This window comes from Atractosteus spatula, chromosome 4 (genome assembly GCF_055471065.1).
Source record: "Atractosteus spatula isolate fAtrSpa1 chromosome 4, fAtrSpa1.hap1, whole genome shotgun sequence".
Taxonomy (NCBI): domain Eukaryota; kingdom Metazoa; phylum Chordata; class Actinopteri; order Semionotiformes; family Lepisosteidae; genus Atractosteus; species Atractosteus spatula.
Window position 1 is genome coordinate 71,917,708 of NC_142709.1, and position 541,313 is coordinate 72,459,020.

At 48.0% G+C, this 541,313-nt stretch overlaps 12 protein-coding genes, 1 long non-coding RNA gene and 1 pseudogene across 36 annotated transcripts; 7 read left to right on the forward strand and 7 right to left on the reverse strand.

Annotated features, from left to right (window-relative positions):
- The first annotated feature begins 9,165 nt into the window (after positions 1 to 9,165).
- anos1b (anosmin 1b) lies at positions 9,166 to 53,508 on the forward strand. Its single transcript, XM_088913675.1, has 14 exons — positions 9,166 to 9,437; positions 19,694 to 19,741; positions 35,412 to 35,474; positions 36,479 to 36,686; positions 37,452 to 37,636; positions 38,679 to 38,808; positions 43,502 to 43,707; positions 45,296 to 45,431; positions 48,574 to 48,738; positions 49,654 to 49,748; positions 50,452 to 50,620; positions 51,051 to 51,292; positions 51,663 to 51,801; positions 52,342 to 53,508. The coding sequence occupies exons 1-13, from the start codon at positions 9,258 to 9,260 to the stop codon at positions 51,798 to 51,800; spliced, it is 1,965 nt and encodes a 654-aa protein (XP_088769801.1). The 5' UTR covers positions 9,166 to 9,257; the 3' UTR covers position 51,801; positions 52,342 to 53,508.
- A 2,576-nt stretch (positions 53,509 to 56,084) lies between these two features.
- senp5 (SUMO specific peptidase 5) lies at positions 56,085 to 65,502 on the forward strand. 2 transcript variants are annotated; one of them, XM_088914499.1, is made up of 10 exons: positions 56,085 to 56,205; positions 57,657 to 59,103; positions 59,205 to 59,314; positions 59,827 to 59,970; positions 60,427 to 60,474; positions 60,764 to 60,841; positions 61,053 to 61,190; positions 61,619 to 61,702; positions 62,106 to 62,156; positions 62,246 to 65,502. In XM_088914499.1, exons 2-10 carry the CDS (start codon positions 57,675 to 57,677, stop codon positions 62,354 to 62,356), a joined length of 2,193 nt encoding a protein of 730 aa, XP_088770625.1. In that variant the 5' UTR covers positions 56,085 to 56,205; positions 57,657 to 57,674; the 3' UTR covers positions 62,357 to 65,502. The 2 variants fall into 2 exon arrangements, 1 of the variants encoding a protein (XP_088770625.1); XR_016090990.1 differs by lacking the exons at positions 62,106 to 62,156; positions 62,246 to 65,502 and having other exon boundaries at positions 60,764 to 60,852.
- A 1,273-nt stretch (positions 65,503 to 66,775) lies between these two features.
- On the reverse strand, positions 66,776 to 68,872 carry ncbp2 (nuclear cap binding protein subunit 2). Its single transcript, XM_088915095.1, has 4 exons — positions 68,729 to 68,872; positions 68,233 to 68,414; positions 67,531 to 67,669; positions 66,776 to 67,186 (listed from the first exon to the last, which is right to left on the reverse strand). Exons 1-4 carry the CDS (start codon positions 68,801 to 68,803, stop codon positions 67,088 to 67,090), a joined length of 495 nt encoding a protein of 164 aa, XP_088771221.1. The 5' UTR covers positions 68,804 to 68,872; the 3' UTR covers positions 66,776 to 67,087.
- A 398-nt stretch (positions 68,873 to 69,270) lies between these two features.
- On the forward strand, positions 69,271 to 70,307 carry ncbp2as2 (NCBP2 antisense 2 (head to head)). Of its 2 annotated transcripts, none has more exons than XM_088914923.1 (2): positions 69,271 to 69,382; positions 69,488 to 70,307. In XM_088914923.1, exon 2 carries the CDS (start codon positions 69,511 to 69,513, stop codon positions 69,832 to 69,834), a length of 324 nt encoding a protein of 107 aa, XP_088771049.1. In that variant the 5' UTR covers positions 69,271 to 69,382; positions 69,488 to 69,510; the 3' UTR covers positions 69,835 to 70,307. The 2 variants fall into 2 exon arrangements, with proteins under 2 accessions (XP_088771049.1, XP_088771051.1); XM_088914925.1 differs by having other exon boundaries at positions 69,378 to 69,400.
- A 935-nt stretch (positions 70,308 to 71,242) lies between these two features.
- On the reverse strand, positions 71,243 to 83,147 carry meltf (melanotransferrin). The gene is made up of 16 exons (XM_088915120.1): positions 82,873 to 83,147; positions 82,171 to 82,325; positions 81,314 to 81,413; positions 80,916 to 81,101; positions 79,666 to 79,822; positions 79,370 to 79,437; positions 79,093 to 79,280; positions 78,447 to 78,606; positions 77,886 to 78,037; positions 77,557 to 77,653; positions 75,859 to 76,053; positions 75,407 to 75,563; positions 74,420 to 74,487; positions 73,863 to 74,050; positions 73,426 to 73,615; positions 71,243 to 73,059 (listed from the first exon to the last, which is right to left on the reverse strand). The coding sequence occupies exons 1-16, from the start codon at positions 82,919 to 82,921 to the stop codon at positions 72,989 to 72,991; spliced, it is 2,181 nt and encodes a 726-aa protein (XP_088771246.1). The 5' UTR covers positions 82,922 to 83,147; the 3' UTR covers positions 71,243 to 72,988.
- Positions 83,148 to 88,098: 4,951 nt separating this feature from the next.
- LOC148837180 (disks large homolog 1) lies at positions 88,099 to 262,699 on the reverse strand. 22 transcript variants are annotated; one of them, XM_088915115.1, is made up of 29 exons: positions 261,808 to 262,652; positions 261,297 to 261,428; positions 245,550 to 245,716; positions 185,773 to 185,937; positions 177,904 to 177,963; positions 163,167 to 163,181; positions 160,593 to 160,596; positions 158,867 to 158,897; positions 147,541 to 147,646; positions 146,980 to 147,033; positions 139,074 to 139,124; positions 137,629 to 137,753; positions 137,091 to 137,260; positions 136,254 to 136,390; positions 134,745 to 134,889; positions 130,710 to 130,836; positions 125,831 to 125,987; positions 124,542 to 124,644; positions 114,019 to 114,133; positions 109,046 to 109,222; positions 102,547 to 102,613; positions 97,975 to 98,071; positions 95,970 to 96,011; positions 94,708 to 94,758; positions 93,671 to 93,772; positions 92,260 to 92,432; positions 91,511 to 91,620; positions 90,901 to 90,992; positions 88,105 to 89,877 (listed from the first exon to the last, which is right to left on the reverse strand). In XM_088915115.1, exons 1-29 carry the CDS (start codon positions 261,824 to 261,826, stop codon positions 89,771 to 89,773), a joined length of 2,901 nt encoding a protein of 966 aa, XP_088771241.1. In that variant the 5' UTR covers positions 261,827 to 262,652; the 3' UTR covers positions 88,105 to 89,770. The 22 variants fall into 22 exon arrangements, with proteins under 22 accessions (XP_088771229.1, XP_088771224.1, XP_088771223.1 ...); XM_088915114.1 differs by lacking the exons at positions 158,867 to 158,897; positions 160,593 to 160,596; positions 163,167 to 163,181 and having other exon boundaries at positions 97,975 to 98,074; positions 147,541 to 147,639; positions 177,856 to 177,963; XM_088915103.1 differs by lacking the exons at positions 97,975 to 98,071; positions 158,867 to 158,897; positions 160,593 to 160,596; positions 163,167 to 163,181; positions 177,904 to 177,963 and adding an exon at positions 97,510 to 97,543 and having other exon boundaries at positions 88,099 to 89,877; positions 147,541 to 147,639; positions 261,808 to 262,699.
- A 37,393-nt stretch (positions 262,700 to 300,092) lies between these two features.
- LOC148837181 (uncharacterized) lies at positions 300,093 to 304,269 on the forward strand. Its single transcript, XR_016090950.1, has 2 exons — positions 300,093 to 300,317; positions 300,529 to 304,269. It is a non-coding gene; the product is annotated as an uncharacterized LOC148837181 (long non-coding RNA).
- A 7,607-nt stretch (positions 304,270 to 311,876) lies between these two features.
- ptmaa (prothymosin alpha a) lies at positions 311,877 to 316,314 on the reverse strand. Its single transcript, XM_088914471.1, has 5 exons — positions 316,135 to 316,314; positions 313,119 to 313,190; positions 312,855 to 312,954; positions 312,636 to 312,706; positions 311,877 to 312,510 (listed from the first exon to the last, which is right to left on the reverse strand). Exons 1-5 carry the CDS (start codon positions 316,177 to 316,179, stop codon positions 312,466 to 312,468), a joined length of 333 nt encoding a protein of 110 aa, XP_088770597.1. The 5' UTR covers positions 316,180 to 316,314; the 3' UTR covers positions 311,877 to 312,465.
- Positions 316,315 to 327,918: 11,604 nt separating this feature from the next.
- On the forward strand, positions 327,919 to 330,974 carry LOC148837183 (uncharacterized). The gene is made up of 3 exons (XM_088914284.1): positions 327,919 to 328,147; positions 329,098 to 329,354; positions 330,854 to 330,974. Exons 1-3 carry the CDS (start codon positions 328,043 to 328,045, stop codon positions 330,972 to 330,974), a joined length of 483 nt encoding a protein of 160 aa, XP_088770410.1. The 5' UTR covers positions 327,919 to 328,042.
- Positions 330,975 to 335,602: 4,628 nt separating this feature from the next.
- LOC148837184 (5S ribosomal RNA) lies at positions 335,603 to 335,722 on the reverse strand (annotated as a pseudogene).
- A 48,723-nt stretch (positions 335,723 to 384,445) lies between these two features.
- On the reverse strand, positions 384,446 to 397,828 carry phb2b (prohibitin 2b). Its single transcript, XM_088912628.1, has 10 exons — positions 397,738 to 397,828; positions 394,822 to 394,951; positions 394,161 to 394,242; positions 393,289 to 393,368; positions 391,670 to 391,854; positions 390,225 to 390,354; positions 389,131 to 389,234; positions 388,004 to 388,081; positions 386,195 to 386,271; positions 384,446 to 385,501 (listed from the first exon to the last, which is right to left on the reverse strand). Exons 1-10 carry the CDS (start codon positions 397,756 to 397,758, stop codon positions 385,474 to 385,476), a joined length of 915 nt encoding a protein of 304 aa, XP_088768754.1. The 5' UTR covers positions 397,759 to 397,828; the 3' UTR covers positions 384,446 to 385,473.
- A 1,782-nt stretch (positions 397,829 to 399,610) lies between these two features.
- LOC148837186 (uncharacterized) lies at positions 399,611 to 400,872 on the forward strand. Its single transcript, XM_088912858.1, has 4 exons — positions 399,611 to 399,893; positions 400,024 to 400,217; positions 400,311 to 400,466; positions 400,585 to 400,872. The coding sequence occupies exons 1-4, from the start codon at positions 399,611 to 399,613 to the stop codon at positions 400,870 to 400,872; spliced, it is 921 nt and encodes a 306-aa protein (XP_088768984.1).
- A 1,112-nt stretch (positions 400,873 to 401,984) lies between these two features.
- Positions 401,985 to 415,061, reverse strand: pde6d (phosphodiesterase 6D, cGMP-specific, rod, delta). Its single transcript, XM_088914023.1, has 5 exons — positions 414,801 to 415,061; positions 405,490 to 405,578; positions 404,857 to 404,982; positions 403,439 to 403,544; positions 401,985 to 402,893 (listed from the first exon to the last, which is right to left on the reverse strand). Exons 1-5 carry the CDS (start codon positions 414,848 to 414,850, stop codon positions 402,812 to 402,814), a joined length of 453 nt encoding a protein of 150 aa, XP_088770149.1. The 5' UTR covers positions 414,851 to 415,061; the 3' UTR covers positions 401,985 to 402,811.
- Positions 415,062 to 503,856: 88,795 nt separating this feature from the next.
- Positions 503,857 to 536,145, forward strand: LOC148837188 (PEX5-related protein-like). The gene is made up of 16 exons (XM_088914285.1): positions 503,857 to 503,912; positions 504,446 to 504,455; positions 506,203 to 506,307; positions 507,559 to 507,573; positions 516,034 to 516,145; positions 517,993 to 518,187; positions 519,776 to 519,899; positions 520,848 to 520,941; positions 524,157 to 524,252; positions 529,377 to 529,493; positions 530,080 to 530,223; positions 530,751 to 530,821; positions 532,597 to 532,806; positions 533,469 to 533,634; positions 535,100 to 535,257; positions 535,883 to 536,145. The coding sequence occupies exons 1-16, from the start codon at positions 503,857 to 503,859 to the stop codon at positions 536,082 to 536,084; spliced, it is 1,875 nt and encodes a 624-aa protein (XP_088770411.1). The 3' UTR covers positions 536,085 to 536,145.
- The last annotated feature ends 5,168 nt before the right edge of the window (positions 536,146 to 541,313 follow it).

Here is a 541,313-nt window from a genome sequence, read left to right on the forward strand (position 1 = left end):
GAGCCACCTATACTTTGGGCCGACCTGATGCGGCAAGGGCGCCCGCCTGAGCCCCCGTTGCGTTCCATTGGTGTCAGAAGCGGGGTGGGATAGCCCTTCGCCGGGGACGGCGATTTAAGCGGGGGAGAGTGTAACGCTTACGGCCGTCAGGTACTGTGTAAGAGCCGGCGTACCAGAGCAGGTGACGTCACCGCCCTTCCCTATGATAGCAGGACTACAGCTACTGGGCTGGGAAGAGATCTCTCTTTAGCTCACGGTGCTGGGTCGCTGCAGAGAGACGCGGAAGTCCCGGGTTCGAGCCTCAGTCGGGATGGGGCCGACCAGATGCGGCAAGGGCGCCCGCCTGAGCCCCCGTTGCGTTACATTGGTGTCAGAAGTGGGATGGGATAGCCCTTCGCCGGGGACGGCGATTTAAGCGGGGGAGAGTGTAACGCTTACGGCCGTCAGGTACTGTGTAAGAGCCGGCGTACCAGAGCAGGTGACGTCACCGCCCTTCCCTATGATAGCAGGACTACAGCTACTGGGCTGTGGAGAGATCTCTCTTTAGCTCACGGTGCTGGGTCGCTGCAGAGAGACGCGGAAGTCCCGGGTTCGAGCCTCAGTCGGGATGGGGCCGACCAGATGCGGCAAGGGCGCCCGCCTGAGCCCCCGTTGCGTTACATTGGTGTCAGAAGTGGGATGGGATAGCCCTTCGCCGGGGACGGCGATTTAAGCGGGGGAGAGTGTAACGCTTACGGCCGTCAGGTACTGTGTAAGAGCCGGCGTACCAGAGCAGGTGACGTCACCGCCCTTCCCTATGATAGCAGGACTACAGCTACTGGGCTGGGAAGAGATCTCTCTTTAGCTCACGGTGCTGGGTCGCTGCAGAGAGACGCGGAAGTCCCGGGTTCGAGCCTCAGTCGGGATGGGGCCGACCTGATGCGGCAAGGGCGCCCGCCTGAGCCCCCGTTGCGTTCCATTGGTGTCAGAAGCGGGGTGGGATAGCCCTTCGCCGGGGACGGCGATTTAAGCGGGGGAGAGTGTAACGCTTACGGCCGTCAGGTACTGTGTAAGAGCCGGCGTACCAGAGCAGGTGACGTCACCGCCCTTCCCTATGATAGCAGGACTACAGCTACTGGGCTGGGAAGAGATCTCTCTTTAGCTCACGGTGCTGGGTCGCTGCAGAGAGACGCGGAAGTCCCGGGTTCGAGCCACCTATACTTTGGGCCGACCTGATGCGGCAAGGGCGCCCGCCTGAGCCCCCGTTGCGTTCCATTGGTGTCAGAAGCGGGGTGGGATAGCCCTTCGCCGGGGACGGCGATTTAAGCGGGGGAGAGTGTAACGCTTACGGCCGTCAGGTACTGTGTAAGAGCCGGCGTACCAGAGCAGGTGACGTCACCGCCCTTCCCTATGATAGCAGGACTACAGCTACTGGGCTGGAGAGAGATCTCTCTTTAGCTCACGGTGCTGGGTCGCTGCAGAGAGACGCGGAAGTCCCGGGTTCGAGCCTCCTATACTTTGGGCCGACCTGATGCGGCAAGGGCGCCCGCCTGAGCCCCCGTTGCGTTCCATTGGTGTCAGAAGCGGGGTGGGATAGCCCTTCGCCGGGGACGGCGATTTAAGCGGGGGAGAGTGTAACGCTTACGGCCGACAGGTACTGTGTAAGAGCCGGCGTACCAGAGCAGGTGACGTCACCGCCCTTCCCTGTGATAGCAGGACTACAGCTACTGGGCTGGGAAGAGATCTCTCTTTAGCTCACGGGGCTGGGTCGCTGCAGAGAGACGCGGAAGTCCCGGGTTCGAGCCTCCAGTCGGGATGGGGCCGACCTGATGCGGCAAGGGCGCCCGCCTGAGCCCCCGTTGCGTTACATTGGTGTCAGAAGTGGGATGGGATAGCCCTTCGCCGGGGACGGCGATTTAAGCGGGGGAGAGTGTAACGCTTACGGCCGTCAGGTACTGTGTAAGAGCCGGCGTACCAGAGCAGGTGACGTCACCGCCCTTCCCTATGATAGCAGGACTACAGCTACTGGGCTGGGAAGAGATCTCTCTTTAGCTCACGGGGCTGGGTCGCTGCAGAGAGACGCGGAAGTCCCGGGTTCGAGCCTCAGTCGGGATGGGGCCGACCAGATGCGGCAAGGGCGCCCGCCTGAGCCCCCGTTGCGTTACATTGGTGTCAGAAGTGGGATGGGATAGCCCTTCGCCGGGGACGGCGATTTAAGCGGGGGAGAGTGTAACGCTTACGGCCGTCAGGTACTGTGTAAGAGCCGGCGTACCAGAGCAGGTGACGTCACCGCCCTTCCCTATGATAGCAGGACTACAGCTACTGGGCTGGGAAGAGATCTCTCTTTAGCTCACGGGGCTGGGTCGCTGCAGAGAGACGCGGAAGTCCCGGGTTCGAGCCTCAGTCGGGATGGGGCCGACCTGATGCGGCAAGGGCGCCCGCCTGAGCCCCCGTTGCGTTACATTGGTGTCAGAAGTGGGATGGGATAGCCCTTCGCCGGGGACGGCGATTTAAGCGGGGGAGAGTGTAACGCTTACGGCCGTCAGGTACTGTGTAAGAGCCGGCGTACCAGAGCAGGTGACGTCACCGCCCTTCCCTATGATAGCAGGACTACAGCTACTGGGCTGGAGAGAGATCTCTCTTTAGCTCACGGTGCTGGGTCGCTGCAGAGAGACGCGGAAGTCCCGGGTTCGAGCCTCCAGTCGGGATGGGGCCGACCTGATGCGGCAAGGGCGCCCGCCTGAGCCCCCGTTGCGTTACATTGGTGTCAGAAGTGGGATGGGATAGCCCTTCGCCGGGGACGGCGATTTAAGCGGGGGAGAGTGTAACGCTTACGGCCGTCAGGTACTGTGTAAGAGCCGGCGTACCAGAGCAGGTGACGTCACCGCCTTTCCCAGTGATAGCAGGACTACAGCTACTGGGCTGGGAAGAGATCTCTCTTTAGCTCACGGTGCTGGGTCGCTGCAGAGAGACGCGGAAGTCCCGGGTTCGAGCCACCTATACTTTGGGCCGACCTGATGCGGCAAGGGCGCCCGCCTGAGCCCCCGTTGCGTTCCATTGGTGTCAGAAGTGGGATGGGATAGCCCTTCGCCGGGGACGGCGATTTAAGCGGGGGAGAGTGTAACGCTTACGGCCGTCAGGTACTGTGTAAGAGCCGGCGTACCAGAGCAGGTGACGTCACCGCCCTTCCCTATGATAGCAGGACTACAGCTACTGGGCTGGGAAGAGATCTCTCTTTAGCTCACGGTGCTGGGTCGCTGCAGAGAGACGCGGAAGTCCCGGGTTCGAGCCACCTATACTTTGGGCCGACCTGATGCGGCAAGGGCGCCCGCCTGAGCCCCCGTTGCGTTCCATTGGTGTCAGAAGCGGGGTGGGATAGCCCTTCGCCGGGGACGGCGATTTAAGCGGGGGAGAGTGTAACGCTTACGGCCGTCAGGTACTGTGTAAGAGCCGGCGTACCAGAGCAGGTGACGTCACCGCCCTTCCCTATGATAGCAGGACTACAGCTACTGGGCTGGGAAGAGATCTCTCTTTAGCTCACGGTGCTGGGTCGCTGCAGAGAGACGCGGAAGTCCCGGGTTCGAGCCTCAGTCGGGATGGGGCCGACCAGATGCGGCAAGGGCGCCCGCCTGAGCCCCCGTTGCGTTACATTGGTGTCAGAAGTGGGATGGGATAGCCCTTCGCCGGGGACGGCGATTTAAGCGGGGGAGAGTGTAACGCTTACGGCCGTCAGGTACTGTGTAAGAGCCGGCGTACCAGAGCAGGTGACGTCACCGCCCTTCCCTATGATAGCAGGACTACAGCTACTGGGCTGGGAAGAGATCTCTCTTTAGCTCACGGTGCTGGGTCGCTGCAGAGAGACGCGGAAGTCCCGGGTTCGAGCCTCAGTCGGGATGGGGCCGACCAGATGCGGCAAGGGCGCCCGCCTGAGCCCCCGTTGCGTTACATTGGTGTCAGAAGTGGGATGGGATAGCCCTTCGCCGGGGACGGCGATTTAAGCGGGGGAGAGTGTAACGCTTACGGCCGTCAGGTACTGTGTAAGAGCCGGCGTACCAGAGCAGGTGACGTCACCGCCCTTCCCTATGATAGCAGGACTACAGCTACTGGGCTGGAGAGAGATCTCTCTTTAGCTCACGGTGCTGGGTCGCTGCAGAGAGACGCGGAAGTCCCGGGTTCGAGCCACCTATACTTTGGGCCGACCTGATGCGGCAAGGGCGCCCGCCAGGAGCCCCCGTTGCGTTACATTGGTGTCAGAAGCGGGGTGGGATAGCCCTTCGCCGGGGACGGCGATTTAAGCGGGGGAGAGTGTAACGCTTACGGCCGTCAGGTACTGTGTAAGAGCCGGCGTACCAGAGCAGGTGACGTCACCGCCCTTCCCTATGATAGCAGGACTACAGCTACTGGGCTGGAGAGAGATCTCTCTTTAGCTCACGGGGCTGGGTCGCTGCAGAGAGACGCGGAAGTCCCGGGTTCGAGCCTCAGTCGGGATGGGGCCGACCTGATGCGGCAAGGGCGCCCGCCTGAGCCCCCGTTGCGTTACATTGGTGTCAGAAGCGGGGTGGGATAGCCCTTCGCCGGGGACGGCGATTTAAGCGGGGGAGAGTGTAACGCTTACGGCCATCAGGTACTGTGTAAGAGCCGGCGTACCAGAGCAGGTGACGTCACCGCCCTTCCCTATGATAGCAGGACTACAGCTACTGGGCTGGAGAGAGATCTCTCTTTAGCTCACGGGGCTGGGTCGCTGCAGAGAGACGCGGAAGTCCCGGGTTCGAGCCTCAGTCGGGATGGGGCCGACCTGATGCGGCAAGGGCGCCCGCCTGAGCCCCCGTTGCGTTACATTGGTGTCAGAAGCGGGGTGGGATAGCCCTTCGCCGGGGACGGCGATTTAAGCGGGGGAGAGTGTAACGCTTACGGCCATCAGGTACTGTGTAAGAGCCGGCGTACCAGAGCAGGTGACGTCACCGCCCTTCCCTATGATAGCAGGACTACAGCTACTGGGCTGGGAAGAGATCTCTCTTTAGCTCACGGGGCTGGGTCGCTGCAGAGAGACGCGGAAGTCCCGGGTTCGAGCCTCCAGTCGGGATGGGGCCGACCTGATGCGGCAAGGGCGCCCGCCAGGAGCCCCCGTTGCGTTACAGTATTGATTCTTTAAGGGACACTGTGTCTCGATGTTAAGACCGAATCGTTGAGTTTTTTTTCCTGATTAAGGTCCTCCAAAGACATTAAAAGTGGTTCAAAGCCTCCGCTCCCCCCCCCTTATCCCCGTCTCCCAGAAAACAACAACTTAGAATCTTCAAAACTGCCAGATCAACAGATTTTTAATCCTGAATAAGCGAGACAGAAAAAAAAAAAAAACCAAGCCCATAAAGACAAATAAGATCAAAGTCCTCCCAAGTGACTTATGAAAGAGCACACTTTCAAAAAGACTGGTTCACGGACGGATTTCGAGGTTAGATCTAACTGTGCACTAGGTGACAAACATGAGGCAGGTTAGGCTTTAACTTCACCTCAGGCACCTGTCAGACGTGTCAGGGGTGATCACGCGGGGGTCGCGATGAGACCGGACACAGCCTGTACCGGACGGACTGGACCGGCCTGTACGGGACACCCGGCCGCCGCGGGGCCTCCTGCTCACGCCTGCGCTACAGACTGTGGGGTTTCAGTTCTGGGTTATTTGTGAAGGTGATATTTACAGTCAGAGGTTTTTCCCCACTCAAAACGGATCCCGTTTGCAAAGCCCCTCATTTCTGTATGCGATGAGCATGATCATTTCTAAGCAGGGGGGCTGCGTCGGCGTGGGTAGGCTGCGAAGACACATTAAGGTTTATTCCCTGCTAAAAAAAAAAAAAGAGAAGTAAAGAAACACGACGTTTCGGCTGTGGAGCCTTCTTCAGTTGCGGAGAAGAAGGCTTCGCACCTGAAGAACGCTCCACGGCCGAAACGTCGTGTTTCATTTCTTCTCTTTTCACTTTGATCGTTTCTAGCGCGTTTCTCGCATCTGTTTTTCTTCCCTGCGCTGACTGGCATCGCTACACGGGTTTGTGCGGCGGATTAAATGAAAAATTATGAAGAAAAAAAGGTTTGAAGATACCAATTATTCTACAGAGAGAGATGGTATTATGGAAGATCATTTTTTCTTTTCCCTTTTAGCACAGAACCCGGTACGGAAACGTCTGTAATGCTGTAGTAAGTCATATTGTCCGAGAGAGGGAGTCCTCGGACAATATGACTTGCTCAATATGTTTACAGTACATGTAAATATTTTATGATATGTCTTTGTTGTAAATGTCTGTAATATGTCTGTAGATTTTTTTCTCTTTTCTTTACTTTTATTTTTTGTTTTGTTTCATGTGAATTTCATTATTTTTATTTGCTTTGGCAACGCTGATTGTACCCATCGGTCATGCTAATAAAGCACCTTGAATTGAAGTGAATTGAGTCCTACAGTAGGTCTTTTTACTGTTCAAATAAGCTGCTTGTCTGTTTGTTCGGGGTTAAAACAAAATATGCGACGGCTGAGGCGAGTTTTCCAATAGCAAAGCTATATATAATGTATATAAATATATATGATATATAATCATTCCTGCAAAACTGAGATTCGCACCGGAAGAGCCGTGTCGATACCAGAGTCCGACTCGTCTTCTCTCTGTCTGCTTTGAACGTTTGTTTGCTGTGATTTTGTACCACTGCTGGTCATCTTCCTGGAGCAGGCACGGCTCTGCAGGAGTGCCAACCTGCTGTCTGGCACTGTTGGTGAGAGCAGTGTCTCCTTTGTAAAACCCACCCGGCGCTTGCACAGTCGGATCTCCATTCCACTGGTCAAGCCACGTCGCCTGACCTGCTGTACTGTGTGGGGGGGGGGCTGCTCTTCAGCGGCTGATGAAGGGTCCCCCCCACCCCACCGTATGTAAAGCGCTTTGAGATCTTTTGGGGGTGAAAATGGCGCTATGGAAATGTGATTCAATTTTCAATTTGTTATTACGTGTTCAGCGTTGGAGTAAAGCGAGCAGAGAAGGTCCTATTACAATATGTTCTTGAAGGGGCGATTTTTGCTCAATAACAATTTTTTTTTCCTTGTCGCATTCCTGCGAAGGTAATCTTAACTCTCGCGGAACAGCTGCCCGGTCGCCCTGTCAAAGCGCTGCGTGTCCGGTACTAGACGCAGGTTTCAGTTACACGATTTGTGGTTACAGTTGGTGAAACATTTGGAAACATATTTATGAAGAATCTGCGTTCCATGACACAAGATACAGTAACAAAGCAGAACAGCCTCTTGTCTCTCGCAGTCAGAGCCGAGCCCCCCGTCGGTCTGGAGAGCGCTGCGAGAATCTCCAGTTCCCAAGTCCCTCTGAAATACCATCGGTTCTGCCTTCTTTTGTCAATAAAACTGCGGAAAACACGCCCAGAAGATTTTGGGAACTCAGAGGAGGCCGATGCCATAAAGAATTTTGTGATCAGACGTCCTATTAGCTCTCTGTTCGCAATGATTGTCATGAAGAAAAAAGGGCAGTATTTCTGAAACTTTCCCCGACTACTACTACTACTACTACTACTAATAATAATAATAGTGTACAATACTTTAATTGTACATTACTCTCTTATTTTGCCCTCGAATGTTCTCCTTCGTATTTCAATTTAATAGACGTGTGAATCGGGAAAAGTACAAATCTCGAAACAATAAGGATGGTTTTACCTGAAGCAAAAAAACAAACAAACAAAAACAAAACGGATAGGCCATCAACTCGAATTATTTTAGGCCTGGAACACCCCTATTAAATCCAAAAGGTTTTGTTTTGTTGTTTTGTTTTGAATATGGGAGAGGTATTCACATTCGGGTTTAATAAAAGCCCGGGGCTGACGGTTCGGAGGCTCCAGCGGTTCTACCAGCAGGTATTGTGTGTGCAAACCAGCGCGGACTGCGAACAGCTCGGGACTCCGCCGGAGGTCTCCGACAATGCAAAGCACATTTTTTCTTTGCCCGAAAGGGGCGGACAGGGAGGTGGTGGGGGGGGGGGGGGACTGCGATCGCGGCGCTGGAACCCCTTGTAAAGCAAACGTTCCTTATTCAATTAGGGTCTTGATCGGCTGCACCGGGTTGTGTTTCCAGCTTCCCTGCTCTCGCCCCGGGCGCTGCCGCTCTGACTCGCCGTGTGAGCCAGGGGTTTAGCGATCAGCGCCGAGACCGCAAGGCGTCCTTTGAAACTGGGCGTGTGAACCGCGGCATCACCAGGGTGTGCAGGGGGAGAGGGAGAGGGAGAGGGGGCGGTCTCTCCGCCTGGAGAATCATCTGAAGGCCCAAGACAGCTATCTGAACCTGTATATGGGTGCTGTTAGACTTCCCAGTTCCTCTCAAGTCATTTCTGTCTGACCCAGGTGTTTCTTATATGAGACCCCCAGAGCTCTGTAACCCTTAACCAAGGACGGGCCAGAAAACGCGTCTTGTCTCAGCCACATCCTCCTAAAGTTGCTAGAAGCTAAAGGAACAGCAGCAATAAGACAAATAATGTTTGTTTTTTCTCGACCCACTTAGTTTTTTTTATGTTTGAAAGTCGACAGCTGTCTTCTATGTGGTATACATGTACCCCTTTCTAAACTCAAAACCTTTGGTTTCGCTCTGTACTGTACATCGGTGGCTTGAACGGCGATGCTTTCCAAGTGTTCATATTTTCTGTGGGGCGGAGTGAAAATACAGTGACAAGGATTCTGACCCCTTTATCCGTCTTTGCTAATACCTTAGCGATAAACGTGCTAACAAACGTCAATTTCCTTAAAAAAAAAACGCGTGTCGGTTAAAGAAATCCGTGAAACGGCGGTGCGTATTAATCCTGGTGAAGTTCTCTCGCTTAAAGAAATAGTTATTTCCCATCTAATACCGGCGTTTCTGAAAACAAGCCTTCATCACGTTTGGAGTGGCAGAAATGCAGGGTGTGCTGCCAATTTCTAATTCCTAATTCTTTTGTGGGGGGGGGGGGGTTGCGGATTGTGAGAAGTGTCACAATTGTCATCGATTTGTCTAACGGTGTCCTTTGCGTGTGTTATTTTACGACTGGGGGGGGGTCAACCGTACTTGACCTGTAAAGAGAGGCTCTTTATTCACGCGTGCTGACAAGGGGGAGTGTCCGCCGGGGAGCCCCGCCGTGGAACAGCGCTTCCCAGCCTCGCCGCGCTAACCTGAGCCCCGCAGCCAAATCCGGGGGCGGACTCGCAAGACGCAGCAGCGGGACGCGCAGACAGGACGAGAGCGAAGCAGCCAGCCCCGACCCCATCTGCAGTCCAGGATGCTGATGTGCCGGGTGACCCTGTTTTTCTTCGGGGGCTGCGTGCTGGGGGGCTGCCTGGCCCGCAGGGCGGGTGCTGAGGACGGCGAGGCGCCGGACGGGGTCCACAGCGCCCGCTGCACCTCGCGCTGCCTGACCCTTCACATCACGCAGCTCGCCGCGTCCTTCAGGAACCTGCAGGTAAGCTCGGGGGGAGACCCACCGGGATGCGAAGGAAGTGCTGGTTAACCGAGATCGCGAAATGCGCGTAACCGACTCCCCGGGAAGCTGCAGGCATTCATCTAGCACACCGTGCTAGAACCAGACGCGAAAACTGCGATACCCGGCGCGCGGAGTTAATACTGTGTCTCACATCTTCCTTGAGCAGCACCCGGAGCGATCGGGTAATATCTCAGGCTTCCAGATTTTCAGCTTTCACTGACCTGTCCCTGTCCGTATTGACCTTCCCCCAGGTGTTCAGGTAATTGGTCTGCCGCTCTCTTATATCGGTAAGAAGTGGACTGTTGTAAAGATGACGAAAAGGCTACTGTGCGCGGTCTGTGAAAGATCTTTTTCTGATCTGTTTTGTGAGAGACTTGCTGGAGCTCTACAGAGGGGTAGCTGTTCTTGACCCGCTCTCCCTGAAACAGACTCCCTCAAGACCATTCTCAAAGTGATCTCATTCCTGTCCATCGACAGACTTTTACAACGGGCTTTCCCTGGCGCCAGTGTTTGAATATTTGAACACAGATACAGATATAGACCCACAAAGTCGGGATGTTTTGCAACGGCGAACTCGCCGGCGTGGGAGAGCCCACACCTGAGGCTTGACCTTGAAACGCGTGTTTTACGGGGCGCGCGCGCGCTCTCGGGGCATCCTTCGGAGTGTTTTGGTTCTGAGGTCCACGGCGTGCGTGTCCAGTATTGCGGGTGGGACAGTCATTAAACTAATCGCGGGACTGGAGGAGTCGGAGGTTGACTGCGGCGGTTTTTCGTCTGTTCTCATGGCTCTGCTCCACTGACCGGCCTCTCCGCATCCCACCTGGGCAGCGGACCTTTAATGAGGGTCTTTAATGAGGGTGGGCTCCCACGGATTGGAAATGGAGCTCAGACCCACTGATGTGTGAGGTAGTCAGATGGTTACAGGTCGCCCAGCGGTAGAAAGCGTCTGGTCTCTGTCAACAGATGTGCTAAAAGCGTATTAATGGTATAAAGGCACAGACTGAAGCAGGTCATTCGCAGAGCGACACGTGTTACTGGCGGTGTCACAGATGAGGTCCCGGAGTCCGGGTTCTCAAGATTAACCTACATTGATTTTTTTTTTCTTATATTCCGAAAGAGAGGTCTGCCACAATCTCCTTGTAGTCTATGGCTCCTTTGAAGCGCCTTTTTAAAAATTATTCCGCCAGCACGATTCCTCACTTTCCTTGACGAATTAAGCTTCGAGGAGCCCCGCGCCGGAGGGGCGGGTCGCTGTAATTCGGTTTCCGCCGGTGTTTCAGGAGCGAAACCGCTTGTGGGAAGTCTGTGTCTGCGGTCCAAGTCCACGGGCCTCCAGCCTCTGGTTTGCTGCGGCGCCGCGGTTTAGCTCCGTGCCGTCCGGTGGTCCTTCCGCCGCCCGGGACCTCCGTGTCCTCCTGCGCTGAGGCAGGCGGCTGTCAGGCCGTTCTCCCGAAGATCAGCTCAGAGGTCGAGGCCACGGGGAGTCAGAGCTCTGAGAGCTGAAGACAATAAATTTTCCCTGATCTAATTTTCTCCTCGGTTTCCAACGTGTCTGCGGGGGCACTGATTTAAGCTCTTGATGGAAATTGCTGACCCCATGCCGATAAGAGGACAGGGGCCTCGCAGGTTGCAGTGATAAATCCTCGTACAGCTCCAAACAGGTGTTAAATGATGTATACAGGTCAAAGAAACACAATACAAATGGTCACATTCTGTGCAGCGATAAACGCCTTGTGTGTCGAAAAGTCTAGCTCTTGCATTACCCCGACTGTGAATACAAGAGATGAAGGTAAATGTAAATGATATTTTCACATTTTCACAGCAACGAACCATTATTTGTAGTCTTTTTAAAGACATACGAGTTTTGTTTCTGGTTTTCTGAATCTGCTCAACGCAGCTCACAGAGGAACGCAGCTCCCTTTTTAGGCTAGCATGGATGAAAACACACTTCACCTTGATTTAACGACCCCCCCGGGTGTTTAAAAGAGATTGCAGCTTGATTACGAAGTTATTGTTTTCACTCCTTGGGTAGCCCACGCAGCTGGTTTCGGGTTTCGCTCATCGAAAGACGTGTGTGCAGTGCTGTTTTAGGAGAACCTACAGGGGAGCAAAGAAAAAAAAACCGAACTCGGCTCATAGCCGTCAAGAGAGCTTGATTTATCTGCCGCTGTGTAAACAGAGACTTTCCTAACCAGCCATAATGTAATCAAGGGATCCAGGTTTACTAATATAAGCAACGCAGTGTTGTGCTCATCTTCCGTCATTCGTCATCATGCCTGAATAAGCACAACTGTTGCAGACACCTGGTCTGGTTACAGATGTACAGCAACATCCCGACAGTGGCTGTGTGTGATCTGAGCCAGCCTAGCCAGGCTGTGAGGCACGGGGCACAGGAGACTGCTTTCGCTCGCCCTGAAGAAAGGCAAAGCCAATAATCCCAGGGACTAGGGCTGGAAGCAGAGAACAGAAAGAGAACACGCTGAAGTGGCTTAGCTGTTTGAAATTAATGAAAAGACAGAATTAAAAAAATCCCACCCCTAACCTCCTCTGCAGTGACTTTCCACCCACCTAGGTTTGAAGGAAAAAGAAAAGGCCCTGTCCGTGCTGGTGTGTCAGTCTCGCTAAGCAGAATGAAGTCATTGTTCCTCCCCTCATAAGACACATCATAAGCTTTTGGAGTGTTCTTCAAAGATATAGCAGGCTCCAAGGATAGGCTGTAACAATGCCAAAGCTGCCCCTTCTTCCCGAGCTCACTGAGATTCGATATGTCATAAAAGTGGAGGCTGTGGTGCTTTGAGGTGCCAGCAAGGTCAGGCGAGCGCCGGAGCTGAAAGAGTGGGGCTCTCGGAGTCGCCAGGGAGGTCCGCCTTCCTCATCTCTCCGCGTGTCCAGAGAGAGAACTCCCTGCTCTCTCGCCCTGGGAAAAGAGGAGATGGCAAGAGCACCACGTCTGGCCCGGCCGCCAGTCCGGTTCCACGAGGACGGGGCTCTGTCAGGCCGCAGTTCCTCTCACCCGGGACCGGGCAAGAGCACACGAAGCACTCTGAGGAGAGCGTGCTCCCCAGAAGAGACTTCACCCTGCCTTCCCTGATAACATGATACACTGAGGAAGTGCGCAGAGAACCATTAGCCAGCCAGTTCCACAGCGGTGACTTCATATATTAACAAAGGGCCCATTAAGAACCTGTCAGCTCCAGTCCTCCCACACCTGCAGACCGGCAGGTTGTGTCAGAGAGTGAGGAATTGGGGTCGCACTGGGAAAGCGCTTTCATCTAATAAAAGATTTTACTTACAGACAGATGGAAGAGCTTAACTTTGAGCCACTGTGTGTCAGGGAATGTGATGAATCTGATATTGCAAAAAAAGACTCGCTCCTTCCCCGGTACTGAAGGACACTGCTCAACTCCCTGCATTTTTGCGTTTGGCTGTTGTTCTGGACTCATCCCTGTAAAAGTCATTTTCTCTTTTTAAAACAAAAACATATACTAACCCATGCCCCATTTATTGATAGAAACTCAGTCTGTTCGAACGTATTGCAGTTTGTTCCAGTTACTGTACACCAGAACAAAGGGTGTGAGTCATATTGCAAAAATGTATAGTTTTGTCTGCTTTTTCTGTAACATTTTCCAAATGATCAAAAGGACAAAGTGACGTTTTAAGACATGAAACATTTTCATCTGCCATTGTTCAGATACCACACAGTAGAATTAAATAAAAATGTGACTGTACTAGAGCGTGGAACAATACCATCCCTGGAGCAATTAAAATCGCACTAATTGTGTGTTGTCTGAATGCATAACCATTAAAAATTTCATCTGTAAGAGCTTCAACAGGAGAAAAATCATTTAAGTCAAAATACAGAGAAAATCTAATGAGGGTGACTGACATTAGGCTGCAGTCACACAGTGCTGTGCATTAAACAGCCCAGGGTACTAATCCCGCAAGGGAACACATTAAGAGCTAAAAACTAATTAGCTCTTAATAAGCACAAGCGGTTGCACAGTCAGAACCCTGGAGAACTTTAAAGGCTTTTTTTCCTGTCCCAATAAATGTTTTAGTTGCTGACACAGACAGAAGTCATAAAAATCCGCAAGAGACTATTATGTAGCAATGAATGTTTACTGGAAGAGAAAGGCCACAAACAATGTGGAGCTGTTATTTCTGTGTTTTGTAGCACTGTAAATGAACAAGCATAGGCCAGAGTTTACACAGGAAAATTCAAACAGGAATTAGCCGCAGCTTGGCCCGGAGCTTTTATGGTGGTGATAGAGCTCTGTCTCACAGAAACAGGCAGAAAGGGGCTAGAGAAACAGTCTGACACCTCGGGCTGCAGAGACCGGCTCCTGAATACTGTAGATTCCCTTCAGAGGTGAAGGAGATGAAGAAAGTTTTTAAGTACAGGAACACGTTTCCGGTGACAAATGACCTTTTCATATATAAAAATATATTTAAATAATCTTGCCATTCCATAAGATTGCTATGGTGACTTTATCACCTTCTCCTTACTTTTGCTATGGTTTCCTATGAGTTCTAATGAGCCTTTCCAGGCTTTACTGACCTGCAGCACAGCTACACCATGGTGCAGGAGATTCAGCATCTCTCAGGAGGTGTTCCCTGATTGATCTCCCCTGTGCTGCCTGTGAGTGTGTGAGTCCTACAGAAAGAGTTCCCCCGTCATTTAAGTGCACACAGAAAGCAAACGTTTCCTCCTCCTCCTCCTCCTCCGAGGGGTTTAGGGAAGACTGGAAGGCTGTGTCCCGGGTCGCCCTGAAGACACCTGAAGGAGTAGGTATATGAAACCTGCTTCCCCTGCTGACGGGCGGTCACTGTGTGCAGGAGCTACAGGTGTTCATTCATGCGGGTCTGTTCCTGCAGGCTCTGTCTTGCTGCCCCTGAAGAACGGCTCTCCGGTGTCTTTGCAAGCAGAGCTTCTCGGCAAAACGGAAGTCTCTCTTACTCTTCTTGCCCTCTGATTCTGTGGAAAACCAAGCCCTGGAAATCGCTATCCCTTAATATAACCCTGCCTGGAGTCAGGAACGAGTAAGCTGCTAGCCACGTCTCGTCTGTTTTCTCATCCCTGTCCGAATGTATACATGAATATTGTAGTAGATGGAATAGGAACTTGTGTTCTATACAGCATTTTCATCCGGAAGGATTCCCATTCATTTATTTTGCTTTTTGGAGGGGATCGTATCTCGGACTCCCCTGGGTGACGTGGGACAGGAGAACAGCCTGGTTTCCCCACCAGTGGAACGGAGGTGCGAGCAGCGAGGCTAGTCTGCACAAGTCTGGGGTGCAGCTGAGGCAGGACACCAGGGTGAACACCCTCACTGTCACGACCAGCGACTGGGTCCTTCGGTGGTCACGTATTCAGGACGAGTTTAACATCGGCTCAACAGAACGGCCCCTCCCACAGCTCAGCGTCCCAGGCCGCCACGCTGGAGGACAGAGGGTCCCCGTTATACATCACCTGTGGCAAACAGCGTACGTCGTCAATTAATTAAGGAAACAGAATTCATTAGAAGTCACAGAGGTCCACTTTTCCAACACAAGCCAGCAACGCAGACCGGGTGCCGTGACGTCATACCACAATCCTTTGCGGGCTCTTCCTTACAGTCGGTTTTGAAACGAATGCATCGCGGCCGCACCTACTTTAATTTAACATATAGCTGTATACTCCTGTCGCCACAACTGGGAAATCAACTGCTGGGGCAACGTGCTGTTCGCAAGAGGCGGTGTTAATGGGTCCCGCTGCGAGAAAGACGTGATAAACGCATCAGAAGTGGTGAACGGAACGGGCTGCCGTCAAGCAGATGGTACTGCCGTCAGGGAATTCTTGTCTTACTGATTTATATTTATTGGTTTGAATGGGATGTTCTGTGGGTACATTATAAGTATATACTTGTGTCTGAACCGTTTGAGTCAGAAACGTATTTCGAGCTCATTACAATATTCCTTAAGCAATTCAATTCCCCGTTATAAGCCGTTTCGCTACAGGGTGCATTAAGAACGTCACCTGGACTAAAAACGGGACGGTCAACATACTGGGGCATTAGTTTGGAAATCTGGTCAAGAGGAAAAAGCGCCCCCTGATGGCCCACCAACACCATGTGCAGCAGCAACCTGCATAAAGAATCCCATTTGAAAAGCATCACCTCCAAAACACAGTGTCCGCAGTCGACTTTATAATCACATACTGGGTGACATCCCTGTACTGACGAGGCCCAACCTCGCTGGCCTTCTGGGATCTGACAAGATCCGCTCTTAGTATCACGAATTCGAGCAGGGAGCTGCGTCAGCAGGCGTAGGCTGCAGAGGAACAAGTAAAGGTGTATTCCCTGCTGAAAAGAGAAGAAAACAAACACGACGTTTCGGCCGTGCAGCCTTCTTTAGGTGTGTCTGAAGGTGTGTCAGGTGTCACACACCTGAAGGAGGCTCCACAGCCGAAACGTCGTGTTTCTTCTCTTCTCTTTTCACCGGGGAATACACCTTGATTCACGAATTCGCCATGTGCGATCTTTGCAAATGAAGTAGGACTGTACCTCTGTTTTGGAGGGGAAGCCTCATCATAATTTAGCAGATCTTTGTGCACTTTACGCAGCTCAGAGCCGCTACTGTAGCTATTTAGCAGCCGGGAGTCATTCGGAATTGTAGAAATGGGTGGTACTCGACCCTTCGCTTACTTCCCTTCCTAATTAATCCAGTTGGTTTCTGCTATCACTTCACGCCTCGCTTTGTTTTTTTTTTAGTCGTTAAACTCGCCTATATAGGCGGCGCTGGGAAACTAGGAGAAAGCAGGCGACAGTCCAGATTGACACAACTAAATCCGACAGCGGGACCCACAGAGAGGGCTCCTCTCTGTGAAAAGCAAATACTGTCCAGCGGTCACGACGAATACTTGCATAAGAACAAAGAATTGAGCGTGTTAACGCGATAAAATCCTGTGTCTATATCGTTACTTTTTAGAAGTAAATACGAGCCCCGAGTACAGAAGATCTTATAAAATATTATTGCCGTATTGCAGCCGTATTTCTGTTTAGTGGGCATTTTGAATATTTTTCCTCATGATTTTTTTTTTTATTTTAACCCTGAACCTCGGGAATTATAAAGTATGGGGTTTGTTGCCGTGTATTAATGTTACACTATTTGCTTGTTCAGAATTTGCGCTGGGACAGGATTCTCAGTTCCCGTATCCGCACGTGAAAAGTAAACCGCACAGCGCAGTCTAGTGATGCACAGGAATCATTACTTCAGACACGCCACCATAGGGATAAACGTTTATTCAGAAGAATCAGCTGCCGCTGTTATTCCCGAAGAGAAAGGGTTGAATATCGTTTTAATGAAAAACGATGTCTCTATTACGGGTATCTATCTTAATTTTTTTTGGCGCTTTAAAATGATAGGCTCGGGTTATCTCTCTCTGTAGATCGCGTGTATGGGCCGGTGGGGAGCCCGTTTCCAGAATTTCATGCCTTCACATCTGACATGTAATTGGGCAATTAAACCTGGTATGCATGCAGAGCACACTCGCTCGCCCTTGATCTGTATTGGCGCTCGCTGCACACACACCCACTGAGAACGCAAACAGCAATAAATTTGCGCGCCCATCAGCGAGGCAGATCAGATGGGACGATTTGTAGCGGGAAGATTGATGTCCGCCTGGAAGTTTGAAAATGCCACCCGCCGGCGCTTCAGAGACCCAGGCAAAAACCATTACAATCAACTTATCCCATTTACTGATCAAGATAATGGTGGGATTAGAAAAATACAGACTGTTGAGTCCGCTCCCTGGAGACCAGTCTTCTGTATCTCCCAGCGCTGATACCGCCCTCACATCTCCGGGGGGGAGAGGGAGACCGTACTATTTAATGCGACATTTTTGCTGTCAAGTGCCATAAAGCGTGTTTAGATACATGGGAATTTAATTTGCCGGCGAAAACAAGTTTTCTTTGTATGAAACATTTTTGCCTAAGTGTCTGCACATGTTAGCGAGCCGGAACAAAGCGGCCGCGGTGCGCAGACCGTCTGACTGACAGGAGCAGTTTTCAGCCTCCGCCTGAGACATAAACACCACCTTGTGATTGCTGATGCAGTTTAGCAGAGAAGACCCGGTCCCCTCTCCCCAGCGTCTCTTCAGCTGTTCTGCTCCCCCAGATACTATCTCTTTGATGAAAACTGTCAGGATTTCCTGTGTATATGGTTCACATAGTAGAGGAGAAATTCCCATGAATTATATTCGGAGTGTGTGTGTGTTAACAGAACGGAACGCACACGCTCGCACGCAGCAACGAAAGCAGTTTGACATTTTGTCGTGAAACAGATTGCTTTTATTCATGATTGTTTTTCTGCCTTGCTTTGTCTACCGCGCTTTTTAATACAATTCAGATCCAGATAACCAACAAACCGTTACAAAGGAGAGCAAGTCACCCGCTCGTTTGATTGCTAGTAGCTGATCAGACCCAGAAAATCGCATCGTGTCGGTTCCCGGGGGCCCCTGGTATAAGAACGCCCGTGTGGACTGTTCGCTTTTTTCTGTATTCTGTCACTGAGTTTGGAGCACTTTCTTGGAAATGTCGAAACTCTGTGCGGTCACTCTTTAAATGAGCAACCTGGAAGACGTGCGTGACACTTTACAACTATGTGTGGCTGATCAGTGTCTTCTAAATACGGCCCATGTCAGTCCAGCACCGCACTTCAAGCGTGAGGAATCCCCGCAAAAGCTGTAGTGTTCGGGCACGGAGCGTCACAGCTCAGCTCAGCGGAAGCTGCCACCCTGCCTGTAATCATTCTGTAACTGTTTATCGGAAGACAACAAGGAGAAAGAAAATTTCCAGGTTTTATTAGCTCCGCCTGTCACTGAGAAGGCGAGAGGGATTTCGTTGACGTGGGCGACCCTGTCACTCAAAATCCTAACCTGCAGGAGGACGACGAGAAAGAGCCCTTAAGCTTTGACACAATGCGTCTCTTCATCAAAGTTAAGTCAGTAACAATACACTTCAGTTAATGCCTCTCGCTCAAAGGCCGTACACAGACCCGGACTATTCAATCTGCCTTTTAAAAGTCGAAAAAGTATTTCCCCCCTGGCTGTGGATTTAGGATAGCTTTTGTCAAGCACGGCTTTTCTCTAATTACACCAAAACCCCAGCGAGCAGGGCTGGATTGAGTGGTGCGCTGTGCATCCCGAGCTGTCTCGACTCTCTTTCTCCCGGCAGCAGAGTGACAAAGATTCCCGCAAAGCTGATGTAATCTGCTGGCGTGGTGTTACCCTCCTCATTCCACTGAAGATCAGGCCCGACACCAGGAGACAAGCGCAATCCCCTCTTCCCGCTACTGCACTGTAATTAACTCCTCGAAAAAAGCGATAAACCTTTAAGACGCTGGGAGATCCGACCAATTTGCTTTGGCGAAACGTTGCTGGTTTAAAAGAAGGGTGTGTCTGTGGAATGTTACTGCGGCTTAAGGTAAAAAAAAACCCACCCAGGCACCATTATTCTTGAAATGATTTCCTTCAGCGTTGGAATTATACTGTAGGTGGAGGCAGTCCTGAAAAGGCCCGTGATGTTGCCGAGAGAGGAATGCTCTTTGACTAGCAGTGGTTGGGATTTGTGTTTCTTTACAGGCACATGGGACGGTGCTCAGATTTGATCTGGCCCTACGTTTGAATGCATGTATAATGAAGAGAAGAGAGAAAACACTCGCTTGTGGAGCCTTCTTTAGGTGTGGACACGGGTTAAGCTGGAGGACAGCCAGACTGTGCAGGAACAGGCTTGACTGTAGCCAGAGCAGTGGCTTTGCTACTTTTGTGTTGAATTTTTTTTGAATACCACCTCCAATACCAATACGTCCTCCAGCAGCTCCTACCGTAAAGTGTCCCCCGTCGCTATACTGAGGCACGGGGTTGGAAATTCTGGTCCAGAAGGAACAGCGCCTCCTGCAGGTCTACCAGCACAACTTACAGCAGCAGCCTGGTTTGTCTTAGAGGCCTCCCACCCCAGTCCACTTAAGCATCTCACTCGAAAAACATCACTCCCGACACGTAGTGTCCACATAGTGATTAACTTTATAATCCCTTATTGAGTGTCTGTTTTTTACAGGGAGTTTACTCTTGATAAAAGGGCTTCAGAATTCGATCCTCCAAAATGTGGAATGGAATACATGTTTAAAGAAATAACGGCCAAAAGGTTTGCTGAATGCTCATAACTGACTACTTTTTTTTCTCTTCTGGTTCCTTTCAGAACAATGAAATTTTGGGCTGGTGTGAAAGCCACAGAAGGTGTGCACAGGTGAGTAAGATCTCCTCTGGGTCTGCAGCTTCGATGTAGTGAAGGTTTCGTGCTGGTCTGAAAGGGCACACGTCAGCTCGTCTGACATTACATCATACCCTGTTGGCTGGCAAGATGAGTTTCTGGTGCTAGGAGAAGCCTGTGGTGGCGTGTTTTGTAAACGCAGTCTGAGTGCTGAGCTGTAGCTATGGGTGTATTGGGCAGAATCCTGAAGACAGGCGGGTCACCTCTCGGTCCAAGACAGACGACGTCTCTGAGACTCCAGGGCTTGAATTAGAGAGGGAGGGGCAATGCGGAATGTCATTCATTTAACCCCCCCCCTAAGCTAGGTTATAACTGGTAGCAAAATTTCAGGTGCAGTTTTGCTGTTGGCAGTACTGTATTTCCACTAAACAAAACTCCTAAATTTAGCATTTCTGATTTTATCTGACACTTCGTGTACTATATCTTCAATAGGGGGTGTACTGTGGTCACTCGTTTACATAACATGACTTAGGATGAAGAAAGGTCAGACCTTTTTTATTCCAATAAATTGTGTTCCAGATTCTTTAAAACGAGTCTTAGAAATCAAGACTTCCTAAGAATTTGCTCCAGTGTGACGGTGGTGTCTTTGCAGAGTTTAGGAGAATGCAGCTGTGTGTGTCTTGGCACGCTGAAGCTGTTTTGAAACGGTGTTGTTATTTAAGACACCTGTGTTGCAGTGTTGTCTGCTTGTTAGTTCCTTGTCTGCTCCTATCAAAATAAAGCAATGCATGATAATCTGTGCTCCCCACCTCACTAGCAAGGAGACCCCCACATGGAAAGACAAAATAATTCATCCCAACTCTTCCCCCTATCGTATCTATTTGACAGCCCACGTCCTGATGACTGATGAAATTGCTCCTACAGGTAGTTCTGCGCTTTTTATTGCAGTTCAGGAAGGAAACTGTTATTGTTTCCCTTAATAAACACGGACGTTTGGTCATTTAGATTTCTTCCAGCAGTTACTGGCCAGAAGACAATCTCCTACTCAGAAATGCTTACAGTTTGGTGTCATGGAAAAGATATCAACAACAATCACGATACAGTGTGTGTCCATGAGGTCTGTTATATAAATTGAGCGCATTCCCTTTCAGACTTCAGTTCCACTGGTGGTGGACAGCTCAGGGCCAATATATCGTACCTTATGACATTTTTATGTGGTATGTGAAAATAAGCAGGTTGCCTTTTCATAATTGGTAGTCTTAGACGGTAATAAAGGGAGGAGGTCACCCATCGAGCAGTCTAGAAAATAGCGAAAACACAACAGCTCTCTGTCCCACTGGCCGTTAGATGCTGAGGAAAAAATAATTCTGACGCTTTCCACTTCAGTGAGATGGAAGCTGAGTGTGTGATCCGCCAGCGGGTTCAGGACGATTGGGCTTTGTGCTTCCACCCTCAGTGCTTTCCATTTCTGCAAACTGGAGACATTCCTCGCCCCTCCGTGTGAAACCAGCAGTCTGCGGCTGGAGATGGGAAACCCTGACCAGGACAGGGACCTGCCTGGTGCCAGCTAGGCCCTGCAGTCTCCCCAGGAGATGTTATATAAGAACAAAAGGCTTGGCAGTGCTATTTGCTCTTTTGGTGGCACTAATGAGCTGATAAAAATTATTAGCCCATTTAAAGTAATTGCTGAAACCAGACTTTTCGCCCCCCCCGCCCCCCACCCCGTGCCTGCAGGGGCTGAGGTTAAAAGTGTCAAGCCGAAGAAGGTGGAGTCTTCCCTGTGTGCAGGCCATAACTCTCACACCCAGCCCCGAGCTGCTCTGATTGCTTTCAGATGGGGGTGAGCCTCCCACACTCCCTGGAAGAGTGGGGAAAGTAAATGTTGTGTTTCTAGTAAAAATAACAACAGGCATTTTACATCCTTTTGCGTCTGACTTTTTTCTTTTTTGTGTGAAAAAAAAACCCCGAGCTGCTGTTCAGGAGCCCGCCGTGGTCCAGAGGCAGACGTCTGCTTTGCTGTTTTAGACGACAGAAACCCCACGCGTTTTCCCCCCCTCCTTTAGATTAGTTCAGGCGGTCTTTCAGACTGCGCTTTGAAGGGGGGCAGGCCGCCACTTTCTCCCTCCTCCTCGCGCCCGCGCGGGGAGCTGTCCTCGCGGGCGGCTCAGCAGGAGGTGTCGGGGCCGAGCCCCAGCCATCGCCCGCGGCGACGGCAGGTAGTAACAGGACCCGCGTGAGTCGCGCCAGTGACCTCGGGAGCGCTCGGGAGCAGGGAGGCTGAAAGTCGATGTCCGATGTTCTTTTTAGCTGTAGATCAGTGCCAGCCACCTGCGGTGAAGGATCAAGGTCAACACCCTTTCTCCTCTCTGCGGCCCGTGGCCTGGCCAGGCACCCCCACTCCGTTAGTGGCTGGGCAGCCGGAGCCCTGGCTGGCGCTGTCCACACTCTGTCTGTGCCCTCACCTCCCTCCCCCTCTTGCCAGAAGCCCCTCCGCTCCCGGACAGGGGGCAAGCTGTGCCCCCTGGCCGCAGTGCTGTGGCACCAGAGCGCCAGACTCCTTGTGCGGTCACTTCGCCTGACCTCCCGGGTCGGGGGGACGCCGAGCCCCTCTGCTGGGCGCTCTGGTCTTGGTGAAGGGTCAGGCTCATGGCGCGCTTGTGAGAAGTTCATTGCTGCTCTGAAAAAAACTCACGTTTTTTACTGCTTGTGTCTTTAATGAGATCATTTACGGCCAGAGCTGCACTGGCATGAACTCTAAATTAGTGCTGCAAATTAGAATATCAATCATTTACACACAGTTCACTGGCAGCCGAATTGCTATTTACAAGCTGGAACAATAACACTGAAACACACTGAAAATATAAAGTAAACCACGCAAGCTAGCTGTATTTCTACCCTTTAAAGTATGCCAGAAATACAGCTCTCTCTGGAACATGATTGTCATTTCTTTATGTGCGCACATTTCCATCGTTGTGGAAAGAGAATGCAAGTCATGACTTTGGCCATTCTGTAGAAAAAATGTCCTGCCTCTGTGTCAAAGTCAAACTGTCTTAGACACTCTGCAAAGACTAGTTTTGAATACAAATATTTCTATCCCAGACAGATTTCTTGTTATTTATGGCATCACTGTTGAGGTTATTCAGACCACTACTAAAAGTGAGAACAGTTTAGTTAAAACACATCAGCTGTTTAGTTAAAACACACATTAACCGTATGTCTAAAATCGGGATACATTTTTTCAGCTCTGTTTCTTTTCGTAAGATTCACGTATGGTCTTAAAGTACACATTGTAGTCCCCCTGAAATAAATCATGGTTGGTTACCTTTTACATATTTAAAACATGGCCAGTTACCTTTTACAGCTTGTAAAATTGTTTATGGTGATGGATTCATTCAAACCATATGAAACAGTACAAGCTCTGAGAACCGTGCAGTAATATAATCTCCCTGGAGCGAGTTCTAAGTTATTTCTTTCTTTGTTCTGTACAATGGATTAATATTTATTGCAGTTCTGAAAGACTCTGTCTGTTTTATCTCTGTGCTAAGATCCTTTGCAGCCATTGTTCCCTGCTTTGTGGTTTCTGCTCAGGCTGAGGCTCTGAATGGAATACTAGCCCCTGAGGAAGCCCTGCAATAGAATAGTCATGAATTTCACGTCAGAGTTTGTAAAGACGGAGATAAGTGCCAGCAGTTTGAGAGTCACTGACCAACTGAATCAAGCCCAGCTTTCCACTTGCTAACTCATATCTACAATACGCTTGTAGTTTGAATGTAAGCAGTACTGCAACATTCTCTTAGACAATCTCATTATTCTTCTGAAATGCAAGCAGTACTTTCATCAAAGAAAGCAAGAGGCCCTTCTGTTACAGAACACAAGATTTTACAGAAGCCGGCAAAACAAATCCACTTGCTGTTGCACAGCAGTTGGATCCCTTCCTGGTGTTACAAAATACAGGCTGGTGAAACACATTTGTGTTTTCTTTGGTGGTTTAGGAAGTCTTTTCCATGCAGTTTGCACAAAATGGAGAAGCTTGAAGCATTCAGCACCAAAATGCTGTTTAAGTTAAGAGCACCTCGACTTAAACCCCGAAACGGATCAGACCGCTGTGCAATGAGAGCCTTGTTTAGTTCGTCTTGTGCTCGGCTGCAGTTGGGAGTGAAGTATATTGCCTGTATGACTCCAGACAAGTAGAATCCATTCATCTGAGCTGCAGCGCAGGGATGTGCAGTAGATTGAAATGACCCTCTTCTGTGTGCGGAGTATGGGAGCCGTGGAGCTGCAGGAATGTGTGACCCTTAAATTCACTCGATACTAATGGGATTTCACAATGCTGTTCTCGAATGAAGGCTGTGGCCTCGCATATGGTTTCTTTCAGGGGGCAAAGTTTCAGCCCATGAAAATTTGCATGACAGTGCACTAAATCAGCAGGCTGGACCTTTGCTTTGATTCGTCCACTCCGCCTGAAATAAAAACGTTTCAAGCGCTAGACCCCCTGCGCACGTACCTCGACTCTGTTAGTCCCTTTAATCAGCTCCCCCCCCGATAATTTATGTGTTTCGAAAACAATTTTATGGACATGAGTTAACTTCCAACATATTGAAAAGCCCAAGTGTGGTACTGATTAAAGCAAAATAAACTTCCTTACACTTCCCAACTGAAGTAGAAACAATTTTGCTTCTGTTGCGCTAATGCGCTGCAGGTGTGTGTAGCTGGCCTGGTACGAGCTGATTTGCTGGCTCTGAAGCAGAGGGAAGAGAGTTGCTTTGCATCCCTCCCGGGCCTCAAAGTGAAGGTCTCTCTCTTTCTCTCTCTCTCTCCTTTTTTCCTGTTTTGTTAGCAGCCAACCTGACACCCCTTTCATGAGTATACTAGATCTTGTCCGGGTTTTCAAAGCCATTACAAATTTGCTCTGACATGTTTCACCAAACCTTTGAAATTCTCCCTTTTACAACCCCAGTCATGGCTGCTTCTTCTTTCCCAGGTTAAGCTACGCGAGTGAAGCTTATTAGTGAAACAGTGGCTGACAATGCTTCCTCCTGTCAAATAAAACTTTGAAGAGACTTCAAAGTGTGCCAAGCATGTTGCAGCTGGTGCTAAACAAAATGGAGCAAAAGGGATGATGAAAGAGACAACTGCAGAAAATCTTTAGACTTTGCACTTCAAGGGCTCGGCGAAGGTTGCTGATATCTAAGCATTGGCTTGTTTTACTTCTGAAGCTTTCGGCTCCCATGTATGTTAGGAAACGTTACAAACGAGAGGAGGCCAGACGAACCATCTAGCCTACTTGGCAGTGAGTAGCTAAATAATCCAAAGATCTCATCCAGCCATTTCCTGTAAGAATCCAGGGTAATCGGCTTCAACAACATGACTGGGCAACTTGTTCCACACTCCCACCCGCCTTTGTGTAAAGAAGTGCCTCTTTAGAAATGCCTCTTGGTTTAAAATGCCCTTTCTCATGGTTTCCACCTGTGGCCTCTGATTCATGCTTCAGCCTTCACTCTGAAGAGCAGTGGTTGGCTGATGTATGTCCTTCCTGGCCTGTTCGCCTGTCCACTCAGCTAACGTCTGCACAGCGGGGCTGGAGCTGCAGGAAGAGAATCTTGCTTTGAGAGAGAAAGGGCTGACAACAATCCAGTCCTGGTAGATCCCAAAGCCTGGATTTTCTTGCATCGCCCCGTGGGCCAGCTCAAAACTATGTGAAGGCTTTCAAATCGATGAGGCCAATTTGCTTCTCTGAAGAGGCCCCTCCAGGATAATTACAGCCTTGCCCAGCAGCGAGAGGGGATACCTGACACCCATCCCTGATCCCTGCCCCAGCTCCAGGCCAGTGACAGCGTGAGTCCTTCACAGCAGCTGAATCAAACAGCTTTGTGTACAGATCAGGCGCCGCTTGAGGAGGCTGAATCCTGGGAGTCTTTGGGACAGGTTGTCAGGTGGGTCTGTTTGCACAAGGTCCCGGGTTTTAGTGGTTGGCAGGACCTGCTGTTGTCAACTTGTGTGTTTTCCACTGCAACAGAGATCTGTTTAAAAAAGAAAAGCAGATGTTTCTTCTTTCCTGAATAAACAAGCCCGCGGTGGACGCGTAACGTCTTCAACACCAGCTGTTCGTTTGCTAAGACGTCCAGGTCTGGCTCTACTGTTAAAAAGGAACAGGAAGCCTCTGAAATTTTCGGTTGGATTTGATGGCTCCATTCAGAACCGGGGAGAGAGACTGTGGCAGTCAAGCTCTGTCTGCAGGCAGAGAATAGTCTGTTCGCCAAAAAAATAACCAAGCGGAATCACACGTAACTCAGGAAGAAGAGCAGATACTGAAATAAAATAAATGAAGGTCACTTGCTTTAATTAGAGGGCTGCTAATTTTATAAGCCTGTTGCACTTCACTTAAACAAAGAGTTTACCCAATCCTTTCCCACTGGAATGTCGAGGTTTTCTAGCTTTCGTTACCAAGCGAACTCTCGATGAACCCCGATTTGAACTAAGTGAATTGAATTGGCGCAGGCAGGCCTGTTAGTATCTGCCGCTCAGCTCTTGAGTTGGAAGTGCCAGTCTTAACCCAGAGAGTTGTGGGGGTCTTGGAACAACTTCCCCATCCATGCTTCTGAAGATGACAACCTGGCTTTTCTCAGGACGAGGCCACCTGGATGAGATCCTTAGATCACTTCGACAGCCTGCCTCTTGTTTGGGAACTTAGAACTTCTTAACCTGTTTTTTTTATATTCTTCTTTAACAAATTGAGATCTGCTGCATTTTGGCAGCTAAAAAGCAAGACACTCTTTTTCTGCAATTTTTAGTCCACTTAAGTTTTCAGTGTGGTCTGAATTAATCCTTTTCAGAACTCAGGAGACCCCAGGCTGCCGAGGATCAGATCTGGCAGTCTTTGTTTTAGATGAAGGATTAGACACAGCTAAATAAGATGAAAATAATACACAGGTGTATCTGTACCATTGAGTTAACGAGTGAAGCCTGCAGATCACAGTATCAGCTGTGTAAAAAAATTCCAAGCAGTTGTACATAGAGGCACAGTTTTAGTAAATAATACCAAATTTGTTCAGGTGTTTGTTTGTTATGTGAAAGACTGTTATCATAACAGTGGCAAAAGTGCAATGAAGTGGATACACTTGCTGACAGACGTTCTGAGTAATATTATTTGTTTGATTAAAAAAGATGGGGACAGAATCCGTATTTTCACACGACTTGTGGGCTCAAGTTTTCATCACCCTGAAAAAGGACAAGGCATGACCTACATCTGAGCAGAGAAGCCTGTGTGCTCTCTGCTGTTTTTCTCTTGGTAAACGCTGATTCCCTTTTTCAGCTTTCCAGATCACTGAGGGATTAATTTCAGAGGCCAAGAGAGCCAAGCACACTGAGGCATTCTTTCCAAAGCGGATAGTTAATTCTTCTTGGAAGAATTCTCATTATCTTCTTGGAATGTGCATCCTGAATCTGGTCAATTACTGATGAGAATCCTCTCTTCTGTCTTATAGCAAAGCCACAGAAACAAGGGGAAGACTGCCCAGTCTCCTCTATGACTAGGCCCACACAATTACTACCTAAACATGAAAGTAGCGCATTGTTAAAGAAAAAGACAGCTTTGAAAATGTAGGTTCACTTAAACTGAGACACAGCTGCTCCGACTTGGGAAGCCCTAACCTTCTCGGATGAGAACTCCTGCTCATTTCTCTCTCAGCCTTGGGAGTGGCGCAGTATTATTCAGAAAGGTGTTTCACAACCCAGCAAAGAAATCCAGCATGAGTATTTGCTTTTGTACCAAATGTGCACATAATCAAAGCTTTTGTTTCAAGGCAATGCATACATTTATTTTCCTGTGAATGCTGTTAGGCATGACCCCGCATTTATAAAAAAAAATCTAAAATTAGGAACAATTGAACTGATCCTTATAGAGAAAGAAAAAGGAGAGAGAGATGTGAAACCCACTAAAGCATGATCAGAGGAACCCTACCGAGAAATGGCATTTACTGTGACGAAGTAATAATTTACTGCCTGCAAAGCAAAGGTATAGTTGTACTCCTTGTAAAAAAGTTCTGCTCTGTACGCACTGAGATCAGTGCACATGTACAACATCTGAATGAAATTACCACCAAAGAATCCGTCCATTTATAAGGCATGATTAATGTGCCTTCCTCACCCCAGGTACAGGCCTGACAAAGAGAAGAGAGACCTGAGCACTCTGTCTAGGATGTCAGCGTTACAGTCTGCAGAAGAGCTAACTTATCATAAACTGGGCTCAGCCAGCACATTGGAATCAGGCACGCAGGAGACAGATGTATTACACGGTTAGAATGGAACTGCCCTGCTCCTTCGGCTCAGTCTGTCTGCACTTGGTTTTTATATCACAGAAAGAAGCTTTTATCTTTTTGAAGTGTGCTCCCCGTTTCCCCCTCTCCCTGCCCTTTTATTTTCACTGAGCCAGGTGGTGACACCCCTTCGTTCCAGTATAACCTGTGAACCAGCAGGGGTGTTGAAAAGGATGGTCTTTCTGCCTGCCAATTGATAAATATCTAAATCCTGGACGGCAGCTTCTTAAATGATCATTTATCATCTGTGTGCTGCTCTGTCTCAGGGCTCTTTAATGGAGACAGAATTCCCGTCATGATCTAAAACACAACCGCACAGAAATGTCCGTATCCCAGAATTCTTGAGCCTGCCCAGACTCTACAGTGTAGTCTAAACCTCATGCAGTTTGTTAATAAGGAATTTAAAAAAAAATCAACATCAAGTGAGATCAAGTTTACAATTCCCCATCTGTGATGTTCTTTGGTAGAAATATATATATATATTTTTTTTGCAGATATCAAACTGCAATACATTTATAGAGAACGCAGCAAAGCCATGCACCAGTGAAGTTTAAATTACACAACTGAGAATCAGATTTATTATTTCTCTAGAGAATGACATTCGCTGGCCTTGTGTCGGGCCGGGGTCCCATTCAGGGTGCGGTGCTGCCTTGTGCCCTGCGTCTCCGGGACGGCACCTGGATTCACACCAGGCTCGTGGAGCAAGCTGCTCACTGAGGAGGGATGGATGTCACGCGTCTTTTCCTTCGAATCCCATAAATCCGTATCTGCGACCTCATCGCAGGCGGCGTCTTCGTTAAAAAAACAAACACATCGAGCTTGTCACTATGTTCAGGTGCTGTTGCTGTGCGTTCATCTTCAGTCTCTACCTGAGTTGTTATAAAAATAACACTTCAACTGGTTCATTTCAGACCGCTGAAAGGAATGTTTTTCACTGGATTCTTCGGCCTGATTTATAGGGCACGGAGTGGCAGGAATTCCAGCTCCGAGGAAGATTTTGTGCTGCGGGCAGCAACCGCAGCAGATCAAAGTTTAGCCGAGCATTTCCTCTGGGTCCTATTGGTCAAACGCCTGCGCAGACTGGGAAGGAGGAGAGGCCCCTGGGATTCTCCCTGCGCTGTCGTCCATCTTTCCACCCATCTGTCATATGGAGAGAGATTTGGGTTTCGTCAAGACGAATATGATATCGCCGACTGAAACACGGCCTGGCTGGCTGGTAACACGTCCTCCAAAACCCGTCACAGTGTTCCGCCCAGCGAACAGGGCCAGACGGATGATGATACATGAAGGGAAGCAAATTAAGACTTTTTTTTCTGGAATTCTCACCAAGCAGCTTCCTCTTACAATATTCTCATTGTGACGAATTCGAGTCCTTGGCAAGAGGTTGAATGGCCTTCAGTGTTTATAACATGACGGTCTCCAGAGAATTAGTATTTAAGGGGGAAGTTTGAGAGACACAAGGATTTTGTAGCCCAGATTTTGCTCGGTTTTGACTCTTGATGATGAATTAGGTACACCGGCACTGCGCTGTCTCTCCAGTGCAGAGTTTGGTCAGGAATACTTCCCGTAATGATCACTTTAGGAAATAACCCTCAGTCACATCATAAGATCTCACTTTATTAAAAATCTAAAATAGGGCTCCAGGAGTGTTGAAGACCGAAGTGGTCCTATTCAGTTTGTTTAGGTCCTGAATGAAGTGATTGAATTTCCCCACGATAATGTGGTTTATGTAGCCTCCTGTTAAGACAAGGGTCATGAACTCCGTGCTCCACAGCAACACCAAAAACATTTTAATCTGAAAATCCTTTTTATTAGGAAAGCATTTTAAGGGATTAATTTAGCTAGCCCCATAAAGTGTCTAGACGGGTCAAATTAAATTACGAAATATTTTGATCAGTAGATGGGCCGTGTGGAGGGATGGACAGGAAGAGAAGCTGTCGAAAGCAGCCAGCTTTGGAACTTTGGAACTTTGGCTGGACCGCATCTTTATGGGTCTGGCTGTGTCTGTGGAGCTGTTTGTCTGACTCGCTGTGGAGTTCATGCAGCACGCTGGCTCTGAGCAGAGCTTCTGGGCTCCGGGAGTCTTGAACAGCTCATCTAACGCTAAAGCTGACCAAAAGAATGTGGTAGCTTGGGAGATGTGGTTCGGAAACCGGTGGCGAGGTTTACACTCACTTTACAAGGCCTCTAAAAATAAAGCCTGCTTTCTCAGCTGTGGCATACAAGCTGATACAGGAGTGTGAAAATACATGCTGCTTTTACAGTAAAGAATGACGCTTTTAACAACAAGCTGCATTTAAATAGTTAGTTTTCAGCATCCTAGGTAAAGGAGGAGTTTTCAAAAAGGAGTTTCCAGAAATACGGAAGGTTAAGAATATAACAAAAGGTATCTCATTCAGCCTCTTCTTGAAACCAGTCTGCTTCAATCATTGAGCTGTGCAGCTTGTTCCATCCTCCCACAACCCTTTGTGTAAAAAACTGCCTGCTGCTTTCACAGTTTTAAATGTGCTTCCACGTAGTTCCCACTCTCCACTGTCCCCTGGATTGCGTCTCACTTTTGATTCTGAACATGTCCGCAGGGCCGATCCGAATACTTGGACCCTCGTAGTCTTCTCTGCTTTAGACTGAAGAGGTTCATTTCCTCAGCCAAAGCCTTTCCCTACACATTTTTAAAGCCTGCAAGTTGGAAGTTAAACTATTTAGCTTTTTCAAGGTTCAGCTGATTTTCTTCAGGAGTCAATGTGTTCGTTCCCCTTTTCCTTTTCCGGCCCCTCTGGTGAATGTTGTGGCACTAGATGGGCTGGGCCAGTGTGCAGAACGGTGTAAAGTGGTACTTGCTAGACTGGAGCGGGCCGAGCCCTCTGCTGTGTGAAACGTGCTCAAGAGGATCTCGATAAAGCCAGGCTGCTGACCTTATAACCTTACAGTGACCCCGCTGTGACCTCCAGGACCACTGGCACTGTTAGTTCCTTGTTGTGACATAACATCATGAGAAATACAAAAACAGTGATGCTTATAAAAAATATATCAAATATTTCTGCAAAAAAGTTAGGGGTCTGAGGAATTTCCAATACGACAGGCATCTTCAAAGGTGCTAGTTCCAGTTATTAGTTTCAATCCCGATTTGAAGCAGGGACTGTGTGTTGTTTACAAAGCCTTCATGATATTTGTTCACAGACAATATGGTGGTCTGGCGCTTTACCTTCTCTTGCCTTATCTGGAGTGTGTGTGTCAGCTGTCAGTTACAATAAAACAGATCCTACCCATTGCACGTTATCACACATCAGGCCTGCATATCTAGAAATTAGTCACGGATAACCCTTGTCAAAGGAACGAAGAGGAATATTCCTATCACCTCATTCCGAAGATATGGCTAGTTTTGTTGTACACTTGGGTATGGTGATAGGTGCTCTGGTCAGGCCTGGAGAGGAAGAGATATAGATTTATGTCAGCAGTCTTATTTCTCTCTGTCTGCAGATCCCCTGAGCTTGTGCAAGAATGTGTTGTCACATTGATGGCTCCCAGACATGTAGTAGCCTTTTTTGCACTTTTGGAAGTGGGGTTGTAAAGGTGGCTTAAGAAATCTGTCAGCGCTGATGAGAGAGAAGCTGTGTGCACTGAGCTGGGCTGGGTCTGATTCCATCACAGACGCCAGCGCAGGGGGACACTGCGCCCATGTGGCCCGTCAGTGGGCTGATGTCACATGACATCATTCTTTCCCAGGAAGGCTGGTTCTGACAACTTGCACGAAACCTTTATACGTTGGTTCAGCTGATGTTTTGGTCTGGGTGTTCCAGTTTCCTCCCACAGTCCCAAAGCGCGCTGGTGGGTTAATTGGCTTCTGGGAAAGTTAGCCCTGGTGTGAGTGTGTGTGTCTGAGTCTGCCCTGTGATGGACTGGCATGCCATCCAGGCTGTATCCCGCCTTGCCCCTGTTGCTTGCTGGATTAGGCTCTGGCTCAGCCCTGTATTGGAAGAAGCAGTTAAAAAATGCATGGATATAAGAAAGCAAATATTTTCTATGGCACCGTTTCTCAAGGCCTGCATATTCAGTAACATTAATTCATTATCTGTTAATTTTGTGGGATTTACAACCTAATGATAGGTTTTGCACAGGCAGCTTGTTTGGAATTGATACTCAAAGTGGTTAATTGAAAATTCTTTATCTTCAAATCATCCACTGAAAGCTACTTTACATTACAAAAACTCACTTGCACACTGTTACTTAAATTACATATCAAATGTGATTTTTTCCATGTTTTTTTCCAAAACTTTATAGATGAAAAACTTTACTGGTAACTGAGTGAGTGACAGTGTTCTAATTTCAGTAGAATAACAGATATTTCATTTTATATTAAAAGGTTTTATGAAGTCACCAACTCTGGAGTTCTGTTATTACTGTTAACGTACTCTTGACTTGTAGACGTAACACCCGTGCATACGTTTTTTTTTTAAATCAATATTGTGGTTTTAAATCCTTAATTATCAAGGTATGCCACGTTTCCTGATTAATATAGTGGCTGGCAAAAGCATTGCAATTCAATTCTGAAACATCAATTTTAGTTTTATAAGATTATTAAAATGTACACATTCACCATTGATTTATTTTCCAAGTTTAAGGCCACACTTCATCCAGCAGTGAGGCCCAGCACCACCAGGGTGCCACACGACAATCGTCTGCCCCAGCAGCCTCACTGCACAGCAGGTCAGGGGAGCAGTGAGAAACTGCTTCAGCAGCTGAATTAAGGGGGAGCTTTAGGGAGGTGAGATCATACAGGGTCAGAGTGGAATTTAGCCAGGACACTGGGATTACTATCCTTACCCCTACCCACAGTGCCAACAGGGGCCTTTAATGACCAAGTAGTCAGGACACTACTTTAGCATCAGATCCAAAGGGCAGCACCTTCTACATCACAGTGTTCCTGGATATTGTTTCGGCTTTTCGATTTTGGAAATTCGGGTCGAGGGGGAAAAGCAATACTTACTGGTCCACCAGTGAGCAGAAACCTGGTTTAGCTTGGAGGTCTCCCATCCCAGAACTGACAGGCCTGCAAGGCGGTGGTACTGTTGTATCGACTCCGTCTCTCTAGCAGTTGTAAAAGCAGGATTAGGATGAATTAGATACTTACATTATGTCCGAGCATGATCGGTACCTTGGTCAGTGACTGGATCTGTATGTGCACTCATGAGCTGTCAAATGCATCCCAGGATAAAAGGGAATGTTTCGTTTCACTTATTGATTTTAAAATCGCGCACAAGCTGCTCCCTGTCTGGCTTGTCAAAGTTATTTTTAGAAGGGAGAGCCCGGCCTTAAAGAGTGCAGCACCGGTCTTCATGCGGTGGAAAACAGGCAGTGGCAGATGTCTGCATGATCATTTCGGTAACACACAACAGATGTCTTCATATTCTCAGACGCATTTAAAAGAAATGTACAAATGTTCGTGCGCTGATGGGGGTACAAAGCCACGCTGTGAGGAGACACATTTGATGAATTAGCCTGAAGTCAAGTGGGAGAGGAGAATGACACCTAGAGAGGAGAAGCAGGAGTACAGTCTGATCGCAGGCACAGAGGGAGCAGGAGGGATCGGGGATGATTATTCATGTCCTGCACTCTTTCTTAAGTGAAACTAAATCATGATTCACTACTTCCTCTTCACCCACTTTAATCTCCTTGTCACATTTCTTTAATAAGAAATTACCACAGTGTTTGTCTGTATCAGCGTGAGGCACTTCTGTTGAGCAGCTACGAGATGTGACAACCTGGCAAGGCAGTTTTCCAAGGATCGCCTGCATCGGGGGGGGAGGGAACCACCCAAAAAAGTAATCCTGCTGAATGAATAGAACTACAGTACAGTAAAACACAAAAACAGCTTTTCAGGGTTCGGTTGTGCAGAGTCCTGAGATGTTAAGCAGAGATCGGCATGAGAACGTGACGGAAAGCGATGTATCACCACCATCATCATCACTGTCCTGCAGATAAGATGTTAAACCCGACTACTTGGTTTTTAAGGAGCCAGTGGCACTGTTGGTGGGAGTAGTGGTGCTATCCTGTGTGTTTTGCTCACCAGAGTCTTTCAAGGTCAGTTACTGATGGTAGGTTCGAGAAGTTTATTGGACAACCAAAAATGTAGTTCTTTTGAAGATGTTATGACCAGTCTAAGCCCTAAACTGTTGTGAATATGTATTTCCCCTCTTTCTCTTCCACGCTGGTCTGGCACAACCTGGCCTCCCTAAAGCTCTCCTTTAATTCAGCGGCTGCAGTACTTTCTCACTCCTGCCCTGATCTGGGGCTGCTGTGTGTCGACCAGGTGGGGCTGCAGTTCTGCTGGGGGTGAAATGGGTCCCTCCTATATGTAAAGCACTTTGGTATCATCATATGAAAACCACAATACAACTGCAAGGAATTTGCATTGATCATCTTGTTGTTATTGGTGTTGAATTTATTATTATTCTTCCTGTTTACTTGCTAGCTGTTGATCATTAATTTATGGTGTTGTTCTGTACTGTGTCCACCTCTGTGTAAATTAAGTTTTCTCTTACAGAACAAAGTGTGGCAACATTGGTTGTTAGAATGAATGTGATGGCCTGTTCCATCTGACAGGTGGGACAGGGGTAGCCAGTAAGGGTATTAAAGTGTCTCCCCCTCCCATGTTGCCACTGTGGTTCCAGCCATGTTCCACCTCCACTTGCCAGTGACTGGGGCCGCAGCCTCTGTGCAGGGGCTGGGTGACCAAGCCTTAATGCAGACGCCGGTGAAATCTGATCCGTCCCAGCCTGACACTTTCACAAGCTGGGCCTCAACAAACTCGGAAATGACCTGTCCGTCTCCTGGCGGGATGTCTCTGTGGAGAGAGGTCAGGGCACAGCAACAGGGAGAAGGAGCCGCATCCCCATGGAATAAAAAACACTCCCACCAAGCTACCCTTACTGCCTTCAGCCCTTTCACTGTCACAACAATACCCAAATATGCCCTCTTCCTATGTTGTTAAAGAAGACAGACAAAGCCGCCAGGTAGGACAGAACACATCCCCTGAGCAGCTGGTTTAGCGTAAGCTGATACATCCTGGGAGTGCGCAGCAGGGCGCAGGTCTCCTGAGAGAGCCTGACGGCCCCAGCGCACTGTTCGACCTGCCTGTACTGTTCGCAAACTGCGCTCAACAGAACCCTTCCGAAAGGCGTCACAGCGAAAGACGAGGACTCCTGTTACTGCTACTACGGAACGTTTTTCCCGGTTCTGTTGACAGAGAGCCGTGAAGGGTTCTGGCCCTGTGTTGAGCTCCGCACACTGGTCTCCACATGCTTACCTGCTTCAGAGCCCGGTCTCTAGTTTTCTCTCTGATTCCGTTTCTTCTCCGAAGTCCTAGTTTACATGCCTGTCCTCTGTGTCTACAGTGCTTACAGCCATGCAAGGAACTGTGGGAGTCCCGAAGAGATCTGTCCCACAAGCCCTGTGAGGTGAGTCCTGCAAGCCTCTCCGTCCGAGCGGGAGGCAGTGTCTTCTGCAGTTGAGAAATGTAATAATTGTGCTACACGTCTGCCAGCCATTAAAATCCCCCTGGTAGAGAGGAAAACATGTCTACGAGAATAGATGCATTAAAGAAAGGTTTTTTTTGTGGTTGCCCGTTAAAAGTCCTAAAAAGAAAGAGAAAAAAGAGCTCATATCCAAACCCTTCGATTCCTTGACTCAGAGTTAGTGAGGTTCTAAATTATTGTACTCAAATTAGAGCTAAAGACAAACCATTAGTGAGGTCCTGAATTATTATACTTAAATAAAAGATCATGGCATTTCAGGAGTAATAATTCGACTCTTTTATCTTCTTGTTTGCAATATGTTTTTGTGTAAGTAGAAGAAAAAACCTCCTTCAGCTCCCTGATTGAAACCATTCCCCTGGTGCAGAGAATCCATTACCCTGACAAAACCGCTCAGGAACAGCGAGGATTTAATCCTTCTCGATTTACGCACAGTTTCCACTTTGCGACTGCAGCTTAACACAAGCAGAAACCGTAAGGAGCCTAGTTCAGCGATGACAAGAAAACGTTATCCTTCCCTTTAAAAATGCCAGTGTACATTTAGACAGATCAAGCTCACCGTCTTTAATGAAACGAGGTATTTTCTTATCATTATGGTCTCGGCGGGGTTGTACCTCCCTGACTGGAGGGAACAGACGTATCGTTTCCTTGTTTTGCAGCAGTTAAGTTGTTGTCCTGATGCCTGTGAAATTATTGGCACTCATATCAATCACGAGACAGGCGATGATTTGTGCAGATTTTGCTCCTGAGGCACAGGAGCACTGCTGGGAGGCCTGGGAATAAATGTTGTATTGACAGGCCCCTCGTGAACGCTCACCACCCCTTCTTTAGAAGCGAGATGAAACCGATGGGAAGGGATGGGGGGGGGGAGGGGTGGGTTCGGGCAGAGCAGAGCCCTGACGCTGTCCGCGCTGCGCTCTCCCCCGCAGAAGCACCACGAGTGTGTGACCAGCTCCGAGTTCCTCAGGTCCATCCGGGTGCAGAAGCAGGGGGACTGCCCCCCTCCCCAGAAGGCCTCGGGCTTCGCGGCGGCCTGCGTGGAGAGCTGCGCCGCAGACCGGGACTGCGCTGGGACCAGGAAGTGCTGTCCCAACGGCTGCGGACACACCTGCCAGACTCCGGCCAACCTCTTTAAAGGCGAGGGGCATGTCCTCTGTCTACCCTGGGTGGGAAGCCAACAGCCTTGGCTTGGGATTTCCAGCTCCAGTGCTGGATCCTTTTATCACCCTAAGAATGTAGTGTTGCATTTGCTTGGTTTTTTTTAACTTCCAGTTAGCGGCCTTTTTAATCACAGCAGTTATAGATCTGCTTAGTGTGTCTGTTGTTTCAGGGTCCCTTCTTAGAAGGTCCTGGCAGGTTCGGTTTTTTCCAAGTGGAGCTTCTTTTCTCCTGAAACTCCACGCAATGGAGGAGCTTCCAGAGGAAGGAAAGGTGCACTCGCCCTCCCAGGTGTCTTGGAATTTCCCCATTCAGAAATAACAGCATGTCTTTGCTGTTTGGCCAAACCCCTGTCCCACGCCGTCTTCCCTGGACCCTCCCGGCAGACCCCACTGCTGAGAGCGACCCAAAGACAAGCCCCCACACCCCCCGAAAACCGCAGTCTCATCACTAGAACCCTGGTCCCCAGTCTGGGGTGTCCTTGTCTCCTCTGGTTCCCTGTCTCCGTATCCCATGACTCTTGGATACTTTCTTTCTTTTTTTTTTTTAAAGCTCAGTTTGAATCCTTTGGCCATAACATGTACAGATGCCTCCCTTGACGTGTCCTGGCCCATTCTGTGACGCAGACAGACCTGGGGTTCATGTTGCTGTTCTTTATACGCATGAACCTATCGGGAGTGTGTTTTGTTTGGGTTTTTTTTGGTAAATTTGTGGGGGTTTTTTTTGTTGTTTTGTTTTGTGAAGGTGTCCCTTTGAAACCCAGGAAAGACATGTCGTTCTCGGAGGATGGAGCCGGGCTTGTGGAGGTCTCCTGGAAATCCCGATTCAATGTTTCTGTGGAGCCCGTGCTGCACATCCTGCAGAGACGGTGGAATTATGGGATACACCCCAGCGAAGACGAAGCCACGCCGTGGCAGACAGTCTGTATGGTAAGATCAAACAATAGTAGTTATGACTGGTGGTGGGTGGATAAAACCCGGCTATATTATTTGTAGAGGCCAATTTGGCCTGCAAGGTTCTCTGGTTTAATTACAAACCTAATATGCAATTACTTAATTGAGTCAATTACAATTACAAGTAAGTTACAGTACAAATTAGGCCAGAGTGGACGTTTAGCCAGTGACTGAAGAAGACACACAGAAGCAATAAAAATCGGAGTCTTTGCAGGACCAGGTCTGGAGAGCCAGGTTCTGAATTAAGTGAGCGGAAATGTACTGTACATTGCTAATAGAGTAAGAGGGGTGCTTAGGCTTGGTAAAGAAGCTGTATGTAAAAAAACGCAATATAAACGGACCAGTTTTCTCAAAAATGACATCGCAGGCCTGGGCTGACCTCGCAGGTTTCCGATCTCCGTAAGGCACCGATTTGCTCTTTACAGACAAAGCAAGCTGGACCCCTGCCTGGGCTCTGGAAACAGTCACAGACAGGCCTGTGTAATTGGAGCCGTTTGAGGCTTCACAATCAATTACTTCTGCAACACAAGCACAGTAACCTGGCGTCCTGTCAGTGCATCCAGGAAGGAGGACATCCCCCCCCCCTTTTCAGAACCCAGGATTTGAGAATCTTTTTACCAGTTCTGTTTCCAAATTCTAGTTAGGACTAAAGCTGCTGTCAGAAACGATAAAGGTGCTCAAAACCTGACCCCGTACGGATCGGAGCACTCAGGACCATTAAGGTGCATGAAAATGGGCATTCCTCCCTGCCTGCTGTCACCCCCAGCGGAATTATTCCATCCGTCTACCGGGATGCAATCACCCCGGATTTCATTGACCTGAAAGACGGGCTCTTCGCATGCTCCGCACATCACGGACTGGGAGAGGTGTTCCTGGAGTTTCCGCAGTGGGCTCTGCTCTTGCTCGGCAGCAGCGCCTCATCAGCCGGGGGAGAGGGCGTTTGCAGGCTGCGGGAGGTAACGGGCGATCGCTCTCTAACGTGCCTCCTCCTCTCCTTACCTCCCCCCCCCGACACCAGACCGTGGAGGATCGTGCGCTGCTCAGGGACCTGAGGCCGCACCGGTGGTACCAGTTCAGGGTGAGCGCGGTCAACGCTCACGGGACCCGCGGCTTCACCACGCCCAGCAAGCACTTCCTCTCCTCCCGAGGTGAGAGGGCGGGGCGGGGCGCTCGCTTTGTCTCACTGCGCATGGGGTTTCCCGGCTGACCCGGTGGTGAGCCTGCTGAGCGTCTGTTCCCGGACGCGGCCGTGCGGTGGTCATGTCGGTTAGATCTGATGGCGTTTTCTGGAATTAAATTATTTTGGAGAGCAGCGCTGGGGGATGCAGGCTTCCTCTGTGCGAGATCAGAATTCGATTTCCAACCTAAACCATAAACTCGGAGGTTTGCAACCTTTCTGTCTGCAAACACCTTAACGCTGGTCCTTTATTGAATTTTGCGCAAAATGATTAATTTATACAGAGATCACGTATTCTCTTTTGCAGATTAATTTTACTTGAAACTAACTGAAAACTAAAAGCATGAATGAGCAGTGTTTTTTTTTGGGGGGGTAGTGTTTGTACAGTATTTTCCAATAGAACCTTATGCCCGATCAGCAGATTTTAATTGTAATGGACTAAAATACTGTTGATACTCACCCTAATCTGTAATTCCAATCTTTGTGTGATAACAAAAAATTAAAATATCCACATATTTTGCAATGTATGTTGCTTTTCTCACACTGTTTTAACAAGAACGGACAGTTTAGCACATGACAGTCATCAATAAGAGTACAGAATTAGTAAATGACCTGTTGAGACAATTGTTCAGTACGTACAGTCAGCTAGAGTGGCTTAATATCACATGCTCACACAAAAATGAAAGCAGCAAAGCAAGAGGGAGGTGGAATAAATGTAATGAATACATTTAATTTAATTTAAATGTAGTACTCTAATGAAGGTCATTAATACTAAAACACACTTATGACAAGCTTTCATTCTAAAGACAAGATGTCTGCCAAATCATTTCTGAAGAATTACCCACAACAACATTGCGAGACAAACTAAATCTCTATAAAAGTCTGCAGCAGAACCCAGAGAATTCTAGCGTTTCATCAAACTGCTGTGTTTAAGCTCTGCTGGCAACAGTAATCGCCACATCTGCACAACCTCTGGAGCTTGAAGAGAAATTGTCCTTAACCTTTAATCAGATGTTAAACATATTTTGAGTGCCATGGAAGATTACAAACAAATACTTTCCATGTCTGTCCTCCATCTTCAGTAAAATAAAAATATTTGATTCTTGTTCTCTAGGCAGCTTTCTGTATTTTTGAAATGTGCTCATTTTTCTCATTACTGTAATAGTGCTGGGGGTTTTCTGTTGTACAGTGCAAACTAAATTGCCAAACTTTGCACAAGTATTCATCCCCTTCCAGCTATGTCCCATTTGTGATGCACCGGTTTGAATTAAATCTCGAATGCTCAAACTGAACACTTTCAGGGGTGAAAGGCATTAGATGTTGGTGAAAACTATAGATAAAAAATAAAAACTAAAATATGCCGAATGCATAAATGTTCCTCCCCTTTTGCTATGACAAACCTGGTGATTCTATAATATTTCAGATTTGGATGTCATATACTGTAGGCGCCACAACGCAATGCTATCCAACTCAAACAGATCTCTCACAGGACTAACAAAGCTTTTTGCCGCCGAACTTTTCCCCCAATTTGCTACTGTAGAGTCAAAAACACTCACATCGATACCAATTAGACTCAAGACCAAGCAATGTCCAAGTGCAGTGCAGCACAGGAAGTGAGGACAGCCCAGATTGTGCTCCACCAGCCAGTGATCTTGGAGAAAAACCCTGGCCCAGGCCAAATACAAACTATAGAAAAATCACCCAGCACTTCATTTTCTTTACTGCTCTGCATGCTGTTTAATGTGTTGCATTACAGAAAATCTGCTTTCAAAAACTCAAGCAGCATGCCGGGCTTGTCTGCTGTTGACTCCGTGTGTAGTGTAGCTACAGAAATACCCGCAACACACAGCAGGCCCAGTGTCCTGTCTGGATGAAGTACGCCGATTTTCTGTTTCAGTTGTGAGAAAGAAACATCACTTTCGTGTGCGTCTGAAATTTCCTGATTTTTGAGAGCATCTTTTCTAGAAAAGCAAAGAAGTAGCAGCTTTGTCAGGGAGATAGGCGTACGTGTCAGCAGGTCCACAGACAGGGAGTGAGATTGTCTTAGGCAGGAAGAAGAAGGCAGAGATTAACTGCTTTTGTGATACGGCTCATATTTCTTTTCTACCAATCTGCTTCATCGACTCCAGGTTCAGAGTCGCATTCTCTTCAGCCTTTTCCCTCGCGTTACCCAGCCTTAGCGTCACGCTTGTCCGAGCGGCAGTGCCGTCGTACGTGCTGGCTCGCTTCTCTGACGCCGCAGGTGCAGGGCTTACTGCACGCGGCACGCGGTGTCTGGAGGCAGGAGGGGGAGGACAGGAGTGATGGCGATGGGCATTAAAGCCCGGGTGAAAGAATTTTTCTCCATTAGTTTTGTGTGTCACTGAAACATCTTCGAATAATTAGATGTATTTATCAAACGGCGAAGTATTTTGGTGGATGAGGAATGCCGGGGTCAAGGGTTCGCTTGGGGAAAGCCGCAGATGAAAGCGAACGGTGTGCTGATAAGGCAGGGAAGGAAAATCTAAGTGACAGCTGTCCCCCCCCCCCCCGTAACCGAAAGAAGCAAAGCTCGATTTTTATTAAGCTCCCCTTGGATGAAACAGAAGCTTTGTTTTGGGGCTCTCCCATCTTGCGGTGGTGCTGTCTCTGTCGCGCTGTCGGTCATAAGAGAGCTGGGAGGCCGAAACACAACTCCTGTGGAAACAGCCTAGAGGCAAACTCCTGTTTCAGTTTCTGAATGGCTGCAAGCCTGTCTCTTCTAGCTGCAGTGTGCGGTGTGGGCAGCACTTCAGGAAAGCAATCTTCTCTTTCCTCTGATTGACGTGCTCTGGAGAGGGTGAATTTACTAGTCTCCTATCACCTAAGGCTATTTTCACCCCTCTCTCACCTAACTTCATAAGCTAGTGAAAAGCCTGTGCTGTTCAATATCAGTGAAGACCAGATGCTGAGTTGATAACTCATTATGAGGCTTTTGTGGGCTGGAGACCTGACAGTTTTGTAGTCTCAGTGTCTTGGCCAGTCTTTATAGACGTTTATTTTTATTACACATATTAAACACAAGGCTCCTGCTCAATTTCAGTTTAAACCCCTGGGGGATTTTGTGTCACATTTATAAGCCACTCTAAAGCTCTTAAATGAACTTTCTTCTGTGCAATGACTCCGATAAGTTTTTTTTTGCCTTTTTGTCACCATGAAATGTCACTTTTCCCTCTCTGGATCCTCACTCCCACAAGCACTGGCGATCAATTAGTGACTGAAAAGGGCTTCGAGCCCCCCAGGGTCACAGGGGTCTCCTGGTTTTCTTTTTACCTGACCTCTTAATTATTTAATTGACCTAATAATGTTCTTAATTGGGGCAATTCATCACATTTCTCAGGTCTGAAGGAGGTCATTATTCAGGGAGACCTGGCAAAAAATGCCAGAATGTGGCTCTTGGAGTCCTGGAGTGGAGCATCAGCGGTCTAAACAGCGGAGTGTGTCTGAGCCACGGAGGCCAGCCAAAGCTGACCCTTCACTGGACACTCAGTGTCAGCCGCTGCTGTGTGCCTTATGCATTCACAGATTTCACCGTGAGAGTCCAGTTGCAGGGAGAGGAGAGCTGATCAGAGATGCAGGAACTGTGTGCTGGCCCTACTCCATGGTCATCTGGACTCTAACCTTTAATGAGCAACAAGTCAGACAAATAGGAGCCACACTCTTACGCCCTGCCAATGCCTAACCGGACTATGATGGATGACAGAAACATCCATCCTATTGCAGTGGAAGATCTCAGGCAGCATTGCTCACATCACGGATCTGTCATTGCCCGTAGGAGTACCAGAGGCAGCTTAGCCTTAATGCCTTTCGCATGCTGGCTGTTCCAAATAAATCCTTCTTTCTACAGCAGGTTGGGTAGAAAGTTGAAAGCTGTGAAGTTTAAATCAAGGATCTGAAGAGCAGACGTGCAGCTGAGAAATGAAGTGGAGCAGGGGGGCTGCTAGAAACAGTTTTTTTTACTCTGCCCCCCTCTCTTATGCCCAAGGGCAATTTAAAATCAGCCCTTCTGAACCTCCACTCCTGTTCCTTCTTCACTGCAGCCTGTTCCCACTCACATTCCTGCTCTCCTTCGATGCTTTTCCGTGGGTTATGGTCTCCGGAATTCTCAAGTACTGGTAATGGTTTCCGCTGTACAAAACCGGAATAATCAGATAAAACTGAGATAATAAGGAACAAGTAACAGGTTTATTCCATGCTGAAAAGAGAAGAAAAAAAACACAGCGTTTCGGCCGTGGAGCCTTTAGGTGTGAGCTCCAAAGAAGGGACGAAACGTTGTGTTTTCTTTCTTCTCTTTTCAGCTGGAATAAACCTTTACTTGTTCCTTTTCGGGCTACGCATGCTGACACAGCTCCCCACCTAAAGTGAGATAATGTGTACTATAGTCTGCTATACTATAACACCTAAAGTGCTTGTCAGAAAAATAAAAATCTCTCCTGCTTAGTTCTTCTGTCTGTCCGTGAATCCGTCTCTCTTTCTGCGTCTCTGAAATTGACTAAGACTAAGTTCATCAGCTGGATCTTCAGGCTGGACTGGACTGAGCTCGTGATTGGTTGGAATTTGAACACGCTCCGCAGGCCCACTGATGTGCAGCTGCCGTAGAGGTCGCCCCACGCCCGCGGTTAACCGTCTGACACGGTGCCTTGCAGATCCGATCCCCCCCGAGCCTCCGAGGAGTATCAGGAGCGGGAATGTCACGGCGGGAGCCGACGGGCGGGTGAATGTGGTTCTGCGCTGGGACCCCCCGAGAGAGGAGGACCTGGCCATCCGTCACTACAGGGTTTCTTGGGGCCCCCAGGAGCCCAGCACGGCGGGGCAGGAAGACAAGATGGAGAACTCGAGAGTCACCGAAGGGGTAGGCTCCCCCTGCCCCCACTCGATAGCTCACCTTACGTAGCAGGCACCGGCCTTGTGTTCTGCAAGCACTTGGAAAGTGAAGAGACAGCACCCTTGTGTGGTCCTACCATAAGTGTCATGCTGGGGTCCACTTTTCCAATGCCCAGCCCCTGAAAATGCTTTAAAAATAATCCAGTTCTGGACGCAAAATAAACTCCTGTGTCCAGAGACCGCTGGGGGCTGGCCTTTGTGAGGCGAGTGTCAGCCGAGCGGCTTTTGCTGTCAGGGGAGAAACCGACTCAAGCCTGTCACACGGTAATGAAACTGCTGGCCAGACAGCCACCGCCCTGCTAGGTGCTCTCTGGCCTGTATCGTACCTATGGAAGATGCTTCTCTATGAGATACATCTTAATCTGATCCGCTGGATAATACACGCTGGGCGAGAGCGCAGGAGGCAGCGAGATTAGGACACCGTCAGGAGTCTGCAGTGCATCATGGTAGCTAAGAACAGACAGTCTGTCACTTGTTTAAAGTCCCATCAACAGAGCTGTAGTGCGAGGTCAGGGTCTCAGGTGTTATTAATGGAGAAGCGGGCAGTGGCTGTACCTTGTTATCATCTCTTAACCTTTCTTCCCTTTGACTGAGGTGGCAGTCGAGTCTTCCGCTGTAGCGCGGGGAAGAATTTTTACGAGAGTTCCCACCCCGCTCCGCACATGTGGCCCACGGGCAGCTGCGGAGCTCGTTGAGCTCAGCGTGGGCCCGTGTCAGCGCGAATAAAACACACCGTCACAGATGAAACAACGCTGCCTTGACATCTAAATCCCGGTCAGGGCTCACATTGACATTGCGCTGTTTTGTCTACGCTGTATCGGCGTGCTTTTCAAAGCATGGCGAGATGAGAAAGGGAAAACGCGCGGCACGTTGATGCAGAAGGGCAGGAGCCGGCAAAGGGACTGTGATCCGTTTGTACACGCGTGTACTCGGGAATGAAGTATTTTGGCTAGCTGTGCTTTGAGGGTAATGCTGTTTTAAAATAACCAGAAATGATAGCTGACATCCCTTCTTCTAACAGATGAAATGCAAGTAGACAGGAAGGTTACATGCCTTTATTTAAAGAGCATACCAGACGTATGGTCTGAAACCTTCGTGAACTGAACGCCTGATGTAGACTGCGTTCTGAAAAACAGAGGAAAATGCAGATTGTTCCTGCACATTATTTTGTTAACCCTCTCCTCCTGTAATAACATATTTCATCACGATTTCTCAAAAGTTAAAAACAATGGATTCGCTTAAACAGAATCAGATGATACATTTCACATTACTGTCCATTTATGAAATGGCAGCTAAATTGTTTTATTTTTCCTTTAAAGAGGACCTACTCGTTTAAAATCCGAATAAGGTCCATTATTCTCTGTGTTACAGGACTGAGATGAATATGTTGATCACATTTGGTCGTTTACATTTGGTTTCAATAAAAGAACTTCGTGCAGTCCATGTGAGCACTCTTTTTATGGCTCGGCACCTGGCTATAAATCCTCTTCGGTGTCTTATGTGTGTGTTTAACAGCTGAGATTACTGATGTGTTTGTCTCATGGGTTTCACTGCAGGTCACTCCAGAAATTGAACTTGAAGGGCTACAGCCAAGCACTTCATACCTGGTGCAGGTGCAAGCCATAGCCTACTGGGTACAGAAGCGCCTGAAGAGTGTCAGGTCCCAGTTTGTCTTCACCACACCTGCTGCAGGTACAGTACCCCTCTCTCTGAGACACAGCCTGAGGGTCTCCCCACACCTGCTGCAGGTACAGTACCCCTCTCTCTGAGACACAGCCTGAGGGTCTCCCCACACCTGCTGCAGGTACAGTACCCCTCTCTCTGAGATGCAGTCTGAGGGTCTCCCCTCACCTGCTACAGGTACAGCAGTTTGGCAACCCTGATCTGCCTTTGTCATTTACTACATGGGTGACAGATAATCCAGGCAAGACTCAGAAAGTAAATTTCATTCAACTTCCCTCAAGTGTGCAGACTCAGCAGCTGTGATTGGTTGTCAATTCTTGAATGATGGTAGCATTTTAATGTGCTTAGACACGCTTGCACTGCCTTCCTTGGGTTTCTTCCAGGCGAGGGGTTTTCATCTTCTCTGTCTGCATCAGAGAGCCGTGAACATAATTCTGTTGCAGATTCCACAGAATCTGCTATTACACTCCCATGGTGTGTCTGGGAGAGACTGGCACATCTGTCTAAGTGGTACGTGATACAAATGTTCATGCAGGAAGGTGATGGTCATGCAACACAGCCATGGCAGTACAATAAGAAAGCCAGGATGTCAGAGGGAGGTACCGTATACAGCCCGTCCTGCTCTTTTGTTGTATTGATCATCAGAGCATCAGCTTTGACAGTATGACTGGGCTGTTTGTTCCATATGCTCACAACCCTCTGTGTAAAGAAGTTCCTTCCACTTTTAAGTCCTCCGTGCACACACCCTTAGTTTGTGAAAATCTCCAGCATATATACGTGTCTCAAAACTTATGAGAAGTTTTTATAAGCAATCTTTTCTTCGAAGAGCTCTGTATATTGCTAGATTTTGCCCCACCTCAGGACTGGACACCTCCAGAGCCAGGGCATTTCCATCGTACTGTACATCTGCAATGACTCAGCCTATTTTTGGGAGCAAGTGCCTGTGTTGTATCTGCGCCTTGGATCAGTCTGATCTCCATGAGGTTTAAACGCAGGTCGTGGAGGGGGACCTCAGGGGACGTCCCATTACTTTCTTCTCAGCGTTTGTAGTTAACCTTTCGTCCATAATTTGCCCTGAGCCGAGCCTGGAATATCGTTCATGGGGCTAAAGAGAGAAGTGGTTTCTTTCTTTTTTTGTTGTTGTTGTTGTTTTGGTTTCTGGTTTTAATTAGAGTGCAAATCCCCAGCTAATTTCGCCAAAACCGATTCCAGACACACAGCCCTGCACGATGGGGGCCGTTAACTTGCTGCTGCACAGCTAGTCTCACTCACTTGAGTAATGATCAACGCGACAAACTTTTCCCCTTTCTCTATTTCTAATGAACACGTTCTTTTTTAAAATAAAATTGCAAGCCAGCAGATTTTATATCTGATTTTTTTAATCTATGTTTTCCTCTTTATTAGTACTTTTTTTTTCTAAAGACCATTTCCAAACATTGTAAGCCCTGGCAGTATTGGTACTGTTCGTAAACGTGTTGTTTTGTAAAGTGTTATCTGAAAAAAATAATTCCACTGCTAAAATATAGGACCCAAGAGGCACAGCCTCAGGTAAAGGATTGTGAAATTGCTTAATTGTATTATGGGGAAAACTTAGTGAGGGAGAACTGTGCAGCCCAAAGTGGAATTTAGCCAAGACGTTAGCACCCCTGCTCGTATAAACAGCCTTGGGATCTTTAATGACCCAGTAGTCAGAACCTCTGTTCACTGCCTCACCTGAAGGACAGCTCTCCCATTGCACAGTGGTCCTAGGCATTGCACTGTAGCACTGGTTTGGAAATTCTGACCCAGAGGAAAGAGCACCACCTGCTGGTCTACCAACACCACCTACGGTAGCGAGCTGCTTGGTGGTTCCCAGCCCTGGGTCTATGGGAACACTGCCTCTTGTGGTTATTCGAATTGGTCAAGCTCAGTTTTCCATTTGCTGCTTATTTTTAAATCTGCTTTCAATGCCTAAAACGTTGAATGGGATTTGTAATGGGCATCGACCTGGTACCAACTGGCAAGATCCAGAGCTCTGATAGGCAGCGATTTTCAGCCCAGCCAGCTTGAAAAACCAGCAGACACAGTGGTTCCCCAGGAGGGGGTTTTGGACTCACTGCCCTAGAGGTCTGCCATCCCAGTACTTGTCCAGCACAGCCCTGCTTAGCTTCCAGCTACAACAGGGGTCTCAAACACCAGTCCTGCGAGGACAGGTGTCTCCTGGAGGCTGTTCTCAGTTCATCGTCTAATCACCTAATTTTCTGCGTAATTTGAAATACTTCTAATCAGAATCAGGGGTGATTTATAAGTAACTGTATCTTTAATGAAGTGACCGTCTTGTGTAATCAACTGTAGGCCTTGGAAAAATCCTATACATGTCTAACTTAGAAAATAATTGGAATAATTAGGCCCCTTGTTTAATTGACTATGCAGGTTAAACCAAAAGCTGCAGGGCCCACCAGGTGAGGAGCTTGAGATGTCTGGATGAAAAAGTGGCAGGATTTCTGCTGAAACACAAAAACACACTTATTCCTGCGATTCTGAGTGACAGTTTACAGCACAGGGTTTTTTTTTTGTTGCAAGTATCTTTAAAAAAAACATTTCATTCATAAGGCACTCCTTTCTTTTTTAGGAAATGGAAAAAAAGGTACTGTAGCTACAGCATTAGTGTTGCCAATTTAAAAATAACCTCAGCTTTAGCCTGCTGAGCTCCTGAGTGGAACGCAAATATCAGGACCTCTGCCACCGGCGCGTATTTTAAGCTTCAGTAAAAACTAGACGGAAGAATGTCAAAACCACGATTCCATTCTGTGTCTAATATTTGAAAAATATATTAACAGCTGTGCTAAATTTAAAACATGAGCACTATAGGTGAGCTTTCCTTGTTTTGTTTTTTTTAATCGTGAATGAAAGGCATTATTAAATGCTTCTGCTCCACAGAAGAAGAAATAGGATTTTAGGAAATACAGCAGGGTTGGTGTTCTCTGGAATCCTGTGCTGGGTCTCGGTGCACACTGCCCTATGTGGTCAATAAGTAACTGTGGTAACAATGATCTCGGTTTCCTCTCTGTGTCAGCCATTGAATTATTCCAGTTACTCTAACTTTCCAGAAGTCAGCACACTATTAATTGTTGCCTATAAAACAGCTCTTTTCTCTGGTTTTGTCCAGCAGCAGACCCCACTGGCAGTCCAGCCCAGGGTGGGCCAGCAGTGGAAGTCTCCAACGAGCTGCCCAGCTCTCACACCGTGCCAGGCGTCCTGAGGCTGGAGACGGCCGCCCCACACTACCACAACAACCAGCTGCAGGTCAAGGTCTTCTGGAAGACGTCCCACGAAGGCAAGAGACGTCCCTCGCTCAGCCAACATGTTCAGTGACACAACACTCCAAGAAGATGGCACTTTGTTCAAAATGTGCATAATTATCGGGATGCATGCTAACTCACTTTCTGAAAGCAGAATTCTTTCAAACATACTTTTGCCGTGTTGCACAAAGGCTTTGCACATTGCCTTGACCATTTGCCTGTTCAAAACAGAGGCTTTAATTACTGGCACAAGAGCAGTGCTGAACCAGACATTTTTAGATAATTTAGCACGTGTTTGTAAAATAAAAAAGCCAGATTTGCAATTAAAAAAAAAACTGCTTTGGAGACACCATGGCAGCAGAGAAAAAGTGTATTCCAGAAACCACAGAACACCATAAATAAAGAGCGCTGATTTACTGTTATCTCTCTCAGAAAAAAAACTAGGAGGACAGATTTAATAATATCAGCATGGCCCATAAATTAAAAGCAGATGTTTCTGAAAAGGATCTGTATAGCTTAGACAACCTGGAACTCAGTAGGAGATGTATTTTGTGAAAGATGTAATGTTAGTTGGATACAGAATAAGGGAGGGAAAAGCACTCCAGCCTTTTTTACAACTGTGTTTTGGTGCCGACAATACTGGGAAGCTGCTTTAGGGAAAGTTTCCCTGTTAAATATGTCAACAAAATAAACAGAGGTGTGAACATGACAGCCCTGCGCCTGCAGCCCCCCCCCGGAGGTGCTGTCCAGGCTGCGGTGAGAAAAGGCAGATGATTGTGTCATGTTTCTCAGACCACTAACTTTGATTCTGCTTGATTTTCCAGACGTGGGGGGGGAAGCGTGTGACAAATGCATTGCTCAGTCCCAGGCCTGTGGTATTTTCTTCACCAGCCTTCTGTGCCCACCGCTGTAGTAACCGTAAGATTTTTTTTTCCCTTCCCTTTATGAAGAGAGTCTGAAAGATTCCGGTACGTATCTCCTGACGTGGTACCCGGAGCTGTGTGCTAAAAACATGACGAAGACCGCGAAGAGGGCGACCGTGCAGGTTGGTGGCCGTCTGTGCTGGACTCTTCGTATTTGAGTCTCTGCAGTGCAGCTCGCTGTTGCAGCTTTTAAACGGGCCCTCCTTCACGAAAGCCTTCCAGCAGTGGGCCCTTCAGGTTTTCATCAGGTCCAGACAGGGCACAGCCACAGAAGCACAGCGCTCATTTCTTATGTTTACCAGACAGTGCAGTTTTACATACCAAACTCGGGTAATAAGAATGCAACATGAAATATGTCCCTTGCTCCCTTTGATCTTAAGTAAAAAGACTTTAATATCACTGTTCTGTAATATCTAAGGAAAGAGTTTTCCTGCACTGGGTAAGCCAGGGAGTTTGATTTAAAAGAGCCTAGTGGTGTAATGGTTACTTGTAACACTTTTTGAAAACCTATCAGGGGAAAAAAAAGCTCTGAACTAAGTTAAATTTCTGATTAATAATCTGCTGCATGCTGACTTGATCTAAAAGGAGATCATTGCAATTGAAATTGTCTGAAGACTCCTGGATTTTTTTAAATAGATTTAAAACGTCACTTATTAGTTGCAAAAGGGCACTTTTTGGAGCAAATCTGGTCTGGAGATTCATTTGATTAACACAGAACTGTAAACGAGCTAATGAAGACGTGAGGGAGAACGTACCGACTGTCAGACTGAGTGAAGGTGTTTCACATGACGACAAGTTCAAGCTCTTTCTCTGCCCGTACTGCAGGGAACACACTTCGTTATCACCGGCCTGATGTTTGCCTGCAAGTACAGGGTGGCTGTGAAGTCCGTGTCCGCAGCAGGCCAGGGGTCAGAGGTCACGACCTCTGTCGCTACCCCGCAGTGCTCTCCGGTGAGAGGGAAGGGGGCGAAAGCTCTGCCCTGTGCGAGGGGAGGTAAGTAAACTTAGACTGGAAAAACAGCGGAGTGTGAAGAGTGTTCCCTTCCAGCTGCGCCGCAATTCTCGCCTTTCAATGTTTTGCCTTTTTGAAATGTGTCGGTTTTTGTAGCTCTGCTTTAGCTCGCATTAAGCGGATAGGTGATGATTTAGCAAAGGTGAAAGTTCCCGGGACAACTCCTTTAAATAAACCAGATCTCCCCAGATTGTAGTGCGACAGCGCTGTTGACAACATCCTTTCTGTCAGAACAATTTCATCACAGCCAGGGAATTCATTTTTTTGAAAGCAGACGTGTGTGTGTTTGTTTTTGTTCCTGCTCTCACATGTCGTTGAAAGCTGCCCGGCGAGCAGGAGTTGTAATAACTTCACGCGGAGAAGTCCTTGCCAGCGCTCAAGAAGGCGTCTCTTCGTATCCCCGTCTTTCTAGCGAGGCCGGAGCGCCCCCAGCTGGCCAGGAAAGTCGCGGTGAGGCCGGAGAAGCTGACGGCCGCCTTCCGCTCGGTGAACGGGTCGGTGCTGGCCGAGTTTCGCTGGCGGGTCTCCCCTGCTGCTCCAGCGCCGGGCTCGCTGGCTGGGTTTCAGCTGTCCTGGGTGCAGCTCTCCAGCAACAGCAGCAGCAGCAGCGTGAGCGCTGACACAGCCGTCTACCAGAGCCAGCTCCTTTCCCCGGTAAGTCCCACCAACCTCTGCGTTTTTTTTTAATTTATTTATTTATGCATAACAGAATAACAGAAATTACAGTACAAACAAGAGTACACGTAACAGTTCAAAACAAAAACGATCGTCAGGGGTACATATTACTACAAAAATTCAAGTTATGAAAAAAGATTAAACAAATTAAATAAAAATAACGTCCGCACCGCTTTCATGTTTTTGCACTTCGAAATAGTCTGCAAATACCCCCTTACATCCGTTTTAAAAAGCTCAAACAACCCACCAAACTCTGGTGGCTGCGGGCGCGGTTGTGCCAGCAGGCGGCGTGATTCCCCCTGTGCTGGACGATGCCGACAGCTGTCTGTTCCCGTTGTGCCCCCTGCAGGACCAGCCCTTCCTGACCGTGGGCGATCTCCAGCCGGGCAGCCTGTACGAGGTGCGGGTCCGTGCTTTGAGCCCCGCGGGCAGGGGCCCGGCCACAGTGAAGTCTTTCCACACTCCGCCGGCCAGCGGGGCGCTATGAGGTGAGTCGGTCTCTCTCTTCAAGTTTGCTTTTTTTTTTATTTCACCGACAGCTGCTTGATTTTAATGAACAACAATAATCATCCTTACACTTAACAGAGAGCTTTTCTGGACACTCCTCTCCAAGCGCTTAACCGGCAGTGGTGACTCAGATGTTGCTTTACAGTTAACGCCTGCTTAACTGGATTGGTTGACCTATTTTCAAAGTGGTGGGGGGGGGGGGGGGGGGAAAGACTAGGTCCACGACCCTTCAACTGAATAACTGATAATATGAGAGCTGTCCTACAGTCCAGGGATTGTGTTCAAGCCATCTGTGATAATTACATACCACTCCGCCAGGAGGGGGCAGTATCGGCTCTGCACGACGGAGTGTACGGCTGCAATGTACGGCAATGTACGGCTACATTGTGACTCTGGCCTTGCCCGGAGAAAACTGAAGACGGGACGGTCCCACAGTGACCCCTAGGGGCCTCGCCGTGGAAGTGTTCAGCACTGCAGACCTAAAACGAACTTAACATTTCATTTTGTTTTCTAAACTTTAGGCACAATTTACAAGCATCTCCGTCTTTGGCCTGCTTTTCAACCACTGTGTGTCGAAGTGCTGCCTACAACTTCCAAGAAGACAGACGAACAAAATATTAAACTTCTATTTCAGTCTGGACAGTAACCTGCTATCGATTTTATAAGCGTCAACAGAGCATTTTGTTGTTATATAAATTATAACGGTACTTGGAATCTTTGTTGTTTTTTTGGAATGTGCTTATAGAAATTTTAGTTTTTAATAAAGCATTGAATAAAAAGTCTTTACAATTTATAAAACCATGTATATGTACAGTATATAATTTGTATTAGCACTGATTTTGATAATGATCTTAAATATTGTTACATTGTATTTTACTTTTGCTTGTATTTCAATACTTTGTCTCTTTCAAATGTTCAGATATGTGTTTGTGAGATTCTGAAGAACAAGAAATGTTTCTATACAGATACAACTGTTTCTTTTTGAATATAGTCCTCTATATATATGTTAGCAGATGAAGAAGCTGTTTTTGCCATAACTTATTTTAAACTTCCAAACAGTATTGTGAACTTTTATATTTAACATCTGAAATACAGAATATATAAAATTACTTTTGAAGAAAAGTCTTTCCAAGTTTATTTATTCATTTATTTTTTTAGAAAATTCATAGGGTACATTTGTCTCAGAGCACGAAAGTAATACAGAAATTGCTGTTATTCTGTATGAGTGAATTTCTAGTCATGCTAGCCTTGTGTTATCACACAGTTGAAAAACTCACCAGAGAAAATAATTGAACAGGAGTGACTGCAATGTGCTGCTGGCTGCCTTCAGACTGCTTATGTCCTTCCTCACTGACATACAAGAATTATACGACATTCCAGCAGGCAGACCTTTGTGAAGAGCCAGCATTTATTTCACTGTAGAAACCTTCCTAACTACAAACATGGACCCACTTTACTGGAGCAGAAAAGCAGATTTGTTTTATCTTTTTTTTCAAAGAGAGTTATTTGTTTGATCGTCTCTTGTTATTCTACCGAGTCAGCAAAAGTGTTGTCTCTTTTTATTTGCGGTGCTCCTGGGTTAGTGTGTTTGTATTCTGACATATTTGCCTTTTGTAAATATTGTTCCTGTTGTCATGTATAAAACTGTACATCAATACCGGAAATACAAAATAAAATAAACAAATCTATGCATTGTGTCCTCAAGCACCTGAGCTGGTTACAACGGAAGACATAAACTCTTATATTGTGATAAGAGTTGTGAACAGAAGACATAAACAAGAAGGTTGATTTGCTGTGATTTAATTTCTTTTTCTCTTGCTTAGTGTAAAATCTTGCACCTTTGTTGATCTTTGTGAAGCCACACAAGCATAAAATAATCTACACCCAGGGGCTGAGCAGACCTTTCCAGGAACCCCTAAATGTTTAATATGTTTAAATTGTTTAATTAAACAATTACGCAAGCAATATCCTGTGCATTCTCACACACTCTGTACAATGGATGAAGATAACACAATTGGAAAAAGAAATTATTTTTGGGATAGGTAATGTTAAAGTACGTTTATGAGCTACTGTTCCTTTAATTATCATTTATTGTTATTTATCATTATTTGCAGTAAATGTTTTTAACATTGGCTCCTTAAAAGTATGTTAGCATATGAAGTATATAAAGTGTGAAAAGGACAGCCTCCACTGAAGGGAGCCTACAGGAGGGAGTGTGGACCTGGAGGAGCTCAGAGATGTACGATTGAGCCAGGTTACTAATTATGCAGGAAGAATCCTTATTTTTTACTTTCAAGCCTTCTCTCACTCCCCAGGTTTTAAAGTCATGTCATGTACTTGTTGTTTTCCACACAGCTGAAAAAAGAAGGGCTCCCTGCCGTGCCGTTTGAAACAAAGTCCTTCACAAAGGCGAGGTGAACAAGACAAGACGAGTGACCAGACCGCAGCAGCATCACCTCGCGAGGCTGGGTTTGGGCACTACTGAGACGGGAGACTTGGAAATAAGCCTGGCTGCTGCTGGGGGTGGTGGACACGTATGTGGCATTCAAGGGAACAAGTAAAGGTTTATTCCACGCAGAAAAGGAGAAAGATAACATTTCGGCTGTGGAGCCTCCTTCGGGTGTGGTCACCTGAAGACGTCTCCACAGCCGAAATGTTGTGTTTCTCTTCTTTTCTTTTCTTTCCAGCAGGGAATAAACCGAAAAGGTTTTATTCCTTTGCAGCCTATGCACACTGACGCAGCTACCTGCTTGAAATATGTGGCAGAATTCTTCCCTGCACCAGAACGTGCAGACCCCGGTCTGGTGACCAGGACACTGTGGTGTAGGATGTGCTGCCTTTCAGCTGAGATGTTACGCAGTGGTCTTGAGCCGTAGCCAGACCTTAGCAGCACATCGCTCCTTCACTTAAATCTCTGCATTGGTTGCATTTAAAGTCACTTATTCAATATAAACTCTTGTTGATTTTGAAGGCTTTAAGTAATCTGGCTCCGTTATAAATCTCCGATCCCCTCCATGTCCACACTCCCTCCTGTGGAGGCTGCTCCTTCACTCACTGTTTCGGACTTGTGCTGACCGTGTCTTTTCTGTCGCTGCCCCGGTGTTATGGAATGTCCTTCCCCTGACTCTTCCAGAGACTAATTCTCTGATTGGCTTCCAGTCTAAACTCAAAGCTCGCTTTTTTACTGGGGCCTGTGTCTGACTGCACTTCATTCTATCTGTATGTTCTTTTTCCTTTTATCTTTTATTTGGATTTTTTCTTGTGTACAGTGCCCTTGGGCTTGCGAAGGCACTTTATAGATGGATGTTATGATGATGATGATGATACCTGGTCAGTTTCTGTAAGAGTAGGGTTTTGGCTCAAATCCATTCTGGGCTCACACAATGGTGCCTCAAAACTTCTCAGTTCATTTAACTGGAGCCATTTCTCACGTCAGGTAGCTACATCTAGATACCAGATACATGTGACCAAACTGTCCTATTCTCCTCCCCACACGTCCGGATGGCACCCGGGCTGGGCACCATCTGGGTTGGATGCTGCATCACTGCCATGGATCCAAGAGGGACATCGTGGACATAGCTATTGTTCAGGAGGCTTTTGTTGGTTTACAGAGATCTGCATGGAGTACTGACATACAGAAGACGTGATGGATGGATTAATACTCTTATTCATTTATTCCTTTTTAAAATTGTATAATGTTGGCATGCCCAGAGGGGTTGGGCAGCCTGTTGGACCCCTAGAGGTTTTTTTTTCGCCTAAGGAGTTTTTGGTTCCTCTCCTCCGTTGTCTTCTGGTCTTTTCTGTTCTGTATGTCACAACATGTAGGGTCACCTGCTTTGTTAAGCGCCTTGGGGCGACCTTGTTGTGAAAGGCGCTTCATAAAAATACATTGAATTGAACTGAATCAATTGTGTAGCCGCCGCCGTGTCCATATTCGTCTACTCTAGTCAAGCACGATGTTAGCGATCATGAAGAATAGGTAACTGCGTCAGCAGCTGACTACCGTGGAGCCGAAACTTTGTGTCTCTTTTCTTTTCCTTTCAGACCGGAAACCTTTACCTGTTATTAATAATAACTGTATTCCCATAATTGATTTTGCATCTCAATCCATATGTAAAAGAAGGTGGGAGTCTCCCCTCTGCAGAGCTCACTCCCGTTCAGTGAACTTACGCCTCCCGGACAGTAGAGGGCGATAGTCTGTTTTAATATTGCGTGGTGTCTAGCGAGCTCCAGGCGCTTGTCGCTTAATGACGTGATAGAGGAGCGACGGGCCGCGGTGCAGGAGGAGGGGGAGTGCATTGACTTTGCGCAGTCGGTTTGTTTGGATAGATCATTGTTCCACATTGTGTTGCAGCACTCTACTACTGAATAATGGCAGGATTTGGGTAAAGTAGACATTTTTATTATTCTGTATGCGAAATTACTTTATCGGCACGCTGTAAACGGCTCCCGGGAGAAACAGCTGGAAACTGGGACGTTAGTGCGTTGTTTTCTGTCGGAGCAGACCTGCACACTCCGCTAAGTTTTTTTATTTTTTAACAGCGGGGGATTCGTCGCTTACATCGTCATTGCGAGTTTCTTGTTCCGAAAAAGCTTGCCCCTTCCCCCCCTTAAAAAAGAGAGAAGCCCTTCACTGTTTCGCCAAGAAAAAGACGAAAGGTTGGCAGTTTGAAGGGTTTTTGCAAAATCAGGCACAAACTGCGCGTGAAGCGGTTGGAGTTAACCGTCTTCAGTTTCACCTGATTTTGTAAAAGAAAAAAACAGTGTTTTTATTTTTTCAGGGTAGTGTGCATTCTTGTTTTATGTTTGTGGGATGTCAAGGAAAGAAGTGAACACCTTAATTATTTATTGGGGAATAAACTAAAATTCTTTGAGTTAAAAGTAAGTTTTACTCTTTCCCGTATATCACTACTGGGAAAATAAAAAAACATAAATGTATTTGGGCGTTTGATTTAAATTCTTCCCCTTAAAGCGTACGTGCAGTTTCCGCAGCTGAAGTTACGAGCTCAAAAGCCCCGCCTGACACCAGATAAAGACGTGGTTTCAGTCCGGCACTGTTGCTAATTAGGAGTAAAACTTACTCTTAACTGCTTGAAACTATCCCTAGCAATTACTATTAATAGGTCTTAATTAATATCAAGAGGTTAAAATTACGTGTGTAATTTTGAATTTATTCAGCAATGAAGAGAATAGAGTTAAAACCATCAGATGCATAAGGGAGGTGGCAGGTACTGGTCTCGTTTCGTTTTCGTATGAGATGCTCTTTTCACATTTGTATAAAAATGTTTGTTTTTTTCTGAAGCGTACCTTCGCGGTTTACAGCCGTGGCTGATGAACTTCCAAGCTAGTAAAAGTCACTCTAGCTCTAGGCTGCTGTGTGTGTTCACTGTCTCCTTCCAGCTCTCAACTCGTTTCCTCATCAGACCTTTCATTCCAGTGGCTCTTCTTAGTCAACTGACGTCACCACGAGTGTGTCGTTTTAGACCGAATTGTGCACAGTTCATGAGCACTAAGTCTTTCTGATAAGTTTAAAAAAAATGTAAATGACGATCACATCATCATTGATGCTAAGTGACGATTTGATGCCTGGATATGAATTTGCCAGGCAGTAATTTACTCTTTGTTTTCAAAGAGCGAAACTGAAGTTGTGTTGTAAGAGTTTTAATGCGGTACTGAATGTGCATGCACAAGCCAGACCTTAAATAAAATGTCACAACCAGGCAGGCTGGATGGTTTGTAACCTTTTTTTTCTTCTGCTCTGAGGGAAATGCCTTTCCACGCTCAAATTGAAAATGGTGATCGTTATTGGGTTTTTTTCTCTTGCTGTCTTGAGCAGTTTCCTCTCTGGGTCATAATGCAGCGTCGGAATGTGACCAGACGTCAGAGACCAGCAGATGTGAAGACGAGAAGAGCTGCGTACCTCAGCAGGACCCGGCTGACGTCAGACCCTCTGTGGGGCATCCGAGAATCCAGCCCCTTCCGCCGCCTCCTCTTCTGCAGCATCGAGAGACGCAGAGAGAAGCCCTTCCTGTACAGAAAGCAATGGCACGGAGCTGTGTACCAGCCGCTGGAGGACAAACCCACGAGCAGAGTCAGAAAGCCAAGAAGTAGAGCGGTCCAAAAGGAGCTCGAGGAACGCTCTCCAGCAAATTCGGTAACGCGCCACGCCAGGTCCTCGAGGGACGCGTCTTCGCTCGGGCCTCTGGGAAGGCCAGGCACGGGAGGGGAGAGGCGCTCTCAGCGTCCGAGATCACCCGGCGAGCTTTCTTGTGCGAGAGGGCGTTCCCAAAAGGAAGCAGCTGTTCCTGTAGAGGACACATCGGCGGAATCGGCCGACGGAGACGCCGCGCCAAACCGCGGTACCTCCCTGCACAGAAGGAAGCGGCGTTCCGGCAGAAGGCGGGTGAATCGGAGCAGCGCAGGGAAGCTGAAGGGGCCGGCAGGGTGGGGCAGCACACTGGTCAGGTCCAAGTCAGGTGTCGGACATAAAAGGAGAACTGCTGTGCTGTTGATGCGGTATAAGAGGCCGTCTCTTTTCGACATCCATTTTCTTTGCAGAGTCAAGAGGTCTCGACATGGCAGTCGCAGAAAGGGCAGGAAGGTGAAGCACTTCTCGAGGATTTCCACCCTGAGAGTGAAGAGATTGAGGGCGGTGGTGCTCAGCCATTTGTCCAGCTTGAAAGCAGGCTCCAAAGACTTGATCACGGCAGTAAATGACACCGTCTGGCCCAGGCTGAGAAAGAAACTGTGGAATCCGGCGAGGGCAGATGGGGCAGGGCTCTCGGGAGAGGTGATGGCGGAAGAATCCCTCGTCTCCGAGGAGGCAGAGCCCCGAGACATGACTGAAAATGGGCCCAGCGGCGGCCCGAAGTCTACGTGCAAGGCGTGCGACTCCGGAAGAACGAAGCGCAAAAGCAAACCTCCGTCGGACGGGGGCGCCGCGGAGAAGCTCGGCGCGCGCAGCCCGCCCTCGGGGAAAAAAACGAAAAAGCACCCGAGGAAATCCAGAGGCGGGGGAGGCGCCGACTCCGCCCCCCCGCTGGTCAACGGTACGGCCGGGCAGGACACCGGCAAGCCTGAGGACATGGAGGTGGAGGCGCCCCACCTGTGCGCCGACCCCTTCAACAGGCAGCTGCGGGATCACCGCTACTGCAAGAGCCTCCGCGGCCCGGCCGGAGACGGCCGGGAGGGACACGGCTCTCCCAAGGGAGAGGAGGGCTCGAGCGACAAGCCGCTCAGGAGCACGGCAGTGAGTGACGAGGAGCTCCGAGAGCTCGTCCACGGTACAGCCTTCAGTAGAACTCAACTTCATGCCTCCCCCCCCCGTTGCTGTTCGGCAGTTTCCTAACGTGCTTTCTCCCCACCCCCTCGTCTCTCTTCACAGATTTCCTGGAGGAGTTCTTTGGAAAATATGGAAGCTTTATTCCTCTGAGCAAAAGTGATGTGCTGGAGCACCTGTCTAAAGTGGTAAATAAGGACCTCACAGAAAGGCAAGTCACCGTAACACGAGTGAGCCCTGCCCTGTTCCCCCACATAGAATTGCTGCCTTACAGCAGTTCCTTATCAGTGCATTAGCATCTGAACAAGGCTGGCTTCATTAATGATCGTGTTTTTTCTCCATTCATAGAAAGTAAGACCTGTTGGAACTGGAACAAGGAACATGCATTTTGTTCTAGAAAATACCATTTTATTTTCCCTGACTTTCCAGTTTCCATTGGGGGTAAATGTGTTTTCCCGGACCTTCGGCAGATTGATGCCATTGTTCTTGTGTTTTCATTGCTCCCTCCCTGATGGCGTGATTTCGGAGAGGAGTTCAGGATTGTCCTGGTAACCAGGGGCAGTGCAGAGCCCAGACGTCCCCGGTTTCCCAAAGAGGGTCCAGAGCACCGTCCCAGCCTGAGAAGGGGGGGAACTGAGGGATCGCGTATCTTGGATGGACTACAAAAGATTAAAACTCACGTGAAACAAATGCGATTCTTTTCTTTGTTGACGTCCTTTTCAGGAAGGCTTTCGTATACTCAGAAGTAAGAAAGTATCAGGCTGGCCTCGCCAGTGCTCCTATGCACTTCTTCAAAGTGACCTACAACAAGCACACCTTAACCCTGGAGGATCTCTCTACACTGGAAGGCCATAACTGGCTGAACGATCAGGTGGAGTTTATATTGTTTTGCTTTCGAGCGGTAGTAGCAATGTGATGGTACGTAAGTTAAGTAATGAATAAGTGTCCTTCTGCTGTTTTGATATGTTTAATATGACAGGTGCCAAAAAGTAGCTTTGATGGAACCATAGCTGGTGATATTTACCTGTTCATTTCACAGACGAGTATAAAATCAGAATATTTGCAAAAAAATGTATTTGCCAGAATGGAAAATGGAAGTTGAGAATGAATGGTGAAAGAGACGGTTTTGAATGGTCAGGACTTGTATGCAGAATGCATTTCTGTTGCATGTATCTCCGTAAAACGTCAACGTTGCATTAACACATTAAGACTGAAATAATTGTAAGAGCACAGCAGTACCGTTTGAGAACATATTTTTGAGATACTGCCTCGTATCTCATTTTGTGTTTGTTTGAAACACGATTTCTTTCTTGCTCAATTCCTCCAGGTCATTAACATGTATGGAGAACTGATCATGGATGCTGTAAACCATAAGGTGAGTGCACTAGAGTGAAGTGCACACTTCATAAAGGACTGTACCTTCATTAAAATCTCTCATTGACTCATTGGCAGAATATTTGTTTCCCTTTCTGTTGTTTATGTTTTTGTATTTACGTCCAAGGAGTCATTAACTAGGACAGTTGTGTCCTATCTTAATGGCGTATTTGTTCATTACATTTAAGTTGTTTTAGCTCACTAAAAATATAAAAGAATTTTATCCTGCCAAGGCCTGAAGCTATGATGCGAGTTTTGTCTTGAACACTTGTGGTTTTGTGTTTTTGCAGGTCCACTTCTTCAACAGCTTCTTTCACAGACAGCTCTCAACCAAAGGATATGAAGGAGTAAAGAGGTGGACCAAAAAGGTAAGGTCATGGTAGGTAATTTTTCACCCTGCTCACTTTGGATTTAAAGACTGAACCAGGCAGGGAGCCGCACCATCAAAGCCCTGCCGTGAGAATATCAGCGGAAAAAAGACGAGCACGGAGAATATTGACGACGAGCCCCCATGGTGCAGATTTTCGGACTCGGTGAGGTCGTTGCCGTTGTAACTTGTGTGTTGATTTGTTTTTCCAGGTGGATCTGTTCTCCAAATCCCTCCTCTTAATCCCCATACACTTGGAGATCCACTGGTCTTTGATCACCGTCGACATAGCAAACCAAAACATACAGTTTTATGATTCCCAAGGCATTCATTTCAAGTACCCTGTGGAGGTAATTCTCACCATCCAGCTGGCGCGTCGCATAAATGAAGGGTGGAACATGAGCTAGAGGAAAAAACCATGTGGGTGTGAATTTGAAACGAGAACAGGGGGCACTTCCTAACCTTTGTGGAAGGGTAGAACAGGCTTCTCAGCCATGTTGTAGGAGCTGATATCCTTATTCCTTTCAGGAAAAGTCTTGATGGGATCCATGGATCACTTATCTAGTAACTCCTGAATGAGCAGGCGGTTGAAAGGCCTCCTTTCGTCTGTAACACTTCTCATGCACAGATGTGCAGAGAGGGGGCAGTGTTAGTTTTTGTACAGCCTTGCTTGTGCTGCCAAGTAATCAGGTGTCGACAGGATGAGCGTCGGAAGTGTGGGATTCCTGGGATGCGTTCGGTTCATTGATATGAGCAATTCTGTTCTGTCTCTTGCTAGAACGTCTTGAAATACATCTTAACGGAAGCAAGAGAAAAGAAGAAGGCAATCTTTCAGAAAGGCTGGAAAATGATTGTCAACAAGGTAAAGTAAATTGAATGCTATCCCCCCTGTTTTCCTTAAAACATGTAGGAAACGCCTGTAGTTCAGCTTGAAATTAAGCCCTAAACTAGGCCTAGACTGTCTGTGCTTTCTGAGATGTTAGAGAATGTTTGAGGGGACACCACACCAAGCAGAAATTGACTCTGCACGTCTGTGGTACTAGAGAGTTAAAATTGGCCTAATGAAAAACATTTCATGTGCATTTAGATCATTGAGTGTAGACCTTTACCAATTTAAGAGTGTTTTTTATTGGAATGGCATTTTTCCTAGAAATCTGTTTGCAGATACACCTGACAGGTGCCTTAGAATTGACAGTGACAACTAACACAACTGTGATGTGGTTATAGAGTGTTGGGCACTGATGTCTTCCTGGCTTTGTTCACAGTGCATCCCGCAGCAGAAGAATGACAATGACTGTGGCGTCTTCGTTCTACAGGTAAAATAAAAGCTGCGGTTTGTGTTTTTTTCACTTTTTGAAGTCTGCTGCTAGATCTGAGTTGCGTTCTCTTTCTTTCTTTTCATTAGTATTGCAAGTGCCTGGCGTTAGGAAAACCTTTCCACTTTTCCCAAGAGGACATGCCCAAAGTACGCAAAAGGATTTACAAGGAGCTTTGTGAATGCAGGCTAATAGACTGATTTGGAATTGTGGAGGGCAGAGCCCCAAACCTTTCTTTTCACTGTTCCTGCTCTTTTGAAAAGGACCACCTGAACGTGACCGTTTTTTTCGGCGGGCGATTCGTGACATGGGGAGATCAAGCTGCGTGTTGTGCAGACTGCTTTGTTAAACGTGAAGTCATTTAATAACAGTTCTGTGGCGCTCATGTTCAAAGATGCGCTGAACTGATGCAGAAGTGGCTTCATTCTACTGAACACTGGCAATGATGTGCTTGCTGTGTCAACACTGCAGAAAACACAGGTTGCACACTGAAGGGCTTAAATGGGACTCCTGTGACTTGGACTTGCTTCCGGCGTGGGAATAACTGTTAGGAACCAAGTGCAGTTTGTGTATCTCCAGTTAAACAGCACAGCATTGTGATCTGGAACTCTCTGGTACAGTGAAATTTTATGTTACCTCGCATTAAATTGCTGAAAGTTTGTTTACAGTCTTTTACAAGCATTTTCCTGTGTCAGCTGTGGGCCCCTTTCGTGTGCTGATGCCATGTGAACATTTGGAATTTTGTGCACTTTTAAACCAACGGCTGAAACTGTTCTCAAGGCTCTGCTGCTTTGGTCATTTTAAGAACTATAACCAAATTTCTGTTATTTTATCAGTTCTTTACTCCTTTAGAGTACGTAAGCTATATCAAGTCCTAAAAAACTTGAAAGTTTTTTTTATAGGTATTATGCAAGTTTAACAGGTAGTGTAGTTTCCTTGCAGAAGAATTAACAGCGATTAACGTTCAGGTCTTGCAAACTCGATGAGGTAAATTATTGATACTGCATGTACATTGTCTGACTCTGAGAGACCACAAAACTACTCTGTGTGGACCACATTGCTTGATTGTTGGGGAAGAATGTTTCATTGTTGGCTGTTAGCTAAAACACATGCCAAACGATGTTCTCTCTGGGCAGTGTTTTCCTTTAAATAAAACCTGAGAGTGGATCAGTGAAGATTTTTCTGTGCAGTGACTTCTGTATAATGAGTAAGTGCATGGCTTTTACTGTCTCCCAGCCCAGCTTTTTTTTTTTACACCTTTCGCATGTGGTCATTTAAAAGTAGAAATGGGAACACTGAAATCTCAGTTTTAGGTTGGTTATTCTCACCTCAGTTTTTTTAACCCAGTTAAACATATTCAGAAATGATCAAATGTGTTGTTTGTATGAAAACAGTAAAATAGCTTTATCTTTCTACATATATAGAAAGAGAACATATTCATGTTAAAACGATATATGACTAAACATCTTATAGAATGTAATTCATTAGGAAAATGTGGATTGTTTTTAACTAGAATCTATTTATTTTTGCATTTGAACCAAGAAAAAAATACTGATTGATATACTGAGTGAGAATCTTAGTCTTGTCTGACCATATAACAGTGGATAAAGAAAACAAGATTGACCTGGATTCAAAAACATAGAATACTATTTAATGGTTTTACTTGTCAGACTGAAGAAGAGCTCAGTATTGCAGTCGAATTACTTCTTTAAATACTTCTTTAAAGCAGTACTCCTTGCAACGTGATAATTCTACTGAACCTTAAAGGAGTACCTAGGTTTATGTTACTACTGCCTTATGATTAGTTCTGAACAAAACTATTCAGTACAGGAGTGTTTTGCAACAAATACAGGAGACGTTTCAGTCGTAGCTCTGGTGCGTTTTTAACCAGGTGTTCTGTGTGCGAGTTAGATTCCGAAGCACTGTTTACAGTTTTCATTGTGCGATTTGTACAGCTTGTAAGAAAGAAAATTATAACTTGTTGTAAAGAGTACTTGAGGTGTCACAATAAAAATGACTTTTTTAGGTCTGATTGCAGTTGCTTCTTATAGATTAACTTAGTAGTGATGTCCAGTTTACACAGTGTTCCTTGCATCCTTCACATTTCTGCTTGAAATATTTTTTGTAGCCTAGCAGAGTATTAACTTCTTTTAAATGTAAACATCTGTTCAGTGTTTAGCAACAGTTTAATTGTGGGTCTGGCACAGTTTTTGTGTATAACTCATGGGATGAAATGTATGTTTATAGTTCCAGAGCAGCAGTGACAAAATAGTGATACACAATAAAAGTGCAGCAGTGTACATTGTTCGTCAAATTCTTATTGAGCCCAAACATTTACACTTTAAATAGTGAGCAGATCCGTTAAGTGATTGATTGGCATTGTTGCTTGGGGCTAACACAAATGCTCAACTGAAATCATTGTTGTTCATGAAAAACAAAAAGGCCAAAATTAATAAGAATCTATTAAACCAATTGAAATCACTCCTTTATCATGGGCACGGTAAATTAGATGACCATGTCAACTTGAGCAGCTTGGAAATGATTGCTTGGTTCCTATTATCATGATTGAAGGCAGACTTTCTGCAAAATGTCATGTGGAGAATGAGGTTCTGCTTCAACAATCAGATGAAAATGGGAGACCATCTCTGTGAGGACTAGGTGAGATCCTGGCCCAACATCTGGCATGTTGCATCTGTCTGGTCAAGGGAACCATTATTTTACTGTGGCAGCAAAAGGCTTTCCATAGGCATCCCTAGAATTTGGCGGCGATCACACGTTCATTGTTGCCGCGTCTGTGGTCTCCAGCAGGGGGCCCTGCAAGTGTGATGAGGTGGGATTAACACAAGTGTACCTCTTGTGCAGACTGATGACCTCATGGCTCAGCCATCCGCTGACGGTTTTTTTTCAGCCCTCAGTTTTTCTTTACCAGGGAAGCCAGTCTGAAAGTGTTGGTCTTCCAGCATGACAATGCAAGCCCACACAGTGCAAGGACTACACTGGCAGGACTCCAAGGAAACTGTCTTGCCGAGGCCAGATTTATATACCGATTTCAGGCTCTCGTCAGTGTCCCTGTGGGAGCGGTTTGCCAGTGCTGTGACAAGGAGCCAGCTGGCTACAGCTGCAGAGGACAATGTGCAACATCCCACAGCAGTCTGGTGGGAGGCTGGAGAGGTCCATACGACAGTGCTGCTGCTCAGGAAGGTCATACCAGCTTTATAATGCTTTCGTTTAGAACTGTCATGTTTCATATTGAAAACTACCACTTTGTATTTCTGTTCACATTTTCTGTGATTTTTTTTTGTTTGGCATTTGTTTTAAATAGTCAATTAAATCCAGTTTTAGACCTGAGTTTTTGTGTGTTCTTTTTTGCACCAGTACATTGTATTCAAACCGAAAGACCTTTCAAAAACGTGTTGAGTCAAACCTGTTCAATGACCACTTCGTAAGCTGCTGCCAGCCCTGGAAGGACATGATGTACAGTATGAAGAAACATTAGCAACTCAGGTTATTAGTATAAGAGGATACTTTTGTATTGCACTCACTAAAGAATGCTAAAAACAAACTGGATTAGACATAGGAGGCACTGTAGATGAACTTGGTATCAAGGCATAACTTTCCACCCATCCACCTAGAAACTGTCCCTGGTGCAAAAGGGTCAAGGTGGGACTACATCCTGGACAGGACAATGTCATAAATGTATATCGGGCCTTTAAAAGTAGCTCCTCAAAGTGCCTTATACAAAAAGGGAAAAATAAACTAAAGATGTAAGAAGAAAAATATTAATGAATATCAATATTAATATCATTAATAATATCTGCACAATTGGAAATATTTAAACGCTGAATAGCTGGGGGGGGCAGTATCAAGCTGGAGGAACACCGGACTTGAAGACCAAACTACAGGACTGAAACCCCCAAGAGAGACAAAGTGTCCATCACTGAGCCCACCGGTCTCTTCCAGATCTGGCACACAAGACAATCCAGAAATCTGCAATTCAACTAGTCAGCATGTCGTTGGAGGGTGGAGGAAACCTCAGAGAACATTCAGAGACGTGGAGAAAAAATGGAAAAAAAATGCAGAAAAACAAATGACAATCAAAAGCAAAACCACAAGCAAAATAATGGTCTTCAGGTCCTTAAATTTCAGGGTATAATGACATGTTAATGTTCTGAAATTAATATCAGGTTTTACTTGGAAGACCATGACATACATGAGCAGCACTTTTAATACTTTTGCAAAAGCACTTAAGCTGAGGGAAAAAACTACAGCAATTTTAAAAATGAGAAAGTACATCCAGGACTTTTAACTTACATTTATCAGATTCTTGATTGTTTAGCGCTCAAGAAATGTGTGTAGGGTAAAATTAGAATCTGAATGAACTAATATCATAAATTCCAAAGTTTTCCATTAAAAAAGTTTTCATTTTCCAAGAAATGTGTGATGCCTTTCTTACACCAACGGAAAGCAAGTATTTTTTACATAAACCATCTGCTTCAAGAGAAAAATATAAAATACTTCTAAACATGCTACTTTCATCTAATTTTTGCATTTCAAACAGCAGAGAAAATGGTGCACACATTGTTACTGAATACCAATGCTAAAAATAAGATTTTAAACACAAAATTGAAAATATTTAATGTTTCCATAAATGTTATACATAGTATACAGATCCAACAGAAACGCTCATAGTTACAAATGAAACTGGATTGGAAAACTAAGCCTTAAGGCAAAACTGGCCAAAATGGCAGATGCCTTTACCAGCTTCTCCTGCTTATTTGTGATTTTCAAAATGTACGAAAAGCATGATGTACTTCAGTCAAGTTATCTTAATTTGGTAAAACATTTAATAAAAAGGTGATAAAAGATCAACTTTATCTTTCATTACCTAAATGTACTCAGATACCACCCAATTGTAAATTCTCTACAGAAAACTAGAATTTGTGCGGGGCGTCTGGTGTTCTTTGGAGCTGAGCCAATTTTCCATATCCACCTCGAGCAGGGTCATAATCTTGCCTGTATTCATCTCTGACCTGAAAGAAAAAGAAAAAAATTACCTTATTAGAATTTTTGAACTGCTTTCCCATAGCCCACCACCCACCCCCCCCGGCTGGATCATGACAATCCTGTCTGTATTTATCTGTCGGAGAAAAGAAATGTGCTTCTTCACGGAGATCCAGCAGTTTCAACGCACTGAACAGACTTGAAGCCAAACAGCTCGAACACACATTAACATAAAAAAAAAACATTGTAAAAACTTTAAGAAACACAGAATAACAGATTTGCTAATTTCTAACTTTTCTAATTGTTTTTTTTTTGTTGTTCTTGTTGTTTCTAATGACAAATATGACAATGTTGGGCGAGCGAGCAAGCGCACCTGGCCACCTGACTTCCCACGGCCGTACTGCCTGCCCTCTTTGAAGCCCGCGTCCCAGTCCGTTCTGATGATGCGGTCGTCCAGCCTCGTGCCGTTGATGTACCGCATGGCGTTCTCCGCGTCCCCACGGGTGTAGTACCTGGCATTGGGGGGTCAAGGCGTTGCAGCGAACGAAAACGTACAAAATGTGACAAATTGCCGATCTCGGGAAGAGGGAGGGAGACAGGCCTCGGATTTCATTACTATGGCAGCCCAGGCACAGCAAGGTGGACCTACTGCCCCCCCTCTCGATCCTCCCTTCTCTGTGACACTGAAAACATTACATTTCTTCGCCTGGCAGACGCCTTTATCCACAGTGAATTACAACGGCATGCTGTGAAGCCGCAAAGGGTGCAGATAACAGTAACACTACAGAAAACTCCACCGTGCCATTTAACTCCTAGGATATTAAGTAAGAAGTCTCTGTGCTGTACGTCAGATTTTATAAAACATTAAAAATGTAAAAAGTTTAAGACGCGTCAATACTCTGTAAATATACAATCACAACATTTAAATAAATATTCCACCTAGTATATCAATTCTGTACAATAAATATATATGCACTGGATAGCTGCATTGAAAGGAGTTACAACTCCAGAATTACCCATATCCATAAAGCCGAAAGATAGGGAAGCAATCGCTACTTTTCTGTGCAAAGGATACTCCACGAAGCAGAAGCCACAAGCGGTCTTCTTCACTTTGTCCAGACCCATGATGATTCTCTTCACGTCGCCGCTCTTCGAGAACAGCTCGTACACCTGCTCCTCCGTCGTGTAAAAGGACAGGTTTCCCACGTAGAGGGTGTTGCTCGCCCGCAGGAGCCGCTCCTGTTCGTGGCGATTACCCTGGAGACAAAGTTCCACTTCACGCCGTTTGTCGTTCCCTCCATCTCGCTACTCCAACCGTTCTTAAATGTACCTCCCCGTGACCTAACGAACGGTACTTTCATCTCTGCTCGATACCACGGCCGCGTAGCGTCCGAAACACAACTCTGAACACGACTGAGGTGCAAATAAAACTAACTTTTAATACACCTAATTACCAGAATCTGTTTACTTCTTGCACCGTGTATCTGCGTTCCTGCTTCGGCGTGTTAAATCCTGTTTTCCTAACAAGAACACACAACGTTAAGAGTAATACTAAGGTTTTTTCACCTTACCTTGAAATGTTGGTCTCTGTACTGGCTTATATCGACGTAAGAGTCGCTGAGGAGTGCGTTTAATTGAATAGACATCGTAAAATAACTGTAACAAAATCCACACAGAAGCAAACCAACAGGGCACCCACACAAACAGCAAGCAAGACTCTCAGAACGCCGCCTTCCGGTGCGGGAGAGCCAATCAAATAAAGCTTCCGGTCCGTACAGTAAGAGCGACCGTGCGGAAACAAGGGCGGCCCGTATCGGTGACCACACAGCTCTCAATTTTCTTATATTGTTTTACTGTTTATTAATTTTTAAATTAATAAACAGTAAATTTTAGTTTATTAATTTTTAAATTAATATAACAACAATAAGAGAAAAGAAAAATGTAAGATTGTGAGAGCACTGAGTTACTGTAGGCTTTCACGAGGGTTACCAGCAGCTCTTTAAATGCTGCTTTTAAGTGTTTAGATTTCGATCGCACTAATAAATGCAATCATTGAATAATAAAAAAGGACGTCCCTTCTTCAAGTTTATTTTATTTTCAGTTGTTTTGGTTAATCACATAAAGCGTTACTCAGTAGAATCCGATGCCTTATTAGAAGCTTCAACAGCGGAACGGTTGCGGTGCAAGACCGGAAATCAGAGCGGGTCAGCCGGCAGAGCTTTCTGGTAGGAGCGTTGAAACAAGTTAAGCGCTTTTCAATTTATTTGGGAGTATAACGCCGAGCAACAAATTTATTAACCGTCTTTTTCGTTGGCTCTCGTCCTCTGCAGGTCCCCGGATCCCTGGCTTGAAGATGGTCTTGAGGCGCCTGCTGTTCACCCTCTTGAACAACGCGCAAGTGATCGAGAAGCTCTCCGAGTCTCGCCCTATCCGCCGGGCGGCGCAGATCACGGCCTACGCCATCACCAAGGCGCAGATCAGCGGCAGGGACGCGGCGTCCAGGCTGCTCAAGTCGGACACTGTCCGCCAGGTTCGAGAGGAGACGGCCGGGAGGATGCCGAGGGACGTGGGCGATCTGGGAAGGAGAGTCGGGAGACTGGGGCAGGTGTTCGTCAGAGAGGTCAAGGAAGGCGTGAGGGACGCTTCCCGACAGCTCAAAAACAAGGACAAACACTGACGGCTTGCGGAACCGTGGACTTCTGAATTGACCTGTAATTATCTCAGTAGCTGCTGCAATCCGTGTCGTTTTACTACCGGGAGATGTGTAGTTTTCCCACACTGGTTTTATGTAATTAAGAGGTTTCGAATTATGGAGGCGACACTGCGGGGAAAGTAATGAAGACGACGACTTTCTGTTCAGCTCACGGGTCCAAACTCCCATTTTGATGGCTCGGATGAAAAATATCCGAGACGTTGTTGCGAGTCGGCAAACACTGTGAACGTTAAAAATCAACGCCAAGATTAAAAAAATAAATAACTCGCGCCTTGTCATAAACTGTAAACACAATGCCACAGAACGTAAAAAGAAGCAATCACGTTATGTAAGATATGAATATTATTCATTTTAACTTTAATTGATAAACACTGTATCGTGTTTCGGTGTGTAATGTAGATTAATGAAGATTAAATTGAAAAGAATGTTTTCATGAAGTATTTGCCTTGTTTTCATGGACTGCAGCTCTGTCAGTCAACTGTGTACGACTTTCATAGACTGGTCGCTACTGTCAGCAGAGGATAGTGTACAAGTTTTTTTTTGGGGGGTTGGTTATTTGTCGAGTCAAAGTACATAAACCACCTTCAGTTTTTTTAAATTAAAAATATACCCACAGAGCCCACCAAACTCAGTGTCTGGGACTTGAAAAGAGGAATAAATAACGCGGTGTTCCTAAATTTTCTTGCTCCGTTTTATCCAAACCCATTGTAGTCCTCCTACTTCGCCACAAGATGGCCGGGAGTCTGGAAAAAACTACCCGAGTCCTGTTTTCGGACCCCGACATCGTAGTGTTTGCTGGAAGACTGCCACTTCTCCCTAGACAGACAGGCAATACCGAGGCCGAAACAGTACCGAAGTTCTGTAAAGCGCTTTGAGAAGCCACCTTTGAAGGTGCTATATAAAATAAAGTTTATTACTATTACTTTCGGTAGATTAGTTGCTTCAGTCCTAACCAAAACTTTTACTATTGTAAATGCATGTATACTCTTCTCTCTTCTTTATAAAATGTTGGCTTTATTCATGTGTAGAACCTCTGTGCTAAATCTCTGTTGGCTTCGTCACTTATTATATTTTTCTGGTGCAGCTTCTATTTGTTTTTGCCATCACAACCCTTGAGAACACGAGGGAAAAGCGCTGTCAGCTCCTGTACACTCGTGACTGCAGTATGTTGTTAAATTTCACCTAATCATCATTTAGTGATCTTCAGGCTTCCAGGGCTACAGTGGCTCACATTATTATTGTCTAGGAAGTGCAAACACCTTTGTATCCTGTTTTATCTTATCTGTTCTGTTTTATCTGAGGTAAGCTTTCACGTTATTGGGTTCAAAGTAACATCCGCCTGGAAAAGATTTCACGACTGCACTCGGGTGAATGATGTCTCAGTTTATTTATGAATCATAGTGTGGTTTTTAATCAAAGCTTTATGTACCCATACTTATGCAGACGCACTGGCCTGGCAACTAAATATTAGTTACAATACAATATTTCATTGAAGAAATCAATATGACCTTTGAAGCAAGCAATAATATTCAAAGAACAGGGAGTCAGTACATATACACTGATATGGTATCTGAACACCTTATAAAAATAAATCTTTGTTCAATAATACACACAGAAACTCAGTAGAAAACATTTTGGAAAGAAATGCCATACTGTAAGGACAAGAATGCAGCCTAGAGGGAATACTACACCTGATTATAGTACAGACTTGGTCAGTAAAAGCCCAGAATAAATATGAAGGCATTGTGCAGCAGACAGAGGCAAATGAGAACTCGGACTTTCAATGTCCTTGATCTTTTCAGAAATTAAAACACATGGGTTTTTAAGGTGATGCCAGCTGAAATGATTTCCTGACAGAGAAACATGCAAAGTACTACTTTTTAAACTGGCGTATTCTTCCCAAAGTTACCAGCGGTCTCAATCAAGCAGTAGGTATGGAGTAATGGATGCTGTGTCATGCTACACAGGTCAGGTCACAGCTGATATGTTCTCTCATAGCTGTGAAGGTAGAGATACAGAATTCCTATCAATCTGACCTTCAGGTATTAGTTCACAGGGCAGCTGTGATTCTGCTTTGTAGAAATAGGCAACTAAGTAAATCACATTTGATATATTTTTCCATTAACCTTAGATTCAGCTAAGAGAGACATTTTCCGCCTCACGTCTGTGATCTCCCAAAACAATAAGCAAAGTCTTCCTCAGCTGCTCTGCTCATAGGAATGTACACTCCACATTCCAGCCACCCAGGTCTAAATTAGTTTAATCTTAGTTCTGCACTGTGCAAATCACTGTTGCCATTAAGCGTGTGTTTAACAGCATTCTTTCTGAGGTTTGAGGGGAACACACTGACACGGCAGGTGAATGCAGAAAACAGCGCAGGCTGTCGCCCTACTGCCTGTGTCTGCAGAAAGAAACGAGTGTGAATTTAAGCAGCATGGCCCTGTTGCTTTGTTGCTGGCTTGGCGTTAGCTTATCAAGCCGAGACAGAAAAGTGCAGGTCCCAGCACATTCCAAGACACAGAGAGCACCCCAAGAAGATAAGGTTATGTAACAGGCAATGCATATGCACTGATATGGCAACTGCCTTTAGACAACAAAGGACAAAGTTTTTAAATATGACTCCACATCTGTAAGATATGATATAAGTCTGCAGGAGCTTGACAAAGAGGCTCCAGATGTAACAGGCAAAGCATATGCACTGATATGGCAACTGCCTTCAGATACTAAGGAACACAGCCAGGTAACATGCACCAGCATGGGACCTGCCTGCCTGGAGCTTCCTGTGGCACTGTGGAAGGACTGGAGAGGTAGGAGGGGGATTAATGATTGTGGACAGACCCTCTTTCCCAATACCTGCCACCTCCTTCCCTCAGGGTGATCAACACACCTGAGGCATGAGAACCCCTGGATTTAAACGTTCAAGAGACGATTCAGACTGGGGGTGGAGTGTCCAGCCGAGCTACAAATTGAGAGAAAAAAAACATTTGGCACATAGTAAATTTGCAGGGATTTTAGGGTTCTATTTTTCAATCTGAATCACTGAATACCGATTCTAAAAAAATGTCCAAGAATCAGTGAGACGTTGTTTCTTTGTCGCTGTCTTCCCAGGAAAGTAGGTTTATATGTTGAAGATGATCAAGAGGAAGCCGAGTCCCACTACAAGCACCATGGACACTGAGGAGAGCGCTCCTGGCAAACAAACAGAGAGGGGTTAGAGCCCACGAACAGCTCCATGTTCCAACCTGGTCATTTGCCGGGCTTCGGCCAGAGAAAAGCCTCAATTTACTACCCTTCCAGTAAAGCTTCTCTCATCGACTGCAGAGCTTTGAACATGGTTGTAAAAATGATTCTAATTCCATGCATTAAAAAAAGGAAATTATATTCCAGGCTGAGACATAAAAATTACAGGGCGACTGGAAACCACGCAACTCATCTTCCTCTCCTGTTCTTGCTCAATCAATCGAGCACATGAAAGAACTTCGGCCTTCGTACAGATGCAGGCCAAGGCAAGCACTGGCAGCACAGCAACACAATACCGCATCGGATCGTTCATACCTGCAGAGCTGCACTCCATCACATTCATGGCATCCATGTAGCTCTGGCCCAGCCAGTCCGTATAGGTCCTTTTCTCTCCGACTCCTATCAGACGGACTGTGGAATCCTTGAAAATCAGATCCGTACCTCCAAAGGCAGAGGAATCGAACATCTTGAATCCGTTCGGATTGTTGTCATCCCCAAAGATGACCTGCAGGTGAAAGGCTGATCGTTAACGGAACACGATCTGCACAGAACCTTGCCGGTCAGTCCCGTCAGCAGGAGGCGGATTCACTCCAGACAGACTCAGACGTGCAGAACTGGAGACGTGGCCCTTCCTGCACGATGACTAAAACCACGGCTCGCCCAGCCCTGGGCGCGACGAAGCTCAGCTGGTTCACAGGGCCGGGAGCTCGGGATCGGCGGAGGGAGGGGGGCTCCGGGCAGCAGCGTCTCACCTGGGCTCTGTCGAGGAGTCCGTACACCGCGTTGGCGTCCGTGTCGGGGCGCACCATGACGGCGTGGGCAGGCACGCGAGCCAGGTTACAGCGCGCGTACTGCGAGACCTCCGCGCGAGCCCCGTTGGGACACAGCAGCTGGAAGTCCCTCGACTGCAGGTTGACGGCCCAGAGATCGGTGTTATGACCTGCCGGACAGGAGGGGCACAAGAGGCTCGTTTGGCCGACTTGATGGAGACCAGGGACTCTGGTGGACGGCTCTCGATCTGGAAAGCCTGTGTTTCATTTACTGCACTAGTTGTCCTACTTTCACAGAGCTGCACTGCCTGGACCGCTGTGCACTGTGGTACCAATGTGCAGCAGTGTTGCACGCAGGTGTCTTTCTAGAGGCGTTCGCAGCAGCTGCGAACCGCGGGCACATGTGTCAGCGCTCATGGTTTGGGCTGGGACACGCGGGACCCCACGGGAATGCTGGGAAAGGATTATTTAGTCATTCCTAATGACTGATGGCGTTGTTTGAGACACATCCATGCGTGGTCTGATTCGCTGGGACATACCGTCAGTGTTGTCGAAGACCGTGGTGTGCTTCACGAAGGCCACCTCTCCAGCGTTTTCTGATAAACACCTGCAACAGAACCAAGGAGGCACTTTGGGACGTCTATAACGGCGGCGGCATGACTGCAGGGGCCCTGGTGGGGGCAAAGCATTCATGAAACCTGTCTGCTGAGAATGAACTCTCACACTCGCTGGCACGAAGACAGCATCGGCAGCAGCAAAGCACACCACCGATCTCACACGCTTGTCCCAGAACAATCCCACGCTCGGGTTCAGCACAGACACTTCCACACCCTCCTGACCCATTTTAGGTTTCCTGTGACGTGTTTCTAAAGCTCATCCTTCCTTGCAAGACAGGATGAGACCTTGCACCACGGCAGTTCATTCCTCAAATGACAAATACAGAGGCTGAATCAGAAGTCTCAATCCAGAGGACCTAGCCCCACTGAACATCTCCCTGTGAGACACCTGAGATGAGTGGTCAACAGCCCAAAATCAAACAGCACTGCAGCAGAGAAAGAGATCATTGGGAAAGAGTTTCCATCTTAACAAAAGTTCAAGAAAAACATTTGTACAGGAATTAATATGTATGTTTTAACAGCAATCAATTATACAATAAATGAATGAAGAGTACATTAATTTTCCCCATGGGTCCAGATTTCTGGTACGTGCTGAGTAATAATTGTCAATTATTGGCACTGGTGTTTCCAGTGGTGATCAAAAGGTGTTGATCTTATTTAATTCATGAAAATGAACACAAAGTACACATGAAGTACAGCTGTGTGAATCAGAGTGTTCATCCCAGGACTGTGCTGGCTCTTCTTTCTTGCTGAGTGTTTTATTGTACTATGGTGTTTCATTGTTGGTTATACTGTATTATTGTCATGTATGTTATATGCTTATGAGCTCTTGATGGGAAAGACAAATTCCCCTAGGGACAATAAAGGTGAATTCATTCACTCAATTCAGCTGATGCATTCGGTGCCTACCTGAAGGCCCCGCTGTATCCATAGTAACGCTCCAGGTCGCTGCGATCACATTTATTTTGCCCGGAGACGTCCCCGACGCACAGCTGGCACAGGCTGGGAGGGTAGCCGGGCTGATTGGCTCCGGGAACACAGCTGGAACGGAAGAACTCGCCCGCAGCTGAGAGGGAGAGGGCACACGCGTGGATTACTGTCTGTGCTGGGGGGGGGTCAGGCAGCAAATCCCAGAGGAGTTCGTGGGTTTCCAAAAGAGACTCAAAGACGCCCAGGGGTGCCTGCTGTGTTCATGCTCTACAGCCAGGGGGTTTACTGCCTCAGGCTTCCCATCGGTCAGCTCCCTGCCCCGTCCCTGCCCTCGCGTGACGTGACTCTTTTAAGCACAGAGCTTGTTTTCTTTTTTTTCGTTCAGAGGAACCCCAGGTTCTTCCGTGTGCGGGCGCAGACAGGCCTGTTACCTTGGGCGAACTGGCAGCCCTGCGGCCGGATCATCCCTTTCTCCATGAGGACTCCGACTGGGACGTTCCAGCCTGCGGTCCTCCCGTATCCCGTGTGGCAGCTCCTCCTGCCCTTCAGCTCGTTGAAGTTAAAGGCGTCCAGGCTGGACCTCTTGACCACTGCCACTGCGTAGTAGGAGCTGCCCTGGGTATCGTCTGCAACCACACGGCGGAGAGAGAGAGAGAGAGGAGTGTACCGGCCATACGTGCGATTTCACTGGGATACTTACTCGCGCTGTTCTCTCGGGATGTGCACAGCACTGTGCAACAGACAACACCACACAACGTGCGCAGTACTTTACAAAACAGCCAATAGTAAATAATGACAGTCACAGCCGACGTCATGCAAGGGGCAGCACAAAACAAGGGCCCAACCAACCCCTGCAGAGCCCAGAGCTGTGGTGAGTCTGAGGCATCGTGCACTTAAATGGTAATGATGTACTCTGTCCGAGGGCAGAAGGTGTTCTTAAGTCTAGTGGTCTGTGCTTTACCAGCTCTGTGCTTCACTCCTGCCTGTGCACTGGGACCTGCAGGCAGCTCGACTGCTCTTCGTCTGGGGGAAAGAGCGAAGTGGACAGACCATGCAGCACAGACTTGATGCAGAATTCAGTTCACACTGACAGGCTAAAAGAGCTGACTCTTCTCAGCCTCGAGCAGGGAAAACTGCGTTATCCCGGCCTGACAGGCCTATAGGCTTGAACCCGGGACCTGAAGTGAAAAAGCAATTACAGAATAATAGGACTTTCTGGCTCTTGTCTTGGAGTGGTGTTTCTGAAAAAGTTTCCCACTTTTCCCAAATAAAGGAATACTTAATTCCAGTTTCCTTTCTTTCTGTTGAAATAATTGTTCCATTTAATTTTGACTCGTCTTAGTGTTTCTTCATTCATGTGGTATAACAGGTACAAGGGAAATAAAACTTTAAAGACACAAACGCAGTGGCTGTGTGATTAGCAGAAGAGGCATTTTGAAGCAGAAAAAAAGATGACTCAAAAGCATTTCTGCTGCTCCAGGATCATTGTAATCTGGATGAGCCACAGATTATTTTTCCATGACATGGTTTCCACAATATTCATAAACATTACAAAAACAAACTAAAAAGAGGTACTGATGCGGATAATTATTTCTTTTTTGATCAACCAAAACAAATGATCTCAGGAGCAAAGGGCTGGTAGACTGTACAGTTAATGGCGGCCGTGGGCGACCTGTTGAAGTGAACTTGAATGGAGAACCACGAATTTCCGTCCCCATAACAACTTTTATTTTTGAAACCAAATTAACCCGACCTGAGGGCATGTGGCCAGCGTGAGTCAGGATCTAACTTTACCTTGTTTGGATCTTCACTCGTACTGTAATACTGGAAAATTCCTGTACACTCAGGAGAAGAGGGAGGGACGGGGGTCTGCAGCCATGAACAAGCATGATCAAATTAGAAATCTGAAGTTCAACAGACAGCCTGCCCATCCTACCCTACGCCTCCATGACAAAGTGCATCCCCAAAATATTTTTTTTTTACCGAAAATATGGAATAAAAAATCAGTTTAACTTAAGCAGGGCTTTTCAATCAGAACTGCAAGGGCCTGTTCAGCCACTGGGAGACAGAAGCCTAGTGCTGCAGTGAAAAGGGCTCTGAGGACAGCGGGGTTTCCACACAGATCTCACCGGTGTAGCTCTCTCCCACAGCCGGCACCAGCCCATGGTCTTTGCCGGCCTTGTAAATAAAGCCGCCGTCCAGGGTGATTGCGTCAGCATCATTGTTCTGAAAGAGAAGATTAGCGTGTCAGCATGCAAGACTCCCAGGTTCCAGCACTGAGGGGGTCAGCACCTGACGTGGAAAACGGTACCATTCTTCTCTCCACTACCAAACAACAACCAGCACGCTTTCATCTCGCAGACCGCCAAACCAAGCCATACCAGCCACCCAGCAGAAGGCTCTGGGGCGTCTGTATGTACGAAGCTGTGTGAGTGAACTATGCAGCGCCTGTCCTTACTTTAATCTTCACAATGCAGTCTTCATAAGAGTCCCCAGAGACGCACTGTATCGTAGGTGTCAGGCCTCTTTTCTGAAAGCTGACAGCCATTTGTGCACATTTAGTCATCTCTGGATGAGACAGGACACACCAGCGCAGGTTCTTGGGGACACCTGAGGACAAAACAGGCATAGAATCATGACACCTGTGGCGCTGTGTCTCAGTCTGACCCTTCACCAAAGACCTGGACCATGCATTTCACGTGCTGCTCACTCTGGCACTGAGGCACAGGTAGATATGGATTTCAAGAAGATTGCAGTGCACCTGCAGATCCTCCTAATGATCATTCAAGGCTGGCAGGAGTAATATTGTCTCTCTGTTACAATCTGTTTGTAACTTGAATTCTACCCTTTTATTTAGCTCAAAGTGTTCTACGCTCAAGAAGAGAAGATGCTCCTCAAACCATTTTCACTATCTGCACACGATTGTGCACAAACAGCTTAACTCTGCCCAGTTTCTATAATTAGTTTAACAGGATGGAATTTATAATAAATGGCTGCAGTGTATGCAGTAGTTCCTTACTGTCCTTTGTGCAGTCCATCCCCTTCAGAGCATTAATGTACCCCTGTCCCAGCCAGTCTTGGTAGTTTTCATTCTCCGCCAGTAGGAACTGCTTCGTGGCATCACTAAACATTAGATTTGTGCCTCCATAGGAGCTTGACTGAAACATCTGGAATTTGTTCTGTGGAAACAAGAGGAGAGTCAGTTTCATTCATTTCATTTTCTATTGAGTGGAATGCTTTCATGAAACCTGGAAATGTTCATTCAGAAACAGCCAGCTTTTTCTCGCCTCCAAAGGTCACATGAGAATTGTTATCCTCTCCTCACAAAACTCACGTTTGCATAAGCTCTGCACTCTGATCTGGATTTACACACAAGCGTGAATATAACATCTATTTCATTTTTTAAGTCCCATCGTTCTTTTGTCTTGTTTTTAAACCACCTAGGAAATTCCGTCTTCCTTGTCAGCGCTTCTGCAAGAAATAAGTTTCATCAATCACTTCTGCAAAACATCGGCAGCAGGTACCTCAAAAACATGGAGCATGTGCACCTGTGCCAGCGATGTACCTCGCCTTTTCCTCCCTGTCCGCCACAGCTGACCACTGACCAATGACCACTGAACAAGACACTGCTCTCGTCTCTCGTGAGCTAGCCAGCCCTGACTCACCCGCCCCTCCTCCAGCATGCGGTGCAGCTCGGCGCTGCTCGTGTCTGCTCGGGTGATGACGGCCTTGGCCGGGACTCTGACCAGGTGGCACCGCCGGTAGTCCCTGACCTCTGCCAGCGACCCGTCACGGCACAGAAGCTGGAAGCTGGCTGACTTCAGGGCCTGAGCCCAGGGATCAGGATTCCTGCCTGGAACAGAGCCGGTGAGAGACGCCGCTCGTCAGCCCCTGGCTGGGGAGGTGAGGACAGACTGAAGCAGGGAGCTGCAGCAGGCTTACCGTCTGTGTTCTCCTGGACCGTGCTGTGCTTCACAAAGGCAACCTCCCCAGTACCCTCTGCCAGACACCTGCGCTCACAGAGGAGGACAGACCCGGGTGAGAGAGCACGAGACAGACCGAGGAGCAAGCTCGCTCTGCTTCCGATTACTGCGGGACACTCCCGGGAAGAGTCAAGGTTTCGGTTTTCAGGAGTCTCAGCGCATACCGTCGTGGGCTTAACAGGCACTGCAGGTCACTTTCAATCGCAAAGCAAAAATAACTTTCAAAGAGAGAGAAGCACATCTGGGTCTCCTCACCTGAATGCGCCAGCGTAACTGTAGTATCTCTCTTTTTCATTACTCTCACATTTGAAATTGCCAGAGATGTCTCCAACGCACAGCTGGCACAGTCTTGGAGGGTCTCCATAGCCGTTGGCACCAGGGACGCAGCTAGCTGAGAAGAACTCGCTGACTCCTGAAGAGGGTCACAGAAGGAATGAGTACAAGTGATACAGCAGACAAACCTCTGCTTCTTCTTTCCCCTTCAAACTGACATTTCTGCCACAATGTGGTTTGGGGGCTAAGTATAAAGTGAGAATCATGAGAAGGGTAAGACAGCTCTATGATCAGAGGCGGTGGTTTGCTGACATGCTGCACAACGAACAGACCTCCAGTACTGCCGACCCGCTCCTGCACTGAGCCAGGCAGCGTAGTGTACTGCTGGGCAGAACAAAGACCTTGTGCACTGGCACGTACTGAAACCCCTTTCTGTTAATGCTCAATTGCAATAATAACATTCTGCAGAGTTTGCCTGAAGCTAGTTATACCCCAGACCCCAGATCAGCGCTCATGGGCTCGCTATCACACACGCAGGGGGACCGAAGGCAGGTGGGGCTCCCCTGAGGAACAGGGGGTCTGCAGTAGCTCGGAGGCGCCTGCTGTCACGATCGTAATCCCTCCTCTTAAGGGCGCTCCGGCTCTTTCTTATTTTGCTAACTACGTGCACCTGCCCCCAGTCCTGCCCCTCCTGGCTCTCGCTACTCCTGGCTCTGCAGTGGAAGACAGACGCCCGGAGGCCCGCCTACCACCAAGTTGCCCTACGCCCGCGGCTTGAGGGCACAGGCCTCCTATCAGTGTCCTGACAAGCTGAGTCCTGGGCTCGGAGCGCCTGGCCTTGTCATCCCGGTTTTATTTCCCTGTCCCTGTACCGGGTCCCATTCCAGTTTTCAACTCTGTTTTGTCCCATCTCGGTTGGACACCCGGTTTTGGACTTTTGGACTTCACCCCGGATTTCCCCCCTGGCCTCCTTGGACTTGTTCGCCCTGGCCACGCCCCCCGAGCACCAGCTCACCGTCGTCACGCCCCCCTGTCTGTCACCCCCTCCTGACCCTCGTCGTCTCCTCCCCGTCGTCCTTCTCCACTCACTTCCGGATCATACCGTCTGTACAGGGTCCTGAACTACGCTTCACGGGAGCCTGGACCGGCTCTCGTTACACCCGTCCGCTGACAGAGGAGGACCGGGCCTGGTGCACAGGGTCCAGAACTAGGCAACGTAACACCCGCTCTACCTCTCTTGATGTCGCAGCCCATGACGGACATGCGGCCGCTGTGGATCAGCAGGCCCAGGGGCATGTTCCAGCCCGCCGTGCGGCCCAGGCCCGTGTGGCAGGACCTCCTCCCCGCCAGGCTGTCGATGTTGATGCCGGTGCTGTTTCGCCACACCACTGCCACGGCGTAGTAGGTGGTCCCCTCCTCTGCAGGAGAGCACAGGTCGTTACTCAGCCTCTGGCCGCACGGCAGCCCCTCCAGGCCCCCGCCCCGCGCCCCGCTGGGACAGAACCGGGGGACCAGGCGCCGCGGTCGCCAGGGCAACAGGTTCCTGCCTTGCATCCACGCGCGTGCAGTTTGGCGGGGGAGGCGGCGAACGGGGCGAGCCGACGCCACGTCGGAGGGCTTCACAAGTTACCTTCTCCGTATGTCTCTGCCACGGCGGTTTTGAACTTGTACTGCTTCCCGGCTTCATAGACATCTTTGCCACTCAGGGTCACGGCATCTGCTTGATTGCCCTGAGGAAAGGAAGGCCACAGTGTAAAGTACTACCCACTAACAACAACAACAACAACAATAATATTAATAATAATCCTCCTCCTCCTCATCTATATTTTCGTCCATGTAGCATTTTTTATCCTAAAGGATCCTGAAACACATCACGTGCTGTTCAGGACTGGACCCACTTCACCCGCCCAGCAGAGAGGCACAGGGCTGCCCAGCTGGCAGGAGGAGGAGATGAGAAAACTCACTGCGCCGCACAGACAGGGGTGAACCATATGGAGGCCAGACTGTATTTGGACACATGGGATAACACCACCCCTACTCTCATTGAAGACACCCTTCATCATGTCCGATTTCGGAAAACTCTTAATAAAAGAACAGGTTTTATTGGGTGTTTTTAATATCTTGAGATGCATGAGGCCACACATACAGCACACATAGTACATCCAGGAACTATGCATATCTATATATCTATGTTAATCGTCACTTATTTAAACTGCTATGGAGGAAAGACAGTAGTTAATAGAAAGTTAAATATAAACAGTCTGAATCAGAACCTTCTGACAGAAGGCAAAGACATAATCGTACTGGTCTTTGCACACAGTTCTGTGCAAATTCCCGGGTTCGGTAGCTTCTCAAAGTACCTTTAAACTGATTATTTCATCTAAAAAACAAAAAACAAAAGAGCGAATCCGGATTCAGGATACCAGGTGTTTCGGGACGCGTGCGATGGAAGCAGTAAACTCAAACGGGGGGTCTGGCTCCACGTACCGACACTTTGGCGGCGCAGTCCAGGGCCGAGGCGCCGGGAACGCATCGCACCTCCGGCCGGACCCCGCCTTCCCTGAAGGCCTTGGACAGGTCCTCGCACTTCCTGCGCTCCGGGTCCGACACTGTGCACCACCGCACGGTACTCAGGCCTACAACTGAGCACGGGGGGGGGGGGGGACACAACAACAACATTCTTTGCACTTTTATATTCACATCAGAAATGATTCCATAGAAAAGGGTTTTCATTCTGAACAGCAGATGTGTTTTTACACCGCCCAGCTGTGTAAATACCAATGGAACAAGGTCAACAGACAAAAAAGATTTTTCAAACCTTGCCTAAAAACAAGAATTGGTGTTTGTTTTGTGTAAATTATGTTATTTTACTTTGAAATCAGCCGTTGGGCGCTGACAACAAACAACGACACATCTCTCCAATGTGCGCCAGTACCCGCCGTGAGACACCGACTTTCAGATCCCCCAGAAATAAAGCACTTATCATCACAGACCACGGCAGTCTAATGCGACGAATTTACATCCAGCGTTTATTTAACAACTGTGTTTAAACAAACACCACTACACCCCCCGATCCCCGCCCACAGGATATTCTAAAACTCCCTAAAAGACTCATTTTGCAATTTATCCTCCTGAACGCCTGGGTTCTTGTCTGTTGCTCGGCCACAGAGAACTGCTGCGAAATCTCACCGGCCTGGAGGGTGAAGAGACCCCAGCAAATCGTCGTCCAAGCGTTCATGGCGATGGATGAGCGCAGAGCTGGCAGCGGCTTTTATCCTCTCGAGTTACACCGCCTTACTGCGCCCAGAGGCTCCCGGGTTCAAAAGTGCGAACTCCACTAGTCCGCAAAGAGCGATTCCGCATTTTCAGCACAATATTCATAAAGTTTTATGATGGTCCTGCCACGGTTTTCCTCCTGCGCAACTGCCTGTTCCTGCTGAATTCTGCACGGAGGCAGTAAGTCCGGACACACCCCCACCGTAAAACCGCAAGTCGGAGGAGCTGGAGTCTGTCCAGAAACCCCAACACAGACGGCTTTATGCGGCCTTCGGCCCAACGAGACATCCAGGTGTGCCGGCTGCACAGTGGAACAGGGCAGCCAAACAGAAGGACCAAAAGGGAAGATTAAAATAATTGCCGAGGCATGAAGGACACGGCAACAGTCAAGCAACAGAAAGTACTTTGCAGTATTTGCAGTCATAGCCCCACATCCTCGGTGTGTTTCCACCCACGCATTCTGAGGTAGTTCGCTAGGTTTTTCTTCCTCCGTGACACTTTGAATTTTCACTCGGTTAATGCCGTAAAATACCTACAGATCTTCAGTTCATGGAGACTCTGAAAATGAAAAACCCCAGAGTGTTTACGATCTCTGCTCTGTGCTTTATGATGGAGATCGACTCTTCCAGAGGCGGACACTTAGAGAACCATGTTCTTCGGGAAAAATACATGATATGGTCTTCATGACCAGGAGAAAGCAGGGCTTGTATTTGTGTGTCTGGTTTTTAATTTACAACACACTCAAATTATTTCATGTAACATATTTAATCACCTGCTTAACAGAAGACAGCAATGCAACAATTACCAACTGTAGTAGCTATTTCTACCAATCTCTCATCTCCCTCTGTGTCTGTGCTGTAACCTACAATATACACCAACCTGTCAGCCTATAACTACTTCTGAAATAAGACTAATAACGATTGCAGTTCAAAATCAGCTTATGGTACCATCTTTTGAAAATCTAATAATTCTCTGCAAACATTCCTGTTATTTCACGAAATCTAACCTTTCAGTACAATTTTGCTGCATGTATCACATACGACATTCCTCTATTGAACGATGTAAAATACTGTTTTTAGAAACTGCCACGCATAAGACGACGTGAAAACAATTACTTAATAAGGCCCTGTGTATCTCGTCTGTTTTAGCGATTATAATTATAAGTTCAAGCTCACAATAAACGCGTATAGTGCTGCCAAATGTCTCATCAAAATCCCCCCCAGTCTGTCTCTGTTGGGTTGGCTCTATCCGTCTCTGATCCCGGTAAACCCACACAGTACCCAGGGCAGCTGGTGAAAGCTCGGCTAGAAAGTTAAAGTGCGTGACCCGCTCAAACCTGTTTACTCTATATTTCTGTCCCGTCTTTCCTACTCACAAGAAAGTGTGCTGGTCTATGGGGAGCGGATAAGGAACCCGATCAGAAATGCCCCCGCTACAAGCTGAATAGTCTCGCAAATGGTAAATGACGACGCCATCCTCACATTAAAACGAACGGCGCTTTCAATCGTGATTTTCCCTTTTTGACTCCGCGTTTCACTTATTTTTGCTATTCATTACACGTTTCCGTTTGATTGGTACAAGTCGTGATACCGTTTGAGACCTTTTGACTTAACTAGCTCAGAATCACAGTGAAACGCGCCTGTCCAGAACCACGTTGTTTTAGAAGTGATCGAGATGGCCACGTCTATCCCCAGAGGCGACAATACAAGTTTAGATATATCTTTACATGTTTCAATGTATTAAGTACACATTTTAATTAGTATCGAGACGAAGTTCTCGGTCTTCACTGGACAAAATGTTTTCTGATGAGTGTTAACCGTGATCTTGGAGACTGGACGTTAATCAGTAGTGGGGTTCTGTGTTGGGGGTTCGGGAAGCTTAATTTGATGGTCGATCCTCTGTTCAAACTTTCCTGCCCTAACTAATCCTAGACAGGGCACGTTTGGATAACTGGTGAGCAAGTGTCGAAATAGTTAAGTGGCCGGTTTGGTTGCTGTGTATCAAACTGGCGCTGAAAGGCTGGGATCTCTTGCCGACAGTCTTTTGCATCGCATTAGTGAAATTCTAGGGTTTTATTGGTCATATAATTACAAGAGAACTCAGCATTCATTAAAGCTTCGTTTTCTTCAGAGGATCAACCTCCTGGTTAGATCATACCCTAATTTCTGGTGAGCCGTCACTGCTCTTTGTGTAGGTTAGGGTTGGCCTGAGTTTTCACTGATGGTAGTTCATCTTTCTTCCGTCGTCGTACGGGAAGATGAGCAGACTCGCAAACGGGGAATCGTGACGCTGTCCTCAGATTAGAAGGAACAGTGCTTTCAATGCGATGCGTTTGATGTACCGTAGAAGATACAGCAGCGTTGCATGAGATACAACTCTGCAATTCTCGAAGTGACCCCTTGCATAGATGGTCTGTATCTATATATATAGTTACTCCTTGCATATATTTGCCATCATTTTAAGAGTCGACAAACTTGCAAAGCACACAGACTTCATGTGTAGCTCTGCACGTATTTTCAATAACTCCGTGTCATTGAAATTTTCAGCAACGATGGAGACGAATTAAGAGCGCAGAGGCTAAAAGGCCGTGCTGTTAAAAATGGCATCTTTTTTTCTGTACTGGATGGGAATTTGATGTCTTTTTACAAGACACGAACAGAGCACGTTAATATGTTACCGTATTCGCTTCACACCCTGTCCAGTAAAATTAGGTTTTGGAAACTGCTCGGTGTTGAGCTAGAGGGAGCTCATATTTTACAGGGGCACCGGGACATAAAACAAGTAGATACAGAAACACAGTTGATATGACTGTAGTGTGGTTTAAGGCAACGCGCGTCATCTGAGCAGGTGAGCTGTTCTGAAACGGGATCAGCTCGATCCCGCCGCGCAGGAACACGACCAGTGCATCCTTGTCACTCCGGTTTCTAAATGCTTTCAGCTGCAAAGCAGCAGCACGTTAAAGAATTGTCGTCTCGTCGGAAAACTCCGAAGGGGCCGCATCAAAGTGACCAAATAAATAAAAACAAACAACAAACAAACAAAACAAGTTTTGATGTACACAGACCATAATCTGAAACAGTAGTAGCACTCATGGGCTTGCGCTGCGCCAGGCCACTTAACCGAACTGGAGTGTTCGAGGTCATCACAGTGCCCCAAGGCGCGCTTTCTGCTCGCTGATCTATCGGACCTCTGGTATCGATTGGTCCCCCTGTGACACTGTAACACCTGCGCAGGTGCTTGTTCTGTTTATTCTCCAGTCGGGGGGGGGGTTCGGTTGGTAGCTTTCCTGAATCCCGGGGCTCTTGGGTAGTCAGGATCAATGAGACGTACGACAGGAGGGCTGAGGAGTGAAATTTGGTCACCTTGTGATGGTTTTCTCAAGACCATTTGACACCTGGGATGGAACAAAAAAAAAAAACCACTCAGAACCACACACTGATGAACTTCAAACCGCGTCTGACCGCAGCGGTATAACATGTACGGCTCGGCAATGCCCCCTAGCGCTCACTCAGTGTTGTGTAAGGAAAAGCACGGAGGACAGCCCTTGTCGGGCAAAGCATTTCACATTTTTTAACAGGCAGAGGACGAGCCTGTCAGCTGAGCAGGCGAGAGCCCCTCAGACGGCTCTGTGGCCCGTGTTGCGATGCGCCATCCAGTGGATTAATTACTTGCCCCTGCTGTAAAATTCCCCCGGGAGAGTTCCTCGGAATGTCCGCGCTCACCTGGAAACCGCCTGCCTGCCTCTCAAAGCGCTGAAATCATTCGATTAGCTGCTGTGCTGGGTTTGTATCGGAGGAGGTGGCCCTGTTAGAAGGGGAAACGGCTCTCCAGGGAGAATGAATTGGATACACCAGTAGCTCATGCTACAATTTTAAACATTAAACTTGTTAGGACTTTCGCTCTTGGACCGACGGTGCGTTTGGCTGGTTTAATAACAGAAAATCCTGGACTTGGCCTAAACCAGAAATAATAACCGAAATCTTCATAACCGAAAACAAAATCTCTCCCTTGTCGAAAACCGAGTCGTTTAAAGCATTGGCGTTTAGAAAGAGAAACACAAGGAAACGAGGCGACTTGCTCCCAGAGAGTGAGCGCGTTCGTGCCGCGTCGAGGCCGTTACTCCCGGCACAGTGTGCAGCTTAACTGCCTGAACCCAAGTGGTTTTAAGACTGTAGGGAAAAAAGGGAAAACTTTGACACAGCATTCAAGGCGAAACTGTGAACTTGCCGAGATGGAGTACAGGGTATCGCCGACAGCGTGCCGCGCTGTACTGTACGAGCAGGAGGACGTCGGGAAGGTCATCAGGGAGCGAAGCAGCGAGCTTCTCTAGGGCTTTGAGAAACCGCTACATTATACAGTATTTGCTTACACTTCTACAGCTCTCATCTGGACACTCAAAGTACTTCACAGTTAATTCGTACTCCCCCCCTTCACCACCAATGCGTACCTGGATGACGCGACGGCAGCTAGTCCACCCCCCCACACACCAGCTCTCAGTGGGGAGGAGAGCAGAGTGATGAAGCCAGTTCAGAGATGGGGATCATTAGGAGGCCATGATTGGTAAAGGCCAGGGGGAAATTTGGCCAGGACACCAGGGGTAACACCCCTACTCTTTTCAAGAAACGCCCCGGGATTTTTAATGACCATAGAGAGTCAGGACCTCACCTTTATGTCTCATCAGAAGGACGGCACCTTTTTTTACAGTAGTCACTACACTGGGGCATGAGGACCCACAGACCGCAGGGTGAGCACCCCCTATCGGTCCCACTAACATCTCTTCTAGCAGCAGCCTCAGCTTTCCCAGGAAGTCTCTCATCCAGGTACTGCCCAGGCTCACACTGCTGAGCTGCAGTGAGCTGCCAGCTGTGAGCCGCAGGGTGATAGAGCTGCTGGCTACACAAGCAATGACAGCGCTTGGATCCTTCTCTAGGAGCATGAAATTCAGAATGTTTCTTGATTTTCCAGCAGGCCTGAGGTCCAGTAAAAAAAAAACGTCATCAGACTTTGAATCAAACAGTTGTCAGCACCAGACCACTTAACCAAACTGGAGAATTGAATCCCCCCCCCACCACCCACTCCTGTCCACCCCTCCACCAGACAATTCAGTCCAAATTCCCTGAAGGAAGATTCACACTGGAGTAAGTTGTATGACAGAGTTTATTAGCCGATCTCCTCTTTTTGACAAATGGAATGAATAAGGTTGGCAGTTATTTACATATTCCAGTCCCAGAATGACTTAGAAAGCTGTAATGAAAGTTGTCAATAAGCCGTCTTATATAAAACAATCGTCTCCGTAGAACGTGAAAATGAGCAAAAGGTTAATCAGGCAATGCTCCTATGGTGTTAGGATTAAAGGCTTTTTATATTAAAGAACAACATATTCTGACTTGTTAAAATATAATTATATAATCTTTCCACACAAGAAGCCTGTACATCCCGATGCGGAGCTACATTAGAAGATATGACATTTGCAATCCCAGGTGAAAACATACAGAAATAAGTTGGATATTTTTTTTCTCATTTTTCTTCATTTTTTTAAATAAAGACTATTGCTTAAAAACCATGCACATCACATGAAAAACCTCACACAGAAGTCACATGGAGGGGAGAGAGAGGAGACCGAGCTGCTGTGGTTTCCTTTAATCCGCGATTGCGTTGCACCAAACAGTTCTGCCCCACCACCACACCCCTGCAGCAGATTTCTCAGAATGGTTTTTCCTCGACATTTAGGCATAAAAAGGAAATGAAACGACAAAGGAGTTGGTGGTAAAAGTAAAGGAAAATATATATTTATATATGTTTAACAATGTAAAGAAAATAATTCCCATAGTTATAGTGTTTAAGTAAAGTTCAATATAAGTCTTTTATTATAACAAAATAGGCAGTTTACCGAGGGTTAAACATCTGTTAAAATCTCAGTGTACAATAAATTCTTTTTGCATCGGCATTTAGCCTCTTCTATTTTATGGACACCGTGCCTTCCTTTAAAAAAAGTGACCAATTACAATCAGCTGTTCCTTGTTCTGTTAGAACTCTCTCTCGAGCACCTATACATGATTTAAACTACCATCAGAGATCAGCGAGACAAAAGCAGAGTTTGTAAATGATCAGACACCCGTAAGTGTAAGCAGAACCCACTCAGACATCCTCACACAGAGCCAACACGCAGCTTCTCTTCTTTGTGCAGTTGTACCGACAAAAACCGAAGGGCCCCCCTAGAGCATGGCCTATCGAAGAGGTTATGAATTTAAATACAATAAGGTCAGATGGAAAAAAAAATAAAAGCTTTGATTAATGATGATCCTGCAGAAATTAGATCACAGGAACTAAGATCTACTATGAACAACAAAAAAACAAACAGAAGCATGCTGTTAAAGCTATACCGTGCAAAGTGATTGCTTGCTTTTTCTTTATGACCCAATAAATGAGACTGCATTTCCTTCCTTTTATTAATGGGAAAAAAAAACAAAGAAAATAATTATATATATAATGCATCTCTAAACATTTTGCAGACTGTCACCTCCCTTAAACATTAAGGAACTGTACCATGAGATCCCCTTGTTTTGTAGCTGGTGGGGGCTTGTCCGCCCCAAGCTGCTGACCCATCCCAGAAGCTCTCCACAGTCCTGATGGGAGAACGGGGCTCCGAGGGGAAACCAGGAGGCAACGGGGGTCATGACCCCAATGACACACGCGGGTGGGGGGGGAGGCTTCCGAAGAACAAGGAGAAAAGCCGTCAAGCGCAGCAGGCCAGGTTGGTTAACAAAAAAAAAAACGAAAGGAAAAAACTGGAGATAAAATTTCAGCTTCTTCATAATTTTTCCTTGGCTGGTACCCAGATGAAGGACCCCGACTGTTCCTCGATGATTTGTTTAACCTGGTTGTAGATCTCCTCCAGAGTGTCCCCTTGCACGATAGCTGAAAAACAAGAGACCTCGATCACACGGAGGGAAACGCACGCCAGCACTTCGGCTTCTCACAGATTCAGCACTTCTAGGGCACGCACACTCCAGCGCCGTGCTTCCTACTGCAGAGCGCCCCCTACTGCCCGATGAACCCGCGCCTTGCTGACACCTGGCTGACTACAGCAGTGATCACGCTTCATGCGCTCAAGCTCTGAAACCACTGGTGGACCTTCCAGACCCCCAGCACAGCTGTATGCCCTGCAGACCCCGAGGAAGGCCTGAGCCTTCTCTGAAGACCCCTCTCATATCCTTCATCAGGCTCTTGACCTGTTGCCTTTAGGGAGTCATTTTCGCCGTCCACAAACAGCCAAATATTCAGCTTTGTTCCAGAGGCCATCAGGCTCATCCGCAATGAATGTAGAGAACGTTTTATCACTATGATCTCTATAGGATAGAGCCCCTGTGCAAGTGTGCTTGTACTTTAATACCTAATGAACTGATTATTTTATTTTGCAGCATTGCACAGAGTCCTTATAACGCACATGTACTCTGTTCCTTTCATAATCATTTAGGGACCCTTTGCTGGTTTGTGTTTCTTAGAAACGTTGCAACACCATGTTTTTTGTACCAGTTTTATTTGGATTGTGTTGTTTATTGCTCCGCTTGCTGCTGAAACTGCCCCCCATCTGGGGGATGAATACAGTATTCTGAATTGATTTAAAACACTAACACTGGTTAGAGAGGAGCAACTGCAGAATGACAAGACCAAAGCAAGGAGACCCGGTATTCGCAGAGCTCGGGGGAACACTGACTGTTCAAACGATTACTGTGCTATTAACAGTTCTGCTGACGCACAGTGCATCAGGGAGGTCCCTTCAATGCCACTAGCAAAAGAACACCTGAAGCTCAAACTCCCCTTCGTCTGAGTTTAGGGAGCTGGACGTGTCCAAGCCAGTGCCCCAGTGAGGGGGCAGGTCTCCTGGGTTTCACAGGCAGGGTACACTGCAGGCGGCGCGGCGCGGCGCGGCGCACACACCCGTGAAGTGCTCGGTGAACTCCTGCTCCAGCTTGGTGGCTCTGTCGAAGGTCTTGCGGCCCTGCTCCTCCGTCAGCCTCTTGTTCATCTCCCTGGGGGCGGGGACACAGAGGCGGAGTCAAACACGGCCCCCCCCTCCCCGCAAGGGCCAATCAGATGCAGACAGCACCCCCACCCCCAACACCTCGGGTCTAATCTCGCCAGTCCTCAACCAACAGGCTTGGCTGGGCTTACTACAAAACAGTAAAAATAACTGCCCAATCGCCGAAGGACACTTGCAGCCTCACATCTGGGCAGCAAGCAGACATGAGTTTAATGAGCTCATGAATATGCACTAAATTGCAAACCTTAGACACGCAAGGTAACGCATGTGTGGATTTAGTGAAGTACCACTGGGATGTGTATTAGGCCTTCTGCTGTTTTGTTTATGTTTTATACCAGTGACCTAGATTATGCAACAATTAATTGCTAGTAATAATTACAATAATTAATATACTAGTAAAGTTCGCAGATACCAAAATATTAGGGATTAGCACACGATCTAGAAGCAGCAAACTCAAAACTCTGCAAAGAAAAGCGTGAAAAACCCACGTTGTTCATCTTTACTCACATTATATTTTCCACCGATTTTGGTTTAATGAAAACAGCAATTGGATACAACTGTGCAATCTGCAGCCTCTTGATGGCATTGCCAGACACATCCAGGATGCAGTGCTTGCCCTGCGGAAGGGGGGAGGAGAGACAGTCATCAGCTCAACACAGCTCAGTGGTGTCATAACGCTGCACTGGCTACAGAACTCCTGCCTCATTGTAACTCTTAACTGGAAGCTGAAAGGAACACTTCAGATTATTTGCTTTCAAACATCAGTCAGGTCCACCCATACTGCCAGCCTCTGCACTTTGCTACACGTGCATCAAGACATAAAACAGATTAAAAAAAGAAAACGACACCTCATTCACTCCCTATTGCTTATTTTTTCCTCTACTTGCCTTTATTCGAGGGCGAGCAGCAGGTAAACTGATTTGTCTGCAGAACCCAGTTTCACACGAGTTTATGACTCATAAACAGCACTCGCATCATCGGGGAAAAATGTACAATTATCCAGCCTGGCCTGTGAAGAACCTGGCGGAGAAGCATTACTAAGGAGGGAGATAACGAGAGGCAAGTCTTTCTGAGAGGACCAGAGCTGCGTGAGCACCCCGGGCTGCTTTATGATGCTGATGACAGTGCAGTTTCAGTCACCATGGTTTCAGCCACACCTGCTGAACAGGCCCCAGCGACAGCAGGAGTCACAAGGACCAAACTGAGGCCAGACGTCTGTCGCCTCTGTAAACAGGCTGCCAGGGTGCCGCCCCCACCTTTTCTGCCACCTCCCGCACCGACTGCACGCTGGTGCCGTACAGGTGGTTGTTGTACTGGCCAGCTTCGATGAACTTGTGATCCTGGATGTCCTTCTCCATCTGCTCTCGCGACGTCACGAAGTGGTAGTCCCTCCCGTCGACCTCGTAGTCGCGCTTTGGTCTGGTTGTGTCTGGGAAAGGTACAGGCGCAAGTTAAAGGCGGCGGCAGGAGACTGGGGCAAGGCTGGGCCCGGCAGGGACCGGGGCGAGAGATCTCTCAAGAGAACCGGGCTGCCGCTGTTACAGGCGGCGTTGGTGGATCAGTAGGGGGTGCTCCCCCCCACCCCCGGACTAGAATTTCCCCATCAATGACCCTGTATGACCAGCAACACTCTGCTGTATCAGGTGCCACCTTCAGATGAGATGTGGAACTGAGGTCCTGATTACATGGTCATGACAGATGTCAAGAGACTGTTCAAAATAGGGCTGTTAACCCCTATTAACCTCCTGGCTGAAGACCACTCTGGGGTTGTACAGTCCGGCCTCCCTAAACGTCCTGGTTAATTCAGCTGCTGGTCATTTGACCTCTCCACCTGATCCACGGCAGGCAGGTGGGTGAAGCGCTTCCCAACCTGCATGTAAATATCTCCATCCTCGTTGGGATGGAAAGCTCTAAACCGGACGCCAGGAACGATTAAAAACCAGACAGATCAACCCCATCCCTCGAGAGCTGAATGGTCTTGTACTGCCTCCTCGACAGCAGGGCCTGGACTGCCTATGGATGAATCAGCTGTAAGCATTACACCCGGAATCAGATTGAAGCGAGTCTGCGGCACGGAGCACAGGGGAGGAATGGGTCAGCGGTGTTAATTTGCACCAGAATGGCATTTAAAGAGCCAAGCTGCTAAACTACAGAAGGCTCTGCAGCCGATGGATGCGAGAGGGGAACTGGAAGGTAAAGAGAATCCCGCTGGAAGTGCCGCCTGGAGCCAAGTGTGAGGTTACCGATGAGCTGAGTAACAATCCGTTCTTAACTCTTTCTCCAGGAGTCATGGCCGAGGCTGCCTCAAGACCTACGCATCATTGTTTAAGTTTACAGTGCCTCACGTTTTTAAAGATAGAATTCTTTTAATTTTAACCCCAGGTCTACACCCGGTGAAAGATTTTTAAATCCTACTTGGGCAGCAATAAAACATTCAGCTTTCTCCACGAGTTCAGTACGGGCTGTGTCCCCCATTATGATAAGGTCAAATTTAGTTTATCAAAGACAGAGTAAACAGCACGGACTCCTACGACAAAGCTCTTTCCTTTTATCATCAACAACTGACTACCTGGGACCTCAATAACGTCCTCCCTGCTTCTCCTTGATGCTATGAGAGGAGATAAGACTGTCCCCTCAGTACTTACTGCTGGGATATTTAATACTCACGTGGGACGCAGGATCCAAATTTATCAGGGAACTCAGAGATAAGGTCGTCATTTATTCTGTCTTTCATGGGACCCAGCACAATCACTGGACGGGTGTAGTTCACTGAGAAGAAACACCAGAAACTATTCTACAACCTTTCCACCATTTGTCCAGACCAAACCACACAGTTTATTTTGTAATAAGGACATAAGATTTGATGAACAGATTAGAAATAAAAGACAAAATAAGAAAAAGCAAAGAAAACAACCTGGATGATTGCAGGAGGGTTAAACACACTGCCCTACCATGAAAGTGACCAATTTCTTATAATAAAGTATATATGACGAGGTGAGAAAACCTGTTGACGCAGGAGGCTGAGTCTTGAAAAAGCCACACTGCTGAGTAGAAACGCAGAGTACACATCTATCGTTAACTGAGCCCCAGACCCATAATTGCTAGACATGCCTGGAGGAATTCATACACACTCCTTACAACAGACTGAACTGTCAGAGGTCAGTAAAACTAGGAGTTGGTTCAGTTTGGATTTTACCTGTATTTGAAAATTCTCAGCACATAGATGAAAGCATAGATGAAAGATGAAATTGTACAATTTAATATGTACAATATTTACATCTGAGAACATTACAGTTGAGTTTGTGTTGTGGAAGCTCTGTGCTGAACTGCAGATGAGCACAAGGTTGCATTTAACAGGGCTCACTGCAGCAGTTCCAGCCTTTGGAAATGCAGACCATTATCAAATCAAAAGCCCTGCATTTTTAAAACCAATCACACAAAACCCTGAGTATAGCAGAACAGTCATACGACACCCACGCCTGTGGCGCAAGTTTCAGCTCCCTGCATCAGTTCCTTCATCATGTCCAGCTTGCTAAATGACCCAACACTGTTGTGTTTGTGCTCACTCAGTGTTGGGCATGGTGTTGCTCCCCACCAAATAGGAATTATCTCAATGCCTAAGCTCACTAATAAGTGAGGGAATCTGTATGTGAGAGGGAATCTCAACATCCACAATTGCAAACACACACACACACACACCTCACCTTCCTGCTGGACGACGGATTCATACGACAGCACGTATTCCTCCTGTCCACCTGTCCGAAATGAACGCACAGAAGCAAAAATTGAGGAAAAAAAGAATCATAAAAAACAGAATATCAGCAGATGTTGATCGGTTTGATACGGGCTAGTCTGTGTTTATAGACATATGTACCGTGTCTCCTTGCTGGTGAGGCCCTCTCCTAACTCTCATTAACAACCACTGCCTTAGAAAAATCTCTTCTGGAAATCTGTCTGAAGAAAATAAAAGCCAGCCGCCAGGCTGTGAGCACGCACAGCAGATGCCACTGTCAACACTCCAATCTGCTCTGTCTAGAGAGCTCTGGGCAGGGATAACTTTGTTTAACAAGCACAGCCTTTTAACCTGAAATACATACTGCTACGTCCGATGAGATTTCTAGTAGCAATACCTTCCATTTCACACGGCGTTCTTTAGGCTGCACAGTACTGGGAGCTGGCTACACTCAACAGAGTAACAGATCGCCTTTATAATGTGTGCTTTTATATTAGAATGCAAAAATTAAAAAAAAAGCAAATTTTACTAGAAAGATTGCCAAGATAAATCACATCAAATTTAACATGAAGACACCTTTTTACGGACATCTAGAATGCTACAAAATCTGTAAGACTTATTTCTTGGTTTGTTGTAAACTATATACTGCCAGTTTAAAATGTCAACCCTGCAAACGCTTGATGAAACAAATCTTACGGGATACAACCTCAATAGGAAAAGAATGATGCATCTTAGTTTTCACTGGAATTAAAGACAAAACAATGAAATAATATATTACTTGCTGGACAAGCAGGCTTCTAGTTTAGTTGGGTCAGATAAATGAAAATCGACAAATTATTTCATAATGTGGTCAATAGAAATATGACAAATTGTCAATTTTGTTTTATTCTCTATAAATCAATGAGAGGGACATCACAATGACAGAGGCGAGCAGATTCTTGGTGAAACAGTGTAAATTATTTTTCATCGCACTTGATTGCTAACATTTATCATTGCTATCATTGCTGCGCTGGCGGGGGACCCCAGATTTCAGGGGGGGGAATGCTGACTGTGCCTGAAACATCTGAGAGAGATACAGGTGCTTTTGGAGACACATGAGTTAGTTATGGTACGACACTCTAGCGACTAGGAAAGCAACAGTAGAAAATGATTTTTTCCCTTTGCAAAAAATCTAGAAACAAATGAAAACCAAAACAAAATGCAAGGTATAAAATAAAGGGAACACAGACTTACGGTAACTACTTTCACTATCGCTGGCATTAGAGGTTACATGCTCTGAAATCACAACAAAGGGAGGGTAAGCACCAGCACAAAGACAGTCACACACTGCTGCCACAGGGGCTATCTACAGAAGAAGAAACTGTGCCCACTATGAAGGAATACAAACAGAAAAACACAATGGATCAAAAAGCGGACTGCAAAGATGCTTGAAGAGGCTGTGTTTCAGAGAGCTGCCTACAGGCCAAGAAGTTTGTCTGTGTGAGGGGTTCGAGACTGTTCTGAAAAGAGACCGTAGTCTGGAGGTGATGATCTCTCTTGCACCCTACGCTACCACAACAAATCTGTAACCTGTATTGCTTTTAGTGATATTAAAATGGTGTTCCATGAATACTAAAGAGATCCCTGTATAATCATAGAATAATAGATACTATTTTTTCGGAAATTACCCATATAAAAAGTGAAAACCTCAGCCTAAACCCACACATTTGGCTCGTGGTTAATGATCCTGCAGCAAACCCCAATGCCTCCTCAAGGATCTTCCACAGTCACGGCGCATTAAACATTTAAGAACTACAAAGCCCTGGTTAGACGCTGAGAAAGTTTAATAGGGACACAGCTGAGAATGACTGCTGTTTCAGCAGGTCGGCACTGAGAAAATCAGCTACTGAACCGCAGAAGGCACACCACTGGGATACCACCAATACTGGGATTTTGAACCGGTTTTACAGCACAAAGGTCCTGTAGTGATAAGATTTGCAATGCATATTTCAAAGAGGGAATTAAAGAGCCAAGAGGTTTTTATAAAGGATCCAGTTTCAAAATGTACTGTTTTTATAGAGCAGATATCAAACAAACGTAGTATATGCAGTATCTGTCTTTATCCCCTACTGATCACCATTTCGGGGACAGAACATTAGAACATGATGCTTGGGCTGCATATAAAAATAGAATATTTTAAACTGATGCAGTGCAGGTATGAAATACAAATTGCATCTATTCTGCTGACAGAAACAGCAGTTGCAATAAAAGCAGCTGAACAACAGCCATCAATTTTCTTGACTAATTTAGCACTATAATACGTCCTTGGCTGTTCTGAAACAATAGGGATTCTGTAGCCATGGAATAATGTTGTGCAGCTACCGGTTCACAATTAAGCTTGTTATTCTGTCTCTGAATCAGCCGTTTATCTCAAACCCAGTTGCAGTGCCATAAAAAGGCTGTTGTACACATCGTCTTCAGAATGAACTGGGCTTTTCAGGCACGTCCTGCGCTGTGTTGAGAGTAAGCCCCAGCTGCTCACCAGATTGATGCAATGGTATTGAAAGCGAATGTGGGACCTACTGTATGTCCAGGGCTCTAAGGAAAAACACCGTTCAAATAAGGTGATGAAGAATTAAGGATGAAGGTCTAGAGGAAACTTCTCCCTCCCAAAAAAAACAGGTGGAAAAATGATGGAAAATGACATGTAGTCCAAAAATTCCTCCAAAACCAACAAAAAAAATGGGAAGATTTGGTGCGAAGGAGCAGCCTAGGATTAAACAGGAGAACTTACTCAGGCCCTTTGATCCCATGTCGTCTGGGATCTCCTGGGAAGTAGCCGGCAGAGAGCAAGCAAACAGGGAAAACAATCACAAAGAAGATTTGTTACTGGAACATAATGAGGGTCTCTACCTCCGGAGACGGGCACGGACAGGCTCTCGCAAAAGGGCGGAAGGACAGGGACACTGGAAACGCCAGTCAGGGATAACACGAGGAGGAAATGGGGAAAAACAGGGAGGAATTGGAATTGCAGCCCAATTCCGAATCCAATCAGGGTTTTACCTCTGATGGAAAGAGGTTCTGCTCTTGTTGAGCAAAACCGCAGTGGTGGGGGGCGGGGGGGTGATGCTTCCACCTGTTGCGGCTGCCCGGCCGTCTCCGTGGTAACAAGCTGTTCCCGTGCGCTGGCCCTGACCTGCAACGCGCACGCACATACGCGCGAGTCCCCCTTCTTTTTTTTTTAAAACTGGTTACTTACGGTCGAGATCACTCGTTTCCTGCTCGCTCTGGTCCTTGTTCTTGTAGAAAGGGAATTTTCGGGAAAAGAGGTTCTTTTTACGCTTGTCATTGAATGACTGCTGAGGAAGAGAAGGAAGGGGGGCAAAACAAGAAGGTGTGTCTAATGTCCGTGTGAACCACAGCCCAGCCCAGCCCTGCCGCTCTCCGGGCGCTGACTCTGGTGCCATTCCTGCAGGGTGGCAGTGCCACGCAGAAGGGCAGGAGAGGAGCCATCCTGACCGGATACCACCCCCGTGCCAGTATCCACCCCCGCTGTGCTCCGTGGGCCACTTCCCAGTCTCCCTGCTCCAGCTGTGGGAGGACGTGGGGACGGCCTGGGCCTCAAGCTGAACTGGAACCCAGGAGGGTTTAAGATCTACGGTTACCACTGGGAAACACGCTGGGGGCAGGAGGGCAGGAGGAGTAACGTTCCCTCTAATTTTTAACGGCCCGTGTGCGCCAAAATTTCGAGTGGTGCAAATTTTTTCCCCAGTGACAAAAACTTGTGCACACTAAATTGAGTCTATGTAAAATTGTATATAGATATCGATTATCGAGTAGCAATAATGATGCACACAGCCGAGCTGGGCCTCTCACAGCCAGTCTCGTGGCCAATTTAGCATTTTTCAATTGACGACCGTGTTTGTTTTATCATCATTATTTTTTTGGAATTTAATTTTTTTGAGCGCAGTTCAATTCCCTATGTGCTCCGATTTCATAACCTGTGTGCGCGCACAGCTGAGAGGGAACATTGACTGGCACTCTATTCCCGACTGTCAAACAGCTCCTTGGTCAACAATGCCTCTAAGCTCAGACGCTCTAATTAATTTATTATGTGCCACCACAATTTGGAGTTGCCAATGGCGTCTTCATGTCTTGGCTCATGGGAATGACCTCTGTACCCGCACAGGGAGCATGACAAAGGGTGGGTGGGCAGCCCGTCGTCTTGTGATGGGCAGCGATGCGCAGGAGGCTCAGCACCGATCAGGCGAGAGGTGTGTGGCTCGTGGAGGTGAACACGAGCCTGCAGGGGGTGCCATTTTACCGGGAGCCAACTGTACACTCCCAGCTGGGGTATTCTGGTCACACTGGGCTACTGACGTGATCCAGACTGGAACTCATGACGGCTGTAGCAAGTGCCTTAGCTTGCAGAGCCACTCTGGAGCCCTTTGCTTGTTACTTTCATCACGTGACATGAAGGAAAAAACACCTCAGAATGCAGAGGGGCCTGTCTGGACTGCAGCTTGAGGATCGGCTGGAGCAGGCAGGGGGAGAATACAAGCACAGAGACCTTTCCGTTCTCACAATTATTTGCGTGTTGTTTAAAATTATTTCAAAGCTTTTTTTTTTGCCGTTTAAGCTCGAGCTAAAATCGATATACGCACGCCAATCAGGAAGACTGCTGCACTTCCGACTTTTTCCAGTCGGAGATGCAATTTCTTTTTCAAAAATGGCAGCAAAGTCAGCTCCGTAGGTGAAATGGATCTAGGTTTTCTACACACAAGGAAGCACGTTGGTCAGGTGAAATAAAAAAAAGACGGGACATACGGAAACGCCAGACGCAGAGGGTGCAAAGCAGGCTGTGAAGGTCTGAGAGGGTGAGGAGGGGCACGAGCTCAGGCCGCCCCTGGGGCTCCGTTAGTGGTTTAGTATGAAGCCCAGGGCAACAGTGCTTTCGCACACCCGGCTAGAAGTCAACAGCGTGCAAAGTAGAGTATAAAGAGATGTTAGTGTCAGTTTGGACGAAGACGGATTCCAACCAAAGATTTTTTTTTTAAATGCAAACAAAACTGTTCGATTTAAAAAAAGCTCAACTGGTCAAGCCCCCCCATCAACACAATAAGTAACTGAAACCCTGACAATGGCCATGCTTATTTCGAAACCTACACCTGTACTTCACAAAGGTACAGGATAATGCCTGGTTGAATGGCCAAGGGCACTGATAAAAGCCAGTGATATAGGCCAAGCAACAGGAGGGCCGCTCATTCAAATGTGTTCGGCTGCGCATTCTGCTTACTAAACCAGCAGAAGAATATACAACCCAAGTGATTTAAGATGCAACGGATTTTATTTAATGTTACTCCAATGAAAACCAGTGTCCTTCACAATCTTCTCAGTCTCCCAGATCTGGAAGGTTTGATTATCATCACAACCACAGTACATTTCAGGCTAAGAAATACGAACAGGTGCTTTAAACTTCGGTGGAAAGTCAAAGCACTGCTGAGAAGCTACAATCACTGGGCCATTAATCATTTTAAAGCACCAAATTTTCCTTTTAAAAGGCCAGACACACAAGCTTAAGCTTTATGTCATATCTTTTTAGGTGAGCTAGCAATGACAGCAGGCTTTCTTTTACTGCCAGGCTCTATAACTGCTCTGCAGAGGTTTTTAAAACACACACTGGCCTCAGATCCTGGAGCAGAGGGGCTCCAGTCCAGCAGTTTCCACAGGTCATTAAGCAGCTAATGAAAGAGTGGACAAACACGTTCGACTTGCTTTCTGGGACCAGAGCTGCCCACTAGTGCTATCTGATGATCCCAGTACAAACCACAGTAAAATGCTGGGAGGGTTCGAGCTCTTCTACTGTCTATATGTGTGTTTATACTGTATGTATATGTGTATACACGAGTATTTCTATAATTTGAGAAGAAAAAGAAGCTGCTGAAAATGAAGGACAGGAGAAAGACAACCTTGCATGCACTGTTTTGCTGAAACAAGAACAGCGGGATGCAGGTGTTATAATCAGTTCTACATCAATGGCAAGCGTATTTTTTTTCCCCACTCAATGTTTCATGCAGTTTCATGTCGTGTCAGGACACGCAATGGGAGAACAGTACTAAGAGTTCAGATTTTAGAGTTAATTTTGAGAACAGGAACACGGGCCACAGGAACCGTGGAAAAGTCATCAAAACATGCTGTTAACCGGCTCAAGGCACATCGAGCAGCTTTCACTAGGGTCACATATTAGTATTTTTAATACAGTCGGAGGAATAAGACATTCGCAGAATGATGACGTTTAGTGCTGCTTGACAATATCGGAGTTTCACACTGAGAAAAACCATCACATTTCAGAATACAGCTTTTTAACAATTTCTGAAGGATGCCTTGGACACATTCCAGCGCATTCACATGTAATTCTTAGGTTCCAATGCGATTTTAGGAAAATAATTTTCTTGTGTTTTCATAAAGCAGCCCACAACTAAATAAAAACATATACTGATGGGGAAAAAAGAAACACAACATTTTCTGGAATGAGAATACTATAGTCAGCTTATGCACTTGCACAAAAAGTTGTCAATTTGTTTTAAGCCCTCTTGTGCAGTGAGGCAATGCAACTTGCCAATCACATGAAAGCTCGTTAAGTGCACTTTTACCCAACAAGATCCAGGTGGAACAATGCCTGATCAGGTCACTTTTAAAAAGGTCTTAATTCAAAGCTTAGGTCATTGCAAGAAAAAGGCCAGACTTAGTCAGTTTTCTGTGCATTCCATAATGCCTTGAATGTCACCAGAAGCAAGGGAGAGGGCCATTGGCATGCTGCAAGCAGGCATGTCATGTGCCAGCGTTGCCAGACACTATGGAGTAATCCGCTCCACTGTGTCCCAACTGCAGAGAAGGTTTCAGCAGACTGGCAGGACAAATGACCGTTCAAGATCCAGTTGCCCTTGAGTGACCACACCAGAGCAGGACCGACACATCAGACTGGTCCATCTGAGAGATCGTTTCAGATCTGCCACCCGTACTGCTGCTGGAACTGCTGGCAGACAACGCCCACATCAGTGACAGGACAGTGAGGCTCATGACTGCTGGCCTGAGAGCAAGGCGAGCTGTCAGAGGCCCTCTGCTCACACCTCCTATACGTCACACCCGCCTGGCTTAGGCCAGACAGAGGCTGCGATGGACTCGTCAGCAGTGGCATCAGGTCCTCTTCACGGATGAGTCACTCTTCAGCCTGTTCCACGCAGACGGGAGGGCCAGAGTGTGGAGGAGCAGGTGTTGCGTTTCTTTTTTCCATCAGTATATAAAAACAATCTAGTAACAAAATGAACCTCCTAATGTTACACAAATATTAATTTAATTGAAAATGTATTTTCCAAGTTAATGCTTTTCATATAAAACAGGACAAATGTAAATTCCTAGGTGACTATCTCATCCAATAACTGGAAACGACACTCACTAACCAACAGCAAAGACAAAAGAAGTAAACTCAATGGTCTTAAAACATTTCTAAAAACTTAAAATAGCTTTTACCTGGCAAAAAACTGTTGTATTTTCTGAATGTTTTGCAGCTAATTTTCCCACTCTTTTCCTTTGGCAAATGTTAATGTGAGCTTCAATCATGTGAACATGAAGGTTCTGTCAGTACTTTAAATTAAACCAGCTGGAAACAAGCTGGTTGGCCAACATCCCGACACATTAAAAAAACAAACCTGTGAAATCTCACTGCTCACACAATTACACTTCAGACAGCTACATTAAGTGTCAAATCGCAGACTACACATCCACGAGGTCTCCTGCACAAGGCGAATCGTGATGAAGGTGCTGCACTTACCCCCTTGTCTCTGGACTTGGAATTGAATTTCACTGTCTTCAGCCTCGCTCTTTCCTTCTTCTCCACCCTGTCGGGAGAAATCAGGGAAAGCCTTACAGGCTGCTGCTCTTCTGGGTCAGACCACGCCATCTCGGCAGACTATTTAATGAAATATTGTTTATTGCTTTGAGCCCGGGTAGTCTGAATAAGCATGCACACTTTATTAAAAATGCACCATCCCTACTTTGTCGAACTAATAAATGCAGGAAATCTATTGCTTCAACCCCTATTTTAGCAGAGCCATAAGGTAGCATGTGAAAGCCTTAAAGAAACAGCATTCCAGCAAAGTGCTCAGTTCGGCCCCTTCCCGTTATCAATGAACATCATTTCAAATCCTCAAAGAAGAGAAAAGCAATGCAAAATAAAGAGACTGCTTCTGTATTTTTGCATGGGTTCCAAAAATATCTACACGGCAATCGCACGCTGTGAAAAGCAATTTTCATTCGAGACATCTCAAGTTTTTATTCAGACTGCTGCACCTTCCCCCAATGCCTGCACTCATGAAAAACCACCATAAATCATCGTGCAAAGATCTATATTTGCGAGCATGGATATGCTGTTGATTGAGTGCTACAATCTCATCAGTTTTCTGTGCCGAACAGAATTAAAAATAGCACCCCTTTGCTGTACAACATCATCACGTTCCTGTAATTGGAAGATAAAGGTTGACATTAGTGCTTCTGCAGCTTTTTGATTACTGAAGAGCCAGACCAAAGCGGTGAAAATAGCACTCACATTAAAACCAGGAGGTCAATCGTCTCTTCCTTTCAGAACCATTTCTCTCTAACCTTTTCCTGTTGGTGCCAGATCAAAGTGGTTGTTACGCGAGCTGATGGGCTGGGTAGCAAGGGGTGACCTTTGATGAGGCCGAGGACAGCAGAGCTGTGTGTGCGGAGGCCCTGTGGCTTCGAGGCCCAGAGCCCCTCAGTGCCTTCTACAGCCGTGCGGAGAAAAAGCACAGCAACAACATCGTCTCCCAGCGGGCCTCTGCGCTCCTGGTGTCTACTAGACCACGACTGTCCGTCTCGGAGTCTACCGCACTCCGACCCGAATCTTAACCGGGCCAAGAAACTTTTAGCAGATTCAAGGTCCTCACAAGCTGGGCTGTCTTGTCACTTAACTGTATAAACCTTGAAATTGCCCAAGGTTTTTTTATTTAAAAAAATGAAAAGCAAATCGTTAGTTCAATGAAGGGCCAAAATAATAAATAACCTGAGAATGAAATTCAGCAGTCTGAATTACTCCGGGAACAGAGGAGATATCTGAAACAATCTGTCTATGTACAGTAGCAACCGTATGAGAATCCCTTAGATCTATCACTACCCAGCCCTGACTCCAAGAGAAACCTTACTCCCAGAAGACCTGGAATAAGACATCAGAGACCAGGTCACTTGGAATTATTTGTAAAAAGGACATGAGGATAGCAGTTTATAATGTAGATTGGCTTTTTTTTTAACAGGATTTTTCCTGAAGTGTGGCAGTTCACTTTCAATTGTATTTTGCTGACTGTAATCACCATACAGAACAACTTTAAGCCTAATGTAACAAATACTGGAGGACAAGAACATAGGAAGGAGCAGTAGGTACCTTAATCAGAAATTAGAAAAATAAACTTTAAATTCCTGCACAACTAGATGCAAAAGTAACAGTTGGAAACAAATTTACAAATGTAAATTTTAAAATTAAACGATGTCGAGATATTTTAATATGTAACAGATTACAGGATATAATTTAATATATACATTCACATTTCCTAGTGAGATGAAAAAACTGAACAGGCACAGGGATACATCTTCCAGGAGAAAAATCTGACTGACAAACAGAACTCCAGGGCAACAGACACAGCATGCAGGTCTCCATTCTGGACAGTAATTCTCTTTGAAAATTAAAAATTTCCTTCAGAGCCTGTAACTACTAATCAAAATAAAAAAAACTTACATGCTGTATGCTATTAAAAACCCATTAAGGATCGTCCCAAAATGTTCTATGACAGCCTTCTAGAAAGCATACAGAACTTCAGCTCACAAAAAAATGTTCTGGAGCAGAGGGCGTGCTCTGTATATTTTGGACGCCGTTTCTGAACGACCATCACGATTCATCTGAAAACTGACCAAGTGGCACCTGGACAAGCCCCATCTGCTCTGCTCCAAAGACTTCAGCACCAAAGATAACCAAATTTGCGTATTACAGCACAAATCTGCCCCTCCAAAAGGGGTTTAGGACAGCACAGATTTCTCACAACACAGCAGAAACTAAGGACCTGAACGTGGCAATGTGCTCGACAGGTCTGGGGAGCTCACAGAGCAGTGAACCCTTGCTCAAGCGCGGCGCCAGGGAGACGGCCAGCCAGCACAGTGCTAAGGGCCTCTGGAACACAAATATGGGGAACCTGAGGAGCAGCGTTAAATATTTAGCAGCCACTTAGAAAGTGGAAACCTACTCTCCAAGGCACATGGAGAGAGGGAGAGAAGCAGAGAGAAACTGTGTGGACTGCTTCCCCTCTCGCGGTTTTCTTTAACAAGGTGTTCCGTTTCCACCCGATCTCCCAGTGATGAAAAGACAATCCCGGTGCCCACACACCGGGTCTCTGCTCCAGCTCGGTGATGTCACACTGGGGGGGGGGACAGCTCCTGGAACAGCCCTTCCTTTCTGCAGCTGCCCCTCAAGCCTGCAACCTGGCATCCGCAGAAGAGCCGGCGGATAAGAGGCTACATGGCCGACGGTCCTTCTCGTGCGATTACACACCGAGCAAACGGCAGCGTCTCCTGAGCACAAACGTCTATGCTCTGAGAAACCTCCGAGGGTACAAAAGCTGTTAAACCTGAGCCTACCCAAAAAGTATGTAACAGCATGGCAGGAAACTCTGATCCTTTTGTATTCCCACTTTTATTTCTTTTGGAATGACATGAAAATATTCTTCCACACTGCATAATGCTGCCAGAAACTGCTCTAGCTTTTTAAATTCAACGAATGCAGTAATGTTTGCTTTAAAGCTGCATTTATCTTGTATTGGACTTGAATTAGAACATATCACTTTACATTTCCTATAATAACCTATAGTAGGTTTACAGTAAATTACAATACCATATTCACAGAAATAGATACTGAAACAAGGCTTAACCATTTACGAAACTGTGGAAAATGGACAGGCTTGATGGTCATCCTTCTTCCACATGGAAGATGGCATTTGAGAAACAAGAACCAGATTCTTCAACTAATTAGCAATCCCACCCAGAGTTAAGGTTTAGCCCAATTTCTGTCCAGCGATCTCCCCTTTTGAAGAACTTGGCTGATTTCAAAACCAGTGACTTCTCAATCCAGAGATTTTTTTCAACCACTTGAGACAGCTTACGTGCTGAATATGCTAAGCGAGTTTATTAAAATCCTCCGCTGACATACAAATCGCACCTTCTGGAGCCTCTCCGCTCCCCAGATCATGCCGCTTGCCTGTATTTAAATATCACAAATTAGCTTAATCTTAACTCACTTTCTTCTGCGGTTATTTATTAAGACGTGGGACAAAAATAGCAGGGAGATGCGTCGGGCCGGGGATGATGATTTTTTTTTCCGGCAGAATGTCACTTTGGCACTTTTACAAAATAAAACGCTTAAAAAAAAAACCTGACATCTACGGCAAAATGGCTGTGAAATGAGGCGCAACGAGATAATAGAAATTGGGAAGGAGCTCCTCAGATTTTATTAACGGAAAACCCTGCTCTTTTAAATATTCCACAGACGGCTCCTGGGGGCGGGCAGAGAGGAACTGTGTCCTAGAGACCCCGGTCTCGAACCCGGGTAACGGAGCAGCACCCTTCCCAGGATGGCGGCCGCTCGGTGTGCATCCGGTTCCAGCAGGAGGAGCTGGCGAATGTGAAGGGGGGGGGCGGGGGTCCCCAGAGGCAGGAGCACACGGACTCACTCAGCAGCTTCACGTTCACAGAGACGCAGCCAGCCAGCCACAGGAGCGGGCCGAGCAGCACGTCAACGAGCCCCACCAATGGTTAAAAGTGAACAGCAGCAACTGAGAACAGGAGGCGCTTCTATACCCCCAGTGTTGTGGGACCTATGCAGGCATGTACGCAGCCGATACCCTGGTTTCTTTCTAGAAAAGTGTCTCAGTAACCCAACAACTACCGAACAAATGAGAAGAGCCGTCCTGCTCATCCATCACGTAACTTCTTTTTGTGTTCTTAAAAAAAAAAGGATTTAGAGAAGCACTATCTGCTATCTGCTAATTCTTCAAATGAGAGAAAGTCCTCTCACTCTTTGTGAGCATCCCACCTTATTTTTATTCTTAACCCGGGCAACACTGCAGCTGATGAAAGGATATTGCCTCCATCGCTGGACCACTCGTTCAGCTCTCCCTGGAGGGATTAATGTGAAATTACCTGCAGGGAGTTTATGAATCAGGACATTCTTCAGGGACTGAACCGACGTGGTCATCAGTGGGACTCCTTGCATTGCTCGTGATGTGTGAAGGCACAAGACGGTAACAGATTGGTTTTTCTTCAGGGATCACGTTCGAGACAGGCTGGCTGGCTGGGAGTGAGCCCTAGCTTCTCTGAAACTTCACATGGCAATGATCCAGTGCTGTTCTAGCTTGTCTTGGACTCTAGGAGACTAAGTCCAGTGGAAAATCGACAGAGCAGAGAAAAATGAGAGGTCCTCCAGACTCACCAATGCCCTTCTGTTCATATTTAACCCAACTGACTTCTCCCTTCAGGGATTAGTCAAAACTCCAAATTTTCTACTGACAGGAGGGCATTTTCCTCTGTTCTAAGTTCTCAGGAGCAAGGCCCTGAGGGGCGTCACAGTGAGCTCTGTCACTGCCCCCTTCGTGTCCTGAGGTCCAGGCGCCACCGTGCACAGCACTGACTCACCGAGCACATTGAGATACTGCGCCAGCAGCTTTGAAACGCGTGATGCAGAGGACACGGATTTGCTCTTAAAACATTTCCCAAAACTCCCAAGGTCAGGTTAGCCCCCCACTGCCTGGCTGCCATTCGACTATATCTCTTACAATTCTTCTTAGAAGAAAACACAGTGCCCGGCTTTCAGACGCATCATAGCGCACGTCACAGCAGAGTCCGATACAAGAGCTCTTATGGCGAGCGCAGGCTCGAGATCTCGGTTTCAGCTCTTAAAGATGCCTTCCGTTTAGTCTTTCCTTCCCACTCGTGCCTCACCTTCCTCTTGAAGAAGGCAGGTAGCAGTGAGCGAAGCAGGCAGGGCTGTGCTGCATGTGACCTACCCCAGCCGAGGCAGCAGAGACACCCCCCCCCCCCCCCCGTGATGATCTCTGGGTAACGGCGAAGTGTCAGGAGTGTTAATGAGATCACAGAATAAGCTGCGCTGGTGCAGAAGAAAGTGCTTTAAACCGAAATGTCAAGAGACATTGTCTTGAGCAAATGCATAATGGAGCAGAGGGCTATAAAATGCTTAAGAACCAAAGGCAAGTAAAGGCCGCTTCAGAATCATTACACACATTCTGCGGGATGCCTCAGAGCTTTGCACAATGCGGAAAGTTAATGTTTAATATAAAATGCCACATTTCTTCACAAGCACATTTTACAGTTTACTGTTCTAAAACCTTTAAGATTATTTTTTTTACAAATCCTTGTATGCAGTGATCCTTTATGTTAGGCAAGGAATACAAGCCCCGTTAATGACATTACAGACTCTTCTTTCCTTTAGGAACGGCAAGCTCTCCGAATCTCTGAGCGTCTTGGACGTGAAACACCTCCTTCAGAAGACAGAGATTGACTTAGCATTGTGTGGTCTGTTTCCATGTGGGAAACTGTTTTCACTGCACAAAAACTGCCACAACCAAATCATGTTTTAATGTTCAACTGCACGTCCAAAAAAGGGAGAACATTAATTCTACTTTTATTTTCTTGTAAGCAGGAGTTCCAAGTTGTTGAAAAGGACCAGGGTTTGGAGAGTCTGAAGTTAGCTACTGGGTGTAGATTAACTGTACACTGGGAAAAGCGAATGTCAGAAAAGACCAGGTGTTGCAGGAGCAGGCTTTTCAGCCGTGCAGCTCCTTTGCATACCTAAGGGTTTAACAACACGAGCTACAGTCCTCTCAAGTGTGTCTCCTGATTCAACTTTAAATTGGGCTGATGTCGGTGGGGAGAAGCAGCCACAGCTCTGCATCTCTGCTGTTCAACACCCCAGCAGTTAGAAATTCACTAACCCCTTAATATGTTTTTGTGTGAAAATGTATTTATCTACCAAGTCTTCTAAAGCCACACAGTGTCTTGGGGGTAGTGCTTGCTTAACGAATATCTATTGTGCCGCTTTACGCCAAAAATAAAACAAAATAAAAAAAACTGCTAAACACAGAACAATGCCCAAGCTTGTCCAGTTTTTCTGCACATCCTGTCCAACGCCACACAGCACGAGAAAGGAAATATTACGGTGAGGAAAAAACAAAATCTAATTAAAAGTCCTGGCTCACCTGCGCTTGCTCGGGATGACGCCAACCTCCTCGATCTCGCCATCTGGCGTCACCTGCCTGGCCTGCCACCACTCGTCGTCCGAGGCGTTGATGACATGCAGAATGTCCCCGAACTTGAAGTTCAGGCCCTGGCTGGGGAGCCCGCTGTCCTTAGTCTTGTCGTAGTCGAAGAGGGCCCTGAAACACAGCACAGAACCACAGTCAGAGCACCAGGCTTTCACTGCTACAGCTCGGGCCGCTGCGCCACGCCCGCAAACCAGCCTGGACCAAGAGAGAGGCAAGTTCGAGGGCACAAGCAGAAGGAATCAAACCACTGACTGAACATTAATTACAGATATGTGGTCCACAGCTCACAAAAACACACACCCGGCTAGAAAAACACTCATACAGACAGCTGGAATTCATATCACCACTGTGGGAGAAACACTGTTTTTGGACTAACTGCGTATTAATAAATCTTTTTTTTTTGGACCAACTACTGAACAGAGAAATCTACGCAACCAAACTATTGCTTGGAGACACCACCCCACTCCACGGTCAGCTAAGTAGGGCATTCAAGCCTGTTTTACTGGAAGAACTGGAGCTGAAATAAATGGAACATCCCCTAAAGTATTAATCTGCCCAGAACAATTCCTTCAACAGTAATACACTAAGAAAATTATTCTCTCAAACTTTAGGGGATTAAACAACAAGAGCTGGAACTGTACAGCAAGTTGGTTTGTTGGTACTTCCCCAGCTTCCTTCAAGAAGCCGCTGGGTGAGAGCTTCAGATCCATCGCCCACAGCATTAGCAACCAAATGAGGAAGATGGGGGTGAAGGGCTTCCTCTCGTTTGCAGACTTTCCCTTTTAGAGGTTGTAGGGTTTGCCTACTGGGAGGGGCATGTGTGCAGCAACTCATACCACAGGAAGAGTGTGGCGCTTAAAATTAAGCACCCAAGCACAGCCACGTGTTCCCAACGGCAGGCCCGGAGAGATCCTGAGACAAAAGGATGAAGACTCCACAAGCCACTCGCAGAGGAGAGCTGTAGACCTGTCCCTCTGTCTGCTCCACCCAAGCTATCCAGCCACGCTGCTGAAGCCGATATCCCGTACAAGAAACGTTTCTTTCAAGAAACCTCTGGACGAGTTCCTGGGATCCATAAGCTACTATCACATGGGCTTGAATTGCCTGCTGACATGCAGATCTTTCTTATGTTCTAAAGCAGTGGTGTTCCTGCCTCTAGGGAACACAGGCAGACACAGGTGGTTCAGAGGGAAAAGCACTAGGTCACACATGTCCTGTAACTTAATTCTGTTTTGAACGCACATTGAAGTCATGAATTAAGTCAAGTACCTATGCATTTATTTGCTCTAGACAGAACTTGAATTGCCACAAGGCATTTTCCAAGACAGAACAGAAACTCAAAAGCTACAGTTCTTTTTCTCTGCTTTGTGTTTCCACAGAAGTAAACAAGAACCTTTACAAATACAGCAAAAATCAATACTTACATTTTTACTTAGTTTTTTTCCCCTGCCGAAGAATACATTCACCCAGCATAAACGATACTTAGATCACATACAGAAATGGTCAGTCATGTCTGACTATAGCAAAACGGACCACTAAAGTGGACATTGAAATACATAGTAATTTAAATTAACAGCATTAAGTCCTTTAATCATTGGCTTTTTAAGGGTACATAGGCTCTGCTGGCTCCAACAGCAATTAGTCCAGTTCATGGATTAAACAGCACAGCTGTTTCAGAATATTCTTACTCTATGGAGAAAGGAAGACAGAAAATGCCTTCTTTCACTTCCAGCTAGGACCCAACCTGCTGTATAGGTACCAAGCTGGACTGTGAAATTCATTTGAGACTGAAATTTTAAATGAAAATTTAATGGAACCCGCTTATAGAAAAAAACAAACAAAGCATTCGTCATTGCCAGAAGCACCAGCCCCCTCAGGTTAAAAGCATTTAATTAAGATTCTTATTTTAGTCTTTTAAAAAAATAGGCATGTTTTCCAAATGAAATGCTACAAGTGCGGGACAGGAAGGCTGACTAAAGGGGATGAAGACGCTGTTAAGAAAGTAGTTAACAGGTAACAGCCCCCAGACACTCACCTGAATGGATGGGGAGCCACCTTTTCTCATAAATGAGCTTCAGATACACACGTTAAGCTAAAGCAAAGCTGCCCTTTCCGCAACTGTCATGTTAATAATTGTAGAATGAGTTGTGCATGTGAACAAATGATTTAATTCTCCTTATCCTGCTACTCTAGTGCTCCAACCTACAGTACACGTGCCCATTATTGACAAGGAGAAATTCCTAGAGAGAAAATCCCAGCTTGGAAAACTGATCCCAGGCTTCTAGGGAGGAGGTGCTGACTGCTGTGATTCTGAACACTGGCGTGGTCCTGCCATCAGCTGCCAGCTGTTAGCAGAATCAGAGATAAGCACTTATCATTGGAAACACTCTTTTCTCTTTGTGGATCCTGGATATTTTATTACTAGGAGGAGAGAGGGAAAAAACTCCCTTTTTTTGCTTTCTAATCTCCTGCTAGAGCGCAGCTTGACTATCCGATATAAAAAGCACAAATCATTTTTGCCTTCCGTTCCACATTTTAAAAATGTCACCCTGAGAACTGTTTTCATTTAATTCTGCTACTATAATTTCTCAAGTATGCAACGCCTGCAAAGCCCAGCTTCAATAACTCTTTTTAATCTCTTTAGAAAAAAAAACAATCCAGTAGCTCTCAGGCTAATCCTATTTGCCGAGGGCGACGAACACTATTCCTTCCATGCTTGTAGGTTCCAGTTCCTGAATGGAATTACATAAAAGTGCAAGTTGAAACCCAAACGTTGACCTTATGTAGGTAAAATGCTTACCAGGTCTTTAATGTGAATCCTATTGAGCCTATTTTGATGGGATCTCAACCCAAATGTGGTGCAGTCTTACAAAAGGTAATGGGTATTGATCCTGCACGTGAACAGATGGCTTTTTAATCCAACACTAACAGGAACAAAATTCTTCCTTTTTGCTGACACAGTGACACATGGTGACTCAGTGGCAGAGAAGGGCTTTGACGGAGAGCGCTGTTCCTGCAAATCCTACATCCCGGGCTCTGGACCTCACGGGCAGGGCTGCAGGGTTGTAGCTTTCGTTAGAGAAGAAGTACATTTGCAAATGCAGCAGTATAGAGAAAGACAGAAGAAAGGTCTCAAACGTGTTCGACTGATGGAGGTAGTGAACGAGCCACTGAAACACCCCAGCAAGGTAACAGCCCACAGCCACAGGCTAGATCACAGCAAGATTCTGCTGCTTAATGAAGCACTAAGCACTCTAATGAGCTTGGTTCACAACAGAAATTTAAGAGCCCTATCAGAAATAAAAAACGCCATCAAAGCTCGATATTTTAATTTAGATGTTTTGTAGAGGAGAGGTTGGTTAAGGTAGAGCGCGCTGTTCCTTGGGCTGTCCCCTGCTCGCTGTGAGGCAGGGAGTGGAGCTATGACACCAGCTGCAGCTTGCCTATTCCTCCAGCCCTCTTCAAAAACGCCGCTTCCTTTCAATTCTCCCTCCCTCCCTCAGAAAATAACACCTCACTGACGAACACTCTCATGCCTCCAGTGAAGCAGCCCGGATAATGAACCTGGCACTGTCACTTCAAATGTCTTCTCCCATCAAGCTGCAAACCCATTTCGTTCATTAACCAGTAACGAGAGACAAAGCGTGTAACTCTGAAGGCCAACAGACCTGTCTCTCCTGCCAGGCCTCTGCTTCTCCTGACCCCTCATTGCCTCCTCCTCCGCCACAATCCTGTCACCTCTCAATGCCACCACTACCTCCCCGGCTTCAGAAGGGGATGACCGAGACCGCGCCAAAGAGGCGCTGAAGCGAGGCCAGCATGACTGAGGGGTCTGCACCTCCAGCCATGGATACCGAGAGCTGTGGGCAGCACAGCGCTTCATTTCCAGGTTTATCAAGCCTATTCTGCAGGTAACACACACTACTTAGGACATTAACGATTTACTTGCTCAAGCAACTCTGCGACACCGCTGGAGGAGCCCCGGTCACAGTCGGCCAGCGACACGGCCCAGACTCGAACCCACATCACCTGGGTCTCAGAGCTCAGGTCTGGGCCATTGAGCCACTGACTGACTGAGCCATTCAGGAGCCCCTCAGTGACCAGAATCTTGGAAAAATCTGGAAACACCAGCTTCTGCCAAGGCGAGATATTCCAGCAGCAAAGCAATTTCACTTCATGCACTGTGAATCTAATCGACTCCTTGTCAGGTGTGCCTCATCATTATCATTTTCTCCTCTGTCTACCTACATGGAAATCTCAAAGAACTGCTCCATGTCCTACAATATCTATTAGCTTAAAAAATGATCAAAATTTCACCACAGAATTTCTCCTGCACAAAGAATGAACAGGACTGACTGAAGAGACCAGACTCTTGCACCGGCTGAGACACGGTGTCGTGCGCACGAGGTTGGAAGGAATGAGCTGCGTCGGCGCGAGCAGCGGGGGGACCAGTAGAGGTTAACTCCACACCGCGGAGCGCGGCGCATGCTCCGTGAAATAAAATGCACACGCCAAACATACTTATGAGCATGTAAAAATCCAGAAGCTGCGAGACAAGAAGCCGGCGCCTTTATGCCTGTCGGGGAAGAGGGATTTAAGGTCTTTCTGCCCACTGCAGGGGTCAGAGGTCCACAATGCACAGCCCAGCGCAGGCTGGATAGAGGGCAGAGCTGCGACACTTTCAGGGGGTGGGGAAACTAAACTCCACCCATGGGAAAGGACCACCTGCTATTTGCACTGATTTTCCCCCCATCCCCATCTTCCACCACGACTTTATTAAAAAGTCAGAAAGGGGACGGTGCTCATGCTTCACCCCCTAAGCCTTGCATTCATTCCTCCCCTTGTCTGTCGCAGTGCTGCGGGGCTCGGCTCTCGGGACACGCCCTCCCCCTGCCCGTCTGTCTCACCTGACGTAGAGGGATCGCTTTTGGCTGGTCCGCAGGGAACCGGACCCTGAGCTGAGGCTGCTGTTCATCATCTGCTCTCGAAGATCATGGATTTTGGCTTCAAATCGACTGTATTCTGGGGAAAAAAAAATTGAAGTCAGAGAGACAAATGGCTTAAGATCTTGCCTTGACTGGTGGGCACGATTCCTAAGATAAACACAGCGTGTTAACCGCAGCCTTGGTCTTCCACTTTAACGCTCCACCTTCTCCATCTCCAAGTAAAACCCAGCAAAAACTCACAAGTTAATTTTGACTGTGATCAGCTTTGGGGGAAAAACACCAGGAGGAGAAGCAGAAAGGGGCTTTGTTCCAGCAGAAGGAAAAATGTATCATGGAGCTATCTTTGTAAACTGAAGCATATTTTAATGAGATACCTATCTGAAACCATGATTCAGGAAAACAAGAAAGGGAAGGAACCCTTTTATTTTGTTAAAATAGCACACTGTGGACACACTGAAAATAGACATAATGAAAAGGCATTACTTCTGTTTTTTGTCCGGAGATGCACAAAGTGTTTGAATCTTTTAGATACCTGTTCCCTCCTGTAGCTAGAAACCCACAGAGACGGGTGGAGGCTGAGCTCGTGAAAGGTGATAATGAGAAAACACTATGAATTATGGCCTGCTTTGTGCCAAAGATGCTTCTCTTTCACCTTGATCTTCCAAACCCAACACTTCTGCCTCACATTGTGAAGAAGCTGCAAGGGTCCAGAACCCCCCCCCCCCAATCACTACAAAAAGCACGAGATAAAAGAACCCTTCTTTCACAGCTTTTGTTTCAGCATAAAATCAGCCGCTTCTTTCCGGACAAATTTGAAACGGATAAGATAAACCTCACAGCTCTGGGCTCGAGAGGCAGCAGTCCATCTGGCACATGCATTCAGAAGGATGCCGCTGCTTCATAAAACACCCCTCTAACTTATCGAAGAGGTGACGCAATCATCAAGAAATACTGCAGGGTCCGTAAAGAGAAGGTCGACCCCCCTCGAACATGAACTCTTCAAACTTCTGTTTGGGAGTGCTCACACGAAGGCAATGAAGAGCCACAGTGTTTTAAAAAGGTTGAGCTATAAGCGGTCGTATTTCGATCACAGGAGAAAGATTAACTTGTAAGATCTTTTGGGCTTTTCGTCTCACTTCTTCGTCTATAATCGTCTGTAATCGAGTCATCAACTTTGATCACCTTGAACCTGAGAAAACAGTCCTTAAAACAGTCCTTAAAAGGCAGAATGTAATACTTGCTAAAATTTTTGTTGTTCTCCAGAAATCTTCTGGCCATGTCACATCACGCCCCTTTTTACGTGGCAGTGAAAACGAGCACTGTTTGTAGTGAACATTCACAGAGGCACTCATCATGCAACACTCGGAGCAGCACACTAACCACACAGCAGCCAGAAAACAAGAGCTTCAAACAGCTCAAGAAAAAGAAAAAAGGGTGAAAAAAACACACTAGAACACACCCCGATAAAATTCAACATAATTCGACTTTTTCCCATATAGATAAAGTCGCCACCTTCACAAACCTTCCCCCTTCTAATGAGTTTAAACTGCACACCAGCCAGTCCCTTCTCTCCATCACAAAGCCTTTCAGAGAACCTGCCCCTGCAGCTTTTCAGTACTTACTCCAATCTTAAGACAGACAACTCTTCCCCCAGAAGGATTTTGGCAGCAGAAACCTTCCCCTTTCTCTTGTGCTCGTGACCTAATTCATTTCCAACATCTGCAAGGCGAGGTGAAATTTCCTAACTGGTCTGCCGGAGAGAGCGAGCGAGCGAGCGAGCGGGCGAGAGAGTGAGTGAGTGAGTGCGAGAGAAGAGAGAGAGAGAGAGAGAGAGAGAGCTCTACATCACACTTCTCCACCTTGTCCGACCCTCCATGTGACCGAACAGTGTGACGCGCGGAGCTCCAGCCTTCAGAGGGACCACAGACCCAGAGCAGCAGCGGCCGGCGGCACGGCCACCCGGCTCGCCAGCGATTACCCCCCGCCCGCCGGTGCACTGTGGCTCCAGCCTCACCCGCGCAGCATCACAGCAGATGCTAATGGACCGGAGTGCGGAGCTCTCCCACTCTCCCCCTCCTCCTCCTCCAGTCACTGCTAGAGGGCTCACAGCCGCTGACAGCCACACTGCGCAGTCCCCCTTTCAGTGAGGGCTTTGTGTGCAGTTATGTATAAAACACCAAGACCACAGTTTTATTCTTTCCTGTTGCACAACGCATACGAGAACGGGATTAGTTAAAAAGCCACACAATGGGCACTTTTAAATTAAATTATAACAGCCACAGACTAACCCATTTCACAGCATTCTGTAGGATAGCCTAATTAAACATGACAGCATCCGAGTCCTGAAAGATATTTAAGCTCGAGTTTGTGCAGCACCAGTATGAAGGCTTTTCAATCAAGTGTGTGGCTCAGGTGCTGGCGGCACAGAGCTGAAAGTACTGCGCTGTCAGTACAGTAAAGCATGTGAGAGAGCAGCACAAGCCCGGAGACAGGACAGACAGAGGCAGCAGCAGTGTTACCTTTGACAACAGTGTTGCCCTCATGTCTAGGCTGCATACAGGACATTTCCCCTGCAGCTGAGATCTGCGAGACTGCAGGCATTGGGTGAACAAGGAAGAAGGATTGAATTACTACTCGGATCACTGAAACCGATGCCCATGTGATCACTGCTGTTCAGAGTTCAGAGGTGGAAAGTGGAGCCGGTGTAAGTCAAAGACATGGTAAATCTTAAAGAACAGCACCACTGTGAAAAACATTCTTCTCGCCGGCATGCATAGCTGCACTTTCTCAAATCCAAAAATCCTCTTTTTTTCTGCGAGCTCCCTGTCATGCTGCTGCAGTGTTCCTGCATTTCCCGGCTAACACTCAGGTGTCTGAGTGGGCTCCCTCGTGGTCACCAGGCCGAGCAGCTCGCCCTCCAGAGCGTTAACTGCTCAGTCCTGTGCGACGAGGCAGCCATGGTGCCCTCTGGCTCGGCCTTGTCCGGCACATGAAGCAGGCTGTCCGCAGCTCCGGCTGTCTGTCCTAATGCCAGCTGGGAGGCACCACCAGGTATCCAGGACATAACCATGCATGCTTTCTGCCAAAGGCTGGCACAGCCCCCTGCTATTTATGCCAGCCCAAGAGACGCATCTTACTGTATCTCTCTCCTTGCTTACAGGAAGCATGCTGTGTGAGAAATCAGAGACCTGGCGTTTTTACTTAAGTTACAAATCTCCATGCAAATGGATACCAGCACTGGGAAGTCAAGACCCTGCTATCAGCTTAACATTACAGAAACTGGGATAGAGCTCTGGCCTCCTGGCTTGAAAATGTGATCTTCTTCAGCGTATTTTTACACCAAGTACACTTTTACATTCACTGCAGTTTTGGTTACATACAAAGCATTAAGGGGTTTAAGTATTGATCTGAAGCATTGATCCAAGCATTCAAAATCCTCAAAGACACTGACAAAGTCAGCCCAGCAGACGTCTGCAGAATCAACAGGGCACAAGTGGAAACTCCAAGGGTGTGCATTTATTTTTCCTAACCCCTTTAGGGTTGTGGGAGTGTGGAACAAGCTGCCCAGCCATTTAGTTGATGATTTCTTTCAAGAAACCACTGGATGAGACCTTAATACTGTTAGCTCACTGTGCTACCAATAATATACTGTCGGCTGTGGCGACATCTTTGCAGCACAGTGCACCTTTGACAGATATTAAAATCCTGCACCACTCCTCTGGGCGCAGCCCATCTCTGAGGATTATAGATGAAACGCATCTTGTAGCCATCGGTGATTAATAACGCTGCACCATAAAAAAACACAATAAAAAACGATTTCCCTTGGAAAATACATTAAGGTACAACCATGACATACACAGAGTTGTTAATAAAGAAAATTGTTTCTGCACAATCCAATGGTTCCTGTTCAGCACTCCCTTTATGAGCTCAGTGTTGACTGTGCCGAAAACAGCACAAATGGATCATTCCTGGAGTACATTTCAACATCCACTGGTCCTGCTGGATGATTTAGCATTTCCTAATGAGGAATAAGAAATGAAGTGACATTTTATTCAGTCTGTGAAAACGACCTTTTAAACCCAGAAAGAGGAATTCCTGCTGTGCCCATTAGTGCACTCTCAGAGGCAGAATATGATTTTTTCCTCTCGCTTGGCTTTTTTCAGTAAGACTATGCTTCCCCTGTCCTGTAGGAAGTCACATGCCATAAGCTCAGCACCCAATGCACGTTCTCACACTGCCATTCGCACTGTTCAAACCTGTGCTGCACTGTCCTCCAGTGTAAGGCCCAGAACGAGCACCGCCGCTGAACGGCTGCCTTGGGCGCGATGATCTTGTGTGCTTTCCGGCGTGTGAAATTCATTTGGTTTTACGGGCCACTGCCGTGCACTTGGGATAACTGTGCAGGGTCTTTTCAAGCTTCTGAATAGCAAACGCGGAAATACTGAAATCAGAGAGCACAGGAGGACTCCTGCTGGCTGTGCCCATCATCAGGCACTTGGAAACTGGTCTTTCATTAGCTGTGTAAAACTAAAGCATACAATAACAAAATACTACTTACACTGTGAGATAACTATGAAATAACAACATATTTTCTACAATTTCTGATAATGATTGAAACTTAAAATACACCGATCAGTTAATAATTCATCCTTTTTATTAATTTTGCAGAATATTCATTGGATTTTGTATTTGATCATTCTATTGTACACTTAGAATAGCCAACAAACAGTGCTGAGATGATACTATAAAAACAAATTCTACATAACACAGAATACACTAAAACAGCAAAATCCTAATTCTGAAAAGCTACGCATATGCAATACTGGTTGCATGTACCAGAAGTCAAGTCTCTGGTTGCCCAAAAGCTGCATAAAGCATCATATTTCTGATAACACTGAAGGTCACCTATGTCACAAAAGACATGGCTGATCGATAGAGTTCCAGACAGAGCTTTCAGAGAAGCTGGCTGAAATACAGCAGGCATCTGTAGACAGCAGACAACAGATCAAGAGGCAAGCGACCGGCTTTTTTCCCCCCCTTGAAATCAGTTTCAATATGCGATTGCCATGAAAGACCTGGTCTTCTCCAAATCACAGTCAGGCACGTTTTCGCTTGTAAACAGAAGAGCAAAAGGGTTTGGCGTTTCAGCATCAGTCTAGAGCAGCCAGGAGGAAGCACAAGAGCTCGAGAGGTACGGACGGGGAGAGTCAATCAGGTCTTTATCCTGCCAGGAGCGCAGCCGGATCTGCTTAATTTTTCCAGTGCAAGCCTGGAAAAGAAAGAGGTCTACACAAATCTACTGCTGTATCTACCATGACCACTACCCGTCTCCCCCACTGGCATTTCCGGGGCACACCTCTCACCTGGGCAGCAGTGCCCGGCCGCACGACAACATGCCACACACCTGAGCTTCACGACACGAGCACCGCGAGGAGTTCAGCAGGTGTATGTCAAAACGGTAAGCGCCGATGATCAAAGCGGGTTTCTCCCCCCCCCATTAGATGTTAAATTTAAACCGCTCACGCGGATGAGTCAGCGCGATCATTTCAGCCGCACAGCTGGGCGAAGCCTTGTCGTCTTTCAGGATTTTGTGAATCCTGGCGCCTTTCACACTTTCCGACTTAATCACTTCCTTTCCTCGGTACAGGTCTTCACCGCGTTTCCTGAGCTTCCTTCCTTTATTCTCACCAGCTCCTAAAGACTTTAAGCCACAGGAAAAAAAAAAAGACGCGTGCATAATTTTGCCGAAGCGAGCCAAGCTGCACCATTACTTTCAATACGAGAGAGTGACACACATCTGCGGTTTCTGTTCTGCCTTTGAAACAAATTACTGAGAATAAATCAAACAGCCAAGTGCATTAAGTTGATTTACTCTTAACACCCCCAAAGCACACTTAACATCCTCCTCACACCTGATCCTTCTCGCGTGCGCCGCACTGCTCTCAGCCCTGGCCATCTGCAGGCTTCATGTGCGTCGGGGGTGGAAATTACCCTGCAGGAATTAAATTCCGATTCCCAAACTACACCACAGGGAAAAAACAAACAAACAGACTGGGGTGAGAAACACCTGCACAATCCCAATTGTCTTTTTTACCATTTTCATACAGAAGGGAGTTTTATTTTTAAATCAATATAAAGTCAGGGAAGAACAATCTGGCAGCACACCAATGCATCTGGTGGGAGTTTGCAGAGATGAGCACTGTCTGTCTCCACTCCTGCATCTCGGCACTGGTGGTACACTCTGGGTGGGGGGGGGGGGGGGGGGGGGGGGGGGTGCGTGTCCCAGGTCAGGCCCAGGCTGCAGCTCGCAGGAGTCTTGAGACACACAGGTGAGCAAGTGGCTGTGCGCGGCCCTGACCGGACTCCACAGCAAACACACGCGGCACACCACGCACATTGGCTCAGCGTCTGTGCAACCACGCATGCAAAGATTATAGGAGAATGGCTGCCTGTTTCCAAAAATAAATTCGACAACAAGAAGGAGTACTTAATATTCATTCCTAAAAGGGAGACCGGTGAAATTGAAGATGACTCTGTTAAGGAATGCATGGTTACACATCCAGGAGTGCTGAAGTTCTGCCCTTTACAGCATTTATTCCAAGTATTTAACTGTGCACATAGCCGAGCAGCACATCCGCTTGCAATAGCGTTGGACTCTGAATAATATTGATTCAAGACGGCACCGTGCTGTACGGTTTTAAGTCATGACACCTCATTCAACCAGAAGGACTGATTGCAAAGAACCGAGAGAGGTGTGCTATTTTATCATTTGCAAGTGCAAAGGCACCACGTCAGTGGCCAAAGGACAGATTTGAACGAGTGTGAACATTATATTTAATAGACTCTAAAAAAAGCTGGTCTCCAAAGAAGATACAATGACGCAAAGCAAATGTCAGAATATCAGACTCCTGAAACCCTTTAGTGCAGACGTTCTGCCTAACACGTGCCGTTCTGCGAGCATGAAGCGTTGACAACCGCTGTGCATTGTAAGCAAGAATAAACTGCTACATTCTAATTTGAAACCGTTCTTGTCGTTAATCTCAGCTGAGGATCCCATGGTGTGAAGATGCCATCTGTGAGATTTTGAATGAACGCCTCTAAGGCAGAATCCCCCCCCAGTTAGATGGGATTGGTACTTCTGTCCCGATCCTCCATTCTGGCCAAGCACGGTTCGTCACAGGACCAAGGACCGCGCGCCGCAGTTAACAGATGGCCGTGTGGCACTCATGGCACAGGCTGGCTGCGCGTCTCCGCTCGGGTCCGACATCACCGCAGGACAGCTCCGTCGTCGCGGATCCACTCACCAGGCCACTCCCAGTGTCGCCACTGACATTTTAAAAAGCAGGAGCTCCTGCTGATCCGCGCAAGCATGATTAACGAGGCTTGAGATCAGCCGCGCAGACTCCCCAGTAAGAGCGGGCCTTCATTCGCCTATCACTCCAACAGAATCCAGGAGGAACCCGTGCAGCCCTGGTTATTTACAGTTTCTACATGACAAGTGCTTTTATACCTTTACTATTTAGGTTTAATAAGATTCCCTAGAAAATGGTTAATTCAGATCCTCTCCCACATTCACCACACACTTGCCCCGGTCACCAAACCCAGCACATCTCCACTCATTTGTTTAACGAAAGCTGCTCGCTCCCGATGCGTCTCCCCCGTTAAGATGCACTCGATCGTGCCAAGCCCACTGACACATGACTAGCAGCTTTGCAGCCGCAGCTCAGACAGACGGGACAAAAGACAGAGGCATGAAAAATAAAATGACTAGTCACCAAAGTCATGCAATAGGGGACGTTTTCAATTCTACTGCAACACATAAAAGCCACACACAGAGCTCGCTATCCGAAAGTAAGCTATGGAAAGTAAGGAAAGAGGAAAGTAAACCATGAAGAAAAAAGGTGAAGAGAATAAAACTGTTTGAAGAGCTGCAGTACACACTAACCTAAAGTAATTCAGGCGGGTAGCTGTGTCAGCATGCGTAGGCTGCAAAGGAACAATAGGTTTATACCATGCTGAAATAAGAAGAGAGAAAACAACTTTTCGGTTGTGGAGCCTTCTTCGGGTGTGTCAACCCATAAAAGCCACATAGTTTGGATTGGCAAACCCAAAGAAGGCTCCACAGGCGAAACGTTGCGTTTCCTTTCTTCTCTTTTCAGCATGGAATAAGTCTTTAACTTGTTCCTTTGCAGACTAACCTAAGCCTCTTTTTTTTACAAGTTAATCTCTTACTGGTACCAGCAAGATAATGTAGATTAAATCCATGCAGGAGAAGCTCCATGTCCAAGAGCTGCTTCCTTCCTTCCTCAGCAGCGCTGGACAGAGTCCAGCTCATTCGCAGGAAGCCCCATGCCAGTCCAAGCCCGGCCTGACCGCACCGATGCCAGGGACAGCACCTCCCCCCAGCTCGTGTGTTGGAAGGCGGCGCAGATGCCCTCTCCCTGCCACGCAGCTCGCTAATCCTGATCGCCTGCCTCATGGCCGGAAGAAAGAGGCTGAAGCCAGTGCCGGTGCCCGCTGTTTACTCCACAGCTCTGCCCGGCGTGCCAGGTGTAGGACAAGGTGCCGAGACGCCTGCTAAGGCAACAGCTTGGACACAAACGCTGCTCGTCCAACAGCCTGACCCAGCACACGAGGAAAAGGTCTGTAAAGGGCCTGCCTACGAAGCTTGAATCAGATTCTGCACCTGACACTGGTTCTAGTGGCTCAGCACGGCAGCCACACAGCACAGCCAGGCTGCCATCCTCCTGCAGCAGCAACACCTTGTGGGAAAAGTAATGACATTTCTGAGACGGAGAGAGCTTTGTAGCAGCAGCCAGTGCTCACAGCACCAAACTCACCCTTTGAGAAAGGGAGGAGAAAAACGGCTTGACGAATATTTTATTATTTTATTTTCAATCATCTGGCACGTCAGGCACAGATACAAAAGCTTGCTGAAAACCTGATGACTCTGACCTCGTCAAACCTCACTGGACGCGAACAGCACAAGATCCAGAGCTCGGTCTGGTCAATGAGGGAAGGAAGTGATGGAGGCTGGAAGCCTTAAAGACACCGACCGGCCAGGCCAAACTGACCGTGCCACTATTACGGTACCTCAGAAAAGGAATACGCTTAAGAACAGAGACTAGAAAACACAGCCTTTGGAGATACCCAAGACCAGCAAGTGCTCCAGAACCAAGCAGGCTCCTAAACATTCAGTTGTCTTCTCCAATATTCTTATTCCAAGTCTAAAGACAGAAGGCTGACAAAGCTAAGTACTTAAAACCTTCACCACAATAAGAAGAAACTGAAACACTGTGCAAGTTTTTTTCTTATCAGCCTGCCTTATGTGAAGCTGCAATCAAGTACGTACCTAGTTCAGGGACTGTCTTGTATCAGAATATAACAGTTGTCAAAACTTGACATTCAGGTGGAATATGACTGATTTCTACAGCATATCTAGCAGAGGCAGACCTTGAGGAAAGCAATATTCTCAGCATCCAAGAGTAATGACTTACAGCTTAGACCTCAGGAGTAGGCAGATTCTGTTCTGCTATTAATGCCAGAAGAGGTTCTGTCTTCCTGATAAGTGCTGTAAAGTCAATCTCATGCCTACTTAGTGCAGCATGGGGACAGAGCTGACATATGTAACACAGATCCTGCTTAATAAACACTTAGAAGGGAACAGCAGCACCAGCGAGTCAGAAAAACACAGTAGGTTTTTCTGTAGGCGGGACAGAACAGAAATAAGATATGCAGAAGATCCTTGGAGAACAAACTGTCCGATGTCTTCACATAAGACAGGCTTCAGCAAACCTGGCACCTTTCGGTTTTCAACTGCACAACTGGGGCTTCACTGTCAATGAAGGCCAGCACTGCCACTTGAACAGGTAGCCAATAAAAACAGCATGATAGGAAACAATTGTGCGGGCAGCAGAAATGCCATCAGAGGAGAACATCGCTCACCCCTTTGTTTCTGTACAGTGGATGTGCTGTGTGTATGAGGTCAAACCCCTGGAAATGAAAATCCTGGGAAATTCTGAAAGCAAAAATGCAGGCTAACAGAACGCCTATGACCAGAAGCAAACCAACAACAAACCCATTTGCAAGAGAGGCTCCACCAGCGAAGCTGCTGAGCTAGAGATGGATGGGGAGGTTTCCCTTCAAAAACCTTGCCCTGTTGATCAATGAACAAACTACTCCTTTGAGCCTTGCATTTGGAGAACCGCGCATACAGATCAAAAAAGAAAAACACGCCACCTCTCCAACTGCGAAGCACCTCGTTAAGCGCTCTCACAGTACTCAGTACCCCAGCTCTCGGAGAGAAGAAGACTCTTACCGCTGTGGGAGAGGAATTCTCAGGACTGAGCTCTGCATCCGATCCCTCTTCACAGCTACGGCGATAATAAGACACCCTACCCGACGCATGCCGCACAGGCCCCTTTCATCCGTGCGCACTAGTGTCCACCTAAGCACTCCCTCCTGCATCGCCCTCGGCCACTCACCCTCCGGCCTGTACTGCGCCACGATGGTGACGGTCTGTCCCGCGTTCTTCAGCGCCGCGGCCGCCTGCTCGTGCGTCGCGCTGCGCAGGTCCACCCCGTTCACCTGCGGGAGAGGACAGGGTCAGGGAGCCGAGCGCAGGCACGGCTCCTGTGCAGCCGGACCGGGTCCCGGCCCCGCACTGCCAGGGAGGCCACGAGGGCACACCACCAACACCACCTCCTGTTTTGGTCAGTATTAGCAGTGTGAGGGCAGCAAATCTGAGGTGCTTCCTATGGCTGGCATACAGTCACCTCCCACACACACACACACCCGCCTCGGGAGCCTACTTCCCCCATCCAATCCCCCCCGGCAGCCAGGAGCTTTAGATGTCTGGATGGGAAGAGGAACACTCCCCAGACCACCCAGCGACGAGGCTGCAACGGCAGCCCTCAGTGAACAGGCCTGCCCTCGAACGAGTTAAAGGGCTCAGTGAACCCCCCCCCCCGAGGAATCTCACACGCCACGCTAAATGAACTATTGATTTCAGCCTCTATATACAGTGTGTAACCGGTAGAAGGATCTACAGGCTCCTGGCAAAATCAATGAGAGTTTCATGTGCTGTCAAGAGACGCTGCTCAAGGCTCTCGGATGTCTTATGACTAGAGCTGAACCTTCTGGTTCAGGCTCTGCTGTGCATTCATACATAAATAATTGAAGAATACAAAGGTATTTCAGTGTATAGACCAGGATTCTTCCTTGTGTTCTTATGCATTTAGCCTTCTCTTAACCAGATTTTGCAGCGCGCTGGCACACTGAGGCGGCGTTTGTGAAATCTGGACAGCATGGGGCACTCAGGACGAGGTCTGGGCAGCAACCCTGGCTGGAAAGATCATGTCTCTGAAGAATGAATCAACAGATTTTAAATCTTCAGGAATAGCCAGCAGAGCTCCTGGAGGAGAGTGTTCATCTAAAATAACATAACATTAAGGGTACGCGTGCATCTGAAATCAGGCCACCAAGTAATGTTTTCTGCAGAATAATGTGGCAGGCCTTCCCGTTGGTGTTGAATTAACGATGGGGGACAGAGGTGCTGTTCTTCACCTGTGGGGCATGGGCTTACACCGATGTGCCGTCAGGCTGCCTCTATTCAAGGCCATCGAATTCTGAAATTTGATCAAAGGGCAAATTCTGAAAGATTACATGAGGAAATATGTTAGACTCTTAAATGCTTATCGACGGAGGACAAGACACAGGGCCTTATCGGCGGCGAATGCCCTGCCATTCCGACAGCAGCGCACGGCGCCCTTACCGACACGATGCGGTCTCCCTTCCGCAGCTCCCCGCACAGGTCGGCCGGCCCGCCCGCCAGGATGAAGGAGATGAAGATGCCCTCGCCATCCTCGCCCCCCACGATGTTGAAGCCCAGGCCTGTGGACCCTCGGTGCAGGACCACCTTTCTCGGCTCCCTGGAAGGCACACGGGGGACAGGCGCGGCCTGTGAGAAAGCCAGCGGGCGAGAGAAGAGCCTCGACCCGGGACTTCCCCCGCAGCCTCGCCCCACCCCAGCCAGCGCCCTGCGCTGTCAAGAGCTGCAGACAGAGACTGCTGTGGCTAGAAGCACCAGCCAAACGAACCGATAGCAGACGTCTCCACCGTGCAGCTCGAAGCCACGCCAATGTCCTGCTTTCTGTCTTTTCCAGCCGTCTTGTGCAGAACAAAGTAAGTTTTCGCCAGAACTCAAGGTGTAAATCTAACTTCAGCGACTTCCAAAACAACGCACGGGCTTACCAGTCACATGCCCTTGTCTCTGTGCGTTTTGATTTCGGGTGGACAAAAAGAATGAGTTAAAATTGGGTAGCTGCAAGCCAACATGTCAGACGCAGGGACAGGTGCCCGAGAGGGCAGAGGTGACATCTTCAGTTCACAAGCTCATCTGGCAGAAGAGGAAGCCCTGTGCATGAGGACACAGTGCACTGGCACAGCCTGCAAGGCCCTCCTGTCTTCTGGGCGCTTGTGTGGCTTATTGTGGATCAGAGTGCAACACGTTCGCCAGTGTTGAACACGTCTGCTAGCCAAATCAGGAGATATTCTAGGGACAGGCCAGCTGCCCACTGGCCTGAGGAAAGCAGCCCGTGCCCGATTTTAATCCCCAGTTGAAAACTAGGATTAAAACAGGACAAAGGTAGACCGATACGACAAACCCGAGCTCTAGTCTTATTGCATTTGCACTTCTTTCTTCTTATCATTACTTGACAGAACACTCCCTCTGCTGGACTACTGGGAGAACGGCAGTCTCATACCTTCATAGTAATAATAATAACAACAACAACACTTTATTAACCCTTTACAATTTCTTGCATCAGGAATGATCTTTTCGCATACCCCAGCTTGCTCTCCATGAGACACACAGACAGGGAGAGAGCCTGGGGTCAGAGCGCACTGCACCGCACTCCACACTGCTAGGCTTCTGTGGACAGAAGCAACAGTGCCTGTACTGCAAGATGCAAAGCAAAAGCAAAATGCAGGACTCGTATGGGTAGTAAATTAGAACTTACGTTTTCTTTCTTCTCAGCGAATAACGGCTCAAGAAAAAAAACTGTTTTGGCAAATGTGACGCCCTTGATAAAATGTTTAGCTGCCATTCAAATTTATGCCCCTAGAGGGCAGTGAAGTACTGCTTTTGGCAGGAGCTCCTCACAGGATCCTCAGGGCTCCTAGCGTCTTCGCAAACCATATTGCTGTTGTAAAAACTGGATACATGAAACTAAGCAAAAAAAATGAAAAAGCACCTTCAGTAAAATGTGCTATAAACTAGTGAAACGTCCACCCCCTGGCACCCTGCTACACCAGACGCGAGGCTGAGACAGACTACAGCCACGCCCGTCAGAGCAGGTTAGTCTGCACCGAACACACTCAGTTTCACCCAGATACAGTAACAGGTCACGCAAACACTGGGGGCAAAACTGCTTCAATCATACTCAAGTGGGCACAGCCAACCTGAAATCACACATTTTACCAATGTGGCTCATCATGGGTGGAGCGGTAGCTCTGTGGCTAAGGATCTGCGCCTGTGCCTGGAAGGTTGCCGGTTCAAATCCCGCAGCCGGTAGAGGAATCCTACTCCGTTGGGCCCCTGAGCAAGGCCCTTAACCCCAACTGCTCCAGGGGCGCTGTACAATGGCTGACCCCGCGCTCTGACCCCAAGCTTCTCTCCTTGTCTGTGTGTCTGTGTCTCATGGAGAAAAGCTGGGGTATGCGAAAAGACGAATTCCTAATGCAAGAAATTGTATAGGGCTAATAAAGAAACATTATCATTATTATTATCAAATCCAAGGATCTAAAAATTGGTATTTAAATGGGATTTCATTTGCACGGTAGGACGTTGGCTAAATCTATGCCAGAAGAAGCCGAAAGATCAACCTAACACTCATCCAATGAAAAAATGGATGTTCACAGATGCTGCCAGCCATTTCCTCCGATATTTAGCTCTCTGTTCTTCGTACTTACATTAATACAGCCAGCGTCACAAAATCTGCCCTCTGAAGTGCGACATCTCTGGTGACACTGCTGTCTCTGATGCCACGCAAATCCCTCCATTAGACTGGATTGAACATCGTAAAGCACTTAATGACACGCATGTTGAACTGGAGCCTGCTCGCTTCCCCCCCAAGACAGCATCTTGCTGGACAATCACCATCTGCTCCTCTGTTTATCAGTCCTAAAGTCGCACATGACAGAGCATTTGACTGACTGGCCTTAAAAACATTAAAAATAAATCCATTCCTATGCCACTGGACTCGGTGTTCCCATCATCCCCTTGGACAGCCAGATCAAGAGAATCCGTCTCTGACGTGAGCTGGCGAGGGACAGAGAGAGAGCGAGATCAAACCTGGCTCGCTCATTTTCAATCACCTCTCGCATTACATAGCGCCTCACTCCTGACCAGGTGCAATGCCATTTTCACCAAAGAGCTTTTTTCCCCTCTCTTTGTCCCCAGGGTGAAACCAACAACTTTCACCACGCCTGGACACAAGCCCCTGGCAGCGCAATCACACTGGATGGCGAGCAGAGACACATGATTTCCAGACAGGGGTCAGGGTGCTGGGAGCTCCCAGAAGCTTCTGAGAAACAGTGAATCACACCACTTCCAAGGACAAGAAGGGCTTCAGTTCTCCTGAGTCCTTACCCAGGTTAAAAGCTCAATGATCAGGCAGCAGCTCCTTCGCCGTCTCACACACCCCATTAGCCTCACTACTGCTGACACAGACCTTCCCAGCCGCGGAACCGATGACACACCCAGGCTTCTGCTTTAGTTCCCCCCTTCTGCCTCCGGGGGGCAGCACAGCGCAGTGGACAAGCGCCTGGACCCATGGGTGGTGGGTTGGTCCTGGTACAGCAAGTCCCTGCCCCTGTGCTTTGAGGAAGGCACCTCGTTTCCACTCCCCGGATGGGAACCAGCATCGCTGGAGTCTGCTCCGCACTGGCCTGACATGGAAACCAGGACGAGCCCTGCACCGAGCCACCTACTTCCTGCTACCGGCCTTCTGCTTTCACTGCTGTGGGAATTCACTTGAGCAAGCGCATCAGAAATCACCTTTCAGCTGCCCTGGTCTACGAGGCCTTTATTTGTCTCTTAAAGTTTTATCTACCTCTTGCAATGAACCAGCATGGCAGGAACATCAAACACAGCCTGAACGCAGACCTGCTGGCTTTCCCCACTGTCATCCATTTTTAAATCTCCGGATGTCATGGAAACATGCGTAAAATATCCCTTTCCCATAAACACAGCTAATTTAACAAATACATTTTATAGCTTAAAACACTGCTGTAAGACAAGAAACAGCTGAATATTATTACTATTGATATGCTACTACCATTAATTACCAATAATGGTAACTAGGTGGCAATAACGGCAACTGTTTTTCCAAAGGCTTTGCCTTTTCCGATCACAATCGCCACAGCAGAGAGATTCATTTTTATTCTTAATTGATCAATAATTGGGCACCTGTACCTGTTCCTGTACAGAGATTCTGCAAGTCAGAGCTGTGTGGAGGTACATGACTGAAACAAGTATAGTCCACGGTGTGCTTTGATTTTCAAGTTTTTCTATAACTTTACTGCCGGGCAAATCAGTTCTAACAAACTTGCTGAGGCCTCATTTGAGCTACTCAGTAAAACCACATCTGATCTCATGGTTTTACAGGTCAGGCATCTCACAACAAACACACCAGCTACCCATCTGAACCTTCAGCTCACTGATCGCCGTTAAAAGCCACTTCAAAGAATCCATTAGCCCTGTAAGGCGAATGTCTTTGCCATGGGAATTCAACTCCGGTTGAAAAGGGGGAACTCTGGTGCTGCAGAAGATTTCTGCTCCTCTGACAACCCAATACCACAGGCGCCACTGTGATGTAACCTCGTTTCTCTCTGGCCCGCGGGCTCTGGAGTGAGGAACGAGGTCAGGGACAGCGGCTCTCGGATTCAGGTCAGCAGGTCTGCCCCCTGGTGCTGGCCTTCATACACCACAGCACGGAGAAAGAAAGCCGCATCGACCATTAAGATGAATAACAGAGATTAATAACTTTCAGGAACCAGCAAGACACCTATTCAAGCCTGCAAGGCTGAAAGGTTCCAATCTGAATTTTCCGACTAAAAAGGACAGAACAATTTATTTTTGAATTTTTGTTCAATGACCTAAAACTAGTGTGTAAAAAAAAAAAAAAAAAATCACTTCAGCAGGGACGATGATGAGTCCTCGGCCCACCGGTCCCTGAAAGACAGCGATGTCTTTCACAGACGTCTGGCGCAGAAGCTAATCACAGGGTCAGCATCGAGGAAGGTTAAGCGCAATAAACCGCTAAGAACGGTATCTGTCGGTCTCAGCGCCGCGGAGGGGCCCCCCGAGGACGGAGGGGTGATGGCAGTGGGGGCTTGCGAGGAGACCACGTGCCGAGCGGGGCTCGCATGGCTGAGCCTTGGCCCCTCTCCCCGACGGGTCGCTCACCCCTCTGCCTCCGCCTCGCAACAGGTCACACACAGGGAGGGAGGATATTACAGATCAGAAAATCAGCTAGGCACTGTAAATTAGTAAGAAAAACCATCGAAACATCCGCCGTCTGACAGCTGTGCATTACTGCAACAGTATCCCTCAGTGCCCGAGAAAGACCCGAGTGCCTCGTGCGGGTTACCTTGTCATCTCTTCATCTCCCAGCATTCCTTTGGAGATGGGGGAGTACCTCCCAGGGGTTGTTGGCGGCAGCACGTGTCCCAGGTAATTGGGGGTGCTGATGTGGTTCTCCATGTGCTGCGAATAGGCTGAAAGGAAAGTCAGGCAGGTTAATGCCAACGCCCTGAGATCATCCTCAGATCCACATGGCAATAAGAACACAACTATCTACGCCATCTAAGTGTTCAATTGCGTGCGTTTCCGTTTTGTTGCGGACACTCGGCACAAGGCTGCAGTAATGACTGCGACACAGCCCTGGTTAGGACTGGTTGTTAGGACTGGTTTTAACATTTCCCCTTAAACCAACATGAATGAATACATACAGCAAGTCTTAAACCTCTGCTACTGTAAATCAACGTAACTACTTTGTCCACACGTACTCAGTATTACAATGGAATAACGTCTAGTCATATATCAGAAAACGAAGGAAAAAAATGTTCCCCTTGACTTTTTAAAAATGATCACATTTTATTTGCATTAAATGCATCATTTTAGCTTGTAACCTATTTTCAAATTGCTTTTGAGGCTCTGCTAACAAACACAGGGCCCCAAATCTACACAGACCACCCAGACACATCTTCAGAAAGAATCCCAGGAGCTGAGTCCGACCAAGAGACAAGTGCTGCGCACACTTGTTAACAACGCTGGCCTGGAGTGTAAAAATCCCTCCACACAGCTAGTTATCAAACGCTCTGTGGTTAAAGGACAGATTTTCAGCTCTGAACAGTCTCCAAGAGCCGTGGGACGGAGGAGCCAGGTGGTAGCTCCAGCCTCAGGCTATGCGTCATGTTACTACCTGGCTGTGGAAGAGCGATCTCACAAACAGAACAATAATAAACAACGGATGATTAGAAGAGGCAAGGTAAGATCTATTTTAAAGCACGGCAGACAGCTTACTTAAGGAGGAGGAATGGAATGATGATGAAGGAACTTATTAAGCATGCAGAACCTTGCGAGAGATTTAAATTTTTATTTGCTTTCGAAAGGTTCAGTATTGCACTTACTGAGAGACGAGGAGGGCTAGACAGAGGACTAAAGCATTCTATAAATATTTCAAAACAATTTTACTGTTCAAAAACTGCACCCAAGCAAGATCAAACAAATTACAGACAGAAGATTCAGAAGTTTGTCAGACTGTAAATGTAGGGCACAAGTTCAGACAAAGCCTTCATAAGCAAATGTTTCAGATTTACAAAGCGGCAAAATGCAATTCCGATGTCCCATGAAGATAAAAAGTATTCAAGAACACAGAAAAGATTGTATTTTCTGGTAAATCCACCCTTAGTCTGAATTTTTTCTATGCAAGAGATCTTGTTCAAATGAAAAAAATCTTCAATTTCAACAGCCTAAAATAAACTCAAGCTTAATTTACTGAATAATGATTTCATAATTTTTTTTAAATAGCAAAAAACTACATGTAAGACCTTCAAAGGCTGATTTTTTCCTTCTGGTTTAGCAGATGTTTAAACTACTTGGAATAGCCTATTTTAGATTTTTCAAAAGGGACTCCAGGTTTTCTGAAAATTATGTTTTCTAGATTGCATCTTGACAAAAGGGCAGATACAGAATATTATTTCATCCGATCATCAGATCTGCAATTAGAAAGATTATTTCTATTCTTAAACTCAGTGGCAAGTGATTTTAAACACTTAATAAAATTACTTTTCATTCCTTATGTTCCATCAGATCACATCCAAGCAAATGCGAATCCATCATCACACATAACGCTGCCTCAACTTCAGCACTTTGGTATATTGCAACATGGATTAGCAAATTGGAGCTCCATGTGATCTGGCTCCTGACTGAATATGCTTTTGTCCTTCATGCATTTTACGCACAGAATCCTTGTCCAGGACCTACAATAATACCGAGGCAAGTCATCAAACTTTGGAAATTACACAGAAGTGCTAAATTATTCATATAATTCATTTTGGATTTCTGGGATGGAAAAAAAATAATTTTGCTGCACTCCCGGGACGTTATTCCTTAGTTACAGCAGCGCCACAGCTGTGCACTGCTCTGTTCATTACAGCAAGCTGCCAGCAGGCCAGCAGACACAAAGCCTTTTCAGTTCCACGGATTCAAACTGTCAGGAATCAGAGCGCGACTTGCTTTAAACAGCCCTTTCATCACGAAACATTTATTACTATTCTTAAAAGGCGAAGCTGTTTTATTTTAGCAAAGAAATCTGACCAGTGCAATTCAACAATCTTTTCTTGGTATAAAATTCTGGTGTATTTATAGACCCTTCTTTTACAGTTATTGAATAAAAACACAATTTTAAGTCCCAAACACAGACAGGCAGCATCCTATTCAGCTGTGGTTTCATAAACCACTGAACAGTTTAAAATGGCTTGAATTAAGGGGCTGATGTGACCGATTTTAAACACTTTAAAAACAAAAATTAAGTACAATTTGTTTTTGAATGGGTAGCACATTTTTGTTCTCCAATTTCCCCCTGGCAAAGAAGAGCTTGGCCACTGTTTCTTTACTCCATGTACAGAAAAAAGCATTACTCTAGTTTCCCCTGTTCATTTAAAATGCTTTCGGCACACAATCACGTTGTGAAACTTCTCCTGCGATTTCCCGTCACGAACAGAACCACTAATGGGGGAAGAACCGACACTGCAACAGCAGAGCTCAGAAATACGTCTCGAGAACAATGTGATTTACTTTATTGACTAATTCCTGCAAAAGCTTTGGGCTTTTAAGGTCTTAAACACCAGTCCTTGGGTCCCAGCTTCCTCTGAGCAAAACGCGCACACACAGCTCGTATGTTCTTGGGGAAAACAGGAGGAAGGAGGATGATGGCCATTTTGCGGCGTGACGTGTGAAGAACTCCAGCTCTGTGGAAAGGTTTTTTTTGGACAGCTAATGGTATCTGTTAATCACCTCTTGCCTGGAGTGGAGTAACATATGGGCATCAGATGCACTCTCAGCTGAAAGCATTTGTCGCTCCCTTAAGAGAATACCGCAACTTGTATGTTGGCAGCCAGTGCACTTACAAACATTCAGGAGACCCACCTCTCACCCGCTGCTCCCCTCTGAAATGATAATGCATGAAAATTCCTCTTCACCACTTAACCTCTTTACCACGATTACCACTCTCCCACCTGTATGATCTTCCAGCTCAAGGGTTACTGAATCTCTTAGGATCTTTCGTAACGTAAACGCATGGCCTGCACTCCTCTCCCAGGCCCTCCGGGCTGCCTCTTGAACCGGGCCGCTCGAGGGTGTGCGCTGGCTGCAGCAGGGCAGGACAGCAGCTCCGGAGATTCTCTTGCTTCTGGGGCTTCAGAGCTCCCGCTGTGTGCATCTCGCAGCAACAGCCGATCAGTATGGCAATATGGCACGTCACGAGGGGGATCAGTCCACACGTGCTTTAAGATAGCCGCAGCTGACAAACCTTCGCTGCTCTTCATCCCCGGCAGAAAGCATAAATCTCTCTGCAGGGACGTCCCAAAAGCCTCTGACTCCAGCAACCGAGAAGCTCTTTGGAGGACCTTCCTGAAGTATGGATGTTCCCTGCAATCTGTCACCCACATCCCCCATGGCCATATGTGAGCAGCGATCGCCAGCAAAGGCTCACACTTCCCCTCTGAAGCCGAGACAGGATCTGAGCAGGGTCGTGTCATAGCCCCAGGACTAATGTTCCATCTGACTGCCAATAAGCTCCCAATTCGAGGGGAGCTAAATGACCAAGTCTGGTGTCTCACTGGTACCAGAACCATGTAATTTGTAACAGAATGTAATATTGACACCTTTAAGCTTTTGAAACTTGCTCTCATCAGTTTTGGTTTCAGCTTGCCTTCTTTTATGAGAGATTTAAGTATGAGGGACATATTATTGGGGGGGGGGGCAGTTGTTCTAATAACTGTACAAATCCTGGCTACTTCCGATCAGCTGCAAAGTTACGTGCACCAAAACATTTAGCGACAGGGTCTAAGCACCCAGCGTAACAACACTGCAACAGAGCTGGCAGTGGGAGAACACTCACAGTTGGTGATGTCAGGGGGAGCGAAGCTGTCGTTCATGAAGACACTGGTTGGCTTTGCAACTTTCAAATAAACAACATCCGGGGTGTTTTTCAAGGCTGTCACGGCGTCTTCGTGACTCACCTCCTCGAGGCAAGCGCTGTTCACCTGCGAATATACACACCTGCGTTATCCCACAAGCCCAGCTGCACGGTGCTCGTGCGGACTTGGAGGGAAGGCTTGGGCTTTCCTCTGGTCTATCCTGACTGTTCTGCAACTGTACTTGAGATAAAGGAATTACTTCAAAAGGAACAAATAACTTTTTAAAGGGGAAGAGAAAAGCGTGGCTCGTGATGGTTATAAAAATCACACAGAAGACGCCTCTGGTTTTGAGGCAATTTCACAGCAGTAATCTTATTCGTCTCACATACTGTTTGCACAGGGAGAGAAATGAAAACGCCTAGAATCCAACATGGAACTCTTAGTTTTAAACAGAAAAGGAATGAAGGTGTTTCTGGAAAACTGCAGAACTGTACTCAAAATATATCATTTGCAAGTTATACAATATTAGTGGGGGCCTCTCTCACTACAGATAAAGATCACATTCACAATCCACTCTTCTCCAATTTACTATATGCTGTAACACCTCAGTCATCTTTAAAACATGGCTCTGTTTTAAAGGGGGATGGAAATTAAAAACTGCACAAGAAATACTTTGTCTCAATAGATAATGAATTCTATTGCATCTGCGTGCAACAGGCAGAGTTTTAATAATTCAGTGTTGTACAACGCTGGTCTAAAACTACAAGTGATCTGTTACTATTCTTCAGTAAAAGCTTTTTCAAGCATGAAATGCACTCAACCACTCATCAACAACTTTGTTCCATAGCGCATTGCGGTGAACTGGTGCTGATCCCAGCATGCAAAGGGCACAACACCTGACATCATCTCAGGGCGCACTCACATCTATCACGCCCGCACTCGGGGCGACGATTCAGAAATACCCCATTAATTCCACAGCAGCACCATCTCCAGACGGTGGCGGAAAACAGGAGCACAGGCATGAAAAAATCCCTCAGACGCAGGGAGAATATGCAAAGTCCACAATGGCGGGACCGAATCTGAACCCTGAAGCTGTGAAGCAGCAGCACCAGCCACTGCACCCTCCCTAATCAGACACCAGCAATTAAAAATGGGAAACATAAAGCATACATAAAATAAATAATAAAATATGTAAAAAAGTAAATACACCAACAAAAGCAATGACACCAGAACTGTGGATACAGAAACGCTTCCCACTGCTGCTTATTTACTAGACACTAGCAAGCCAGTGCCAAGCTGGGGCATAATGGCCAGTGCCGGTGAGCTGCAGCACCTGAGGCTCTAGAACGACAATTGCAGAAGGATGCAGGGCAGTTATCATACTGCTGACACCTGCTAGGGGTCCTGTGAACACGGTGATATTTGCAAGGGAGATTCAGGTGCTTTCAGGAGAGATGACAAAGCGGGACTGAAAAAACACGTTTTCTTACAGCCAGAAGTTTGTCTCCTATCTGTAGCTTCCCATCTTTATGAGCTGTGCCGCCTTCGATGATTTTGGTGACGTAGATGCTGTTGTCCCCTGGAATGTGCTGGTTCCCAACACCTCCAGCTATGCTGAAGCCCAGACCTGGAAGGAGATAAAACAGCTTTTCAGCCTCCTCGCCTCCTTGTTCTGCAGGTTAAACTCAAATACAAAATGAGTCCTGTAAGGACAAATCAATCTGTAGAGTGATGAAGATTCACTGCTTAATTATGATTCTCGCAGTCTTTTTCCATAATTAGAGAAGACCCAGTTAAGAGCAGAGCATTTAACACTGCTCCAATTACACTAATAGCGAGAAAGGCCAACTCGCAGCAAGCTGGGAATTGCGGCCGTCATCAAGAGACCCCCCCATAACAGGCTGAGAAACCGCACGGTGTCAGAGCAGCAAAAAAATAAAGAAATTACAGATGACAAATGTGCTCCCTGACGTGTGCCTCCTGCCACACAACCACCACCAGGCACCAGCATCTATTCCGGGCCTTAGTTTCCAAATAAAAAAGCCCCCGGTGCGCTAGAACAAAAAAACTGCCTCATTCGCGACCTCTTCTGGGTTTCCGGCACGCGGCCGACCCTCCACTTTACTGGGGCGCTTAACGATGGAAAATACGAGTTGTCCTGGACAGAAGAAGATGTGGGCCACCACTCTTCGCTGAGAAATGTGCTTATGCACGTGTGTGGCCTGCAGAAAAGTCTGAAGTGTTAGGAGATGCGCACAGGATTTCCCACAGGAGGGGAAGAGAAAGCACAGGTTGAGCCTGAACAGCTTGTTCTCTTACTCCCTTACCTTTAGGCCCTTTAACAAGCTTGATTTCCACGATTTTTTCCGTGACAGGTTTTCGCCGGCGGACGTACAGCCGGACGATCGACCCGGCTTCTTTCAGGGCTTCCACTGCTTTGCTGTGGGTGACATCTCGGACGTCGACGTCATTGACTCTCAAGATGCAGTCGTTGACCCTGTGGGGGAAGAGGCGGCACCGGTCACCCGCGGCAGGACACTGCCCCAGGACCGAAGGGCCAGAAGCAGGCGCTTCTCTGCTCCTGTCAGGAGGTGCAACTCCCAGAACGATATAGGCATGAGGTGGGACACTGCTAGTCCCACAAACGTGAGGGTCAGGTGGAGGGAAAGTTTAAAATTGCTTAGTACTTTTAAAAAGCAAACCCCGGCTCAGCCTCTGGCGCTGAGCTTCTTCCTCTCCGGAGTTCTACAGGTCGGCATGGCATGCCCGCCGCCCATCTCGCCCTCCGACCCCCCCTTCCTTCTCGCCCCCCACCCCCTCCAGCCAGACAGCGGCCCCGCACAGAGGGCAAGGACGGACACTCACCGCAACCTGCCGTCCTGAGCAGCTGCGCCTCCTGCGATGATTTTTGTGATGAAGATACTGGGATCGTCTCCAATGTGGGGATTATCTGTACCACCTGCGATACTGAAACCAAGGCCTGAATTCCCCTTTAAACAAACACAAGAAGACAGGCAGGACCTCAGGGGGCACATATGCTGAAGGGGGCCTTTGTCATTCCATGCACACAAAACAAACAGGAATAAGTGATCAATACGAGGCCTGAAAAGCATGTGTTCAGATAATACACTGCGTGGAGGACAGCTGGGTAGAAGTTGTAAGGAGGCGGACAGATGGATGGAGACAGAGAGAGGGGCAGGCTGGCAGAACCTGCAGCTGGAACACTGTAAGCAAACTCAATTTAATTACAGGACCAGTGGCGCACATGCCTACTACACTTTGGGAATAAAGTTAATTAACTCTGATGAGGATCCACAAAATGTCTAGGTTATTCCAGCATGTCGTCACCAAATTGACTCTGTTGTTTTATGTGTTGTCATGGCAATATGTACACTACCTGCTGACAGCATTGCACGATCAAAATGAAAACAAATGACTATTTACAGAAATGAAACATGATGCTGCACGTCTAGGATGTGCTGGGATGTCTTCAGATTAAGAAGGAAACTGATCACAGAGGCAATAGCTTACTGCTACAGGGATACAACACAGGTACGTCCTTAGTCCCACATAAAATGTGTCAGTTATATATGTAAAAGATTTTTTTGGGTGGGGTGTAATAAATGTGGGAGATTATTTAAAATAGTTTAGGATGGCTTGCTGCTACCCCTCCTCTCTGTTCCGTACATTACAACATTTATCAAAGGCTTTAATATTCCTCCTAACGCTAGTCAGCAAGTATTCAGCTAGAGGTGAAGAGCTGTTTTGGGCACAAATTCAAGGACTTTGTCAATTTTTAAAGAAAGGCCTTTCTGTGGAATTGAACTGTACACAGTGAGAGGTTGACCACATGTCACTTGAAATCCTTTGCAGCTATAGTCTTAGACACAGGATAACGCCCTGCAGTTGCATGATCCTACATAAGGCCTCTGCAAAGACGAGGCTTACATTGGCACGGATGTTACAAATGAAAAAGAACAGACAATGGAATAAAGGAGACCTGCTAATAGATTAGAAAATTCTTTGATCATGTTTCCATATGCAGGTTCTTAATTCTAGATGAAGGAAGCTGGGAGCTGAGCAGCAGAAAGAAGAAATGGCTTTCCATTACTGTGCACCGGTCAGACAATCTGTTGACTAACAGAGACAGGACACATGTGTGGCACAGCCAGAAGGGACACTGGATAGAAATTTCATCAACAGATGGGTACTGTGATACCCAGGTGTAGACCACCCAATGTACTGTTGTAGGAAAAAAACGCTATCCTACAGCTAGCATCTGCATTCATAGGGAAGACCAAAACACTTACCCGTTCAAGCGTGATTTCCTCATATTCATAGTCCGCCTCTGTTCCATTCACCTGGTCAATAAGAAGGAAAATAATAATAAATAACAGCTTAATTAACTGAACTGTTAATGCAATTTTCCCACCTGCCCAGGGTGTCCAGCTTTGCGGACTGCTGCGCTAACACAGACAGCGCTCTGAAGGGCAGAAGGAAAGGTGCTGCATTAACGCCCTCACACCAGGATCTTGGCCAGAGGTGTGGTGTCAGACTGACAACACGGTGTCAGCAGTGTAACACAACCGCGGGCTTGAGAGCCGCAGGACAGCCACACCACAAGAGCCTATTAACAACACTCAGAAGAAGCCGTGTGCCGTTTCTGTGGACCTTTCTAAGCCATCAATCAGTTCGCTATTCTTCCCTTAGAAAATGGAATTAAAGATCAAATGGAAACAATTTCTGATGTTTTAATTAACACTGTTCACAGTAACATTACCAAAGAAAAAAAGAGTGAGGCATTTGAGCACTGCACTCTGTCCCAGCAGACTAACAGGACCAGAGCCCATCTCAGGCAGGTCTCTCCCACTCTCTCCCAACAGGACCAGAGCCCATCTCAGACAGGTCTCTCCCACTCTCTCCCAACAGGACCAGAGCCCATCTCAGACAGGTCTCTCCCACTCTCTCCCAACAGGACCAGAGCCCATCTCAGACAGGTCTCTCCCACTCTCTCCCAACAGGACCAGAGCCCATCTCAGACAGGTCTCTCCCACTCTCTCCCAACAGGACCAGAGCCCATCTCAGACAGGTCTCTCCCACTCTCTCCCAACAGGACCAGAGCCCATCTCAGACAGGTCTCTCCCACTCTCTCCCAACAGGACCAGAGCCCATCTCAGACAGGTCTCTCCCACTCTCTCCCAACAGGACCAGAGCCCAAATCATGGAGGTTCATTCCATTCTCACCCAGTATGAAGGTCTGATGCTGACTAGAGCAAGATGCTGCCGAGTTCAGCATAGTAGCCTGCCAGCCTCAGTACCTTCCTCAGTCATATAAAAACAGGAAGAAAAGAGAAACTGATTGGCTAATGGCAGACAACAACAAATGCTGTTGAGTCCCCGATAAAAAAAAACAACAATCAGATCCTCTGTCCTCTGCATCTGGTCTGGTTTTGATTGCTTCTGTCCACCAGCCACAGATCAACAAGATTCATAACCAAAACCACAGGGAACTGTAATGTCACCCGAGGTAACAGTAATATGATCAGCAAACTGCCTTTGTGTTTCTAAACCACAAACCTTAATTGAAAGGCAATGCACTTGCATCGTGCCAAACTATAGCTCTCTCTAATCAAGCAACTTCGTCACATCGCTTGTTCAACCACAACGAGGGGCACAGGATCATCACCCTAAACAGGGATAGAAGACTCAGTTGGAGGCAGAGGCTGATACAAGCAGCAAAAATTCATCTGCCATTCAGTTTAAAAAATGGTGCCAAAACGACAGAGAAAATAGATTTAAATGCCAAATTACTGATTTTGAACTGCATTCCTGGGTGATGTGCCCTGTTACTGATGGCGCAGTTCACCTTGTCCACAGAGTCCGGGGCGGCAGTCGCCCCCTCTCTTCGGAACGAGCAGCAGGATCACAGGGAGAAAAAAGGCTGCCACTGAAGCTGTAATCAATTCAACAGCCCAAAGGAAGGACTAGCGGAAGCGCACAGCTTGAGCAGCAAAGCGCACGTCCCGCACAACACTACAAAAGCAGAAGCGTCGCGTTGAACCGCGGGGCGAAGACGAGGGGCCCGTAGGCGTCAGCTGCACACACTTCCCCGGGAAGTGAAGGCCGACGGTCGCTGGCACCCAGCCGTGTCACAAGCCCAACACGGGCACTGCCACGGGCCAGTCAGCGTTACTCCGATAACGAGAGGCGCACACAGCATCACTGAAAACGGATACACACGCCAGAACGGGAGGAGAGAAACTGTAATGTGTTGCCAATAATGGCTGAAGGCAAGACAAGTTGGGGCTTCTGCTGTAGCAGATGAAGCACAGAGGAAGACTAGGTTCCGAACAAACGGAGGGCTAATACTGGGGGAGCAGTATTAGCCGGCTCTCAGGAGCTAAGCAGGGCTGGGACTGCGCAGCACTGGGATCGGAGTCCTCCGAGGCAAACTGGGTTACTGCAAGTGGTGTTGCTGGAACAGTAGGTGGTTCTTCCCCTGTTCCTGAATTCCCAGTCCAATGACCCAGTTTAGGGACCACTGAGACTCTACTGCAGGAGGTACTGTACTTCAGATGAGAGTTCAAACCAAGGTCATGGCTGCCTGGTCACTAAGATCCCAGGGTACTGTGCACAAGAGTAGGGGAGCTACCCTGGTCTCCTGACAGAAGCAGACTTTGGATGTGCACAATCTGATAAAACCAAATTTAATTTTCTCACTTTTCCACCTGATCTAGGATGGCTGCTGGTGCAGAATTGCTGCCTTGTATAAAAATTAACTTCCACAAGGTATGCATGCATCTACAACATTTTTTTAATGACTTGTGGTGGCACTATCTGTAAGATCTCATAGGAAAATACTGCACACTGGACTATAGTCACATGAGACAAAAGGGTCTGGGTTGTTATTGTTCGCAAAAAACTATTAAGTTTATGTTTTTATATAATGATTGGTCATTCCTTCCATAAATACATTGACAGCAATTTATTACATGTGTGCTTTTTTTAATTGCAGAAAGTAAAAAGGAAAAATGTTGACAATCATTTACGTGACGATTAATATCGAGACATTGGAGAACACCTCAGACCTCTGTCACTGAATTAAGGCTGGATGGATGGGGAGTAGGGGGGGATATGATCTGTTTTTTGCTTGGTTTCAACCTAATGCTGAACCTTAGCTAGAGGCCCCTTAATAATTTATAACATTATGGAGGAACTGGTTTATATTACCATGCTTATGAGATCTTTTTTACAAAATTGGATTAAAAAAATTCAATTAAGCCAATTAATCCCTTAAGAAAACCTTTAGCATCATATCGCCACTTTGCTAATTAGGAGGTTTCCAGAGGACATCAGTGGGAAAGGAGAACAGTGCAGCTCTGATACCCGCGGCTGTGGAGGGTTCTGAAGCACAGACCCCTCTTCCTCCCTACACAGCTGCCCAGGAAAGACATAGTGCCTAATGACAGTGTAATTGATAATTAGGCGTTCTTTCTGAGGCTTGGAGACCAAACGCGGAGTGCACTGGGAAGGAGTCAGCTGGGGTTTGATGCATAAAAGTAAAAGAAAAGCTGTTTTTTTTTAATTTTGTTCCAGTATAGGCCTCCCCGATAGCTGAAACAGGCTTAGCCAGTTTTGAACACCTGTACTAAATGTCCCTTCATAAAATGAAAGCTGGCCTAACACGATGCGATGTAAAACAAACATCTACATGGAAAAGAGAACTGCTCACATTAATACAAGGAATCTTAAAATATTTTTCAATTTAGAGATATAACAGCTTCTGTTATGTCTGTAGATTAAAATACTCCTCCTAAAGTACATGACCTTTTCCAAATATAAGCTGATCCTTATATTTTAATGAGAGAGATGAACTGAGGCACACAAAGGTGGTGATCTACCAATTCTATCACACGATTACCGCCGCTTCCCTGTCACAGTGAGAGTCATTCACAAACAGCAGCACAGAGGGATTCTGCTGCAGAGCTGTAATAATATGATAGCAGGTCAGCATGACTAATACGGACCCCGTCTCAAAGCCATGAGAAAACGACACCAAGGACACCACACCTGTACAAACGGGAACGGAATATATGCGTCATAAAACACAAGATCAATTGAGGTCATCCGGAAAAGCATGTGAAAAAATATTTCGGGAAAGCTACAAAAAAAATGGAGGTGGGAATAAAATGTAAAAAAAAGGCACACTCCTCTCCTGAGCTCTGCCTGTGATGCTGAGCGCTGGTCTCTGGGCTCTGCAGAGCAAGCAGCTCGTCTACCAGCTACTGTATGTGCAGCAGCAGATGTCCAGTGGCATTTCCAGCTCTGCCATAAGCTTCAGCCTCCCTCTGCACAAGGACTTGCTAAATTAGTGGCACTTTAAGAGAGATTTGGCCTCCGGAATCAAACACAGCACGTGCTTTTTGAAATGACACTTTCGCCTGTATTGTGATCCACTATTATTATTCACAGGTAGTTGGGGGTTAGGGTGACACTCCCAAGGGGCTGGAGCTCACTCGCCAGCTCTTCACTGTGCGAACCCTACAGAGCTGAACACCCCAAGACATCTCCTGCCTGCATTCTTCTCCAGCTGTGATACCCCGACGTCTTTCAACACACGGCTGGAGGAGAACTCAGGCAGGGAAGGTTTTGGGGTGTTCCATCCCTACAGAGCTGAACAGGCAAGAACAGCCCCCTCCTGCCTGTAACCTCGAACTGGCAGCAGACTGGGGCACCCCTGCCGGTCCTCTCACCAATAGCTCACAAAGGGTGAACACCGAGCCATTTGCAGGACTGGGACGAGAAGGGCAGGGTCGTCCCAGTCCTGTGAGCCGTCAGGGTCGTCAGTGTGAGCCGTGCGCCCCCATAACCCACCAGTCAAGCTCGCAATGCTCTGTGAGCAAAACGCCGCCTCAGTGTCGCATCACCAAGCATGCTGGGAAGGAAGGGTGCAGAACGAGGAGGTGGCAAGGGGGAAGATTGTCTGACAAACTGGAGGCAGTGGGGGTAACTGCCCAGGATCCTCAAAACACAGCATCCAAACCCAGGGGGAGGAGTGTAATTTTTATATATTATGCCAGGAAGTAACAATGAGCACAAGAAGATAAAAGGGAGCCTTGAAAAATGGGGTGACTAGTCCCGGCACAAGAGCCTGGAACCCCGAGATAGATACAAAGTCAGCTTCGTCCCTGAGCCTGCAGGCCTGAGCCGTCCAGCAGAGAAACTTAACAGCGGCCTTATCCAGGCTTGAGGTCTGGGCAAACATCTCCTCACAGGAGGACCAGGAAGGTTCACAAAGACTCAAGACCAAGATCAATCCATGCAAGAACCACATTCTTTGAAGAGCCCAAAGTTAGTGTCAATCCCTTAGGAAAATTCCCGATGAAAAACCACAATTCCCAGGAAGGTGCAGTCTGCCCCTTGGCTTGGCAATACGAGCGCCAAACTTGAAACCAGCTTAGAAAACCTGCCAGCTGGTAAACATGAACATCTCAGAACTCTCGCAGCCTGGCCAGTTTTCTTTGTCCTACAGTTCCTATTTAATTCCTATGTGTGTACACAAACAGTACACACCAGTCTATACAGAGGACAGATTCAATTTCAGAGGCCCCACTAAACAGCCACTGGTATGACAGCACGTAATCATCGCCCTTTTCAAAAGAACAGGTCAATGCCAGGAAGAAGGATGCTACACACCGGAAAGCTTGACAGCTATCACATTCCTCAGGGGATTCATGCATTCTTCGCATATAATGATAATGAAAGCGTTGCATTACAAGATTGGTTTAGGAAATTATAAGTTTGCTCAGGATTTGTAAGCAGTACCAGAGTCTACATATTCCTTACATATTACATCATGATAGGGAGCAAACGTCACAGATAACTTCTGATAAATTTAGAGGCAGCAACAGTTATATTTTTTCCCCGTGCCACAATTAATGTAAAATGTTTTGATGCAGCAATTTTGAATGGAGGATTAGATTTTCTTTTGAATTCTGCCAAAAGATCATAGGTACGGCCTCTCCCTCAGGATTTCAGTGTCAACCAGTGCGACCACAAGTGCAAGAATACCACCCAGTTAAGCAGAGTGAAAAAAGGAAACTCCAGCTAAACAGAACAACCAAGGACATCATTCTGCTTTGGTGGCTGCTCCTCTTGTTTTCCTTGCATTTTAGATCAGCAGATTAATCCCCCAGACAAAGACAAATCAAGCTGACAGCAGTTAATGTCTTCCATGTTATAGTTTCAATCCAGATTGGGCAGCTGTTCCAACTGCTTTCTAAATTAAATTAAGGCCTATAAATGGCTTTCAATTTCGTATCAAAAACAACAACAAAAACCCCTCAGAGCTAGCACAATGAGGTATATTGGAAGAATGTGATTACTAAACGGTGGTAAGCAGGTGTCAATATGCTCTGCACAGAGGAAACAGAAAGGATTAACCTGTTGTTTCCTTCTGAAGTGCCACAGGCTGTGAGCTCAAGCTTTGAAACCCAGAGTGATCTGTGGCAGGTACAGATATTTATGTTACTGTCTACGAGGTAGTGGTTCCACAGCAGAAACCTGACTGTCTCTTGACAGTGCATGTTCTTCTGACATTGAACGGCAGAAGTGGGCTCCATGGGGAATCTGGCTTAAAAAGGGATATGAAGGATTATGAAGACGCTGCTGAGCCATTAAAAAAAATACGGAAATCCTTAAAGAAAAATGTCCTGCAAAACAAACGGATAATCGGTTGTGTACTGTTGACCCTGCCTGAACATGTAAAAACCATGAAGAACAATTTAACAACCTCACAGCTGAGACAAAGGGGACTGGAGGAGCAGGAATATGTAAGGAGCATCCTAAGGCCAAACCCTCAGGCAGGACAGAAAACAGCGGGGAGTACACAGGCCACCTGTACCAGCAGTACAGCCCTCTCAGAAATCTTTCAGTGGAGCACACCTGTGTGTGTCAGAGACCCTTTAGGCTTTTTCCTTACTTGATTTTTTATTTTTGCAACACATCTGAAGGAATTCCTTCACAGAGACATTGATGCTGTACCCACAAACGTAACAAAACGTTTAGACATACCTTTCCATACTACAAAAGAGTTACTTGTACTAACCTAGGTCAAACAATTCGGGCCCTCAAAATTATCAAGCCTTCGCATCAGTGTGGACGCTAATTAAACTGGAATTTGTAACCGCAGCAACAATTCTACAATTTGTCCTGATGGCTTTCAGGCGTAAACCAGCAGAACAACCAGACTGTCATTGTGTACTAATGACCCAAACAACCCTAATATTTCAGATGACTCAAAGCTTGACAAAAGCCCAGGAGTACATTAGCAAACATGGACGCTGAAAGATGTTATCTGACGTGCAGCCACTGCCATCTGCATCTGTTCCCCACTCCTGCAGCACGTCCATCACACATCAGCAATCAATGGCTCTAAGTAATTACAGCAGAGAACTTAAGTCATGCTAACTTCTTATTACAATGCTTGTTTTTTTAAGGATCACTGGACATTGGCAAATTACACACTCAAGTAAATAAGCACTTCATAAAGAGTGGAGGGAACAGCTCTGTGCTCTCAACTGAGGCTGTGCTGCGCTCTGAAGAGGGAGACCAGGTGGCCTCTCTGAACGTCCTCCAGCACCAAGGACAGCTCACACAGCCTCCTCAGGACCCTGCAGTCTTGGATACCCCTGGGCAAAGCTCACTGCTTCGCAAGGCTGTTTAAAAAGTGCGTTTGCAAAAGAGCAAGCCATGTTCTGGCCACAAGAATGTTCCACTTTATTCTTATTATTGCGATACGCATGCTGACGCAGCTACCCACCTGAACTACAGTTAATCGTTTCTTCTCCTTTTAATGTCATGATTCACGCAAAACACACAAGCAGAGTGGTCTAGAAAAACAAACCCACCCACTCTTTCTAAACAGGGGCACTCGTCTCCATGACATGAGATAGCTCTTGGAGCACAGGGAGCACATAGCGCACAGGGGGTCTGTCGGGTATTTAACACCACAACTTAAACAAAGGCTAGCAGGGTTACAGCTCCAAATCCCAACGACAGGCCTATGACCGTTGGGATTTTAAAAATCCAAATGTATCCCCCTTCAAAGAAGCCAATTGCAACGAATTACAGGGGTATTCTGAAATGCGAGATAAAACAAAATGCGAGTTAAGAAAATGTTTACCAAATAAAAGACAAGTGAAAAAGTAAACTTACGTATGGAGGAGTGTCCAGACTGTCTGTATTCACCACTACAGGTGGAGGATTTGCCTTGAAGAAAAGGAGAAAGAGTCCCAGTTATTCTCTAAATAAGTGCATTCATAGCACACAACATGAAAGCGCAACACGAATGCAAGATGTATCAAAATGTTCCTGCATACAGAAACATTTCTAATCTGCAAAAACAAAAATAAATCCATTAAAATATAATACTGCACTTTGGTGAGAATAACTGTTAACAATACGAAAGAAAACCACATTAAGAACAACTGAAATTTTGTACATACATGGCGTACCATACTGCAAAAAATGCAATGCTGAAGCATGAATGCGTTTAATTCTCCAAGCAAATAATATCTAGTTTCTCCTGGGCTGTTTTGCCTCTTCCGTTTGTATTAATCTCCTAGTTCCTCAGTGCGTGTCGATTTCATTCAACAGAGGCTCGAGCACAAAAACAGGGATTTTTCAGGAACCTCTGTATCCGAGTAACAGCTCCACACAAGCGCCCAGTGAAATGGAAAATAAACCAGCAAAAAAAGACAACAACAAAAAAAAAACCTGTGACGCGGGTGGAGAGATGACAGTGGTCTCGGCAGGGACTGGAGAGAGAGGGATCACCGGGATTACCGGAGCGCAGGGAGGGACAGCATCTGTCTGCTGAACAATGGCACGGGGGTCAGAGGTCAAGACGCACAGACGCAGAAAATCAAGAACACATCAACAGGCACAGCACAAAAAAAACACAACACAAAAAACAGGGACTGCAAATGGTGGTGGTTCTGCTGCACTGTAGTGTGTAGCCAAACACACAATTCTGAAAGCACACAACTGCAATGGAGCGGGCTGCCAGACAGCAGCCTGTGCACATCTTGATTTACACGATTCATCTGTCTGAGCATCAGCGAGAGCGCCGAGGCAAACCTGTCCTGAAGTGCAAAGCACAACTCAGGACTGGGACTGTCTTGCATCGGGAATTCATGTGGTTCTGTCTGAGTCATGCAGATGAGACGCCTTTTCACATTAACAGGATGCAGAAAAAAAACAAACATTTAAATCTTTGTATCCCCATCTAAAAGTCCAAGTCCACAAGCTGCTTTCCTGCTGTGATCTTCTAATTAAATTCAACTGAATTGCCACCCAGTGAATTAGTTTACTAATGTTTCCTTACAGAGAAGGTCTGTCTTTTTTAACTGCCCCAAATTCTTCACTGTTCTACAGACTTGAAGCAAATTTGAAAGTCCAACAGATTTTTCTAACAGCTTTATTATAGAGTCACTGTTCTCAGCAGACAGGTAATACGTGTCTAAAAAAATAATAAATAAAAAAAATACCTTTTTCCTGCGACTGCCATGCAGTTCTCTCCCAGAATGAGCTAATGGTAAGTTGCCCAGTACTTGGGACAATTAATTAATTAATTTCTTATGAATGTTAGGTGTCTGATGTTGTTGCCTGTTGCAAGTTAACAGGTTCCAAAGATCACAATTTTAGGATACTTTACTAGAAATTCTTTGCAAAAATAGCTGGACTTTTACATCAGCCTTTATTTTCCATTTCATACCCATTACAAACACCCTCCCTTTTTTGTCATAATGGCCCAGCCTTCCCAAAACTAGGGTTTCTGCACACTGTCAACATACTGTATCTTGTAAGACTTTGAACTACAGGCAGTTGTGCCCTTCTGAACAGTCTTCACAATGTAGGCAATGAGGTTGAGACATGTGGAAAGGACTTCATTGACAATTAGTTGTCCTGATGAAAAACACTGAGAAGAAAATAAATCCGTTATTGGCAATAATAAATGCTTAACTGCTCCCAATTAAGTACAGATCTTGGGCAGGAACCTGGGGAAGAAATGACAGAGGAAAAAGAAAATAAAAGGTTTAGGTTACATAACAGATAGCAAAGAGCACCACACCACTATATGTAAGTTTAACTGCATCACGAGAGGCACAAGGCGATAAGCTCTGTATATTTTGCCAGTGGCACTGCCCCGAGGTAGAGGTTTGGTGCTCAAGAGGTCTGAAGTGTGTGGAACTTCTCAGTCAGTGACCAGGAGTTCTCCCGCAGTGCAGTGTGTGAAGTGCTACACTTCAGATGGAACCTTGAAGATTATAACCACTATGCACCTCTTCAGTGGAGAGGAGAAAAATGACACCTGTTACGAAAAAAAAGTGGAAGCATGAAAAACACCGCAGGAGCTCTCATCCCTAGTAAACCGAGGAAGAAGCAGATGGCTCGGGTCTTCAGGGCACGCAAGTCTGCACGACACTAAAGGCACAGCAGCAAAGGTTTAAAATGGTTCAAAAACAAGGGAAAAGGCAGCCTTGATTTTAAAATACTTTTGATTCGTTGAGAAGGCACCATGTGTGCCCATTCTAAAGAGGCACAGCAAATAACCTGATTTTTCAGTTTACTCCGAGTTCAAAAATATTGACTAGACAAGAGCTGCCGCATTGATTTTCCTGTTATTAGTCTGTCAAGTAATTCTCATTCCCCTCCCAAGTGTAAAGAAATTCTGCTTTCTCCAGTACAAAAACAGCTCTGCATTTCACAGGGACCAACAAGTATACAGTACCCTGAATTCATGGCATCTGTGCCAAGGTGAGACAGTTTCACTTATTCTTTGCATAAAACGTTGATCAATCAGCACTCAAGCACCTGCACCCTTCAGTCTCTCAGCTCCAGGACATAAAACCGCCTCCATCACCGTTACCCTGATTCCTTCTCATGGGAATACCGAGTTTCCCGGCGTATCCAGTCCCCCCACACGCCTCCTCATGCTCTCTGTTCTGGTGGAGGTTCTCTCCACTGTCTGTTTCTCGGAGCCTGAAAGCAGGTCTGCCCTCTTTGTTCTGCTGGGGAAAAAAAGCTCTTGGAGAGATGAGGCTGGGCAAAAGAGATCTTGTAAATACTGAAGACCACTCATTAGAATTCAGGTTTGAGCTGTTGCACGTGAGAACCATTTCTTCTTCAGAGGATGTAGCGGGAGAGGTTAACCAGAAATCCAAACTGAACATTTGACAATGGTTACAAATAAGGAGCAGGGAATGCGAGCCATCTCGACCTTATGACTCCGTATCAGGGATGCTTTCCTCATATTTGTACATACTACACAACTCTGGAAGCTTCCCAGCTCAAATGTGGAGCTCCTCTTCTGCTGCGTAACTTTAAGGTATCCTAGTGTAGTTTCGTACAGTACATACATAATGGGCCATGAGAATACATCCGCCACTTTTCAAAGTCCACAAAATTCCTAGTCACAGACACTTGGGGATTGAAACCACCTGTACCACAGGCTAGTTTACTGGGCAACATGCATCCCACTGCACGCTGTAATAATCTCTCGAAGAGCAGGTGCCAGTGTCCCTCTTCAAGACCTTCCAAAATCCCAGAGCTGGGGCACTTCTATGAAGACACTATAATCCAGAAACGCGCTGCCTAGCCATCACAAAGAAACTTTTTACCTCAACTTCCAATGCTTACACTGTTGTAGTAAATGCACAAACTGCCAGCATGATCGTCTGTGTGAAGTGCTGCTCATCATTCAAAGGCAGGTCTGCAGACACGGGTGGGCGTTTGTGTGCTCCATTCCCTGCTTGACGTTTCATTGACTTGTCAGCATTGTGTAAATTATGATCATGTGCTCCAGGGCTAAATGCACACGAGGTATTTTGAGGAGCTAGTCGGAGGTTGACCTGGGAGTGGATGCGTTTCCTGAAATGTGTAAGTGTCCTCTCATCTCATCAATGAGTCTGCTCATGTTTCCAAGCACATTTTTAGCCTTATGCAACGTGTTACAGCCCCCAATTCAAGGCAGGAATGTTACAGCTAACATCAGACAAATCTGTTAATGTTTCGATCTCTTTCCGCTCGGCAATCGCCCTGTGGTTTCACGGCTCCTTCAGCCGACAGAGAGCACGGAGCTGCGCCTGCTCTTCCCCTGCCGCGCTGGGAAACAGCTCCATGCCAGAGAGCCACAAAACCAACCATAAACCCCAGTAAAGCTCAGCATAGCTCCTGCTGCAAAACAACAACAACAACAACAACAACACGCGTTTATTCTTCTATTCCAGCTTTGAAAGAAGCTCCAAAACAATGACCAGTTACTGAGACCAAGAACTCGGGACAATCGGTGCTCACGATCATGGTATCACATCCTTTCCTACATACTTCCCACCAGCAGCTGCACAGCAAATCAGGCTTTTAATTTCTCATCTTCTCCAGAAAAGATGGAACGGACCAGTTGCTGAGACTCAAGCACACTGCGTGTGCAGACGGAGTGCAGTTCGCATGCAGCTCAGGTGCCGGCCCGCACACGCGGGGCTCTGCTCTGTATTTCACACACATTGATCAGGTCCCATTACGCAGCCATGCTGCACTTGGGCACCGTCAACCTGTCTGCCTGCACAGTGCTGCCTTGCAGAAAGGCAGAGAGAAGAGTTTTTAGTTAAGTGCTCAAACAAAAAAGGCAAGAGGCAAGATCAAAGAAATTAAGTCGAGCTGCTGCACTTAAACCCCACGAGATATTTTTGTAGAATCAAAGAATTCCCAGCCTCATGCCTCCACTTTAAAAAGCCTTTTAAAAAACCAAAGCCTGCGAAGGCATGGAGGGGACCACAGAGTGGGGACACTAAAATTAGCACTAATCAATACAAATGACTACAGGCCTTCTCACGCATTCAGTTTACACTTTCAACTATTACTGAAGTAGAAAGAACAGAAATAAAAGGCAAAACAACCGCAGCACAGATACCTGAGGATTTTTACCTTAGAATCAATACTATAACAAAAAAGACTGCTTTCCCGTCTGACACTGATTTTATGATTTGCATCCCTCCATACTCGCAGGAAAATGGCAAGTATGTTGAACACCTTAATAAAATATTAACTTCACACAGAAGACTATTTATTTGCAGGAACAGACAGGTGCTTTATCTGCAGAATTAACATAGAAGGAAATGCTCAGAGTTTCTGCACAGACACTTCTGAGCTCCAGAACAGCCATTCAGACATGCCGTATCCTAAAACGGCCAATCAGCACTGATTTGTTCATTCCCATCCTAATCAGCAAGCTCTTAAATTTAAGCTAATCAAAACAACACATCTTGTCTCCCACGTCTCCAAAACCAGAGCCACCTCTTCCTTTTTGTCTGTTCAGAGGTTAACGATGGCACTTCAAATTCTTCTTTAAGTTTCTATCACGGAGGTACAGTTACAAAATTCACTGCCCAGTTCTAGGATTCTCCCTTTCAAAAACCCTGCATTGATTTAAAATTCCTTCTTAACCCAACATTCTTTCTTTCGCTTAAAAAAAAAACAAAACAGCAAAACGAAACACAACCACAACATCCCCACTGACTAAACTCGGCATGCAGACTGCTTCTACAGAACGGCGCAGGAGGTCTGTCGTTGTCTCAGTGCCAGGTTGCCACACACGTTGGGAGGGTTCCTGCAGCCAACACCACATACCTTCTCAAAAGACAGAGCGCTCCAGGAGCCGTCTGACCACCAGCTGCTAGTTGCTTTAACTTTGGCTGTGCTTTTGGTGGGGCTCTTTTTGACACTGTCGCGCAGGTTAGTGAACTTCCCGCGGGATTTGGAGGAGGCCGGCAGGGTGCAGGAGCTGTAGTGCCTGAGCGCGCTCAGGGAGGGATGGTGGCTCTGCTGCTGCTTCTGCAGAGCGTGCGTCTGAGGATACGGCAGCCGGGGAGGCAGCCCGGGGTGCCCACACAGCTGAGCCGTGCCCCCCACGCCTTCGCAGCCCTCTGGAGCCCCACAGCAGTCACGGCTGTGGTAGTAAGTGGTCATTTCACAGGCGCTGGGGGGGGAGGGGAAAAAAGCCGGAGGCGTCTGAAATTCCCAGGCAGGAGCCGACAGCAGGAGGAAAACCCACAAATTTGATTTCTGTGCTGTTATACCTCTGGAATTGAGCTGCTCTGCTTTTGTAGCGTGCCGGTAAGCAAAAGAACAGAGAGGAACTAAATCCGCTACAGCCCTCTCTCTCTCTCTCTGCTGTTTGCACGCGCTCTCTCTCTCTCTCAACCCCCCCAGCTCTCTTGCCAATTAATGAGCTCCAATGGGCACTGCACATGACAGCACACAGTCTCTTTCAGGCATGAATAATCAATGCACTGAGCTGATTCCAATATGGGCTGCCAACATTATCATTGGGATTCGCACATTAGGATTGTTTGTGCGTTTGGAAGGAGGGGGAGGGCAACGTATCTATATTCCTGGACTTGCAGAGAAATTTTTACCACAAATTGAGATCTTCTGCAAGTTTAAACGGGAAGGAGACTGAACCTCCACCAGCTGTCTACAGTGTGGTCCGCCATCAGGAATCCTTCCCCCAGCCTGGGGTCTCACGCCTGTCAGTCGCATTGCTACAATGTACGTGGGAGGGCGCTCATTTGCACCGTGTGCTCCTCAAGTCAATACTGTTTCATTTGCAGCAGTCTGGCATCTACAAAGGTGGACAGCAGCACATTGATTTTGCTGAGTGCTGAAGCCCTCTGGCCCAGTGTCACAGCAACAAGGCAAGTCTTAGCTCAACGCTGCCTTGTTCAAGTGTTAAGATGCTGAGCGTTCATGATAATAGCCTTAACACATTCATTTTTGTATTGTGCATAGTGTGCATTTTTTAATGAGAAAGGGTAAATGCAAGAGGTAAGTACTTTTGTTGCTCAAAAATCAGTGCATCAAAGAAGCCAAAATTGGGGAGTGCAATGTCCAGCATCAGCTGCCAAACATTCAACTCCATAGCACCGCAGGACATTGAAAGGTTACTCAGAAACACAGTAAAACAGAAATCCTTTTAGTTATACCAATAAAATAATCTTCTTTCAAAGGGTAAATATTATCATGCAGGCACGAGGGAGAACCGACTTAATACTTTTATGATGGGGATTTAATTAGCCTGCTGGGATCTGGCCCCATTAAAAATGCATGGGCAGAGATTTGTGTGTTTTTGTATTTGAACTAAACTGAGATGATCCTCTTGATGCGGGACTCACGCCTCTTGGATGCAATTAAAAATATTTTAAGATCGATGTTCAGAACAGCTCTCTCTCCTTCCTGCTGGGCTCCCGGGCTTCTCTTTCGCATGTTTCGATTTCAGGTTGGAGACCTGACAGCTTTTCTGCGTTCTGAAACACGGGGCGCGGAGCTCAGCGTTCTGGAAGGGCGAGTTGCTCAAGCACGTGTCCGGAGCTCCAGGGTTGGTACATTTCAGCCACCTGCATCATACGAACTGCGCCTGGAGCTGCATCACAGCTGCACCGTCTCTACTTCAAGCCTAGACTTCCAGGAGAAAACCCAGGACAAATTCCAGGACAAACCCGTCAGCAGTACTTGAGTAAACAGTAACTAAGTGTAATTATAATAACAAATATAATAGTTTAATATGCATATTGGTCCAATCCAATGTAATTTGTCCTGTCTCTTCTATTCTGGACCTTTCTGGGCCTATGGGATCTCCTTGTAGTCAAGCAGCAAAATCAGATTATTGACTTACACGGACATCGGCCAACCAGCGTTCTCGGTTTTAACCCGTCTGCTCACCGACATACTTCCCATCTCACGCCATGTCACTGAATGACCAGGGGATATAGAAAATGTCTTTTTTTAAAAAAAAAATGACTCTTAACACTTTAAAATTGAAGATTTTGTATTGTACTACATAAGCAGTAGTCCTACTTTCAGCCGGTCCTGTGCCTTTTGTGTCCAGAAATCAAATAACGCCGCACACCTCAGCACTACCGTCATGTTTACACGAAGCCAGACGCCATGGAGAATAAGCTTGTACACATTTTAGTCTCAAACCATTGAATGGAAAAGGCGGAGCAGAACAACAGCATTTAAAAACACATTTTCTAGATGGCTGAGTGAAGCTCCAAGGAATCTGCTCCGGAATTCTCTTCGGTAGAACAGTATTTCAGAAATGGTCTAAGGAAAGCACAGAAAAAAAATACTACACAGATAGTGCTGCCAAGTTCTTGGAATCTCAACCAAAGCCAAGGCCACAATGCTACAACCCGCACATAATGCACCTCAATCCAAACTCATTTCAAAGTAAGGAGGGTCCACAGGGAAACACGCTTCCATTCCTTTACCTAAGAACCAGAACGAACTGTCAGCAACTTAATACATATTAAATATGCATCGCTAACAAGAAAAGCTATAAAATATTTATCTGACCCTTTATATTTCTGTACAAAATGCTGCATTCCTTTGACAAAGAAGGACATATACTGCCTTTATTAAAGGAATCCTTCTTAATATCATTAGTAATGCCATCTCTGGCACAACACCAGTGTACACAAATATTTGCAAAAGATGATCACAGCAAAAAAACATAATACGCTGCAAATGTGTGCAAGTAATTAAGCTTTCTTGGCTAAGCTGCAACAAGGGAAAACAAAGCCTTTTGCCAATAGTGCAGAAATAAAATCAATTAACATTCTGTGGTAATGCTGCACATCTTTGAAATGCAAAGAAATGAAGCATAACCAACCATCCAAGATGATCCTGCAGTACGTACTCTCCGACACGAATAAACGTACGAACGGCGCTCTCGGCACTTTCCCTAGAAAACGCAAACCTTTGAAATACAATCGCAAGGCTTTCACAATTAATTAACATCAAATCATTCCGTAACACCCCACTGTGGAGCTCCGGCACCGAGTGTGTTAAGGGGGGGGACGCCTAAGGCGTGTGCGGTGAGAGTGACCCCCCCCCCCCCCCCCCGGCTGCCCAGCACGTATGTGACACGCGGTCGCAAGCAACGCGGGCCGTCCCGTTTCTCCATGGGTCCGCAATCCTGTGAAATTAATTTACGAGTCCGTAACCTGATTAGATGTATTATTGTAAGGTATTAAAAGGCTATGGGAGGTTCCAGGCTTGCTTACATGATGGGAGCTACAGTCTGAGTCTACTGGGTTCCACCACAATCAGAACAAACTGCCTGTTTTGGAGTGATCAAAAAGAGAAATCCCCTGCCGAAGAAAGTGTGTTTTTTGCGTGTGAATATAACGTGTAGAAATGGGTACCGTGTACTGGAGTGCACTAATTATTGGCTATTTTGGAGATAAATCATCAGGTGTAATTGCCGTCTTGTGGAAGCAGGTCAGCTGTTTGAGAAAGGGTCTACGTGTTCAGAATGCGATTTTCTGTTAGGCCCTTTTTGCCTGCTTATTCTTATTTGTGAAGGACATACATCTTGTGGCTTCTGCACCTCTGAAGAAAAATAAATCCTATGAACCTTTCTGCTGCCCTGCTGGATATGGCTCCCACTGGCTTAATGGTTCTACACAGGACCCTGTGTGGAGGGTTCAGGACCACAGGATCACAGCACAACAATGCTGTGCTGGAGAAGTCAGTCACTTCACATTCAAGAACATAAGAATGGTTCCCTACAGGAGGAGACCTCTCAGCTCTTGCAGCCTGTTCCCTAGGAAGATTCAGGCTTGGAACTGGTGTACCAAGTTCATGCACCACAACGACGGCCACCGAAATAGGTTGAGTGAACAAGGAGGGTGACTCGAGACTATTTCCGGCAGATTTTACACTCTACTAAGACTGAATCTCGGTTGTTAATTAACATACTGTGTAAAATCTCCAGTCATCAATCCTACCACCACAGCTGTTTCTAAATGCCTACAAACCCCGCCACGCTGCTTATACAGCACTGCCACCGTGCCAGCACAACTCCCCTTGTACTGCACAGAGCAATCAATCTAATTACTCAGCCCCTTCAGAGGAATTTCTCAAAGGAAACGAGCAACAACAGCACCAGTCTGCCCCCTGGTTGCTCTGCCCAGTCTGGCTTGCAGAAACATGTGTGGTGGAGTAAGCAAAGCAAGGTAATGGGAAAGTACAAACGCGCAGAGCTGGGAGAGCACCTAGTGCAGCAGGCTTTCTGGGTCACCCTTAGACCTCCTGTTTTGACGGTGTCCACCACTGCAGAACCAGCTCACCTAAGAAATCTCTTTTGGAGACCAGTCGGAACGGAAATACCGGCATTAGCTGCTAACACAATAAAAAACTACGGTGAGCAGTAACAGAAAACGCTTCCACCTAGTGCAGCTGCCAGGGCAACTCCAGCTGCCGCCCCCTGCGCTGCGCGAACTGCTCGTGATCTCAGTCTCTCGGATGGAAACTAAAGCCGTCACTGCCATCTACAGGCTGTCAATGGGCTGCGCCTCCTCCTGTCCACATCGCACAGACAAGCTGGTTTAGAGGATGCCTTCTGATTCTATTAAAAGCTGTCAGTGTCTCCTGTGCTTTCACTGTCACAGGAACCTGCCCCACACCAGTAATCTCACCTCAAAACAGTATAATGAAAATTGTATTTTGAGTTCATTGTCTTCTTCTGTGAATCAAGAGCTTTCAGTTATTACGCAAAATAAACTCCTCAAAACCTGGGCCCTGGGTAGTGGGGAAGAAACCTAACAGTTACTCACTATTTTTATCAAAACTAGCAGGCACCAACGCAAGTTTCTTTTTTTTAAATGCATGTTTGTGTACGTATAGTATTTTAATTTAGGACTTTCCCAATCTTGCAAGAGCTCCTGTAGCATGCCAGGACCCTGCAGTACTGAGACCCGAGAGACCTCCTTAGACGGCATCTGTGCAGACGTACGGGTGACATTTGGTTTGCCTATAGTACAGCCCAGGGGAGGAAACCACACGAGGGAGAGAGTCTTTCAGGCGTTCTTAGCAGAAGACTATCTTCATGGCTGCAGACATCCCCCAAGGACTGTGTAACAGGTCACAGTACAGCGATTAATTTTCCACTTCTGGGTCAATTTCCTGCTTTGGTTTTGCGTTTCACTACTCTTCACACTGAAGCAAGCGCTGTGTTGGTAAATGGCTCTGGATGGTTTTCAGACTCGGGAGAAAAGGACAGTTTGCAGATTTGCGCCGTCACTGCGTCAGCTGGCAAAAGACGGAGCAAAACTGAACACTTAAAATTCTCAGCAAAAAGACATCCCTATTACTGTAGCTGTTTTTTTTTTAATGTCTGTCCAGGTTTTGGAAAAGCCGACCACTTGACAGTCTAGAATCTTAAATATCCACAAACTTTTCAATGTGGTGAAAAGGGACTGTACCTGCAGTGAACACACTCTGGGTGCAGCTTCTTGCAGACTGAGGTGCTCCACACTCTGAAGGGGCATTCTGGGAGCAGCAGACCTGAAGAAGACTCTACAGCCAAAACACCGCAACTTTTCAGCACGGAATTAACCTTTACTTGTAACTTTGCAGCCGACACACGCTGACGCAGCTCCCCAACAGAACATAAGTGCAATTAGTATGAAGCGTTTGCTTATGTATATGTGCTTGTACATCAGCCCCCAAGGACAGAGCCGAGTGCAGCGATGTGTACTTAAGAAAGCCCCTGAAACAGAGGAGTGCCTCACGTGCTCCGCTCAGCCATTACCAACATGCATTAATTTGGCTTTTTTCAGCAGAGGCTGACGTCCAGAGAAACAGTAAATCCCACAGATAGGAAAAAAAGGCTACAGCATCACGTGACCAAATTATCTCAGTTGACTATCTCCACGGCAATGCTATGGCAACCACTGAAGCAGCATTAGGAGATTCTTCTCCATGACAACCCAGGGCCGTGGTACAGGAGCCGACGGTCTCAAGGCAACGAGACAGTGTAAAACATTAAAAGCTTCAGCTGGCAGAACAAGGCATCAGACAGCTCTAAAATCCAAGAGCTCCTATTTCTTGTGCTAAAGAAATGATAAACTGTTAGTATCAGCTATGAAGCCATTCAACAGTATTTTTATTTTAAATATTTATGACATGGTAATTCACTTTCAGAAAAGGTTCTGGGGGCCTCCCGAGTCCCGGACTGGTGAGGCCGCTCTCCCACGCGCAGGCTGAGCTCTGTGGCCATGGATTCGAGCCTGGGCAAACAAGCAGGAGGAGGAGTCTGCTTATACAGTCTGCGGTCAGGGGATCAGTGCTGTGAGTCCAGACGTGACAAATGGGACCCAGGGAAGCTGCTGGTCAGGTGCTCCTTCGCTCACAGGCCAGAAGCTGGTGACTGGATCAGACTGCTCCACACCTCTCGAAGGGCTGTGCGGCAGCTGTAGCCTCATCTTCACTGCGCGAGCTCGGCTCCAGGAGGGACAAGCACTCAACACACCCCTTCCTCCCCTTGCTGTGCTGATGGCCCCTGACAGCTTAATCAAGACAAGTTAACCCCGCTTCAAAATGCCCACCAAATGAAATGGCTTTGTCTCAGGTCTCGGGGAGTGAGACACACAGTGCATCTAGCAAAGAGAGACAGGAAGTTACACCAATCAGTCAGCAGGCAGAAACGACCTGTAGAGTCACCGTTTCAGCTCCACACTCAATCGGCCGTTTGAACACTGTAGCTGGGGAACATGTTCAACAGCAAAACATCACCCCGCCAGAGATCAAGAACAGCGCTAGTGCACAACGACTTATAGGGGGCTTGCCACACAAAGACAATGAAGAAAGCAAGGTCAATTGAAGAAGACAAAACCTTGACAGGCTGCGTCTCTGGACTGTCATTCACATAAAAGAGCCAGTAAAATGAGCACACCACATTAAGTCAATCACCCGGCTTGTCACTCCCTTGTCAGGGCGCCTGTCGAATCCAGTTAACAGGCCACTGACATCCGATCGTCTCAGCTGACTGCTACTACTGGAAGAAGAGATCTTAACACAGAGGTGGTTAACTTTCCTCTCTCTTACTTTCCTCGGGTTGCTAAGAGGACAACTGGAGCCAGGTATCTTTCAACAGATCCGCAGTACAGGGGGATCTGAGGAGCTCCACCTGCAGGCATCTGACCACTCACAGGGAAACTTCAGACTGTGCCACTGCCTCGTCTCCCAGTGAAGAAGAAATAATACAAGGAAGCCTCTTCTATAGCTACAGGGCAGCGGAGCAACGACGGGCACTTAGTTGCATGGAGGACAGACTCGAGGCTCTGGAGCTGAACCCGGGTTCGGCCTGCGCTGGAATCTGCATCACGTACAAAACCTGCTAAGGAAACTGAAGGGACACCTCCTCAGTCTCTGTCGGGGCTCATTTTGCCAGCTCCTAAATTGTGACGCAGATCTTGGGTACATAGCCGCAGAGCCGAGCGAGTGTGCAGTGCTTCCACTCAGCTTGCCTGCATCCAGTGTGTTCCACTTCCCAGAGCCCAGAGAACCTGCTCGTGTGAGCACAGCTCCCGAGACACAGCTCAGTCCTTCGGGTAAATGCCACAAAGCAACACCTGGACAGTGTGACCCGTCTCTGTTCTCAGGGCCAAGCGGCAGACTCCTAACCAACGTGTGGACCAAGACAGCTGTCACGCGTGTCCCATACATTATTAAAAGGTGTAATAGAAGGGAGATTGTGCTCAGGCTGCCCCCAATTTCGTATGCACAGCTTTGCATTTTGCATACTGTAGCTGGTTACTGGCACACAATTCAATAGTCGCCATGGTGAAGCTATTCAGCCAGAACAAATACTGTCAGACCGTTAGCCCCAATATCAGCTGCTCAATGCGATTAAGGATCTTCTTTATTGTCTTAATTTGATTGTATAACTTATTTTATTCAGGGCACTGACAAAGTCAATCCACTGGGCTTCTTGAGCAGCTGGATGCATTAGAACTACACAACCCATTGGTAAAACCTCACTGGTGTACTGCATACAATTCTGCTCACCAAGATTAAAAAAAAAAGAGTGCCTTAAAGTCAGGTCACCTTGATTAATAAACAGTGAAAATGAAGGGCCTTGAGATTAATACTGTGGAACTCAGAACCTAAGAGAGAAAACTGCCATACATTTCAAACCCAGTTCAATGTCCTCTTTATGAAAGGATTCAACCTAACTAATGTTAGAATCAATGCATCCCAATTCGTTCTTTTCGAACAAATTCATATTTTGTCCCCCACCTTCTTCAAATCACTTCCATATGAGCCTGAAGCCTTAAGACGAGTGCTATCCCAGGAGCCCCCAGGCTGATGAATTATTCGGTACTCAAGCTACAAAGTAAAGAAGCACACTCTGCTTAGCGTCACTTCCAATTACATTATTCGCCGCAGCAAACCCCAACACCACTGCCATCACAGAGGAAGTAAAGCACCTAAACGAAAAACATCACTGGAAAAAAACAGAGCCAGGCAACGTCCCTCATTCTTTCACACTGCCAAAAGCAGGTAGCAACTGGAGGGGTGCAGGAGTCAAATTTCCCCCTGGCCTTTACCAGTCATGGCCTCCTAATAACCCCCATCTCTGAACTGGCTTCATCACTCTGCTCTCCTCCCCACTGAGAGCTGGTGTGTGGGGAGCGGACTGGCGCATCATCCAGGTGGGGCTGCACACTGGTGGTGGTGGAGGGGATCCCCATTACCTCTGCAAAGCACTCTGAGTGGAGTGTCCAGTAACGAGTTACATATGCGTGCTTATCATCACTATTAAATAATAATAATAGGTGTGCATTCTGTCAGCACCAGGCTAATGCTCTTCAAGCTCTCATACTTCACAAACATGTCTCAATATTCCTTCCAGGATAGGATTTCACCATTAGGCTCAACCAGAGAAAAGGCATTAGCAGCTTTTACCATCATAAACAAGACGGGTTTCTATTCTTCCTCTCCAGTACAAAGGAGGAAACGCAGCAACGGTCGAATAACTGTATTCTTTCTGTGGTGCAGCAGGAGTTTTCAGACATATCTTGTTAAGCAATTACTCAAAGAAAAAAACAAGCAGCCGGCACCCAAACAAGAAGAAAGGACAGTGCTGTGAGGCAGGGATCCATTAAGGCCCTGACTGACTAAAGTGGACTTAAAGACATCGGAAGTTCTTATACAGAACAAACAAGAATGGATCTACATTAGTAAAATGCCTCTTAAAAAATTCCTTGGATGCTTTAATTTCTTCCCCGAGAGCTCGGTATGGGTTCATGGGTAATCACTGCGGCATTTAGTAGTACTGCCTCTCAGCTCCAGGGTCCTGGGTTCAACTCCAGCCTGGGATGCACTAGCTATGGGACTACAGAAAAATGAAACCAAGTCAGAGAAGTGGGCCCAGTGCCTTCCTCCCCTCATCTGCCCTTACTGGTGCTTTGGGATTTCATAATTGTTTCTAAATGCCATTTTTCCCCCCCAATAAGAAATGTGAAAATTGCACAGGTGTCATTCAGCGCATCAGTACTGTAAGGCTTGGGGAAAGAAAGAATAAAAGAATCCTATACTGTAACCAGTGTCAGAGTCCTGGCTGTGTGAAGGAGGGATTATGTTAAAACCTTTTGTTGAAGCATCAGCCCTGTCTCCATTTTCAGGACATGACCCTTTCACTGGTGTGCTGATACCGTACACAGTTATTGACCTCAGTGCTGAAGGTCAGGCCCTTTCATGCCAAACAAAGCAGTATTTTGCTGTTCTGTTCAGGCAGTGGGTTTCCAGAACTCTGCACCACACGCTGCTCTTGTGAGTATGTTCACAGGCATTCCCACACGCTCCAAACTGCTGTAATTCACCGACACCGGAACCAAACCACCTGTGCATCTCGTCAGCCTGAAAAAGGCAAAAACTCTTCAAATCAGCAAAGTAACGTGGGAACCAAATAATTCACCGTTATCCTGCTGGAACCACACAGCTGCTAACGTCTGGATTCTCAGTGGACTCTGCCGCTGGTCGCTTTCGATCTGCGATAGCATACCGTACCATTTCACGCAGGAACAAGACCCCAGAGTTAATGATCATTTCTTCTGTTTCTCAGACAAAAGCACATATAAATTCAATAAACCGAATCACAAAATTGTTAATCGTTAGGCTAGCAGCATTGAAAAGCATTATTTGCTGACTCGTGAACTGAAGAACTACCTCACTTTGGAACTTCTGTCCTCTCGTCTTCCATCAATATGTAATGAAATAAAATTGGCACCCGTGAAACTTAATCCTCCACTACAGCAGCACCTATTTAGGCTAAGCACATGTGGAGAAGGCAATTAAAAGCTAACAATGGGCGGTGTACTCTTACACACCTGGGGGCTCACTGGCCAGAATGTGCTCAGTGCTCTGTGGAGGATCTGAACAAAGCTGAGAACTTTCTGATCGATTAGACTGTTCTGGGAAAAGCAAGAGAAAAAAGAGGTCTCCCAAGGGATCAGGTCACATCTCCTGGCTTGCGAAGAGTGCAGGTTGGGAACTGTAGATGGATGGGGCTACTACAGGCCTTGAAAATCACACTCATCAGAAACCCGACAAGAGTGCAGCAGGAGGCTGCTTCCCCACTGCATCTCTGCTGCAGCTTTCCTAGAAAGATGCTTGTTTTAGAATGCATGCCATTAAACTAGAAGATTATAAAAATGTATCATCATTTCCCAGGGCTGACTTAACTAAGCAATAGCAAGGCAAACAGCAGGTGGTACTGTCTGCAGCTGTGCAAAATAAGAAAATCTGCACCCAAGGAAGAACAAACACTTCCACATTTCACTGGATATCAGAAACAGTGCGCAGCAGTTTTAATAAAAAATGAGTCACAGATGTTAATATACACTCAATACGAGCGTAAATTAATCTGGACATCTTTTTTTTAACTGAATTCCAATCAAGATCCCTGCGACAGTGCCTGAATAAAACTGAAATTCTTGCTACAAACTCAATCTAAACTTGTGCAAACAGGAATATTTTGCAAAACTTTTTATATGATCTATTTTACTGTGTTGCTAACATATTACTTTACTACTTCAGTAAGTAAAATATTACTTTTGCCTAAATCACATTTATTATTAAAAGTCCAAATCCAAGATTCTCCCCCCATGCAACACTAAAAGCAAGAACACCTCTTAAACAGAGAAACAGCAGGTTCCCAAAACCCAGATGTACCTTTACAACCTGTTGGCAACCTTTCCAAATGACTGAAAGCACAAACACCAGAGAGGATTATTTTCCCCCATTTTTGCAGCCACCACAAAAAACTATTAACAGGCAAAAAGGCTGTCAAAAAGAGACAGGGAAGGACAAGTCCACATAGTTGCAGACAGGCAAACTAGACTGCGAGAGAAAGGGCTGTCCTTCGGTCCACTAGCAGGGCTGCTGACCGCCAGGCAGGGGAAGGAGCACAACACGCAGAAGCAGGTGTGGCGCGTTACCTGGGCAGAGGCGGCCCCTGCAGTGATGCAGTCCATGAGCCCGTGGCGCCGGGTGAAGAACGCCACAATCTGCTGCCAGCGCGAGGGCTGGGCCCGGAGCTCCTCCGCGGAGCCGCGCTTGGCCCACTGCTTCTGCTTGTGCCCCGCAGAGGCGTGGCCCGAGCCGGCGTTGCCCCTGCCGCCCCGCGGGTACAGGACGGTGTTGTTGCCGAAGATGTAATTCATCTCTGCGGCGGGCGGCGGCGCGAGCGTGTGCCAGCTGCCGGGCGGGTCGCCGGCCGACGAGGAGCTCCAGCTTAGGTTACAGCAGCCCCTCCGGAGTTGCCACGGCGCGGGAAGGCAGGAGCTCGCTAGCTGCAGCAGCGGCGGCGGCGGCCATGCCCCCTCACGCGCGCCGAGAAGCGGGCTCGGGCTGCTCCCTCACTGTCCACATGCCCTGCGCCTGACACAGACAGCGGTCCCAGCAACCTCCCGCTCCCTCCCCGGCCCCAGCCTTGTGCCGCTGCTCTATTGTTCGCAGAAAACTAAATAGCCGGAAAGCCAGGAAGTGAGGTCAATTAGCAGGTGGGATGCTGCAGACATTGGACTAGCAAGATCTCTGGGGTTTCTTAATCTAATGTGCTCGGGTAAGGGAAAACCAGCAGGCGAATTACCAGGTCTCAATCACTGCTCTTCTTAAAAGCGGAAGAAAGATCCCCACAACGCATTAAATATAAATGCAGAATCCAAGAGGGGCAGCACTCTGACGACGTGTTGGTGCTCTCTCTTTCGTGTTCTGAGAAGCGCTTAATTGTATTTGAAGTCATTAGTCCAACACGGGCATTTTGAAATGCAGGCTTTTTCACAGTGCTACTGATTTCTACGCATTACAAAGATCTAATTCTGCTCGGTTTTTTTTTAACCTTCGCACACACACACCCCCCCCCAAAATCCCCGGTTCCCACCTCCCTGGAAGAGCCAACAAGCAGCGAGACCTAACGGCTGCTCAGGCAGGCACCGATTATTCCTGAGAGCTGGTGAAGAAGAAAGACACAACAGAAGCGGCCACAGACCGGGAAGTGCCAAACGCAGCGCGAGCACCTCGCTCTGAATTATCAGGTAACGTGTAGAGGTCTATATCCCCCCAGGTGCGGAGCTGTCCTTGGGGGCCACTATCACCACTTCCTCCTCGGCGTCGCGGGCGGGTTTCTCAAGAGGAGACGTGGCCGTCTCTGCTCAGGAAGGGAGAAGACGCACGAATCAGAGAGGAACTACGAAAGATGCTGCACCCCCGCCACCCCCGTCCTCCTCTCCTACCCAGCTTCGCACACAGCCTGAAATATTCAGGGAGGTTCTTCATCTAAGGTAAAAAAAAAAAGATCAGCTTGTACTTGTTCTCGAATGATGCAATATTTGCATGACTCCCCTGACAGCAGGGATCCGAGACGTCAATCAGCAAGAAAGCTGAAATGCTACTGCCGTTTCAGTGCCTCTTTCAGGAAGAAAAAAGCAAAGCGTACCTCAGTCTTACGGAAGAGCAGTGCTCCTGATGATTAGAGTTACCATAGGTGTGCCACAGGTGTCAGATGAGTTTGCAGATATTGTCACAGGCTGTTCTGCCTCCATTCCCCAGGGACAGTATCCATGGCAACCGCTTCCACATCAAAAAAAACAGGAAAGAATCCCCACCATGCCTCTCCATTCCCTCAGCCATTCTCCACACTTTCTAAATATACTCAGAAGGCTCCAGTAAAAATAGGACAGCCTCTGCATCAGCACATGGCTGCATTGATTTAATTTTTTTTTTTTAACGGGGTGGGAAAGGTTCACCTCGAAATAGCTAAACGAGGGGGGAACTCTTCAGGACCGATACGCCAATAAAATCCCACAAGATCAGAAAAGGTGCCAGTGTTCACTTTAAGAAAAATTTCAAGCCCACAATGGCTCCATTAATGCATGTCACTTCGTGCCATGGTATTCTCTTGATTCCAACACGCAAGGAGCAGGTGAAATATTGTGCCAGAAGAGGGAAAATAAAGGGTAAATTGTTTTTTGCTCTTCCTTGCTCAGTTTTGGGGAAAAAAGATAAAAGTTACATTTTGCTTTCCAATTCTTCAAAACTGTTATTGGATTTTTCTCTTCCTTTGCCCAAAAATTCAGTAAAAAAGGTTCACTCATAGTGATAAATCAGCACTTTTAAACACACGGTCGCTAGTCTCAGTTCAAAACAGACCTTATAAATATTTAAAGGAATCAATAATGCATTCCCAATTAAATAAAAACCGAGATGTACATATGTATATTTAATAGCTCGGCTCCCGTAGTCTTGCCTACAAGAGCATACAGATTTAAACTGTTGCACAGGCTGCAGGCTGATTCGTAGTGTGTTCATTAACAAAACACCCAGCTTGGATAAGGATGAAAACCCCACTTAAACAAGCCTTGCTAAAAGAGTACTTTAACAAGATGAAACGATGAACGCAGTGGCGCAACTTGAAACCCACCATGTAATCTCAGGTTCTGCCGTTTTAACCCCCCCCCGGCCTTCCCGAAGAAGTAAAACCCTTCTCGCCGTTCGCTGCACGCCTACTGTCCGCTGCCGAAGTGCCGCGGCCGGCAGAGGAATCCTCCTCCGTCGGGCCCCTGAGCAAGGTTCCAGGGGTGCCGTATAAATGGCTGACCCTGCGCTCTGACCCCCAGCTTCTCTCCCTGTCTGTGTGTCTCATGGAGAGCAAGCTGGGGTCTGCGAAAAGGCAAATTCCTAATGCAAGAAATTGTATAGGGCTGATACAGTGATCTTATCTTACACTGCTGCCCTGCTGGACTCCGCGTCTCGCGGGCTGGGAGACGAGAAAGCACAGGCCCCGCGTGTCTGCTCAAGCATCAGGGCCGAGGAGTACCGCCGTGTCCTGCGGCACACCCTCCCACACCGTGACAGAACGGGACACCTGTGTTTTTAAGCTCATGCTTTACATGCCATTAAAATAAGAATGCTCCTATTGGAACATTCAGTTCACAGTAAAACGTCCTCCAATTCAGGTCATGCCTCGGGAGCTCTGTGAAACGCGAGATGATGATACACAAATGTGTATCACAACCGGTATGCGTCCCTTCATCAAGTTAACCAATTAAAGGACAAATTAAAGTAATCCTTGTTTAACAAAGTTAAAATACACCGGCACTCTCCTGCCAAGACATCAGAAAAGCCCCAAAATGTTAAAACACATCAGAGCGTCACTCATGCTAAGCCTCACTCACACCGTTTTGAAAGCTAAGCTCCCAACCAGAATGGTAAACGAACGTCAGATCTGTGCTAGCCCTTAATTAGCTGCCTTTCAAGAGAACATCTGTGCTCACGAGAACAGAAAACAAATAAAAGCACAGCTCAGCAGGGCATTAACACTGAACATCTCCAACTCGGAAATCCTCAGAGTGAAAATACAGCAAATCAATTCAGAAACAGCAAAGAATTCACACTGAATTGAATTACTTCTGGGGTTCCAACACAACAAATGTGTCCTGATGTCTGCAGGAAGTTCCCCGAATGGCTTGGGCCTTATCTGCTCAACCAGGGGCTTACTCAGCCTCTGCTCGTAATCCTACTGCCCATCCAAAACCTGCACTGTGGAAGAAACTCTGGCAGCAACAGAGGATTAGCTCCTAGGGATTAATGCATTCTTAAAATACACCAATACATTACAGCATCTATTACAAACTGTTTCACTCTCCAAAAGTGTGCTCAGTTTACCCCAGGTGCAATTATTACAGTACAAAACACTGCTGGGCGAAGCAAGGAGCCTCCGAGTCTGCAACACTGGTTAGCAAAGATACTGAAGTGGCGTATTGAACCACAAAACACCTACAGCTGACTCAATAAAAAAACCTTTTAAGGTTGAAAGGTTAAAGGTCGCCGTTAAAAGCCTGTTTAAGTTATGAGAAAGTGCGGCGGGATCTGGGCAAGGAAAGGTGGAGGAAAAAACACGCTGAAGACTCACTGTCCACAGGGCACATCAGTCTGTTGGTTTCATGACAATTATAACGGGGTCACAGTGCAACAAGGCACATGACACGGCAGTTTAACTGCTCTTCATCACACAGTATCACAGAATTGTGAGTCACCAACTGCAACAGTAAAGATGGTGACTTTAGGATGCACAAAAAACAAGCACTAAAACATGGAAGGTGTTTTTGGGAATTTCCAAGCTCATAATGGAGAAGAAGAATGCCATGCAGGTGATCATAAAGATCAAAGCATTGTAATTCCAAATGTCCTCAAAAGACTCTTTTGAGGACCAAATTCAGTTCTAAATAATCCTTATGCAGCTAAATTTGAAGCCAGACACCCAATGAAAATGTATATAGCAAACAACAGTGGTTTGTCACAGTTGTTGAGCGGTTTTATTTTTCCTTTATAGCTTCAGTGAAAACTGAATCATAAGGCAATCTCTCTGCAGCAGGCTTCTGCTATCAACTGCGATTCTAGACATGCAGTTGAGAAATGAATGTGGTCTCTTGAAGCTAACTTCAGACTCAGGATTTTAATGAATTCTACTGTTGTGTTCGTGTGATTGTTTAATCATGCAGAACATTAATTAACTAGAGGGTATTTTAATATTGCAGGATAAAGAGACTGGAATGAGCCAGTTTGGGGACTTATAAAGATTGCATGCACCCTTTCATCTCCCTGCCTGGTTAAGAAGCACCTCCTCTATACCGCCCTGGCTGGGTTCTTTGTTCAGCCATCAAGACTCCTTCATCACAACCAATAACATCTTCTCTCCCACACTTTCTAATTGTGACCTCCAGACGAGAGGAGGCACAAGCATCGTGAAGACTTCGCAACACCAAAAAACACGGTGAATAATTTAGACTTCAAAAAAAGTAAACCAAAAGGACCGACTGCGATATGGGATTAAACCATGAAGAATTCAAACCGGGACAAATCAGTCGTCTTGCAGTCGCCAGGACTTATCAGCACTGGGAGAGCCTGAATGGGGATTCCAATGCGCTTTGGTGACCAGGTCTTCACCCCGCCAGCGACCACCTGATTCCTCATCATCTTCACACTAAGGGCAAACGGAAACCTACAAGTCCGCAGGTAAAGCGTGCGAGAGTCTGCAGTGGGAAGACGCTCCTCTATCTCGATAGCTTCTCCTCCTCTCCCACGTCTCTGACCGGCCGTTCAGGCCCCCAGCGCTAAACGCAGGGCCGCACAGCCCAGCCTGTGTGACCATGCCGAGAACAGGCAGCCGGGGGTCAGGGGGCACCCCGAAAAAAAAAAAGAGTCTGACTTGTGGTTCCAGCCGAGGGGGAAGCCGTTCCGAGCGGCCCAGATGGAACGCAGTTAGGACTCAGCCAACTGGAGGCTAAATGATTCTGGTAGCCCATTACAGGATTCGGCCAACATAAAAAACAGGACAGATCAGGACACTTGATTTGCAATAGTTCAAGAGCAAATATACGCCGGCAGCCATATCACTCTGCAACTCGCAGCTGGCAGCCCACTGGAGCCCAGCAGGAGTGAGCCTGGTCAGTATCTGGATGGGACCATCCAGGTTGCTGCTGGAAGAGGTGCCAGTGGGACCAGCAGGGGGCACTTACCCCGCAGCCTGTGTAGGTCCTAATACCCCAGTATAGTGACAGGGACACCATACTAGAAAAAGGCGTTGTCCTTCAGATGAGATATAAAACCAAAATCCTGACTCTCTGTAGTCATTTAAAACCCCAGCGTGTTTCCCAAATAGAGCAGGGGTGCTACCCTGACGTCCTGGCCAAACTTCCCATGAGCCTTTACCCATCATGGGCTCCTAATAACCCCCATCTCTGAACTGGCTCCATCACTCTGCTCTCCTCCCCACTGAGAGCTGATGTGTGGGGAGCGGACTGGCGCATCATCCAGGTGGGGCTGCACACTGGTGGTGGTGGAGGGGAGTGTCCAGAAAAGTGCGATAAGTGTAAGAAATTATTAATTAAATAACTATAAAGACAAAAAGGATAGCTACATACGCAGTCTGCTCCCCACAGTGTTCAGTGTGCTGTGGTGTTCAGTTAAGCTGCACAACTACATACCCACTCTGCTTCCCACAGTGTTCAGTATGCTTTGGTGTTCAGTTAAGCTGCAGAACTACATATGCACTCTGCTCACCACAGTGTTCGGTGTGCTGTGGTGTTCAGTTAAGCTGCACAGCTACATACGCAATCTGCTCACCATAGTGTTCAGTGTGCTGTGGTGTTCAGTTAAGCTGCACAACTACATACCCACTCTGCTCCCCACAGTGTTTAGTGTGCTATGGTGTTCAGTTAAGCTGCACAACTACATACGCACTCTGCTCCCCAGTGTTCAGTGTGCTGTGGTGTTCAGTTAAGCTGCACAGCTACATACGCAGTCTGCTCCCCACAGTGTTCAGTGTGCTGTGGTGCTTCAAAGTGAGAATCAACAGTCCTTTGCGTGTCGAAGAGCTTCAGTCCCACATCGCTCTCACCTCCCCTTTAGGCAGCTAACAAGTGATCACTCATGTCGAAGCAGGACTGATGAGCCTTCGGCCCGTAACATCTACGAGGTAACCATCCTCTTATTAAAACATCCCGCCCTCCGAGGAAAGCCGCAATTTTAACAAACACACTTGCGAGACCATCTATGAGGCAGGAGGCCGCGCTCGGGAGCCCACAGAGCAGCTTTTCATTCCATACGCCTGTATGCTAAAACGGTGGAGACAGCTGCAGTGCACGTAGCACTGCACCACTCATCCTTCCCCCAGCCTCCTGCCGACACCGTCAGGGCTCCGCGCTGCGTGGGGCTCAGGAGCTAGCGGCGCTGTCGCAGCCCTGACAAGACAGCAGGGAGGGGAGAGCCCCCTTCTACAGGAGCCTCTCGTCTGCATTCCAGCATCCCCCTTGGAAGGAAGCCTACATGTGTACATCTGGGAGCTGCACAGGACAGAGCGGCTCTGCCCACAGCGGAGGCCATGCTAGCGCGGCCGTTCAGACACCCCTCCATCACTGCCGCCGGCGCCGGGGCGGTGTTGTCATGGTGATGACTGGGCGGAATAATGCACAAGCACCTCAACGCATGTTTTTAATTTGTTGCGTTAAAGAAATATCAACTCCTCAAGCTATTTAGGATCTATTAGGTGTTCTGATGATTATTCAATACGTGCATTAGTGGCACAAAAGATCCTGACTTTGCAATGGCAGATGTGAGACACCACTCCCAACAGAGAAAACAACCGCACATCCACGTCTCCATTCTTTGGGAAAATAAATGCTTTTTGGGGAAAAAAATTCTATGCCACAACTTTGTGCTATTAAGCCGGGCACTTAATTTGATAAAAGCATACACTTTAAATTTCATTTTTATAGCTTGCAGAAACTTAAATGTAACTATAAATTTGTGTTCCAGGGTTTTTATTTCAACTGCCTCTCAGGCTGAATTCGCAATGGGTCGCTTTACATAACCACCCCTAAAATAAAAAGGTTGCTAAGTTAGACAGGTGAGCTTATAATCACTGATAAGTCGCTGAAACATTTGAGCTAGAAAACAAAAGCATAAATCAGTAAAAACATTTGATTAAGCACATCAGAGCTGGGAGAATTGATGTTAACCACAGCCTTCAATCTTTATTCAATAACTAGAGCACCTGCAGCTCTTCTCAGTAAGCTGCAACCCTGTGCTGTCCCTCTAACGGGCTGTGTATCACTCTGCCTGCTCTCTCGGCACCGAGACGCGGATTACAAGACAGAGAGAAGGCAGAATGAAACCTCACAGTTCCTCCAGTGAAAACATGAGATGCAACACGGAAGAATACCCTAAGCAGCGCTGGTCTGGAGCTTGAACCGAGACTGCCGCCGTGCACTGAAAATAAAGAGTTAATCAGCAGTCCATTATGGAGATGCTTTTCTCATTACATTCCAGAGCCCAGAAGGCACAGCCACCTTGCGCATCGATTTTTCTAAATGTCACTTCATTGCGTTCTGATCCCCAGAACATTACGGCGCCTTTCTCCGAGGCGTTTGCTGGATCCGAATGAACTTGTGGGGTTAAAAGAAAAAAGCTCTCCCGCCGTTCTCTTAAAAGGTTACGGCCATTTCCAGAACACCGGTCATCGGGCAAAAGACAACAATCAGGAGCTTCGGATGCAGAAATAAAATCATCTTTTGCCCAGGACTTCTCTGCTACTCTCTGCGCTACAGCTCACTCAGTTTAAAAAGACAATTGGAACCGAGCAGCGAATGTTAGCAATTTCACCAGTGCAATGCTTTTCTTTTTTTAAAAGATAAAAGACTGGGTGAGTGAGCATGCAATGATCTGAGCTATTCCCACCGGTACAGAACAACTGCATACATTCCCATTACTCCCGTCTCTCAGCCTGCCAGTGGCCGCCGTGACAGATAACCTACCAATAAGTGCAGATGCAGCCGTCTGGTTCTCCTAATGGTCCTGATTAAGCGTCTCCCCATCTTTCTAGCATACCACACTGACGCTAACATCGCGCGCTGCTTATCAGAGTTCCTCCAAGTTTCCTCAGCACAGCGACGGCGGCAGGTCTCTGTGACTGATCGCCCCCCGACGCCGCAGGGCCCATAGAGGAATGATGGCTGGGTGTCACTCTGTGCCACAGTGCTGCAGATCTTTCAGCAAGGCAAGACAATGACAGCAGGATCCCAACTCGCAAATCTTATTTGCGCCCTTCCTCTTTCCTGTGCAGTCTGCTGTGATCATAGCAGCCTCGTCTGAAACCAGCCTCGCTGTTCTTTTTGGAAACTTTAAATAAATCAGCAGGCAGCAAATGAGATGTTTCAGCACCGAGACAGGACTGACATCAGCACCCCCCTGTACACTTTCAGGATCTGGAGCTCGGGAAACAGTTTTGAAAATGTTACTGTCTGAATTCCTGAGCGGGGCCCTCCCCTCCTCTCACACGATGCCTTCAGTGTGGTTTCCACCAAACAAGCCCTACAACGCAGATGTGATGCATTTAGTGCTCCGCTGGATCTAATCTCCAGGAGAGGCAGGTAAAACAGCATAAGGGTCTAAAGCTTGGCACCGTCTAGAAAGGTGCCAGTGCCCAGCTCCTGCGTTCATTAATGAGTCAGCAGATGACGCTCCCAGAATGCTGACTAAATGATGCTGCACTTGCTCTGTAATGTTTGCAGCCCAGAGGAGAGCGAAGGCAGCCTTGAGCAAGGACGGACTGCTGTTAGAAGAGGAATAAAGGGCTGGAGTAGGAAGCAAGCAAGCACATACTTTTTTCTATTTTTTTACCTTCACTCTGCGTTAACCTCCTGCTATTCTCCTGTTAGTTCAGAAACCTTTTCACTGTAGCAAAATTCGTCTCCACTGACGCTGGACGTACTGTAGCTACAAGTGAAAAACTGCACTGCCATGACTGTGCTCCTGCCCTTGGGGTTTGTTTTCGGTTTATGCCGTGTTCAGAGTCTTCCAGGAAGATTAAACCCTACCAGTAAGTGCAGATGCAGTTTAAATGGCTTCTTCCCGTAAACACATAGCCCCCCTGCCGAGAACTATTTCCAGCTTTGGTTTAAGGTACCTACTATGTAATCATAATGGAGGCTTAATGCTGATCTTTAGACTGTCAGGCAACTCAGGCTGTTTTTTTCTAGGCTGTCAGAGACCTCGGTGAGCTTGATCTTAATGCTGACATTTGAACTTTCACTCCGAGTCCTAGAGAGGCTATGTTGATTTACAATAAATGTATTTGCTGCATCATTAAGATTCTGAAAGGATAAACCTACAGATCTTACACTGTCACGTGGCGGAGTAGAAACTGCAGTCCCTAATGTCTGCACTTGACATGCATCGCCAATAGCAGCACTAAATATTCTCCTTGTCAATTCCAACTATGTACCATGCTGTTCATGAATAAAAATACTCCTAACTGGAGTCAGGATGCCTGAAAACTTGGGAGCTGTCCAGAGTGCTGAATACGCATTTTAAGAAATAATGTAGCTCACCAGTACATATTGGGGGTAAAGCTACGTGCCCCATTAAAGGCGCATGACTCAGTGGGGTTTTTAACAGAAACATGACTCTGGAACATGCAGGAAAAGACCCGAGTCACTGGTTTATGCCTGGAACAGCACCTTTCAAAGCTGAGTTTTCAATGGAAAATGGAGTTACTCATTCCATACGACAGCAGAAACAGGCACCAGGGTGTGAGCTAACAGGAAACTGGTTAAGATCATAGTTCACACAAGAAGTGGTCATTTGTTTTCCCCAATGGCCCATTCTGTACAATTAAAGCACAGTATCAAACAGATTCTGTGACAATAATCCATCTCCACATCTAATTCCAACACATTTTGTAAAGATATCGGCCAGAAAGCCCATAGTGCTGCATGCTTTAAATGTCTTTTTTTTACGATAAACACTGCACATCTACTGCCATTATCCATAAGCATCTCTGCCAATCATGCCCTAATGGAGCAATGCATTAATTCAATAATAGCAAGTAATGGGATGCTTAAGTGCTTCACATGTTTCACCTTGGGATGCTCAGTTCATTTGTTACCTTACAGTACTGCGTGCTGCTTCTCTTACTGGGGGGCTTCATTATGGAAACCAGGAGACAGAACAGCAACCTTACCCCAGCTGTCCTCACCAGGAATCAACACACTGAGCGAACTCAGCGAATACAAGGGTGCACAGTATGAAAAGAGGATGTATTTCTTGTATGGCAGGGCAACTAAGGAAACTCTCGTTCCAGGACTGTTTGACCCATTCTGGTCTTCACATTGAGCAGGCTCTAAGATAAGTCCATAGAGGGGGGCCAATATTATTTCACACCTATCTGAAGTACATGTGCCTAGGAGAAAAGACTGCTCGGTCTGTTCATGTCCCTGCGCAGTTTAACACAACAACGTGAAAAACAATTAAAACTTTTATTATATCTGTTGAATAATATGATGGAGTGAATCAGAGCCTGAACTGCAGGTGAACACCTAGAGACTAAAACTTTTTTGGTGTGTGAAGAGACACCAAAAAAAAGACTCCACAGCCAGAAACGGCATTTTCGTTTTTACTTTTCAGTGTGAACTTAACCTCAAATTACCAATAATTTGCGGTTTCTTTGGCAAGCTAGAATGAAGGAGTATTTTTTCCCATTATTCCTGTCCACTTTAAGAAAATACAAAGTAACAGTTTGTAGAAACAATCCATTTCCCAGCTGCGCTCCGTGTTCATTCGGAAGAGCTTGTGTGGTAGACTGTCAGCTGTTTTGTCTTAATGCAGCAGGGCTTGTTTGCTGGGCATCACACCTGCACAGAAACTTCCCCGAGACATGCAGCACTGACATTGAATCCCACAAATCTAAAGACCTCCTGGAGTTCAATCGACAGAGCAACCCAGTACAAAATTAAATGCAAGTTTAAAATCACTGTTACAGTTAGACAAATCACTGTACTTATGGGCCTGATGAGTGAGTCATAACGCAGGTGGGAAAAACTTTTTTTTAAAAAACAAGGCAGAAACACTTATAACAGCATCACTACCTTTCGAACAACCTCTACCAAGCACTTTGATCCCCTTCCTACCATCTGTTGTATTTCAGCTGCAGCCACAACGATGTCCATTTCACTGGCGTGCAGGCTGAGAACCCAGCTCTCTCTCTCTCTTCCTCTCATCCCGGACATGGCTTTCTGCACTGGCTGTCGGAAGCTCGGGAGTCGTCTCGGCTCTCGTTAAAAGACCTGCTCCGTCGCTGAGCCCGATTCGGAGCTGGGGGGTGAAGGGGGCCTCAGCTGAAGAGGACGTAGACCCGGCAGGGCCTCTACATCAAACAGGCAGCCCCTCATCAGCCCACACCAGCCAGAGGAGCCACAGCCTGCCTCGTCAGCTGCTTGATCTGGACTATATTTTACTTTCACTTTACGCTCAAGGGGGGGGTGTCTGTTGCCTGATAGACCAGCTTAGGGAGCTTGCAAGTTAGGTCTGTGAGTAAATCACCTGTCTCTTCCGACTTCCGAGTACAAGAGTAGTGCTGGATTATCACCTAATTATAGCCTTACCGCACTAGGCTCTAGGGTGTGGGCCCACAGCTCGCACAAGCAGTCATCACTTTTCCTAACAGCCCAGCCTGGACTGCTCCTGTACTACTGGAGCACAAGCTGAACAGATCTCTGAAGCTAGTGTTTGGCGTGTCAATAAGCAGCACCTGCCCCAGACTTTCCAAACCAGTGCTGTGATGGGGGACACTGTGCTGTAAGGACATGCCGTCCTCCAGATGACACATTAATGGCCAGGTAGTCAGGGCTTAAGTTTAAAGAGTCCATGGCTCTTTGTTAGAGTAGGGGTGCTAACCCCAGTGTCCAGGCTACATTCAACACCAGGTTTACACGATCTGGCCTCTGTGCCGTCACCCAGTTATTCAAGTAATGAAGCAGTTTCTCTCTTCTCCACCTTGTCTGCTGTGTAGTGGGGCTGCTGTTTGTTGCCCAGGAGGGGACTATACTGGAGGATGCTGGTCATCTTCTATAGTAAAGTGTTTTGGGATCCTTCAGGATGAAAAATGCTATATCAAGGCAAGGAAGTATTACTACTATGCATAACAAAATGTATATATTCCCCCTCAGTCTTAAGACATAGAAATGCCTTTGTGTTTCTTGAAGGTGCTTAACAGCGCAAATAAATAGTACCTTAGATGCTGAATAAGCTCTGATGCACCTGTCAGGTGCAGTAAAGGCAATGTGCCTAGCTCTCTGGGTTACTGTGTCAACCCAGCACTGTCTGGCCCCACACAGTACAGGAGCAGAGGCCTTCAGTCTTTTTACTTAATGACTGTAATTACATAATTTTCATTAGCACAGTGGGTCTGGAAACTGGAAAAATGCTTGCAACATGTCAGTGCAAGAGCTGCAACCATAAAAATGCCTCTGACATCATCTTGGAATTCTTGTACTGTGTGCATGCATGTATGGCTTTATTCCAGTAACATTTGTAAACTGAAAGAATTCAGGACCACTTCACTATTATGTATCCATCACCTCTATATGAATATTTCAGACTGGAAGCAAGAAGGAAACAGACATGCTTCAGCATTTGTACCTCAATACTTACAACAGTCCCCTTTCTAAAGGTTGTGCCTAAAAGCCCTGTACAAAGAGCCCAGCGTTCAACCTTTTACCTTTCTTCAGTGCAGTTAGTTACTATCTGTGGGGTAACTGTCCAAACAGTATCGCAAATTCTGCTTTGGGACACGTCCACAGAATATATACTAGATGTGCTTGACTGTGTAGATAAAAAGGGGAACAACCACAAAAGCATGAACTGGCCCACACACAGACCATTCAACACATCAAGAAAAAGCAGGACAGGCGACTTCAACTACATGAACTCCACACTCGTTAAGAAGCTCAGCCCACATGGCACATAACAGACAGAACTCAGGAATGACCAAACATAGTAAACACAAGAGATCACAGTTCAAAAACATCTCTGCACAAAAAGGACACAGAGCAACCTGCAAGCTCTCTCATGCACTGCGACACCTCTGCCACCTAGTGCTTGCAAAGCATACTGCAGGACAATTTTAAGCAATGCTTCCACCACTACAGTAAAAGCAGTTTCCTCCCCAAAAGATAACAGCAAACACTGCTTCTGGACCAACAAGCAAACAATGGTTTCTGAAACTGACAAAAAGGTAAGCCACACCTGGCACAGACTCAACAGATACACGGTTTAGCGCAGAAAGGCTAAATAAGGCAAGGACAAATGCCAAAGATGCCACAATCCACAATCAGGCAGCGTTACCTGGGAGAGCGAACCGTTTTGTATGTACAAGGCGGGCAGCGCAGAAGCAGGTATCTCGTCATTTCCTAAAGCTGATGGGCCATCGAAGATGCACTCCAGCGATTCTACCTACAAAGGGGCATGTTACTGTACCTGATCGGAAACAACCCACAGCAGCAGCAGAGCACAGGAGTGGGTGTGAACAGAGGAGAGAGACACTCCACAGTCATTTACACAGCAGCAGCAGAGCACAGAAGTGGGTGTGAACAGAGGAGAGAGACACTCCACAGTCAGGGACACAGCAGCAGCAGCAGAGCACAGAAGCGGGTGTGAACAGAGGAGAGAGACACTCCCACAGTCAGGGACTCAGCAGCAGCAGAGCACAGGAGTGGGTGTGAACAGGGGAGAGAGACACTCCACAGTCAGGGACACAGCAGCAGCAGCAGAGCACAGGAGTGGGTGTGAACAGAGGAGAGAGACACAGGGACACAGCAGCAGCAGAGCACAGGAGTGGGTGTGAACAGAGGAGAGAGACACTCCACAGTCAGGGGACACAGGAGTGGGTGTGAACAGAGGAGAGAGACATTCCAGTCAGTCACAGAGTAGCAGCTGATCAGATCCTTTTGGTTATGAGACAGATATTACTTGACTTACAGAAAAAAATGGAAGTGTTTCAATGAACTGCCAACATACCATTCATATGGTAGCAAACAGTTAAAAATGAGTTAGGCAGACAAGAAGGATCTTGTAGGTATGACTCTGAAATTCAGGAAAAAATAACATTTGATAAAAAACAAAATAGAAGAGAGTCAGAAATGTTATGTGTTACAGGCTTTAACAATTTCATAATTAAAAAAACTGCATGGTACCCCAAAGATGAAAGAACAACAACCAGACAACATGACTAGACATGAAATCTTTATAGCTCTACACGATGACCATGAACTGTGGAAAATGCAATCTACAGTATTTTAATGAACACAGAGCATGAGTCTCACAAATAGATCACTGCTTTAGGTATTAGAATGATATCTGAAGTTCTCTATCACTGTTACAAAACTGAGTCAATGCACACAAATGCAACAGAACATCACAACATTCACATGATCACGTGTATCCAGATTGACAACTGGGAATTCTAACTGTTTATTGCTGTTCTTCTGTGCTGTATTCCAGCTCTTTGGAAGGTCTCCTTGCTCTTTGAAATTGTAAACAGCGTTTATTGAACACAGCCACACAGTCTGAGCCACAATGCTCTATTTTAGATCAATTCTACAGGATCGCTGATACGCGTTTGTAACATCCATGTGCGTCGGTGGATGGTTTACATCCTCTCCCAGACTGCCTCCCTTAGGTGTCCCTCTGGGGTCTGGACCAGGGCCCCTTTGTTGTTTAGATTTAACACCTACACTGTGTGAAGAGCAACAACCCCCATAATTAACAAGAAGCTTCACATTGGGGGGGTGGGAAAAAAAGCGATTTAGTCAAATTATTGAATTGATTTCACAATATTCTAGTCACGGGGTGTTCGGGGAAACCTCTCTGAGATGAGGAAGAAAGGGAATTGTATCAGCAGGAGTCCCCTTGGGAAAGATCTTCCTCTCCCTCAGTAAAGGGATGTGTCCCATTACTGCTCCAAACACTGTAGTCTGAGCAGAGCACTGCTATCGCCAGCATTCAGCGCGACGCTGGTGGCACTAACACGGCCGCTATATTGACTGTTTCTGTACTTGCACAGCGTCTTAAATCAAATCATGGAACCAGTCAAACCATTTGGAAATGAACAGTTTAGGGTACAAGGCCTTAGTGTGACATCTACTGCAGAAAACTTACAGCATCAGCATAGTGAGAGGTGGGTGAGAAGAGAGTTTCCTCTCTAATGTCTGAAATGTTTTTTGTTAGGATTATTCTGCTTCTACACTGAAGCACTATGCAGCAAAGAGAAACCGCTGAGTAACCGCCACACAGTAAGCACTGGCTATTTGTTTTATTTGGTACAACTACAGAAACTTTAATGCTCACTAATCTTCTCGCTATGCTCTCAGTCTCGTTAAGCATCACGGGAAGCGATAGGTTTTTATACCGAGTCTATTGCACGGCACCTTGGTAACGACAGCATCGTCACCGAGAGTTCACAGGTACCACACACCTGGGGAGGTTCAAGATGTTAACTCCATCTGCTCTGGCAACGCTATAGGAAGACTGGCTGTGCTGCTTGCATATCCTCTATATAAATAGCTCCATAAGCAACCTGCAGGAAGCATAATATCAAATCCCAAGCAAGAAACGGGGGCAAATGTAATTTTAAAATATGGAGTACACAAAAAGGATAGCAAAGAATAATCCTGAGTATAGGCTAAAATTAAAAAAATCAACAAGCACATGCCAAATGGCACAGCACAATTGGACAGGAAGTGGTCAACAGAAGGCAATAAAAAGGCTCTCGGATGTGCTGGCTGAAAGACTAAAATGAGGATGTCCAGCAGTACAGTCTGGACCAGTGAGCCAGTCTGTCCAGAGGAAGGATTACTGCCCCTGGAAGCCGAACATCGGGAATGCTCAGGACCTGGAGGGCAGTGTGGCCCTTGCACCCGCACCTCCAGCCGTGAGGCGCAAGTTCCTCTGCTTCACAGGCCCAGATATGCATGGCAGGCATTCCCTTCGGCAGCCCGGACACCAACAGACACGTGTCCAGCAAGGGCAGCAGCTCTGCTGTTCGTGCCGATCCTGGGCTGCCAGTGTCTGCCGAGTGGCTGGAAGGACCCTGCGCCACTCGTCTGTTGGAGCAGCTCGGCCACGGACGACCTTTCACTCCTCCAAAACCCGCGCTTGCCTGCTGGCGCCAGATCTGTGCATGTGGCCACTGGCCTGCCTCCATTACAACGAACGTGGCTCCACTTCACAGACATCTCACTGAGCACTGCTTTCACATGGACATGTGTTAAATAAGGCTTCCCATCTTCCTCAGAGTGACACTATCACATCTAACAGTCTTTCAAGCACATTAGGCCCTGAACAAAGCCCTCACCTGGCCCAGGTGCACAGAAGGATTCACCTTCCATGCCAACACCGTCATCATGCTTTCCCCAAGGTACCCTTACAACATGCTCAGTCAAAACACAGAACTCAGAAGACTAGGAATCCATTAAAAAATGTTGGGAGTCCATGTGAAAGTTCCAAAGCTTATTTTCAAAAGCTTCTGGCAGCATCCTTCGCATTTTGACCAACTCCAGTCATCTTTAAACACATGAAAGTAAACATCAGTAAGCAGAAATCTTGGCGCATCCCTATTGTGAAATTGTACTCTATTTTGGCATGGGGTTCACTAATTAGGACAAATTAAATTGCCTGCAAAACACACCTCCATAAAAACCTATATCTTCCTGTACTGGATTTGGACATTTCTCTAGATACCTATAGCTCATCTATAGTTTTTAAAAAGGGTAATTTCAAAGGATCCTAAGTGTTTTTCAGAGGAGCAGAGGAACCAGGATCCACCTGCAGCCCCACTGTACTGACAATAAGGGGGAGGAGTGAGAAACTGCTTCACCAGCCAAATTAAGAGGTGATCTTGAGGGAGGCCAGATTGTCCAGGGCCAGAATGGAATTTAACCAGGAAAGCAGGGTTAACACTCCTATTCTTCTGAAAAGCCATGGGATCCCGAAAGTAGTTGGGACCTCAGTTTATTTTCTCATGTTAAGCATGGCATCTCCTATAGCGATGGGTCCCCTGCCACCATGCTGGTCTTCCATACTGTGGTTCAAGGGGGAAAAGCACCACCTACTGGTCTATGAGCCCAACATTTAAGAGAAAAGGAAAAAATAATAAAAATCAAAGTTCAACAAATTATCTCTATAATTCCAGGCAGAATCCAGAAAGACAAATCTGCTTCATTTGGGTAATTCCTATGAAGGGTTTAACTGTTTTAAAGCAATGACATGACTTATCCACTAGGTGGGACCAGAGATCTATATCCTGACTACGATTCACACACGGCACCCAAGAGCATTCGACTTAATTCAGTTAGATGAATGCACATACAGTATGAAACTTAGCACGTGTATGCAAGTTCTACACTGGCAATCTATACCCAACAATGGACAAAAAAATAAACTGCTCATTAAAAACATGCACAAGTGTAATCCCACACACCCACTCTGCTACTCCTGTGTTCTCTCCCCTCATTCATTCTCCAACCTCACCTCCCTCTGGTGCAATGAACTGCCCCCAGAAATCAGGACTGCTCAGACCCTGATCGCCTTTCCCAGCTTCTTCAAGACTCCTCTGCTTAGAGAGCCTCACAGCTCTCGGCTGCATCCTTCAGAAACTCCTACCCGGTACTTAATTCCCCATTTGAGGATGTTCACTCACCTGCTGGGTGCCCACATCCTTTCTGCACTGCCTCCACATGTTTATAGCCTGAACACTGAAACACAAACCTTGGGGCAGTGAGGAAACTACGTGGAAGTGCATTTAAAAGTGAGAACAGGAGGCACTTCTTGGATTAATGAGCTGGTCACTGCCAAACAGGCTAGATGAGTGACTCACAAGGAGGTGCGATTTGGCCTCTTTGACTTCCGTAAACGCTGCCCTGGACGTGGGTGTCTTCCTACTTAAATCATAGAGAAACTTTTAATCCCATGCACTGTGTATAATTTTAATGCTCACTGGGTTATAAGCATTCAAAGGGAGTCTTTAAGGAGGCATGCACTGCAGTAGTGAAATGACCAAATGCCATTGCTTTTGTTTTGTTGACAGGGTTGAACCGATCGCTGGCTGTAAGACCAGTGAACAGTTCGAGCCCTCGAGCGTCAGAATCCAGACAACATCGTAGTTCTCTTTAAATCATCAAAAACTGCAGAGCTTGAAGAAGCGTGTCTGGGCCGGTTCAGCACCGAGGAGGGAGGATTCTCCGGTCCCCATTTTGTGGGTCACCGTTTCCCCCAAGGGGTACAAGGCACCCCCCCAGCCGCTGGGCAGGGAGCCCCAGGTGCCAGGAGGCGACGGGCTGGGTCCCTCCCGAACATGCTGATTGGCTCCTCAGCCGCCCCTTTCGCAGACGGGGTAGAAGGGATCCTGACTAGGGAGGGCTGTCAGCGGTTCTCGGGCACTGAAGATTCATCTTCCCGCCATTGTTACATCTATAAATACTCCGGCTGGTCTCGGCTAAGCTCCTCCCGTCGTCAGGCTGAAACGGGGACGCCTGGTGATTAATCGCCACGACCTGCTCCTCTCAGAATTCTGACGGAGCGTTATTCTCTCCTCATTAAGAAAACTCCTTCCTCTGCTGGCCACGAGGTCACTGTCCATCCTCCCACGTCAGCCCCTGGTTCTCCCTTGACCCCCAGGCAGCCTGGTCAGCTCGTACAGAAGGGAACCAGCTCCTACAGTGGTGTGGTCTCCCGGCATGCCAACTGCCACCAGCGTTTCAGCAAAGACAAAGCTGAACAGACACTTCCCAAGCAAAACCATTTTCTAACCTCTTCACCCAGTTCAGGGCTGCAGGGGAGCCAGAGCCTGTCCCAGCAAGCAAGGGGCACGAGGCAGGGTCCACCCTGGATCCAGCCCATTCCAGGACACACACACACTCACACCAGGGCCAGTTCTCCACCAGCATGTCTTTGGACTGGGGGAGGAAACCAGAGCACCCGATCGACAATCTGTAAACTCTAATTGTGTAATTTATTGTATCCTAATCTTAACCTAATCCCTATAATAATAATAATAATAATAATTAATAATTGCTTGCACTTATATAGTGCTTTTCTGGACACTCCACTCAAAGCACTTTACAGGTAATGGGGACTCCCCTCCACCACCACCAATGTGCAGCCCCACCTGGATGATGCATCGGCAGCCATAGTGCGCCAGAACGCTCCCCACATACCAGCTTTCAGTGGGGAGGAGAGCAGAGTAATGAAGCCAATTCATAGATGGGGATTATTAAGAGACCATGACTGGTAAGGGCCAATGGGAAATTTGGCCAGGACGCCGGGGTTACACCCCTACTCTTTTAACGACCACAGAGAGTCAGGATCTCGGTTTTACGTCTCATCCGAAGGACGGCGCCTGTTACAGTATAGTGTCCCCGTCACTATACTGGAGCATTAGGACTCACACAGACCGCAGAGTGAGCGCCCCCTGCTGGCCCCACTAACACCTCTTCCAGCAGCAACCTTAGTTTTTCCCAGGAGGTCTCCCATCCAGGTACTGACCAGGCTCACACCTGCTGAGCTTCAGGGTGTTGCCAGTTGTGAGTTGCAGGGTGAGATGGCTGCTGGCACTTCTACTCTTCTATCCCTCTTAACCAGCTCAAAGATAAAGCACTTCAGTGCCGACAACACCGCTGTGTGGGGTACTGCTCATGCATTGATGAATAAACCTTGATTGATTGAAACCCCCGCGAACATGGGGAGAACACACAAACTCCACACAGACGGCACTCCCAAGTGATCCATCTTAGAAAAGAGTGATCTGGGAACGGTCACAAAAACCGAACCCCTGAGGTTCATGCACACAGTATCAGCTCTAATGGAAAGAATATACGCATTTCTACGTGCTAAACAGCAACTAAACAGCAATATAGATAGATTGCTTTTAAAAGTACTATCGGCATCTGTAGTAGTAACAGCCTGTAAGTAGTTGTCCACACAACACATAGTGAATTCTTCAACTTCACAACATCAGCAGATTAAGAGCATTAAAGAAAATGGTGTGAAGCTTTTTAGGGAACCTAAAATCAATGAGATTGTGCAGACAACATCAGCATAAGCTGCCACAAATTTCCAGAAAAGGGCACAGGAAAGTCCCTTTGAACACGAGCCTATTAATTTCAAGATGGGAGGATAGTCAAACAGGATCTGAAACCAAGACACTCATCATGCAACTAAACCTGAAACCCTGCAGACTGGGCATGCAGCTCGAGGCCAAGCCTTGACAAAGCAGGGCTGAGATCAGCTCTCATCAACCTGGGGAGTTTGTCACTAATGTAGCTCACTACACAGGCTGTGAAGACTGGCTAGACAACCAGATGAGAAAACACATTAACCAGCCTGGATTTCTCCAGGATTGACAACACTGAACAGACACTCCTAACTAGGGAAAGAAAGCATGCAACAGCGTACAAGATAAACGGTAAGCAGCCCCTTGCTATTGATTTAAGGAGGACAAGGCGAGATGAGACAGGCCAGGATTACAGCCAGTCTATAAACCTTGTATTTCAGTTCCTGGGTTTCCACTGAGAGTTAGTGAAGCAAGCAAAGCTGAAACCACCACAAGAAATGGATTTGCAAGGACAAGGTAAACACAAGTGTCAGGTATCATGTTGAAACATGGAACTTTAAAAAGCACACAACATCTGAAGGACGTCCTCAAATAATCAAGACATCTCTTCTGCATTAAAGACTTTTGCTCAAACTGGAATATAATATATATATAACGGCTAATGAAAATCTGCTGGTTTAGAGCTTTGTAAAAGAACCTTAAAGGAAGAACTAAACTGGTGCATGTTCTGTCCTTCTAGAGCAGCGGGTGCTCTGTCCTTTACGAGGCAGCAAGGCCAGCCCTCCCTCTTATTAACCAGCAGGTAGTGGACATGCTACCGAACACCTCTTGCTGCTGAAACACGTACATCACCGGACCCAACACTAACTCCTCGGAGAGGGATCCCCGACACCAACAACAGGACCCGCGGAAACAAGCGGCTTCTGTCTGAACTTCCACCTGCTGCACTGCGGGGAACTCCTTCGGCGAAGACCTGCGTGTGTGCGCTTGTGAGCCTGGGTGTGAGGGTGCGAGGCAAGTGCAAGAGACAAAACCCCCCACCCCTTTTTTTTTTGCTTCGGCCTTACGTGACGAAAGGGAACAGGGAAACACAGAAAGTAACGAGAATGGAATGCAGACAGAGGATGGGAATCCGCGCCGCTCCGGCCCCTTACCTTCATGGGCGAGATGTGGGAGTGCGAGACGTATCCGTGCACGTTCTCGATCTGCGAGAGGTTCTTCTCCGAGACGTGCACCAGCTCCGGCCCCTTCGCCTCGCTGGCCAGGTGCGGCGAGCCGTGCTCCTGCGGAGGCGTGTCCTCATCTTGGTACCGGTACTTCTGCCGACACAAGAGGAGCAGGAAGAGGCCATGAATGAAGTGGGCGGGTGGGGGAGTGTGTGTGAGAGATCGGCTCGGACACAGCTGAGGAACTCGCCCGCCGCCTGTCCCTCTCCACAGCCTTCCTTCTGCACACAGAGCGCTGTGCTGCAGCTCGACCGCGCAGAGGCCGATAACCCAAAGGCACCACAGTGCCGCCCAGCGCCGGACACAAGCCCTTACAGCACAGACGGGTTCACTACGCCTTCTACAGCTTGCTCTAGAACCTGTTAAAGGGTGAACACATTGCAACGTCTTCCCCCGCGCTAGACCGGCCTCAGCAGACACCACAACAGTCTCTTCATCATTTCAAGACATAACAGGACCTGCTATTTTTGAGTGGTTTGTCACGTGTTATCTGTTTTTTTGCTCGGGTGTCCGGACCACACTACCGGTTTCGCAGAGACACTCAAGGAGTGAGGCAGTACAAACAGCCCCCCCACTCCGGGAGCTCCGGCTCGCTGCGCCCACCCCTCACTCGTCCGCCTCCACAGGCTCTGCTGGTCTGTTTGCCAGCCTCATTCAAGACTCATCCTGCTTCCAGCCGGCTTCATTAACGCAGGGAACATGGCCCTGTTAACAGCCACAGGACAGGGCAGGGGGTGCTGAGGAGCAGGGTGGACCAGCAGGCGAGAAGACAGGGCGCTGACTGGGGTCACCTGTGCTCAGGGTCAGAGAGAGCCCCAGTTGCTGTTCACCCTGCTTTGTTCGACAGCAGCAGTTTCCACACTCCTGCCTGGTTGGGAACTGCCTGAGGGGCGTCTCCTGCTCGTCTCCTCGGGTCTCCTGCTGCACCATGCACCCCCTTTTCAACAGCAAACACTTTCAGCATCGGAAAGACATCCCACCCCAACCCCACTCCTCCCACCACCTGCCCTGGCGATAGTGCAGTAATTTTCCCACGCAGCGAAGGAACACTGAACTTTAATAGCCTTGCGCAGAGGAGAACACGAGGGGACCTGACAAGTATTCACAATCCTCAAAGGCCCCGACAAGGACAGCCCAGCAGAATGAACACAAACCCAAAGACACCAGTGGAAACCTTGTAAAATTGCACTTAAAGCTGTTGTTGAAGCGAATATCCTGGCTTAGTCCTGGCAGGATTAAATCCCAGGATTAATTAAGCAGCTACTACCAAACAAAAAGCCATGGGAACAAGCTGGATGGGCTACAAGGTCTCCTGTCTTCTGTTACCTTTAAGTATTGTAAAACAGGACAGACCCGGTGAGGAACTTTGTAACTTTCAGAAAGAGAACAGGGGGCTGTAACAGCCCTCCGCACACTTTTACAAACCCAGAACCTGAAATTCCTCAATATGCTTTTGAGGAAACTCAGAAGCAGCACTGTGAACCGCACCTCCAGACGCGTGCTTCTTCAGCACACAACCAACTTCCAACCAACGCCTCCGCGCAACACATTCACACCCCCTGTTCACCTCTCGGACCTGGGAGACTGCTCACAGAGACGCAGCAGCACACCAGACCTCACCCTCCACCACTCACCGCCCACACCTAGCGTCACACAACCAAACAGACTTCTTTCAACCACCTGGAACAGACATGAAACATGTACCCTAGTAAGCTCTGAATGACAGTTCAGGACATCTTCATTGTGTCCTCTCTTTAGGAATAAGCAGGTGTAGCACAGCAAGAGGCTTTCCGACTGCAGAGCCACGGAGAAATTGGACAAATACAGCTATTCTGATAAACAAGCAGGGAACAAGGAAAAGCAAAAACACACCCTGCTGCTACTTTCAGTCCACATAGCCCCTGAAAACTCAGAAGTGTCTTGTAATTTTAAAGCTCGTACATGAAAAGTACTTCAAGAAATAAGCGTTTTTGTACAGTACTGGCTGTCAATGGCAGTTTGCATTTAGCACTGCAGGCTCAATGAATTCTGATGTCGGGGAAAGGAGACCGGTTGTAGTGGCTCATTGCCTGACCTCTCACAGAGAGCACTGTGGATTCCCAAAGGGACGCAATACTGTTTTGGTAACACTTTAGTAGCATACTGCCCAACACTGGAAGCTGACTAACTGCATTTGCCATTTAAAAACCCAGAACTGCATGTGTACTTCATTCTCTTGGTTTGAATAAAGAAGTAACTGAGGAAGGTCATGTCAGGCCACAACTCAGACTCCCTGTCACCGAGTGATGACAATGAACGTGGTTCTGAAAGTGCCGACGGGAGGGGAAAAAAAATCATGCTGCCGTGTTTTTGCATTTTGTGAGGAGCTGCCCTTTCTATTCCCCACTCCTGAAACTCTGTTGGGAATTCTTCCCTGGCTCCCTAGTGCGATCAATGCTTGAATCTGATCTTGGCGACATTAACTTACCTCGAACTGGTGTGAAATACGAGGGAGAAGAAATGTAGTTACTACCCAAGATGCCTGCAAATGCAGCTGCCTTTTCAATGGGTTATGATGTTCCTTAGATAATTCTCCTGTAGCAGTGTGAAACCGCAGGACAAGTCGCACTTTCACAGCAAAACGTCAACTGTCAAAACTAGGGATCTGAGGGCTGTGAGAGGCTACAAAAAACTTGCTGTTGGAGTCCAGGCCTGAAAAAAATGGAGGTATTACCTAAATAAATGAATCTGTAGAGTATGGTAATGAAGTAGCAGCAAGGGCAGATACCAGCACTTTCAGCATCAGATGCATGTAACTGTATGAACAAGTCACTGTACTCCACAAACTGCATGCTTGAAAGAATTCTTTAACAGGTTATCCACACTGCTCTAGTCCAAAAAACATACAAAAATAAAAAAAACTCATTCCATTAGCATGCTGCAAGTGCCGATGGGTCTTCAGAAGCTTGTCCAGCTATGCAACATTTAAGAGCCTGCAATGTACTTTTGCATTTCCAAGGTGCTAACTAAAGAGGGTCTGCCATAGGGGGAAGGCTCCCCCGTGTTAAATTATAGCGCCAGGATGAAGATTGCTCCAGTACACTGACCGATCTGATACGCCAACGTGGGGCTTGACTGACAAGACCTATTCAGCGCTTAGAGGATTTGCAGGATTTAGCTATGCTGAAGCTCACCAGAAACCACATTCTTGGATTCCCAGTTGCTGCTGTAAGTTAGACAGCTCTCTGTTCCATGGGTTTTAAAAACTAATCTCGCTGGGTTGTGTTGCAGATTGACAGAGCTTCGCGAGTGACATCTAAAATAATTAAAAGTCACGACTGCTTTGGCCCTCCTTAAGCAACCAGGGTGAAATAAAGATGACTACCCAATAAGAGAAAAAAAAACCATTGGTAACAGTGCAGATTAACTTAGGACTCATTTAGATCAGCTCTAATGTTATTTGGCCGCTCATGTTAAATTTCATGGCACCAGAATCTTGCACGTAATGCATGGAGATGAAGAAGCAAGCAGTCCGCTAGCTCGGACAACTAGCATAGATTCTCAACCTCCTCAAACCCCCGACACTTCACCACACAAAACCCGCACAGGGCAGTGGGGAAGCAGGTAACGAAGTCCATTTTGGACAAAAAGGATCATGTTTTGAGCTGTCAGTATCGTGCTCCGTGGCAGACGAGTGTGTTCAGGTACAGAAAGGACAACACTGGAAGAGGAGTGCACAATAACCAAAGCAATTACACACAGGGGGGTTTGGAATAAAAGTTACTAAAAATTGAAAGCCTGCTCTCTTCATCATCTCCCCCCCCCTCCGATTCTGATTTACAAGATGAGGTGGATAGTCCTTTTCGGTCCTGTCTGCAGTTTTCCGTGTAGCGTTGAGCACTCAAAGGTGCCCTGCAAAATATGAGCGAGTGAAAGCGATCGTGCAGGGGGGAGGGTATCACTCTGACGAGCAGAGGAAAAGTGGTCACCATGGAAATTCAGGAGCGAGATGCATCCCCCCGTAAGGCCAGACTGGGACCTGAAGAATTTGGAGGTGCTATAACATTGCTCAGAGATCTGCTTCTGCAGCCTGTGTGCAACAGCCAGCTCCTCTCCTTTACTCTGCTGCAGGGGTCATCATTCACAGCCCTGGGCGAGTTCCTTCACCTCACAGGACAGAGGCCTAAGCTTGAAACTCATGCACGTGACAGCAGATATGGGCTGCAATATGTTTTTTTTCAAGCTTGTCACACATATAGCCTTGACAAATAAAAATAAAAAAACAGTGTATTGTACACGTTCCTTTAATCAATTAAGGAACACATGAATGCTTACCACCGAGAGAAGGCAGTTTGGCTCATCCATCTCATTAGGTTGCTAGCAGCTAACTGATCCAGAATGGTCATCCAGCCTTTCCTTAATCAACTTCTCCAGCATAGCTTTGTAGCTTGTTCCAGTCTCCCATCTTAAACACGGCTTATAACAAAAATCAGGGATGCAACTTTGACTGCATGAGCAGTACCGGAAAACTAAGCAAACAAGTCAATTCCGTGCATCTAAAATTCCCATGTCTGGTATTTGGAGGGTTTACACATATCTAATGTATAATTTGCAAACCTCAAACATTCATTAATAAGGCATTTATGGATGGTTTGACCCTTGTTAATGAATTAAATCATTTAATATATTAGACTTGGTAGCAACTAACCTCCTCTGCTTATTTTTTCAAGTCCTGAATTGAAACTTGCTGCCCCCGATGTGGACACTTCCCCCTTTTTAGATTCAATACTTCCCACTTCGATCAGTTTTGCCTCGCTCCCTGCATTAGTATGACCTCTCGAGTTGCAAGTGGCCGGACTGCAGTAGAATCACCCAATTTCACTCCAGTAAGTGCGAGAGAGCGAGAGCAGAAAGATTTTTTTTTAGCCTGAACAATTCAGAACAGGGCTTCCCCTGACAGAAAACACCCTCCGCCTGCAGCAGTGTGCACCACCCACTCCCTTCACTGGGAGTAGAAAGCACAGCAGGTACCGCTGCCACAGCAACGGGCACCATCTTTGCTTGACTGCACTTCCTGCTGCAGGTGATGCTCAAGTTAAAGAGGAAAAGGTACGTTTCCCTGTTTGAAGGAAACTGCTCCTGTTCATGTCCACCATTAACGCACAGTATCACGAGCGCATCCCTAAAATACACAGCAGTGGCACGACCACATGCTGTACAACAAGACCAAAAAATGTACTCCACTGATAACAAAAGCCCTGTTTTGTGGGAATTTAAGTACTCGTGATAAGTTTTTCTAGTTATTTTAAGAGATACTGATATGATTAACAGAATGCTGTACTACAGTAAATAAACTTTCACAAAACCCCCATGCCCTTTTCCTGACAAGGCCGCACCCCTCCTTCACAGACAGGATGTGGTGCGCATGTCATGTACTAGACTTTCTCCTGCTTTGCGATGCCAGAAACATTCATACTTGCAGCAGATCTTCAGAGAGCAAAGCAAATCTGTTCTTTTCTGCTCTCAAAACACCGTCCAGTGCGGCACCCGCCACCTCCATCACCAGAAGGCCGAGCTCCTTTCTCCAGCTCTGAACAGGTACCACCAGGCCTCTTCTCCTCATTTGAGACCTAAACCAACAGGACTTGGGGAAAAGGGCGCTATAGCTCTTTCCTTCATGTCATACCCCCACACACCCTTACACAGAGGAAAAGATGGGGGATGAAATGGATTCTGCTTTACTTCAGTAGCCCGATGTTCACTCAAAGTGCTGCCACCATGTGGTGAGGACAAGTCCACACTAAGAGTCACGTGGGAAGGCCCTCTCTTAAAAAAAAAAGGGCAGAGCGGTGGCTCTGTGGCTCAGGATCTGCACCTGTGGCTGGAAGGTTGCTGGTTCAAATCCTACTCTGTTGGGCCCCTGAGCAAGGCCCTTAACCCCAGCTGCTCCTGGGGCGCTGTATAAATGGCTGACCCTGCGCTCTGACCCCAAGCATCACTCCAGGTCTGTGTGTCTGTCTCATGAAGAGCAAGCTGGGGTATGCGAGAAACTGTATATGGCTAATAAAGTGATCCTATCCTATCTCTTCCCCTCCCATCTGCCTTTCCACTACACTGCCAAGCAGGGAATCAGAAAGCTGTGACCTGGAAAACACTAACATACACCCAGTATTCAAATCACTTGTCCAATTAAAGTATCAGAAGCAGAGCTGACAATTACTGAACGAGTATAGTCTGACTCTTGAATCTGAGATCTGCTGATTCAGGTCTTATCCAGATGAAGCCTCCACACTGGAGGCAATACTGCATTCTCCTGTCTAGCACCAGCTTTGTGGAGCTCACTGCCAAAATCAATGTTAAACCTCCTGTACAACAGTGAGATTGTAGACTTTTATTACATAGTTATAACAAGAATCAGAAAAGGCTTCCAGTTCTCCAAGAGGTGATGCATGGATCTCCAGTCTAAGGGAGTGACAGGCAGCATGATAATACAACTGGCACCTAAGAAACGTTCGAGCAGCATCAAATATAACCTCAATGTTATAAAGAGAAAATAAGCAGATACCTGACCGACAGGATCATGCATATGGATAAAAAACGAAAGAAAAAAAATATTAACCTCCGTATCATAGTTTCATCACCTTCATCAAATAACTTGGTAAAACTCCCCTCTAAGCTGTCAGTATTCATTATCTAGGATTCCAGCCCAAACCTCACAGAATCTCAAAGCTGTTTAAGCTTCAGGTGCTGCAGGAAACCTCAGATTACGGACCAGGTGCTGCAGAAACACTCCATGCCACCTGAGCCAGGTGCTGCAGCTGATCTGCAAAGGATTCTCAGTCATGAAAATGAGAATCTAAAACAAAATGTACAGGTGACTATAGGGGCTGATAAAATCCTTGGCAAACAGTGTTTGATTCTTGTGTCAAATCTTGTGGTCTTAAAGGTCACCTTTGATCACGGATCAGACTGTTTTAAAGAAAAACCTTCACCTTAAGATCACAGGCAACAGCGTGGTATATGTCAGCCCATTGGCCTTCCTTTTAAACCACTCAGGCAAAGACACATAGGAGGGTGAGGCTTCCGATCGGCTCAACTGGCGCAGGTGCGGGTTGTGCTCCGTGGTCACAGGTTCGAGCCCGGCTCACGACAGAGACCGGGATTCCGCAAGAGGCAGGGCACTGCCGAGAAGGCGGTGGGTTTTAACACTCAGCCACAGCGCCCCCGGTGGCCGGACATGCGGTGGAGTGTCTGAGGGACACGCCTCTCCTCCAGCTAGCAAGGCCCTGCAGGGGAGGGCTGCACTGCCCGTGACCTGTTCAGAAACATCCTATATTTTTGAAGCATAAAGAGATTAGATTTAGATGTGCAACAATCCAATACAACCTGAAAATTAAGATAAAAGAGGTCAACATTAGGACAACAAAGGCAAAACAGCTGTTCATCCGCAGTTTATAGCAGACAAGACAAGTCAGAAGGGTATAGGGTAAAGAGGAACTCTTCAGCATTGCAGTTTTTGTTTATTATTCTACCAACTGAAAAAGGAGTGAGGATTAGTCTAGTCATACTCATTCGGTACAAGCTCAGGGCACATGTGCAGTGCAGCTGTTCGGTCCCCGGCCTGTCACTGCGCACAGACCCCTCTCTCTGCTGTCCAGAGGCAGCCTCAGCTCACTAAGATTCACCCTCACCCCACCTGCACTCCTCAACCTTTACTTCCCACGAGACAACTGCAAGGCCAGGCAATGCACAATGCAGTACAAGAGACAGGAAACCTCCCCCCTGTGCTAGTAAGAGGACTTTTCCTTGGAGGTAACCGCTGTGAATAAATTTGCCGTCTAATCTGAGGTTAAATCTGAGATTTGAGATCTCTACAGCTGTAACGATGCATTTCTAAGTACAGAACACTTGCATACACCCCTGAGAATGACTCAAGAATTTTCAGCCTTAAGAAGTTTAGCTTACTTGTGTTATTCAGTGAATACATTGGTGACACTTCCCAGAGATTCCAATCCAGACAAGCAAGCATTTTCAGAAACTGGTTTGCACGCACAACAATGCTCAGAGGCTAGCTTCAAAGAAATTAATTCCTCTTAAAAAAAGATCTGAACAGCAGAAATCAGCCTCTCTGTCCCCAGCCTCCACGAACATAGATGCTGTTGTAGAGGTGAGAGCAGCATCTCTTAGCAACCAGTAACATGAACTTGCTCTACCTACCCAATCTTGGGATTTCACACGTGCATTTCTAGAAAGACACTAGCACAGCCGGGTGCCTTCAGACATCACGAGGAGAAGACAACCCTGCTCCAGGACTCCTTTTCCAATTTATTCACACAACCTCTGGCTGATATCCAATTTCCAGTTGTGCTTCACCTATAGAGGCCCAGATGGCATACTTAGGAATACTGGAGAAAAAGCATTGCTCAAGAGTTTCCTTTCCCAATTTCCTTTCATTAGGATAAGAAGGAATGCAAGAATAAAGATGCAAAACTCTGTTCACTAACTGTGAAATAACCCTATATTTATGTTTTGTTTTCTTCATATAGGACACAAATCCAGAGGCAGTCAAATATTACTGCTCTTAATGAAGAGTGAAAGGAATGTTCCAGCCCGGCAGGTCAGGGGGCGGTCAGGAGCTGAAGCAAAACACTTTGCTGAATCTCGTTTAATAACCGAAAGTTCCTGAAGTTCAGCAAGACTATCTTGGAATAATCAAAGGTTACAGGTGTTGTCTCTGGAGAAATAATTGGTAAAATCAACGATTTAAGGTGCTACATTACTTCCAATACCACTTAATCCATCATCTTAAATTAAATACAAGGGCTTATTTCTGAGTTTCTTTTTACAATTTCTGACCGGCTAAATGACTTGTTTTTCCAAAAGGAGCTTAGAACTATGGGACGCATTTCAAAATAATGCACTCCGCTGCTGAGCTGAATTGCGCTACTGGGCTCTTTTGCTTCATCTGAATTGAGGAGGTTTCAACCTTGGCTTGTTGCCACAAATAAGAAATCAGGCTTTCAACATGTACAAAAAAACAACAACAAAATAAGCAGATCCTGAGCAGCGCAAAGCTGGTCACAAGTTCCTCAGCTCTCCCCACACTACTGCCACGAGCTAGTAAGTGGCAATACAAAATTCTACACCTACACATTTCAGTTCAAATGGACATTGACCAGATCAATGCTGAAATGAACGTTCAAATACAAGCGCAGGATTCGAGCAGGGAGCTGCACCAGCGTGCGCTGGCTGCAGAGGAACAAGCAAAGATGGACTGCGTGTCTGAAGAGTGTCTGAAGAACCTGAAGAAGGGTGAACAGCTGAAATGTTTTCTTTCTGCTTTTCAACTTTGGAATTGGCCTTCCCTTGCTCCCTTTTCCCCGTCCTTCCTTACACATTCAGAGGAGCAGAATACTGCTCAGTTCTACAGACCGTACACTTGCCCGTGCAGGAAAGAGGAAGAGGGCAGTGCCAGGTTAGTGGCGCCTTGTCAGTCTCGGCAGACAACCCGAAAGAGCATGCCGGAGCCGCTGTCAGCCAGGCTCAGCCCAGCCCAACAGGGGGTGTACAGTACCATATGGAGCACAGCGGAAGGGCCCGTGCAAGCAGAGCCCACACTGTCCTGAAAAGACGCGCTGTCGCAAGCTGCCATCTCCTCGCCTTCCACAGGAAGCGCATCACAGGGACGACATAGCGAGGGCACAACTGAGCGAGAGGCAAAGCAGGAACCGGGCCTCCGACACTCTCCGAAAACATGAGGAAGCAAACTGAAACCGAGAACCGGAGGCGCTGCTTTACACTAAGGGCTGCGGGAGAAGGGAACAAGATGCTCTGCCGTGCCACCGAAACAAATACGAAGCGTACGGTCATGAAATGGCCGGATGGCCAATCGATGAACAGCAACCAAACGAGCTGGAGGGGCTGAACTTATTCAGCAACAGGCACAACAGCAAGAAGTGCAACTTGTCTTGATCTAAAGAGTAGTCCTGCTTCAAGACCAAGGTGCAGCTGAAATGCTCAGCACTGGTTCTGCCAGTTGCTGCTGTTAATTCTTTAAGACCATCACACAAGCTGCTTCAAAGACCACAATACACTGGTACAGCAGATTTTAGTGGTTGGGTGGGATGAACTATAGAGGTTTTTACTAATATCACAGTGTCTCCCAACAACATAAAGCAATCATGTGCTCTTTCCTTGGAACTAATTAAAAAGGTTTTAAAAATGTGTTACCGACAGGTACAACTTTTTTTAGAAAGAAAACTATGGAGCTGACAGCTGCTGGCATCAGGTGTCTACTTGGTAGCGCCTAAGCACATGTTTAACGACTATTCCGAACTTGCAGAATTTGCTTTAAAAATAATTCTTCATATCCTATTTAAAAATCGGAGCATTCATTAAGAAACATTGCCAAAGGGAAAAAAAGTCCCCCCGCATCCTGAAGAATCCCACAGCTGAAGCTGAAAGAGAGCCACGCTCTCTCGTGAGCAACAAGCACCCCTGAACACCGATGTATCGGACACGCGCTCTGCTGGCGTGCAGTGGGAACACGGGCACGATGTATCGGACACGTGCTCTGCTGGCGTGCAGTGGGAACACAGGCCTGAGGGATGCAGGGCCTGAGAAAGAAAGGAACGACACCTGGAAGAGAAGAAGGTTACGCTCTTCAGGAACTTGCAATCTGGCACCTTGCAGCTGTTCAGTGAGCCTTGTCTGTGGCGCGGCAGCTGGAGAGTGCACTGGTGCACCCCGCGTGTGTTAAGGAGCAGAAGTCTTCCCGTGACACTCAGAACTCAGCTGGTCACAGTAGAAATGTGGCTGAAACGCAGTCTTCTCACTTTCACTTCAGGGGGCAGTTGAACACATCAAAAGGGGGGGGCGGGAAATGAAGCCGAGAAAGCCTTCTACTCACAGTGAGATAAACTGAACTGCACTGAATAATTCGGTCTTTATCTTCAAAGATGATAAAGTTACATTATAGTTTAGAAAATTGAATTTGATGTCAGTTCCTTCAATTGATGAGAGCTACATTAACAGCCACATTAGTGCAGGATGCATAGCGAGCTGGGGATTTAGCACAGAGTCAGCTCCACTCAATAAGATCGTGTTTTGACGTGCTTAGATGCTCTTTGGTAGTGGACACTGGATAAATGTGAACAAATTGGATACATGATGAAAAATGCCATGTTTGTTTGATGGGCAAAAGGGATTATTAAAAACAATTTACTGCCTCCCCCACAGTGAAATCAAGATTAAGTCATAGAAGTGTGTGCAATACTACAGTACATCACTGGGAACTATGAGACACGACTGAGGTGAACATTGTAGATCTCAGCATGCTGAGTAACTTTTCAGAGCTCGGAAAGCAGAAAAAAGGCTAGTAAGATCTCTAAAAATTCTCATAAAAATATTCTTGTAATACAAGAATAAGAGAAGGAGCAGAGGCACGAGGAATGACATTTTCTTTCAGTTCCTGAATAAAGCTTCTAATGCAGGGAGACTGTGCTGACTGCTCTGCTGCTCAACCTCAGCCCACAATGGAAAACTAATAAATTGTCCGATTTCCGATGTCTTAGAAACGACTTCTAAAGTCTAGCTTTGAATCGTTTCGCATCATTCTGAACTTAAATGCGTGCCATGCTTCTGATGTTTTGTGCAAACACATTAGAATGCCATGTCCTAGTAACCCAGCAGAGCCGCTGCCCCAGCGCAGTGAGCTGGCTCTGCAATGGCTATGCTGCTTCGCTCTGTGAAAGCATTCCCCAGAGTTGCAAAGGGCCACGGTCGCAGCACCTGCCAGGCACAAATCCAACACTTGTTTTCAACTTCTCACCGCAATTTCAGCACTTTTGTTCCACAGCTACTTGCACACAGCTTTCACGTTAAGGAGAATTATGAACAGGCGTGAGCGAGTGTTTGGCATTTTAACTTAACAATATGAAGTCTAGGATAAGCACTTCATATCGCTACTGCCCAGAACAGGGATCTTCACTCCCGTCTCGGAGGGCTGCAGTCCACCAGGTTTTGCAGCAGACTTACCGTATAATCTCCAGTGAGGAGAGACACGGAAACTGAAAAATTAGACACTGTAAGTGAACAGTTAATTCAAATAAAGTCATTAACAGTCTAGGGGGCATGAAAAGCAGAGGACACTGCATCCCTGCAGGACCAGGAATCAATATCAGTGCTCTAGAGCTCCATAATGCACCCAAGCAATCTCGGCTAATAACTTCAGGCAATAATGTTAACACTTCAGTTTGCAACACCTGTCTTCAATCACTTTGGAAAAGCATCTTAACTCTAGCATCCTAGGATGAGCACGAGTTCAATAACTTTACAAGAGGTATCACTGAAGGAGGTACAGAATAAAAATACCTAACATGCTCAGTGAATGAGTGAATAACTGTAAAGGGGGGAGCCAACATCTGTGGCTGCAGCTGTAAAACACACTACGCAATATTTCAGTATTGGGGCTTTAACGATGAAAGCTCCTGCATCACTCCCTGAGCTCAAGTGCCCAGTGCAGCATGTGGCAAAGGGAGAATTCTCCTGGCACCGAGCACATCCCTCTTGAATTTAACCTGGAGGAGCCACTTCCTGGTGTGCTCTGTCCAGGAGGCAGCCGCGTGGGCGTAGTCGCACATCTCGGGAGTGAGCAGAGGCTAAATTCCAGAAACGGGTCTCCAGTGGAGATCCCCCCACCACGCCAGTCCCACAGGCGTCACGCTGGAGCAGGAGTGGTCCTGGTTCTGGTGGGCAGGTCCAGTCTCAGGTGAAAGGGTGCTGTTGGCACCTGTGTTGTGAGCCTCTGTGTTCCTCCTCCCAGCTTCACTGGGTCCTGGTCCGTTCTGGTACTGGTACTAACCCGGAGCTCTGGACTGCTGGGGCTCACGGCGTCAGTGGGGAGACAGCGGAGACTTGGGGTGTTGCTGCTGACGCACGAGGGCTTCAATGCAACTGTTTGACCAGATTTTAGGGGTCCCTAGATAAAAACCTGGTAAGGAGTACAAGTGAAGGCAGACGACTAATACCTGTGTGGTATTTTACTGCTTAAAATGGATCAACAGTGTATTTCTTTGCTGGACTTACTAAAACTAATTTAGCATGAAGTTTCGCCCTACAAAGTATATAGTGGAAATTTAAACCAGGAAAGCATCCAGCAGTCATTAGTAAAAGCAGTATTGGAAACAAAACCAATGCAGTCGCTCTTAAGAGCAAATTTTCCACATTTGATCAGAGTTGGGGGAGGGGCTGCCAAACTGTTTCCATAGGCAGGATTTCATTCCCCGTTTATAAGCATCTGCGAGATGAAAAACTACACAAATCCTCACTATGTTACATCTTTATGCCAACACCACCCAATACTGCTGGGTGGTGAACAAATACAGTACCATGCAACAGTTAAGGACATATTGAAGTGCCCCGTGCCTTATTCCACAGTGAAGAGGCAATACAACAGATTGCACTTCTTTTCAACACAGATGGACATTCAGGCCAATGCGCAGCTGGAGTTCGGTTCAGTAGATAAAGAGGGAAACATGGTTTGGGAAAAGCCCCTGGATGAATATACTGCAGAGGACAGGTCTGACAGACTCCCCCCCTCCGGATAATGTTATCCTTTTGGTCTTTGCAGACCAACTGCTTTCTAGAAGAAGAACCTAGAAAAATCTCTTCTTCCACTGGGTCTGTGGGATTTTAATACACTGCAGTAGGCCAACCTTTTAAACCACAAGCAAACAAGGCACTCCATTCATCGGTTCATCCACCAGACAACTCATTACTTCTAATGCTCATGCACCTTAGATTACTGCTTAGCACTCTGTGGTATTCAGGAAACCCAGTTTTAACTTGCGAATGTTAAGTATGGCTATTTATTTAAATTATTCTGAAATCTGTACTTTTTTGCATTAAGGCTGGTCTGGTGGGAAAGGAAACAAGTCTGCGCACCTCCAATTGATACAGCACACGTTGACAGCAGGAGCTGGGTGTTTCAAAGATTTTTATCCCCATCTTTTCCTGTGTAACCCCACCTCGGCGATCAGTCTCAATTCTGATTAAAACACCCCCATCGCTGCACGGAGACAGCATGAGTAGAATGGCAACCAGAAGGAATCCGATACGAAGACTGTGCTTCACCCAGCCAGGAAGAATTCATCATCTCATTAGCCTGAAATTAAGTCATTAGTCTTCCGCAGAGACTGACAGTTTTTCAAAATTCGACAACAAGGGGAGCGTCAATGAAAACTGCGTAAAGTTAAGTGCGAAGGGACAACAGAAGGCACTTTTTTTTTTTTACACAAAGTAGCGTGGGTGTGTAGAACATCAAACTGCCAAGTCATGTTGTGGGTACTGAGTCACTGGTGGTCTTATCATGCCAGCTTTGATGCAGCTACTGATCAGCAAGATGACCCAAACACACCTCCTTCCGCCTTCTAGCCTTTCTTCTCCTCCAGCACATTTCTGGATGAAGCACCAAATGTGTGATTTGCAGAGCTATGCGACCCCCCCACCTCTCTACAAAAAACGGCACTGCAGGTTCTTAAGAACACATCTGCCAGCTGCATTCAAACTAGAGCTGAGAGCTGCAGCTGAGAGACAATGCACTTGCTAAATAATAGTGTGGTCCCTGCAGCACAAATTTAGCTGGATCAGTTTTTCTCCCTCCCACTGTACTTAGTCTGAAATCTACTGGGCTTCTTTTCTTCATTGAAGCTTGCTTAACATCCAGTGAATAGACTGCATGTTTATGAGTGGGTCTGGACAGCTTTGATTGCGAAATTGATGAGATTAAAAAAATAAAGGCTGTGTTACTACTTTGTGTACACAACACTGGATCTCATGGACCAGTACAAATTTGCTGCAGTCCCCACTGCAAACCTTATTATAGGATCCTTTTAATGAAGGGCTGCACAAAGAACTACAGTTATGCAAGCACTCTTGGTCATCTTCAAAACTGTTGCCATTCCTTAAGATTTATAAACTAGCAGGCTCTCCGAAGTGACATTTAACCGTGATGACTTCAGCAGACCACTTTCTCTACATATAGGATCCAACTCTCATCCACAAAACTGATTCCATGCACACAACTCATTCAACACAAGCTGCAAAAGAAATAAGTCAACATACGATCAAGAATGTCATACAATAATAATGAGCACTGCTGACCAGGGCCAGGTCAGAGCCAACACAGTAGTTGATCTGACGATGTTAAAACACTTAATTTTATAGAATATAGATGTACTGGTAACAATGAGTAACAAGTATTGCTTGGCTACTTTAATACTACAGTACTGCTGTGTTCACCCATGAGCATCAAATATCAGTCATCAAAAAGCCACCCATTGAAGAAGTGAAGAAGGGTGGTGGGTGGAAGACCACACACTCCGTATTCCCACTCTGTAAACTCTCCACGTGCTACCTCTGATCGGGAGCCCCAACCCCCGATTCGCAGCCTGCCCCCCCAACACCATCAAGAGGGACAGACGCCCCGAGGAACCCAGTCTTAATGACTCCCCTTTCGGCTACCGGGATCGGCTTCAGTCCCGATCCCGCACATTTCCGCCAGACTGGGAAATGACGAGGAATACAAACACTGACAAGAAGAATCTGGGTTTATGGGTTACAGAACCGAACGGACAGTACCCAAGGAGCTCAAGCCTTTCTGTAGTTTGTTTTACTTTCCCTTACTTGGTCTTCGGTCTTTCCGATTTGTCTCTCAAGTATTAATTGCTAAATTTAGCAGCGAAACAAAACCAACACAGCAACTAAACAGCTGTTCCGCGCTCTGAACTCTGCCCTGTCCTTAAATACTGTTCTAGTTTTTAAAATCTAAAAACCTACAGTATGTAAAAATAGAGATACAAAGCAAGGAGAGGAAACCCGGCCCTTAATGCTACAGTAACACTCGTCTGCCCGGAACAAGATGCCTCTCAACAGAAGCTCAACATGAGAACAAGCCCCAGGTACCCTGGCAGGAACACGATGGCACAACCGCGGCCTCTGTGAGCCAGCTCGTTCCACACGTGCGCCTTTCCTGTGGGAATGTCACATGGACTCTTCCCGCACTTCTCTGAGGTATCGGTGGGGGGGGGAGTAATTGATAGCGCACATCTGAATTAAATCTGTAAAACAGCACTTCAGCAGCTCACACAGATTAACGCACAATTGCCCAGGAAGATTAATTGCTGCATTGAGTCTAGTAGCAGCTGCTCTCGTTCTTGAGCGTGCAGAAATCCCTTCATGCCCTACGGAGTGCTGCGCGTCGCCGTACAGGAACGTTTACAGACAAGGAAAAGGACGTGTGGGAATATACGCAAGAACAAAGATACGGATCTGGACCGGAGGCTGTTCGGTTGAAAAAAGTAACAATACTGTTGAACTCTCTGAATAGAAATAGAAAAAAAAATAGTCCCTCCCTTTCATCAATGCTATAACATTAAAATTTTTTAATGAACTTCTGGATCACTCAGATCTGGTAAATAGCTGTGGGCACAATGAAATTTGCAAGAGAGAAATCGCCCACCTTGAAACTGCTACCTCATCAAAACACCCACCCCTGCACAGATCTGAACTGGAATTCGCTCAAAAAAGTTTTTGCACATGCAACAGTCCTCAACTTCAACACTCGCCCTCGTTTCCCAGCGGTCGAGGAAAGACCACAGCCAGCAGGTACAGCACTGCTGCAGCACCAGCCTGAACCCCTGAGCTCATGTTTACTTGTCTAAGAAACAGCTCATGGAGAAGTGAGGCTCAAATAATTGTTAATGCAAGATTTATTTTTTAAAAAGAACAAGCCATAAAATGCTAACTGTTATTTTTCAGGGTTAGAATAGTGATTTAGCCAGAGTACTGCCTAAACAGGATACCTTCTCGATTTGGCCTTGATGAGCTCAATTTCTTAAATTCCAAGAAACCCTTTTTCTAAATGCAACTGCACGCTGTCCTGTCAGGACACAGACCAGCTGACACTCCGGAACCAACTGGACCCGTGTCTGAATGCTGGCCCAAACAGAAATCCCCCAATGGGCTGCCACAGAATAATAATTTCAGAAATCCCTAGAATTTTTCTCATTACGACTCTGAATCCACGAGATGTCAGAAAAGACTGTTAAAGTAAGGCAAGAATGGTGGATTGTGCCCTTCCAGCTGATCTTAAGTTAACAGAATGCTTCCAGCGTGACAATATTCAGAAAAAAGGTGGTTACATAATTAAAACAGCTGAAAGACTTGGGAAAGGGCATCTTGCCAAACTCTTCAAATCACTCGGTTAAAATGTATGCCTTACTTTACAATTACAGCATCACTTACTTTTGATAACTTAAAAGAAAAAAAAGGTTGCTGCAGACTAGTGTGATTTTATGGGTCGTGTAGGAGTTTACAGTGTCTATCACATACCAGGCTCATTAGACACGTCTCTCAGTAAAACAGTTCAAAAGCAATACTTCTGAAAGAATTATATTTAACATTCTGCAAAAACGAGATTTCAAGGGCTTGACGGAAGCAAAACAAGGTGCAAGAAACAGGCATATGAATGCAAGGTTTATATATAGAAGAACTGCCTGGGGCATAGCTGCTATTCACCAAATCACTTCTGCCAATACATGTCAGGAACCATTCCCAGGCTTGTATTTCTACAGACAGGTCTCCGGTGGCATTAGTCCTTTAAAGACATCTGTACCGCTGCCCACAGAAAAATTACCAACGCTCATAAATTAATGATTTACATACAGCACACAGCAAAATAAGCTTTTACATAAGAGTTTAGCAGTGCACATACGTGCTGATTAGTCACTGCCACAGAAAGGTCCACTGCAAACAGACACTGTCGCTCGCCTGCTTCCTAGGCTGACGACAATTAGTGACATTCATCAAGGCTAGAGTTTGGAGACGGCACTCAGCAGAGCCAGACCTCTCAAATCCCTTCAGATAAACAAATCCCTGCATCTGTGTATTCCCCTCAGCAGACTGCTAGGGTACCAGAAAGAAAAGAAAAAAAAAACAGGGATGTATTCACTCACCTTGCATCCAAACATCAAAGAGATGGTGCTGTTGGTGCATGCTACCTTACAGTGGCACAGCATCGGGGAAAAGCAGTCCAAGTTTTTGATGCTGGGAGACATTTTTTCAGTGCCCGGGCACTTCAATCGATCAGAGATCGAGAGCCCGGAAAAATGCTTGTGCAAGCGCTGCCTGCTGCTTGACTTCAACATCTACCCTCATTCCACAGCTCCAACACTCGGAGAGAAAGAGGAAAGAATCAGAAAATGTGGCTCCTTCTTCCAACATCCCCTTACTGTTGGGTCCTTCAGCTACGGTTCCTCCAAGAGCTATTTTTATTCTGGTTTCGTCAGCCCTTGTTTTGATGTTTTGTTGGGTTTTTTTTTTTTTGCTTTTCTCCTGTGCTTCTTCTTGACACAGAAATCAGTACAATCCGATACAGAGGTATTTACAGGGAAGCCATAAAAAAGCCATCCTGTTTGCCGGCGTGTCTGTGCCCACACAGTCTGGGGGCGGGGGGGGGGGGGGGGGGACCCCACACGGGTCTCCTGGGGTTTTTAAGTGTCTCTGGGGTAGGAGGGGGTAGGTGGGGGGAGGGAAGAGGGGGGCAGAGTCTCTCCCGAAACTCAGAGCTGAATCTCCCACAGCCGCTCCACCTGCTGCAGTGGAACTACAGCCGTAGCGTCCATGAAGAGGGATACTCCAGCAGAGCCGCTGTTCTCACACACACACTCCTAGCCACACGACGCCGGGAGTGGGAGGGGGGAAGGGGGAGGGGGCCGGGCTGAGCCGAGCTGTTGCAGCATGGGGCTCATTACATGGCCTGCTAGAGACGCACTGAGCGCTTTCCCTGCAAGGTAGCGTTTGCGCTGCATCACTGGAGATAAAAAGAGCTCCGGTCTGACTGAAGGACTCGGGGAATATTAAGACGGCACACGGGGATGGCCAGCCTTGGACGGATGACGAAGAAGCACGGGTCCTTTTCTTTTTTTTCTCCCCTCCCGTGCGCTAACGTCCGAGCACGTCTGCCAGGGAGTGAAAGAGATGGGAGAACAGGGGGGAGGGAGGGAGGGAGGGAGGGGTCGGGGCCAGAACCTCAGCAGCTGATTCGACAGGACCGACGATGACCTTTGGCATCTCGTTCGCACTGAAGAAACGGACAGCGCAGAAATCGGTGACCGGTACGGACGGACAGGATTAGATGCCGCTGGCCCTCTTCAGCGTAGCCGTGCTGGTGGCGTTCGGGAGGTAATGGGTACAAATATAAAATTCCTTCTGTACAAAGAACCGGCACGGGTTAAACAGCAGAATACGCAGATGATTCTTAGCAAAGCGCCGCCGCTCACTAATGCCTAGAAGCACAGCCCTCGTGTCCAGAATTCAAGCTGTCAGCTTCTGGCCCAGTGAGCGGGCCGTGCTGAGCAGGCAGCCCCAGGACAGTGGTTATTTAAACGGGTTTGAAAACTGCTGCAGACACGCCAAGCGCACAGTGGGGGGAGGGGTGTTCCCTGTGACTTTGCTTCTTCTGCTCTGCTCAGCCGGAACATATTTTAACAGCAAACGGCTGAGCTCTTGGTCACTCCTGGTATCGGAAACACTAATAACGAACAATTAAGGCCAATGCATTTCCTTCCTCTCAACCATTAAGACATGAAGAAATTTTCTTCTTTTACAACAGGTGCCTACAGAAGAAAGATCTTCCTAAAATTAAGCCCTCACAAACAGGAACACAGTTGCCACAGTCAATGTAAAAACTTCAACGTAGTTTCTAAAACGTGCTTAACTGTTGCGAAACACTCAATACAGACACACAGATATGTCAGATGACAGAGGGTTCCCAGGAATCCTGTGGGGAGATTGGAACTTTTCCCCTGGTCTTTCGGGAACGTGTTCCTCGCGCCACTGAGGAAGAAAGTTCGGCAGTGATTCCGCGGACTGCCTGCCTCAGCTGGCAAGCAGGACAGCCCCTGGAGGACACGCTGCTGGTCTCCCACTGGCCACCCGCGCCGAGGGCGGGCAGATCACAGCGCGCAAGAGCAGCCAATTCATCTTTGGCGCAAGAGAGTGAGAGGAGCACTCGGTTCTCTTTCAGGCACGAGGAGAAATCAAAACGGCACGACAAACGACTTCAGCTCACCTTGCAATTGCATTTCCAGTTTTTATTCTAGCAAAACAGTCTCTTCCTGTCACCTTCATTCTGATCTACAGCCCACTCTCCAATGTTGGGCTTGATGGCTATAATTCCATCGCAGCCAAGAAACCACCAGGCACTGTGTGATCTAATCGTTGGTCTAAACTGGCCCAGGTCAGTCAATGCAATCCATCTTTATGCACTGGGGGAGCATTCTCCTTTCCCAAATAAACAGGATGTAAACCACAACTACATGTCTACCAGAGCAGCTCCAAAATGCAGTACCTGCTTAATTTAAACTGCCTGTAGATCCTAAATCCCGTATTGGTTACTATATGTCTAACAGGAAATGTGATCATTTCCGTCCTGATTTGTCTTACCTCAACTGCAGCAGCAACAGAAATGGACTCAACTGCTGCTGGGCATCCCCGAGACCTAGCTGAATCCAAGTACCATTACAGAGACGGTGATGAATAAAGATGCACTGAGGAGAGGTAACTAAACAAGCATGTCAGCTTCACTTCTGGAAAACTCTAAGGAGGCCTGTTTTCCCCCATAACTAAGGTATAATTTCAATTCAGAACCACTAGAAGGATCTCGCATCGGAAACACAGAAATACAGACCTCTGGAATTCTAAACTAGATTTTGGCTGAGTAACATGCGCGATGCAAAGGGACTCTAAGCTGATTAATAACTTAACAGTTGTGTAAAAAATGTATTAAAGTTCAGTACTTTTGGATTTAAGTTCCATATTTTTTCCTGTGATCATGCATGCCATCTCAAATTCCTCTCATTTCTTCCACAAGAATCCCACTCCAAATCTTAGCACTCCAGAAACACTGTACTGTTACATAAAAAACGTAGGTTTTCAACCTTCTCTCGCAGCACAGAGTGCATCTTCATTCCTGCAGTTTCACAGGTCCTTTCCATGCCTGTGATGATGACATGTTACTAACAGCACTAATTCCTGGTAATGGGGGTTATTTCAGTCATGTAGATGCAGACTGTCAACTTGTTGGAGCTGTGGGCTGCGTTAACCTCAGGCACATCCCAGACTCTTCTGAGGAACGCCATCCTACAATGAGCTAAACCTGCGTCTACCTAGATCTGTGGTCCTGGGTAACCCCTCCTCCGTGTTTAGCTAGAGCTCAATAGCCAAGCATCACTTTTCTATGGATGCTGCACATTGGTGGTGGAGGGGAGTCCCCATTACCTGTAAAGCGCCTCGAGTGGAGCGTCCAGAAAAGCGCTATATAAGCGTAAGCAATAATTATTTGAGGATTTTTTTTAAATCTTGAATGGCTGAAAGATTTAGAACTGGTATGAACCCTGTGCTAACTAGTGAATTTTTACGACTGCCCTCATTCAGCTGTGCTGGCTGAAACATAACCAACTGGACTCCACAGTGTGGAGTGCAAGATACAGTGGCGTTTATGCATCTGCTCACCATCAGTTGATCTCCTATTAAGAGCCGTTTAGTTACAAAATAAGGGAGCAGCTTAGTTATTGGCATCAATAAGCACCAGTGACAAAGGGTCCAACTGGAGCCTAAACCAGGAGAGATGGGTGCCCCCAGGACCAAGGCTGAGAGCCACTGCACTAACCTTTGCCGTCACGTTTCTATTTAAGCCCTTGCGTTAACCTCGGCATCCCTGGAAGACTTCAAAAGCAAATTCATTCATACTTTTTTCCCCCCACAGAAGAGCATTCGCTAAAATCTGGTGCTGGTATAAGGATAAAATATAGTGTACAATACATCAGCAAAAGGAAATGCAAAGAACATGCGAATCACAGGGACTTTTCCCATCTTTTCCCAGAAGGGAAGAACTCCTTACGCAATATAAAAACAACTCCATCTGTCGAGATTATCAAAAGAAAAACACCACACTAGTCCCAGTGACAGTAACTTGATCGCATTGGGGCGTTGGGAATAAATGCATAAGCAGCCAGCAAGGCAGGAGCAGGGGGTCAGGACTGCAGCTTCACGCACAAGGTCACACGCACGGCCGCCGGCACCCCCGCCAGACGCCCACCCCACTCTGGACCTCCTCTTGCTCCGCCTGAAGGAGCGGATGCCCCTCCCCGCCCCCAGATCGCAGATCAGCAGAGCCCGGGGACAGGAGAGGGCAGCCCAGCCCCACAGACACAAACCCTTGGGCTCATTATCACAGCCGGCCTCGTCCCACTCCCTCCCGGCGCCGGGCCGGCCGATCCCCCGCCCTCTATCCCCGCGATCCCGCTGCACTCGCGGGGACACGTGCCCCCGCCATCTTCCCGCTGCCGAGCGCACGGGGCTTCCGGCAGAACACGCGCGGCTGGCAGGCGTTCTAAAGGAAAAAAACAAATCAAAGAAACCTCAAATCTGGTTCACTGAGGAGATGAAACGCCGAAGCACACCACACAGCACGACAAAGCAGAGGCTGGGGCGCACAGGAGGAAAGACACTCTCCGGGTTTATGGGAGACTGCTTTAATCAGCACAAGCACAGCGAGCTCCAGCCTGAGCAGAGTGTCCCTGGGAACGCAGTCTCCCCCCAGCAGGGCACTGGTGTGCGTCCCGCCCGCGAGCGGATTCATGCTTCCTGCTGGAACTAAGAAGGGCGCGGGGGGCCTGGAACTAATTACACGCATGCCTGAGCCCGTGTGAGAACCGCCCCCGAAAACGAAAGCCCCGAACGGCTTAAGATAACTCCCTCTCGGGATGCACTTCAGCTATCGGCACAGTGCGGCAAGCCATTTCAGCACCTGTACAAGCACTGCAGACCTTTCTGCGCTCCCCGCTTTCACAAGTACAGCCAAGCCCCCAAAGTGATGCAGTGACATTTGGTGAAAAAGGAATAAACAAGGGCACGAGCCCGGCAGAGGACTCCTCTTCCATCCCGACGCACAGCAGATGGGGAACGGGGGGGGGGCTCCCCCCCACACCTTTGTGGGCCTGTTTGTTCAGCAGCTTTCCTCTTCAGGAGACTCAAAGGTCGGGTCCAGAATTGCCGGCATGCCGGGAGACATTAGGCAACGTTAAAAAGGAATACTAGAACAGCAGTGAACATTTCTCAGCTGTTCATCAGATTGTCAAACGAGCGACACCAGATAAACTGATGGCAAGTGCATTGTCGTTTTAAAAGGAAGCCCGATTTATTTAATGTGGCAAATCTCATTCAGAATAATTTCACATTTTCCCTCTTTTAAGCTAAAGACCTTATCTGCTGATCAGTCTGCCCAGCTTCAGTGCAGTGTGCGAGAACGAGGCCTGTGAAGACTACAGACTGCTGAGCTCCTCCCGATACCTGCCGAGATTAGTGCAGAGGGAGATGAATAACATCTTCCGTCCAACATGTAAAATAACTCAGTCTTCACGGAAGTTATAATATCTATTGTGTGCGTTTGTAATAACGGATAATTCAAATGTACAGTACTTAAGTGTTGAGATATTCTTTTAAGATGCCAAAAGATAAAAAATTAAGCTATTCTCAAGATACTGCTTCCAAGCAACAGTCTTGGCCTGCCAGATGCTGGACCCATCTAACATCTTTACTGTTCAGCTGCCTAAATATATTCTTTTTTAGAACAAACCTGAAAACCTGGGAATCTGCAACAGTGAAGGCACAAGGTTTCTCAGGGTCTCTCCTGTTTTGTTCAATTGGCCTGCATTCAGGGGCCACAAGTCGAAAAATAAAGACAAGGGCCAGTCACTCCACCCAGGGGGGGCCGCAGGGTGTCTGACCTCATGAACAGACCCTTCTTCGTACTTTTAGAGGTCTTGTCCTCGTGGCAAGATCTCGTTCACGATATTTTGGTCACCAAACCACAATTAAAAAAAAGGTATCATAGCCCTAGAAAGAGTTTGGAGAAGAACGATTCCTGGGATAGTCCTATACAGCCAAGTTAAGGGAGATAAACCTCTTTAGTTTGGAACGTGGGAGACTGAGGAGTGATACGATACTAGTAGAGAAAATGCTCAGGACCACAGACAGAGTCGACTCAGGGGACCACTTCCTACTCTGGGACAACAAAAAATAAAAGCAGACTCATCTAGGAAGGAGAACACGAAGGGCTTCTGTGGGCAGAGCATGAAAGTGGTGTCTGGAACCAGGAGGCCGAGGTCCAAACTCTGGGCTCCTACAGGAAAGCTCAGGAGCCCTCCTCCCCCCCCCCCCCACACCACCACCACCCCCCCTTCTTTCATCACATCTGCCTGACGGTGCCCACAACATGGAGGACTGGCGCCAGGAGCCTTCGGGACACACGCGGACACAGAACTTCAGTCTAAGCCCCACCATAGGATCAGCCGGGCCTGGAGTCCTCAGCTGTCCCCCAGTTTCAGAGAAGACCCCCCCCCCCACCCCACCCCAAGACAATCACCTATTCGTCGGTCTTTGAAAAGACCCACTGCACTGCAACGACCTCCAGTCGGCAGCGGTAACTTGTCAATAACATCTGATGGGTCACGCTTTACAAACGGGATTAAGCCAATTATGAAAAGCAAGAGTCATTAGCGGTACATTAGTAAAGCTTTACCACCCACAAACAGCTTATTAAAACTAATCGTGTGTACTAAAAAACTCAACACTCTGAGGCGCCTTGAGGCCTGGTTTTTCCGCCTGTAATTAAAACGGGGAAAGTGGCTCCCGACAGCCCAACTTCCTCCTTAATCTAACAAATACAGTAAATACCTTTTACTGCTGTCAAACTATTAAGTTTAACTCGCACACAACTCCCGCTATACAAAGCTGAGTTCCTTAACTCCAAATCCCCTCCTTTAGCTTCCCCCTCCTCCCACATTCTCTTCTTCAGCAATACTTGCGATGTGCTGGGGCTTCCTGCACCATCCTTGTCAGAGCTGTTATTTCATTTTAAGTGGGCAGATAAGCTGGATCACAATTGCGTGGTTGGGAACTGACTTTCGAGGAACTAAGCTGGAATTACATTGCGTAACAAGCAATTGGGCAGAAAGGCTCATCTATGTCCTTCCCTTCCCCCGAGCTGAGACATACAAGGAACAGAGCCCAGCAAAAAAAAAACCACGCAGCACTTTTTCCTGCAGTGGGATGACAGCCCAGTCCAGAGGGACGCACCCCAGCCTGCCCTGCGCTCGGATGCGCCGCACGGGCGAGCATGAATCACGTCTCCAAACAAGGCAACCCCCTTTCCGAGCAGCTCCCCAGGGGAGGGCTCCGCGCCCCAGGAAGCGATCGCTCCCGTCTTCACCTGCGGCTCCAGCAGTGCTGCCCTTCGTCCGGGGGGGGGCTGTGCACCCGCCGTATTTACATCGATTAGAGCCGGAAGGCCTGGCGCTCCTGACGAGCCCGGGCACGACCCTGGCTCTCGGTCCCCAGGCTTCCTGCGCACAAGCCCCGGGCTGCCACGCAAGCAGCACGGCACACGGAACTGAGCAGCTCTTAGGGTAACACTGAAGGCAGAAATAACAGCAGTAGCCCATGTCGAAGATATCGCTCTCCGGCTGGTTAGGAATCAGCTCTGCCAAACCCGGAGCACCTGTTCTCAGAGCGCACAAGGACCCGCAGAAGTGAGGAGCAGTCACTTCAGACATGCTTTGACCTTTAACATCACAAAAACAGGCTCTAAAGTGACACAGAAGGAACAGGAACACCACCGAGGTTCAGTCTAATTTCATTCTCTCCAGGAGGAGACGAAATGCTACTGAAAGGTAGGTGGCAAGTCTGCAGTGTTTTTGCCGTGAATGTTGTTTAGGCGGGAAGAAGCGGGAAAGAAATGCCGAGTTGTAAGAAGAATTCAGAAGAGGGAACGGGAGCTCGACAGAAAACCAGCGGCTAGCACACTGATCGACCCAAACGGGAACATTGGCAAAAATCTGCACTAACCAACAGCAGGAAAAAAAGGCCCAAAAGACTCATTTGTACAGATGAGACCACAAGAAAGGTATGTCTTTGAAACCACTGTTTTCATTTCCGAGAACGGCCTTTAATCCGGTATTAATAAAGGAGGAGAGCTTCCCTGACAGACGTGAGCAGGGCTAGCCAGGTACAAGACCTCTCAATTCAAGGCCTGTGCCTCTATCCACAAACAGTCTTCAAGTAAACCAGGTATGTCGTCAGCAAAAAGGATCAAATGGCTGCTTCTCTGACAATTTCAACAGCTGCCTCTCAAAGAAAAAATAGATTTGATGGGAACTCAACAGCTCCAGGTCCCAATTTTTGGAGTAGGCCATCTGCTTGCCAACAAAAGACTGCTCTCCATATCCCTACACGTGGCCCATCAGCAGAGCACGCCCACAGACACGGAGCCAGTTTCCTAATGATGACAGGCCACCAGGGAGTAGGATTTCCAACAAGCCCAGCTGTTCCACTCGAAATGAAAGGCTGAGCAGTTCCTCCACATAGCTGGAGAGCACAGAAACTCTATGGTGCTGAGACTTCTGCAGGGAAAAAAGCTTCCAAGTTCTATTGTGTAGCAGAGATCATTTAATTTTCACATGTGCAGCTGCCACCTTTACAGGATTAGAGGAGGTACAGAGCACATACCAAAAGCACATCCCCTCACTGACTGATAGAGCAGAAATCAGACACAAATTCCCGGTCTGCTGCAAGCAGCTACGGAGGCAGTTCAATAATTACACCAAGGGCGCAGACCTACACTGAAATAATTGTCCAAGCACTATTTTGGGGAGGTGCTTATTCAAACATCTTTGGAACACCATGAAAAACTTATTTTTTATCTTTGTACTGGCCCAATTAGCAAGCTGGTAATGATTTAATTTATCTGCATATCGCAGTTCTAATTCAGGACTCTACACTGACGAGCAGCGATAAACGTGTGAAGTCAGACAAAAACCCTCTGAGCACAACCCTGAAAAGGGCAGGAAAAGGCAGGATTCAGCGTGTGGAACGCATGCCTCAGCAGCAAACATTCCCTTTACCTCTTCCCTTTTCTGCCTTTCATCAGGAAGGTCAACGACCTCATCAAGAAGAAAATGCAATTGGAACCCAGTTCTCTGGAAATGTCACGACCGCATGATCATCGCATGAGTGACATCAGGAAAGTGGCGCTGCACTTTACAGCTGACCGCATCGGGGGAGAGGGGACCCCTAGACACGGGCGAAACGGACCATCCAAACACACCTTCCTGGTGCCGCCCATCCCTCAATTCCAGCTGCTATGGGGGATGCTCAGGTTCTGATCCAGCCCGGTACAGGGGGTGGGAGCTCACCTGTCTGCAGCTCCGACACTGCAGTGTGAAGCAAGACACCTGCAGTAAAAAATAAGAGCAGGCACGAAGAGACTCCTCACAGCCAGAACGCTTATGGGCATACAAGACGAACAAACTCGTGACTTGCACAACACAGCCTACCTCCTCAACCAGAACACACCCCTCAGAAGTGGCCGTATACTACTGTATTAGCAGAGCGATTTTGTGGGGGTCTTATAAATTCGGGACAGACACTTTTCTCTTGATCTTACTGGTCTCCAGAAAGACTAGAATCAAACATATACATGTATAAAACACGCATTAAAAGTGAGACCTATGGTGCATCTATTTGGCTATCAGTGCAGGGCAAGAGACAAGCCACTCCACAGCGCTCAAGGTCACGCACTGCATCAGCAGCCAGTAGGAGTGTTTGTGCAGGCAGGGCATCCATGACTAACCTCAGTCAAAGAGCTGCACTGCACCGGCCTGCATGCGCCCAGCTAGCTGAGTCTGCGGATTGCGACGACAATCACTGCAAACTGGAGAGATCCTGTAAGGTCCCCTCCCGGCACAAGAAACCCTGCTCTCATCCAGCAGTGACTGCAGAGGCCAGGGGGGCCCCCTTCGGGCACAGTCCCCAAAATCCAAGGGCAGCACGCCACTGACTGTGAATACAACTGACACTGAAACAACACACCCACAACAGATTCATCTACAAGGCAAGAGCAACGACTGAGGACCCCATGCAGCAGAGAGGTGGTAAAATAAGGTTTAAAAACCCAGACATGATGAAGATGAAACCGATGATCCCAATATAACATAGTAGTGAACAGAAACACATCATAGAAATCCGACAGAAATGAGTTCTTCGTGAAACACAGCGGTGGTTTTCCTATGGGAAACGATGCTCAGAAACAACTATTTAAATTCGTCAACAGCACCATTTGGAGAAACAGTAAAGGGGTCTTTGCTCCTCTTCTTACGTTGTAGAAAAACACATGGTCTTGGGGGACAGCGTGCGATGATCAAACCACTGCTGGTTAGAATGAAGGGGGTGTTCAGTTAACCCAGCATGCTGGTTAACCACATTACAATTCCTCTTGTGTTTTTTTCCCCCACATCTCAGTGGAAAGGACAGAAATCTGTGTCCCAGAAGTCCTGTCAGCAGCATCGCCTGGCCTCCCTGGAGACGGAGAGCAGTGCAAGCTCTCCAGCGCGCATTTCCATCACCCACCAAATCCTTCTGCGAACCAGAGGGAAACCAAGAAGAAAAAAAACGGCTTTAAAACACCCGCCCCAGCCAGAGGCGTCGGTGAATAAGGAAACGTCGCGGCATTGCGTTCTGCGCGGGAACGAGAGCACAGAGCTCGCAACAACAAAACAAAAGGAGAGCAACATGTAAAAAAAAAAAAACAGAACTTCGTCCAAAAGCCTTCGACAAACCTTATAAAAAAAGGACTACTGGAAACTAGAAACTAGAAAAAGGACTGATAAGGACGTTTCCTTGTGTCGTTCACTAGTGCGCAGTAATGACCTGTGCTTGCGGAAATGACACAAAAAACACTGGCAAACACACTGGCTGCTGGGGTGTCCCATTACCCCACAGACAGGACCTGGAACCCACAACCAGCACGCTAGCAAGGGGAGGCAAGTGAATGCCATGCTTATGCTCTGTTGGCAAGAACAAGGAACAGTTATTTTCCTGTGGGAAGCAGTACTGCGGGCTGCCATGTGTTGCTGTTGATCGCCACCTTGTGGACGACTCGGGGCCTGCAGAGCCAGGCTCTCTGGGAGAGGGACCGACCGAGTCGGCCGTTGCCACATCCTGACACACACACGCGAGGAGCCAGCGTCACCTCGGGTTCAGCAGGAATACAGCGCAACGGGAACGCAATGGTGTCTGCGCGAGAACGGGAGCTTCTTCCTGACCGCCAGAAGCAGATGCCAGCAACCTCAGATGCCCCCCCCCGAAATACACTCTCCTCAGGCTCGCAGTTTCATTCTGTCCTGCTGGCACAGGCGTGGAATAGCAAAGGCGAACCAGAGGAAAAAAGAGCTTCTCTTCCTTCGAGATCAGCCCGCACGGGAGGATGGGATCTGGGCATTTTTGCAAATGAGCCAGCACGGCGTTTCCTACCAAGTCACCACTTTCTTTCCGTCGAGCAGCGGTTTGAGAAGCTGAGAGCCGAACGGGACAGCAGAGCCTGTAAAAGGGTGCGAGAGACCTGCAGGGAAGAGAGACGGGCCCTCTCAAGGCACACAGTGCTTTCACGTGCTCAGACATCCACTGCGCCACTGCTACAGCAGAGGGCAGCATCCAACGGCTGAACACAATGATGCAAACTAAACCACCGCATAAAGTTAGAAAACCTTTCACAAAGCCTGCAAGCTGCCCACTAATCCACAGAAAATATGAAAAAATACATTAGCCTATTCCTGGAATCTCATATGATATTTAAAAAAACACCTGTACTTGATTCAAAAGATATTAGTACTGGAATAATAACCAAGGCCCAGAAATGGGATGTGCTGTGTGAGACAAAGAATGTTCTCCTGAGAAACAAAAATGACTGGTTGCTGTTTAATTATATAGATTTTTAATTTTTATAGATTAATAAACGGTAACTTAAAGTGGAAAAATACTAAACCAAATATAGTACATCACCCTGGGCTTCTTCGGACAAAACTCATCTTGATTCTGCAGTACTAAGACTACCTTAATAGTGATATAATTCACTTTTAGATGGATCTTTAAATTAGCCCACAAAGCCCAAGACCTAAATTGCAAAATAACCACGTTTTAAAGACAACGCTATTCATTCATTCATTTCAGAAACAAATTGAACAGAACTGGAAGGACCGCCCAGAAGCCTTGTTTGAACTAATAAATTTGCTTGGCTGGAGCTTTTGGGAATTTTCACGCTGCCTCTGAAAGGTAACAGTCACGAGGCTCCGCGAGAACGGCGAGCACGCTCCAGTGACCCTCGTTATCGCCGAGTCCGTAACGGTGCTGGGCTGGAGGAGAAACCAGGGGGCGTGCGCGCGGGTCTGCGGGACCAGGGCTGGGAGCCCCTGCTGTAGAGCGGCGCGGCCAGAGGAGGCGCTCAGCAGCGCCAGGGGGTTCATTCCGCCAGGCTGTGACCAGCGAGGGGACCCCCGCGGGCTGGCTGCTCTGAACACCACCAGGTGGCGACTGGTGACACAGCCCCACGACTCAGTGCCACAGTCACACTCAGACTGAGCCGCCCCCTGGAGAGAGAAGGAGCCGCCGCCCCCAAAGCCGGCCGGGTTCATTCTGCCCTTCGGCACGCTGCAATACCACAACGAGGAGCCGTGACGAGTCTGCCGCTCGCCAGACAGCTCCACGCCAAGCACACGGACACGCGGATCTGGGACAGCTGGTCTCCTGCATCGATACCCGCTTTCCCCCAGCACTTCCCTGCCCAGCGGGTATGGATGCAGGAGACCAGCTGTCCTAGATCCGCGTGTCCGTGTCCCTGCATCTGAGAAGGGGCCAGGGCACTCCTGATAGCAGGGAGGGCTCTGTAAACACTGGGCTTATGTCCCTGAACCTAGAAAGAGAACGAGTGCAGGAAAAACAGCTTAAAGGGGATCTGCAGTCCCAAGTTTCCAGACCAGTTATCAAATCGCAAAATGAACCCACTGACGTTATAGACAAGGGTAAAAACAATTTCGGATTAAGCACAAAATTGTGAAAGCACTGTAAGTCTGCATGTTCCTGCGAACTGCGATGTGAAGTGGCCCTTCCTGCGCACCAGCCTCCATAATGAATAATGCAACTGGATGTACAAGAAAATAAATACAGGTTGTACAGCAGACATTCCACCGCAGAAATGTTGCGGCGTGACCTGCAGGCAGAATTAACAAGTAAGAAGCATTTGTCAGCAAAACCAACTCGAAATCAAGACCAGTATTTCTATTGATTCAAAGAGATGTATTCACATGCCTGTTTACAATGTCTTGTTGCTTCGTTCCAAATAGCAAAATATGGAGTTTTGTCTATTCCGAGATGTAAGTTGGAAGTTTTACAAGTTACTGTGTACGTTTTACTTTTTTTACGGTCTGAAATGCACTCGTGCACGAAAAACTGGTCCTTGAGATCCAGAGAAGTCTAGTCTGGAAGGAGGAATCTCTGGATTATCACACTGCTCTGTTGAACATCTCTTGATCTAAATACAGTGAAGCAGCTATCATCACATTACGGTGGCAAGGACTAACTGCATCATAGGATGACATACTGCACATACATTTTGGTAATGATATTTATGGACAAATGTCTAATGTGCCAAAAAGTCACAAATATAACTTTGGTTAAAGCACCACAGCATTTAGTACAGCGGTCAGATAATGATAGCTTCCAAATCCAGCAAAGGAAATCCGGAATTCTTTAAATAGATCATGTAGCCATTTAATTGGATCCACAGTACACTTCCACTGCAGGTCTTCGATCTTTGCTAAATTATTCTCTACGTGGCTGAATCTTTATACTCCATAGAGTTTTCCAGAGATTATACATTATATAATGCACATTCTCCAGCACTGCCTTAAAGCTGATGGTGTCTGATTTCTCAGCATTCAGATCTGCCTCTGTTCTTACGGGACCAAGCACATGAACAATTTCCTTTCCCTGACAATATCATGCATTCTCATTTACACTCAGATGCACTCACTTCTGTCTCGTGACCCCCCCGCCTGCACTTCTCCAGACATTCAGGTCAATAGCTCTTTGACAAAACACTTCTCCAAAAACACACAAACGCAAAAAGACGAGCAGCGCAGCTTTATTTAAACATACATCACATAGGCGCAGGTCTAAAAACGCTAATCATTTCCATCCGGCATCTACTTAATGATGAACTCAATCTACTAGATCTTTCACTTAATATGTCTAAACGAATTGTATTTAAAAGCCCTGACAGTTTTTTAGGCTACTCATTTCCAGATCTTAAGCCAATGCAAACTCTCAAAAGACCATGCATCATGTATTAGTAACCAGCACCAGTGGACAGTATACAGTGCAAGAAAGTTAATGATCCATCTGCATTACCCAATATTTTTCCAAAACCTGCTCCCTTGGCCTACTTTAAATCAAACAGAATGGGAGGAACGTTGCTTACTGAATCTCTCTAGAAGTACTGCAAAACCCTCGAATCACTGGAAACACTTAAAAACAAACTGCAGGACTGTACAGAATTCAGAACGGAAAATACAATCCAATTACCCCAAACACACGATTAGTTTGTCACAAACTACTTGCAGGTATTTGTATTTCTTGCATGGAAATGAGGGTACCACTTGAACTACCGCAGCTCTGGAGAAGCAGCAGAACAGCCACGCTGCCTGTGCTGTGTGACACAAGGACAGAAAGGATGACGATGAAGGTGATAAATCCTTACACTTATGTAGCTCTTTCCTGGATACTCCATTCAAAGCTCTTTACAGGTAATGGGACTCCCCTCCACCACCACCAGTGTGCAGCCAGAGTGACCCAGTCCGCTCCCCACACACCAGCTCTCAGTGGGGAGGAGAGCAGAGTGATGAAGCCAGTTCAGAGACAGGGATTATGAGGAGGCCACGATTGGTAAAGGACAGGGGGAAAATGGCTAGGACACCAGGGTAACACCTGAATGGCCATAACCCACTCAAAAAGCTGTACTTCAGAACAGAAAACATTCGAGATATGGCTCTTAAATAATGGCTTGAAAAGCTAAAAAAAAACAAAGTTTATTGAAAGAGGCCTGTACTAGAGAACCAAGAACCATGTTAATGAAATAAAACACATCCATCTTGCTGTCGTCTAGAGGGGTTTGCCTCTCTCTCCTGCCGGAGCTGTGCCCTCTCCTTGAAAGCCTGCCAACTGGTTTACACGAAACCAGAGCATCTGGGTTTTCATGCAGCAGATATGGGCTCTGGCTGCTTTTAGCCTGACCTGGTTCAGCACAACGCGCTCTCAATCTGACGGCTACACTGCTACCTCTGTTCAACAGCCAGCTCTGCAGGGCCGCCGAATGTTTAATTAATGAGACAAGAGTTCTTTAAGGCTGGGGACTTTTAAAGAAAGCATCCCCTCCTCAGGGCTTTCGAGCTGTCAGGTTAAAGAAGGATTTTACAGGAAAACTGTTTACTTCTCCTCTAAAACGAGAGGAGAAACAATTTGGTGACGTTCATGTTTCGCATTTCAGGGCCAAGCCTCTCCACAGACATTATCCAAGAAACAATCAACAACAGTGGAGCCCTTTCATTTCCAGCAAAATATCTCATATCCCTTAAACTAAAAGAAAGAATAATTGATTCTTTCAGGTTCAACAAAAGTGAGCAGTTTCGGTTTCTAATTTCAGATCTCACATTACCCACACCACGGAGCAGAACATTTTAATTTGCAGGTTGTGGAGCCTACAGCCTGCTCATCACACAAGCTGGTCTCATCCGTTAGTCTCATACTTAAAAGCCTACAACAGAACATGCTTAGCCAGTCATAGGTCACCCAGAGGTCACAAAGCACATGCAGATACAATCCTCACGATATCCCTGTGAATTTAGGGTTTAATTCAGAGCTCGCACCATATCTGCCGTAGACTGGCGTCCCAACCACAGTGGATCCTGCTTTGCACCCACTGCTTGTTGGGACAGGCGCTGGCTCCCCCGCGACTATGTACTGGATAAACTGGTAAGGACGTGGATGGATGGGTTTGTGCCGTATGGAAACAAACACCACTGATTTGGACGGTGCCTCTGTGGCTCAGGATCTGCGCCTGTGGCTGGAAGGTTGACGGTTCAAATCCCGCAGCCGGCACAGGAATCCTACTCCATTGGGCCCCTGAGCAAGGTCCTTAACCCCAACTGCTCCAGGGGCGCCGTATAAACGGCTGACCCTGTGCTCTGACCCCCAAGCTTCTCTCTTCCCCGTTTGTGTTGCTGTGTGTCTCATGGAGAGCAAGCTGGGGCATGCGAAAGGGAATTCCTAATGCAAGAAACTGTACATGGCCAATAAAGTGATCTTATCTTATAAACAAGAGAAGGCCGTTCAGTCCGCCCAGCTTACTGATCCTAAGCTCTCACCTAGCCACCTCTGCAAGGAAGCCACCTTCAACAACAGGGCTGGGTAACTTAGTTCTATACACCCACGACACTTTGTGTAAAGAAGTGCCTCCTGCTTCTCCCTGGGGGAGAGGGAGAAAAGAGAAAGCGCAACGCGAGCTAAAATACTTCTTGCTGCCTTCTGAGAGTGCTGCTGTTCTAGCGGCTCTGCATCCGCGCCGTGATGACAGGAAATTCGATCCGCGCGGCGCGATTCCCAGCTGTGCCAAAGGTGAGAGAGGGCTCGGCCAGCTGTCACCGTTCATCTGCATCTCCCATCCACACTTCTGTCAGGTCTCATAGACGTCTCCGTGACCCCCTGAAAGCAGGCTCCCTGCCGGCTTCACGCATGTACAAAAGCAGAAGGCACCTGTACCTCTACAACTTTGAAAAGCCTTTTCTTTTATGCATTATGCAGAGATAATGCAGTATTGTAGAACGACACCAAGAATGAGCAGCTTAAATTGTGCTGTGTGGGCAGTTCCCGTCGGAGAAGACACCCCATGCTGGACTGGTCCACTGATCTCCAGCTCTTCAGTATCAGTCGGGAGGAACCAATTTGCATTGTCCACCTTTGCAGAACAACCACAGAAACTAACTCAGCAGAATCAATTCAGCATGCAGCTGAAACAGATGTTACCCAGCTGTTCCAAATGATTAAAACATCTGTGGATCTGAAGATTCCTGTAATTAAGTGGCACTTAGTTGATGCTTCTTGGGCATCGTCCTTGTGTAATCACTCTGATACAGCGTTCAGTTCAGTAATCGACTGGGAGGAAGAAAGTAAGCGGCTCATTTTAAGTGCAGAATCCCACTAGTGTCTCAAGAAAGACTGTGCACTTAAAAGTCAGTAGAAAATGTTTCCCCTGCTGTTCAAGCACACAACTGATCAGAACAGAACACACGAGAAAGGTAACGCCAGAAGTATCGTCTATTGTACTACGATAAAATGCAATATTAGAGGAATATCCAAAAATATCACAACTTGGCAACAGCAGCTGTCAATCTGGACTGCACTCCACAGTGTCAAGGCCTGCAACGGTTAAAGGTATTCTGCACCAACTTCAAAACTGTTGCTACGCCCACCTTCCTACTGTCCTCCTGAAAGCCAAGCGCCCAAGAGCCATCTTCCAGCCAATTACAGCGCAGGCCTGCACCTCCAACTCCAGCAGGAGGCACACACGCAGGACTTTGCCAAAAGCAGGAAAGACTTTCTACCTGCCTGCTACCAGCCCCTCAGTCTCAGAGCAGCCAGACACATCCCTTCCTTGCGGCGTAAGAGCAACTTGCTCAGAAAAAGAGGCAGCAGTGTTAAGACAGAGCCCACAGCACACGGCACAGCCAGACATTTAAAACAAAGTAAGATTTGTCAGGCTTCACCAAACTGCAGGCCTTCCAACTACTTTTGGTACTTTGGAAATGGACCAATAATACAACACTCCCAGCCGCCTAAAACTTCAAACAGCAATAAAACAATTTCCTACTGACTCTGTCATTTTACTGCAGGTTTTGTAAAGAAAGAAAATCGATGCAAAACAAACAAAAACAGTCTGAAAGGTTAAAAAATAAAATCATGTCCATTCTTCTGTCCACCGCGGGGTGGAGGGGGCGGGGGGGTGCTCTCTGTGAAGGCCTTTGTTCACTCCACAGCAGGTCTGACGTGGTGGCTCTGGCTGAGGGTTGGGCAGAAAGAGAACACACAGATTCAAGAGAGATCGCACCGTCAAGAGCCGCACATCAAAATTACCTTGACCTTCTCACTCATTTAACTTCTCCGACATGAAGACCCATTAATTACAACAGCATTATAATTAGAGAACTAATGCCATCAACTCCCCAGACCTTAACAGTCTATCTAAATGTTATCCATTAAAAAAATACAAAACGTTTTACACAAAAATATATTAAAAATGCCAGATATCGAATTATGATCCTTTTGATATCAATGTGTATTAGTCACCACCAGTAGTTATGTTTTTTACCTGTATGAAATTAACCCTCATTAAATAAATTCAAATTGGATTAATTTAAAATTTAATTTTGTCCAGGTGAAGATCTTTTATGGGTCAAATCATTGAGCGGTCATGTGTTCGATGTGATATTAAAGCGTCATTTTTCAGCAAATAAATATTTTTACACTTTATATATACTTTTTGTAACGGTTATCACCCATTTGTCCTGCAGGGCTTTCACCTCAGCACAGTGTGCAACACTGACCTCTTCCATCTTTCAAGTTTTTACCCTCTGAGGAAACATCCGTGTGTGTGTCCCCAGAAATGAAAGAACTGCAAATCTAAACTCACTACCAGCCATGCAATGCCATGCCTTGTTTTTGCTTTTGTTCTCAGTCCAAAAGGCAGAAGGACAAACCTCTCTGGTTCTGGAGAAGATAGCCTACACAGTTTTCATTACCCAGGACAACAAATACATTATTTGGCTCTGGCCTAGAAAGCACTTATGGAGTGAAATGAGTAATATCACTTATGAGCCTGTTCTCCACCAAATAAGGGTTCAATCATGTGGGAAACCGGTGACTCACACAAAGTGCACTGGTGCTTCATGTTGCTGTGCACTCAGACAACTTAACTCTCCTGAGCTGTCATCATTTACCATGGTGCTTTTAATTACTTGCAGAGCATATTCTAGCCAGCTCAGATCACAGTACCCACAATATTGATGCTGTTCACTGTGGCAAGCTAAAACCAGGAAAAGCCTAACTGCACTTTCAAAAAACTGGCACGATGTGAAATATTCTTGGTTTTGATAGTGGTTTTTTTTGTAATTCCCAAGATTTTGCTCCCAGCAAACAGACAGCCTGAAAGAGACCAGTAATATAAATTAAATTAATGCTTACACTTATATAGTGCTCTTCTGGACACTCCACTCAAAGCACTTTACAGGTAATGGGGATCCCCTCCACCACCACCAGTGTGCTGCCCCACCTGGATGATACAACAGCTGCCATAGTGCGCCAGTCCGCTCCCCACACACCAGCTCTCAGTGGGGAGGAGAACAGAGTGATGGAGCCAGTTCAGAGACGGGGATCATTAGGAGGCCATGATTGGTAAAGGCCAGGGAGAAATCTGGCAGGGACACTGGGGTAACACCCCTACTCTTTTCGAGAAATGCCCTGGGATTTTTAATGACCACAGAGAGTCAGGACCTCGGTTTTACATCTCATCTGAAGGACGGCACCTTTGTACAGTATAGTGTCCCCGTCACTATACTGGGGCATTAGGACTCACACAGACCGCAGGGTGAGCGCCCTCTGCTGGCCCCACTAACACCTCTTCCAGCAGCTGCCTTAGTTTTTCCCAGGTCTCCCACCCAGGTACTGACCAGGCTCACACCTGCTGAGCTTCAGTGGGCTGCCAGCTGAGATCTGCAGGGCGATACGGCTGCTGGAATACCAAGTGCTCGGAGCAGAGAAGAGAAATAATCCTACGTGGAAGCAAACCCCTGGCCAAAAATAAAGAAAAAAACTATGAAGACTTTACAGTTTACATTCACCACCCTGACAACTTCCTCCCTCCTTCCAAACAGCTGGTGCTGTCCACATGCTGCCTGAAGATTACCCTCTGCCATTTGAGCAGATGCTTAATACCTCCAATCAATAAAGCATGCCCCGGTTACGGCCTGCATGCTTGCATGTGATGAAATCTTCAACCAGGGGAGTCCTCTAACTTCCTGACCGAAATACTACAGGCCCTTCCAAAGACAATTAAAGGATCAATAATAAGCTTCTTAAGATTACGGCGTAAGGTCACGATGAAAACCCATATTCCCTCTTGCTGGCATTAAGCACATTTCAGCAAGAAACCAATGTTAGAGGAAAAAAAAGGTCAAACAAACACGCCTTTACGGTATTGTAACTGGAAAGAGCACAGGAATTTCTAAACATTTGTGTTTTTAAAACGCATTCCTTCCAGGAATCCCTTAACTACTTTCCGGGACACAAGCCCTTATATCAGTCGGTTTACTGCAAAGCCCTGATACGATACTGTGGTCACTGCATTTGTCTGGAGCTTGCCTCTGCTTCGGTCCAAAACACACATTAGGCTGCTGTGCACCACCGTGATCACAGACACCTGAAGCCAGATCACTGGCACAACCTTCTGATCACCAAAAGAAACATGGGCTCCTTTCTCGTGCACACGGGCCTGGCGCCCCATAAAATTGTAAGGGCACAGCATGGCAGTTTAGGATTACAGTTCACAAATGCCTTTACTCTTTGAGGCTCGTCACTAATTTCTTCCAGGTCTGCACTCCATCTGTGTAGAGAAAGCACCTTCAGAAGTCTCAAAGCTTAAAACACATTCTTCAGAACAGGTGCTTTATAGGCTATGCTCCTATAGTATTTAAGCAATATGCGAAAAGGTTGCAGAACTCTCACATGCAGATAAAGAGCCACGATCGTTAGATTCTGAATCACTGGCATAAATGTCAGAAATAAGCGGCTGTGAGGGGTAGGAGGCTGGCATGGTGTCAGACAAAGCTGCAGAGGGACCGTGGGAGGAGAACGCCGGGTCTCCTCCTGTGCGTCGTAACACACACTGGAGGTCAGGAGGAGGCCGGGCTGTGCCGCCGACACAAGAGCAGGGTTCGGGAGTAAAACCGGGAGCTCCGAACATGCTGCCATCAATCCAGCAACACCCGCAGGGACCCAAGCAAATAAAAATATCCCTGAAGGCCCTGAGGTCCCTGCAGATCCTTCAGCTGTCACAGGACAGCTCTGCAGATTGTCTGCAGAGAGGCACAGGATTGAATTTAAACTTTGTCAAGCTAGGAACCTCTGAGCTTCACTTTAAAAGACCGGCTCGAAAAAATCAGCAGACTACAATCAAGGGATAGATCTTCGTTCTGTTTCGAAGTAGGAAGGCTCAGAGCCTCGGTTAGATTGTAACTAGATTCCAGCCGCTTCCCAATTTCCTAGCTCAATTCTCCTCAAATAAGTCAAAAGGGCCAAGCATGCGTCGATCTTGAAAAAACGTTTAATCCCTGCTCAGAGTTATCTGTGGCAAAGTAACCAAGCCACCGTGGAAATAGGGGGTGCATCGGCATGCTGAGAATCTGAACAACAGTGTATAGTTTCACAGCAGCCCTAAATGAAGACTCTTGTGCAGTACTTTTCTGTGAAAGAACAGAAAAAAACAGCAGCAGCAGCAGCAGCAGCAGCAGCAGAAACACCCCAGCCAGCATGGCAGGAGAACATGTGCATGACACTGTGCAAATTAAAACTGGAGTATCGTAGCTGTGAAAATGAAAGGAAAAACAGCACTACCCCCACAGCAAGTGCATGGAAAAACAGAACAGGCCTGAAATGATGTAACCTAAACAAAATCCTCTAAATGCACCACTGCCTTGAAAGAGATTAAAGCATTTTAAGTCTGTACAGCTGGCTGGCTTTCCTGTCCCTACTGTAGGTAACACCTGTCCATTCGGCTCAACAAACCGACACACAAGATTCACTTCTTTTACAGACACTGCATTCATAACTTTTGAAACGCTTGTGCTACAGCCATACTGACCAGTAGGCACGATCAGTGCATCAGCAGTACCAAATCTAGCCACCGTTACATTAAATCACATAAGCCAAGCTAGCAGCGAAGAGTAACAAGCAAGGTTGTGGGTTCAGATGCCAGGCAGGGACAGGTGTTGTACTCTTGAGTGAGGTGCTTCCTGCTGACCGCTCCAGCGAAAAGCCCAGCTGCACAAAGAATGGGCACAAATTTAAGCTGCTTTGGATAAAAGTCAGGCAACTAAGAAGTTACATACTGGATCCTTAAGTGGCCTTTAGGGAGACTTGTACATCTAGAGGCACTGTTGATTTTAGCGAAAATGTCTGGTTATGCACAAACAGCTGTAAAAAAAACCATCCTGTAGAACTGCTCTTCAACAATTCCAGAGCTACTCGCCATAACGGACACCAATAAACTGGACTCCTTTAGCCCACCGTGTTTTCAAGGTCAAAACCCACTACCCAGCGACAAAACCTGAAACCTACAGATCAATCAAACCAAGAGATCCAAAACGAAGTCATGAGTACTGCAAAAGGCTGTACTGCATTTCTGTAAGGGCACTGACTTTCAACAAAATCACAGAAGAGCCCCATCCACACATCTCCAGTCACACACATGCTAAATACGCCAGCCTATCAGGGTGATCTCCCACGCAAGCTGGTGTCATGCTAACACCTCCAGGTTTTGTCTTCTACCAAATGCCTGAAGAAGATAAAAGGCTATACTTTTGGCTGTTCTGTTCAACTTAAAAATAACAGGAGAGGCACTTGTTGAAGTCAGTCCTTAAATCCCTATAAGAAAGGGACTCATTTCTATACAAGACTATCATAATAAATGTTTATTAATTTATATTAAAAGCATGTAAATTTACAGAATGTCTATAAAATAAATTTTAAGTCTGCAATTCTTAATATCTTTTATACATTAAGAATTTTCTTGATCAAAGGGTATATTTCACAAATGCCCTATTTGTTTCAAAATTACACTTGATGTGCAATGTTTATCTTCAACCCGATTTTCTTTTCAAACTGCCTTATGTTGAGCATGTTTGAATGATCAAAAGTCTTTTGAAGTTAAACACACCATGTCAGACGACTCAACAAACTGAACACAAATTCTGCACTCTAACATAACTGACAAAATGAATCTGCAAACATTTTCACAGGTTTCCTTATTTATAAAAGGTTTTTCTGCTTGAGAAAGAAATTAAAAATGCATGAACTTCATCTGTGCAAGAGGTAGTCTGGGCCCGATTATCGATTTCCGCTGTTTGCCCTGCAAGGGGAATTAATGTTTGAGTCTTCATTTTAAATTCTCAATGATTTGTGGCTTAATGAATACATAAATCTGGTCTAGCAAGTTACAACAGGGAGTACTGTAAAACCAGGCTTTATTTCCCCAAAAAAATCAATCACCTGTTTTTATAGGTAATCAGTCCATCTGAATTCTTTCTATCAGAAAAAAAGATAATATAACGCCAATGGTCAATTTAAGGGACACAAATGCTGCAGTGTCTCATTTAACATGGCAACAGCTTGTCCTGAGACAAACCAGCGTAAGCAAACCTAAAGACATTTAAAGACACTGTTCTGCCATTAGATTAAGCTCCTGCACAGCATACGACCCCGCACTGCCCTGTGATCAGCTTCCGATTGCAGGAGAAGACTCATAGGATGGTTAGATCGAACGGAAACTGCCACAGCAAAAGCTTCAAGAGCCGACAGAAAACCACGCGCACCTATTCGCATTCATCTGGTCTGCCAACAAGCTACCCAAGAATTTTGCGAAACAGCCAGAGACTAATGTATTTAATTCACTCAGAGCTCCGAAGACCTGCGAAGTCGTGCAGACTGCCCCACAGCCTCAGGAACGCCTTCCTGTGTGGCGCTGTGCTCCACTCAAAACTAGAAGCCCGAAGGTATTACACCTTGAAAAGCAGCAAGAGGCCCACAATTTTTGCCAATGTTTTGATGTTAGGTTTCCAAAAAGGAATAAAGTTCATAAGAAAAGTTGCAAACAAGAGGAGGCCATTCATTCCTCCAATCGAAGTCGCTTGGTATTTGAGAAGATCTGAACCGTGGATCTCATCCAAGCCGTTTCTTGAAAGACATCCAGGGTATGGGCTTCAACAACACGTTTGGGGAAGCTGCTCCACGCCCCCGCCACTCTCTGCATCTTCTGTGCTCTGCCTTCAGGAAGACATCAAGACGGCGACCTCCTTTCACGCTGAGCGGGGCGCACGCTTAAGCAGCTTCCCATGAGGAGGGGCCAGAGGCAAGTCATTCCAGCACACAGCCGCGTGTGCTCCTGAACTCTGACCCTACCCAGGAGCAGAGCAGCACTGAGAATGATCTACGTCTAGTCACTCTGAAATGTCTGATCTCTGATCTTGAACGTTAAGGGTAACCTAAACCACAGATCCATGGGATTTACCAGTCCACACTCCACTGTCATACCCAACAGGGCCACAAAGCTGGATTCAAACAAACACTACGACCCGGACGGAAGTCCGGAAGATGTAGTGCATGCCAAAGTACGGCAGGGGAATAAAAACAGGAAAGCGCAGATGGACCCGTCTGCTTCTTTCTCACTCAGCGGATAAGAGGGAGAGGCATTTCCAATTCCATTTGTTAAATATAAAAGATGATTTATCCAAACGGAGCCCATTTAGATTAAAACAAAATTACTACGGCCGTTTGAATCTTTCTAGCAACAGCTATGGCCGAGCCATTCCAAGACTGCATGACGCGATCTGCTTTCCCCACTTAGACCAACCTGCCAAAACCATCACAGCTGCAGGACACAGTCAGCGGGAAAGGAGTCAGAAATGCCACCGACTCTAGCGCGGTCCTTTTCATCAACGCTGTTTACGTTTACGGAAGTGGGGAGCACGCACTTTTAATCTTGCTCCGTCAAAAATAATTACCGGCAAAGGTCGATGCCCAAAGCAGCAGGGGGTGCACAGCCAGCCCCTCGCAGCGCCTGTGTGCTTGGTTCCGTCTGTGGCTGCGGTGCTGCCCTGCGCCATGCAGAGCGGACCAGCTCGTGCGGCGGCGAACGAGACTTTCAGCACGCCGCTGCAGGAGCGGAGGGAAAGGACAGAGCGGCTCCCGTCTGGCCAGAGCACAGGGAACAGCATGAAACGCCTCCCTTTCAAAGACGCGCCGGCTCTCCCAGCTCTGTCCCTCTCAGAGAGAGCCGATAAGGGGGGGGGGGGGGCGACACAATCACCCCGTACGATCACTCGTGCACAGTCCGTCTTCGATACGCCAAAGACAACTCGGGACACCAAGCCCCGCTGCACTGATGACTTGATCAAGGACTGTAACGTGGCTAATCGCGTTATTCAAAAACGCTGAGTTTTTAATTGCTCCCCGTATTGAGTTTTCTGGAATTAGCACTTCCACTTTCACACTGGCCTTTTAAAAACGGCTACCGGACTGCGTTCCAGAGTGACAGGGTTTCTCCCACAGATCGCCGGCGCTCACAGGAAATTCTCCGGTCCCGTCTGGGCTGTGGGTCATCACAGGTGCTGCCTGAGCGCTGCCAGGGATGGGCAACAGCGCCCCCTGTGGCCTGCCAGCAGGACGCGAGCTGAAGGATCCCTCACCCCTCCAGCGGAGGCGGAGCCTGTGGGTCTCGGGGCGCTCAGAGCGCAGGCGGCTTGGCACCCGCGGGGCGCACTGTGGGGGCCAGTCGAGCGCGGCGCTCACCTGAGGTCAGCGACCAAGTCGAGGCAACGAACCACTAATGATGTCATATCAAAATAAAGGACAGAAAACAGCAAAGAGTGCCCCTGATCGCTCGTGCACGTTAGAATGCTTTTCATTTTAAGACCCTTGAGGAAACCAATTTCAAAAACAAATGGAAACGATTCTAGCAGGCAGGCAGTTCAACCAGTATCAACCCCACAATTAGAGTCATAAAGAGCATTTCTTTATATACAAGGCTCAAAACATGGCATTATCATGAGCTCCCTAAATCAGACGCTGGCTTCGGTCAGTCACGGGGAAGGGGGTGGGGGCTGGGCTGCTCTCCAAATGCCAGGGGCCTGAAGCAGGTAAAGGCCATTTCGTCTTCTCTCAGCGTGGCCATTACGGGTGGGAGAGCAGCCATCCATCTCACAGCCAGCTCATTAAATTAATTAGTCGACTGTGAAAATCCATCCAGGCAGTGAAGGGGGGGGGAAAAAAACACATTCAACGAACAAACAAATCAAAAAGGGTATAGAAGCATCGCAAAGACTCTTTCTTCAAACAACTGGGCTAATTTAGATACGAGTAATACGTTTTCTGGCCTTAAGACAAGGGGTTAGAGTAGATAACCTCAGTAATAGATTGCTTTTTCCCCCCCAATGGAAATCTTCAACCTCACACACAGTATGGAAAGAAATGAAAGAGTCTCGTCTGATACTTGGAGCCAAGTAACTTGTGAGAATCAGATCGTCTCTTTCCTCAGATACAGATGCCGCGAGAGAAGACCGACACATCTGGGCTGTGGAACATCCTACACAGAACGGATCGCACAGCCTCACGAAAAGCACACGCAGCAGTTTAGTAGTAGTACCTTACTTCAGAAACTGTGTCCCTTTAAGACACAAAATGGGAGACAAGGCTGGATTCTAAAATCAAGTCTTTCCTATGTCAAAGGAAGCTCCTAGCCCTCAAACAAGACTCACTCTTTCCATGTACCAACTCTTAGGAATAAATTCACAAAACGCTGCTAAGAGAAAGGTTAAACAGCACTTCAGTCAGTTCATCTGCTTTCAAAAGCAATTCCTCCAGCACAGCTCTGCTCTCGAGGTATAAAAGGACACTTTCCAGAAATAACGATCACCCTTCGCTGGCACAACTGATTCGGTGCAGATTTCTTTTACAAGCGAGGAGCCACGCTATCATGTCATGCCGTCGAGCTCGGGCAGTGCCTACACAAGAGGAGAGGCGAGATAAAGACTCACTCCACGGCACAGCAGGTATCCTCGGAGCAGAGGCACGCAGCTGTGGGGGAGGCAGGGGGAATGAAACTCAGTCATGCAGCAAGAAGGCAGGCAGTGACGATGCGCGTAACGGATCCGAGCACCGTGATTCATGAGCCCGCCCCTGACTGTGTGGTCGTCTGGTGGGCTGCCCACTTCGCAGAGGCTGCCGTGACTCAGGCCCCCCCCCGAGCGTCCACCACCAAGAGCACAACTTCAAAAAAGCAGCCTGGCTTAATCATGGCAGCAAAAGAAAAAACGGTGCAGGCGGGTTTCAAAGTGGCCACGGCAGATCTCTGAACTCCCGTGGTCTAAATTCAGCAAGGGGGACACTGCTACACCCCAATTTCTTCAGAAACCTCTGATGCATAAATCAATTTGTACTAAACAAAAACCACTGTAAGCCACTTTGCATAGAAGCATCAAACAAATGCAAATGTAGAAGGACCTCAACATTTTAAATTTTCTAACACACTTGACCTCTTTTTGCCAGATCGCCAACACCCCCAACTTTTCCTCTCTAAAGTCCCTCGCCTGTGTTCTAATTCCGAGCTGGCAGCATGACAGTCCGCGTCAGGCCCTGCACGAGCCCGAGCTGCAGCGGGCACCACTTTGTGCGCCGCGCCTGCTGGACCGGCGGCGCTGCCCACATCCTCTTGAGGAGCCGCTCGGTTTAAAACGACAGGCCTCCGCTTATTAAAAGAAAATAAACACAATGGCCTTTCGCTGCAAGCTGTTCTCCAGGTCGACATCTGCTCAGACTGAGTAACATGCTTCAGACACGTTTGTAAAAAGTGGATTTTATTTCCCCTCCTTAAGAAGGAGTATAAAATTACTGCAGATAAAGCCAGCAGCCTTATCTTAACAGACTAGGGAACACATCTGAAGGCTGCCAAGAGACTCAACATGCTGCCTTCTGAAGTATTTATTGCCACCCTGAGACTGACAGAGCCTTTGAAGGGGGGGTCTAGAATCAATCCATTTCCAAATGTTTGAAGCAGCACTTTGATCTCCAGAACACTTTGGAGGTCTGTTGTGACAGGGTCAGAACATGTAAACACTCCTCTTAATTTATGCCTGTATCCATCCTTAAGGGAAATTTCCACTTCATTCTATCTGTAAAAACAAAAGTCCTGCACACACACACAAAAAAAGTAAATAATCCACACTCTCGCTTAGAAACATAAGCAACTTGGGGCAGAAACAGCACTTCAGAACCAATTCTGAACAACAGATAAAGACTACAGAGCATTAGTTCTGCCTACGTGTTCTTTCTGAACCGTCACCATGGTTACAGTGATGCAAAACTAAGCCTACAACATATTTCGGAAGGGCAACACATCTGGGGAGAAACGCAACACGGCTACATTGCTGCAGAGGACAAATCCGAAGTTAGTCAACTCCATGGAAGGCGTTTATGTCCCACACCCGCGCTCAGCGGAACCGATCTGTAAATACCCCATAGCGCTTTTCTGCTCGGCGCTGTATTAAGCGCGGCGACACATTTCTCCGCTCCGCAAAAAAAGGACGGAGGTCTGTGAAGCCGGGCGACCCCAGCCCTCCCGATCACCGCTGCCCCGGCTCTGGCCACACACCTCTGCGTATGAACACTCCCCCCCCCTTTCAATCGACGCCCTGCGGTTAAGGGGACACGATTTCAAGCCAAGCCGATATCGCGACTCCGTACCCCGCAGCCCCCCCCCCCCGCTTGTGAAAACGGTTTCTTCCGCTCGGGCTGGTCAGTGCAAGACGGCCCCAACTAGATCTACTCCGAGCGCATTAACTTTCTAAAGACGCTGTCTTTCATTAAAAAGTGGCTGAAAAAAAAACTGCCCCGGTGCTGTAAGTAAGTCGGCTCTGTTCGCCTCCGACACGCTCTTGTGTTCAACTTTTCACCGGCTGCCACTGTCTTATCCGGACTGAAACAAAACCCGGATTAACACCTGGAACACTCTGTTCAATCACGCGTTTTATAGGGCTGTCTGGACATCCATTCGTCCCACGCGTGGGGCTGAAGACTCATGCGTCTCAGGACCCTCGGATACCTGCCATTTCAACAGCTCCTCCGTGGTACTTTCTTCACATCTAACAAGAAGAGAAGGAACAGGGAGCGCAGCCCCCCTCGGTCGGTCCCCGAAGACCGCCACCTGGCCCCAAGACAAGAAACAGCGCTGACCTTTGGCAGGCTGGGCAACACAGCCACGCTGCCCGCGGGGGATGAACCCCTAAACCCCCAGGCTGGGCTCTTACCTTGGTGGTGACGATACACAGGCAGTCCATCCTTCCGGCGGAGTCCCGGCCTCAGCATCGCATGGTGACCCCCCGCAGCCCCCGGCAGCCCCACCTCGCTGCCGCTCTGGGAGCGCAAACCGCGGCGCCGCTAGTCACGGGCGTCTGAGCGCAGCGCACGCATACACCGCGGACTCTCGTGGGGGGGGGGGGGGGGTCACACGGCTGGTCGTCGCGGCCGGTCCCGGAGGCGCGAAGTCCGCATCCTTCAGTTCCTGCCAGCGGGAGCAGGGCGAGCGACCTCCGGGGACGGACGGACGGACGGACCGACTGCACGGGCTGGGGAAAGCTCTGAAAATCCTCCGGCAGTGCGATCAGGGTGACAAGCGCTCCGACGTGAGGGGCTGCAGAGAGCACGCCAGCTCTTACTCACCGACTCCAGCAGCTCTGCCTCCGCCGTCTCATTAACCCTCCGCTCGCCGTCTCGCTACGCTGCCTCAAAAAAAGCTAAATAAATCCTAACCTGCGGCCCCCTTCTCCCCGTGCGCCTCTTCCCGGCTTCACTCCATGAACCTGGAGTCAAATCGACTTGGAGACCCCCGCCGTCCCGACAGCGAGAACGGCGAGTGATGGGGGGGGCGGGGGGCCGGACACGGAGAGCTGAAACCAGGGAGACGAAACGCCGAGAGAAAACGGTGCTGAAGAGGCGGAGGGCCGGACGTGTCCGCTCCAGGGCCGTTCACACATCTGCATCCCGACAAAAACGCTGTAATTGACTTTCTCGTTCCGTAAACCAGCGGAAGAGTCCATTCCTGAAGGCTGGCAGAGGGGTGCCGACGAGCCAGGCGCGGACCCCGGGGGCCGTGGGCGCTCGGCTCCCCCCCACACACCGCCCCGCTAAACTTTTGAATCCATTAAAGCACCCGCCTCAGGGGGAAAAAACACGGGCACAGACCCACGCCAGGCGCTCCATACACCTGGCACCGCGCAGGGCCGGCGGCACTTCTCGGGGGTGCAAGCGAGGCGGCCTGGGGCGTTCTCAGCGGGCGAGAAAGTGACGCGCAGCAGAGCATTCAGCCCCCGCGGGCAGGCCGGGACTTCTCCTGACCACACCAGGTCAGGCCACAGCACGGCCGGAGGTGTCAATTCACCGGGTTTGACAAACCGTGAGGAGAAAACTTGGATTTAGCCGCGAGGGTAACGGTTGCATACAGATTACACACAAATGCAGCTTAACTATTGTTTTTTTTGTAATACAAGATCGGTGTTTCAGTACAATTAAAAGCTATCTACTCTCCCACGGCAGCTGGCGCCAGGACAGGTCCAGTGTTGGACAGAGGTAGTCCGGGGGGGGGGGGGTTTGCGGAGCCGGACACTCCCCCGAGTTCCGTCGGGGAAGGAGCTCACGCCTACCCCCCCTGAGGGGCATCACTCTCTTTTCGGAGTGCTGCTCCAGCCTCGTTCAAATTCAAGTTTAAAAAATAATAAATTTTAATTTTCTCACGGGGACGCGATTTTTAAAAAGGTGCCTCCGCATCGCGCCTCCTTCCCTGCGGAGTGGGACCTGAGCCCACCCCGGTGAGCAGGGGGCGCCCCCTGGGGCCGCTGTCTGGGTTTCGGGCAGCAGGTAAGCCAGCCGCTGGCCTTGAGAGAGAGGCCACACGCGGCACGGTCACTGCCTAGAGCCCCCTCGTCAGCAGCGAGGGTATGAGGCTGCTTACTGCTCTGAGCGACGAGGCTGGAATCGATATGCTCGGAGAGGGTTCTTTTCAAAACGCAAGACTGAGTGAAGATGCAGGTAAACCACCGGTGGGGACACACCGACAGGTCAGGTAAAGCCCCAAGTTAGCAAGCTGGCAGCTGGACTCCCAGTGCACTCACCCAGCAATCGTTTCAAGCCGAACGCCCCCTGCTTTTCAAAGGGGGGGGGGGTCTCTCTTACGTTAAAACCAGCCAAACACTGAATTAAAAAAAACGAAATTGACGATTTTAACCAAACCCCTACTGGTGTCAGAATTCGCTTTCCGTCCGATAGCAAGATTTCGGGGGTGGGGTTGAGTGCGACGGGACGGGATACAGGACTAATACAATACACATCCGCGCTTCGTCACTCAGATCCACTCGGCACGACAGCACGGAACCACAGCAACTTAGGGCGGGAGAGCCACTCCACACGGAGTGGAAGACTGTTCAACTAAATCGTTCGGCAGCAAAAAAAAAAAAATCAGTCCCAAAACCGTCAGCCGAGAGTGTGCGAGAGATTTAGACGCCGATATAAAGAAGAAATTGACTTCGGCGCTCCTCTCCCGGGGACTTGCCCTATTAAGTGAGCAGAAGGAACTGCGGCTTGATTAGAACTGAAGTGATGCCACGGGGGGGGGGGGCACGGGAATGCCGTCCGCGACGACATTCCAAAAACACAAATGGCTGCAGATCGGTCTCCAGCGATACGGAGGCTGGTAAAACATAGGAAGAATGGGAGATGCAACAAGGATTTAAGGAAGGGGGGGGGGGGGGGGGAAATCCGATGGAGAGGATCAATTGAAAACAAAAGCGATGAGAAGCACGGAGCGAGCAGAAGAATCGCGATCACCCATGGACGCCACGGGCAGACTGGGGATTCCCACCTCCGTCTTGCAGCAAGAGGAAGCTGCTCCACCCACCCATCCATTTTCCAACTGCTTCTTCCAGGACAGAGCCGGAGCACAGGGCAGGGAACGCCCTGCGCGGGACGCCAGCCCATCACTGTGTCCCTCCCTCTCTCTGTACCCACACAGACACACCAGGGACAGTTCTCTCGCAAGCCAGTTAGCAGGTCTGTGGACTGTGGGAGGAAACCAGGAGCACCCAGAGCAAACCCCCGCGAACACGGGGAGAACATGCAAACTCCATACAGACAGCACCCCAGGAACTGAATCCAGGGCCCCAGCACTGCGAAGCAGCAATGCCGAGCGCTGCACCCCCGTGGCTCCCCGGGCCGAACCCAGGGTAACGTCAATAAACCCCAGCCTGGGAACCAGTGTTGAGGAAGTTCGCCGGAGAACCTAGTTCCGTTTTCCGTTGGCGTCCACAGCGGAGGAGGATACACAGACACTGGCGTGGCAGAGCCTGTGCAGGTTTTAACAAACATTCATACCGGAAATGTGGTATTAAATGAGATTATTCCTACAAATCCCAATTACACATTTTTGCAGCAAGCAACATCATGGCTTTTCCCAAACCATCAAAATAAAATAAAAAATGTTCCAAGAGGACACCATAACCGACTGAACCGAGGATGATGGGAAGATGATACTTGCAAAGGAGGCTTCTGGGACTCACCGTAACTGGTTCGTAAGTTGCTAATGGCCCCCTTTCTGAAAGTCCCTCAAGACCAGTCTTCAAGAGCAAGGCAAGGCAGCATGTTCCAGACAGACAGCTCTTTGTGTGAAGACTAATGTGCCTCCGTTAGGCCAGTGAGTACAGGATTAGCACGATCACAACCACCTTTACAGTGAACTACTGAACCAGTGGTTAAAAAAAGGCACAACTAAAGTAACAGTTATGTCGGATCGAAAGTGACAGATGCTTTAGTCAAGTTGCAAGATTGTGATATGGCAGTAGGGTCCTCCATCTTCCAAAAAAGCCTGTCTAAACAAATGCTATGAAGCTTTTAAGGACTTCATTTCACAAACTGAGTAAGACTAGTAACCGAGTATGAAAACAGACTACAGCATGGTCTGGACAATAACAGAATAAAACCCCCTTATCACACTCTGGAAGTCATACAGCTAACTCCTCTGGGAAAGATGTGCAGACACATATCACAGTAGAACGTGTTATGGATGCAAAGACTGAGAAGACCACTAAAAAAACAACCCAACAGAACTTCGTTTAGACAAAGTACATCTATATAAACGAAACCTTGAGATGGCAAGATCTGGGAAACATTTCTTGATACTGTAAAAATGGAAATTGCAATTTTCAACCATTTAAGCAGTAAAACAAAAGTTGGTCAGATGATGCAAAGTGGTTTGTGATTTTCTGAAGGACAGAACAGTGTCGTTTTAATGAAGTGCTCAAACAAATGTTCGCATTTTGTTCATCCCTGTGCTGCTGTGTTCATTCCTTGTGTACAAAGCTGAACCAATTCAGGGGCTTCAAACTTCCTATTTCAATGCCCTCATCCGAGTTTCTTTAAGCAGAAAAATCAGACAAAAGCATTATAACCTCCAGTGTGGCTGTTCATCACCTAACTGGCATTCCATCTGGTTTCCCCACACGTCGCCCAGTGTAGCCTTTAGTTGGAGGGCCACAATGGACGCACTGCTTCTTGTAGAGAGGCTTGTAGAAATGTGGAGGGGCACTTCTACAAGGGGCACTTGTAGAGGGGTATTTCTACAAGTGTCCTGTAAATGTTTGCACTCTGGGTCTCGACAGGGATACAGATCTTACTGCGACCATGGAGAAAGCACCTCTTGGAAGCAGCACAGATGCTGTGGCTGAAGGCAAGGTACGTGGTGCAAATATCCCCAGGCAGGTACAGTGGAGGGGAGGTCACCTGTCAGGTGCTCCCGGTCAGCTTTGCAGAAGCCCCACCTTGCGGATGCAAGTACAGATGTTCGGAGCAAGTGGGGGGACCTTGCAGAGGACCAGCCAGGAATGGTGTAGGGGAATGAGGCAAGCGATCAAGGATCGTCCCTGGTGTATGTAAGGTAATGGTAATGTAGGGTGGCTGTTTTATCAAACACCTGTTTGACATCTAGTTCATGCCTTCATCATATATACACATACTTAGGGGTCCCGAGGTTTGTTTTAATGTCGTTTCAGCCTGCCTACTGCTTTATTGAATTGTTGTTTTTCTTATGATCAATAAAAAGTAAAAGCAGAATCACAAATGGGAAAAACAACGCCTCAAGCGCTCCCCATTCCTGCATTTCAAATTCTGGAGCGGCAGACCAAATCTGAACAGAACATTGTGCAACAGGTAACAACAGACCACAACCTTGTAAAGCACGATCCAGAAGAGAGAAAACAGATCCGAGCAGCAGTGATTGATAAGCCGCACAGATCCAGGCATTTATTATACCCTACATGCTGTAATCCACTACAGCTCCAGGATTTCATTTACCTAAAGCACTACTGCACAGAGGACAACAGATAACAAGAAATGCCGGTTTGCTCAGTCTTCCAAGCATTTTTTTGCAAATCAAAAACAAAGTAAATTGCAAATGTCATTTCATTTAAGTCACCGTCAGCTTAAAAACTATGTAGAGATAAAAAGTAAAATATTTGCCTTATTACAGTGAAACATCTTTACACAGACCGAGGCCAAGATGACTTTTGTATGGGAAAACTCCACAAGTTACAGCGCCACCCACTGTGGCTAAGGATCTGCGCCTGTGCCTGGAAGGTTGCCGGTTCAAATCCCGCAGCCGGCAGAGGAATCCTACTCCGTTGGGCCTCTGAGCAAGGCCCTTAACCCCAACTGCTCCAGGGGCGCCGTACAATGGCTGACCCTGCGCTCTGACCCCAGGCTCTCTCCCTATCTGTGTGTCTCATGGAGAGCAAGCTGGGGTCTGCGAAAAGACGAATTCCTAATGCAAGAAATTGTATAGGGCTGATAAAGCAACATTATCATTATTATTATTAAACGGTGTTCTGCTTTTAAAACCTGTGCTGTCAAAAAGCCCAATAGCATTGTTATAAGGTCAAGTGTTCAAGGGTAGAACAAGAAGGATTCTGAAGCTGGTCCCTTCATCTCTGCGCTGGAATCCGGTAACAGGTGTCATTCAGGTGCGATGTGTTACAGTAGTGCATTCACCAGGAAACATCGCATCATGGCGCACCAATGGAGTAAAACACCAGAGTACCGTTTCACAGAGGAATGCTTAAGTCATCCAGAATTTTTTTTTATCTGCCTCCCTATCCTAGTCCGAGTCTATTTTTTTTCCTGATAGCCTTTATTTTTCCGTTTAGAGTCTAAAACAAGTAATACTAACACATATTTACCTTGCTCGGAAAGAACTAATCAACAAGATTTAATTGTATAAGTTTACTAGTTTCTAGTGTCTTTTATAAATTAGTTTATAATTACCGAGTTCCTATCATTGATGTTCAGTTCAATATTGTCCTTCACTGGCAAAAATTGCAGCATGCCCACATATTTAAAACTTCCTTGATTAAGACTCAGCACATAAGGACATCAAAAAGACAACTTGAAATAACTCAAGGCAGTTCAAAGCAAAGCCTGCACTCCACAATGACACCTATTATCTGATCAGCGGGGGCCAGTTATACATCATCTCATAACCACTCCTCCATCTCAACATGGTTATCTCATTAGCACCAAAGACAGACAGCAAACAGAACAGACATCGACAATCCCACCTTTCACTCAATTAAGACAACGATTATTATATGATGACTACTGCTTACGATGCAGTACTGTAACCATTTTAAAATGTCCAATGTACGTGAAAGCTTTGCTGCTCCAATGTAAGCAAGACGAAACGGTGCTTCACATTGTTTCAAATGAGGTTCGCAGATCTGCAAATAGAAAAATGTCCAAGGTTAGACACCGGGATTCGGGCTCGCTGTCTCTCAGAAGAATTAGAGTGATAAAAACCTGAAACTTTCAGAAGTAACATACGCGGCAAGAAACATTTTCACTGAAATGAAGGCTTTAATTTACATATTTTAGGTAAATAAAAACGTGCACAGCAAAAAAAGGAACAGATGCTCAAACTGCAGAGCTAATCTTTCCCAGAGACTAGATAAATGAAGAGGCTGCAATTGCAACAGCTGCCAAGAAGTGCTACAAGTATCGTAGAATGTAATTGAATGTTTTACACCAGACAGCTGCGCCCAGTTTTAAAATACTAACAACCTCGTTCTGCAGCTCCAGAAGTGTGATTTTATTTGGATGTCATTAGTGTTATCCAAAAAGGTAAATCATTAATAAAAATAAAACAAAAGGGGGCGACTGTGTCCGATAATACAAGGTCTAAGGTTTCCTATACATCACACTGTTTCACAGGACAGCAAGTGTCAGGCACCCAAAGGCAACAGCAATCACACTGCCTTCCACCTCAGATTTATGTTTGACTAACTACAGTGAGCCCAGAAAGACCTCCAGCTTGCTCAGAAACCACGTGGCCCGCAGACTCCAGCAAACAACAGATGAATATTTAATGTCTCTGGTTCTATGATTAATCTTCCACATCAAAGGGAGTCACTTGCCCTGTTCTGCTGCTTATCTTCCAAAAAGGATTTGAGATTTTATTTCTGACCTCCACAAAGTGCTTTCTCTTCTAACACATTTCTGACAGAACAGCAAAACACCTCATGGGGTGACTATCTCCATGGGACATCCTCTTCTGCAAACGTCCGAGCACCATGCAGTTTCTCCATTCAAAACGGAGTCCGCGCCAACTACAAACCTTTTCATCCGCAACTTTCACAGCGGGTTGCACAAGGTCATGAAACTGAGCAGCAGTGATCCAACTTCAGAACTGGTGACAAAAAACAACATGCCGTCAATCTGCTGAAGCTCTTTTATTACAGTTGGGCTAAAGGCAAAACACTATACTTGTTAAAAAAAAACATCCAGGCCACCCCAGTAAGAAAAAGTGGGGTTTGAATCTACTGTTCTTCAAATGCAGACCACCTGCTCGAATATTCATCCATTTTAATGCACAACTGACCGCATTTATTGGAAGAACATAAAAGTTACAAATGAGAGGAGGCCATTTAGTCCATTTTAGTCCATCTCGCCCTTTTGGCAATTAACTACAACCTATAAGCTACGTTTTGACCCCCCCCCAACGAGAACATCTGAGTTACTATGAGTAACCCAAACACAAAAAGGGCTTTCCTGGAAAGTTTGCACATCCTGTTCTTCCCCAGACATGAAAAAAGGAAGGAACCTCTCGAGACGCGCGCTGTAGGTGAGCCACTCCGCCCTCGTGTTTTTACAGCACAGGGCCGAGAGAGATGGAGCCCATCAGAGGGTACAAAGGAGAAACTACAAGCAGCGTCTGCAGCACATTCACAAGAGAGAAGCTTTAAACGCAAAGCTTGCTGCAGAGCATTTGGGTAGATTAAGCACTAGGAAGAAAAACATCCCTCCGAGACAGAACTGCATGATACAAGGCCTAGGACCATGCAGGTCGGCTTGTTTTCCATAACGCCTTTAGAACACCGAAGCATTTAAAGAACCAGAAGCCTCATTTAATAACACCCAGTCACGCATCTCATTATCTCGGTTAAAGAAAACCCTATCCACGTGGAATGAAAAGCAGGCCATTGAATACCACGAGCTGCAGGTCTATGAATGTCTGATCTCGACAGATAATCTGCAACCACCGAAACCACAATGAGCCACTTTAAATGGAACTAACTGCTGCTCAGCTCCACTCCATGCTGGCCTATTAAAATGGTTTCTGTGAGCTTTTTAACAACTGGTAAACAAGGGACAGAACAGGACACTGTTGCTTAATCTTCATGGTTTCAGGTATTAGCATACAAGGTGGACCTGGGGCAAAGGTCCATTAGTTTGCCCCAGAACCCAATATTTTCAGGAAATGAAAAGTCAGGTGTCAAAGGCACATGCTTTTTCCCGTGGCTAGAGCCCCTGAACCCCAGGTCCTGGACACAGCACACCGGCCCTCAGACAGAGAGGAACAGGTTACACCACTAGACATGCGGAGATGGGAGAAGAGAGCTCCATCAGAGAGCTGCATGACTCACCTGGCTGGTCTGAGAAGAAAAAGCTTTTACTGGCACATTAGTGTTTCATTAAGCAGGGAACTCTCCTAAAGAAGCCACATTATTCATGGGGAGTGGAAAAAAACACGCTCAGTCCTGCAGGGAAATACTTTAGGATTTATAACTTCATCTGGAATAAGAAATGCAAACCACAGCTGGCAGTTACAATGGAAATGTATTTTAAAAGGCAGCATACATTACTGATAAAGGCAAGAAATAAAGTCCCCGTGTGAGAGAACTTAAATGTATTTTGATTAATCACTGTCGTGCAAGGAATCTTAATGGACCAGCAACAGTTAACGAGTTTCTACTTCAAAATTGCCCACTAGAGTTTGGAGAGTTCATTCAGAACAGAAATCATATCCTTAACAAAAAGAAATTAAAACCAATACAAAATGAAAGATTTCGATCAAATCTAAATGCATAAAACATACATTTCCACAAAAATTGCAACTGTAAATCGTAACTTCTAGGTTGAAGTCATTAATTGCTGTTTGAGATGCTACTGGACTTGACAACATGAGAATTCTAGGTGTACACTCGCGACTGGTCTCCCTTATACAGCACATTATACAGAAATCACGCTCCACTTAAATAAAATTTCCTCTTGACACCAGGGTTCACAGTAGCCTCAAGAAGCACCCCCTGAACAGGATCCTGGCTGTGCTGCAACTGGTATGGTTCTGGTCAAGATCCTGTCATCTGACCCGCCGCCCCACAGCCCTTCCATCCTCAGAGGGTTCTGGTGAAAGGATGATAATCTCATCTGAGGCAGCTCGGATCAAATTAGCTCTCCTCTTACCCTCCTCCTCTCGAGCACTCGCTGCCTGCCTTGCTCTTTCCCCATGCCAGGCCACTGTCTGGCTTGTCTAACTTGATCAAGGCCTGAGCAGGGGCCCCTTAAATGAAGTAAATAAAATTACATTAATGAGAACAGCTTAGCCCTTCATATTTCCTACTAGACGCATTTCATAATTGCTCAATTACTAACTAAAAAGAACCTTGGGAAAATAAATTTTGCACACTCCATCCTAAGCATGTGGAATAAATTAAACGACTTCAAGATATCTATCCTTTTACTTTAAATAAAAGGCACCATGGGTATTTAAGAACTATTATGTATTGAAAATACTTTAGGCCAGTACACAACAAATTAGTTCTTTTCTAGGATTTTCAATTTTTTTAGAAATCCTGCTGAATGCCATTAACCTTCAGCAAGAGGTTTCTGCCCTGTGGTCCTCTCAGAAGCGTGACCTCTTAGCTACTGGACTGTTACCAGGTAGTCACCAGGTGGAAGATGAGCTGTGCAAACTTCACGTCAAGAAGCGAAGGAGGAAGACAAGAGGGGGCAGGCTCAGCGGCTCCGTGTGCTGACCACCTCCCAGGTGCGCTCACTGCACTGCAAGGCAAGGCAGGTCAGAACTGAGCACACACACACGGGACGAGCTACGCCGTGCTAGCTAGGCACAGGAAGAGGGAAAGGGAAAGAGTCTCAAGGCGCACAAGATCGCAGGTGAGGGAGAGGAGTGTGTAGTCCTTGGTTGTACAGCTCCTTCCTGTGAAATAGCCGTTTCTCATTACCACATTAGGCTCTTACCAAAAACCTTTTACTCTCAATGCATCAGTATAACCCAATAAAGATCTTCAGGGTGCAGGGCTAATGTACTTCAGTAATTGTATTGTTTTTTTTACAGCAGAGCGGTTTTATGACAGCTAAAGAGGAGAATGCCATAAAAACACAGCATCTTCAGAGTCTGCTACTTAAATATTCAAGAGAATTAAACAACTTAAGACCACTGATGTGCCATCATTCACATGCACTGAACACCCGTTTCCAACCCTTAAGAAGTCCTGAAATGCACACATGTTCGTAAACACCTTTATACTTTTTTATGGGACTGATATCTGCAAACAAAATGAGAGAAAGATAATACAGGGTAATGAATTGTGAGGCTAAAAGCTTGCTATTTGTCATATTACATTAAATTGCAGATCGTCCATAAAAAATCTAAAATTACACTCTGGCTAAAGGAAAGTTTGTCACTGCCAGCTTTGGCATAACTGCATTTCCTGATTTACAGCTGAAACATCTTGCAAATACACTGAGAAAATATTCTCCTCATTTGTCAAAGCCGAGCATCAGCATTTTCCATTTTCAGCTTTTAGAGGAAAAAAAAGTAATTAGATCTCATCAAATATTTGTCATTAAAAAATCACGGCGCTTTCTGCTAAGAACATTCCAACAGAAAAGCTGCTCTGTAGCAGAAAGAACTGGGTCAGATTTCCAAAGCAAACTTTAATGTTTAGACTTACTGAAATACTGATGTATTTAACTGAAACCTAAACATTCTGAATGAGTATACATATGAACAGACGACTTTGAACACTAATGCGTCTCCTCCATTAATTCAGAAATGTATAGTCAATTGTTTTTTAAAAAAAGGAAAAGCTCACTAACATGCAATTTACAGCCACTTGTACACTTTGTGAATGTACACAAAGAACGGGTGCGATTCTCTCTCACTGATACGACTCGCATAAATGTGAACTAATGAAATTTAGTTTTGACTGAGAAGTGTAATGCATGGAGACAATGTACAAAATATAAAATTTCATTGGTGGTAATGTCAAGCCAGCATACCACATCTTTGGTGTCCCATGTGACAAAACAATTGCTCACAAAGGTGCTATCCAGCTCTTGCTGCAGATTGATCACTCAAGAGGTGCAACAATCCTACAGATGATTCAGCCAGCAAAGCTGATGAAGCCAATTCTATCACAGCATCATCCACTCTACTCGTACTGTAGTTCTTCATATTAGTTCCATGGAAAACGTATCTATTTGTCAAAACCTTTTTCTAAATCGACAAACACTGCTGTTCGTTGAATTCATCTTTTCGAAAAAACTTGGTATTATACAACCAGTATTGATATTTCACACAGAATGGACTTGAAAAGTCCAGGTTCGTGACATTTAGCTAACCAGACCAAACAGATTCAAGCTGTAAAAATTGATTCAGTGTACATGCTATACATCTGCAGAAAAGTCCACTTTTCATATAGAGCTTCCAGCCTTGTCTAGAGCAAACACACCAATTCATTCTAGATTTGCAGCTGTGTTGCTTTAACTACTCAAATATGAATATCAGATTCAAAACAATGGATAGAACACTAAACCATATTACCAGATAAATGTAAAATAAGTAAAAGAACAATTAAACCTTCAAACATTGACAAATTCCAGAACAAACAAAAACCACCACCACCAAACCACAGAGAACAACAGCTGCACAGACCGCAGGCAAGACCCACCAGGCATTTAAAACCGGATGCCTTTCGATGACGCCCCCTGATCTGATGGTGAGAAACTCTGGGGCCGCAATTCAGAACAGATGGGACAGTGCAGGCAAGTCAAGACGGCAGTCAGTTAGGGACCCAGGCTGTTAATGGGGAGGGCACCTCCCTCCTGAAAAAACTAGGAACTGCAGCATCTATGAGCTGACCTTCAGAGGAGTTTCCAGCCTCAACCTGCACATTGGGCGTCATCTGGCAATCCCCAAAATACCGGACGCTGTAGCAAGCGCCAAGTGTTACAGCAGCACACAGACTGCAGCACACACGACAGAAAGCCTGTGCACACCCCCAAATGTCCCAGCCGCACAGCCACGTTAGCAGGGCTGCTTCTGTGCTGCATTCGTAAAGCAGCACCGATGTGAAAGCAATAAAACCGCTCTACAGCCTACAGTCCCCAGCTCAGACATTTCTCACTTCGCATTCCCCCCACCCACACACACTCAGGACAGCAACCACACGTGGCAAAACCAACGCAGGCTGCCTGCCAGCACGAATCGCTTCCAGGCTTACCTCTACGCTGGGGCTAAGGCTGCTGGGCAGGGTTTCTGAAGTCACAGTTGTGCTCGGAAGGCTGGAAAACTCCCACAGATTGACCGGAGGCGTGGGCTCTACAGGCTTCGGGGGCTCGACACATTTCTGATTGTCCAGTAAGGTCACTTCATAAAATTCCTGGATGTCTGCAGGAGAGAAAGAGAGGGCGGGAAATGAACACAGTGGGGGGGGGGGAAAAGGAGAAAGGAAAAAATAAGAGGTATGGCTTTCCAACAATGTTAAAACTTGCATTCACATTAGAAAGAAAAAAACTTGTTAGGGTACTTTTACAGAAGCAGAACTTGTGCTAGTTGCCTGTCCTCTCTCTAGCACACCAATACTTGTCGACGTGTGTAGTCAAGTTCATTTTTAATCTCAGCAGAGACAGAGAGAAGAGGTCATACTTTGCAAATGTTGAGCACCCAATCGTGGGGAAAGGACAAACAGTGCATTTATAGATGGAATTCCATTACAGGGCATGATCCTGGATTCACAGCCCTTATAGACATCCAGCAGAATAAAATGCCTGTCTTAGGAAAAACAGAAATAAGTTGTTTTCTGTAGACTTTCACAACCTCCAGTGCAGGTTTAGCAGGGTTTAAAACTGCAGGGAACAACAGGAGGGGAAAGGGGTCCACTCTAAGTTAAACTAGAGCTGAAAGTAACAGGTGGATCATATGGATAAGCAAAGGCATTTGAGAATGGCTCTGTGGCTCAGGATCTGCGCCTGTGGCTGGAAGGTTGCCGGTTCGAATCCTGCAGCCGGCAGAGGAATTCTACTCCGTTGGGCCCCTGAGCAAGGCCCTTAACCCCAACTGCAACAGTGGCGCCTTATAAATGGCTGACCCTGCGCTCTGACCCCCAGCTTCTCTCTGTCTGTGTCTCCCATGGAGAGCAAGCTGGGGTCTGCGAAAAGAAATTCTTAATACAAGAAATTTTATATGGCCACTAAAGTGACCTGATCTTTTTTTTGTAATTCATGTTAAGGGCTCCCTGAACTCCTGGATTTTTCTAGCGCTGGACACCGATTCTCTAGGTCAGGTTCAGTGCCTACAGCACTCCTGGCAGAAGCGTTTCGCAGTTCTGCATGCAGCCGCCTCTTTACTTCACAGCAGAAAGCGGACTTCCTCTCTTAAAGCTTCTTCATTGATAATGAGGACCACGTCCATAAGGCATTTTCTGCCACTGTAACTTCCTCCGACGCCTCTTGAGAAAAGGCCGTACTACAGAAGCATTAACATACCTCCCTCACTAATAGGCCAATGATTTTATTGGAACCTGCTGTTGAAAAACAGAAAGAAGATGCTCTTTAAAAAAGAGGGAAGTCAGATACAATCGGACTTCCCCGATATCATGGGCAGTCATTTTTGTTAGTTCAGACCATCAAATTTTTTAAAAACCAGGACTTGATCCTGCGCTTCCGAAATCTCCTGGATCGGTCTTGCATATGCGCTGCTCAGCTGTGCCCAACCCTCAACACGTCCTTCCTTTGCCAGCTCCTGATGGCACTTTATCCATTAGCTCCGGGAAACGGAGGACGAGTAAGACCAGCGGCATCAGGAACATTGCGAGATCAGAACCCCCTGACACAGTACAGAATGAAACTGGGCGCGTACGTCTCTGAACGCACAGCTGCGGCGACTTAGGAAAGGATCACATCCGGCATCTCGGAATGCAGACCTCAAGCTACATGCTGGAATTCATACCAGTGGGGCTTCAGTTTACCCTTTGGTAATTAGAATTAGTTTGGGTGTGTGTGCACAGTGGGGTGCGCTCATTAGACTATTCTACAGCTCTTATACATCTTTCATTTTATGGTGCATATGGAAATAGGCGAGAATCAGGGGGGAAAAGTCAAATGTTTGATCTTCTAAATTTCTGAGAATCGATGCAATCAAATGGAAACATCAAGAGGAAAGTGATAAACGAGCAGCAAAAAAAATACAGTGATGCTTTAGAATTACCATAAGATGGCTCAGTCTTCCCAGCAAACGAACCTTTGAGGAAGTGCTCAGAACAGCGGGGAAAGGCAGAGAGCTTTATTAGCGTGAATGGCACTGACAGAGAGCAGCGTTTTAGCTCCAATTTATTTCCAGGTGAGATGGCAGACAAAATTAATTTCAGAATAAAATGTGAATTACCAAAGTTTGCAAAGCTCAATAAATGACCTTTCGTTTCAGAAAATCATTATTTACTTTTCAGGCTACAGGATAACGAGAATGTCAAGGTCCAGCTGTAAAAAGCTACCTTATCGCGCCAGAGAAGCTCCAGTGACTCTAGAAAAGGCACTACAGACGAAAAAGAAAAAGGACAAGAAAATTCCTGAACTCGCAATGGGACAGAAAACAACACGTTCAATATTGGCTTCCATGAAAACGTAAGACCTGCAACACCAATAAACTCCAATCAGTTTTAAATTACTTTAATACAATACCACTCCTGAAATCATAAACTACAACCTCTGGACACAGGACACCCACACAGCAGAAATCAAAAGGGCCGCTCGGTCTAAAACAGCAGGCCAGTACGAACACCCACTTCACACAGCGACCCTTCAGCTGTGCTCAAGACAAAGTCAGAGGCGCACAGATAAAACTATACAGAACATCCAGTCAGGATGGATACAGTTTTGGCACCCAATTCAAGAAAAGCTTACCCAAAGTGAACTGGTATTTAAAATATAGTTTTGTCTTAGATTAAAGCCCCTAAAACATACAGCTGTTTAATAGGACTAATCAATGTATTTAATCAAGCAAGTCTAAATAATAAAAGCGCTTTTTCTAGCTGTGCTTTTACAGCTAGCCCATCTTCAGATTAAGTATTTTATTAAGCAAAATCCTTTTGACTATCCATCACGGTTCTGCACGATGTTGAGGTCTAAGCGTACGTGGTAACAGAATGACAGCATGATGTTGTTCTGGTAATGCCTCTTTTTAATCTCCCGTCTTGGCAAATCTGTGCAGTTTCAGCTGTAGTTAGAAGAGACCGCAAAGAATTAAGAGAACTGGGGAAAAAAAAATCATGGAATGGGATAACTCCTCACACCAAGCCAAAATCCGTTCGTGCACACGCACACACGCCAACAGGGAGGCCAACGGCCTGAACAGCTTGATGCAGTACTGGCAAAGTTTTCAGGCCACGACGGCACACACAGCTGCACTCCACCGCACAGTGCTTCGCAGTCAGAACAGTTCCACTTAGCTTAGATCTCTGCTGAAAAAAAATTCAATTGTTTGAGCACCCTGCTAAATCACCCACGGTGCAGACTGCTTTACGTGTCGCATACAAGCTAAAATAATTACCGACATTCTCTTGAACGGCACAAATGGTCATCCGACAAGCTAAGCACTGTGAGCTACAATGATGATCATTTGTTGAGCAGATGCCTTTACCTGGGGTGACGAACAATACAGAAAATTCAGATTAAGTTCGAGCGCAAGAATCTTGTGGGGTTATAGCTGCAATGTCAACTGGCCATTATGAAGGGGATGGGAATTGGAAAACAATGAATCAGTGAGTGTATAAGAGTCATGTGGCGCCTGGTACAGACTCTGAATGGTGGTCAGGGACTTGGCATTTCAGTGGGTATTTCATTTAACCACTAGAGGTGGCGCGAGAAATTCCTACAAACTGAAAACCTCTTAATTATACTGCTCAAGAATGTTAATTATTGCCGACTGCCGACTTTTATGGCTTCCTTCCAGAAAGTTTTCTTCACGTTGACATCCTGCCTTCTTTCAGGAAACGGCTCGACGGAGCTCCCTGGCTCAGTTGGCTACCGAAACACCAAAACGAGCACGGCAGGACAAAGGGCCTCCTCTCCCAATTCATCCGGGAACTAAGAACGTTTGTAAAAACAAATAAACCCAATGGTCCACCGGCTGCAGGACGCGGCTCATGTTAAAAAGTGGTCGCAGCGCCCTGGCCAGGCGAGAAGGGGCCTCTGTCCTGCGGAGCAGGAAACCACAAACAGCGCGACGAACTCCAGCCCCACGCACACAGGGGTCAGCTCCCAAAGGGCCCAGCGACATCAGGCGTCCCAGTTAAAGCCAAAGCCGTGCGCGTCAGCCCCGTCTCAGCGCTCAGGGCAGCTGCTCATCTATCGACCCCCCACACCACCACAAGTCCACACAGTGGAGCTCAAGCCCTGCACACACACAACGCTGAAGAGAGAACAGTCTCGGATACCCAAGAGGGGGCAGCCTAGCTGGGTGCCTGGACACAAGCAGCTTTTTAAAACAACCAAGCACCGACGCGCCTAAAGTAATCAAGCCAATTCTGGCAGCATCCCCGCCCCCTCCCCTCACAAACTGGTGCTCCTCTTGCTTTTTCAGCCTGGCCTGCATGGGGCCAGCAGTAACTGCTCAGGCTGTAAATGTATTTCCTTTACCACTGACTGAAGAACATGGGTTTTACTTGATAACCCACCGCATCAAGAAAGTAAGATCCAAAAACAAAAAAGGAGTGAAGAAATTGTTGGTTTTGCATTAACGTTAACACTGACCAGAGGTAAAAAAAAAAAGTATTGGAATTCCTGACAATCTGACGACAATTTAAGTTTCAGAATTTCATCCTGCGTTCCCACTGGTGTACAAAGCATTGATTTTGCAGTGCTAAAAAACGTACAGGAAGAGTAATAAAAAACTTCAGAGCCTAATAATCAACCATTTATAAAAAAGAAACACTTGCTCTTTATACAGTCATCCCCCTTAGCAGGGCCTGAATTTCACCGACCCCAGCTCCCCCCAGATACAATCTGTAGTGTTAAATCCTAATGGCGGCTACACTAGAAGACAAAACACACAGAAGCTGCCAACTCCTCATACACAGACAAAATAATTTGAAGTACAGATCAATAAAGTAAAAAAAAAAAGCAACAGCACTGTCAAAATTTGTTTCTAAGCAATCTAATTAAATCTTAGTCCTCAGTTAATTATAATTAAAAGATATATCATAGTCAGCTATACTGGGAAATAAACAAATAAAAAAAATAAAATTGAACCACACCCAAAACTGCACATCTGGCATTCATTACAATCCTGCCAACTGTAACAGGATGCATAGTCCTTATACTGAAGAGTCTAAATGTTAATACACTTGCATGCCAACAACTAAGAATGTAGAAAGTGAATTTAAAAGGCAGACAGTAGTATCAAAGGCACATTATGAAAGTAAAAGAAATAGACAAAAAGGGTAGTAAACCCCATTTTAAAGAAGGCAAACAAATACACCACATTATTGAAACATCCTGGCAGTGGTATCTCTATTTAGCTCAAATGAAAGGGTGCTGTACTCAGGGTTGTTATTCATAGGCTCTAGGGCTCTTTAAACAACAAAGAGATGCTGTATAGATGCCTTGTACCAATAGTATCCATATTTAGGCAGAGCACCACTTGGATATTCAACCACTCACATTAAAACCAATTACTCAACAGTCTTATTCAACCTGAAAAAATATGTTCTCCATGTTTCCCAAGTTGCACTGTACATTTTTACTTAGTCTAAATTTAGTCATTATTCATCACTTAGTCTACCCCATTTTGCTTCAAACATTAGCCCAGGCTGTCACCATGTTGACCCGAAGTATGTCATACAGTACAGTAACACGTGCAGCCGACTGTCACATATTAAGATCACGGAATCGGTCCAATAGTGGAAAGCAGAGAATGTTCCCACACAGGCGATCAAAGTAGATGTTCCTAGTCAATGTTCCACGCACACAAATGCAAACGTTTAAGCCACAGAATGTTTAATCATGAGAAAAATAAGTTACCTAAACATCCAATGACTAGATTAAATCTCAAACCCAACCCAGATGCGATCACACATTGCAAAGCCAGTAGAATACAATTCTCTTCATGACCAAGTTCAATTCAGGCCCAGATCAGGAGAGGTTTCGTGGCCATGTTACTCAGTGTGATGTTTATACTCTATACTGTGTTTACCAACACCGCCAGACTAAATTCAGGCTCTTTACAGATTTAGCTACGCAAACTGCTTAGCAATCAAGACCCGCTGATTTTAACAAATATATGTAAACACAGGATATATGTGCACAAACCTGAGGCTGCCTTTTACTCAGCAAACAAAAATAGCAAAATATAATCCACTGGCATAAATTTCTAAAGTCATCACAGTCGAACCAATGAGAGCAGCTGCAATACATCTCAAAAGCTCCCTGTGTGACATCAACAGCAATTCCCCGACAGACACAAGTCAAAGTGCTGCCATTAATATCATGCGGTGTCAAAGGGAACAAAAACACGCCAAGCTTCAGCATGTGGCTCTTAACTCTCTCAGACCATGTCAACAGGCTGGAATGCAGTATAAGTACTAAAGGCACAAATTTCATTGAATGGAGGACATCGTATATCACCAAACTCTCCATCCATTCAACTGTCCAGAAATACACATATTCGATGTTTTCTTGCTAAAAACCCAATTAAACGCTCAAGGCTTATATGGCTTGTATGTATAACGGACCTCTGTCAAAAACAGATGTACAGTATTTCTAAATGCATCTTTTCCTTTTCCGCTTTCAACATTAAAATTGCTGGTCAGTACATGCGTATCTTTTCCATTTAAACTGCCACAAGCTCCCGATTCATTCCGTCCGCCCTGACTGGAGATCCTGGAGATGTATCCCGACGCTGCCAGGTGTTTTCTGAAGATTCCCCAATCGTCGCCCTTGGGTTTGAGTCATCCTCCCAAACCACTGTCCTCACCCTACAGCTGGGTGAAACTATGTCCTCTTGCCCATTCGGAAGCAGACATCCCAGGACTCTTGAGCTTCTTAACAGTGGGACATCACAGTCCAAAACGGGAATATCTTTAGGACTTCTTTTTTTCCCACAGCTTTCACTAAAGTTTTGAAGTTTGGCTCAATGGACAGTTATCTAACCCCCCTCGGTGACATACTCTGTACAGTGTCCTGCTTCTGTGCTCAGACACCTTCCAGTGGCTCCTATCCAGGCGACCTCCATAACTTTCTATGAGCCTTCCAAGACATTGTGGAAACTGTCCGATGACTCGATTAAATTTGCAGAATTTTTTAAAAAGGTACAGGTTGCAAATATATACAGAGCATTTACAAATAAATATGCAATATATGTAATTATTTTCAACAGCTATGCGATTGTTTTATTCAGTACTCCTTTTCCTATAGAATCACATCAGCTTTGTACTCAGTTTATTTTTTTAGTTTGCACTATCACCTCTGTAAAAATATTTAAATACAGTGTAATACATGAGAACTGTAGAACTATTCATCTATTCCTGCAGATGCAAATTTCCCCTGATCTGCTTTATATTTTTCACATAAATCTTAAAAGAAACCGCATCATACCTACACATATCTACTAAAAATATTTATCCTTCGGCTACAGGCAGAGAGATGACAGCCTCACAGTACAATCTGGAGGTCAATTGGGCCGTGATTCTAAGAACAAAAGTAACGGGACCAGAGTAGTTTTCCCAAGGCTCGTGGAGGATGTGGCAGAACATCAGAAATCCAGGTGGCAGGAGACACAGGGACGCCCAAGTAGAAGAGAGCCGAGACTGGGCCAACTGCGACAGAGTGCTTCTGGATTCTGATTCGCACTGCAGGGCGAGGTTGGGACATGCATTCCAGTCTGCCATTACAATTTCAATGGCAGAGTTCAGAACACCAAAGTTAACCACAGCTAAAAGAGTAACCTCTCCTCTGAAAGCCATTAGATTTTTGTTTTTACAGAGACCGAGATCACTCACATCCTCTTTGATTGGCATCCATGAAAAAACGTGGATTTTGTTTTACCAAAACAAGATACAAGAAACTGTCAGTTAAAACTAATGAAAACACTATAACAACAACTGGAAACCCCTGCCCAGAGGCAGTGAGATATAAATTAAGTCAACACCACCGACGGAAAAACAAAGTTTGCTGGGAGTTTCTGTAACCAGTTTACGAAAGATTACAAAGCAGAATCTCGATCTGGAAGGTGCTCTGCATGCGCTCTTATCCTCCTTAAGAAGAGATGTGCAGATGGCACAGCACTCCACATAGCTTCACAGTGCCATTTCTCACCTTGTCACATTCCGGAGCGCCTATAAATAGCATAAAATGGAAAAGTGAAACAGAAATGGAAAACTAGGTGGAAGAAAACTGACCCTAGGAGGCTTTATTCAAGACAAAGTAAAACCTGCTTTTGCTCGGCGTACTGTCTGCGCGAACCAGAAACAGACGTTTTAAATTCCGTCAACACGTTTTTAAAGTTTTCAATTATATTTTATTCATCATGGCTGATAGGAATACAACCCAATTTAAACTAGTCGTGGGGAAAGACTGTGACTGTGGTTGCCTATGAAAATGTTGAGCAGGGCAACAGATGACAAGCAATAACTACCTTGTCAGACAGAGACATCGGATTGCCTTTAAAATTTAGGAAATGTCACTGGAAAAAACGTTACAGGCTGCTAACCCGACCGCACTAGGACAAACCCACTGCACACTGCTATCAGACTCCACTTAACGTACTCTCGGCAAAAGCAGGCCCTTAGAGAGCTCAAGAAAGTAACAGCTCTGTGGTTAACACAGTGCTCAACTTACTTCCATCAACACAAACCACAAAGCAATACACTGAAACCACTACAAACACATGACATCACACAATTGTGATCCCCTTTCACAACAGAAGAGAACAGAACTCCCATTGTACACATTGTGCTCCTTATTTTGGACTCAATTTAAAGTTGACCATTCAGAACGGACACCAACAACCCACGCTACACCAATCCTAACTATATCATAAGTACCAGTCCACTTTCCACAAATTTTCTGCATCTTATACATTAGAGATGATAAGCTGAATATTTTAATCACACAGGTACTGCATTAATTAGGTCTTAAGATCTCTACACAACTGTTACTGTATACTGGCTTCTTAAAGGAAGTCACTTACTTCATACAGCTGCTTCAATATAAATTTCCCTACACAGATGCAAATTCTGATCAGGTTCACCATAAACCACATTAAAACTGACAAGTGTGAAGTAAAACATCGCTTTCGTTCACCAGACCAGGCTGATAAAAACACGTGATGGAACCTGTTATCCGCACATGTGATCGTTATCACTGAAAACGGATGTATCGACAAACTCGCCAAAACTACAGATCTTCTCTCATAATAAATGTTTTAATGAGTGTTTCCACTTCAAGTGATACCTGAAGTTGGTGTATTTTTAAAGAGAGGTTAGCAAACAGCGATATTTAAGAACTTGTTTAAACGCAAAAGGTTGTGACAAATTTTTTTAAAAACCCAATAGTCCAGATTCTCCACATTTACCTTCATGCGTCAATTACATTTACAGCCTCTATTTTCACATCTAGGTGTAAAAGGTGCAGCCCTTCAAAACAAAGCCATCGGAAAAACTTTTGAAGCGAAACAAAACTTAGAATTGAACAGAGATGACAACTTATTCGGAGCTCTGAAGTAAACAGTGGTCTTTGTCTAAGCACAACATGAATATTAAAGACAAGAAAAAATTACTTTATACCAGAGGAAACTTGTAAATGTTTTTTGCAGCACTTGTGTTAGAGCCTATATTTGGGGAAATATGAGAAGGAAATGAGACACTATGGCTTTCAGAATTTAAACTGCAGAACTTCAAGAGATTAACATTCACCATCTAGAAGACTCAATTTAACAAAGCTAAATTCAAAACAGATCATCAGTTCTTAAAAAAAAAAAGAGCTTCTAATACAGCGCAGCAAAACATACCAGAGTCTCTCCACCGTGTCTGAAAAAGCAATTCAGTATTGAGGCAGAAAATAACGTTTTTCACGGTTTCCAGGGTGTGGCTGGACAGCAACACGGCTATAAGACACTGGTCACCCCCCCCAAACAGAACAACTGGGCCTTCACACTGGTCTCTCGGAGTCAAAGAATAAAGATGCGATCTCTAAATCTAGGCCGACAGTTTTTTTTGTTGAACGCTTAACGAGTCACATTAGAGATGACTTGGCAGTTAACGTGTTTAATTAACTGGTCACTGATTGGTTATATAGCTCTCATGAGAATGCAGTGCAGCTTTCTCTTGCACTCGTACACAGAACACTGCTACAGCATCCTGGGGAGATTCCCGTGTACAAACACAAACAGTAGTTGGGAATCTTCAATTAAAATCAGTTCACTGAAGACATAAAAACATACTGCCATATTTCCCCTAAACAGAAAGAAAGAGCCATATACAGAATTAATACTCCGGAGACAGGTGACATATCCCACATTACACATTAAATGCTGAAAAAAACCTCTCCACACACAAATTGAAATGTCACCCTCTTAAAACAACTTTACTGAAGACGGACAACTTTTCTTTCAAGTTTCTTTTTATTATTAAGTATCAGGGAGATTAGCCGGCTCATGGGGTTCACACACGCCGATATTGCCAGCTTTCAGGGTTCGAACCCTTGTCTGGTCTCACTGAGGGAGAAAGCGTGGTCCCCCTTTCATCACCTGAACATGAAAAGAGGCTCTCCACTTCCTCTCGGCCCTCTGACTAGCGCTGGCGAGGAAACAGCAGAAACACACAAAACAGCAGAGATCCTTTTGTTGACCGAGCGCCACATACCTGGCTAAAAAAAACTGCTATTTTAGTTGTAAATAGGCCTATTCATGCTGTCTGACAAAGGCCATGTTCACGGTAATGTCAAGAGCGCTCTGTTTACGTGCAAGAAACAGCAGGGGCTTTTAGACCAGGGCTATTGTGCTTTCGCCAAGTCTTAATTTAAATTTAAAAACACGTCGCGATGGTCACCAGCATAGGGGCCTGTCAAAAAATGACCAAACAATTCATGCACCGAGTGTCAGAGCGGACTACGGCCAAGATGAAGACATTACACCAACTCTGGCGATAGAGAAAGTACTGTCCCACCACAAGAATCACCCCACTGTTGCTCTCAGAGGATTAACACTAGTCTAGGATTAGACACTAGCGAGTACGAGTACTAACTGTACTCAACTTCAAGCAGAAATTTTAATCAGCATCACAGCTGGCAGCAGAGCCTACAGAAAGTTAAAATATAACCATGCCTTTGAACAAGATTGTGATACAGAGGTAAAGTGGTTCACTCTGTGTGGATACAGTGTTCCAAATGGACATCTGCCAGAGAAGAAGAGAAACAATACGAAGTTTCAAATGAAAGATAAAAGTACCAATGCAAAAAGCATTAAAAAAGTAAAAGCAAAATTGTTTGTAGTAAAGCATCAAAGATAATTGGAATCCAGTGCTTTTATCCAATACAATTTAATTAATATTTTCTTTTATTTCATGAAAAGGCACCGAACCTAGCTATGACTACACAAATGGGAGACAAGTTTAAGAGGTCTTGGGGCATTTCATTGTGTACCCAACTATCACAGGCATAACGGGACAGGCTAATACAAAGGAGATCGTGTTTAAGCTAAATAACATATAACCCAATAAAATCTGAAAAGAACGCTACCCTAAACCCATTTTAACAATGCTCAAGACTTTACAAAAGAAACAGCCAAGAGCGATCAGGATGAATGTTTGCCACTTCACTCCTGTCCATTTTCCCCTAATACCTTTTAACCTACTGAATTCAAAAAGCAATAAATAACGGAGAGGATTAAAGATTTGTTAATCATGCCGGCTGACAGATCAGGCTTTGCTTCTCTTGTAATAGTTGCTTTTGCAAGTCAGATATGGGGAAAGCTAGGACACCTTCGTGTTGTTGTTGTTGTTCCTACTCTGCTCTGCTGTCCTGCCTGTCCATGGGTTGGCAAGGTTGAATGTTTTAATATGAATCCCTTCTGCTTATTCGAGCATTGTAACAGAGCCCGTCTGTTGTAAGAAGGAAGGAAGGCCTTTGTAAAATAACATTTCCAGTCTCGGGTCAAAATAAAGCAAAATCTCTAACATCACTCACCGAAAACAGTGAAGACAGTAAGTTTACTTCAGGACCTTAACCTTTAGGGAAGCTGCACATGAGCCTTGTTGAAAGACAGAAAGGGCCAAGACGCCACAGAGTTAGAAAACAAACTCCCAGGAAGCAATGAAAGCCTTCCTAAACCGAGTGACATTACAGCAAGGCTAGAGGCGATTTAAGAAGATAATTAAACTTAAGCTCAACACTTCACAAGGGAGACTCTCGAAGCACGGTTTTGAAGACATTCCCTGCACAGGAATTAGAAAATGCCCTCTCTCAAACAAGGAAAACTAGCTCCCTCTCAGTTCTGAGGCTGTCACATACCTTTACTCGGATCAGCCAAGGGCCCAGTGTTTGTGAAAACAAAACACTGGCCAGCCCTAAAACATGCAACTCCCAAGAACAGCACAAGCACTGCAAAAAAAAAAAAGCTAAACCTGCAAAATAGCCCACCTGGGTCTGCTTTACATCCGATAACATGAGGAAGGCATACCAGGTGCAGATCTGATCGATTTGACAGAACATGAAGATGTAATAACTGCAACAGCACAACTAAATACAGGCTGCCTCCTTTTTTGCCCTTATAACCCCACACAGCTGTTCTCAAAATGGCTACATCCCCCCCTCTAGCAGAACACAGTAAAATAAACTCAACAAATACATGTTTTCCCAAGATTCTACATATTTCATCTGCATACTAGCCACAGACAACCGTGTTCTGAAGTCTAACCTAAATAAAACACTTCCCACTAAATCAACATTTCCTGACCTAGGAATAAAGAGAAAACCTTGTCCAGTCACGTTAATCGTGGGAAAGATTTAACAACATAACATTCGCCCAGCAACACCGCCACTGTCAAACACTGAACTGCAGCAGCACAGATACTACATTACAACTAAAGCTGAAGAAGAGAAGAGTTAAAATAAAAAAATCAGTACAGTCCAGAGTTGTGATCCCCAGTCCCTGGGGGGGGGGGGGGACTCTGCTGTTGCACCCCTGGGTGAGGTACTGCACTTCACCCAGACCGCTTCAGGAAAGGGAAGTTTGTTCTCAACTTAAGTCACCTTTCACCTTAAAAACGAGGTGGGAAGTCTGGTCATAATTTCTTGAAGGCAAGGAAAAACACGTCACACTGGTGTGTGCAGTGGTTTTACACTTCAGTCTTCTCTCACAGGTGCCCTAAAACCGCTGCAGAACTGTACAAGAGCTCTGCTGCTAGGAGGAATTTCGTCTAGGAGCTACAGTAACCATGACAGCAGCCCAGCAGAAACAGGAAGTGCCACAGTTTACACAAGGTTTATTGGAGAAAGACTTTTCCTCCTCAAACTGCTTTTAAAGCCATTTTCTTAGGTTTTTTGCTTTCCCACTGGGAAAAAAAACAAGGAAATCACTACTCCTCAAACATCACATTAAACGTAGAAATGGAGGAGACTTATAAACTTCTCAGTATCATGCATGGTGTAGAATCAGACAGCTGGACAGGCTCGTGAAAACTAGCTGAACACTGCAAACAGAAATCAAGTGGCAGTGCACTGTTTTCCTTAAATCTGTTCCTACATTCTTCAAGACTGACAAAATATAGCTATGCATTTAAGTGGAAAAGCACACACAAAATGTCAGTCTGAAAGTTATATTTTTTAATTAATTTTCTCCTCATAACGCAGCATTTTTATTAACAGTGTCTGTGCATACTGGGGACAGTCCATCTATTATTAATTCAGAAGGCTAGAAAAATGTTCATGAACAGTTACGCTGGCCCTGATACAGTCTCTGTCTCCTGGAAGCAAAGAGCTATTCAGAAATTACAGTTGTAGTCTACCAGACAGGAAGCAAAGCACCCAAAAGGTCAGACAGTGAAACGTAAGCACTGGCAGAGAGCCTTTCTAAGAAGAAACTGGGCAAAGAAGGAGGCCTAGACTTTAAAGAAGCCTGAGTCTACAATAAAAGAATGAACAACTCCAGTTCAGTGTTGCAGTACAGCAGATGTTTGAAATACTGTCATGCCAAACGTTTACCGTACCATCCAGAGCCCAAGAGAACAGAACTTTTAGGGAACTTGATGCATGAATTACAGTGCCAAGATTTGATGCATTAAAAATACAATAATCAATGTCAGTTCCAGTCCTTACTTGCCGCTTCTTAAATACCTCTCTGTGTACATAAATATTAACCCCCGACCAACACAGTACCGCACAAGTGTTAGACTTAAAACCTTTTCCTTAACAGTGTTAAGAAAGGAAACTTTTGAGTTTTAGCGTGCACACTAGGACCCAAGACAGAGAATTAAATTCCTAACTAAATCCTTACATGACTTAAGAAATCTGGTGAGAGCCAGTCTGAATACAGCTGAATATCCGACACCAATATTTAATTCTGTGAGTGTGGCAAAGGTTCCCTGATTGACCCAAAGAGGTGGATGAAGGTAGAATGGGAGGACACTTGTCCTTGGCCAACAGAGGTGTGACTTCACACAGCCACGAGAAATCTGCTGAGCTCTATAAACCGCCCTGTTTTTCACTGGCTGTGTGGCAGAGAGGAAAGGAGGGTTCCTGCTGGTTAAGAACCTTGGGCCAGGAGCCCCTTTGCGTTGCTCTGTCGCTGGGAGCGCGCGTCTTCAAGGCGCGTGTAATTACAGCTGCAGGAAACGGACCGAAAGGAGTGGCAGGAGCATCAGGAAGGAAACTCTTAACAGCACCGTGCGAAGGCCTGCAGGACTGACTCTGTCCTAAAGGAATGCCGGAACGCTGAAATCTCCTCGCTGGAATCCGCTCCCGAGTTAAAACCACAGAGCCAGCGCTGGCAGCAAACGGCACCGAGCTGGGGGCAGTCACGCACGACAGAACAGCTCTCCATCTGCCCCCCAAACGCACCGGAATCAGCCAACAATCTCCTCTCTTCCCTAATGGAGCTTCTGGGGGGGGTTGGGTCTGCACAAGAGCTGAGACAACAAAGCCCAACTTCCAGCATAAATTTAAAAACCCCAAGTGAAATAAGTCCTGTAACACAGGCTGTTCCCTACAGGCCTTCTCAGTTTAGTCTGCAAAAGTTTCTTACATTTACGACGCATAAAGAAAATTAGGGTGCTATGGGCTTAAACCTCAGAGCATCTACTCCAAATGTGTTCTTAAGACTACAAATGCTTAAAGCCATCTTAAGAACTTGACACGTTCTGCTGGTCATCTTGGTTTTTGGCTCCACCAACAATTTTAATTCTACTCCACAACTTGCTAGTTGAAGAAAAGAGAAGTTCCAGTATTCCCTATAGTATTTCTAGTGAACTCAAGGGTGCGATGCAGTCGCTGCCTGGAGCTGTGGGAGTGATTCACAACCACGTCCCCTCCTGCTGCCTGGAAAGTTACACCTGAGCAACACCTGGCCGCGTCGAAGGACCAGCAACAGGCTGCCCGGGGTGCAGCACACCTGCAGCCCGCAACACAGCGACCTGTCCCATCTTACGCAGGACTCGCTGCTTTTAATACTGTACTGCCAGGGCAACAAAAAAAAAAAGATTTCCCACAGAGCTGAGCACAGCATTGCAAACAGCAAGCCGTGCAACACCACACAAAATGACACAAAACAATTTTAGGAATGAACAGAGGTCCCAGTCTGCAGGATCACAGCAGCCCCAAGAAGGAGTCGAGTCAGAAGTGAGCTCCAGCCGAAGACTGTTTGCAAATGTAACAGCTGGACTCTCCCATACAGGCCACTGTCACCGGTGTTTCTGGGACAGGGTGCAACAGAACGGGAAGAGGGGAGCTCATTCAGAAGAGCAGAGGCGTTCGCACAGCTGTACCTATGAGGGCCTGGAAGAGGTTGCTCTGAAAGATGGCGATGACCCTCTCGATGGAGTGGCGGAGCTGGCGGTCCTCGGTCTGGCTCAGCTTCTCCCGGTACTGCTCCAGCAGCTGCAGCGCTCGCTGTGCATCTGCGCGGACACCACACTTTCCGTTAGCTCGCAGGACAACACACACAGACACACACACGCACACACACGGGCTGCCCCTCTAACAGGTTAAAAAAAAAAAAGACAACAGCTCATCGCAGTGATTTCACTTTCTCAATCCCCCAAGTTGCTACCGAAACCCTCTGCAGCCCCCCCAGAAGCAGCGAACTAAACCCGCCCAACTCGACCCGCACAGAGATCCTGGAGCAAGTTTCAGCAAAGCACGTTTTGTGGCGTGTGTGTGTGTGGTTGATTTTTACATTAACGTGGGCTTCTCAGCTTCCACACGCACACTGCAAACTCCATTAGCCGAGAGAGGGGACGCGGGGTACCTACACCCCCAGAGGGATGGGAGGCTCACCTTTCTTCCTGACTGGCATGTTCAGTTCCGGCGCTGCGGAGCGGAGCCCAGCGAGAACCCAGGAATTAGAACCTCCCAAGAAAAGCCGACACGCGAAAAGCAATCCTCCGGTTCAGCCGAGCGCCCTTCCCAGGAGCAGAGTTTATCCGGGCTCGCATGAAGCCCCAGTGAGCCCTCCGCACCTCGCGTCTCGGGTTTCTGAAAAGCTCCGCGCCGGACCCGGACACGGGTGGGAGGGGGGTCCCCTCGCTCAGCGCCCGGAACGGCAAACTCTGGGCAGCGGCGAGCTGCAGGAGAGGCGCACGGGAGCGTGCAATCCTGGGTCGGGGAGTTTCCTGAAACTTTGGCACCACACGAAAAGAAGGAGAAGGTGGTGGGGGTAGGGGGGGGGAAAAGCCAGCCCCCTGCGCAGTCGGGTCAGCCAGCCAGCAGCGGAGTCAGGCGGTGCGCAACACCCCCAGCCCAACACTCACGACCGCGTCCGCGGACACTCGGGGGGCTAACGCTGGGACGGACGGACGGAGGACCTCCAACTCCCCCCTCCTCCTCCTCCTCCTCCTCCGCGGCCACAAATCACACCTAAACCCCGCTGTCTGACAGCAGCAAAGTTGAATCCGATCCTTCGCGCCGTCTCCCACTCATCCACCCCCTTCCGCCGGGTGCTCGGCGCTTTTCTTGGGGAGTACTTGTCTGAACTCGCTCCCCCGCCTCGATCCCGCAAATCCGTCGCCAGCTCCACTACTACTACTTCTTCTTCTTCTCTCTCTCTCTCTCAAACCGAACTTCTCCCTGTCTTTTTCTCTCTCTCTCTCTCTTCCTCCCCCTCTTTTAGTATCTCTCTCTCTCTCTCTCCCCCCCCTGTGTGCCCGAAATTCCAAACTTTCCTCCAAAATGGCGTCCGGCGGCTGGAAACACCGTCACGTGACCGACCTCCCCTACCCCCCCGCCCGGCCAATCAGGAGTGAGAGCCGGCACGGGGCTACCTTGGCACGCGCGGGGGGGGGGGGGGGGGGTAGGAGGGGAAAGGTGAGACTCGAGAGTGTCTTAAAGGCGCGAGGCGAGGCGAGGCTGCCGCGGGGGCGCTGCGCTCGGGCAGCGGACACCTGTCCGGCCGCTGCGTGTCCCGCTGGCGGAGAGAGAGAGAGAGAGAGCGAGCAGCTGAGCGCCGCAACCCAGAAAGAGGTGTGCACGTTGTCTGGGAGGAAAAACACAATTCCAGATCGCAAGAGCTTCTTTTTTTTTTCCCCCTTTTCTGTGCGTGCTGCGTGCTTTTGTCACTTCACCCATCTGTTCGCCGGCATGGAGGCGGGGGAAGTCAACAGGCGCCGCACGCAAAGTCACTTCTGTCTCGGCCAACCCGGCCCGCCTTGATCGCCCTGGGATGAGGGAGGGAATGAACGGGGGTTTCTCTTGGGATTAACCTACTTCTTTCGCCCTCCCGACTCCCGACTCCCGACTCCCCCCCCCCCCTCCGCACAGAGCAACAAGGTTGTAATCTCCGTGTTTAATGAGTTCGCGGAGAGCATCTTCCGATAATCTGCAAGGAGGAGGGCGGGCGGGCACACGCGCGCCCAGGTGAGGCCGGGCGATCGCAGGCGCCCTCAGGTGGACCTGTGCGAGTAGCGGTCGGGGCTCCCGGGGGTGAATTCGGACTATCTCGCTCCTCGTCGTGAGATCTCCCAGGTGTGCCCAGATGCGCTGTCAGCGTGCCAAGGGAGCCGGCTGCCGAGACGCTGGTTCTCCTGAATCAGTGCAGCCGGGAACCCCCAGAGGCGCATGCCCCCCCCCTTCCCGACCCCTTTTCTCCGGCCGCTCTGGAGACCCCGGCACTTACTTACAGCATTTACTTCTGGGGCGGGATGTGACGAGACACATGCCCGAGCCCGGGTGAAGGTCTCCCCGATGAGAGAATCGGAAACGTTCAGCACACTGGCCAGCTGGTTATCACAGCAGATACACGGAGCGACTTTAATACTCGGCAGTCAGGGTTGTTTTTTTTACACGAATTTTATTCATTTCGACAAAACAAGGGTTGCATCCACGCCGACAATTAAGAATAATCACAGCGTTTCGGGCTGTGGAACCTCCCTTAAAAGATTCTTCACACCCGAAGAAGGCTCCACGGCCGAAACGCTGTTTTTTTTTTCCTTTCTGCTTTTCAGCCTGTATTTACCCTTTATTGTCAATTAATTAAACGAAGAGCCCCGAAGAAGACAGCAAGCATCTGCCCACGCTGTCACGGGCGCAGCACACTCGCAAAGTGTAATCCGGTGCTTCATAACCTCCGTTCAAATCATTTCCACAGACGGAGCAACCAAGTCCAGAGGCAGGGGCACGCACGGTGCCGCGGAGAAGCCGGACGTTGAAGAAGCCCATAGCGCGCCGGGGTTGACACACTTGTCAGTCAGATGGGAGCGTCGGCATCGTTATCACCCCCCGAGCCGATCCCTCTCGATGCAAACCCCTCAGTCTGCGGGGATACGAAGTGCGGGGACGTGCGTTAAGGTCAGGGCCTGGCCCGGTGCGGGGTACAATACACCATCACCACGCAATGCGCGAGGCGGGCAGAAGTTCAGCCCGGGCGCCTGCAGGAGGCGGGTGACACCACAAGGGGGTAGTTTTTTTTTGTGTGTGTTGTTGCTCCTTCTGGGAGGGGGTTGTGTAGCATCGTGTCCTCGAGGTTACCCCCCCCCCCCCCCCGCCTGTGCCTGCTAGGGTGGCTTTCCAGACCGCTTCACTGAAAGGAATGAAAGTCGTTCCGGTCCTGAGCTCGCCTCAACGGTGCGCTGAATAACGGCACGCTCATACACAGTAACTCTTGATTCACGATTAAATCTAACATCCAGGCGGCCATGAGCAGAGAGGCTTCGTTCTGACTGTAAGCGTGGGGGCTTGACTACTACAATGCTGGTTTCTCACTTAAGGAGCTTTTCGTACAGTACATCACTGGCCTTTTTATGCCTGACGAGGTGTCCGTTTCCTTTGTTTTTTTTCTGTCCTGAGCGTAGCTAGCTGGACTGTTGTTAAAGACACAATCCCAGGTCTTTTCTACAGAACTCGTTTTCCTCCTCCCTCCTCAACATTTGCCTCCTTTAATTCCGCACTTTCTTGTCCGGATGCCGGGGGGGCCCCTTCACAGCCGTGCTCTCAGACCTGGGGGGGGGCGGTCTCCGCTTCCCGACGCTGATACTTTCGGGTCGTCATGTTTTATGGATGACCTTCCCACTCTCGGAATTCCTCGGGCTCTGCTCCAGCGCCGAGTGGGGTGCAGTGTGCACCAGGCCCTGCACACGCGGTGCCCAGTCCCGTACGTGTGCCACCTCTCTTCAGAAGCACACTGTGGGAGACGTGCGGGAAAACACGCGCTCTGTTTCTCCACACCTCTTCGTCTCCGCTGTCGTGACGTCGCTGTATTACTATTCCATACAGTCGTATCCAGCGTCGTATCAAAACGAAGAGCTAACGATTAATGTCGGATATCAGACTGGAGTGAGAGTCAGGAGGCTGGGCTCCTCATGTCTGTGCGCACAGCAGACCGGTGTAAACTCTGTGCTATAACCTGTTGATCGGCTTCAGGTGGCACCAGACACAGCAGAAGTAATTGGTTACCCTGCCATTTCAATCACCTTTCAAACTGAGCTCCATATTTCTCAATGACCTGGATGAAAATCCCTCACCGGCCACCAGGGACCAGGACTCTCCCAGGTGGCATCGGCCCTGTGGAAACCAGCCTCACAGCACGGCTCTGGGAATCTGAAATTGGCAGGGAGTCCACAGGGAGTGATTTGATCTGCAGAAATATCGTTCTTCCTTTCTGTGTAGGAGCGGCCTGATTAATTCAAGCTCGACAAGAAGCGTTCATCATTTTCAAATGTGCTCCTCACTGAGGACGGAGAGACGTCTGGGGGAGGAAGAGGCACTGTGTGTCTCTCAGGCCCCTTTCTTTTACCCTGGTGATAAGCCTGCCTTTTTGTTTTTCAGTACATTTTTGCTTTGTTCATTTCTGTTATCCCCGAGTTTTAACTGACATTTAAAAAAACAACAACTCAGATTTGCTCATGAATACCAGAACCGAATGAACAGAAATTGACTACACAGACATTACTAGCCTTCTTTGAGAGTAAAGACTCCAATTAATCTAGAATCTGGCATGAGCCCTCGGTGTTTTAAGCAGTTCACGGCACACGTTCCTGCAATGAGTGAATTAAAAACAGTAGACAAAGTGCCAAATTATTGCGTCAGTCTTTCTGTTTATTCTGTACAGAGATGCATTTTCAATACAATTAATTAGCAAAACATTTCTAAACAGAAATAAGAGGACCATGCTCGAAGCAGAGGAGATACTGAAACAGTCTCTATATTTCAAACAACTGCAGGATAAATCTATTCCAACCAGACCACTCTTGCCAACAGCCAGACGTGAGACATCTGTCCTGAAGCACTATCGTCCTCTACAGACGATACAGCCTCTAATGAAAAATGCCAAACTATCAGACTCCCAGTGGTCTAATCGTACCCATAATTAACTCAATAATTTTAAAAACCCATCAGTTGTTTTTTGTCCTTGATATTGTAACGCAACGGGGGCTCAGGCGGGCGCCCTTGCCGCATTAGGTCGGCCCCACACCGTCCGGGGCTCGAACCCGGGACTCCCGCGTCACTCAGCAGGGGCCCAGCCCGGTGAGCTAAAGAGAGATCTCTCTACCGCCCAGGGGCTGTGGTCCTGCTATCACTGGGAAGGGCGGTGACGTCACCTGCTCTGGTAAGCCGGCTCTTACACAGTGCCTGTCGGCCGTAAGCGTTACAGTATTAAGGTGTGACCGATATTTGAAATCTCCCGTTTGCCAGTCCCTGAGGGGCTGCAGGGAAGTACAAGAAAAGATCAACCAGTAGAGGCTGACGTTCGGTCAATGAATTTGAAAGACAATGAACAATGAGATCGGTTGGACTAAACGAAACCGACACGCCGTGGGGAGGGTTGTGATCTGCTGGGTCTGCTTCACAAGATGAACCCTGACGGTCTGTGCTGTCGTTTTGAAACAAACCTCCAACCCTCCCTCCTCCAGATGGGCAAACTCTCTTTCACGTCTGTGTGCTCAGTGTACCCTGAGCTCCCGGCGGTCACGGTGCAGGGATGGGGCTCCTCGGGGGACCGCTACAGGTGTGTCCATCCACTGCAGAGCTGGTTCTGCGTCAGGGCGCCAGGAGCTGCTGAGGGCCGAAGTCTTTCACTACAGCAGTATGGATTTCCTTCTAACCTCAAGTCAAGCCCGAGAGCTTCCTGACAGCTGATGTACTGTAATGACAGTGCAGCTGAGGGCTTATGGCATTGTACTGGGCCAGATGGTCCCAGACAAATCCAGCCTTGCTTCATATTACAAGTGTGTTTATGCAAACCCCAAGAGTTTTAGTGCGAAGTGCCCAGACCTTTTCCTTCAGTTTGTCTGAGCCAGCGGAGGACAGCCCTCACCTTGCACGTGTGCTGTTTTAAAACAGGCAGAGGGGAAGGGAGGCACTTCACCTCATTGGAGGTTTTGGAAAAGGCTGGGATTCTCCAGAAAGCAGGTTGACTCATCAGTGTTGGCTGTTCGGTTTCAGAACGCACATCACAGGCCCCAGATTCCCCCTGCACTCCTTCCATATTGCACTTCCAGTGGATTTCAGTCACACAGGACAGGAGGTTCGGCACCACAGCTCTGAAGACTCTTTAAAGACCTGCGGGCGCGCAGCAGCGATAACCATGAGGGAGACATTGGTGATGAAGGACAGGAAGAAGGATGACACCAACAGCAGCCCAGCTGCAGACCAGACATCGTGAGTGAGATAAGGAAGCTATTGTCTGAAAAAGAGCTGATCTCTCAGAGGCACCTTTAACAGTTGCAGCAGCCTGTGTGAATGTGCTGCCTGGAGCGTGCTCCGTCTTGTCTCAGATAAGGTGGGAGGGGTGCAGTCTCCACCTGGGAGGCTTTGTCCTTTCATTTCTAATAGTGCTGCCCCAACATCCAGCAAGCACACACCCTTTTTCCAGAGTGCTAGAGGAGACTGATCTCTTGTGGAGCTGGTTTGTTTTAGGACTCAGAGCTCTTTGAAGGCTATTTCCAGTATCTCTACAGAGCTCTTAATTGCTCCCTTTAACTGTACCTGCTGCTCTCCTGTGGGAGTTACAAGCAGCAATCAGTCTTTTGGGTTGTCCATGTTGAATGCTGTCTCCCACATTCGGCACATCACTTCGTACCTTCCAAGAGCAAACCTGTGGTTATTCATCTCACATTTCCTTTTACTTTATCTTTCATTTCTCACGTCTTATCAGATGTGGATATGACAGAAACCTGATTTTTACAAAATGAGCATGACCAATCCTCTTCGGTCAATAAAACATCAGGGCTGTCTGGGATTCACTCTTGTAATACTGAGACCACTGTCCTGCTCAAGTATCTGCATCCATCCAACCTCACACGACATGCACGGCCAGGCTTTAGAAGACAGTGGTGTGTTTGTGTCTCCTCTGCTTTGTGCTTGGCATTGTGTCACAGGTGCATTATCTCCACAGTGAAGGCTGGCGGTTTTTATCAATGGCAGCTCCCTCCATTACTGAAGAGAAAGGATGTTTCTTTTTTATTTGAGCTTCCTTAAGGCTGCGCAATAGGCTGTGCACAAACAGCCACAACGATCCTGGCATGCTCGCCTGGGCAGAACGGCTCTGTCGTTAGCAGCACGTGCTCGTTCTTGTCTGTTTTTTCTGTCGCAGTGGCCGTGAGAAACTCAGAAAGCTGCTCGGTTTCGCCTCGCAATGCAAGACGCCAGCTGAAGCAGGTGCTGCGGTTTCCTTACGCAACAGTCTGGAGTCCCTGTGGCAACAGAAACATCGAACACATGACATGGAAAACAAACCAAATATTTCATTGTCCCTTCATCCAGCGTGGGTGAAGACCGCAGGACTGGTTTCTGAGCTGACAATGATCCACACTGTTTTATCAAATGGAATTATCATGCAGCTCACATCATCTGTATAAAGAAACTAGCCCTTTGATCTTGGAACAGAATGCTGCTCTTCCAGAAGAAAGGAGTTCCCAGGAATAGATGATCAAGTTTTTGTGAACAGTTCCTAACACTGAGCTCTGCTCCTTGACTTCCCCTTTATTGTTTTATGCTCTTTGTTAAAGATTAGTCCACTTCAGGTTGATGCTGTTTTGTGTAGGGCTGTTTGCATGAAGTCTGGTGTTCTTGTGATACTCGCAATATATCATGGTTTAGAATAGAACTAATTGAAAAGAGGAAGCTGTTACTGCCACAGCTATCTATGGCATTGATCATGACTGTGCCAGAAAGATTCATATGCATTATGATGGATGATCATAAATTGTACACCTCATCAATGGTGCAGTTGTGAACAGACTGGTGTGAAATGTGTTCTGTTTTCAAAGGCACACTGTCAGTTTGCTTTGAGCTCAAAAGATGTTATGAGCATTTTATGATCAACACTCAAAGTTGCATTTTACAAGCGTAAAAGTATTCTTGCTCTGGGCAACACTAAAACAAAAGCAGAACAACTCCATGAAAAAAATTTCCGTTCAGTTTCATGCTTTTGCCAGTGTATTGGAGAGGTTTAACCACTGAAAAAGGAAAAACCTTAAACATGTTTTCCTGGTAACAATACTTTTACGGCTGATATTCTGTTTAGGGATGCTCTTAATTTGTGTCAGTTTCTACTGCCTCAGGGCTGGTCAGTACTGGCGCAGCAGACCTCCAGGCAAAAAACAGTTTCTGCTATAAATGGTGCTGGACCAGCTGCAGAGACCGGTTCTTCTCCACCCAGACCAGAACTTCCATACCAGTGCTCCAGCAGGGTGACTGGGCACACTGTGCTGTAGTAGAAATGACTTCTTTGCCATTGAAGATCCATTTATGCATTTCTTACTCTTTTAAACAGTGTCATAGGATCTCCAGTCTCCTTCATTCCCAGTCAGTGCTCCCCGTATTCTGACTGGTAAGGCAATGGCACACTCCTCCCCCCAGTGTGCCGGTGCCGAACGGCTGCCCGGGGTTGCCCAGGTGGGGGCTGCACCTCAGTGGCGGGTGAAGGGGGGACCCCATTCTGGCTGAAAAGCACTTTGGGATCATTCGAGAGGAGAAGCCCTGGGCAAATACAAAGAATTCTTCTACTGTAGCCTTCTTGAGTGTTGGATGTCGTGGTCTGTAGAGGAGAGGACCGTGGCAGGTGGAAGAGCGCTCAGCCCTGGCAGACTGAGTGGTGCTGGAACACTTTCAGCCTCGTGCCCTCCTCGCCCTGCTCCTCCAGAGGCAAGCCCCTCTCCGAACTCTCCTGCCCTCCTGCTACTCTAAAACAGACCAGACTGCTGCAGTCTTTTTCTGATGCAGTCATTACTACAGCAAGGCTCATATACACACTACAGAGGGATGCGACGGGCTTCCCCTTGACCTGCCTGAGGAAACAGCCTCTTCGTCCTGCGCCTTGGCAGAAACCCATTTCTAGTGGAGAAACTGGGCATGACAGGCAGGCAGAGGTCCTGAATGAAACACGACTCTTCTTGGCCAATTGAATCCGCCTCCCAAGAAGAGTAGCCAAACTCCTGTGTTTAGCTGGTCTAAAAAAAAAACAAACCACAGTGAAAAAAAAGTGCATATACCAATTAGTGTGCGCCAAATGGTCATGACTGCTGCACAATTGGGATGTCTCTATTATTTTTATAAGAATTTACAATCTGCAATAAAGCATCTATCTATTAAACTGTTTTGGCCTTTACCTTTTAAGAGCAGAACTGTATTCATTTTTATTAGGTTGAAATGGCCTGTTTTCTGTGGAGTGTGAGTTGTGCTATGAGCAGGTAGGTCACCAACAGTTTATTCTGGGATAGTGACAGCTTGGCACCTTCCAAAGAAAGTCCTATTAACAGTTTGTTTCTTTCTGTGTCTATGAAAGAGGAAGTCAGTAAGAAGTATGTTGTGCCATGCTGTGTGTGGTCTGGGAGGGCCCTCAGCTCAATGTAAGCAGTTTCTCCAGTTTAACAACCGATCAGGTCTGACTGGATTTCAGCAGGCTGCAGCCTTATAAGGGTTAAAAGAGGCATTAAGTCTTCATTGCACTGAATTTGACCTTTGTTTGAGTCTGAGAGATCACCTCTTTACTCTAGAGCCTTTCTTATAGTTGTTATGCAGCAGAGGTTGGAAATATTTAACTAAAATGTTAAAGCTCATGTTTTTCTTCTAAGTCACTGGTTCTGATCAGATTGCATATAGGAGATTGTACCAATCGCTCACTTCCCAGCAGGCAATGTGGAAGAGCAGGTAATTCAGAGTCAGCTGCCGGGGGTAAATGAACACTTATCGTTAAAATCCCTGTGGACATCCTTGGTCCCGAATGGAGAATAAAAGTCCATTGATTCCGGAGTCTGTAGGAGTGAATGCAGAAACAAAGGCATTTGATAGGCTCCTGCTGAAACAAAAACAAGGCCATTTTGTCTGAACACAGTTGAGCATTTTTAACATAATTTTGCCATTGTTAAAGGGCACGGGTCTGGGCACTGATAACGACAGAGAGGGCGTTGTATTAAAAGAGACTCGAATCAATCTCGTACCATCTCCACAGCAGGCTCAAAGAGCCAGAGACAATCAATTCCGCCAGCTGTGGACAGCGAGAGCTTGTTTTAGAAAGCAGCCACCACAACAACAGTACCATCTGCAGCATAGATGTGTGTGCCCTGTGAGTTATTACATCTATACAAGATTATATTTGTGTTGAGTATGTTCTGGTTTTTCTACCCCCTTAATTAAAAAAACACAAAGGTTGTGTGTTTGTAGGAAGGCTTCCTTGCCCTGATCTGGACTATGGAAAGGAGGAAAACAAGTTGCCTGGGACACTGACTTCTGACTCTCATGCTGGGCTGAGCTCTGGTCTGGTGTGGACATCCCACAGACAACTCGCTGCTGAAATTAAAAACTCCTGGTCAGTACCTGGAGGGGAGACCTCCTGGGGAAGCTAATTGCTGCTGGAGGAGGTGTTAGTGAGGCCTGTAGGGGGCGCTCACCCTGTGGTCTGTGTGGGGTCCTAATGCCTCATATAGTGATGGGGACACTAGACTGTAAAAAGGTGCCGTCCTTCGGATGAGACGTAAAACCAAGGTCCTGACTCATTAAAAATGCCAGGGAGTTTCTTGAAAAGAGTAGGGCTGTTACCCCTGGTGTCCTGGCCAAATTTCCCCCTGGCCTTTACCAATCATGGCCTCTTAATAATCCCCATCTCTGAACTGGCTTCATCACTCTGCTCTCCTCTGTGTCTTTCATTGAGTGAATTCACTACAGCATTGTGGTGATATAACTGATCATTAAGAATGGTTTAACAAACTGTATTTATTACATTTCATGAAATAGTGACTAATCTCCTGACCTCCTAAATGACCAAGCCAGCTGGTGATTATGGCAGTGTTCGTGCCTGAGTGTTTAAACCCTTGTCCACAGCAGATAAAGGGGCCTGGCCTTCTGTTAATACCTCAAAAAGAAAGAGAGTATCCTCCAGGCATTCTCATCTGATAAAGACTCTGTTTTATTTCACCCCAGTGCAGTCTGTGTTGCAAGGGTGACGTTCACTTTAAAGCTGCAATCTCGCCTCACATCCTCAGACGGTTGGAGCCCTCTCCAGAAGAGATGAGAATCCATTTTCCTGTCTCCCCTCCTAGGATGTTCCAGCCGCCCTCATCATTTAATCTGATCAGGAGGTTCCTCCGATGCAAAATGAAATTACATGTGTGGATTATTGCACAGAGCACAGTGGCAATCTATAAGAGGCAAGACTGACAAATTGCAGCTCGCAGTGGGAGAACAGCGCTCCAAACTGCACAGGGATAACATTTGGGATCAATTTAGACTGCCAACAGGAAATAGCAGGATATAATAACCACTGGTTTTCTGTTATGTAGGAATGCTCGAGCTTCCAGCCTGACCTCGTCTCTGCCATCTGGACGGAGGGAAATCTCTGGCAGATGAGCTATCTGACAAACCAGCCTCCACCGAGGACCAGAGACCAGCCAGGGATTCCCCTCAGGAATCTGTGCTGTGCGCACACAAACCTGACGGGGGTGTTCAGTGCCCTGTGCTGTATGCACACCAGCCTGACGGGGGTGTTCAGTGCCCTGTGCTGCGTGCACACAAACCTGACAGCTGTGTCTGGTGCTCTGTGCTGCATGCACACCAGCCTGACAGGGGTGTTTGGTGCCCTGTGCTGTATGCACACCAGCCTGACGGGGGTGTCTGGTGCTCTGTGCTGTATGCACACCAGCCTGATGGGGGTGTTCGGTGCTTTGTGCTGCATGCACACCAGCCTGACAGGGGTGTTTGGTGCCCTGTGCTGTATGCACACCAGCCTGACGGGGGTGTCTGGTGCTCTGTGCTGTATGCACACCAGCCTGACGGGGGTGTCTGGTGCTCTGTGCTGCATGCACACCAGCCTGACGGGGGTGTTCGGTGCTTTGTGCTGTGTGCACACCAGCCTGACAGGGGTGTTCAGTGCCCTGTGCTGTATGCACACCAGCCTGACGGGGGTGTCTGGTGCTCTGTGCTGCATGCACACCAGCCTGACAGGGGTGTTTGGTGCCCTGTGCTGTATGCACACCAGCCTGACGGGGGTGTCTGGTGCTCTGTGCTGTATGCACACCAGCCTGACGGGGGTGTCTGGTGCTCTGTGCTGCATGCACACCAGCCTGACGGGGGTGTTCGGTGCTTTGTGCTGCATGCACACCAGCCTGACAGGGGTGTTTGGTGCCCTGTGCTGTATGCACACCAGCCTGACGGGGGTGTCTGGTGCTCTGTGCTGCATGCACACCAGCCTGACAGGGGTGTTTGGTGCCCTGTGCTGTATGCACACCAGCCTGACGGGGGTGTCTGGTGCTCTGTGCTGTATGCACACCAGCCTGACGGGGGTGTCTGGTGCTCTGTGCTGCATGCACACCAGCCTGATGGGGGTGTTCGGTGCTTTGTGCTGTGTGCACACCAGCCTGACAGGGGTGTTCAGTGCCCTGTGCTGCATGCACACCAGCCTGATGGGGGTGTTCGGTGCCCTGTGCTGCGTGCACACCAACCTGACAGCTGTGTTCAGTGCCCTGTGCTGTGTGCACACCAGCCTGACGGGGGTGTTCGGTGCCCTGTGCTGTGTGTACACCATCCTGACACGGGCTTCAGTGCCCTGTGCTGCGTGCACCAGCCAGACGGGGGTGTTCAGTGCCCTGTGGTGTGTACACCAGCCCGATGGGGGTGTTCAGTGCCCTGTGCTGCGTGCAGTGCACACCAGCCTATGAGGTGTTACAGTATGTTGCAATTGTACAAATCATAGCAGGACCTCATTTGGAATGCTGTAAACAGTTTTGTTTGCCATGCTCCTAAAAAGATATTGCAGCTCTAGAATCAGTGCACTGACAGGCTGAAACGAATCTTTTAAGTTTTGATCAGAAACAACAAGCAAGACTTGAATTGAGCCAAGTATTCAAAACCATCAAAGGCACTGATAAAGGCATCCCAGTGGACTGTTTCAAGATCAACAGTGACGCACAAAACAGAGTATGCTAGCGGAAACTGCGAAGAGCACATATAAAACAGAGACCAGGAGGCAGATCTTTACACAAAGGAGAATGAAAGCAAACAAAGTCTGGGAGGAAGATGTTCAGCCCATTTGGTTTTTAGTAGCTAATTGATCCAAGTATCTCATCCAGCCTTTTCTGTTCTAGAATCAGAAGTATGAACTTTGGCAACACAGCTTTTTAGATTTCTGTGTTGCTCTTATTCAAAAAGATTTAGAAGAACTTCAAGACTGGGCAAACACTTGTTAGATGACATTTAATGTAGACTTGTGCAGAGTATCACATGCAGGTAGCAATAGCATAAGATAGATACTTTATTGATCCCGTGAGGGAAATTGCAGTGCAACAGCAGCTTAGTACAGTCAACACAGCACAGTGTAACGAAACAATACAACAATACATACAATACCGTCAGTACAGTCAGTGAGAAGTGCACTAAAAAAAAGTTGCTCACAGTACAGAATATACAAAAAACAGAACAGTACACAAAAAGTTGTATTGCACATTATAAATATAAAAAAACAATAAACATCAAACAAAAGGGTGGTAGTGAGTCACTGATCCATTCAGGCTACACAAACAGAATTAATTAACTTTTCATATACAGCACTATCATTGCAAAGTCATATATCTGAACAAACTACATTCCAGTTAGAAATGTGTTACAACTCTTAGTACCGCACAAAATGCTCTAATCTCCATTACAGCAGCACTCATTATGACTAGAAGAAATGTGCATTCCCTTGTTATTATCATTTACACAGGTATACAAAGTGTGGTGGGCAGAAATGCGCTTGGACCTTCCTGATGGACTTACATGTTTGTGCTCCACATCAAATATCTCATTTGATCTCATCAATATCCCCTAGCTCTCATTTGGAATCCCCATTCTGTAACGATCAAGAAGGCTAATGAAATTAACTCCGTCACAGCTGCAAATGTGCTCCTTTGATCTGGCTTTTCTGCAGTTTGGCAGCTGCATCACTCTAGGGTATTCAAGATTCTTGTACAGCCTTTAAAGGGTGGTATCTGGAGATTCTACTTTTTATTATTCTGTTATTCTATTAACTTGATTCTCGGAGGTGCAATCTCTACGTTATTATCTACATCACTGAGTACATCCTGGTCACCATCAGGAGGCTCTGCCTATGCAGCAGCCCTGAAGCCACGTGTTCTGGGTGGCACAGGAAGTACAGGGGCGCTGTGCGAGTCCCACCGGCGATCTCTCAGGCATCTCAAAGATCCAGGCCTAATCCCCACCTCACCTCCTGCCACTCTCCCGCAAGCAGATTTTCTGGCTCTTCAAAGAGCAGGGCTGCACATGCCACTTCATTTTTTAGGCATCATTGATGGGATTCCAGGGGAATGACAGACTAGTTTCTGGTAACCCCTGAAGAACCAGGAGCTCACTGTGAGAAGCAAAATTGTCAGCCCACAAGTTTCTGCTCAAAAAGCCTTGTTATCCTGTTCTGGGGGAATCTGAGAGCCTTGCTCTTGCCCCATGATTTTCAGAGTGCCAATCTGAAGGTTTGAAAAAGGCGTTTCAAGAGTAGCCATAAGTACATAAACTAGAATGATTTTTTTTCACATGCATTGCAGTTAAGAACCTTTTGGTGGTTTAAAGTGAAAAAGTGAAACAACTTTAATTTTTCCTTTTTGTCTCATTTAGAAGAGGTGCTTTACCTACTGTATCTTTAAAACTCTCAGGAGGGACAACATCACTGCCTGTACACGTGTTTTGTTGTTGTGCGGGAGCAGGAGCAGGCATGAGGGAGGTTTTCTAGACATGAAATTGTGAGGCTGCATTGCTGTGTCACAGGAAGAATTCTGACCAGCCCTGCCACCTTGTTTTGCAAGTGGGGTGAGGAAGCGACAGACTGCTACTGCAGTAAGAGACTTAACTGGTACGGTTCCCGCAAATAGGATTTACAGTGCTGTCGCCCAGCTTACATCACACTGCCTTTCCGCAGGGCGAGCTGTCAGCTGGTGGTGACAGGTGTGTGGTGGCATGACTGGCCAGTCAAGGGGGTCACTCCAGCTGCTTTCAAACCTAACAGAGAAGCTCAAGGTCAATCGCTGACCCCCAAGCTGATAACCAGATGACAATTCCAGGAGCTGTTTTTGCATCAGTATCACTGGGAGCAATGGGCCGACCCCCTCACCGTCCAGGAAGGGTAATTCTGACATATTCATAAAACTGTGGAATAAAACTAATATAAATATGGTTTCAAAATAAATGAAACGAACTTGAATTGAATGGGACGATTGTGAAAGAACATGTCTAATAACACTGAATTCCCTGCACTATAGAGAGCCTCTCGTCAAGGCGCACAGTGACCTTGGTGTCCCAGTATTTATGGGCTTGCTCATTATTCTTGGTTCCAGGTCTGGGCTCAAAGTTTGCTTTGTAAACTGATGTCTTAAATCAGGCCCAGGTGAAGCCCTGACTTGAAGACTGCTGTCCATAAGCAGTTCACAAGCGCCCTGAGACATCTTGAGCCAGTCTGACATGAAGAACGGGCAACAACTGCATCGAGCCGGTGGGCAGTCGGATGTGTATGACCTGCCAGTGATGCCACCCAGGGCAGACCTTTCTTCTGATCAAGTGAAGACTGCAGCTTATTCATCTGATCAGAAACACTCCCAACTACCTAAAGCCTCAAGAGACAAATCCATTCTTTTGTGGTTTGCAGTCTTGCAGGCTCTCACCAGCACTGTTACAGTACCATAGGACAGCATCACAGCGGCTGAGAAACACGAGTATAATTTGCTTCTGCACAGAGCCAGAGCGACAGGCCGTTTTCGTTTCTTTCAGAAAATCTTTTCCTTTTCAGTGTTGCAAGGCACCATGGTCCAGGCCACACTTTATTACACAGAGGGTTTTATATTTTTTATGCTTGCATCTACAAAATTAAATAAAAAGACAGCTTATCTCTTGATAATACTAGGGGAAAAGACGCCAAAATCCTAAATCACTTCTGGGGATTTGGTTGCTGGGCTCTGATTAGAACACACAGTATACTGCACTTTCTGACCAGTGGCAAATAAAACTCCAAGACAGACAGTTGCCTGAGCACGCAGACTTTAATTTCCAATCTAATCTGCGTTGTTGAGTGCAGAGCAAGATGAAATTGTGCGGGGGATCTGAATAAGAAGGGATTCGTATTCCAGAACACATGCACACAATGAAGCACGACGCAATATTTACCTGGCATGCCCTGCTGGTTTACTGAAAAACCAATAACTACCCCAGAAATACATTTTTTATCTAGTCCTGCTGTGAAAGGTAAAAATGTAAGCTCTAATGGCTACGGTCTGCTTGAATTCCTACAGCGTGCTCTTATCCACTGCTCATGTTTAGTGACTTTTTTGCTGCCTGATCCGTGAATTATCTTTTCTATTGCTCAAGTGTGCTGCGTGCCCCAGCAGAGCTGTACAGAATCTATCCGAATTATTCTTCCCCGTGGGTTCTCCGTCCCGCGATGCTGCAGCACCAGCTTTCTCACGAGATCTGGTTGTGCCCCTCCACCCCGCCCCCGACGCATTACCACCGCCGTCTTGCGCGTTTACTCTGGAGGCAGGAAAGCTGCCGGCAAAGTGGGAAAACTCCCCTGTCCTCCCCCCAGGGGGAGCAGAGCAGGAGCTGGGCCTGTCGCCCGTCAGTGAGCAGGATGACAGGCCTGGTGTCTGGGGAGGGGGGTGGGGGGGTTGACACAATAACATTAACAGGCATTCAGGCCACTTGGCAGCTCAGGTTCAGGCTGTTACAAAAGCGCTCTATATTGTACCGAGCTCCTCTGAGGACAGCCAGCTCCATGGTATTGTGTTGTACAACAAGAAAAAACAAGGCCCCCAGCCCCCAGCTCCTTCCTGCTCGATCCCCTCTCTGCGGGGGTCTTGTGAAAAGTTTCATCTTCCTGAGGTTTTTCGGGGTTGGACCAGTTTACAACCCATCTGCGGGTTGCGTTATCTCCAGCAGGAACGCCCGGACCAGGAGAGAGTGCGACCGCCTCTCCTTGAGGGTGTCCTGCGGTGTTTTCCTGCCTGTTCTGTGTGGAAAAGGGGGATGCAGCAGGACAGGGGGGAGCCGCACGTCCGGCGATGAGTGCAGACCCCGAACATGATTCCTGGTGACCTGCGGATGCAGCCCTAGTCGTTCACGCTGGGAGATGCCTGTGTCTACAGCTCCCTCTTTCGCCCCTGTTAGTGCGAAAAATATTTTGCGAATTCGACGTCTCTCATGCTGGGCTTCAGTCCCCTAGGTGCCTGGCCTATTTCTCTCCTTCCTCTGTGTCCCCCTGCGGAAAATGAACAGAACTGCTTCGCTCACCACACTGTTTCTAGTGGCACGTGCTGCTGTCCGTGTGTGATTTGCTTTATTTCCTGTTCCACTGCGCTCATCAGCAATTCCAGACATCTCTGTCAATTTATGCTCTTGTAACGTCTGGAAATAAAAGCCGTCAGAGATGGGCTGGGTCATGAAACATACAGTACAGTAAGAACATAAAAAAGACTACAAAGGAGGGGAGCTGTTCATCCATCTAACACATCGGGTTGTTAGCAACGCATTAATCCAGGGATCTTATCCATCCTTTCCTTGAAAGAAGTCAGAGTATCGGCTTCGACCACATGGCTGGGCAGCTTGTTCCAGACTCCCACAACTCTTTGGGTAAAGAAGTGCCTCCTGTTCTCGGTTTAAAGTACACTTCCGTGTAGTTTCTATGTGTGTCCTCTGACTAGAGTTCCACTGTTCACTCTGAAGAAGTCTGATGGGTGACCGCGTCTCTGACTCTCTGACTCCGACGTTTGGTGAAGGGAGCCTGGGACAGGATTTGGGCCACTACAGTATCACAGCTGGTGGCTTCAACTGGACACGCCAGGAGAGACGCCCAGGTTGTTGTGAATGTTGTCAGTAGTAAAGGGACTTGCCCGGGGAGCTTGCAGGTGAAGATCTATAGTCCAGACATCATCAATCTACCAGTCGAGACTGATAGACCGGACATCACCAATGGATGCCTGAGCTGTGTCACCAGCTGACAGTGAGCAGGATTCCTTCGGCCATCCGCGCGCAGCGGGAGCAGGTGCACCGTGAGCTTGTGCTGTGCGAGAATCCCTCACAGAGGCAGCCTCTGGGCTCGCCCAGGCTGGCGGCGGCATCAGTAAGATACACATAAACCCTCAGAGCATGCAGAATATCAGATGTGTGGAGACTTGACAGGACCGCATGGTCCTAGTTGCCACCACAAAGGTACAGTGAGTCACACAGGCCACACAGGTGAGCGGAGCTGATCAGCCAGTTGGAGACTCCGTACCGCTTGGTGGGTATAAAGAGCCTTATGAACAGCTATTCCACAGTTAAAGAAGAAAACGTCTGTTTTGATGTCCCGGTAAATGCCATTACACACGTGTGTGAGGTTTATCCTTGGCCATTCCCCGAAAAACTGACCCAGTATACTGCATCCTAGCACTTCCTCATGCACATTGTGTGCTACGGCTGCCCCCGCTGGGGGTGGGGGCACGCGGCGTTACTTCTATAACTCATACCTTTCTTGGCTTGTATGATCTTCGGTGCACTCTCGCCACAGACTTGGTTGTGAATCAGAGCACATTTACTTGGCCATATGTCTCGAGGCCTGTGCTCTGATTCATAACACCTGCTCCACAACCAGAGGGGCCGAGAAAGCAGAGCTGCAGAATGGAAAGTGCAGATACTGATGATTCATCACTGCAAGTGCGCCGCAGAACGGGGGCCCATATGGAGGAAAAAAGGTTAAAGCAATTAGATAAAATGTTCTGATCCCTCAAGCTCAATTTGCCTTTTCAGGAGAAGTGTATTTGGAAAAGACCCCCACCTGAGCAGGTCTGCCTGCCGGTCTGGTGATCTCACCCCTCTTTTCACGAGGGAGAGAGGTGGCAGACAAAGAATGATCCCGGGAAATACATCATGATCCGAGCAGACGGACCCCTCTCCTTTACGGCACGTGAAGTCGGAGGCTTCGGACTGCTCTGCCCAGCCACACTGATGGTCCAGGAAGTAAAATGCTGAGCGGTCTTTAAGAGAAGGCGTGGCGCAATGCGACTTGACATGTGCTCTAAGACAATGTTCGAAGATACTCTGATGGCAAGAGGATGCCCCTGCGGCAGCAGCTCCCGCTGGGAAGCACCAGACCTCCAGGTGGCTGTGGGGGTGCGGGTCCGCTCAGGGTCATCTCACACGGACAACCGGCTCCCTTGGGTCAGTAGCTCCTCTTGGCCTGAATTGTGCTTCCTGTGGCTTTCTTCCATCCACAGAGCGTCGCCGGTAAACCCTGGAGATGGTCTGAACTGACATAATAGCCAGGTCTGCTGTTGCCTTCAGCAAATGCACCTGAGGTACGTGCACCACACAAGCTCAGCGTGTTAAAGAAAGGGCCTGGTATGCTACTGCCTTACAATCCTCAGGAATCATAGAACAGTCTATGCACTGCGCATTCCCATTACCTGAAGAACACGAGTCACTCCTGTTAGAACATACCATACGCTATGCCGTGCAAAAGTATTCACCCTTTCCTTTGACATACTATTTTGTTGAATTACACCAACAATTGAAAAGTGCTGTGTATCAACTATCCCCCAGCAATTCAAGCAAGCCTGCAAAGGACAGCTGGCAAAAACTGTCCCATCCCAGCCGGCAAGGTTGTTAGAGACTCATCCAAAAAGGCCCCGAAGGTAATTCTCCCGAAGGTGCTTCTAGCAAGTATCAGCTCAGGAGGCTGAACGTGTCTGCAAACCCCCTAACCTAGCTCTGGGTTTTGCTTTGCGGTCTCTGCTGACAATTCCCATTGTCATGGTCATGGCTGCTGTCTGATGTGGTGGCAGGGTGGCGAGCTCCCTCCCTCCCTCCGGAGAGCCCAGGACAGACTCTGGTCAGAGTGAGGAACACGCCCATCGTCACATGCGGCCGGGTCTCTTTGCCACGTGTGAGATGCCAAGGCCACACTCTTATATCACCCTTTCTACACGCAGGTGTCAGCCAGCTCGGAGCAGCCAGGCGACCGCAGTTCAAGTTCACGTTTATTTGTCTTTCCAGCCATGTGCATTTCCTCCTGGTCCACGGTGCAAATACAGACAGGACACTGACACAGACATTGTAGACAGGATACACATAGTGCAACGTGCAGATAGTGCAAATTACAAGGCAAATACATAACACAATATGCACAACACACTGGGGGGATTTAAACTCTGTTTCTGGAATTGAGGAGCCTGACAGCCTGCGGGAAGAAGCTGTTACAGAGTCTGGTATCTTTTCCCAGATGGTAGGAGGGCAAAGAGTTTATGGGAGGGGCGGGAGGGGTCCTCTACTATACTGGAGGCCCTGTGGCTGCAGCCTTTGTGACAGGTGACAGAAATGGAAGGGAGGGAGGCTCCAATGATGTTTTCAGCTGTTTCCACAATTCGTTGCAGGTCTTGCGGTCCGAAGCGTTGCAATTCCCAAAGCAAACAGTGACACAGCTGGTCAAGGTGCTCTCAGTGCTGTTTCTGTAGAGAGTGGTAAGAATGGGCAGGGGAAGGTTTGCCCTCCTCAGGAAATAGAGACGCTGCTGTGCTTTCTTGGCTAGGGAGGTGGTATTGAGGGACCGAGTGAGGGCATCTGTATCGTGTACACCAAGGACCTTGGTGCTGCTAACTGTCTCCACAGGGGAGCCGTTGATGTACAGTGGGGAGTGATCAGCGCGGGCCCTCCTGAAGTCTTTTGTTTTGTTTACATTGAGAGAGAGGTTGCTGTTTGTGCACCAGTCCACTAGCTGCTCCACCTCCTCTCTGTATGGCGACTCATCGTTGTTGCTAATGAGGCCCACCCCTGTCGTGTCATCGGCACACTTGATGATGCAGTTTGAACTGTGCTGGGCAGTACAGCCGTGAGTCATCAATGTGAACTCATAGCCACCGGGAGCTCAGCTGACCTTCCTGATCCGGCTCTGTTGTCGTGCCGTTTGCTGGGATCCTGGGAGATCTGTCCCCACAGACCCCAGCTCATCTAACTACTGAGCCGTGTCTCCAGAGACCTGGGCCCTGGAAGTGCAGCTGGCTGGAACCACACACCTGCCTCCGCGGCGCAGGAGGGCCGAGGCCACTCGCCCGGCGGAGAGGAGACTCCAGCTGTGCGCTGCCAGCCTGCTGCCGTGCGGCTGTGGCCCTGTGGCCCTGTGGACCTGCACTGAGGCCCTTCAGAACTGACATAGTCGCAATGCTTACAAACGAGACGGGGTCTTTCTGCATATCCAGCCCGTTTGGTCGTTAGTAGCTAATTTTTCAAAGGGTCTCGTCCACCTGTGTCTTGAAAAAAGCCAGGGCCTCATTCAACAGCACAGCAGGGCAGCCCGTTCCAGACTCCCACAACTCCTTGCACCAACACACTCCCCGTTTTCAATCTGAAACGCACTTCCAGCTCCAGCCTGCCGCCTGCCCGCGCTCCTCCCTCTGCCTGGGAGCAGTATGGGCAATCTGTCTTAAAAATCCAGCCCACGATTCTTCTCAAGCTGGTGTGACACATTGCTGGTGGAGCACAGAGTTGCCTCAGGGTTACTTCAGGACAACCAATTCTTCACCATGCGGGTTGTGGGTGTCTGGAACACGCTGCCCAGCCTTGTTTTTGAAGCCGATACCCTAGGCGCCCAATGAGCTCAAGGGCCTCACATTTCTCACCTTTCTTACGTTCTTCTTATGAGCTTGACTAAGCCTTCAAAGACACTCAAAGTGTCTGGGACAGACAGGGGACGCGACACTGGGAGTGAATGAAGTTCGGCCGATTTGGTAAGACATGTCCCAGTTTGGTCGTATCTGAGAGAAAGAGCCAGCCAGCCAGCCCGCAGGTTCTGCCCGAGCCCGGTGCAGCCAGCGGTCCAGGAGACAGCCCCGGGCGCTCCAGCTGCTGCAGGCCTGCAGTGACTCAGCGCAGCGGCTGCCCTGTCAGAAACTCTGCCAGGACCCCTGAGTCACCCTCCCTCTCTCTCTGCCCGCGCACGAGATTTGTATTCGTTACGTTGCAAAATAATCGCTTGTCTTGAGGCTGTCTGCCACAGCTAACGGCCCGCAATGAAATGGCTCATATTTTGAAATGTTTATGCACTTCAGCATTTCCAACAGGCTCAAGGGCTTTCCGTTTTTCTAAAGTCACTCATTGTCAAGTCGACCTGAAATCCCGAGGAGACAGAGCAGCAGCGTTGTCTTCAAGCTGTGTTCAGTGTGAGGACATCCTGTTTCTTGTGCAGGTGAGGTCTGGCTCACTGCCTGTCAGGGAGCGGCCTGTTCCTGGAGGGATTCACCACAGCCTGGAGCTCCTCCAGGAACACAGGGCACCACAGGCAGGACGGCTGTGCCTTGCAAGGCACCCACATGCACGAATGCACACACACACCTCCACACACACCTCCACACACACTCACACACACTCACACCTCCACACACACTCACACACACCTCCACACACTCACACACACCTCCACACACACTCACACACACACACTCACACACACACACCTACAGCCACACACATGCACACACACATGCACACCTACACACACGCTCACACACATGCACACCTACACATACAAATTCCCATATGCAACTACATGCACACACACATACACACACAGGCATGCAGAAACACACGCCTGTACGTACATATACGTAACTACACATACACACCTATACACACGCTCACACACATGCACCACACACACGCAAATACATACACACAGATACACACATACACACACATACATCTGCATAGGCTCAATTGACGAGCGCAAACCAACCGCGCCAGCAGGTCTTTGGAAGGTGGGAAGAAACTGCAGCTCCGTGTGAAAATCCAGGCATGGGGAACATGCAGACTTCACACGGAAGGTGCCCCAGGCTTGAATCGAACCCAATTCCCACAAGTTGTAAAGGCAGCAGCGCTTACTTGACCAGCGTTCTGCTGACCTCGTCCCCATCCTTCCAAAGCTCTTCTGCTCCGGGACCCCTGATTCCTCCCTGCAGGTCTTTTCCAACTTTCGCCTTTTCCAGGTTCATTGAGCTTCCTCCCACTAGGCTGTCAGCTTCACACCCACATTTCTGCTGCATGGTTCACCTTCTTTATTACACCCTGTACCTCACTGAGCAAATACGGTGAGCTCTGAAAGGTGCTGTTTACTGTTAATGTTTCGAACAAATTAACCAAGTAAAAAACTTCAGAAAGGGCACAAACGGGCAGAGGGCGTTCAGCCGGTGCTCCTTGTTCGGCTGTTAGCAGCTAATAGATTCTAGGATCTTATCCAGCTGTGAAAGAAGCCAGGGTATCAACAGGCTTCAACATCTTGGCTGGGCCACTTGTTCCACACTCCCACCATCCTTTGTGTAAAGAAGTTCTTCCGGTTCTTTCGTGTTTTACATGCACCTGTGTGGGCGAACAGGGAACAAGGGAATAGCTTCGTGACGTAAGAGTGCAAAAAGAAACGCTGGACACGCATATTTATTCAGAAAGCAATAGCATAACACCGTAATCATGATTTTCTTCTTTTAAAAAAAAGGAACCACAAATACACAGAACTTTATGGAAGTAGTCAGGGTAGTCAGGTCGCTAGCAGCAGAGAGGGGATTCGCGAATTGGGAATTGGTCAGAGAATTTGGAATTATGAAAATATTTCATCAGCCCAGCCGTCATAAGGCAGAGTCACAGAAATATGCCTTTGAGTTATGTTAACTGCTGTTTTTTTTTAACAAAATATTTGTGCGGTGCATAAAAAAAAGTCAAAAGTCACGCGAACTGACATTCTTTTCACAAGCTCACCAACGGGCTGCGCCCTTTTACACTATACTTCCCCCTAGCGGACAGTGGGGATTATTACAGTTAAAATGGCTGCGGATTTTCAAACCGCAAGAGCAGTACTGGTGAGAACGTCGCCGCTCTTCTCTCAGGCCTCTCAGTGACCTTTGCGCTTTTTCGGCTCCACAGATCGGAACTGAAAGGCACCACGTCCTCAGGGCGCTAGTGCTTCATGTACGACACAGAGCCGGTCAGGGTAGAAACCAGGGGAATTACTCGCCACAACCCACACTTCATCAGCACAGAAACTGCCTCCAAAATGTAAGCATTTCGTGCTCAGTGCAATTAGATTTGGATAATTAAAGCACAAGCGAACAGAGAATGCAAGAACAGCTTCACACAAGAGGAGCCCATTCGACCTATCTAGTAGTTAATTGCTAACTGATGCAAAGATCTAGTCCATCCATTTCTTGAAAGAAGCCAGAATATCAGCTTCACCACCACAGCTGGGTAGCTTGTTCCAGACTCCCACAACCCTTTGTGTAAAGAGACGCTTCACTGGTATTGAAGAATACCAGCAGCCGTAATACAACTGGCTTCAGCATATTCTGCAAGGACTATCTGGCCAAAAAATTAAATGTTTTGGGAAGAACTGTCTTTCTATCATGAAAAATAAAGGTTTACTCAGAACCGGTAGGTGTGTTCTGTCTGAATAATGACCAGACGGGAGCTTTTGGAAATACAGTAAATCATATTCTGTGAACTTATTGCCTGTCAGGTCTGACAGCCTTGAGCAGTGCCCTAGAGTGATTTAACGTGCACGACAAAAATTCAATAACCCAAACGGATATTTGTTCAGACGCACTGCAGCTCAGTTCGGCGCTGTGCCAAGGATACAGTATAGAAAAAAAACCCGTCCATACGCATTGCATTCAGATACTGTCTGCATTTAGCATTCTTCAACCAGTGAGTAACAGTGCAAATGACTGTCCAGAATGCACAAGAACTCTGAACTGGCCTGAAGGCAGCTGTACTGTAACTGCCCTGATGCACTGAAGCTGAAGTACTGTACACTTGGACTTGTGCTCTTATTGTCTGAAGACTCAAACACTTAGGGGACACAAAACTGTCTGCATTGCTTACATTCAAAATGTTTACTTATATATTGTCTACTGTTTGTTTGTATATTGTCTTGATGCACTGTCTGCACTTCGTGTTTTTACACTTTTTACAATCGAGAGACTTTCTGTCAGTAAGAATTCCATTGTACCAGTACAGTACATGAGTGACACAGCAAACAAAGACAAAAAATACCCTGCTGGTCTCACATGAACTTATGCACTGTCTTGAAGAATATCATCGCATTGACCTGCTCTGCTTCTGTAATAATATTTTTAAAATACTTCATACAATATGGGACGACACTCCGTAAGCCTATTTTCTGCCTAGGATGCAGAGCAAGGCAGATTGATCCTTGATACAGTTTTTAATGAATATCATTACTGCTGAGGATGTAGCTTTTCCTTGCTTTGCCTATTAGCATAAACTACACAGAGTTTATGACTGGGCAGAGCTACGAAGGGCAGGAGATGAATAAAGATGACACAAGAAAGCTGAAACAACAGCCAGTCTGCGGGATTATGGCTGTCAGAGCCATTATTCACCTCACGGGTGACCAGGCTGACACACAGGAACACGGCAGCAGTGCGGAGCTGTTGCCTGACGTCACAGTACACACTTCCCATCATCCTCTCACGGCAGGAGCTCAGGAGCAGCACAGGAGGGGGAGTTCAGGAGGAGCACAGGAGGGGGAGTTCAGGAGGAGCACAGGTCGAATAAGCTCTTGTGTCCTCCGTCCTTTCTGGGCTCTTCAAAAATATCTGCCGCTTCTGCAGACCCCACCCTCCGCCCCAGCACCAGTCTCCACTCCTCAGATAAAAGCACCCCCCCCACACAAACGACGGGCTGCCCACGGTGTCCACACACAGGAACACCAGGGAGGCTGGGGTTCGCTAACACGCTCAGCAGCATGAAGCAGTGAGTCTCACCCTGTGCGCTGGCCTTGAACCACGAGCCCAGGCCAGCCCTGGCGCTCCACCAGCAGGCCCAGACCCGCGCCCGCTCCCCGCAGACTCCGGAGAGGTCACAAACGAGAAGAGCCCGTTCGGCAGACCCCCTCCTCGGGCCGAACAGCTCTGATTCAGCCTCCTTCTCTTGATTAGTGCTGGAAAAATCACCGGGACAAATCACAGGTCATGAACATAGTCAGACCCAGAATACTAGAACACCACAGTTCACTAAGTATTGCCTTGCGTGGCTGATTGTGCCTGCAAACACGGAAAATCAGAATGACCTCCTTCTCCGTGAGGAAAATCCTGACGACCGACAGACGCTCGTAGCAGATTCCTCGAGACCTCAGCGCTGTGTTTCTGTTTGAATCCCCCAGCCGAGCAGCTCCATCGCTGCCTGCATGTGACCCACAGCCCCCGGTCACCGGGGCCGGATCGCATCGCAGCTCCATGCTTCGGCCTGGCACCGCGAGTGATGATGGTGATGACAATGGAGATTAATCCTTTGCTGGACAGTCCCGATGCTGCTTCACAGTGACAGGAGGCTGGATCGTCAGGAGGGAAACTTGCTCCCAGGTCAGAAGAAACACAGCAGCAGTGCTCCTGGTAGAGCTTTGTGCTCGGAGTTTGTTGCTCACTTTCATACTTGAAATTCCAGTTTCAGCACATATTTCTGTTCGTCTGTCCGTCCATTTTCTAACCACTCCATCCAATTCAGGGTCACAGGGGAGCCAGAGTCTATCCCAGCAAGCAACGGGCGCAAGGCGGGGTACATCCTGGACGGGACGCCAGTCCATCACAGGGCACCCGCAGACGCAGACAGCTCCACTCTCACACCAGGCCCAGTTTTCCCCAAAGCCAATTAACCCACCAACAGGGCTTTGAGCTGTGGGACAAGACCAGGGCACCCAGAGGAAATCCACACGTACGCGGGGGGAACACGCAGACTCCACACAGACAGCACCCCAAGAATTGGACCCAGGGCCCCAGCTCTGAGAGGCAGTGATGCTAACCACTGCACCCTCGTGCCTCCCTGTCTCTGTTCATGCACTGTGTTAATGCTAGTGGTGAGATAGAGCACAGTGAAGAAAATACTGTTTGCCTGTATTACAGAAAAGGCTCCTTTCAGGAGCAGCGACAGTGTTAATAAAGATGCTGATAAGCGTGTGTTAAGAGGTGACATTTATTATTCAGGAGCTCTGGAAATTATTGTGCAGCTGCAGCCTACCGGCTGCATTCCCACTGAAATATTGATCATAAAACCTTTGAGCTCATTATTAATCCAGAATGAATTACCCTGGATAGACGGGACTTCCTTAAAAATGATTTGAGCTCCAGCCTGACAGGCTGTGTACTGGAGAGGAGTGCATCAGAATAAGAGGTAGATCGCGTTGCACACTGTGTGCAGTTCAGGCCGACTCTCTCAATAACTGGGGAAGAGCTCAGGTTCCCTGTTTGCTCTGCGGTCAACGGTTCACAGCTTAGCTGACAAAGGAAGTTACATAATGAAACTAGTTGGGCCACAAAAAAATATAAGACCAATACAACCACCGTGCATCTCTCTGTCTTGTGTTGGTACAGCATGTCTTCTGGGGACACAGCAAACAGTGAAGAAGCCACTGAGCTGCAGTCTGACCTGCTCTGTCAAGCAGATGATTCATAATTAATAATTGCTTACACTTATATAGCGCTTTTCTGGACACTCAACTCAAAGTGCTTTACAGGTAATGGGGACTCTCCTCCCCCACCTCCAGTGTGCAGCCCCACCTGGATGATGCTCCAGTCTGCTCCCCACACAGCAGAGTGATGGAGCCAGTTCAGAGATGGGGTTTATTAGGAGGCCATGATTGGTAAAGGCCAGGGGGAAATCTGGCCAGGACACGAGGATAACATTCCTACTCTTTTCAAGAAATGCCCTGGGATTTTTAATGACCACAGAGAGTCAGGACCTTGGTTTAATGTCTCATCCGAAGGACGGCGCCTTTTTACAGTCCAGTGTCCCCGTCGCTATACTGGGGCATTAGGACCCACACAGACCGTAGGGTGAGCGCCCCCTACTGGCCCAGATAATTCCATTCATTCGGGAGATGCTCATTTTAATATGTCATGTCTTCCCTTTTCTCACCCCTCCTCTTCTCCTTGGGTGGTCATTTTTCTTGGAGTGCAACATCAGCACGTCTTGATCTTCACACAGTGCCTCCAGGTCCTGTCTGTTTCTCCTCGGGGATTAACGCCTCGGTGAACAAGACTGGTTTTGTTTAATTACACTTCTTTGTGCAAAAAAAAGCACAATATAGGTTTACGTCCTTAAAAGTGTGCTTGCTAACTTCTGAAGCATCCAGTTCCCTGAATGTGATTGATTTCAGAGATTACTGCTTGTAACAGGGGAGCGATGCTCTGGCTGGTCCATGCAGTGGGTAGGGTGAGACGGCAGCAACCACTCAAGACAAGCAATTAAGGACGACAGTCTAACACATATTTTGGTCCAATAATCTGATTCCCTTCAAGCTCAGAATTAGATCTTTATTTTTGCACACTTTCTTGAAGAATAGCAGTAGGCTACTGCAGAGGGACTCATCTTACTCAATTACCCAATTTGGGATTTAAAATTCCTGGTCTGCGACAACGTAGTCTCTCTGAAAGATTACACAGCACAAAAGGCAACAGATTTATTATGCAACAAGGAAACAGTAAAAAATGACCAGATGTTTCCACAAAAACAGCAGCAGACTTTATGAATGTAAGTCTGTGTGTCCAGGCCAGTAAAGCACAAATACAGCCTAGCTATTGTAGCGCCCTCAGGTTCACATGGGTATGCACCCTCACCGCTGGGGGCTCGAACCCGGGCCTCCAGCATCACTCAACAGGGACCCAGCCAGTTGAGCTAAAGGGAGATCTCCCACCAGGCCAGCGGCTGCGGTCCCTGCTATTCACAGGGAAGGGCGGTGACGTCACAGCGCTGGTAAGCCGGCTCGCACAACCTCTAATGTCGGCCGTATTGGTTACACTATGTTTCTATGTGATCATTTAGGTTCAAAACAGTCTGCTAGGATCCAGGATGAAGCCCTGGAAACTGGTGCTGAGACTCAGGGAGCACCGTGCCCGCCCAAGAGCAGACATGAAGGCCTGCCATTGTCTGATGACATTTTCCTAATGACGAGTGACAGAGAGAGCTCATATGAGCTCGACTCTCAGCAGCGAACGTGAAGATAACTTTAAAAGCAGACTCAGCAGAAAGAGCAATCAGGAGAGACCTCTGAACAGGTTGGCCTAACATGAAAGTGCACCAGACCGGTCTGAACTGACCCTGTAAAACACGGCTCCTTCATCCCCTTTCACAACTCCAGCCCACCTTGCGTGGAACAAGACTGAAACCAACAAGCTGGAATGGCCTGTACCAACCTTCGCATCAGATAATTATAAGAATACAAATTCACCACATTTTAATCCCTTCTGTCTCCAGGGATTTGCTCAACAGAAGGAAACACCACAGTGAGCTCATTTATTAACAAACTCCGTTGGCTCTGCGGTGTTCATTCACCGGACATGAGAAACTGAACCACGCTAACTGAAAACCCGGCAGATGTCACAACCCATAAGCTCACAGGACACCTCGCTGTGCCTCACCTGTAGTTCATTTAAACTAGTAGGAGGAGGAGATCACACAGGGGCCTTTTACAGTTAGGTGGGAGATCTACACATCCCAGATCCCAGAGCGGTCAAACTGTGTGTTTACTTCAGTGGAACAGTTCAATCTGTGTCAGTTTTTAAAAATATTTTGTGTAATAAACAAACATTTTTGTGTGCAAAGTTCAGTAAAAATGTGAAGTCCTAAGAGAGGTCAAGAATCTTGCAATTAAGGCTGCAGTTCCGTACACACTTAAATGAGATGAACACTGAGAAAGCAAGAGCATGAGAAAAGTGACAAACGAGAGGAGACACGCGACCCATCTAGCCTGCTGGGTCGTTAGTAGCTGAACGACCCGAGGATGTTGTCCAACTGTTGTCCAACAGAAATCGCGGTATCAGCTACAGCAACACGGCTGGGCAGCTTGTTCCAGACTCCCAGACCCTGTAAAGACCTCCAGAGACAGGAAACCGTCTCACGGCATACTGGGGCTGTCACGCAAAGAGAGTTTATCATGCTCAAGTCTTCTTCCTACGGGGCAAGGGTGACTGGAAGGTCCTGGATTCACTCCCAGGTGGCAGCAAGGGATGTAGCTCTAATTCCTTCCAGAGGGCTCCCAGGCCCCCCTCGTCCTGCTTTCCAAATGAGTACCAGGGGGATAACCCTTCTGGGGGTAACAGGCCGGCCGGAGCGTGAGGCTGACCCCCATCGCCTCCACCTCCAGTGTCAGGAGGTGGAGAAAAATGCTGACCATTGCCCTCATGGGCCTTGATGGCCTGTTAAAGGGGGCCGACCTACAGTACCTTCTTCATACATAACTAAAAAGTACCAACCGGAGAAGAGAAATAATGAAGACTGGGGAGGAGACTGGTTTTGCATAGGAATCGCTTTTTTACGTCTTTAGTCAAGAAAACGCCACATGTATTCCGTCACCTGATCCGACACGCTCATTCTAAGAAATATGTCTCTTTCTACGCACTTTCGGACTTCTGATTCCTTTCGGATCCTTATCGCTTGAACACCGCGGCGGCGATCCGGAGGGCTACCCAGCCGCACGCCGCTGCGCAAGGCGCGACGCTAGTGCCCTCTTGTGGCAGTGGTGGTGAAAGGCAGATGAAACGTGCTGGAGAAACGCACTTGGATTTACTCTTAAATCAAAAATGCAAAAAATCCCGCAAGGCGACTGGTACAGACACTTGAGATGAATCAAATTATGGGGCTGGCTTTCACAGGGTGGGGTTAGTTTTAATCCGGCAACGTTAAGCCTTATATAGGAAATGGTGTGTATACAATAATTTTTTTTTAAATCGTTTATGAGCTCAACAAACAATATCCACCTCCCCACTACACTAACATTTCACATCACTTTATCAGCCCTATACAATTTCTTGCATTAGGAATTCGTCTTTTCGCAGACCCCAGCTTGCTCTCCATGAGACACACAGACAGGGAGAGAAGCTGGGGGTCAGAGGACAGGGTCAGCCATTTATACGGCACCCCTGGAGCAGCTGGGGTGAAGGGCCTTGCTCAGGGGCCCAACGGAGTAGGACTCCTCTACCAGCTGTGGGATTTGAACCGGCAACCTTCCAGCCACAGGCACAGGTACTTAGCCACAGAGCTGCCGATAAGGGCTAGCGACTCAATGTCTGCATCTCTGTCCTTCAGAACCCTTACATGTTCAGTTTTTCTGTTTTGTTTTTATTTAAAGTATTATCTTTCATGTATTGCACAAAACCCAAGACCCGATTTCTTTGTATCTCCCCTCCGGCCTACTTCAGCATTTCACATTTCATCGCCGTGTCAGTACCGAGAGTGACCACAGGAGGGCGGCGAATTATTTCCGTCGAAAACACCCGACAAGACTGTTTCTGCCTTTCCGGGAGCCGCGGAGAGACCGCACCTTCAGCGTCAAGACGCGATAAGCGTCTTCTAGAAACATCTAACAGAAGAGTGTTCGGTCTCCATCCTCAGCTGAACTACTGTGAAAGGCTTAGAAAACACTGTAGAAATGTGGCTGAAGTAGTTCAGGTTCACACACCCGAAGAAGGCTCCACAGCCGAAACGTTGTGTTTTTCTTCTCTTTTCAGCAGGGATTTTTTTTTTACTTGTTCCACTGTAGAAACTTGTCGGGTTGCAGCTCCCTTCTCTGCTAAAACACTGTACCTTGGAAGGGTTCATTATTTGTTTGTGAAACAATAGTTTCAGAACTCAGTGATAAAGATCTGCCTGAGCTATGGAAAGCCTGAGTCTACTGCCCTGTGAAGTACCAGCTAGGCCCTTGTCAGGAAACACGCTGCTCAGAAATTGTGACCTCGAAAAACAGAGACACGTTCCCAACACAGAAAGTGCAGAATAGTTTTCACAGATTTTGTCCCAGTCTGAAAATGACTCAATTTATTTCTATAAACCGCAGCAACATTTCTTAAACTGTTTAGAAGTGAAACTTTCTTCGACCTTGCCTGTATACTCATTGCAGGCATTTCCAGGATTGTTGGGGTGAGGTGGGGGGGGGGGGTCAGGCTCTGAATGTCATCTTTTCAGGAGTGAATCGTCAGCCAAGTCAGTTTCTTTCATAACCTCCCCTTTGTGTCTCAAGAAAGTCTCAAAATGTCGTTAAAGGAATAGAAGAATTGTTTTTAAAACTGGCAGACACCATGCGCTGTTGAATTTGTAGGTGTGCATCATAGTTCGGGTTTAACGAGCAGTTCCATCACCCTAATGAGACGCTGTTCAGAACTGCCACAGCCAGTGTAATTACAGCCAGTACCTGCTGCCGCCCTGCAAGTCCTCTCTCCTCAGGGTGCCAGCCTGCCCCCACAGTGAGAGCTCCGTCCGGTCCAGGAGTAGAGCCCCCGGCTGGGTCACCTGTTGTTCACTGCCTGTGCAATAACAGAAAAGATCAGATCAGATCACTTTATTGGCCGTATACAATGTCTTACAGTAGGAATCTGTCTTTGCACAGACCCCAGCCTGCTCTCCATGAGACAGACACACAGACAGGGAGAGAAGCTGGGGGTCAGAGCGCAGGGTCAGCCATTTATACAGCGCCCCTGGAGCAGCTGGGGTTAAGGGCCTTGCTCAGGGGCCCAACGGAGTAGAATTCCTCTGGCGGCTGCAGGATTCGAACCAGCAACCTTCCAGCCACAGGCACAGATCCTGAGCCACAGAGCCAAGCAGTAGGGAATGGTATTGGGAAGCAGCCATTCCTGTTAAGTGTCGGTTAGAAAGCACATAATGCAATGCAACACGGAGCACAATACAGAGCATACACAAACACAGCTGGGCCTCGTGCAGGTGCTACCTCGGATGGCCATGTGGAAGGCCAATATTTCCACCTCATTTTTTTTTTTGGGGGGGGGGGATGCTCTCATTGTTTAACATGACCGACATGATGTCCAGGAAAAGAGAATTTGAAAAGAGCTTGGGCCGGAGAACCGGGAGAGACGTCTCTGCCAGGAGAAGGCTGCAGGCCGAGGAAGCAGGGCAGCAGGGCTGGTGCAGATCTGCTGCTGCAGCTTATTATAGCCTCCCTCAGAGAGCGCCCCTCCCGTTCTGAGGAGTCCAGACACCGGTTTGCACGAGAAGAGCATCCCACAGCCCCACGGGGTAAATAATTCAACGGGCAGTTTGGAAGACGAGGACAGGGAAGGGAAAACGACGTCCCCGGATGTGTGCAGGCAGATGGCACGGACTGGAATCTTTCGGCAGCATGAGAGGAGCAGCAGGCAGCGCGCTGAGGAATCAGGGGTCAGATTCTGGTTCAGCAGTTTCTGTCGCTGGGTTTTTTTCCACTCTCACGAGCAAGTTAGGTCAGAGCAGCAATTCTTCATGCCATACCGATCCAGTGCGTTTGAATGTGATTCTGCAGTACTACAAGCATATCGTGTAGCGCTGCCGATGTTAAAGACTGTGGGCAGACATGTCTCTCCTCTCACAGGGGACCTGCAGCACAGTTTCCAGCATCCTCACAGAGGAGATGTCTTGCTATTGTGTGCTAATGCTTCAGGACCTGATGCCCTGAGCCCCGTTTACCGATCAATAACCCATGACCTTTTTGCGAATAAAGGTGATGTTTTTGTGTATTCTGGGTGTCTGAGGAGGATCAATGTCTCAGGAGTCTGGCCTGACTCTCAAAGTGCAGCCCTGAGGAGAGCCAGCGAGAGTGTCAGCGATGCCATGCCTGTGCAGGACTCGAAACAAAGACTAACTGACACCTCCCACACTGAGCACAGTCATCGCGAGCACCACGGAGTCAGGCTGCACAGGAGAACTGGGTCATGAAGCACAGCTTCACTGTGTAATGAGTCCTAGATACACGACGTAATCAGGTTTCAATTCCACATTTTCAAGATGTTATAGCAAACTGAAAAGGCGAGCAGGCTGCCAGTCTTATTAATCTGCGATTGTTGAGAATTCAGGCAGGAGAAAAGAGTTGCTGATTATCAGTAACTTGCATATGACGTGGTGTAAGCAGTCTGCAGCTGCTGTGTCTATTGGACTGACTGGCCGTGGGCATGTGACCTGAGCCACCTGGAAACATGGCGATACAGAGGTTGATGGACCTGAGTCCCAAAGTTTAACAGCACTGCACACCTGTGTACACTTCTCTGCCTCTGAGCGCCAATCCTGTCGCCCAGAAACCCCCTCTCCCAGTCACAGACACGTCCCTCAGCCCAGCCCACCCTGCCTTGCTGCTGGAGTGTGGTAACAGGCACAGAGGAGCCTGGAGAGACAGAGATCGTCATATTTTAGATGTTATTTAAAACAAAAGAACAGCACATGCTATTTGAGTGAAAACCAGAGCAGTAGAAAGACACAAGACCTAAGTAAAGTGGGAACAGCATTCTACCAAGACATGATTTCTTTTGAAAAAAAAAACTCCCCCAATTTATTTTTAGAGGAGCAAAAAAAGCAAACAAAAACAGTACCATTGTAGTTATGAAGGAAAGAGCTTACTAAATGATCTCAGGCATTGTACTTGAAGTTACTGTTGGACTTTGTTGATAGTAAAAGAACAAAACATTGAAAGACAAGGGTTTGTTAAAAAGTCATAACAGTAATTCTTTCAGCTTTAATTTTTGTTGTTCTAAGCAAAGACAGCCATTTGTACTACATCACTATTAATAATGTTTTTTTCATCCATTATAAAAGCCCATCTGATTCTTCAAAGGAAGTGCCTCTTTATTACAACCTAAAAAGGGAGCCGTGTCTTCACATTTACTCACACAAGTAAAGGATGTTGGGTTCTCTCAGGATATTTTTTTAATCCGAGCACAAGACCGGATTTTCTTAGATGGTACAAGAGCCCAGAGAAGACTGAGAACTAAAAAGGAATTTAATTACCAGGTGAACATGCATTTTTTTTACAAAAATCTGAACCCTTTAATTTCTGCTAATAACAGAACACATACTGGCCACGTAGGGAGGGGCAGGCGAGCTTAATTATGGGTGTTGGTGGCAAATAATTATTCCAGGAAGTCAGAGACAGAAACAAAAACAGATTATAAGCCGAAAGCAATAGTTACTGGAGTAGAGAAATACAGCGAAAGGGCATGCGAAACAATACAACCGTAAATAAACTCGCGAAAATCGATGAAAAGGGAATCTTTTCTACAAAGGCGGACCGCGCAGATATCCGTGTTCCACGACCCTCCCGCTAGGTGGCGCTGTCCCTCCCAGAGGCGGGCTCTCTCGCCTCCTGTTCAGACCGTGTAGGTAAACCGGCTGCACTTGTGCTGCTGAGGGCACACACGGGCTGCAGCGTGGGAGGAGGCGCGTCTCTCGTGTCCCGCAGCGCCGGGGGTCACTCCGCGACCGCCGACTTATCGTCCTCGCAGCAACTGGCGGGTCTATCGGTGCGCATCGTCTTTCTTTTCCTTCAGCGGCGGCTGCTCCTACACAGACACGCCTTTTCAGCCGAAGCGTGTCCCACTTCGGTTTTGAAAGGAATTTTTCTTTTTTTTTTCTAAAAAAAAAAAAAAGAAGCTTGTCGTGTTGTTTTGAAGACCCGACAGGGTCTGGCGTTGTTTCGAAGACGCCCGTTGACCGTTCCGGGTTAGGAAAAGGTATTGAAAACGGTCAGGACAGACAGAAACAAACAGCACTTCGCCGTGCAGGAACCTGAAACACAATGACTGACTCCGGCATCGCCGCAGACCGCGGCTCCTGAAGCGATAATCGTAGCGACACGGCTCTGCGCCCTGCGGGAGCGTCTGGGGAGCGCTGGCTGAGCACCACGTGGCCTTTTTAAACCGGAATATAACCCCCCCATGCTCTTCCACGCGTGCTATGCCACGCGAGAAATCTATGCTAAACGTACAGGTGCGGTCTCGGTGATGTGCAAGGCAGCACTTAATACCTGGGGGTCCCCTGCTTGCGACCACTTTTTAAAATATCTGTAGCCCCACCTGTGTGCCGTGCAGGACCGAGTGTGAAGTCCCTGGCAACGGGTCCGACACATGTTGCCGCCGCGCTCGGTTTTCAATGTGTCGACAGGAGACCCGCTTGCACGCTTGCACGCTTGCACGGGGGCGGGGGGCGGGGTTCGAGAGCCGTTTCCATCGCTACCTGCGCGCGGCCCCAGCGGACAGCCGCTTCAGCGCTGCGCGGTTGCAAAACATCGAGTATGGCAGCGACAAGATCCCCAATTCACCCATCTGTCCATTTCCTCACCTCTTGATCCACTTCAGGGCCGTGGACCGTGGGGGGGGGGGGGCGGAGCCTATCCCAGCAAGCAACGGGCACAAGGCAGGGTCCAGCCTGGACAGCTCTGTCACCCTGCAGCTCCCAGCTCCCAGCTGGCAGCCCACTGGAGCCCAGCAGTGTGAGCCTGGTCAGTACCTGGAGGGGAGACTCCTGGGAAAGCTGAGGCTGCTGCTGGGAGAGGTGTTAGTGGGGCCAGCAGGGGGCGCTCACCCCCCAGTCTGTGTGGGTCTTAATGCCCCAGTATAGTGACGGGGACACTAGACTGTAAAAAGGCGCCATCCACTGGATGAGATGTAAAACCGAGGTCCTGACTCTGTGTTCATTAAAAATCCCAGGGAGTTTCTCGAGAAGAGTAGGGGTGTTACCCCAGTGTCCTGGACAAATTCCCCCCTGGCCTTTACCCATCATGGGCTCCTAATGATCCCCCTCTCTGAACTGGCTTCATCACCCGGGACTGAGAGCTGGTGTGTGGGGAGCGGACTGGAGCATCATCCAGGTGGACTGGATGGTGGAGGGGATCCCCATGACCTGTAAAGAGATTTGAGTGGAGTGTCGAGAAAAAGGCTTTATAAGTGTGAGGATTATGATTAATTATTATTATAGCAGGGCACCCCCAGACTAAAACACCAACACACACTCACACTGGAGCCCAGTTTTCCCAGAAGCCGGTTAACCTACCAGCATGGCTTCGGACTGTGGGAGTAACACCCGCTCAAACATGGGGAGAACGTGCAGACTCCACACAGACAGGCCTCCCAGGTCCAGAGTTGAACCCTGGGCCCCAGAGCTGCAGGACAGCCACTCCGACCGCTGCGCCGTTACATCAGTTTTCCCAGTGAACACGATCGGACGTCGGGAGAGCGGCGGCCCAGCAGGACTCCCGCTGCACGGGCTTCTGGGGCGTGTCTCGGGAGCGCGGGGCACAGGTGCGGGGCCCGCTGCCCGGCGCCTCCAGTTCAGGTGGCAGCGGTATGGCCCTGAGCTGGCTGTAACACGAGAGTTTTGTCTCCTTCCATGTGCCAGTAACACCAGTAACGAGAGATACACAGGCATCACGGCCCTTGTTTATCTGGGCTGTGAAAGAGTCTGTTGCGTCCGGCAGCGTGCCGAGTCTGCAAGTCCCTGCCCCTCGGGAACGGTGTTGCTAGGGGCGCCCAGGTGTCTCCGCGGCGACGAAGCAGGCTCCGCCCCCGGGGAGGCAAGGGGTGTGTCTCCCCAGTCGAGACGCAGCCTGTCCCTCCCCTGAGGGCCTGGGCCTGGGACTGGGACTGGAGCGAGGGCGAAACGTTTCCGACCCCCGGCGGGCAGGAGCACTACTGCTCCGTCACAGGGAAGACAGCTGTTTGGGCTGAAGATGAGCCCATGTCTGCGAGGGGTCAGCTTTCACACTGAAGGAAATACCAGAATCGCCCCCCAGAAAAGTCCCAAGACCCTCACACTCTAAGAGTGACACAAACCTTTAGAATAATCGGAGCAAACCACAGGAACCCATTTCTCTTTCAAACAGCCACGCTCGTTTTGCCTGTCCAGGTGTTGTCCACTGCGCAGATACAGTAAACCGCCTCCAGGCGTCCTCATGACTCAGTGATGGTGATTCAAACCAGCGTCTCAGTCCGGCTCTTCTGTTAAAGGGACACGTCCCCGGAGGTCATTATCATTAATGAAAATGTCACTGGGTTCCGGAACTCTGCTCAGCACCACGGGCCGGGTCTGATGGTGCAGGCTGGCGGTTCTGCCTGGTCTGGAGAACAGTTCAGAGAGGAGATACTGCCTCGTCCTCCTGCAGCTGAGGACAGCTGACATGACCCCAGACAGCCCTCCTGCCACTCCCCCACAAGGACAGGAGCGGGGACTTCATCCCACTGGGCCTGACCCGGGACCCGGGACCTCTGGCCTCGGACCTCCACAGCATCCTCGCAGAACACAGGAGTCGCAGGAAAAGGGGCCCTTCATCTCGGGGCCCCAGATCCCAGACAGCCGCCTCACCCCCCCCGGGCAACATGTGACGAGGGAAGGAGAGGAGCGAGGCGTGTAACGTGCCCGAGAGCAAGAAACTCAATGACCATGGCGCCTGTATTCAGAAATAAAACGAACACCTCAGGAGGGGCGGGGGGCAGGGGGGCAGACTCTAGCAGAATCAGGATCCCGTTCTTAACTGGGTGAGACCGCTGAGAACAGGGCTGCGATGATGTCCTGAGCAAGAGGGTGACACCGAAGACTAACCGAGACAGGAAAGCCAATACAGATGAACAAGCAGGACCGGGCTGTGTGGGGGCAGATATGCAGTACCGCCCCTGAGGGCAGAGCGGTTTGGGGAGGGGAGTTATGGGGTGCCAGGGGGCATAGCCGAGAGGAATCTTTTGGGGGTGGCCGGGTTCCAGGGTTGCTGTTGGAGAAGATGCAGACCGACTCCTCGCCGGCAGAGCTGTGACTCCGCTGGCCCACAAGGGGGCAGGAGAGGCCCGGGAAAGAAGCGGAGCTGCCTCGACCCCCCAGCCCTGCGCCTCGCTGCGCCACCGAGCTCAGCTTCGCCTTCAGCGGCGGCGCTCTGCGCTCGCAAAGCAGACCGGCATCCGGCCGCAGCCGGGGGAACAGCAGGACCTGCCTGTAGTGTGTGCGAGTGTGCGTAGCTAGCGGGGGCAGATGTGCCAGCGCTGGAGTCTAAAAATGTCCGCCGTCACCTCTTTCACAAACGCCCGCAGAACCTCGCGTTGCTGTTTTGACGAGACCAGGTAAGAGAGAGAGGGAGAAAAGGTTTTTCAAGGTTTGATTTTTTTTTTTCGTGTTGCTACCCAGCAGTAAACTAAGTCAGCTTACTTCCTTAATATGAGTGCTGGTCTGCAGGACAGCAGCACCGCCAGAAAAAGAAGGAATTGTGCATGGATTTTCCTGTCGGTCTGCTGTGGGACTGTACACCTCTCCTTTTGCTTTGCTAACACGTAGGTCGGGAGCCGTGCATTACCATTAGCTGTGGTGAAAAAAAGAAGAAAGATCATCTGGTTTCGAGGGAGAAGGAATAAGGGCACTGTGAGAGCGCTGACTGGCACCTAGAAAACTAAAATTCATGGAAACACCGAAGACTCAAGGGACGTTCTATGCTGTCAGTGAGACAGAAGAAACAGATTTAACATCTCTCCCCCTGCGGAGCAGCGTTATTCCCAGGGAAATGCATGACACCCACACCTCTCCGGGGGAAGTCTTGTTTGTGTGGCCCAAGCAGGCGAGGTTTGCGCTTGTAATCCAGGATTTTACAGCTGGCACAGTGACCTGTGGGAAGCCTAAGGCGTTTCGCTGAATTGTACCTTAGAGGCATTTCCACAGCGCTGTCTGCAGGGACGCGTGTCAGAGCAGCAGCGTCGCTCAGCTGGAAGCACATCTGTACGCTGCAGCACCCAACCCCCCTGACTGTTCCTGACCCCTCGACATCCAGGGCGGGGGAGAAGGAAGGGACGGCGAGCAGAGTGACCGCACAGGGGGGAACGCGGTGTCCTGGGGGTCTCGCAGCCAGCCCCCAACAGGTCTGGCCAGCGCTGCGCCCTCCTCCTGCCACACTGCCATCTCCCCGCGCCCCCACGGAGAAACACAGCGCACTTCCCACGAGGCGCGCTCTGGGTGAAAGCTCTGTGGACGTGGCCTGTGGTAGACGTCAGCCCGGCGGGATTGCTGCGCGTTTCAGGAAGCAGGCAGCGCACCAGGTGTGAGACCGCGGCGGTGATGAGGGGTCTTTGTTGCAGCTGGCCGGACCCCCTGAGGGAGAGCTCCACAGCTCAGCTCTTGTGAGGTCTGCAGCATTCCCAGATATCCATCTCCGAAAGCCTTCTTCCCAGCCGGACCTCTCCAGTGGGGAAGGGGAGGCTGCTCCTGGTTGTGTCTGGGGTGCGGAGGGTGCAGACGAGCCTGAGCTGTCAGGCTGGGGGTGCGAACGCTCGCTGGGGCTCAGCACAGCCCCGCCCGCACAGCTTCCCGAACGGACACGACGCCCCCCGGGGCCGAGCAGGGAGCAGCACAAAACGCACCTGAGCCCTTTCGATTGATCAGAATGTGTAGCTCAGTGGCGCTGCTCCCCGACGCCAGCCCCTGTCCTGAGCCTGAGCCAGGTAAGTGTGTGAGCGGCAGAGTGCTCCTCCGCCTTCTGCGCAGCTCTGACTGCGGTCGTGAGAGATGAAAAGGCACTCGTGTTCAAAGTGTTATTTTATGACCGTCCAGCCACAGGAGCGGCAGTGTTTCAAAGGGAGAAGATAAAAACCATGACCAAAGTCAGCTATACAACAGGATCAAAGACAATCCCATTGGAACGGGGAGGAGGGGAGGCCAACGTTGATCAGGCTTGCGGGCTCGCCTGTCGAGACACGGACTGTAATTCTCCAGGCAGCAGGGCAGGTAGTTTTCTCTGCAGTGGGGCTCAGGCAGACAGGCTCCCGACAAAAGATGAGGGATGGTGTTCGGACTCTTGTTGCCGAGACTCTGTATCAGTGATAATCTAGGACGGGGAATGTTTGCAGAAGAGGTGTGCTTTAAAATAAACCACGTGCAGGAAACCTCTTATGTCAACGAGCAGGGGGAACTCATTGTTGCCGTTGAGATTTTGAAGCATGCACGACAGCTCTACTCGCCCCACCGAACGCAGCTCTCGGATACAGTCGTTACAGGTGGACCTTTAAAGCCTTGGGCAGTGGCAGCACGTAACCGATCCACAAGCTAGAGTGTTATCTTTCCCCGGAACAATAATCGATCTACACTTATTCACAGGAATGGCCCTTCGCCTTCCAGTCACCCAGAGATAAGTCTATTGTACTGTAAAGAATTGCACCGCACTCCAGACGCAATCAGTCTTCGCACTTTCGAAAACGCCTCACTGCCGCCCTGTGGGTTTAGACAGGCAGTTTGATAAAAGTGTAGCACAGCCTTGCCGCCGCCCATTCACCTGCGTTCTGTCAGGCCCAGGTGTCCGAGAGAGAGTAAGAAAGTGGAATTAATCGCTACAGCGGAGCAGAAACTCAAGGACAGTTTGCATGTGTGAGCACATTTGTGGCACACTTTTAATGGCGACTTCAAGAGCTGCTCGATGCAAACTCCCCCCCTCAGCCTGAGAAGGCCAGCAGTGCCCTGGTTATAAAGGGAGTAAATCTCGCTTGAGCTACAGTAAATGCAAATCCAATTTGTTCCATAGTTACTGGGCTTACTCCGGTACTAACCTGATTAAAACAAGGTGGAGCTTCTCTGCCCCGGACCACCACAGCCAGGGATATGGAGACATTTACACTCAAGCAGGTGGGTCATTTCCTTAGCTTTTAAGGTGACCAGTAGGGAGAAGTGCTGCGAGTCCTGCGGGTGGGCAGAGGGAAAGAGGCTGGGGGGGGGGGGGGGGGGGGGTGGAGAATCGACAGTGAGCACCAGTGCCCCTGGCACAGTGGGCTCTGGAATGAGCCGGGTGTGTCTGCTGTGGCCCAGCTGATCGCTCAGCACACCGGCAGCCCTCCACATCTCGGGAAGAGCCCGTTCGCTGCTGTTCCGGGGCGGGTCCTGTCGCCTGATCTCTTTTACTGTCGGAAGAACACTCTGTCTGCACACAGCATTGAAATACTCAGCATTGAAATACTCCATTGCGTAATGAGAGAAAGAGAGAGAGAGAGAGAATTACACTTATAAGCATCAGAGGTATGAAAACTCCATGTTCCTCACCAGGAGTGAATCTGGCAGGGGGCCAGTCCGACGGCCTCAGGGCTGTGGGAGACGGCGAGCGGTCACGCCAGCGCCGGGAGGAATGCGAGCACAGACGCGCTCAGAGGGAGGACTTTCAGACAGCCCACTGTTGGGGAGACCTGCACTTACTGTACACATCATCAGCTCAGTTTCGTCGAATGATTTATTTTTATCAAAGGAAGGAGAATCTCCGCTCAGCAGCCAACAAGACCCATTGATTTAAAAAATCATTCCTCAATAGGACACTGCCTCAGCCCTTTGATTTGTTTCATTGTCTAGAGGCTGTGGACATTTAAGCATCTGGGCTGTTGTCTTAGCTCGTAATTAGTTCTCTGTATAGTCCCATCCATTACTGGCCCTGTCCCTTATAATACAGGACCAGTCTGCCCTCGGCTTCTGTCCCCATCTGTCGGGCTCCTGCTCCCCCTGAGAATGTAGAAACCATCGCTGCCACAAAGGCAGGAGTCTGAGCTCCCCTGTGCCCATGCCAGGACAGGCCCAACGAGGCTGTGCCTTGTCTTCTTCACCACTGTAATCTGACAAACAAAAAAGACACCAGTGCAAAACAATGTGAACCTGTCTGTGCAACACAAGGGGAGGCACAGGAGCCGTGCACTCAGGACAGATCACTGCAGAGCTGGGGAAACTCACTTCCACCCCCGAGCCAGCAGAGCCGAAGCTCTCGCGAGCCGCGCCTGCACAGCTTCCAGCGCCTGCAGAGAACGAAGGCTTTTGAAACGAAAAGAAAACAAGGTAAAGAGACCAGCTTGCCAGGCTGAAATGATATCACAGACACACCACACAAACTCCACACAGAAGGTTCCCCTTCAGGAATAAAAAAAAAACAGGGCTCTTGTGAGGCAGCAGTGCCTCCAATCCAGCAAACTGGATCTGAATCGGAAAAGCCTTTTTCATCAATTGGCTGTTGAAGTCTAACAGAAAAAATGCGTGTTCAATAAAAGAACATTCGTGTGTCTGGAAGAGATTGTTGTTTCAATTAGCTGAAAACTACCTGTTGAGCTAGATGGGTTGAATGTCTCATTTGTAACCTTATTTTCTTTCAGACCTAAACACACCACTTCCCCTTTTGTAGGAAATCATCATTACAAGTTTAAATTTCCCCATGAAAATATTGTCTTGGGAATCACATTTAGGGATAGACCTAATTTTTTCATAGCACTTTGAAGTTAATGAACTGGTGAAAAATAAAGAGCATAAAAAAACATTCCTTTGACTTTCTCCCAGCATGCATATGAAAATGTGCAAACAGTGCCAAATTACAGGATGTCATCAACACAGAACCTGTGGACCTCCGTTTATTAACTCATCACATTTTCTCAGAGCAATGCAAATAATTACACATTGCAAACAATGTTTGAAGCTCGATATTGTGCCAGTACTAACAAAGAAAACACACAGCCAAGAATGAATAGCAGGAAGCAGTATATCAGAGCATTTTCCAACAAATCTAGACGTTGTAAACCTCAGAGATAACTGTGCATAAGACTATCAATCACACAGGGTTCAGAGATGCTAAAATTCCCAGAAGCAACGGACACTCAGTCACACATCATTTTGACCACAAATATATCCAGGTTTGACTCATTCGACTGAGAAAAGTCAGAGCAATTCCCTTCTTATTTTAGAAAACTACTTCAGAACCGCAGCAGTGCTGCCAACTGCCGGGAACATGCAGTGCAGGGGCTGATAATTACGTTCCAATGCATGTCTGATGTGTGCCTGACAGAAGATAACACTTATTTGTGCAACTGAATTCAGCATACCAGAAACGCACACAGTACTAATTTCAGCGTGGGGGTTTTCCAGTAGAGTTCCAGCAGTGCCCTTTCGGGGACGAGCTCTAGAAACTGCACACTGGCAGCAGGAATCAGGACTGAGCCCAGTCAGCACTCGAGTGGACACCAGTCCCGCGACAGTGCTTCCACAAAGTGTTTCCGTCTTTCCAGAAACAAGGATCTCTAAAGCAGGCCTGGAAAATATACACTGAGAATATTTCACCCCTGGCCGAACTATCCGGAGTGGGTGACTTTCAAAGATGGCGGCGCCAACAGGTGATGTTAACAGGCTGACAGAAGGACAAGCAGAGGTTAGTTTGACGCTGTCAGGTGGAAAGAAGGAGGGTGAAACACGCAGAGGAGTCTCTTCAGGCGTGTAGAACCAGTTCTCTTCTCTTTCCTCATTATTTTTCATTGTGGAATTCCTTCTAGAGCCATTCCTTCTAGAGACGAGGAGGGATCTTGAATCGCAGGCCGCCGGACCACGTCTGTTTGACCGGAATAACATCTTTCACTTTAAAAAACTCAAAGAGAAGGACAAGGACTCCGAATGAACCTTGCCGCTTGTCGTGAAAGTAATGTTGTTGGTGTCTGTTAAATCAGGAAACTCGAGATTTTTTTTCACTCCAGGGAATTTTGGCTGGAACACGGAGTGAGAAATGCTTGATCATCCCATAAACATGAGCATCTGTGAGTCTCGCCACAGAGGAGGGAAGCAGTAACATGGCAGTGCAGTTGCTTTAGAAGAAGAAGACCAAACAAAATGAAGAAATCAGGGTATGCGAGCAGGAACAGGCTAGGGAGACACTTCAACAAAGCCTGACTGAATTTTAATGATATGAGAAACAACTTAGAACACACCTGAAGGTAAAACGACGGTGTTCTAGAAAAAAAGGAGACTCTCTTAAATAAGAGACACAACCTTATCATAGATCCATCCATTTTCTTACGGGTTCTTCCACTTCAGGGTGGCGGGAGAACCGGAGCCTATCCCAGCAGGCAACGGGAGCAAGGCAGGGAGCACCCAGGACAGGACGCCAGACACATACAGTACATACAAGAACATGGCTAATCATACGTGTAACCAGAAAAAATAGAAACAGGTTACAAATAGAAACGCCCGTTAGAGGGCACAGTTGCAAAATGAGTTCTAAAGATTCGACTGTCAGGCTGACACTGGGAAGCTGGTGTCCTCCTACAGCGCACACCTGAAGATTTCACTTCCTCTAACGGATGAGGAAAACAGGATTTTTCTCAGTTTGGAAAAACAATGCCAACACAATCTTACTCAGCAGATCGGGGAAGAGCAGCGCGGGGCTGGGGCCAGCCGCGGTGAGGAAGAAGGCGGACAGGGACGCAGCTGGGGGGACCGAGGCGCTGCGGAGGAGCTCGGCCACACGTCAGCAGGGCCAGTTCTGACCCTCAGCTGGAGCCACACCGGATAGCAGGTCTGTGGTTCGCAGACCAGCTGCTGACCGGGCCCGGGCCTGCTGCGGGCGCATGGAACCAGAACACCCGAGCGGCACCTGGAAGCTCTCCTGGGACAGCTCCACGAAACCCCAGCCAGACCCTGGGTTTCAGCACAGCGTCTCGGAAGGGGCTGCCACCCTTGTTGATGTTAGTTATAGCTGTGTAGAGCTTTTCACCCAAAGGGTTTTTTCACACAGAGGAGGGAATTCAACCAGGTCACCAGGGTTCACATCCCTGCTCTTCCAGTCGGGATTTTTAATGACCACGTATCAGGATGACACAGTGTCCCCATTCTGGTCCACCAATAACCCACGCATCAAGCAAGAACTTCAAAAGGCCTCCTATCCCATTATTTAATAATAATAATTGCTTACACTTATTTAGCACTTTTCTGGACACTCCACTCAAAGCGCTTTACAGGTAATGGGGACTCCCCTCCACCACCACCAATGTGCAGCCCCACCTGGATGATGCGACAGCAGCCATAGTGCGCCAGAACGCTCACCACACACCAGCTATCAGTGGGGAGGAGAGCAGAGTGATGAAGACAATTCATAGATGGGGATTATTAGGAGGCCATGATTAGTAAGTGCCAATGGGAAATTTGGCCAGGATGCCGGGGTTACACCCCTACTCTTTTCAAGAAACGCCCTGGGATTTTTAATGACCACAGAGAGTCAGGACCTCGGTCTTACGTCTCATCCGAAGGACGGCGCCTGTTTACAGAATAGTGTCCCCATCACTATACTGGGGCATTAGGACCCACATGAACCGCAGGGTGAGCGCCCCCTGCTGGCTCCACTAACACCTCTTCCAGCAGCAACCTTAGTTTTTCCCAGGAGGTCTCCTATCCAGGTACTGACCAGGCTCACACCTGCTGAGCTTCAGTGGGTTGCCAGTTGTGAGTTGCAGGGTGGGTGATATGGCTGCTACCAGACCCAGCTCTGCTCGGCTTTGCTGCTTAGGTGCAGGCAGGAAGACGGGAAATACTGCTCCCCCTGGGGTTGCTGAAGAAGTGGTTGCAGTAAAAACCGAACACGGTGCTGAAGAAATTCTCAGGCTGCACACACAGAGCTGGTTGCGGATCCTGCTAATCTAATCGGTCACAGCCAGGACAGATTAGCAGCTGTACTGGAAAAATACCAGGACTGTGCAGCATCTCCTTGAAACCAGGGCCTGGAATAGCACAGCAGAGCAGCTTGCTCTGTCGAGCAGGCTAACCGAATTACGCCGCTATCCGCCAGGCCCTGCAGCAGGAAGCAGAGCGTCAGTCATGTCGGAGGAGAAGCTTTTAGGATGGATAGCAATTATTCCAGGGGCCTGCAGCGGTGACGTCACCAGCTCAGAGCCTCAGAAACAGGCCCAGACAACTCTGTTGCACGATGGGCATCTTCCTAATAAGCCCTGACAGCGCTGTAGCAAACCAAACGGGCTTTACCGCTCGTGTCTGCAGGTTGATCTCGGAAAAACCGGAAGTGATGATAATAAACTGTTTCCTATATCCCCTTTGAGCAAGGCAGAAAACAAACCTAAGAGAAGACCTCAGACAAGGTGACAAGTCTCAGAGCTGTCCTCCCAGGAAGTCAAAGGATTTTCCAAGACATGTCCTGTTTCCTACCGGAGCAGGAGCAGAGTTTTCTGGGAGCTGCCCCTGTCGAAGGAAGGCACCCTGCTGGCATCCTGAACTGGAGTGAGTTGGAGTGACATTTACCCACTCCAGTGGCTGCCCCCAGAACCCCTCGGAATACCCTAGGACACCCCCCCTAAAATACACAGCAAAGAAAGGCCCGTGGACAGGAGGAGCGCGTGTGGACAGGGCCGCGACACCTCTCTCTCGGGCAGCGAGTCTGGGTTCAGGAAGCGTGATGAAGTGTGTGTGATCGGAGCTACAGAATAACGGGCCGGCGCAGCTCTGCCCACAGACCCGGTCGAACCCGTGCCCTGTAGCGAGCAGGCACCACCCAGCCAGTGGAATTGCTCCGAACAGCGGCCCAGACGTCCCCAGCGCCCTCGCCGGGTTTCGCAGGCGGACCGGACGGATCTCGTCAGCAGGGCGGGAAAGAGGGTCCCATCCCAACCGCCCCGCGGAACCACAGAACCACAGAACCCGCCTGCTAGCGGCGGGCCGCTCAGCGCCACTCCCAGACCCCCCCCCCCGAGACCGAACAGCTGCAGCCTGCTACTGCTGCCTCACAACTGCGCCCCCGAGAAAAGAAAAGTTTCAATACTGTAACGCAACGGGGGCTCAGGCGGGCGCCCTTGCCGCATCAGGTCGGCCCCACACCGTCCGGGGCTCGAACCCGGGACTTCCGCTTCTCTCTGCAGCGACCTAGCCCCGTGAGCTAAAGAGAGATCTTTCTACAGCCCAGTAGCTGTAGTCCTGCTATCACAGGGAAGGGCGGTGACGTCACCTGCTCTGGTACGCCGGCTCTTACACAGTACCTGTCGGCCGTAAGCGTTACAATACAATTCCGACTAGATGTAAAAAATGACTATATCAGACCGTACAGTCATTCGGACGTGTCCGACTCTACTGACAGACGCACGTGCTCAGCTTGTGGGGGAGAGAGGCACCAGTCCCCCCTGACGCAGGTGCCGGTACCTGCTTACCAGCTTTCCTGGGCCGGACAGGACCCCTCTCGAACCCCGGGCTTCAGAGGTATCAGTGCCACGTGCCAGGCGTTGATCCTCACAACAACAACAGAGCCTGCAGAAGCCCTGCATTATTATATTTATTATTATCATCATGAGCTAGGAAGATGACCTTATTCAAGGAAACTCACAAAATATACAATCCAGTAAAAAGTATATGTAACAAAAAGTACATTCTGCATACATCTCGGCTCCACCAGCTCTGAAAGACACCTTTCTCCTGCTCTCCCTCGGTAGACCCGCCTACATGTCTTCCAGGTCCGTTTCCCGTTTTATCTCTGTATATTTTGTTTTTGCTGCCTGCATGCGACACACCACGGGACTTGGTCGACACTAACTGCACATCGTAAACCGGGGATTCGTCGAATTCAATTTCCCAGGTCAAATTATTGTTGGACCTCATTGTGCCGGTGAAATGTTTTTGCCCGTTTCCTTTTAAACGTTTTGAACGCGTTCCCAGTGTTTCAGGCGGGTCTCCGTTTTCCGTCCAGGCGTCGATTAGAAAAGGCATATCGGGGTGTTTCCCCAACTGCGGTCGCCAGTTAACTACTGGGTTGTGAGAAGAGGGTTTCGGGGTCAGAAGCACGTCGTCCGTCCCGCTCTGGAAGCGGAGCTGCTTGCTCGCTCGGCACAGGAACCGCAGAGACACCGGTGCTCCGCCAACCCTCTCTGGCACGAAAGTCAACTTCAAAACACTGCGGACGCCAGGTGAGAAATGTACAGGTTGACACAACAGTGGCCAGAAAACGAAACCTTGACGCTGTAAATTCAGCCCCCGATCAGCGAGCGACGTCGCCTTGAGGCTGGTTAGAAAAGCAAACAAGCGGAGAGCATCGTAAACGTTACGCATTGAAACGCGATAGCCCGGGTACCCGGGTGGTGGGGGACGACTAAAAGCTCTCGCATAAATTGGGATGCGGCACACAAGGGTTTGTAGCTTTACTGGCGTTTTGAAAAAGCACACCCGGCGCCCTGGTGCCCTCAGGCCGGCGGCTGGGGTAGCCTGGTCCGCGGGGCGTTCCAGATTCCCGGGCCGAGAGCTGTGCGGTTCGGCGGGGCTCGGCTGGGCTCGGCTCGGCTCAAAAGCCGAGAGACCGAGGGCCGAGGGGGGGACGAGCGCCGTGCGGAGCCTGGGGCGCTACGAGCGTCCTCACAAGCGCGTCAGCCGCAGCAACGCCTGCGTTCTGTTCAACCAAGGCCATCGTCTTAACGGACAAGACCGAATCTGAATCGAGCGATCGTGTTGAAAAGAAAACGGCATTACCCCCAGAGTATCCGCGGTGCACTGCAGTGCCTTTTGCCTGCACACTTTGACAACGTCCGGATCCCAGGAATACTTTGTTTTGTCAGCGGAAAAGTCACTCCTCGGTGAACAAGCCCGGGGGAGCTGGCGGTATTGAAATTGAAGGTGTTCTGGAGGCTGGCTGAGGTTGATACGTGCAAGGCGGGTCCTGTGCCGTGCGCGATGTCACAGTTTCACAAGAGCGCAGGAGAGGAGCGCCTGCGGCTCAAGACAGCTCTCAGCTTACAGGTTTAAAACACAGGAGTGTTAAAAATGACCAGACAGCGCCGACCGGCGGTCTGTTCCTCGGCGCCCAACTGACCTTTTAAATTTTAATTTTAATCACTGATATTTTTTTTATTTCCGATAGGACTGCGTTACAAGATTTGCAAGACAAACCGCCCGAGGCTGAAAGGCGTTGTATTAGCTCCTTGGCCTCCGTGTATCCTCACCCCGTGTAACAGGAACGCTCTTCCCGAGAACGATCTCTATAATCAGGCTTTAGCACCGACAAACACCTTGCTTATCTCTCCAGCGTGCCTGTGGAGCTGAAACTGTTGTTGGACTTGGAAAAGGGACTGCTGGGGGCAGGGACCGCAGTGTGGAGCAGAGGGCACTAGGCCGTGCGGTGCAGAAGGGACACCATCCGGGTCATCCCTGCGAATCGGGGTTTGTTCACACCTGACCTGCCTGCTTAAACAACAGAACTGCCTTCACCCACACTACACCCTACAGCCTAGCTCACCCACTGGCGTCAATTCTCCAACAGAGCTTCAGAAAATGGGCACAGAAAGGATGCGATCATGGGTTTCTACAACAAGGTTATACTGCCCGCATCGCTCAAACATGCTTTAAATACAGAGACCTCCTCTGCGGTGGGGGTTAACGTGGATGTTTTTTCGCATCTTAAAAGAAAGGTTACCGATGTCCACAGTCAAAGCGGACAAGTTGTGCCTCCTCAGGCACTATGGTGGCAGGTTACACCATGAGCTTGTGCAGTCTTCAAGGTCATGACTGGGGAAACTCCCCTGAGGACTGAGCAGAGATGCTCCGTAAGTACTGGTCTGTCACTGCAATCCCCAACACTTACAGATGTAATAAAAGGAAGGAATACACCAAACTTTAAACTTGTTAAATGCAATATAATTTACGAGATCTTAATTCTTAAGGCATGAATAATTTACATTTGATGTACATTTGTAACAGGCCAATAAAATACACGAACAGCAAACTTGAAAAGGAGGCTTTTCCATATACCACTTAGCCTAAAGCTGCGTGTCTTTAAAAATGGAGGAGCGATTGCTTTTTCAACATTTAAAGAGTCATTCTATGACACGTCTGTCCCAGAAAATTAACACATGAATAAGAAAAAAAATTGTAAGAACTCACAAAATAAAATTCCGGTTTATTGTTGGACAACAAACTGTTCACACATACATCAAACAGGCCACAATAAACAGCAATTTTGTAGACAAAAAAATCCTTTTCTTTGGCCTTGCCATCTCATACAAACCAACTACTTATGGTACAACTAAAGTACATACACAAAGTTACTGGAATGCTCGGAATATTTTTTTTAAGTTTTTGATTTTTTACAAGTTTTTCTGTTGAGATAACATGACATGGTCAAACCACAAGTAAAGTCTATTTTATAGTGAAGCATCAACTTCAAAGCACCGTCTGGTCATCAGAGATCACGGTCAAAAAATGGCTGACCTCCTAACAATATGTACAAAAATATAAAATGTAAATAAAAATACAAACAAATTCTCCTTTTAAAGTATTTAAGAAGATAGAGCCTTGAAGTCTTGGTAGGTTTTTAAAAAATTTGCAGTTGGTGTGTTTTCACGGATGTTGTACTCTACTTGATGATGACCACATTTTCTTCTTTCCAACAGACAATCTGAGAGGAAGGAGGGGGGAGGAAGAGGAGGATGTAGGGGACGGGGGGGGAATCGGCAGGGGGCGACAGAAGTCCTAATCGTCCTCGTCGGTTTTCTGCTTCTTTGTTTCCACATCGTCCTAGAAGGAACGAGAAAGGGGCAGGGTTAGGGGCAGCAGCCAGGCGGCCTCGGGTTCAAGCTACAGACCCCCCCTCTCGTGGCGCAAGCCCCCCACCCCCCACAAAAAAAAAAGAGGCCCCGTACCTCGTCGTCGTCCTCCGCTGCCCTCTTGCCAGCGCCGCCCTCGGCCTCTTCGTCATCCTCGTCGTCCTCGCCTGCAAGGAGTCGGCGAGACTTCAGTGAGCGAGGCCCCGCGCCGCGACGGCACACCAGAGCGAGGGGGCGGGGGGCAGGTTCACATGCCGGGGTCGCCCCGAGCCTTCATCGGCCCCGAAGGAGAGCCGGGATCCCAGCAACCCTTACCTTCGCCGTCATCCTCCTCGTCGTCCTCCTCTCCCACCTCGTCCTCGTCGTCGTCCTCTACCTCGTTCTCCGCCTCCTGCTCGCCGTTCTCCTCGTTCTCCTGTGGGGGGGGGGGGGGGGCAGACACTCAGGACAACTGCACGGCGATGGAATATGATAGCCGCCCCCCCACCCCCCTCCAGTGAACTCTACCAGCAGAGGCCTCCTGTCAGGGATGTCAGGACCACCAGAGCGCCCGGAACGCCCCCTGCCCTGGAGACTCACCGCATTCCCGTTGGCCGGGGTGTCCTTGCCGTTCTCCACATCCTCCACCAGCTCCTTCTTCTCCTTCAGATCCTGCGGGGGCGAGGGAGAAGCGGGACGTCAGGGGGCACCGGGAGTCTGGGAACCGGAGCAGCACTCGCCGTGGGAGGGGGGCAAAGCGCACGCACCCTGGATGAACCTCGTTTGTATTGGGGGTCCCCCACCCCGCACCCCCCTTCTTAAACCCATCCAAGGGAGACGGGAGTGCCTGGTGCTGTGGAAGCCATGTTGTGAATAACTTTGATTTGGATATTTTTAAAATCGTGAATCACTGTTATTCCCCTTCAAGTCAACTCCCGCCCCCCCCCTCCCCTCCCCGCTCTGTAAAACACGCTTTCGCTTTGCATTTGAAATACGACACGTCCGTCCCCGACACCCCATTGGCTGTGCTCCCGGCCTGCCGCCCGCCCCCCTCTCACAGACCTAGAGAAACCTTGTAATCCGATACTTGGACGGCGCTGAGGCACCCTGGGCATTGTAGTTCCCCCAACACCACAGGCTCCATACGCTTCCAGGAAGACACGCCCGGGGAAAACACTACAACTCCCAGGGTGCACTGCCGGGCTATTTTAACACCGCAAACCGAGCGCTGGGGAAGGAGGCAGGCGGCCAGAGAGAGGCTGGCCGATTTAGCTCGAGTGGAGGCGAGAGACAATAGCGGCCGGAGAGGGGAGAGAAACAACGTTTCGCGGACGCGTGTTCACCCCGAGATATTGAATGAAAAGCGAAGCCCCGCCGCTCCAGAAGCGCGAACCGGCCCCCTCCCACCGCCAGAACCAGAACCGTAGCAGAAATGGGTCACCCTGCCCGGGTCTCTCCCTGCATTGTCAGAGCCCGCACTGAACTGCGAACGGCGGCTTGTTTTCGTCTCGTCGGATGAGTTTCTTTGAGAAACGGATCCGTTTTTAATTCCTCCTCCCCCCTCCTCCTCCTCCTCCTCACCCCCTCCGATCAGATAATCGTCGCGGCGAGGTGCAGAGGCGCTCTTCTCAGATCACCGCACCTCTGAGCGGCGTCTCCCGCAGACGTCTGACTCGGGAGAAGAAACTCTTTATTAATTAGTTTCTGTAATCTTGAGCCCTTAAGCCGGTTATTTCCTGCATCACGCCAGCGCCGCCCCCTCGCCCTCGCCTATCGTGATGCGCTCTTGCGAACGGAGCCGCCGGTCCAAGTTCGTCAGCACAGCCCGGGCGCCCCGGAGCGCACCCCGACGAGCACGGGTGAAGCTGAAGGGCAGACCCCCGCGGTGACGCTGGATGTGGGCACATCGCTTATTTCGCGCAAAAACCGCCAAAAAAATAAAAACCGGGCTCCTTAAAACCGTCCAGGTCCTGGGTCCGATTTTAAACTCGGCGGCGAAGGACGCAGATGAGTGCTGATCGCTTTGTCGTGTTATTCATTAAACAACACCGCCACCACCACACACACACGCATTAAAAAGTAGGTTACTCCAAGCGCGCACTGCACCGGCACGGGAGAAAAAACCCCACGGCGTTCCCACTGCGATGAGTTTGGGCTGGTGTTGATTCAACTCTCTGTCCGTGTGCTCCGCGCTGCACCCCCGGGTCGTGCCCGAGGTCTACCGCCCCCACACAAAAAAAATCACTCTGTCCCTATCTCGGGGGTCGCGGTCGCCCCTCGCCCACCCGCGGACACACACAGGTGACCGGCTCGGCGCGGGATGGGGAAGCGCTTCACGAGGAAATGCGAGAGATCGGAAAAAAAACACACAGACCGAGTCAACGGCGGAACTCGACAGCTGTACCAGCCCCCCCCACCCCACCACCTCACACTCCTCCTCCTCTGCCCCGAAGGCACACCGACTCCCGGAATCGCCGCGGTGCTGATCCCAGCACCGGGACACCGAGGAGCGCAGCGGAGCGGAGCCGCGGCCGCCGCTCGACCCGGCCGGCCGGCCAGCGCAGGAGCCCCCGGCGATGATACAGGAGGAAAAACCGGGACGGAGAGCTGCAGCGCGCCTCGCTTATTTCCCCATCTGTCAAAGCAGATAGCAGGAGGGGGAAAGATCATACACGTCTCCTCTCCCAATCCTGTCCTTCTCAAACTGTCGGTCTAATCCAGCCGTGTATCTGCAGCTCACATCCTGCGCGCCAGTCCAGAACCCCGGCATCTGACCACGTCCATCACCCCGCGATATCTCACCGCCACAGCGCTCCGATTCCCACCAAGTTCTTAATTTTTCAGAAGTTGTTTTTTTTTTAAATTGACAGATTATGGGAAGCCGCCGACAGACGCAAAAAAAACGCCAGAAAAATCCGCAAGTAACTTTTAAAATATAAATACACACACACACACGTTTACACTCCCGCACGCTTTCAGGGTGAAAGTGCGCACTGTTCTCACAATGAGACAAGGGGCTTCTGCTGTAGCACTCCACGCACAAGGCAGGCGAGAGCGCAAGCCGTGTCCTCTCCCCGGCGGTCCGGCACACGCTGGGGAAACCTGCTCTTGTTTATTGTTTATTGTTTTGTTCTTTTTTTTAAGAGAAAGGTAAAAAAAAACCCACCAAAACAAGGAGGTCGCCGCCGCCGCGAGCCCCTCCAGCCCGAGCGCTGGGAAGGGGAGCCCCGACACGCGCCCCGAGCACAAAAGAACCCGCGCGGACGGTTCGCACCGCTCCGGACAATGAGGGAGCCGCGCGCGCAGGGCGAGCCGGGGAGCGGACCGCGGCTCGCGGCTCGCGCGCGCCCCGAGCGCCCCGAGCCCCGCGCCCCGCGCCGCCTCTCCACGCTCCTCGTCCGGCTCCGCTTCAAGGAGGAGGAGGGAAAAACACCAGCCAGCGCGCATTCGGTCTTTGCCGTTTCACGTCGACCTACCCAGTCCCGATTCGGGTGACGGGGATTTCTGAAAAATCTGTATTTTTGTTTTTTTTTTTAAAACAATTTTTTTTTTGTGTGTGGGGGAAAAAAAAAAATGTAAATCCGACGCATCAATCTAACCCGTCTCCCCTCCTTACCTTAGTGGGGATCTCGGAACTGGTATCTACTTTTGTGTCTGCCATCTCCCAGTCTTCACGTTTGATATCGTTGAATAGGGGGGAAAAAAAATAAAAGGCAAATCCAAACGCTACAATAACAATACAAATAGGGCTATTAATGCCAGTGGCGAACTCACGCGGCGGCAGAGCGTTTAATATACAGTTCTGGGCGGAGCCAAGGGGCGAGTCGGCGCGCTCCGATTGGCCGGCGCGGCCCGCCACCGGGGCCCCTGATTGGCTGGCCCCGAACAATGGCTAGTATTTCTAAACTTGGAAGACACGCCCCCCTCCAGCCTCCTGGAGACGGAGTGACGAGTTGCTGCCAGTTCTCAGCGCGGCCTCCAATAAGACTTTTTTTTTTTAAAAAAACAAATCCACCTCTCGAGTTTTATAATTGGTGCGCGACTCCGAATACTTGCGTATGTTCGTGTTATCCGCGCTGCGTGCATGCAATGCGCTGCAAACCTAAAACGTCTACGCCGAAATTCTTCTACGAAAATGTACAAAACAGTACAAAGCGGTACTTGAAGTTTTGAAGATGGAACATGTTCCCCCCCCCCCCACCACCACCACCCCAATATTTGCAAACAGTCGCGTAATGTTGGCAGATGCGTTTTGTTTCCGTCTGTGGAGTCAAGCCGCTGAAAACGCGTGCGGCGACACGGGAAAGGACGGCCGGTCTGTCTTCGTCATGTTTACTCACACGGAACTGCACCCTAGGTTTTCCAATTATTTTTCATTAGTTTTACAGCTTATGTGTCATTTTCAGCCACCGGTCCTGCTCTGTGGATCCCTATGCAAATTATCTCTCTCATACGTTTCCTGCACGGGCTTTTTTACACACTAAACACTATGGAGCATTCTTAAAAACATTGCCCCCAGTGTTAAGCACACAGATGAACCGCCGGCCGGCCCTCCCCCGCTCTCTCTCCCCCCCCCCTCTCCTCCTGACTGTACGAGATAGACACATCAAGTTTGCATAACGACGTCGACGACAGTGCGCAGTCGTCCTTCGGGTTAGGTTTTTTTTTAACCGAATTCAGCCATTAAAAATATGAAGGTCGAAGCGAGAAAGAGGATATCGGTCTGAATTTGGAACAGAATGTGCTGCTTCTCTTTTGTTTGTCTTATAAACGCCCTTTCACACCACAAAGACGAGGCTCCACATTTTGTAGGTCAGACTTCAGGATAGAAAGCCCTCTTTCACGGTTCAGTCGAACTGAACACGCCACAACAAACATGGAGGATGATTAATCATTCACGCAGCCTTCTGCGTAACAGGACTCGAATATTAATTTCTTTCCCCTCAAATCCCCTTTCCAACTTTTAACAGTTTTACAGGGCTCACGTCGGTACTTCTTTCTTTTAATTCGACACATGCGTCGAAAAGTGATTGTGCGGCAATGAATCCCAGAAACAAAAAAACCCCAAGTCGCGTAGAGATTTACCCTACCAATATGGCGCAGCCCGAGCCCTCTCTTGCCTTTGATGGTGCGAGTGTCCGACCGAGCCGCTCTCTGATTGGTCAAATAACTGGAGCGAACGCCGACTTGACGCTTTGCGGCCGCCGATTGGTCAGAGGCGCAGTCCATCATCACGGGCCCTCGGGGGCTGGGCGCTTGGAAAACCTGGGACGTGGAGCCCGGAGGTGCGTGGATCGGGGCGGCCTGCGACTTTGCCTCGAGTTGCTGGTGTGTTTCTCGTGAGAAAAGCTTCTTGGGTGAAATATGTTTTCCCAAACCGTTGTTATTAATGCGTTTGGGGGGGGGGGGGTCAACGTAATTTCGGTATGTAAATATACAAAAAAAAGATATATCCGAATAAGTCAAAATGAGGTGTTTTACAAACCAATTAAGCGTCTTCTACTATCAACACCAATTATAAAAACTCTCAGGAAAAGTAACAAGGTTTGCAGTTTTTTTAGTTGTGTTACAGAAGACGTGCAATTCCCCACTCTCTCCCACCCGTGTCTGGGACCCGTTTGCGCAGCTGGGGCCCGCACTCCGGGCCCCGGTGAGTTCAGGAGCCCGAACCCCAACTCCACGCGGGGCTCCCCTTTATCAGCAGCCCGAGATCTGTGCTCCCGAGACAGACGACACCAGGAAGGTGAAGATGGTGGATCTCGTAGCCGCGTGTAGTCAGATGAACGTGTTGTGATTATTACAGGGATTGTAAGATGAAGATGCCGGAGACGAGGCAGAGGAAGACCGTTTATGTACCTCCGAGATAGTTTTAACGATCATATTCAGCTAATAAATAACATAGTTCAGGTGGGGAGCTGCGTCAGCATGCGTAGTTCCGCAAAGGAACAAGTAATAGGTTTATTCCCTGCTGAAAAGAGAAGAAAGAAAACACAACGTTTCGGCCGTGGTGCCTTCTTCAGGTGTGAGTAATAAATAACATATACGACCTACGCAGCCCTAATCTCAAAGTGACCCCAGTGTGATGGTCGCGGTGGATACATACAGTATTATAAGTGGGAAACGGGGGTGCCGTTAGTCTCACAGGTCACCCCGAAGCAGCAGCAGGGGGGATCCTCAGCGCTTGGGGGGGCGGGGGATTGAGGGTTGAAGTGGGTCCCCGCCTCCCCTCCAGTGTGGAGCCCCGGGCGATCGGCGCCATACAGATGCAAGGACGTCATTGTTATGGTCATCGGTGTCGTTAGAAAGTGAACAGAATGTGAATGGCGGCTCTCGGAGGGCCGGGGCGCTCAGCATGCAGGTTATACGGGGGTGATGAGATAGCGGGTGGAGGGGGGGGGGGGGGCGCGCGTCTCCGCCCGCACCGTGGGCCTGCGTGTGAGAGGAGCCAGCAAGAGGGAGGCGGGGGTGAAGGTCGCAGTGGAAAAGCTCGTCAACTGCTCGGCGACGAGCACCGCTTTCACTGCTCCGATCAGAGCCCATGCAGACCCAGCTGGGTGTCATTACCCGAGCCGACTCCGCCGGGGAAGAGAATGAGCTCCGGTTCCGGCAGTAGTGAAAACTTCAACAAATCACCTTTCTCCCCCCGATCGAGCTCTGCGGGTGACTTATATATATATATGTGTATTTTACAAAAATGACACGTGCATGCCTGACTCCGCAGAATCTGTCTGCGTCTGCGGCTTAATTTGATGACGCGCACGTATCAGCATCTAGCGCACACCGCCTCTGTGAGACACTCGGAGCGCGGATGACCCCTTGCGAATGTGCCGCCGCCTCCACTGATGCCCGCAAGCACCTCACTCGGCTGAATTAAGCTGACCTTGACGTGCTCTGGTGAAAGGTGACACGGGGACGTTCTACCCGGTCAAGTCATAACCTGATCATGAAAACACACCGGAGGAAAAAAAAAAAGCCTCCGTTTCAATTATTCTTACTTTGTCCTTTGAATTGTGAATATTGCTATTAATCCACTCCCTTACCCCCTTTATAATGTCAGTCCCCTTTATGATCGGCATCAATGGTTTTGCTTTTCACACAGCCAGTACAGGGAGATCTTAATGCAAACAAGGTGTATTTAATGAGGACATAAATCAGTTGTCACTCACAGAGATACATCACCTGTAACAGGTACGACTGTCACACACACATCGCTGACACACCTGTGGAAATGAATCTCAGTGGGCACAGTTTGATTTACATGGTATTGTCAACAGCTCTGTTACCCTGCAGCTCAGCAGTGTGAGCCTGGTCAGTACCTGGGTGGGAGACTCCTGGGAAAGCTAAGGTTGCTGCTGAAAGAGGTGTCAGTGGGGCCAGCAGGGGGCGCTCACCCTGCAGTCTGTGTGGGTCCTAATGCCCCAGTATAGTGACGGGGACCCTATACTATAAAAAGGCTCCGTCCTTTGGATGAGACGTAAAACTGAGTTTCTCCAAAAGAGTAGGGGTGTTACCCCAGTGTCCTGGCCAAATTCCTCCCTGGCCTTTACCCATCATGGTCTCCTAATAACCCCCGTCTCTGAACTGGCTTCATCACTCTGCTCTCCTCCACTGAGAGCTGGTGTGTGGGGAGCGGACTGGAGCACCATCCAGGTGGGGCTGCACACTGGTGGTGGTGGAGGGGATCCCCATGACCTGCAAAGCGCTTTGAGTGGAGTGTCCAGAAAAGAGCGATTTAAGTGTAATGAATTATGATTATGATTAGTATTAGTATTATGATTATGTATCTCCCTTGTTGGTTGGGAGACAGCAGCCAGTCTAGCCTTGTGCCCCCAGGATCATAAAAATAGAAGAGAAGTGGGAAAATGAGAGGCCCTCCGGCCCACTGAGCACACATGGGAGTTAGTAGCTGTTTGAGTCCAGTATCTCATCCAGCTGCTTCCTGAAAGAAACCAGGGTATCGGCTTCAGCATCCTGGCTGGGGAGCTTGCTCCACCCACCCACAACACTCTGTGTAAAGAAGTTCCCCCCTGCTGCCAGATGAATGATCATCGTGGTCATCGGCCATGGTCTCTTTGGTGATGGCGCAGTTGGATTGAGCGGGCCCCACCCGCGTGTTAGAGAGAGCTGGGTGCTTACCTTCACTGAGGCGTCAGCGGCCAGTTTCCTCAGTCTTGCGTGTGTCGTGAGAAAATACAAGTCACCACTGCGCCCCCCCACACACACACCTGACACGTCGCCTGAAAACACAGTTTGTTTGCTTGCTTGCTTGCTTATTCTTCATCCTATTCGAAGACAAACACCCCCGAGTCACCTGTGTGACACACAGGGTCCTGGACACATGTTGATATCGCCGAAGGAAACCACAGGCGAAAAGTACATATTCTTTCAGACGGTGTCCTTGCGTGTGTCTCTCGGGGGGTACGAGCTGCCTGCCTGCCTGTCCTTCTGTGAAAATCACAGTCGTGTCTCTCAGTGTGGTGGGCCGCTCCTCCGGGGCTCTGCAGAGGAGACCTTGCAGTCCAGCTGTGCTGCTTTGTTTTCTGAGGTGAGGGCGTACCCCTGGGGTTCCTGGGGGTTCCCTGCACGGCGACGCCCTCTGGATGAGCGACTCCAGTCCCCCCCCCCCCCAAAAGCAGTGTTGCTCAGTTAAGCTTAATTTTAAGTGTCAATTAAAACAAATTGCAGTTAAGAGTCCTGGCACTGCTACCGGCCTCTGCGCAGGGCCGACCGCCGGGGGCAGTCTGAGTGTCCTGTGAGCACAGTGTTTAGGACAGATTCTCGGAGGCCAGTTTCAGTGTTTTACTGAAGGCACCCTGGTGTGTTAGTGCTGTCCGAGCTGTGCTGGTGGTGGTCACTTCTGGTTTTGTCTTCCACAAAAGCCCGTGGGTTTCTACTCGACCTCGTTATGTGTCGTGAGCCCCCTGGTCTGCTCTGCTCACAGCGTGTTACTGCTGCGAGCCTCACCAGGAGGAAGCGCCTCGAAAATGATGCTGATGAGACCTGGAACATGAGAACGGGGACGAACAAACACATCCTGCCCTTCCCACCTGTTTTGGTGGCCAGTAGTTGTGCTCCGAGGAGCGCATCCAGCAGTTTCCTGAAACAAACCAGGGTGTCGACTCCCGGTAGTTTTCAGCAACCTGATTCGAGTGATCCGAATCTTCAGAAGCTCTGACGAAGCCGTCCCTACGGGCCGGGTCAGAATCTACACACGGAGAGACGGCGCTGGAGAGGGGCTTTGAGAACGTCCTCACACAAAGGGTTGTGGGAGCCTGGAACAAGTTACCTCTGACCTCTGACCTCTGGATCATTAGCTACTAAATACCCAAAGGGCTGGCTGGTTCGTAGCCCTCTCTTTGGACAACTTTATAGACTGCAGGAAACCTCCAGCACTGTGTGGTTTATAATCGTGTCCCAAAGAACACTGTATCCCTGCTTCTGCTGGTCCTTGTCTGTCCGCTCTGTGATCTGCAGCGTGCATGTTCTTGTCCAGCACAGTCACAGCAGTGGCACACGTAAAGCGATGCTTTCAACGTTTCTAGCCATCGCCTTTTCATTGCCCGGCCTTCAGTCATCAGCCCAGCGAAGAGGTAGAGGAATGTGTAGAAAACGGAGAACCAAAAACCCATCTACCTAAATTCAGTAGAATAAAGTTCTGTTCTTCCTGTTTCCACTCAAACCCCTGCAATTCCGGAGTTCAATCCACAGGCAGGACTCTTTCTAATCTCTCCTCACTGTTCCTAGGACTGAAGGATGCCACAGTGACCTCATCCCCCTGCCTGGGCAGCACAGTAGTAATACTGAACTCTGTTGGCAATTATTGCTCTTAAAGATGCTGTAAGAAATAAAGGTATATATACGTGTATGACAAGGATGACGTCTTCTAAAGGGTTGTGGGAGTGTGGAGCAGGCTGCCCAGCCGTGTGGTTGAAGCCGATACCCTGGCTTCTTTCAAGAAGCAGCTGGTTTAGTTTCTTACAAATGGTAAGACTAAATTCTCTTCTTAGACTGCTGAGTCTTGACGGTCTCCTGTTCACTGATTAATGTTTAAGCCACAAAGCTCAAATACCAAGAAAATCTATCAGAGAGCATCGCATCATTAATACCAGTACACAGATTATTAACTCAGATATCTGCTAATGCTAACTGTTCAATTAGACCTCTCTTCCCCTCATCAAACTTTAATGCACTTTAATAGAAGTTGTCTGCGGATTAAAGGCAGTCAGTCCAGAATGCTATTTTGTTGGATCACTCAGTTGATAAGTACATAAATCAGATATGTAACGTATGACTCACGCAGCATGTGCTGAAGACACTGTACAAAAAAAAAAATCACTGTTGCAGTTTTGTGCTTTGGCACTCTTCCTTTTGTTTATTGTCAAGTCGTTCCACTTTTGTCTATGAGATCTACCACAGGTCTAACCTGGGCAAAGCAGAAAAACACGCGCAGGAAGCGTTCAGCCACACAGAGCTGCTGCCTGCGACAACAAAGCTCATCCTTTTCCAGATCTTTCAGACAAGCTGGACACAGAACTACGTGCCCTGGGTGACAGTGCTTTCTCTACCTGTGCTCCTGGCATTTGGAACAGCCTCCCTGGTCATTTCAGTCAAGCAGTTTCAACTGAGCTCTTTAGAAGGTCCTAAATCCCTCCTCTACCAGATAGCCTATCAGCATCTACTACTATAAACTAATTTCTTTTCCTTTTTCCTTTTCATAAATACACTTTAAGCTCCTTGATTCACTGCAATGAAATGTGCTATATGAATTAAATGCATTATTATTTTTTTATTATTCACAGCAAATCCTGACACTGTCCGTACTGGCCACCCTGTTCAAAACCTGCACATGTCCCTCTGTTCCCTGGTGAGGAGAATCAGGAGAAAGCTAAGAATTTCTTCAGTCATTACCATGTGAAACAATGTGTTGCTTTTTAACTGACTTGTCAGACTGGTCTTGATATGTCTTCAATAGCACACCCTGTTTTCTCAAGGAGAATAAAAGCTTTGATGCTTACATCTTTGTATACAATGAGTGCCCAGCGTGGGCATGACATCCTGTTAAGGATGAGCAGTATTAAAAACACAACTACCAGATTAACCGCCGATGAATTACGGTGCAATACCGAATGTCAGTGCTTTCACAGAGTTCAGTCAGGTGAGGTTTTTATTAAGAGGAACAAATTAAGCAAACAGGTTATAACTCTGAAGCAATTGAAAAGGTAAGCCAGTACCATGCTGGCTAATAAGCTTTCTATTTTTTAATAGTTGAAAACAAAGCATTTGAAAATGTGTGGGTTATCGCGTCGCACAAATCAACAGTTCACAGCTTCTGAAGGCTGGAAGAAGCAGTTGCTTCTTAAAGGTGTCAAAACTGATTTTAAGAGCCTTTATTTAACTTTATGCGTCGATTGAGAATAAACTCTCCTTCAGAACAATAAAGCTTCTTGCTCATTTGTACAGCAAGGTCTTACTGGCAATGGGAGTGAAGCACCTGCCTCAGCAGTGTTCTGTCAGGGATTTGAACCCACAACCCTGAGGCCCAGACTCCAGAACACAGCACTCTTCTAAGACATTGATATTTACATAAGATATTTACACTATTTCTGGATATTGGTAGGATTCTACCATATTCCTGTTAAGCTCCTGGTCATATTCATATTCAGCTCCTGGCCTATTTCAAGTGTCACTCCTCTCATGTGGAGTATCTTCTGATCCAGCACTCTGAAAGTCACTAGAAACACTTTTGACCTTGGCTAATATTTCGGATCTAGCAAACTAGTGTTTTCAAAATAAAATCATACATAACTGAGGGTATTGTCTGTGTGGAGTTTGCATGTTCTCTCTGTGTTCCAGTTTCCTCTCACAAACTAAAGACTTTTTTTTTTATAAGATCATCACTTGCATTAGGAGTTTGTCTTTTCACAGACCCCAACTTGGTCTCCATGAGACACACAGACAGGGAGAGAAGCTGGGGGTCAGAGCGCAGGGTCAGCCATTTATACAGCGCCCCTGGAGCAGGTGGGGTGAAGGGGCCCTACAGAGTAGGATTCCTCTCTCAGCCACAGGATTTGAACTGGCAACCTTCCAGCCACTGGCGCAGATCCTGATCCACAGAGCCACTGCGCCTTCTGGGAAAATTATCCCTGGTGTGAGTGTGTGCCCTGTGATGGATTGGCGCCCCCTCCAGGATGTACCCCACCTTGCACCTGTTGCATGTGGGGATAGGCTCTGGCTCCCCAGCATCCCTGCATTGGACAGCGGTCAGAAGTTGGATGGGTCCAGCTGTTTCTTGAAAGAAGCTGAGGTACTGGGTTCGACAGCAGGAGTGGGGGGATGCTTGTTCCATCCTCCCACGACCCTCTCGTATAAAAACCTCGCCTGCCGGCTAGCGCATTTCAACTTAGTGGAAATGTAAATGTAGAATTCGAAATAGGTGAATCCGTCTCCGTCTGCACTACAGCTTCACAAACGACTATCGCCCTCTGGTGGCGGATTTGAATAGTTGCAGCATTTAGCGAGGAGCACTGCCTTGGGAAAGCGGCTGTGCTAACTGCAGTGCAGGAAGAACACTTGAACAATTTCAAAATGAATAATACACACATCTTTTATTATTTTTATTTTACATGTAAGTCTTTTTTTCTCCTGAGGTGTATTCCATCAACAGCCTTTATATGACCCTTTCAAGAGAACTTTGTGACTCTGTAAAACCAATGCCGAAACAGGAGAAATAGAAATATACGCAGTTTGTTGTCACAGACGTGCTGCAGACGTTGCTTTCCATTTCTACAGTATATAAAGAGAGGGAGCTCCGGCTGGCACTGGGCGAGGGAGGCTGCCCGATGGGCGATCACGGTCTGCGCAGGCGCGCCAGCGGACGCGCGTGCCCGGGGGAGGAATGCCCGCGAGACTGAGCTCTTCGCCGCTCGCTCAACAGGTGCGCGTGTCAACAGGGCGCGCGGCTCCACACAGGAAGTGGTAAAGGCGTCACTTACACTCATCCTGCAGAAAAACACACACACACACATATATATACACACAGAGACACGTGCGTAGGCTGCAAAGGAACAAGTAATAGGTTTATTCTATGCTGAAAAAAGAGAAGGAAAAACCCAACGTTTCGGCTGTGGAGCCTTCTTCAGGTGTCAGGGAAGATGATGTGGAGCTGTCAGCCGTAGTAATACCTTAGCCTGTTTGATGTTGTTGTCGGAAAGGATAATCTGTTTTTTTTTGAGGGAGAAAATGGTAGAGAGCATTAGTTTCCTAGAAAATTGTTTTAGAAGTCTGAGTGTTACTCTGGGTGGTATCAGAGTCAAAAGAAGAGGTATTACGTTTCAGGTGAAATCCTTTAGGGATGATATTATGTCGACGACATCTGTCAAGCAAGTTTATCTGTGTGTTGGAACAAGCGACACACCTGAAGAAGGCTCCACGGCCGAAACGTTGTGTTTCCTCTCTTCTCTTTTCAGCAGGGAATAAGCCTATTACTAGTTCCTTTGCAGCCTACGCCTGCTGACGCAGCTCCCCACCTGAACCACTATAGATGATTTATACGCAACAATCGAGAAAGAAAGATGAGCACTGCCTTTGCAAAACCATTTTCGCGAGTCTTACCCCCTTGCAGACGCATTGAATACCTTGGATGGCGGGTTTATACACGACTGAACCGCCTCATTTTCAAACATTTTTATTTTATTTTTACCGCGTGCAGGGAGGTGAGTCTGAAACAAGCACGCAGCCCCGTGTACGTGAGTCGTTACCACCGTTGAGGACAGAAGAAGAGTTCACCAGCCGTGAGCGCTCAGTCATTTTGATACGGATGTAAGCAGTAAACACCGCCACCGCGCCCAGGACAGAGAGTCAAGTAATAGGTTCGTTGTGTTCTCTTCCTTCTCTTTTCTGCATGGAATAAACCTGTTACTTGTTCCTTTGCAGACTACGCGTGCTGACGCAGCTGCCCACCTGGACTACAGGACAGAGAGTGCCGAGTCCGCACTCTAGCAGACAACGGCAATATACTGGACGTGCAGTTGGGAGCCCGATGTGGTTTTCTGCAAGGGGACACTGGTGGGGACAAGACACGGGCAGAGCAGAGGAATGTTTGGGAAGCGCAGGCCGGACTTCCTCGTGGTTTGCACGGTAAGCGCCGCCACCCCCACCTCCAGCACGGGCTCCACGCGAAACACTGCTGCACTGTGGCTATTTCCGTTTCCAACAGTGGTGACTTTGTTTCCGTGGCACGGGTTTAAGACGCCAGATGTTTGCCCTCCACCACTGAGGATATTCGTGTGCTCCGTGCTACGGTGGGGGGGGGGGGGATGATGGATCTTTCCTGTCAGGTAGCGATGGCTTTCAAAAATACAGCGGCGCATGGTAACCGCGCATACAAGGAAGTTTTTTTTTTTTTTTTTTACAGCCGTGTTAAAAATACAGTTTCTCGCCGGAGGGGGGGTCTTCTGCTTTCCCAACGCGGTAAGACAGAACGCAGCAGCTGAAAAGCTGGGGACCGAGGAATCGCCGAGGGCTCCGAGGCTGGGGTTCTCGGTGATCGCATGAAGGGGAGGCCGGAATGAAGAACACGGGAGGAGCGATCAAGGCGCTCAGTACCCCTTCTCCCCAAGCGCAAGACTCGCGAGCAGGTGACTCGTTAGCCTTCATTTCACCCGCGATGAGGACAGAGCAGCACTGATCTGTCTTGGGACGGGTTTCTCCACACACAAGTACCGCGTGGTCGGCCGCGCTGTGCTGCTCAATAACGGCGCGCTACACTTGAATAAAATGGAAGAAGACAAAAACATTTTTAGCATTTGGGGAAAAAAGAGATAAGATGCCCTGAGATATCCTTGTTAAACTGACCGGTGTCCACTGCGGTCAGGGCCTCTGGGGAACGGACAGTCTAAGCTTTGGTCTGTCGATGCCAGGGGTCACTCGGATGCCGAATTCAGTTTTCAGTTTTCCATGCTGGTGCTCCTGTGTGATTTAACCCTTGTTCCGTTTTCCACATTTGGTGTTCAGGGTGAATCATAGTGGCTGTTTTTTTGCGAGGCTGCGCGTCTGTTGCGGTGTGCAGATGGGGCAGGCGCGGCGTGGGGCACCCTGTTCCTCTCCGGCCCCTTGCGCGCCGAAATCTCAGCGGATAACCGGAGAGGGTTTCAAGGTGGGAAGAGGAAAAGAAAGCGCAGACTGCGGACTGTAAGGCTCAGGTGCTGCACCGGCCGCAGGAGCGTGCCAGGACGCCTCTGGCTGAGACCCACGTGTGCACGCCTGCCACTGTTCCACCGCCAAGCACATTCCACAGGCGTGTGTCAGGCAGCTCGAGCTCTGCCCTCGCCGGCTCTTCGGCTCCTGCCTGTGGGCCCTTCAGTTCGCAGCTGAGAGCTCCTGTTTGCCTTGGTGTTATCTGTAGAAACCAGGCACCTGTGACATGCCAAGTCTTTTCTTATGAGTTGTCACCAGTGTTAATTAAAAAACAAAACCCTTTTCCTGCAGCGGCCGCCTTTGTCAGTCTCGGGTCCGACCGGAGCGCGATGAGTCCGGAACGGATCGGCGTGTGGCCCTGGGCCGTGTCAGAGCTGCTGCTCTCGGCGCGGGCGGGACGCTGTGATGGGAAAGCTTCCAGGAGAACACTTAGCGTAAGAGGAGCTCTTAAACGATCAGTCTGGACCAGGAATGAACCCTTGTCCGCCCCCCCCAGAGAAACATAACAACAGGAGAACCACACACATGGAGCAGTGTCTACCAGTCGTTGTCTCTGTTCCTAAACACCCCACTTCCACCTCTACTGCCCCCATTCTGGAAGCAGAACTGTTTCAGCCGTCACGTCAGATGGAGCTGGAATCCCCTCCGCTGTTTGTCTGTGTAGATGATCGGCTTCAGGCTCTCTGCTCCAGCGCAGTGCTCCGTTTATTGCTGCGAGGCGCAAAGCTGGAATTATTCTCTTGAAAGAATAAGTGTCATCTGCGGAACACAGACACCCAGCCCCCCCTATCTCCCTCTGTTACGATGCATGTTGATGTTGCGTGTATTCAGATCACCAGAGATTAATTAGGTTTTTCCAGGAAAACTCAGAAGATGCCGGTTGCCAGGTTCCTGAAAGACAAGCTGTTTGAGGTTTCTTCATACACATTCAGGGAGCGGCAATGCTGAGGAGAGCCGAGGGAGGGCCATGGCTCTGTCACGCCAACAGGAGCGCGAGCTGTCGTGGTTGTCTTCCGCCGGGCTTGTCTGCACTGCGCAGAAGGGGAGATTTGTCAAAATGCTTCTAAATCTGGAATAAACAACAACAACCCCCCCCCCCCCCAAAAATAAAATTGGAAGATTCAAGTCCATATCACAACGTAGCACCATGCAGTTCTGGCACAGCCGCTGTGTTTTGGTTTAGCTGCATGTTTTACACGTTGGAAATAAGATGTCAGTGTTTTTAGGATAGAAAATAGGAACCTTAGCCTGTGTAAGAGTAACATCTGCTGGCAGAAGCAATCCGCTGCTCCTTAACTGGCCTCGCAGCGCAGGAATTCGCAGGCTGAGGGGGGAAGAGTAGCAAGTGTACGGAGGAGAGACCCGGTATTCATCTTTTTCCCAGGTTAGATGTTCAGCCAGCCGCTGGTGCTCGCGTGGCAGGGGAGCGGTGCGGAGAGTTTCTGTTGCTGTGGCTCCCCGCTCGGCGCTGCGGAGAGGGCGTGGCTGTGTGTCAGGGGCTGTGGCCTGGAGAGGGTCATTGACGTGCTGCACTGTCGGGGGCCGGATGACCTCCTCCCCGTCCCTCCCCACCTCCCCACGCTGCTCTGGGAACGATGCAGTGGCCCAGCACACCTGCGGGGCCAGGGCCTGTGTTTACTGGTGAGGGGCTGGCTGTGCTGGAGTAGTCAACGCTGTTATTGTCCTCAAGCCACAGGCTAAGTTTCTGAGTTTGGGAATCTGTGCTTGTTCTTTCTGTCTTTCCCAAAGTATCAGAGGCCGGTGCTGTGTGAGAGATTTCCATGTAAAGTGAAGAAAATGTGGAAAGGACACTAATGGTGCAATGGTTCAATGCACACACAATTATAAACACACACACGTACAGTATATAGATTGTTGAAACAAATTGTTCACAGTGATGAAACAAACAGCCTTGTCAGACAAAATGCAGCTCAAACAAAACATCAATCTCAAAATGCAAAATCTGGGGCATCAGCTTTGTGTGTCAGGAGCACAGGAGCAAACTGTTCTGAAGGACTCCAGTCATAATATTTAGTTTTTTTTGTGGGGTGTAGGAGGTACCACTGTTTTAGTATGGAGCTGTGTAAGTATTTACCACATACTTCATAACAAGCAGGGAACACTGTAATACTGTGTGGAAAATCAGGCAGGGGATTTCTGCTCTCTGAAGAGCAAATGTAGGACGGTTTAATGCAGGTCAGAGAGGTTTGTAATCCAGGATGACTGTGCACCAGGTCAGGAGCAGCTTTAAACTGAATCACCCCTCCTGCTGCGCACTGGTGCTGAGTCTACACCGTCCCTTGCTGAAGAAATTCAGAAGAGGGTTTGGCACAATTACCAAACCTTAATGGTAATTGAACAGGCACCTTAAAATAGGCAGCTAGATCACAGTAGCAGCGTGGCTTTGTTTACGAAAAGCAGGTGCCACCATACTGAGTCAGAGAGACATTCTTCAAGCCCAGCTACAAACCCCGTTAGCGAAAGGGATTTGGATTTAGTGCCTGTGCTGCTGGCAGGGGTTCATCAGCTTGAGGGCCGCAGCGTGCAGCAGGGGCTAGGGCTCCAGTCCAGACGGTCGTGGATGCACACTCTGGCGGGACTCTGCTGTTGCACCTGGAGCTCCGATCACCCCCGTGAAGGCCCTGCAGTAGAAACCAGTCTCCAGGTCGTGCATGTAAATGGGAATTTGGCTGACCCAGTAAAAGCAGGTCCAGCAGGGAGCTGCGTCAGCGTGCGCAGGCTGCAAAGGAACAAGTAAAGGTTTATTCCCTGTTGAAAAGAGAAGAGAAGAAACACAACGTTTCAGCTGTGGAGCCTTCTTCGGGTGTCAACACCTGAGAAAGGCTCCACAGCTGAAACATTGTGTTTCTTTTCTTCTCTTTTCAGCAGGAATAAACCTTTACTTGTTCCTTACCCAGTTAAATAATCACACATATATATACTATATACAGTATATTAGGCCAAACAGAAGGATAATTATTTCTTGATATTAGTGGAGAGCACACAACTGATCGCTGATTTTGATGAAGAGTGTGATGTGGATATTGGCAAGAGTTTAAAATGGGGGTATTTCCCAACTTTTGCCAGAAACATTGAACTTTGACCTGTGGTGGTTTTCCCAACCCTGCTGTCTGGACCAGGGATTGGGATCTGGGGCTCATGTCACAGGCCGGCTCCTGGGAAACCTGCTCCGGAGGATCCAGCCGGAATGAGATCCTGGAAGAGTACCCCCCCACCACTCCGGAATCAGGAATCATGTGACAGAGCCTCCTGGAACTGATTGCTTTTCTATCCAAGAGCGAACCTAACTCAGTACGATAATAATTAGCTGGGCCATTTCCTCCCATCTGGACTTGATCACGACAGACAGGAGGGCCAAGCAAACAGGGACAGCACAGGCTTTTCCCCAGACGGATTTTGAACTTGTCTCGTCAGGAGTGCCGGCGGCCTGTTCGGATGGCACTCGAGGGGGCCGCGTGCAGAAATACGATACGCGTCATCACAGGCCGCCCTGACGGCTGCCGCAGGAAGAGTACGTAAAACAGAGCACGCACGGACTTGTGCAAACCTTGTGAATCGCGCAGGGCCTGACACGGGTGCTCGTGCACAAGGCAGACAGTTGTGCCACAAGGTTTTTACTGCAAGCATCGCGTGAAAATAAAAATGAACTTAGCTAAGTTTGGGGAAGTGCTTTTTAATCCTTCGGGGTCCAGTCTATATGTATGCAAAACGGCAAAATGTGCAACTGACCATAGTTCAGAAAAGAATTATGGTACACTTGACCTTTTCTAAACTGCTCTAATTTAGGTACCGCACAATTACCTGAACTGGCTGTAAGAAACAAAGTGGAACGCTAAGACTCCTGGACTCCTGGACTTGAATGGATGGAAAATAAATTTCTGCATTTTCTGTTTTTGCTTCTATTTTTAAAGAACACACACGCATTGCTCATTTGTGTCTAAAACGTTTCTGTGGGTTTTGTCTTTGAGACGTCTTGGTGCTGTTGTTTGGTCGCAGTAACTTCCTGCCAGCTCCCGGCTCCTGGAGACTCTTCCCCCCAGACTTCCCCACGGACACAGCTCCTCGTGATCCTCGCTGGATTGTCCAACAGCTCGCGTGCTGAGAGCCTGGCCCAGGAGCAGCTGCTGGAGCCCACATCGTCACCAGCACCAGAGAGAGACTGTTCCTCCAGATATCTGGCGGCCAGTGACGTATGTTCTCCAAAGTTTTGAGATGCGTATAATGTACAGCAAACCTGCTGAATCTATTTGTGTTCTTGTGCCAATTATTCTGTAGACACAGATATTGCTTATTATGAGGCCATTCTTTCTGTTTATCTATGACATTTACAGTACATGCACAAGCAACACAGGTTTAGGTACAGGTTTAGATTCACTGCAGTAAGGGCATAAGCTTTAATGCTTCGGTTTTAAAAGGCTATTTTAACATTTTGAAAAATTATTTAAGCATTGTTCAGGTTCAAGAATTGCAAACATTACTGAGTGTGTTTTTAACAAGGCTCAAGTCTTTACCCTCTCTACTTAATCCACGGAGGTTTCTAGAGATCACAGGTGCACCTCTCAGGCATAGACCCCTTCTGGACACAACAGAAGCAAACCTGGCCTCCTTGAAACCTCTCAAGCGCTACAAAGGGGTCACTCAACAGCTTGGAGACCAGACTGGTCAAGCGCACTGTCTGCAGCACACACACGTGCAGTCAAAGACTGCCAGTAAAGACTGACTGAAGCAGCACTGAGCCTGGCTCCCCAGTCTGACCTGAAAAGATGTCCTCTTCTTCCCCTCCCAGTCGGTGCACAGTGGCCTCTGATGTCATGTCATAAATTAATCATGCCGTCCTTGGGCTGGCAATCAAGGAGAGGAAGTAATGCTGCTGGTTGCAGCTCCTCGTGACCCAGTGACATTAACACAGGGTCACCGGTAACTGGAGGCTTCAGAAAACCCAGGGGTTCACTTTTCTTTTTAGCTTCTCATTCCAACATCGTCCTTGTGCCTGTTGAGGGAGTCAGGCTGCCGCGAATCATCTGGTGAGACCAGAGAGGCTGGCAAGCTGTGTTACTATTGATTTGCTTGGATGACGCATTCTTTCTTTTCTAAACCGACAGCCGGGCATTTTACTGCAGCAATCCGGGAGAAGCTCTTTGCTCCAGGGTATGACAGCAGCGCCCAACGTTAGATCCGGTACCCAGGACGTCCCGTTACAGCTCCAGAGTCCTAACTACCACTCTGTGCTGCAGACGAGCAGTTCCTGACCCATTTATAAGACTGTGGAACTGTAATGGCAGGTGGCCACTCCCTTTCTTGGAACAAACCCTCCTGGATGACAGCTGTCCTGTCAGGTAACTGCAGAGGGGCAGCCGTGTTGCCTGGTTACTGGTTGAACTGGATGCCCAAGGTCAGCCTGATATAATTGACAGAAAATCATGTTTGATACGTATGTTATTAAAATCAGAACTGAGGGTTTGTTATCCAGGCACCTTAGATGAGTGTGGGCCCAGTGTTAACAGCAATTTCAGATAATAATCCCTTGCATTTACACAGCGCTGTCTTTCCAAAGGATCCCAAGGTGCTTGCCTGATGGGAGGAGCCCTACATCATGCACCTGTGAAGAGCTGCCCCCACCTGGGCAAAGTGCAGAAGACACCCAGCACCTGCAGCCCCACTGCGCAGCAGATCAGCTTCATGTGGCCGAACTGTGGAAGACCTGTGGGGAAGCCACACTGAGCTGACTGAGCTGAGCCGAGTCGCACGAAAGACTGCAGACACACCGGCCCAGCTCTACTCCCGAGTCACTGGACCACCGTCTAACCAAATGAGCTTGGAGACCGGTCTTCCCGTACTGAGCTCTTGGCCCAGCAAGGTCAGGAGACGTCTGCGACAAGCCTGGCTCCCAGAGAGAGCCGTGGCCATCAAAGCGCTTTAGTGTCGCTGGGAGGAAGTGGCTGCTGATGAAGGAGTGACAGATGTTTCTGTTGGAAAGGCCTATCAACTATTCATGAGCAGCTACAGCTTTCAGAGCTCCGTCCAGCGACCTTCTTGAAAGAAAGCCTCTTTCCGAACAGCAGGGGAGCCGAGGACACGCTGCGCTCAGATTCTCCGCGCCCACGAGCGACTTTCTTGGCTTATTCTGACAAACTGGCACACGGCAACTTGAGACAAAACTCTGCCATCGGAAGGGCAGCCGCTCTGAGCCTCACATCCGAGAGCTGGCTCCCCCTGTAGCAGGACACCAGCACGATGCCATGCAGTTGGTGTTTTCTGTATGTAATCATTACATGTCACGAAGGCTGCAATCAGACTTGCACGATAATCATTGCTGGCACAATGTGTTAAAGGTGTAATAACAGAGGTTGTAGCTTGATTCCTCAGGTGGGGCACTGCTGAGATACTGTTGAGCACAGCATTTCAGAGGACTTCAGTAACATGCTCAGTTTTATAAATGGGTATGAATACACATCATGTGGGACAAAAAAAACAGTAAAAAGGGAAAAGTATATTTCCTGTCAAATAGGGGCTAAACAATTTTGATCCACGCAGTCCTTGGCCTCAGATGTTCTTTTTGCTCAAGACCAAGAGAAACCCAGTCACGCGCACTGCAAACCCAGCCTGGGAGCGAGCTCAGAGCTGTCTGGTGTTCTTGCTTTGGGAGCCTAGATGGAGCTAGAGTGCATCTGAGAGTCTGCACCTCAGAGCTCAGTAAAGCTGCTCACACAAGCAGCGAGGCAGGTGTGCAGACAGCCTGGCCGCGGCAGACAGAGATGAAAGGCGAAGGCTCAGGGATTACAAGGACTTGGTGCTATTTTGCTCTTTGCAGAGAAGAAACCTCCCACAACGTGGAGCTCACAGAGGGTAAGCCGTTTTGTTCTTTTGCCCTCATCCTCCTCTGTCGGAATGACAGAATCTTCTAATTCTTTATGAAGCTGAAGTGCAGCATCCATAATGTATGGTTCTGCAGATTGGATACTGGTTCTGCACCATTACAAGCAAACCGTTTACTGGAGCCACAGGACGCGACAGGGCGACACAGACAGGTGAGGTTTCTCGAGGCGTGACTCAGCGGTGCAGCTGTGCTGCCTGTTACAGCAGAGTGTGTGAGAATGTTAAGCAGTGTGGGCACCGCCTCAATATCACTGTGTACGCTGAACAGGTTAACTCCTTCCAGGCACAAGCAGTCAGGGAAGGAATGCTCGGTGTCCAGTTCTGCTGCACATACACGTAGCCTTGGAAAAACATTCCAATAGGTTTCTCCTTCTCAGTTCATACCGACTGGATTAGGAAATTAATCAGCTGCTGCAGGGTGGCTGGGGAGCGTGTTCCTGCCCAGTGAGATGGAAATCTTTCCCCAGGTGAAGCCAGCACCTGTCCCTCTCCAGGTCAGCGTGCTCAGAGAGGGGCAGGAGGACACTACCCGGGCACCGCCAGGAATGAGAGAATGAAAGCTGCACGCGCGCGAGGGGCTGGTGCTGGGGTGTGAGTATGAGAGTGTCATTGCGAGTGTGTGTGCCACAGAAGATACAGTACATAGAAAATCAGCAGTGTGAACGCTTGTAGTTTCTGGCTGATCAGAACTCGGCTGCTTTGTGATTTCCTGTGGCTTGTTTTTTCCCCACCATCCCAACTGAGGAAATTAAGAATTTGTCTTTTTTCACATCTCCCAGCTTGCTCTCCATGAGACACACAGACAGGGAGAGAAGCTGGGGGTCAGAGCGTAGGGTCAGCCATTTATACAGCACCCCTGGAGCAGCTGGGGTGAAGGGCCTTGCTCAGGGGCCCAGGGGAGGAGGATTCCCCTGCAGGCCGCGGGATTCAAACTGGCAACCTTCCAGCCACAGGCGCAGATCCTGAGCCACAGAGCCACCGCTCCGCCCCAAAGCTTACACCACCTGGTATTCCCGGGCGGTCTCCCATCCAAGTACTAATCCAAGCCCAACCCTGCTGAGCTTCCAAGATCAGACGAGATCAGGCGTGCTCAAGGTGGTGTGGCCGTATGCAGTCTTTACTGCCACAGTGCGAGAACGTGGCCGATCGTATCACCAGCAATGCAGGGAACCCGACTGCTACTCTTCCTCGGCTAGCTGTTACCACTTTGCACAGCATAATTAGTGTCTCCAGCGTACAGTTCTCATTCTTTACCAGCCTCCCAGCCTTTAAAGCTGCATCAGCCATTAAGTCATCAACATTCTGCATTGAGCAAAGTGACGCTTGACATTAGCAGACAGAGCCTGCCCTGTACATTTCTCTTTCAGTCTCTGTGTCAAAGTTGGTTCTGGAAGACCTCAGTCCTGCCTCGTTAAGAGAAAGAGAAACAAGCAAAGCAAAGAAATGTCCTGTAGCAGAGGTAGTTTGCTGAGGACTTCCCTGCAGTGGGAGACAGCGAGCCTGTAAGATACCAGGCTCAGACGCCTTGGCTCTGTGTGTCAAGCTAGGGGTGAGCACACCTGAACCACGAGTTGAGCGACAAGTCCATGAAGGCCAAAATTCTGGAAAGAACCGAAAGACTGGATGCTGAGTTCAATTTTCCTTGCAGAAACAGAGTGAAATGAGCAGTGTCCATCAGGGGAGTGACAGGTTGTTGTGAATTCCAGTGATCCAGTGATACTAACATCCTGAGAATGTCTGCACCGTTTTTTGGCAGCATAAAACACAATATATCTATCGCAGCAGGTCAATGTGCTTTTGAAGGATCTTGATGGATTTATTCAAGCTCAACTGCGGATCCAAGGGTGGAGTAATTCATTGAGATTGCTTAGAGCTGATCTTGATGCTGTGAGGTAACAGTACAGTGTAGATAAAAAGGGCGAGCTTGTCTTCTCATAATACCTTCTTGTGTTGCTACAGGAACAGAAGGAATAATTAAGCCATCAATCAAGGGTGTATGTCAGCTGTGTTGTCATGGAATGAATGGAACATAAGAGCACTGAGGTTTGGATGTGGAGACTTGCGTTTACCTGTTTTGCTCAATAAAAGCAGGAAAAGTAGCTCAAGGCTATTGATTAGCTTGCAGTATCCTAATTGTGTCCCCCAAACTGGGATCAGACATTCAGAACTGAACCAGCCAGAATTGAAGGATAGATCTGCACAGAACACCAGTGTTTCACAGCCTTGATAGGATAGGAATTTAAGTTTTATTAATATCATCGGGTCTTGAGTTACTGGCCCAGCCATATTGCTAAAGAGGACCCCTTCAATCAGACATCTCTCTGTGTTCACCTGTACCTGATCAGCACCCTGATATCTGCCCTGGTCCCCTGCCCCTGCAGGCTGAGTCCCTCTGCAAAGCAAGATGCCAGCTCTTGACCAGCAGACATAAGAGAGAGAAATGAGATCACTTTATTGGCCATATACAATTTCTTGCATTAGGAATTAATCTTTTTGCATACCCCAGCTTGCTCTCCATGAGACACAGACAGAGAGAAGCTTGTGGTCAGAGCACAGGGTCAGCTATTGTATAGCTTCCCTGGAGCAGTTGGGGTTAAGGGCCTTGCTCAGGGGCCCAACAGAGTAGGATTCCTCTGCCAGCCGCAGGACTTGAACCAGCAACCTTCCACCAACAGGCACAGATCCTGAGCCACAGTGCCACCACTCTGCCCAATGTGGAGACCGTCAGGGCAAGGTGACAGTAGGGAGACCTTCAGCAGCCTGACACAATGAGAGACCCTGTCCAGTCTGACACAGAGAGACCCTGTCCAGTCTGACACAATGAGAGACCCTGTCCAGTCTGACACAACGAGAGACCCTGTCCAGTCTGACACAGAGAGAGACCCTGTCCAGTCTGACACAACGAGAGACCCTGTCCAGTCTGACACAGAGAGAGACCCTGTCCAGTCTGGGCGTCTCCTCTCACCCCAGTCATGTCTGTGGCGACGGCGTGAGGAATCGGCGTCACGCCCGTCGAGCAGCAGCTCCACAGCTCACGGGAGACACACGACGCCGACATCTCCATCTCCCCCTCCACACACTCCCACCCTGAGCACTCCCCCACCCTCGCCCAGCAAAACAAACAAGAAAGGGCCGAGAGACAGAAAAGCAGCCTGCCTGTTTTACCTCTCGCTCTCGTTTAATGTCAATCACATTTCGTGCTTGCTGTATCACCCGAAACAAAGACAGCGCGCTCCAAGTTCAGCTGCTTTCAGATACAGGCTTACTTACAAAGTGACAGGAGCGGATTTTTACTCAAGAGCCCCTCTTGCAGTGGACTTCGGCACCAAGCCTGAGGCGTCGGGCCCCTTGGTCATACAGGTGCGCAGCAAAGCGAAGGTCAGGCCTCCTGCCTCCCAGCATTCTTCCTGCTTGGCGTGTCTGTGTGTCTGAGACAGCAGGACCCCTGGTCTGTTTGTCCCTCCACACCACCCCAGGGCTGGGGAAAGGCCACACCGGCGCAGGGGAGGTCGGTCCGGGCCCTCCGGTACTCCGGCCCTCCGGTTTCTCAGAGGCGGGGAAGATGGTGGGTGTGCATCTGCGTTCAGTCCCGTCAAGCCTCTCCTTTGCAGAAAAGTGGTACAGTTACCCTCCTGGTGTGCGTTTCCTTTTTCTGACACGCTTTCACGGCAGCGGGCTGGTCGATCCCGAGTCGCGCGCCCCCTGAGCGTCCCGCTGTGCGGGCGAGAGGGCGGCTCCCCCGTGTGCGAGGTCGTCGAGCGTGTCGAATCGCGGAGGGGCCGGGAGGGAGAGCTCTCCTCCCGCAGGCCGTGACGGCCTCCTCGCAGGCGGTCTCTCTTCCCTGCCCTTCTCCGGGGGTCCCGGCGGTGAGTCGCTGACCCAGATTCGCGGAGGAGGCTCGCCGGCCGTTCCGCAGAAAACAAACTCTCACGTTCGGCGGGCTGCCTTTCACCAGTCCCCCTCCCCAGCCCTGCTCCACTGCGCTGCTCCGCTCGGGAGAGAAACACCTGGCTGTGCCCGACCCACTTTCAGCCCAATTCCACGGCTCTTTCTGGACCTGCAGGCCCTCCATGGGGAACTTATAAAAACCTGCTTGAGTGCCGTAATCGTCTGATATAGATCCCTGACACGGGTACACAGGACACAAGCTCGCTTAACACGAAGAGCTGAAAGGCAGTAATAACTCTTCCATTTGGATTAAAAGTTCCAAATAAATTTAAGACACCCATTTAATTGACAGTGAAAATGTTTTTTGCTCAATCGGTTTTGAAAGGCAGATGATACACCTCTGATTTTGTACCTCCTTAAAGTTTTTGCAGGTTCCAGCCTCCTGTTTACAGACAAATGGAAAAACAAAGAGTGTCAGAAAGGAAAGGAACACCCAAAGCCTTTTGTAAGAGTCTTGGGTCTTTTTTTTTGTTCTAAACTGCAGTCTTTGAAAAGCAGATCAGTTACTGTACTTCCGCCATGTGCATGAGAGCGACAGGCGGTGCTCCCACCGCCAGCAGGGAGAAGCAGAGACAGAGATACACTTCCTGCTGCACCGAGGGAAATACTCTGGGATTAGACAGTCATCCCAAAAATAACAACCCTAATCTACTGGAGAAGGGGGAGGAAACTCAATTGAGCTGCAGCCCAGTATGTCATCTGCTGTCACAGCCAGAGGAACAGAATGCCTCTTACAATAATAATAATGATAATAATAATAATAATAATAATAATAATAATAATAATGTGACTGTCCTAAATGTTTAAACATGTTGAGCAAATTGATATCCCTTCAGCAACACTTGAGTGCATCGGTCCTGCCTTACAGATCTGTGAGTTTAAGAGGCCTACGTCTGCTTGCCAGAAGTCGTCTGCTCAATTTAAGCTCGCTGGTGAGCAAGCTGCAGCAGACAGTAAGAAGTCAACACGTCCAGCTCTCACACATCGGCCAACCCCTGAACACGTCAGTCGCCCCAGGTCGAGGCGCACGAGCCGGCCCTGCTCTGAACCCCGCCCCTGAACTTCACACCTCTGCACTGGAGAAGTTCAGAGGCTACAAATGCAGTTTCAATCCAAGCTTTAGTTTGAAAAAACTGGAGGGCGGTGACCTGTTTTACAGCCTTTAAAGAAAACTATAGCGTGTCTTTGTCTCCTCTCTCTTTATGCGCAGGCTCCAGGAATAAAACATTAGGTACAAGTGGAGGGTTACGAAAATGGTGAAAGTCAGAGATTAACCGAACGGTTAAGTCAACAAGTGAAATAACTATTCATAACCCCCAAATTGTAAGTGCTTTTTCCATAATATACCCGAGCGGCTGGTATAATTAGAGGCACATTCTTTGTTCCCTGGCACTGCTTTGGTGAGAAGAGTAATAATCCAGGCACCCTTGGTTAAACAAATATGTATTACAATGACAAGACACAAACTACGCTACACACAACAATCTGAAATCTAAGAGACACTTCTCAGTCACCTAAAGTTGTAACATACGGTAATTTTTAAAAGGACAACTGAAAACAGAGATACCCATCAGACTAGCTTGGGAGACATTCTAAAAATGACAGAGATCATCTTTGTTTGCAGAAAACAGGGTTGAAGGTATGGTTGCAGGTGACCGTCGTGCTGCAGTGAAGCACTCCGCGGTAGAAACCGCTTCCTCCTCCACTGGTGTTTGGCCCTGGAGAAGAGAGCTGCTGCTGTTTCCTCTCTTAGGTCTGAGTTAAAGTAACCACCACAACGCACCTTCTGTCCAGCCTGACAACCGAAAGCAAAGGCATGTGCACACACTAGCACACACTTTGTTCTAATTTTTAACAACTGAAAGAAAACATGAGATAATTTGCTGCTCTTTGCATGTCCCTCCTTGAGAGCTTTCACCCCCCCCCACTGAAATGCAGAAACGCTTCAACGCTTCCTGAAATCTTTGCAGATCGTCGGACTGCCTGTTTTCCGCTGGGCGTTTGCGGCTACACGTCTGTTCACTAGCCCGAACAGCTGTGTAAGCCTAATAAAAATGATTTCGGTGCAGAAATTCAAAACAGTTCTGCCGGAGAGGATATGAAAGTGGATCTCCGTGCGCAGCTGCTGACTGAGGGAGGGACTGGTGGGCAGCCCCCGCAGTGAGGAACCTGGCAACCTGTGAGCGCTGGGTGTACACAGTCCCCCCGCAGGACTGCTGCGGACTCTGGAAGGATTACCGCTTATCCGTATTAGCAGCTACAACTCGGCTACAAATCCCTTGGATACGTGTCATATTTATTGATTTCTTCTGAGGGCCACCTAACAGCCGCAGAACACACGACGCGCGTGCCGTTGACAGCGAGTCGGAACCGGGGGCCGAGCCGGAACAGTTCTCCTGGTGTCGGCCCAGACAAGGGGGGGGGGCTGCAGGAGGAGACTCGGCCCGCCGGGCAGGCTGGGCCCGAGCTTCAGCACCATGCCACTTCCGTCTCGTCCAGACTGGCGGCCGTGTCCTCCCTGCCACGTGCCGAGAGAGATGCTGGGGTTTCCAGCCAGGTCTGAAGCCCGGAGAACGTCAGAGTGACCAGAGAAATGATCAGTGAGGGCATCTTTACCATGTTCAGTTCAGGACGCAGTTTGCTCTTGCAGGTCTGGAAATATTTCTGCCATTATTTCCAGTTATTAAGAAAAACAGAACTTTTCAGACACAGACACATGCATTTGCATTTCTACACAGGTGAGGCCGTCGCCTGGGCTCTATTTTTATTTACTGTTGACTTCTCCACCAAAATGAAACTCGACACAGGCTGAAAGACCCAATATAAATAGCTGGCGCAATTTTAGATTGTAAAAAAAGACACCGTTTTGGTTTTAAAAACGAAGTTGTGTGCATCTTCTCAACCCGTTTCTCCGACCAGTCCTCACAGATACAGTGGCAATAACCACACACACACACACACACACACACACACACACACCACTTTGCCCCCCCCATCTGCTGTGAGAGCATTTTTCAAAAATGTTAAAAAATCCCAAGATTAAAACAACAGATAAAGAGAAGGGATGAGCACCCATCAGGGTGTCTTCATATTTCAGTTCAATTCTGACAGATGAAAACGTAAAGGCTGTTCTGTGATTTTTGCTGCTAGCAGACGCACCCAGACAAACACGAGAACAGGCCTTTCCCTGCCCTGTGTGAGGAATCAGGCCTCTGCTGGCAACCTGTCTTGGGACACACATGCAGGTGATCACCTAACTGTCCGTACAGTAATAAAGCCCATTTCATGGTGCATGCTTTCCGGTCTGAGCGTCAGGGACTGGGACAAGCTCAAGCCCTGGCCTGCAGGGGGCAGCCCTGCCCTCGGGGTTTGCACGGGGCACCTGGCTTCTTCCCCTTCAGCGCTGAGCAAGGCCACGCCGAGCACTGTGAGCAGAACCGGGCCCAACCAGGAAAGCAACAGAAACAGAGGGGGGAGGGGGGCTTGGAGTCAGTGGGATACAGAAGCGTCTGAGTTTAGGGAACCACAGACATGACTGAAAGTTGTAAGGATGCTGTGTGGAAGCACATTTAGATCTGAGGACAGGAGGTGCTTCTTTACACAAAGGGTGGTGGGAGTGTGGAACAAAGTACTTTATGACAATGTTGAAGCTCATACGCTGGATTCTTTCAAGAACCAGCTGGATAAAATTCATGGATCAATAAGCTACTAACTAGCAAAATGGCCTCACATTTGTCACCTTTCTTATATTCTTACAAAAGCTCTTTTGATTGAATTTTTTTTTCAGAAAACATTTGCTATCAGCAAAAAAATAAGTAAATGTGAGATATTAACAATGCGCAGAATTTTAACCCTCTGCAGAAAACATCCTAACAAAACAAAGAGCAACTTTCAGAGCCAGAGGCCTAATTCCTTGAGACCTTTTATTCTCCAAATCTGAATTCTTTAAAATACCCCAAATGTCACAGCTAACTAATGAAAACCCGAGTAAGGGCTGGAGTAAATTTGATTTCTTTAGATCGCAGGGCACTGTCTTTGAATATTAATCTTCCCACAGACAAGGTAGAAGGGCAACGCTCAGCAGAATGATACTGTACTGCTGCAGGGAGTTTTGAAGATTAGTAGCAGATCTCACCTGGTGAAACACATGTGCCTCTGTGTTTGGGGTAGTGTGGTAAGGTAGCTTCTGTTAAGTTGCACTCTCTCTCTTCAGACATTTTAACACATTTACCTGGAACAGCGCAAAAGTAAACTGCAGGTTCAGAAGGACGACTGGCTTAGCTGAGCAGCTGGTTCTTCTTCTATAGGTCATTGTGTATTATGGATTTAGCTGAGACTTGAGTTGCTCACCTATCCCACCCTAAGAATAGGACAGTGTGCCGCCTTCCTCCTAACAGGCTGTCAGGCTGGCCGGTGAGATTCCCCTAATTCCTCGGCACCAAGGAGACGACAATGTCATTTCCTTTGGGGAAGATTATGAGTTAAGATCTTTAACAGGAACAAAAAGGCTAAAAACCTTTCGCCAGCAGGGCTGGCCACAAAGTGGCCTTTCTCTTCCTGTTGGCTGACCTCTCGTCTCGCATGAGCTGACCCACGAGTAAGACTCACTCTCCGCCTGTCCTCTGAAACAGGTCTGGAGAGGCTGTGAAATCTCCCTCATCGCTCTGCTTCACGAGTCTCGCTCACGGTCGTGAGACCAACATGCACGCTCACCAAGCCAACATGCACGCTCACCAAGCGACGTGGAAACAAACCAGGACACAGGGGCGTCGAATTTCAGTCGCCGGCGCCATGCGAATTTCAGTGCTCCGTCAACAGGGGGCACTGTGAGCTCTACATGCCTTTGACAAACCTCTCCAGGCCATATCCAAACCAGATATCTGATATCTGGAACAGTGGGAGCAGATTTCAGCTCATCAACTAGCGGCATAAACGTTGGGCTCTGTGTTTGAGATGGCCAGGAGGACCTGTCAGGATGGTCCGGCCTGTGCGCACCATGACAGAGGCTGCTAGGTGAGGCCTCTGCACCGCAGTGCTCCTGCTCCCGGTATGGAGGAGCTCCGGCTGCGACTGTGGGTCCTTTCCTGCCTTTAACCAGCCTGACACAGCTGTGCCCTCAGAGTCGAGGCACCACACACAGCGACGGCACAGCTCCATTGATGAAAACACAGAGAGAAAAACGTAAATGCTGCTTTCTATCTGTCATCAGACACCCTACTTCCATATCAACGTACAGAACAGCAGCCTCAGAGCAACACAGAAGCTCAGCAAATTATGCAGAAAGACAACCTTACAATAACAGTGAATAGCTGGCAGAGGGCTCAGGTCTCTGCGAGGATTACATAGTTTCACACTGTTTACATTGCTGAAAAGACCCATTGTAGGCCTGTGTAAGCAGGGGCCTAGCACTGTGTTCTGTGACAGGACCTGTGCTCTGGCAGCGCAGTCCGGCCTCAAGCCCCACTCGATATTTTTCACTCACGTTGTCTCTGCGTGGGCACAGTGTGACTAAAGCCACTCGACACAGAGGGTTGACAATGTTCTTCCTCAGCGGCTGGCAAGAGGAAGGGAGCTCGGAGCTGCTGCTGTGCGGAGAGGGGTCGCCTATAAACGTACGGTAACCTGTCCCGATCACTGTCCACATCCCAGCTGAAGAGTCCGGCCCGACCTCTGGACAAAACTGGTGAGGACCAGCCTGGCCTTAACTAAAGCAGTGACCATCTGAGGACAACTTGAAGAGCATCACGAGGACAGAAATACTAACACGACGGCAGGAGAAGACCAAGAACACAGAAACAAACAGGAGAGACAGGAGAGTCTCAAACAGGAGAGACCGAGAACACAGAAACTCTCCAAGGAAATGAAAAGATCATCATCCGAGGAATGTCAGCAGCCCTCTCCTGTTGGAATAAAGACTCCTCCATCCCCACAGCCCCTCAGCACACGTACATGTAATTGGTTATGCTACAGTGGGGCGGCATGGTTCAAGATAATGGATTACAGCGAAGCACTGCCGCGTTAGAACCCGACGCGCACCTCTTACTGTTTCTGTCCCTGCTGACGCTCTTCTACCTGAACATCAATATTGTTACACCAGCGACTCCAAGCGCCGCGCAGAGACGCGTCGTGACTCTTTCCCCAGACGCGTGTTCTAGGAGGAGGAGTGACACACAGATCCCTCTCAGTGGCGGCCTGATGAGGGTTAATGTGCTGTGAATGGCATTGCATTATGTCAGTCAGAAAACTGGGTTATCCCACCGGATCAGGGGAATAGCGTGAATCATCTTGGCATGAGGCCTGCCCGTAATTATTTCAGAGGCAGCTACAATGTGCCGTTCAGGTGGCTATGTTACACAAAAGCGATTATTAAAGAGCGTTTTTAAGTGCTCACTGACCTGCGCCGGGATACACACGTCAGAATGACACAAAGCAGACTCTTCCCAAAAATTGAAAATATATATTTACCCACTTGCAATACTGTATAAATATCAGTGGCCCAGGACCCCAGTGCTGTGTACTGAGCGCTGACTGAAAGCCATTGTATTTGTTTGATAATAACAGACGAGAGAAAAATGAGATCATTTTACTCTGAGACACTGACAAGCTCAACCCACTTTGCCCAGCGATCACTGAATAGACTGCAGCCCTGGACGACTGAGGAGCCCTGTGAGATTTTATTAATTATTATTATTTATTTATTTAGAAGAAAATAATACTCCTGGCTTTTCAATAATCGCACAGCACATGCTACTGGCTATTATTCAGCAAAGCGGGTCGTCTGTAACAACAGCTTACAGCTTTGACTTCTGCACACTTGGAAAACTTTTCATTTCAAGAACAGAAAGTAAGTGACCGACGTTGGGTTGGGGAAACTCTTGCGGCTGCATGTGTTACAGCATGTGCTGAAGCCTCAGAGCCTTCATTTCCATCTGAGCCTTCAGAAAACACACAATTCCTCCTTTGCACCTATTAGGAAGGGTTTGCAGGCCTCTGGAATTTGCCGTTTTAACCCTTTCCACGCCTTTCCTTGGGGGAGAGCAGTGCCTCTGCGGCTCAGGATCTGTGCCTGTGGCTGGAAAGTTGCCGGTTCAAATCCTGCTGCCGGCAGAGGAATCCTACTCCATTGGGCCCCTGAGCAAGGCCCTTCACCCCAACTGCTCCAGGGGCGCCGTATAAATGGCTGACCCTGCGCTCTGACCCCCAGCTTCTCTCCCTGTCTGTGTGTCTCATGGAGAGTAAGATGGGGTCTGCAAAAAGGCAAATTCCTAATGCAAGAAATCGTATATGGCCAATAAAGAGATCATATCCTATTCTTCCCTTCTCTTTCCAGAGATACAGGTCATCTGCACAGGAAAGAGGGAGGTGAAGGATTTTGACCCCCATGGTACACACCAGCTGTGACAAACTGCCCACGTCTGCCACAGACCTGGCCAAACAAAACGAAAGTGCACCTAACATCCTATAGAGCATAATAATAACAAGAATGCCTGACACTTACATAGCGCTTTACAGGTAATGGAGATCCCCTCCACCACCAGTGTGCAGCCCCACCAGGATGATGTACCAGTGCCCTCCCCACACACCAGCTCTCAGTGGGGAGGAGAGCAGAGTGATGAAGCCAGTTCAGAGATGGGGATTATCAGGAGGCCATGACTGGTAAGGGCCAATGGGAAATTTGGCCAGGACACCGGGGTAACACCCCTACTCTTTTTGAGAAACGCCCTGGGATTTTTAATGACCACAGAGAGTCAGGACCTCAGCTTTAAGTATCATCCGAAGGACGGCACCTGTTTACAGTATAGTGTCCCTGTCACTATACTGAGGCATTAGGACCCACATAGACTGCAGGATGAGCACCCCCTACTGGCCCCACTAACACCTCTCCCAGCAGCAGCCTCAGCTTTCCCAGGTCTCCCATCCAGCTATTGGCCAGGCTCTCCCTGCTGGGCTCCAGTGGGGGCTGCCAGCTGTGGGCTGCAGGGTGACAGAGCTGCTGGCAGCCCAGCCCTCTCCCTTTACACTACTCTACACTCAAGTGTCGGTGCCTCATGTTCTGTGGCGGCAGCCCCGAGCTTACGGGAGGGCAGATCTGTCCCCTCCAGCTCCTCCCTCGTGAGCTCCTGATGATACACGAAAAATAAAAACGCAAAGCTCAATTGTCCGTTGATACCCAGGCCTGCTGCATGTGCCAGAACACTGTCATTTTGTAACAGTGGCCAGAGGAAAACAGGCCATCTGCAGCGTTGCTCAGTATCAGCTGCGTGAGGGCTGACAGAGCACTATTTATCATTTTGGTCAAATTAAATAAGCAGAGCCGGGGCAGCCTGGTGGTGTGGTGATTAGCACAGTGGACCCTGAGCTCAGGGGTCAAGGGTTCGATTCCACTCTGGGGACCTTCCCTGTGGAGCTGGTGTAGCAGAGCGAGTTCGGGCATGGTGACGTCAGCTGCCTGGGCTGGGGGGGGTCTCCTTTAGCTCACTCAGCTGGTTCCCTGGTGCGGTACGCCAGAGGGTTCGCCCCCCAGGTGTTGTGGGGTGGAGCGGCGAGGGCACGGGCTGTGTGTGTGTGTGTGTCTCTTCCAGAGTGAAGTTCTGCTGGGCTCCAGGCTAGCTCAAACCTTACTAGGACTAAGCATCTTCCTGATACTGGGTGAATATTACTAATGAAGATGACGCTGGTGAAGGCCCTGGGAAACACAAACAAGTCTGTAGGATGCTCTCGTGTTCCCAACACAAAATACGCATACCGCATAAATCTCCTTGCCTCATACATTTTCACTACACACGCTGTTTTCAAACTTTCCCAAGTAGCATTTTCAACACGAAATAAACAAACAAACAAACAAAAACAATAAAGAAACGACAGAAATTCAAATTCTGCAAAGAAACGCATAAAGCCCGAGTAAATGCAAGATTCGCCGGCCGGTTTTGCAGGGTGCTGTCGGTCGGCAGAATTGTCTACGGCTCACAGATTGATTTTGCAGTTTAGCTTGTGTCGTAAACGGTGCACGCCGGGAGCTAATGAGGGTCTGCCTGCACATAAATCTCCGAGTCTGTTTCCCTTTAACCTTGCAGACATCACACTGAGGAAGGGTTCTGCTGAGCTACGGAATTACAAGAGCGAAAGGCAGGAGGTCAAAAGGTCAGAGGTGAAAAGGTTTGAGAGACGGATGAGAACGGGAGCGATGTGCTCACTGATGCCGTCCTTCACGGTTTCAGATTCAGTAACATCCTATCGAAGTGTTATCGTATTGTTTTCCTCCTTGGTGTGATTAGCTCTGCAAAGAACAGTTTAAAACATGAACGCACAGGAAGATATCACATTTGCCTGCAGGTTTAGGAAGTGAGATTCTGTAGTGCATTTCTTCTCTCTCTCTCTCTGACGCTTCTGAGGCAGGTGTTTTAAAAAACAAAAGCGCAAAAGTTGCCGTCCGTGTGACTTCCTAGCATCGATAATGACAAAGCAGAGACGTGCCTGCGCCCGCTCTGCTGAGTGAACCGACCGAAAGAGGCAATTCATTTCCAGCGCTCTATCGCCCTCTAGCGACAAGACTGCTCTCATGGCGGAAGGCCACTCGCGGAGCGCCTCCGATACCGGGGCGGCTCCGGAGTTCAGATCAGATCAGACCGACGACCTGCTTCCCTCCGACACGGGAGGAGATGTGCCGGAAGCACAAATATTGGTCGCAGAAAGTCCTCTGTCAGATACACCTATACATTTCAGCGAGCATATCTCACACAGGGACTTAAAAAAATACAAAGATTCCACATCCCAAACATAAGGAATAAGAAAGTCAATTTAAAAAAATCAAACGATTAAGCGTTTTTTTATAACAAAATAGGGAATGTAGTGTCGCACAGGAGAACTGCAGAGTCCGAGCTGCAGCTTAGTAACGGGACACAGCCTCCTGCAGAGAACACCTGAACTGGCTCAGACATCAGCAGTCCTGCCAGTCCCAGGCCTGGGTGAAAGGTGGGCTTCAGGGACCTTCCTGAAAGAGCAACGTGGAGTTGAGCTCAATGTTCCCAGCGCACACAGGTGAGGAAATCAGCGCAGATAGGAAATTGAGCTGCGCACAAAAAATTAAATTCCCCCCAGAAAAGGATAATAATAAAACAAAAACGGTCGTCGATTGAAAAATGCTAGCTTGACCACATGAGACTGTCTGCGAGAGGCCCAGCCTGGCTGTGTGCGTTATTACTGCTGCTCGATCATCGATATCTCTGCTCTCGTCGTCTCGTACTTCCCTGCTCCTGCTCGCTCCACACTCAGTCCCCATGACTGGGCTCGCTGAGCCGGTCTTTTGGATCTCTATGCTTCTACGAGGATGACTATATTAACAAAATATAATTTCAGGTTTACAATTTTACACGCACTCAATTTAGTGCGCACCAGTTTTTGTCACTGGGGGAAAAAATGTACACAACTTGAATTTTTTGCGCACTCAGGACATTAAAAACGAGAGGGAACTGGTCGTTTGGGCTGGTTTCCATCGGAACCGGAATTTAAAAAGTTCTGGCTGGAGGGTTGTGACGCAGGCAGAAGAATCTGCAGAACAGGACTGTAGAACTGCAACAGACTCAAATCGGAGAGGAGCCAGCGGTGAGATTCAGGGGCGCAGTCAAACCAGAATGTGAACAGTGATCTGCCATCCCCACACGCCCCCGGCTGGGGTTCAAGGAGCAGTCAGACGAACGATGAGAGGCCCTCCCCTGCCCGGTGCCACAGCCCCTCTCTCCTTCCCTCGCTGGACCTCCAGACATCATCCCCCCAAACATGCACGTCCAAGAGCGCTGGCCAGGGCTGGCGGCTGCAGGGCTCGAGCTGGGCAACACTGGGCACACGGAGGAGCAGGCACAAACACAGCAGGACCGACCCACTGACGCCGGCACTGCTCCCCTGAGAGCCCCTCCACGAGGTCCGAACGCGGTTCAGGCCCGCGAGCGGGAGCTCAGAGAGCCGGGACAGGTTCGGGACAAATGGACAGCTCAAACTGCCCTCTAGGGCTGCTGGGTCATCTCCTGTAATTCCTAAACAGCTTTAGCAGCAGTAATTTGCTGTGACAGAAAGGATCTCCTTTGACCGCTCTCCTGGTGCTGATTTAAAGCAGGGGTGTTGAACCCTGGTCCCGGAGTCTCCAATCACCCTGCACCACCTGTTACTGACATTTTAGAAACTCTCGGACAATTTACATCCATTTAAGAAAGGGAACTGAAGGACATTCGGATGTGGTTGAACTAGCCGCCTGCTCCATCAATCGGGGTTTAGATTGTCCAGGTCTGTCGGAGCTGCCCGATGGGACCCCCGACTCGAGTTTGAGTTTGAAAATACCTCCAGTACTCTGCTGTTCTTTCAAGGTCTGAATCTCCAGGATCAGAACACTACAAGGCATTTTCAACAACGGGTTTTTTTTTTGTAAAAACAACTTAAAAAAAAAATCTTTGTAGTCTTATCAGCTCTAAGGGTTGTTGCCGTGACAAAACCCAGGACACATGCTGGAGCTGAGCTGGCAGGCTGGTGCAGTGTGGAGTCTGGGGCTTAAGGCTGTCTATTGTAAGGCTGGACCTGAAAATGGGCTGTAACAGGTCCATCCTGTTCGCCTGCGCCCAGCAGCTCCAGGGCTACGCGAGGCCCTGAAATCACACTAACAGGTTCTGCTGATCCGGCCACAGTATCGCTCCTGTGCTGAGCACAGCCCCAGGAGGGCCAAACTGAATCAGTTGCTTTTGTACATAATTAGACAGGTGTGTCTGTATAATGATCCCCCCGGGCAGACGCTCGGCTCATGTGACAGGCTTGTCGAAGCCGACCTCGCGCCAGAGATCAAACGTCACGCTGGGGGGGGCAAAACCACACCCCCTACTCAGGGAGGAAGAATTAGGGAAAGAGAGGATGGTGCAGAAACTTGCTTTGCCGCCCTTCCCGGGACTGAACTCTGAACCCCAGACCCACCAGAGGCCAGGTCTTATCTGACTGGGGCAGAAGGAAGTGGGGCTCTGCTCAGGACAGTGGGCAGGGGGGCGGAGACCACAGTGATGTCCAGCCCAGCTGCACCTGTGTCAGGGGCTCCACTTCACTTCCTCTGCGAGCATCAGCGCAGGTCCTTCCCGCGGCGCACTCCTCCCACCAGGGGGCGCTGCGCTGGCCCCGCGGCCCCGCTACCCAGGAGGCCCTGCAGGTCAGCCGTCTGTAATTAACGATTTCCAAGCCCATTGAGCCACAGCTGGCTGCACACACACTGCCGATCCCCAGAGTCGGGGTGCAGGGTCGTGAAGGGGCAGTTGGGGTGCAGGGTCATGAAGGGGTCAGGGCGCAGGGTCATGAAGGAGGAGTCAGGGCACAAGGTCATGAAGGGGTCAGGGCGCAGGGTCATGAAAGAGCAGTTGGGGTGCAGGGTCATGAAGGGGTCACAGTGCAGGGTCATGAAGGGGTCGAGGCGCAGGGTCATAAAGGAGCAGTTGGGGTGCAGGGTCATGAAGGGGTCATGAAGGGGTCAGGGTGCAGGGTCATGAAGGAGGAGTCGGGGCACAGGGTCATGAAGGGGTCAGGGCGCAGGGTCATGAAGGAGGAGTTGGGGTGCAGGGTCATGAAGGAGTCACAGTGCAGGGTCATGAAGGGGTCATGAAGGGGTCAGGGCGCAGGGTCATGAAGGAGGAGTCGGGGCACAGGGTCATGAAGGGGTCAGGGTGCAGGGTCATGAAGGAGCAGTTGGGGTGCAGGGTCATGAAGGAGTCACAGTGCAGGGTCATGAAGGGGTCAGGGCGCAGGGTGGAGAAGGAGGATCAGGTCGCAGAGCCCTGGCCGCCGGGCTTTTGCACTCTTTACCGCAGTTTTACGACACATTAGTCCGGTTATTCGGGGTGTCCAGCTCTTCCTCAGACAGGCCGGCCTGGCTGCTCCGTCACTGGGGTACAGCCGTAGGTCTGTGTGGGAGGATTACTGTAGCAGCGAGGGGCGCATTGGCAGCGGGCTGGAAGTGAACACGACAGCAAGGCGGACGAGCCCGGGCCACCCGTGTAGCGCTGCCCGTGAAAGTGAAGCCAATATCGACAAGTCAACGCGACACTGGCGAAGCCTTTCTGCGTCAACGGGGATATATACATACCTTTAGCGAAAGGGGGTTGTTTTATTAATTGTAAAAACGACGGAGTATAATAATATTTGGATTTGTAGAGTGTAACAGGGACTGTGGTTGAATTCCCACTTTACTGCCGCCGAGCAATTATCGCGGAGCGCTCCCCGGGGACTGGCCGGCCCGCCAGTAACGACACAAATAATCCCAGTTCGCTGCCGAAGGGTACTCCAGGGAAACGGGGGTTGAACGGCTTCTCGCCGGCGAGAAACAGAATGTAAGACAGCCACTCGTCGCTGTTGGTTGTGTGTTATTAATGCTGAGATATCCCGATCTTTGTTGTCTGATCGTGTTTGATCGTGCGCGTCCCCGGTCCCGTGGCTGACGCGGAAAAGTCTTGCTACAGCTTCTACCGCAGCAGGGAAGCACGGGCGTTATGCGGAGGTCGACTCATGGGGATTTTCAAACGACCAAAAACACACAAATACATTTCAGCCATGTACTCCGCCAACAGCGAGGGATAATTGGTCATTATTATCCCGAAACAGCCCGTTGTCAAAGACGGGGGGCCTTGAAGCGATATCGATTTATTGCAGGGTGACGTACTGCCATCTTCTGGCCGCAGCTGCGCACTGCGGAGACTAAATATTTCAAGAGAGTGATCAGAGGCGGCCATCCCCGGGAAACAGCACCAGAGAGCAAGCAGAACTTAAATAGAGGAAAGGAAAATATGTGGAAGAACTATCTTCGTTGAGATGGGATGGACTGCTAAAGATACAACACACACACACACACACACAATTTGTGCACAGAGCCCATCACGGGAATTATTTCACCAGAAAATGAGCTCGGGTGCTTAACGGGTTAATGGCAGGGAAACGGTGCTTTTCGCGTCAGGCTGCGACACCCCCTTCTGCCTGAACAACACCATTCTAGCACCCCGTTTTCTAGCTTCGGGGCGAATCGCTGTGCGGAAGCGCCGGGCACCCCGTAAAAAAAGCAGGACCCCCCCCCCCCCCCAAGGATAAAGACCCGGCGTCCAGAAACATCCTTTTTTTTTTCCTTTTTCGTAGGACCTCGTTATGCTTTTCAGCGAACCGACGCTGTTTAAAAGAGGCTCGCCTCTTCAAAAAAAAAATAAATAAGTTTGCTTCAGGGATTCTCTCCAGTACCTTACATTTACAGCCAGAGACGGGTCGAGTTAGAGGCAAGAGGGCGACTCGGGAGGCTGCCGGGGGTGTCGCTCCCTCTGGCGGCCGCAGAGCAGAATGCACAGGAAGGCTGAAGGCGGACAGTTCCGTGGCGTCGCGTTTTTCGGCGAGCCCACCGTCGCACAGCCCGGGATAATTCGCTTTATCCCGTGGGTTTCCAACACGCCCCTTCGGCGTTTGAGCAGCCTGTATCCTAAAAATAACACGAGCCTACGAGAAGGAGTACAGGCCGAGCTTCGGCGAACCCGCTACCCGCGGTTTTAAAGCAGAAACGTCCCCGCCTTGTGGAGTGAGCCGTCTCACCTTACACACCTTAGATGTTTTTGTTCTGCAAAAGTAATGAAAAAAACAAACAAACACTTCCATGTCAGAAAAATGAAACACCAAGCAGCCCAGCACGATTGGTAAAGCCCGTGTAGATTCACCGGCGTCTTTCTTCCAGCGGCTAAATCTCCCGTTTTAACGGTGTTTCATTATCGGTCCGATTACTACTGGCGGAGCTGAACGATGCAGCCGCTTTGCTGAAGTGATGGACAGCCTGAAAGACTTGTAACGATATTTTTTTCGGCTTGGAAATGTCCGGCCAGATGAAAACGGAGCAGGAGACGAGACGGCAGCCCCGTGCAGAACTCGATCGGGGGTGTCGTTATCACGTATCGATGTTGCTCTGTCGAGAGCGAAAGGAGATGAAGGGTTAGCTTCTCTTTCCCCACCCCACCCCCCAAAAAAACGATCGATTATTTGTGATGATTAGTGTCAAGACGTAGCGCTTCAGGAGTGATGCCTGACACAGCATGTCAAAGGATATTGTTCCATAAAAGAAACTTCTGTTAGCTACTCCCTTTTTTTCCTTGACCTGAAGGCAAAGGACTAAAAGTTGCGATTCAAGTGAAATCGTTTCATCCAATTCAGCAAGGGGGGGAGAGGAGAGACAAGGCGGGGTACACCCTGGACGGGACGCCAGTCCATCACAGGGCGCCCACGGACGTGACGCCATTCCCAGCCTCCCAGCAGCCGATGAACCCACCGGCGTGTCTCTGGGCTGTGGGAGGAAACCAGAGCACCTGGAGGAAACCCACACGAACACGGGGGGAACATGCGAACTCCACACAGACCGCCCCCCCCCGGGTCTGGGGGTGATCCCAGGGCGCCAGCCCTGCGCGCCCCACTTTAACGCACTGTATAGGAATAGAGAGACCAGAAACAAATATGAGGTCCTCTGGCAACCGGAAGTGCCCGATCTCTGCTTTCCACAACACGCCTCTGACGGCTGACATCTCCGAGCAGCGGTGCCGGATGCAAGGGAACAAGGTCACTTCGAGGTTCAAGTGTGTCGCACCCGAAGAAGGCTCCCCAGTCGAAACGTTGCGTTTCTCTCCTTCTCTTTTCGGCGCAGGGATAAAGCTTCACCTGTGCTAGCCCGTTTCTCCCGAGCCTGCCCTCTGCCTGGGACAGGGCGGAGCGGAGCGCTCCGGTGAAGCCCCGGTCTCCTGGGCTGGGTTATTGGGGTCCCCTTGGGGGGATTAAAGGCTCAGCTCCAGAGGCTGCCTGACGCGGGCCACGTGTCACCTTTCAGCAAACCGGTTTTATTTTTGGTGGCATTTCGTGTTTACGTCTGCAGGGGGTTCCAGCGCCCCCGACAGCGTGTGTGTTTTCATTAATAAACCGTATTGGAACAGTGAGACCGGGCGCAAAGATGCGACTGTATCACCCGAGTAATCATTTCAATCACGGTATATAGTGTATACACCGAATCCGAGCAGCCTGTGAGAAGGCGAGGTTAGAGAACAAAGAATTTGAGGGGTGGCGCTGCTCTTTCCCACTGCCCCGGGTCCGACAGCCCACCGACCGGCCGGCAGGGAGAGATCTCTGGACCCCACGGGCGCAAGGGCCGGTGTGTAAGATTTATGCTGATACGCGACTATTGACCAGTAAAAAATACATAAGCCAGACCACAAGCGCACGACATTTGAATATGGCTGCTTAAACCGACTCTCCTTCCTTCTTTCGGATACACGGCGACTTGTTCCGTCTCAGGCGGCTGCTCCAGTTTCATAAACAGCAGCCCGTGTACAAAGTGCCGTCAACGCATTCAGGCAGCCGGGGACAGCCGCAATTCTACACACCGTATACTGAACGTATCCCCCAAGGCCAACGTGTTTACGTGCCCACACGCGTGGGCACGTCGCGCTACCTGCTCGGGGCGCGCGTGATCAGGTCTCACAATCAGCTCCTCGCGGCCACTCCCGGCCGCCGAGTGGGGGCTGGACTCGCCCACAGGGGTCAGGCCTGGAGCTCGGGGGGGGCACCCCCACAGCACATGCCCCCCCCTGTGGGGGCGCTAGTCGCCCGTCAGGCGAGGGGCTCCGTGCCCGCCCCCGGCCGCGTTTCACGGGCTCGAAAACCGCACGGCTGCGCGATTTCCGAAAGTCGTCGTCGCTGCGGGGGCGGCCGGTTGATAAGCGAGTCGTTTTAAAGAAACGGGAAATACAGATTTCAGGGGCTGTAACCTCAAGCTCTTGGAAGTGCGTTCAGCCTCGCTCATGGGCTACGCGAGGGGGAGTGGGGTCTAGATCGAACACGGAAGAAAACTTGTTTTTGAGGAAGAAACATTTTATCTGTAGATTCGTCCGCTTTGTTGTGTGTCGTGCGGGGGTGCATCGTGTCCGTCTGTAAGGGGGGCCCGACCGAGAGCTTCGGTTTCGTCACTGACGGCGACGAAGCGCCGCCAAGGGAGCGGGACGTGAATATCTGGCTGACCTCAGCGCCCCTTCGCGAGTTAGCCGTGGGGCAAACTGGTGGGTTAGGGTTCCGTCTTCCACAGCCGCTCGGGGGCGGGCGGGTATCGCAGTATCTGCACATGAACGCATCTCGAAGACCCCGCAGGCGCCCCCCCCCCACCGGCGTTAGCGGAGCAGGTCAGGTGTAGGGCGCTCGGAGGAGGGACACGAGTCCGCAGGGAGGGAGTGCGTTCATTTGTCGCTAAGCCGACACCCACCGCAGCTCCAGTGCTGGAAAGAAAACGGCACTTGTAAGTCACGCGTGGGCTGTCTCTATTCAGGTCAGAAATACGCGATGCAAGAACAGGAAGCGTGAATATAAAACGACGAGCAACAGAACGTCTAAAAACTCGATTATATCAAAGTAGCAGCGTCAACATACTACAGAACAAAGCTCCAAGCCCACGTATCGCAAAAGCCCTTTTTTTTTCTTGCGCGAAACCCACCCCAAAAACACACATTGCCCGGATGTGCAATACACTCCCTTTAAATCTTATTAACGACCAGTTTTAGAAAAAAAAAATTAACATCGCTCTCGTGTTGCTCGATTGGGACACGGCTCTCCTTCCGGACAAACAACTGCGACATATAAAATGTTTATTAAAAAAAAAATACCCCCAACAATAAACGTGGAAAAAGAAAATGGCCTCTAGCTCGGTCAAGCTGAAGCGGCCCCGCGCGACACGCGAACAAAGGCGCCGCATTGCTCCTCCATGCCACGAGCGCGGCGGCGCGCGCACGCGCTGCGCTGCGAAATGGCGGAGCGAGGAGGAGGAGGAGACTCGCCTCGAGCGCAGGAGGCCCGCGCCTGCGCGCTGGGGCGGCGCCCCCCCCCCCCCTCCCCCCGCAGGGCTGCAGCCAAGACGCGGAGCCGGAGTCCCGGGCGCGGAGCTGGAGGCTGCGGCTCGCCAGGCTGCCTTTTCGCCTGCCGCCCGAACGGTTCCCGAATAGTTTTCTCGGGAGTCCGTTTTTTCTTAGTCAACGCAAGATGCAGGTACCCCCCCCCCCCCAGCCTGAAACCAATACTGCTTCGTGGCTTCTTAAATAATAATTGAATTAACCAGAATATACCAAGCAGCGCAACGAGAGTGAAGATATATCACAGAGACGTCTGCTCAGACTGCGGCTGCGGACCTGGAACAGCGGGGGCTGGCTGTGTTCTGAGCAGAAACAAATTAGACCCGTTTTATGAGTTGAACAACTCGATAGATCCTTTAAGGGAGTGTTTAGCAGAAAGCACAGTTCGTCTTTACAGAACTGAAGCTTGAGAGAATTGCAGTTCTGTCACTTGAACTAGGATGCAAATGAGAAAATTAGGGGTGAAGTCATCTCAATTTCTGCATGGAAAAGACAACAATTCATGTAATGTCCCCTCGTAATATTTTTTTTAGGCTAATTTTAGATGACATTTAATTTATATTGAAATAAATATACCTTGATGGAGTTCAGTCCTTCAGCGTTCCAAAGAGCAGTCCTTTAGTTACTCATATCGTCGCCTGAGGGTGGGTCAGGGTGAGAGGCAGTCATTTCACAAACCTCCGTGGACACGAAGATGAGATTCCTGGCAGGGCAACACTGGTAAACTCCCAAAGAGAAAACAGCACCAGCAGGGGGATTAAGCGCTGTGTACAGATTCACACCCCGCGCGGGATCGGGGTGCGAGTGAGCTTGGGCCGGTCTGGACTGATTCGCCCCTGACACAGAGAAGGAGCGCTGATGTTGTCTCTGTGTGCAGGACGTCGAGCTGCAAAGAAGAGTTGATTGCTCGTACGATAACGGAGGATATGATTATATGAGAATTCGTGATCGATAGTGCTTGCAGGAGGAGGAGGTGGAGAGCAGGACTGCAGGGACGGGCAGGCAGGGAGGCTGACCGCGGGCGAGACCCCAGCTGGGGTGAGAGGATTGTGACTTGCCAAATAAATAAGATCACCTTATTACCCTTATACAATTTCTTGTATTAGGAATCTGTCTTTCCACAGACCCCAGCTTGCTCTCCATGAGACACACAGACAGGGAGAGATGCTTGGGGTCAGAGCGCAGGGTCAGCCATTTATACGGCGCCCCTGGAGCAGCTGGGGTGAAGGGCCTTGCTCAGGGGCCAAGGAGAGTAGGATTCCTCTGCTGGCCACAGGATTTGAACCGGCAACCTTCCAGCCACAGGCACAGATCCTGAGCCCCAGAGGCAACACTCCGCCCTGCATGCATGCAGTTGTGTATGGGGTGGGGGTATTTACATCTCTTAAAAGCACTCAGGGCAAAGAAGCATCATTTTCTCATGCGCTTTTGTTTTTATGAAGCTTCAGACACTGTGGCTATTTTTTAAACTTTGATTTTTTAAAAAAATTCTGGTATCCAGGTGTCCGGTACATTGTAGAGATTATGTGTACGTGTGCGAATGTATTACAACAACCCTGCAACGATAAATGCCTGTGCCATTGTTGATTCCTGGCTGCAGTTTAATCTGTGATCTGTTTTTCCAGACTTCCTGGTTAACTAGATTTTCCTAAGTTTTTTTCAAGTTTGTCTTTCCTCTCGCCCTTTTAAGACCAAAGCTCAGATCTGAAGAGCCTACGAGGCTCTGGGAATAACAAGTAAGTCACCAATCATGCGAGAGGGGGCTCTTCTGTCGGTTTCCATTGCACAGGAAGTCCAGTTTGAGTCCCTGGCCCCCGCGTGGGACATAACACACAAACCACAGACACTTCTGTCTGCAGCACACCGAACAGCTTCCTCCAATGAGCTCATCGGTCCTTGCTACACTGGGAAAGATCAGGGCGCTGGCTTGCCAGCAAGTCTGCTAGCACAGGCATGTGGGCCTGTGTGCTTGTTGCTGAAGCTGCAGGAAGAGCTCCAGGCAGGGACTCGGTCGGACCAGAGGGAGTCTTTGCCTGCTGGACCGGATTTGAAAGGTGCAGCGCTTGCATCACTCAAGCAAGGCTGTGGAGGATGGTTGTGAGAAAGATGCTCGTTTAGCTGTCTGAGAGTTGGCTGAGAACTTGTGTCCACATGCTGTTGTCGCTGCTTTAGCATTTTACAGAGCTGGCAGCAAGGGAGAGCAGTCCGAAAGCTGAGTGAGATAATCTGATCCGCCGTGTGGCATTTAAACCATCCTTAAGGCTCTTGCTCCTTTCCATCTGCTGACTGGTGCTGGCAGGATAAGGAGGAAGAAGGAGCACGCCTGTCCCGAAGGCTGCCAGCAGGGGGCGTGATCACTGACCCAGCTCGGTGAGGAGCCCAGGGGTACAGGCTTTCACGCATGCACAGGAAAAGAAGTAAAAAAAAAAACACAGATAAAACAAACCCTGACCTCCACATCACATCTCTGCTAAAAATAACCGTCGGGAGGCGTGAACATGTTTCAGCCCCTCGCTGCCAGTCTTTCTTTCCTCTTTCTCTCTCTTTCTTTTGCAGGCGATAAGGAGGGTCTGAGAGGGCCTGGGCAGGGGAACAAGGTTTTTTTTGTGCCATCCCCAGGAGGTTCTCTTGGCTTTCAGCGTGTTTAGCGACACCGAGCCTGGAAACTCCCACCAGCCCCTCCTCCGGCGGCTGCTGCTCTCTCTATACCATACAAGGGCCGGGCGCGTGAAGAGACGGTGTCAGGAGGTGTGTGGGAGGACAGGGCAGCAGGACGTGACGCTGGGAGGCAGGGCTTGCTCAGGGCTTGTCATCTCTGGGCAGCTCTGGGTGGGTCGCTGTGGGGTTTTCTGGAAGGTATTTACATGCATACTTGTCAGTTTTCCTGCTACAGTTCCAGCCTCTGACAGAGTGAAAAAAGGGCTACAGCGCTGAAGGGGAACAATTCATTTAGAGCACAGTAAAAAAACACACACACAGTTGTATTTCCTGTTTGCTGAGCTTTTACATCTGTGTGAACCGCGTGACAGCAGCGAAGCGTTTGAGAAAGACCCTGCCAGGCTTTGGAGAAATATCAGGTACACTGTTCTGTCTTCTCAGCAGAAAGGACTTGCTTGTTCGAACGGAAAGGAACAATGCTCAATTGGACACAATGAACAGAGCATGTGGGTGACACAAGCGATGTAACTGTTCCCTTCGTGGGTGTCAGTTTGGAAACCCAAAGGTTGAGGGAAAAAGAGCTTTACTCCCTCTTCCTCGTCTTCAAGTGTGCAGCTGGGGATCTCAGCTGGCCTGTTTCATCTTCATCTTCTCTTAGACACAGGCGGCACTGCTGGAAGCTTTCCAGTCTTGTCGTGTGTTTCACAGGAGGCGTCCAAAGCAGAACTGCGCAGTCAGGTGGATATCCTGGACACGTGTTTACTGACTCTGCAGTGTGAGACTAGACAGCTGCTGTAAGAGCAGATCAGGTCAGAGTTAATTAAATACAAGGATTATATCTTGGATATCAGGTGGAGTGTATAACATATCCATGTTCCCAAGAAAACGATATTCAGAAGGCTCACCCTAACCACACCACTGGGGCCTCAATGGAATGGAAACAGAATCATTGAACTAGGCAGGGGCAAACAGTGGAAGATCTACAGCAGTGTCTGCACCAGTACTTTCTGCACCAGTACTTTCTGCACCAGCAGTGTCTGCACCAGCAGTGTCCGTGCCAGTAGTGTCAGTGCCAGTAGTGTCTGCACCAGTACTGTATGCACCAGCATTGTCCGTGCCAGTAGTGTCTGCACCAGTACTGTCTGCACCAGCAGTGTCCGTGCCAGTAGTGTCTGCACCAGTACTGTCTGCACCGGCACTGTCAGTGGTAGTCACATCTTTTCCTTAGAAAGGACATTACAAGTGAAAAAAGCCTAGGAAACAGAATCTTATTGGTCAATGTAGAACTTTGTGTTAGGCAATGAGGTAACAGTATGTTCCACCACGTGGAAGCACTTCTTACTCGTTAATTCTTGCACAAGTGTGTAATTACTGTGAGGCCTAGAATAGCTGGGCACAAAATTACATTCAACAAGAATAATGAATTCTCTAGGAGCTGCTGTCCAAATATTGCACAATGTTAGTGGAAATTTGTATTAATTAAAATAATAAGGACAGTAAAAAATGGCATAACAGAAATGGTGTCTTAGCACTCTCATAACACTCTTTTAATGAGGCAGCATAAATGTAGACACTTCAATTATAGTTCAAGACAAAGATGGTAATGAGGAGAACTTATTAAAAGAGGTTGCAGGCACCCTTCTGTCCTTTTCTCCACTCTCGATAAAACACTTTGACTAGATGACGTCTGTTTTTCCTCCCTGTGATGAACACTGCAGCGCAGTCATGCAGTTCTTTCCTGAGAAAATGCATCGTATTCATACCCAGCAGCTGACCTCAACTCCTGCAGTCATGACAACTACAGCCACTCCTGCTCCCCCCTTTCCCAGCTTCTCCTCTCCCTGCTGCTGCTTGTGTGACCGAGCTGGCAGACAAGCCGAGACCTGCTGCCTGGAGACGTGTCCCAGTCTCTGTTCCTGCTCCCCTGCTCAAATCTAGCTTCTCCGCTCTTCGCTCTTTTGCTATTAACCTCATCGCTGAGTCCCGAAAATACGGCCTTGTACCCGGAGGCCCAGAGCCCTCAGCTGTGTTAAAAAAGACCTGGTCTGGACCCTCAAGAAGTTCACAACCACCGACCTGTTTCCAATCTGCCTTTTCTTACATAAATTCTGGAGCAGGCTGTTGATATTTAATTATAATCTCATCATAGTGAGCTCTCTGAGTGTTTCCTATTGGCTTCACCTCCACAGACACAGCACCGAAACTGACTGGACTGTATGCTAGAACTCGCTGACAGATCCATCTTTTCACTACAGCTTTTACTGCTGTTATGTGTGGTTCATGTGTTACGGTAGTGGAGCCTTTTCATTCCTTCTCCTATTATCATAATTGTTATGTCTTCCTAAGAACTGGGCCAGAAGGAGCTGCTGTCTTAATAAACTCACTGGTTCTTTGATGTTTTTCCACATCTGTCAGTACTGCTGTGCCACCCTGCCCTCCAGAAAAGCTTTGAATCAGGTGAAAACTGTATCCTGTTCAGGAAACCATAAAGGTTCAGCTTGCGAGTTCCTGGAAGGAGTTAGCGCCTTAAAAAACAAAGTTACAGTAATTCTTTTTTTTTTCTATTTTCTTTCCTAAGCGGTACCAGGCAAGCAAGTGAAAAGATGAACAGGAACATCAGCAGTTTGTCAGTTAGGCTGATGTGGAATTCAGTCTGTGTAATTGACCTGTGTTGCCTCGGGCTACAACACTGATACTTTAAGGAATGCACTGTGCTGCAGGAACAAAACCCGGTTATTAGGAAAATGACTAAAAGTATGTTAGCCTTTCTGCGCTGTATTTGTTACCCCCAGTCTGAAAAGTAATAGCCGATCTCATATACACACTCAGATTAGATAAAACATTTCTTATAGTGCTCTTCCTTTGTTATAGGGAAGTGACCTGATCCATGGACCGCCTCACTAATCCTAGACAGGATTTGTGAACATTTCTGTTAGCCATTGTCAAGCACTGGCCAGAGCAGGGAGTCGGGTTAAGACACCTGTGATTTTATGGTTTTTTTCTTTACCATACTGGGACTTTTTATAAACGGAGCAAAGAGCCGAGATTCATCCCTGGTTCAGTTCCCCCAAACCCTTTCCATTGTCCTGACGAAGGGAGTCTCACCAGTCCCATCCCGTCCTACTCGAGAGGAAGCTGGTGCTCTGCCCGCAAACGGGAGCTGGCCCGAGCCCCAACAGGTGCCAGACTCACCTGGGCACTCGTGCAGCTGGCTGCCTGTCAGGTCTCTGAGAGGGGACAGCCGGGCTCGATCCAGACGACCTCGTCTCCCCCTGTGACTCCCTCCTTGTTCAGAGGAAGAGTGCTACCGCATCTTCAGCCTTGGCCAGCAGCCATATCACCCTGCAGCTCCCAGCTGGCAGCCCACTGGAGCTCAGCAGTGTGAGCCTGGGCAGTATCTGGGTGGGAGACCTACTGGGAAAGCTAAGGGCAGCTGCTGGAAGAGGTAAGTGGACCAGTAGGTGGGCGCTCACTCTGCGGTCTATGTGGGTCCTAATGCCCCAGTATAGTGACGGGGACACTAGACTGTAAATAGGTGCCGTCCTTCGGATGAGATGTAAAACCGAGGTCCTGACTGTCTGTGGTCGTTATAAATCCCGTGATGTTTCTCGAAAGCAGTACGGGTGTAACCCTGGTGTCCTGGACAAATTTCCCCCCTGGCCTTTACCAGTCATGGCCTCCTAATAATCCCCATCTCTGAACTGGCTGCTGTTGCACCATCCAGGTGGGGCTACACACTGGTGGGGGTGGAGGGGATCCCCATTACCTGTAAAGCGCTTTGAGTGTAGTGTCCAGAAAAGCTCTGTATTAATGTAAGCAATGATTAATTATTACTAGGAACAAGTAATAGGTTCATTCCATGCTGAAAAGAGAAGAAAGAAAACACAACGTTTCGGCCGTGGAGCCTTCTGTAGAAGGTGTCTTCTACACCTGAAACCCAACCCTGAAATCCTTTGCAGCCCACGCATGCTGACGCAGCTCCCCGCCTGAATTATTACTGTTCTTTCTTCAATGGCAATGGCACTCCAGTTCTGTACTCAGTATTCCCGTGGTTAGTGCACCACATGGTCCTCCACACCACCGGAATGGGAAGATCCCCCCGCTCCTGCTGGGTGTCGAGGACGCACGGGGCGTCAGGATGGGATGGCCGTCCACTGCGGGGCACACGCACACGGGGGCGCTCCAGGAACACCGACCGACCTGGCCGTTGCGTCTCTGGGAGGAAACCAGAACCCCCGCAGGACCTGCCTGTGAACCCGTGGGGAACATGCAAGCTCCACACGGAAGGCACCCTGGTGCAGAATCGAACCCAGGACCCTACAGCTGTGAGGCAGCGGGGCTCGCCGCCCCACCACCACTTTGCCCTGTATCCCCCTTTGTTCTTAGTTTGCCATACGTCCGTCACTCCCTGTCCCTTTTCAATGCCAAGAGCCTCCCAGTGTCGCCCCACTCAGAGTCAGATTGTCCTTCACTGCATGATGCCTCCATCATGTACTGCAACTACAGATCCAAATACCGGCCTCCACTTCTGCGCATCCTTTCTGCTGAGCGCATGGTGCAAGTGTTAGGGCAGGGGTGTGCAGTCCCTGGTCCAGTGTTAGCGAGTCTTCACTCCAACTCAGCTATCGACAAGTCAAACTTGCTGCTTGCTGGTAACTGGACCAGAGTGTCAGCCTCTGCCCGCCCTGCAGGTGCAGAGACCCAGCAGACACACTGCTCTCCAGGGCTGCCCAGCCCGGCCTCGGGCAACACGCTGGGCGAGAGGGCTGTTTCGATCTCTCCCTCATGAGGGCCTGCGCAATGTCATCTGTGCAAGGGAGGTGGGGGGTGAGATTTTGAATCACCTGAGCGTTCTTTCTGTGATGCCACCCAACACCAAGTTCCGGACAGCTTGTTCAAGACTGCCCTTTAAGCCTACTCGAGGACCAAGGCGATGAGACAGCACTAATCCTGGACCGTCGCTGCTGGTGTAGTGGAGGGGCCTGCAGACTGGGCCAGCGTACGCCAGCAGTGAAAAACACTTTCCCCTGCCGGGGCGCTGGACTGGCGAGGCTGTGGAGGAGCGTTGTCCTGGCACAGGGGTGCAAGTGTCAATTGAATCGTTGAAAATCATGAGTTTTAAACGCAGAAGATGCAGAACAATACCCTCTTAACAGCTGAGAGTTTCGTCCTTCTTGTTTGGGAAAACTAGGCTGCTGCTCATCGTCTCTAATCTGCTTGAACACATGAGCAGCTTGAGAAGGCAGGAAAGGAAATCGCGTGTGCATCCGAATTCTCTCGCACCTGGTCTCCAAGCACACGGCAAGTTAGCATTTCGACTCCTGCTGTTGCAAAGTGTGCTCGCATTGCAGAAGTCTGCACAGAATCAAGAGGAACGAAACAGGGCAAAACCTGTCATCAGAGAAACACCTGACAGAAGGAAGAGTCAGCACTCCGCTCCTGTACCTGCCCAGGCCTGCTTCTGTACGAGCATTAGTGTCTTCTGACATCATGTCTGTTTCTCATGCACTGCTGTCAAACTGTGCTTTTCTGTGCTTTGCAGGAGACGTTCGTCGGTGCTGCTGCGAACTCTAATTAGAGAGAAATATGTAGTATGTAATGCCCTCCTCTGTTGTTTTTACTGTGAAATGTCCCAAATTAATCTGCTACCAGCGCATCGCCCTCAGCACCAATTAGCACCGCACGCATTAACACAAACCTTTCTTCCGTATCGTAATTCAACCTCAGTTCATTTTAAATTACTGTCATGTCTGAGAACAATGATAACCTGGACAATTATTGGTATGTAACGGCCATGCTCGCTAGTGGACACCATTAGACGTATCTAATGGTAGTGTAAGCTTAGGTCCTGTCATTGTAGTTTTATGGGGTTGAGCAGTTTGAGATATTTTTGACTTGTGTGGAGTTCCTTGTTTCAGGTGGTGGACAGGTTAAGGTCAATGTGGGTTTCTGTGTTTTCTGATTGGTTGCTGGGGAGACCATGACTGAGAAACAGGAAAGATCCGGAGGAGAGGGAGTGAGGATTCAGCAGGTGGAAACCAGGCTGTTCAGCAGTAAACTGTACAAGAATATCCGTCTCCATCCAGATCCCATCCGTACAGGCCAAGTGTTCAACCACCAGCACACGAGCCCCCCAGTTACAGTAGTATTACACACCCTCATGGCCTGTACTGCCCTCCTGGCGTGGTCGTGGGATCAGCAAGACCAGGACGGAGCGCCCTGCTCAGCACAGCCGCATCAGGACGGCCCTCTTAATTAGCCCCTGATGACTTAACGCCGTGTGGAAAACAAGCACCTCGAGCTCCGCCACGCACGGGGCGCAGAGCTCCTCTGCTTCTTCCCGCCTGGCTGGAGGCGTGTGCCAAGAGGGGCTTTGAGACCCCAAGCAATCGCAAGCAGAACCCGAGGCCGTGATGAACTGCCAGCGAACAGAAAACCTCTTGTTCTGCCGTCTGGCAGCCGGCAGGTCATGGGTGCAAGCACGGCTATTATCTGGAAGTGAGCTCACAGCTGAGCCTCCCGGCTTCACTCCCCCTTCTGGCTCAGAGGCCTCGGCCTGCCGATGGGCACGGTACACACAGAGTAACGAGGGCAATCACACTGAGATCGGCGAGAGGCTCTCTTCCGTCTCGGGACGCTGTGCTGATGAGCTAATCCTGGTTTCCTGTCCGGCAGGTTGAGCCGAGCCCCGTCTCCAGCTCCCACACGGCGGCAGCCTCTGTCTGTCCGCCCAGGACGGGTTCGGTTATCACCCTGACTTGGAAAAAAACACTTCCTGCCACTCGCTCTCTCCTGATCGGGGCTGTGTGTGTCCAGCACTGTCTCTCTCCTGACCGGGGCTGTGTGTGTCCAGCACTGTCTCTCTCTGCTGATCGGGGCTGTGTGTGTCCAGCACTGTCTCTCTCCTGACCGGGGCTGTGTGTGTCCAGCACTGTCTCTCTCTGCTGATCGGGGCTGTGTGTGTCCAGCACTGTCTCTCTCCTGATCTGGGCTGTGTGTGTCCAGCACTGTCTCTCTCTCTGCTGATCGGGGCTGTGTGTGTCCAGCACTGTCTCTCTCTGCTGATCGGGGCTGTGTGTGTCCAGCACTGTCTCTCTCTGCTGATCGGGGCTGTGTGTGTCCAGCACTGTCTCTCTCCTGACCGGGGCTGTGTGTGTACAGCACTGTCTCTCTCTGCTGATCGGGGCTGTGTGTGTCCAGCACTGTCTCTCTCTGCTGATCGGGGCTGTGTGTGTCCAGCACTGTCTCTCTCCTGATCGGGGCTGTGTGTGTCCAGCACAGTCTCTCTCCTGATCTGGGCTGTGTGTGTCCAGCACTGTCTCTCTCTCCTGATCGGGGCTGTGTGTGTCCAGCACTGTCTCTCTCCTGATCGGGGCTGTGTGTGTCCAGCACAGTCTCTCTCCTGATCTGGGCTGTGTGTGTCCAGCACTGTCTCTCTCTCCTGATCGGGGCTGTGTGTGTCCAGCACTGTCTCGCTCTGCTGATCGGGGCTGTGTGTGTCCAGCACTGTCTCTCTCTGCTGATCGGGGCTGTGTGTGTCCAGTACTGTCTCTCTCTGCTGATCGGGGCTGTGTGTGTCCAGCACTGTCTCTCTCTGCTGATCGGGGCTGTGTGTGTCCAGTACTGTCTCTCTCTGCTGATCGGGGCTGTGTATGTCCAGCACTGTCTCTCTCCTGGCCGGGGCTGTGTATGTCCAGCACTGCCTCTCTCTGCTGATCGGGGCTGTATGTGTCCAGCACTGTCTCTCTCCTGGCCGGGGCTGTGTGTGTCCAGCACTGTCTCTCTCCTGACCGGGGCTGTGTATGTCCAGCACTGCCTCTCTCTGCTGATCGGGGCTGTGTGTGTCCAGCACTGTCTCTCTCTGCTGATCGGGGCTGTGTGTGTCCAGCACTGTCTCTCTACTGACCGGGGCTGTGTGTGTCCAGACACCGCTCTGGGAGAACACAGACAGATCAGTGAGACCAGGACAGGGCTTTCTGAGTCTCTGTATCTCAGTCATCGTCTCTCTCTCAAACCCTGAACACTGTTGTCTTTTATCAAGTATCTAACAGAAAGGATTTCTATTTTATGCAAGGCAAAAATGAATAATTATACCCACTATTAAAGACATTCCTTAAAACGATCTAATCATCAAACTGCTATTTAAAACGTTTATCAGCACTGGTGGCGAGAGCACGATGCCTCCTCTGAATATGCAGATCCGTGTGCCACGTCTTCTCGACTTCTGCACGTTTCTCCTTTTGAATGACCAGAGAAACTCCACGTGCGCAGTCTGAGGTAGGTGGCCTCACCATGCTTACAGATAACTGCCATGTTTAGAAACGTTTCCATATGTCTCTTCTGAGCGCGTTTTCTTCTGTTTTTTTTTTTAAACCCTCACATGTGGAGTTTGTGCCGTTATCCTGCTCGATCCCTAGGGATCCCGGCCGTTCCTCTCTGCTGTCACACACCGGGATGAAGAGGGACGACCGTGAGGCACGTGACGCCCAGCCCGTCCTTCAGAGAGCAGTTCGTGCTGCGCCATCCCGTCTGTTAAAGCCCCGGTTCAGTGCGACTTAGCCGCTCATGCGACATTGTAAAAAATAGAAACGGTCTCTTCCGCAGGTGGCGCTGCTTCTCCTAATCTGGGGGTGGGGTGGGGTAGCGGGGGCGTGACTGTTGTCTGGAAAAGAGGTGTCAGCGGGTCTGGGGCGTTGCGGGCTGCAATTTTCATGTCTGGGGGAGAATTGTTTTCATGGGCTGCGCCATCCTGTGCAGGAATAATAAATAATAATAATAATAATAATAAAAATACGAGCGCTCTCCCTCCACCTCACTCGAGAAGGCAAGCGCAGAGGAGGAAGAGGCTGGGCCGGGCAGGAATGTCTAAACAAACCGACGTGAACATAAAAAAAAACACTAAACAAAACAGAGCCGTGGAAACGAAAACACACACGAACTAGTGCGAATACACCTTGCCGACACTTTAAGGCCAGTACAGAATGACAGCACGCTAAAAGCTACGTCTTCCACCGTGGATATGAAATATCGGAAGAGCTGTGGGAAGTGTGCGTGATGAATCAAAAAGAAACCAGTTAAAAAACACGAAAGCAACGAGCTGATGAGAAACCACACTTCAGGGCGTCTTTATTATAACAGAACACTGCAGCGACACTTCCACGGTGAAGCTACAGACGAAGCAAAGACGCGCCTTCCTTAACCACGGCTGACTTCTCTCAGGCGCAAAAGCTAGACACTCGGCGTCCCCAGTTCCGCGGGTTTCCTTTTAGAGTATTTTTTTGTCCGCTTTGTCGTCGGAGCGGTTAGATAACCAGAACTGGGAAAAGAAATAGGTTCAGGACGCTCAAGTCTGGACTTTTCCCGCTCCCTTCCGTAATAGTCAGAAATTTCCACGACTTCTGTCGTATATAGTGCGCACAGGTGTGTGTGTATATATATATGTGCATATTAAGTAATTGTGGAGGCACACAACTAATTTCAGGCGCGCTGACTTCACTGCCGTGCGAACACGTGTCCCTACTCTCGGAGCTCCGCCTCAGAGACGCTGGGGCTCAGACACTCGGGGGAGACGGCCCGGCCCTGGGGGTGACATTATATATCCTCGCCGATCGCCGCACAGCTGCTCTGGGGAGCTTCGCTCACAGACCGGGGAGCGAGCAATGAAATATTAATTAGTCTGAAAGGTTTGCCTTGTGTGGACGAAGGGGGGTGGGGTTAAGTGTTTGTTAGGGCATTATCATTCCTAGTGAGTTCTAGGACAATATCCCAGTCATTCTGAATGTCTGTGACACCACTTATTCGTCAGTGAAATGCTAGTGTTAAGGATATCAACACCAGAACGCAAGCAGAACTCCTGCACCACCCGTGTTTTATATCAAGAACCTCTTGCAGAATTTGCCTTCTAATTGTCTCATTGTTTTCTGTTTACTGGATCTCATTACAGCGTAGCTACTGAAGTAATAAAACATGGTGTTTTTCCTCAGAATGCGGAGTTAATTAAGCCTCGTACGAAGACTACTGTGCAGAAAAAAAACCAACCTCTTTTCATAAAACAAGCAAGGACCCAGTGCGAGTTCCCCAGGGCCCGGAATATGCTGATACCGAGACTGTTCGACAGTTTGAAGATGAATCCGCGTTTGAAAAGAGCACTGGGTCTTTCGCTGAGTTCCTGAACATATGTGCAAAGGAACACAGATTAAAATTCTTTTGCATAATTTGTCGTTCTGACATTTGCAATAGTGTTTTGATGCAAACGGCTGTTTACGACCACTAAGGATGAAACACCTTTTAGTTTATTTGAAAAAGATATAATGGGCAATTGTATTCCGTCCTCTACATCACAGATGGCAAATTGCATTCCGGCCTGTAGTGGCCACAAGCCAGCACACCCCCTAGACCCCCTCCCCCCGCCTGTCCCGGGGCTGTTCCGACACGCTGTGCAACAGGAGGTCTGGAGGGAGATCAGGAGAGGAAGGAGGGAAAGATGTCAGCCAATCGTTAGACGACATCACGGTCGAGGACGAGTTCCGGGTTCGAGGCCAAGGTGACAGTTAAGGTAGGGGAAGAGAAGTACAGGTGAGGTCAGGCGTTCCAAGGGAGCTGCCAATACCGAGCAATAATCTGGGGGCTGAGGGGACTTGCGTATCTCCGGGGGTCGAGGGTGCGGTAATGAGGGAGCTGCCCTGATTGGTTAATTGATTAGAGTGGCGGCGTATGCGTGGATTAATCCGGCTGGCAGCAGTGGGCGGGGGGGGGTGCTCTGGGGGCCTGGTCCGGTGTCTTGCATGGGAGTGAGAAGTGAGAGGAGTCTCGGCTCGACGCACACGTCAGGCGAGCCCATCCTCGGAGCGGGGGCGAGACTGTCCTCGGGGCTCTGGGAGGGCAGGGAGTGACATTGCCAGCGCCGCCCCTCGTGGCTGACGGGGGATTGCCGCTCCGAACTGAAATCCACGGAATTACCGCTTTCCCGTCCGGATGCCAAACTCTTCATTGCAGCTGTCGCCCTGCAGGTGATCCCCATCAAATCTTTTTGGACCAAATAGTCGATGGATCCATAGTTGGGGAATTGACCTCTAGGTGGTCTTCTGCAAGCTCTTCAGACTGCCGCGCAGAACAGCACCGAGCAGCAGGCAGAACCGAGACAAAAAGCACTGACGTCTCCGGAAGACTTGGTCCAGCAGCCAGCTCTCGTACTCTGAACGGTCCTGTGGCCACGGCCATAAACTGGACGAGCGGCTTTGTTCCCGCAGCTGTCGTCTCAGGCCAGGACACGCCGAGGGAGAGACAGAGACGGACGGCGGGCGACCAGGTTCCCACAGGTCTCAGGAAAGCCTCAGAGGCGGCCTCCTGAATTCATTTACACTCGCTTCCCAAAGCAGGCCATGAGAGCAAGGAACTCTGTTGCCTCGGTGCGCGGCAGGGGATGAGATATGCACAACTACTAGAATATGAAGAGTTGCGAACTTTACTTGACCAGACTGGGATCTCCCCAGAGGCCAGGGCAGGGGGAGGGCTGTGGGTTCTTTATTGTTCTCAGAGCAGGAATCATTCATGAAGAGCAGCAGCCTCTCCCTACTCACTCCATTAACTCCGGGGAAGGCCATGTGCTTTTCTCTCTGAATAATGGTGTTTTGAGGGTAATAGGAAAGAATAAAGGCATCTGAGATAGCAGTATAGTAACACAGGCTTGGATGTACTGATCTCACTGGATTCTACCAAATAAAAGGAAATGATGCCTGCAGTTATCCACAAGCAAATAATTTCAGTTAATTAATTTATTTTTTCACTTGGGTAGCAATTATAGTTAAAACATTTCTTAATAGAAATATACCCCTGTCTTCAGCAAATGATAACCTCGAATCTACAGTCCATGGTTATTCATCACACAATAAGTACATTTAACACTGTCTGAGGCAGTAAAAGCAGTTGTGAGATGACCTGCAACAGTCTGCCTCACAAAAAAATCCGCAAAAACAAACTACACCCAAGGTGACTCTGTGCCTTTACAGGCCTTGAAAGATATTGGCGATATTCCTCCTGGATATCCAGCTTCCTTGCAATGAGGAAGTCCCATAACACTTCAGAATTCAAGAAACTTCCTTTAAAGAAGGCGGAATCTTTGGGAATCGTGACTCACTTCTGGGAATTGGCCTTCCTGCAGTTTCACGAAAAGCCCCCGTATTCCGCAGGCTCTCTCCCGCCTGGGAGCAGGGCCTGCTGTCAGAGGCGTTGCCCGAACACGCTGGGGCCTAATGCTTCGTCTGCCGGAGTCCGGACACGTTTGAGGAAAAGGGCGCAGTCTGCCTGCGGCGCAGTGGAAGACACACGGTCCCGGGTCCCAGGAGGCCTCGTTTGTCGCTGGGCCAGTAGGCTGCGCTCTTCTGTCAGCTCTGACGCCTCTGTGTCAGGCAGGGCGGGGGGGTGGGCTCAGCGGTAGGATTAGCAAGACGTGCTCTGAACGGCCCGTGAGCCGACTTGGCTGCCCTGGAGAGCTCTGGAAAGGCAGCAGACGCAGAGTGCTGGAAAAACCCTGCATGACACTATATCCCACTGGGGAGAGGGTGGGGGCTGGAGCTGTCTCAGTCTCCACATAACGGCTAATCACTTATAAAGCTTTTTTCATCCCATAGGATCCCACAGTGCTCCATGCTTAGTGGAGCAGCCCCACCACAAGCACTGCAGATCGGGGGGTGGGGGGAGAGAAACTGCTTCAGCAGCTGAAGCCGGAAACTTTAGGGAGGCCAGAATGTAAAAGCCAAAGTGTGGGATTGAGCCAGCTCACCCTCTTCTTAGGAACAGCCCTGGGATCTTCAACGACTAGGTAGTCGGGACATCTGATCCGAAGGATGGCACCTGCTTGGTTACAATGTCCTTGGTCACCAAACTGGAAAAATCGTTTGGAAATTCTGTTCCAGACGGGGACAGCGCCTCCTGCTGGTCCACCAACTTATATCAGCAACCTGATTTTCCCTAGAGGCCTCCCACCCCAGTACTGTTCAGACCCAGCCCTGCTGAGCTTCTGACATCAGGCTAGAACATGTAGTGTTGCTGTCACACTGTCAGCAACGTGTCAAAGGGCTCTAATCCATGGTAAGCTAACTGCAAGATTTTCCCGTGTTGATCTGCCACTCATGGAATAATTGGTGGGCATCATTAGGGACCTCGTAGGCTTTCCTTCTTGACGTGGTGTGGGTCGGTGCCGTGTCTCCTGCAAGCCTACAGGTCAGTGCCCCGCCCCTGGTCCGGCTCCAGCAGTGCCCACAGCGGCTGGTCACTGCCTCGGCCGCTGGGCGCGGCGGTAAAGAGCTCGCCTGCCGCGCAGGCTCGGCCCGGCCCAGGTGCCCACAGCGCCCGCCGGTACTCCGCTAGACGGAGCTTCGCACACAGGGAACGTTTCGCAGGCGGACTGTCACGGGCCCAGAAGAGCCTCGTCTCACACGCCAGGAGTGGCTGTTGGGTCCTCTGCTGGGTGACGGGCTTAGTGCCTCGTGCAGCAGTGCGGCGGCTCTGGGGCTCAGGCTCTGCGCCTGTGGCTGGACGGTTGCTGGTTTGAATCCCGCGGCCGGCAGAGGAATCCTACTCCGTTGGGCCCCCGAGCAAGGCCCTTAACCCCAGCTGTTCAGGGGTGCCGTATAAATGGCTGACCCTGCGCTCTGACCCCCAGCTTCTCTCCCTGTCTGTGTGTCTCATGGGGAGCAAGCTGGGGTCTGCGAAGAGACAAAATCCTCATGCAAGAAATTGTAAATGGCCAATAAAGTGATCTGATCCGATCTTCCGACTGCTGGCGCTGCCTCTGCTCTGGGTGCACTGTTTCCCCTCAGCTGCGGGGAGCTGCTCGTGAAGCCTGGCCCACCGTGAAAAGCCAATTAAGTTAAACAGAAGAGGCGTTTTGTAGCAGGTACGTCCGTCTTCTGTACCGACAGGCTACTGGCGCGCGAGTGCTGGGGATTGCGAGCAGCAAAGCCTCGTTTTTACGGCGCACATAGCTCTATGGGGGCTATAAAAGGAGCATGCAACTGAAATTCCCTATATTCCTCTGCATTGTCTCCTTCCCGGCTGTGGTTTATTGCGTGTGAACGGCCCTTCAGACCGCCTGCGTTCGCTCATTCTCCTCTGTCCCCTGAGCAGCTGCAGCTCTGCGCACAGCAGGGGCTCCCTCAGACAGGGCTCTTCAAACCACTGAACCCCAAACATTTCAGGAAAGAGAAACAGCTTCGCAACAGCACGGCCCTGCAAAAATATTTCTATATTTTTTTGGGGGGGTTCAAACTGGAACGGCGATTCAAGGGCAGCTGGGTCAGCATGCGTAGGCCGCAAAGGAACAAGTAAAGGTTTATTCCCTGCTGAAAAGAGAGGAAAGGAAACACAGCGTTTCGGCTGTGGAGCCGTCTTCAGCTTTCAAACACCTGAAGAAGGCTCCATGGCCAAAACGTTTCTTTTCTTCTCTTTTCAGCAGGGAATAAACCTTTACTCGTTCCTTTGCTGTTTCCAAGGCTATCATTTGAAGAAATGTGAGGCAGTGAGTTGAAGGATCGTGTGTTCCTCAATGAATTAGCAACGCTGGCTTTGCTCCTTAATTAGCAGCGGAGATTGGGAGAAATAATTTATTTTGCCTGGGGGCTTTTGAACTCAAGCTAGATTAAAAATAAAAAAGTCCATATGGCTGTAATAGTTCAGGTGAGTAGCTGTGTCAGCATGCATAGGCTGCAAAGGAACAAGTAATGGGTTTATTCCCTGCTGAAAAGAGAAGAAAGGAAACACAACGTTTCGACTGTGGAGCCTTCTTCAGGTGTAAGAACGTTTTGTTTTTCTTCTCTTTTCAGCATGGAATACACCCATTCCTTGTTCATATGGCTATAATGTTGCATTACCTGTTTACTCATTAGAACGGAGAACAATATCATTATGTTGGTTACAGGCGTCCATGAAGGGATTACTGCTTCAGATTGTACTGTGTCCGTACACGCACTCGGCCCACACACCGCGCTGGAAAGAAATAATTATTTTTGATTATGGTATCTGGGCGGGACAGAGACAGACAGAGGGGAAGGACGGAGAAAAGAGGAAATGAGAGAGAAGGAGAGAGTGAAAGAGAGCGGAACAGAAAGAGAGATAGGGGTGATGTGTGGGGGGAGGTGCCGAGAAGCGATAAATATTCATATTCCCTGACAGAGGCTCTTCTGTGGTATATTTCCATAAGCCGCTTTGCGAATGCAAGAGGACCGTACCACTGCAGCAGAGAGGGGGGCGGCGGGGGAGGACGGGAGTGGTTTATGCGCTGGCCTCTTGTGTCATGGGCTGGCCCAGCGCTCGAACCGCAGGACCCGGCCAGCCCGAGCCTCGCACCTCGCCCCTCCACCGGGCCGTCCCAAACCCGTCCCGTACATCAAAATCATTCGTGAGAGCACACTAGGCCAAGCAATTATTACATTCCACTGTGCCGACATCAGAACCCGTCTTATTGTTCACACCGCCCAGTGCACGGTGTTTCATGCCAGGAAACGGCCCGTCGCCGGTGACAATCGCGGCCGGCGAGCAGCGCCGATCACCGGGCTGTGCTTCTGCTCTGCTGCGCCCACATCGGTCTCCTTATCGGTCAAGGCCGGAGGGTTTGTTTCAGCCCGAGAGGAAGCGGGCGGCTGTACGATTACAATCCCCCGCAGTCGGGTTTTTTTTTGTTAAAATGTATCTCGCTTTGAAAAGGGGCTATTTTAACAACGGAAACAATCCTCTGTGGGAAAGATTAATGATTTACCAGGAGGCACACGGTCCGCCCGCTGTACTTTTTTTTTTTCCACCGCCGTCCAAGGTACAGGCGGGACACACAGGGATACAGCGACTTCTAGCAAATTCTGTTCCAACGCAAATATTGCCAAACACTTTCCGAGTGTTTTCAGACCTTCTTGCTTCAGAGAAATGACCTGCGTCCCATTTAGGGAAAGTGAAATCTCTACAACAGTAAGCTAAAGAGAATTAAAATTATACACGATTTTCGACCAGAAAAAAAAATGGTCGTGAGAATGATCCGGTTCTAACTGAAGCAAATATTCCATGGGCACATAATGTATGTTTGTTTGTTTTTATATTTAAATAAAAATTAGTATTGTATTATAAACAGCAGAGAGTCTACCCTGCCTCTAATTGAAAAACAAGACCAACATGTTTTTTTAAAAAACGAGAACAATTACAATCAGGATTTGATGGGTTTAATAAATTGAGAGCCTTTTGGACTGTGTTTGAAATGCCCTAGGAAACAATCCCCGCTTGCTCGCGTCTGAATTTAATCATTTACTCATTTAGTAAACCGCGTCACTCAATGTATCCAACAGCTCGGGAGATTGGGTCGTCTCTCTACCGGTTCGGTAGATGAACAGCTACCAGCTCCAAGGAGACCTGTACAGCGACAGTAACAAGCGCCAGATTCACAGACACAGAGAACTTGCAAAACAAAAATATTTCATAATCATTTTTTTTCCTTCTGAATACAATAAGCATGTTGTGACACATCTTGATTCGGGATGGAGAGGGATTTTTTAAAAGAAATGCAAAGCATAATGCAAATGAAATGATGATGCATAAAACATAATTTCTTAATAGTACCCACGGCTGTGTGTGTTGCAAGCACTCACTCGCACACAGGCCTGGGGTAACAAGCTCCTTCCAGAACGAGAACAATCGGAATAATTGTTCATTAATTGTGTGGGGGGCGGGGGAGAGAGGTACAGGTGACCCCCACACTGAGCTGAGCGGGGATTCTGCTGGACAGCTCTCTGCCGCCTCCAGCCCCGCTCCGACATGACCCTTTGAGCACAAGGAAAGACGCAGGCGAGGCGGAATCTCGCCCGTCTAGCAGTTAGCAGCTGATCGATACCTCGATCTCAGTCAGTCCTTTCCTGAAAGAAGCCAGGACACTGGCTGTAATCAGGGAAGAAAGCTGCACCAGGACGCGCATTTCAGTCTTATGTCCTTGTCTCCGAGCAGGTGCCCTGCCCCACTGCTCCCGTCTCCCGAGTCCGGATCTGCACACACAGCGGGAGTCACCCGTGTAACTCCGCCGCTGCCACACTGGTCGAATCCCCTTCCACGGGCGCTTCCTCAGCTCCTACCCCCGTCAGCTGAAGCCTGCAGCTTCCCTCACTTCAGGCCTGTGCGCGTACAGGCAGGGTGGGTAGTGAGGACAGGGTTATTACTGCGCTCGGGTTACACAGCCACAGATGAAACTGCCTGCAGCAGAAGCAGCTCTCTGCCCGAAGGTGGCAAGCCTCCCTTTCCTGGAATAACGATAAAAGACCGGGAGGGGACCCATTTTTGAATGGGGATGGCCCCCCCCCCAAAAAAAAAATCCTGAAAATTAATAAAAAATCAAGGATGATTTTATCACTGGAACTTAAAAAACTCCCCATTTAGCAAGGCTGCGTGAGAAAGACGTCGCCAGCGCAGGACGGGCGCCGGAGAGCCCGCAAGCGGCCATCTTTAGCACACTCCTGCTCCTGCAGGCCGGGGGTACCCCCCCCGCGCCCGTCTCCGCACCCATGGGAGGGCGCGTACAAAGCTGAGGTAACCGTCCATGACCGGATTATACGCGGTATCTGAAAAGGGCAGCGGTCGCCATCTGTGTGAGATTGAGTGATCATGAAATACCATTAGCACGAGTGAATCTAATAAGGATACAGCCCGGCTCCTCTTCTGTAGTTGGTTGGTGGGTTAGGCCACCAACACATGTCGGGAGCCCCAGCTACTGCGTGTGTGACTGTGTGTTTGAGATTGAGCGTTTGATCGTGAGAGAGTGTGAGTGTGTGTGTGTGATTTTGTGAAAGTGTGTGAGAGGGAGTCAGGGTGTTTGTGTGTGTGTATGAGTGAGAGTGAGTGTGTGTGTGTATGAGTGAGTGTGTGTGAGTGTGTTTGTGTGTGAGCGTGTGTATGTATGAGTGAGTATGCGAGTGTGTGTGTGAGTGTGTGTGTGAGTGAGTGTGTTTGTGTGTGTGAGAGTGAGGGTGTGTTTGTGAGTGAAAGTGAGTGTGTGTGTGTGTTTGTGTGTGAGACTGAGTGAGGTTAAGCCTGAGAGTAATCCGGGTCTGTTCTCCTGGAGACCAGGGTGAATCATGCATCTGCAGGGCTCCTTCACAGCCACAGCAGAGCAGACAGAGCACAGAGGGGAGCCGGCCCAGCCTGCACCCACAACGTCTCCCACTCTTGCACTCTTCCCACTGCTTGGACACAGTGGACACTGAAACGAGTGAGAAGGGAAACAAACCCCTTTTCTTCACTGGCTCAGAGCCACACGGGGTCACTTCTGGCCTGACGGGACCCTGAGGAGAGCAGCAGCTCGTCAGGATGTGAAGCCAGTCTCTCCTCAGGCCTGACCCCTCCGAGGCATCAGCCACTGAGACCTGAGCAGGGCAGTGGGGGCAGGGGCTGTAGCAAACACAGGTGGTGCCAGCAGGACCGGCGCTCCGGTCCGACGGACCCCAACACGTTCAGCAGCAGAGCAGAAGTCCTGAAAGCTTAAATAAAGACACCTCCTCCGTGCCACGCTGACAAACACGCTGAGGGTATCTGGGAGGGTCCTGCTGGCCTTCATTTCGCCCAATAAACGGGCCGCAGCTCGAAATGCCCCCGACACCTCACAGACTGTGCCCAGGGGGAAGGGGGCTCCTAGCAGATCTCGGCAGCTGGCAGTTTCCAACAGTGGCGCTCAGCAGCCAATCCTACAGAAGGAAAACACCGATTGAGCCAGCGGCTGTGCCTGAGACTGGTCTGCCCACTCCGAGCGGCCCGGCCCGCAGCCTCGAGCCAGGAAGTGACACAGCTCGTCTTCTTCCCTGTTCCCACACTCTGCACAGCCGGCGAAAAACATGTTTCCCGAGGGACAGCGCAGACAGACAGCAGAGTGCATCCTGGAAAGCTGAGCTCAGGAAGCCGAGAGCCGATTATTGCAGCTGTTAACAAACACTGCGATTCGGAGAGCGAAGCCCGCGTTGCTTCCCCTGTCCTTATCTATCCATATTTCATATCCTTCCAACCTTTTACCTGCTGCTGCTTTCAGTGCTGAAGGAATTGGGGCCCTTGCTATATGTAAAGCACTGTGGTGTCCTTCAGAGTGAAATGCTCTTTTTAAATGCAATTCATTATTCATTACACGAGGTCCCCTCTCTCCTGCAGCGTGGCTGCCTGCTGTGCTAAGGGAGGAGAACTGAGCCGAGCCAGTGTTTGTCTCGTGAGCCAGCCCCGAGAGCAGGCAGGGCACCCTCCTTCAGGAGGGCGGAGCAGGCTTCGCCACTGCCCGCTCTTTCTGCTGTTTTCCCCACCAGCAGGTGACGGAATCGCATCCTAATGAGCTGCAACTGCGAGGTCGATCAAGAGGCTTCGGGAGCGCCGTGGGAGGGCCCCGACGGTCGTCTAACGGAACAAAACAGAGCCCTGCCCCGCGCCTCTTAAACTGTGCCCAGCACGCCGGAGAGATCCCACAGGCCCGAGCGAGCGGCCCGTCCGTTGCTGCTCAGCCGGCGAACAGCGCTAATGCAGGGGTGACCCCGGCCGGCGCTCGGATTAGACACAGCCCTCGGAAACTAATCCCCCCGCTGCCCTTGAAGGGTCACAGCTCGGGAGCGCTCCCCCCTCCCCCGGAGATGCCCGCTTGCCCGGCTGTCGGGGTTACGGGCAGACACGGGGGGACAGGTGTGCCCTCGCAGCCCGGAGTCCGCAGACAGGCACGACTCGTGGGGCGCGGAGCTGCGCCACTGTGCGCACAACTGGACCAGGGGGGTGGGAGCACCCGCGGGTGCTGTCTGAGGAAGGCCAGCACAGGGCCGCCCGTGGGCTCCTGTGAGCAGACACTGGCAGAAAACAAGGCTGGCTCTCTGGCTCCGCGAGGCACGCGTGCGCTAGTATCCGAAACGTGGAGGGCTCAAATAAATTTGTCTCGTGGACAAACAACAAAACAAGGGAAAGTGTTCCTGAGCCAGTTCCCTTTATTGTGCAAGAGCAACCCTCCTTTATTCCGTGTGGCTTCTCCTTCTGTAGAAGCAGAACATCTTGACTTTGCTGTTTCTGAGTGTTGGCTCAAAGCGCCGAACATAAATAGCTGCTGAGCCAGTAGGTGGGGGGAGCCATGGCAACCGCAGCTCAGGTTTGATGTCACGGCCAATTGCCATGGCAACCAGCCCAGATTGCCTGTCACAGCATGAGGTCAATGTTTCCATGGAGACAGACCAGCTGAGCAATAATCTAGCCTTGTTTTGCACTGGGTGTATCAGCAGGGGAGGGAGGCATATGTCACTGAGCTGTGTGCGGGGAGCCGCATCGCTGTCCCTGAATTCTCCCCGGGCGGGGGGGGGGGCAACATTTAATACCCAAACCCCACAGCCGCTCCGGGGCTCTCAGGCTAAGGGACCTGGCATGAGTCAAGTTAAAAAAAAATGACAACATCATCTTAGTTTTGAGAGGATGACAGTGATTATCAGCGTGTCGACTCACAGGTGTCCTCTCCCGTTGTCCCCCTGCAGTCCTGCACACCGAGTGAGACAGGCGAGACTCTCATTGCTACAGCCTCGCCGGCGCCCTTTGCCTCTGTAGGACATTTCCAGCAAAAGGAGCAACAAAACACCGTGTGGCTCCGTATGAGCACAGCAACCTTGGGCACGACCTTGGGCACACACTGAATCACCGCCCCCCGCCTTTAAATAGCGCCCCGGGCCGCCAGAGAGCCTCTCTTTATTTCCAGCCTCTTCTCCTCCCAGTGCAGCAGACAGCAGACCTGCTCCCCGCCCCCGTGAACAGCACAGCGGCCCAGACACCCGCCCGCAGCCGGAGGGGGGCGGGACCCGGGCGGTCCCGTCAGACCCAGGGCTCCACCCGACCGAGCCGCACTGCCTGGGCCCGCCGGGCACCTTCTGTCGGCGGAGCCATCTCCCCCCGCCTCCCAGAGCCCCGCAGAGCTCTCCCAGCTCCGCACGCTAGAGGCCCCCAGGGGATTAACCACTTTCCCCGGGACACCGGCTGCTGCGCTCATCGCCTGGCGTCTGCTGCCACCTAGCGACACAACGCGGGACTGCTCCTGGGTCGCCACACAGGGCGCCGCCTACCGAAACACGGCGCAACAACACGCGATGGGCGACGTCCCGGCTACGCCGTCTGCGAATTTCGGGGTTTTCTTTTCCATTTCTGTGAAGCCAACGTAATACCGGCGAAAAAATAAAGTTATGTTTGCAACAAACGTGCAAAATGTATCCTTAATACCCTGCTCCTGCCCCCCCCCCCCAAAATAAAACCACCTTAGAGCCCTGCTCAGCTGCCTCTCAGCTTCCAGTCCAGAGGTGAAACCCCAAAAGCACAATCTGGGGACAGGGAGGAGACTTACTATTACCTGGAAGAAACCCTCACCTGCGTGTTGAAGAGACAGCCTGGTGCGCTACGAACAGTAATCTAAAAAGTGCAAGTAATACGCTTTGGGTAATCGAATCGCCTAAAGAGCCTACTGTGCCACAAGTCCATTGCATCACAACCGTATGTGAAGGGTAAAGAGTCTGCTAAGAGGGAAATCAGACCAGAAGTGAGAGCAGGAATTAGCAAAACGCAAAATTACAGCATAGGGAAAAAAATGTAGGCGAAGTCAGTGCTAGTACATTGAGAACTGCGGGCTGCAGCATCGAGGTAATCTTGCCAAAAACGCAGTGAAGTTGGGTGGTTTTAACTCGAACAAGGAGCTTGGCGGTGAACTAAAGCATTACTATCTTGGGTTCTGACAAGCGCGGCTTCAGTGGAGAGAAAGGAAGCTCACCGCCGCCACCGAGGAGGAATCTGCGACACAGCGCAGTTCAACTCATTTCAAGAGAACAAGCCAGGAAGGGTCGGGGACGCGACATCATCAGTGGGCAGGCACTGAGGTCAGGAGCCGCGCAGCTCGGTACTGGAGGTCACTTTATTTTCAAAATATCGCTGAACCACCAGAAAGGACCCAAAACTGCATCTTTGCGTATCTTAAAAAAAAAACAGGCAACACCAGTTTCAAAACATAATTCCCCCAAGACTTTAAATGATTTCAGGCCAGTGGCATTGACCCCTTTTGTTATGAAATCACTTGAGAAAATCGATAACAGGCAGCACCTACTGGATCCCACGCAGTTGGCCAACAGGGCTGAAAGAGGAGTCGAAGATGCTTCCCCGACATTACTGAAACTCAGGTGGGGAGCTGCGTCAGCATGCGTAGGTTGCAAAGGAACAAGTAAAGGTTTATTCCTGCTGAAAAGAGAAGAAAGATACACAACGTTGTGTTTTCTCTTTTCAGCATAGAATAAACCCATTACTGAAACTCTTCTATTCACATCCAGAAGGTCCCAAGACACACGCCAGGCTTTTATTTAGATTTCTCATCAGCCTTTAACACCATTGAGCCACACCTGTTCGTGGTGAGATTACTCTCACATTTTAATCTGGACTTTAGTTCTATAGGTTTGATTTTAGACATTTCGAGCAATAAACCACAGAGAGTGAGGGCAAATGGTTTTATATCAGAACAGCGTTGTTTTTTCTTCTTATATCAGGGCTGTGTGCTGTCCCCCATCCTGTGCATTCTGTTCACAGACAGCCGTAGAAGCCCTGGAGAGGACAGACACATGCTGGAGTCTGCTGATGATTCTGCCAGTCAGTCTGCTCCAAGACGTGTGGATTATTTTGTTCATCGGTCCTTCCTCCAACTCCTTCCTTCCGCTTAATGTGTCAAAAACCAAAGTTGAGATACTTGATTACAGAAAGCAACCACTAGCTGCAGAACCAACAGTCACAGAGGAGCAAGAAATTGAAATTGTCAAGTTACCAATATTTTCGTACTCTTGTTAATAACCTTTGGGGAAAACAATGCCATATGTAAGATTGCTCTTCCTGAGTACACCCTGCTCTTTTAATGTGCGTACTACTTTATTCTATAGAAGTTTAATGGAATCTGTCCTAACATTCGATGCAGTAGCTTGGTTTGGTAACTTTAATAGAGGCAATAAAAACACACTGAGCAGGAATGTGAAGGTAATCAGCAAAATTACTGGTTCCCATGAGCTACAGTTTTCAGACATCTACATCAAGCAAATAGCGCAGAAGGCCAATATCATCAGTGACTGTCGTGACCACCATCAGCAGAACAGCTGTGTCCCCTCCAGGGTTTCAACCCACAGCCTTTTGAGTTCCACAGCCAGAAGGATCCAAAACCACTACTCCACCACACGGAACAATAAGCGAGCCCAATATCCATGGGCTCACACACCACACGGGGATTTCATCTAATAGAACAACATGATAACTTGTCTATGCCCTTTAGCACCTAGTGTGATGCAACGTGTAAATGAATTCCAGTGTGCACACAGGACGCACACCAAGGAAGAATGTGCTGCTGGAAATGATTGACTAAACTGTTAAAACGGGGACAGAGACCAGAGAAGAGACAGTTGACTGAGAGCCTCTTGCCTGTCCAAGGGAGAGCAGAGCTGTTCTCAGGACACCCTGGGGGCCACAGGAAATGCAGATGGACAGGAAGGCCCCCACTCTTTTCAACCTGGAAACACGGACACTAGAACGTTTCCATGAGCTGCCCTTTTACAGCCCGGCTCTTCAAGCGTGTCCCTGGTGTGAGCCTGTGTGTGTCTGCCCTGCATCCAGGGTGTGTGAGTGTGTGCGTGTCAGTGTGTCTCCTATCCAGCGTGTTTGTGTGTGTCTGCCCTGCGATGGACTGGTGTCCCGTTCAGGGTGTGTGAGTGTGTGCGTCTGTGTGTCTCCTGTGATGGACTGCTGTCCGGTCCAGGGTGTGCGAGTGTGTGTCTCCTGTGATGGACTGCTGTCCGGTCCAGGGTGTGCGAGTGTGTGTGTCCTGTGATGGACTGGCGACCCGTCCAGGGTGTGTGTGTATGTCCGGCAGGATGAAACAGGAGGGTCAGAGGTCAGCGCAGCGCACGAGACGGAAGCTGCTGGGGGATCTAGCAAGAGAGAACTGAGGGGGGCGGGGGGAACGACACACAGCCGAGCCCCAAGGTCAGAGACAGAAGAGGCTGCTGGGAAGGGAGGGAGTGACAGCACGTCGATCCAGGACTGTCCCACTGTCCAGCAGCAGGGCCAGAAGACCACTGCGTCAGGACAGCATCGCGGGGGTCCGGGCTCCCACAGTAACCCGACAGGGCAGAGGGAAAACGACGCAGCAGGGGTGGGGCTCCGTCTGCTGACGCCCCAGCCCAGCCGCTAGCACCCCGGGGTCACCCGCCGTCTTCACCCCCCCACACCTCGCTTCTGTGGGACGAAACGAAGAAGCATCTGAAAGGGGGGGCCCCCGAGTTTCATCCCGCTGGTTACGACAGGATATATTCTGACTTCCAGAAAACCTTTGGACACGTCTCTTACAAAGAAGGTTGATTCTCAAATCAAAAGCAATCCGAGGAATCCGAGCAAATTCCCGCATACGGATTAAGCCCTAATTAAACAGAAAAAAGCCCATCATCTCCGGGGTCAGGCGGGCAGATGTAAGCAGCAGTGCGCCCCAGGAATTTTACAGCAATGAGTTTAGGGCCCTCCGGTCTTCCTGATCAACGGCTTCGATTTCAATATAGCCAGCAAAACACTTAAATTGGAAGATGAGGCAAAATTACAGAGAGTCCCAAAGAGGAACGAGCAGCTTCATGGCGTGAGCAGCTATTTTAAATGTCATCTGTCATTTACAAATCCACACGGAGGGCAGGAACAATGTGGAACAGAGGAGACTGAAAAGAGATTTGCTAAGTATAGCAGATCTGTAGGATTAGAGAGCAGGTCAATCCAGGGGACTATTTAATACCCCTTGGAGAAACATGGACACTAAGTCACAACTGGAAACCGAAAGGGAAATCATTTGAGACAGAGATCGAAAAACACCTCTTTACACCAAGAGATGAGGGAATCTGAAACTCCCCACTAGGCTTTGAACATTTTATAGAAACGGATATGCAAAAGTTTAGTTTCTCTTAGTTGCTTAACTACTAAATAAACGAGACAGGGGTGAACAGTCTCTTCTCAAAAGAACTGCTCATGTCCCCGTGTCCACACCCACCGCCATTTTTCACAATCTTTTTAATATTTTTCAAAAAAGCAAAGCAGTCTCCAGCTGAGACAAAAGCATGTTGTCAAAATCTTGGTTTCTACCACGTTTTTCACAAAGCAAAGCAGAGGACTGCATCATTTGGGAAAAAATATAATGGACATTGAAAGAGAACACAAAAACCAAGACGTGCTCTAGTAGGTTGGCAAAGAAATACAAACACTGAAACTTCCAAAATCTGAATAAAAATGCACACAAACTAAAATCTGAAATCATTTTTATTGTGCTGTCCATTTGAAACCACACTTGGCTATAAATTAGTTCAGCAACTGTGTTTCTGAATGGCCTCAGACAACAGGCCTGTATCAAAAGAGCACCTACTGCCGTGAAAAAAACTCTGCTCCATAACCAAGAGGAAATAAATCTGGAAGTTGTAAAAAAATGAAAGATGACATGAAGCTATGGAAACAGCCGTCACCATCCTGTATGAAACGTTCAGCCCAACCCCATGATGAAGCAAAATCCTGCTCCTTCCTTGGGGCTGGGCTGTGGTGTGTTTTCAGCGTGAAGCTTGTCTGCAGATCGCACCGCAGCTCGAGCCCCGGGCATCTCTCTTGGGGGGGGGGGGGGGAGACGCTCTTGGCTGAACAGACCTGGGGCTGAGCAGGCCTTCGTCAGGCAGGGCTCTCTGGGAGCAACAGCAGCACCTGCAGGCACGCTGGGATTGCGACGTCGGCGAGAGAGACCAGGGTGCACTCTGGACAGAGACGAGTAACGGCAAGCCAGCTGTGGGGGGGTCTCCGAGAGATGGGCGTGTGAGAGGGGCAGTTCCTCTCTCCCCCCACAGTGCTCAGGGCTGTGGCTGAGACATGCACAACATGAGCTGCAAAACAGGGTGGGCATGAAGCAGGAAATAGCTGACGATACCAAACTTTATTAAAAAAAAAAGGTCTCTTGATGATACAGGACAATTTGCACATCAGCAAAAAGCTGAGTCTTACACAAATCCTCTTTGCAAAAGGACTGAGGTTGATTTGACTTGGCTCCGGTGTACTAGGGTCATGATGAACAGAAAGAACAAAGCAGAAGAAACATAGCCTGTTGTGCATATGAGGATTCTTCCAATTTGCCTTTACCGTATCGGAAAAAAAACTCCCACTAGAAAACTAGGAGCTGGTAGAGTGACAAAGGGACAGACACGTGAGCTTTCACGCAGTCGACAAAGATTTACTGGTTCTTCACGGAAGTATCATACTAACGCATGGAATGCATGATGTTTCTGAACTGGTTACTTCTTCCCTGAGCCCAACGATAAACTGAAACAAAAGAAAAAATGACATATATAGAGAGATATATGAGGAAACACATTTAATGTAGTGCTGAAGGGGCTAGCATCCATCATCAAAGCAAATCCATTAAGATCTGGAATACGATCAACTGAATTCTAAGGCTATTCATCTAGGGAAACTAAAAGAGAAGCAGAATATTATGCAGCTTAAAAAGCAATTAACGCAACCCTTTGCATCGTCAGACTCATTCCTTATGCACAGCCAGGGAGAAAACTAAACGAGACTCATCCCATTAGCATCAAGCCATTAGGCATTGGCCAAACGTAGCCACAAGATGATCATCATCTTTGGTTGGCCTCAAAATCATAAAAGGTACAATACGTTGAGGTATGTTCACATGAATGAAGTGAAATAAAACACTGTATCACAATCTGTACTGGTCTATATAGGACTGAGCTTTTTTCACATGCAGCTCCTTCAGTTCATTTTTTATCGTGCAATAAAACCAAAAATAGTTACAAAACCTATTATACAGTGGATTCAAGTGGTAATGAGGCTATTTTCAGAGAAAAGGCCTTCTGGAGTTAAGCGAAATTACGTTTTTTTAACTCCCAGGAAATCTGAATTTAATTGCTGTAATTTCACACTACATGTCCTTGTCCCCTATACCTCTAACAGAGGGGAACTCGGCCGCAAACTTCTGAAGGGAGAGACACCTACTTGTTAAAGGAGTCATCCTGGAGGTTCAGCACCAAGCTGTCCGCACTCAGGTACACCTTGTTCTGCGACGCTGCCACCTGTGCAAGGAAGAGACAACTCTGTTTCTCACAGGTGCTCTATTTTCCAGGGCTCAGAAAGCACGCGTGAGCCTCGCTGACGCACGCCGCTGCAGAACTGAAGCGTCAGGAGCAGCAGAAAGCAGGAAGTCCTGGGACCCATGTTCAGAGACAGCAGCCGCAGCAGTCGACACTAGAACCCCCTTCCTCCGGGTCAGGCACAGGCTGCTCAGCTCGATACGGTACTGTGCACCGGATCAGAGGCAGAAAAGCCATTTCCGAACGAAGCAATTTCAAATGGGCCGGGGTGCCGCAAGAGCTCCCAGCACTGAAGAACAGAGTGATTGCTTGCACATGACAGAGGGCCTCCAGAGAGAAACACCCCCTACCCTGGCGGGCCATAGTGCTCTTTACAAAGGACTGTGCTTCCTGGTAAACGCAGTAGGCTCGGCTTTCAATCATCATTTCATTTTAAATGACACAATCTGTTCAAATAACGGAACTCCACCATTTTGGAAATAATCAAGAAATCTAGCTCTTTTTCCTCAGATGTGAAATGCCAGTTGTCTCTCTCTCTCACACACACACACACTTTAAATTGGAAACCTAAATAAAGCACTCCCCTGTAAAATGGAAAAAAAAGTTTTAAAAGTAGTGGGTCTACACAATGACACACATAGCCCGTGGCAGTGAAGCAACAGCAGCAGTGTGGAACTGAAGCAATTAATTAAAAAAGTCAATTAAATCTAATCAAATTTTTAACAGGCAGGGGGGATTCTTGTTCATCTTCGATATTGACTCCTAAGAGAAAGGACTGCTGCAAAGCTACAGGAAACATTCTCCATCTTTTTCTGTCAGCAAGGACAACTGGTGACGATGACACTAAGCGCAGTTGACCCTCGTATACGAAGAGCAGCAGACAGCTGTTCTGTGGAGCACCGTGCTTTGCACTATTAAAATGGACATACAATCATTAAATGTATGCAAATGCTTGGAAACAAATTAGCAGCGAGCCATCATATCAGACGTGCTGCTTGCAAAAGACCTGCAATCGAATAGAGTATGAACGCTTACACCTCAGGTTATCATAAGGGTGAGACCATCGCCCTTTGTTTCTAAGCAAATATTATAATTTTTTTGTGTTCGCAAAGGCAGTCTGCTATCCAGTGAGACATGGAGATCCTTTTCTGATGCCGTTTAAAAAAAAGCCTGACGACACCTGTCAGTGTCTCAAATACTCGATCAATCAGAGTGCGATCAGAACTTGATTTTTGCTGATAATTTACACGACTGCAGAATTCAAGAATGAAGACCCCTACTGCCCCCTACACCCCAGCATTCTCTCACGTGCCCACTGTCTCTAAACAAGGAAGAGCCCTGCACCTTTGGTAGACAAAAAACAAAACTGAGCCATGCTGAGCTGGAGCCGTGGCTTTTCGACAGCCACACCCGGCACCCCCACTGTCTGCTCTGCAGGAGGACAGACGCCCCGAACAAGGAATGCTTCACGCGAGGCCCTCTTCCCTAATTCCTGGTCACAAATCGGGCTAATGCCTTTATCCTAAGTGACTCACGGATGTGCCTCTGAGGTTTGACGTCCAAACATTGGTACTCAGTCGCCCAGTACTCTGGTTTTGCCAGAAGAGTCAGGCACTGAACTACTTCACTATCAGGTACAACAACACCCCCCCCCCCCCCACCCAGGACTCAAAACCATGGTCCTCAGGCCAGGAGTCCGGCCCCACCAGCGTACCGTCTTGGCGATGTTCTGAGCGGCTCGGATCCTCCGCAGCTTCAGGTATCCGGGGTTCTTGGTCACGGCCTCTCCCAGCTGGAACAGAGCAAGCAAAGAGACGTCAGCAGGTTGAACACAGCTGGCAGGGGGGGGGTCAGCAGGTTGAACAGAGCTGGCGGGGGGGGGGTCAGCAGGTTGAACAGAGCTGGCAGAAGGGGGGGTCAGCAGGTTGAACAGAGCTGGCAGAGGGGGCGTCGGCAGGTGGAGCAGAGCTGGCAGAGGGGGCGTCGGCAGGTGGAGCAGAGCTGGCACAGGGGGCGTCGGCAGGTGGAGCAGAGCTGGCACAGGGGGCGTCAGACCCCTTTCTCTTGGGCCCCCCAGCATCGCGAATTATGTTGCAAGATGCAGCTCACAGCCGTCTTCAGTAACTGTAACAAGAGTTTCTATTTCCTTTCCAAACAGTAAAAGCAAACTAACTTCTGTATTTGTAAAACATCTGGTTTGGCAGTTATCTACCACCAGGTTATTGGTGTTGCTCAAAAAGGATTCTAAGAAAACACTGTTTATGCAGTGTTAGTTAATCTGAGAAAGGCAATCTGTGATAAAATGCTAAAAGGGACATCAGGCGTGTCGTTGGTCAATGCATTCTAACTTGTTCAAAAGCACATAGCCAAAAAGACCCCAATAATTAATTCATTTTCAGAAAAGAACAATTATGTACTGTTCTGGTCACACATGTAGAACACGGGGTAAACTGTGTACTATGTACTATAGACATGCAGAGGCCCAGAAATCACCGCAAGCAGTATCATATGTGTTGACTGCCCTTTAAAAGTCTGCAAGCTGAGATTTAGTTGGTGCACTGCTGTCAACGTCCACTGCGACCACTGCCCAAGGTGGTTTATTTCCAAACAACAACACTCTTCCTTTCCCATCAGTACAAATTCCCCACTTACAAGACATGTGAAAAGCAGTGCTGTGGCATTGCCAATCAGATGGGACACCTGGGGTGCAAGTGTGGCTAAGCTGTGGCTGTAGTTGTGTTCAGTCACATGGAGCAGGCAGCGGCCCAGCTGAAGACTCATGGGTACTGAAAAGAGATGCGGGGCTGTGTGTGTGTGTGTTTGCATCTGGGAGGATGTTACCATTTTGGCGGCCTGAGCTTCTCCTTCAGCTTGGATGATCTTCTGTCTCTGATCCTGCTTGGCCTTCTCCACGTAGAACTGGGCCCTCTGGGCCTCCTGCTGGGCTGGAAAAGAAAAGGAAGCAGATTTTACATGTGGGGACCGGACCGACAGGCATGAACTCCGGGGTCTGGGGTCACGCCCTTCCGTAAACTCCAGCTTCACTGCAGCGCTCGCTCGCTGGAACTGGGAGGTCTGCAAGTCGTGCCTGTAACTACCTCTGCCTCCAGGGGCTTCTGAGCCATGTGGGATGGATGAGTGTACTTTACACGGTTAAGAAATCTTAACTGTACGTAAGAAATCTTTTTTAAAAAGTCTTTAAAAAAAGCCAGAGTGACCCATTACCGGGCACATAAAACACAATAAGGCGGCACTTGTGTACCAACCAAATACTGAGACAAAATAACTAAAAGGCTTTACTGGTCACAACAGCTCTGGCTAATGAAGGTCTGCCCTTCAAAGGACAGAAGCACGTCACTCTTGGAGTAAAGCCTCCAGTAACCTCTTTGACGTCAATGCGCACGGCGACCGCCAGCAACCTGGGAAGCCACTTCCCAGCACAGTGACTGAGAGTCGTCGCCCTCATCTGCCCAGGGTGATGGAGACACAAGCGCTTGGACTGAGCACCGGCTGATAAACGGAAGACAGTGGGTATGGGTAAAGGGTGAATTCTCCAGCTGGGGTAATTAGTGGACGTACCACTGGGGAGTGTACAAGGAACACCGATGTTCTCAATTTATATCAAGGGGTCTAGATCTGGGTCTAGTTAGTAAACCAGTCAAGCCTGCAGACGATATCCAGGTGGGAGAACAGGCAGACAACGCGGAGAGCAGCAGCAGCTAAAACCCAAAGAGACTACGATCCAATCTGAAGATGGGGCACACGGGCGGACTTTGACATTCACACCGACGCCGCATGCAGGCGCGCGCCGGCAGGCTGATACGCGTGGCAGCTCAAGGACCGCTCCGAAGCACTCATCCGCGCAGCCTGGAGAGGTGGCACCGCCTGCCCCGGGACGCCCGGATCATCCCGGAGACGGCAGAGTCGATACCTACCCACTTGCTTGGCCTCCACGGCGGCGGTGTACTCCCTGCTGAAGCTCAGCTCCGTGATGGCCACGTCGTCCAGGATGATGTTGAAGTCCTTGGCCCTCTCGAAGAGCTCGCGCCGGATCAGCAGGGACACCTGTCAGAGGACACCCGTGAGGACCCCGGGGACAGAAATGACCTCGCCGGCGCTCAGCTCTCGGCACGGGCCGCGGCTCAGCCAGCCAGCCTCAGAGGAGAGCTCGGCGCCGGATACAGAGCACTGGCGGGGGACAATCAGCACCCAGAACACATACGTGCGCAAGTACAGAAACCTGGGCCGTGCGAGACCGGATATGACAGGAGTCTGGCCGAGAGAGCCGCTGTTTCAGAACACGCCGGGAGGGTAAAGGACACAACACACCACTCCCCTCACACACACACCTAGTTCCTAACGTTTACAATGGCTGAAATACACGGCGGGGAAAGGCCCGAATCGCCCAACGTAGCTCCCGAGGCATAGCTTGCCCACTGAGCCTCTGCGTCTATTCTAAGACGCGGTCACTCGCCCTGACAGCGCAGACACGGCTGTTAACTGCTGGGGTACTGACACGACACCTCCCCCGGTGGGGACAGAGCCTGCTTTCAGGGTCCTGTTTCTATGGTGCTGCGTGCTTCTTCACTTCTCCTGGAGCCACGGAGCCACAGAGGCTGGGCGTCTGAAGAAAGCACATCCCACTTCGCACACTTGGGACTGACTGGATTCAAGTTGCACCAATTTAAAGACACATTTTACTGGAGTGATCCCCTAAAAAAATAACTGTCTCCGTTAGTTTCCAACAAAACGTTTGGTCTCCTTCATGGTGACCTGGCTGTAACCCCTTGCTCAAGAGTAACTACAGCACCTGCAACCCCTCCTAGGATTCAAACCTGCAAACCTTCTGGGACAAATCCACAGCCACACCATGACTGTCACATTCTGTTACTGAGAGACAACCTGTTTCTCTACTCTTCAACCCCTCCAGGACTCTTCTTCCCCCTCTCTGGGCACACTCCAGCTGGTCCAAAACAGACTCAACCCCCCTATTTCCTGCAAACACTCCGGTGAGAGACACACGAGTCTTCTTCAGTTAAGGCCACACTCACACCTGAAACGCCTCAATACAGCCCAAGCGTACTCCTACTTGGGGAGTTGTCGCCCCCTTGTGGTTCCTACTGGAACTTAAGGAGGCCAACCTGCAAAGTCAGTACAGTCTTGATCCACTGCACATTAAAAGAGAACCAGGAAACCCACTGGACACAGACTCCTTGGCTTGAAATCCTGGAGCCCAACACTGCTGTCCTAAAGTCTGATCTGGGTCCAACCCTTTCCAGTCAACCATAACAGACACAAACCGTGAGTCGCTGAAACGCCCTGCACACTGCCTGGACTCAGTCTCTGTCCCAGTGAAAGGGTTATAAAGAGGGAGGCTGACCTGTGCTCTCTGCGTGATGAGCTGCGAGGCGTTGAACTTGGCCACCACGCTCTTGAGAACCTCGTTGACGATGGAGGGCAGGACGCGCTCGTCGTAGTCCTTGCCCAGCTGCTGGTACAGAGCCGGGAGGTTCGAGGCCACAGGCCTGGACAGGACTCGCAGGGCAATGTTGACCATCTGCAGATCTTAGAAGAAAAGAGACACTTCGACACTTGAAACGCGGAGAAACACGGAGAATTTTAAGACTAAAAGGATTCTGCACACTCCCAACAAACTGCCACCGCACCTGGAAAAGCACTTCAAAGAGTGAAGGAATTTCCTTTGGGTTATTAAAAAAAACACATCTGTTATTCTTCCTCTACTGACACAGAAGACGTGTAACTTACAAGATCCAGAAAAAACACTCAAGACTGAATGCAGTGGTGCTGAATGGTTTATGATCTTGGCTTCTTGTTTCAAGGTGTTAAACCTGAACATCTAAGAGTAAATGCAGGGTCTCGCTGGCATGGAAGAGACTCTGTCCAAGGTGCTGAAGACTTTCAGCTCTTCCCCATTTTTCCCAGGCTGTACGAAATCCACAGGCCTTGTATTTGCTGCAGAAACTCCAGCTTTTAACACAACCCATGGCTTATTCTAACTGTCACAGCCTGTAACTACAGTCTACCAACTACAAGTTTTCTATTTACCTGCTATCATGTTGCAAAGTAATGCAGAAAGACGCGCTGAAACGGGAAAGTAACTGTCGCTCTTACAGTCTCTCAGCAGTGGGGGGACAGCGCACCTCATCACCAGCGGGCAGCTCTCCAGCCAGCTGCTATGGTTATAGTAACCACAGCAACAGGAAAGGAGGTGCCGTAAGTGTGCTCATGATGCCAAATAATATAGATTCTGATGTGTTAAAGCAGGGCAACACAAACAGCCCAGGAGCAAAGAAACCTCCAATGCTACATCAGAGATATTACAGATGAGAAAGCAGGAGTATTACATCCAGACTAACTGTTATACAGGCTGAAAAATTCCCCTCATCTACTAGAGTTATTCCTATTTTGGCTGACATTTATCCAGAGCCAACACAGAGCTGGAGTGATCCAGTAAAAAAAATAAGTGTCTCCCCTAGTTTCCAACAAAATGTTCGGTCTCCTTCATGGTGACCTGGCTGTAACCCCTTGCTCAAGAGTAACTACTGCACCTGCAACCCCTCCTAGGATTAGAACCCGCATCCCTCCTGGGACGAGTCCACAGCCACATCGTGACTGTGACATCCTGTGACTGACAGTGCATCTCTTCAGGGCCTATCTGCTGTTTCGCCCGTTGCTCTGTTGAACAACTGAACTGGATCCGTTCCACAGACAGGTACATACATGCAATCCACCTGTATTTTTATCTTTCACCACAGCTGTACCTCTCCTGAAAGGCATATACAGAAAAACATGTTTGCTCACAGCCTTACAACAGCGGGAGTGAAGAGCGGGTGACGTGTTTGGGTAATGCTTCCATCTCAAGGATGAAGGTTACGTTCTTCTTAAGCACAAACAGAAGTCTGGACCACCCAGCTGCCTTCAGAGCAGCTGTGAAGTTTTAGACCCGAGTGATCCTGCTGACAGGACATTCACAAGTACCTTTGCTTCCTGTTAGGGAAGAGATCTTCCGGGGTTTCGCCCTGATGTCATAAATGATTGGGTACTGGAACCATGGTATCCTGAAAAAAAACACAGGTAAAAGCTGAAAACCAAAACTGAATGTAATGTCACAGCTACAACAGACTAGGGAGAAGTAAAATTACAGCCAGGAATTTTAGGACCGTTAGTTTTGTGCTTCAACAAGGTTTTCTTGATCTCATGCCAGCGAACTGGCCTGCTTCTTTGCAAGCGCCTGGTATCCCAGCTCTTCTGTTGAGCTTGGATGCCAGATGGCCAACTGCAATAAAACCCTTAACCCACCACTCAAATAAAAGGGGCATTTAATTTACAGCACAGGGTTCTTCAAAATTCAAGAGGTCGAAGTTAAGGCAGTGAGTCCTGAGACGACAACACCAGGCCAACAAACTCTCAATGAGCAATACAGGCAGTCTGTCAACAGAGAAGCAGCAGCTCCACCTGCCTGGGGCTCTGTCACAGACCTACACATTTCCCTCTACAAATCCTGCTTCTGCAGGCAAGAGTGCAGCTCAACTGGCCTTCAAGCCATGACTGCATAATCACACCCAGTACATTTACTTTTCACACCCTTCCTGTGACATCACAGCCAAGGAAGGTCTGGGAAACGTCCATTCCTCTTCCCAAAAGTCCACCGTACGTGTGTACTGGCTGCAACTTTTAAAAACAAAATGCATTTCCTCTTCCCCCCCGTTTGCAAGCCTACACATGTAAAAAGCAGCACACCTCGTTTCCAACAAAGCGTGGCGTCTCCCCCACGAGCCTCTCCGAGCCCCGCTCTGCGGAGGCTGAATCAGAGTTTTCCGAGCCCCAGGCGTGACGGGGGTCAGTCTTACCTGAAATGCAGCCCCTCGGCCAGCACGGAGTCCTGCATCCCCCCGATTCTGTTGAAGATGATGGCTCTCTGCCCACCTTCAACTGGGAGCACACAGAACAAGCAGGTCAGGATCGCTCCGGCAGGAAGTGGGTCTCTGTGTCGCACACAGCAGCTAGAGGCGCTACTTGTTATGACTGTGTTACTATATGTTATGCAGTTTTAAACTATGAGAGAAGAGAGCACTCTAATTAGCCAAGGCCGTGTAGCTGTTGAGAGAAAGATTTCAGCCCAAGAGAGCAGGAGCGCTGCGTCTTCCTGTGTGGAAAAAATCCCGGAAGGGAAAAGAATTCTGGGATTGCAGGCAAACCAACACCACTGAGAAAGGGCAGGATCTGTTGAGCTCAGAGGAGGGGTCCTGGACTCCTCCTTCCCTCTTCGCTGCCTCCTTCAAAAATGAATATTTAAAAAAGGTTGAGAGAAGAAAATCAGGTGCCTCGCTTCCTTTTTGGACAATCAAATGCACAACAAGATCTTTTTCATGCGAGTCTCTTGACATTAAATCCGTCTTTCTATATTCCTACAGTGTTTCCTGTTTGCCAGCCCCATCCCCAGCCATCAGAGCTGACAGGCTTGCAGACAGCTGGCCAGGAGCCCCGGTGCTCTCGCTGGCGAACCCGTACCTGTGTATGTGGCCTCTTTGATCCCGTAGGCCAGGGCCCCGGCTCCCAGCAGCAGCTTGAGGCCCATGCCGGCTCCCCTGGAGCCCGAGGACATGCGGCTGGCCATGTCCCTGAGCTGCTGCACAAACCTCTGCGGGGCAAAGAGAGCACAGGCTTAGCCAGCACGCCTGTCTGGCGTCCTACTGCCAGGGGTGGGAGGGGTCTGACGCCAGGGGGGGAGGGAAGTAAAGTCTGACGCCAGGGGGGGAGGGAAGTAAAGTCTGACGCCAGGGGGGGAGGGGGGTCAACTCCATCCCTGATGGTCTCTTGTCAGGTCCGTGTGGGAATACAGAGCCGTTTCTGCTTTTACACATCACACTGCACCCTTCTGAAAACAGACCACCAGCCTTTTATTGGATTCAGTTAAAAACTACCACTGCTAAGATGCTGCACTTCATTTCTAGGGACAAGGTACAGTCGCGGCCAAAAACATCGGCACCCTTGCACTTTTTGCAAATAACTCACAATTTTCTCTAAAAATAAGTTGCAGCTGACCAAAGAATGTGGTCTCCACAGTTCTTTATTTCACAGTTACTATTGCAGAACCATTGTTTTTGATTCAGAACTTAATCTATCCTTTTAAATCAGAAAAGAAGAAGAAATGGCATTGCACTGACAAAATTATTGACGGCCCAGACTCAATATGTAGTAGCACAGGCTTTGGTCACAACAACTGCAATCAAGCACCTTCTATGGCCATCGACGAGCCTCCTGCACCTCTGGACTGCCAGTCTGGCCCACTCTTCTTGTGCCACCTGCTCCCGGTCTCCCAGGTGTGAAGGGCGCCCTCTCCCAGCTGCTGTTGTCAGATCTCTACACAGGTTTTCAATGGGATTTAGATCTGGACTCATTGCTGGTCCCTTCACAACGTTTTGTCTTGACCCTTTCCCCTGTGTTTGGTGTCTTCGTTGTGCTGGAAGACCTATGACCTTCGACGGAGACCCAGCTTTCTGACTCTGGGTATGACATTGAGCTCCAGAATGCCTCGGTGTTCTCCTGATCTCAAGATGCCTTGCACACGCTCAAGGCACCCAGTGCCAGTGGCAGCAAAGCGACCCCAAAACATCACTGAACCTCCTCCATGTTTCACTGTAGGGAAGGTGTTCTTTTCTTTGAAGGCTTCGTTTAGTTTTCTGTAAACAGAGAGGCGGTGTGCTTGACCAAAAAGCTCTAATTCGGTCTCATCTGTCCACAGGACATTCTCCCAGGAGGATTTTGGCATGCACAGGTGTATTTTGGCATATTGCAGTCGGGCTTTCTGATGTCTCTCTCTCAGCAGGGGGGTCCTCCTGGGTCACCGAGCTGGCGATGGACGGTGCGCGTCGAGACTGTCGCACCTCGGGTCTGAAGGTCAGCTTGAATCTGTGTGGCAGCTGATCGAGCTGCTTTCTCCACCATTCGAACAATCCTTCGCTACAATCTTCGATCAAAAGTTTTCTCTTGCTGCCTTCAACTTCTTGATAACATTACGTACGGTGGAAACGGGAACATCAAGATCTCTGGAGCCGGACTTGTAGCCTTGAGATTGTCCATGCTACAAGAGAATTTCTTTGATCCATGCTCATTGTGGTCCTTTTCTCCATTCTGACTGGCTGAATTAGTGATTTTTATATTGCAGGCTCCTGCAAATCACCACAGGTGGGTTCAATTCCAAAGTAAAGGAGAATCACCAGCTTGAAATCGAATTATTTCTGACTGCTTGCAGAAGGTGCCAATAATACTGTCCGGGTCATTTTAGAATTTCTTGTGGAATAAGCTTAGTACATTATTCAGCTTTTTTTTTTGTTTCACTGCAAACCAAAGCCATACAATTTATAAGAAATACATTTTTAATTTCAGCATTTGTCCGGAAGAAGTGTCGCATTATTTGAAAACAAATGTGCACGGGTGCCCATATTTGCGGCCACGACAAATATTTATTGCAAGACGGTTATTGGCGGTTTAGTGCGAGACCCGGAGGAGCCAGCCTGGTTACACAGAGCCGTGCGCGTCCCGAACCGGCTCCTCCTGGGTTTGAAGGGAAAACACAAGTTGGGAAATCCGGTGCTTTCAGATACCGCGCAAGTTTCATCGCAAGAATACCATTCGCTCCAGGAATTCGCTCAGGTTATGAAACTCAGTGGTTGAGGTGTCGCTGTGGGCGAGCGCTCCCCCTAGTGGCTGCACCGGGCATCGCCGCGCTGACTTCTTAGGACAAGGCTGGACTCCATACTTACTGGATCTAGAACATTCCTTGTCTTGTGGCCACAGCGGTACGTTAATAACCAACACGTTTACACCAGGTTCCTTAAGGACACACGGATAAGTCAAAGGCAGAGGAAGTCTTAAGGGTGTAATTACAGGCGGCGTGATGCAATGTCACTGACCCCCACAGACTCCAGCGAGACGCGCCGTACTGCACCGGTTGCTACAGCGCCTAGCTCTTCAGATCACGTATCTGTTCATCTTAATGCTACACACTATCTTCGAAAAATAAAACAATCCAGTCCTCTACATATCGTACGCGGCCAAGATCCGCTGTCTCTTGTGACCAACAATATGAAGTCTAGCATGGCCTCGTTAGTCCAGGCACAAAAAGCAATCCCTCTACAACATTTACAGCAGTATTACTTTATTCTGCAATTCCACGCATAGACTTAAAGCTCGGGGAACACTCATCTTGAATTATTTGGTAGGTTTATTCTGGGAAAACAAAACCATATTCATGTTAATCAGAAAAAAAGATGAAACCTCAAGACAAAATGACATCAAACCGCGCTTGGCGCCACGCTTTTTGCGAAAACAAGAATGTAACTATCTTACGGAAAAGCACTAACTCCACGGCAATGTTTTTTAATCGGCAATGTTTCCAAATACGTGTGTAATATCCATACTCACACTGGGCTCCTTATTCGCCATGCTGCCTGCTTCTGTGCTGCGCTCGCCTCGCTGCAAGGTCAACTCACTGCACTTCCGGCTCCCCAAGAATGGCCTTCTGGGAAATGTAGTTCACCACAGAAGACACGTGATGGCGTTATTTTTCTTCCATCGTACTCGCGAACGAAGTTATTTTCAGTAATCCGCACAAACCAAAACGTAATTCCATTCAGATGACCCGTGTTACTTCCATAGACTAGTTTACTGTAGCTAATATAAGCTTAACTATGATTTATATAACTTTTCAAAAATTGTGTGAATAATAATAATAATAATTGCTTACACTTATATAGTGCTCTTCTGGACACTCCACTCAAAGCGCTTTACAGGTAATGGGGATCCCCTCCACCACCACCAATGTGCAGCCCCACCTGGATGATGTTTGTCCACTGAAACCACCCCAAAAAAATAAGGAAAATAAGGCCTAATAGAGGTTTGAACACACTTAAAACCAGACTAGATTCCTTTGATAGTTTGTTGCTTATTGATCCAAAGATCGCAGCTTGTTCCACTCTCCCGCCACGCTTTGTGTAAAGAGCTGCCTCCTGTTCTCGGATTTAAATGCGCTTCTCCGTAGTTTCCCCTGGTTCGTGCGGACTCCTGGACCCACGGTGACACAGGGACGGCGGAGGATGCTCCTGCACTTTGAATTCGGTCGGAACCGATTTTGTAAAGCCTTTTGCCCCGTTTTCATGACAAGACCTGCTGCTGGGAATCTGGCGGTGAGCGTGAAGGTGAAACGCTGTGTTTCTCGCAGCAAACTCTCGACGCTTTGGAAGCTTCCAGCAAGCGGCGGAACTGACTCTCCCACATTTTGTCTTATAAACGTCGGCATCTGTTATCTAGAGGACCCGGGGGTCTCTGGGCTGTAAGCAATGTTAAAGATTGGTGCCGCTGGTCGTAGCTTCCAAAACGACCCCCCCAGTGTTTCTGGGGCGCGGCCCCCAGTTTATTTCTCACGTTTGCTTCTTAAAGAACTGAGACCTGCTGGAGCCAAACCAACAGCTCTTCTTCCCCTCAGGTTTCACTGAACGTTGAATAATACAAGACGGGGTATTTCAGGGTATGCCTTTTCCAGTTCTCATATACTGTATATATTGAGCGAAACGAGAAACTTTTGTTTTTTGTTTAAGCGGCGAAAACATATCATAAAACACATCACTCTGGAGTTCAGCCCATACAGTTGTATTTACAGCGTCTTGAGAGAGACCCGCAGAGACCCGCACTGCCCTGCGGCCCGTGTGAGCTCTCTCCGACCCTCACTGGCCTCTCTGCCACAGCAGCACGCAGGCGGCAGAGCTTCTCAGCGCCCCGGTGCTCTGAAAATGACCCCGATGTTACGCAGATCGGTAAACAGATGAGTTGACAAACGTAACGCTATATTCAACTAACTTTGAATGCCTCAGGACACAGTTCATTGATTTGCACATTAAATGCTTAAAAACGACTGCGCTAGATGAATGGGACTTAATAAAACTAATCAAATTTCATATTTTGATTTAATACAAACAGAAATACACAATCAGAAGCCAGTTTAGTCAGTTTCGCGTTTTTTGCCTTATAAAACGGCTAAGCTAATTAGTATTTCCCTATCCCAGAATGCATAGCGACAGCGCGCGGAAGCCGCGATGACATCACAATCCCTTAGTGACGTGCTGGATTGCATCACTTTACGGCTTAGCAACGGGAAGACATCACAATTTTCTTATACAGGATGTCACATAGACCCTGCCAACTCACCAGTCCCGGGGTATAAAAAGGGGCTCCTGTAGAAACTGGTTGCAGTTGATCGCACTCTGATTCGTGAATACAATTTGTGTGCTGTCTTCTGCCTATGGGTCAAAGACACAGTGACCCAGGCAAGCCTCTGGCTGCCACCCCACTGGACTGCCCCCCCCCGAGTGAGCCCAGGTTCGCCAGGGGGAGGAAGAAGAGGTTCCCCAGGAGAGGAGCCAAGGAGAAGGAGGAGGGAGATTTCCCTCTGTTCCTCCTGAACCTGATGACGGTGTTTGTCTGTTGCGGAGGTGTCTCTCCCATAAAGAAGCCCAAATCCCGCCCCTGCAAGGACGACACCTCGGCCACAGCGCCCCCCACTCCTGCCACCCCCACTTCGACCGGTAAGGAGGTTCTCCTATTAGCCTAAAAACTCTTAGCCCCTGTCTTGTGCTCCTCCAAGGCTCCTGGCTACACCAGAGCCTTCCTCTGTCCCCCGTGTCAGTGACATTCTGCTCTCGAACTGAATTCCAGACCCTGACGCAGAGTCACCCCCCAGCGCCCTCCCAGTGCCCGGGTCCCCCGAGGAAGATGGGGGTGACGGGACGGAGGAAGAGGAAGTGATGGGGGTTCGGCCCGGCGAATCCCGGGACCGGACCGAGGACGCCGGCCCAGAGCCCGTCGGGGGTCCGAGAGCGGTGAGTCGCTCACTCCTGACTCCTGAAAAAGCAGGGTCCGAGCCTGGATGCGATCCCGGTCTGCCCCGGGACGAGTCCGACCCCACGCTCCTCAACTCCTCTGTCCTGTCTCTGAAATCACAGCCCGACGAGTCTCCCCCGGAGCCGCTGCCTGCGGACGACAGACCCCCAGGGGCCCCACAATCGGTGGGCACCCAGGCCAAGGGGAGACGGACCAGACCGGAGACGGCGCCGGCCCGTGTTGGTGACCCCGCCCCGGCGCCAGGACCCTCTGCCAAAGTAAACCCCCTTCGGATCCTCTCCTGGGTCTAACAGTGAATAACCTCCCAGCTCCTCCTGCGCACGGCCGTATTCCCAATCCCGACCCGTCTCTCCTGGCCTTCCCTGTCTTTCCCAGGAATCCCAGCCGTTCCTGCGCCGCTCCAGCTCCAGCAGCCCGGTCACCATGTTCAGATCCTTCGCCTTCGACTGGCAGCCCCCCGGCGTCCCCTCGCTGCCGCTGGGCTGGGAGGAAGACGAGCAGGAGGAGGAGCAGGGGGCAGCGGTCCGGACCGGCGAGCCGGAGCCGGACTCCGAGGACGCCAGCGTCTCCGAGGGGGCGGAATCTGCCCCTGCCGAACCCGGGGCCGGAAGTGCCGGGACCGGCTCCGAGGCCCCGGGCCTGGAAGGGGAGAGCGAGCTGTGAGCGCAGGGAGAGCACCCCCTAGAGGCTGCCACAGGAAGCACATGAAAATAAACATTTATTTCTGCACAAACTGTGAACGCGTAGTCCCTGCTTGGCTCTGGCTGCTGACACAGCTCTCTCACATGCGCGCAGGTTCGCTCACAAGGCCACAGTCTGCGCTCCAGACTTTATAAGTGGCCTCTCGCTCTCAGAGACCGGTCTGAAGGTGGGGTCCATTCAGCCCAGCTGCTCTGTCACCCTGCAGCTCCCAGCTGGCAGCCCACTGCAGTCCAGCAGTGTGAGCCTGGCCACTACCTGGATGGGAGACTCCTGGGAAAGCTCAGCCTGGTGCTGGAAGAGGTGTTAGTGGGGCCAGCAGGGGGCGCTCACCCTGCAGCCCATGTGGGTCCTAATGCCCCAGTATAGTGACGGGGACACTATACTGTAAACAGGTGCCGTCCTTCGGGCGATACATAAAACTGAGGTCCTGACTCTCTGTGGTCATTAAAAAATCCCAGGGTGTTTCTCGAAAAGAGTAGGAGTGTTACCCCGGTGTCCTGGCCACATATCCCATTGGCCTTTACCAGTCATGGCCTCCTAATAATGGTGAAATGTTTATCATTGAAGCTTCCACAAGAGGGCACTCATCACTCAAACGTTTTTTCTTTCTATTGGATTAGAAATGTATACGTGCCAAGTACTGCAGCAAAAAACACAAGACACCCGAATCGAGTAAAAACATGAAAAACGAAGCCCTGTAAGAGCAGGACAGAAATTCTGTGGTAAAGGTACTCATTCTGTCTGGATACAATTTTCTGAACCGTTTACATTTTGAAACCTCATTCATAAGCATTTTCATATCTACCATGATCAAGTCCTAAAATGGTAGGAAACTTGAATCTTTCACTCCAACAGTCACCTCGGATTCTCAGCATCTTGGACATGAACACATCCCTCCTCCATCGGACAGGAGTGATTCCGGGAGGCTGTGTCCGGCCCCAGCCAGCCCAGGAAGCACAAGACTCCACACAGGACAGACCTGGGCACACTGCCCTTTCTGTTCATCTCTGCCAACTCCCGACTGCTGAAGAACAGCGTCGCCTCACTAAAAAAGGGATGCCACACATTCCGGATTTAATTCTCACATCAGGATTTATTTGCATTTCTTCATTATTCCCAGCACTTGGAGCACAGATCTTACTGCACGACAAAACCCCGTTTTTAAAAGTAAGACCAACAGTGCAAATAAAAGTCCTTTATTTCGGTCTCTAGATCCATAGACTCAAACTGTGTAAAAACATTGATTTTAGTGTTTTAAATTTCAACCTTAAAAAAATGCAAACTGCTGATCTGCCGTGTCATGAATGCAGACGATTCAGGTTAAAAAAAAAAATAAGATCTTCACTGAGAATGCATTTAACTTAACTGTCAGAAAACTAAGTTATTATTTGAATATCTGTCAATAAATAAACCGGTTTCTATGTAGCAGTATGAAAGATGAGATTCAACAGCTGCTAAAAAAGCATTCTGTATTTAAAAAAAGTCTAGGAAAAAATTCCCTCACCCTCCCCACCCCAAAAAAACCCCTTTGCTTCTCTGACCTGTTTGTAGCGCCTAGGTACCTCTTAATTAATAATTACATCCAGTAATAAACACAAAACTATTTTACACGTTCGTTACAAACTAAAGGGAGTAAAACAACAGGAACGGGGAGTGGGAAGGAGCTGGTAACGATGCAGTTTACACGGCAAGCTGGGCCTTCGGAGTGGAGGAATGAAACGGAAAACCGTCCAAATCAAATCATGTACACGACTGGGGAGGAGGGGCATCGCTGCCCGTGTATGTACAGAGTCTGTCGGGGCCAGCAGCGGGTGGGGGGCCGGGGGGCCGCGCAGAGGAGCGCGCCAGAGGCGTTCTCCCGCCCCACCAGGAAAAACAGACGGGAAGGAGGAGTCCGGCCTCAGACGTAGAAGAGTCGCACCCTGGAGGTGCTGACGAGCAGCTGGTCGTCGAAGAACTTGGTCTCGATGATGACGTTGCCGCTAGAGGGAAGAGCACAGGGGGGCAGTGAGACGTGGACGTGCATGTTGAACCCCCGGCCCCTTTCCTGCTTGTTCGGACACAGCACCCCCCCCACCCCCCTGCGCGCCCCGGACCCGGACAGCTGCAGGGCAGCAGCACCTGGGGCACGAGCTCAGGATTTGCGATGGCGATTTTAAAATATTTTAGAGACTTGACAGACGTGGCATCTATTATGTGTGCAGACCCCGAACTCGACTGAAGTTTCCTTTATTTCTAAAATCAGGATGATCATCTTTTCCTGACAATCAAGGATCCTGACCAGTCTGAAGTAGAGATCCATATACAGTGAGGACATACATTGGACATACCTGCATTTGCTATACGAATACACCTATTCCCACCCCAAAAAATAATCAATTTCCAGCAACCAGGAAATGGAACGTGCAACGATATTATGGGTTTTCATAAAACTTTTCAATAAAGGAATAAAACAACAACAAAACAATTCACCACTCTACTCGGCGTCCCAGGAGTTTTACATAATGCGGCAAGAAAAATGGCTTACGTTAAAACGTTGGCTGGCATCATCTGGGACTCTGGGGCTGCTTCTATCAAGGACTGCCATGTATTTGTGGAGTTAGGAATCACAAAGCCAAATTCAAAGAACCACTCTGTAGGAGGAAAGACAGAGCTGAACGCCATGACTGCCTCTGGGCCTACTGTAACCCCCTACAAACCATCCACACACCGTAAACAGTTTCCCAGGCAAAACACACTGAGGACGATCAGAACTCAGGTCCAGGGTTCTGCTCTCCATAATGTGAAGGGGAAAGAGCTGACCTGCAGTTTAACTGCATTCAAAGGACAGTACTCCACTGCGTTTTGACCATAAGGCCAACAGCCTTTTTACAGGTTGTGCAGACTTGAGACAGAACACAAGCCCGGTCTTATATAATGGTCCACTCTGTCATTTGTAATTGTGTCCTTTACTGGAAATCTATTGTAGAAGGCAAGGGTTTCCTAAGGCAAGCTATTAAGCAAGAAAACCAATCCCACGCAGGATCAAGCGAAGCTGCACAAAAACTATTTCACGCAAGGGTTTTGTTTTCACTCCATGTAGGCATCCTCTCCAAAGGAAAAAAGGAATTTGCCTTACGAGGACGATACAGAAATGTTCATTCCCGGGGGGTGTGTGCAGGGTTGCTGGGTGAATAACCGCAACATTGTGTAACGGCACAACACGATTCTTACAGCAGCCAGATGACAGCCCATATCTGACGGTGACTGGTTTTGCCATTTAAACCCGATCTGTCTTTATGTGCTGCCCTATGAAAGGGCAATATGGACATGTGCTGCATAATCTGAGGAACGGTAACAGCCCAGAGGACACCCTTTAGCCCCTCCTGTTGGTTTTGGTTGTTGGAATCGAATTGGTCTGACAGTCCTTCCCAGCCGTTTCTGGAAAGACGCCAGGGTTTGGGCTTCAGCAGCATGGCTGGGAAGCCGCTCGTGTGCCCTTCTCCCACTACCCTTGGCGTAAAGAAGCCCTTGCATGGGCTTATAAACCTCTTAAGCAACATAATGTGAACTAAGAATACCAGTTAACCAATAGAAACTACAAACCCAGTTAAAAACAGCTCTGATTTAGTCTTGTGTGTGCACGAGTTGCAAAAAATTGGGAAAACAGAGGGAGTTATAGGCTATTTCTTGACTAGCCACATTCACATACTCACATACTTTATTGTATGCATTGCATTGCATTCCTTAGGCTTATTTAGGGTGCTAAAGAAAGCACCTGAAATGGAAAGGATACTGTATGAAGGGAATGGACACGTGTGAGAGTGTATTCCTGGGCCCTGGCTGACACGAAGAGGAAAGGCGCCTGCAGCCGTCATGTGGAGCTGCGCGCCTCACACACACGGCAGGGCTCTGTGCTCCAAGAGCAGCAGACAAAAGCCACACGACAAAGGAAAGCAGAAGTACCTTCTAGGCACTGTCCTTTGAAATAAACCTTTTGTTCAAGCCTGAACTTTTCCATTTGCTCTGCGGAGGAGAAGTTTAACTCTCTGGAGACTGCCTTGCACTTCAGGATCTTCTTGGGAACCCGAGCTGCAAAGAGCAGAAAAGGCTGGTCAGGCCGGCGATGGCGTTCAAGCTCATGTGCATCTTGCCAAGCGTCACTCACTGCAGAGAGGGGAAATCTGTCTGTTCATTTACACACAAATTGCACAGGACATTTAAAAAGGTAAGCAGTTTCAGAGAAAATGCGTTTAAAAAATGCAAACTTAAATTAGAATTTTAAATAAGACTCGCAAATAAACACATTAGAAGTGTTATTTAGGTCAGATCACTTTATTGGCCATTTAAAATTTCTTGCATGAGGAATGTGTCTTTTCGCAGACCCCAGCTTGCTCTCCATGAGACACACAGACAGGGAGAGAGAAGCTGGGGGTCAGAGGACAGGGTCAGCCATCTATACGGCGCCCCTAGAGCAGCTGGGGTGAAGGGCCTTGCTCAGGGGCCCAGCGGATTTAAGGGTTAGCTGGAGCCTACGGATGGCCTACAGACTAGACGCATCTCAGGATTTACCCGGCATTCTCGGAACGGTGACGTTACCTTCATGCTCCACTCCCGGAACTGAAAGGTCCTCTGTTCCTTGCCAAAGCACCTTCCCCGTCTCGGCATCTCTCAAGTTCATCCAGTTTCTGGCAGGGAGTTAACGTTAAAATAACGAGGAACGGTTCATGTGCAAACCATTCTCCTTCAATGGGCGAAACGAGCTTTTCCTGACTATCTGAAAACTGCGAGCCCCACGCCAGACTCTGTGTTGTCAAGAACAGGGGGACACAGTCAACTAAGTAAGGAACAGACAAGTTACGCAATTCAGAGGGTCAGAGAACTGTTCCTTAACACCACCAACAAGTAGCGAGAACGAAAACATACACTGAAACTGAAGAATAAGGCTGGGCACTTCGTTCTGCTCTTGACAGGTTCCTTTCACCTGCCAGTGTCTTGCCATTCAGCTCCAAACCTGCTCAAGGGGACTATATGAGAAAATCTGTACAGCTCCACACCTTCACCTCTATTCGATTAGCTTGCTAAATACGGGCAAACATTTAGAGTGAGAATTCACAACCACATTTGATTTGAATCCTCAAGAACCATAATATACACACGGAAACAATTTCCCAAAGCAATCTCATACCTTCTATAGGATCACCCTTATTTACTGAACATTAACAGAAGCCAAAGGACTGCGTCGGGGCACGAGATTAATAGGCGGGCCGGCTTGCCAGCCATCCACTGTGTGCAAAAGACGACAGGCGATGTGGAGTTTACTGCTCAACACAGCTGCAGATCTCTCAAGAGGAGTGGAGACTTACTGTAAGTCTTTGCTTCCACTTACTTAAGTACTACGTTAAGTACTACCGCATTTAGTTAATGATGTGTTTATTGATTAAATCAGCCGCAAAACCTAGTTGAGCAAAAGTCTTTCCACAGTTATACCACACGCGTGAGACAGCAGAGCTCGCTCGACTCGCGGGGCTCTCGGCAGCTGGGGTCTCGAGGTGCCAACACGGCCTTCCCAGCTCCGACAGCCTCCTGCTGCACCACAGAGCACGACTCGAGACGATGGCGCGAAACAAGCAGGCTAGAGCAAACAGTACAGCTGGTGCCGAGACGCATCACAATATTGATGAAAGGCTGAAGGCCTCCCGGCTGTTATTGTTGAAACGCAGGAGTACAGATGCTTGTTGATCTCGCGAAACAAAGGTTTCTGACAACCCCTGGTACTTGCTGTCTCTGACACCTGATGAGCTTTCTCCTCGCCATCTGTGTGCGCCTCGGCGCACAGCCCCTCATGAATACACAACTCTGTGTGTCAGCAACAGCCTCTGCAGGACGACACCATCTCAAACCCCATTTCTCCGAGAGCCTCAGGCACACAGTGGAGAACTGCATCTTACTCAGAACTTTAGGGATTGATCAGACATATTTTAACAGGTTAATCATAACTTTTGCCTATATATATATATGAACTTGATTTAAATTTTAGGTTCAACGAATGCAAAGACGACGACTTAGGAAAGTGACTAACATCAACGTTGCCCACAGTGAACTCTGAAAGAGTAAGAGGCAGCAGTGTGGAGTAATGCACACTGGCGAGAGCCCTGGAAGGCTGTGGGTTCGAATCCTGGTGGCGCTGCTGCTGCTGCCACCACTTTGGACCCTTGCGCGAGGCACTCTGGGCGGCGGGAGTTGGGAACTTCTTTACACCAAGGGTAGTGGGAGAAGGGCACACGAGCGGCTTTCTAGCCATGCTGCTGAAGCCCAAACCCTGGCGTCTTTCCAGAAACGGCTGGGAAGGACTGTCAGACCAATTCGATTCCAACAACCAAAACCAACAGGAGGGGCTAAAGGGTGTCCTCTCGCCTGTTACCGTTCCTCAGATTATGCAGCACATGTCCATATTGCCCTTTCATAGGGCAGCACATAAAGACAGATCGGGTTTAAATGGCAAAACTAGTAAAAAAAAAACAATTTCTTGTGCTTCTAACATCATCAACCTTAATCATTTGTTAAATTTAAATGGATGTAATTAAGAGTACACTTTATTACATCATTGTCTAAAGTGGCTAGGATTGGAATTAAAGAAAAATAAGTCCCATGTATGGGAGGTCAACACATTCTGCAATAAACCCATTTTTAACCTCGTATTCTTGAATAAATTTGATCATTTCTAGCAAAGGGTGCAAACGAACACTTTCCCAGAAGGTATTTCCTGGAACTGTTTAAACTATCCCTCTATACTGCTTCTTCAATGATCTAATCAGTATTAGCAAAGAAGCAGAAAATGTTTTTATAACGGACCTGCAGCTAGTAAAAGACATTACAGTTTGCCTTTTATTTCAAAACCCCTCTGGCTGGAGAAACATTTTTTTGCAGGAGACAATAAGACACCGTGCAAAGCATGGCAGAGCTGACCTGCTGTGTCCTTCTCTTGAATCGATGACTAGAACACAGCAAAGCTTCCCGAGGGTCAATCAATGATCGCGCCATGCCAACAACACTGTCAAGCATCTGGCAGGTTAACCATTCTGATTGAGGAGGGTCAACGCGGCTACCTGCTCTTGAGTTTTGACCGTGAACTTGCAAGAAAGGTATCGATCGCTTTGAATCACATGAGTGGCCTGGATCGTCAGCTCAGTCCCCGAAGCTCTGGTGCTTTGAAGTCGATGAAGACACTACTGTTCTGCACTCCCAGCAGCAAGGTCTGCCAGTTACCTCTGAGGTGCTGACCGTCCTTTCTACATGGATACACGCGATTACGGTAATGCTCAGATACAGAAGGATATGGATATGGACCCAACTGGGTATATGGTGCAAACAGATATTCATGGCCTTGTCTGTCACAATTTTCATGTTTGAACACAAGACAGCATCTGTCAAAACAAGTTGATAATTAATAAGGGATAATAAAAAAAAATGAACATAACCTGTAAGAACCAGCAAGACAACTAGTTGGGGTCTTTTTATATAGACCTTTCCTATTACTAAGTCAAAGATCAAGGTTTTGCCTGTATTTACATGTACCCATAAAAAATGATATCTACAGTATGATGTATTTTTGTAGCTCGTGTCAAGTCTTGCAGATGAGATTTCACACCAATCGCAATGATTTTGGCTTTAGACTGGATGATCAGTATATACATTTCTCTATACAGACTGCACAGCTGATATGCAGGTCCACTGGCCCAGTAATCCACAAAAAACACAGTCAGCCTCACCCCTTCAGATCACCAACCAACTCATCTATTCCCTGTGTTATCCAACATTCAACTATCCAAACTGGCACCGCTGTTTGGAATGCTGTGGACAAGACAGGAGTGAATATGCAAAGCCTTGTATTCAACAAAAACACATTTCTTCCTCTGAAAGGAAAACACAGTGGGCAGTATTTCACTCTCTTTCAGAGAAGGCAAAAAACATGTTCACCCGAAAAGCCAAATGATTTTTAACCGGTTGTGCAATTCCATCAATGAATCCAAAAGGAGATGCCTTTCAGGACCCTGTGCTGCCAATATATTTATACCGCTGTCACTGCAGCTCATTGCTAATGCACTTTTAAATTCCCCCTGACAGGGTCGACACGATCCCTCCTACCACGCACACCGCGGAGAGCAGCAGTGAGAGGGCATCCTGTGCAGCAGAGAAGGACACTGCTCACGGCACGACCACCAGCCCCACAGTGATAATTAGTCCGCTGGGAACAGCTCCCACCGAGAGAGAAACTCTCCTCATGCGAGGGCTTGAACGGGCTCCGACACACCTCCCCATCGCCGAAGGAAAGAACCGCCAGGTCAGTGCAGCACCCCAAGCAAAAAGCCTGCATCATCCGCATCGCGAGATGAAAAAACGGATCTCCGCGCTGCACTGAAAGCTCCACAGCACACAAACTGGGGACCTTCTTTCCTTGTCACATTCTGGACTTTGCTAGCGTACTTGGGTCCCAGACACCGAGTCCGGACACTGATGCAGAAGGAATTAACCCTTTTAAGATCTTAAAAGATTGATCTTATTGATTTCTCTTACAGGAGACGAGTCCAATATGTCCACAAAAGTCCTTGGGAAGCACATCTCTAAAAAAAACTACTGCTCCTCATTGTTTTTCTTCAGAAATGGAAAACATGAAGACTAACAGAATCTGCACCCCTCTTGCACAAAATGAAATGTTTGGGCTGGCCAGGACACGACCACACTCGCCATGAGCCTGCGAATCCCTGTTCCAGATGGGCCCGAAGCTGTGATTCGCACTTCACCGGTCTACACGAACCAGCCGCTGAGCGGCTCTCTTCCTCAGCCATGACCTGCAAATACCACTGCACACATCACCCAGGACAAGCAGTGGCTGACTGGAGTCATATGAAGACCCTCTTTTCCCAGCCCCTGTGCGATGCCCCTAACTGGAGTGATCTGATCCAGTCATGTGCCGATTTTGGCGCTCTGCTCCAGCTGCCCCTGCAAACTCAGGATGCACACGGAAGCCCAGATATATCCACAAGCCACCTTCGGCTGGATTCCAGGCAGACAGAGCTCTTATTAAGGGGACCAGCAGCTTTAAAAACAACTCGTGCTCCATTCCAGTTTGGACAGAATTGTGCAGTTGGCCAAATCAATTCACTTCTGATGCACTGCTGCCCAGGAACCAGTGCAGTAAGTAATGACTCTTCCCCTCTCAAGGGGATCCAACTGGTACAAGATACACAACCCAAAACGATGCAGTACCTTAGCAGAAGACTCGTCCGAAATGGGAGACCACTGTGATCTGAGCCACCGCCCAGACTCTTCTCTCACGCAGCAGACGGGATTAAAAGCTCGCTCACTGGTATACACGTCTCCACCTTAGGCCTAAGGCACGGGTTACAGTGGGCCATCCAGGAACAGTTCTGGATAAGGGATATGGAGTGGCCATGAAAGGCAAAATTGTTACAAACCAGATGCCTCTTGCACTTCTAGTTTTCCACCCAAGTTTTGATAGTGTTGGTCTGGAATCAATCCAGGGAAGAGTAACCGGATTCACTGTGGGACATTAGGGGATATACACCGACAGGCGTATATTCAGAGCTCAGGCATTTCAGCTTCGAACAGTGAAGAATATACGGGACCCGATTTAAAACAGTCAAAGTCAACCCAGCAGGTGTCTGCAGAATCAACAGCGAAACGTGAAGCAGAGAACACCAGTGGGAACCACATGGAACGATATCAAGAACGCCTAGAACAGGAGAGGCGTGACCCTGCTTGCAATGGGACTTGGGAAAAGCAGTCCGGCCATGTTGTTGAAGCCGATACCCTGGCTTCTCTCAAGAAGCAATGGATGAGCCTTAAATCTATTAGCCACTGGCTACTGTAGTAACAGCCAAACGGGCCTCCTCTCATCTCCTCTCGCCTTTTTCACTCCGACTCCTCCCGACCAAGGCTGGCAAAAACACACAGCAAGCCATCCTGCATTATTGCACTTGGAGAAGCTCTTAGACCTTCACGAGACTGCTGCGATGTTTGAATGTCCATGGCGAGCTATATTTCTTAGCCATGTTAATTCAATGTACAAAATGTGGTAAATAAGAGCTGATAAAGCACCACAAGACGGCGAGTCCCCCAGAACAGGACTCGGGCTGCCTGCCCTGAACACCGTAGGACAAGCTGGGGCCCCTGCTGAAGAGAGGAGGTACAGCAGGGCCAAGGAGCACCTCCTTAGAAACAGAAGACTTCAACTGCCCGAAAACAGAACCTGCAGAACACACCTTGCCTCTTGCACACATTCGCTCCTAATGCTCTGGCCAGAAGTCAGAGCCAGTCACAGACACATGGAGAGCCAGTCAAGCTCCAGGGAGAGTCAGTCACAGACACATGGAGCCAGCCAAGCTCCAGGGAGGGCCAGCCACAGACACACGGAGCCAGCCAAGCTCCAGGGAGAGCCAGCCACAGACACACGGAGCCAGTCCACAGACACACGGAGAGCCAGCCAAGCTCCAGGGAGGGCCAGTCACAGACACACGGAGCCAGCCAAGCTCCAGGGAGGGCCAGCCACAGACACACAGAGCCAGCCAAGCTCCAGGGAGGGCCAGCCAAGCTCCAGGGAGGGCCAGTCACAGACACACGGAGCCAGCCAAGCTCCAGGGAGGGCCAGTCACAGACACACGGAGCCAGCCAAGCTCCAGGGAGGGCCAGTCACAGACACACGGAGCCAGCCAAGCTCCAGGGAGGGCCAGTCACAGACACACGGAGCCAGCCAAGCTCCAGGGAGGGCCAGCCACAGACACACGGAGCCAGCCAAGCTCCAGGGAGGGCCAGCCACAGACACACGGAGCCAGCCAAGCTCCAGGGAGGGCCAGCCAAGCTCCAGGGAGGGCCAGTCACAGACACACGGAGCCAGCCAAGCTCCAGGGAGGGCCAGTCACAGACACACGGAGCCAGTCAAGCTCCAGGGAGGGCCAGTCACAGACACACGGAGCCAGCCAAGCTCCAGGGAGGGCCAGCCACAGACACACGGAGCCAGCCAAGCTCCAGGGAGGGCCAGTCACAGACACACGGAGCCAGCCAAGCTCCAGGGAGGGCCAGTCACAGACACACGGAGCCAGCCAAGCTCCAGAGAGAGCCAGCCAAGCTCCAGGGAGAGCCAGTCACAGACACACGGAGCCAATGAGGTTTGCCAGGCCTTTCTAATGGTAAACTGCTGTTACAAGAAAATCAAGAGGAGAAACAGAGGTGACTGTAAGGGGGAGGCTGTGTTCATGTTAGAGGCCTTGGTGCAAAGATGCACTATAGTGACCCTACAGACTCCTTCAACAACAGCAGACAAAACAACTCAATAGGAAATCCCTGAACATTATCTCAAGGCCGGCCACAATACAATATTCTACAAATGCATCCATTAACTTTCCTCACTAAGACATTAGAAGAAAACCTCTCTTACTAACTAAAGTATACAGAGTATTAAAAAAATATATTCCAAACACTAATGGAGCATTATGCAATGACTGGAAAACAATTAGACTGGTGCATGATACCCAACTAAAACCTCTCAACACCAAACTCCGCACAGTTACATGAACATCGATATTCCTTGACAGAGACTAGATTTCTAATACCATCTTTCCAACTTCACAGTAAAACAACCACCCAAGAAACACTCCTGCATACTAATTTGATGGTGTAGCTGGTGCTGAGCAGAAGCCAGGATTCTCTCCCAGCAGAGCCTGATGTGAGTCCTGTTATTCTTCAAGCCTCAAATTAACCCGCAGTATATTGCACCCCTTGTCATAGTGCTGTCAGCTGGGATTAGATCAGATTCCGAGAGGAAAAGTCTCCCACGATGCAGCAAAGTAACATCTTACTTCCTAGAATACTGAGAATTTTGACTAAGGCCTAAGGCCATCAGTGTTGACTCCTTGAGCACCTGCACGCCAGTGATGAACACAGTGAAGGGCCCTGAAAGACCAAGTCCCAGCAGAAGGCAGTAGCCGTTACGGAGCACAGAGATCCAACCCAGAGCTCAGGAAGAAGCAGGCTCCGACATGCTGCTGGAGGCCACTTGTGTCCAGAAAAGACGGTTCATCAGCAGCGCCGGGTCACAGGAGACGAAAAGGACTCAATGCTCTCCTTCCTTTCGAGACTGCTCGACTTTCAGAGTCCGATTTCTCCCCGGTCTTCCAAAGTTCAAGAACACAAATGCTCCCCCCCCCCCCCCAAGCTCTGCTTCAAGCCAATCTTTTCCGACAGCTCTCGGAGAGACAGAGCGGGCCCTTCGGGGGCCCTCATGAGCGGCACTGCCCCGCAGACAGAACCGTTCCCCCTCCCCGGGATGGGCACGTCGACGTCGATCCAGCCGTGGCTCTCTGGGGAAAAGAGAAAGACGCTCTGAAAGAAAACCCCTTGACGGGATTGCACCCAGCGCAGTGACAAGCAGGGGCGCTTCCTTCTGGCGGCACTGCCATAGCTGCAGCTCTACAAATCCCTGCCCTTGCAAACCAAGGATTTAAGAATTACCGGCCTGGGATTCCAGCGTCTCCCCCGGGAAGGTCACTCACATAAGCAGGCCCTGACGGCCAGGAAACACCAGCCGCCAGCTCCTGCGCGCCGGGCCCAGGCCAAAATAAAGCACCGCACCCCGCCAGGAGCCAGCGGCCAGACGGCTCCGTGCGCCTCCACCCGAGCCCTGCCGATGCCAAAGGCACCACCTGCGGCGGCCCGTGTCCTGCGAGGCGGCCAGCTGTCAGCCCCCATCAGCAGGAGGGCGGCCGCCAGGGGGCTGGAGAGGGAGAGGCGCACCAGATCGCTGCGCGCTGGATCCGGGATCGGGACGGCAACAGAGCCGAGCTTTCCGCGCTCCTGCGGACCGAGGGGCCTAACGAAACACTTGTTACAGGGGCGGGAAGACAAAAAAAAAAATAGAAATCAACGTGGAAGCTAATCACACGACACCGAGAGCCTCGCCTCACACAAGACAGCGACGGCTCACACACACACACACACACGCTCTCCAGACTGGAGGGGTTTCACCGGCTCTCCCCGCAGGGCACAGGTGCAGGTCAGCCCAGTGAGGGGCTGGAGGCCGGCTGACTGCGGATTTGGGGGGGGGGGGGGAACGGTGCACAAGCAGAAAGAAAACAAAAACAAAACAAACTCCCAAATACTGTGCAAGTCTGCAGCAAAGGCGGAACCTGGGCTACCGAACTTCACTCGGTTTCATAGCGAAAGCTGCGGCGCCCGGGAGCCGGCTGAGGATAACGACAAGACCGGACCCACCCGCTGACCAGCAGCCAGCGTCCGGCACTCCAAACAAACACCGGCAACAACACAACGTGCCGCCTACTTTCATGTCAGAGGAGCGCCGGCCGGTACCCATCACTCGCACCCGTGCAGCCGCGGCCTGAGGGAGGGAGGGAGGGACAGGGGGGCCCCTTTCTCAGCACGACAGAGGAGAGAAAAATTACACCAGTCGCGTTTTTCCGGACGGTATTAGATATAGCATCGCGCAACAACGGCAAACACACACTCACGTCTCCCCCCCCCACCGTGAAAGCGGAGCCGCGCTACAGACACGACCGCCGCCTAACGCCTTCCCCCCCCCTGTTCACGACGATCACAGTTGCTTAAGCCCGAAAATCGCGTTTTGTTTTTGTTTTTTTTGCCCCAACAGGACACCCAGGCGCATGAAATCGCGCAAAATACGAGGAGGCGAGCCCACAAGCACCCCGTGCCCGTCCCCAGACACGGGCGAAACGCGCATCGTTGCGTTTCTGAGCTGCCCCTGGCATCAGAACTAAGCCCTTGGTCTTGTTTTCTGCACACCAGGTGAGATCTTAATCTCCCCCCCCCCCTCCTGCAAAAGAAAATCAGCTCAGCATCCCTGAGCGAAAGGATACAGTTTGAATCCTTTGAGAATCTCTTTGGCTCTGTCTTCGTGTGAAGACATGTTCCTGGAAATCGACAAGTTTCTCGTCCGGCGGGAAGGCGGCTACAAGCAAACAGCTTAAATGATTTTCGCCGCTGCGCTTTTAACTCGCGGCGGAAAATGAATAAAACGGCAGCGGCTACACGTACAAGGCCAATAAGTGCCGTTTTTAATCTCGACAGCCGCACTCTCTCTGATCCCTTAATCAACCTAGCCTAAATAGATTGCGGGTGATTGACAGCTGATCCGCCCGCACGGATGGCGGAAAACAGGGGGCGGGCACAAAATAAACCAATCGGGGCGGAGAGGTCCGGTGAGGGGGAGGGGCTTTGGTTTGAGGCGAGAAGCGTCACCGATGGCAACCCTCAGCAACGTGACGTCACCTAGCTACGGCTGTACGGCAACGTGTAGGAGACAAAGTTCGTTTGGCGTTTCAGCTCATCCTCCTGGGTCCTGCACACTAACTGTAGCTAATAAAGTGGATCCCCTCTCTTTCCTTGTGTTGTAATTTCGTTGCTGGAAGAGGTCTGTGTTATGGAGAACACACGGGCAAGGCGATATTCTGTGTTTTTAGATAGAGTACCACCATCTGTGGGTGGGCACTAAAATAGTATGTAAGTTGAATACAATTTCTGCAATTTCCCTCACGGGATTCATTAAGTATCTGTCTATCTAGAACACTGTTTTAATTCATAAACAAAGCACACCATATAAACCTGCGAGTAATTTTAGAATTGTTTCAATTATACTCACAATAAAGTCTTCCATCTCTCTTTGTCTGAGGGCTCGTGGAAAATGAGTAGCGGCTGAACTGCTGTAGAGTCCCAGGAAGAGACAACTTGAGACACTTTGCACTTCCCGAGTGGCCTCTCTGCCTCTCCCCTCTCCCAGCTTTTGTTCTCCTGTGCTATTTAATCTTTGCTGTCTGTCCTGTCTTTCTCACACCTGAAGAAGGCTTCCTACTTGAACTGCTTGATAGAGGTGTTTCAGATACAGGAGGGAATAGGATCTAGCAGGAACAAACTCCACCAGGGCTCCAGCAGGGCGTCTGGTGCTCTATTTCTCATCGCCCCTAGAGCACGAGAAGAACACAGCGGTTTATGAGTGATGGCACAAGGTCTGTCAGCTGGTGCCTTCGGAGTTCTGCTGCTGAACTCCGAACAAAATGATCAAATCCGAGGTCGAAACTTTAGACTTATCTTGGCAAGAGAACTATCTGAGTCTTTTGTTCACTGTCTGTTTTGTTTTGTTTTTATTGTGTGTTTTTGTTCGTATGTTGTTTCTTAGCTTTTGTTTGCTTTGTTACAATGTTCTAAGCTCCTGAAATAAAATATATAAAAACTCTGAAGTCTAAAGATCAGGATGTCTTTGTCCTGCCAGGTATGAAGATATACGGTATATTCGGTTTTCCTGGTCTGGACTCAGGCCTTCCAGGATCAGACCCAGGGACAAACACACTGTTCTTCTGTGACACAGGACGGTCCAGTAGAGAGTTCAAGTGGGGAGCTGCGCCAGCATGTGTAGGCTGCACAGGAACAACCTGAAGGAGCACACACCTGAAGAAGGCTCCACAGCGTCCCTTTTCTTTTCCTCTCAGCGTGGAATAGACCTTCACCTGCTCCTGTTCAGCACGGGGCCTGTAGATGGAGCCTTCCTGCACTTCTTATCTAAACTTCGGAGAGTGTCGGCCAATCCTGCCCAGTGCCTCCACAGGACCGTAAAGCAGTAGCAGCCCTGGCCTTTCCCCATCATGCCTTGCTGTAGGACAGAATGGGTGAGCTCACAGGAGGCAGGACTGTTGGCACAGATGTAGCGGAGCGAGTTCGGACACGGTGACATCATCGCCCTCCCTGCGCGTAGCAGGGACCTCAGCTGCCTGGGCTGAGGGAGGTCTCCTTTAGCTCATGCGGCTGGTTCCCTGGTGCGTTACGCCGGAGACCTGGGTTCGTGCCCCAGGTGTTGCGGGACGGAACGGGCGGCGGAGGGCACGAGCCCGCGCGGAACCGCGACGGTCACACAGACACACCTGGTGCAGGTAGCAGCAGACCTGGGTCAGGTGTCACTTCACACAGTGAGTGTACAGAAGGCAACAGAAAAAAACATAGAATTGGAAGCATACATCAGGCCACAAGAAGTGAGTGAGCCAAGGGAACAGTTTTTATGTCTTGTGAAAAGACCACCTTCTATGGTTCTGTGTCTCCAGAGACATCTTACAAGAAAGAATATGAGATAATGAAGATGGAAACACTACTGGAGGTGGACCAATCAGATGCCAGAGGTCAGGGTTCAGGGGTCAGGGGTCTTCTGCTGTCCTATCCAGAGGTTCTCAGCCCTGGCCAAACTGAACAGCAACATTCTCATAAGAAAAGCACTGTAGACTCCTGGAGAAGAGTTTATAGGTCCCATTAAGTAATTAAATTGTCTAGGTGAAGCCAGGAGATTCTGTAGCTTATGGAGACTGGACCAGCCCACAATTACAGGCTGAAGGAACTGAAGCTGTTTAGTCTTGAACAGAAGAGACTCTGAGGGAACCTGATACAAAGACTGAGAGCGCAGGGATGGAAGGTGAGCCAGTTGTGGCTAACAATCAGCCGCAATAAAAACACAAGCAAACAGCGCTAGAGCCTTCAAAAATCATCATAGTTTAATATTAACAATGGCAGGTACAGTGTTAGTAGGGTAAGTAAAAACACTGTGTGACAACTGTAAAACAAAAAAACAACAACAACTAAAGGGAACAAATCCAAAATACAAGGAGAAAGAAAATAAAACAAACAAATAAATAAATAAAAGTCTCAGGAGAGAGCTTTTGCAAGGCTCCGGTAGTCGATGTTAGACGGTAGACGTCTCTGGTCTCTGTGGGTCTCTGTAGATTAGGACACACAGGCCAGCTGGAGTTCCTCAGCTGATGTTAATGAGGACGTGCCCTCCAGCAAATACCCAACAGAGACCCAGACAGGCTACCATCCCAGCAGAGGGGGGCTTCAGAATGACCTAAACATCACAGAGTTTTCCCAGTTCTGGGAATCGGCCAGGTCCACCCAGCGGAAGGTTTTCAGAATGAAAAGTGACACTCGAGGGAAGAGAACAGGAGGTACTTCTCTACACAGAGGGGTGTGGGAGTGTGGAACAAGCCCCCCAGTCGCAGTGCTGAAGCCAGTACCCTGGCTCCTCTCAAGAAATGGATGCATGAGACCCTCGCGTCCACGAGTTCCTGAAAACCCCAGGAACTAGACGGGCCGAGTGGCACTCTTGGGTTTGTGGCAGGGGGCAGCACTACTGATTAAGTCAAAGATGAGACAAGCGCACAGAAAGTCTGTCCACAATGCAGTAAGAAGCGGCTGACACGCCTGCGGCGAAGTTAAACTTTCATGAGCTCAAGCTGCTGTGCAGCGGGAGCCCCAGCCCTCCTGCTGCAGGGACAGCGATGTGCCCAGCGTGTCATCCTGGCTCTGTGCAGGACGCCACAGGGGGGCGCTGCAGGGCTTCCTGCAGAGACTGCCTGCTGATGCACACTCAGCAGGCCTGCTCCTGAGCCTCGATTCTCACTGCAGAACAGCCTTTCAATCAGGTGAACGGAGTTCTTCCCCAACAGTCATCTCGCATATTCTAGTAAACCTGCTCTGATTCCTTTGCAGAAATTTAATTTCCCGACGTATCGCTGGCGTTCGTTAAAAATAGGAAGGAAGTAACGAAGTTTGCTCTGCCTTGGCAGGATCTCTTCTGCTTGCTGTGCAATTCCTGTCGTTAACAATGCTGGGTCACGAGAGAGAAGAAGTCAATCAGAGACCAGTGCGTTGTTAACGTCAGTCAGGAGAGGAGATATTCATGGCAGATCTTAGTTATAGACACTCTGGGAGTCTTATCCTGCTCCAGATTTCCAGGTATTTTCCGAAGGTAAAGCAGATGTTTTGGGATGTGGTGTTTTGACTTCGGTCTTCTTCAGTGTTAAGAGACAGACAGCCTCAGGAAGACCATGAGCTGGGGAAGCAGGACGCAGTGTGCAGGCCAGCAGGTCAGGCTGGGGTCCTTACTGGGCGATACATGTCTGTTGGACTGCTGTCAGATGTAGACCTGTGGTTAGTTTCGCTCAGTGATACACATCTCAGGTAGGGGGGGGGTTGCTCAATACACTGAGCACATCACAAACACTTCATTTAACTTTATTCATTAAAAGCTTTTGTTCTCCTGCTACTGTACATTACCTTGGCTTTCTGCCCTGTCTTTCTCACACCTGAAGAAGGCTCCACAGCCGAAACGTTGTGTTTTCTTTCTTCTCTTTTCAGCAGGGAATAAACCTATTACACATCTCTATAGGGTGTGTCCCTGGGCCCCAGCTAGCTCTGTTGGTGGAGCGTGAGACTCATCCTCTCAGGGAAGTGGGGTCGTGTCCCCCATCGGGCGCCAGGTCCTCCACGTTACGGAAACAGCAGAGGGATGTTGCTGCGCCGACGTGCCAGGAGGCATGACGGGCAAACATCCTTCCCCTGTAAGCCTTTCAAGCAGAGACTCCCTCCGTGCGGAGCCGTGCTAAATACCTGTGCAGAAACGGTTTCATCTGTGTGGACCGGCGAACAGGTGGCAGTGGGAAAAGGGAGGCTGAGACTTTCAGGAGGCGCTGTGGTGCGAGTCACGCGTGGGCCGAGTCATGCGTGGGCCAGTGGGAGCCGGGAGAGAGGCCGCCCGCCCTCACCGCAGCGCGGACAAGCGCCGCTCTTTCTGAGCAGCAAAGAGATACTCTGTCAGCGTCTGACACGCAAAACATTTATCAGAGAAAATAACAAAAAAAAACCTTCTTGGGTCCCTGATATTGTGGACTTGTATTGTATTTTTTAATGCAACGAGTTATTTTTTCTTAGACTGTTAGGCTGTGGATTTTAAATTAGAAGCAGCTAATTAAATGGGTCTGTGCCTCACGAGGTATAATTGCACTTTGTACCTGAAGGCTGGCGAGCGCGGACACGAACGAGCTGAGATCTCTCTTCACTCTCAAGCCCTTAGTTATAAAACCCACGTCTGGAAAGAAGACCACCGTGTGATTGACAGCAGAGAACAGAATTCTGTAGCATGTTTGTCAGTGAAAACATACCGACTTCAGTAATGATGTCTTCTGATTGACTATAGTTTACTGTATGTGTTGCTGTAAAAGCAGCACCGGAAATCAATTTACTGCGCAGTGTAGCTACTGTGCGTGCTGCATGCTGTAAAACTGACTATTGAATCTGTTAGTGAGGATCAACAGTTGTAACTTTCGTGCATTGTCTTGGTTCAAGGTTCCAGCCAGATGAATACTATTAATGGTACCACCGTGAGTGCTGTTGTTAGTACACCTGCTGATTCTGACACTGTTACTACTGCTTTTATAAGTATTAACACTAACACTAACTACATATAGAATAATGCAAATACAGTGTAACACTGCTCTGTCACCCTGCAGCTCCCAGCTGGCAGCCCACTGGAGCTCAGCAGTGTGAGCCCGGTCAGTATCTGGATGGGAGACTCCTGGGTGTCAGTGGGACCAGTAGGGGGCGCTCACCCTGCGGTCTGGGTAGGTCCTAATGCTCCAGTATAGTGATGAAGACACTAGACTGTAAAAAGGTCCTTTGGATGAGACATAAAACCGAGGTCCTGACTCTCTGTGGTCATTAAAAATCCCAGGGCGTTTCTCAAAAAGAGGGGGTGTTACCCCAGCCTCCTGGTCAAATTCCCCCCCGGCCTTCACCAGCTATGGCCTCCTAATAATCCCCATCTCTGAATTGGCTTCTTCACCCTGTTCTCCTCCCCACTGAGAGCTGGTGTGTGTGGGGGGAGGACTGGCGCATCATCCAGGTGGTGGTACACACTGGTGGAGGTGGAGGGGATCCCCATTACCGGAAAAGCGCTCTATACGTGTAAGGAACTTTAAATTATCATTCTGGGTCTCAGGTGATTTTTTACTGCGGTGTGTCACAGCGATGCCTGCTGTTCATTCCGATAATGGCGCACAGCGCCCCCTTGTGGTACAAATGTCACGCACCGCTGAGAGGAAGAAGAGCGCTGTGGTTTCTCTCACTGACCGCTCTAGATCCGCCTTAAAGTCCAAGGCGCAAGGCTGTGTGGAGCAAAGTTTGACTATAAAAAGCGGAAATCCGACTCCTAGTGGTTTGCTTTTTCACCAGTAACCGACACGTGCCCCCTAATATTATTATAAAGATGCGATTTCCTAGGTCTTCGAGTAGAAGTACAGAAACAGACTAGTAGATGAAAAAAGGTTTTCAATATTTTGTATTCCTTTCTATTATTATATAAATCTCAATTTTGTCAAAGTCCAGTGGGAGAAATTAATAATTGTGTTACATCACGCCCCGCCTACCGAGGAGAGTCGCGGGAAACAAAACCCGTGTTTTCAACAAGAAGCGACAAGAAAACCCAGAACAGCCGGGTGTTGTAATGACGTGAGCGGGCCACAAGGGGGGGATAAAACACCGTCTGAGCTGTTATCCATTCAGCTTGATTTAAAGAAGTACCTTACAGCACACAGTAAGAGTCTTTAATTTAAAAAGAGGCCATATAATTTTTTATTGCAAACAGCATCCATTTACCTAAAAGACCACCTTTCTCGTTATGTGGTAGCCTAGGAGATGATACCTGCACTTGCTGATGCTAATTAACAACATTCAATTACTTGACTCAGTAACGGACAGGTGAAAGGGCGTCTGAAGGAGGGAGCTCAGAGTGGCTCCTAACAAACATACAACTATTTCCAAAGTTGTATTTCACAGACCCAAATTTCCCTACCCCAGGGGTGTCCTGAACCCCGAGGAGTCTTTAAACCTGCAGAACCCGAAGAGAAGGAGCTATGTGATTGGGTCCATTTGAGCAAGTCCCCAGCTGGTTCAGGCCACGAAGAGCTGAGGTGGAGTGGAGTCCTGCAGGCACACCTGCGCTGCAGGAGCAGCACGGGACACCCCTGCCTGCCTCCTGCTCGAATCACTCTTATTGTTAGGGGTTCAGCCTCCTGGTGGTGATCCTATGTCCTCCTCTGTTTTGGTTTCAGCCAGGAATGGGCCTGTTTCTTTTTTCGAAGCCAGTTGAAACAAAATGTCAGGGATTTATTGTATCGTACCCAATTCACGGTTCTTGTACTGTTGTCTAGCCCTGTAGACAAGAGCTGAAGCAGAGCTCATCCCATCTCGGTGAGGCTTTCCAGCGGGAAACAAGCGCTTGGCTGTTCAGGCGACTCACTGCCAGCGCTCCCCGCCCTCACGCTCTGCCCTGGGGGCACCAGCGGGGTTGGCGCACGCCGACTCGTCCGGGGTGCCTGCTGGAGTCAGGCCGCTCGCCTGCAATCGCCCTGCGCCTGGAAGTGTCTTGCGTTGTTTTTATTGACGGAAGCTTCACCCAAACAAAGGTCGTGCTGTTTGCTGAGCGAATCAGTAATTTATTCAGGTGGATTTAAACTTCTATTAAACCTCTGCTTGGAATATGCACACCACCTTTTCAGAAAAGAGAAGAGAAACCAGATGGCACAGATATCACACAGCGAGGAAGGCAGACCTGGAACTGTCTTAAGCTTATGTGTGTGAATCAAGGAAAACACAGCAGAACGGAAGAGTATTGATCCACTTTTTAATACCGTAAGTTCTTTTGATACCCATGCAGCCTTATCTTCACTTATTGGCTAAGAGGAGAACTGCTGTGGATTATTCAATTATTAATACCTCCACTCCTCTCTTTTTACAGCGGGTTTAAATTTTCTGCGCAGGTAGTCAATTTAGGCTCCCAGGTGAACAGCACGAGCAGCTTTTTTTAAAAAAAAATACTTTGGCAAATTCATCTGGAGTAAAACACGCTGTGTTCAAGAGCTGCGTAAGGTCCTGTTAATAACCAGGCCGATCTGCGCCCAGCCGTTTTTCACTTTGTGCGATGTTGCCAAGAGTCTGCAGCAGCGGGTGAAAGTCCTACCCTACAGCCGACAGGGCTGTGCACCTGTGCGAGGGGATCGATTGCTGGAGCTGGATGCTGTCCATTGACAGCTGGCAGGCAGGCAAGGCGCGGGACAAGGAGAGCAAGTCGCTGCGCCTGTGTGACCTGCCTGTGCTGATGGAAGAGCGCTCGAGGCCTGAATGTTCTCCAGGGCTTTGACAAGGGCCCGAGAGCGCTCTCCATCGCTCTTCCTCACCTTCTGCTCGTCTCGTCAAACCAGCCCTAGCTGCGAGAGAGGGACGAGCTGCGGCCGTCGCTGCTCTCCCTGAGTAGCTGGGCGTTCGCCCCAGTCAGAATTCGCTCACCTCGTGCGCTCGCGTACGTTTACCTAACCGGGAGCCGAGGGGCCCGAGCGCCGGAGCCCTGGGGTGACCGAGGGCACGGCGGCCTTGCTGCTCGCTTCCTCTGAGCCGTCTGGCAGAGAGAGCAGCTGCGCAGCGTGCCCAACGCCGCCGGCCGGTTCCCCCGCCCCCCAGGCGTGCTCGGGAACGAGACGTTTCGTTTTTGATGACTCGGAGATTTTCTGAGTTCCTGTTTACGTCAACGCTGATCTCTTGGGTTTGCTTTTCTAAAACAGCTGTTCAGCTAAGCAGGTCTTTTTTTTCAGATGCTGGGTCACCTCATTTAAGCTCAGAAAGTCTGCAAGTGAGTCCGTGAGTGGTTTTGTTCGAGGTGTCATATTATCACAATTCCTTGCAGTTATATAGTGCCTTTCATCCAAAGATCCTCAAGGACTTTATGGGTCCACCTGGGTGATGTGCAGCAGCTGTTCTGCCCCAGAAGCCCCGCTGCACAGCAGATCAGGCTCAGGAGTGAGAAAGTGCCGCCAGCTAAGCAAAGGGCTGATTGTGCAGGACCTGGGTGGGATTTAACCAGGACACCTGGTTTAACACCCCGACTCTTAGGGACAGTGCCCTGGGATCCGTAGTGGCCAAGCAGTCAGGACCTCAGTTCGATGGTCCCTTGTGTCAAAAACATCTCTTTCATCAGAGGTGGAAGAAATCTATCAGAGAGGAACATCTGAGGTGCATCTGGTCACCTCTAACGGCCTATTGGCCCAGACTCTTGGAGCTGTTTCTGCAGACAGCCGATTGAGGCATCACACAGAGGAAAGACCAAGTCCTACATTAAACAACGTGAACACAGAAGAGGCAGAAGTGTTACAAGTGCTAGAAGCATTGAAGTAAGACAAGCAGAACTAGATTAGCTTGTGGAGTTCTTCCACTCCTACTTCAGAAGACAAGATAGATACCATTCAAAGACATTTAACAAAACTCAACAAAAGGCCAATTCTTACTTCTGCTGCATGTAAAGATATGGTACTGATCATTAGAACAAATCTAGAGGGGTAGGTCTTGCTTAACTAACAACGTAGAGCTTTTAGAACAAGCATCAGCAGTAATGGGTAAAACTAATGGGTTCTGTGGCGTTTTTATATTTTTAAAATATGAAATCTCAGATTTGCAGGTGGAAGACATTCAAGGAAACAAATGTATTTGGGCTCAGAACTAGTCACTGGAGAGAAAGCAATCCCGATGAGGAATTAATGCTCAAGCTGGTGAGGAGTACTTAACGGAGTACCACAGGGGCCTGTATGGGGGCCACAGTACAGAGATTAACTGCTAAATTTGTCCAGAGAGGAGCAACCAGGTAAACTCCTCAAGGGAGAGTCCTGCTCTCACAGACTCAAAGGACTGTTTGTTTTTAGTTCAAGGTGGGTCGCATAACCTCCTCTCATCTGCAAGCATTTTAAAGTCTTTAAATCAAACCAGCTGCCTGGTGATGCAGAGACTGTGAGGGAACTTTTCCACCTTGCCAAAAGTACGAAGTTAGAAGAGTGGATGGCTTTACTCCCAGCAGTGAAGCGAGACCTCAAGGGCGCAGCGGGAGGACACAAGGAAACACATTGGAATCCGGGAGGCACTTCATTACACAGAAGGTGGTGGATGGGGGGAACAAGCTGCCCAGTCACAGTGTGATGGGGAATGCTGGGAGCCACGAGAACACTCTTATATCTTTAGCTTGTCATTTGAGACCTGTGCGATTTTCGTGCAGCAGCTTGGTGGGTGGCGCTCTTGTGTTTTTCTGCCTTGTTGTCCTCTTGTTGTCACGATCGTTACTCCTCCTCTTAAGGGCGCTCCAGCCCTTCCTCGTTCTGTCCCATTCCCCACACCTGTTCCTTATTCCAGCCCCTCTTTAGTTCCACCTTTAAAGCCAGACGCAGGCGATTGCTCGGGGCTTCTCGTTGATTTGCGCATCGTGAGAGCCCGGGGTCCTGCCGCGTCTGGCTCCGTCATGGTTTTAGTTTCCTGTTCCTGATTCCCTGCCCCGCCGGTCCCGACCCGGTTCTGGTTTTAACTTCGGATGGATCCCCTGGTCCTGGACTAAACCTCCCGTCTTGGATTCCCCCTCTGGATTTACCCTTGGATTGTTCGCCCTGGATTCACTCCCCCCGGACACCTGCACTCCTCGGACACGCCCCCTGTCTCCTGACCCTTCTCCTGCATGACTCTTTTCCCAATTGTATCCTCACATTCCGGATCGTGTCGTCCGCATAGGGCCCGGAAAGAACCGGATCGTGACACTTGTTACAGGAGTGTGATTCCCTGACGAGCTCCAGTGCTCCCGCATCAAATTCCACAGCACATTCCACATGTGGAAGGAGTTCGTCAGGGCCGCCCCAGACGAGATCAGGCCGGGCTTATTAACCTCACGAGGGAACCCGCACACTATTGAGGAACCACCCCCCCAGGCTGTGTCATTGAGTCTTACTAGGAGTGTGTGTCTGCTCCATCCCAGGTTCTTCCCAGAACATTCCAGGTTTCCCAGGACACTTTCTGGTTCTTTCGAGGATTTTCCAGGCTTCCCAGAACATTCCTCACCCCAGTTTCCTCCTGTCAGATCCCCATCGTTTTCAGTACCACACATTCCTCCAATAAACCCGTTTTCTCGAGCACAGTTTGAGCTCTGGAGCGGTGGGTTCTCCACGCCCTGCCTGCTCCCTCGCGGGCCTGTCTCTAACGCCGTGATGCGGCTTCACCGACCGTGCCTCTCTTCCCCCTGTTTGAGCTCGGCTGTCTTTCCTGCCGTCAGGAGAGATGTACCCGGGACACGACATCCCTTTCGCACAATTCCTCCCGCCTGCCCAACACGGCTCCCACATTCAGCAGCGCCGAGTCAGAAAGGTTGAATTTCTTGAGTGTATTTCACTTTCATGGGCCCAGGTCTCCTGTGTAAAGTGTCTTGGTAATGTTCGACTGACGACTCCTCTCCGTGATGTTTTTAAATCAACATGAGCTGAAGAAAAAGATTTGCTTTATTGATCCACCTCCTCCATCATTTTAAACGACGGATGGATGGTTTTTTTTAAAAAAAAAACCAAACCCCAAATCTAAGTGGAGAGGTGACCCTTAAGGATAAAGACTGTGGTCCATTCAGAAAAATGCATTTGAAAAGGATTTAAAGATTGAGAAGGACAGCTACACAATGTGGTCACATATATGCATTTTAGATGAATTATGCTTTATTAGTCCTTTATATTAATTAGTTTGAAATTTGTTTTCCCATCTTCATTTACTGTGAGCAGCCCAATTTGCTCCATTTTCTATGATCTTTTTTTAAAACACACCAGTCGCACATGTCAGGAGGCTTTGACACCGCAGGCCTTACACTTTTAATAATATATCCCTGTTTCTTTTTCAATTTAGCAGCTTCATGGGCTTTTGTAAAGATCTGTTCTATGGGGAGTGGTTTGGAAGGCCGCACTGTGATGAGAGGAGACGTATCAAGATAACGACTGGCTGAAATTCTGCAGTGGGAATCAAGGAAGTAAATGCCCGAGACTTGGATTAAATGGAGACTAAATATCGTGCATCGCTCTTCTTGAAATGAATCTTGTGTCAAACAGAGTTTGGGTGAAGGGCCTTCCTCTCCCATACAGACACCTACTGTAGCAACATGTGCATGAGCTGTGTGGGTGGGGGTGCATGGCACCCCAGAAGCGTTTTCAATGGTCTGACCTCATGTTCCCAGCAGCTCCGCAGCACAAAGAGCACTATTTTCAGACCACTCCATCACAATGAAGCATCATTCCTTATTTATGAGCACCAGACTTGAAGAATATTAAAAAATGGAAGAAGAAGAAAGCATTTTTGATGGATCAAAGCTAATCCAGTAACTAATGGGATCTTTTTCTAAAAAAAGGTTTCTTAATTTCATTTGCACAGAGCTTAGAGTAAAAAAAAGAACAGTGACAGAAATAGCTTCAGAAATTGATGTGCATATTTTCCTTTCCAATTAGTGACAGCCTGATGACTTCCAAACAGACACATCCTGCTTTGCAGAACAGACAACTGGAATGCGTTTGAAGAGCAGGCTTTGAATAAGTTTCACAAATGTGAAAATGTACAGTAAATTAACAGTATGACACTTGCTTGTTTGTTACAGGCTATATTTAAAGTTTTCACAAATGCTGTGTCTGGGGCACTGCTCAGGAATTCTTTATTCCCCCAGATGCTCCATAAAGGACCTAGACGAAGACCCTAGATTTTAAGATACTTTCCCCTGGTATCTTTGTATAGTTGTATAGTTATACTTATATTATAAGTTATATAGTTATAGTTACTGTGCATGCTACAGTAAGTTTTGAGATCACAATCCCTGGAAGACAAGCAGCTGTCAGTTGGGGTAGTCCTGAGGTGAGAGCACTGTGGGTCGAGATCTCCAGTAACCCCTCCACTCGGCCAGCAGAAAGGCTGTTTCATTGTCCGCAAGAACATGAGACATCTTCTCAGCTTCACACGGTCCCACTCACGATACTGTCGAAGCAACAGTCAGTCGAAAGCTAAATAAATATGCTACCCCAGGCCGTAGACACATCACGGATATGTAGGGCTAGTCAGGTTTACTGGTTTTTGTGATGCTTTTGAAAACTATTTTGAATAACAGGGAGCTCATGCTGTTTGAAGAAGAATATTTCTGATGGATGTGCTGAGCCAGGCGTATTTTTCCCTTCTCATACCAGAAACCGAGCTTGAGTGAAATACAGATGGGATCACATTCCACAGTGCTCTGTGCCGTGATCTTGGAAACCTAGAGCCAGGTTCTCCTGCTTACACTAATTAACTAATTAACACTAATTAACACTGAAAACAGCACCCGGACGGCTTGGAGAGCCAGGTGCTGGGCAGGCGGGCAGGTACCCGGTGGGTTCGCAGTCACATCCTGAGAAACGGACAAACGGACATGATTTGTCGGCGCAGAAGCCAGTGGGAACGAAGGGATTCGCCGCGCTGCCCGTGGATCCTGGGGAGGGTAGCCCTCCGGCGGCCCTGGAGTCTGGACCTGTCGGATTGTGAAGAGACGCTCCTCAATAGTGTCACGATCGTAATCCCTCCTCTTAAGGGCGCTCCGGCTCTTTCTTATTTTGCTAACTACGTGCACCTGCCCCCAGTCCTGCCCCTCCTGGCTCTCGCTACTCCTGGCTCTGCACTGGAAGACAGACGCCCGGAGGCCCGCCTACCACCAAGTCGCCCTACGCCCGCGGCTTGAGGGCACAGGCCTCCTATCGGCGTCCTGACCAGCTGAGTCCGGGGCTCGGAGCGCCTGGCCTCGTCATCCCGGTTTTATTTCCCTGTCCCTGTACCGGGTCCCATTCCGGTTTTCAACTCTGTTTTGTCCCATCTCGGTTGGACACCCTGTTTTTGACTTTTGGACTTCATCCTGGATTTCCCCCCTGGCCTCCTTGGACTTGTTCGCCCTGGCCACGCCCCCCGAGCACCAGCTCACCGTCGTCACGCCCCCCTGTCTGTCACCCCCTCCTGACCCTCGTCGTCTCCTCCCCGTCGTCCTTCTCCACTCACTTCCGGATCATCCCGTCTGCACAGGGTCCTGAACTACGCTTCACGCTTTACAAATAGCTGTTCGCTGCCTCGGGCTCACCCCCGCCTGCCGTGCCAGTGTCGCCGTGGCAACAGCACTGGACCCTGCCCATTGTCCTGCTGTGAAGGGGGGTGGTTTGCCTGGTGTCTGGTCAGCACTAACAGCCAGGCAAGGTGGGGAGGAAGAAAGGAGCTGATTATCCGGTTCGGAGATGCAGCCTCTGCAGAAGAGGATTAAAAATGCTGCTGAAGAATACCGGGATCCCACCGTCCCCTTTCGGAAAAGAGCAGCCAGGGGCGAAGCTCACCCTCGCCAGCTGGAAATGCGGGCTGGTCACCTGATGGTCTTGCTCTGGTCTGGGGGCATGTCGTTCAGGTGAATCAGCAAGCCACGTGACTTTCCTCTGTGTGAGAGGCTCTTTGCGGGACGAGGAGTGGGGTGCTGGGGACCCTCTTGTGGAGATTTCACCACTCCCGCTGGGTTGAGCTCAGAACTGGCCACCTTCTCTCCCTTCAGATCGGCCACTCTCCCGTCCCCCGTCCCAGACCTTGAGAGCTACAGTCCAGCACGTTTACAGAGCGACCCTACCGGATTTATGACCGCCTCGAGACAAAGTACTGAACGCCGCAGGCCTTCCATCAGCCTGTCCCTTGGATGTCCCTGGTTTCCGGACCACAAACCTTGCCAGGCCAGTGGAAATCAAGGTCTTTGCTGGGTAAGAAATCAAAGTGCTGGTGGGAGCTCACACTCGGACGCGTCACATTAATTCACCCGTTTGTTCACGAAGAAACTGGTGAGGGACCAACACTGAGGCCCAGTCGTCTTCTGGACAGGGGGAGGAGAGCAGTGAGCCTGCAGGGGCTGCTTCATGTGTCCAGGGAGGAATGTTAAAGACGGGGCATTTCGTTACGTCAGAATTCGGTAACGGAGAAGGCATGAGTCCTTAACTCTTTTATTGCGCATCTGAGAACGTTCTGAAGGTAAAAAAATATCAGTGGTGATGTACCTCTGCATATTGAGGTCATGCAGACCTTAACCTGCAATCTACAGTATATCACTCTGCCCAGTTGTTTCCTTTTAGCTTTTGCAGTTTGTTTTGCATCCCTGAGCAGCTATTTCTGATGACTCGTCAGGACTGTTGTGTGCCCGCGTGTGCCCGCATGTGCCCACGTGTGCCCGTGTGTGTCTGCATGTGCCCGTGTGTGTCTGCATGTGCCCGCGTGTGCCCGCGTGTGCCCATGTGTGTCTGCATGTGCCCGTGTGTGCCGCTTCGCCACAGAGGTGAGCTGCCCATGTCATGATTGCTGCAGAGTCTCAGCTGATTCGTTTGTCCTGCAGCAGGGGATCTGAAAACCACGACAATGTGTAAGGGGGCTTTTGAAAGCTATTGCATTCTCTCTGTTGAACGAGCCTGAGTAATTGAATTGAAACAGAAACACACTCTGACTGAAACGAGGCAGCTCCTCTGTCACTCTCCGCCCCTGTCCTGCACAGCTCGCTGTGAGGCTCTGTGCAGGTTTCTCAGAACACTGTACAGAGCAGCTGCCCCAAGCCCTGCTACTTCTATAACCAGTTAACTGGCTGAACAGCCAGCGCTGACAACATCCACTGTAATGAGTCACAGAGAAAGAGGAGAGATGCTGCTGGGCCTGAAAGACTGAGGTCAAATCCTACCACAGCTGAGTACGTCTCATAGGACGCAGCTCTTTGCAGCTCTTTCAGACACTAATATATTTATATAAAGAACACTGTAGGAATACAGTGTGCCCTGTCTTTTCTCAGGTATAGAAACAGGAAGGGAGAAAATGATAGCAGGCTTAGAAGTGATAAAGAGGAAAAAGACCGGACATACTTCACTTTTCTATGCTGTAACGAATGGTACTCTTTCAAACAGGATACAGAGAAAACCCATTAAGATGAAGGTATAGATCATGGTGAAAAATTATAAAGATGTTAAATAGCCTGTGAACTCTGAGGAGGGAAGAACCTATCCTTTATTTTCCTCTGAGGCATTATTTTATTGTATTCTGCACGGCTTCTGCCCTCTGGCACCACAATTGTCTGTTTTTTCTGTATTCAGGATGTATAATTCAATTTTAATGACGTCACTTTCTCAACTAAAATAACTCTCCTCCTTTGCGAGACGCGCAGGGCTACCGGAGAGCTCGTGCTGCTCAGCGGCTGTGCTATTCTTAGACTGCAACAGCACTTGGGTCTTGTCACAAGTTCCACTCTCCGCCTTTTTTTTCTTGTCCACCTCTGAAACAAACTGTGCCATTCGCAGCTCGTTACAACGATCCACGCTTATCCACGGCGCGGAGAGGTTGAAACGTACGTTAGGAAGTGGCGGGAGCGAGATGCCGGGGTGGGAGTCTGTGAAGTGATGCCGCAGAGGGCAAGGCTGTGGGGAAACAGAGAAGAAGGTGATTCCTCCAGCAGCCCCTTGGTACGGAGCAGAGCACAGGGCCAGACTGATACTGTCACGGACATCGGAAAGGCACGCTGATGACAAGGAGAGCAGTAGAGACCCTATGTGTAGTGGTAAAAGGGGCAACACAGAGGTTAGCCCGGGCTCAGGGGGTCGGACGATGTCGGTATAGAAACCTATGCCCTCAGGCCACAAGACACACCGGAAAGATATGAATAATCATAGGGAACTAGGAACAGGACAGAAGTAGAGCGCCTCTAGGTGTCCAGGGCGTGACAGATACAGGGGCATCATTACGCACACGCTGGCTCCTGAGCTTCCAGAATCAGGCACTCCAGGGGCTGTCCAGCATGTTTGTTTTTTTCCCTGGGCTGCGGAGGTCACAGCGCTCCCTGTGGGGAGGTCAGTCCGAGTAACCCCAGAGTTCTTCTGCGAAGCATTCCCACATGCACACACGGGTGCTGGAACAGGTGCTGACCGCCCGCAGAAGGAGGTTCAGTTTCTCCAGAGTCTCTTCATCACCACTTCTACGAATCCCGAGCCCTGTAGTCAAACTACCGAGGTGTTTAAATCCCCTGAGGAGGCAAAGCAGATCTGCAAGCTCAGGTGTTTCAAACGTGGAGATGTAGAGCCAAAAGAGTTTCTCCCAAGACATTTTATTCTTAGCTCTGCTGCTAGGTGCATACGTTTCTTTACAGGATTAATACAAACTTTGAGTTGTGCTTCACAGCAAGTGAAAAGGTGAAAAAAAGGAGGAAACCGAGAGCTGGTAAGGATGATGCATATATATATATTTATTGTGTGATGGCTAATCAAACCCTTTCAATGTCAATGGAGGAAAATTCAGGGAATATGTAGCAAATAAATCAGGAGCCATCTGCAGAAAACTGCAGTCTGGCCTGAGTGTTTGAAAGGAATCTGCAGCCACCATCGAAACAGCATTGCAACTCAAAAGATTTTTTTTAATTAAAAGTCCTGCGTCATCAAACTGACCAGTGCTGGGAGCGATCAATCAGCTTCACGGAACACTCTGCTGATCAAACAGGCACAAACACCTCCGATATCCCTTCTGTGTACATGCTGGAGGGCCTGGTAAAGATACTCGAAAGCTATCTCAAAACTCTAATCCTAACCCCTAATCCTAATGTCTTTGAGAGGTGACCCGTAAAAACAAGACTTATTCGTGTTTTGCGCATGACTAGGCCACCTTGAAATTATAAAGGGTGCTTGGCCCCTCACTAACTTCCCATTTAGTTTATTTCAGTCCATCATTCTACCCTTCTCACATCATACTGTAGCACCCATCAGGAAGTGATGGGGCTGGTGATGTCAGCCCCAGGAGTGCAAACTGACCCCCCCAAAACAGACAAAAAAGAATGAAGCTACCAGCCATTCTGAAAACCTGGACTAAAGCATAGTTTCCCGGAGATAAAATGGGATTTGATTTGGCTTTGGGGTTCAGCCAGGTTCACAGGGATGGGGGTGATTCAGCCCCTTTCTGAGTAGCTTGGCAGGCTCTTCTAGTCAGGAGGAAGGCAGACTCAGCCAGCCTTTAGGCTGAGTGTTAACAAGCCGCAGCTTTATTTCTGAGCTGAGCAAAAGCACTTGAGAGGCGGCGACTCCGCTCGGTCTCTTGGCTGCTGGTGGAAAAGTGGAACTGGGCTCTTTATCTCTGTGTGTCCTGGCTGGCTGTCTGCACAGGGGCTCTTGACACCTTTAACACTCTCAACCTTTTTCTTCCCTTAGAACAAAGTCTAGAAACTGAGGTGAAAGAGCTCTTTTCAGCCAGACAGAAGACCTGGAACCTGAGGAAGTCAGCATCACAAAACCCCTAGCCTTCCTCCGCTCTAGTTTCTAAACTCGGAGGCAAGGAAGTTTGTTCATCGCAACAAAATTCTTCCGTTGAATTCTTCGTCGTTGAATCTTCAGGGGTCCCTGTTAGAAACTAAGGAGTGAGACCCTTTTAGAATTAAAAAAAAATTAAAGTGAACATTAATTTAATGCAATTTAATACTTTGACTGAAGTTTCTTTTGTGCTACACCTAAAAGTGCTGGTGCGTGAGCTTTGTTAGCGTCACTAGCAATGTCTACATCTTAATTTAATTGCCTGTTTTCTGCTGCACGTCCTTATTCCTTCAAAGTCATTTCCTAGGCTGCTCCTCATTTATCAGTGGCTTTCCTTGAGGCTGTGAAAAAGCACTGGGCCACATCCTTAAAACACCCCACCTGCTGTATTCCCAATCAAGGAACGGGAGGAACACAAACCCCCAGTGGAAGAAGTTTGTAGGATTCCCGCAGGACATGTCTGTCACAAGTGACCCGCTGAGCAATCGGGAGGATGGACCCTGTGCGGTACCTCCAGCGGTCAGGAGACAAGCAGGCAGCTTCCAGAGCAGGCGAGGGCCAGGCGAGGGCCAGGCGAGGGCCAGGCGAGGGCCAGAGCGAGGGCCAGAGCGAGGGCCAGGCGAGAGACGTGGTCGGTGGCGAGTTCTGTGGTTCGTATCGTGAAGAGCGAAGAGGATGTTTAGAAAAGGAAGGCGAGGTAGGAGCTCCGAAGGGCCACCAATACCGGGCAAAGAGCAGAGGGTTCTGGAGGGTTGAAGTATTGTGCGAGGAGGAAGGAGTGCTGACTGCTGGAGTGTCGTGGTTGGCTGATTGGCAGGAGCGGCGTCGTTTGGCAGAAGTGCTCGGGGCTGGAGTGTGATTAGCGCGAGTGCGCTTCCGTGTGGGAATCTGGTGGGATGAGGGCGTGACAGTGCTGCGTTAGAGCCCTGACAGATATGTGACCCTCCATGGTGGTCTTGTTAAAACGAACGAAGGGTGTTGGTTTAGTGTGCTGGCCTCTGTTTCGTGAGTGTAGTCAGGATGTGCAGTCACATCATCAGACACACCCAGGACTCTCAACACACACTTCAGTGTCCTCGGAGTAGGACGGCAGAGCGAGCCAGCGAGCAATCTCCGTCTTTCACAGGCGAAATCAGTCCTCTAGGTGCTGCGAGGCCCTGTCACACATCGCCGTGGGGTGAGAGCGGTGCCTCTGTAGGTCCTCAGCTTTCATCAAGACTGAGAAACAACACCTATTGTTTCGTAAGCTCGTCTTTGAGCTCACATGAAATATAAGAACATAAAAACAATTCAAAGAGCTCTCCGTGCTACCCTCATGTTCCCCTGTGCGTGTTGCTCGCACTGGTCCAGCCTGACGACAACCAGGCGGCGCTGGTTTGTTTCCACCGCCCTGCTCCCTGCGTAGCGGCTAATATTACACGTCTGTTTTTAATTAAGTTGAAAACAGATACCTGAGCATTTTCTCTAAGGATGACAACACACGACACGCATTTGCCAAACGGATCCCCAGAATGTCTCTTTGTGTACTTTCGTGAGACTCACAGGGGTGTTATAATTTGTGCACCATTGCATATGTTTTCCACGGCTACACAGCGGACCTGCAAACTTAAGTATTGAAACAAAAACCGTGCCCTAACTGACAGTGTGGAAGGAACAGGGCAGTTTTTCACAGGCTGTTTTTATGTAAAGCGATTTCTAAAAGGCAAAAAAAAATTGTATAAAATTATAAAAGGATTCATTGCAAAAGTTCAAGCGTACAAGCTTTAACGTCTCCATGGGAACAGACTGGGAGAGAAGTTTAAAAACTCTCAGTTCCATATGCTAAAAACATATTCGTGCCATTCTGTTTTCCTGACTTATAAAAAAAATCTTTTTCCACCATCGGCAAAGCAACACCCTGACAGATGGTGTACTTCAAGTCGTGTTTTTCAGTGCTGGCTACCAAAGCCATCGCCCGTCTCTCAGCGAGAGGACTGACTCCTGTCCCCGTGAGCTGAATTTCTGCAGGCATGCTAGCATTTGCTAGTTAGCTGCTTATTAAGACAACAAGACGTGCAATTCAACTTCTCATTCAAAATAATGAGTTCAGTTAAGTAATTGGGACCGGGGGTGGCAAGGCCTCTGGGCTGAAGTCCCAGCTGCCCTGCCTCCTGTGTCTGGACAGGTCTGATACAGGGGGGCGATGGGACGAGTTCTCTATTTATTTCAACCTGCGCGAAGATGGATGTGCTGGCTAATCTATAAACTGTGCGGTTCAGGCTATAAAAAGGCTACTCTAAATTTCCAACCCCTATTAAAAATAACTTCGAATTTGCCCGTCAACACTCTTCCAGCAGAAATTGCGAAGTGTATCTTGCCTGTAGCTGTTCATGTTTACAGACTGGCAGAGGAGAAGGTTCTGCATGAGTCTTCCCTCCCGCAGCTGACAGCTCTGCTCCCCCTGGGAGCGCCCAGTTCCTGCTGCTGTGTGCAGGGCCCTTGTCAACAAGCCCAGAACTGCCAGGGGGCAGGTCAGGTAATAATTGCAGCAGGAGCGCTCTGGGGGCCTGTTGGAGAAGACAGCTGTCCGCAGCCCCCGCGCAGAGCAGGTAACTGTCACGAACACGGACTGAAATCCATGTCAGATCTTATAGAAGACCCTATGCGATGCAGTAAGAGCTGGAGGAAACAGGAGGCGTGGTAAAAGAGAACACACAGGGGTTTAATAGTGCACAAAATAATAGTGACAATCCGTGAGACAGTGTACAGGGAAGACAAAACGGCATCCAAATCCAAACGGGTCCAAGGGCAGGTCAAAGCACAGTCCGAGAGTCCATCAGCAAGGAATCCATCCTGGGACGCGACAAAGTTAAAATCCCCGGGAGGGGGGAGCACACGGACAAACAAAACATGGCGGTCCAAGGGTGACGGGGCGAGATCCTCCAGACCCCGGGCTCAGGAAGCGGGAGGTGTCGGGGATGAGGCCTATGCCCTCAGGAGACGGACGTAGGGTTTCCTGGTGCTAGGCGGGCCTCGCGACATCTTACCCTAATGATGAGCCCCGAGGACTGGAGGAGCTGGTCTTAAATAATAACACTAAAAGGGTACACCTGGAGAACTAAATCACACGAACAATAATGAGAGCAGTGGAGCGCCCTCTAGGGAGGGATGTCGGGCGTGACAGTAACAGCAGAAATGAAGTCCCCTCCCCGGGCAGCCTCTCACCTGTGAGCAGGGGGAACGCACAGCACCTCACCGAGCTCCCTTCCACACTACTGCCCTCCCCTTTCCCTGCTCCTGCCTTGTAGGCCTTCTCTCTCTCTCCACTGGCTCTGCCCTCACTGGGCTCTCGGGGCACCCCGGGATCACACAGGGGCGACGTTGCCCCATCACCCCAATGGTCCTCAAGACCTCAACCTTCCTGGGGGTGTCGACTCTCGCTCTGTGCACAGTGTGTTTCAGGTGGGTCGCGTGCCCCAGCGATGAAGCCTGATTTGGCAGTGATGTAGTAGCACTGGGATACTGTAAGTGGCTGGAGGGGTTCATGCACATGTTGGGGACTCTCCCTACACAGGGCATCCGCAGTGCTGCACTGGCTGCTGGGCAGCTTTTTGCTTCTTAAATTGTGTTATTCTGGGATGCTGATGTGATTAAATAGCCGGATGCAAAACAAAAACAACACTTATTGTGGCACACGGGACCTGTTTTGTTATGTGGTTCCAAATCACATTCAACCACAATCACATTTCTCCCTGTGCTTCCCACGAGGCTCACGGAGACTGACAGTCGCTTCACCTGGGACACATTCTGCAGTCTTGAGAATCTATAGGAAAGGCAGGTCCTGCTTCTGGAGTGCAAGTATTCCAGCTTTGTGGGCACAGTTCCAGGGTTAATCCATCTGGTCTAAAATCTGAGTGTGTCATTGAGAGTCCAGCAAACTGTCAGCTTAGGTCTGGCATCCTAGTCATGCAGGGTCTGACAACAAGGGACCACGATGAAGTGTCTTAATATCCCAGTTCATTTCACTTTAAAGAATTCCCAGTAACTTTTAGTGATGTCTTCGTGACAGAAAAGACAACGACCTAAACTGAGGTCCCTGGATCCTGGATTTTCTTCATGACCGCAAGGTTCCATGTAGTGGAATGCTCCCATGATCAACAGCAGCAGGAGAAAGCCCTGGCCCTGCTGTTGTATCTGTTGGCAGGTTCTTGCTGCTTGTCAAGTGAGAACACTGATGCCCCAGTAGGCACCAGGGCTTCGGTCCAGTGTGGCAGACGTCAGCAGGCTCTCTGCACTGTTCTTGGGCTCTGATGAGACAGATCTCGATCTGTCTGTGGGCATTATTTAAGAACCAGCCTCAGCATCGCTCAGACCCAGCTTTCCCCCATTTGCATATCCCGTTCTGCATCGCCTCCCGCATAACGATGCCAGGTAATTATATCAATTGTCCTGCCTCAATTGTACATCCAACCAATTAAACATTTCAAACATATCATCTATCACCTCGGGCAAGAGCAAGCGGCCTTAATGAATATTAAACACGCGGGCTTGGAATCGCAGGCGTGTTTGCACAAAACTTGGCTTTCTTTTGCAGCTAATTTCCATTTTGGCTAAAAGTTTGATTACAGCTGTACGATAGATACAAACTGTGATATTTCCATGTAGGAAGGTTTTGGAACTTTGATATCTTTTAATTGCTTGTGGAGTATAGCTTTTCTTACTTCTCAAACATGAGGCAGTTACAGACAAAATCATCCCATCTTAATTCACATATTCTAAGGGTGTATCATAAGGAATATGAACATTTCCCTAAGCACAGATATTAACAGTTTATCCGTAAACTGTTCTAGTATTCCATCCAAAATAATGTACACACACTTCAACACCTCCAGTGAGGGGTGGGGAAAGTCAGTTTAAAAAAGCAATCCATTTATACTTGTTACAGGTGTGAAGGTGTTACAGGTACTTTTCCAAATTGGTAAAAAGCTGTGGAAAATTGCTTTTAATTGCTTTGTTACACATGAGTTTGCATAGTAAACAATATACAGACACTACAAAGATCACTGCAACTGATCTCAGACTGCAAATTTTTAATTTCATACTCTTAGAAATCAACAAGTAACTTGTAATGTCATACAAGTGACAAGTTACTTTCTACCTCTCTCTGCTGCCCAATATATTACACCAGTTCAATAATAATGAGTCTAATAATATAGTATATGAGCATCAGCAAGAGCTGAGAGCATCTATTTCCCAGAAACAGGTCTACAGTTTTCTCACTGACTGAACGGACACACTTATAAAACGTTCCATCCCAAAACACTGAAGAATCAAGGCACGGGTTCCTCCACTGAGCAGTGAGAATGCTTCTTCAAAAGAACAGAGACATCCATTCGGCTTTCACTACAGGATTTTAAAAACTGACACTTTCCTCATCCACTGAAACAAAAACAATTTTTAAAAAATAATAATAATGTGACTGTCCTAAATGTTTGAACATGTTTAGAAAACTGTTATCGCTTTGGCAACACGTCTGGTCATCGGTCCTGCCTTACAGATATCATGATCAAGTTGTTATGAACCCTGTGCAGGTCTCTTAGAGAGTCCGGGAGGGGTGAGGCAGCACAGAGGTCAGTAGTTCCAGGCTAGAGCTCGAATCCGGGTCGTGAAGCGAGGCACACAAATCCGAAAGGGGCGAGATGAGAGGGTAGTTGACAGGTCCACAGCCAGAGGGGTCTTCATGTTAGTGGTCAGAGGTTCGAGGACGATGCAAGCTCAGGAGGCAGATAGATTCCTAATAGCAAGCGAGGGCTAGGAGTGAACAGAGGGTTTAAATAGTGAAGGAAGAGGAGATTGAATAATGAGGATCAATTGATGCCGGCTGTGCTCGTAACAGTAGGTCTTCGAATTTAAGAGGTGGACACCAATCTCACGACTGGCAATGGGACACGTTAACAAGCCACATACGTCTGCTTGCTGCTGGTCATCCGCTATAATCTTTGTTATTCATGACAAGTCATCTCAAAGGATTTTACAGTACAGCAAGATAAAGGCAAAGACAATGGAGACAGATGTTTATGAATTAATAAGACAAATTAAACTGAATTAATAGCTCATATATTACCAAGAAAGATTTCCAACAAACAAAAGGCATTATGTAGAGTAACATTCTTAACAGAGCTAAAAATAAACTCCCATAGTAGCCTAAAGATGTCAAAGTCTTACTCCTTGGAAATTAACTAAAGCTTAACGATCATGCCCCTTTTTGTCAGGAAATTAATGGCCAATTTGTACTTTGGCTCACTGACATGAGGACTCGCCCATAAATCACTGCAGCCTTGCCTAATGCAAAGAAGCTCCTTTATCACAGCGTGAAAGTCCTGTCTTGAACCAAATTCACAATTCATGAGCTGCTCCTCTAAAGTGCGCCACAGATCATTTTTATACCACGTGACCTGCTGCGGTATCTCATGGCTATTCTTGTGTCCCCTGGGAGGGGGGAGAGCTGTGGGTGTGTAAGAGAAGAGTCTGACTGTAGAAGACACGGTTCTGCACATGTAGTTTGCGACTTGCTGTGGAATTCCTGTTGTGCACGAGTTTCCCTTAGGATTTAATCTGAAGTGCTGTGCTGAATGTTTCTTGCCTGAGAGACTGCCTTGCCTTTGTCTACCCTCTAATAAATCTCTTTTGAGCAAATTATTAACTTCATAACTGAATTAGTCATTGCTGAATTCATCTATTTTCTTCATTAATTTCTAATACCATTTGCCACAGATGCGTTAGACGGCATTTAACAGCACTGCTTAGAGTGTCGAGCCCCCTGCCAGCTGTGACCACATTTTCAGTTCAGTTCACTTCCTAAAGCCCTGCCAACCTGCTGGAGATTCTGAGGCCCTCTAAGCAGCGCACTTTAAATCCAAAAAACACTTTCAGCTCTTGGACTCTTCTGTCTGAGAGTAAGCCTCTCTTGGAAGCCCAAACTGCAAACATACACAAGTGGGTCCACCATTAGACAGTCATTCAGTCTGTGAAGCAAGGATGTAGGTTCATGTATCTATTGACACTGGGATCTGGAGTGACTTACTGTACATGAGTAGCTCATTTTACAGCTTCCACTTTGAATTATTTGCCACAAGATGGTTATTTAACCCCTAAACAAAAAAAGTTTAAAGTTGTTCAGGTTGTTCAGAGCCATGATTGGTTGATGGGATTCATGGTTCTTCCCCTGCTTGGCCTGCTATCTCCTTCAGCTCCATCAACGCGAAGAGGACATGGTCAACAGGCTGGCCTGGACAGCAGCCTGCTGAAGAGCCATATGATTACCTCATTTCAACCAGTAAATTATGGGAAATCTCTTCAGATCCAGCTCTAAGCTGATTATTAAAGACTTTGATGAAGGTTATCGGGACTGTCTCGGTCACAGAAATGGGATAGACATGATTTTGTTTTTTCTAATTTAGTCTTAAACGCAATTTCTGTCCCCTTTCATGCATTACACCCCTTAAAACATTGATGTATTCAAATGGTCTGTTCCTTTGTAGTTTTAGTTATGTCAGACTTAAACAGCATTACACTATCTGACAAGAGCAAATCCAGACACACAAGTACATTTTAATCTGGATTCAGGGCTCTGAAGAATTTGCAGTCATGGCTTTATTGCTCTTATGTAAGATGAAACATCTGGGTAGCATCACAGAGCAGCTTTTAGGCTGCAGCTGTTTGCCTTATTTAGTGCCTCACGTCTTGAGAGAAGACATGGAGCAGCAGGGTAAAGAGGACATCCCTGTCAGGAAGAGGCATAGGAACACTTGTACTAATAGCAATCTCCCTGTCCCTGCTGCAGCCTCCTCAAACCTGGGAGAGCTGTCAACGAGGACAGTGACACAGGAGTGTGCAGTAAATGCTAGGTGAACAAAGTGCACCTCGATGAACAAGCACCGATGCAAGACACACCTGTGACGAACCATTCACTCACTATGGCTTGCTTTGTGTAAGGAGACAAATAATCAACACCGGACACATAGTGTAATGTAATTTTTCATTAAAAAGTACAGCTCAATTTTTTCCCCCCCATCTGTCCAAAGCAAGCTGTCTGGCAGTCCTCGCAGGCTCACTGGTCGAAGCCATGAGTGGGCTGTATTCGGAAAGCGTTCAGCACTCATGACTTAATGTGTGGGGTTGAACTCCGGAGGCTTCCTTCCATTTAAGGACCAATTTCCTTCCATGACAGAGAGGAGTTTGAGGACCACAGTTGCTGGTTATTAGTTTTTGAAAAACGCCCATTTTTCTTCTGGCGACAATGGTCACGAAAAGCATCACTGGTGTTGCAGTAAAGAGCGCTCATTGACCTGATTAGTAGACCTCTGTGAGGCACTGGGGTAGGGATCCTTGTGCGGTGCCTTGGGATTTCCGGGTCACTCTGTGCTGTTTCCATGTTCTTGTATCGACTCTGGAAGAAGAAACAGAAGAAAGAAGAAACACAGAAGAAGAGACGAAAGAAGGGTGGGTGAAGATCCCAAACCGTCTGTGGAGCCTCATTTCACTCCGATCCCAAGTGGCGAAGGACACCATTCTGTTCTACAAAGGCATTAATTCTATGTTATCTGATCGGGCGCCTGGAGTTCTTTTGCGAATACTGGCGTGTGTGAGATTAAATTCAGCGTTGATCCCTCAACGGTCCCCTCACAAGCGGAGGCAATCTTCAGATTTTCAATTTGCACTTGGTCTGTTAATTTCCAAATTACTGGTGGAAATCAAAGTACTGTAGCATATGTATGCTATATATGTACAGAAGAAAAAAGCAGCTATCTCTGGATTTCCTGTCTATGAATGGGGTTCAAGCAGATGGTGCATTGAGTAGGCGGGTTGCAAGCATTAATATTGAACTCCATGAGGTTCCAAGAAAAAATTGGATTTGGAAAAGCAAAGGCAATATTTATCCATTTCTTTTTATTCATTATACACCTGCTTACAGAGGAACCTTATGTCTTCTTTTCTTCATTTTCCACATTTTAAAAAAACATACTGACGACATAGTTACTGACAAATCTATTGCCCTTCTGAGAACCTTCTGAGGTTCTGAATCCTTTCTAAATCTGAAAGCCTTTCTAGCGTGCCTTTGATTCCTGCTGTACCCTCGCAGGCATTCCACCAGGAGCCCTGCAGTAAATCTTGCCAAGTATCTTTCACTTTGAGAATGATCTCACGATTACCTGCGTGTGCTTTCCAGAGGACATCTCTTGTAGATCAGGAATGATGGACTCGGTGGTAGTTTCAAAAACGTTTTGGTTTTCCTTTGGCTACTCTGACCTGTGACTTATGGTTTTCAGAGCGGACATTTATCAGCATCAATCACTTTAGCTTCAGTATGCATGTTGAAATAAAATGTAGACGATTTCAGGGGGTAAAAAGACAACTTGAACTAATGGATTTGTGTTCTCTCCATAAGAACTATGTTAAAAAAAGTTTTCCTCTTTGCAATAAAGGTGCTTGTTCATCTGGATGCAGCCTCCAGGGCACACAGAAACCACAGGAGCAGCACAATCTTATTTATAGCACCCCAGTCTTCCTACCATCAGCACCTGCTCTATTGACAAGGGGATTTGTACAGGCCCGCAGGTGATTAAAGATGATGCTGATAAATATGCCTTGGCTCCGCTATAGTGTTCTTTTGGAAAGTGGAGGTTTTGCTTGCTATATGGAGTGTAACAAGACATCAATTCAAGATGCTTGCATCTTCATTTGTAGCCTGATGCTACAGGAAGCCCAAACACAGTGGCTATTGCTCTAGTTTTAAAGCAGCGCTATGCAGTTTGAAAGTTCTAGGTGACATTTGATTAGACAGTACAGTGCATGTAATTCCCACTGGCCGCGAAATGGCTGGTGGTGCATAACCTGAACCAATGAAATATAGACTTTTAAACTGACTAAACATCACTTTCATGTAAGATTATGGAAACTATTATTGAAGCTAAACTAGAGGATCATTTCTATGGTTGTAGGATTAGGTGAGTTCACTAACTTAAGAGTTTTTTATAAGCAGCCAACAGCAGTGAAAGATACAAATATAGCATATGGTGTGGTGTATTTAGTTTCTTTTAAAAGACCGATTTTCAAATTGGACTGCAGCTTTCAAGGTAATGTTTGTCCAGATTAAGTTAATAAAAATCGGAAAAGGGTGAATGGTACTGTATGCACAGTGAACCGGCTCTGTTCGCAGATGAAACCAAAGTAGGTTCGTGAAGAAAACTATACGGGATTTGCAAAGGTAATTCAAAGGACAAAATTCCAATGTCAGCAAACACTGATGACAAGTTATGTTTCTGTTGTTAAAGCAATGTCCTACTCTGACAGGCTAAAAAAAACACTGAACCCGTTTATAGTGCAGAGTAGAGAAGGTGATTACTGAGCCCACTTCAAAAAAAGTATTCAAAATCCTCAGAGCCAGCGACTTCTTCAGAACCAACTACAAAGCACAAGCCAAAGGCCATGAGAGGAAACTATAGGGAGATACATTGAAAAGGCTTTACAGGCGGCACGTCTTCTTCTTTAGTACAAAAGGATGCAGGAGTCTGGAACAGGCTTTTTCCAGAAACAGCTGGAGGAGATCCTCGGATCACTTACCCACCAGCAAGCAGACGAGCTGCGTGAGCCGCACAGCCCCTGCCCCTCTGCAGCTCTTCCCCTGGTCTTGGACAATGGGGTCTCGGAATAAGGAAGAGCAGACAGCGAAACCTGTGCCATCTGTGTGACTGATGCCTCTGTGCTGTAAACTTTAACACTCTTCACGCAAAATAGATGACACACCTGTGCTGAGCGCAGCAGGAGTCGGGAAGACGAATGAGGCGGTCTGTACGTGTGCTTACATACTCTTACTCAAGGCCACTGCCTCCTTTACAGCGCCCTAACAAGCAGCCTGGCCTTTCCCTCTTCATCGAGGGCTCCCAGTCCGCACTCTCATCGCGTTGCAGGCCTCATCAGTGCTGTGCATGATCCGACAGGCCCGAGCCTCTCCCTTCCAGCGAGGTCAGGAGAAATTAAATGGAACTGGGGAAATGAAGGATGATGAAGAGGTGGCACCGCAGGGATTTCTAATGCGGCCTTGCCGAGCTGAAAGCATTCTTCCTCCTGTCCAGCCAAAGTGGAGGGAGATGCCCATGTTCAAAACAGCGCACGTAGTTCAGGCCATCACAACGAGGACACAAACCACGAAGTGGGAAAGCTAAAATCCTCCAACAGAAAAGTGTGGACCCAGAGCTTATTGTCTTGTTTTCATAAGTTATTAAACAGCAGGTTTACATCAAACATACTTTATTCTGCGGCTTTTTAAAGCATCACGCAGATGTCTTGTGTGATTGAGACAGGCCTTTGGGGACCATGAGGAATCAGGGCTGGTTTGTTCTCAGGATGGTAACGTAGCGCACGAGGCCTGAGGTGGCCATGCTGTTGGCACAGCTCTGATGCTTTCAGAGGCGCAGTTTGACAGCTGGCCACGTCACGCGTCTTTCCTGTATTTTACTCTCACTTTCATCCGGTTGCTGACATGCAAGTTTAAAACATAGTATTGAATTTGGGCAAGAATTAATATGTATGTCCCTGAAGAATAACTGCAATAGCTTCTGAATTTTTGAAACAAGCGAGTCTATTTTAAGGATTCTTTAACTGTAATGAGGAGACTTCACAGCCTCCTGCTTTCCTGAGTTTACTGTCGCGCACGGACTTTTCACCATGACAACTAACCAATATGTTGACAACAAGATGCGGAAAGTCTCAGATGTGAAGTACAAAGGACACTAATGTAATTATATACTATATATAACGAGCTGTAATTGCTGTCAGCTTCATGATTGGGGTGGGGGTGGGGGGGGGTGATAGTTTTATACAAAAATAAGTAACCAATCTAATACCTAATCATAAATGTCTAGCCAATACAGGTAATTAGACTTATGCATTATCTTCCAACGAGCGGCTGAAAAGGTTAAAAGGTTTATATTGAGGATTCGACAAAGGAGAGTTTTGAAAAACTCCAACACTAACACAGAAAGAAATGGCTGAAACCTCCCCTTTTCTAGGCTGTTCTCAAAGTACTAAGCTGTATTCTAGGTTCAGGTGGGGAGCTGCATCAGCATGCGTAGGCTGCAAAGGAACAAGTAATAGGTTTATTCCTGCTGAAAAGAGAAGAAAGAAAACACAACGTTTCGGCCGTGGAGCCTTTGTGTTTTCTTTCTTCTCTTTTCAGCAGGAATAAACCTTTACTTGTTCCTTTGTATTCTAGGTTGCTTAGTTCTCTCATGCTCTCAGGGCAGCACAACCTACGGAATGATCTATTATGATCTTCCTGCAAAATACCAAGTAACAGGGTCTGGGGTCTGGAGTACACACCGCTCAGGCTGTAGGAACAGCTCCGATCTGGAACACAGGGACTGGGGTCCGGAGTACACACCGCTCAGGCTGTAGGCACAGCTCCCATCTGGAACACAGGGACTGGGGTCCGGAGTACACACCGCTCGGGCTGTAGGCACAGCTCCGATCTGGAACACAGGGTCTGGGGTCCGGAGTACACACCGCTCAGGCTGTAGGCACAGCTCCGATCTGGAACACAGGGTCTGGGGTCCGGAGTACACACCGCTCAGGCTGTAGGCACAGCTCCGATCTGGAACGCAGGGTCTGGGGTCCGGAGTACACGCCGTTCAGGCTGTAGGCACAGCTCCGATCTGGAACGCAGGGTCTGGGGTCCGGAGTACACACCGCTCAGGCTGTAGGCACAGCTCCGATCTGGAACGCAGGGTCTGGGGTCTGGAGTACACACCGCTCGGGCTGTAGGCACAGCTCCGATCTGGAACACAGGGTCTGGGGTCTGGAGTACACACTGCTCAGGCTGTAGGTACAGCTCTGATCTGGAACACAGTGTCAGATGGGAAACGGTACTCCAGTGTTCTCCTGCTTGGGATTTTGGTAGCTCTCGTGACGCAGGCAGACTGTCAGTCTGACCAGGGTGGCTCATTTTCAATTCCTCCAGAAAAACTCTGAGAGGGACCTCCTGCGTACACGTGTTTGCATTTAGGAGTGAGAGCACATTTACCGAACCAGCCAGCTGTGCCTTTCAAGCACAGCTCCGTGTTGTGTAATGAGGAACAAGATATCGATTCAAATTAAATTATACAGCAAGTTAATTCATTTACTTAATTCGTGTGATGATTAATTCCTGATGTTATCCAAGGCAACTTTCTTTTAATCCTAAATATGTCAAGAGGAACAGCAGCGTGTGGCAGAGCGTGGGAGACCCGGGGGTGGCTGGGAGGCGGACCGCCGCCACGCTCCACTCACACCAGCTCTTGTACAGGGCGCTGCAGTCGGAGGCACAGCTACGGTGCCAGGAAGCGGGCAGGAAAGTGTGGCAGATACTCTACAGGGACGGCTCCACAACGGGGCCAGACAAGAAGGCAGAGCACAAGGGAGAGGGCTGTGTCCGGAAGCCTGGTGCCGGTGACCCCAGGCTGCAGAGACACGAAACTCTGATGAGGGGCAGGACACGCATGAGCTTTAAAATGAAACGACCCGGGCGATCGAAAGAGCTGCTAAAAGCAGGAAGTACAGCGTGTGCAAAAGGGCAAAGAAAACTGTCTGTCTTCTCTAAGACAAGCTCTGGTGCTTGTGCATGTGTTTATTAACAGACATCACCTGTAGGCCAACCAGGACTACAGCCACATCTTTGAAGGCTGGTAGTCATAACGCCCATTAAACAGAAATGAGATCTTTAAGGTTCCTGTGGGACTGCCTGCCTGAAACAGCCGCTATGGTTAGAGCAGGGCAGAGGGTGACACACTCGGGCTGTATCACCGGCCACACATTTGCTGGTGTGCTTTGTTCTTCAGTACAGCACAAACTAAAGCAAATTTACGAAGTGAACTCCGAGAGGGTCAGCTGGCGAAACCGATATGCTTGAAGCCGCTTTTGAAAAAGCAGATAAAAGCTGATTTTGCCCAAAAGGTGTTATATCACACATTGCAATAGCCTCTGATCCCATTATGGTTCCCATTAGGGAGCACTGCGGTTCTTAGAAATCCCGAGCGGTCTGGGCCTCCCCAGCTGCTCAACCAATAGCAAGCTGAGCTCCTTGATCCAGGTGCGGCAGGTTGGAGCCTGGCTCGGTTTCACCAGCCAGCTGTGACTGGGATCCTCCAGGGCTGCCTCAGCTCCCAGTGACGCAGCGATCCCTACAGCTTCCCAGGAGCTCTGCAGGCCTGCAGTGCCGTCGGCGACGGACGCACCTGTCTCCCCTCGGGAGCGCTGAATGCCGTCCGCGGGGTGAGCAGCTCGAGGTGGGCAGGGCGAGGGCGCAGGGCCTTGTCGTCTCTCCGGCTTGGCGTCCTGCACCAGCACGCAAGGACAATGACAACAGAATTACTCCAAAACGTGAACTCGGGTAAAGATCATTTTCTTCCACTGAGGTGGTTCCAGCAGGGAGCTGCGTCAGCATGCGTAGGCTGCAAAGGAGCAAGTAAAGGCTCATTCCCTGCTGAAAAGGGCCTTTTCTTCTATTTTCTTCCACTGGACTGTTTGACTGATTTAGGTTGTATGTCTAATATTGGATGAGGCCTTTTCTTCCCCAGCATTCATCTGGTTCATCGCTTAAGATATTCATGGTCAGATACATCACGACTTGTGAAATGGATATGTATTAGAGTAACACCTGACAGGATGTGAAGTTTATAAAAATGAGTAGCGATACAATGGAAAGGTACAGTAAGGGTTAAAACCAGCTTATTAACATTTCAGCATGAATTAATCTTGGAACCGGAAAGTCCCGCCTTCGCGAGGCTTGCGTATTGGAGTAAAGAAAGAGGAGGAATGAGGAATGTGAAGACCTGTCCTGTCAGCTGTGCGTGATGAAGAGCAAGGCGCGAGCCCACAGCTCCAGCAGTGACGGAGAGGCTGCTCCCAGCTGTGCGGCAGCTGGAACACCTGGAGCCGGACTGAGGGATGAGAGGGCAGCTGGGAGCGCTCAGTGCCCGTGACCCGGGAGCCTGGTGCTGCTGAAACAAAGCCATACTTAGATGAAAACAGGCAGTAGGAAATGGGCTCATCTAGGCCAGGGGCCTCCAGCTCGGCTCTTGAGAGATCTGCAGTCTTTTGCTTTGTTGCTCCAACCTGAGCAGCTAACGAAACAATTGACCAATTATTTTCTTAGTTCGACAGATATAGGGCAATTAATCAACTCCTTTTCATACGCTACAGATATTGTTCTAAAGGTCTTTTACAGGTGATTGCTCAAAACATTCGTGTCATTCCAGGTACGGTTACTCATTAATCGCCACCGGCCTCGTCAGAAATATCTCAGTCCTGCAGGTAATTAATCAGACCATCCACAGCACAAGCCAGAGGGTCTCCACAGCATTCTCCTGGAACTTCTTCTTTCCTCTGACTTTTTTTAGGATATATTTGTGCTTTTACGGGGTCAGTTCCGATGTCTCCGATCTGGGCCTGGAGGGGGTGTTTTTGTAACGCCACCAGCGCAGCCTTAACTGGGATAAGCGAGTCTTTTTCCATTCCAATGGGAGTCTGCACCTGCAGCGAAGAAGCCTCTCACTGCCTGACCTTTCCAGACTTCCTGCCACAGTTTTTTTTTTTTTCCTGGAGAAGAAAGATTCTCCATTTCTTTTAGAGAAAACGGAGCTGTGATCCCTCGCAGTAACAGATCGAAATGGTTTCGTCAGGGTTGCTGGAGTTCCGTTTAGAAGGCAGTTGACATTAGGAAGGTCTGGAGCTGCCCTGAGGGTTTCACAGCTGACTTCCCTTTTCTGGGGCCGAGGTCTGGGCTCTACACACTCCACAGCTAAAAGCCTAACAGAAGTGTTGCAGCTTCCCTGACTTTCCACTCTTTTTCCATCTTTCAGTGTAATGTCTAATTTCAGGACCGTCTGTTACAAAGTAATGTGTTTTTCCAGATTGCTAGGCAGCGCAGATATGTACAGTACTGACTTCTGGCGAAGCAGGAGCACTGATACTATTGCCTAGACGTGGACAGAACTCCCCTGGAGCCTCAGGAAGGAGACAAAACACAGCGTCTCCTTCTCACTCTGTTCAGGAATTTTCAACATTCCTACAACAGGGTTTCAGTTGCGGCCTGAATTGCCAGTTAACCAATTCACCTGATTATTTTCTGACCTGGAAATATAGTATAGTATGTTTCTTAGTGTCTTTTACAGTCAGGTACTCAAAACCTTTGCTTAATTAAAGGAACGGTTACTTACTGTACTCAGACAAGCAGAAGATGGAGAAAGGAGGGAAGAACTCGGTTCACTTTCTCACTGACAACAGGGGATGACCTCAGGGTAGGAGATTTTAAAGGGCAGTCAAGCCTCCCATGAGTCACTGGGGCAGGCGGGGGAGAGAAACTCCCAGGGAGAACGTGCAGACTCCACACAGCCCATCCCAGGACCTTGCGACTGAGCCAGCAGGTCTGCAAGCCGCACCTCTGCGCTGCTCTAGCTCTGGAATACTGCAGCAGCAGCAGCGCTGAGCAAACAAGAGGAAAAAAAATGCTATATTTCATGTCCGAGGCAATCTACCCCACATTGGCATTAAAACCAGGTTTATTAATGATTCCCCAGAGGAAACAAATAATAAAATAAGTTGGAACACATTGATTTAATGGAGCCTCAGAGAACATTGGGCTGCGTCTGAGAAGTTAAAAAAAAATGCCCGACTTGCAGATAAGAGAACGGTGATGAATGAGAGCCACCAGGCTGAGGAAGGGGAAGTACAGCGCCACAGCGAGGGAAGACATCTACAGCACTGCTGGCTGTAGACACCAGCCGGCTGTGCTGCTGCTGGGAGCCCGTTCCTCCAGTGCCAGAGTCGCAGCGAGGAGACGCACCCGCGCAGTTCAGAGCGGGGGACATGCTACTCTGCGTGCTGGGGTACGCCAGGCCAGCGCTCCAGCCTGTGAAGCTGCGCCAACACTTCCTTGGCCAAACGGGCAAGATGAACGGTCATTGTTAGCAAGGCCTGATAGGACTTTCCCCTACGCTGCCAGGACCTCACTGCTTGCCTGGTGAAATCCCTGACCTCTGGCCCTGTGCGCTGGGTGAAAAATAGCTAGTTGACATCATGGGATCTTTCAAAAGTGCATTATTCCTAGAAAATACTCAGTATATTAAACTAACTGGCAGTAGGTCCATGAGTGGACACAGAAGTCATAAAAATCTAATAAATGAATAAACTGCACTTGGTCCAAGGAATGTTCCTGTTTCAAAGTCCTAGCTGTGTAACTACACACAGACACAATAATCCTGCACAAGTCAAAACTACACCGACGTGCTGCACCAGGAATGCTGGGTCTGATACTCCGAGCTCCACCCCTGGCTCCTGCTGATGAACAGGAACCCAACCAGGCTCTGTAACCCAACACAAAATGGTGGAAAAATGGACCAGGACAACATTGGCTCTGCAAAAGGTAAGATAAATTCAAGCAACCAATATGTAAACTAACAATCCTGATTTACAATATTATACATCAAATAGGAATGCAATGATATCACCACCTTTGTTCCAGGGTGACAAACACAAAGTAAGTGAAGAAAAAGAGTCTTTGAAAGACCTCAACAGAGGCCAATGAGAGGTACAAGTCCTTTGTCACTGCAACACAGTGAGGTGAGCTGAACTGGCTCTTCTCACAAACTCTCGCGCTGGGTCAAATTCACATCCCCCAAAAACTAAAAAAAAACAACAACTCCTCTATAAGCACAGAAGATGCACAAATCATTTTTTTCTTCCTCGCTTTGTAAAGAACCCATTTACAGGTGCTTCAACGGCGTGCACTACAGCATTCCTGTGCAATTATCATTTTCATAATTATGGTAATGGCCAGAACCTCTTTTTTCAAAAAAAGCCACAACTAATTATTAGGACAGAGGCCGGGTGTTGTTATTTTTATCTTTCAAAACGTGACTTTACAGTCCACAAAAATACACTTAAAGTGCAAAGAGTTGGTAAGCGTGTTGACACCTGATTGCTCATCCTTCCATTCGGGGGTGGAGTATGTGGGAGCTGAGGCAGAGGACGGAGGGATCTCATCATCATCAGTTTTGTTTTATGCTCTCTGTGCTCACCGCACCGCTCATCTGTCTCATTTACAGCACCGAAGGGACCCTCTGAAGATTAGCGTTTCGACAACAGAGCAATTATCTGTGTTTTTCATGTAATTTGCCATTCTCTGTCTGAAAATAAACAAATTAGTGCACGAGTATGCGCTGCTTCACTGTATGCAAAAGTTAAACCTTGAAAACAATCTCCACCTCTTCCAAGTGCACCCAGGCAGCCTGTGTTTTATGTGAAGAAAGAGTCATAATAACTCCACTGGTAGAAGTCTGGGAGGTTCGACGATCTCAGAAACCCGTGGCCATGGATGTTGCATGGCAGCTCCCGCCGAGCTCTCCCTGCGCCCGCAGCTGCCAGCCCTCCTGAGCACTCGAGCGCCACTCGTGGGCCGGTTACACTCCACGACGAAAGCCACAGTGTGATTTTCTGCGTTGCAGGTCTGGGCAGGAGGGGCATATTGGATTTTCCACAGTTTTAAATTTTTAATCTGAGTACTATGGGAAAGGCTTTCGTGTTCTTCAGCTCAAATGGAATATGACATGCTGTTAAGCAGCTTACTGGGGTAGAAAAGAAAATGGGATTTTGATCCACGCTGTATCTTAAAATATTTACAGAGCCTTGCCGTATTAAAATGGGCATCCCCACCTGCAGCAGAGCAGTCCAGCTAGTTTTACAAAAACATCACCTTATCTCTGGGGGCACACAAAGCCGGGCCACTGCACAAAGCTGTGTTTGGGCATTCGCTGTCATGGAGTCACTGTTTTTTAATGACATGCTCTATATTATACTTCCCTTGTCTTAAAGGCATCACTGTTGGATCTTCTTTTGAGTTTCTTTATCACATGCAGTAAAACATCATTTATTCCTGCATGCGATGAAGATTTTAAACGGCAAAGAATCTGATTTATTGATTCACCACTTCAGGGAGTGGAAGTTTAGGACCAAAAGGAGATGAACTTTCAATTTGGCATGAATTTAGTCTTGGCGTTATGGGGGTGCAGCGGTGAGCACTGCGGCCCTGCAGTGCTGCGCCCCTGGGTTCAGTTCCCGGGGCCCTGTCTGTGTGGAGTTTGTGTGTTTCCCAGATTTCACGTGGGTTTACCCCAAGAGTTGACTCCGGTTTCCTCCCACAGTCCATAGACAAGGCATCCTGGCAGGTTGATGAGCTTCCTAAAGTGGCCCTGGTGTGAGTGTGTTTGAGTCTCTGTGTGCCCTGCGACGGACTGGCATCCTGTCCAGGGTGGACCCTGCCTTGCGCCCGTTGCTTGCTGGGATAGGCTCCGGCTCCCCCGCGACCCTGAACTGGACGAAGCCGTTAGAAAATGGATGGATGGATTTAGTCTAAGTTCAGCAGATTCACTGCACACATTTACGGGCAAGACTGGGCTTGACTCACACTCACCGGCGAACAAAAGAAAAAAAACCTCTCGGTACCACAGCAAGAACACGCAGACTCCACACATAAGGGGCCCCAGTCCAGAATCAAGGTCCGGACCCGAGAGCTGTGAAGCTCCAGCACCAGCCGCCAGCCACTTTTATATAGAGAGCATCCAGAATGATATGCTTTATGTACCCATTTAGTAATTTATAAATCTTAGTGAGCTAAAGGCGCAGCACAACAGCAATCTCCTTGCGGCTGCCGATTTGCTCAGACAGACAGCTAAAGAAGCAGACTAATCCTTCAATATGCTGGTATGCGGGTCGCCTGAGTGTCCCAGATCTGACCTGCGGCTGCAGTCATGAGACTAAACTGCCTCTTACGGCTGCTTGGCTGTAGTTTTAAAAAACCTTGAGTGTTAGAGTTCGGCATGCCCAGTTTACAAAATGTACATCAGATGCTGTTTTTAAAAAAAAAAAACTGTGCATATAAATTGAAATGATAAATTTATTTTCGACTGTATTACTTTAAAAATGTACAATTAGCGCTGCAGAACTACAGAGAGAATTACAGTGCAAGCAGGAGACCCCTGTTTGCAGGCTGCTGAATGGAGACCTGCCTGGTAGAAAGATGTACCTGCTGCTATTCAGACCCCACACGTTAACGTTCCTCTTTACCGTGCAGTCTGGTCAAGGACTCATTTCAGAGGTGTTGCACCGTGAAGTGGACTTGCCTTTCTACTAATCCTGACGGGAATGGAATGCTGTCTTGTGAAAACTACAGTGTGACCCTGCACTTGCTCTCCTGCTCGCGGGGCTCCTGTTTGCCCCCCTTTGTGGCCCTTTCTGTAGTCCCGTTCCGGGGTGCTCCGTTTTCACAAGACAGCTGTTCTGACTTCCTGAACAATCAACGCGCACCCAGTGGCACTGCGTCAGGACTGCAGGACAGTGAGTGATCCTTAAAATCGAGGCCTCCGTTGGTAAACCTTTGTTATAACAGGCAGCTCAAAAGAGCAGTGAAACAGGGCATTTTTCTTTCTGTTGCTAGGGGGTAACTGCACTGATGCACAGGGGTTTTATGAAATCAAAGACCCATGCGGGCTAGTGGGTCAGCTGGTGTAACTCACCTCAGCTACAGCTACAGGCTTGTATGTAGCCCTTGCCTTCCTGGGAGGGGAGCTGTGTCTCCTGAAGACACAGAGCTCTCAGGAAGATGAAGATTTGTTTCCTGATGGATTCTCACAGAATGTTAGCAGCAGCCCCATTGAGCAATGACTCAGTCAAGCAGCAAAACAAAGCCTGACGCGGAGGGGGGAGACAATGACTCGTTAGATGGGGTTTGAGCTGGTTGATACCACAGCTATGGCAGGGAGAATCCAGACGGAGAATAGAAATCTTATGGGTCACCCTGCTCAGCTCTCTCTCATTCCCATTTGCCAGTGTAGCCAAGGTGACAGTGAACAACAGTGACAGTCACTGACCAAATAAACAGCAATGTGGTACATTTGCTCTGTATCTTTAGTCATTTCCCCCACATTATAACTTCAAAATCCCCTCATTACTCATACTTTTTATTCTGCTTAAAACATACTTTTACCAGCTGAGCCTTTTCGTCTCGAACAGAGGAGCCTACAAGAGGACGGAGTATCCAAATACTCCAAGGCCAGTGGAAATCTGCAGAATGAACAGTGAAAGGACACAAATTTTAACTGCAGTTAAATCTGCAAACAGCAGGTATTTCTTCATATAGAGGGTTGTGGGAGCGTGGAACAGGCTGCCCAGCCATGTGGTTGAAGCCGATACCCTGGTTTCCTTCAGGAAATGTCTGGATGAGATCCTGGGATCAGTTAGCTACTAACTACTCCATGGGGCCGGACAGGCCAGATGGGACACTCTCGCTTCCGATTGTCTTTACGGTCTTCCCACTGTATCTGCCGAGCAGTAACATGCTCCTGTCTGGATATGCCAGGATGAGCTTGCAGAAAGCGCAGCTGGAAAAGACACAGAAGCAGACTAAGATGCTCCGAAAAGATTTTACCCTTTTGATCGGTTTTCCAGAGAGGTACTTATTCCACAACTTGGGAATAATGAGACCTTGTCTTTCCTGGGGTGCCAGAACCCCCTTTGGGGTTGTGGGATTGGTGAAAACCACACGACTCTCTGCAGCCACATCCCCGATGCCCCAGGCCCCGAGAGGCTGCAAGTTTCCCTTTTCTCCCTTCAGCACCTGCTGATTTCAGTTCACTGGCTGTGAAAGGTCATTTTGCAATGGCGGCTGATGAATCGATGAATGTCACTGGAATGGCACCGTGCAACATTGGTATTTACAGCGTTTACAGCTCAGACCCTCAAGGCCACGTTTTTAATTGGCAGATCTGAATAAGCAGGGCAGGCGCATTCACTGGCAGAGCCAGCAGTGCTGAGGTCAGCAGCTGTAGACCTGCCAGGCTCCTCCCTGCGCTGGAGCTGCTGCCTCTTTTTAGCGAGTCCTGTTGGCTTCATGCTAGTGACGCCTCGGAACAAGGCATCGCTATAAAACTTCCACACCAAACCTCTCGCTTGGCTTCCCCGCGAGTCGCTGCAGTCGCACGGTGAAACGATCTCGAATTCCAGATCGCTCCAGGCTGATTATCACCTCGGGTGCATATGCACACAGCTTCGGAGTGGGGGAAATAGTTTTCCAAACATGGGAAAAGTGGGTATGTAATGGAAATTGCGCACTGTCGAGTCATAGCTTTTGCCTTTAGAATGAAAGATATCCAACACAGAACAATTCAATGGGTCTGGGCTGAAAAGTATTTCAGAGCCACCCTGATACACACCAGGTCCTATTCTTGCTCGCTGAGTCAGGGGTTCTCGCTGACTTGGCCAGCAAGTGAAGATTGGGACCAGCTGGACTCCTTTACTGGTCCTCCCAGTCCTGCTGAAGTCCCGTAGCCAGCAGGGCTCCATGCCCAGTACAAAATGTGACTCTGTTAAAGTGGAGGCTTGAAAAGGCACATTACGGGTTATGACGGATCTGCACCAGATCCAGGGATTACAGTTTATTTGACTCTCCAGATGTAGGTCAGACTAATCTAACATGCATATGACCGGGTCTAAATTCAGAGCACACCCACTGCCACACATTTAACTGATATGTTTGCAGTTTTACATGAATTCGATTTTTTTTTTGCTGCTGTGTGTGTGCTATGGAATAGTCTTTTGTAGGATTGCCCAGAAGCTGATGCGAGAGCTGCTCTGCAGGTTTGGGAGAGTCAAGGCCTTATGGCCACCTACACCCCAGTTTAAAAAAAGAAGGCTGTCTTGTTGCCTTCTACGTTCTACTTTGCTCCTGCGCTCGGCCCTCGTTCTGCATCACACTCGGGCGCTATTTAAAAAATATCAAATCTGGTCGGTCTGGAAATGGCTCTGAGAGCAGATATAGACAGAACTGGGGGTACTACGCATGGTGTCCACCCTCAGTCTCCTCTGGGCGGTGGACTGTAGGAGGACAGCCTGCAGTCCCCAGCTCCCATGGTGGTGTTAGTGTGATAAAAACACATTCGCATGTTCCACGACTTCATGACATGACTTCAGACCGTTCTCCCATTCTGCAGGGAGTTTATTTTACAGAGGATTATAAACAGTATAAAACACACTGGGCAATCCAGACATATATACAGTACATTTTCAGTGACTGAAATTCATTTGTACTGTAAATGTTTTTTGTCTGCTTGACAAGGTACGTGGTGCAAACGTCACAAAAGTCTAGCGGCCACTAGAAAATCACGTTTGCTTTTACTCGGACGTGTGCTGACTGAAATTAACTATCGTGTGGACAGGAGGTGGGACTCAGGAAAGATTAACCCGTTTACTGTAATCCTGTGCCTGTGATTGTATCTCCTCTGGTGAGGACAGAACCGCTCGCCCTCATCTACTATAAATCTTTAAGACTTTGAGTATTTTTACCAAGTTAGAAAGCAAGAGGTCTTGATCTTGCTTCCTCAATCAGTATTAGTATGTTCCACTCCACTGCCAGGGGTTTAGTGAGCTCTGTCCTGACACAGGCCTTAATTTCACAGGACAGGAGCCAGATACTGTGCCATAGGATGGCAAAGGAATCGTTCTGCTCTGTTTCTTAATCCTGACCTCCACACCTGCTGCTGCCCTGAGTAAGACAGGGCATGTTTCTGCACTGAGGGCTGTCGACCCAAATAAGATCTTATCTGCTCAGGTAGAGAGCAGCCTCAGCCTCAGTCTCAGTCTGACGTAGGAAGAAAGTGTGAGTGTGATGCCCTCACGTGTTATTACCTGCTTCCACTATTGATGCAGTTATTTACAACCACGTCTGTGTAGGAGAAGCGCGAGCCGAGAAGAGGAGGGTCCTGCTGACAGAGCTGGCTCTGAGTCCGTTTCCCAAAACAAGCTGTGTAACTTGCGTAGCTCTTAAGACTTCTTGGCTTGTAAGTGTGTCTTGCTACAAAAATGGAATAATCCAGATTAGAACTCCAGTTTTACAAAAAAAAATCTATTCTAGATAATATTCTGCCATGATGTGTGAAGCTTGTCCACCTGAATTTCTCTACCGTTTATTATGTCAGTAAACCACCATGTCCTGGAAACATCCTTACTGTAGATCTGCCCACACAAGCCCTCATTTACTCACATAACTTTGACTGTAAAAAAGTTTTTTCCCTGTGCTGGAGCCACTCTGGATGGTACAATATCTTAGACTGGTTTTCGAGACCAGGATCCCAGCGTCAAACTGGGGAAGATTAAGTATTGTTAAGCCAATTGAGGTTAAAGATAAGTCACAGAACCCTTGGACGTATGTCACTCTTTGAATCAAGCTCAGCTCTGCAGTGCTCGCCTATAACAAGGCAGAGCAATTAATTTTCCCACAGCGACAACAGCAGAATGCTCCCATCTCCATTTGGCATGACTTCAGACCACTCCGTCTCTCATTATGCAGCTTATTTTGCAGCAGATTATACATAATACATACAGGGCAATCGTGTACAGTCTGAAAACGTCCAGTCCAATCTCGAGCGCCTGTCCTCATTACAGAGGTGGAAAAAACAGCTCCTTTGAAGTAAACCCACTATGAAAGTCTTTACAGAACGCCTGCTTGCGCTGTGGTGAGACAATTGCCCACTGTAAAGCAACAGGGAGCTTGTGCTTTGGCAGCCGATGCACGCTGACGAAGTTCCCCTCTCGAACCTCTTGTAAAGGGAGTTGAGTTGGCCTGAGACTGGACTCCTTCGGACTGGCTCACTCGTATAATGGATCATCCTCACCCTAGCAAGCACCGCAGGGTGCAGCACTCGGGGCTCTGGACTCCCAGGGGGAAGACTGAGGATCCCACGGTGCACACTGCTACCACAGACCCGAGACAGGTGCCCAGTACTTGTGGTGGTAAACCTGTGAGAGCGCCCCCTCCAGGCGGGAGTCGCACATGAGAAAGCCAGGAGAAGCTGGAGCACGACGCACCTCTGGGTGCAAACCCCTGGTCCCTCGCGTCACCTGCAGTGTTGCCTCCAGGCTTCACAGCCCCCGAGACAGATTCTGTCATCTGTGCTTTTTTGGTTCATTGTAATAAACTGGCCTTGAATTGAGATCAAGAGTTCATATTATATGCGTCATCAGAGTTTAAGCCTCAAAGATATTAAGGGAAACCTCTCTGAGACATTCCACTTAATTAACCTACCACTTCCAGCATTTAAGACATAAACCTAGAGCAATTCTTTTTTTTAACATAAAGGATGTTATAATAAATCACTATAGAGGAAAAAAATCAAAAGGTCTGTGCTTCTTGCTAGCCGAGCTGTGCACAGAAATCCCCAGATCGTGCGCTGCTATCACATGGGTTCTTAAACAGGAGGACTAATTACTCAGGGCTCTGTGAGTGCGGGTGGGTGGAGGTCAGACAAGCGTGAAGAAGCGATTTGACTGAGCTGAGGAGATGGTGTCACGTGTGAGAGGAAACGACTAAACTTAGTCGGACAGAACGCTGCAAATGATCCATTGCTTCTCAAGCAAAAACTGTCCTTGACTGCTAGCAGCGACTTCAAACGCTCATCTGATTTCATTCTTCAAAGACACAATGTAACTGTTACCAATAGCAGTCTTACTGCTTAATTTATGCTAAGGAATCATCAGGACAGTACTCAAATCATCTTTCCCAGTAGCGTCAGTCCCCGTGTGTGAAGATGTGTGTCAGTCCATCAATAGACACATCAGAATAACAGAAGAAATTATGTATGTGTTTATGTATAAGTGGCAAGGTTGTCTCAGTTTGGTATTTGGTATTTTTAAAGAGATCTTTTAAATTATTGTGGTGGTAGTTGATGTAATTAAAATATTATTTTCTCTGCATTATTATAATAATCACCTAAATTACATGCAGATTGAATATTTTTGACAAAAGAATATATACAAGTGCAATACTGATTTTTTTTTTATTTTGTGTTCTCAACAGACTGATGATTTGTGTTTTCAAACACAAGACTGGTATCTGAAACCATGAATCTGTACCCAACGGCCTTATAACAAAAGATGTTGAAGGGCTGACAAGAGTTCTGTTGTTGTACTTGTCAGCGCTTATAATTTAAAGCATCACTGGTGAATGAAATTAGCTCACAGATTCTGGTCGAGAAGTTAGACAGCATTCATTACAGTGATAGATAGTATTACTGCTCCTGTTCCATCCTCAATTTCCATAGTTACATAAATTCTGACCAAGGACAACTGCTGTTGATTCCATAGTATCAGAATCTGTGCAGAGATCAATAGCATTTCTAATCCCAGATTCTACCTCTCTGCTGCGATCCTAAACTTCACGAGACCTTGTGTGGAGCTTTCTGAACAGTGTAAAAAGATGGAAAAGTTGTCACTTCTATGTCTGATATTTTTACAGAATGAAAAAATATTAAGAACGTAGCAAATGAGAGAAGGTCATTTACTCCTTCTTGATCATTTCATTCATCCATCTGTTTCTTGAAAGAAGCCAGTGTAACATGGCTGGGTGACTGTTTTAGACCCCACAACCCTTTGTGCAATAAAGTGACTAACTCACTAAAATAGATGTGGATGGGCAGTGGTCCTAGGACAGATCCCTGGGGCACACCACTAATTACACAATCGGAATCTGAGCATTCATATTTTTAACTTTTAACTTAACATATTTTAGCCCTGCCTTGTGCACATATTAACATTAGAAAAAAATATAAATGACAAAGCTCAAAAGAGATAGTGATTTTAAAAAATTAAGGGACTTGGGTGAATCAAAGATTATGGGAGACAGATTCTGCACTACGAATATAACCCATGTAAAAAACGTAAAATACTGAATGAAAAAGAACAATGCATTTGTACTCTATATCAGAGTACATGATACAAGTACATACATACAAGTAATTCATGACAGAGTACTCTATATTACACACAAATTGATGTACTGTTAAATTGAGGTGTCAGTTTGAGTTTTAATAATACTTCCGTATTGTCATACTTTCTCTAACTCTTGGTCAGAAAACAACTTCTGAGGCCTTGATGAGAACTGAAATGCCTAAGAACTTTATTGTTAAAAAAATATCTAAAAGATTTAAAATAACCAGCACTCTAAGCAAGGTATCACGTCCCCTTTTTATAATTCTAACCCATACTGATATCTTTGAGATTTTCATGAGAGAAATTACTGGCCTTGCCATGCTGTTAAGTGGTCAATCTTTTCAACATGTTATGGTGCATTGTGATTATTACTTACAATGTCTACTTAGACCTTCTGATCAAAAGGATGTAAAATGCAACCACATGAAAACAGTTTGCAGTATGTCCTTCACACACTACTCTTCACTCACAGCCTTTTTGTACAGCTGGTGATGGACAGAGAGCACCAGAGTGAAAATCCGTCAAAATCCAGCAGTTCTCCACTGACGTGTTCTGCTAAAAACACTGGACCTGTTAACAAAACATGAAAATAAGAACATGGAATCGTCGGACTGATTCAATATTCAATTTTGCATTAGATCCTTGAACACTTTGTGTTTTGTTTAAATCAGAACTGTGAAACCGCAAATGCCTTTGGGAGACATATGCAGTGCTAATGTGTATCTCCAGCTGCAGTGTAATGTACATCAAGGATAAAACGCAAATCCGTCCAGAGTCCGGATGTCAGGCCTAGAGAGCAGCAGACGCATCTTCTGGATGCTGAGAACCGACAGGGCTCTAAATGACGGATCCCGAGGACAGCAGGAAAGAGCAGTAGCCCTTCCTGCCGGAGAACTCCTGGAGACTTGGGCAGAGGTCTCCTGCTCTACTATGGAGAACCCGTGCAATCACCACCGGCAGTTCTCCAGCCGGGGAAAATCCCAATAAAACACGCCAGCTGAGCAAGCTCTTATGTGCCGGGGTGCAAGAGTTAGACTCGTGCACGTGTTTCAGGGAACGAGTCAGTCCTGCTACTGTATACGTTTCCCACAGAACAGGGGCTGCGATAACTAGGATCTGTCGAAACAGCCGGGACACTGAACTTCTACGCCAGCCCTGAATACGCCCAGCTGGCAATACCGGCATTCCTCTGTCCCCGTCGGCACTGGAGACGGAGCTCAGGTGACAAGCGGCAGCAACAAGGTGGGCAAGGGGCTCTTCATTTCAGAGCAGCAACTTTTACACGTTCGTGTAAATCAGAAAATGGGGTGCCAATCTGCACTTCAGCAGCACCTCTGAGGAATTAAGGAGAGGAGCGAAGATCTTAGTTACATATATGGATTATATACTGTATCTGCACACATTATCTATGCATGAGCTAATAGAGTTTAATACATAATTAATCTCCACGTAGGTGCCAGCTGTGAGGCCATTCATACTGCTGATGGATTTTCCCGATGTACCAAAGCCTGCTATTCTGGCTCCTTTCTTATTATTATTTAAAACAGGTCATTACCATCACTTTTGCATCCGATTGACAACATTCCACGTCAGCAGGTACCGGAATTACTGGACAGTTCCTTAACGTGACAGGCTGGCCGGCTGACCAGCTGCAGCCTCCTCCGTGGGCAGGGTCCTGCACTCGGTCACGCAGCTTGCCAAGGGAGCAGTGCGCTTGCACAGGAGAGTCGCCGCTCAGCTGCAGACGTCGTGGGCAGACTTTTAGTGATCCCTCTTACAATCATGCCCACTGTGTCACCACTGTGATGCACTAATCATTGAGATTCAGAATGAAAACGGCATGCAGCCCGAGCGCAGACAAGAGCTTTCAGCCCTGAGTAATTTACCTTACCTGCTGCCCTGAACCATATGTCAGCTGCTGTCTCTGTGTGGGAACCACTACGGTAAGGATATGCAAATGGAGTGTGGCTCTGTGTATTGAAATATTCCTGCTCTTGTGTTTTACATTGTATTTATTACAAAGAATGATGGCCGAACAGTTTATTTTTAAGAAAATTAGGCGGTCTGGGAACTGAACTACATACAGAGTGTCTACATAATGTATGGCCTGGGATTTTCTGCACTGTAGCTTACAGATGATGGGCTTCACCTCTATCAGTTATTGTCACCATGATGAACTGAGGAAACCACTCAACACACAGTGCTTTTACTATGTGCACATGTTAGCACTGAGCTTTTTCTAATACAGGATTTACACTTTATCTGGATTTATTTTTATTATTCTAGATTATTCTTATAGAATATTCTTATTCTATCTTTATCTTATTTAGATAAAGGAATGGGAAATGTACCTTGACACCACATTCACATACTGTATGTATGGAGTTATGAATTAGTAAAAATACTTTATTCACAGACTCATTGCATTATTATAACTTAAGGCAGCAATTCTAATATTTTAGCTGTGTTGTGAAAGAGTAGTCTCTTGAAGGAAGCCACTTTAAGATGTAGTAGTCTTAAGTTAGACAAAGCACTCATAGCTACTTGTTTTTACAATGTTTATGGTTATAGCGTTATATTCTGTGATTTTCAATGTTGTCTTGTTCTCAGAATAAAGAGTTTAGAGAGACAATTTTGTTGCCAAGACACCAGAGGATGAAGACATCCATGCGTTTACCCTAACAAAATAAATTATGTAACAGGCTTAGTATTTTGATTTGAAAAAAGAAATATTGTTCTTCAACACCTTTAAGTGTGATTTGTAAGAGTGGATTTCTGCAGCATAAACTACCCACCCACCCACCCATTTGCTAACGGCTTCATCCAGTTCAGGGTCGTGTTGGGGCCAGAGTCTATCCCAGCAAGCACTGGGCACAAGGCAGGACACACCCTGGATGGGACGCCAGTCCATCACAGGGCACACACCATCTTGTGTTCAAATTAAATATTTAAGATGAAATTGATTGCAATTTGTGGTCTTAACAACTACATGATGTACCCTTTGTTAATGTCCTTTCTTAGGTAAATAGTACATACAGTACATAGCTCCCCATTCCAGGATTGATGTCAGCATGGTCTCAGTTTTATAGCTCTGTTCTAGAAGAGACGCTGGAAAGCTACTGCATGCCAACATGAAGAACAACGTACAGAAGAATAACTAAACCTAACCCCAGTTGAACAGCAGTGAAAATGAATGACAACGGCTGACACCCAGTAGGCATTCTTCCACGTTAACCCTCGGGAAGTCCAAAGACAAGCTTGCGAGCGGACTGGAGATTGAAGAATTAATTACTCTCAGACGAGAACCGTATTTGCCTCCGCCAAGGCAAGACAAAAGGTGCCTTTATAGCTTTTTAAATTCTTCATTTTCCATAGTAAATAAGTGTTGGAGTTTAAAGCTCAGTTAAATGTATGAAATGCCTGTTATGACCTTTGTGTGCATCTTCTTAATCTCTGATTGGACTTTAATTGTGACAGGAGCACACCTGAGTGAGAGGAGGCGTGGTCTTGATGGCAGGGTCTGGCCTTTCCCTGCGGAAGATCTGTCAGGCAGCCCTGTGCTCTCTCACACAGGCCGGGTCCTGTGCTGTGACTGCTTGTGCTCATTAATGCACCAGACTCTGATGTTTTCCTGACATGTTCACGGTGCCTTTTGTGTTGGATTTCCTCCTCTTCTCTTTTGCATTGAATTTGCTATTTTATTTTATGTGAATAGGGAAGTGCGAGAGGAGTAAAGATATTTTGCAGGAGGCTTTCCTTTGGGGGGGGGGGAAGCTGGTTTCTTCTCAGGATGGAGTCGGGCTAGAGAGCTAGAGCGTGTTTGGATAGAAGAGCGTGGTTTGTATTTGTTTAGCTTTTGTTTGGGAAAAAAGGAAATAAAGGCCTGTGTTTTGTTTGTAAAACTGTTTGTTGTTTCTGTTATGTTTTGGCTCGTGTTACACTGTATTTATGGCATTGTAACTGAACTGGGGCTTCGGCTGTGACAACGCCATATTGGAAGTCAGTTGTTGTCTGGTCATTAGATAATAGCACCTCATGCCCAAAGAGTGTGGGTAGTGCAGCTATGGATGCTTTCTACAAAGGTATAGCAGAAGCTTCCACTTTGGCTAGGTAACTTTGCAGGGTGATTCCTTTTCATTAATACACAGAATAAAACACTCTGGCAGTTTCTCCAGGGCCCATATAAACCTGGCCAGCGTTAGTCTCGGTGTCTTTGAGTGTGGGAGCCTCTTTGTGCTCTTCACACTCGCTCTCCTCGCACAGGGCGTCAACAGTGACCTTTCACGCTCACCCACTTCACTGTCTCATGTCCAGTGCAACACAGCCACAAGCTGCCCGGGCTGCACGGATGAAGCAATGACATGACCCAGCAACGCGCACGACAGCGCCAGCTGGACGAGCGCACCTCTAAGGCGCTGATGGGATTAATTAAGCCACGCCACGTGGCACAGAAACAGGAAAACGGGCAGTCTGGGCACTTCATTTTTTTTTAAATAAGGAAGTTCAAGGAATCTTGAGGAGGACGGTAAAACAATCAATCAATTTTCTTTAATGCAACAGGGTGTAAAATTTAAAACGAAGGGAACAAAGGAATTCTCTGCTTGGCTCAAGACTGAGCCAGTTATTCCAAAGCTGAAACCCAATAGGAAGCTAATATTTGACAGCAGTTCTTTCACTTGGCAACTGACCGAGAATTGAAGGCTTTGTGAAGGCTTTGTGAAGGCGTTCTATGACGTTTGGCTTGACCTGCCTGATGGGCAGTCTCCTGGCACTCGAGCCCCATGCAGAGCGAGTGAGCCAGGGGGCAGCTGCCCAGGCGGAGGTGGGCTGGAGGGGAGATCCCCGAGAGCCGAGTGCAAAGGGAGGTGTTTGTGCTCGATTATACAGAGTTACTTTCATAACGACGGGGATTAGGCACAGCTGTGTGCGACCGACTTATCGTTGTTAACGGTTAATAACTTCCATTTACAGTGCAACCACTTCCGAGACTAAGTATGTTTCTGAGGTATTCATACACGGCCCCATGAATGTGATGAGAACCCATCTCTGCTGTGCAAAAACCTCACCGTGACTGTAGCCTAAACAGCACCCTGGCACGGGGCATCAGAATCAGGAATACCAGAAAAGACCCTTTTCATTGCAACCATTGTGTTTGCTCCTTGAAAGGGATCTTTGGGTTGGATTAACAGATTTTTACCTTTCTAGGCTGCAGATGTTCAGCAGAAGCAGAAATGGGGACTTAAATATTTCTCAAAGCTCTCCCTAGGGGAACAATAGCCACTCTGACTCTCTCAGATGTATTGCTAGCAACATTACTATCAAACACTAGTAGGCGATACTGTAGAGGAGCAAACTAACTAACTTGTAGTAGCAAAATAAAGCTTGGGTGATTTAAATAAAGGTCTAACTGTTTTTTCCAGGAGTGCTATTCTAACAAGCACACCCTGCGTCTTCTGGAAATTGACCGTGCAGTGGTTTCTTGGAAGAAGACGCACTTGACGTGCACAGAAAATTAAATGTTAATCGCTCCCGTCTCTGAATCCGTAGCAAGAGTTCACACTAGCTCGCTTCAAATTACAGCTCCTCCGAGGGCCTCTCTACGGCACATTCAGTTCAAGTAGTCTGAGGTAATGGAGCTTGTTTTAGCGTCATTTGAAGTTTCAGTAAGCACGTTATCCAAACGCCTAATAGCTTTTTTGTATTGTCGCTTACCGCCCAAAATGTTATATGTAAAATCGTCATACTTGAAGTCTGAACAAGTTACAAAGCAGCAAAGCAGCAAAATCCACACAGCCGAACAACAGATTTCTCGTTTTTAAACCACAGGGAAGAAAAAGTTTTTTTCCGAAAGGAAATTTAGACAATAATGAGGCGCTTACGATGCGTTAGACGGTTCAGTTCTGTGAGAGCAGCCCCGGTTCCGGTCTGCATGTGTATGTAGACGGATCATGGCATTTCCTAACAGTTACAGTGACTGCTCGGTACCGACAGGAGGAGAGGCTGGTCGGACCCCCCCAGCGCCCGGCCCTACTCGGAGACGGCCGTCGGCACCGCACCTGCCGTACGAACGGGGGCAGGACACACACCCGAGAGGCCGCCCCGGGTGGCCCCCGAAACCGTGCAAGACTCGCTTTATTACGGGGAGGGGGGGGGGGGGAGCGGCGCCCGTCGTCACCGCCGCCGCTGCTGCTGTCTGGTGTGGCGATCGCGCGCCCGCCCCGAGACGGCGCCTCGCCTCGCCTCGCCCCTCTCCCGCGCGGGTGCGCGCGCCCTTGCCGGCCGCCGGCCGCCCCGCAGCACGTGAGGACGGCGGGCGCGCGGGTGTGCTTTCACGGCAACCCACGCGAGCCGCAGCGCGCGAGCGACCCGCGGAGGTCAGCAGCCCGAGGAGACGGTCCCGCCGGGTCCCCGCCCCCACAGCGAGCAGAAGTTTCTCTCTCTCTCTCTCTCGTCCTGGCTCGGCCCCCTCCCGCCCCCTCCCTCCCTCCCCGAAGCGGTAACGTGACGGCTGAGGAGCGCCTGGCGTTGAACTGTGGTCCGCGCGCCGTGCCTTGCCTCTCCTCCGCTCCGCGCAGCCGGCACGCGCTCGGCACCCGCTCGGCACCAAGGACAGCTCCCGTCGCGTCCCGGCGCCGGGCACCCATGCGTGCCCCCGGCCAGGCTGCTCTGCAGGCGCTCGACTGACGGGGGAAGCGGCGTGTGACTTTGTGCTCAATATGTACCAGGGGCACGTGCAGGTAAGGGCTGCTTTCGTCTCTCTGTGTGTGTGTGTGTGTCTGTCTGTCTTGTTTTCAGTCGCACCTTTCCGTTTCGGTCTGCGGGGAGCGATGCGAGTTGTCAGTCCAAGCAGTGCGCCGGGTGTTTCTGCAAAGGCAGGTCAGCCCCGGCCGGGTGGGTGGGTGTGGGGGGGGGGGGGGGCGCGGATGACCCCAAGGGCATCCATTCCTCGGCGGCGGGGCAAAGGCGATGAGCGAGCCGCGGTCCGGGGTCCGGGAGGGCGGCGAGGGGCGTGCAGCCTGCCCCCTCCATGGAGACGTCCGCTCGGGCCGCCTCGCCGTGCCGTCCCGCTGACGAATGGGTGCTGGAGGGATGTGACAGGTCGTGAGCCTTCCTAGTTGGCTGGTGTTTTGTGTTTGTTTTGTTGGGGTTGTTTTTTTTTTGTTATCGGGCCCTGTTAAGTATGTTAAATTTTCGCTGAAGGGCAAAGCAGGGAAAGAGGGACTGTCTTACTTGATCAGCCCGAACAAGTCTGCGGGGCTCTGTGTCACGGCCGAGGTGGAGCTGAACGAGCCCCGGGCTGTGTGCGCTGACACCCCGGGGGCGATGCCGGAGTAGCGCCCGTGAGCGGGGATGAGCGACCGCACGCTGTCGCTCCGGCGGGGCGGAGAAGCGGAGATCACCGGCGCTCCGGCGGGATGTAAACACGCCGGCGTGCGGTTTAACCTTGACGGACTCCCTCCCCCCCCCCCCCCCGCCTTCACCGCAACGTGCTTGGCGGCTTCGGAAATAAAGTTACGGGCAGGTAGGAGCTGGAAATGCGGGCGACTCTGGGAGTCTGGGGGAGTGAGACGGCACAAGCAGTGATCAGTGTGCGTGGTTTTGTTCTTTAGAAAACTGCTCCAGGTGTTCAGGAAGAGTTAGTGGCACTAGCGAGCACGGCAACAGGCGTTTTCCGCGTTGTCAAAACGGTGATGTCATGATATACATACTGTACAGTATGCAACCGCTGTACTGGCTGTACCGTGCGTGCGGACACCGGAGTGCTGTTTCCTTGAACTGTATTTTTTGCGAACATGCTGTGAGGCATGGGGGCGGACCTGTCCGTGATTTGTCTGCTGCAGAGTGAAGGGATCAGCGGTGACCGGGGAAACAGGAAATGAGTGGCAGGTTAATTGTCTTCCGTGTTGGAGCAGGTGTGTCAGGACTTGAGCGAGTGCATCGGTTTTACTTGACAGCCGCAACCTGAGCTATTCATTTTAAGCGCATTAACTTGTGTCTTTACTGCTTTGCATTTGTCAATAATTTTAGTCGATAAAAACATCAATTCTAGTTATACCTAAGAATGTTATTAGGTACATAATCATTACTTGTATTTTTGGAGCAAAGATATATATATATAGTGTTTTTTTCTTTAAAAAAAAACAACCTTCAAGCTAAAGTATTACATTAAAATAAATAAAAATAATATTATCTTATATAAATACATAAATCGTGAAATAGGAAAAGTTGCATGCAAATTAGATTTACATTCTGAGGTGGCGGGCTGCGCTGTATTTGAACCGTTGCACAACAGACTGCTCAGGGTGGAGTCACTTGGCTTACAGTGAGTTTATAAGGGAAGAACATGCTCAGTTAAGACGCTTCCCAGAGGCTTTAACGTTCATTGTGAATTGCGAGAGTAGAAACAAGCATTCAGCTCAAACCCCTGTAGAACAGTCCTGAACAAGCAGGGTCTCAGCCCCCTGTAGAACAGTCCCGAACAAGCAGGGTCTCAGCCCCCTGTAGAACAGTCCTGAACAAGCAGGGTCTCAGCCCCCCGTAGAACAGTCCTGAACAAGCAGGGTCTCAGCCCCCTGTAGAACAGTCCTGAACAAGCAGGGTCTCAGCCCCCTGTAGAACAGTCCTGAACAAGCAGGGTCTCAGCCCCCCGTAGAACAGTCCTGAACAAGCAGGGTCTCAGCCCCCCGTAGAACAGTCCTGAACAAGCAGGGTCTCAGCCCCCCGTAGAACAGTCCTGAACAAGCAGGGTCTCAGCCCCCTGTAGAACAGTCCCGAACAAGCAGGGTCTCAGCCCCCCGTAGAACAGTCCTGAACAAGCAGGGTCTCGGTCCCCTGTAGAACAGTCCTGAACAAGCAGGGTCTCAGCCCCCTGTAGAACAGTCCCGAACAAGCAGGGTCTCGGCCCCCTGTAGAACAGTCCCGAACAAGCAGGGTCTCAGCCCCCTGTAGAACAGTCCTGAACAAGCAGGGTCTCAGCCCCCTGTAGAACAGTCCTGAACAAGCAGGGTCTCAGCTCCCTGTAGAACAGTCCCGAACAAGCAGGGTCTCAGCTCCCTGTAGAACAGTCCTGAACAAGCAGGGTCTCAGCTCCCTGTAGAACAGTCCTGAACAAGCAGGGTCTCAGCCCCCCGTAGAACAGTCCTGAACAAGCAGGGTCTCAGCGCCCTGTAGAACAGTCCTGAACAAGCAGGGTCTCAGCGCCCTGTAGAACAGTCCCGAACAAGCAGGGTCTCAGCCCCCTGTAGAACAGTCCCAAACAAGCAGGGTCTCAGCGCCCTGTAGAACAGTCCCGAACAAGCAGGGTCTCAGCCCCCTGTAGAACAGTCCTGAACAAGCAGGGTCTCAGCTCCCTGTAGAACAGTCCCGAACAAGCAGGGTCTCAGCCCCCTGTAGAACAGTCCTGAACAAGCAGGGTCTCAGCTCCCTGTAGAACAGTCCTGAACAAGCAGGGTCTCAGCCCCCTGTAGAACAGTCCTGAACAAGCAGGGTCTCAGCTCCCTGTAGAACAGTCCTGAACAAGCAGGGTCTCAGCTCCCTGTAGAACAGTCCCGAACAAGCAGGGTCTCAGCGCCCTGTATCCCTGTAGAACAGTCCCGAACAAGCAGGGTCTCAGCCCCCCGTAGAACAGTCCCGAACAAGCAGGGTCTCAGCCCCCCGTAGAACAGTCCTGAACAAGCAGGGTCTCAGCTCCCTGTAGAACAGTCCTGAACAAGCAGGGTCTCGGTCCCCTGTAGAACAGTCCTGAACAAGCAGGGTCTCAGCCCCCTGTAGAACAGTCCTGAACAAGCAGGGTCTCAGAGCCCTGTAGAACAGTCCCGAACAAGCAGGGTCTCAGCGCCCTGTAGAACAGTCTGAAGCAGCACCACAAACACCAGTGAGTCAGGCCAGAGCAGACCCCGGAAGGAGAGGATTTTGGAGATCTGATTTCCACGAGGACTCCTCTCCGTAGCACACTGAGCTCACGGCTCGGCTATTCCTCTGCAGGAGCAGCAGTACGGGCTGCGACGTGTCATCATTTATTGCTCCATCTTATTAAAGACGTCTCGGCCTCCATTCACTTGAGCCGCAGCAGAAACATGTCAGAGTCGTGTGCTGACAGAGCAGGAAGTGCAGATGCTACAGTATAAGCAGTCAACTGAGTACATACGGCTACTAACCCCACTGCTCCTGCTGCCGCTCAGTCTCCTGTGCACCAGCCTCGAAGTGCAGGGATAAGGTTTCACTGTTTTTTCGGACTGCTGTGTTCATACTTGTCATAGGTTGTAATAGCCTGTGTCTTGTTTACGTTTCTGTGGAACATGAAGTCAAAGCACACTTTTTTATTTTGCTTGACTATACAGATCATTTTAATGTTTTTGTTCGTGATGTAAAGTCCATTTTCTGATGTAAACGGCTGCCAGGGATTTGAGTGCCTGTGTTCCTTATTATTCCGAGCTTGTATTGCTTCTCAAGATAAGAAAATCGAATACATTCTACGGCGCCCCTTTGAGACACTGTCTGTCCTTTCCAGACTGTCCCATATGAGGATTCTGCAAAGTTCACATCCTTCAGAATAAAGGAAGAAAGACACTGAAAATACATAAGCCCAGGCTTTTGCATTTGGTTAGAAAACAATACCGATCTCTGCAGTGTGGCATGAATTTCAGAAGACACACGCCAGTAGTTTTTCTTAAACGCGGAGGGAACAGCCAGGGCCCATACAGCACGTGTCAACAGACACTACTGGGAAATATTTGGAAAAAATGATTCATGCTACTCCTAATAGCTAAGCATAAAACCTGCTGCAAAATGGAAATACAGATGAGTAAACCTTTGTCAATAAAAATACTCTTATTAGGCATTCTGTTTTTGCACGGCGGCTCTGTCCTTGTACTAAATTCATCTTGGTTATTAAATATAAGATATGTACGCTCTTCAGATTATCAGAGCAGAAGGAAAGTATTTTCCTCTTGCTGCTGTGAGTGTTGTAGTCTGTGTGTGTCTCCCGGGGCTCAGGTATATCTCTGGTAGTCCGCTGTGTATTGCTGGTAGCTATGGCTACTCGCTGCTGTCAGAGCTGGGGAAAAATCTGTTCTGTAGCTTTGTGTTTGCTTTTGGGTGAAAGTACTGGCATTGCTCTTAGCGTGATGTCCAGCTCTCTGCTATCACAGCACCCTGGATGTACAGTATTTCCCAATGAGGCTGTGTTCCACACTGCACAGAGCACTGGGTTGTGTTTGGCACAGTGAAAGCTCAGGTAACTCGCTGCACTGTGGTGCCAGGGCTGAGTGAATCGCCACCTGTACCTACTCTTGGTTGATGAACATCAGGATTGGTACTAAAGTCTCTTTTTTTTAGAAATGTAGCTACATCTCATCATGGATGTTCAGCAGCGTGTTTCTTATAAACTGCGTTTTTGTGCTTTATGTTATGTTTTTATTTTTCCCACATTTCACATTAAGCCTTTTTACAGGAGCAGTACTTAATGTGGAGTTACATAACAGCTTGAGTATTTTAAAAGCAGAATCTGAAACCTTCTGTGTCCCATGTGTGGTCAAACTGTTTTACTTTATTCTGTCTCTGTTTTCATCTGTGTGACACTGACTGTCAAGGGAATTATTCTTTACAACCCTACTGTTGTTTTAGAAGGCATTCAGGGCATTAAACATCAGTAAAATGCTTGAGGAATTGGCAGCCTTTTACAGATTTATTCCTTTTTATTTCACTGAGTTTTAAGTCCTGATTTTCCCTGTTTGGATTGATATGTATAAAACCAGATACCTTGAACATGCCCACAGCCCATAGGAGGCAAGCTCCCACAATGTAAGGATTTAAGATGTAATTTATGACACGTAGGGTTGCTCTCTACAATAATGATAACTTGTCTGTGAATGATGCTTTACTCTCAATTTCTAATAGCTGCGCTCTTCTGAAATTGGATACATAATGATCACAGTTATCCTGTCACTGGTGCCCTGTCTTTTTCAGTGACATTATATTTGTAAGCTGTCATCAGTGAAGAGACAAGTACAAAACCATACAGACCCGTGTAATGCTTGTTCAATCTTTCATCCTGCTTCTGTGCATTTTGCGGTTCATCTTTGTTGCTTTCTAGAGTTTACATCATAAAATCATCCCAAGGAAAACAAATTTTCTATGTATTTGTTACATTTAATAAGTTTGAAGGATTGAGGTGTGTGGATCTGTTTTTTTTGGGGGGGTAATGGTATGAAACAGTAGATGTACACAAGTCAGGTCAAATTCTAAGGATATTTGTAATTATTCACAGTTTGGAATAGCTTGCCTTGTGAAGAAATTTTGATTCCTGCGTTTGTTGCAAAAACTGGGGGACGTTTTTATGTGAATAGTATTCGAACACAAACGGTCCTGTCCTCAGTGGAAGTGAGTTAGCTCGCTTCTTGCTTTTTTTTGTTACTGTTGGCTGTGGCTGATCCAAGCAGTGAAGTTCCAGTAGGGAGCCCGGTCTACCCTGAGCATTTCATACCGGTTAGTGGGTTTGAATCCTTATGTGCAGGTCTGTTTACCTTCCATTACTGTGGTGGTTGAGTGCCGTCGAGTCGGGATCGACTCCTGGCGACCCTATGGACAATCCCACCGTCACGATCCATAGAGCTTTCAGGACAAGGTAGGAAGGAAGATCGCCAGGCCTTTCTTCTGCTCAGATACCGCCAACACCGCCGCCCCACTGCTGCTGCCCAGTGTGGGTTATTAGAGAACTTGGTGCACCGTGGGACACGAACCCACTACCCTGAGATCGTGAGTCTCATGCTCTACCAGCAGAGCTAGTCGGGGGCCTTCCACTACTGTAGCACATGCATATTTAAAAAACTTTTTTAACAGAGAAAGAAAGGTATCTGTAAGACTTGACTCACTGGACAGAGTTAGTAGATCTGAGCCCAAACTAAATGAATTTGATGAAGTGTCCGAGGCGAAGACTGAGCCGGTGTTTGCATCAGTTCTTGATGCTCGCGCCGGTGTTGCAGGTGCACTGAGGCCCAGCTCCTCGGCTGCAGCGGAGAGGAGGCTGTCCTGTGCTTTGGCTCTCTTCCTTCTGTTTCCCAGGAGTCACGCAGCTAGTTCGTGTGTGTCTGGGATCAGACGCCCCCCCCACAACAGGACGGTTTGGAGCCACCAGCGGTCCTCACCCTCCGTGTCCTGGGGGGGGCGGGAGGAGACCGGCCGTGCCACGGGCCCGCGGTCGTCACAACGCCGGTAGTTTCAGGAATGCCGTGGCGTCAGTTTTGCCAGATAACTATTTTTAGGTGGGGTTTTGACTGGCGGGTGTCGCTCCGGAGGCGCGAACAGGCAGCGTCGGTGCGCTTTCGTCCCTGGGTCTGCTTGCAGGGTGCTCATGCCCACTTCCCTCATGGCCCAGTCACAGACGCAACGCATTGAAGTCAACAGGGCAGCCAAGAGGAAATGACAGATCAGTGTCACAGCCCTGCGTTGTAGCAACTGCAAGGTGGAAAGGGTGCTGGAAACAGAACTGATTTTCATGCCTTTGTCCGTCTGTAGGACTGAGGTGTGTGGATTCACCAAATGGGCAAAAATGTAACAGAATATCTCCAGAAAAGAAGTTTATTTTTTGCAGTGATCTGTATTTTGTCGGGGGGGGGGGGGGAGTAAAGGTATGAATTCTTAGCTCTTACCGCACAGGTTTCCAGTGAACAATCTTCACATGGAGCTGCAGCTCAGGAAACTACTACAAACTGCGAGCAAAGTCGTGCTTTTCATCGCGGTGTTGTGTATAAAGCCATTCCAGGGGAAGAGTACCCAGGAGACTGCCTTCAAGGACACGCTGGACAGAGAGCTCCCTCTTCTGAGGGAGCACCCACTGTACTTCTCCATTTATCACAGAGTGTGCAGCTGCAAAGCTCCTTGAGGCCAGTGGAATAGATGACTCAATCATCACTAAATTGTTTTGCGTATACTGCAGGTCTGTGCTGTGTATATACAGTATACTGTGGGTCTGTGCTGTGTATATACAGTGTACTGCAGGTCTGTGCTGTGTATATACAGTATACTGCAGGTCTGTGCTGTGTATATACAGTATACTGCAGGTCTGTGCTGTGTATATACAGTGTACTGTGGGTCTGTGCTGTGTTTATACAGTATACTGCAGGTCTGTGCTGTGTATATACAGTATACTGCAGGTCTGTGCTGTGTTTATACAGTATACTGCAGGTCTGTGCTGTGTTTATACAGTGTACTGCAGGTCTGTGCTGTGTATATACAGTATACTGTGGGTCTGTGCTGTGTATATACAGTATACTGCAGGTCTGTGCTGTGTTTATACAGTATACTGTGGGTCTGTGCTGTGTATATACAGTGTACTGCGGGTCTGTGCTGTGTATATACAGTATACTGCAGGTCTGTGCTGTGTATATACAGTGTAGTGTGGGTCTGTGCTGTGTATATACAGTATACTGCAGGTCTGTGCTGTTTATATACAGTATACTGTGGGTCTGTGCTGTGTTTATACAGTATACTGCAGGTCTGTGCTGTGTTTATACAGTGTACTGCAGGTCTGTGCTGTGTATATACAGTATACTGCAGGTCTGTGCTGTGGTTATACAGTATACTGTGGGTCTGTGCTGTGTATATACAGTGTACTGCGGGTCTGTGCTGTGTATATACAGTATACTGCAGGTCTGTGCTGTGTATATACAGTATACTATGGGTCTGTGCTGTGTTTATACAGTATACTGCAGGTCTGTGCTGTGTTTATACAGTATACTGTGGGTCTGTGCTGTGTATATACAGTATACTGTGGGTCTGTGCTGTGTATATACAGTATACTGCGGGTCTGTGCTGTGTTTATACAGTGTACTGCAGGTCTGTGCTGTGTATATACAGTATACTGCGGGTCTGTGCTGTGTATATACAGTATACTGCAGGTCTGTGCTGTGTTTATACAGTGTACTGCAGGTCTGTGCTGTGTATATACAGTATACTGTGGGTCTGTGCTGTGTATATACAGTGTACTGCGGGTCTGTGCTGTGTATATACAGTATACTGCGGGTCTGTGCTGTGTATATACAGTATACTGCGGGTCTGTGCTGTGTACTGTATATACAGTGTACTGTGGGTCTGTGCTGTGTATATACAGTGTACTGCAGGTCTGTGCTGTGTACTGTATATACAGTGTACTGCAGGTCTGTGCTGTGTATATACAGTGTACTGCAGGTCTGTGCTGTGTACTGTATATACAGTGTACTGTGGGTCTGTGCTGTGTTTATACAGTATACTGCAGGTCTGTGCTGTGTATATACAGTATACTGCAGGTCTGTGCTGTGTTTATACAGTGTACTGCAGGTCTGTGCTGTGTTTATACAGTATACTGCAGGTCTGTGCTGTGTATATACAGTATACTGTGGGTCTGTGCTGTGTATATACAGTGTACTGCGGGTCTGTGCTGTGTATATACAGTATACTGTGGGTCTGTGCTGTTTATATACAGTATACTGCGGGTCTGTGCTGTGTACTGTATATACAGTGTACTGCAGGTCTGTGCTGTGTATATACAGTATACTGCAGGTCTGTGCTGTGTTTATACAGTGTACTGCGGGTCTGTGCTGTGTATATACAGTATACTGTGGGTCTGTGCTGTGTATATACAGTGTACTGCAGGTCTGTGCTGTGTATATACAGTATACTGCAGGTCTGTGCTGTGTTTATACAGTGTACTGCAGGTCTGTGCTGTGTATATACAGTATACTGCAGGTCTGTGCTGTGTATATACAGTATACTGCGGGTCTGTGCTGTGTATATACAGTGTACTGCGGGTCTGTGCTGTGTATATACAGTGTACTGCAGGTCTGTGCTGTGTATATACAGTATACTGTGGGTCTGTGCTGTGTATATACAGTGTACTGCAGGTCTGTGCTGTGTATATACAGTATACTGCAGGTCTGTGCTGTGTATATACAGTATACTGCGGGTCTGTGCTGTGTATATACAGTGTACTGCAGGTCTGTGCTGTGTTTATACAGTGTACTGCAGGTCTGTGCTGTGTATATACAGTATACTGTGGGTCTGTGCCGTGTATATACAGTGTACTGCGGGTCTGTGCTGTGTTTATACAGTATACTGCGGGTCTGTGCTGTGTATATACAGTATACTGTGGGTCTGTGCTGTGTATATACAGTGTACTGCAGGTCTGTGCTGTGTATATACAGTATACTGCAGGTCTGTGCTGTGTATATACAGTATACTGTGGGTCTGTGCTGTGTTTATACAGTATACTGCAGGTCTGTGCTGTGTTTATACAGTATACTGTGGGTCTGTGCTATGTATATACAGTGTACTGCAGGTCTGTGCTGTTTATATACAGTATATTGTGGGTCTGTGCTGTGTATATACAGTATACTGTGGGTCTGTGCTGTGTATATACAGTATACTGTGGGTCTGTGCTATGTATATACAGTGTACTGCAGGTCTGTGCTGTTTATATACAGTATATTGTGGGTCTGTGCTGTGTATATACAGTATACTGTGGGTCTGTGCTGTGTATATACAGTGTACTGCAGGTCTGTGCTGTGTTTATACAGTATTCTGCAGGTCTGTGCTGTGTATATACAGTGTACTGCAGGTCTGTGCTGTGTTTATACAGTATTCTGCAGGTCTGTGCTGTGTTTATACAGTGTACTGCAGGTCTGTGCTGTGTTTATACAGTATACTGCGGGTCTGTGCTGTGTATATAGAGTATACTGCAGGTCTGTGCTGTTTATATACAGTATACTGTGGGTCTGTGCTGTGTATATACACTACGGGTCTGCGCTGTGTATACATACTGCAGGTCTGTGCTGTGTATACTGTTTACTGCAAAGGAACAGTTAAAGTTAAAGGTTTATTCCAGCTGAAAAGAGAAGAAAGGAAACACAACGTTTCGGCTATGGAGCCGTCTTCGTGTGTGAGGGTGCTCACACGTTGTTTCGTTTCTTCTCTTTTCAGCTGGAATAAATTATTCTGTATGTACAGTATATACTGCACATCTATAGGATGAGGACATCCTAGCATCACAGTTAGGACTTTATGCTGAGGTGTAATTGTTTGCTGTGCCACAGTTTCTTTCTTCTGTCCTGCTGATACACCAAGCTGATAGACTGTGATAACAGAGTTTTGAAGTTTCCTTCACTTTCATTTTGCACTGTGTTTACAGGGTTGAGCAGCGAGAGGAGGGGCTAGGGTGCACTTCATTTCTGTGGTGTCTGGAATTAGTTTCTGTATCTTTTCTAATAGAGATCACATAGAGGGCTTACGTGCACAAATCCCTTCAAAGTAATTGTTGTCTCGGTGTGTCACAAATGCTTGTTTTCCTTTTGTTCGGTTTATCAGGTTGATGCATAATTTAAACAACAAGTGAGGTACTGGTAAAATAGACTCTGAACAGTCTCGCCTCGGAACTCGAGTCTTCACCCTGTGCTGGCATTTATTGGGAACCAGACAGTCGTCAAAGGGAAGCATCCCACTTTCTTTAACTTGTCTATCGGAGGGGCACTGCAAGTTACAGAACATGGCTTTGTAACAGATATTTCAGTCCTCTGGCCCCATGACCATAATCATCAATTATGCATAATCAATTGACAAGTTATCAACAATTATCAATAGCGCTCATGTACTTCAGCACGTTGATTAACAGAGTGGTGTACATGGCCACTGGCATTTGACATTTGACTTTAGTAATATATTTGATTCCTCAGTAATTCACATGGCCGGCATGTGAACTACTGAGGTCCTTGTAAAAACCAATAAAATTAGGAAAAACATACTGGTCTTTGGCATCCGTTGTCTCGTGAGTAGGAGCTACCGATACAAGGGTTTGTGGAACCCGGTTCCCTGCTACGTTGTCGCAGCCGATGCCTGGTTTCTTTCAAGAAGTGGCTGGCTGGGATGTCCTCGCTCGGTCACTAGCGGCCAGATGAGTTAGACTGGCCCAGCAGCCTTCTCTAGTCTGTGACCTTTCGTGTGTTTTTTATGTACAGATACTCTGTCAGACATTTTAAGCATCTATTGGATTTTTGTTCTTGTGCAAATCAGCAGTTTTGGGTAAATATTCCTGCCTCAGCTGACCTGCTAGAAGTATTGCCTTTCTCACCTTTATTTTATGTGTTGAGAAATGCCTGTAGTTTGGGGCTGTTTTCCAGGTTAACAGCAGCACAGTCAAATGTCACTGTGACATTGTATATCACAGCATCTCAGCCTGTCAGACTTGTTCTGTTTCCTGCGTTTGTGTGGTGAAATATCTATTTCTGCCTTTTGAGTGTTATCCAAAATGAAACAATGTCTTGTGAACATCACCCATATCCATCGGTGGAGAGTGTAGAACACAAGAAATACTTTTCACACAGTAAAATGATTTTGATAATGGTATGTCCATTCTTGCATCTGTTTAAGCCTTTTTTTAAAATGCATCGATTTATCTAATTTATCTAATGGCCACGGATGCTCGTCATTATCACTTCTCTTTACAATTAGTCACAGCTTCTGTGCCGATTTCTTAATTATTCCTTTAAGTGCCTACGGGGATGACAACTGAAATACAGGTCACAATGCCAAATCTAGACAAACCCAGGGCCCTGTCTGTACGGTATGAGATTTCACGGCAAAAGCTGTCTGAGCATTCAACCACATGAAAGATTAATCATTGAGGTTTCTAACCATTTAATCAGAATGCTGTAGCCCTAGGTGAAACAGCCAGCAGATTCAGCCTAGTCTTCTGAGTTCAGACTCTGCTCCTGTTTCAGTAAACCGTACACATTCCTTATAAAACAAGGAAATAGAGGCAACTTAGTTCACCAAAATGAGCTGCTATATACTGTAGTATTTCAGGGCTCTTAAACGGATGATGTTACCTTGCATGGCTTAAAGATCAAGTTTACCAGCAGAGCAGGTTGACTCTGTTTAGCCAGTGAGCCAGAGCCTGGGTTCTACCTCGACGGCCTGATACAAGGTAAACTCAAATCACATACAGTCTTTTGTGCATCTGGATTTATGCTGTGTAGGACTGGCCTGAAATGCGATGCATTACAAACTGCTTTGCTTAATGTGAGAGCTGCACAATGTCTGCAGAGCATGGCAGTTCAAGCTGTGTCCGCCCGACGGGACACAGGGACAGGGGGACTGGTGAAGAGGGGAGCCAGCAGAGGAGGATTTTGGCAAAAGAAGCACTCCTCTTCTCTGAGCTGTTTATATTTTTGTAAATATAGGATGAAAGGCTGTAGACTTTCTTGTAAAACCCAGTGAAATGGTAGCAAGGCCATTTAGGTAGAAGATTGCTGTTGCTTTGAATAATGCTCTCCTCTAATAAGCCTTTTGAACTCCATTAACTCCACTGCACTTTCTCCTCAGATCTGTAATTAGCATTTTAACCTGCAATGCAACTTGCATCAGAGAAAAATCTTCCTCTGGGCCTTGAAGAGATTATTGGACTAGTTTTGTTAAGTAAAATTTCACATTCACATCAGCCTGATACGGAGATTTCAGTTGATGCAACCCTTACGTTTACAGACAGTCTGTGTTTTACATACTGAAGCGGGGGGGGCACCATGTGTTGCAAAGCAAATTCTTCACAGTGGATTAATACTGGATAGATCTCGCTCCTTCCCAACTGCTGACTGGGAAGGAACAATAATCCACATAATAGTTTTCACTTGTAACAGCAGAGCCAGTCCTCTTCCATTTATCAAGTGTGGAATCTGGTCTTTTCATTTCCTACCAAACAGGTTTCTGAAGACAGTGTCAAGGCTGTCCATGTAATACAGGAGGACTACAGTATGCACAGTACACGAGACACCTGTAGCACAGTATAAAGACAATCTGTAGATACAGTTACGCGTCATATTGTTATAAAGAGTGTGGAAATGTGCCGATGGAAAGGAGAAAAACTCTGTCTGCCTTTTAGTCCTTGTGGCTTAAAGCAGCTCATGGAAATGTGAAGGACACTAACAGCTGTTGCCGGTTTACTGGGGTGATAAGATATTACACATTATTCAAGCACGACACTTTTATTCACAGAACATATATTGCAACCCGGTTCCCAATAACTGTAAAGATGAAGAGGATGAGGAAGGTGAAAAGAACGTGACCTCTATACGAGATTTTTAGCTTGACTAAATTATCTTTTTCTGCATTTAACCCTTCAGGAACCCTTCAGGAACAAGAGATAAACGACTTTTTTAATGCTTATTTCTCAGATACATAAAAAAATAAGAAACACAGCTTTACAATTCCCTACATATAATGGTATGATAGCTGTAACACTGGATTAATAAGTGTATGAATGTCTGAGATAGGTCTAAACAATTTCATGTGATTCCTTAGCTTTTTGCTTTATACTGTACTTTGTGTCCTTTAATTCTGAAATGTTCAGAATGGCTACTTTCAGTGGTCCATATCCACTTTTCTTGTTGGCGGCTTAATTTATGGTCTCATTTACTTGTTTTTACTTATAGGTTTACCTCTGTAACAATTTCTGGTACTTTCATTGGCAAGAAACAAATAAAAGTTAACACCTTGCTTAAAGATTCAACAGGACCTGAAAGTCACAGCACAGCTTCCCAGCTCCAGCAAGTCACCCTGAAGCTCGGTTCCACTGTGGCGTAAAGCAGTGTTTGCTTTTGTTAAAACCGAAAGCACAGGAATTGCTCTTTTGACTTCAAAAGAGTATCCGGACCTCTTACAATATGAAAACTTCAAACAATTTTGTTTAATGCTTCTGTATCATATTCAAAAACATTGGTGGGTTTTATTTTGCTTAAGGCACAGTTGACTCAGTTGATCAAATCGATCTTACAGCGCATGTGCAAAACTGGCTTATTTTTGGCATTTACTGTAGATCATTCTGTAGAAAACAGACCGTGAGATGAAACCTTGCTGTTCTGTTAGCAAGACTCTTAAAATACCAATTAGCAACATCAAACAGCATTTGAAGACATTCGCTGAAAGGCAAAGTGAGGTAAAGAAGACATTCCTCTCGCACATTTCTAATTCACCGAAGCTCGACATCCTGTAGCAAAAGAACTGCTCCAAGGACAATGGTTGAAATGAAAATAAATAAAGCCCGCAGTTTTCCTGGCTCCAGTGGATGACTTCTCTTAATATTTAAATGATTAAACAAGCTAGAACGAATGACCTCCTCCTTTGACCTTTGCCTGCATTTAAGCCGGTCAGAAGCTCCTTTATTTCATCCAGGGTGTTCACTGCACCCTTCCCAAGGCTGCCTCTCTGGCAGGACCCAGATCAGGGCTCCTGCTGTGAGGCTGATTACTTTCGCCATGGGACAGACGGGCTTGGATGCAACCAAAGTCATGACGTTCCTGGGGAAAAAATAAACAGAACTGTTCAAAAGTGGCAGAAAATGTTGGTCAATGGGAAATCTGGCCAGGATGCCGGGGTTACACCCCTACTCTTTTCGAGAAACACCCTGGGATTTTTAATGACCACAGAGTCAGGATCTCGGTTTTACGTCTCATCCGAAGGACGGTGCCTATTTTACGGAATAGTGTCCCCGTCACTATACTGGGGCACAAGGACACACACAGACCGCAGGGTGAGCGCCCCCTACTGGCCCCACTAACACCTCTTCCAGCAGCAGCCTTAGTTTTTCCCAGGACTCTCCCACCCAGGTACTGGCCAGGCTCACAGCTGCTGAGCTCCAGTGGGCAGCCAGCTGTGAGTTGCAGGGTGATATGGCTACTGGCAATATCACCTGGCATAATGGACTCATTCTTTTAGAGAGATAATGTAGATCTAAGCCTCTATAAGTTCTTTGATAAAAGCTGCAGGTGGATGAGTGGTTCATTTCCAAAGCACTATATAGCTCGTTTGTAAAAAGGACAAAAAGTTGCAGACTGGTTTGCACACAGGTGATGCACCACACGTACCTCAAGAGCCATATTTAATGTGCTAGATATACTCTACAGATGCAAGGAGGAACAGACAGGTTCGTGAGAAGAGGTTGTGGGTATAGATGCCCAGGCTCTTTCATCTGTTTCCTGTTTGATCAATGTTACATTCAAGCAGTCTTGACGTGATCTGGTAACAGGGGCTGTCTGAGAGGATTCCATGCTGAAATGAAGGAAAAAATCTGTTTCTTCTCCCTTTCTGTTAAAGAGAGATGCTGGTATAGAGACAGGACAGCTCCAGCAGGTGTCAGCTCTGAAATGGAAACCAGAAGGATTTTTTGGATTCTATTCATGGCATGTTTGTTTAGTTGAATCACTAGAAGTTTAGGATTTACAGTACTTTACACGGGACAGAACCATTCATTCCTGCACCCAGCGCTGGTGCCATGCCTGTCTCGTCCAGGACCTCAGTCAGTGTTTTTGTTAAGCTGAGGGGCCGTGGAGTGGGAGAATGTGACTTCTTCTGCAGGTCCTCCACAACTGTGCCACTGAAACAAGTCTCACCTCAAGAACATGTAGCAGGTTTTGCCGATCTTCGGACTTTTGACAACCTTTCCCTAACTCCCCAGTTAGGGTTACCTTCGACAGGAGGAGCGATGGGGCTCTTGCTGGGGGCACAGAGCAAGCCTGCAGAACCCCACCCACTCTGACTGGCCCTGCTGCATGGCACCTGTACTCAAGCCTACAAAGTCTGCGCGCAGCAGAGAAGTATGCACGTTTTTCAAAATCCATTCACTTAAAAATATATCACAGGATTTTTAATTTAGTTTAGAATATATTTCAGTTGGTATTGCTTTTTTATATAAAGTGCATGGTAAACAAAAATATTTAGAATCCAGCATATCCTGTTATACCAGCAAGGCGAGTCATTGTAACCCCTCCCCCCACCTCACCAACTTATCAAATTCATTTCTGGGAGTGAGCTTCTCTTTTCAAGCTCAGTGGATGGCTAGAAACCTGAGCTTGGAAAGCGCTGAGTCTTATAAAGTAAATCTGGTCAGTTTTCTACATCAGTGAATATAAATGAGCCTGACTGGAAATGCCATTAAATCTGGTAAAAATGTAAGCAGATTTTTAAATACTCATACTGCACTGTGTGTGGAATTGAAAACCTCCAGCCTTTTTTTTCTCCCTCTCCTGACCTCCAGGCAGTCGCTATTGTGGGACAAATCTCATTATCCACGCCATTATTCTCTCTTCGCTCAGGACAGGAGGCCACGTCCTGTCCTCAATTAGGTTCTGGGCAGCAAGAGTGAGCCCAGGAAGGGAAGCGCCTTCCCGTCGGAATCGCGGAAATCAATTGTAGTAAAATGACGTGCTGTACAGGCACGCTGGAGCTGCGATGCCAGTGTTCTGTGATGCATAATTAGGCATCTGAAAGAGACCTGAGCCTGCAGCCGAATGAATTCCCTGGGGCCATTACTGTTATAACTCCTGCCAATCTGAAAGGGATAGGCTCAATAGCCCGGTCACCACCGTCTGAGTTACTTTGTTCCATTCTCATTTCGTTTTCCTTTGAGAGGCAGATCATTTGAATGTTAAAATAAAAAATCAGGCGTCTTTTGATTCCTCGATGCTGGGCGGTACTCCAAGCGTGATTGCGACCTTCCCCTGGTTCGGTGGTCTCCGACTGCGCAGATGCGAATGACAGGATTCGACTTTTGTTTTCTTTTTCATTTGATTTTTTTTGGCCCCGGGCGCAAGAGTCAAAGGCGGAAAGGGAAAGCTTGAGGGATCCACTCGGCTGTTTGAGTGCGCTCCGCAAGGTCTGTAAGGAGCCGCAACAGTGGTGGTCTCTCTTGTTTTAAAAACATTCTTGTATAAATTTGTACAAGGAGTTCACCAGAGCTACTTCAACTGACTATTTTAACAAGAAGTAAGGGACATTAGGTTCATTGTCAAAGCCTGTAAACGCTGAATACTGAGCCCTTTATATGCTGTGTAAAATTCAATGGACCACTGGACTTGATCTTCCTACTGCCTGTATGTGTGTTGGGGAGAGGAACGGACATGGTTCCTGCACCAGGAAGCTCAATACAGAGTGTTTGCATACAATTAAATTTATTTTTATAAAGCGCCTTTCACAACAAGGTTGCCCCAAGGCACTTAACAAAGCTGTGTGACAGTACATGCCGTTACAATACAGAAAGAGAAAAGGCCAGAAGACAACGGAGGAGAGGAACCAAAAACCCCTCTTTAAGGAGAACAAAACCTCTGGGGGTCCAAGGTCAACTGGCTGCCCAACCCCTCTGGGCATGCTAACATTATACAATTCAGAAAAAATCAGATAAATCTGGAGTAATAAGTCTTCCATCGTGTCCTTCTGTGTGCCAGTGCTCCATGCAGGTCTCCGTAGACCAGCAAATCCTCCTAAACAATAGCACACGTTATTTCTGTTTTACCCCCAACGTCCCGCTGCAGAAGTCCGTGAATTAGAAGTAAAATGCTTCTCCGCACTCCGGTGCAGACACGAACGCTGAGGTGTGGTCTGAGCTGCACCTGTGTGCCTCTCTGCTGTGTGTGAGGCGCTGAGCCCACGCCGAGATCACCTGACGTTGTGGGGCAGGTAGCAGCGGCGCTGGCCAGTGGCGGGGGGCTCTGCGCTCCTGCCCGCCAGCGGTGCCCGTGCGTCACGCGGGCGCGGGGGCAGGGGCAGGGCTGACCCGCGCGGCCCTCTGTCCCTGCCGCTCTCGCCGTGGCTTCGCTGTGGAACTCGTGGCTGCTCCCGGGGAGCGGAGCTGCTGAGACAGCTCATTTCGCCAGCCGGAGCCATTCATTTTCCAGCTCGCGGTCTCAGCAAATTACCCCCGACAAAAATATAAATCTTTACCGGTGTCTTTGTGTTCGACCTATTTAAAAAAAAAACATTATTCCTAGGCTTACGTAACTGTGTCAGCTGAAAGTTTTGAAGGATTTGTTTTTAACGGCAGTTAGGAAGGACTGTAACATGAACAGCTTTGGTTTTGTTGTAATATGAACGTGATGCAACACTACAATGAAACAGTGCTGACCCCTGACCCTGCCTTCCCTGGTATCCAGGCAGCTGTATGTCCTGCAGGACACTGAACTACAAGTAATTAATTCCTTACACTTATATAGCGCTTTTCTGGACACTCTATTCAAAGCAAGTAATGGGGACTCTCCTCCACCACCACCAGTGTGTACCCCCACCTGGATGATGCGACGGCAGCAAGAGTGCGCCAGTCCGCTCCCCACACACCAGCTCTCAGTGGGGAGGAGAACAGAGTGATGAAGCCAGTTCAGAGATGGGGATTATTAGGAGAGCATGACTGGTAAAGGCTCATGGGAAATTTAGCCAGGACGCCAGGGTAACACTCCTACTCTTCTCGAGAAACACCCTGGGATTTTTAATGACCACAGAGAGTCTGGACCTCGATTTTATATCTCATCCTTTTTTAGAGTACAGTGTCCCCGTCACTATATTGGGGCATTAGGACCCACACAGACTGCAGGGTGAGCGCCCCCTACTGGTCCCACTAACACCTCTTCCAGCAGCAACCTTAGCTTTCCCAGGAGTCTCCCATCCAGGTACTGGCCAGGCTCAACCTGCTGAGCTCCAGTGCGTTGGCAGTGGTGAGATGCAGGGTGATATACAGCTGTGCATCCTACAGGACAATGAACTACAGGTACAGTACATATGTACAGCTGTGAGAAAACCTGGATGATACCAGACAATTTCCCACATGTCTGCAATGGGTCAGTATGGACTTTAAATGAACTATTTTGTACCCTTAATGTGATCTGGGGGACACATTTAAATGTACATTTTTAACTTCCACTTGACTTTTCCTCTTGTGTTTCACACATAGTAGTGAGACAGGGACACAGAGCCACAGCTGGAAAAAGAAAGAGAATAGGAAACATTTCTCTGCAAAAAGATCTGGTACAGATCTCCCAGCCAGGTGGTAGAGGCTCAGACTCTCACACTTTAAAGAAACGTCTTTTAAGAGGGTTTTTTTAAGAAAGACGCCTTTTGTCTGCAGACCTATCTTATGTTGCGTTTAAAATGAAAACCATCCTGTGTTTCTTTGCAAAGCCATTTTAAGTGTGTGTGTGGCTGATCTTGACCTTCTCTGGGGAACAGGTTCTTGACATGAAACAACAGCTCTCTCTATGGTGTTAATAGCACAGAAGCTATTATCACAAGCACGAGAGGAGTGTTAGCGCGTTGTGTGTGTGGAAATGCCAAGCTCGACTGCTCCGGCATTTCCTTTCCTGCCGGATTTTCCGGAAACGAGGGGGAATGTCGCGGGCAGAAGCTGGCGAGTCAGCTCTTGAGTGCGTGTGACCTTTCAAACTGCTGTCCTCTTCTGACTTTGTGTACCCAATATCCTCATCCGGACAGAGCCGTCAAAATCCGCAGGTGATTCCAGTCCAAAGACAATGAGTCAGGGGAAGGGCAGAAACTCATCGGTCACACAAGCATGTTTCCTGTAGTACTTCTAAATTAACGCCCAGCTACTTTCAAACCTGCACTTGGCTTCTTCCGTATTAGGCAGCATATTGTGTCAGCTGCATAGTTTAGTGCATTCCAGACGGATCCCACAGAGATTTGTTTTGGCTATTAGAAAAATTGTGTTCAGCGCATCAGCTACAGCTAGAAATCACATTGACTCGAAAAAACAACAGCAGCACTTTCTAAAGCAAATCATAATTTATTCACACACATTATATCTATTGCTTCTCCAGCAGGATAGGATCTCGTAGTATAGAGTGCATATAACTTAATTAGTTTCTCCATACAACAAAGGCTTGCCTGTACACATCCTTCTTCAGATTATAATAGTCCTCAGTGAACACGGATGTTCCTCGTTACGAGATGAACAGGTACAGGAATAGTCTTCAAAGCCTTCATTTCTGAACTGCGTCTTCGATGATGGAACATTACATTTGGATTTAATTTTAAATTTTAATTCCAGAGAGAAATCCATGACAAGATGTAAGGTTTGCTGTACATTACTGAAAGGCAACAAACAGGTGCTGGAACCAGTTTGTTGTGTTTTTAGAGCCTCTCAGTGTTACACTGTACATTAAGGTTTTGCATCCTACAGAAATCTTATTTCAATAGAGTACATCTTATTTCACCCTTTTGACACTAAGACATTAGAAAGTATAACAATAACAATAACAGTTTGCTTTACAGTCTAGATTGACAACAGGAACTTCTTCTGTTTAAAAAAGGCAGCTTTGTAGCACGAAAGGAGTCAACATACAGAGGATGGACTTTCTGCAGCTGCATTCTTGTTAATTCACATGGTTCCTCTTAAATGTGAGATGATGATGATGATGTGATTGCAACAATCTTTTTGGCTCCAAGTGCAATCTCAGCTTTAGGACTCAAATATAGTATCTATATTTATCTATATATAGAATCTAAAGTATAGTGCTCACCTGCTTTCATTACGAGAAGAGATTCTGTTGTTTGAAGAAAAAGCCCTTTTTTATTATGAATGCCTCCTTTTAGCCAAGGCTCGTTGTGATTGGTGCCAGCGTATTGACATTTCCGAGGAGATGAAGGTACAATTCATTTTCCCCGCTTGCAAATCACCAAAGCACTATGGGGGAATGAGCCACACTGTCTGCTGAAGTAATTTCTCAGTCCCGAATTCCTTTCTTTTTTCTTTTAGAACTAATGATAGTTTCCAGTTGTTCTTTTGAAGACCGGAGGCATTAATGATGATAGAGTTTCTTGTTTTAATCAGTGGATGACACTAGAACTGCCTACCATGCTCATCCTCAGCTTTGTTTTAAATGGCCTGTAGCAGGCTTGATAAAGTAAAAAAAACACTTTAGGGTCTTTAATTACTTCATGACCAAAAATTACAAATTACACCTGATGTATTTTGAGATGAACAGTGTAACTGGTGATTGTCGTGATTTATTGTGAACAAATACATCTGTCAGTTTTCTGGGTATGTTTACATTTTTGGTGTACATGTTTCTGAAGGTCCTCATAACAACATTTATTATTATTAGGGCTTCTGAGAATACGTCAGTAAGTTTGAACTCTGCTGGAGTCTGCTTTGCTGTCGAAGTGAGTGGCATTCTGGGAGTTCTTCATTACAAACAGACAGAGCACACCAGCAGGAGTGTTGATTACCAACATGCTGGTGTTACCCATTAACAAAGCTGAGAATGATAATTTTGATGACATTTTCCATACAGTGGTCAGAGTGCCTTTCCTGGGTCAGGGGCTAATTCAACTTTTTTCCACTAGTTTAACAGAACATGAGATGCCAGAATACTTTGTATAAGTATGACACACATGCACATCACTTTGAAAATATCCTCCAGCAAACAAAAATCACATTACTGCATTCCCAGCTGAACGTCAGCCTGTGTTACACATAGATAACGTTCAGCATTCACTGTTACTAGCCTTCCCATCCTTGTTGTTATCCTTAAAGGAATTGTGAATGTGCTGCTGAAAGCTTTTGGTATTGCCGTTGGTTGCTTTTAAGAGCAAATTAATTCTGTTGTTCTTGCTTAACATTTTGAGGTTGTAGTAGGAAGCCTTGATTATAGTGCTTGCAAAAGGAAAGCTTTTGTTTAAAAACCATCAGTATTTTATGAGCAAGCCAGTCAGTGATGATTTAGAGAATTGGGGACAATCTAAGAGCTGTAGCTGAGTTTGCTCAAGGCAATATTTATAGATTATAGTAATTAATACAACAGTAATGAAGGATTAAACACAATACTGACTTGCTAATAATAAAGGGTGTGTGCAGTACCAGATTGTGCTGCATTACCACAACAATTGCATGATGATGTTCTGTTATGGTCACTGATTCTTCACTATATCTGGACCTAAAAGTACAATAAGTCACACAGCTCTTGCAAGTGATTCGTGAGCTTAGTTCTCCAAATGTAAAATGTAGGATGAGTTAAAGATCATTTGTTGGGCTTCTTCATTCAGATATGATAGCATTCAATTGAAGTCATTGACGTTTTCCGCAATCCTACTCTTAGAGGAATTTCCTTCTTCCTGTATAATGCTATCCCAGCAAGTCTTTGCCTTTGCCACAAAAGGTTGAATTGGAATTCCTGTTTGATCCAAGCTGAAGGGAGCTGAGACTTACCCGAAAGGTTCTGGCTCCGACTAAGAAAACCGACAGACTGAAAAGTGGGAATCGCACTTCAGGCCAAGGGAGCTGTCCTTGGTCCTGAAGTGTCTTTGTGCCTCGCCAGCTCGCACAGCCAGCATGTGAATGCAGCACCACGGAGCTGGCCCTGGCGGCTGGGACTGCACAGGGAGAAGGAACCATGAATGATTTACCTTGCATTGCATTGCTCTCCCTCTCCCTGTCAAGTACTGTTTGAGCTCGGTGTGAAGAGCTTGCAGATGTGTACCCACACAAGGCTCAGAGCCACTAAGAGTGGCTTCATCTACTTTGATAGTTTGCTTTCAGGTTTGCATCCACTATCTAGGTCTCCTCGGATAACAGACTTGGCTACCTGCCCTGTAACTCTCTTATCCCCAGAATCCTCCTCGTCATTCACTATCCTCACCGTAAACTTTCTTTTTTAGACTCAATGTCTCTCATGTGTCTACTTTAAAAAGCACCCCTGATTCTTGTCATCCTTATGGTGGTCAGCCTCCTAGTTAAGGCATTAAAAACCGGGGTGTTTTCAGGAAACACTGCTGATTCTTGGAAAAAACTCCCCAGTAAGGCTTTTAATAAATTAAGGACCTAATGTCTGAAGAAGTACACTGTGCAAATTTAACCAAGGTAAATTTCATAACCAAGAAGCTTTCAGAACCTGAATTTTTCATGTGTGCTGTAAGATGTCAGTAAAAGTATTGATCTTTAGATGTCTGCCTTTTAATTGCTCTATATATAGCAGCTGTAGATCACATAAGGTGAGTGAAAGCACCAAGCAGAGAGTGAACAGAGATGAGTCGTGACTATGAAGGATAAATAACAGAAATTACATTTTTTAATTTAGCAATTTAGACAATTTGTGCAGATCAGCGGTGTGAGGAAATGAGAGTTGTGTTTGTAATTCTGAGAAATTAGTCGTTTGCTTCATCTCCTCCTGAAATTTCACATTGAGAGATTCAGGTCAGTGCAGACAGGAACGGCCAGTGTCTGATGTCTTCCACACACTCTCTTTGATCCTGTGCAGCATGAATATCCAGCCTGCTGATTTGGACAGGCTTCGTATTTCACTTTCGACGAGGAGCTGGGAAGTTAGAGACTGCAGAATAAATGAATTGCAGTGAAACTGCAGTGGAAGTGAGTGATCTACCTGTTAAAGAGAATAGGGCCCCTCTGCTTTAGTTTATACACAAGTTTGAGTTCTCTTCCACTCTCAGCTCTGTGGGAGACAGAATGGTATTCTCAAAGTCAGCGGTTGCAGAGGCTGTCAGGGCTCCACATACAATTGCAAAATTTACCAGTGAAAGGCTTGGCTTGACTTCATATGTCTGTTTAATTTAGTGTTTTAAATTGTATGTATGGGTCAGCTTTGTATGGTGGTTTTACTCTACAGTACTACAGGGATGATACACCACCCTAGCCATTATATAAGATCAAAGCTATTCTTACTATATTAGCTTCTCCCCATATGTACCTCCTTTCTAAAGACACCCCTCCTGAGGGCTCTGCCTACTTCAGTCACCCCTGCAGAGGTAATGGGAAACTCTGCTCAGCTGCGCTGACCAGAATAGAAAGTATTAGGTCACCAGAGAAAATGAATTGCACGTTTCAAGGCTTACGGAGGTAATCGAGTTACATAATGTGATATAAAAATGCCAGGGGCACCTACATTATTAATAATGGCAGTTAAGGGATCCCAAACAAGAGAGAATCCTGGAAAAACAATCCATTCCTTATTATTAAAACCACAGACAATAAAAACAGGAGAGAAAAGCCATTGGTGGTGTTTGTTCATAAACTTAATAAAAGAAAATTATACTTTCACTATCCTCTGTAGTCTTCCCAAACAGCGGACATCCTGGACACTTGTATTTCATAGGTAGAAACATTCACAGTTTTACTTCTTGCCAACATCCCAATTTTTCCAATCTGGGCCAAAGAAACATGAAAGAGACAGCCTGACAGTGAGGATGGCAGAGCAGAACTTCAGGGATTTAAATAATTCTCTGCCACTGGGTCTGTACGCACATACAGTAAACCAGCAGCAATTAAAAACCGTCTTTAAGAGCAAAACGAGCCACGGTGCTCTGGCAGGGATTTGCCTCGACTTTGCTTAATTGCAGATAAAAAAAAACAGTATTACAGTCATTTTTAAAAACCCCATAAAGTTAGTCACAGACAAGAGGGTAGAATTTGGCAATGTTTTATTTATTTTCACTGTGAGAGTACTGTATTCAGTTGAAGGAAAAGCTTGCCCCAGCAGCGTTAATAATAAAGTGTTTTTATCCCCAAACCACACCAGACAAGTTCATGGTACTTGCGCTGGAAAGCCGGTTAGCTTCGGTGCAGTATGCGTGTTGAAAGTTTAATGAAGCCACCGAGCGAGCTGCGGTGACTGACGTCGCATCCAGCCTGTCCATGTCACGACAGCCCTGATACCTGCAAGGTGTATGACACTAATCCAAGTGGCGCTGAAGTGCCCTCACGCGTTCGCCGTGTGACACCAGCCACGCTGGGGTTACCCTGCTGAATCTGGCGCTTTCACGAGACTGGACCTCAGCCGTTTGCTGTGCTTGCATTCCACAATGTTATTCCGAGCACTGGGTGACTGTGCATGAATCATTATTCCGACAGGACAAGAACATTAATGGATGAACTAGGGTGTCTTGGAGATAAACATGGGGAAGCCTCCAGACATTGGCCGGGAAATGACTGATGAATTAAATCAATATTTCACACAGGCATTTAATGATGAAGTAATAGACAGCAGGCCTCAGGCTGAGAAAAGACAAAGTTTTATATGTAATAATATTAGTATAGGTGAGACAGAAGTGTCACAGATATTAGAAGCACTTAAAATGAGGAAGTCTTCTATTAATTATAGCCATCACCATCTAAAAGAGATGTTATTTACTGACCGTTAAAAATTCTCCACCAACAGTTACTGAAAAAGGGGGAATAATGACCAGCCCTGTTGTTGAAGTCGATACCCTGTTTCTTTCAACAAACAGCTGCGAGAGACCTGGGGATTAATTAGCTACTAACTACCAGACGAGCAAGGGAGGCTATGTCCTTTGTTATCTCGTAGTTTATGGCCGCATTCTGAAAACTGAGCCTCTTTAACTAATGACAGGTGATCCCAGCAAATGGAATCTTTCAAACACATTTCACTGTTAAAAGGAAGAAAAAAGCAACAGAAGAGCAGGGGGTTTCTAAAAGCTTCTGGCTTCACAGTCAGCCGTCTGCCTAGCAGGATTAAATGTGTTTCCTGGAGTGTATCAGGAGGTAATTGGGAGCTGGGCCATTTGTTGCTTCATTAGAAGTCCAAATGGCTGATTCTGGCGGAAAAAAAGAGGATTTGTGTCGAGCAGGCACTGACATTCACTCTGACACTGACAGGTGAAGTCAGAACTGAGGCCCCGAGTGGAGGTTAGACTCTATGGAAACTGACTTCCTTGCTCCTGTCAAGTAAAGGCATGGCTCATCTGCTCAGATGGATTTCTGTAAACCCGCTAGAACATTATTTTCCCTCTGAGCAACAGATAAATATATACGGTATGATGCGGTCCACGTTTATTTACTGCAGCTGCGAAGGCGGAGAAAGCCACAGTCCCCGGCTTGTCGTCCACGCTGGAGCGCACAGCCCGTCAGCAGGAGCCGCGGCCTTGGCTAAGCTCCTTCCTGCATGTTTTTTGCGAGCCGCGTGCGTTCAGACGTGCGGCTGTGCGTTTAATGAGTCTCCACTTAATTAGGATCCCCACGACCAGGGGCCCCGGCTCCCACGGAGCTGCTCGGCTCCCCACGCCCCCCAGCGCGGTGAGAAGAGTCGGGGCGCGCCCCGGGCGCACGCACCTGGCGGCGGGTTCCACGGCGCCCGCTGTCCTCTGCAAGCGGTTGACGCTGCGAGTCTTTGCAGTGAATCTACAGAGGGATTCATAACGACATTGGAAAGGTCACCAGATGGGGACTGGTGGGAGGGCGGGCCAGCAGCCGCTAGGAAATACAGACCTGCAACATGAATCAATTCAGCAATTAGCAATACAGCTATAAATATGTGTCCTGTGCACAATGTACTGTGTGCTTTCAAAGTTTAGAATTATTACTGCTATTGCTATTAATGAAGTCAAAGGATATCCTCCACAAGATGCCAGGTAGAAAGTGGGCTGGGCGATGGCTGAGACTTCTCTCCTTTAACGTGGAAAACAAGTTTGCTGTATTCTGGTCTAATGCAGGGCAGATCTTGGCCTTATTTTGCTATGAAGTTTAGTTTGATAGATACTTCATTGACCCCTTGAGGGAAATTGCAGTGCAACAGCAGCTTAGCACAGTCGACACAGCACAGTGTAACGGAATGATACAATAATACAACAATAATAATGCAGTACATACAATACCGTCAGTACAGTCAGTGAGAAGTGCACTAAGAAGAGTTGCTCACAGTCCAGAATATACAAAGAACAAACCAGAACAGTACACAAGAAGTTGTATTGCACAATATAAATATAAATATATTGCACAAAAAAGAGTTGTAAACGGGAAAAGCCAGATGTAAGCAGAGGGTTTACTGTTTAGTCCAAGAACAGGTCAAAGTCAGTGTTGCCCCTGCCCAGACACACAGTGGATGAGTTGTACAGTCTTATAGCAGGAGGCAAGAATGACCTTCCGTAGGGCTCCCTGTCGCACTGTGGTTTTGCTATGAACTTTAGGGCTAGGGCTCTACCCCAGCGGAAATAAATCACCTAGCGCTTGCCTGACAAACTCGCAGGAGAGAAGGAGCTTGCTGAAATCATCTCTAAAGGTCCTCCGTGTGTCCCATCTGAGTGCAGAGGCCCCGAGAGCACATTAGGGTATTTGTGCAAACTAATTCATCTTTTGACGCTGGAAGTAAAAAAAAAAGGCTGAAGACAAATTGGACTCCCTGCAGAAGGGAGCCATGTGAGCCCCGAGGTTTTCATTTCTCCCAGTCAGCGATCACACAGTTCCACCCTCCCCTAGGACTTGAAAAATAAAAAAACTTAACATGGACTCTCAACTTCCTGTTTCTATCTGCCCTGGGTGGCGCTTTGGGGAGGACTTCCTGTCTTGTGACAAAAGACGTCAACCTTCAGGTGGTATGTGTCTGCCATGTATGGAAGAGAGTTCAGTCCTCTAGTACTGTATATCTTTATCAGGACAGGTAAATGCACATCAACAAACAAAACCCTTGTGCCAATTCCTTTGCCTTCCTTTGTTATTGGGGGTAAAGCGCTTTACTCCCTGATTTTAGTAAACGGAGATTGCTAATTGTTGGTTATTTTAGCACATTTGCAAAGACAGGGAGGCTCTCAGCTCTTCCATGTAAGGCAGTCGCCTAGTTACAGTATCATCCTCTTGGCTTGAAGATGTTGGGAAAAGGGCTGGAGTCCGTGTGGCAGAACCCGAGCTCTGTCTTTGGCGCTTCATGATCTCATTTGAACAAGTGTTGGACCAGCAACTGGCCACTGTGACCTTCGGTTACAGCGGAGTTCCTCTCTGGCAACAGTCCTCAATTAACACTGCAACATACTGGATAATTACTGTTAATTACATATTCATAATTAATAGATATATTAATATGTTAATAATTACTGACCTGCCCGGGCTAGAACATCTAATCCGGACAAAAAATGTAATTTTTTATTAAGGTGGAGAAATGGCTAGTGTATTATAAATGGATTGTTTTTTAGGATTGTACCAGTGGTTTTACTTTACTTTCAAGTTTTCAAACTATAAATGACTCTTATTTCTGTGACAGTTTGTCCCCTAGGCTATGAAATTGCTCAGTTTCCTCCTTTTGAAGTGCAGAACTCAAATCTTGGGGAAAATTAGCCTCTTAAAGCAAACAAGAAGAAGAACAAATAATCCACAGGACCTCCTGCAGCAGACAAGAGGCCCATCCAGGAAAAACTCGCCCTCTTTAAAACTGTTCAAAGATGTGAATACTATTCTAATAGTTTAGTATAATAAACTGCTATCTCACAGAAGAGTGAAGCACTGAACTACTGTAAAAACATGAAGCTACAGACTGTGGAAAATCATAGGAAAGAAAAGCCAACAGCTGGTGTAATATGGTAAAACTACAAATGTAATGTGCAACTTTAATTTGTAAACTTCCTTCTACAAGTGTAGTCCGTTTGAGGCCAAGTATTTGTGGCATTACATTTAGAAACCTCTTACTTCACATTTTTATTCAGGTTTTATTCTGGTTGACTAACCACAAAGCAGATCTATAAAAATGCACAACTAATTTGTAATCCATGCTGACAGCAAACAGGACTGAAAGGACAAAAGCTGTAGGTGAAAAATGCCTTAAGATGACATTTCACCCTATTTCCTGTGTAGCTTTCATTAGAAAATGAGCTACAGTACGTGTAGATAACAGGGTATCTGTGGTCCACTGACAGCAGCAGCGATCTCCCCTTTGGCTAACGTTCACATAACCTTGATGGAGCTCAATCTCAACAGTCTCGACTCCTGTGCTGCATCAGAAACAAGTGAGTTTTATTTATAGGCCTTTAAAAGTGTCCCCCTAAACACCCCAATTCTAAAGAAACCAGTGAACTAAATTGTCAGACTGCAACTAATGAAAAAGTATGAAGGCACGATAACCTTTAACTGAACCTTGAAATATACTTGTACTTGAAGTGTCAGCTCACACAGACCAGTTTAATCAGCTGTTTGAAATGTTTTGGAAGCAGGAAACTGGGTGATTCATCACACCTTTATTATGACTATTGACTAATGCATATAATAATCCCCAGCACCTCCGCAGCCCTGCTCCGTTTATATTTTTAACAGAATTGTCACATTTCTAGGCTCGTGATAATATTCTTTGTTTAATCAGAAACCCGGCCTGGAGCAGGATATTGTAACGCAACGGGGGCTCAGGCGGGCGCCCTTGCCGCATCAGGTCGGCCCCACACTGTCCGGGGCTCGAACCCGGGACTTCCGCGTCTCTCTGCAGCGACCCAACCCCGTGAGCTAAAGAGAGATCTCTCTCCAGCCCAGTAGCTGTAGTCCTGCTATCATAGGGAAGGGCCACCTATACTTTGGGCCGACCTGATGCGGCAAGGGCGCCCGCCTGAGCCCCCGTTGCGTTCCATTGGTGTCAGAAGCGGGGTGGGATAGCCCTTCGCCGGGGACGGCGATTTAAGCGGGGGAGAGTGTAACGCTTACGGCCATCAGGTACTGTGTAAGAGCCGGCGTACCAGAGCAGGTGACGTCACCGCCCTTCCCTATGATAGCAGGACTACAGCTACTGGGCTGGGAAGAGATCTCTCTTTAGCTCACGGTGCTGGGTCGCTGCAGAGAGACGCGGAAGTCCCGGGTTCGAGCCTCCAGTCGGGATGGGGCCGACCAGATGCGGCAAGGGCGCCCGCCTGAGCCCCCGTTGCGTTACAATATTAATTTCTCTCGACGGTTCATCTGTAAACTTACATTCTCAAACTGAAGCCCTAAAAGACAGATAAGCAACCTGACTCAAAAAGTAGAACTTTGCTGGAATGAAAACAATTCCCTGATCTGGAGAATTAATGTCTGTTTTGGTTCACCCGAGCGTTATCTATCCCTGCAAAATGATGATTATTGCTGTGGAACGTGGTTTGGTACCTTTATTAGGTAGCCTGCTGGAGAAAAAAAAAGGTGGATATCCCCTATCTGAGATGAAAACCCCAACTAGAAATAATTGCAGTTTCCGTCTCGCATGGAGATTTTAAACCAGGATCTGTCGCAGACCAAACCTGGGGTGATGCCTTTTTCCCGCGTGTTCCTCACCGAGCTTGGCGATCGCTTCTTTCTTCCAGGCGCCTCGGTTTTGCGCGCCGCCGGCCCCCGCGCCGTGTCTCCCATGATCTCCCTGTCTGTCCTTGGAAGTGAGGCTGTGAGCCCCTTGTACAGCAGCGTGCGATGCTGAGAACGGCTCCCGAGATGACGGCGCGCTGGGGGAGACACGGTCCGTCGGCTTTGCGAGAGAAGCCGTGTGGGGCGCAGGTATTCACCGCCTCGCCTGGGCGCCAGCGGGCCGGCACGCAGACAGCGGCCAGGTGGGGCAGCCAGTTAGTTGGCTAAAGAAAAAACTGTCAAGACAGCCTAACCAGTGAAAGGAAATGGAATTGAAGCGTGCAGGTTTATGTCTCAATTTTAACACTAGCTGGGCAGTCCTGCGACTTTGAACTTCTGCGCCAAACACTGCTCTGGAGAGACAGGTTTTCCCGGTACGTCGTTATTTTTAGAGTAGATTGAGAGACAGCTAGGTGACAAGTTGTGTTACAAGGGCCACCTGCCGACAGTAAGAATATAAAATGTCAATAAGGACTAATGATTTTCTTTACCTATTTAATTGTACACTTGTATATTTTTATATACAATTGTATATTTTTGATATAGAAGTAGTAACCGGCCAATCACTACATTTAGATCATGTGTGCTGGTCTTTTCGGTTGCTTATCAGACCACTGGGACTGTAATGCGCGCTAGCTGGTGATGCGTGGCTATGCAGGCAGGAAGAATGAGCTTGTTAGAGAGAGGTCTGTTCACAGTTCTACCGAAGAGAGCAGCTGGGATCTTCTCCTGCCTTTCGCAAGGGCTGTACTTCGATCTCATGATCTCATGATCTCATGATCTCATGTTCCTGACTGCTAATCAGCACAAATTGCTGAGGTGTGCTCAAGCCAGGCACAACCAGGAAGTATTTTCCCTGATATCACCTATTGGTAGAGAGCACTGTTTTTTTTTTCTTGTAAAATTGGCACAGCCACCATAAATATAATTAGGGGAAAAAAACGTACAATTTTAAGTAATGTGTACAAAAAGCCTTTTCAGCTAAGGTCCTATAATAAGCAAAAACAAGGAAACAAGGTATTGACTTCAGCTATTTAATTCACAGGGTGCTAAGCTTTCCACCATCATCTGCTCTGGGACAAAGACATTTTCTAAGCCAGTACCCAGGAAGTGCTGTTTATGCAGAGCTGCTAATTGTGTGCGTGCAGGGCAGGAGGGGGTGTATTTCTGTGCATCATTAGCAAGTCTCCTGTTTTAGAAGTTACAGCTCAGGCCTATTTTTGTGTCCTGTGAATTGAGGTTTGGCCTTTTGCGTAAGAACTACTTACGGACTGACAGTGAAGTTGGCTGTGCGTGTCTATGCCTGTTGTGCAGCCTGAGACCTGTTCCCAGTCAGTGTTTAAGCAGATAATATAGGCATTTGCTCGTAAGCTTAATCTATATTCTTTCTAAAAGTACTGATCTGAATTGTTTTTTATCTTCAGATCAAAATGATTAGAAAGTTTGGCAGAATAATGAGCAACTGACATCTTTTTATACTGCATATGGCACCACTAACCTTCTTGGTGCAAACCATATATAATGAGGTATATAAATATATCTCTTAGAATAACTACTCTTAATGAAATGCTACAGTACTTTTGGTGACACGGGGTGTTAAAATCCACATTGTATGAATATCTCCGTGGATTTGCTTACACCAGCTGTTTGGAAAGAATTGCTGTCAGGCACACGGTTTCGTCAGGCATTTCTTGTTAAATAAAGTGCACCTCAGACTCTGCAGTTTTTTTGTTATCAGGGGTAAGCAAGTTACTGTTTAATTTCCATTCTGGTATTTAGACACATCAGAGCCACAGAACATTCCAGCACAAGCAAAGAAAGTGGTCTCTAATGGCACAGCTCTTGACCCTGTTCTGAATATACAGAGTCTGCAGTTCTCTCGATTCACACAACGCTCGTGTCCTGAATTTAGTTTCTGCCCAGCAGAAAGGCAGGAAAAAAAGCAAAAGATCTGTCAAGGAGGTCACTACAGGGAGACATGCATGTTAATCTGTAAATATATTCCCAGTGAAGCCGAGTGGAATGAGGTGTCTCAATCTTATTTTTGTTTTTGTCTGTGTGCTCCCGTGCCGTGTGTAAAGCCTGCCCTAACCAGCCACAGAGCACAGTCTCGCAGGTACCGTCGTATCGGTTTTTCAGCGGAAGCACTGTGACCTCGACGTGCTTTTGCCTCTTCTTTTTCAATGTAAACATCACCCTGAAGCTCTTTCTCCTTTAGACCGCAGCCCCTTGCCTCAGGGCGATGACACAGTGCGAAGAATAAAAAAAAAGGAGCAGGCGTTACCCTGTGCAGGTCTTGAAAGTCATCGCCGCTGTGCGACGCGCCGGGGCTGAAGGAGACGCCTTCAGAGAGCGGCAGGAGGTCAGGCCGTGGTTTGTGCCCGGGCAGGGAAGTGCCCAGGCCGAGTCGGATGTAGTGCACCGTTTGGCAGAGGTGGGTGGCATGAGTCTTGAGGAGAGAGCCAGCCCTGCTTCCCCGCCTGCAGCAGACTCCCCCGGGTCTCCGCTGTCCCGTTGTGGAGCCGGGCCGGTAACGGGCCTGCGGCGAGGTCTCAGTCGGCGTGCCCGTGCGCCGGGAGATGCGCCGGTCGGACACGCCGGGGCCGGGACCGAGGCGGTCTCTGCTGAGCGGCGGACCCTCGGGGAGATCTGCTTCTGCTCTGGCCCCTGAACAGCCCGGCCCCGGCAGAGCTCTTACCGCACCATTCGCACCGGCAGTGTGAGAAATTGCTCGCTAGTCCTCCGGAGGGCAAGCTGAGCATTCAACTCATTTTTTTTCAATTCGGATAAGAGCTTCAGATAATGTTTTTATTTAAAGTTATAATGGCTTTGAAACTCGCTTTCATTTCCTTTTAAGAGTGGTGTGCGATAAATTCAATTTCCCCTGAGATATGATGATTAAAGACAAGCTAAATTGTGCTTAATGTAATTAAGCAAGCGCTCTCATTGTCTTCCTGATCATAAGGATTAGTTGTGACTGAATACCTTACACATACTGTAGGATAGCCACTGGAAGTGTTGTGCAGTTAAAGATCTATCACTACCTTTCCTTTCTAATTTATGTGTTTAAAAATCATTACATACACCCATTTCTTTGTTTCCTTCTGTGGGACAAGGTGGCCGGCAGACTGCTGCCTCCGAGCTCCCCTGGGCTGGGTTTGAGTCCAGACTGTGGCACCTTGCGTGTGGAGTTCGCATGGTCAGCCCTAGCCCCTCGAGTTTGGTATTTTGCAAAACTGAAAGTGAGAGGAAAGTAATTCTAATTTTTGTAGGTACAGTAGTAATAATAAATTACATCTTGGTGACTATGGGATTCTTTTTTTTTTGTTTGTTTTTAACGCAAAACAAGATCCGTTAGTATAAAGTATAATTTGTGTCCAAAGGACGCCAGAACTTGATGGGCAGATTTTCACCCTTTGTTAACAAACTCAGCTTTGTAGGTTTGTATTCCCAAATATTAATGCAGACCTGGAACAGTAACAGGTCTTATTCAGGTGTCTCAATCCCTCACCGTTAGAGTTATACATTTATTTTACAGCCCTTGTTCTCCTGTCGGAGTTGCATGAATCTGCTCGAGTGTCCAATTTTGTTAGGAGCCAAATAATGTAATTTGCACTCCGACGTACACACTGAGATCAGCCGAGATTAGTTTAGAGCACATACGCCACAACCCTAGAGTAGAACTGTCCGTTTTACCAATAGGAAATTTAAAACAATTAGGTCGCTGTAGTGCAGCCTGGGCTTTGAACACATGTCTGGTGGGTAGAATTTAAAGCAAAGCAACCTCCGTAAACTTCCCACACGCTGTGTGCACACCTTTTCACGTCGGCCATGAGCGGTGCTCGCCCATGCTGGCTGAGTAAGTTCAGAGCTGCTTCTTTATGCACCAGACAGGGGGCATGCCACAGAAAACGGCTCTTAAGTATCCCCACAGGTTTTGTTAAAATGCTTTCCATTCTGCTAATGGAGCACTGTCGCCAAGCGGAGTGCTCACAGATTTAGATCACCAGACCATGTAATTAATTTGGCATGGCCAGCGTTTGCGTTCACATCCTTGGGGAGAGTGGAAGCACCAACACTTCCAACACAAGCTTTTTTTTTAAACTCGGCTCATGTGTCATGTCTTGTTGTCTGGGACAGCGTGTCTGTAGAGGCTCTGAGGTCGTCCAGAAGGTTCATTTGTCAGCTTCCTGAGACGCTTTTTCCAAGCTGATCAGCAGTCGGGGAGCCTCTCCCGCGCTGTGCCATGCGATCCATGAAACAGGCCCACGGGGTCTGCCAGGCTCAGTAACGGGAATCTCTGCAGAGCCTGCTCTGACATCTAGGCGATATTTTCTTATCCGTGTCATCTGCCCTTTGGGGGAAAGATGATTTTGTTTTCGCTGCGGATTTGACTCTGTCTTGTAACACAAACACATCCTCCCAAGCATGAGTCATCAGGACGCTCGCCTTGAGCCACAGAGCGCCAGCCCCCAGGCGGGACACCGGGCCAGCCCAAATATTAATGCAGACCTGGAACAGTAACAGGTCTTATTCAGGTGTCTCAATCCATCACCGTTAGAGTTATACATTTATTTTACAGCTCTTGTTCTCCTGTCAGAGGGGCGACAGGGGCATCAGGGTGGCTGAGCAGGATGCCCTGGGAATATGGCAGTGAAGTGAAGCTAAGAGAAGTGGGCTGTGTGCCCCTGACGGGGAAGCACAGGGCACAGGGGTTGGCTCTGGGGCCTCAAAGCTCCCACTACCTTGGGAACCTGTCTGTGTGGAGGCAGCATGTTCTCCCCACCTGGGGCTGGGCTTTTTTCCCATCGTACGCATTGTTCTCTCAAACAGGCAGGAAATAATTCTCGCTCTCGAGGCAGTTTCAGAAACAATGGATCCCTGGGGCCTCACAGTACTAAGCTGTTTCATTCCTGCTTGAATCGTACCAGCAGAGCCGCTTCCACTGCTGAAGTTTCTGTGCTTGCCCTGTGACCTGTCTATAAAAAGCCCTGTGCTGTCACATTCCTGCTTATCTCTGAAGAGTGTTGGGTGTTACTGAGTGTGACACTTAAGGAATCAATGAGGCACCTGACTGAGGCTCTCACGTTTCTAAATAAAATCCCTCACCTCCAGTCCCTGCGAGGAGGCTAGCTAGGAAGTCATGCCAGCCTGGCTGGGGGGTGTCCTAGTCATCACCATGGAAACGAGCCTGGACTGGTCAGGGATGTCAGTAAGGAAGGAAGCCCCAACAGCTGCATCCGGGTGTCCACACTGCACACACTCGGCGTGCCCAGACGCACTGTCCTGCCTCTCTTGCAGGTTGCTCTCTTGCAAGCCGGACTTTGATGGGCTGATTTAATGCTGTAAACGGCAAAAAAAAAAAGGGTTTGGCTTCATTTTTAACAAGAGAGAAAGCTTTCAACTTGCATCAATAAACTGTCTTTGTTTCAGTGCTCTCTAGCATGTAAAATACAGTGTCAGACTGAATAATCAAAGGTGTTGTCGTGTTCCAGGGCCATTAGGAATTTATATTTGTGTTTCTTTAAATTCAGGATAAGACCAGTATTGATTAATGCTTCATATCCTAAGCTCATGCCTCCTTAATTTATTTCACCCCAGATTGTTCGGGAAAGATGAAAAGAGCACTGTGACCTTGCTTGGTTCTCTCTGACAGTGGGGTGTGCAAATTATTTCACTTTTAATAAGCGTTTGCATTCATGCTGACTGCCAGGATCGACTGACTTAATCTGACTACTGTATTAATTATTTTTGCTTAAATAAGTGATGGAATATTTTCAGCTCATCACCTACCTGTCCCACACTATCACCCCACCGCAAAACGTTTGCTTTGTATTTAATACTTTGATTTATCATTGCTATTTTTTTTCATTGTTTCCAGTTGTGCAAAACTTTTAAGTGTTTGGATGAAGTGTTTTAGGAGTATTTATATTGTAGCATTAATATCGGGAAATACAGTTCAATGTTATGTCTTTTGTTAGATTGTGTGAAAACATGTGTGCATATACTGTATTTCTTACTCACTGCCACTCTCTAAGGATAAACTGGAGTGAAGCTGGACGGGTGATTATTTGAATGTGAATATCCTGGTTAATATTTCATCCCACAGCAACATTCAGGGCTTAAAGTCCTTTCAGAGCATTTAATACCTTCTACTGAGTCTCAGTTTCATCACAGCATCTCAGTCAGTACAAAGAATGGGTGCTGGTTTAAAAATACCCAAGGGATTTGGTCAACGTTTTGAGTGCTTTAAATCAGAAACCAGTTTCGCTGCTGGGGTAAGAGTGAGAAGATAGCTCATCTACAGGAAACTCCAACAGGAAATTGGCAGGTTGCTCCCAGGGAAAATATGGACTTGTCTCCTTTTTTAATTAAACTATGTAATGAACAATCTATGTAATTAATCATTCTTAATTGTATGCAGCACGTGATATTTCAAGTGATCTATAAAATTGTATACAGAACCTGCAATGTGTTTTCGGAGCTGAAAATCCATTTTAATGGACTAATAAAAAACAATGCCAACTATGTAACTGAGCGCTGATCTGGAGCAGAAGCCAGTAACGAACATTAACAGGGTTAGAAGTTTGCGCATTTATAGAGGAACCAAAGATGAGCTGCTAACACATAGCAAACATGGACGGATTTGTGGTTGATTAAAAATGCCGGGGGATTTATGTAATGAATTAATTAAGAAAAATAAGATCGGATTGTCCGAAATGCTACTTTTTTCACATAATTATTCCGTTATAAGATATGGAAGAGGAACAAGATTACAGTGACACAAACACTAACCTGAAAAACTAACGGGGCCCAACAGAGCTGGATTCCTCTGCCGGCCGCGGGATTTGAGCCGGCAACCTTCCAGCCACAGGCGCAGATCCTGAGCCCCAGAGCCACCGCTCCGCCCTGCATCATAGACACGATGGTATCAGGACCACACCACCACTGCACACTCAGTTCAAGTGCAAGGCAGCTACTGGCAGAAGGTGTTAAAACACACACCAGGAGGGGAGAGTGATGGCAGGACAATAAGCCTACTGTAGCATCGTGGAAGGTCCACACATTTCCTGAGAGAGAGAGAGAGAGAGAAAACTACTGAACAGAATTTGTAAGCATTTGCTCTTCATTGTCCGTATGTACAAAAAATGCACGGTGGTGAAGAGAGGGAGGCGGCTCATTTGTTTGCATGTGTTAATGGCCCACCTGCGGTTTAGCGGACCGCAGCCTCGAGAGAGCGGGGACGAGGATGGGTGGGAAAGGCCTGTGACTGCTGGACGCTCTGTGCTCAGGGAGATTTATGGGCTGCGTCTCTCTGAGGCCTGTGCCGCAGAGATAATGGTCAACACCAATCATCCCATTTCCCATGCCCATCCACCCCCCCTGCTGCCGAAGAGCTTCGCCTCTCTCACCATTGCGCGGGAATATTAGCTAGTCTTCGTTTTTCTTCACACTTTCGCTTCGCAGAAGATTTCTTCTGCTGCCTCTTTAGGCTGGAGCTCCTTCACCGTGAGCGAAAAGGCCGCCCCTTGTTTGTTTTATGACGTCCGCCCGTATGCGAGAAATGGCCGTTCTTAGTGTGGCTGTTACAAAAGGAGAGAACTGACACGAGCTGCCTCCTGCGGTTTCTGACAGCCGGGCTGTGCATCATAGCCTTCACCAACTCAGTGGCAGTTGGCTCTCCGGTATCCTCTTTTGCGAAATCAACCATTCATTCCTCAGTAATCTTCCTCCGGGACAAATGATCTTCTTCCCATTTGTTCATTTCATTTTTTTTCCATCTCAGGTACAACCCTGTGAGGTGCTTCAGTTCCTTGGAGGTCCTCCTGTCCTTTCTGCTCCCCCCTAGTTGAAGTGCCCAATGTAATTGAATGGTCCTCGTTGATACAGTGATGTGGCAATCCACCGTCTAAACCATTTACTTGCATGGTCTCTGCTGAAAATGGATGTATCTTGTGTATTTACTGAACAAAACGGGCCATTCACTCACTCCCTCAAGCGTAAAATAGATGTCTGTGTTAATTCTACTGGTTCTAGTGCAAGTTTAGAACAGAGTGTCTGGGACTAAGGTAAATATATTCATTTCACTTTCTTTACTATACATGATACTGGTGGAGCATGTTCCCAGTTGTGGAATTGTCCTTTCCAGGCCCTTGTTTTGTGCTAGTTTGTATTGTCTTTTCATATTTTATCTATTAAGGCAGTTAACCTTCTCTTTTATATACTTTCAAATCAAGCCCTTCAGTCTTTTGTTGTGTGATAATTGTAGAGTTCTCAGTGAAAGATACTGTAGGTGATGGTTGTGGATAAAGTCAAGTGCGATTTTCGTTAAGTAAAGGCTTCTAACTCCATTGTTATTTTTAACGCATCTTTAACAGAATGTCTTATTAGAATTAGTTGTGGTCTCTCGCTGGTGTCTGGATGCGATTCAGAGGATGATGTTGCTTCATGTTTGATCCCGGTGCTTTCCGTGTGGTCTGTGGAGGTTAATGGATTTTCCACACCTTGATTTCCACGTTTTTCTCCTTTCTCGTCCCTTAACCTTCGCAGCATCAAAACTTGGACCCGTCTGTTGTCTGTAAATCGCTGTACAAACCTGCTGCCTGATGGCGGAAGCCAGAAACCCCCTATAAACACAGAGCCCCCCGTGCGGCTGTCTGTTCATTTAGGGAGCTGATCGTGGGTCGAGGATTTGATCTAATTCAGGCCCGTGGCTCATGAACCCTGTCCTCTCTCCGATTTATGTGAAACTGAAGGAAGTGCTCCGAAAGAGTCTGTGCTGAACTACCCCTTCATTCTCTTAGCAAACAGCAGCTTTTCCACAAGAGAAAAGAAAGGGATCACTCTGCCCTGTGATTTTCTGTATTTTAAAACGGCGAATCTAAACCTATTCAGCCGCTTCTCCACAGGGATTTCAAAGGAATCCAAGCAAGAAAAAGTTTCTCACTTGCAAACGTGTGTTTTCCTACAGAAATGAGTTCCATAGACGTATGCCAGTATGCAGTATGTTCAGCTCCAAACAAGTGGTAAAATGCAGACAACTCAGGAACAGGAGTTTTGACCCTCTGCCACAAGGCGTCTTGACTTTCTTTTTCAATTCCGGTAAAGTTGTTCTAAGAGACATCCTGAATTTCTTTAATTTAAGGCCAAACCTGTAAAAAAACAAAAAAAACAAAACAAAAACAAAGCAACAGTAAAAATCCAGCCGATGGTGCTGCTCTCTTTCAGGGCTGGACAGAGAGGTAAGCGCGGTCTGCAGGGCGTCTCTGTGGCCGGGTCGGTGCCCGTGCTTGTCCAGACCAGGCAATCCCAGAAGACAGCTGGGGGATGCAGGTGTTTAGCGTTAGTCGGTCCATGAGCCACTGGCCCCAAGCTGCAGCCGTCTTTGCACAGGACCGCGGGTGCCCAGGGGACTTTTTCGCAAAAATGAGTTTTAAAAAGTTTGTGTTCAGCGACCCTTGTGGGAGAAAACAGTTGCACATATGAACCTGGTAACAGAACAAATTGTCCTGACGCAAGTCATTGTTGATTTCACTGTTGTAGGGGAAAGACTCTAGGGCTGCAGATAAGGCTGTTGCCATGGTGATGAAGGAGATACCAAGTAAGGAGTCTTCAGAAGGAAAACCTCTCCTCACCGTGACAACACAGGTGGGCAGAACCATTCGAGCTTCCTAGGGGGAAGTGCTTGTTAGCCTGATGGGGATTTTACAGCAACGGCGACACAACTTTTAAAGGGGGCCTTTTAAACATCCCATAACTAACCTCCACTCTGTGTGAGTAAGCTGAACCATAAATCGTTTGCCCATAAAACAACCACATCCAAGACAACAAGAATTACTAGCTGTTCTTCATAAATAAGCAGGTTTTCCATTGCAAGCTGCTTTATGGGGTATAAAATATAGATTTATAGATTTAGGGATAAGGACTGTTTCATCTTAGCACCCTTTCCTGTGCATTCATCAATAGAAGCTCCATAATAACACATTTTCCGAGTTAGACAGAGCAAAGACATGCTTTATTTATCCTATTAAAGAGTTAATGGATAAAGCCGTTAACTTGCCAGAGTTCTCAATGACACAGCAGTACAATTCCAACAATCTGTTATCTCTGCGCACCTAATTAAACAGATTTTGCCGGCGATCTCTACATCTTCGCCATAAGCATGACAAATTCAGCTCAGCTTTTGCTGTATTGTTTTCCAAAGAACAGTCCTAGTCTTCCCCATCACGACGGCTCTTTTGCCTCCCTTCACGGAGGGCTCAGGTTGTTGCGTGCCTGTCTTTCCCTCCGGGGTGCGAAGCAAGAGCACGTCAGGACTGCCGCCACCCTGCTCGTGCCCCACGCCTCGCTCCCGGGAAGAGACCGTGATCTCCCAGGGCCCCTGACCAACTGTGTCTTTTACACCTCATAAGCAGCTGAGCTCCTTTTTCTGTTTCTGCATTCCAGACAAGTAACACTTGTTTGCATAGGATTAAATTCTGAGTAAATTAATCCCATGCGCCTTCAGAGGTGATTTTCTCTGGCTCTGTGTCCGTGTGCTGATTGTTCTGTGATTCTGTGTCCCTTGCTTTAGCACGGAAGCTGTGCTGTGCAGGTGTGGTACCTGATGCGTTGCTCTGAGTGTCCTGCTTGCCGTGTGTGCTGTGCGTTGCGCTGTCTGTGGTGATTTTGTTTGCCTCCTTGATTTTTATTTCATTTTGTCTGCGTGTTTTTTTATTGGGATTTGTTGATGTTGTTTCCTGCTTTAAACTTTGACTAGTTTTGAAATGTTTTACTCTAAATGATGTTCAGACACTGTAATTGTTTTATCTTCTTGGGGATGTTGTCTGGGGGTGGGGGTAGCACTGTATTTAATTTTTTTTCTCCTTAATACAAAGTTTTGTCTTTTACTGTTTTCAGCCAGCTCACAAACCGGTACTTTTAAGTTGTATTTGCATCCCTGTTGTTACATTAGTCTGATATCCTGCTCTTTCCTTGTATGATTGGTGCTGGACTTTGTGAATGTCTCTCCCAGTTTTGGCGGTTGGTGCTGGCTCTTATTCCAGTCAAGTCTAGTCTAATGAATCCCCTGTTGTTTTTGACTCCTGTGTCAGTAGTAGTCTTTGCTGTAGTAGTAGTCTTGCAGAAAGCAATAGTGTGCTGCCTGTAGTCTTGTAGTTCCAGCACAGCGTATTAGTTTAGTATTCTAGGTACATTATAGTACACATTCTGATGTTCTTGTCTGCTGCAAGAGGATCTGGCTGACACGATGGCTCTCTAGTCCTGTACTGCTGCTGTTCCAGCAGTGCAGTACTCTTTGAAGAGACCCGTCTTGTGTACAGCAGCAGGCGAGAGGAAGGAAAGTGAAGTCAGCCACACCCTGGGTCCAAACCGTCTAAAGAAGGGAACATCGGAAAAACAGTGTCAGTCTCGGAGATGGGAAAAGCTGTTATCTTGGAGTTGGGAAACCCGTACAAAACACGATTCCGAATGTTTGGATTCGGTCCCTGCCCATGGCCAGATCTTCCCCTTTTCCTTCTCTCTCTCGGGGCAGCAGTCTTGCCCTTGTCAGTGCCTGTGGATCGGGCCCTCTGTGGACCCTGAGGGGCCTGGAGCAGGGACTCTCCCAGCAAAGTCCTTCCCACTGAGCACAGCGTCTCTCAAACCCTTCCTGAGGCTGACTCGTCTCTCCGAGGCTCCAGAGAGGTTATCTCCTCCCTTTCGGCATCCTGCGGCTCATGAACGCACGCTGCTCCGTGAGCTCAGAGCATCGCTGTTGGGATTCCCAAAATAATGGGACTTTGGCTGGAAAAGCCATAGGCATGGCTTGTAGTGGCATCCTAGCGAAATTCAGAGGCCCAGGATGAGTATTTTTCATCCTCACTGTAATACTACCTTATTTCCATGCAGAGTTGTTGAATTGTTCCCCATCCTGCCAGCTCAAACGCCGGGCAGCCCTGCTCGGATGACAGCTGGCCTCACTCTGACTCGGAGGCACTGATGCCACTTGAATCAAGTCGGCATTATTGCTGAGTCGTGCTCCGGAGGACTGGGCGAGATCGAGTACGTAATGAGCAAGTATTCTTTAATTAGAGGAGATGATTGCTGAGGAACTGGTGTGTAAAACCCAGCCTTAATCAGCTGCCACCCGCGTTTTGTTGCATACTCCTCTAGAGAGGGTTACCTGGGAGACGGCCCTGAGAGAGGCACACACAACAGCCTTGTCCCCCGGGCCCATTGCAGCAGGAAAGCCCCATCCCATCTCCGCCCGTCCCACAGATTCAAGCGCCTCGGAATAACGCACTTCCAGAGCAACACTGCAAAAACCTTCGCTTTTCACATTTCTCATGAGCGTCACAAATGCATAGTGGATTGGTCTGGGTTTCTTCACAACACTTCCCAAACCAAGTCAGCCTTGCAGGTGAGGGTCTGCTTCAGGCCGTGCATGAGTGTCTTCTGTTGCAGGCCAGCTCTGGGGCGTCAGGGGGGCGACGTCACTTCGGGGCATTGGTCCCTGTTCCACTTGCGTGGTGCTCCAAGTCCAGCCGCTGACCACACTGTGCACAGTCACGCGGCACTCGCATACAAGAGATCACTTTATTGGCCATATACAATTTCCTGTATTAGGAATTGGTCTTTTCGCATGACATGATGCTCTTTATTTGCCCATTTTAACATGACGAGCCCTCTGTAGTTATGATGTCCTCACGAGCCCCTTTCATTTATTTCTTTCCACCAGTCTGTCACGAAAAAAATGCACATTTTTTTTGTTTGTTTTTAACCGTATTATAAATTGTTTTGTCGCCGGGCCTCTTTCCTTGCAAACATGAGATTGTAATGCGCCTCATACTGATGAATTCAGTGTTGATCGTCTGGGCAGGTCTTGCAAGTGCCTAATGGCAGAAACAGATCAAGCTCTTGCTTACCTCAGTCAAACGCTCTCAGCAGCTGGCACCACTGAGCTCGTCAGATGCCCCGGCTCACACCAATCGATAGAGACTGCAATTCCTGAATGAAAGACGATCAATAACTCTCCTGTACCCCACTGCTTCTGTCTAAGGCCCAATTTGTGTGCATTAAAAATGAAAAAAAAACTGCATTGGTAGTTTCCAGCCAAATAAGTCTTTTTCCCAGGAAGTGACTTACAAAACATTTTTCTTCATAGCGCAGTTGCTCACCCTGTGGCCATTCCAGTCCTGCCCCTTGCAGAACGTGGCTCCAGCCAGCTGTGTGATTCTTCGTGGCACCAATCAGGGTTCGGAGAGAGGGGTGGATGGGCTGATACCAGGGATTGCAGCTGAGAACCTGAAATTGATAAAAATGCTGTTCGTGCTTCTCTGTACTGTTACTGACTCTGGCATTTTTTTAATAAATGTTATTAACTCTCTCGGCTGCCATCTGTACCCGAAGTTCGAAGTGTGCAGAACAGCCTACTAAGAGAAGAGTTAGATAGCACAGCACAATACAGGATTCACAGTCAGCTCAGTGAGGGCACAACACTGGAATTTATGTCCCTGCTTCGTTAGCTTTTAGGCCCCATACGTCTATCTGTCTATCATCTGTCCATCGTCTATCTACTGACTAACGTGCTCGATACAGAAAATCATTACGCTAGATTGAACATGGCCTTCTGCTATTCGCTTTCAGGTCCACGAGGAAGCAGAAATCAGTGGCAATTGAAACAAACATCTTGCATTTCTAAATTACCATAAATCACATTATGCAAGCTTTTTATTTTGAACACTACATGCTTCAGATTGTAATAGCCCATTAAAACTGCCATTGAACTGCCAGGGAGTGTAGTTCCTTCCCTTCCCCGCGGGCCCTTGTCAGAGCAACCGCACGACGGAATCCGTCTCCTCCGTGTGAGCAAGCAGCACTCCGGAAAAACCTATAAGTGTCATACATGTTAATTCCACGAAGACACTCGGTTCGCAGAGAATTCGGAAACAAATGAAACAAACACGAGCCGCAGCTGTGTTGTCAGCTCTGCTGTGATGGCTGATGTAGGGGGTTCTGAGGGGATCTACAGCGCAGTGCAGGTCAGCCGTCTGTCCTCCTCTCTGCCCATTCTGATTCGCGCACTGGGATATCATTCTTGTTCAGGATGTGCCACAAGCAAAGCCTAGTTGTATTTGTTATCTGAAAGCAAACAGTAGAATTAGTGATAGTTTGGCCATTTTGATTGCACGCCTACTTTTACTGTGAAGTGGACCTGCTATTGTATTAGGTCTGGTATTGCAGTCAAGAGTATTTGGAAGTTCTGACGCTGAGATCTGGCCATGGCCGAGGTGTCCTTTGGTACCAGAGTGGCTCTCCGAGCGTCAGGAAGACGACAGGAGGAAACACTTTATTGCCTTCTCCGAAAACTCCCATGAGTTTAACCACTTCAGGGTTCCCTTGACAACCACATGTAAGACATCCCTCCTGGCTCCCTGCCTGGCTGCCACACAATTAGCTAAAGATTTCCATTAGAAAAAAAATTTGGATTACCCTTCAAGCGCTCGTAAAACAAAACGACAAGATGATTGGAGCGGCAGAAATGCTGAAGGTAGGAAGTGTCCTGTTGCTTTCCCTTCCTCCGCCACCACCTCGCCTGCTCGGCGTCTCGTACTCTCTGTCAGGAGACAAACAGGTGGTTGGAGATAATCAGCAGACAGCAGTGGGGCAGGGCCAGAGGAGGAAACGCTGCAGGGCTCTGCTTGGTTTGGACTGTCATCCTCCACAGTTATTGCTTTCCTCATGGAAGTGTTAGGTAAATCCAGAGACAATAACAGTGAATTGTAGAAGCTGTGAGCTCACATCCAGCAACTTGGTAAAAAGAAAGACATGGAACACTGATAAGAATCAAGCTAAAAGTTTCTACACAGTGTATCATTTGAACAAATCCAGATGTAATTATGAATATATTTAAAGATATAGAACCTAATATAATATGAATAAGAATAATGCGTCATGTCCGCTTTGATTTTCAAGAACTCTGCCCATTAACGTCAACCCTTCAGAAAACAGTACAGAATCCCAGGACTAAATGCCTCCATTACACAACAGTAAGCGCAGGCATTCCTTAGAAGTGATCATGCTCGGTCATTAGTGTGGCTTGACTCAATAAGATGACTTCTGGTGCCCTCGCAGGGGAGTATGTTCGTTAAATGCTGGAACAGACTTAATCTCCAGATTAAACAGCGATTAATACAAAGAGGTTCATGGCTGGGCAGTTGTCTCATCCAGTTCTAAACAGGTTTACAATATTCAAGGACACATTTAGTTTGGCTGTCATTCAAGCTACTATTTGGGTTTTAATGTCAATCTTATTGGATGGATTGTTTCAAAGAGGCCTCTTAGGAAGCTGGAGTGGTTAGACAGTTGGTAATGACAGCAGTGCAGACACATGATTGCCATCACAATCCTCACCATACAGGTACAGTACGTGCTCTCAGCTGCCACAATATACCAGAAACCTTTCAGAATGAAATTCTCCAAATGGGTTTGCCTTTTCAACCTCCCAGATGTTGCCAGACAGCTTCTCTTTCTCTACGTATTTTGGGCATCTTTGAGAACAAATACAAATATTGACAGAAAAAAATATGTTAGGGATTAAAATAAAATTAATTTGCAGTGGAGACAAAGGTTGCAAAAGATGTTTTGACTCTATAATCTAATAGCATTGAATCAGTACAAAGTTGTAGCTTCGAGCCCTTTAATGAGACAAGCAAACTGTACAAACACAGAGGACCATTTGCCTGGAACACAACATAAATGGATGAAATCTTCATTCAGTGGCAGAACTGTTTTGCTCACTTAACACCACAAATGCAGGGATAAACTTCAGCACTATGAACCATTTAAGAGCTTGAAAGATTTCAGCCTTGGCCTTTGTATTGTAGCAATACAAGCGTCATGTTCTAATCGTTAGTGGCGATGAGATGTAGCACTCATCTATTATGAAATCATAAGAAACAGTGACAATTTTATATTGTATTGGTCTCTGTATTGGTTGCTGTAGAGCTGCAAGACTCCATATCATAATTAGTCTGCCCTTCTTACTTTCCTAACATGAACTGATCGACAACACAGTGTCAAGTCTCTGTAAGTATAACAGGTTTGCTCTATGCAGAAGGAGTCCAATCAGTCATTCGGAAGTCTGTTTGACTGAACTCAATTAGGCTATATTTCTGTGCTACATGTTTACAGTGCAGAACAGCAAAATTATTTTTGCACATCATAAAACCTTTTCAACTTTTTTATCAATGCAAGACGTATACAAAAATCAGAAAAAAACATGATGCAACTGCACAAAGTGCGTTAGTTTACATATCTAAAGAGCTGTCTTTTTTATACAGTATTTGTCACCTATCCAAAGATGCCCAACTGATGAACTCAGCCCTGCTTGCAAGGGGCATGCTGAATCATGCCTCTCTGTCACGCTGATCTCAGACAGTGCTGTCAGCGCGTTGATACCAAACATCAGTGCTGCAGTGGCTTAACATGCTCAAAAGACATCTAGTTAGAAATATTCTTTTTCTTCCAGCTCCTTGGATAAAAACATGAATTCTGTAACTGCATCACCGTCAGAGACAAAGTGTATCCATGTGTATCCTCAGGAAAAAGCTACTCTCTGTCTGGGAATTCTTCATGAATCTTTTAAAATGAATGGGTAGTTGACATCCCCTCCTAATATCTCCTAATACCAAGAGTGCTTTTCTGCACAAGCCAAGAGTGCAGGATTTCTAATTGAAAACATGGAAATCCTCTAATTATCTGTCAGGCTACTGAAATATAAATGCATTCTATGCTGTTCTCCAAGTTAATTAATGACCTCATTTTCCTTGCAATTATTATGATAAGAGGATAATAGTTGCACTACTTACTAAAAAGTCGAAAGCACTTTTAAATCACTAACTGATGACGTTCATTATTCAGCAATCACTACTCGTCTGCACGAGATCTCCGAAAGAATATTCCCAAACGTTCTGATTTATGTATATATTAAGGGGTTTTATTAAAACATGCCGTTTACTAAGATCTGTATTCAAAGAGAGATTAATCAAAGTAAAACAACCCTGTTTGAAATGACCAGGAGGTACTTTCATTTTCATTCTGCTGTAGAGGCTTTTTATCTGGATATTGTAATAACTCTCTCTTAATACAGAGAAAAAACAAGCCATTCATCACTAATTGGGTTTCTATACTGAGAGTAGTTAACAACGACTGAAAATAATTATACCTTGTAATGGACAAGTAGCAGCTTTAATTTTAAACCTTTTTTTTGTAAAATTGCCATTGATCTCTGTTTGTTTGCTCATAATTCTGAATGGTAAAATAGGACAGTTTCAAATTGAAAAGGTACTTCTTTGTCTCAGCAGATACATAGTTTTTAGATCCTTCACAACTGAAGGATGTGAAGTTACGATCTGTATGAAATTGCGTGGAGTGAAAATAGGAAGAGCTCACGTTTTGAAGTGTGCAATTCGCAAAATGCAAATACAAGCTGCTGATGCTTAATAAAGAAAAGCACTTAACAGCAAGTTCTATAAAAGCCCTGTGGACTCACTGGAATCTTATTCTTCACAAAACGCATCCCAAGAACTAAAGCTCAGCACAAACGATAGGAGGTCTGCCAGCTCATGGAGGAGGGATACGAGCCGAGTGAGCAGAGCTCACCAGAGTCTGTACAGTGTCTTTCAATCGTCATGGAACAACACACAGCTCAACGGCACACAGCTCAACCACTCGCAGCACGAGACGTGGAGAAAAAACAGAGGGGCTGTTCCATTTCCAACAACAAGCATGAGGGCGAACATACTTAATGAGAGCGTTAAGTATGAGCAGGATTCAGTGGTTTTCTCTTCAGGGCAGGCTTCAGGAACACTAAGCCCTCTCACACACACTTTGTTTCGCTGAGGACAGGTGTGCTGCTACCTTCCCTCACACTGTCCCACCTGTATCCTACCGTCACTCTGCAGGTCCAGGATCTCACTGAGCTGCACTTTCCCAACCTTTTTACTCTGCCCTTTACTCGCTCCGACTACTGTTCACCTGAAATGTAGAGACTCTCTCTACAAAAAAAAAATGTTTCCCTTGCATTTAATTTTGGTTTTCCACCAACAGCTACAGTATATCGCCTTTCAAATCTGGAACAAGTTCTGCTCTGGACAAAAAAAAAGCTCTGCAAACACCCCTGCGAATTCCTTCAGGTTTACAGACTCTGGTACCCTGTTGCACTGAACCTAGTCTTCAGACGTCGGCCACCAACTCTCAACTCCTCCATGGCAGGCAGCAGGTATTCTGCCAAACTTTACTGCTGAGGTCTGCACAGTGCAGTAGCTGCACATAGGAGAAGCTGGAAAAAACTCCAGTGAATTAAAAAACCACAAGGCTCATAGCGTAGCTCTTCATTCACTTTGATCAAAAAAGAGAAAATTAAATTTCTCTCGCTGCTGAATCCCACCAGTGTCAACACAATACCGGTTCATCACAGACGCATGAAATACAACTGAACAGGGCAGTGGTACAATGAAAAACTGCATGCTGTGTGTACTGCACTGTAGAGTCAGATTCCTTTATATACAGTACTGCATACTGTAGAAATTAAATACAGCAGCTCCCTGTCCAGGCTAACCTGATTTCAACAATACAATACAACATCTCGAACCCTTGTGCAAATTTGGAGAATAAAGGCGACTTCGACACCAGAATTTCAGATTTTCTATGCATCTGGCTCAATACATTGTTAGGCCATTCACAGACCACAAACAAACTAGAGTCTGCCTCTATCAATACATCTATACAGTCTCAAAACACTTAGAGTGCATCTTGATCTCTTCAGAAAATTCCCCCCCTTTTGTAAGTCTGTTGTGTTAAATAGGGTATTGAGAGCGAAACACCTTTTCCTCAGCTTTGATACAAAACTTTTGTGAGGATTTTAGGAAGTAATAATTCTGCATACCCAAGCTGCTGCAGCATCTGTTCCCCAGAACAGCAGATTAAATGCACACAGACGTGTCATGAAAATGCAGAACATGTCAATTGTATTAACCATGAACCTCTGTGCTTCTGGACCGCACGCCGTGCATCCTCACGATGGGTGATTAGGGTTGTTTTTTTTCTGGCGTCATTAAAAATACGGCTCTGAATTCCTCCTCTTCTGATTGGGGTCACTGCGAACGGGCAGGCAGCTGAATAAGCATCACCAGGCAGCGTTGGATTCAGATTTGTTTCCTTCCTAATTTCATGCTCCTTCTCCGCTTCAAACGCACGAGTCTGGCGGCTGACTTCGTGCGGCAGCAGAGGCCGGCCCCTGTGTGCTGATGGCCAGCCGACACCCACCTGCGGCTCTCTCACATCAAACAGGGCTCGTCCGGCTTTCATGTTCCCGCTCTCTTCTGTTCCCAGCTGGTGAACGAGCAGCAGGAAAGCCGCCCCCTCCTGAGCCCCTCCATCGATGACTTCCTGTGCGAAACGAAGAGCGATGTCGCCTCGCGGCCGGTAACGTCCAACACGGCAGGTAAGAGCGAATCCGGACCGACGACCTCGCCCCGCTCCACGTCGGCCCCCCCGACTTCTTTCGCAGCGCTGGGAGCCCCTCTGCCCCTGGGCTTTGAAGCAGCCCGGCTATCCATTGCCTTCAAATCAAGGGAATGTGGTTAAAATCGCATAGCGCTCTGGGTAAGACCTCGCCCGGAGCACCATGTGCAAACCTGGTGACCACATCAAAGAAAAATGTGAATGAAATCAATTGTAGCCTCTCGGCTGGAGTGGAAAAACAGAGGACGCAGGGGCGTATTGAGTGTGTCCCTCAAAGATCTCTGGAATTGTGAAGGCTGGCGTTTTCCCTGCAGACTGCAATGTAAGAGCACAACATCTTCGCTCTCTGTGCCTCCAGACCTCTGGTCTGTCCACTAGAGCTTAGCAAAGGGGCACATATCTCTAAGCTAGACACACACTGGGATCTTCCGTGGCAACAGCTGACTTTTATTGCCCTGTGACTATACTCCTTATGACCTATGCAGTGTTACTAGTTATTATTACTGATGTGTAATAGCAATTACATGCCGACACCTTTTATCCAAAGCAACTTACAGTTACCCCTTTAAATGGGTGTTATAGGAGCAATGGGGGTGAAGCAGCTTGATCAACAGCAGTTTCACCTGGGATTCAAACCCACAAGTTACAGAATCTAGAGTTACAGAGTCCTAGCCCTTCCCCATTATGTATCCAGCATTTTACTGTAACTCATACATGCTGTCAATCTTAAAGCCCTGTAGTGGCAACTAATAACCTTCGAAACATCAGGCCAGAAACATCAGAGTGTTAATTTTAATTTAGCAAAATAAATAAAATCAAGAATAATGCGGTAGGCATTTTTATTTCTCAATTTGCAGAACATCTAAAAATCACAGTTGAACTTTGCATATAAAGAATCGCTGGTTTCTTTATTGCTTTGGGAAACAGTCTTTCCCATAACACTGATGAGCACAAGATTAAACCCGAGAGTGTCTTTGCTTGGCAATTAACAGTTTATCATTTGAGGAATAAATAACAGAAGCAAATACACAGCATAATAATATTAAATTACATAAAGATTGTGTTCATTAATTTTTAATAGGGAACATTTACTTTTCATTACTGAAATCTGTACTTTGTCAGACATTTGTGTAAACAATTGTAAAATATCTTTCACTACCCTCAGTCAATGCCATAGCTCTGGGTACTTGTTTCCAATTAAACAGCAGTGTTTTCAAAATTATTCCTGACGTCTTTAATTCCTTCACAAAATGAGCCTAATTTAAGAAGATAAGAACATAAGAATCGAATGTTCTTTAATTGGAAACAAATAGCAGAGCAGTCGCGCAGAGAAGATTTTTTTGGAAAGGCTGGCGATGTTGATTCTGATGTCTTGAGGAATTGGCCTGGAATTTATATGTAAGTAGTCAGCTGCATTCCCACAGAAATCGTAGGGTGTAGAGTATGTCTTGTCTAATGCTGTTAAAACCAGATGATTTTAAATTGCTGTGTGAAGTTTCTCTTCTGCTTGTTGGTGAGCAGCTTTGATACCTTGTACCCGCCCGTGCGCTTGTCTCAGGCCGTATTGTACATGAGGTCTGTTAGAAACAGGAATAGCAGCTGTCCCTCAAACTCCACTCCCTCACTGTAGCACACGGGGACGCCCAGTCCCGGCCCTGTCCCCTCCCGCGCAGACAGGATGTACAGCACAGAGATGCCGCGCTGCCCCAAGGTACACCTCGCACGTACGTGCCCAGACTGCACGGCGGGAACATCCCGGTGCCGGGAGTCCGTCCTGTCCGAGCGGGTCAGCGTGACCCGCTGTGCCTCCTCCTGTTCCCCCTCCAGTCCTCTCCCCCAGCCTGGACCTGCTGGACCTGAGCGACCCCTCCGAGGGCAGGAGCTGCAAGGCCGGGAAGAGAGCGGAGGGGGCCAAGAGCACCCCCCCCAGGAAGAAGATGGACGAGACGGAGCTGATCCAGGTGGACGTGGAGCGGAGCTCCTCCAGCTGCCGCGCGCCGGAGAGAGCGCCGCTGGACTCAGGTACGCCAGGCAGCCATGGTGCCAGCGCACAGCGGTGTACTGAACACTGGGCCAGGCCACGGACCGGATCGAACCCGTGACAGACGCTGCGCTTACAGTGCATCCTCCTATAATCCTGAGCCTCACTCCCGAACCTGGAGCCACAGGGCCTGCTGCTCGTCAGAAGTCAGAAGCTGGGCCTGGTCAGCACTGGGATGGGAGATCTCCAAGGAGAACCACTTTGTGGCAGGAAGTGGTGTTCGTGAACCAGTAGGGGCGCTCTCTCATTGTGGTGACCAGGCACACCAGGTGCAGGGGGAGGTGCCATCCTTTGGTTGGGACGTTAACCCCAAGATCCTGAGCACTGGGGCATTAAAGATCCCGTGGCACTGTCTGACCTGGCTAAACGCCACGCTGGGCTTGCACCATCTGGCTTCCCTACGTGTCCCCCTTAATTCTGTGGATGAAATAATTACTCACTTCTCTAATGACCCTGCCGTACAGGGGGCTGCTGTGCATCACCCAGGTGGGGTCCCTCCTATCTCAGAAGCACTGTGGGAGAGCTTGGGATGAAATACATTTACATATGAAAGCAAACAGAAATAATTATAATGCCCAGCTATCTACGTATCTATCTACGTTGGGGAAACAGGAAGGAGACTAGGAGACCGCTTCAGAGAGCATGTTAGAGCTGTGAAGATTAAAGATCTCTCCAAGCCCATAGTTTCTCATTTCACCTCTGACGGCCATGATCACACTGATCTCTCCGTCTGTGTTCTCAAAGAAGGGTTTCTCAACTCCCACAGCAGAAAGACAACAGAAACAACAATTCTCCTGAAACTGGCTTCACACCTTCCCCTTTCTCTCAATGACAGACTTGTTTTCGTGTGATCTTCTCTATTCGACTTCACCCCTCTCTTCACCTCTCTGCACTTCGCACCACCTGAGTGGCCTCTCTGCCTCCCCTGCTCCTGCCTCCTCCCCTCTCCCAGCTTTTCCTCTCCTGTGCTATTTAATCTCTGCTGTCTGCCCTGTCTTTCTCATACCTGAAGAAGGCTCCACAGCCGAAACGTGTTCTCTTTCTTCTCCTTTCAGTTTGGAATAAACCTGTTACTTGTTCCTTTGCAGCCTACGCATGCTGACGCAGCTACCCACCTGAACTACTATGAATAATTATTACTGTATGTGAGCTTGGATGACTTCATTAAATCAGTTGCTGGCAGTTAATTGTAACTGTTTCCAAGCTTCATTGAGCAGTTCAGATTTCCTATAATCCTGCGGTTTCTGTGGCTCTACAGGACCAGGAGTGAGGTTTGCTGTTTTAAACCTCAAAAGCCTACAGTACCAACTGTTTTCTCTCCTACCGCGTTTTCCCCCACAGCACTTGAGATTTCATTTCCACTTACATGACACACATACAGTAAGAGTGTTCTTCCCATTCTAAAAGTACAATAAATAGAACGACAGGAGTGCTTTCACTCATGGGGGGGTCGTGTGTTTCAGAATGGCCCTACTGACCGCATAGCTCGACTGCTGAAGCCGGTGCTCGAGGTTTAAGATCGGGAAGTTCCCTGTGTACCAGCTGTCCCCTCTCTCCCCTCCCTCACAGTTACCGTCGCCTCCCCCCTGGAGAAATGGGAGGAGGTGAGCTCGCATGCTGAGCGGAACGGGAGCAGAAAGTGGAAGCTGGAGAGAAGGCGATCTTCTAGACACTCATCCAGTGAATTCCTCTGGTAGGGCAGCCTTACCCTGGCGCCAACATTGTGTGCAGTGCTCTCCCCTGTTGCTCCGTTGGTGGAGTTGTCAGTCCTTACCTAAGAAGCATATACATGAGCCCCTGCATGAAGGTGTTAATGTCTGCTCCTCTTTGTGCTTGGTGTTGTGTGGCATGCCTGTTCTGTCCAGCACTGCCCTCTACCAGGGGCTTATGTCTCTGTTGCGCCTCAGCCTCTCTTGTTCCTTTGTTTACTGAACGTCTTTGAAATCACAGACGAACATTTAATCTGTTTTCCTTCTCTGCATCGCACAAATTCATTCTCTTTGCTTTAAAATATGACCATGTTTCTATTTCTTTTTTTTTTTAATTAATTAAGTGACCCAGAGTGTGAACAAACTCGCAACCAGCTAATTAACACGAATCGTGACATATGGCCTGGGTTCCATAAGCTGTAATAAGTGCTGGAACTACACAGTCTGGCACAAGACAAAGGAAGATGAAACCGCTGATGTTCAAAGGCTGAAGGCTCCTCCAAGAAGTTTGAAAAGGTCATTCGAAGGAAATTATCACCCAAGGCATCTGTTTCAGCCTAGGGGATATTTTACAGTACTGCACTCCTCACAACCAGCATAAGGAAACTGTACATCACACTATTAGGAGACATTGGCTCAGGATGAGGAAGACTTGAGAAGATTTGCGAGATGTTCAATCACAGCTTGATTTGATGCAGAGGTGAAATATTAACGGCCACAGAAGCACTTTCTGTTTTACTACTTTAAACATAAGTGGTCAATTGCCCTTCAAATTGCGATCAGAGTGCAGCTCAGCTACATCTAGCTTTTTTTTAAAAAAAAAAGAGTCTTGGATGGGAGCTTTTGAAGAAATGTGGTCTTATCCATTTCCCCCCTAATTAATCACCTCTGCTGCAGATCTGCTCTGATGCATTTTGTCTTGTTGTCTTCAGGCCCTCAGAAAGCAGAGCACAGTCTGAGTCATCAGCAAAAAACTCCCTAGAGGCCAGTTCCTCTCTGGAGGTGGAGGCTATAGCTGTGTCCCAGGTAAGGTGCTGTTTCAGTTTGCATCCTGCAGAAACAGTATTCATTTCTCCAAAGTTTTAAAACTAATTTAAGGGTGTGGGTTGGCACTTTTCTATTTTTTTTTCTACAGCGGACTGCACTCTCAGAGACTTTCTGCTCAGCATCTGTCTAAGCTGTGTCTGAGCTGAGGTTCAGGTTCCCTGTTAGCCAAAGCGGTTTGCTGTGCAGCTCTCCTGCACTGTCAGGACAGGGATCTAACACAAACGACAGCGATTGAGGGCCACCGTGCTTCTAAGTTTTGTTCCAGCCTGAGATTCTAGCTAATTAAGTAATTACTTACAGTATTACATTTCCTGTCTATTCCAGATCTGTAGAAGGTGATGGACCTGTAAGATCAGATCTGTAGAACCCACAGGGTCTACCCCTCCCAGACCAGATTTGTTTGCCCCATAGATCAAATAGTTTGAATTCTAACTAATTTTAATAAAGATTTAATAAATTTAACTTTTCCATTTTCAGCTTAGTGTGCAGTGTCTTTACACACAAGGAACCGGAGACTCTTGAGGCAATTAAAACTTAAACAAATGAACGACAAAGTCTGGTGTGGACATCAAAGTACCTTCTAACATATATTGCGGTGATACTCTGGTATAAAGCAAGTGTCCACACACGCCCACATTTAAAATTCTGTTTCAGGCATTTCTGAATGTTATGGCTGCAGGATAGGGAGGTATGTGTGTCAGATGCTTCATCTTGGAAGTAATGGGGTACATACAGCGGTGTGACACCTCCTGCAGTATTTAAGAGCCATCTCTGTCAGATAAGCACCTGATCAATTATTCACACCTTGCAAGCCGGTTACAGCCTGTGTTATCTCAACAAATGATCAATGCCCACAAACCCCTTTTCAACATTTACACTATCATATTTAAATCAGTAAAAACAAAATGTGGGAGATAGGTCACTAAACTAATGTGCACAAGTACCGTACATTACGCTAAATTAAAAATTTCCTCAGAAATTCTGAAATTGCTTTTTAAAGCGTGAGGCAAGGATTCATTAAGCTGTTCGAAAGTCAGGGCACAGAACCTCCGTCTGTCGACATTACAGAAAGAAATTCTTCAAATATATGTTAACTGTTTAAGAAGAATTTAAAAAATTGTCTCTATAGAGTTCAAACCAGAAAAATCATTATTTATGATGATTATTCTTTATTGACACACAGCAGTAATTTGTGGAATTTGCTATTGGTACAGCAAGAACACAGATGAGACATACATACAACATTTACAGTACAAATTTAAATAGGACCGAAGACAGACAAACATTGTCACATACATATGTAAACAACGTGCAGTGTAGCAGCATACAGTAAATTATACAATGGAATTCAGAGGAATTCATTTATTTTTCTTAACATGCACTTTCCCAAAATAAGAAAGCAGATTAATTTTAACTTCAAAGTTTTGCTACTAGTCAGATTACATTACATTGTACCGCCCCAGAAAAAAATACTATAAATTAGATGTAAATGTACAAACTGCTGTTGTAATCTGCAAGTACTGGGGGAAAAAAAAGTAAATAGTGTCATTTTATAGCACTAAGAACTACTGTGGTTGAGATGGTGGAAGCTCACTTTGTGTTTATTAATTTGCAGCCAATGTCCGAAATGAATTAGCGTCTCTGAAGATGACAGCAGCGAGCAGCTGTGGTTCTCGAATTAAACAAAGGCCTGGGATTAAATATCCCCCGTGATACGAGAAAGGGGTGGAACTAGCAGAGTTGTTCCAGGAAGATATATTACAGGGATCAAACTTTCAGCACCTTCTCAAATTGTGAAACTTGCATGAAATACGCTAAAACAGGAGGTCAAAGGTCTCTTAAAAAGCAGCTCATCTTGGAAGCTATTTTTAATCCCGAACAGCACAGGAATTGCACTAGTTTATTGCAGAAAACTAAGCAGAATTCAAGGTAGGTAACCACTAACCTAAATGTCAACCTTTACGCATCAGTGCCATTATGATGATCAAATATTGACAGAGCAGTTTTCGGCAGTACTGTAATTTCAGACCAGCAGATAGGAGGTTAAGGAAGGCTGAGCATTTGTACTTGTTGCCTTGGGAAAAAATCTTTCATGGAAGCATATTAATTCCTTTACAGCACAGTTTATCCCATGACATCCCATAGTGCTTTTGGCATGGGAGGGGACCCAATTTATCCATCCCTGAAATGCAGCCCTACCTGGGCGACATACAGGAGCTGTTTCATATCAGGAGCCCAACCACCCAGCAGATCACATCTGTGATTGATTAGCCTTCCTTTGACTACAGCAGCACCCCATTAGACTCTTAAATATGTTGGATTAGAGAGGATTTGTAATGATATTGGTATCATTGTAGGAAGGCACTCAAATCCAGCAGGTACAATGTATTTGTTATTCTACTGAATAGTATTTTGCTCTTTTCAAATCTTATGCTAATTAAGCACTCCCTGTTCTTATACTTCCTTGATGATAAGTCCACTCTGGTTTCAGGAAATGATGAGGAGCTATCTATGGGTGTTGTGAGGCACTGTAATGAAAGATCATTTTATATAGCAGGATTTATAGCTCCTTCTGGGTATTAAAAGGCCATTTCAGAAAAAAATAATTTACACAGCAAAAAATGAACCGAAAATCAGGGTTGAAGAGTACGCTCCTGAAAAGTTTCCTCATTTCCGATTAACGCAATTTCAGTTATAATGCTCCTGTTTCTGCTGTAATTTACCTAGCTGGAACTATCAAGTTAAAAATAGACAAAAACACAAAAACCCAGAAAATGACCAAAAAAAAAAAACTCGGGCTAAATGCACAGCCTGCAGTGATTGTAATTGCTGATGAATTCACAAGGCATGGAAATCAATCTTACGGAAAAGCCAAACTTTCAGGCAGTTTTCAAAGGCTTGTTTTTCCTGCTCAGCTTTGCAGAGGGGGTGTGGCCCCGGCTGACCCTGTCCTTGGTCCTGACCCTGACTCTGACCCTGACCCTGACCATGGTCCTGGTCCTGACTGACCCTGACTCTGACCCTGACCTTCACCCTGGTCCTGGTCCTGACCCTGATCCTGACCATGGTCCTGGTCCTGACCCTGACCTTCACCCTGGTCCTGGTCCTGACCCTGACCCTGACTCTGACCTTCACCCTGGTCCTGGTCCTGACCCTGACCGCGCGCGTGTGTGCGCGTGTGTGTGTGTTAACAGGGGCGGCCAAGCAAGGAGCAGCGCTGGGGGAGTGCACTGCTGTCCAGGAACCAGTCCCTGGAGGAGGAGTTTGAGAGAGCGAAGGCAGCGGTGGAGGTAGGCGGCCGCCAGGGGCACCCGCACCCTCCTCTTCGTAAGAGCAAACCATAGTGGCCGGTAGCTAATCGCTCCATCATGGATCTCATTCAGCGTTTCTTGAATGTGCCATGGGGTATCAGCCTCAAGAACCTGGCGGGGTAACTTGTTCCACACTCCTGCAACCCTCTGTGTATAAACAGTGCCTGCTGTTCCACTCTTTGCTGCAGCAGCTCACGGACACAGAGGTGCAGAAATAACATTGCAGGAGGCTGTTATTTCGGCCCTCAGTGTGTAAGCAGTGCAAAAACTGCACCAATTAATACTGGGATGAGGCAAATTGTTCCACTGGTGGGGGTCAGTCAGTCATGTTGCATAGTAAGTAGACAGCTTTACTAACCCTGTCGTGATCAACAGCTGTTTAGCTTTGCTATGATCACATGTGAGATATTATATTAGCAATGTAGCGCTGTATCAAGTATTAGCTCTTCATTCCAGTTACAGTAATCTGATACACGGGCTTTGTTATAGTCATGCTTTTTATTATTCCTAGTAACTTTATTGTTAAGTTTCACTCATGTTAACAGATGAGATATTATAACAGTAATTTAGCTGCTGTATCAGGTATTAGCTCTTCATTCCTATTACAGTAATCTGACACACGGGCTTTGTTATAATAAAGATATTTTATTATTCCTAGTAAGTTCCACACCAGTAATCACGTCTATTCCAGATGGGAGAAACAATATCACTTAGTTCAGGTGCCCTCCTTAGGAAATAAGATATCCCTGCTTATTAGGAGCTGTCCAGGGTCCTGACTGAACTGTGCATTGAATTCCAGCTCTTCGTGCAGCCTCTTTGTGTTAGGCATTCAGCACCTTGTCCTAATTTATACAATGCTCCTACGACTGACTTCACCCACCTGCTTGCCGAGCAGCTGACTCTATACCTGACTGTGTTTGTTGCCTGCTTTCCTGCGCAAACAGGAATTGGAGCAGCTGTATTTTTGCTGAAGGCATTGCACATGGTGCATGGGTGTGAGAATCAGCGTTGTTAGGCCTCCCCCAGTAGGAAATAACAGAAGAAAGCAGGTGTGGGAGTGAGTGCCGTGCTCCTCTCGTGCGGAACAGGGAAGCAGGAGTTTATGAATGATGACAGTGCAGCTGCCGGAGCTACAAAGCAGAGAACTACGAAATGTATGACTACCCCTGCTCTCATGTTGCTGGCACCTGGTGGACGAAAGCAGCGCCTATAAATCATGACCCTCACAAATGCACGCAGACAAATGGAAGATCGATCTAAGCTACCGACCACGGCTTGTGTCCCGTTTTGCACAAAGAGAGCTCAGTTTCCTTTTTATGGCCAGGCTGGGGCTGTTAATCCGCCCAGATTGCCTTTATAATGGGATTCATCAGCACATATCATTCCCAACGAGCGACCAAGGATGTGTATGCGTATATACTAATCAGGATGGAACCTAATGGTGACCAGAAGAAAAATCTGTCTGTATTATTAAATCTGATTGCTGCACATTCAATTGCCTAATGGTGAGAGACTTTTAAACTGCAGCTTTAGGGCCTTTTACTTAATAAGAACGTAACATCACACAAGCCACCCTCCACGTTCCCATTACCTGTCCTTTCAGAATCCAGTAGGTTTGCCCGATGCTCCTGCTGTATTTAATATAAAGTCATTAAGGAGATAACATAGAAATTGCTTTGGAGGAAGACGGGCTTTCAAATGCTTTTCTCACATTTTAATTTCCACAAAACCTGATAATGTGCCATTGGGGGACGGAGGGAAATGTGTGAGCAGGCCCAAGCTAAGGGTCATTTAAAATAAAATTTGCTAAGGAAGACACCAAAAGGCCTGTTCAAACAAAAGCCCACCGGGTTAGTACTGAATTAAGCAAATCTGTTGGCAAGTAATGAAAGAAGTCGGAAGGCCTGACGGGACTGGGATCTACTCTAAATCTGAACAGTGCGGCCGTCTCAGGTTTGCTTCTGCACAGAGCAGGAGGCGAGCAGTCACCAGCTCCACTGCTCTTCCCCCGGCCCGGCGGGCCTCTTCCTGGAGTTTGCAGGAGCTCTCCTGTCATTGGACAACCTTGTACCTGAAAAGCAACAGGTGGGAAGGCAGATGTTGATGTGCATGCTGTACACGCCGCCAGGTGTTTTCCGGACGTGTTGAACACCGCTGGGGCGGCACAGTGGCACAGTGGTCAGCATTGCCGGCTCGCGGCGCTGGGTTCAATTCCGGACCCGGGGCGCTGTCTGCGTGGAGCTTGCATGTTGTCCCCATGTTCATATGGCTTTCCTGCAGGTGCTCTGGGTGGCTCCCACAGTCCAAACCCAGGCTGGGAGGTTAATTGGCTTCTGGAGTGTGTGTGTGTGTGTGTGTGTGTGTGTGCCCTGTGATGGACTGGCATCCAGTCCAGGGTGTACCCTGCCTTGTGCCTGTTGCTTGCTGGGCTAGGGTCCAGGTTGCTTGGATGAAGTGGTTAGAGAATGGAAGGATGAATGGATGATGAGCTACGCTGTCTGCTCCCCATTCCCCCGTTTCATCGGTTCTGAAATAAAAAAAAAACGGAAGCGCATTCCTGTTGTAGTTGACTGAAGGCATTTGTTTGTCATTTTGAGCAACAGTATATTCTGGGACGAGTCTCAGAACACAGCGCATGTCCTCGTTCATGGAGATGGACAAGAAATAGCCCCTCAAGAGCGTAACGTGCGTCAGGCCTGTTCTCTCTACTGCTAGTTTAGACAATGATGTATTCATAGCAAACACTAACCTCTGAATCTTGTGGTTAATTCATATTCCGCACTGACATGTGTTGGCAGGCATTGAAGAAACTAACATTGCGTTTCACATTCTAACTCTATCACAGTCATCGGAATAAATGTCTCTGGCAAGGTAGCTTAGTGTACCTCACTGGAAAGTAGGAAGATTGTTCTCTGGAGATATAGATTTATTTTATACAGAGCCAGTTCTGTTCATGTTTCACATCTCTGTGGGAGTTAACGAGACTAAAATGAGCAAGGCATTGTATGAGACGCATCGAGAGCTTTTTTCAGTGTCATATTTTCTTTTGGCATTTTTAGTTGAAAAACAGATATGTTGAAAACTTAAAAATCCATATTTCCAATGCCTTTTGTTCATCCGGTTTCTAAAAATACTGAATAATACAAGTGCCTCATAAAGACCTTGATAAATTAATCCCTTATTAATCATTTCGGTATTTGTCCAGTAGAACACAGCAGCTGGACTCGTGCCCTTCACGTTAACCCAGCGCTGGCCCAGGCCCAGGCACTGTCCCTGCAGGGCTCCAGAGCCTACGTGCAGACACTCGCCATGTGGAGTGTCCCCCAGTATGTCTGAGGGGCTCTGACGACGCACATGTGCAACATTGCACTCTGTTGTCTTGTCATATCGACTGGACAGGTTCCCAAGAATGATGGCCTTCTGTCTGTGGGACTGACAATAAATAGTGTCCTGTTATTATGAAGGATGTCTTGACCCGCACAGGATGTACTGTATATCCATCTGATATGTAATCTAATCTGGGGCCGATTATGATGAAACTTGAATTCACGGACCGTCTTTCAAGGTTATTTGGATAAAAGCCCATTATTTCTTGCCACCATATAAAGGCACATGTCCTAATGCAATTATGTTTTTTGCAGTTGCACATGACATGTCAGTGTCTGGAACATAGCCATGTTCTCTGCGTACCACTACAGGACAAGCCCGATCCAGCATGTTTCATGGGTTAGAAAAACCAGTGGAACCTAGGTGGCATGAAAAATCCACACGGGATGAGACTGCTGGATTTATCCATAAAAGTGCTGACTTACACTAATTCTATGAGTAAAATTAATTATTTAGCTTTCGTATTGAACATCTGTAACACATCAATTTCCCTACGGGATTAATAAAGTATTATCTATCTATCTCCAAACCTCTCTTTCTGGAAATGCACCAGCTATTCAAAGTCTTCTGCAGAAGTAACTGTGTAACTACAGCCTCTGTGCTTCTCAGCGCTTACGGACATCTAAGGAGTCATAAATCACCATCAGTTGTCCACTCAGCATATCTGTATTAGATCAGAAAGATTAGGGAAACACTATCCACTTAATTGCATCTAAAATTGTTCCCGAAGAAAAATAGGGAGAGGAATTTCAACAGACAGCTGGACAACGTGCAGAATCACTTTTGCGCCTTGTTATCTAAAGGTGTCACTTTATCCTGAGATATTTACGCTCCTAAACCAATCATCTTTACATGTGTTGCGCTGTGCCTGGAGGGCCCAGCTGTGCCTGGTGACTCTCTGAGCCTGCAAGGGTCAGTACAGCAGACTGCTGCTCTGCTGAAGAGCCCTGGCTGCCGGTCTTATTTGCATGAGTGGATCTCGCACACATGCAGCGATACGGGCACAAGCTGTGCGTTTCCCTGCACGCGGTACAGCAACCGAGCCACAGACGGAGCCCCACAGCTCTTTCAGGACGGCAGAGGAGATTGAACAGCAAGGTCGTTGCTTTGTCACCGAATTGGACCTTTCGTACGTCGCGAATGACCTCTGCACAGACAGACAGCGGCTAGGAACAAGGAGCTGAGGGAGATGCTTTTGAAGCCATAAATAAATGCTAATAGTATCATGGTTAATGTGCTTCTCTGGGAATGTACTTTTCTCCTTGAACTCTTGGTTCTCTGATGCTAAAGCCCTCCATCAATAATCATGTACAGCTTCTCACTAATAAGGTGCCGCAGTGCTGTGGCTTTTTAAAAGGGTTCAAAGGTTCGCTGGTAGTGTGTTGGCCTGTCTCACCCCAGGCCTGCCAGTAAAATGCAGAGGGGGCCCCCCTGCACCCATTATCTTACAAGAGGCCCAGCACTGTGTTACAATTTGGAAAATGAGCTGGTCATTTACTTTCCTGGTATCATTTTTTTTCCTACAGAAAAATAAGTGTGTACCTTTTTACAGTGTTGAAAAAAGATTGAAAATTTAGTTCTGTTGTAGGAAGAGATAGGCAAGGGGTTCCGTGCGGACCGCTGTGTTTCCCTCTCATCGGTCGTGGAATAGTGACTAAGTCCTCGCTGACAGCCCCCGCCAAGTGCCCAAGCTCGCTTGTTTCCCTGCTTCTCTAGTCCGACACCGAGTTCTGGGACAAAATGCAGGCAGAGTGGGAGGAGCTGGCCCGGAGAAACTGGCTGACAGAAAACCAGTCACCTCAGATCCCTTCCAGCATCTCTCCTCACGAAAAGGTGCGTCTTCCTCTTTCAGCTGCACAGTGTCTGGGCGCCGTACTAACTACAAAACTGAAAATAATCAGTTCAAGAACATGTTGTTGGGTCGCTTTAACGGGATGCAGGACATTTGACTTCAGCTGTGGACTGTTGACTTTGCACTAGATGTGTGATGACTTTATTATACTGGTGTCATGAGCACTGTAAATATTATTACAGTCCACTGCACCATTCCTTATGGATCCACATGTAACACGGGCCAAACACACGCTGACACACATTTTAACATTAAAGCTCTGTGTTTTCCACAGTTTACAGGGAAGGCAGAAATTTGGGGTGCAGTACAGTAACTCCCTAGTGAAGTTGAACATGAGCAACGTGACAGTGTCTGTGTGTTACCGGTAACTCTGCTTCCTCAATTATAAGAAGACTCTGCAATAAATACAGAGCAGATCATTCCACTGTTTAAGTTCTCCCGATACGCTAAAAATGACCTGACCTTTGACCCCGTACTGTTCTGACCCCTGGATGCCGAGCGTCCTGTGTTGTTTTGAGGTGGAGATTTGGGGTGCTCACTTTCCCTGTCTTCGGGTGTTTGTTGCAGGGCTACTACTTTCACACCGACAACCCCTATAAGGACTGGCCCAACGCCTTCGAGGAAGGAGTGAGGAAGGCCAGGGAGGGCGACCTGCCCAACGCGGTCCTGCTGCTGGAGGCCGCTATCCTGCAGGACCCCCAGGACTCAGAGGCAAGAGCCCCCTTCCTCCTGCCCCCGGACCTCCCCACCCCCGTCTCCCTCAGCAACAGCACCCACAGATTCCTGAAGCCCTTCTAAGAGCAGGGCTGGTGCAGTAAAAGGCCTAACAGCTACATAACGTCTCCACGGTTGTGCAGAATGAGGCCAGGCCAGGCTCCAGGAGCTGGGCCTACTAGCGGTGCAAGAGGACAGAGTTGGTCACCCCGAGAAGAGACCGCACTCGAGATTCACGGCCCACCCACCCCAAACTGGAAGAAAATAGTTAAAAAAATCTAGTTATACTCCAGTAAAAAAAAACAATTGTTCTGGGTAGCTGTTTTAAAGCAGACATGAAATGAATTTCCAGTGATATGCTGGTTGGCGTTACTGCTTGTCTCATGCCAGCCTTCAGTTACTAGTGATGGGCATGTTATTGTGGTGGCTGGTGATTAGGCTAACGGTTGGGGGGGGGGATAGCTAACGAGCCCCCAGCGGTGCACGAGCTCCGCACCGAGGGTGACACCTCTGTCGCCCCGCAGGCCTGGCAGGTGCTCGGGACGACGCAGGCGGAGAACGAGAATGAGCAGGCAGCCATCGTGTCCCTCCAGAGGTAAGGAGCTGCCGCTGCGCGTGGGGGAGGTTCACTGGACCCGATCGGTACCGATCCGAGCTCTGAGATCGGGCCAGGTCTGTCCTTCAGCTAGAGGGGTCTGATCGTGTGCGCGTTTCTACCCAGCTCATGATCTCCCGATTGGACAAATTATCGTCACAAGAGGGCCATTCTAATGCCTTTACTTCATATACAGATCTCATATAACTAATTTAGGAGGTTAAGTGGCATCTGTGTGGAAAAATGCACAGTGTGTTGTAGCATAAAGAAAACGGAAACTAGCGCAGACATGATCTCAAGCAGAGACAACTGCAAAAATATGAGATCATCTATATAAAACACCATTATTACTCCTGATATTTGAAGAATGTATCTCTTCTAATTCCATTTTATGTTTTTAAGCTTGTACTGTATGTCATGATTATTTACTCCCTCTTAAATATATCTGATAGATTTTAAATCCCTTTTTAATACTTTTCAAAATGATCCTATTGTTGAGAAGAGTAAATACCAGCAAAAGCATCTGTATCCTTATTTATGTGTGTGTAATCCAAAACAGGATAAAAGGCAGAAAATCAAAATCATATCATAACCAAAGCCGTTCCAGGAGTAGTGTTTGAAAAGTTGAATCAACATTAAATCGCAGATAAACATCGTTCTAACAAAGGGTGAGTTTCCTTACTTCCTTCTGTCATCAGGCTCAGAGATAATCCAGATTGTAAAAAATCTCCCCTAGACACGCACACAAAAGAACTATCCTCACTTTTTCCAAGATGCTGATAGAGTCACACAGCACTTGCTATGCTCTAAAATCGCCTGTTTTAAACTAAATTGAACATAGTTCATTTTAAGAGACTTGCTATCTTCTTGTAAAAGATGAAACGATGTCGGAAGGCAGGAGACGGGGAAGTAGAACACTTGCAAGAATACTTCTATGCGTTACAGCTGCTCCATTCTCTGAGTTGCACTTGAGAAGCGAGGTACCGCACAGCAGACTCCAGTCATCTCTAATCAGCTTCTAATCTTTCTTGAAGAAAACAGCCAGTCTAAACGTCTAACGAACCTTAGGGTCCCTACGTCCTGACACTGGAAGGCAATAAAATAATCCTTCAATTATTTCACAAACACTCCAGTGCCTTCCCATGTGAAAATTAAGAATTAAGCTTCACTGTGACTTATGTCAATATTCCTGTGTCAAGACCCAAGTACATAGCATAGACAATTATTTTTTTGTTAATATCATTAGTAATTATCTTATTCGTGTTTATGGAAACAGAAATAAGCTTCTGATTGTTTCCAAAAATTATGCATTTCACTGATTTTAAAGAATTCAAAACCCCAGCCTTCAAAGTAAAAAAACAGCTGTAGTTTAAAAGAGGGAGAAAGATTCTTGACTATTCCAATTAACGCCTAGCCGGATTAATCCTTCTCCAGGGGTCTTGTCACGAAACGAATTTAAAAAATCACAAGAAATTTGTCTGTAAAGTTACGGAAGAACATAAGAAACGCTACAAATGAGAGGAGGCCTTTCAGCCTTTGTAGCTCTGGAGAAATGTTATCTGATCTGAGGATCTTATCCAGCCATTTCCTGACAGAATCCAGGGCACTGGCTTGAAGCATCTGGCTGGGCAGCTTGAGCCAGGCTCCCACAGCCCTGTTCTTACCTGTTCTTCAGCTGCCCCAGAAAGAGAAGTGAAAGGGCTTGAAAGTGCTGCCCGTGAGCATGACGCTCGCCGGCCTGTGTGAAATACCCGCCTCCGCCCGTCTCCCCGCAGGTGCCTGGAGCTGCACCCCAACAACCTGCAGGCGCTCATGGCTCTGGCCGTGAGCCTGACCAACACCGGCATGCAGCACGAGGCCTGCGAGGCGCTGCAGAGCTGGATCCGCCACAACCCCAAGTACAAGCACCTGGCCAAGAGCCGGGCGCAGCCGCGGGGCTCCCCACCTGCCACGCGCAGGACGTCCCGCGCCTCCGCCCTGGGCAGGTAGGCAGATCGCCCGCCGCCGCACCCTGCGTGTGTGTGTGTACACGGGACAGGTCCACACACGCCGCCGCACCCTGAGTGTGTGTGTGTGTGTGTGTGTGTGTGTGTGTGTGTGCACACGGGACAGGTCCACACACGCCGCCGCACCCTGTGTGTGTGTGTGTGTGTGTGTGTGTGTGTGTGTCTGCACACGGGACGAGCCCACATCGGTCAGTGAGTGCACTTTTTTTATATACAGGCCGATATTGAAAAACTAAAATAAATATAAAACATTTCTTGCTCAAAGCAGGCTGAGAACTGAGGTAGCAGATGGATGTCAGGCAGATGATCATTTCCAGTTCTTTTTCTGACAGGACAGGTATTAATCAAATGGGACGGTCTGCTGTACCTCCACCCTGTGTTTTCAGTTACACTCTTCTCATTAAAGAAAATACCATCCCAGAAAGCCGCAATGAACATGTTGTACACATTGCAGCCGGAATGGTTCGTCCGCTGTAAAAACTCTTTTGCTCGGGTCCGCTGAGTCTGGAAAGGGTCTTTAAGGTGGCCGAGGGCAAAATCTAAAGCCTCTGTCAGCCACTTGCAGTTTCCAGGTGCTTGAGGGGAATCCTGCGCACTCCCCCCGTGCGAAACGTCTCGTTTTCCCTTCTCTCGGCACCCAGCTCCCTGCTGCTGGAGGTGAGGGAGCTCTTTCTGGAGGCGGTCCAGCAGACCCTGGACGTCATCGACCCGGATCTCCAGACGGGCCTGGGCGTGCTCTTCAACCTCAGCGCCGAGTTCAACAAGGCCGTGGACGCGTTTCACGCGGCCCTCTCTGTCCGGCCCGAGGTAACGCGCCTGGCATCGGCCTCAGGCACCTCTACGACTCAACATCACCGATGTAGAAGCGAGAAAAGCCCCAGTCCTGAACAGCTGCTCTGGCAGATACGTTAGAGCTGCTCCCTTCTCCGAGCTTCTCTATGTGCCCACTAACCGCACCGTGGCTGGGTCAGACTTGTGCACAGAGCAGAGTCAGGGGCCATGTGTGCCCACTAACCGCACCGTGGCTGGGTCAGACTTGTGCACAGAGCAGAGTCAGTGGCCATGTGTGCCCACTAACCGCACCGTGGCTGGGTCAGACTTGTGCACAGAGCAGAGTCAGGGGCCATGTGTGCCCACTAACAGCACCGTGGCTGGGTCAGACTTGTGCACAGAGCAGAGTCAGGGGCCATGTGTGCCCACTAACAGCACCGTGGCTGGGTCAGACTTGTGCACAGAGCAGAGTCAGGGGCCATGTGTGCCCACTAACAGCACCGTGGCTGGGTCAGACTTGTGCACAGAGCAGAGTCAGGGGCCATGTGTGCCCACTAACAGCACCGTGGCTGGGTCAGACTTGTGCACAGAGCAGAGTCAGGGGCCATGTGTGCCCACTAACCGCACCGTGGCTGGGTCAGACTTGTGCACAGAGCAGAGTCAGGGGCCATGTGTGCCCACTAACAGCACCGTGGCTGGGTCAGACTTGTGCACAGAGCAGAGTCAGGGGCCATGTGTGCCCACTAACAGCACCGTGGCTGGGTCAGACTTGTGCACAGAGCAAACACGGCCCTCCAGCTTGCCCTTGCACATCCGACACTCCTCAGGAGACAGGCTCGTGGTCCCTGGCTGCCGGAGAGCACTGAGCTCAAGGTCACGCTCTGTGGAGGCAGGATTGCAGTCCAGCCTGAGAGGGAAGCTGCATTCCCAGATTAACAGGCCCACATTAACACATAAACCCTTCAAAGCAACTCTGTTGTATCGTTTTTCTCCACCCTTAGCCACAGAGGTTGGAGTCACATACCTGCATATTGTCCAGCAGACATCACACACGGGTGCTGTCTTCATGCTGTGTCCTATAGTTCTTATCACTAAACATCTTGAACAATTTTTTTTTAGATGAAATCATGCATGAATCATCACGGGCAAGATTTTTTCAGAGGAAATCATAGGTCGCATCATAACTGAGCGCAGGCCGACATTCCCCCGTACCCAGCACAATTACACCGCGGGGCAGTAAACTAAATTTACTGCCCTCTCAATGCGAAAGGAAAAACACAAACTCATAAACTTCCAGTATCAGAAAAGGAAACATTTAACCAGCCTAAAGCAACTATTAAAATATCACAAGGGAAAAGATATATGCGACAGCTTCATTGCAGCTTTGTTTCAGAAAAAAATAAGTAGCTCTCAGTTTTTGAAGCAGGCTGTTGCCTTTGTCCTAACATCACTTGGAGCTGCCGTGTTTGAGGAGGTCTCTTCTCCCTCCTGCTGTCTTCAGGACTACCTGCTGTGGAACCGGCTGGGGGCCACGCTGGCGAACGGGGATCGCAGCAAGGAGGCGGTGGAGGCCTACACCAAGGCCCTGGAGCTGCAGCCCGGCTTCATCAGGTCCAGGTACAACCTGGGCATCAGCTGCATCAACCTGGGCGCTCACAGGTCAGTGCTGCTCCCGGGAGGATGTGGACTGGGACTCTGGCCAAATCCGCAGGCTGAGATTCCACACACACAAGCATGCACGCACACACAACACATCACCACAGGGAGGCGCCTCTGGCCAAGAGGGAAGCTTAATTAGCCCAGTAGCTCAGAAGCCGAGTAGCCCAGTAGCTCAGGGCCGAGCAGGGAGCTTGCAGGTGGAAGCTGCAGTCCAGAGACTGGGGGCTGCAGACTGAGGGGAGGACATGGTCTGGGTGCAAGCAGGGAGAAGGTCACCCCACATCATCAGGGCACATGCCCTGGTTAGTGCTGGGCCCTATCCCATTAGACACAGTGCTCTCAGATTCCTGCTAAGCAGATTGCATGACACCCGGTTAGCAGATAATGAGGGACGACTGGACCATTTCATAGTGAGATCAAGGAGAAAGAAATCCACAGATGCTGCTCATCTCACTGTCCTGACAGATGGCCCATCGTTCCAAACGAATGTGAAATATTTTGTCCTGCAAAAGAGCTCGGAAGTTGTACTGAGGAGCGTGTCCCAGCCTGTTCTCCCACTGGGCTAATCTTTTGTGACGCGTGATTTAGCCCACATCGTGAATAAAGGGTGTTGCTCTTTTCACAGGGAAGCTGCAAGCAATTTCCTCACAGCCCTGAGCCTGCAGAGGAAGAGCAGAAGTCGGCAGCTTTCTCACCAGGTCATGTCGGGAAATATCTGGGCAGCCCTGAGAATAGCTCTGTCCATGATGGACCAACCAGAACTCTTTCAAGCCGCCAATATAGGCGACCTGGACTTACTCATGAGGGCCTTTAAGCTGGACATGTGAAGACCATGGTTTGTCAAGAAAACATGAATCCAAAGCTGTATATATTTTTTACAAAAGAAACAGAAGTCCAGTATGGCTACTGAGGCCAGTCTGATTGAAGAGCATTTTGCAATCCTGGGGATGTGCTTGAAGAAGACTATGATGGATTTGCACTGAGCTTGGCGATTTCCTGACAAGAGCACAAGAGCCAAGACTAGAGGAGATTGTATTGTACGAGTATGCCTTAGAGAAAACAGGAAAAAAAAGTCAGATAGAAATTTGAAGTAGAATTAGAAATGTTTTGATGCCACTGAAATGGACTGGAGTTATACCAGTACTTTATACTTCATGGCCTGAGTGTCTGAGCAATAGCGCATCACGCACCTGGGTGTTAGGATGAACCAGAAGCAAACTCACAAAATGAAAAAAAGTTTGTATGTTTGTATGAAAAACTGCTGCTGATACCCATTTGAGTCCATCCTCATTCCCAGGGCTCACGGCACGAGGACCTATACTAGTTTCTAGTAATGTTTCACCTGCATCTGTTTCATTAGCCTTGTATATTTCTAAATGTTATAATTTTCCATGCTTTAAGATTCCAAACTCCGCATGCGAGCATTCCGGCAGCTCAGGTTAGGATATCTCCCAGATCCCGAGACCGTCGTCTCCCCTGATGCATGTGTGCACTAAAGAAAACAAACCCTGCGACACGAAACCAAAACTCTTTTCATTGTACATTTCGCTCCCTCGCTCTACCTTGGCTTAGCAGCACCTGTTAGGCGACTTGTAAGCTTTACTGGAAATGCATGCTTAATTTTCCTTTTAAGTATAAGGACCGCTTCTCGCAGGGCCATCACGAATTGCACAGTTAAGATGTTTGTTCATCGCTGCGCGTTGTTTTACTTTCTGTGCACAACTTTCTGGTCAAAAGAGCTCCCCGCTGAAGACAGACCACACTCAATGGCCGATGGTGTATTAAGCCAGACAGAATGGGTACAGTGGGCAGTGACTGAAGTCCTGTGTGCTGGCTTACTGGCTGGTATTTTATGTACTATTGCACAACAGACTTGCAGCTCAGATGTCAGAATCTTCTTACCCCATCGTCATTGTATCGGGACTGCACTTCATCTTGAATCTGCATCCTTTCACAGATCCCTGTGGAGCATTCTTCCTTCACAAACCGGGATGCTCTGCACATTTACCCTCTGGCCGGCCTGAAGGGGGTAGAGGGGAAGTGGAATTCCTGCCATCTCGCAAGGAGACTACATTTCACACACCGTTTTCTGTTACCTCTGTTTTGCGTAACATTGCAGCCCTAGCAGACAGCAGCCCGGCCTGGCACGGACTCGGACCAGCAGCATCCCTTCGAAAAGCTCCATCCTCCTGATCCGGAGCGGAGGAGTGAGAGGGAGTGACCGGAAAGCAGCTGGAGCTTCAGGGGAGCTGGGATGCTGTGAGTCATGTTCAGTAAAATGCTGTCCCACCAATCCCCCCCCCCTCCCCGCACACACACACGCTTTCCTGAACGTTCCCCTCTGCTGCTGCACAAGGTGTAAACGGAGCCCTTTTCTCCTGGCAGCTGCACAAGTGCATTCTGGGGGCTGGTCTGATTCGGCTGCTGTGGCAGTTACCACGTTACTGCTCGTGCTGGCAAAAGTCCCGCGTGGAACAGCGGCCAAGGCTGGGAAAACGGTTTGGTGCAGCGCTCTGTCTTTTCCACCCTGTCTTCACCCACACGGGCACAGCTACATGACAGAAAACAGCATCTGAAGAGGAAACAAACTGCCCGTTTTACTGTAGCTTCACTGACGCACGCAGTACAGTAAAACACGACCGCCTGAAGACGTGAGAAAGTAAAGGGGTCTGATTCAGTGAGGACCTGCGACCATGGGCCCCTGAGGCAGCCACTCCACCAGACCACTCAGTTCTCTGCCAGAGGCTCCTCTTCTTCAGGGAGACTGGCACTCCAGCTGTGTAGTGCTGGTCTCGGCTTCAGGAAACACCCAGCCAGGGGCATTTAAAGTCTCTCACCCCCCAACTCCCTAACACAAATAGCATTTCCTGTTTCCAGCTCCTGGGCTGTGATCCTGCATCCAGTCCGGAGCGCCGTCAAGAGCAGGTTTCAATTCCAGCTGAGCACTCAGTTACATAACGTGATTCCCTTAGCCGACACCTCACCTCAACTCTTTAATTGATCCCAGCACCTCCAGAGTCTGTGGGCTGGTCCTGGAAATGGTTCTACACATCCTTTGCAGCTGTCCTCAGTCGGCCTGTAGCAGCTACAGGACACACTACCCTGGCCCAGTTGAGCTAGTAACCAGTACAGCCGACACAAACGAGAGCTCGTCTGGAAATGAAATGAGCCGACTCACCTGCCTTCAGGTCCAGATGGTAAGCACAGCCACATTAACCCAACACGGGGCTGGGATGCTTCGCAGCACAAGAAGGTGAAAGCTGATAATCTCCCAGCTAGACACGCACGTATCATTGATTCTTGCAGCCACAGAGCACTTGTAATGAAGGAAAAAGAGACTGTGCTCAGCAGCAGCAGCACTGTGGATGTTGGGGGTGTCCAGATGTCAGCAGCAGCTCCCCAGCGTGGCTTGATCCCAGCACACCTTAACAGCCTCTTAATGAATCAGACCCACTGCTATTTTTGCATTAGAAAATTCTAAGATTTCAATTTAAATGCAAAGTCCTACTTAGAAATCTTATTTTTTTAAATGTTGCATTTTGAATTTATTGCATAGGTCTTCTATGATATACTAGATTATAATAACAATGTGTTGATTTAGGATGTCAAACATCTTTTATAGAAAGGAGCTTTTATCATCTCAGGTATGATAAATCAGTTAACTGCATGCTCTGGAATATTGACCAAGAAATGCTGCATGCAAGACTTCTGGTTTTTTGAATGCTTAATTAATTTGTTTTTATGCATGAAATGTTCACAAGACATTTTCTTCTTTTACTTATTTCTATAAATATATATATATTCTAGTGAAATGACTTTCTCATTACAATGCACTTTTTTGACCTTCTTGGACTTTCTTTTATATATGTATAATATATATATATTTACTGTATTAAATAAAGTTTTGATGCACAGAAGGACCTACATGTAGTACATTATAGTACACAATAATATTTACTGGCTACCTAATATAAACAATGACTACTCTTCTCATACAAAAAAATAATTTGAAGAAATCTGTCAGGATTCCAAGCCGTGTTAAATCAAATCTTTCAAAATTAAAAAAAAGTAATACTTTTTAAGTCTATTATTTGTCTTTATTTCCCTTTAAAATGATCTTAACTGAGCTCGGCCCACAACTTCAGGAGGACAGTCCTGACTGCGCCCACATCCACCAACCTCAACCTCTGGCTTCCAACACCCCTCTCCTGGCAGTGGTTTCTCCCCACCTCTCCCTCCACCCCTGCAGCAGCTGCTTGGGTCCTTCCACTTAGATTTATACCTAACTAGTAATAATTCCTCACACTTATACAGCACTTTTCTGGACACTCCACTCAATGCTTTTTACAGGTAATGGGGATCCCCTCCACCACCACCAGTGTGCAGCCCCACCAGGATGATGCACCACTCCGCTCCCCACATACAGTACCAGCTCTCAGTGGGGAGGAGAGCAGAGTGATGGAACCAGTTCAGAGATGGGAATTATTAGGAGGCCATGACTGGAAAAGGGCAGGAGGGGGAATTTGGCCAGGACACCAGGAGTAACACCCCCACTCTTTTCGAGAAAGTCCCTGGGATTTTTAATGACCACAGAGAGTCGGGATCTCGGTTTTAAGTCTCATCTGAAGGACGGAGCCTTTTTACAGTATAGCGTCCCCGTCACTATACTGGGGCATTAGGACTCACACAGACCGCAGGGTGAGCGCCCGCTGCTGGCCCCACTAACACCTCTTCCAGCAGCAGCCTTAGTTTTTCCAGGAGGTCTCTCATCCAGGTACTGACCAGGCTCACACCTGCTGAGCTCCAGTGTGATATAGATTCTGGCTTAAATGCTAAGAGTATGAGAAACGAAATCCAGGAAGACACCATAGTGGCAGACAATTATGCTACAATCGCTGTCACAAAATAAAATAATGGCTAATTGAAAATGAAGGAGATGAATGTAACAGTGTATGTTTAGTGTTTAGTTGACACTGCTTACATCTTCCCGACATTATGGAGAATCCATAAAAAGGCAAACACAGCCCTGGGCTATACAGTCAAAAGTGTGGAACTGAAACCCAGGGCTGCTGTGGTAAAATTGCTCTAATTGGCCTTATTCAGAATACTGCGTATGATCTTGGTGCTACAAAACATGTTGCTGATCTGGAATCAGTCCAAAATAAGAACAACGAGACTCAATGTGGGGCTTAAGGAAGGGTCCTACAGTGACAGGCTAGAGGAAGTTTTGAACAGAGGAGACTACGAGGGACCCTAAAACAAATATTCACAATCCTCAAAATTCACTGACAAAGACAGCCCAGGACATCTCCTCAGAACGAGCCGTGAGGACAAGAGCCAGAGAGAACAGGTGAAAACTAGGAGAAAGCGCATTTAAGGCCAAGAAAACAAGACACATCTTCACCCAGAGTAAACAAGGTACCCAGGCATCTGGTTGAACCCGGTACCTTGACTTCCTTCACTACATGACTGGGCCGTAACCTTTCCTCCGGTGGGGACAGGGAGGCTGCCGATCTTTTCCTTGTGGCTAGTCAGGCCTTCCATCCACTACGTGGGTTAAGACAATCGAAAATCTAATTACTCCTGTCATTCAGCCCTAATTAAGGTCGATTGAATTTTTACAGTGCGCAGATCCTGAGCATGAAGTTCATATTAACCATGAGGATAAATAAGAAAATAAGCCGTTGGGGAAAATATATATAAATTGCCCATTTTAAGACTCTGCAACTTCTATTAAAATCCGTTCATGCTTATAAAGTCCTGAAAAGTTAATCTGCAAATATGTCACGGGAAGCTTCCAGTTAAAGACATTCTGCACCACAATTCTAAAGCCATTTCTAGGACTGCCGATGACTTTGTCAATCTGGTTTACAAACCACTTAAGCAAAAAACACTGCTTAATTTTAAACCTTAACTCCATCAATTCACATCCCATAAACAATTTGTTAAAAAGATGTTAAGTTTGTTATCGAAGTAGTTGTGGCTTAATGCCCAGCAGCAGTGCTATTAAAGTTTCATAATTCTTCTAAAGGAAAAAAAAACCATAGCAGAGCATC

What these genes read in the sequence shown, in the direction of transcription:
- anos1b (XM_088913675.1), top strand. Translation starts at nt 9,258, where the DNA reads ATGCTGATGTGCCGGGTGACCCTGTTTTTCTTCGGGGGCTGCGTGCTG. An exon ending in GCCACAGAAGGTGTGCACAG is followed by an intron (nt 19,742 to 35,411) that starts GTGAGTAAGATC and finishes CTGTGTCTACAG; the next exon opens with TGCTTACAGCCATGCAAGGA. An exon ending in CGTGGCAGACAGTCTGTATG is followed by an intron (nt 37,637 to 38,678) that starts GTAAGATCAAAC and finishes CCCCGACACCAG; the next exon opens with ACCGTGGAGGATCGTGCGCT.
- phb2b (XM_088912628.1), bottom strand. Translation starts at nt 397,758, where the DNA reads ATGGCGAATAAGGAGCCCAGT. An exon ending in TCATCACGCAGAGAGCACAG is followed by an intron (nt 390,355 to 391,669) that starts GTCAGCCTCCCT and finishes GTCCTCTGACAG; the next exon opens with GTGTCCCTGCTGATCCGGCG. An exon ending in AAGCTCAGGCCGCCAAAATG is followed by an intron (nt 388,082 to 389,130) that starts GTAACATCCTCC and finishes GCTCTGTTCCAG; the next exon opens with CTGGGAGAGGCCGTGACCAA.
- LOC148837188 (XM_088914285.1), top strand. Translation starts at nt 503,857, where the DNA reads ATGGCCCACCTGCGGTTTAGCGGACCGCAGCCTCGAGAGAGCGGGGAC. An exon ending in GCATCTCTCCTCACGAAAAG is followed by an intron (nt 529,494 to 530,079) that starts GTGCGTCTTCCT and finishes TGTTTGTTGCAG; the next exon opens with GGCTACTACTTTCACACCGA. An exon ending in AGGACCCCCAGGACTCAGAG is followed by an intron (nt 530,224 to 530,750) that starts GCAAGAGCCCCC and finishes GTCGCCCCGCAG; the next exon opens with GCCTGGCAGGTGCTCGGGAC.
- ncbp2 (XM_088915095.1), bottom strand. Translation starts at nt 68,803, where the DNA reads ATGTCTATTCAATTAAACGCACTCCTCAGCGACTCTTACGTCGATATA. An exon ending in ACAGAGACCAACATTTCAAG is followed by an intron (nt 68,415 to 68,728) that starts GTAAGGTGAAAA and finishes CTTTGTCTCCAG; the next exon opens with GGTAATCGCCACGAACAGGA. An exon ending in GTGGGAAGTCAGGTGGCCAG is followed by an intron (nt 67,187 to 67,530) that starts GTGCGCTTGCTC and finishes TTTTTCTTTCAG; the next exon opens with GTCAGAGATGAATACAGGCA.
- ptmaa (XM_088914471.1), bottom strand. Translation starts at nt 316,179, where the DNA reads ATGGCAGACACAAAAGTAGATACCAGTTCCGAGATCCCCACTAAG. An exon ending in CCCCGGCCAACGGGAATGCG is followed by an intron (nt 312,955 to 313,118) that starts GTGAGTCTCCAG and finishes CCCCCCCCACAG; the next exon opens with GAGAACGAGGAGAACGGCGA. An exon ending in CAGCGGAGGACGACGACGAG is followed by an intron (nt 312,511 to 312,635) that starts GTACGGGGCCTC and finishes CGTTCCTTCTAG; the next exon opens with GACGATGTGGAAACAAAGAA.
- LOC148837186 (XM_088912858.1), top strand. Translation starts at nt 399,611, where the DNA reads ATGGGTCAAAGACACAGTGACCCAGGCAAGCCTCTGGCTGCCACCCCA. An exon ending in TGCCACCCCCACTTCGACCG is followed by an intron (nt 399,894 to 400,023) that starts GTAAGGAGGTTC and finishes ACTGAATTCCAG; the next exon opens with ACCCTGACGCAGAGTCACCC. An exon ending in CACTCCTGACTCCTGAAAAA is followed by an intron (nt 400,218 to 400,310) that starts GCAGGGTCCGAG and finishes CTGAAATCACAG; the next exon opens with CCCGACGAGTCTCCCCCGGA.
- LOC148837180 (XM_088915115.1), bottom strand. An exon ending in AGGAAATCACGCTTGAACGG is followed by an intron (nt 137,754 to 139,073) that starts GTAAGTGTTTTG and finishes GTTTGTTTAAAG; the next exon opens with GGGAATTCAGGCCTTGGTTT. An exon ending in CGATAGTGAAAGTAGTTACC is followed by an intron (nt 94,759 to 95,969) that starts GTAAGTCTGTGT and finishes CATTTCGGACAG; the next exon opens with GTGGACAGGAGGAATACGTG.
- senp5 (XM_088914499.1), top strand. Translation starts at nt 57,675, where the DNA reads ATGCAGCGTCGGAATGTGACCAGACGTCAGAGACCAGCAGATGTGAAG. An exon ending in ATAACTGGCTGAACGATCAG is followed by an intron (nt 59,971 to 60,426) that starts GTGGAGTTTATA and finishes CAATTCCTCCAG; the next exon opens with GTCATTAACATGTATGGAGA. An exon ending in GTGGCGTCTTCGTTCTACAG is followed by an intron (nt 62,157 to 62,245) that starts GTAAAATAAAAG and finishes TCTTTTCATTAG; the next exon opens with TATTGCAAGTGCCTGGCGTT.
- meltf (XM_088915120.1), bottom strand. Translation starts at nt 82,921, where the DNA reads ATGAACGCTTGGACGACGATTTGCTGGGGTCTCTTCACCCTCCAGGCC. An exon ending in GGCAGAGACATACGGAGAAG is followed by an intron (nt 81,102 to 81,313) that starts GTAACTTGTGAA and finishes GCTCTCCTGCAG; the next exon opens with AGGAGGGGACCACCTACTAC. An exon ending in GGGCTGCGACATCAAGAGAG is followed by an intron (nt 79,823 to 80,915) that starts GTAGAGCGGGTG and finishes GACCCTCTTCAG; the next exon opens with GAGTCAGCGAGTTCTTCTCA.
- LOC148837183 (XM_088914284.1), top strand. Translation starts at nt 328,043, where the DNA reads ATGAGTCCGGAACGGATCGGCGTGTGGCCCTGGGCCGTGTCAGAGCTG. An exon ending in CTTCCAGGAGAACACTTAGC is followed by an intron (nt 328,148 to 329,097) that starts GTAAGAGGAGCT and finishes TCTTTTTCCCAG; the next exon opens with GTTAGATGTTCAGCCAGCCG. An exon ending in GCCAGGGCCTGTGTTTACTG is followed by an intron (nt 329,355 to 330,853) that starts GTGAGGGGCTGG and finishes TGTCTGGACCAG; the next exon opens with GGATTGGGATCTGGGGCTCA.
- pde6d (XM_088914023.1), bottom strand. Translation starts at nt 414,850, where the DNA reads ATGTCTTCACACGAAGACAGAGCCAAAGAGATTCTCAAAGGATTCAAA. An exon ending in CAAAGGACAGTGCCTAGAAG is followed by an intron (nt 403,545 to 404,856) that starts GTACTTCTGCTT and finishes TTCCTCCTACAG; the next exon opens with AGTGGTTCTTTGAATTTGGC. An exon ending in ATGCCAGCCAACGTTTTAAC is followed by an intron (nt 402,894 to 403,438) that starts GTAAGCCATTTT and finishes TCTTCCCTCTAG; the next exon opens with CGGCAACGTCATCATCGAGA.
- ncbp2as2 (XM_088914923.1), top strand. Translation starts at nt 69,511, where the DNA reads ATGGTCTTGAGGCGCCTGCTGTTCACCCTCTTGAACAACGCGCAAGTG.